We start from the raw sequence: 542,951 nt of genomic DNA on the forward strand, positions 1-542,951 counted from the left end.
CATTATAGCACTAGTACAGGCCAGTACATTGTTGAATAGAAATGATAAGTATATTTCTCTATTTAATATTATGTTAGCTTTCTTTCCAGGCTGGGCATGGTGGCTCACACCTGTAATCCCAGCACTTTGGGAGGCCAAGACAAGAGGATTGCTTGAGCCCAGGAAGGAGTTGGAGACCAGCCTGAGCAACAACAACAACAAAATTAGCCAGGCATAGTGGTGCACATCTGTAGTCCCAGCTACTTGGGAGGCTGAGGTAAGAGAATTGCTTGAGCTCAGGAGGTTGAGGCTGCAGTGAGCTGTGATCCCACCACTGCACTCCAGCTTGGGGAAAGAGCAAGACTCTGCCTCCCCCACATGCGCCCCCCCACCCCTGCCCCTGCCAGAAAAATTGTTTGTGGATCCCTGTTATCAGAATAAGGACATTCCCTCATATTCCTAGTGTGATGTGAGTTTTTATCATAAAAGGGAGTAGTATTTTGTCATGTCCATTTTCTGCATTGGTTGAAATGATCATTTTGTTTTTCTCTTCATTCTTTTAATAGATAATTGTTTGAATTTTGGTGTTAACCAATGTTTCATTCCTGAAATAAATTCTACTTGGTCATGATATATCATCATGTATGTGTATATGTATATAAGATCAGGTTTCTTCCTTAGTAAACAGAAGCCTGATGAAGTGCCCAACGTTGTGTTCTAAGAACTTAGAGCAAAAGGAAATTATCCAAGTCTCAAGGAAAGATGTAATAATACATGGAAATGAGGTACTCTTGGAAGGCAAGGCCTGGGAGCAAAAGGCTCAGAGGAAGAATAAATCTAGCATTTGTAGGGACCTGTAGGGAGACTGGCTTTGCTGGTGTAGAGGGCTCCTGGTAGGATAAAATAAAAATATTTGAAATGAAAGCTACAGTTACCCTGTCAGAGACTTTGAATGCTGTCTAAGACTGTAGGAGTTTGGATATGATGATGGACATATTAATTCACTATATTTCTGAGGAGCAAATGACCAATTTGAGACTATTTTAGGAAGAATTATCTGATAGAATAGATGATTCAAAGATTATTTGATCATTTCTGATTATGATCAAATGATTCAAAGATTATCTGATCATTGAGAAACTGAAGGACTGATTGTTGGGAGTAGGTCTTTGGGCGAGTCTGTGAGAAGAGTTCTTAATGAGAACTAAAAAGGTTATTTCTGTTCTTGGTGTCCCAAACTGCTCTGGTATTTTGCCAAATACTACAGATAGTAAAATTCTTAATTAAAGCTGACATGGTTATATTTTTAAAAATTTAGGTGCAATTAGTCTTTCAAGATCAGAAGATATTTAGTTAGTATCATAGTTCAGTCTGTTCCAAGCTGTAAAGTCAGTTATTTCAGTAATGTAATTTCTAAGATCTATAAAAAATGAAAATATTTTATTTTCTTATATAACTTTCTGTGAGAGCATTGAACAGTCAAGAAACTTGTATGTTTTCCAGCCCCCATTCTGCTTCAAGTTACATGGTGTCTAGCCTTTTCAGCTCTAGAAATTCTACATTATTATGTAATATCCTGCTTTATGGGTCTTGGTGGTATATGGTATAGATCAACTCAAAATTTAAAATTTTCATCGTATGAATTTTTGTGTAGAGATTTCAAGATGAGTTGATCTGAGAACAAAAAGAACTCCAAAGAAATCTTACTATTTTCCTGTTGGTATATATTGTTCAATAAAACACTATATTGGTATATATTGTTCAATAAAACACTATATTGGTATATATTGTTCAATAAAATAATTATGTATTACGAATTAAATTTTCAACCTAAAAATCAGATTATTCCAGGAAGATGGAATAGACAGATGTACCTTTCCTTATTTATCCCATACATCTGAAACCTTGTATATTATAAATAAACATAAGACTCTGGTGAGTCTTTTTTTTTTTTTTCCTTCAAGACGGTCTTGTTCGTTCCCAGGCTGGAATGCAATGATGTGATCACGGCTCACTGCAGTCTTGACCTCCGAGGCCCAAGTGATCCTCCCACCCCAGCCTCCAAAATAGCTGGTACCACAGTCCTGTACCATGCACCACTGTGCCTGGCTATTTTTTTTTGTAGGGGTGGGTTTCCCTATGTTTCCCAGGCTCCAACTCCTGGGTTCAAGTGATCCTTCTGCCTTGGCCTCCCAAAGTGCTGGGATACAGGTGTGAGCCACCATGCCTGGCCAGTGGTGATTCTTTTTGCCTCATATATCCCAGACTTGGAGCTGAAGAAGATGGAAAACCCAGAAACACCAACAGAGACCCACCAAAAAAGGAAGCTCTAAGAAAAGTCTACTGTCTCTACTCAAAGGACCAGGAATTGGGCAGTTTAGCAAGTTCTGTCTAGCAAGACAGAAAACTTTAGACAGCCACTCTACTTTGGTCACACAACCAGATAAAGCTGCTCCCATGACTATACACACCAGCAAAAGCCAAGTGGGAAGTCTAAACTTCTGCCCTTGTAAGGATGAAAAGAAGGCTCATAAAACCCCTGCTGGGTGGTATCAGAGAGTGCCAAGAGCTAGGTTATTCATCCACACTGGCTGGTAATGAGCACCTGCCCCATGCCAGCAATAATAGCGGGGACCATGTGCAGAAAGGGCTGCTATCCCCACCCAGTAGGAAGAAGGCATCATTCCCCTTTTCTGGTAGGTTGGTGTTAAGTGGAGGCCTAGTGCAGAGTAAGACCATTTACCCCTGCCCAGCAGTAATCAGACCACATTCCAACCCCACAGTGTCATTGGAGGCTACATAGGGAGCAGGAATAAGTCACACTTAATACCTCCCAACCATAGTTATATCAGTGTAGGCCTAGTAAGCTCCCAGAAATTTCACCCACACAAGTAAAATGGAGACCCTTATGTGGTATCTAGATACGTCAAATGAGGAACATGAGCTTCTAGTCCACCTGGTCAAATAAGATTCAGAGTTTCATAACATAATACTAAAAATGTTCAAGTTTCAACAAAAAATCATGTCAAGATCCAGGAAGATCACTTGAATGAAAAATGACAATCAGTAGATACTAACAAGTTAATGATAGACATGTTAGAATTATCTGACAAAGATTTTTAAGTAGCCATCATAAACGTTTCAAAGAGCAATTATGAAAATATTTGAAATAAAAACTCTCAGCAAAGAAGTGAGAAAGAAAAAATGGAAATTTTAGGCTGGGCGTGGTGGATCATGCTTGTAATCTAGCACTTTGGGAGGCTGAGGCGGGCAGACCATGGGGTCAGGAGTTCGAGACCAGCCTGGCCAATATGGTGGAACTCTGTCTCTACTAAAAATACAAAAATTAGCTGGGCATGGTGGTGCGCACCTGTAGTCCCAGCTACTCGGGAGGCTGATGCAGAAGAATCACTTGAACCCGGGAGGCAGAGGTTGCAGTGGGCCAAGATCGTGCCACTGTACTCCAGCCTGGGCAACAGAGCAAGACTCTGTCTCAAAAAAAAAAAAAAAAACAAAAAAAAAACGGAAATTTTAGAACTAAAATACAGTAACCAAAAATTTTAAAATTCACTGCATAGGCACAGCAGCAGAACTGAGAGGACAGAGGAAAGTATCAGTGGATTTAAAGATAAAGTAGAATTTACTCAGTCTTAAATACAGAGAGAAAACAGACTGGAAGAAAAGCAGAGACTCAGGAATCTGTAGAATTGTAATAAAAGATCTAACAATATAATCAGAGTTCAGGGGAGAGAGAGAAGAAAAAGTGGGCCTAGAAAATCTTTGAAATATTAATGGCTGAAAATTCCCAAGTTTAGCAATAGGTATGAACCTATACATTCAAGAAGCTGAGCAAACCTCTAGAAGCATGAATCCAAGGAATCCACACCAAAACATATCACAGTTCAACTTCGGAAAACTAAAAGAAAATCTGGAGGCTAGGCTGGGCTTGGTGGCTCACTCCTGTAATCCCAGCACTTTGGGAGGCTGAGGTGGGCAGATCACAAGGTCAGGAGATCGAGACCATCCTGGCTAACACGGTGAAACCCTGTCTACTAAAAGTACAAAAAATTAGCCAGGCGTGGTGGCAGGCGCCTGTGGTCCCAGCTACACAGGAGGCTGAGGCAGGAGAATGGCGTGAACCTGGGAGGTGGAGCTTGCAGTGAGCCGAGATTGCGCCACTGCACTCCAGCCTGGGGGACAGAGTGAGACACTGTCTCAAAAACAAAAAAACAAACAAAAAAAACACTGGAGGCTAGAGAGAAAAATCACAGTTTACCTATAGGGATAAAAATCTAATGAAAACAGATTTTTCACTTAGAAACCACAGAGGCACAACATTTTTCAAGTACTGAAGTAAAATAAGTTTTAACCCAGGGAAATGACATCGGCAGAATAGGAAGCCCTAGTCCCTTGTTCTCCCACAGACACATCAGCTAAACATCAAACTACAAATTGCTTTTGTGAGAATTCTAGACACTAAGAAGTTGTAGCACGCCAGGTGAGTGCAAGGACAGAGACACATCAAAATGGTAGAAAATTTTTGACATTTTACCCACCCTAGCCACTCCCACTGCCTAGCGTGGCAAGGTGTGATCAGGAAAAAAACACTCAGCTGCCAGTTTTTCCCTCAGGAGGGAAGAAGAGTGGGCTGTGCATCCAGTGTTTTAGCTTTTCATGGTGCTTTCCAAGGGCATGGTTTGTCTCATGAGACTCAGAGTACTGACTGGAATTAGTAGTTTGGATGCTAGATTGGGGGCTGCTGAGAACAAAGGTGAGCACTGGAGCTTGTTACATCACCAGAGAGACTGTAATACTGCAGACAGCAAGGGGAACAAGAGGTTACAATCTCTAAAGAAGAAGCAGGCAAAAACCTCATTCTGTGCACAAGCCCAGAGAAGTAGCATCCCCAGAAAAAGTTTGAGACAATCCCAGAATCTCTAGTTGTGCTAAATGATGACGGTCTTCTTTTACACAAAGCCAATCCTTAGAGACTGCTGGAGGGGACTGTTTTTTTCAAGTGGTCAAGTCTCAACAAAAGATCACAAGGCTGTAAAGAAAGAGTGAAACACATCCCAATAAAAAGAAACTAACCTCCAGAAACCAACCCTAAAGAAATGGAGATCTGGCCGGGTAAGGTGGCTCATGCTTATAATCCCAGCACTTCAGAAGGCTGAGGCGGGGGGATCACTTGAGGTCAGCAGTTTGAGACCAGCCTGGCCAACATGGTGAAACCCCATCTCTACTAAAATTATGTGAATTATCCACGTGTAGTGGTGGGCGTCTGTAGTCCCAGCTAGGTGGGAGGCTGAGGCACAATCCCTTGAACCTGGGAAGTGGAGGTTGCAGTGAGCTAAGATCACACCACCGCACTGTAGCCTGGGTGACAGACTCCTGTCTCAAAAAGATGCTAAAGGGAATTCTTTAAATTGAAAGGTAATAACAACATGAAACTATGAAAATATAAAGACTCTGGTAAAAAATACATAGATACAGAATCCCTTAGTATTGTAATGTTTGAACATAAACCATTTTTAAGCCTGCTGTAGAATTTGAAAGAAAAAAACAAAGCTAGGCCGGGCGCAGTGGCTCACGCCTGTAATCCCAACACTTTAGGAGGCTGAGGCAAGTGGATCACTTGAGGTCAGGAGTTCGAGACCAGCCTGACCAACATGGTGAAACCCTGTCTCTACTAAAAATACAAAAATTATCCGAGCACAGTGGCTAGTGCCTGTAATCCCAGCTACTCAGGTGAGGTAGAATCGCTTGAACTTGGGAGGCGGAGGTTGCAGTGAGCCGAGATTGCATCCAGCCTGGACAACAAAGCGACAGACTGTCTCAAAAAACAACAACAACAACAGCAACAAAGCTGGGCATGGTGGCATGTGCCTGTAATCTCAGCACTTTTGGAGGCTGAGGTGGGAGGATCACTTGAGGCCAGGAGTTCGATACCAGTCTGGGCAACATAGGTAGATCCTGTCTCTACGAAACATTTTAAAAAATTAAAAACTGACTGCTATAACTTTTTGGTAGATTAGCCCTTTTATCATTATGTAATTTTCCTGTCTCAATTTTCTTTGTCTACAAAGTCCACATTATCTGATATTAATACAGTAGACCACTTCAGTGCCTTTGACATTGAACTCATGGGTTCTGGGTGACCAGGGTCATTGTCCAATATCAAAAGAACATTCAAGGGCAGTCCCTTACTGGCAAGGTACTTCGTGATTTCACGGACAAAAGCATTAGTGGAACCAGTCCAGAAAAAGTTTCTCATTGTCCAGGCCTTTTGGTTGTGTGCCCAAGAACAGAAAGTTCATCCTTAACCTTTTCCCTCCAAGGCTTGGAGGTTAGCAGCATTGTACATAACAGCAGTTCTGATCATAAACCCGACTACATTTGCACAAAACAGTAGAGAGACTCCATTCCTTCCTACCTTTATTTTTTGTAAAGACAGCATCTCGCCATGTTGCCCAGGCTGTCCTGGAACTTGCGGTCTTGAGTGATCCCCTGACTTCGGCCTCCCAGGGTGCTGGGATTACAGGCATGAGCCACTGTACCCAGCCTGGCCTTTACCTTTCTTACAGCTCTCTGGGATTTGGCATTATTTCAGGTTTGCCAAGAAAATAACATCCGTTTCCAAGATTTAAAATGTTGCTGGTGTGTCCTTACTTGTTTTTCCTGACCTTGTGAATTAACAAGTTTTCAAACAATCTGTTACATTTGCTTTTAGTGGTACAGAGGAGGCAAAATACATTTTTCTTGCGCGTCCTATGTTGGTGGCTGAGACCCCTAAGACAAAAGACAAATTAACAAGAGCAAAACATACAAGTTTCTTTAATACAAGTTTTACATGACACAGCAGCCTACATAAGGAAATGAAGTCCCAAAGAAACAGTTAAAGTTGTGTATTTTTATGCTAAATTTGATGAAGTCACAGAGAAATATAAATGGACAAAGAGGATATGATCTAATAGTAATACACTGGGGGCAACTTAGCAAGGCCTGTTTGTTCAAGAGTTTTCTCTGTGACTGTGTGTCTTCAGCAATAAAGATGTTACTTTCCTCCAGGTATAGGGAGTGCAAATCTCACATGAGAATCTTACGACCTGCTTCAGGGGACGTTAGGAAATTCTTCCTAGGTTTTACAACCTGCTTCGTGGGAGATGTGTGGAAAAGTCCTTCCTGTTTCTGCTGTTTTCTCAAATGATGAGGTGCCATATTTTGGCAGTGAGTGTGTGTGTCCTGAACTATATCAGTACGTGTTAGGAGGGAACAAAATTAGATGTGTTGTACCCAATCTGCCTTCTTTTCTTCTTTACTGTATGCTTTGAAGGCTGCAAAATTTCCTCTAAATATTCCCTTTACCTAAATCTTTTCTAAAAAGTTTCTAGTCTTTTAAAAAATGTTTAGCTTAATTACATTGTCAAAGAATATGGTCTTGTGTGATACCAATTGCTTGAAATGTGTTGAGGCTACTTTACAGACTAGTATGAGATCATTTCTTAAGTAAATATATGCTTTTCCATGTGTTTTCTTCAGTTTTGGGGTGGAGTAGTCTACATGTCTATTCATTAACATAAAACTAATTTTGCTTTTCAAATATTTCATATCTATAGTGACCTTTTTGTCAGCTTTTCTATTAGTTACTGAGAAGGTAGGTTAAAAACTCTGAGGCCAGGGTGGTGGCTGACGCCTATAATCCCAGCATTTTGGGAGGCCAAGGCAGGAGCGTTGCTTGAGCCCAGAAGTTTGAGACCAGCTTGGGCAACAGAGTAAGATCCCATCTGTACAAAAAAGAAAGAAAACAAAATTAAAAATGGGTTCTGCCCATGTTTGCTTTATGTATTTTGTATCTTATGTTATTAAATACATAAAAGTTTAAAATATTTTATTTGCTGGTAAATTAATGCCTTTTTTTTTTTTTTAAGACACTCTCTTGCTCTTGTCACCCAGGCTGGAGTGAGGTGGCGCAATATCGGCTCACTGCAACCTCTGCCTCTCAGGTTCAAGTGATTTTCTTGTCTCAGCCTCCCGAGTAGCTGGGACTACAGGTGCCCGCCACCACGCCTGGCTAATTTTTTTTGTATTTTTAGTAGAGACAGGGTTTCACCATGTTAGCCAGGCTGGTCTTGAATTCCTGACCTCAGGTGATTCACCCACCCGCCTCCCAAAGTGCTGAGATTGCAGGCCTGGCCAGAGAGACGACTTTAGCCGGGGTAAGGGGCCGCCTGGGAACCCCGCGTCCCGCCTGGACACACCGATGACCTGCAGAGGCCACACCGTGGGCCACCTCAGCTGGCCACTGGCACAGCCTTGCCCTCTGGGGCCCCGTTCTCGCACACGCCGACGGCCTGGCCGCACTGCAGCCCCGCAGCCTTGTGGGAAATGTAGTCTGGCGCTCCGGGCTGTAAGCGCCGGTCGCGGCTGTGTCGGTCGCCGCTGCTCCCGCTCCTGCTGGGAGAGGGTGAGTGCGGGGCCGGTGGCGGGGGCGCGCGCCATCCGTGAGTCTTGTAGGCCCCCGCAGGAGGAGCTCCGGATTGCGGGGCGAGGCCCCAGCTTCCTGAGGGTTGAGGGGCGGGCCCGCAGCAGATGGGCCGGGGGTGCGGCCTCACTGCGCCTGTGGAGCGCCGGGCCTCCGGCTCCAGGTGCGCTCCCTCTTCCCCAGGAGCTGGCGGCGGGAGCACGCTGGCAGCTGAGTGTCCTTCGGCGCTGTCCTGGGCAGGCGCCGAGGTGGAATCACAGCCCCGGAGCAGCGGGGATGGGGGCTCGAACAAGGGCCACGCCGGCCACCACGGGTCAGGGAGGGGCCCAAGGTTCCAAGAGTCGCTCGGACCCGGGTTCCTCCCTGGCTTTCCCCAGCCGCGCGCAGCTTTGTCCCGGGACACGCTGCGACCGTGGAGCGAACCTAACCCGCGGACATCCCGGGGATTCTGGGCCAGAGGCTGGGTCTCCCTGTGCAGCATCTGCCCTTTGTGTAAACCGGGTCTCCGGACCCGCCCTCTGGATCTCATTCCGAGAGCGCTGGCGTGGGCTCCCCTCCCATCTCACAATAAGAATGGGGAGGCCAACCTGGTGCAGGTTTCGACCTCGGGGAATCTTTTCTTTTTTTCCTTAAGCGATTTCACTGTAGCACAACTGGAAAATTGAGATTAAAACAATCATTCAAAATCTATCTCCATCTGCATGGCAGCGTGGATATGTGTATAAGCATAGAAACACTTTGTACTTTGTTTTTAAACAGAAATATGAATATTAGCAGCTTTTTCTCCATCTATCTTTTAAAACTGAGTCATGAGATGCATTTGGTAAGGGGTTTGAAGTGCACAAATCTTAAGCCTTGTAATTTTTTACTGGCCTAAACACCCAATGAAGATAGAGAATACATCTGAAAAAAACATTGGAATATGTTGACACCATCTACTTATACCAGATTTTAAATAGAGCTACGTCATTTTAATGAGTGTGAGGGAAAGTATGGATGTGTCGTATTGAATCCTCTCCTTAGGTTTTTGTGTTAGGGTTTTCTTTTTTCTTTTTTTTTTTCAGTATTATAAACAGTATAGGCCATCTGGCTACATACATCTTTGCATTTTGTCTTATTCTATAAATCTCTTAAAGTGAAATTTCTAGGTCCAGGGTACAGTAAGGATTTTGATACCTCCTGTCTTATTCCCTCCAGAAAAGTTGCAGTTTATATAAACACTTGCAGTGTAAGAGTGCCAGATTTACCCACACCAACTGTGAATGTTAGTATTCTCTTGAACTTCTGAGAGGTGCAAAAGATAGGATTGTTTACATTTGCATTTTGAACACTAATGAATATTTTCACGCAGTTTGCATTTTGTATTTTAATTTTGTATCTGATACATAAGCATGTTTCCTGACTGTGCAGAAACGTCACAGGTTCTTATGGTCACACATGAAAACCTTTTCTTCACGTTTGGGTGTTTGACATCACTGGCAGAGAAGCTGTCTGTCCCACGAGATTACAAAAATGTTTGTAGTTTCTCTTAGTACTTTCATTTTTTGTGTACATTTTTATTTTTTTCCAAATGGTAAGCCTTTGTTACAAGTTACTTAGTAATTTTTTCTTCGTTGATATGAAATGTCACTTATTTCATATCTTGAATGAAATATATATATACACACACATACATAAATACATGTGTATTTGAACCATTTAGGTTGGTAGAATTTTAATTTGTTCCATTGATGCTTTTCCCTGTTCGGCTATAACATCCATGATTGCGGAGAGTTTATCTGTTTTATTTACAGCTGTATCCACCCCTACCCCATGCAATGGTGCCTAGTATACAGTAGGTGGTCAACAATGTATCTGGTAAATAAGTCAGTAATATTGTGTTCCAATTCTTGTAGCTTTATGAATACTGGTGGGCAAGTTGTCTCTCATCAGTATTCTTTTTTAAAAAAGTCTTAGTTGTTGTAACACACAACTTAAATATTTTTTCCATAATTAGTGAACTTCTTTTTTTTTATTGAGACGGAGTCTTGCTCTGTCACCGAGGCTAGAGTGCAGTGGTGTGATCTCGACACTGCAACCTCTACCTCCCCGGTTCAAGTGATTCTCCTGCCTCAGACTCCTGAGTGGCTGGGATTACAGGCGCCCACCACCACTCTCTAATTTTTGTATTTTTGGTAGAGACAGGATTTTGCCATTTTGGCCAGGCTGGTCTCGAACTCCTGGCCTCAAGTGGTCCACCCACCTTGGCCTCCCAAAGTGCTGGGATTACAGGCGTGAGCCACCGCGCATGGCCCATATTAACTGTAAAATATTGTTACTTAGGCATAACTTGGCTGGGAATGTGTTAAGTTTATGAATTAAAGAAATGACATCCTGGTATATTGAGACATATTGTGCAAGAATATGTCATGTCTCTCTGTCTTTCGTCTTTGTATAGCTAAATAGGCATAATGAAGTGAACTTAATACATGAAAATCATTTTCTTTATGTAGCTACTATCCAGGTCTTATTTAGTTTATTTATAGGTATTTTCATTGTTGCTGTTGCAGGAGTCTTGTTTCTCATGGCTTCTTTCCCTTCCCTCAGCTCTGCCTCCTTTGGCTTCTGTCCCTCCCCAAGGAAGAACCCCACAGGAAGGAAGGAGAAGGCAATGGCTGCTTGGCCTCTGCCATTGGGAGCTCGGGTGAGCTCATTTTTCCCTCTCAAACCTCCCCCTTCCTCCTGTACTGCATGTGGGCCTCACTGCTCAGGACAGGGTTATTGAAATAGCAGAATGCTGGATATTTTTCACAAAGCCCCCTCTGTGTTCCTGACCTCTGTTCCTAGCTGCCACTTACTCAGCTGGATACCCTGGCCTGCTGTGTTCTTGGTGCTGTTCAAGGGTCAGAAAGGGAAAAAAGTTATATGCAAGCTGGTGCTGGTGCTTATAGGGCTTATGGGCTCTCAGGGATCATAAAAGAGGGCACATCTGCATGGTATACAGTCATAATTGCACCTGAATATGGTAATAAGAACAAGTGTGGTTAGGGACCCAGTTTATCCGTATTCCAAGCTGGAGTGAAGGGGAGGATCAGGGTGGTGGCCAGGAGAAGTAGGTAGTGTTTGCCCATCTCAGGGGTTGGGAAGGGATAACTGGAGAGGATTTGTTATAAGGGAGTCAGTGTGTCCAGAGTTTAAATCCCAGCTCTACCATTTAATAGCTACATTGTCTTGGCAAGAGGCTTGGCTTTCCTGAAACATTATTTTCTCATGGTCATAATAGGAATTACAGCATTACCTGTCTGCCATATAGGTGACATGAAGAACGTCACCTGGCTGATTTCATTTAATAGTAATAGCTACTTCATAGGTCTGTTGAAAGTTCAAATAAAATAATAAAAGTAAAAAATGCCTGGCATGGCTCCTGGAATGTTGAAGTTATTCAGTAAGTTGTAGGCATTCTTAGTATCATCCCAGCCAAGAGCCTGTGTATAGACTTTTAGAGGTGGACTGAAGGGGGCAGTGACTGATAGTGAGAAATGCTCTGCTGGAGTAGAAGAAATCGGATAAAAATTTTAGGACCAAGTGTCGGGAAGGAGGAGTTTGTGTGTTTGGCAGGGTGGTGGCCATGGGGGTGGAGGTCAGTCTGAGGAATTTTGATAAGGGAGTTCGCACAATCAAAACTTTCCTAGGAAAAAGTAGTGTCCGTGAGATGGAGGGAAGCATGGAGCTGGGATAGTAGGTGAGGATTCCAGGCTTCTCTGAAAAAGAAAATAAGGCATCAGAAGACTTGGCCCTAACTTCTTTTTTTTTTTTAAGGTTAAACTTACTTAGCCTTGTTGTCTGGAATACTGAAGACTTAACGGCATTTTCTCTTCTCATAAAAGTATGTATTAGGGGTCGTTGATTTATTAGGATCACTTGTTTATTTATTAGAGACCAGTTTAAAGAAAGCTTCGTGGAGGCAAGTATAAACTGTTGTGATTTCCATTTGTACTGCTTTCTTCAGTATTATCAAACTCAGTTATAAAAGGCAAAATAACTTTTAAAATGGGGGTATTGGACAAAGGGAGTTTCTGGAAGAGGGAAATGTTGAAAGGGGAAGCATTAAGAAGATTTTGGTTGATGACTGTTGTGGTTTGGTTGTCAGTAACCTACATTTTAATTTATGTAGCCAAAATAGTGTTAATTTTTAAATCAGCTTTTTCTGAGGCACAGTTTAATAAAATAACCCAATTTAAGCATAGAATTCATTGAGTTTTGACAAATTTATGCACCAACATAGCCACCACCTCAGTCAAGGTACAGAACTTTTGCATCACCCCAGCCAGCCAGTGTCCTCGTGCCACTTCTACTCCACGTCCCCCTCCCCAGCCAGACAGTGTCCTCGTGCTACTTCTACTCCACGTCCCCCACCCCAGCCAGCCAGTGTCCTCGTGCCACTTCTACTCCATGTCCCCCACCCCAGCCAGCCAGTGTCCTCGTGCCACTTCTACTCCACGTCCCCCTCCCCAGCCAGACAGTGTCCTCGTGCCACTTCTACTCCACGTCCCCCACCCCAGCCAGCCAGTGTCCTCGTGCCACTTCTACTCCACGTCCCCCTCCCCAGCCAGACAGTGTCCTCGTGCCACTTCTACTCCACGTCCCCCACCCCAGCCAGACAGTGTCCTCGTGCCACTTCTACCCCACGTCCCCCACCCCAGCCAGACAGTGTCCTCGTGCCACTTCTACTCCACGTCCCCCACCCCAGCCAGACAGTGTCCTCGTGCCACTTCTACTCCACGTCCCCCATCCCAGCCAGACAGTGTCCTCGTGCCACTTCTACTCCACGTCCCCCACCCCAGCCAGACAGTGTCCTCGTGCCACTTCTACTCCACGTCCCCCACCCCAGGAAGTCACTGGTTTGATTTCTGTCCCTACAGTATTGCCCTTTGTAGAACTTCATGTCAATGAAATCAAACAGTATATATTATGCCTGGCTTTTTTTGCTCAACGTAATGTTTTTCAGGTCTTTACATGATATTGTGTGTAGTAATAGTTTGTTCCTTTTTGTCTTAAGTAGTACACAGTTGAATATACCACCTTTTGTTCATTCACTTGTGACAGACATTTCAAGTTGTTTCCTGTTTTTAGCTATTATGAATAAAACTGCTCTGTACATTCATGTATGAGTCTTTTTGTGGATATATACTTTAATTTCTCTTGGGTAAATACCTAGGTCAAGTGTACATTTGACTTTGTAACAAACAGCTAAACTGTTTTCCAAAGTATATGTACCATTGTACATTCCCTCCTGCAGTATTTGAGAATTCCAGTCGCTCTACATGCTCTTCCATACTTGGTGTATCCATTTCCAAGAGCTGCTGTAATAAAGTGCCACAAATTGAGTGGCTCGAAACAATAGAAATTTATTGTCTCACAGTTTTGGAGGCCAGAAGTCTGAAATGAAGGCATTTGCAGGGCCTTGCTCTCTGAAACTGGTGGGGGAATCCTTCCTTTACTCTTCCTAGCTTCTAGCTTCTGGTGGTTTGCTGGCACTCTTTGGTGTTCCTTGGTTCATGGCTGCATCGCTCTAATCCTTACCTCCTTTGTCATCTGATGTTATCCTTATGTGTTCATGTCTTCAAATAGCCGTTTTTCTTATAAGGATACCAGTCATATTTGAGACAACCTGTTTTCAGATGAGGTCCTATTGCAAGGTACTAGAAGCTGGGACTTCAACATACCTTTTTTGGGGGACACAGTTCATAACACTAGGTATTATAAGCTTTTTAAATTTTAGTTATTTTCAAGGGTGGAAAATGCATCTTGTGGTTTTTTGGTTTGTTTTTTTTTTAACTTTTATTATGAAATAATTTCAGACTTTAAAAACTGCTGCAAGGCCGGGCACGGTGGCTCATGCCTGTAATCCCAGCACTTTGGGAGGCCACGGCAGGTGGATCACTTGAGGTCAGGAGTTCGAGACCAGCCTGGCCAACATGGTGAAACCCCGTCTCTACTAAAAATACAAAAAATGAACCGGGCGTGGTGGCACACACCTGTAATCCCAGCTACTCAGGAGGCTGAGGTGGGAGAATCGTTGGAACCCAGGAGGCGGAAGTTGCAGTGACGTGAGATCACTCCACTGCACTCCAGCCTGGGAGACAGACTGAGACAACAACAAATGCTGCAAAAATAAAACAATTTCTGGATAGTCTTCATCTAAATTAACATTTTGCCATTTTTCTCTTCCTGTATACACACACATGTTTGTGTATATATATTTCTGAACCATTTGAGAATAAATTACAGACATGCCCATTTCACTCTAAGTGTCCGTGTGTGCTTTCTATTATCATACCTAGCAAAAATACAGTTATCAAAATAAGGAAAACTTACATCGATACAATACTATTAGCCAAACTACAAACCTTACTTGGATTTTGCCACCTGTCCTACAACTGTCCTTTATCTGGTGCAGAATCCAATCCACATCACACATTGTATTTAGCTGTCGTATCTCCTTGGTCTCCTTTTATCTAGAAAAGTTCATTATTGATCTTCAATGACTTGGATACTTTTGAAGAGTACAGGCCAATTATTTCATAGAATGATCCTCAATGTGGGTTTGTTTGATGTTTGCTGATAATTTGATTCAGATTGTGATTAATTAAAATTTGAATGGCTGATACAGTCAGTGTTCAGAATTCAAAAATAAGCATTCACTTAAAATAAATCTTCTTCCTACTCTTGTCTCCAAGCTCCCTATTATCTCTTCTCATAAAAAGGTAATGATTCTCATTTCTTATGTAGCTTTCCAGAGATGACTACAAAAGCCCATAAAAGTATGTATTTTCCCAATTTTTAATCCAGTTGATAACAGATAATATTTACTCAGGAGTCTGCACCTGTTCTATTTTTAGCTATTTTGCATTTCACAATATATCTTGGAGACCTGTCCATATCAGTACATCGGGGCTTCTTTCTTTGATTATGTGGGCATATCATAGTTTAGTTAACCAGTCTGCCTTAAGGGACATTAGTCTAGACACTTGATAGCAGCTGATGACAGGCATTTTGTCACTTTTGTTGCTGCTTCTCTGAATTACTGATGAATCACTTGGAACTGTACAGTAGATGAGAAATGAGTAACTCAGATGTTGAGAAATAAAGTGTAATTGTCAACTAGATGTGTTTATAACCTGTAAATGGAATGCAATTACGAAGTACAGTAATAGACTTGGGACATATCAATGCAACATTAGAGCTGTTTTCCTTTTTTCATCTTTCTCCGTAGTTTCATCTTTCCCATATTGGCCAGTGATGGTAGTATGAATTGTCTAGGTGTTACTTTTATTTGCCTTTAAATTTAATATTTTTTTGAATATAAATATTGGGCATATAGACTAATCATATCTACTATCCCTTTTTAAAAATTTAAAGGCAATGAGAGAGAATTCCAAGTTTCCAACCCTCAGAAACAACTATGATGTACATTCTTCCAGCCTTTTAAAATACCTGTCTACACCCTTTGCCCATTTTTATATTGAGTTATTTACATATAAAAGAGGTCTTTCCTATAAAGTGGATAGTATTCCTTTGCTATACGTTGCCAGTATTCTGTCATGTTTCTTTTAAATTTGTTTATAATATATTTTGCTACAAAAAAGTTTTGAAGTTTTATGCAGTTAAATTTCCTTTCTCTTTACTTGGCTTTGGGATCATGCTATGAAAAGGAGCCTGGCATGGTGGCTCACGCCTGTAATCCCAACACTTTGGGAGGCCGAGGTGGGTGGATCACGAAGTCAAGAGATTGAGACCATCCTGGCCAATACGGTGAAACTCCGTCTCTACTAAAAATACAAAATTACAAAATACAAAAATACAAAAATTAGCTGGGCATGGTGGCACGTGCCTGTAGTCCCAGCTACTGGGGAGGCTGAGGCAGGAGAATCGGTTGAACCCGGGAGGTGAAGGTTGCCGTGAGCCAAGATTGTGCCACTGCACTCTAGCCCGGCAACAGAGTGAGACTCCATCTCCAAAAAAGAAAAAAGAAAAAAAAAAGAAAAGTTTTCTGTACCCCAAGATAATATAAATCTTTTTCTGTGTTTTCTATTAGTTTTATAATTTTAAATTTACATCCTTGTGCTATCTGGAATGTATTGTCTGTGATGTGAAGTAGGGATCTAACTTCATTTAACATGATGTGGTGAAGCATTTCATCCATCCATCCACTCATTAAACATATTTAGCGCTTCTCTGCCATGTGGTGTGCCGTGTTCTGGATACTGGGAGTGTTGCAGTGAGTAAGAGAGGCAAGATCTCCTTCTCTGAGCTCTTATTTTCCACAGGGGATGCAGACAATAAAGAGGAAATGTGGTTGAGGATAGTGTTAGGTGCTGTGATGAGGACGCAGCAGGGGAACATGGTAGAGTGTCACTCAGGGCTGTTTTAGCTCAGCAGAGGAGTGGCCCCTCTCAGGAGATGGCATTGGAGCTGATGTTATCTACTGAAATAATCTGCTCACTCTCCGTGGACTTGAAATGGAACCTTTAAAATATGCCAAATTGTCACATATATATGAAATATATATGAGAGTTTATATTATAATATAGTTTACATATATTTATATATGAGTTTATTTTTAAAATTTATATATATGTTTATTTTTCTGGATTCTATTCCATTGTTCTATTTCTGTTGTAGTACCACACTATTGTATTTGTTGTCTCAGAATTCATTTTGCTTTTTTTTTTTTTTTTTTTTTTGAGAGACAGAGTCTTGCTCTGTCTCCCAGGCTGGAGTGCAATGGCATGATTTTGGCTCACTGCAACCTCTGCCTGCCGGGTTCAAGGCATTCTCTTGCCTCAGCCTCCTCAGTAGCTGGGACTACAGGCACGTGCCACCACGCCTGGCTAACTTTTTGTATTTTTAGTAGAGACGGGGTTTCACCATGCTGGCAGGCTGGTCTCGAACTCCTGACCTCGTGATCTGCCTGCCTCAGCTTCCCAAAGTGCTGGGATTACAGGAGTGAGCCACTGCGCCCGGCCCATTTTGGTATTTCGTAAAGCAACTCTTCCCTCATTTTTCGTTTCAAAAGTTTCGTTACTGTTCTCGTATATTTATCCTTAATAGTCGAATTTTATTATGAAGTTCCAACAGTAATAGTAAAAAAGTAAAATTATGCAGTTCTGATTTGAATTTCAAAGTGTGTAAGTCAGTTTGAGGAAGATTGCCATCTTTACGATGTTTATTCTTCATATTAAGTAAAAAAATGATACTTTATTCTATTCAGATCTTTCATTATGGCCTTTAACTCTTTACAGACCAATCATGAAGATCTTGCATATTTCTCTTAAATGTATTCTTAGGTGTTTCATTTTCTGTTGCTGTTGTAATTGGAGTTTAAATATGATTGTGATTTTGTAAAGAAAAAATGTGGATTGCTCAGTATCATATCTGAAGACACTTTGCTGCTGCAGTGCCTAAAACTTCATCACTATCATATTTTACTTATAAATTATGCTTTCATCATTTATAATGTCCTTATTCTATTTGATATGCAGTTTTTTCAAACAATAACTGTATCAAAAAGCCTTTGTTTTTAGGTTTAAGAAAACCTCTGTATGAGTAAGATAAACCCATGAAGCTCCTTAAACACTATGAGGTATCCTGTACTGAATGTAGTGCTAGGGGGAAAATGACTCATACTAAATGGAAAGGAGGAAAGGAATAAAACATCTTAAGGAATTGATGACAAATGTATATTACTAAGTTCCATGTTCACTTTCTTTTTTTTTTTCTTTTTTCTTTTTTTTGGAGACAAGGCCTGGCTGAATTGCCCAGACTGGACTACAGTGGTGTGATCTCAGCCCACTGCAACCTCTGCCTCCTGAGCTCAAGCCATGTTCCCACCTCAGCCTCCCGAATAGCTGGGACCACAGGTGCACACTACCACGCCCAGCCAATTTTTGTCTTTTTTGTAGAGACAAGGTTTCGTCATGTTACCCAGGCTGGTCTCGAACCCCTGAGCTCAAGCCATCCGCCACCTGCCTTGGCCTCCCAAAGTGCTGGTATTACAGGCGTGAGCCACCATGTCTGGCCATGTTCACCTTTTAAGAAGCCTTTTGTAGTTACCTAAATCAGCACTTTACCAGCCCACAGCTGGCACGGGGATCTGCAGTGCATTTCACAATAGAAGCTCTGCGCATGCTGAGCACAGAGCCAGGACTTAAGGTGGTGAGGGTTTAGGGAAGCAAGGAAGACCAGCACATAGCAACCTGGATTTGGACTTTTATTTTGCCTTCTGTATTCAGCTAACAAGGTAATTTGTTGAAAAAAGTGGATGATTTTTGGAAGGGGAATCTTGCATTTCTGATTTGATACCTTCTTTCACCAAAAAGAGGCTTATTTTTGTTTTCACATATATTCTCCCTTATCTGATAACGTTATTCTCACTGCTTTCTTTACATTTGCATTTGCCTGCTATATCCTGTGTCTGCCCTCCTCTTTTGAAATTTTAAACTTTTTGGTTTCTGTTTTACGTATATCTTTTGTAGGTACCATACAGCTGGATTTTAAATCAATTTTAGAGTTTTTGTCTTTATTTATTTATTTTTTTTTGAGACAGAGTCTCACTCTGTTGCCTAGGCTGGAGTGCAGTGGCCCGATCTCGGCTCACTGCAACCTCCGCCTCCCGGGTTCAAGTGATTTTCCAGCCTCAGCCTCCCAAATAGCTGGGACTACAGGTACACGCCACTGTGTCTGGCTAATTTTTTTGTATTTTTAGTAGAGATGGGGTTTCACCATGTTGGCCAAGCTGGTCTCGAACTCATGACCTCAAGCAATCCACCCACCTCAGCCTCCGAAAGTGCTGGGATTATAGGCGTGCACCACCATGCCTGGCTGAGTTTTTGTCTTTTTTTTTTTTTAATAAGTTTTTATTTAAAAGATTCCCTTTTTAATCTGTTCCAAAGTGTTGGAAGCTGAACTATACAAGTTCCTGCCACCCATCCTTCCAGTAAAGTTTTCTGAGGACATACTTTTTAAATGGAAAAATAACAGGAGGATCCTCTAACTGAAACCAGGTAGGACCAGAGTCAGCTCCTCAAGCCCCTGAGGCAGTCTGGCCAAAGCTGGCCTTATGGAGCGAGCGTGTGGAGAAGTCTGGGGAACTGGACCCTCTTGTGAGGAAAGGGCTGAACAAGCTCATGTTCTCTTTAGTGAAAGTGGTCCAAATTCAGACCCAAAAGCCTCCATTATGGCATTCCCTGGCACTCTTCCTATACTTTATACATTGAAGGCAGCTCCCTCTTTTATGGCCAGTATAAGCAGGCAAAGAAACAAAGGAATATAGATACATATATGTGTACACATATATATTTTATATAGTTAAAATATATACATATTTTATATATGTATATATACATATTTGGGGGTAGGGAAAGGAGAGGAGGGTCCTGTAAACCTAAACAGTCATCACATTACCCCACATGAGCCTGACTTTAACAAAAAGTTGACTCCTGGGGGTTAAGTGACAACATGGGTGCAGCAAGAAGGGAAAGGGCACAAATTTAACTATTAAATATACTTTGATATTTGTTTGGCACAATTCAGGCCCACTCCAGGCTTCTGCCTTTGCCAGACAAGTAAGCTCATGATATTCAAAGAGATAAATAAATAAATAAATAACAATTCAAGCAGAGCTGCATACCACAGTTTTCCTTAAAGTCAGTTGGCCGGCACACAGTTTCCCAACCACCAGGAACAGAAACTTTGGCTCCAAGGCAAACGAAACAAACAAAAAAAATTATTTCCACTTACAACATGAAAATACAGAAACTTCATCAAAGAAAGAAAACTATCAAAGAAGTCTACTTCCAGCAAAACTGAGGTAGCACTGCTTTCTCTGCATTCAATGCTTAAGTGGTTCTCAGTACAACGTGTTCTTAAAAAATGCTCACTTGACTGACAGGTGCAGCATGTTGATGGATAAACTCAACATGAAATGCAATAGGTCAAAGAAGGAATGAGCAAGAAGTGAGGGAAATCAGAGTTCTGGATAAATTAGCTTAAAAGGGGGTTGTCACCAGACTACAAATGCTCTTGGCTGGCCTTGGCTCTCCAAGAGCTCTAAATCGCCTGGAAATTAATGCAGTGTGATTAAGTTAACACTCCTATTCAAATCTGTGTAAATCTTTAAAAATAATTATTACTGGCTGGGCGCAGTGGCTCACGTCTGTAATCCCAGCACTTTGGGAGGCTAAGGTGGGCAGATCATGAGGTCAGGAGATCGAGACAATCCTGGCTAACATGGTGAAACCCTGTCTCTACTAAAAATACAAAAAATTAGCTGGTGTGGTGGTGGTTGCCTGTAGTCCCAGCTACTCAGGAGGCCGAGGCAGGAGAATGGCGTGAACCTGGGAGGTGGAGCTTGTAGTGAGCCGAGATTGCGCCACTGCACTCCAGCCTGGGTGACAGAGGAAGACTCCATCTCAAAAAAAAAAAAAATTATTACAACCTAATTTCAACCATGTAAATAGCGCTACACACAGTACAGACCTGCCCTTAGAAACAATATGCAAAACAGATCTGGCACTGTATCATTTTATAATGTGAATTCACCCTAACCATCCCATCCCCCCCTCCCTGCTCTATGCCTTCCCCTACCAAAAAAAAAAAAAAAAAACCTAATTTGTGCAAGAAATGGCAGGCTTATTCTATCTGAAGGCTACAAAAAAAAGATAACATGTAGCCAGGTTCAAATATTTTGGGAGATTCCCCCAAAACAAGAAATAACCAAAATAACCAAAAAATGAAGAAAGTGCCTAAAACATGGTACAGCATTTTAGAGCCCTTTCAGATACAAAGCAGAGAAAGCTATGTTGGGAGAAAAGCTGAGTGTTGGGAAAAAAAGCTGAGGCAGGGCTTGCATGTCTGACATAGTGTAAAAGAGTCTTGGAACGTGTCTGGGGTCTGGGGTCTAAAACCCCTCGTGGCCTTTGGAATACCAAGTTTAGTGCTAAAGGGTGGAAGGCTGCCCTGCCGCACCGTTATCTAAGCCCAGGGCGTAAAACCCCTCGTGGCCTGGATGGAATCCAGGGCTCAGGGCGTAAAACCCCTCGTGGCCTGGATGGAATCCAGGGCTCAGGGCGTAAAACCCCTCGTGGCCTGGATGGAATCCAGGGCTCAGGGCGTAAAACCCCTCGTGGCCTGGATGGAATCCAGGGCTCAGGGCGTAAAACCCCTCGTGGCCTCTGGAATGTGTCTACACTTGCTGGCTCCTTGCTTCTAGCACTCCCAGGCTCATAGTTCGATTGTATCGTAAACTAGAAGAACGTGTTTCCCATTATCTCAAGCAGCAGAACATGTTCCATATGCTTCAAAGAAAATGGTAAACCATCTCAGCTGTAGATCATTGCTTGATAAATGGTTTTCTTTCAACCCCCACATCCTCACCACCTGCTGCTTTGTTTGATCACCAGTAAATAGTGCTTGCTTCCAGAGCTTGGGGCCTTTGCAGCCTCCATACTAGCATTGGCCCCCTGGTCCCACTTTCACTCTTGACTTCTCTTTGCTCATTCCTTTGACTCTGCTGGACTTGTAGCCCCCACGGCCTGGTGTTGAGTCTGATCACCCCAACAAAGGTGTGAAGTAGAAACTATCCTGATCTTCAGTAATTTCCCAAAAGGTCCAATTCCTCAGTTGGCTGCAGGGCAGCGGGCAGATCCTTGCTGCTGCTCCTGGGACAGAGCCACTAAGTCTGCTCCTCAGGACACAAGCCCTCGGGCCTTGAGCTGAGTGCACCTCTCCCTTCCTCTTCTCTTTTCCTTCGCTTCATTTCCCACTCCACAAAGGTGTCGAAGAGATTTGGCCAGGCCTCATCTTCACTGTGGTTGCTGAGGTCAGGGCCAATCACCTGAGTGAAGTTAAGGAACATGTTCCAAGAGTCCCGGGAGATGCCCTTGATCCTCAAGGGGTTCTCTGTTAGGAAGTTCAGCCATTGGTCCAATACTGGAGAATTGTTCTGGGTAGAGACTAGTTTCCATAGGGTGATGGCTATTTGCCGATGCAGTGACCACTGCCCTTCTTCAGAGTCCAGGCCAAACTGAAATGTAAACTGGTAGAGATCCTTGAATTTATTCTCCTGTTTGGCTTCTGTTAAGAGGCTGGAGAACCGTGCACAGATTCTGTCACTGCTGTCTGCATTTAATGCTTTGCAGCCATCAAAAATCTTTCTGGTGAATTTGCACATGGTTGCAGCCTGGAACTTCCAAGCCAAGAGCAGCACTCGGAATTCTGTGGGGTCGACACATAGGTCATTGCAAAAGTGCTCCATGCCTTCCTCCAAAATTGCATCTTCCCACTCATCCTTGTAGCACCTGAACAGTTCTTCCAACCCCTGCAAGGAAGACTCCTCGGCACTGGAGTTGGACTCCCTCCCACCATCTCCTGAGGATGTTGGCAGCTGGCAGCCTCGGCCTTCTTGGTCCCATTGACAAGGCTATCTCTACTTGGCATGCCACAGGGTGGTACTTGCTCCTCACAGTGGCCTGCACCCTGCCTGCTGTGTGACTTCTTGCTGGGGTCATGGTCTGCATTCTTGCTGCCCAGGGTCAATGAGGGATTCTTACACTTGGTGACACACTGGCCCATGGTACTGGTGTCCCGGCCTCTAGAATGGCCCCCTCTGGATCAGTTGCCCTCACTGCCGCTGGCCCATGCACCTCAACATGTCATCAGTCAGAGGAGCTAGCCAACAGCTGCTCCAGAGGTTCCTCCAGTCAAACCCTTTCTGGAAACGATGGCAGCATGGCGGGTCCAACCCTCCTACCATCCCCGCTGGGGTTTCCAGGCTCCCTACCCCTGCCGCCACCACCCCTTCTTCCACCACTGCCACCGCCTCCTTCATCTGCCAAGGGAAGTGAACCACTGGGTTCATTTTTAGGGACTGAACCTTTTTATAGGGAAAAAAGGTTCCTTTTAATAGGGAAAGCGAACCATTGGTGTTTGTCACTATATGTGTGTTAAGTATTTTTCTGGTTATTATGCGGTCTTATTTCCTTTATTCTCCTTTCTTTACGTTTGTTGAACATCTGATGATTTTCTTAGTTCCCTTTCTCCTTGGTTAAAATGGAAATTCTGCACTTTTCCTGAAAATATTTGTCAGTGATTTTTAATATATTTTTGTAACTTTGAAATATTGATTAAATAAAAATTAGGGAGAAAATGATGTAGAAAGAAAGGTAGACAATGAACTCTGTGCCTGAGTGTTGACACTTTTTCTGGAGTTCCTAGTCTTGGATGTGAAGTACACAAATTTCTTGGAAATTGATTTTGCCCTCTGTCTCGTATTCAGTCCTTCTTTCTCCACTACGGTTGACCCTTAAATAACACAAATTTGAACTACACAGGCCCACTTTGATGTGGATTTTTTCCAATAAAAATTACACTGAGTGTGCCTGCCTTTCCTGCCACCTGCTCTACCTTCGCCACCCCTGAGACAGCAAGACCAACCTCTCCTCTCCTTCCTCCTCCTCTGCCGTCTGTATGTGAAGACAAGGAGAAAGACTTTTATGATGATCCAGTTCCATTTAATGAGTATATGTGAAATAACTGTTACGTTATTAGTAAGGCTTCCAGTCAACACTAGGCTATTAGGAGTTAAGTTTTGGGGGAGTCAAAAGTTACACATGGATTTTAGACTGTGAGGGAGGTTGGTGTCCCTAACCCCCATGTATTCAAGGGTCAGTTGTACTTTCTCCCTTTTCCTTATTTACATATCAAAATGCTCTCTGTCCTTAAATGATGAAAACCTTTTCTATTGCTTTATTTCTATTATCTATTCTTATTTCCATAGTCTTACTCTCATTTTCTTTACAAAAAGTTTTAAGTAATTTATCTGGCCGGACACGGTGGCTCACTCCTGTAATCCCAGCTCTTTGGGAGGCAGAGGTGGGTGGATCACTTGAGGTCAGGAGTTTGAGACCAGCCTGACCAACATGGTGAAACTCCATCTCTACTAAAATTACAAAAATTAGCCAGGCGTGGTGGGCACCTGTAATCCCAGCTACTCGGGAGGCTGAGGCAGAAGAATTTCTTGAATCCAGGAAGTGGAGGTTGCAGTAAGCCGAGAACGTGCCACTGCACTCCAGCCTCGGCTACAGAGCAAGACTCGGTCTCAAAAAAATAGGAAAGAGAAAGAAAAGAAAAGAAAAGAACGAGGGCTGGGCTGTGACTGTATGTGGCTGATAAATTGCTATCGACCTCATCTGTTGAGTGTCAAGTGTCCTGTGTTTGGTCATCATGTACCATTTGGGGCAGGGATTCCTTCCTTCACCAATGAGGTGAATAGGAGGTGATCACAACACCACTCCTTCCTCTCCCATGGGAATCTAGAGCCGCCTTTAGTGCCTTTCCTTATTTCTCACTTATACCTACTCTTCCTGTCCTTACCTCCCAAAACACTTTTTATATTATGTCTCTGGTTATTTCGTGATTGGTGGCAGACATTTTCTTCCATCTGGAGGGCAGCATGTTTTCTCAGGCAGATCTTTGTCCTTTCAGTGCTGCTGGGATTTTCACTCCCCTCAGAGGGTTTGGTTGGCATAATCCCTTATTGAGGAATTTTTAGTTTCAGGAGTCAGTGACCTTCAAGGATGTGTCCATAGATTTCTCTTGGGAAGAGTGGATTCAAGCAGATTCTGCTCAGAGGATGACCGTGTATGGGGAGGTGATGCTGGAGAACTACAGGAACCCGGTCTCACTGGGTAAGGACTTCTTGTAACTCAAAACCCACCTCTTGACAATCATAAGGCCTGATCATAAGGCATTGTTTTAGGGTGTTTGCTTGGTGTCCTCTCTTTCAAGGCAGAAGATTGAAATTTTCTGTAGAGAATGGAAAATGGGGAACTTCATAAGCCACACCTTCCTTGTTTCAGAAGCCCTGAAGGAGAAATGATCAGAACTCTGCTAGGATTGGTTTTTAGGCTCAGTTCAGAACCCAAATTTAATGTCTCTCCTCTTAAGCAGGAAATCACCTTTCCAAACCCAATGGGACTTCCCAGCTGGAACGAGAACTGAGTCTGATGCAAAAAGAACCGCCTGAGGGTGGCTTTCGAGGTAAGTGCCAGGCTGTGCAGACTTGTTAAATGAGTGTGTCTTTGGGGAAAATCACTTCAGAGATTGTTGGGTCTCTGGAGAGACTAGGGCCACTGGATGTGTGTTCTCAGATGACACCTCCGCATTACTGATGGGCCTCTTTTCTCTAGGGCTCACTTATGTCATCTTGCAGGGAGGTGGTGGATTATGAGGAGTAAATGAGTTTTTACATTTATGGCACTTACCCACTGCGTGGAACATACTGAGCATTTGGTAAATGTTAGCAACCACTATGTCCTCTTCTGTCTTCCTCTGCATTCTGAATTGAAACCCTGTCTTTACGCATCTTCTCTGGGCTTTTACTGTCTTTCATGAGTGTTTCCTCTCAACCATAACGTATATCCATAGCTTCCTTTCTGTCATTCATGTAAATATTTGTAAGCTTTTTCTCCTTCAAAGGAAACTAACATTTCTCTTCCTCTGCATTGTGTGAGAGAGTTTTAGACAGTCTTCATTTAAAAACATGAAAAATGATGTTAGCCTTGTTTTCATTTCTAGCAGCCTTACATTGTGTATATTTTCTTTCTCATTCCCAAAATTCTAATCTGCATTACTACCCATTCAATGCCATTTACCTCAAAATGTTGAATGCTCCTTTATCTTTGTTATCTGGTTTCTAATCCTTATCACAACTGAAATTTCTGTTTTAGGTGTTATTACTGACTTTTCTCTGCAAAAAAAAAAAATGCATTTTACATCTTTATCTTCTCTACCATGTGCAAAAGTACCAATCATTTCTTTTTTTTTCTTTTTTTTTTTTTTTTGAGATGGAGTCTCGCTGTGTCACCCAGGCTGGAGTGCAGTGGCACAATCTCAGCTCACTGCAAGCTCCGCCTCCCGGGTTCACACCATTCTCCTGCCTCAGCCTCCGGAGTAGCTGGGACTACAGGTGCCCGCCACCACGCCCAGCTAATTTTTTGTACTTTTAGTAGAGACGGGGTTTCACTGTGTTAGCCAGGATGGTCTCGATCTCCTGACCTCGTGATCCGCCTGCCTTGGCCTCCCAAAGTGCTGAGATTACAGGCGTGAGCCACCGTGCCTGGCCCTAATCATTTCTTTGTATATTTTTTTTAAATTAAAGAGATAGGCAAATATTTAATCTCTAGATAATATAAAGCTATCTAAGATAAAACAATGAAAGAAATCATTAAAGGAACACAATTATAGGAAAAACATTGCCTGTAACCATCACTGCTGGTTTCCCACAAGTTTTTTTAAAGAATGGGATTCTGGGAGAGGAATCACTGGGTCAAAGGATATATCCATTTTTTATGGTCTTGCTACATATTGCACTGCTTTAGATACTATTTTGTGTTTAATGATAATTTCTTTGGTATAAAATGAAAGGTAGTGTTAATTACTTTTATTACAGATTTCTATGGATTTTATTACTATTGATATTTGTATTCTTATGTAAATAACCTATTTATTCAACAAATATCTATTGAGTACTATTCTTAGCACTGGGACTACAGCAATAAGCACAGCAGGCAAAGTGTTTTTGAGGAGCTTATATTCTAATGGGGAGACAATAAAGGAAGAAGGGAGGGGGGGACAGAAGGGAAAGGAAAGGAGGCAGGAAGGGAGGAAATGAATATAACACAGTGATAGGTGCGGTGTGGAAAAATAAAGCAGCATAAGAGAATGACATTAGTTAACAGGAGTGTGATTTTACAGGGAGGGCTTCTCCTTTAATGAGACTTTTGAGCAAATACTCAAAGTGATGGGCCACATGGGAGAACATTGAGGACATAGGGAACAGCAGGTGCGAAGGCCCTGAGGTAGGAGATTGTGTGGCATTGTTTGAAGGGGAGTGTGCTAGCAGATACGAAGATTTCTGTAAACCTTACGTTTCAGTCCTTCTGTAAAAAGATCTATTTGTACTATCATTTTTTAAATTTCTGTGAGCCACTCATTGTCTGAATGTTCTTCTTAAATAGCAGTCTTTCTAACGCATACACTAACTTCACTCATCTGTTTGGGAGTATTTCATTGTTTTTGTTTCTGGTTTTCTGGTATGTATGTGCAGCAGTTTTTTCCTTGCTCCCTAGATTATTTTATTGATGCCATTTTCATTGCTTATTGTCATTCTGGTGGGTTTTCTGGAAGCAGCAGAAGCAAACACATATATTTTGATACTGTGTTTTCATCTCCCACTTCTTTACCCCATTCGTGCTTCCCTACTGGGTTAGAACCTAAAGGTTTTTCTTTCTTTTTTTTTTTTTTTTTTTTTTTGAGATGGAGTCAGGCTGGAGTGCAGTGGTGCAGTCTTGGCTCACTGCAACCTCCGCCTTCCAGGTTCAAGCAATTCTTCTGCCTCAGCCTCCTGAGTAGCTGGGACTACAGGTGCACACTGCCGTGCCCGGCTAATTTTTTGCATTTTAGTAGAGACAGGGTTTCACTGTGTTGTCCAGGCTGGTCTCAAACTCCTGAGCTCAGGCAGTCTGCCCACCTCAGCCTCCCAAAGTGCTAGGATTATAGGCGTGAGCCATGGCACCCAGCTCACTTGTTTTTTTTTTTACTGCATGTGACACTGTATTTTGCTCATCATTTTCCATGTCTGTCTGTCTTTAGCCGGGCATGGTTGCGTGCACCTGTAATCCCAGCTACTCGGGAGGCTGAGGTGCAAGAATCACTTCAACCCGGGAGGCTGAGGTTGCGGTAAGCTGAGATTGTGCCACTGCACTCCAGCCTGGGCAGCGGAGCAATACCCACTAATATGTAGGCTCACCGAATTGTCATTGAACATGTTTTTCTTTACATTCCCTGACTATGACATTGCTTGCTGGAGTAAGTACTTAAATATTTGTTGAGTGAATATTTAATGACATCAATTAGAATTTTCATAAATCTGGTGAAAATATAAATTTGAATTTATGAAATTCATATCAATACAGATTGGATAATTATTGGGATGAATGAATGAGTGGGCAGGGCAAAACAGCAAAGGTGGGACCCTCAGGACAATAACATAGTGAGGGGGCCAAGGATGCTCTGGTGAAGGTGAGTGGTCCAAGGAGGAGGAGAGGGCCCAGCAGGAGAACATGGTCGAAGGGAGAGAGGAGAGTCAAGGTAGAGTATGACAGTGCCAAGTAGGGAATGAAAATGCCTGTTGGATTTGGTGATGAGGGAGTGGCCTGGGACCCAGGGAAGAGCCCATTTAGTGCTGAGAGAAATACGCTGTGGGCAGAAAAGTGAAGAGGAAGCAAGCAAGTGAAGACTTTTAAGTACAGACTGTCGTTTCAACAAGGCCAGCTTCTAAGGAAAAGGAAGAAAGAGTAAGAACTCAGAAGAAGCCTGTGGTTTGTTTTTTAACAAGGAAAAGACTTGAGTGTATCTGAAAGAGCAGAGAGGTGTCCATTGCAGTGGGAGAAACTAAAGATAGGCGAAAGTTGAATGGAAAGGAGCCCATAGAACATGATGATTTGCAAACTCCAGATCTTGTTCTTTCCAGATTTTCTTGGATATTGCTGTCAGATTAATCTGACATTTAGTCCTCTCATTATCCTGTCCCAGTCAAGGGGAGAAAGTATTGACTGAGTGCTGTGCTCAGCTCTTCCACAGCCAGCATCTCACTTACTTGACACAAAACATCTATAGGTAAGTACTGGTACTCCTCTTACGGTGGAAGACATTGGCTCTGAAAGGTGAAATAACATGTCAGAATCTGAACACATATCTTTTGTTTTGTTGGTTTTTTACTTTGAGTTTAATGGTAATTCTCGCTTTCTTCCCTTGCCCTGCTGTGTTGTTATTTCCTAGTATATTTAGTAAAACTAGAAACTTCTGTATCCTGGCCTAATTTTCTTTTCAGCATCATTTCTTTTCTCTGTACTAAAGCTTTGTACAGTTGAAAGCATTGTTAGATTTTTGCTCCTGTTTTACAAAAGATGAATAGAAACTGCAAATCCAGAAGTGCTGTCCCTGGTGCCAGTATTTTCATTGTAAACTGACTAATTTTGAGAAAAGATAGAAATTTTTAGTAATGTGGAAAGCAGTGTCTTTTAGCCTCTCATCAATAGCAATTAGATTTAAATCATTTAATCATATTCAGTTATGAAGGAGATAAAAATTAAGAACATGAATAAAGTACTATCAAAGATTATGTGTAAAAATACAGTTGGGGATTCTATAATCTTTTTAGCTCTCCAGGAAGCCACCCTAACCATCCCTAAACATAGGAGCCTGCTGTCTGTGTTTCACACATGATTTTTAAAAATGTGGCCGGGCGTCGTGGCTCACACCTGTAATCCCAGCATTTTGGGAGGCTGAGGCGGGCAGATCTCTTGAGGTCAAGAGTTCGAGACCAGTCTGGCCAACATGGTGAAACCCCGTCTCTACTAAAAATACAAAAATTAGCCAGGTATGGTGGCACGTACCTATAATTCCAGCTACTCAGGAGGCTGAAGCGTGAGAATCACTTGAACCCGGGAGGTGGAAGTTGCAGTAAGCCGAGATCATGCCACTGCACTCCAGCCTGGGCAACAGAGCAAGACTCCATCTCAAAAAAAAAAAAAATTTTCAGAGATGTACTGGATAACTACTTCTGCATATATGTATGTCTGTCCATGTAAATATATGTGTACATATATAGAGAAACATACACAGAGAATTTATATAGTTAAGAGTCTCTATCTGCCTGCATGCTCACATGAGCCTCACTGATGTTTAATACGTACACATATCTTTGCTTTCGTTACTAGGAAAACTGATCTAAAATACTATAATGAATGTAGAAGTATTCAAAAAGTTCATTCTTCCTTAAATAAGACAGGCCCACTGCTGCCTCAGGGCCTTAGCACTGGCTGTTACCCTGTCTGGGAAGCTTTCCCTTAGATAGTCCTATGACTTCCTCTCTTAGTCCCTTAAAGTCTTGGTTTAAATGTCACCTTTTCAGTGAGGCCTTTTCTTATGACCCACTTTAAAATTGCAGACGTTTTCTCTCACCCATCATGTTCCCTATATCCATTTAAATGCTTTTATTGTTTTTCTGTAAGGTATACCACTTACTTATTGTCTCCCTTTCTCTTGCTAAAATATGTTTCATAAGGGCAGACATTTTTTCTGTTTATTGCTATATCCTGAGCACCCAGAACAGTACCTGGCTTGATAAGTATTTATTGAATGAATGATTTATCGTGTTCATAAAACCAGTTTGACTGCTATATGGAGAGAATGCATTGTAGGGTAGCAAGAGTTTAAATAGAAAATCCAGACAGGTGGGTATAGAAATAGTCTAGTTGGGTGTTAGGAGTAGCTAACTGTTACCCAGAGGATGGAAGAAATATAAAAGGAGAAAATAAATAAATCAACTTGCCCTTTTCAAGAAGCATGGGACCTGCTTGCTGCCCAGTCCCATCCCACACACCCATACTGTGCAAGCTCCCAGCCTCTGCTATGGCTTGTGCCAGCCGTGTGTACTAAGGGGTCTGTGACAGACCAGACACCTTGGTCTGGAGACTCTAGTTCATGTCCTGGTGAGTATCAGAGTTATATAAATCCTATAAGTTAACGAGTGAAGGCAGAAAAAGCATTCCAAGCCGTTAAGGGAGTATTGAGTATTTCCAGTATTATTACTCAAAAGTCTTGTTTAGGAAAAAAGGAAAGGCAGAGAGAACTGTATGTTGCTTAATGTAAAATAGTAATGATGGTAATGATAACAGCTAATAATCACTGGATCCTTATTACATCCAAGCATAATGCTTTGTGCTTTATAAAGTCCTTATTTAATGAGATAGTAAAATGTCAAGGATCTGAAACATTGTTTAATCCTGGAAGAGCTACAGTTTCTGACCTATACTGCTCAGGCTCCAAGCCCACAATACTCCATCAATTCTGAGTAAAGCCCCCCTAACCGTTTTTCATTTTGTAGGTAGACAGTTATATAATCTGGGAAAAATTAAAAATTTCCCCCCATCTCAGTGGCCATATTGGTCACACTTCTGGAATAACATTAAATAGTAGTAGTAATAGTAAGCACCTTTTCCTTGGTTCTGTTATTAGAGAGAATTCTTCTAGGGCTTTATTTGTATTCTTGGTGCAATGCTAATATTTTTGTTTTTGAACACGAATGGATGAAGGATACCAGTTGAATACTTCTGAACCATCTATCAGGTTGATCATATGACCTATGACCTATTAATATGATAGTAATAGATTCTTAATAGTGAACCATTCTTTATTTCCTGGATAAATCCTTCTTCGTGCTAGTTATACTCTTGATGTCTAAGTAACCAGCATTGTTTAAAAACATTAAGAGTTCTGGCTCTGATATTACAATGACTTAACAGGGTGGGTCTGCTGGTGACAAATTCTCTTAGTTTTCTTTCATATGAGAATGTCTTTATTTCACCTTCATTCCTGAAAGATTTTTGCTAATATAGAACTCTAGGTTTATGGTTATTTCTTTCAGCACTTTGAAATAATTAATCCACTTCCTTCTGGCATCCATGGTTTCTGATGAGAAATTCAGTTATTCACATTTTTGCCCTGCCACCAAGTAGTGTATCAATTTTCCCTGGTTGCTTTCAAGATTGTTTTTTACTTCCATTTTTAGAATTTAATTATGGCTGGGCATAGTGGTTCACACCTGTAATCTCAGCACTTTGGGAGGTGAAGGCAGGTGGATCACTTGAGGCCAGGAGTTTGAGACTGGCCTGGGCAAAACATGGCGAAACCCTTTCTCTGCAAAAAATACAAAACTACCTGGGTGTGGTAGTGCATGCCTGTAGTCCCAGCTACTTGGGAGGCTGAGGAGGCACGGGAATCGCTTGAACCCAGGAGGTGAAGGTTGCAGTGAGCCAAGGTTGTACCACTGCACTTCAGCCTGGGCGACAGAGTGGACTCTGTCTCAAAAGAAAAAAAAAAAAATTTGATTATGATGCATCTGGGCGTGGATTTCTTTGGGTTTACCCTGTTCCTATAGGTTGAAATCTTCTGTCAAATATAAGCTTTTAACCATGATTTCTTCAAATACTTTTTCAGCACCAAACATTTTCTCCTTCTCTGGGACTCCAGTGAGACATATATGAGATCTTTTGTTGTTGTCCCATACATCCCTGAGGTGCTCTTCATCTTTATTTTTTCTCAATCTTTTCTCTCTGTGTTGTTCAGATTGAATAATTTCTTTTAATCTGTCTTCAAGTTAATTCTTTCCTTTTTTCACCCTTCTGCTGTTGGACCTATTTAGCAAGATTTCTATTTTCTATATCAATAAATAAGTGTTTATATATTAAAAATACTGTAGGGCTAGGTGTGGTGGCTCACACCTGTAATCCCAGCACTTTGAGAGGCCAAGGCTGGTGGGTCACGAGGTTAGGATTTCAAGACCAGCCTGGCCAACATAGTGAAACCCCGTCTTTCCTAAAAATACAAAAATTAGCCGGGCATGGTGGCGTGTACCTGTAGTCCCAGCTACTCAGGAGGCTGAGGCAGGAGAATCGCTTGAACCCGGGAGGTAGAGGTTGCAGTGAGTCGAGATCGCGCCACTGCACTCCAGCTTGGGCAACAGAGTGAGACTTCGTCTCAAAAAAAAAAAAAAAATTGTATATTTTTCACTTCCAGAATTTCCACTTAGTTCTTTTTATATGCTCATTTTCTTTGCTGAGATTTTATTTCCATTTCTTTAGAGTGTGTTCACTCTGACTTGTTGGAACAAGTAAGGCAGATGCTTTAAAGTCCTTGTAAGATAATTGTATCATCTCACTTGATGTCTGTTGGTTATCTTTTCCCATGTAAGTTGAAATGTTCCTGGGTCTTTATATTCTCAGTGACTTCAAAAGGTATCATGGGCATTTAGAATATTATGTTATAAAACTCTATGTCTTCTTGAAATCCAACAGAAAATGTTGATATTTCTGTGTTAGCAGGCAGTCAACCTGGTTGAGCTCAGACTACAAAGTCCAACCAGCTTTCTGTGGGTTGTGGTTTCTGTGTCAGTTTGGTTGTCAGAGACTTCACATTGTTGCTTGAATCTTGCTCACATGTGTGTCACTCTGTGGCCAGTATGGAATTTAAGCAGCGGTCCCTCTTATTCTCAAAGTCCACGTGTGCTGCTTAGGGGGTCAGATTCATGCATATGTATCTCGCAGGTGAGCCCAGGAGTTCTTAAATAACTTCCAAGGTCATGTTCCCGAATTCTCCCCTGTCTATGTCCGCAGTAGTTTCAGCTTCCCTGTGGCTGTCCTTTTGACTCTTCTGGCTACAAGGCAGGGGCCTGTAGTTGCCCCGCTCTGCTGTGACTTCCAGTGACCATCCCTATGTAGAGCCAAGCAGCAGGAGGACAAAGAAAAGATGATGAAGTGGGGCTTCTTGCTACCCTTCTTGGGACCACAGATCCCTTGCTTGGGGAAGAAGGACCCTCTCCTCATGTTTTTGAGCTCCTGTCAGCTTGCAGTGGCACTGCTGTTGCAGCAGCCACCAGAGGATTGCTTAAGTGCTGGGGTGCAATAGAACAGAGAAAGGGGAAAAAATAGGCAATTCCCCCTGCTCTCTCTAAGCATTAGAAGTCCTTTTCCTGCTCCATGAACCGGCCCTAGAGCTTTTCCTGGAGAACCTCCTCTGCCTTCTCCTGCCTCAGTGCCTGTTTTCAGATGGCTGTATAAGTTTAGTACAGAAGACAGCTGAGGAAAAAAAGGAAGCTCACCACTGGTTCAGTGGTACTTTGGATTTTGGTTCTCTTCCCCAATTCACCTGCTACTGTTTACTTCTCAGGGCCTTCAAATAATTGCTTCATGCTTTCTGTTCGGGTTTATCAGTGGAAGAGACATGGTGGAATAGGCCTACTCCACCTTATCAGGAAGAGGATCCTCTACTTTGGTTTTAATTTGATCTTTGTCTAACTTCTTAAGGTGGAAACATAGGTCACAGATTATGGGCCATTCTTATTTACTGTAAAAACATTTAAAGCTCCTTCCGCAGGCAGGAGAGTCAGCTAGCCACCCAAGAAAACATCATGAAAGATACCGATATCAAGAGACTACTGTATACCCATCTTTTATGCATATTTTCAATTATCCTAAGTGTCTTCATTCCATCACTCTTCTTGGAGAACTCCTCAATATTGGAAACACACTTGACATGGTTGTGCGTCTGTTCTGGTTTTGTAACTGCTGTCAGTCTAGTACTATATTTAGTAGTGAAACCAAATACATCCTCTAAAATAAGTTCATTATCATACAAGGTAACCAGATTTTTGAAATGCTGTATCTACTTTCTTATGTCTTGTTTCTCCTTTCATGTAATTTTTGTTCTATATGGAGCACCACTAATAGAGTTGGCATTGGAAACATTTTTATTTGCAGTTATTTTGTCTACTTTTACTATTGTGCCTTACTTATGTTTGTTAGGACCAAACCTCAAAGCATGGCTAAGAGTTTTCAGTAGAAATGGAGTTACATCCATATGGGAGAATAGTCTCCAGATCACTGCAATGTCTAGTTTTGTAGGAGCATGGCTTGGAGCACGTCCTATTCCTTGACAGGGCAAGAGCATGGCAGGTATGGCCCATCTCCTGTACGCTTGGAGCGACCTTTGTCCACGTGGCTGGCCTTGTTATTTCACCACTCTGGATATACTGGAATAGAAAGCAACTTACATACAAGAACAATTAACTGGAGCAAAGGGAGATATTTCTTTGTGCAGATTCTGTAAGGGCTGTGCAGAAATGTGTGTGGTCAAAGCCAAGCAGTTCCATTTACAGCACTGTTTTTTATGTAGTTACAACATGATGTGATTGTAGCTTTTTAAACTATGAAACCCCTGAGAGATTGTACCTTCTAGTTGAAATAAAGTATTTATAATAGAAAAAAAAATATTGAAAGCTATATAATTTCCTCTAAGCATTGCTTTGGTTGTAACACATAAAATATTATCTCATTCCATTGTGATTTCCTCTTTGACCTCTCAGAATTTACAAATTCACTGCTTAATTTTCAAACATGAGGATTTCCCAGATAGTTGAAATGTAATTCTTTAGGTGTCTTTTTTTAATTGTAATGTTTTGTGTTTGTGTGTATATGTGTACAATATACGTAACATAAAATTTGCCATTTTAGCCATTTTTAGTGTATCATTTGGAGGCATTTAAATACATTCACATTGTTGTGGAACCAGCACCGCCATCCGTCTCCAGAACTTTTTCATCTTTCCTAATGAAAACTCTATATCCTTTAAGCAATAGCATCCCATTCCCCGCTTCCGCCAGCCCCTGGTAACCTCCGCTTTCTGCCTCTATGAATTTGACTACTCTAGATACCTCATATGAGTTGAATCATGCAATATTTGTCTTTTCGTGACTGGCTTATTTCACTTAGCATAATATCTTCGAGGTTCATCCTTGAAGTGGATTCAGCATGTCACTGCCAGTCTTTTTATACCCAAACTAACTTCCCCATTCATGTTTATTTTTTATTCAAATTGAATATTTAAATAATAGCAGAAATGGTTTAGGAGTACTGTTATTACTGAATCTTCATATTTAAGACTGTGTTTTGCCTTTCTCTGCACATGTGTGGAGTGCTGACCATGTGGAGTTCTTGAGTCACATCAGTTCTTGCAGGCATGGCCCCATTGTCTTTCGGCATCCTGTGTTCCTGAGAAAATCTCTTCTGCCAGTTTTTTAAAAATTTGTAGGTAATCTTTTTTTTTTTTTCTTTCGTAAGCATCAACTCCTCAGAACTAACTTTTAAGTCTAAATTCCATGAAGGTATACTGAATCCTACTATTAAGTTTTCTGTAGTACAAAAATATGTTTGAACTTAAAATGATTAATATTTTCCAGAATAGCAAATACTTTGTTCTTTTTGTAATTTGATTTTTGAAATACATACACAGAAGAATGTGTAAAATCTGACTGTTCAACAAAAACCTACATACTCTTCTAAGCCCTTTATTAACTAACTTTTGTTCTTATATCAGCACTATAAGATAGGTACCATTTAACAAATTTGGACAATAGAGCACAGAGAGGTTAAGAAACCTACGCAAGGTGTGGTGGCTCATGCCTGTAATCCCAGCACTTTTTGAGGCCGAGGCGGGCGGATCACGAGGTCAGGAGATCGAGACCATCTTGGCTAACACGGTGAAACCCCGTCTGTACTAAAACCACAAAAAATTAGCCGGGCATGGTGGCGGGCACCTATAGTCCCAGCTACTCGGGAGGCTGAGGCAGGAGAATGGCGTGAACCCAGGAGGTGGAGCTTGCAGTGAGCCGAGATCGCTCCACTGCACTCCAGCCTGCATGACAGAGAGAGACTCTGTCTCAAAAAAAAAAAAAAAAGAAACCTGCCCAAGGTCACACAGCTAATAGTGGTGGAGCTCCAGAGTTCATTTTGAGTTCATTAACTCAAAAGTCCGAAGTTTCATCTTAGTGTTATCGTAACCACTGTGCCCTTCTGCTTCTCTTTTTAGTTAATAATGATAAAGACAAATGAAGAAAAAAGAAAGCAGGCCAGGCACAGGGGCTCCCACCAGTAATCCCAGCACTTTGGGAGGCCAAGGTGGGTGGATCACCTGAGGTCAGGAGTTCAAGATCAGCCTGGCCAACATGGTGAAACCCCATCTCTACTAAAAAGACAAAATTAGCCAGGCATGGTGGTACATGCCTGTAGTCCCTGTAGTCCCAGCTACTTGGGAGACTGAGGCAGGAGAATCACCTGAACCCAGGAGGCGGAGGTAGCAGTAAGCCGAGATTGCGCCATTGCACTACACCCTGGGCGACAAGAGCAAAACTCCATCTCAAAATAATAATAATAATAATAAGGCAGATATCCAGTTACCAGAGCCCAGATCAAGAAACAGAACATTGCTAGTGCCATGGAAATGCTTTGTGTGCATCTCCTCATTCACATCCTCTTACCTCTCTCTACCCAAGATATAACCAGTATTCTGACTTCTGTGATACCTCCTTTCCCTCTCTTTATACTATTGCCATTTATCATTGAATCTCTAAACAATATATCTGGTTTTGGTCTGTTTTAAAACTTTAAATTGAATCTTTATATATATATATATATATACACACACACACACACACACACACATATATATACACATATATACATATACATATATATTATGTGCCTTTGCTTATTCATTCATATTGATATGTGTAGCTTTAGTTTATTAATGCTCACTGTTGTCAGTTACTCCATTGTATGAACACTTGACGATCTTGTTATCCATTTTTTGATGATGGGCATTTGTGATGTTTCCAGTTTTTGCTGTTGTACACAGTGCTGTGTGAAGAATCATGAATTCTCACACTGTTGCAAGGTGGAGTTACTAGTGGAGTTACTAAGTGCATGCACCTAGTGGTAGACTTGCTGTATCAGCCCATGTGCTTGCTCTAGGCTGTACTAAACTATTTTTCCAATGCTTGAATCAGATTGGATTTCCACCAGGAGTATGTGGAAGTTCCCACTATTGCATCTTTCCAAAATCTGAAGCTGTCAGTTTGAATTTTTACATTTTGTTACTTGGGCGGATGTGGTAATGGCATCTTGTTGCGGCTTTAATCGGCTTTCCCTTGGTTACTGTTGAGATTGGGCATCTTTGCTTACGTTTGCAGACCATTCAGGCTTCCTTTCCTTAAGTGCTTATTCAAGTCTTTTGCCCATTTTTCTAGTGGGCTTGGTGTTTCATAAGCATTATTTTCCAAGTCTCCATTCTAGTTTTTTGTGGGTCATGTGTTGCAAATATCTTCTCCCAGTAGGTAGTTTCTATTTTTTTAGCTTTTATTTTTATTTTTATATTTTGAGACAGGATCTTGCTCTGTCTCCCAGGCTGAAGTGCAGTAGCATGATCACGGCTCACTGCAGACTTGAACTCCCGGGCTCAGGCGATCCTCCCACCTCAGCCTCCGAGTAGCTGAGACCACATGTGTGCGCCACCATGATCTGGTAGTTTTTGAATTATTTGTAGAGATGGGCTCTCACTATGTTGCCCTAGGTGATTTAAAATTCCTGGTCTCAAGAAATCCTCCCACATCAACCTCCTAAAGTGCTGGGATTACAGGCGCGAGCCACTGCACTCAGCTTTTTATCTTTTTTTATGATGTCTTTTGATGACTAGAAGCACTTAATTTTCTCCCAACATTTTTCTTTCTTCTTTTGGTCTTTATACTTCTTTTTTCTTCTCATTCTCTGTTTTAATTATTTTTAAAATTTATTTCCTGAACTTCTTCATAGTTTCCAAACTTAATATTTTCTGTGTATAATTTATCTTTGGATAGAAGCAGTTCTGTCTGGACTTTGTATTTGTCTAATAGTGTAAATGGATTCTCCTTTGCTTGTTATGTTGTTTAATACATAGCACCTTAAATGTTCCCAAAGAACTTGAGTTGGCTGGCTGACCCCTGTACAGAGGTGAGGCAACAGGGAGCTGCCAATTCACATGTCACCTGCTGGTATTTTCTTTTTTTTTTTGAGATGGAGTCTCGCTGTGTCGCCCAGGCTGGAGTGCAGTGGCACGATCTCGACTCACTGCAAGCTCCGCCTCCCAGGTTCACGCCATTCTCCTGCCTCAGCCTCCTGAGTAGCTGGGACTACAGGTGTGTGCCACCATGCCCGGCTAATTTTTTTGTATTTTTTAGTAGAGACAGGGTTTCACCGTGTTAGCCAGGATGGTCTAGATCTCCTGACCTGGTGATCCGTCCACCTCGGCCTCCCAGAGTTCTGGGATTACAGGTGTCAGCCACCACGCCCGGCCACCTGCTGGTATTTTCATACTCAGTTTGACAGTTCCTCTGTTTGGGGTTACTTGGTTGTATGTGTTTTGGAAGTGGAGCCTGGTTGTCTTTCCACTTTTTCTCTCTTTTCACTTAAGCAGATCAGGTTGGAAGAAAGAGGCCTGGTTAATGCTTATTTCTTGCTTCACAGGAAAGCCTGTGCCCATAGGCCTTGGTTTGTTTGTTCAGTGTTGATCTCTCTCTGTTGACTTCGATCAGCAATCGGAAAGCTGATTCTCAGGTTGCAGTGCCAGTCCTCTACCCCTTATTTTGTCTGGGATAAGAAATAGGATCTAAGAAAATTCAAGTCTGAGTAGCTACAAGGTCCTTTTCCAGCCTCCTCTCAAACAGTTTAGCAGATCCCCTGGCCTGTCCCTACCACCAGTTCTCATCTTTAAGGAATGCGTATTTAGGAAATGGTAGTATCCCTTAGGACTGTCTTACCCCTGTGAATAAATTACAGCCTGCTTAAAGTTTAAGGGGAAGAAACCTCTAGATTGTGTCATCCTCCTTTAAGAGTTTAAGTTTCATGTATGTTCTGGTACTTTATGTTCCAGAGGAGTATATTCTCAAAGGGTAGTTTACATACTGTGTTAGTCTGTTCTCACATTGCTATAAAGAAACACCTGAGACTAGGTAATTTATTCATTTATTTATTTTTGGGGTTTTTTTTTTTTGAGACGGAGTTTCGCTCTTGTCGCCCAGGCTGGAGTGTGATGGCACAATCTCAGCTCACTGCAACCTCCACCTCCCGGGTTCAAGTGATTCTCCTGCCTCAGCCTCCTCAGTAGCTGGGATTACAGGTGCACACCATCATACCTGGCCAATGTGTGTGTGTGTGTGTGTGTGTGTGTGTGTGTGTGTGTGTGTGTGTGTTTTAGTAGAGATGGGGTTTTGCTATGTTGGCCAGGCTAGTCTCGAACTCCTGACCTCGGGTGATTCTGCCCACCTCAGCCTCCCAAAGCGCTGGGATTACAGCCGTGAGCCACCAAGCCTGGCTGAGTCTGGGTAATTTATAAGAAAAGTTTAATTGGCTTATGGTTCTACAGGCTGTACGGGAAGCATTAGTGCCAGCATCTGCTTGTAGGGAAGCCTCAGGAGGCTTACAGTCATAGTGGAGGGCAAAAGGGGAGCAGGCATATCAAATGATAAAACCAGGAGCAAGAGAGAGTGGCAGGGGGAGGTGCTACACACTTTTAAGTGGCCAGATCTCATGAGAACTCACTCATGATAGGGAGGACAGTACCAAGAGGGAGGGTGCTAAACCATTCATAAGAAACCACTCCCATGATCCAGTCACCTCCCATAAGGCCCAACCTCCAACACTGGGGATTACATTTCAATATGAGATTTGGGTGGGGACACACATCCAAATGAAATCATATCATTCTGCCCCTGGCCCCTCCCAATCTTATGTCTTTCTCACATTTCAAAATACAATCTTGCCTTTCCACTAATCCCTAAAGTCTTAACTCGTTCCAACATTAACTCAAAAGTCCACAGTCTCATCTTAGACAAGGCAAGTCCCTTCTACCTATGAGCCTATAAAATAAAAGACAAGTTAGTTACCTCCAAGATATACTGGGGGTATAGGCATTGGGTCAACACTCCTGTTCCAAAAGGGAGAACTCTCTGCCAAAAGAAAGGGGCTATAGGCCCCATGAAAGTCCAGAAACCATCAGGGCAGTCATTAAATCTTAAAGCTTCAAAATTATTTTCTTTGACTCTGTATCTCATATCCAGGGCACTCTGCTGCGAGGGGTGGAGTCCCTAGGCCTTGGGCAGATCTGCCCACATGGCTTTGCAGTGTTCAGTCCCTGCAGTGCTCTCATGGGTTGTAGTTGAATGTCTCTGGCTTTTCCACATGCAGGGTGCAAACTGCCAGTGCATCTTACATTCTGGAGTCTGGAGGGCAGTGGCCCTCTTCTCACAGGCAGTGCCCCAGTGGGGATTCTACATGGCGGCTCCAATGCCACATTTCTCCTCTGCACTGCCCTAGTATAGGTTCTCTGTGTGGCCTCTGCCCCTGCAGCAGGCTTCTACCTGGACACCTAGGCTTTTCTATACATCCTCTGAAATCTAGATAGAGTTTCCCAAGCCTTAACTGTTCAACTGTGTATACCCACAGGCTTTATATACCATATCAAAGCTGCCAAGGCTTACAGCTTGCACCCTCTGAAGCAGCAGCCTGAGCTGTAACCTGGCCCCTTTCAGCCGTGGGTGGATCTGGAGTAGCTGGGATGCAGGGAGCAGTGTCCCAAGGCTGTGCAGGGCACCGGGCCCTGGGCCTGGCCCAGGAAACCATTCAGTCATCCTAGGCCTCTGGTGGAAGGGGCTGCTGTGAAGGTCTCTGAAATGCCTTTGAGGCCTTTTCCCCATTGTCTTGGCTTACTAGTACTTGGGTCCTTTTTACTCATGCAAATTTCTGCAGCCTGCTTGAATTCCTTCCCTGAAAATGGGCTTTTCTTTTCTACCACATGGCCAGGCTGCAAATGTTCCACTTACTCCCTTTTAAATACCAGTTCCAGTTTTAAGTCATTTCTTTGTTCTCACATCTGAGCATAGATTGTTAGCAGACAACCCACCTCTTGTGTGCTTTGCTGCTTAGAAATTTCGTCCACCAGATGCCCTCAATCACCATTCTCTCAAGTTCAAAGTTCCACAGATCCCTAGGGCAGGGGCACAGTACAGCCAAGGTCTTTGCTAAAGCATAGCAAAAATGACCTTTGCTGCAGTTCCCAGTAAGTTCCTCATTTCCATCTGAGACCTTAACCAAGACTTCACTGTCCATATCACTATCAGCATTTTGGTCATAACCATTTAACCAGTTTCTAAGATGTTCCAAACTCTCTCTTATCTTCCTATCTTCTTCTGGGTCTTCCAAACTCTTCCATCCTTTGCCTGTTACCCAGTTATTCCAAAGTCACCTCCACATTTTCAGGTATCTTTATAGAAATTCTCCACTTCCCCGTACCAATTTTCTGTATTACTCAATTCTCACATTGTTATGAAGAAATACCTCAGACTGGGTGATTTATAAGAAAAGAGGTGTAATTGGCTCACAGTTCCTGTACAAGAGGCATAGTGCCAGCATCTGCTTGACGGTGGGGGGGGGGGCTCAGGAGGCTTACAGTCATGGCAGTAGGTGAGAGGGGAGCAGGCACATCAAATGGCAAGAGCAAGAGTGAGGAGGGAGGTGTTACACACTTGTAAATAACCACATCTCACAAGAACTCACTCATGATAGGGAGGACAGTACCAAGGGGGATGGTGTTAAACCATTCATAAGAAACCACTCCCATGATCCAATCATCTCCCATAAGGCCCCACCTCCAACACTGGGGATTACATTTCAATATGAAATTTGGGTGGGGACACACATCCAAACTATACCACCTAGATTATGTTACTTACTTCCTATCATATTTCATTTTATTTACTTCCTATATCATATTTCTTTCTTTTTTTTTCCCTTTCCTTTTTTTTTTTTTTTTTTTTTTTTGAGACAGAGTCTCACTCTGTCACCCAGGCTGGAGTGCAGTGGTACTACCTCAGCTCACTGCAACCTCCACCTCCTGGGTTCAAGCAACTCTCCCATCCCAGCCTCCCAAGTAGCTAAGACTACAGGCGCCTGCCACCATGCCCAGCTAATTTTTGTGTATTTAGTAGAGATGGGATTCCACCATTTTGGCCAGGCTGGTCTTGAACTCCTGACCTCAAGTGATCCGCCTGCCTTGGCCTCTCAAAGTGCTGAGATTACGGCCATGAGCCACCACACCCGGGCTTGACCATATTTCTTAATCCTCATTTTATATCTGTGACCCTCAGAGCCAGTGAGACAAGTAACTAGTTAAGATGGTGTTAAGAGCCACGGTTTGAATCCAAGTTTGTCTGACTTTGAGTCAGCAATCTTTACATTGTGTCACACTGTGACATTTTAGGAAGATTAATTTGGTGTAGGATTCTAGGTGGCCTCGTAGGAGGAAAGAAACTTCTGGCAGGAATACCAGGTACAGTGTGCAGGGTTTCCTGATCTGCCTTTCCCAATCCCAGCTCTTCTGCATGTGTTTCCTTAGTTCCATCTTCATTATGTAGCCTACTCCAGTGGTCAGTGCCTTCACTGTCCATCCCTCCTGAATGGGCTCACTCTTTTCTCTGCTTATGCAGTACATCTGCCATCCCCTGCTTTCAGTTCCCCTGTTATCTTTGGATCAGTTCACTGTTGTTTCTCTCCCTTCCTATTTCTCTACCTAATTTTGGGTACATGTTTGAAAGCTCTCAAATGTGCTCAGCAGTTATTTTAGTTGATAGCTAGTTTAATTCTCTCATTCCTACCTTATGCAGTTTCCAGTCTCCTAGCACAGAAACCAATGTGCATTTGAATTTTTTTTTTTTTTCAGACTGGGAGACAAGACTTGAAACCAAAGAGCCAACTCCGAAGCCGGGTATTACTGAAGATTTATGCCATGGGGTAACAATGGAAAGGGAAGGTATCTGGCATTCTACTCTAGGGGAAACCTGGGAACCTAATAATTGGTTAGAGGGACAACAGGATAGTCATCTGAGCCAAGTGGGAGTTACCCATAAGGAAACCTTCACTGAGATGAGAGTATGTGGAGGTAATGAATTTGAAAGATGTTCCAGTCAGGATTCAATCCTTGATACACAGCAAAGCATTCCTATGGTAAAAAGGCCCCATAACTGTAATTCACATGGAGAAGATGCCACACAAAATTCTGAGTTAATTAAAACTCAAAGAATGTTTGTAGGAAAGAAGATCTATGAATGTAATCAGTGCAGCAAAACCTTCAGTCAGAGCTCATCCCTTCTTAAGCACCAGAGGATTCATACTGGGGAGAAACCCTATAAGTGTAATGTATGTGGGAAACACTTCATTGAACGATCCTCCCTTACTGTACATCAAAGAATTCATACTGGAGAGAAACCCTATAAATGTAATGAATGTGGGAAAGCCTTTAGTCAGAGCATGAATCTTACTGTCCATCAACGAACTCACACCGGAGAGAAACCCTATCAGTGTAAAGAGTGTGGCAAAGCCTTCCATAAGAATTCATCTCTTATTCAGCATGAAAGGATTCATACTGGAGAGAAACCCTACAAATGTAATGAATGTGGTAAAGCTTTTACCCAAAGCATGAATTTGACAGTTCATCAGAGAACTCATACAGGAGAAAAACCCTATGAATGTAATGAATGTGGAAAAGCCTTCAGTCAAAGCATGCATCTTATTGTACATCAGAGAAGCCATACTGGAGAAAAACCCTATGAGTGTAGTCAATGTGGAAAAGCCTTTAGTAAGAGCTCAACTCTTACCCTACATCAGCGAAATCACACTGGAGAAAAACCTTACAAATGTAACAAATGCGGGAAATCCTTTAGCCAAAGTACATATCTTATAGAACATCAGAGACTTCATTCTGGAGTAAAACCTTTTGAATGTAACGAGTGTGGAAAAGCTTTCAGTAAGAATTCATCTCTAACTCAACATCGGAGAATTCACACTGGAGAGAAACCTTATGAGTGTATGGTGTGTGGAAAACATTTCACTGGACGATCATCCCTTACCGTGCATCAGGTCATTCACACTGGAGAGAAACCTTATGAGTGCAATGAATGTGGAAAGGCATTCAGCCAGAGTGCTTACCTTATTGAACATCAAAGAATTCATACTGGTGAGAAACCCTATGAATGTGATCAGTGTGGAAAAGCCTTCATTAAGAATTCATCCCTTACAGTGCATCAGAGAACTCATACAGGAGAGAAACCCTATCAGTGTAATGAATGCGGAAAAGCCTTCAGCCGGAGTACAAACCTTACACGACATCAAAGAACTCATACGTGAGGAATGTTTTCACTGGCCCTTACCTCATGATTAACTCTTCAGTAATAATCATATGAGACATACAATGTAGAAACCTAATAAATGTAATGATTGTGGGAATCTTTCAGTTGAAGTACAATATGTCATATCAGATAATACCACTGCAGAGAATCCATCTAAAAGTAGAGAAATCTTGATTCAGAATGTATAATTTCCTTTATATCAGAAGGTTTAAATAGCTAATATAAACAATGAAGAGTCATGCTGAAGATAAGTTCTGTTATATCATACCGCACATTCTCCTTTGGCTATCAGAGACTTTACACTGGAGAGAAAAATGTGAGAGTGTTTAACTGGACAGCCCAGAGACCTGGTATGTAGTCCTAATCTGCCACTGCCTTGGACAACTTGCCTACTTCCACCAGGTTATGGTTCTTTATTTGGTAAATGAATGATTTTGGAGTTAGAAATCTTGTAGGAGCTCTGTTAGCTCTAAAATGCTACAACTCTATAAATATAATGAATGCTGGGAAATCTTTGTTCTTTTACGATCTTATGCTGTCTGTATGCAGTCTAGATGCTCTTGTTCCACAATCTGGTTTCCTTGGATCCTTTTAGTCAAAATGATTTACCTTTACGAATTCCTAGTACCCTTCCATGCCCCTAATCTTCCCCTGCATTGTTATTTTGTCCCCTAACTACAGGCTGGTTTCCATAAATTAATGGAATAAGTATGCAAATGTTTTCATTTATTTATTTATTTATTTATTTTGAGATGGAGTTTCGCTCTTTTGCCCAGGCTGGAGTGCAGTGGCTTGATCTCAGCTCACTGCAAGCTCCACCTCCTGGGTTCATGCCATTCTCCTGCCTCAGCATCCCAAGTAGCTGGGACTACAGGCGCCTGCCACCATGCCTGGCTAATTTTTTTGTATTTTTAATAGAGATGGGGTTTCACCATGTTAGCCAGGATGGTCTCAATCTCCTGACCTCGTGATCCACCCACCTCGGCCTCCCAAAGTGCTGGGATTACAGGCATGAGCCCCCGTGCCCGGCCAAGTATGCAAATCTTAATGCAATAGCATGCTGTTTTGAGTTCTCAATTAATAGTTATTAAACTGTTGTTAAATGATCATTTAGAAAATAACATAGTCCTGTAAGTACAAAGGAATCACATATCTTTGTGTCATATTCTGGCTATCAAAGTAGAAAAGAAAAGACGGGGGCTGAACACTAACAGACATAGCCATCTGACCTGTTAACAAAATGTTGAGGCTGGACAAAGTGGCTCATGCTTGTAATCCCAGCACTTTGGGAGGCTGAGGCAGGATGACTGTTTGAGCTCAAGAGCTCAAGACCAGCCTGGGCAACATAGTGAGACCTTGTCTCTACAAAAAGTTTTCAAAAAATTAACCAGGCATGGTGGCACATGTTTGTAGTCCCAGCTACTCAGAAGGCTGAGGTGAGAGAATAACTTGAACCCAGGAGGTTGAGGCTGTAGTGAGCAGTGATTGTGCCACTGAACTCCAGCCTAGGCAACAGAGTAAGAACTTTGTCTCAAAACAAAAAACAAAAACGTTGCACCTCAAAAACATACTCAAAACAATATAGGGAGATTTTATAGATCTATAGTTACTGTGGTAGTTAAGATAGCTTTGTTTATTTCACACACATATACCAAGTCCTAAATATGTGTTAGACATGATTAGAAAATCAAAATGAGTAAGACATATTCTTTGATTTATAAGGGTTAAACTACAAAAGTGGCAGTATGATGGGAGAGGAGAGGAAGAATACAAGCAATCACAAGCAGAATCTAGGAAATTTGGTAAATGACTAAATGTGCCACTTGAATGAGAAGGAAGAGTCTAGGATGACTTGGAGTTCTTATTTTGGTAGATAAGGTTGCCATAATTAAAAACACCTATAGTTGCCCAATTTTGTGGGGCAATGATGAGTTCACTTTGGGTACATTTCCATGAGTCTGTGGGACATCCAAGGGAAGGGTCCTGATAGGCAGCAGAGTAAGTGATAAAGGAGACACATTTGCAGGACTGTCATTGATGGGTTAGGTGGTAAAAAGAGGAAGCAGTAGACGCTAAGTGGAATAAACAGCAAAAAGAAAAATAGAAAAATCAAAAGTTGGTGCCACAAAGGTAAAAAGATAGCTTTAACACAGCGATAGGAATAGTTAATACTGTGAAATGCTATGGAGGGCAAAGATAAAAACAGAACTATGTCGGCCAGTCGCAGTGGCTCACGCCTGTAATCCCAGCACTTTGGGAGGCCAAGGCAGGCGGATTACGAGATCAGGAGATCAAAACCATCCTGGCTAACATGGTGAAACCCTGTCTCTACTAAAAATACACACACACACACACACACAAATAGCCAGGCATGGTGGCACATGCCTGTAGTTCCAGCTACTCGGGAGGCTGAGGAGGCAGGAGAATGGCATGAACCTGGGAGGTAGAGCTTGCAGTGAGCCGAGATCGTGCCACTACACTCCAGCCTGGGCAACAGAGCAAGACTCCATCTCAAAAAAAAACAAAAAACCAGAACTATGTCCTTTTGTTTGGGCTATCAGTTTAAGACAGATGGCTTAACACCTCTGTTTGAGTGGGTTGAAGAGTGAGTTAAATGTTCAGAAGAACTTAGCAGCCTTACTGAGGTGGGAGAAACTCAGAAAGGTAACTATAGAGGGAGGCTGGGGCTTGGAGCGTACCAGAAGAGCTGTGGGCTGCACGCAATGGAAAGCCCAGTCCGTGATGGTGTAAGAAAGTAGAGATTTAGTTTTCTCACATAACAAATCTGGAAGTGGCTGTCACTTCTTCACAGATAAAACAATTCAGTGTCTTGAGTTTAATGTGGTTTCCATCATGGTTACATCATGATGGCCATAGTATCAAGTAATGTATCTGCATTCAAGGCAGGAGGGAAGGGGGAGGAGAGCACCAGCAACATTTAGTGCCTTCGATCAGGAGAGTTTTTCCCAGAAGCCACTCAGCAGACTCCTGCTTATATCTCATTGACCACAGCTGTGTTGCATGGCCACCCCCTAGCACAAGGAAGGCTGTGGAAAGAAGTATTTAACCCTTCCAGCCTCTATAGAGGAGGCAGGCACAAAAAAAGGGGGGTTGAGAATGGTGTTGATTTAGCCAGCCAACAATCTGCCAGGAAGTGTTTGTATGATTTAAGGTAGGATTGAGCAAGTTCATAACTGAAAAAAGAGGTGTGGAAGAGTGAAGGTCCAGAAAGGAGGGGACACGCAGCTCAAAGTGGGAAGATCTGGAACACAGGTGGAGGCTGCAGGGATCACTTTCAACAGGAGGAAGGAAACTTTTCCCTGGGAGAGATGTGACGCCACAAATGATGGGTACAGAAGACATTCGTGGGTGGCAACGGAGGAAGTTCCTGTGAACTCTTAACTGTTTGAACCTTCAGCATCCAGTCTTCCAGTCTCTCTTGGCTAGGTGACCTCTCAAGGTTAATATTTTACCAGTTTTGAGTCATTGCATCCATCCTAGGCTTCAAAACCCTTCATTTTTCCCTTTCTCTCTTGTCCTGTGCCTGCCTTCTGAGCGTTTATTTTGCTGCTGTCATTATCATTTCCATCTATTTTCTACCCATTTCTTTTGTCTGCCTCCTTTCTTCCCCTCTAGCTCTCTCTCTTGAGATCATGTGGGGAACAAGAAAAAAAATATCTGAAGAGGAAGGAGGAGACCCTGTAGAAGAGAGAGATTATTAAAAATCTAAGTTCCTGAGGATACAGCTAATTTGATGTTTTATTCCCCCTTCTTTCTGTTTTAACTCCAATGGTTTGTATTTGAGTATAGGCAAGGAGACCCAGGATCTGCATGCTGAGTTGAGAAGTGTATGTGTGTGGAAGGAGGCGAGGGCAGAAGAGTGGAGAATCTCAGTGTCAATGATTTGCCCCATCCTCCTCCAGCCTCCAAACTTGGAATGAAGGGAAGGGTGCTCTTTATTTGTGAAACAATAAAGAAACCAATTGGGTTTCTTTTGTGGAATTTCAGAATTAGGACAGAGGCACTTGGGTGTTAGAAGATCAAAGTACTAGATATGAGAGCTGATGCTGACATCTTGGGTCATGTGCAAATTTAATTGTAAGCAAAGGAATCCAACTGGGAGGAGTACTGGGAGTATAAGGGTCTGGGAGAGAGGGCCCTTCATTTCAGTGTCCGTTCTCAGGCAGAACTGAAGTTTCAGTAATATATGAGGATTTTTTGGTAACTTAAAGTACAGTACAGCCAGGCCTTGTGGCACCTGGGAATCACCAGCAGCCAAGGACGTGTGCATGCTCTCTCCCTCTGTCTTCGTCCCCCACCCCTCGCCACTGCTACCACCACCACATGGGCTCTGTTACTGCTTTGTCCATCCCCTCACTGGTGGTTGGATTCCTTTGTTTACGATTAAATTTGCACATGACCCAAGATGTCAGTATCAGCTCTCCTATCTAGTGAACTTTCATCTTCTAACATCCAAGTGTCTGTCCTAATTCTAAAATTCCACGAAAGAAAACCATTTGGTCCAGATCATCCTTTTAAGACAAGCCTCACAAGTCACCTTTTCTGGCTAAGTACCCATCCAGTCAGCTGGTGGGAGGAGGCCCGCCATGTGATCGCTGTCCATGCAGTCGGGCCGGTGTGCAGCAAACTGACAGATACGACCAATATGTCATGAGATAGTTACTGAGCACCTACTCAGTAGTTGCTAGTGATTTAGAGCTCAGAAGGAGCTCAAGGTAGGGAAGTCTGAAATAAACCAGGAGTTAGGATGCACTAGGGTAACTCTGAAGGTAGCAAGAAACACAGCGCCCTCTGGAACTATAGAGAATTGGGTGACCAGGGTATTTCCTCTATGGCTGGATCATCATTCAAAAGACTCAAATAGGGCCATTCCCTCCACTTGAGCTCTGTGAAATGGGCCTCTGGGCATTTAAAGAGGTTACCAGTCAGGGTTCTTTAACGAATAAAAGTGGAGCTGCAGAATATGGTGCCAGTACCCCTCTCCTAGATACTGCATAGCTTCCAACTGCCTCTGGCTCCTGAAAAATATCACAACAGATCTGGAGGAGAAGGGTCTCTGAAAAATTTATGAATGCTTATAACTTAATTGAGGTAGGTTATTTCCCTGCCTATATACACATTGGCATGATCTGATGGTCTGTGGTCAAGAGACTCATAAGTAATTGGCCTGTGCTGCATGTTATTGTGACAAGGATGAGTAAGACCTTGTTCCTACTCATAGTGTAGTTCATTCAAGCAACTAACATTTATTGAGCTCCTAGCATAAGTCAGCTTCTATGAATTCCAGGGTAAATGACGCCTGCTCTCTGCTGTCAAGTAGCTCCTAGCACACAGTGCCATAAGAGTGAACTAGTTGGGTGAACAGAAGACGGGAGGAAATGAGAAGGTGCAGGGAAGAATAGGAGTAATGGCAAGAGAGGCTAAGAGAGCATAGTGTATATTCAGGAAATTCTAAGAGATGTATGATTTAAGCATAGAGTAGAAGTCAAGAAGCAGGAAGAAATGAGGCTAAAGGAAGACCTTATTATATCACGCTTCAAGGGTCCCAACAGGGCTCAGCAAATGGACACCAGGAATTACTGGCACGTAGCCACTGTCCTGGGGAAGCGTAAGCAGACTGGTGATGGAGGTCTTGGTCAAATGTAAGTGTTCATTTGCATATCCATAGTTAATAGAGCAGAAGGGAAAGGGGTTCTCCAGACCACGTTTTAACCTCCTTTCTCCGAGGAGACTGGTTCCTGATGAGAATCCTTGACAGAAGCGGGGGCTTCCTCAGTGAATACTCAGAACAATATAGTGTGTGAGTCCTGGCTAAAGTCAAAGGGTGTGTCAGGCTTCATATCAGAGGTTTCACTGCTTCTCTTCAGCTTGAATAGTTTTGTTTTTTAGTTGGCTGTGGAAGGGCACCTGTTAGGTACTCCTAACAGACTACAGCATCACCAGGACAAATGGGTCAGATAAATGAAGGTTTTATTACTGTTTTCAGTTCTGGAAGACTTGGGCCTTTGTATGTCAGTTCTTTGCCATCTGGGTGACAAGTAATAAGAGCACTTTTGAACCTTCCAACATCAACAGGAGAAGGACTCCTGGTTCCAAGGACATGGGACCTGAGCAAGGCACTTAACAGATGAGTGCCTCAGTTTTCTCATTTATTAATAGGGCAAACCTCAGTTTTTGGTTGCATTAGATAATGTAAAGTGCTTGTAAAAGTGCCCAACATGGCCAGGCGCAGTGGCTCATGCCTGTAATCCCAGCACTTTAGGGGGCCGATGCGGGCGGATCACCTGAAGTCAGGAGTTCAGCCTGACCAACCTGGGGAAACCCCATCTCTACTAAAAGTACAAAATTATCCAGGCGTGATGGCGCATGCATGTAGTCCCAGCTACAGGGGAGGCTGAGGCAGGAGAATTGCTTGAACCCGGGAGGCGGAGCTTGCGGTAAGCCGAGGTCATGCCATTGCACCCCAGCCCGGGCAACAAAAGTGAAACTGTGTCTCAAACAAAAAAACTCCCAACATGTAGTTAGTGCTCAATACATATTATCATTCTTAAATTCCTGAAAACAATAATATCCAAACTCCTGAGCATAGCACCCAAAACCCTTCAATATCTTAGAATCATTAGGCTCTCAAAGCAAATGCCTTGTGGAAAGGTTATATAATTGTGGGAGGCTACTTGTAATTGTGGACTGCTGTCATTGCCTCCTCATTGGTCTTCCTGTATCCCCTCTAGCCCCACCACTGTCTGCCTTCTTTGAAGCTGACCAGTGCGTCTATCAAAACGTGCCCAGCCATGTCACTCTTTCAAATCTAATCATTTCCAGGCACAGAAATAAATCCAAATTTCCTTCCTTCAAGGCCTGTAGTTACTCCTGCAACAGCATCTCGCAGTCTTCCTTGTTCAGTAGGCCCTCGCCAGTCATACTGACCTTGCCAAGCCTGGAGTTCACCAAGCACACTTCTCTCTGGTCAGCATTTCTGTTCCCTCCCTTTAGAAGGCACTTTACCCATACAGTCACATCGTTTCTTCCCTCACTGTATTCAAATCTCTGCTCAGGTGTTACCTCCTCAAAGAGAACTTCCAAAACTGCTGCTTGAAATAATTCCCCGCCCCATCACACCCTAACCCCTAACAGTAGTGTTATCACTACCAGATAAATACTTTCTACTTGTCTGACCCCTCCTCTAGTACAATTAAAACTCCATGAGTGCAGGGTTTTCACAGCTATTTCTCCAGCCCCTGGACTCGGGGTTCTTACTCTCTGGAGCCCAGTTTGAGTGACCTGGAGTCACGAGGGAGGCGAGAGAGAAGGGTTACCAGCGATACTCACACAACATCCTCCCCCTCTGGTGCTTTGCCGGGTCCCTGGGAACTGCTACAGGGGCTGCACAGCGGCTGACCCTGGCCTTGTCAAGCACTTGACACATAAGTGCTCCAAAGTGTCTATGGAATGAAATCTTCAATAAAACTCCAAACAGAATGCTGTAGTCACTGACACTGCTTCCTAAAACGTGGCCAACAATTCCGTATGTGACAAACAGGTCACATTCTTGATTTTTTTTAACGACCAACAAAGTTAAAACCCTCTCATCTTTCCTTCCTGAGCTCCATGCAAATTACCTATTCAAAAGCAACTAAGTATCTCCAGTTGGATATTCTTAGGCATCATCTCATCCTTGCCAGTCTCTGCAAAATATGGTCGACAAAAATAAATACCACCTTCTTAAATACCACCCAGCTGTCCAAGATGGAGACTTCCTGGCATCCAGGCGCCTTCCTCTCCCTCGTCCCCACCTCTGAGAAGTTCCCAAGCACGAAGTGTTCTGCGTCCCGAACATTCCAGGGGCCGCCAGCCACCATGGGCTCTGTCCTGAGGTGCCAAGCAGGACATCCCTGCCCGACATCCTTGTCCTCCCGCACCGCACACGCGTTAGTGGCTGTGGCGTCGCCACCCCAGCACACGCTGGCCCGCCCGCAGTGCCAGGCTGGAAGTGTCGGGCGCTTGCCAGGCCAAGGGGCAATTCTGTTGCCTTCCAGGCCTTTTCGGCGCGGTCCCAGTCAGGAACGCGCCCTGTCGCCTCCCACTCCGTCTTCCGGACCCTCCCGATCCTCTCTCGTCAGCGATCGGGCGTCGCTCCCCTGGACTAACCTCCCTTGCCCCATCTTCAGCTTTTCGCTGATCTGCATCTTCCTGCGCCTTAGTGCAAGGCAGAGACCTGGTTCTAAAGCGAACGGAACGGAACCGATTCTGTAAGTTGCAATGAGCGCGCTGAGGTCGGCGTGGAGGGGTCTCTGGGAAAGGTAGTTTCCGCGCCTAAAGCGCCGGGGCCGGGCCCTGTTCCCGCAGGCGCAAGGCAGCACTGTCTCCGCCGATTGTCCCTCTGGGAAGTGGAGTCTGGCCGGCGGAACTGCAGCAGCCCTGAGACTTGTGGGAATTCGGCCCAAGGGTTCCCAGGGCAACGCGCAAGCGCAGTTCGGCTCCCGGCTGCAGACTCCAGCTCATTGTGTTCTGACTGCGATGTGGCGCTTGCGATCTCTCGCCGCCGGCAGAGGCTCCTCGAAGAGCGACACGGGGCTGACCAGGCACGGTGGTCAAAGCCGCAGAGGGAGAGCGGGAGCGGTCGTGAGGTCGTCTGGGGAGAAGGGCGGAGGCAAAGCCGAGGAGGTGCGGGTTGTGGTCCATTCTGGAGGACGCTGATCGAATGCCCCAAACTTCCCGGAATGTATGTCTGAGATTTGATCCCAGAGAGGGAGGACGGCCAGGGGTGGTCATCCTGGGCTGAGGGTCGAGTCTGTGAGTGCCTGTGGAGGAGATGGAGCCAGGGCCTCTGGCATGTGTCTTGGAGCGGACTCCGAGAAGCCCAGGGTTTCCTCTCAGGTGATAGATACACGCCTGGCGTGGTTCCGAGTCCTGCGCCAGGAACTCGCCAAGGCCGGAGGCAGCCGCTGCGCAGCCCCTGCCACAGCCCCCGAGGGACCTGGCGAAGCGGCAGGGGCGGGACGGGGCTGTGTGTGATTAGGGTTCCTAACCCTTCCCTCTCCCCTCCCGCCCAGCTCACACAAACGCCGCTTCTGCCCACCCGTGACTCCAGGCCACCCAGACTGGGCCCCAGAGAGTGAGAACACTGAGGCCAGAGAAGGGTTTGCCTGAGAGGCTTCGACAGTGAAGAGCCTTCTTAGCCTCCTTTCTGAGGAGGAAGAAGACCACCCTCCTTTTCCTCTTCTCCTGTCACTGCCAGATAAGGCAGCTGTTCCAAAGCCGCAGAGGGAGAGCGGAGCGGTCTTCCAATCCAGTCGAACCCAGACACTGCCCTCCGTTGCCTCTCCCCAGCGCTCCCACCTTTTCGGGTACATCCTGGTGGGTTCTGGAGCTGAATAACTTGTTAAAGAGATAATTCTCGGCCGAGTGCGGCGGCTCACGCCTGTAATCCCAGTACTTTGGGAGGCCGAGGCGAGCCGATCACCTGAGGTCCGGAGTTCGAGACCAGTCCGACCAACATGGTGAAATCCCGGTCTCTACTAAAAATATAAAAAATTAGCCGGGCGTGGTGGCGGGTGCGTGTAATCCCAGCTACTCCGGAGACTGGGGCGGGAGAATCGCTTGAACCCGGAAGGCGGAGGTTGCAGTGAGCCAAGATCGTGCCACTGCACTCCAGCCTAGGTGACAGAGCGAGACTCTGTCTCAAACAAACAAACAAAAAAAGAATTCTCTTGAGATCGCTCAGTGAGGCTGAAGGGAAAGACCAGAGGGTGGGTGGAAGGCATGAGAACTGGACCTGGAGCAGGCTTTCTGCAGGGAAAAGTCAATGTATAGTACCCTCAGAAGGAGGAGAGAGAATGGGGAGCAAACAGGAACCAAAACACTCACTGCTTGGGGTACTGGAGGCCTCCCAGGATGTGAATGCTCACTGCCTCGCTCTGGACTGCTGTATGAGAGCTTTTGACCCAGTTCTCTCCTAATAGCAGGTGTGTGGACCCTTCTAGCCTGAGGAGTCCTGCAGGTGTGAAGCTCCACACCTGCCTCCATAGCACTTTGCCTGTCCCTAAGAGGGCTCATCGGAGAAGAAAGAATGGCTGTCAGCCACCTGCCAACCATGGTCCAGGTGAGTGGGGGTTTCTTCCCCCTAAATTGCTTTCTGGATTTGAAGAGTGTGGCATGTTTGCTTCCTCAGACCGGGAGCTTTATTCCCAATCCAGTCCCACCCAGACACTGACCTCAGTTGCCTCTCCCCAACCAACACCCTCCAACCCCGCCCCATATCCGGCTCATCCTGGTGGGTGTTGCAGCTGTATAACTTGCTAAAGGTCACATAAATGTCACAGCTGGGACTGGAACCCAGGTCCCTGTGAAATCAAAACCTGTACTCTTTTCACTAGCAAGTAAGATTAGGGATCTGAAGTGGTAAAAGCATGTATTAGTCCCTTTTTACATTGCTCTAAATAAATATCTGAGGCTGGGGAATTGATAAGAAGTTTAATTGGCCCACGGTTCTGTAGGCTGTACAGGAAGCATGGTGTCAGCATCCACTTCTGATGAGGACTTTAAAAGCTTCCAATCATGGCAGAAGGTGAAGGGGGAGCAGGTGTATCACACGGTGAGAAAGGGAGCAAGAGAGAGAAGTGGGAGGTCCTAGACTCTTAAACAACTGGATCTCACGTGAACCAACTGAGCGAGAATTCACTCATCACCAAGAGGATGGCACTAAGCCATTCACGAGGGATCTACCCCCATGATCCAACACCTCCCACCAGGCCCCCCCTCCAACATTGGAGGTCACATTTCAACAGGAGAGTTGGAAGGGACATACATCCAAACTATATCAGGGCAGTATCTCACACAGAGCTCAAAGAAGGGCATTGTAGGAACACTTTTCTGGGGAGGTGTGATTTACTAGACTCTTTTTCTTTTATGACATTTGGTTTTTTTACCAATGAAATTATTCAAAAGACTATTCTGCCAAAAAGTCCTATAAATTCCTAAAACGCTTTGAGCAGTCCTAGCATCTTTAGAATAAGAATATGGGCCAGACGCGGTGGCTCACGCCTGTAATCCCAGCACTTTGGGAGGCCAAGGCCAGCGGATCACGAGGTCAGGAGATCGAGACCATCCTGGCTAACACAGTGAAACCCCGTCTCTACTAAAATTACAAAAAAAATTAGCTGGGCGTGGTGGTGGGCGCCTGTAGTCCCAGCTACTCGGGAGGCTGAGGCAGGAGAATGGCGTGAACCCAGGAGGCGGAGCTTGCAGTGAGCCAAGATTGTGCCAGTGCACTCCAGCCTGAGTGACAGAGCGAGACTCCATCTCAAAAATAAAAAATAAAAAAGAATATGGACTGTGCTTTGAAGGAGACAGCATTCATTTGGGCATATACATTCTGATACATTTGGTTAAATTGTTCTAATTCCTTCACATTTAAACCTCCCCAAGGACTGGGATGTGTGGCAGGAATCACTGGAAAGGATGACCAGCTAGGTGGGAGCGCCATGTTCAACATAGCACAGCTCACCGGCTGTTCCCCTCCTCCTCTTGGCTTCTGACTTGTCACTTAGGACCCTTCTCATGCACCACTTTTTCTGCAAAACCTGTCCGCACCCACAGTGCCAGTCTACTGTGATATTTTCCTTCCTTAACCTTTTCCTCAAAGTCACTGTCGGTGTCATACAATTTATCTTGTGTTTATAGGCTGCCTTGATTTGGTTGCCATTCAGCAGACATATGTTAGGGCTGTAAAATGTGCCAGGAATTATGATCTGGGCTACAAATACAAAGTGAACGATAAATGGGCCCTGACAAATTGGTTCATGGCTTCCATCCAAGTGTTTCTTGACTGCCTGTCATGGGCCAAGTCTCTGGGTGCAGGTAACGGAAACCTAATTCAGACTGCCTCAGGCAGAAGCAGGCACTGACTGGAAAGATATGGAGGTGTTCCCCCAAATGCAAAGGCAAAGACACAGCTAGATGTTGACTGTGGAAGTGGGATCTACAATAACCTGAGAGTCCTTTCTCTTGGACCTTTGGTTCCTTCTCTGGGCTTCTGCTTACCTCTTTTTTCTCAGTGAACACCAGCTCCCTTAACTTCTCAGCCAACTGGGAAGACAAGAGCTGTGATAGCTACTGGATTTTACATGCTAGGTTAGGTTTCGGCTACACCTGTGTGTCAGGACAGAGAGACTTTCCTCTGTGACCCCCTCTCAGAGTTTCTAAGAAAGGGACTAGTTCTAATCAGAAGGAACAAGTTTCCTATTGTGCAGAATGACTGGTTCCATGGGACCCATGTGTGTGTATGCACATGTGCACACGTGTGCATGTGTGTGTGTGTGTTGAGGGTGTGTGTCACAGGGTGTGTGTGGGGGTATTTGTGGGGGGGTGTGTGTGTTCGGGTGTGTGTGCGCGCTTGCATGTGTGCGTGTGTGTCGTGTGTGTGTTGAGGGTCTGGGGGATGTGTAGGGCTGTGTCTTTGTATGTGAGTTTGTGTGTATGTGTCTGTGTGTTTGTGTGTGTGTCTCTGTGTGTGTATTTGTATGTTGGGGTATGGGTATGGGTATGTGTTGTGTGTATGTGCATGCGCACTTGTGTGGTACGTGTCTGTCTGTGTATGTTTGTGTGTGTTTGTATGTGGGTGTATGGATATGGGTTGTGTGTGTGTGTCTCTGTGTCTGTGTGTGAGTTTATGTGTGTTTGTGAGGGGTACGGATATGGGTGTGTGTATGCTTGTGTGTGTATGTGAATGTGGGGGGGGTGTGTCGTGTGTGTGTATGTGGAGGGATATGGGTGTGTATGCTTGTGTCTGTGCATCTCTGTGTGGGGGGTGTGGGTATGGGTCTGTGTTTGTATATAGGTGTATGTGTGTGTCTGTGTGCTTGTGTATGTGTCTCTGTGTGTAGGGGGTGTGGATATGGGTGTGTGTTTTGTGTGTGTGTGTATGTGGAAGGGTATGGGTATGTATGCTTGTGTGTGTGTGTCTCTGTGTGTGGGGGGGTGTGGGTATGGGTGTGTGTGTGTGTTGAGGATGGGGAGGTACACACTGAAGAAAAGCAGGAGTTGCTGAGCAGCCACAGATAGGTGTCGAGTACATGGGCCGTGTTCCAGATGCAGGGAAGGCCAAGAGATGTAGAGACAGACAGTCCACATCTTGGAGTTAACAGTCCAGCGGGGGAGACTGAAGGTAAACCAAACATCACAATAAAATGGGACAGTGTCTTGATGGGCCCTCATAGGCAACTGTAGGAGCCATCAGGGAAGGCTGCGCTGAGCGAGCGGTGTTGAGTGAGCCGTGTCTATGCTGAGACCTGCGTAGGATTTGGTCCCCTGGGGTGAGCGGAGAGGCAGGGCTAGGCGGTTTGAGGGAGATGGAGAAAATGTTCTGGGCTAAATGAATGGCAAGTTGGAAGTCCCAGTGCTGAGAAAGCCTATCTTCGCCACCATATATGTTTCTTCAGCGTGGAGAGCAATGTCTAGTCCAAGGCTAGGCCCCTAGGAGACCCTGAAGAGTGATGAACTTGTCACAGAACGCCAGCTCCCTGTGTGCCAGCAGTCCTGTAAATGCGCACAAGCTCCTAGGGGCTGCCAGTCTCTTTTCCAGAGAACCATGTGCAGGGGTAGCCCCTGGTCAAGGAGAATGAATTTGCTGTTGCAGGAATCGGTGACCTTCAAGGATGTGGCTATACTGTTCACCCAGGAAGAGTGGGGGCAGCTGAGCCCCGCCCAGAGGGCCCTGTACAGGGACGTGATGCTGGAGAACTACAGCAACCTGGTCTCACTGGGTAAGTGGGACCCCTGCAAGGTTTCTCTTCACTTTTGGGGATCTCTTTGGGACCCTTACATTGACACCATATAGAAGAGTCGGTTGGACCAACTGAGGACGCTGTCTTCAAGGGTGCCATTAATTTTACCTGTCCTTGGTGTCCTGGGCACAGGCCTCTTTTGGAGTCCACTGCGGATGCCTCAAAAGTGACTAGGGTCAAATGCTTTCTTTCTGGCAAGGAGGGGAACATGGGATAAGATTGTGTCAGGCCTGAGTAATCTTTTCCTCCCTCTGGGAACACACCTGACCCTGGGCTTTCCTATCAAGTCCCATTTCCCAGCAAGCTCTGAGGACCAGGCTTTGTCTTTGCAGTGATTTTTATCTCTCGTATAAACAGATGTGGTTCATTTTTGTCTCCCCTTAAAAACAGGACTCTTAGGACCCAAACCAGATACGTTTTCCCAGCTAGAAAAAAGGGAAGTGTGGATGCCAGAGGACACCCCTGGAGGCTTCTGTCTTGGTAAGAATCATGTGTGTGGGAGACACCGGGAGGAGCCCTGCTGGGTAGGGAAGGCTCCGTAGGGAAGGCAGGGAGGCTTGCAGATGCACCTGCCTGAGGATTGAGAAAGAGCCTGTTTCACATTCGTTCACCTGAATACCTTGTTGCTACTTTTGTTCCAGCCTGCACTACCAACATGTAGCAGGCCTGGACCCTCCCCGCAATGATTTTTCTTCTCTCCCTGTTTGGCGTAGATTAGTAGAGTCTCTGGTCTAGAAAAGACTCAACTTCATCTGGGCAGTTCTCCCCACACCCCCATTCATGGGTGTCCTGTTCAGCATCTGACAGTGCAGTCTCTGCCTGCCCTTCTCTCATGAGGAGCCACAGCATGGCAGCTTCTGGTGTTAAGAGCCAGTTATCATGTGCCCACAAGGTATCTCCTCTAGCTACACATTGCACTTGTCTTCAACTACCTCCATATGTGTTTGTCCACGTGGGTTATTTATCTTCTACGTTTTGCTGGCCATTGTCTTTGACTGCAAGTGCCATGGAGCCCAGGTTATTGTATATTTTGCTGTGTTGCTCACACCTAGCGTAGTGCTTGGCACCTAGTAAGTGGCACAGACTTGTTGCCTGGGGATACAAAAGACATGACAGTTTGGTGATGGTTACTTGTCTTGAGAAGCTCATTGTATCGGTGGCTTAAGGGCAGTGGTGTGTTTTTCTCCCTTAATCCCCAGTATTCGAGAGAGCTTGGTGCCTTATCCAAGCACTGTAGCGTCTCCCTGTCAGCTAGCATTTTGCAGGCTGTGGAGTATTTTTATAAACCTTTTGCTACAGATTCTTCACGGTAACCCAATGCAGTAGGCGGGAATTTATATCCTACAATAAATAACTGTGTACCTGGAATATCTAGAACCCAATTTGTTATGGAAATTAAATATCTCTTTATTTTTTTTTATTTTTTGAGACGGAGCCTCGCTGTGTCACCCAGGCAGGAGTGCAGTGGCGCAATCTCAGCTCACTGCAACCTCCGCCTCTTGGGTTCGAGCAATTCTCCTACCTCAGCTTCCCGAGTAGCTGGGATTACAGGCGTGTGTCACCACGCCTGGCTAATTTTTGTATTTCTAGTAGAGATGGGGTTTCACCATGTTGGCCAGCATGGTGTCGAATTCCTGATCTTAAGTGATTCGCCCCCCTCAGCCTCCCAGAGTGCTGGGATTACAGGCGTGAGCCACCTCATGTGTCTAGAAATTAAAAATCTTAACTCTAAAACTCAGTTGTCAACAAACAATTTTTAATATACCCAATAATATTCTGAATAGTCTATGAATTTGTATATTCCATTACCAAACTAAGGCATTTTAAATATTTTATTCTGTATTATACAAATAGTCTTATAACAAAAATGGAGGCAATTAAAAGAAATTCATCCACAGTTCTACCACCTTGGCATCACTGTTTTCACCTAAATCATTCAATCATCCATTCATTCATGATTCATGGAGTCTAATTCTTCATTGCACCCTTGAGAGAGGAGTATGGAGGTGAAGAGGACTTTTGTGCCTACAGAGATTTCATAGTCAGGTGTGGGTGATGACATGAAGGTACAGCCAACCACAGTTCAGTGCATCTGGGCCCCTGCCCACACTCTGTTCCCGCAGGCATGATTTCTGAGTTTCGTGGAGATGCCGCACTGAGGCTGGTTTGGGAAGGGTGATTAGCAGTTAGCCAGTCAGACGTCAGAGAAGACTTAATTTATGTCTCAAGAAAGTTTTATAGCTTTCCCATTTCCTATTAAAATTTTATATGTAGATCTAATTTATGTAAAATTTAATATATATTTTATATAAATTATTCTATGAATTTATATAATTTATATTTAAAAATAAATAATAAATTTACATAATGTATAATTGATATAAATTATATGTACACAGATTTTTTTTTTTTTGAAGACACAGTCTCCTTCTGTTACCCAGGCTGGAGTGCAGTGGTGTAATCATGGCTCACTGCAACCTCAGGCTCCTAAATAGCTGAGACTACAGCTGCTTGCCACTGCCTGGCTAATTTTTATTTATTTTTTATTTTTTATTTTATTTGAGTTGGAGTCTCACTCTGTCACCCAGGCTGGAGTGCAGTGGTGCAGTCTCGGCTAACTGCAACCTCCGTTCTCCCGAGTTCAAGCGATTCTCCTGCCTCTGCCTCCCAAGTAGCTGGGATTACAGGCGCCTGCCACCTCGCGCAGCTAATTTTTTGTAGTTTTACTAGAGATGAGGTTTTGTCATGTTGGCCAGGCTGTTCTCAAACTCGTGACCTCTGGTGATCCGCCCCCCTCAGCCTCCCAAAGTGCTGGGATTACAGGCGTGAGCCACTGTGCCTGGTCTTTTTTTTTAGTAGTTTGCCCAGGCTGATCTCAAACTCTGGACTTCAATCCTCCTACCTCAGCCTCCTAATAAGGTTATATTTTTAAAAAATAGATCTATTTTGTTTTTTGTCCACTGGGAATTTCTGCTATGATGACGTGCTGGTCATTTTCAAATAGCTACTATTGTCACTTGTCAGTTTCTAATTCATGTTCATTCTCAACATATTTGTTGGATTCATTTTTAGTTTTTTTCTCTTATTTCTGTTTCATTTCCTTTTTTTTGTTTTTTGTTGTTGTTTTTTGAGACAGAGTCTCGTTCTGTCACCAGGCTGGAGTGCAGTGGCGCAATCTTGGTTCACTGCAATCTCCGCCTCCTGGGTTCAAGTGATTCTTCTGCCTCAGCCTCCCAAGTAGCTGAGATTATAGGTGTGCACCACCATGCCCAGCTAATTTTTGTATTTTTAGTAGAGATGGGGTTTTACCATGTTGGCCAGGATGGTCTTGATCTCTTGACCTCGTGATCCGCCCACCTTAGCCTCCCAAAGTGCTGGGATTACAGGTGTGAGCCACCACGCCCGGCCTCTGTTTCATTCTTAATGACTGGCTAAGACATCAAAGACCATAGAGAGCAATGATAATAGGTTTTCAAGGAATTGGATCTAGTAATTTTCCATTGTTGCACTAATTAGTCATGGTTTAGAATGCACACTTTTTTTGTGTGTGGAGACAAGGTCTCACTATGTTGCCCAGGCTGGTCTCAAACTCCTGGGCTCAAGTGATCCGCCAGCCTCAGCCTCCCAAAGTTCTGGGATTACAGGTGTGAGCCACCGTACCTGGCTGACACTTATTTTTAATCATAATATGAAAAAGTCCTTGGTAAATAGCTTTCCTTCTTAGTTTTTCTATTCTCTGTGCCATGAGCTAGGGGAAGGGGAGAAAGCTGACATTTGAGCACCTGTGGATCAGCACCGTGCTGAGAGATTTGGGGGGATTTGTGTTGGCTGCGCCTTTTCATCCTTATAACCTGTGAGGCAAGGATGACTGACTCCACTTCGCAGAAAATGGAGCCTCAACTGCTGAATTAATTTGGACTGATGTAATGCTGCTTTTAAGAGGCAAGTCAGGGTTAGCATGAAGCCGGCAGGAGACTCGCCCGACCCTTCAAGTGTTGCACTTTTTTCCCTTCTCCAAAATAGTTTTAATTACATATAAATTGTCCACTCACCAAACGTAAAGGAATGCTCAGCCAAAGGCTCACCAATGCTCGGTGATTCCTTAATTGAGGAGTTGCTAATACCTTTTATAATTTCTTCCTTATTTATTAATCTGTTGAGGTTTATTTTTGCTACATCGATTGTACATTTTATTCTTTAGCTTTATCTTTTTTGAGTTATAAAATGTATTAGATTACAACTATGTATTATCTATTATTTTAATATTGTATATTATGTCCTCTTATTTCCAATTTTATCTGAACTTTTTTCTCTTAAATTTGCTTGGAATTTTCTTTTAAAGAACCATTTCTTTCTTTTTTTTTTTTTTGAGACAAGAGTTTCGCTCTTGTTGTCCAGGCTGGAGTGCAGTGGCGTGATCTCGGCTCACTACAACCTCTGCCTACCGGGTTCAAGCTATTCTCCTGCCTCAGCCTCCAGAAGAGCTGGGACTACCGGTGCCTGCCACCACGCCCGGCTAATTTTTGTGTTTTTAGTAGAGATGGGGTTTCACCATGTTGGCCCAGATGCTCTCGATCTCCTGACCTTGTGATCCGCCCACCTCGGCCTCCCAAAGTGCTGGGATTACAGGCATGAGCCACTGCACCCGGCCTTAAAGAACTGTTTCTTATTTATTGCTCTTACATGTAATTTCTACACACACCATTATCATTTCTTTGTTTCACTATAAAATAAATTTATTTTGAATATCGTACATCATGTATACACAAAATAATATGTAGTATTTTTGAACAGTTTAAAGAATGATAAGGAAGAAAGGCCCGTGCCTCACCATCCAGCTTGGGTACTGGAGCGCTGCAGCACTTTTGAAGTCCACTGTGCCTCTCTTTGTGTTTTCTTCCTCTTATAACAAAGAGAGCTACTAGCTTGAATTTTATACCAGCATCTCCTGTGCTTCTCTTTGTGGGTTTGCCACAGACGTCTATAGATCTAAGCAATATTTGCTTTGCCGTTGCGTGCTTTAAAACTTAACATGTATGTACTTTACTGTAGAAACCTTTCTACAACTGGCTTTTTTCAGATCCATGTTGAGGCACGTAGCTCTAGGTCATTTCTGAAATTGCACTTTTCCTTCAGTGATATACCTTACTTTATCCAGTCTCCTGCTGCTGGCTGTGTAAGTTATTTCCAGACTTTTTACTATTATGGATAATGCTGACCTGAATATTCTTGTATATGTTTCCTTATATACATGGACCTTGTTTGGGAGTTTCTTTGCGTGTATTCATAGATGTAGAGGTACTGGATTTAAGGTTATATGCTCCTTCAACTTCACTAGATATTCTCAGATTGATCATCAAATTAGTTGTTCCAAATTATACTAACAGTTGATGCAAGTTTCTGTTACTTAAATCCCTGCCCAAATTTGAAACTATCAGAGTTTCTAAAAATTCTGTTAGTCTTATTCCTGAGAAATGGTATCTTGTGGTTTTCATTTATGTTTCCTTCATTACTAGTGAGGTTGAACATCTTGTTTTTTTTTTTTTTTTGAGACGGAGTCTCGTTCTGTCGCCCAGGCGGGAGTGCTGTGGCGCGATCTCGGCTCACTGCAAGCTCCTCCTCCCGGGTTCACGCCATTCTCCTGCCTCAGCCTCCCGAGTAGCTGGGACTACAGGCGCCCGCCACTGCTCCCGGCTAATTTTTTGTATTTTTAGTAGAGACGGGGTTTCACCGTTTTAGCCGGGATGGTCTCGATCTCCTGACCTCGTGATCCGCCCGCCTCGGCCTCCCAAAGTGCTGGGATTACAGGCGTGAGCCACCGCGCCGAGGTTGAACATCTTTTCATATATTTATTGATTATTTACTTTCTACGACTTACACATTCCTATTCTTTGCCCGTTTTTCTATGACAGTTTCTTTTTGTATTCGTTTATAGGAGCTCTGTCTGTATTTAGGAATCTCTACTTTATCAGTTTGTATGAATGTCCGTTATCTTCTCCAGTCTATAGCCTACCGTGTCTCTTTCTTTATGAACAGAAGTTCTTACCTGAGGAAGTAAAATCTATTAGTCTTTGTCTTTATGATCTTTATTCTTAGTGCTTTCGGTGTCCTGTTTAAATCATCTTTCCTATCTTTTGATCCATGAGGGAAGGACTTTGTCTTGTTTGCTCTTGTATCTTGGGCAATACTAGGTCTCAGTATGTATTTGTTGAATAAGTTAATTTCTAATAATATTTACCTTTTTCTTTTTTTTCTGTGTAAATGTTGTCAAAAGTTTGTCTTTTATTAGACTTTTAAATGACTAAACATGTGACTTTGCTGATCCTTTCTATTTTTGTTTATTTTATTAATTTTTGTTCTTCACTGTTTCCTTCAACTTTTTTGGAGTTTATTCTGTTTTTTCCCCCTTTTCTTTATTTTAAGCATTTATTTTTAATTGAAGTAATACAAGCATTTAATGAAACTGTATGAGGTTTGTGGTGAACAATGGTGGCTCTTTCCCCCCACTTCCCCATTTTCCCCTCTCTAGAAGTAGCCACTCCCTCTTCTTTTAGCTGATTATTTGATATATTTGCTTCCATTTCTGCAAGTGACATGTTTGTGTTGCTACCTCTTGACTTTTCAGTTTTAGACATGTATTGAATTCTTTCTATACGAAGTGAGGCTTAAACTCAGCCCCTGCCCCTTCAGTGACTCCTGCTTGTTGGATTTCCATTCGCTGTCCTCTCGGTTGTAGTGTAGCTTTGACTTGGTCAGTAGTCAATGTTTACATTCTTAAACACTAGTCATAACTGAGCTGTGTCGGAAATTATGACCACTTTTGCTTTCCTAAGCAATGTATTCCTAGAATTCATTGGTTCTTAGTTTAGTTTATATTGATCATTAATTTGATCTCATTATTTCTCTCATTGTCTTCATCTTTTCTGGAGCCTTCTGACCTCCATTCTAGAAGGCTTGGCCTTCTGCATCTGGTGCCCAGCTGGCATCCTGAGAATCCCCTTCTATCCTTGGCCGTTCACTACGCTGTTCACTGTGTCTCGTGTCTTCTTTCGTGGTTTGCTCTCTCCTTTTGGTGGCATACATCTCCTTGTAGCTTCCTCAGGAAGAATGCAAGGAAATGCATATTTTCTACCCTAGCCTGTCTGTAGATGTCTTTTTTACTCCCTGACACTTTATGGATCATTCAACTGGATAGAATTCAGCACTGGAAATCATTTTCCTTCAGAAATTTGACATTACTCCATTGTTTTCTGGACCTCAGGCTGCTGTTAAGAAATCCAAAATCACTCTGTTTCTTAATCATTTGTAACCTGTTTTTCCTCTCTGAAAACTTGCAAGATTTTCTCATTTACTCCAGTGATCTTAAATTTCCCAGTGATGTTCCCTACTGTGGTTCTATTTTTATCCACTGAGCATTGGTGAGCCTTTGGCTGAGCATTTAGTGAAACTTTCCGTCTAAAATTCCTGCCCAACCAGGCATGTTGGCTCACACCTGTAATCCCAGCACTTTGGGAGGCCGAGGCAGGTGGATCACTTGAAGTCAGAAGTTCGAGACCAGCCTGGCTGACGTGGCAAAACCCCATCTCTATAAAAATACAAAAATTAGCCGGGTGTGGTGGTGGGAGCCTGTAATCCCAGCTACTCGGAAGACTGAGGCACAAGAATCACTTGAACCCAGGAGGCAGTGGTTGCAGTGAGCTGAGATTGTACCACTGCACTTCAGCCTGGCTGGAGTGCCAGGCTGGACAACAGCTGGGCAACAGAGTGAAACTGTGTCTTAAAAAAATAAAAATAAATAAGTAAAATAAAATTCCTGCCCATTGACTCTAGGACATTTTCTCTATTATTGTTTGATTTCCACCTTCAGTTTTTTTCTTTTTCTCTTTGTGGAATACTTGATACTAATAATGGACACCCTAGATTGGTCTTCTAATTTTCTTATTATCAAAATTCTCATCTTTTATGCACTTTGGTGTATGTGCTTTTTGACAGGTTTCCACAACTTTGTCTTCCAACTCTTCTACTGAGATTTTAAAAATAATTCTTACTCAGCTTCATCAGATTACAATTACATGGAATAAAATTCACCAATTTGAAGTGTAAAATTTGATCAGTTTTGACAAATTTATACAATTTGTAGCCATCACCAAATCAAGGAAGACAACATTTTTCTTATGCCCCAAAGTTCTGTCTTACTCCTTTGCTGTTAATTCCTTCCCCTGCCCACAGGGCCTGGCAGCGACTAACCTACTTGCTGCCACTGCGAGTACCCCTCTCCAGGATTTCATGTGAATGGAGTTGCCCAGTGCGTGCTCTTTCTGTCTGGCTTCTTTACTGGCATGATGTCTTTGACACTCATCCCTGTTGTTTCACATGTCAGCAGTTCCTTGCCATTGCTGAGTAGCCTCCCACTGTATGGATGTACCACGGTTTGCTCATCCATTCATCACCAGTGAGGATTTGAGTTGCTTTCAGTTTTGGGCTAAAGCCACTATGAACATTCTTGTGTAAGTTTTTGTGGATAGTTTACATGTTTTTTTGTGGGCATATGTTCTCATTAGGGTAATTGCCTAGGAGTAGGATTGCTGGTTGTATACTAAGTGTGTGTTTAACTCCGTAATAAACTGTGAAACTATTTTCAAAGCAACCATTCCATTCTGTATTCCCACAGCCATGTATATGGGATCTATCTGGTTGCTTCTTATTGCACTGGTTAGGACCTCCTGCACAAAGTTGAGTAGGAGCTGTAGTGGGGTGGCCTTGCCTTCTTCCCTGTCTTAGTGGGAAAGCATTCAGCCTTTCACCATCAGTATGATGTTAGCAGTAGGCTTTTTGTAGACGCTCTTTATTAGGTTGAGGAAGTTTATGCCCATTTCTGGTTTGATGTGAGAGTTTTATCACAAATAGATACTAAATTTTTGTCAATTGTTTTTCTCAGTCCTTAAGATGATGCTGTGGTTGATAAAATGAATTACATTGGTTTTTAAGGACCAAGTCAAAGTTGTATTACTGGTATAAGCATAACTTAGTCTCAACTTACTATCCTTTTTAAGTATTGCTGAATCAAATTTGTGAACATTTTGTTAAAGAGTTTGCATTGATATTCATGAGTGATATTAGTCTATAGTTTCCTTTCCTTATAACATCTCTGTCTCTGCTCTCAGAGTAATGTTAGTCTCACAAAATGAATTGGGAAATTTCTCCTTCTGTTTTCTGGGAAAATTTGTGTCAAAATGCTGTTATTTCTTTATTAAATATTTGACAGAACTAGTGAAGTCTTCTGGGCCAGGAGCAGAAGACTTGTGGGACAGTTTTAAACTGCAAATTCAGTTTCTGTGGCTTTCTTCTCTTTGGTGGCTTACAGATTGTAGCCATGGCCTTCCCAAACCCTGATCTCTGTGCCCTCAATTTATTGAGACCCCTGGGCTCTGTTTTGCTCCTGTGCCATGACCTGGAGTCTGCCTCCAGGGACTAAACTGGGGCATCTGTAGGTCTTACCTGGCTTGTTTCCCTTCTCTCAGGAACCACTGTCCTCCACCACATTTGTCATTTACCTCAAAACAGTCATTTCCTACTTTTTTCTGGTTTTCTAATTGTTTACAAAAGGAACTCTATTTTGTTTTTGAATCCTCTAATCATTTTTGATTTCCAAGAACTCTTGTTTCTCTGAATATTGCCTTTTTCAAAAATAAGCTCTTATTCCTGTTTTACAGTTAAAATATCTTACATTTAAAGATAATGATTTTCAAAGACATTTTCTTCTCCCATCATTGGGTCCGTTTTCTCTAGTTTTCTGTTTGATGATTTTGGTATTTCTTTCTTGTGAGAAGCTTTCCTCAGTTACAGCTAGTAATCCCTCATTGCCTATCCAGGCAGTGGGAAGACTAACGTCCTTTTTGGACGTTCTGGGTAAGTGGGGCTTCAGTCTTCAACACAGTTCTCCGGCCCCAACACAGTTCTCCCGCCCCAGGCATCTTCCGTCCAGAGCAACTTTGTTTTGCTCTCCTGAAAAGAAAAAAAAAAAAAAAAAAAGCCTCAAGTCTTTTGCCACATTGAGAAAGGGCAAATCCCCCAGTTCCCTTGAGTTGGGAAAAGGATGGGAAGAGGATCTGGGCACCTAAGGTCAGGGTAAACTGACCTTAAACCAGTCTTTATTTTATTTTATTTAATTTATTTATTTATTTATTTATTTATTTATTTATTTATTTATTTATTTTGAGACGGAGTCTCTCTCTGTCACTCAGGCTGGAGTGCAGTGGCACGATCTCGGCTCACTGCAAGCTCTGCCTCCCGGGTTCATACCATTCTCCTGCCTCAGCCTCCCGAGTAGCTGGGAATACAGGCGCCCGCCACCATGCCCGGCTAATTTTTTGTATTTTTTGTTTGTTTGTTTTTTTAGATGGAGTCTCACTCTGTTACCAAGCTGGAGTGCAGTGGTACAATCTCGGCTCACTGCAAGCTCCGCCTCCCGAGTTCAAGCGATTCTCCTGCCTCAGTCTCCCGAGTAGCTGGGACTACAGGCGCCTGCCACCACGCCCGGATAATTTTTGTGTTTTTAGTAGAGACAGGGTTTCACCATGTTGGCCAGGGTGGTCTCGATCTCTTGACCTCGTGATCCGCCCACCTCGGCCTCCCAAAGTGCTGGGATTACAGGCGTGAGCCACCGCGCCCGGCCCAGTCTTTCTTATTTTATTCGTCCTAACTTCCACTTCGAGATAAAATTGATGGGACCAATTCTTGAAACTTTAGGTGATTGAGGAGTGAATTGGTCTAGCGTTTGGTCCCTCCCTGGGTGTGACCTCTTGACAACATTATATAGGAGGCTTGGAACATACTACTTGCATGCCACTTCAAAGCCTACATTAAGGATTTTAAAACCATCTTTTTTATTTTTATTTTTTATTTTATTTTATTTTTTTTGGGGACGAAGTCTTACTCAGTCGCCCAGGCTGGAGTGCAGTGGCACGATCTCGGCTCACTGCAAGCTCCACCTCCTGGGTTTAGGCCATTCTCCTGCCTCAGCCTCCCGAGTAGCTGGGACTACAGTCGCCTGCCACCACGTCCAGCTAATTTTTTGTATTTTTAGTAGAGACGGGGTTTCACCGTGTTAGCCAGGATGGTCTCGATCTCCTGACCTCCAATGTAGGTAGGGGTAGGTCTCCTTAATTTAGCCTACCCTGAAGTGACCTGGGACCCAGTGAGTGTGCCTGAGTTGCTCACACCAGAGTGCTCTTTTGTACTGCAGGCTAAATCAGTGCCAGTAAGACCAGTCTTACTGAACTGGATTAATTCACACCTCAATTAATTTTCAGTGTGGTCAAACCGGGATGCATTTGACTCCCCTCTTGGTAAACTCTATTTGAAGATGAGTGTTATCATGTAATATAAAATATTTAAAAAGTCAAATAATTACCCTCAAAAAATATTTCAAGTCATGTATTCTCTTATACATAGATGATGTGTTTTTAATCACAATCAATAAAAGGTTTTAATAGATGTCAGTATCCAATAGCTGATAGAAAAGAAAGCTAGAAATTGGTGTTTTTATTATTTTTGAAAGCCGTCCCCTAGATTTTTTAAAGCAAACTTTTTTGAAATTTATACAGAAACTGTTTTCTATATACATCTTTATACTAAAAGTACATAGATCATAAATGTCCAACTCAGTGAATTTTTACTGTTTAAATATATCTGTGTAGTCAGCACTCACATCAAGAAATAGAACGTTACCAGCACCCCTTGTAACCACCCAGTCCCCTCGCAGTTTCTTTTGTCGTAAAGGTAACAACTACTCTGGCAATAGATTTGTTTTGCCTGTTTTTAAACTTTAAATCATACAGTATGTACTCTTTTGTGTCTGGCTTCTTGCTTTCAACAGTATGTCTGAGATTCATCCTTGTTGTCACTTGGAACAATAGTTGGTTCATTCTCATTGCTATATAATGTTTCGCCATATAAACCTGTCATTATTTGTACATTTTACTGTTGCTAGACATTTGGTTTATTTCTAGCTTAGAGCTATTACGAATAGTACCATTATGAACATTTCTTCTGCAACTTTTAGAAAACATAGGTACACATTTTCCTTGATTAAATAGCTAGGAGTGCTATGATTATGCATATGCAAACTCTAACAGACAGAGCCAAATAGTTTTCCGAAGTGGTTATACTAATTTATACTCCTACCGGCGAAATGCAAGGTTTCCATATCAACTCTTATACACGTAGTATTATCGTTACAAAAGGTTTTCTACCATTCTAGAGGATGTATGGTTATAACTGAAGTTGATCTTCTTACTTTTAGAATTTCAATACCCTCTTTTTTAAAGTATCTATACATCTTTGCCCCACTTTTATTTTGTTGTCTGATCTTTTGTTATTGGCTTATAGGGCTGTATATTTGAAATGCAGAATCTTGTCATATATATGCAAATATTGTTTCCCACTCTGGATAATGATGTCATCTGATAAATAGAAATTCTGAATTTTGAGATACCTGAATTCATCAGAGGTCTTTTTTTTTTCTTTTTCTGCCTATGGTTAACGCTTGTTGTGTTCTATTTAGGACATCTTAAGCACATGAAGATCTGTGTTTTCCTATAGTAGCTGTAGTATTTTGTCTTAAATACTTGAGTCTACAGTCCATATGGAAGATTGATTGCTCATTATTTTCTATAGGGGTATCCAGTTGACCCAGGATCACTTGCTAGAAAGACTGCCTTTTCCCCCATTGTACTGCACTGTCACCTTTGTCATATATGAGGTGACTGCATGTACGTGGGTCTCATTCCGGGTTCCATAATCTGTTCCATTGGTCTGTTTGCATACAGATTTGTTTCTGGACTCTATTCTCTTTCATTCTTTCTGTCTAATCTTGTGCCAACACAACATTGCTTTAGATTACTCGAGCATTATAATAAGCCTTACACTTGCTGACGTAAATTCTCCAGTTTTGTCCTCTTCTTTTAGAATTTTAGAATTGGCTATTCAATTTTCACAAAATTCCTGCTGGAATTTTGATAAGAATTGGGCTGAAAGTGTAGACTAATGGGGGACAATTGAGAATTTGAGGTCAAATGTGTTTATTGGGTTGTTGAGATCATTTCCTTTTTTTTTTGAGACGGAGTCTCGCTCTGTTGCCCAGGCTGGAGTGCAGTGGCACAATCTCAGCTCACTGCAAGCTCCACCTCCTGGGTTCACGCCATTCTGCTGCCTCATCCTCCTGAGTAGCTGGGACTACAGGCGCCCACCACCACGCCTGGCTAATTTTTTGTATTTTTAGTAGAGACGGGGTTTCACCGTGTTAGCCAGGATGGTCTCGATCTCCTGACCTCGTGATCCACCCGCCTCGGCCTCCCAAAGTGCTGGGATTACAGGCATGAGCCACCGTGCCCGGCCCCTTTTTTTCTTTTCTTTTCTTTTTTTCTTTCTTTTCTTTTCTTTTCTTTTTTTTGTTTTTTGAGACAAGTTCTTGCTCTGTTGCCCAGGCTGGAGTGCAGTGGTGTGATCATTGTTCATGGCAACCTTGAACTCCTGGGCTTATGGCGATCCTCCCACCTCAGCCTCCTGAGTAGCTGGGACTACAGGAACACATCACCATGCCTGGCTGATTTTTAAAATTTTTTGTAGAGACGAGGTTTCACCATATTGCCCAGTCAGGTCTTGGACTCCTAGACTCAAGCGGTCCTCCTGCCTTGGCCTCCCAAAGCACTGGGATTACAAGCATGAGCCACTGTGTCCAGCCCATTCCTTTTCTTTTTTTTTTTTTGAAACGTAGTTTCGCTCTTGTTGCCCAGGCTGGAGTGCAATGGAAAGATCTTGGCTCACTGCAACTTCCACCTCCCCGGTTCAAGCGATTCTCCTGCCTCAGCCTCCGGAGTAGTTGGGATTACAGGCATGTGCCACCACGCCCGGCTAATTTTGTATTTTTAGTAGAGACGGGGTTTCTCCTTGGTCAGGCTGGTCGCAAACTCCGGACCTCAGGTGATCCACCCGCCTTGGCCTCCCAAAGTTCTGGGATTACAGGCATGAGCCACCACACCTGGCCAGCCCATTCCTTTTCTTAATGGTTTGATTTCTGAGTCATTGAGGGTGCCATATGAACATTTTTCACTATGATTATTGATTTATCTATTTTTCCTTTTTATTCTATTTTTACTTTATACATTTTTAAAGTTATGTTGTGTGCATACAAATGAAAATTTGTTGTATGTTCCTGGAGAATTGACCCTTTTGTCTATATAAAATACCTTAAAGTCTGTTTTCTCCAATACTGTGTGATTTGTCTGATATTAGTATGGGTATAGCACCTTTCTTTTGTATGATATATCCTTTTTAATTATTTTATTATTTCAGTGTCTATATTTTTGGTATTTCTTTTCTAAATGATACTCAGTTATGTTTTATTTGTTCATCCAGTCTCACAATCTTTTTTTTTTTTTTTGAGACACAGTCTCACTCTGTCGCCAGGCTGGAGTGCAGTGGCACGATCTCAGCTCACTGCAACCTCTGCCTCCTGGGTTCAAGCGATTCTTCTGACTCAGCCTCCCAAGTAGCTGGGATTACAGGTGCGTGCCACTGCACCCGGCTAATTTTTGTATTTTTAGTAGAGACGGGGTTTCACCACGTTGGCCAGGATGGTCTCAATCTCTTGACCTCGTGATCTGTCCGCCTCAGCCTCCCAAAGTGCTAGGATTACAGGCAAGAGCCACCACACCTGGCCCACAATCTTAGTTTTTAAAAATAACTTAGGTAAGTTACTATGTATGGGATTTTATATCTACTATCCTATTATTTATTTTATATTTCACTTACTTGCTTTAAATTCCTTGTCCTTTTTTCCTTCCTTCTATTGGATTAAATACTTTTATTGTGCCATTTTCACTCTGTATTAGCTTGTTAATTAACCTTCTTTACTTAGTCTTTTATTGTTAATAAATAAAACCAGCTTATTACTGTCCAAAATAAATTTTTACTTTTAATAAAATTAAAATTATTGTTACAATCTTAAAAATTAACAGCATTTTTGGCCAGGTGTGGTGGCTCACGCCTGTAATCCCAGCATTTTGGGAGGCCAAGGCGGGCGGATTGCCTCAGCTCAGGAGTTCGCAACCAGCCTGGGCAACACGGTGAAACCCTGTCTCTAGTAAAACACAAAAAAAAAATTAGCTGGGCATGGCAGCGTGCACCTGTAGTCCCAGCTACTCGGGAGGCTGAGGCAGGAGAATCGCTTGAATCCAGGAGGCAGAGGTTGCAGTGAGCTGAGATCACCACTGCACTCCAGCCTGGGCAACAGAGCGAGACTCTGTCTCAAAAAAAAAAAAAAAATTAACAGCATTTTCTTCCTTCTACCTTTATTTTTGCTATGTATTTTAATTCCACATATATTTGCAATCCATTAAGACATTATAATTATTGTCTCATATAATCAATTGTATTTTTGCTTATCCATATATTTAACTTTTCCATTGCTTTTCATGCCTTCTTACATTTTCATATTTCCACATGGAATTATTTTTCTTCTGCCTGGAACACATCTGTGTTTCTTTTAATGTAGATCTGCTGGTGACACCATCTCTGTTTTTATTTGTATGGAAATATCTACTTCAAGTTTAATTTTTAGAGATATTTTCTCTGTGTGTTGAATTCTAGCTTGACAGTTCGGTTCTTTCACCGCTTCAGATGTTACTTCATTGTCTTCTGGGTTCCATTGTTTTCATTAAGACACTGCCAGTCTTAGTTTTGCTTTTTCAAAGGTAGTGTATCATTTGTTTTTTTCAAGCAACTTTCAAGGTAATCTTCAGTTTTCAGTAGTGCCTAGCTGAGGTGCCTAGGTGAATTTTCTTTGTAGTTATCCTTGGAGTTTATAGCCCTTCTCAGAGTTCATTTTTCAACCTTTTTGTTTTTAAATAATGTTTAGTTTTTTAGCCATGTTTTACTATGGATATTTTCTGCTTATGTATTTTTGTAGCTCACTATTCCTCTTTTCTGCTATATTTGATATCTTGTTAAAGACTATTGAATTCATAATTTTGGTTATTGTATTTCTCAGTTCTAGAATTTCCATTTGATTATTTGGTTCCAATTCTTTGTTGTAATTCTCATTCCTGTTTCCTTGAACATATTAATCACAGTTATTTTAAGGTTCACGTCTGATAACTCTGGTATCTGTGTTCTACGGTTCTTTTTCTATTGTCTGTTTTTCCCTCTTCATTGAATTTCTTAGCACAGCTGGCCTTTTTTATTGTATCCCTGACACTATATGTGAAGGAGAGCAGAGGCTCTAGATGTTGTTCTTCCAGAGAAGATTTAACTTCCCTGGTAGCAGCTAGAGTGCAAGCAAACCATCTTAGTCCAGCCAAGGCCTGTAATAGCTGGAGGTTGGTCACAATATTTGTAAAGCTATGTCAACTGCTCATTTGCCCGTACTACTAGTTTTGTAGCCCTGCAGGAGTCCCGGCTGAGAGCTTCACATGTTATTATGACCTCTCCTTGGAAGGTCCTGGTTCTGTTGTACTAAAAGACTAGAAAATTCTGGATTTCTGCTTAACTTTAATCTTTTGCCCTGTAAAGCTTAAGAATTCAATAAAATGTTTGAGTAACAAGCCACTGAGTATTGGGATCACCTCTCTATATTTTCATTCTCTCCCAAATATTAGACTATAAAGTCTGCCTGGGTGACATCTGATGCCTTCAGACAGATAACTTTTTCCAATTCAGATTTTCTAGTTGTTTTCTGCAGAAATGTTAGTCTGCCACAGTCTACTCTATTTGGGCCAGAAGTGGAAGTCAGTCCTTAACATTTTGACATTTGGCAATACCGATGTTTAACTTTGACCATTCTTTGTTTTGAACAAGGATATATTATTCTGAGCTCAACAGGATTTTAGTCTTGAAATGCGCCTGTTTACCTTTCTTTTCCTAGTAAGTAAAGAGGTTTGTTTCTTTGATTCTAAAATGATACCAGGAGTGCCTTTTTGTAGAAGATTTTCTGCAGCGAGTGGGAAAAGGAGGTAATAAGGATGGCTTGTTCTTGATGGGATTTCTCGTGAATTCTGCATCGTCTGTGTTTGGAATCTAGCCCTTAGTTTTACATTTTAGGCCCTCTCCTGTTTGCCCTGAGAATACTTGCCGGCAGTGCTTGCAGCTGCAGCGTTTATCCTGAGATAACTTTGCCACAAAATATCTCATGGCACATTTCCCTCCCATGGGTGTCACATTATTCATATGGGTTTGGAGACATTGCTTCCTCACAAGCAATAGGAGGTCCTTATTTTTTTAGTAGATATGAGCATTTCACACAGCCTGTACAGCGGCCTAGCTTTTTATTATTCATCTGAATGCTCAAATGAGCCTATATCTTGATTTTAGTATTCACTCTAGAGTCAAGGTTTTTCCTACCAAGTGTCGACTACTATTTTCAGCAGTTTCTTTAGGCCACATCTGGCTGGCTTTAAAAATCATCTCATTTGAATCGACAGGGTACTTTTCTTCTTGTCTGTTAGCATCATGTGGTCTTTATCAGGTTTTTCTTTTTTTTGAGGCTTAGAAAATCAGATAACTTCTCTATTATCACAAAGAAAATATGTGTTGTACTCAATTCTAACCCAGGCCTGTGACTTTTTTTTTTTTTGAGACGGAGTCTCACTCTGTCACCCAGGCTGGAATGCAGTGGCGCGATCTCGGCTCACTGCAAGCTCCGCCTCCCGGGTTCACACCATTCTCCTGCCTCAGCCTCCTGAGTAGCTGGGACTACAGGCTCCCACCACCACGCCCGGCTAATTTTTTGCATTTTTAGTAGAGACGGGGTTTCACCGTGTTAGCCAGGATGGTCTCGATCTCCTGACCTCGTGATCCACCCGCCTTGGCCTCCCAAAGTGCTGGGATTACAGGTGTGAGCCACAACGCCCAGCCACCTGTGACTTCTAAGATCATGCTTCCAAGCTCTCCTGCCTCATACATTATACATGAGATCAACCCCTGCTGTAGTCCTCTGTTCACCCCTCTTTTCTGTCCTTTCTTGTTGTTACTTCAGAAAATCTTCAAACTTGAAATCTTTCTGTTAGCATTATGAAGAGGCTCGTCATCTTGCCCCATCCAAATGTTTTGCTAGGGTAAAACAGACATTTTTATTTTTAATGTCTTTCAGACTGGATGACTATGCCTGCCAGTAAGAAATCTACTGTCAAGGCAGAGATTCCTGAAGAAGAATTGGATCAATGGACAATAAAGGAAAGATTCAGTAGCAGTAGTCACTGGAAGTGTGCTAGCCTGCTGGAGTGGCAATGTGGAGGCCAGGAGATCAGTTTGCAGCGAGTGGTACTCACTCACCCCAACACCCCATCACAGGAATGTGATGAATCCGGGAGCACTATGAGCTCATCTCTTCACAGTGATCAAAGTCAGGGATTTCAACCTAGCAAAAATGCCTTTGAGTGTAGTGAGTGTGGAAAAGTCTTCTCTAAGAGTTCAACTCTTAATAAACATCAGAAAATTCATAATGAAAAAAATGCAAATCAGAAAATTCATATTAAGGAGAAAAGATATGAATGTAGAGAATGTGGGAAAGCCTTTCACCAGAGTACGCACCTTATCCATCACCAAAGAATTCACACTGGCGAGAAACCCTATGAATGTAAGGAATGTGGCAAGGCCTTCTCAGTGAGCTCCTCACTTACGTACCATCAGAAAATTCATACTGGAGAGAAGCCTTTTGAATGCAACTTATGTGGAAAAGCTTTTATCCGAAATATACACCTTGCCCATCATCATAGAATACATACTGGAGAGAAACCTTTTAAATGTAACATTTGTGAAAAAGCCTTTGTGTGCAGGGCACACCTTACCAAACACCAGAATATCCACAGTGGAGAGAAACCCTATAAATGCAATGAATGTGGAAAAGCCTTTAATCAGAGTACAAGTTTCCTTCAGCATCAGAGAATTCACACTGGAGAGAAACCCTTTGAATGTAATGAATGTGGGAAGGCCTTCAGGGTGAACTCTTCCCTTACTGAACATCAGAGAATTCATACTGGAGAGAAACCTTATAAATGTAATGAATGTGGGAAAGCTTTCAGGGATAATTCATCCTTTGCACGACATCGGAAAATTCACACTGGAGAGAAACCTTACAGATGTGGCTTGTGTGAGAAAGCCTTTCGGGACCAATCAGCACTAGCCCAACATCAGAGAATTCATACTGGGGAAAAACCTTATACATGTAACATATGTGAAAAAGCCTTCAGTGACCATTCAGCCCTTACCCAACATAAGAGAATTCATACTAGGGAAAAACCTTACAAATGTAAAATCTGTGAGAAAGCCTTTATCCGAAGCACTCACCTGACTCAACATCAGAGGATTCACACAGGAGAGAAACCCTATAAATGTAATAAATGTGGGAAAGCTTTTAACCAGACTGCAAACCTCATTCAGCATCAGAGACATCATATTGGAGAGAAGTGATATGAATGCAGTTTGTATGGAAGACCTTTGAGACTGAGTAGATGAATTATTGAATGTGAGATAATCCGTTCTAGAGAATAACTATGAAAGCTTGCATCAAGATAGTCACTTTATTTACTGAGGGTCAGGTTTCACAGTGTCATGGGGTTTGGGCATTTAAGAATGGCAAACACTCGGCTGGGCACAGTGGCTCACGTCTGTAATCTTTGGGAGCACTTTGGGAGGCCGAGGTGGGCGGATCACGAGGTCAGGAGATCGAGACCATCCTGGCTAACAGGGTGAAACCCCATCGCTACTAAAAATATAAAAAATTACCCGGGCATGGTGGTGGGCGCCTGTAGTCCCAGCTACTCGGGAGGCTGAGGCAGGAGAATGGCATGAACCCGGGAGGCAGAGGTTGCAGTGAGCCGAGATCGTGCCACTGCACTCCAGCCTGGGCGACAGAGCAAGACTCAGTCTCAAAAAAAAAAAAAAAAAAAAGAATGGCAAACACTCCTCATTCTTTAATACTGCCTCAAATAGCAGTACTGTTTGATTTGTCTGAATTACCAAGCATCAGAACCAAAATGGAGCTTCATTAACAGCATTAAAAAATTGGTTTATCAAATTACATTTTGACTATTAGAGAAACTGAAATTGTAAAAATTAAAGCTGAAAAGCAAAGGAACAAAAAGGTAAAATGGCCTACGAGCGTTGCACTCTACTAGATTCTCTTACATAAGAGAGTTGCCAGCTTTAATGGAAGCCTTAGTCCTCTCCTCACCCACACCACCGACACCCAGTGTAGAGAAAGTACGTCACCCACACTTATTTAAACCATGCTTCCTGCCTTTTGCTTCAAACCATCCATTGTCAGATCTCTCTGGTCTGTCTGCTGGCTTCATCCCTGTAGAATCCCTGTGAGACGATTCATTTGCCCCAAATGACCCTCTTCTGACTTAGCAACGCCTAACTGTCTGCATGGTGCCACCTATCACTGCCCCTATGGGGAGTGTGGTGGTCTGGTCTCAGACACAGTCCATGATGTTGAATATCACACCCAAATCCAGCCTTCAGAACTTGGTATCTCTGTCCAGAAGGCACAACTTGATCAAAATTCTTGAGTTATGCATTTCCTCTGGGCTTCAGCTTGACTGATCCTGGGATGGCACCTGAAGGAGGGGCTTTGCCTGTGCCGCCTTTACCCTCCAATTGTTCTGTACTTAGTGACTCTACACATCAGTCAGGGACTTGCTCAGCTTCAGGTGCAATGATCCCACCCACTTACGTTGTACTATTCCCAGTCACCTCCATCTGTCGCTGCCCATTTCTCTATGTGCAATTGATATAAGAGGTGAAAGCCCCAAGGCCAGTTCTCAGAATGCTCTGACCCACTCTCTTCCCCTGGCTGTACAGTCCACTGTGTCCACTGCATTAGAGTACATTTACTACTCCCAGGATAAACTGCTGCATCCTGGTCCTTCCCCTGCTTTTTCTAGGTTTCTGGAGGTAGTAATTCTATATTCATAGGAAAGCAGACAGCTTTGAATTTCTGCTTTTGCATTTGGAAGTGGTCATTTCCTCTCCTCCATCTGGGCCTTCCACTATTTAAAGACTCATGCTGACAGTGGTGAGAAAAATGTTGAGTAATTCCATGAGTCAAGAAGTGGTCACTAGCACCATTGATATTCTCTGGCAAGGGCCATGTCCGTGTTCAAAAGTTTGAGTGGTACAGTCGTCCTGCAAGTATGGTTCCTTTACCCTGTTTTTTTTTTTTCTTTTTCTTTTTCTTTTTTTTTTTTTTTGAGACAGAGTCTTGCACTGTCGCCCAGGCTGGAGTGCAGTGGTGTGATCTCGGCTCACTGTAACTTCCACCTCCTGGGTTCAAGTGATTCTCCTGCCTCAGCCTCCCGAGTAGCTAGGTCTACAGGCACCCACTACCATGCCCAGCTAATTTTTTGTATTTTTAGTAGAGTTGGGGTTTCACTATGTTGGCCAGGCTGGTCTCAAACTCCTGACCTTGTGATCCGCCCACCTCGGCCTCCCCAGGTGCTGGGATTACAGGCATGAGCCACCGCACCCGGCCACCTTCCCCGTCTTTAATCCTTCAGTGCTTTCAGTAGAAATCACACAGATAAGTAACATCTGTGCATCACACACACACACACACACACACACACACACACACAGCCTCTGAGGGCCCTCTCCCTTTTCCTACCACAAGGAATGGAGGAGCCTTCACTACTGCAAGCTGGAATATATCATGCAGTGAAGATGGGAGGCCAAGCAAATTTTTCTGGAAAGTGAAGTGGCAAGTTCCTGGTATGTGGAAGTGCTGTCCGTCAAGTTGAGCAACCCCCTGACCCCTCAGAATGGAGCACCTCACCCCCATGTTACAGAAGAGGATATTCTATATCATGGTAGAACTCAGTGGGCTCTGGGTTGCAACATAGACTTGGAAGCTTCCAGCAGCTTCAAAGTCCAAGTAATCTAAATTCAGCCTTCATCTAATAAAGGCCACCTTTGTGGGCCAGCATCTCCTGTTAGCTGATCAGCAACTCAGACTTTCTTCCCTATTAAGCTGCATGTGAAGCAGTATTTCAAGAGGTTTCTTGGGATTGCTTGTGTCCCATGTCCTCAGAAGTTCATCTGCAGCTTCACGCAGCTGACACCCTCAGATTCCAGAGTAAACCTGAAAAAACCACGTTCACTGCTACAGATGTCTGTCTTCACCCCATCCATGTAATGTGCCAGGTCTTAACTACCACCCCCTTACCTTGAATCCCTGAGAAGCACGTTTCTAAGCTGAGTTGGTTGGTGGTTTTGTCTATCTGTAATGAACGCATGAGAACTACCACTACTTGGTATGTGCCTACCGTTGAGCCAGGACCAAGGCGTGCAGCCACTTGAGTCTCATTCACCTCAGCCGCGGCTCCAGGAACTAGCGTCAGCGGCATTAAGTGCAGGCTGAAGGCCCCCATCTGAGAAGACAGTGCACTCTCCCTGAGTTCGCCTCTCATCAGGCTTGGGTTTTCATGAAATCAGTCCTCCGAGATGCCTGTTCACTCATCCCTGTCTGGAAAGGCAAAAAGTACGTCACTGGCCTATTAGATACGCCCAGGCTGACTTGAATATATTGATGGTACTAGTACTTGGCCAGGCAGTGGCTTTACTGTATTACACTGTAGGATGACGAGCTCACTGCACGGCCTTCTCGACTAGGGGAGGGGACACTGCCTGAGTCCCAGGCATACTTTTCTCACGTGGATGATACTGCTCTCTACCTGGGCATTCTCACCTGCCCCAGCTCAACCCCTAAAAGTACATTTCTGAGGACCCTGCAGTAAGACTTTTTCAGCCACAGTCTTCTCTACCAGCTGATCTGTGTGGTGTTAGACATTTCAGTACTTACTGAGAGGGAGTTTTCTGTGCCCCACCTTCAGCTGGGTTAATCCCCAAAGAACCAGTGTTTCCTAGAAAGAGCAGTTCATTCCATACCTTGCTCTTGTAGTCCTAATGGCCATGTCGACATACCCAGCTGTGACAAGATGAAGGACCACGATTTGGGACTCTTCAGGGACAGACTTGGCCACCTGGTGATGTGCCACCTTCAGCAGCTCTGTCTTCACACGTCCAGCCTGCGCCTGCTTCATGTAGTACACAAGACTGCTCTGGTACACCACGACCATGACCTTCACATGAGGCCAGTCTCCCCGCCCCTCACCTGGGCCATAGAAAAAGGTAAGAGCCTGAGAAGCAGCTCCTGGCCTCTCCTCCCACCTCGGAGCGTTCCGAGACCCATCACAGTGCCAGCTCCACTCTGCCCAGTTTGAGAAGGGAATTGGCATCTAGACTGATAGGTTCTTCATTTCTATGGGCTTCTGGGAACAGCCACTGAAACTGCCTCCTTGTTACCGAAAAAAAACAGTTGCTTTGGATTTCCCCTTTCAGATTCCTCTGCCCGTCTCCTGCCGGGTGCCCCTCATCTCCAGCTGACTGATTTGTCATCTGGGTTCTTTCTCCCTGCCTGCCTGTTTGCCTGGCTTTGACAGCGCCCTCTCTAAGACGTTACCTTCCTCCATATTCACTAACTGCTTCTAGAACAGCATTTGTCCCTGCAGCAGACTCAGGCTTCCAGGTTACTGTGGCCGAGCCTCAGAGTCTTGGAACAAAATTGCTTTAAACTGAGTGCTTTTGATGGAGAAAACAATTTAATTCAAAATTAATCCAAGAACGCCATAGCCTCCCCTTATCTGATTCCTCTCCTTTCCTTCGCTCTTTGCCCCACCCTCCCCTGTAGCACTGGCTTAGTCGGCAGTACAACATGGAGACGTCAATCTCTCACCCCCATCTGTGTCGCAGTGGGAGGGCTCCCTGCTTCTTGGCCCACCTCAACTCTTGCTAAATATATCTTTGGCAATTTAAATATTTTTGTAACAGTTTGTGAAGGGAAAAGAACGCAAGGCTTGGTTGTTTCTGATCACTCAAGGACCTCTCGGCGGTGCTGATGGTCCTTTGCAGGTGCCAGCACTGGGTGGTACTCACACTCCCTGTGTTCCGTCTGCCACCCTGTGTACCACATGTCACTGTCTTTTTTTTCTTTCTTTCAAGCGATTCTCCTGCCTCAGCCTCCCAAGTAGCTGGGATTACAGGTTCCCACCACCACGCCCGGCTAATTTTTGTATTTTTAGTAGAGACGGGGTTTCACCATGTTGGTCAGGCTGGTCTTGAACTCCTGACCTCGTGATCCACTTGCCTCAGCCGCGTCACTATCCTTAAAAAATTGTTAACAATAATTATTCATCAGTGTGTCTTTCTGAAAATAAAATGAGAAAAGTGCCCAGTTTCTAAGATGTACAAGTTGCATTTTTGTCACCTGGTTATCTAGATGACACTAATGCATGGCCAAAAGCATTCCAAGTGTTTCTCTCTGTAGCCAGCCTGGCCCGAGCCCCCCACAATGACCATCGAAGCCCCACGTGGTCCTGGAAAGCAGCGTGTTCATGCTGTGGAATGTAAAGAGCTGTTTCCCATCACCGGGGCCAGCAGTTCACATGTGAGGCCACGCCTGGCACCAGATGCTGTTGTAAGAACTTTGCGTATATTCATTCATTTAATCCTCACAATTGCATGAAACCGTTACGTCCATCCTGTTTTGTATTGTTATGAGGTAGTCAGTGAGATTGAGCCAAAAGAGGCAGAGGAGAGGCTCGGGATAACAAATGTACTCAATATTCCTAGAGACAGGAGGCAGGGCAGGCCACACAGGGCCATGTGGGCGAGGCACCTGAGTGTTCAGGAGGCAGAAGACAGGAGTCGGCGGGGAGTAGGGGGAAGCATGAAGCCAGGGCCTTCTTTGGGTGTCTGAGGGAAAGGCAAGGCAGGGTGGGTGAATTGTTTAGACTGGCTAGTTTGTGTCATTTCAGTAAGCTCTAAGCTATAAGGATGGGGGTGTCCCTAGGTGCCTGGTGCTCGGCCCTGGGGTGATGAAGGCAGAGGAATGTTGCTTCTGGGGTGTGTGGGCCTGAGAGAGGAGGCCTGGCTCTGGCTGGTTACTACATATCGAAGACGTGCCCAGCTCAGTGTTTGCTGTCTCTTAAGAACTGGCCAGCCCCGGCTGGGCGCGGTGGCCATGCCTGTAATCCCAGCACTTTGGGAGGCAGAGACGGGCAGATCACGAGGTCAGGAGATTGAGACCATCCTGACTAACACAGTGAAACCCCATCTCTACTAAAAAAAAAAAAATACAAAAAATTAGCCGGGTGTGGTGGCGGGCGCATGTAGTCCCAGCTACTTGGGAGGCTGAGGCAGGAGAATGGTGTGAACCCGGGAGGTGGAGCTTGCAGTGAGCTGAGGTGGCGCCACTGCACTCCAGGCTGGGCAGCGAGACTCCATCTGAAAAAAAAAAAAGAAGAAGAACTGGCCAGCCCCAGGAAGGGCGGCTCTGTCTGTCCCCAGCCAAAAGGTTTGTTTTTTGTTTGTTTGTTTGTTTGTTTTTTGAGATGGAGTCTCACTCTGTCACCCAGTCTGGAGCACAATGGTGCAATCTCGGCTCCCTGTAAACTCAGCCTCCTGGGTTCAAGTGATTCTCCTGCTTCAGCCTCCCTAGTAGTTGGGATTACAGGCATGCACCACCACACCTGGCTAATTTTTTGTATTTTTGTAGAGATGGGGTTTCACCATATTGTCCAGGCTGGTCTCGAACTCCTGATGTTGAGTGATCTGCCCACCTTGGCCTCCCAAAGTGCTGGGATTACAGGTGTGAGCCACCGCACCTGGCTAAAATATAATATACAGAAAAATTTTAAATATATACACAATATATTTCACAACTATTTTATGACTATACAACATTTTACAATCTATTTTACAACTGTGTTGGTATAAAGACAAAATCTTTGACCCTAAAAGGTCATTTTTCTTTCCAATTTGGGGAGAACTTAAAACATTTCCATGAGCCCCTAGAAGCATTCTGGGCCCCAGGCACTGTCCCTACTGCACCTAATGGACAAGTCGGTGCTGCCTGGCATTGGTGGGTGGGGAGGGCTGGGGCCACGTGCTCACCTGGAGCCTAAGGAGGTGAGGTTCACCCATACCACATGATCCAAGAGTAGAAGTGAGGGGTCCACAAGAAAAACCCAGGGTCTTTCTCCAAAGAAGAGAGGGTGTGGTAAGGTCCCACGCAGGCAAACCACAGATGACCCCAGGCCCGACGCAGCTGAGGCTGAGGCTGCGGCCTTTGGTGGCTCACCCCCTTCTCAGATCCACACTTTCTGGGCCAGGCCTGAGGCTGAGCCACGTGGGGGTGAGAGAACCAGGAGCAGGGGGAAGATGTGGGGGAAGGGCAGGCGGAGTGCTGACCCCGAGGACCTGTTTCACTGGAAAGGCAGCAGTTTTTACCTATCTTATCGCCAACTCGGATGAATTCTTGTACCAGCTGCATAACTATACTCCCAAGATCCAGTTTCTCTCTAACTTCAGGCATCCACGTTTTCCTGCCATAGACTCTTGTAACAAACCTCTTTCCTAATAGTAAATAGGTAAAAAAAAAAAAAAACCCAGAGGCCTTTCTGATCGTGGTGGCTGACAGCAGATCCGGCTGCAGTTCCTCTCCTTTCCCTCCCTACCTCCCTCCCTCCTTCCTTCCTTCCTTCCTTTTGCTGTCTCTCTCTGTCTCTGTCCCTCTCTCTCTCTCTCCCCCACACCTCCCCTTCCCTCCTCTCCCCTCCCATTCCTTTCCTTTCTTCTGTCAGCTGAAGCAGCAAGACCACACAGGCCCATTAGTTCATGCAGGGGACCTTGGCAGGACTTGAAATGGAAGAAGCTATTGTCTGGTTTTGGGCTTTGTATTTCAAATTTCCAAGCTGCAGATAATTGCTATAATAATGTACATTTTACCAGAGCATTAAAAAATGGAAAAGTTTCCAATTATTTTTCTTTCTTTCTCAATTAATTTTCCTTGCAGTGAAGAAGAAATTCCAAAGTTGGAAAAAGTATTTAACCACCTGAAGTTCAATTGCTAATTCACCTCAGTAATACACCTAGTGGCAAATCTTTTATCCTCCAGTTTTTAGTGTCTTTACTGATTAAAAAAAATAGAGGTTGACTGGGCCGGGCGCAGTGGCTCACGCCTGTAATCCCAGCACTTTGGGAGGCCGAAGCGGGCGGATCACAAGGTCAGGAGATTGAGACCATCCTGGCTAACACGGTGAAACCCCGTCTCTACTAAAAAATACAAAAAATTAGCCGGTGTGGTGGCGGGCGCCTGTAGTCCCAGCTACTCGGGAGGCTGAGGCAGGAGAATGGCCTGAACCCAGGAGGCGGAGCTTGCAGTGAGCCGAGATCGCGCCACTGCACTCCAGCCTGGGCGACAGAGCAAGACTTCATCTCAAAAAAAAAAAAAAAAAAGGTCGACTGAAGAATTTAAAAAATTCTATCCATTTATATTACTTCTGCCATTCTTTATATATCAGTGTGTACATAGGCAGAGAATGAAACCTGGAGGCTTTTGTCACCAGGGTCATAGTTTAAACTTATGAAGTAGACAGTGGGGTTGGGCTGGGATGGTGCGGTGAAGATGATGTCATGACTAAACAGATTTATTAGGAAAGAGGTTTGTTACAAGAGTCTATGGCAGGAAAACGTGGATGCCTGAAGTTAGAGAGAAACTGGATCTTGGGAGTATAGTTATGCAGCTGGTACAAGAATTCATCCGAGTTGGCGATAAGATAGGTAAAGGATGCATCAATGGTTATTCCTTGAGAAGCAGGTCATGGTTGGTCCTTCTTGTCTTTTAGGTTTTCTTTAGTCATGAACTTGTGTTAGCCTTTCTAGTGGTTGTTGTGGTTGTTGTGGTTGTGGTTGTTGTTGTTGTTGTTGTTGTTGGAGATGGAGTCTCGCTGTGTCGCCAGGCTGGAGTGCACTGGCGCGATCTTGGCTCACTGCAGTCTCCGCCTCTGGGGTTCAAGCGATTCTCCTGCCTCAGCCTGCTGAGTAGCTGAGACTACAGGCGCCCGCCACCATGCCCGGCTAATTTTTTGTATATTTAGTAGAGACGGGGTTTCACCGTGTTAGCCAGGATGGTCTCGATCTCCTGACCTCGTGATCCACCTAGCTTGGCCTCTGAAAGTACCGGGATTAGAGGCGTGAGCCACCGCGCCCGGCCTCTAATGGTTTCTGTACTTACCATTACTGCATGAGAGAGAGGTTCATTGAGCACTCGTTATGAGCCAGGCACTGTGCATTGTTCCTACATTATGCCATGAAATTTCTATAAAAACCTTCAGGTTTGTAGGGATGGATGATTACCTATCAGCTAGATATGAGTATCATACTTACTTGACAGACAAGGAGTCTTTGACTTAAGTAGCTTGTCCAAGATCACAACATGAGAGTTAAGAGAAGGGTTTTAAATGTGAAGCTTTGTGATAGAACCCAAACCCTTACCCAATAAGCTGGACCACCACGGATCTCAGGAATTGGTCACTCTGGCTGCCAAATTTCTGCTCACCTCTTCTCTCTCTTCCTTTTTATTCTTTTCCCAAAATATAACGACACATCAAAAGATGTTTCTGGCCGGGGGCAGTGCGTCATACCTGTAATCCCAGCACTTTGGGAGGCCATGGCAGGCCGATCACCTGAAGTCAGGAGTTCAAGACCAGCCTGGCCAACATGGCAAAACTCCGTCTCTACTAAAAATACAAAAATTAGCCGGGCTACTCAGGAGACTGAGGCAGGAGAATCACTTGAACCCGGGAGGTGGAGGCTGCAGTGAGCTCAGATCACGCCACTGCACTCCAGCCTGGGGTATAGAGTGAGACTCTGTCTCAAAAACAAAAAAAAGATGTTTCTAAGTATGCCAGTGGTGCACGTTTGAGAGCAGTATTACTCCAGTGAATGAATGTGACCACTACAACTGCTCTGCATGTGAAACACTTTTTGAAAACACGTGCACAGAAGATGTTTCAAGAGTGCAGCTTGGTGCATGATTAAGATGTGTTGTTTCAATGAATAAAGGTGTCCACTACACTATTCTGCATGTAATATACTCTGAAAAGACATGTGTACAAAAGATGTTGCTAAAACATTCTCAACACAGTAGCCAGAGTGGTCCTTTTGTTCATCAGACCATCTAACTGTTATTAAAACCCTCCAGTGTCTCCTCTTCTCACCCCGAGTAAATTAAAGTCCTTGATTTTAGTGGCCTTGGCCTACAGGGCCACACATGGTATACATACCCCAGTGCCTCAGGTGACGGTTAGCTTGATGTGTCACCTGGCCAGGCTATGGTACTCAGTTACTTAATCAAACACTGATCTAGATGTTGCTGTGAAGGTGTGTTTTGTAGATGTGGGTAACCTCTACAATCAGCTGACTTTAGGTAAAGGAGATTTACCCCCAATCATCTGGGTGGGCCTCTTCCAATCAGTTGAAGGCCTTCGGAGCAAAACTCTCTCTCTATATCTTTATCTAATCTATATCTACATCTAATCTGTTGATCCTTTGGGCTCTGTTCTCTGGAGAGCCCTGACTGCTCCACTCTGCTGCCTTCCTCACATTTTCTCCCCTGCTCACCCTACTCCTCCATGCCACTCTCTTTGCTTGGTCCCCAAAACACCAGGCCGACCCCTGCCCTTGGGCCTTGCACTTGCCACTCCGCCTGCAGGACCCCATCCCCCAGATATCCCCATGGCTCACTCCCCACCTCCTTCAGATGAAGCCTGTACTGGATTGCCCTATTCAAAATTGCAGCCATCCCCCGCCAGCTGCCCCATTCTCTGTACCCTGCTCTGCTGTTTTCTTTTGTCCACAGCACATCACCCTTTAACATACAGTGTCATTTATTGGTTAGTTTTGTATGTTGTTTATTGTGTGTCTCCACCACTAGGGTGCAAGTCCTATGAGGGAAGCAGTTCCTGTCTATTTTGTCTGCTGATGTATCCCAGGTGCTTAGCACAGAGTAAGCACCCAAGGGTACCTGTGGGACCAAAATGAATAAGCAGTCTGTGGGGGGCAGTGAGGAGGGGCTAGCTGGGAGTGAGATGGGGTCCTGGGACTGCTCAGCTGTGGGGCTGGGTTAATGAGTGGGGTCTGTGTGGGCAGTGATTGGTAGGACTGGGAGGATCAATGGTAGGCTAATGGGGCCAGCAATTTGGGCACCTCTGCAGGGTGCATTAAGGAGACTCTGGCTTTTAGTGACTGTGGGAGGAATGAGTATCTTGCCCAAGGTCACTCATCTAGCAGAGCTGGAGTTGACCTCAAGAAGACTTAACCATGACACAGTGCAAGGTCAAGCTGTGAAAGCTGACTTAAAGAAGTACACAGGGCATGGGCAAGACAAGGTCTGTGTGCCCTGGAAGTTTTACCTGTCTTACCTGTCTGCAGACCAGAATGGGAAAAATAACTCAGATGTTGATACTACAGGTATATTCAGTATTTGAGAGCTCTGATCAGACCCAATCTGGCAGATTGTATCAGTGCACAGTGCCTGGGGCCGTGTTCCCCTAGACTAATGTGCCCTCTCTGCTGTTTCTGTTAGGAGAGTCTGCAGGTAAATTTGAGAATAAACCACAGCCAGATGGAGGTGACAGGAGATGGCTGGGACCCTAGCAATGGGACACAGCACCACGGTGCCATGGAACGGTGATTTTTATAATACTATGTAGGATGAATAAGAGGGAAAAGATACAAGAAGCAGAAAGACTAGTTAGTATTCTGACAGAATAATTGCTATAGGTTGAATATTCATGTTGCTCCAAAATGCATATGGTGAGATCCTAACCCCCATTGTATGGTATTTGGAGCTGGGGCCTTTGGGAGGTTATGAAAGTAGAGCCCTCGGGAATGGGATTAGAGCCCTTATAAAAGAGACCCCAGGGTGCCCTCACACTTCCCACCATATGAGGACACAGCAAGGGAGTGCTGTTTAAGAACAAGCAGGCAGCCCTCACCAAATCCACTGGTGTCTTGCTCTTGGACTTTCCAGCCTCCAGAACTATGAGAAATGTCTGTTTTTTAGAAGCCACTGAGTCTATGGTACTCTTTTATAGCAGCCTGAATAGAGTAAAACAGTAATCCACAAATGAAGTGATGAGGCTTAAAATTTTCAAATTCAGTCTTCTTTTTTTTTTTTTTGGAGACAGAGTTTTTCTTTGTTGCCCAGGCTGGAGTGCAATGGCACGATCTCAACTCACAGAAACCTCCGCCTCCCGGGTTCAAGCGATTCTCCAGCCTCAGCCCCCCGAGTAACTGGGATTGCAGACATGTGCCACCATGCCCAGCTAATTTTGTGTTTTTAGTAGAGATGGTGTTTTGCCGAGATGGTGTTTCGCCATGTTGGCCAGGCTGGTCTTGAACTCCTGGCCTCAAGTGATCCACTCACCTCAGCCTCCCAAAGTGCCAAGATTACAGGCATGAGCCACTGCACTCAGCCAGATCCAGTCCTTTTACTAATTTACTTCTCTACACCCTTGCGTGCCTTTTAGAATTCTATCCAACTGGTCAGTTTCTTCTTATCAGAGCCTTATTCCTTCTTGGTTCCTATCCCTTACATTTCTTCAGCCTTTTCTCCACAGGGTGGAATGTCATTTTTGAAACCCCCCAAGCTACTTGTAATAAGCATCAGTATTCCACTCTGGCTGTCCATACTACAGCAGTTTTTCCCCTGTCAAAGCCCAAGAGATAGAAAATATTTAGTTTGGAATTTTTCACGTTTAGAAACAAAGGTATCAATATAACAAAGAGTATTTGTGAAGCAGTTTCATTCTATAAAATGATGAGAAGATTCACTTGGAATTGTGCATTTTATTCCATTTTTGAAGAAGTTTTATGAAACAATATCTGTATAAAGAAGCAACCGAAGACCTAAGTCAAACTTTTGGGAAAAGTTAAATTTATTGAACAGGAAGTAACTGAATAAAGTCAGTTACCTGGACTCTTTACAGTAAGCAATGAATGTAATAAATTAAAGGGAAATTTCTAAAGAGCAAAAAGGATAAGAAATGGGACAAAGCTATAATAAATGTGTCAGAAGATTCACACAAGTGAGACAGCCTAAGAAAATGGTTACTATACAGAAGCTCTTCTGTAGAAGTCTCAACACAGTGGACCACAGGTGAGACCTTATAAATAGGTGGTTAAAGCTTACATCAGAACGTAATCTTACTCTGCTTTAGAGCTCTCATCCCAGAGAGGAACACTGCAATTTTAATTGTGTAAACATGGAATAAGCCTCCAACCCAGAACTCCATTTTCACTGGAACATATAATTCATACAAATAATTCAAGGGCAACAAATGGGACAAAACCTTCGGTGCAGGTCAGCTCTCACTCGACATAAGAGAAACCACACTGGAAGAATGCCTTATAAATTCCACACATAGAAGAAAACCCACAAAACTTTATTCAGGGGTCCAAATAAATTGGACCTCAAAGAATTCAAACCCATGCATGCAAAAAAACAGGAAAATCTTTAGGGAGCTGTCAACCTCCACTGAACACCACAGAAATGATCAAAGAGGCTAGGTGCGATGGCTCACGTTTGTAATCCGAACACTTTGGGAGGTGGAGGCAGGAGGATCGCTCGAGCTCAGAAGTTCGAGACCAGCCTGGGCAACATAGTGAGACCTCGTCTCTACAAAAAATAAAACATTAGCTGGGTATGGTCGTGCGCACCAGCTACTCAGGAGGCTGAAGCGGGAGGATTGCTTGAGCCCAGGTCGAAACTTCAGTGAGCTATGATCGTGCCACTGCACTCCAGCCTAAGAAATTGAGCAAGACCCTATCTCGAAAAAATAAAATAATAACATAAAGAAATGATCACAGGCAGAAACTGTATGCACACACCGAGTGTGGAAAAGCCCTCTTGTGGAAGTCAGTTATTTGTGTACATCAGAAAATTCTGGAAGGAGAGAAACCTTGTGAAGGTACTAAATATGACAACATCTTCAGTAACAGAGGATGTCCCCCTGTACCCAGAATGGTGCATGCTGTGGAGATACCCTGCAAGTAGACCGAATGTGAGAAAGCCACAGGAGTACATGGGCCTCGCGGTGCATCAGAGTTCCTGCCAGAGAGGCCCACAGGCATGAACATGGCAGAGTGTGAAAGTCGTCTGCGGGAAGCCAGGACTCTATGCCAGAAACTTCACACTGGGGAGAAATCCTCAGTGCAATCAGTGTAGAAATGCCTCTACTAAGAACTGCTTCTGATTCTGAATCACAGAGTTCACAGTGGAGAAAACCACATGAATGTAAAACTGTGGAAAAGTTTTCAGCTAGAAGCCAGAGCGCACTGCACACCAAAGAATTCACACTGGGAGAGACATGAGAAAACAGCAAATGCAGGAAAACTTTCCCTTGGAGATCAGAGCTCACTGATCTCAGAGTTCATACAGGAGAAGAGCCCTATACAATCACGAGGGTGGAACCGCCTTTGGCAAGAAAACACGCCCCATTACCCATGAGAGAGCTGCACAGGAGAGAAACCCTATGGAATAAATAATTCTGGAAAGCATTCAGCAACAAATGAAACGTCCTAATGTGCACTATAGAGAAGCCCTAGGAACACAACAAATGTGGAGAAGGAGAGTCAGTAGCGCAACAGAAATGTTTCTCAGAGGAGAAGCTTTTAAGTTAATTACTTAAAACCTGCAGAAGCACCTAGTCCCACGGTCAAAACCAACTGCGCACCAGAGAAGCTGCATGGGAAAGTTTGTATGTTGGATAAAGTGTGGTTCACCCTCAAAACTAGCTCCAGACATCACAGACTAGAGAATGTATACTGATCTTAAACAGTGGTCAATTTAACAAATGTAAATTCTACTCCCAGGGACATAAAACTCCATAACTTAAACCAAGCTTTTTGTAAAAACTATCAGTGAAAAACAAATGTGCGTGCATCTGCAGCCCAAGCCTCTTCCTCCCCAGGCCTGGCGCTCAGCTTGCAAATGGACTTCCCAGTACCTATGAGGAATGAAGGGTTTCCATACCCGTCCTGAGCCATCCACTTGGGATTCACCCTCACCACGGCCATGACTCTCTGTCACTGCTCCCAACCTGGAGCTCCTAAACCCATCCCCAACCCGAACACAACACAAATGCACCCCTGCTCCTTGTTCTCACATCACTAACATTACACACGTGTATCTGAATTTCTTCAGGTTTGGGGGTTTTTTTGGTGTTTTTTTGTTTTGTTTTTTTGAGACAGAGTCTCGCTCTGTCACCCAGGCTGGAGTACAGTGGCACAATCACAGCTCACTGCAACCTCCACCTCCCAGGTTCAAGCGATTCTCCTGCCTCAGCCTCCCAAGTAACTGGGATTACAGGCACCCACCATCACACCTGGCTAATTTTTGTATTTTTAGTAGAGACAGGGTTTCACCACATTGGCCAGGCTGGTCTCGAACTCCGGACCTCAGGTGATCCACCTGCCTCGGCCTCCCAAAGTGCTGGGATTACAGGTGTGAGCCACCATGCCTGGCCAAGGTTGGGGTGATTTAAGGGAGTACACAGAGGGGAGGAAAACAGCTGTACTCTAAGTCTGACCTTGCCCAATCCCGGGGGGATGGGGGAAAGCCCATGGCATTGGGAATCTCATGGGGGCGCACCCCAGTTCCTCAGCTCACTCCCGCGCCCACTGCAGGCCCTTCCCATGCTCACAGGGGTCTCACCCAGGGTCTCTCCCTCCGTGCCAGAGGAATCCTACCCAGGCCTGAGTGCCTCCATCCAGATGCACAGCCCCAGGTCTCCTCTTGCTGAGACAGCTCCTCCTCCACTCCAACCCCATGTTTCATTCTGGGGTCTACACGTTCTTCCACACTGCCCAATCCCCAGGTTATGGGGGTTGACTGAGGGGAGGAAATCTCCCGCAAACCAGGCAAAGCCCAGGGCTTCATCATCCTCTTTGGACTTCGGATGAGAGAATAAGTTTAGTCCCTTTCTAGAGCTAGAACCTTCTCGGTGGCTGTTTCCCACCATGGGAAGCGAGTCTGGTCTGTGGTGAGGAAGCATGAAGCTCACATGCTGGAATCGGGGTAGAGCTGGGTCCAGTTCCTTCTCAAGGCCAGCCCCACCGACGCGGAGCATGGTCTTGGCAAACTCCCTGCCACTGACTGTTCACCGTGGACCCGGGCTCTATACAGCTTCCACCTCGAGGCAAGAGGAAGAAAGGAGAGGCAGCAAGCAGTCCCGTTCCCACCTGCCCTGCTACTTGTGGGCCTCTGCATCCTCGCCCTTGGGTGGGGCTGCCACCGTGGAGGTGGCCTTGAGGCTCCGCTTTCGCTTCTGCACATTCTGCTCTGGATGGAAGAGGATGACGTAGGTTTTGGGTACGTAGAGCATGCCGAGGGACACCGAGGCACTCAGGCTCAAGGACACGGTTAGCGTGGTTGTCTGGATGTAGATCTAGGCCATGGAAGAGGGGACCAGATGGGACTCAGCCCTGCTCTCCCTGCCCCGCTCCACACAGTCCTCACCACATACTCTGGAGCTGAGTCTGTTTCAGTTGGGGAACTGGGAATGAGCACTTAGACCAGGACAACAGTATGAGCAGGGGCCCCGCGCCTGAGGGGCTGGCAGCCTCCATGCAGCTCTGGTGTGGGCAGGAGGGAGGGGTGAGGAGGGGTTATTAACAGAGAGACACCTGGGGAAGCGGGAGCCGGGGCATGTCAGTGAATGAGCACGTTTCAAATACATACAAATGAATAAATGGGCAGAGACAAACTTCAGGAGCAGATGGGCAAATAAATGGATGACAGGTGCATAAAATATTCTGCCGCATACGTGAATAAATGATGCAGCAATGGGCTGACGCATTAATGGGTTGGCAGTTATAAAGCACATGAAGCCTGGGCGCAGTGGCTCACGCCTGTCATCCCAGCACTTTGGGAGGCCGAGGCAGATGGGTCACTTGAGGTCAAGAATTTGAGACCAGTCTGACTAATATGGTGAAACCCCATCTCTACTAAAATTACAAAAATTGCCCAGGCGTGGTGGCAGGCACCTGTAGTCCCAGCTACGGGGGAGGCTGAGGCTGGAGAATCACTTGACCCAGGAGGCGGAGCTTGCAGTGAGCCAAGATCACGCCACTGCACTCCAGCCTGGGCAACAGAGTGAGACTCTGTCTCAAAAAAAAAAAAAAAAAAAAAAAAAAAAGCATATGAAGAACTTGAATTAAAAAAAACAAGCTAACTGTAACTGGGTGACAGAGTGAGGCAATATCTCTCAAAGAAATGAAAATGATAAAAAAAAAAAAGAAAAAAAGAAGAGTGGAAGTTAAGAAGAGGGGTTAGAAGCTTGGAAAAGTGAATGAATGAACAAAGTAAGAAGGGAATGAGTGAATGAACAAGCAGCCAGATACGGGATAAACAAAAGCACGAACAAGCATTTAATCTCATGAATGAATCGACCAGCCTGACAGGCAGGAAACAGGCAGCGAGACCTCCTGGGGACCTCATTACCTTTTCAGCTGACTGGGCAGTGCCAAAGAAGATGGGCACGAATGCCAGCCAGATGATGCAGGTGGTGTACATGGTGAAGCCGATGGGCTTGGCCTCGTTGAAGGTCTCGGGCACGCCACGGGCCTTGATGGCGTACACTGTGCACGTGACCATGAGCAGGAGGCTGTAGCCCAGGCAGCCGATGAGAGACAGATCCGACATGTCGCACTTGAGCACCCCTCTGGCCTGCTCGGGGTCCACCGTCCGCTGTTCCTCATAGTCAATCACGCTGTGTGGGGGCCGGGCCCCCAGCCATGCTATCATCCCCACCACCTGCAGGAGCCAACACTGCATCAGACACAGCACTTTCCAGGGACAAATCCATTCCAGCCCTGACAGAGGCCCCTGCGGGTCAGGATCCCCTTGAGGCTCTGGCCTATGGAGGGGATGCTCCACCTCTTCGTGGTGGCTCTCAGGAGCACTCAGTGGAGAAGAGGGGATGGCAGCCCAGGCAGGGGCAGCCCAAGAGGGGTCCGTCCAAAGGCCCGTGACCTGGCAGCTGCGGAGAAGGGCTGTGCCGCCCGTATATGTTGGCAACATCAGTGCAGTGTGCATAAGGGGCAGCTTGGTGTCCTCTTCCTGCATTCTAGCCATTACCAATGCCATTTACTGCGCCCCTTCAAGGTAGATGGATGTGGCCGGAAGCTCTGGAACTGAGGCCCTACTCGCATCGCCTCTCTAGCCTCCTCACGTGTACTGAGCTTCAAAATCAGGGCACGCCACAGGCAAGAGAAACAAAGGAGCACTCAGTGGGGAGGAGCAGGAATGGGAGCTGATGCCGAGGAGTACTGGAGTCTGTGCAGGCCCTCACAGGGAGGAGATGGAGTTACCACTCCCTCACATGACAGGAAGCACAACCTCAAGCCAAGGAAAGCTGGGGAACAGGAACGAAGCCACCTGCATAAAGGCGGGACCCTGGAAGGGCTGCCCCACACGTTCGTGCTGGTTGTTCACTGTACGAGAGCGCCTGATTGGGGGCAGGGGTGGAGCTGGAATCCAGCCTGCATGCCAGTGCCATGCCGAGCACCTGGAGCAGGGCCATGTGATCCTGCTGGAAGGGATGCTTTGCAGTCATCTGCCCACCCAGAAGCAGCAGCTTTTTGTGCTTCTCCCAAAGGCAGCAGACCCCTGAACAAAGGACCTTCCAAATAAGTGGATCACGAGGTCAGGAGATCGAGACCAACTTCCAAAATAAGTTTGGAAGTTCCTACTAGAACAAGGCTCCAGGTGGAAAAAAAAAAAGTTGCTCATGAGAAACAAAAATGCAAGCCCAGGGCTGCACAGCGGTAACCACCAAAACGGCCCACAGATGCCGCAGCCCGTGGAGTGGGGAGCGAGCGAGCACGCCTCACTCGGAACGGACTCCTGCAAAATAACAGCAAATGAGCAAAGGACAGGAACAGGCTGAGCCCAGGAGAGGAAAGCCCCATGGCCGGCGCACTGGTGCTAAGTGCAGGCGAATTGAAGCCACAGTGAGATGCCATTTTGCAGCCCGTCATGACGTGGTAGTCATGGCAAAACACCTAGGCCAGTTGCAGGCTTGTGTGTTTTTAAAGATCCCTTGTATCTGGAAAAGAGGGTACAGTGTGGGGCGGGCAGTGGCTGAGGCTGGGGAGGAGAGCTGGGGGTCCCCAACGGGGTCTAAGCATCTCCACCTGAGGGTGGGGGAGCAGGAGCACCTCAGGCCGGGACGTAGAGGGCACCTTCTCAGGATGTGCGGCACACGGAGACCCTGGGCCTGACCAGGGGACACTCAGGCCCTGTTACGTGGAGGAAGACGGGAGCACCTCCTAGTCACGGAGAACTGCATGACCCGAGGCACGTGGCGTGTGTGGAACGAATAGAGAAGGGGCTCGCCGGGAGTGGACAGCACCGGGAGTGCTCCAAACGGGTGAGCAGGTGTTCGCACTGAGGCCACCCTCCACCTGGCCCTGAGAACCCAGCTGGCCCTGCAGTGTCACACCAGGTCACCCTCCCCAAGCCATCTGTCTCTCGTACTCTTCACACAGAAAACATCCAGGGCGCCCCAGACTCCAAGAGTTGTCTCCAAGGCTGTAATAACTTTACTGTCTTAGGAAAATCCCCCAAAGGAGCTCCATTATTTAACGGCCAGCACGAAACGCTGGCCACTGGATGGAATTCGATGCTCTTCCACAGTAAAATGTTGGACCCTGTGCCTCTCATCCACACTGCCCCAGGGAGCAGGGCAGCAGAGACTCCCTTGTGGAAACAGGAAAACCGGTCAGATAGCTCTTTGACCTGTTTCCATATGTGAGCCAAATTGTAGAAGAGCATTTTGGTTTAGAAAATAACTTCACTGTTGTACAGAAAGATCTCTGGAGGCCCACACTCCCCACCTGACTGCCCCGTTTTCCTTCAAGGACCCAGCAGGGGAGATGGCGGCCCTAACTGAGCTGCTGTCACAGGAGGGGAGGGGCTCCATTTCCTGTGGCCTTAAAAAAAAAAAAAAACTCACTGGGCGCAGCGGCTCCCGCCTGTCATCCCAGCACTTTGGGAGGCCGAGGTGGGCGGATCACGAGGTCAGGAGATCGAGACCATCCTGGCTAACACGGTGAAGCCCTGTCTCTACTAAAAATACAAAAAATTAGCCGGGCGTGGTGGCGGGCGCCTGTAGTCCCAGCTACTCGGGAGGCTGAGGCAGGAGAATGGCGTGAACCCGGAAGGCAGAGCTTGCAGGGAGCTGAGATAGTGCCACTGCACTCCAGCCTGGGCGACACAGCGAGACTCTGTCTAAAAAAAAAAAAACAAAACAACACAGGAACCAAAATAGAAAAGAGTGACTCTAAAAACGGCATTTATCTTTTTGTTTTGAGACAGGGTCTTACTCTGACACCCAAGCTGGATTGTAGTGGTGCGATCTTGGCTCACAGCAACCTTCAACTCTTGGGCTCAAGCGATCCTCCTATTTCAGCCTCCCAAGTAGCTAGGACTACAGGCACGCACCACCATGCCTGGCTAATTTTCATATTTTTTGCAGAGACAGGGTCATGCCATGTTGCCCAGGCTGGTCTCGAACTCCTGGACTCAGGTGATCCACCCACCTCAGCCTCCAAAGGTGCTGGGACTACAGGCGTGTGCCACTGTGCCTGGCCCTTTTGGCTTTGTAACGTTGCGGACAGTCCCCCTCCCTGCCCTGGCCCTTGGGAGCCTACGGACCCACCTGCAGGGAGGTGAGGCTGAAGGTGATGACCAGCTGTGAGGTGGGGCTGATGAAGGGAGGGGGTGTGACCGAGCGCTTGCCCTGCTCAAAGATGCGGTAGATACGGTTGGTCTTGGTGAGCAGGGCAGAGTAGCTGAGGGTCGTGCCCAGGCCCAGGAAGAGCCTGCGGGCGGCACAGACCGCGGCCCCAGGCTCAGCCACCATGAGGAAGGTGATGGCGTAGATGAGGAAGATGCCGGTGAGGAGGACGTAGCTGAGCTCTCGGCCCGAGGCCCGGACGATGGGCGTGTTGTTGTACCGCACGAAGGTGGCCACCACCGTGGTAGTGGCCACGATGCCCAGCACGGCCAGGAGGAGCGGCGGGGCTGCCCAGGGGGAGGACCAGCTCAGGCGCACCACAGGTGTGGGGCGGCAGCCCGTGTGGTTGGGCGTGGGCCTCATGTCCCCAGGACAGGCCTCGCATGTGAACTCGTCCACCTGGAAGCGGTACCCGTCACAGGCCTCGCAGTGCCAACAGCAGGGGACGCCCTTCACCATCTTCTTCCGCTCCCCCGGCCCGCAGGGCAGGCTGCACAGAGACGAGGGCACCTCGTGGGGGTCGCCAGACCACTGCAGGGCCTCCACCTGGGACGCACAAAACACAGGCTGGGGCGTCTGCCTCCGGGATCCTGGGCCCATGCCCACCTGGGGCTCGGTCTGCACACTCACATCCAGTCTGAGGGTCTCTGCCCACTGGCCCACTGCCTGGTACCCGCCACTGCTGGCACTGCCATTGGTCGCCTGGTACTGGAAGATGTCGTACCGCCCGGGCGCATCTCCGTTCTCGTTGAACATCACAGGGGTTCCTGCGCTGCCTGGAGAGAGAGTCCGTCATCCTCGGTGGTCCTCCAGCCCAGCAGAGCTGGCCTCCTGGGGAGGCCCCAGGGACCAGCAGGAGAAAGGAGGAGCTTAACAAGCATCACTGCTCATAAGGGACGTGCAAATCCAAGCCGCAGGGAGATCCCCCTTCACCCATTGGGATGGCTTCTAGCCAAGAACCAGAAAATAACGAGTGTTGTGAGCGTGTGGAGAAGTCGGAACCCTTGTGCACGGTGGGTGGGAAAAGGCTGCAGCCGCTGCAGAAAACAGTGTGGAGCCTCCTCAAAAGATTAAACACATGACCCAGCAGTTCCACTCCCGGGTAGATACTCGAGAGACTAGAAAGCAGGGTGGCAAGAAATGCTTGTACAGCCACGTTCACAGCAGCGTTATTCACATAGCCACAAGATGAAAGCAACCCGAGCGTCCACTGACAGAAGAATGGACGAACACGACGGGGCCATTCACACAATGGGATGCGATTCAGCCTTCAAAAGGAAGGCAGTTCTGACCCATGCTATAAAATGGATGGACCTGGAGGACATGATGCTCGGTGAAACAAGCCAGTCACACATGCGCAAATACCGTCTGATGCCACCACAGGAGGTACCGAGGGTAGACAATTCATAGAGAGGGGCCGTGGAATGGCGGTTGCAGGTGCTGGCGGGAGGAGGGGATGGGGAAGTGTTTAATGCATACAGAGTTATGGTTTCATAGATGAAGAGTTCTGGGGATAGATGGTGGTGATGGTTGCATAACATTGTGAATTTATTATTTATTTATTTATTTAGAGACAGAGTCTCACTGTGTCGCCCAGGCTGGAGTGCAGTGGCACAATCCCAGCTCACTGCAACCTCTGCCTCCCGGGTTCAAGCAATTCTCCTGTCTCAGACTCCCGAGTAGCTGGGATTATAGGCACCCGTCGCCATGCCCAGCTAATTTTTGTATTTTTAGTAGAGATGGGGTTTCACCATGTTGGCCAGGCTGGTCTCGAACTCCTGACCTCAAGTGATCCACCTGTCTCGGCCTCCCAAAGTGCTCAGATTACAGGAGTGAGCCATTGCGCCCAGACTGAATGTATTTAATATCACTGAACTCTACACTTAAAAAATGGTTAAGGTGATACATTTTATATTATATGTATTTTATCACAATTAAAAATGAAAAAAGTTTCACTGTCCAGGCGAGAGGATGAGTTCAGACACGGAGAGAGGTCTGAGTGACAGTATGAAATTGGAATGACTTGAACAATGAGCTCTATTTTTCTTACAAGCTTGTTCCACCAGCTTGCAGAGATGCTCTGGAGTCATATTAAATGGAATTGATTAGCAGAGAGCATGGCGGAGAGAAGGTGGTGAGTGAGTGTTCAGTGGAAGAGCGGAGTTTTGAATTGTGTAAAGGATAGTGATTGAACAGAAAGTCATCTCTCCACAAACCGTGGACAGAGCTTGAGTCCACTGGGGTCTCCTCAGAAGACACAGTTTTGAGCCCTGACCACACACCAAGCCTGGTGCCAAGGGACAGGTCAGACCCACGCCTGTGCCTGGCGCATGACTCAGAGTGGGCGGCATGTCCCTGGGTAGGCGCCCCACGCAGTCTTAACTGTGCCCCACGTGCACCCCCAGGGTCCAGATGCCCTCAAGCTCTGCGCAGTGGAGGGGAGTGTGGTGTGACCCACTGGGGGTTCCTGGCAGAAGGGATCAGAGAAGCTCCCCAGCATCTGAACTGTGCAAACCAGCGCAGGGAACACTGAAGCCTGGGGAGGGAGCAGTGTTAAAAATTGGGGACCGGAACTTGTCTCATGTCTTTGGCACTCAGCCCCAGGCACCCCCATTAGACCACTCAGCCTCACCCAGCCCTTCCACCCTGAGGTTGTCCCAGGCCTCACAGCAAAATCCAGCCCCCCAGCTGTCCTTCACTGCTGCAGGGGGGCAGGCACCCACTCACCATTGAAGCGGACAGCTCGAATGTACTGCAGAAGCATCCGCCCATCAGTGGGTTCCATCGCCGGGCACAGGCCTGTGTGCCCAGGGCAGAGCGCCTGGTGCATGCTGTGGAGGGCGTGGGCAATGGCGTACACCGCATCAATCACAAACTGCACCTTGCCCTCCTGCTCGTAGGTGGAGTCCCGGCCGATGCGTTCCTCGCCTGTCCTAGGGATGCCCAGAGAAAGTGTGCCCGGCCCCCATGCACCGAACCCGGCCTCCCGCCTTCCCCCTCCCCACCCTCACCACCCTCCCCACCCTCCCCACCCTCACCACCCTGGGCAGCTCTCACCTGTGCATTTGCGGGTGGAATCGTCTGACTGGGTACCTGAGCTGGTCAGTTTGCAGTTAAAATTCTCTTCCCAGAACTCGGCGAACCAGATGTTCCTGCGGTTGTTCTCCAGGGATCGAGTCATGAAGTACTGGTCAAATCCTACAGACAGGGAAGAAGGGGGAGGGTGGCGCTGACCTGAGCCAGCTGTGTTTCTCCTGTGTCTCTCTGCCACTTGCTCACTTTCAGCTAGGAGTGGCCAGGTGAGCTAGGAGTGGCCAGGTGAACTAGGCATGGCCAGGTGAGCTAGGAGTGGCCAGGTGAGTTAGGCGTGGCCAGGTGAGCTAGGAGTGGCCAGGTGAGCTAGGCGTGGCCAGGTGACCAAGTTCTGATTGGTGGACTCAGAGCCAACTGGAGGTTCCAGGGTAGCACTTACATGCTGATGCAAACTCAGAGCCTCACCATTTGAAAGACTTTTATCCCTGCTCCTTCTTTCCTGTTAGGATGCTGCTGTGAAGATGTAATGGGTGGAGCCTCAGCAGCCATCTTGTGACTATGAGACCATAAGCAGGAAGACCCAAGGCAACCACAGGGAATGGTGGAACAAAGGAATGGACAGAGCCCAGGGCTTTGAGAGCGCATTCACTCACTGCCCCATGCCTAAAGTCACCAACTCTCAGACCTCCTGTCTTGTGATGAGATGCCTTTATCGCTAAAACTACTCTCAGTCCAGGCTGCCACCTGCACCCAGATGCAACGTAGCTGAAATAAAAGGCGTGATGGTATATATCCCCCTAAGGCTAAGAGGCCCTAGCAGCCAGGGCTCAGCCTTTCCAGGGTCTGTGTTTCATAAAATAGCCCTGAAGGATGTCATCAAGGTGTCCTCGGTCCAGCCTTGGGGAAAATGAGCAATCCTATTGTAAAGTGAGCCATCTGTTCCTGCTGGATTCATCCAGATCCACAGGTAGGACTGGGGGTGCAGGGGCCTCATCACTCTGATCACCAGGATGGTATATTCCGTATCCTTGGTTTCTCTCCCTCCCACCCTCACCCTCAGATTAGAATGTCTTTGGCAGCACTAGAAATACAGGCACTAAATTAAGAAACAAAACCAAAAACCCAACAATTCCTCCCCGTCCAGTGAGTGGAGCGTGCTTTCCTCGCACGCCATCCCAGTCAAGCGCTGCTTGGAGGGACGCGTCCACAGATGATCGGACTCATAGGATCTGGGGATCTGAGAAGGGATCTGGATTATGGCACCAATTACACAGATGCAGAAAATGAGCATCCCCAAGAGGGGGTGCTGGGGAGACGTGTGGGGTGGGGGATGGAGTGCCCCTGGACTCACCGTCGATGGAGGCCCTTTTGGGCAGGATGGTGATGGCCCCAACGGCCACGTCCTCCAGGCTCAAGATGGGTGAGGTCTTGGCTCCCCAGCTGTCTGAGCCGACCCACAGGAAGTGGCCGGTCAGGTTGGCCTGGCGAGCTGCCTCCAGGACCCGCCTGGTAGGAGCAGGGCTGGGGTGAGGGAGGGCCTGGGAGCCTCCTCCAGCTCGGCCCCCATCCCTTCCCACTCTATCCATCTCCCCTGCTCTATAATCACTCACCAGATCCTTGTTTCTCAGGAAAAACGGGGCCGGGGGCATTTAGGGCACCTTCCCTGGGCTTTCCTCTGACCCTAGGCCTGCCCACTTGCTCTGCCCACTGTAACCCACTGTTCAGGGGGTTCAGAGGGACTCCTTGGGGGAAAATCCAGTTCGAAGCCAGCCCCTCCCCACATGCCTCCACCAGCGTCACACCCAGCCTCCTAGGCTGGAGATGAACTCGGGCCGGTGGGTCTCGGGCTGGGGTCCGCAGCCTCTGTATGGACCCTGGGCTCCTTCCCTCACAGCTCATTTTCTGCACTAGGTTCTGCCCACAGGTCCCTCCCCGCACCCCCAGGAGCTGTAAACACAGACACATGTTCTGTGCGCTATTCAGTCTGGGCTTGTGGCATCTCCCCAGACCAGGCTGCTTCTGAGCCTGGGCACCAGACTCAGAGGCAGCAGCAGGGAAGGTGGGGGGTGCGGGGAGCAGGGGAAAGGGAGGCAGGGAGAGTGTGTAAGGTGGCGATGTGCAAGAGGAGGGGTGGGACCCTCAGGGAGAGCCCCAGGGGCCCGGTGATTGTGCCACTGTCCCACCTGATGTCATCCTCATTGGCAAAGATGATGATGCCCCGGGCGTTGGGCGTCTCCATGAGTCTCCTGATCACCTTGCTGAACTCTCCTGGCTTTGGTTCCCTGGGAATCTTGATAGACTGGGCAATACAGACCCCCCCTGGGCGTTGGGGGTGCCAGAGTCAGCTTCCGTCCCACCCACCCACACACCCACCTGGCCACCGCTGCAGAGGACTGTGTAGGCTGGCTGAAGGGTCTGCAGGGGTGAAGTCTGGCCTGCACCCTCCGCCAAGCCTGAGGCAGGGCTGAGTCGTCCAAAACAAAGAGGTCCCGCCCACATGGAGCACCAGCCAGGCAACCTCGGCCCAGCATGGACCTGGGCCCCCCATCTTTCTGCTTCTGCCCCAACTGAGGGCCCCGGGCCCACACTATGTAGACTCCTTGGTGCCTCGGAGCCCCCAGCTCACCAGCCTCTCGGGAGATCTGAACGAAGGCCTCAACCCCACTTTCGCCATAGTTGCCCTCGGAGGCCAGCGTGGACACATAGTTCCATCCCAGTGCCCTCACGATGTCCACCATGGCCTGCGCCTGGTAGGAGTCGGGTGGCACCACCCGGGAGAAGAAGTCATAGCGTGTGGAGTCGCTGAGCTCCGGGGCTGTGGAGGCATAGCTGATCTGGGGTATCTGTGGGGCAGGAAGGACAGCTGGGCTGTGGATGGAGGTCAGTAACTCAAGAGAGGGAGGGTAAGGGGGGCCCAGGACACGGACGGGGCACAGAAGGTGTGTGGCATGGACCTGGGACACAGATGGGAGATGGAAGGGTTGGGGTGGGGACCTGGGGCCAGCTGGAGCAGCCACCTGGAAAGGCTGGAAGCTGTGGTGTTTTGCGAGTGGGCCTGAGAATTCCGTGAATGCTGTGCAGGTGGGAGGTATGCAGGGCTGGGGAGAGGGCAGGACCGCCACATATACTGGTACAAGCTGTGTCCTGAACAAGGACCCCCAGCAGAGGGCCTGCAGCCCATCCAGCTGCATCTGCCTGTCCTAGTCAGGCCCAGGGCAAAGCACGTTTTCTTGATTCACACCAAGGGGTGGTCCGCAGGGACAGGCAGCCCTAGGAGGGATTAGGGCAGACAGGGGAGCAGCAGGGGATGTTCCATTTAAAGCTGTGTCTGGCCTAGGATGGGGATTGTTGGAAACTGGGTTTCTCTGCATGCATTAGAGTGATTAACAGCAGAGACCAGAGGCTGAACTGACCGGGGAGTGTGGAGGCAGAGACACGGGGCTGAGAAGGCCGCCAAGAGGGGGCTATGGGGCTCCAGCGCAAGAGGGGCTATAGCAGGAGCTGGTGTGAAGGCCAGAGAGGGGGAGTTTCTGGAAGGAGGGAGGGGGGCTGGTCCAGGGTTGTTTGAAGCAGGATAGAAAGTATAGAGACAGCATGAAAAGGAAGCCGGGAGTGGCAGGGAGAGAGAAAGAAAGAGGGAAGGTGGGGCTGGAGAGAAACAAGAAGGAGAGAGGGAGAGAGAGAGAGAGAAACAACTGAGGAGACCGAGAGACGAGAAAGGCCCAGTGGCCACAGCTCAGTGAATAATGCTGTGGTCCTCCCAGCTCTCCTGGACACTTGAGTTTGGGAACAACCCTCCCATGCCCCCTGGACCTCCTGAGGGAAGTTAATTTAAAATGCCTGCCAGCACGGTCATGTGGCTGGGAAATGAATGTAGTTCTTTTAGACCAGGAATTGCAGCATCTTGCCTGTGGCTGTGTTTTGCACAGTTTTTATTAATGTTTGCATTTCTAGCCGGGCAGCACAACCTCAATCTGGGCTGAGCTGGCAGCAGCGGGCCCTGGGCTCACAGAGTCCTGCCCACCTGAGTCCCCAACTGGGCCCCTGAAGGCCTTGGGGTCTGGAATCTCTGCATTCGACCTAGAGGACAGAGACAGAAACTAGAGCTCTAGGCAGGGCCGGGGACACATACAGGTGGGTGAAAAACCCCTGGGCGGCCGCACAGCCTGTCTGGTGCCAGCGTGGAGATGTCACATCAACACTGCCAATCCGAGGAAACAGGGATGGGGGCTTTCATGTGCGCAGACGATAGGGAGCGGCCCCGCACGCCTGGAACAAACACAGACGCTGCGCCCGGGAGTCGGAGAAGCTCTCAGGAAACAGAAGTTCCTCTCCTAGGTAGATGGAAGCCAGGCCTTCCTCCTTCACAGAGAGCCGGATGCACACAGGCCCCTCCCGCCACAGAACCCCAGAAAAACTGTCCCACAACCCCCAGTGAATGACCAAATCGAAAACCCCCAAACTTGTATGCCAAAGCCCTCCTAATCCCGATTCTGCTGGCCCCTAGGACTGCAAGGAACACGCTGCCCCTCACGGGACAGTTCCCTACATTTGAGGACAGAGCAGGGCCAGCCCGGGCACCTGCGCAGGGCAGGGTGCAGGAGACCAGAGCTCAGAAGGGAACGCCCCGCCCTGCTCTCAGATGCCCCTTGAGGGAGAGTTCAAGGCATTTTGAAAATAAATTTAAATGATCAAAAAAGAGAAAGACCAGACCTTTCAGGCCTATCCATCCCCCATAGCAGCCCAGGGACACGCCCCAGTTGCTGCTCTGGAAGAAGGGCCCGGGTTCCAAACAAAACTCAAAGTTGCAATATCACTCGAGCGCTCCGCAGGCCCAGGGGGCAGGAGCACCTTGTATGGTTGCAGGGGTGTGCCCAGAACAAGGGCACCCGAGCAGGCTGGCAAATGGGGGCTGAAGTCAGGCCGCCCTCCCCAGCCAACCGGCCAGAGGCGTAGGTGGCACCCGCCCGGGAAGGGGCGCCCTCGCGGGGCGGGGTAGACATGGGCGGCTGGAGTGTTTGGGTGGAGCCGATTCAGGCCTGCGTCGGGCTCAACTGACAGGGCTTCTTTGACGCTGTGTGAATTCGAGTGATTAAAACGGAGACTCTTTCAGAAGAAGTAAAGGAAGGAGACTTGGGCCACCCCAGGGCGAGGACGGGAGAGGGACGCTGGACACCGAGCCCGGCCCCGCGGCCCTCACCGCAAACAGGCGCAGCACGTTGGCGACCATGATGGAGACGGAGCTGGCCGAGGCGCCCACGACGGCCACGACGCGCTCGGGGGGCGCGGGGCGCAGCGGAGGGACGCCTCCCGGGCAGCGCACGCCCACCTCGTCGCCGTCGCCGCGGCCGCGGATCAGCGCCTGCACGAAGCTCAGCGCCTGCTCCAGCGCGTAGGTGTCCCGCGAGCAGGTGTCCAGCAGCCGCGCGCCCAGGCGCACGCCGGGCAGCAGCTCGGGGTCGGCGTTGACGCGGTCCAGCGCGTACAGCATGGCCTCCAGCCGGTGCACGCCCTGCTCCTTCTTCAGCTGCCCGCACGCCCGGCCCGCCGCGCCCCGCGCGTGCACCGGGAACAGGCCGCCCAGCGTCAGGCCGCCCGCCAGGCGCACAGAGCCCGCCGCGCGCGCCAGGCCCGCCTGCGCCAGCCACGCCAGCGGCAGCAGCGCCACGAGCAGCGGCTCCCGGGCTCTCCGGGGCCGCGCCATCGGCTCGTCTAGCGGGCTGCGGGGAGACAGAGGGGCGGGGAGCGCTCTGAGGGCGGGGGAAGGAGAGCGCGGGCTCGGGGCGCGGGGAGGGACACCGGGGTCCTGGGGAGAAGGCGCTCGGGGCGCGCCTTCCACTTCGGCTCTGGGGAGTTAGCTCAGCCGGCCTGCCCGGGCCTCCGTCTCGCTCTTACAAGCGCCGAACCCTGTCGCCCGGGGTCCCGCCCGACCACTGCCTCCACCCCTCCAGCCCTGCCGCTTCCCGACAGCTTGGCCCCTCTTCCTCGGGGTCCATCCCCAGCGCACACCCAGGCTCCCGCCCCAAGCCAGTCACCTGCGCCAGCCGCTGTCGGTTCAGGACAAGTCTGTGACAGATGCGGCCGAGGCCCTGAGCGAGAGAGGATTTAAGGATTCTAGGGAGGGATGAGAGACCGCTCCGAGGGTGGAGACCCCTCCTGAGTGTGGGGGGTGGCGGTGCTGGCTCTCCCCGCATCTCCTTCCCCTCCCTCTCCCAATCTCTGGGTCTGTTTTCCTGTTTTCTTGTCTTTGGTTTGCGTCTGACTCAGACTGTCTGGCTGTCTCTGGGGCTGTGTCTGACACAATCTCTGTCCATCTCTATCTCAGTCTTCTTCTGCCTCTAGGTCTCTGTTTCTCAGTCTCTGTCCCTGGCTTTCTGCCTCTGTCCTCTTCTTGGAAATCTTTTCTGTCTCTGTCCCTTCCTGTCTCTCCCTGCGGTTATCTCTCTCTGTCCCTGACCCCTTTTCTGTCTCTCTGTCTCTGTCCTGGCCACCAGTGCTCCTGACTGCAGTTGCCTAAGGTATTCCCCAGCTTTCTCCTTGCAGAACCCTGCAGGGGGCAGGGGCTGCCTGAGCTGGGAGGGCCTAAGGAAGAGGAGGAAGAGCGAGGGGCAGGAAGGGGCCAGGAGGGAGAAGCCTTTAGTATTAGCGAACTTACAACACCCTGCAGTCGAGAAACAGCCCTCGAGGAGTGAGTTGAGTTGCCCAAGTGCATGCAGCTGGCATGTGTGGGCATCAGGATTCACACCCAGAATGGCATGAAACAAACAGCCCACACTGCCTTGGATGGAGGGAGGGGAGGGGCCGGCTTTCCTCGCAGCTCCCACTCCCGCCTATTGCTTGGGAGGATGGAACCCCGCGGGGTCGTTCTGGCTCCGTATAAAGTCTCCTCGGGCTCTGGGTCTGAGGCAGCCACTCGAGCTGCGGTGCTCACTGTGCCAACGCTCTCTGCACCTAACTCCCCATCTCATCGTGGAGGCCAAGGTGAGGGGGCTTGGCCAAAAGATGCTTTTATCATCCCCCCATCCGAGGCCCAGGATTTGGCTCTCTGATGCCAAGAGAGCAAAGGGCGTCCTGGAGACAGGTGGTGAGCTCCTAGCCACAGGGATTAGCAGGCTCCTCGTCCGAGGGCCTGAGCCGGCTTGGGCTCCATTAGACAGGCTGGATTAGGGTGGCTGCGGGGATTTGGACAAGGCTGGTAGAGGGAGCAAGCAAGAAACATGCCACCTTTCTCTCTTCCCCCGCCTCTCCCAGGCCCCGATAGTTTCTACTGCCAGAACCACTTCTCCTGGTGGAAGCCCAGAGTCAACAGGCTGGGCCTAGCCCTGCTCCTATCCATTTTAACAGTGGGAAGGGTGGGGAGCTTGGCTGGTGCCAGGCCCTGAGCCTGACATTGCGAAGGACTGCATAAACTGGGTTTGGGAGGTGGATGGGCCCTTCCCTGTTCAGGACGAGCCTGACAGCTCCCAGCACACAGCAGCCTCCTGCTTGGCATGACCAAGGCAGCCACTGCCCCTGTCTGGAGGACAGACCATCAGGAAGCGGGGGCAGCAGCTGGGGGACTGGCAGGGGGTCCTCGCCGTGTAGGAGGGAGGCATGCACACCTGTGAGCAGGGGGCTGGAGGAGAAGGGGAGGGGGGTGGCAGGATTTTAGACCTGATGGAGATTTGGCTCTTGGAGGGGTGGAGGATGGCATAGCTGCTGGGGCATTCCCTGAGAATATGAGGACCAGAGACACAGCTGAGCAGGTCAAGGAGGGCAGAAGCCAAGAGTTCGGGTTTGGGCAGGAAAGTGGAGGCTTCGTGGTTCATGAGCCTGGAACTGAGGGAAGAGGCCAGGGCGGGAGAGAAAGCTGAGGTGGGATCGCCACGGAGGCGTTTAAAGCCGTGGGACGCAGGAGTTCCCTGGGGCTGAGAGTGTGGACAGACAGTGAGGCTGGAGCCCCAGGAACCCCAACATGCAGGTCTGAGCAGAAGTAAGGAGACTGGGAGGGGGTGGCCGAGGAGTTAGAGGAGAAGCAGGAGCGTAGGCACCAGAGGGGCCCAGAAACAAGGATTGAGGAAGGAGGGAACATTCAGCATAATTTATTCAGCCCCGTGCAGGGGCAGAAGGCCAAAGTGCACCTCGCACAGGCCATAGGGCCCTCTTACAGCATCCTGATACAGCTGCTCAGGCTCGATGAGGTAGCACAGAATTTGTACAAAATGCACAGGACGTCATTTAAAAGGTTGCCCCAAGAAGAAGTCCTGCTGTTCCCTGACCCTGGGACTGTTTTCCTCAGCTGGGCTGCTATGGCAGAGTTCCACACAGACAGTCAAAGAACAGAGATTTTTTTTTTTTTATGGTGAAAAGCTTTAATAACAGACAATGTGATTTCATACGCAACCAATCAGCAGATTAACAAATCATTTAACTTTCTTTATATAAAACCAATATTCCACTCAAGAAAGATGAACCAGAATGGATCCTTTTACACTCACCAACCTAACTGAGTACAAATGAAGTCCATGATGTACCCCGTTAGCATGCTACATGTGTGTCAGTAAAACAAGCCCTCCCCCACCCCAAGCCCTGGCCCCCTGGCAAACAGATAAATGACGTGCACTGCGTGATGATACCATAGGTGAGAACTTTGGTTCATGCAGTCAGCTGGCATAGAGGTTGCACCCCAAAACCCCCGCCCTAGCACCCATAGTCAGTCGGTGGTGGGGGCTCATGGTGTCAGCTGTGTTCCTTCCACACCAGGTGAATACTGTGGTCAGGAATACTGGTGGCAAAGGCCAAGCCCGTGTCATTGTGCCCATCTGCTCCATTCAGCCAGGATGCTTCGCCTGCCAGGAAGCTTGAGCCTCTCTTTGATTTCTTGTACTCTGGAAGAGGCCAGCGATTAATGAGGCTCTGGGTCTGCAAGTCCATGATGTACAGGTGGCAGCTGCCAAACAGTAGGGCAACAGTATTTCCAAAGCCAAGCAAGGCCAAGTTTGCTATCTCAGGAGTCTTGATGACCCTGAGAATATCATAACTGTTGGCAAAGTCCCGCTGCTAGAGACGGAGGGCTGAACTACAAACAGTGTATTTGCCATCAACACGAAGTCTTGGCTGCAGGCGGATACTTCTAACCTCAGAGACAAGAGGATGTCTTTAAGCACTTGCAGTTGATTTCTGTCCCAGTTGGCCAAATCTTAATCTCATATTTGTCTGCACTTAAGAGGAGGTATCCTTCAGGACTGTGTGCAAGAGAGACTTGACTTTGCACTTCTGCAGAACTACCTTGGTGACCCATGGCGTGTGCCCAGTGAGTGTGCTCAGGCATGCCCCAGTAGATAAAGTCCATCCTTTCACAGTGAAGGCCGCAGAGCCGCTCACCAAGGTATCATTGTAGTCCACGCTAAACACTGCCCGCGTGTGCCCGCGAAAGTGCCGGATCCTGGCTCCGGAACTCCATTCCCAGCAAGCCACAGTGTCGTCAAAGGAGTCTGTCACAAGCTTCTGTTCATTGAACTTCACCACGGCACAAGTGTGGGTCTGGATGCCACAAACGCACTGCCCTGTGGTCACACCCCATAGCTTTGCAGACCCTGTGGCTGTTTTCCTCAGCTGGGCGGCCATAACAAAGCCCCACAGACAGAGGGTTAAAGAACAGAGATTTGTCTTCCCACTGCTCTGGAGGCTGGGCGTCTGAGATCAGGGTGCCATCGTGGTGGGTTCTGGGGCGGGCCTCTCCCTGGCTTGCAGACCATCCTCTTCTCCTTGCGTCCTCATGTGGCCTTTTCTTGGTGTGTGCAGGAGGAGGGAGAGTCCTCTTGTCCTCTGCTCATGAGGCCACCAGGCCTATCGGATTCGGGCTCCACCCTCGCGACCTCATCTAACCTCATCCCCTGTTACAGCTCCGTCCACTCTTACAGCACTGATATTGCCAGTAGGGCTTCCGCGTAAGAATTTGGGGACATAACTCCCTCCATAGACCCTCTGACTGGGCCTGAGGCATCCAGGGGAAAGAGCAAAGGGCACCCAGTGGGACTATAGGGGGGTGGTTCAGTGCACACTCAGGGCTACAGAGCCCAGGTCTAAATCTTGGCCTGGTCACTTTTTATCAAGGTGACCTTGAGCAAGTCTCTGTACCTTTATTTAGCCTCAGTGTCCGTATCTTTTTTTTTTTTTTTTTTTTTTTTGAGACAGAGTCTCGCTCTGTCGCCCAGGCTGGAGTGCAGTGATGCAACCTCCGCCTCTCCGGTTCAAATGATTCTCCTGCCTCAGCTTCCTGAGTAGCTGGGATTACAGCCACCCGCCACCACACCTGGCTAATTTTTTGTATTTTTAGTAGAGATGGGGTTTCACCGTGTTAGCCAGGATGGTCTCGATCTTCTGACCTCATGATCCGCTTATGAGTGTGGCATAGAAATGCAAGTGGGCCGGGCGCGGTGGTGCGTGCCTGTAATCCCAGCTACTTGGGAGGCTGAGGCAGGAGAATCACTTGAACCCAGAAGGCGGAGGTTGCAGTGAGCCAAGATCACACCACTGCACTGCAGCCCGGGTGACAGAGCGAGACTCTGTCTCAAAACTAACAACAACAACAACGAAATGCATGAAGTGTAGGTTAATTTGGAATCCATAATAAAATAAGTGTCTATCCCTAAATAACCCGTGGTACAGTTTTGCCTGTTTGTGACATTATATAAATGAAGAGGGAGTATTTTCTTTTTTTGAGAGGAAGTCTCGCTCTGTCGCCCGGGCTGGAGTGCAGTGGTGCGATCTCTGCTCACTGCAAGCTCCGCCTCCCGGGTTCACGCCATTCTCCTGCCTCAGCCTCCAGAGTAGCTGGGACTACAGCCACCCGCCACCACACCTGGCTAATTTTTTGTATTTTTAGTAGAGATGGGGTTTCACCGTGTTAGCCAGGATGGTCTCGATCTTCTGACCTCATGATCCGCCTGCCTCTGCCTTCCAAAGTGCTGGGATTACAGGCGTGAGCCACCACGCCTGGCCGAGAGGGAGTATTTTCAAAAGGAAAATCATAAAGTAATTTGATCAAATCTGAATCTTAGCCTAAGTAAAAGGCCCAAACAGCTTTCCAAAGGAATTGAACGCATCATATTGGGGTTTAGAATTCATCATTTTCATGATACCAGTCCATGTGGTTTTTATTGCTTGGCATTGGCATTGGCTTGAAGTTCAACGTGAACACCAACTCTTGGGCTCACAGTTTTGATAATGGAGGAACTGCCTCCGTTTTGAAACAGAAATGTTTAAGTGCACAATGCACCAGACACTGGTTTATAAAGGCTGTGTTTTATTTAAGCTGCCTTTCCACAGGGCAATGAGGGATTTCAAACATGAAATATATTTGAGAAACTTCATTTTAAGGAACCCATTAGTTAGGGGATATTGTTTTGTTTTTAAACAGGAAGATCTTTAACCAGAACACAAATTTTCTTCAAAATTAGAGAAATCAAAGTACTATACAACAAGGCCATAGAATATATCTCCGAGAAGTCATCCCAGATCTACAGTGAACATCTACTCAGAACATGGCTCAGAAAACTTTTTCTTTTTGACTTTTTCGGGGCTTTTTTTTTTTTGACAGGGTTTCGCTCTGTCACCCAGACTGGAGTACAGTGGCCCAATCATGGCTCACTGCAGCTTCCACCTCCTAGGCTCAAGCAATCCTTCCACCTCAGCCTCCCAAAGTGCTGAGATTGCAGGCACAAGCCACCATGCCTAGCCAAGAAAACTTTTTCCTAAAGGGACATGTGTAGGCTGAATAATACCCTTGCTTCTGTCGAAGTTCTAATTCCCAGAACCTGTGAGTGCTGCCTTATATAGCAAAGGGGACTTTATAGACGTGATCAGATTAAGGTTGTGAGATCCTGAATTGTCACGTGGGCCCCATGTAATCGTAGGGCCCTCAGGAATAAGAGAAGGTGCCATGAAGATGGCAGCAGGGAGTGATGCAACAATGCTAAATGTAGCCTTTGAAGATGCAGAAAGGGCCAAGGAATGCCCCTCTGACACCTGGGAAAGGCAAGGAAGTGGATCTCCCCGAGAGCACCTGGATGGGGGCAGTCCTGCTGACACCCTGATTTCCATCCCCTGAAACTGGTTTCAGACTGTGAGAGAATCAATTTGCGTTGTTGTCATGAACTGAGTTTGTGGTAACTTGTTACAGCACCAATAGAAAACCAGTGAGTAAACATGTTTGGCTTTGCCCCTCTGTCATAACTTTTGACCTCTGCCCCTGTGGCACAGACACCATCACAGGCAATAGCTAGAGTCAGCCTCGCGGGCTCGGCCAGGGATGGAAGCCACTCGGCAGCTGTGTGACCAGAGTCAGCCTCGCGGGCTCGGCCAGGGATGGAAGCCACTCGGCAGCTGTGTGACCAGAGTCAGCCTCGCGGGCTCGGCCAGGGATGGAAGCCACTCGGCAGCTGTGTGACCAGAGTCAGCCTCGCGGGCTCGGCCAGGGATGGAAGCCACTTGGCAGTTGTGTGACTGGGATTCTCATGATCAGCATTGGCTTAGCTCAGGATCCCCAACGACCGCGACCACTAAGCCTGAGACAGGGCTCTGGAGGGCCAGCTGGAGGCCACAGCAACACACACACACACACACACACACACACACACACACACACACCCCCCAAGAGAAAAAGCCTGGGAATGATGACACTACAGAGTTGTGGATAAAAGACAGTCTTTTCAATCAATGAAGTGGGAAAATTAGGTGCCCCTATGAAAATAAAAGGAACTATACCCCTACCTCATTCCACACACCAAAATCAATTCAGATGCATTATTTACCTAAATGGGAAATGCAAACTGTATTAGTCTGTTCTCACACTGCTATAAAGAACTACCTGAGATTAGGTAATTTATGAAGAAAAAAGTTTTAATTGACTCACAATTCCACATGCTCTACAGGAAACACGGTTGAGGAGACCTCAGGAAACTTAAAATCATGGCAGAAGGGGAAGGAGAAGCACGCGTGTCTTCACATGGCCAGAGCAAGAGGAGTAGAGAGAAGGGGGAAGTGCTACACATTTTTAAACAACCAGACCTTGTGAGAGCTCGCTCGCTATCATGAGAACAGCAACGGGCAAGTCTGCCCCCATGATCCAGTCACCTCCCACCCGGCCCCACCTCCAATACTCGGGATCACATTTCAACATGAGATTTGCATGGGGAACAGAGGCAAACCATATCACAAACCAATAAATAGGTCAAAGATTGTAGGTGAGAGTATTTCATGACCTTAGGGAAAGATATCTTAAACTGAACACACAAAAAAACTAATCATAAAAGAAAGGAACTATACATTTGACAACCTTAAAATTAAGAACTCTCTTACAGACAGCATAAGGATAAGGATGAAATGTTGATAATGATCAAAGCTAGATGATAGGTTTATAAGAGTTCATAACACTATTTTTCTAGAAAACAAAACAAGAGGAAAAGACTCCATAAAGAGAGGGAAAAGGCAAGCCACCAAGTGGGAGAAGATATTTATAACTCATATAACCAACAAAGCACTAGGCTACAGCATGCAGACTGAACTTCTATGAATCAATCATAAAAACAAAAATTACACATTAGAAAAATGGGCAAAAGATTTGAGCAGTCAGTTCACAAAAAAGGGTATCAAAATATCTATAACAATATGAAAAAATTTAGCCTTGTTAAAATTAGGGAAATGTAGATTTAAACCACAATGAACTATCCAGCAGAAAGGCTAAAATTGAAGAGATTCAAAATTCCCTGTGTTAAGGGTGATGAAACATAGGAATCCTCATGCACTGCCAGTGGGAGGGTAAATTGGTGCAATTTGCAAGAACACAGTCTTGAATTATTTACTAAAGTCGAAGATACACATGCCCTAGGTCTCAGCAATTATATTTGTAGGTATATTCCCTAGAGAAATGAATGCACAGATATATGCATATGAACATTCAAGGTACTGTTATTTATTAGAGAAAAAAATGGAACAAATGAAAGGTACATTGTAAAATGAATAAATAACTTGTGGTATTCCATGCACTGAAATGGAATATTATATAGAAAAAGGAGTGAGCCAAAATGACAAGTAATAGCACAGATTAATCGTCCATATAATTGAACACGCATACTGTAATTCCATTTTTCATAATATCCATAAACAGGCAAAGTAAATCACAGTATGTAGAGATGCACACTTCCGTAGTAAAAGCACAAAGAAATGCAAAGAAGGATCATGACTGGGAGGTGACTTGTGAGAGCACTTGTGGGTTGTGAGGGATTATGCAGGTGTTTTTTATTTTATTTTATTTTATTTTATTTATTTATTTTTTTGAGACGGAGTCTTGCTCTGTCGCCCAGGCTGGAGTGCAGTGGCGCGATCTCGCCTCACTGCAAGCACCGCCTCCCGAGTTCACGTCATTCTCCTGCCTCAGCCTCCCGAGTAGCTGGGACTACAGGCACCCACCACCACGCCTGGCTAATTTTTTTGTATTTTTAGTAGACACGGGGTTTCACCATGTTAGCCAGGATGGTCTCGATCTCCTGACCTCGTGATCCGCCTGCCTCGGCCTCCCAAAGTGCTGGGATTACAGGCCTGAGCCACTGCGCCCCACCTATGTGGGTGTTTTATTTACACTCTTCTATTACACTGAACATTCATGGTCTTGCATTTTTTTTAAATTTATGTGTTACTTTTCACAATTTAAATATTTTAAAACATAAAAAAGTATGACAATTAGAAAACAAAAAGTAAGATGTGAGAACTAAGTTGAAGTATCTTCGTAACTCAAATAAATGTAATTCTGCTAAATGTTTCAGTTTAAGAGACAAAAATTTCAAGTTTTTGTGAAACAAAATCCAGTTTAATGTTGCTTATGAGACTCCCCTAAAACATAAGGCTGCAAAGTTGCCCCTGTCAGACCCATGTGATGGTTCACTGGAAGACCCTACTTGAAAGGTGTCTTTATTTTACCTAATTCAGTGCTCCCCCAGTGCTAAAAGTTAGAAATAAAAGTGGGGACATTGTTACTGACCTTAGAGGGATAAAAATAGTTATAAGAAAATACTACAAACAATTGTGTGCTAACAAATTAGATAACCTAGATGAAGTGAACACATTCCTGGGAACACACAAACTACCAATACTGACTCAAGAAGAAAATAGAAAATCTTAACAGACCTGGCCAGGCGCAGTGGCTCATGCCTGTAATCCCAGCACTCTGGGAGGCTGAGGCGAGCAGATCACGAGGTCAGGAGATCGAGACCATCCTGGCTAACCCAGTGAAACCCCATCTCTGCTAAAAATATAAAAAATTAGCCGGGCGTAGTGGTGGGCGCCTGTAGTCCCAGCTACTTGGGAGGCTGAGGCAGGAGAATGGTGTGAACCTGGGAGGCGGAGCTTGCAGTGAGCTTAGATCGCGCCGCTGCACTCCAGCCTGGGTGACAGAGCAAGACTCCGTCTCAAAAAAAAAAAAAAAAAAAAAGAAAATCTTAACAGACTTATATTGTTACCAGCAATCAAAAATCTCCCAGAAAGGAAAAATCTTTCTTTCACTGGGTGAGTTCTAGCAAACAGTTAACATCCATCCTTCTCAAACTCTTCAAAAAAAAAAAAAAACAAAAAAACAAACAAAAAAAAACAGAACAACAACAACAAAAGAAGAGAGAACACTTCCTCAACCATTCTATATATGAGGCCCGCATTAACCTGGTACCAAGCCGGACAAAGATATACAAGTAAGCTATAGACCACTATCACTTACGAATATAGATGCAAAAAATCATCAACATAATACTAGAAAACTGAATCCAGCAGCATGTAAAAAGGATTATGCACCACGAGCATGCGAGATTAATCTCAGAAATGCAAAGGTGGTTCAACATATGAAAATCAATCACTATAACTCACCACATTAGTAGAATGAAGGAAAAAAGCCACACGAGCATCTCAATCAATCTCAATCAATGCAGGAAAAGCACTTTTTAAAAATTGAACATACTTCTAGAATAAAAACACTCAGAAAACTAGGAATAAAAAAGGGACTCATTCAACACAGTAAAGGGAATTTATGAAAAACTCATGGCTAACATACTCAATGGTAAAAGATGAAAGCTTTCCCCCTAAAATCAGGAGCAACACAAGAATGCCCACTTTCACCACTGCTATTCAACATTGTACCAGAAGTTCTATCCAGAGCAACTAGGCAGGAAAAAGAAATAAAAGCCATGTATACTGGAAAAGAAGAAGTAAAACTCTCTATTCAGAGATGAATGATCCTTTATTTGGAAAAATCACACAGAATGTACAAAAAAAACCCTACTATACTTAATAAATTAATTCATCAAATTTGCAGTGTATGGGACCCATATATGAAAATAAGATATATTTCTATACATCAGCAATAAGCTCAAAAGTAAATAAAAATTAAATTAAGTAAATTAAAGTAAATTAAATAAATTAAATTAAGCTCAAAAGTAAATTAAAAACAAATTCCTTTCACAGCAGTATTCAAAATAATAAAATACTTAGCAATAAATTTCACCAAGACAGTGAGAGACTTGGGCACTAGTAACTATAAAGTAAGGCTGAATTAAATGAAAGAAAACTTAAAATAAATAGAAAGATACCCTGTGTTCATGGATTGGAAGATTTAATATTTTTCAGAAATGGCAAAGCCAATCCTCACATATATATGGAATTGCAAGGGGCCCTGACCAAAACAGTGTGGTATAAGCGTAAGGATATCTAGATCAATGGAATAAAATTAGGAGTCCAAAAATATATTCTAACATATTTATAGTCAATTGATTTTCAAGGAAGGAATCAAAATCTACAGCCAATTGATTTTTGACAAGGGTGGTGAAACCATTTAATGTGGAAGAAAATGGTCTCTTAACAAACGGTGTTGGGATAACTGGATATACATGCAAAAATATGAATCTGGACTCTTTCCTCACATCATACACAAAATTTAATCAAAATGGTTCAAAGACTTCAATGTAAGATTTAAAACTATGAAACTCTTAGAATAAAACATAGATGTAAATCATTATTCCCTTGGATTAGACAACAATCTCTTAGATATGGTATGAAAAGCACAAACACTCCAAGAAATAATAAATTGGAAACTTTTAATTAAACAAAGTAAATTAAAAACAAAATGTAAAACTTTTGCCATCAAAGAAAACTATCAAGAAACTAAAAAAGGAAACCAGAGAACAGTAGAAAATATTTTTAAACATTTGATACATTCTATACATCTGATAAGGGTCTAACATTTATAATTTGAACAGAACTCTTACACACACACACACACACACACACACACAGAGAGAGAGAGAGAGAGAGAGAGGGAGAGAGAGAGAGAGAGGTTTGTTTTGAGGAATTGGCTTGTGTGATTATGGAGCCTAGCCACTTTGGCAGTCTGGAGCCCCAGGAAGAGTCAGTGTTGCAGTTCAAGTCCGAAGGCCATCTGCCGGCAGAATTCCTTCTTGCTCTGGTGAGGTCTGTTTTTTGTTCTAGTCAGGCCTTCAACTGATTGGATGAGGCCCACCCACATTATGGAAGGCAATCTGCTTTACTCAAAGCCCACTGTTTTAAATGTAAATATCATCCAAAAACACTGTAACAGACACATCTGAAATAATATTTAACTAAATATCAGTATTGTGGGCTAGACAAGTTGACACATAGAATTAATCATCAGAAGTCTATGTCAACTTGACATGCATATGTATCTGCTTAAACCATATTCAATCTCCAAACCAAGACAACTAAAGGTCATACTTCTGCCTAACAGGATAAACCCCTGCATACAACTGAAAGTGCACTAATCCTTTCCCCAGAAGATGAAAAGTCTTTAGGTGATGTTTGCTCTTCTGCTTGATGTGCCATAACTTAAATGCTATGATGTAAAGTTAACCATACTTAAATACTATGACATAAAGTCAAACACACTGTACGTTACATGATGAGGGATAAGAGAGGGAAAAAATATTTCCAAAACATATTCATAACCAAACAAGGAAAAAATACTCAAGTACAGTCCTTATTTCTATCACTGGTCATGTAGTCATAGGTAGTACTTATTACTATCTTCTTCCACTACCCATTCCATATTCCTGTTGCCCTCAGCACACACTTCAGCTGGCTGTGGATCTTAACCTGGTGGGGCTACCCAAATTTTTACTCCTAAAAGGGCTTGGCCGTGAGTAGTCCTACCTGATTGGTTGTTGTAGTTTTCCATTCTGTAATCATAGGGCATTCACAGTGTTGGGGAACCACCACCTATATAGTTTTCTATTGCTTTAGCTCTCACATTTAGGTCTTTGATCCAAGTGGAGTTAATTTTTGTATATGATGTGAGGTAGGGGTCCAACTTCATTCTTTTGCATGTGGATACCAAATTCAGTATATAGAAGGCCTTTATGGTAGGAAATACTTGGGCAGACACCGGAAGGAATGTGAAAAAAGCAATGTTGATGGCTACCAGGCAGAGGGGACAGCAAGTGGAGATCCAGGCTCAGACAAATGCCAAAAAATAATAAAGGAATGAATAAGGTGTTTCTGCTAGACCACAGTATAGGTATTTCTGAAAATTCTTGTGTTGTACTGCAGACAAAAAATAAACAGAGGTATTGGAATAATAGGATTGTAACAGACCATTCAAAACATAAGGAGCTTTGGAACCAGAACACTAATGAAAACCACAATCCTAATGAAAAATAACAGCAAAGTTAAAAGGGCATAATAAATTGTTAAAAACATAAGTACATATGTGCATATTTATACATACATACTATAGTAAACTGAGAACTTGACCTTTTAAGAAAGATGAAAGTATGTTGGAGGGAAAGGATGTGATGAAGGGTTGATGCCACTGAGTTATGAAGACCCAACAGAAGTGTTTGTGAGAGATCAAGGGGCCACACTAAGCTGAGAGAGACTGAGTCAAAGCTACAACAGGCACAGCCCCATATTTTCAAGTTGTACTCTCTCAGCTGTGTTGTTTTGCCTGCATTCAGATCCTCTTACTTTGAGTGTAAAATATTAATATGCTGGGGGGAAAATCCCACACAAACCAAGACACTTTCCACATATCATCAAACTAATCCACAATACAGAAACATGTGCTGCAACAAAATATATTTTTTTCACAAACAATTTCAGAATAGAAGAAAAGAAAACATTTGACAATGCCTTTCGTGAGGCTAATACTTAGTACAAGAAATAAAATTTACAGGTCAAACTAAGGAATATAGATACAAAAATCCTAGTCCAATATTTGCAAACTGAAATACATACAATGTCATAACCAAGTCTGGTTTGTCCCAGAAATGCACTTTAGCAGATTAATGACTTAGGAAATCTATTAATGTAATTCACCGCATTAACAGATTAAAGGAAAAACATGATTATCTAAATGGATGCAGAAAAAGCATTTGATAACATCTAATATTCATTCATAATTGTAAATGTTTCATAATCTAAGGATCTTCTTTAAACTGATGAAGTTATCTACTAAAAGCCTACAGAAAATATTGCACTCCATGATGAATTATTTGAAGTATCTACTTCCTTTAAAATCAGAGCAAGACAATAATTCCAATTATCATTCCCTCTAGGGGGCACTAGTCAGTGCAAGAAAAAAAGACATAAAACGACTGATTTGGAAAATACACAGCTTTCATCATTTGCAGGTGATATGATTGCTTACTATGTCAGGGTTCTCCAAAGACACAGAGAATAGATAAATAGATAGATAGATGATAGATAGATAGATAGATAGATAGATAGATAGATAGATAGAATAGATAGATGTAACATACAGAGTTATGTAAGTACATATTTATTATATAGACAGATATATTATACAGATTTATTAGAAGGAATTGGCTTATGCAGTTATGAAGGATGAAAGGTTCCAAGATCTACAGTTGGCAAGTTGGAGACCCAGGAGAGCCGTAGTGTAGTTTCAGTCTGAGTCCAGATAGCTGAGAATCTGGAGAGCCCATGGTGTAAGTTTCAGTCCAGCCAGTAGCCTTGAGACCCATGCAAGGCTGATGTTTCAGTTTGAGTCCAAAACCAGAAAAAACTGATGTCCCAGCTCAAGGCAGTCAAGGCAAGAGGAGTTCCTTCTTACTCGGGAGAAGGTCAACATTTGTGTTCTGTTCAGAGCTTCAATTGATTGGCTAAGACCCACTTACACTGCATTAAACCAATCTGCTTCACTCAGTCTACTGATTCAAATGTTAGCTCATCTGGAAATGCCCTCACAGACACACTCAGAATACTGTCTGACCAAATGTCTGGGCACCCCACGGACCAGTCAAGTTGATACATAAAATTAATCATGATACCTACATAGAAAATAATATATAAATATAAGAGCAATTCTAAAATCATTTGCCTTTTATACACCAGGCACAAAAAGTTAGAAAACGTAATCTTAAAAAAGATTACATTTATAAGAGCTACAAAAATATATAGAATAACTAGGAATTATCTAAACAAAGGTGGGCAAAAATCTTTAAGGAAACTCTTAAGACACTTTATTTAAAGACTTAAAGAAGAACTAGATAAATTAGGTGGTTAAAATGTCCATGGATAGGAAGACTCAGTCATATGAAGATTCTGCTGCTTTTCAAATTGATCTACAGATTCAATGTAGCCCCAAACTATATCCCAAAGGCGTTCACAGGGAAACATGCTGATTCTAAAATATATGTAGAAAATCAAAGGACTAAAGATAATCAGGTGCCTCTTCAAGGATAAAACAAGATGATGTATCAAGATGTATCACAAAGCTATATTAATTTATAAGCAATAATGGTGCAGATTTAGACATATAGATGAACTGTATAGAATAGAGAGTCCTTAAAATAAGTTACACATATACATAGAAAATTTATTAATGGAAATCCATATATATGGAAAACTGACATTTCAAATTATAGGGAAAAGGACAAATTATCAATAAAAGATTTTGAGTAATTTAGGTAACCATAATGAAAAAGAATGAAATTGGATCCCTACCTCATACCATACATAAAATTAATTCTAGATGGATAAAGACAAATCTTAGAAGAAAATTAAAAGATTTTTCAATGTATGAGAATATGTTCTTTGAACTAAGTATAGTGATTGTTAAATATGGTTAAAGAAACACTAAACATTGTAGCCCAAAAGGAAAAGAATTACTAAATTGCCTATAAAACTACAAACTTTTGTTCACCAAAATACACCATAAAGGGAATGAAAATTGTTGCCACGAACTGCCAGAAGACATCTGCAATGCAGGTAATTGACAAATAATCAATATGCATAATAGGTATAAGACATGCATCAGTGAGAAAGACACAAACAACACAATGGAAACATTGTCAGAACACTTCAGGGCACTTCACAAAAGAAGAAACTCAAACTGACCGTAAACAAAGGAGAAGTTCAACTTCCTTAACAATCAATAAAATTAAAATTAAAACATCAATGAGGAGTTACCATTTAATTGTTTTGTTCCACCTGATTGAATTGTGAAGAACTCTCATAAAACATTTTTACTCTAAATTAGTTTAATCACATCATAGTTTGGCATTATATTGTCAAGTTGAAGATGCTGTGAAAGGAAAATAAATCTTGGGGCCCCAAAATCACTCAGCTAAAGGCAAAAGTCAAGCTGGGAACTGTTTAGAGCAAACCTGCCTCCCATTCTGTTCAAAGTTATCCTTCTGCTCACTGAGATAAATGCATATGTGATTGCCTCCTTTGGAAAGGCTAATCAGAAACTCAAGAGAATGCAGCCCTGCATGGTGGCTCACGCCTATAATCCCAGCACATTGGGAGGCTGAGGCGGACCACTTGAGGTCAGGAGTTCGAGACCAGCCTGGCCAACATGGCAAAACTCCATCTCTACTAAAAATACAAAAATTAGCCTGGTGCGGTGGCAAGCACCCGTAATCCCAGCTACTCAGGAGGCTGAGTCAGGAGAATTGCTTGAACCTAGGAGGCAGAGGTTGCAATGAGCCGAGATCATGCCACTACACTCTAGACTGGGCAACAGAGTGAGACTCCACCTCAGAACAAACAAACAAACAAAAAAGAAACTGAAAAGAATGGAACCCTTTGTCTCTCACCTACCTATAACCCAGAAGCCCCCTCCCTGCTTGAGTTGTCCCATCTTTCTGGATGGAACCAATGTATATCTTACATATATTGATTGATGTCTCATGTATCCCTAAAATGTATAAAACCAAGCTGCGCCCTGACCACGTCAGGCACATGTTGTCAGGACCTCCTGAGGCACACATCCTCAACCTTGACAAAATAAACTTTCTAAATTAACGGAGAACTGTCTCAGATATTTGGGGTTCACAATGCATATACCCAAAGCCCTGCAATTCCACTTCTGCAAATGCCACCCCCCAAAAAAATTTCTCATTATATGGACACCAGGATTCAATGAGTGTTGTTTGTGGAAAAAACTCACAATGACCACTGACAGAATAATGAATAAATAAATTGTTGTATAGTTGCACAATGTATACTAAAGAACAATCAAAATTAAGAATTTCAGTGACATCTATCAAAATAGTTGAATCTTACAAACACAATGATGAGCAAAACAGCAAGCTGCAGAAAATTAGACAGATATTTTATGGATACATATTTGGAAATTTTATTTTTTAAGAATCAGTGGAATGACAAAAATCCAGGAGGATGGTTACCACTGGTGGTGGTGGAGAATGGGGACAATAATAAGCAATAATGAAAATAATAATAAGATGATAATGCCTAATACATATTTAGTGTTTGCTATTTGCCACTGTCCGAAGTGCTTTTGATGCAGGATTTTTGCTCCATAGCTTAGCTAAGTCTGGGTTTTTGTCTCACAACCAGGAAGAATTAAGCATGCAGACAGTCAAAGAGTGAGTCAGGTGGGGAGTTTTACTGAGCGCTGAAACAGCTTTTAATGGGGAGGTAACATGGGGGTGGTCCCCCTACCTGAAGGCAGGAATGTTCCCCATATGGCTGAGCCTGGGGCTTTTTATTGGCTCAGAATAGGGAGCACGTGCTGATTGGTTTGTGAGTATGCACAAAAGGTTAAAGTGAAGATACTACTCAAAGGTGGGCATGATAGTGTAGAAAACCAATTAGAAAAGGGTAGGGATATGTAAAACAGGTGAAGGATGGGGATCAATCAGAGGAAGGCGTGCCAAATGGGAAGCAGGATTCTCAATTCAGTCCAAGGATTTACCCAGGACTGGTTACTCCGGGAACCTGCCCCTCTCTGCCTTCTGCCTCTATCACTTTTATATTTTCTACCTCGGTTAATCTTCACAACAAGCCTCTAAGCAGTTACTTGTACTTTTTCTATTGGTGAAAAAGAAACTGATTTATCGTTCTCAAGCATTGCATCGAATGTTTCCTAATTAAAAAATAATAAACCACAGAGTAAACAGTGTCAATATTTAATACATGAAAGCAGAAAAAAGGCAGCATAATTGTTGTTGTTGTTTCTTAATTTGGAAATAAGGATGTAAATTCCAGAAGAAACAAATAAGCTTGAAAGACGTACCTTCTTGCTGTGGTAGCCTCTTTGGGGAGGAGTGGTACAAGGGCCTGCTGTTTGATAATGGAACTTTCCCTTACCAATTGGTGTATATACTACGTGCATGCGTTTCTTTGATATAGATAATTCACTGAAAAATATAGCTAGAATAAAATGCCAGACAGAGCTGGTCTCTGGATGGGCAAGTTCTTTTTCTATACTTTCCTCAATTGAATAAATGACACAGAAGATATTGTTATGAATGAATTACAAAGGCATTTAAATTTCAGCATGTCATGAAAGATTGTAAGAAAAATTAAAAACTAGTATAATATTTGTAACAAAAAGATAACAAATATCGAAAGAAAACACTAAGTCTTTGTTATAGAATAAAGGAAAAAAGGTAATATTATGGCTTTCTTACAAATATAAAATGGACAGATGGCAAGATTTTTATCTAACTAATGAGGGAATCAGTAAGATTTTTAAAATCAGTTCAAAGGAAAACTCGAAGAACCGCACATATATAAGCTGAAATGAATTTACAAATAGATGCACAAAGGTTCTATTCATAGGGCAACAAGATATTTTACAGCATCTTAACAAAAAAACAATACATTTGTAGAGAAGTGGCAATTGCATTCTACCAGGCACAATCAATCTGCATTTCTATAAACAAGAGCAGTTGCATAATTAGAAGTTTTCTGGCCGGGCGCAGTGGCTCACGCCTGTAATCCCAGCACTTTGGGAGGCCAAAAAGGGCGGATCACGAGGTCAGGAGATCGAGACCATTCTGGCTAACACAGTGAAACCCCATCTCTACTAAAAATACAAAAAATTAGCCGGGTTTGGCAGCAGGCGCCTGTAGTCCCAGCTACTTGGGAGGCTGAGGCAGGAGAATGGCGTGAACCCAGGAGGCGGAGATCGCAGTGAGCCGAGATCGCACCACTGCACTCCAGCGTGGGTGACAGAGCGATACTCCATCTCAAAAAAAAAAAAAAAGAAAAAAAAAAGAAGTTTTCTACAATTTCCAGGGTTGTAAATAGCTTAAAGACAATAAAAGGTTGAGGTAGTCCCTGAGGGCTTTCCAGGCCGGATATCCAGTAAATTTTTTGGTCCATATTAAAGTTTTTCTCATTTTTTCCCTACAACCTCAAGACATAATTGGGAAAAGAAAGAATAATTTTTTAAATAAATAAATAAATGAAAATAAGCATATGAGATAATGTTTTATAAATCAAAGAAATGCTAATTATACTATAAAATATTCATACACATATAATACTTGTTTAAAATTACAGTAACACCTCACATTGTGCCAAATCTCATTTTTATTTTTATTTTATTTATTTATTTATTTTTTGTTTTTGAGACGGAGTCTCCCTCTGTTGCCCAGGCTGGAGGACAGTGGCGCAATCTTGGCTCACTGCAACTTCTACCTCCCAGGTTCAAGCGATCCCCTGCCTCAGCCTCCCGAGTAGCTGGGACTATAGGCACATGACACCACGCCCAGCTAATTTTTTGTATTTTAGTAGAGACAGGAGTTCACCATGTTGGCTAGGATGGTCTTGATCCCTGACCTCGTGATCCGCCCACCTCGGCCTTCCAAAGTGCTGGGATTACAGATGTGAGCCACTGCACCCAGCCATCATTTTTAATAAAAATTGAATTTTAGAATAGTTTCCAATTTATAGAAAAGTTACAAAAAGTGTACAGTCACCTTATAACCCATACTCATATTATGAACATCTTACATCAATCTAGTGCATTTCACACTGCAGGGGAGGAGAAATTTTTCCCTCTGCCCTCCTGGGTTCTCCAGCTGGGGCCCTGCAAATTAGACAGACAAAAGACAAATTCGGCCAGGTGCGGTGGCTCATGCCTGTAATCCCAGCACTTTGGGAGGCCGAGGTGGGCAGATCACCTGAGGTCAGCAGTTTGAGAACAGCCTGACCAACGTGGTGAAACCCTGTCTCTACTAAGAATACAAAAATTAGCTGGATATGTTGGTGCGTGCCTGTAGTCCCAGCTACTCGGGAGGCTGAGGCTGGAGAATTGCTCGAACCTGGGAGGCGGAAGTTGCAGTGACCCGAGATTGCACCACTGCACTCCAGCCTGGGTGGCAGAGTGAGACTTCATCTCAAAAAAAAAAAAAAGACAAATTCCCAAGAGAAAAACAACAGGAGTTTATTAACACGTGCACTGCACGCACACGAGCGAAGTCAGCGACGGTCACTCAAGGGGGTGGTTAGAACTTGAGCTTATGCAGCTTCTTCAAAAAAGAACAACACATTTGTAGAAAAGTGGCAAGACAAAGGAAAAGGGCTTTAGGCTTCCAGGAGCAGCAGACTCTGAGAAGGTAAATATTTGGAGGAAACCAATGGAGTAAGGTTTCTCTGTGCAGGTTGTCAACCAAAACGTATGTGAGACAGGTCTCAATCAATTTAGAAGTTTTATATTGCCTAGGTTAAGGACATGCCTGGAAGAAATAAATATGGAATAAATAGTCTGTGGTCTGTGTCTTTCTCCAGATGATTTTGAGGCCTTGAATATTTAAGAAGGAAAAGTGGGCTGGAGGGGAAAGAGGGAGGATATGGTCATATTACTGAATCCACATGTTGCAAGAGAAAAGGAGCAGGCAGGGGAGTCTCAGTCAATCATGTGTTTGTCTCGAGCTCAGTACATCCGCACCTTACATGACATAAGGTGAGCGTGGAGGAGTAACCCGTGGACATAGTTAACCTTTTCTCTGTAACTGTCTGTAACTGTCTCCTTAGGAACAAAAGGGAGGCATGACTCAGCTCTCAGCTGAATTTGTTTTTCTTTTGGCATATAGTGAATCAGGTCCCAAGTTTTTCTTTTCCTTTCGCATCGTCCATCTCAGAGTCGACTTTCCAGTCTTCTTCATGGCCAGAAAACTTCCCTGGGAGAGGGGATTTGTGTCAGTCTTCCCTTCTCAGAACTGTCTGCATCTGTTAATTCTCATTTGCCTCCAGCTCAAAACAACCCTTATGCTAAAGTGGCATATTTTGGGGTGGCATCTTCTGGTCTCCCACAAGACAATGAATGAACCAATATCGCTAAATTATTATTAACTGAAGTCTGTGCTTTATTACTCACCTCTCTTTAGTATTTGTCTGATGTCCTTTTTCTGTTCCAGAGTCCCATCAAGGCTGCCACATTCCATTTAGTTATTGTGTCTCCTTAAGCTCCTGCTGGTTGGGACAGTTTGTCAAGAGTCTCCGTGTTTTTGATCACCTTGACAGTTTAAGGAGTCCTGGTCAGGTAGCTTGTAGAAGGACCCTCTATTGTGACTGTCTGATGTTTTTCTCATTATCAGGCTGGAGTTATGAATTTTTGGAAGAAAGACTGTGGAGGTAAAGCGTCGTTTTCATCAGCAGGACTTTAACTGCTGATGTTAACCTTAGTCACTCGACTGAGGAAGCGCTCGTCATGTTGCTACACTCTAAAATTACTCCTTTTTCTTCTTTTCACCTTGTGCTAATAAGGAGGTCATTATGCACAGCCCACTCTAAGGAATGGAGACTTCTGTTCACCTCCTGGAGGGTAGAGTATTTGCATTAACTATTTTAAATTCCCTCTCTCTCTTTTTGTTTTATTTTGTTTTGTTTTGAGACAGAATCTCTGTCGCCTAGGCTGGAGTGCAGTGGCAAGATCTCGGCTCACTGCAACCTCTGCCTCCTGGGTTCAGGCGATTCTCGTGCCTCAGTCTCCTGAGTAGCTGGGATTACAGGTGAGCGCCACCATGCTCAGCTAATTTTTGTATTTTTTGTAGAGACGGGGTTTCATCATGCTGGCCAGGCTGGTCTCGAACTCCTGGCCTCAAGTGATCCTCCTACCTTGGTCTCCCAAAGTGCTGGGATTACAGGCGTGAGCCAGGGCTCCCCGCCTTAAATTATTTTGCATGAGAGATTTGCCTGTCCTCTCCTATTTATTTATTTATTTATTTATTTATTTATTTATTACACTGCTCATTTATGCTGCTGGAGACTCCCATATATGGATTGTGTACTTTGGGTTGTAACCCAACATTATTTTATTGCTCAAATTGTTCCACCTTTGCTCATGAGGAGCCCTCTCATTTGGCTCCTTGGTCCCTTGATACATCCCCATCACTTGTTTTTGTTGTTGTTATTTTGAGAACTTCTTTGCTTTCTGACATTACCAATTGTTCCTGGCTCACCTTGTACATATCCTGTCTCTGTTTTAGAATCTATTTCTCCAAGGAGCTGTGGTTCCTTTTATCGGAAAATGGTATTGGAAAACAAGATCTGTGCCCTAGGTTTGCTTATTGCTACTGGATCATCTTTGCTTTTAGGTCCTGTCAGCTAACAGAGCAAGAACATATTTGTGTATGTGAACCTATGTATACACACCTGTCTAGAAACATTTCTATGTTGTGACTTGTACCTACAATAAGCTCAACAGGAGTTCATGCTGATGTCTCCAACTCTAATCCATTACCACATCCACTATCCTTTTAGTATCCTCACCTTTGTCACATTGGCAGTCTCTTTTGCTGTATAAGGTAATATTCACAGGTTCCTAATCTAGGGATTAGGAGCTGGACATATTTGAGGGGATCTTTTTCCAACCTACTACAGTAGGTGCTAAGTGGTATCTCACTGGAGTTTGAATTCACATTTCCTTAATGACTAATAATGTCATGCAACTTTGTGTGAGCTTATTTGCTATTCTTGTATGTTCTTTAGTGAAGTGTATGATCAAATCTTTTGCCCACTTTTAATATTAGGTTTGGGGCTGGGCACAGTGGTTCACGCCTGTAATTCTAGCACTTTGGGAGGCCGAGGTGGATCACTTGAGATCAGGAGTTTGAGACCAACCTGGTCAACATGGCGAAACCCCGTCTCTACTAAAAATACAAACATTAGCCAGGCGTAGTGGTGTGCACCTGTCATCCAGCTACTCGGGAGGCTGCGGTACAAGAATTGCTTGAACTGGGTAGGCAGAGGTTGCAGTGAGCTGAGATCTTGCCATTGCACTCCAGCCTGGGCCACAGAGCAAGATTCTGTCTAAAAAAAAAAAAAAAAAAAAAAAAATTAGGTTGTTTGGGTTTTTTTTTTTTATTACAGAGTTTTAAGAGTTCTTTATGTATTCTGGATACAAGACCTTTATCAGATCTATGCTTTCCAAATATTTCTCCCAATCTGTGGCTTGTCTTTCCATTTTCTTAAGAGCGTCTTTGATAAGCAGGTTTTAATTTACAGGAAGTCCAAGTTGACTTTTTTTTCATTTGTGGATCATGCTTTTGATGTTGCATTCAAGAAACCTTTGCTTAACACAAGGCCACAAAGATTTTCTCTTATTTATTTTTTTCTAGCACTTTGGGAGCCCAAGGCAGGCAGATCACGAGGTCAGGAATTTGAGACCAGCTTGGCCAACATGGCGAAACCCCATCTCTACTAAAAATACCAAAAATTAGCCAGGCATAGTGGCGGGCGCCTGCAATCCCAGCTACTCAGGAGGCTGAGACAGGAGAATCGCTTGAACCTGGAGGCAGAGGTTATAGTGAGCCAAGATTGTGCCATTGCACTTCAGCCTGGGCAACAAGAGCGAAACTCCATCTCAAAAAAATAAACAAAAAATAAAAAATTAACCGGGAATGGTGGTGCACGCCTGTATTCCCAGCTATTCGGGAGGCTTAAGCAGGAGAATCGCTTGAACCCAGGAGGTAGAGGTTGCAGTGAGAGAAGATTGCGCCACCGCACTCCAGCCTGGGGCGACAGAGCTAGACTGTCTCAAAAAAATAAAAAATAAATAAAAAAGTATAGTCTTAGTGTAGGGTTTTGTAGACAAGTTCTTTTGCATTTGTAGCTTGGTGACAGATTTTTTTATTGGGAATGCATGTTGGATTTTCCAGTGCCTTTTCTGGGCTTTGACCTGAAGACTCTGTCGAAGCAGTAAGATGGGACAGTTGAAGGACTCACCTCATTTGTTTTTGACTCTCTGGAACCAATGTCCTTTATTGCCTGATGTCTCATGTTACATGTTGTCTCTTGGTGGTGTTGTTAGTGTGTATATAAGGTGAGACAGTAATTCCAGTCTTTTTTACTCTATCTTGGCCAGAAATAGTAAACAGATTTTTATGGCATTTGCTACTTTTTTTTTTTTTTTTGGAGACCGCTCTGTCGCCCAGGCTGGAGTACAATGGCACTATCTCGGCTCACTGCAAGCTCCACCTCCTGGGTTCACGCCATTCTCCTGCCTCAGCCTCCCGAGTAGCTGGGACTACAGGCGCTGCCACCACACCCGGCTAATTCTTTGTATTTTTAGTAGAGACGGGGTTTCACCGTGTTAGCCGGGATGTTCTCAATCTCCTGACCTCGTGATCCACCCATCTCGGCCTCCCAAAGTGCTGGGATTACAGTCGTGAGCCACGGGGGCAGCCGGCATTTGATACATTTTAATCCACTGTAGCCAGTATTCTTTTTGGTGATCATTTCTTCCATCTTTGTCCAACAGAACCCCTTCAGCTTGGTTCTTGTGCCCTTTTGACAGGACCCTTATGATAGCTTTCCTGCTTTCAGCCACCATGCCTATCTTGGGCCTTCCCTGCTTTGGATTTATCAGAAGCCTTTTGTGTTAAATGCTAATCTAGAGACCATCACTTGGCAGCTAATTACTACTGGATTATCATTCCTTCCAGGCTTTGCAGTGAATAGGAACAGGGAATTTTTTTCTTTTTTTAGAAAGAACCAAAAATCAATTGTTGATATTTTCAATTCAAATATTAACTAATAGGCTTTTCACTTAACTACTAATACATTTTATTTGTATTTCTTCTTGCTTACTCTGAAAATCTTGGCTATTGACATTAATGTAATTGTTTATTTGCTTTATCCTGCAATATGTATATACATTTGAACTTATCAATATAATATTTTTGGCTGGATGCAGTGGCTCATGCTGCTAATCCCAGCACTTTGGGAGGCTGAGGCAGGCAGATCATGAGGTCAGAAGTTTGAGACCAGCCTGGGCAACATGGCGAAATCTCATCTCTACTAAAAATACAAAAATTAGCCAGGTGTGGTGGCACATGACTGTAATCCCAGCTACTCAGGAGGCTGAGGCAGGACCAGGGAGGTGAAGGTTGTAGTGAGCTGAGATTGCGCCACTGCACTCCAGCCTGGGTGACAGAGCAAGACTCTGTCTCGAAACAAAACAAAACAAAACAAAACAAAACAAAAAAAAACTTTTATTATTAGTGAGGATATCAAGTGTAGCTTAAGATTACTCTAGGGCTGGTTACAAAGTCATATATCAGATCTCTATTTGCCCATTGCTTTCTTATAAATATTTTAACGTACATATTTAAACATAAAAAATGATATCCATCTAAAATTAATTGTTATCTATGTCTATTCCCCTGAATAAGACAAGAACCTTAGCATGCCATCGCATCTTCTATTCCTTCACTGTCACTCTCTTTTGTGATCATCTGGGTTTTTCATCCTGTTATTAAATTACCTTCAAAATGCCTTAAGAATCATTTTGACTCAGATACATTTTACTTGTTGATTTACTTACTACAGTATCTTGTAATCCATGCAAGTTTTACTTTCTTCGATTCTTCTTTTTTCTTTTCTTTTTTTTTTTTTTTTTTGAGACGGAGTCTCGCTGTCGCCCAGGCTGGAGTGCAGTGGTGCGATCTGGGCTCACTGCAGGCTCCGCCCCCCGGGGTTCACGCCATTCTCCTGCCTCAGCCTCCCAAGTAGCTGGGACTACAGGCGCCCGCCACCACGCCCGGCTCATTTGTTTGTATTTTTAGTAGAGACGGGGTTTCACCGTGTTAGCCAGGATGGTCTCGATCTCCTGACCTCGTGATCTGCCCGCCTCGGCCTCCCAAAGTGTTGGTGTTACAGGCGTGAGCCACCGCGCTCGGCTAATTTTTTATATTGTTAGTAGAGATGGGGTTTCACTGTGTTAGCCAGGATGGTCTCGATCTCCTGACCTCGAGATCTGCCCACCTCGGCCTCCCAAACTGCTGGTATTACAGGCGTGAGCCACCGCACCCGGCCTTTTTTTTTTGGGGGGGGGGGGACAGGTCTCCCTGTGTGGCCCAGGCTGGAGTGCAGTCGTGAAATTTCGGCTCACTGCTATCTCTGCCTCCCTGGCTCAAGTGATTCACCCACCTCAGCACCCCACCCCAACCCCTAGTAGCTGGGACCATAGGCGTGCGCCACGATGCCCGGCTAATTTTGTTTTTGTGGTTTTTTTTTTTTTGGAGGGGGGTGGGGAGACATGGAGTTTCACTACGTTGCCCAGACTGGTCTCGCGCTCCCGAGCTCAAGCCATCTGCCCACTTTGGCCTCTGAAAGTGTTGGGACTACAGGTGTGAGCCACTGCGCCCGGCGGGATTCTTCTTTTTTTAAATGAGTTACATTCATTACTAATTCTAGCAGAGATACTCTATGAATTGGAATCTATGTAAATACATTCATCCTCCAAATGCCTTTGCTTCACTCACAATCCAATGCAAGATTGGAAGGTTATAGTATTCTACAGAATCTATAGTACTCTATTTAAATTCCAAATCATTTTCTGTTTGAAATCTGAGGACATTGCTCCACACCATCTTCTAGAACCCGTGTTGCTGAGAAGCCTGATGTCAGCTGCACTTTCTTTGGTTCGTCTAGAGTAGTGGACTTTCTTGGTTACCTAATATCCTCTCGCCTTCCTAATTCTCAACAGAACCTAGATTTTGTTTACATATCCACATCACATCCAGCTCCTGAGGATCAGGGTGGAGAAAAGGAAGAAACGTGTTTGTTTGTTTTTTTCTGAGAGTGTCGCTCTGTCCCCCAGGCTGGAGTGCAGTGGCGCGATCTCAGCTCACTGCAACCTCCGCCTCCCGGGTTCAAGCAACTGCCCTGCCTCAGCCTCCCAAATAGCTGGGATTACAGGCTTGAGCCACCACCCCCGGCCAAAACCTGGTTTTTGCTGACATCATAGAACCACCGATTCTTCTCTAGCCGGAGTCTGCCCCAGTGATTTCTTGCTATTCCTTATTCATTTCAGCCAACTTGAGCAGTTCCATCTTCTGTGACTTGTAGCAAATAACACATGCCAACCTTTTATTCCGTCTTTTCTGGCCACTTTTAGGGGTTCCTATTTATCCTCAGAGTTGTGATATTTCATCGAGGATGTATTTTTTATGGGCCATCCCTACCCTAGCTCATTCATTATGCCAAACTCCCTACATTTTATTTACTCTGAAGACTCAGGGCTTCCTCAGCTTGAATGTGTTTTCTGCTATATCTCTATCACTATTTCTGTATGTAATCAATCTGTTATTATTCCCCCTCCCCATTTTCTCTGCTTTCTTCTGAATCTTTTTATTAGATTTTGGGTATCAGAGCACTTGTCTCCTGCATGTCTTCCAAATGTTTCCTCAATTTCTGGTGTTCTGATGGTATTTTTCTAGAGTTGCATTAGATTTGCTCCTTTGAAAATTATATGTGTTTGGGGTTACTTTGAAGAATATGAAGAGAAAAAGGGAGGTAATCATGGGTACTCAGTCTGGCACCTTTTACTTTGTAAATCTCAATGCTATGTTGTTTTGTCAATAATGGTCTATAACTGTCATATCTTTATTATTATTATTTTAAAATAATAATTAAATATAGAAATAACATATGGTCCAGAAATGGAATTGCCCATGTGTTAATTCTACATTTAATTTTTTTTTGAGGAACTGCCATACCGTTTTCCAGCGCAGCGCTACCATTTTACATTCCCACCATTAAGGCACAAGGATTGTTTTCTGGTTTTCTTTTTTTTCCAAATTTTATAATAGCCAACCTAATGAGTGTGAAATCGCAGTGGATGTTTGATCTGCTTTGATCTGCATTCCCCTAATGATTAGTGATGTGCATTATTATCTTTTAACAATATAAAACATCCATTTTGTTCGATTTAATTATTTTTACATTGCAATAATCTTTGTATTGTTGTAACATCGTGATCCAAGATTTCTTTTTCATATTATCTACCTGATATCTCTTAGTCCCTCTCTGCATTTTCTATCTTCAAGTACCCTTTGTGTTTAGGTTTGTCTCTGTAAACGCTAATGTTTGATATTTTAAAAATCAACACTTTCTGAGCACATAGTATTTGGCGTGTACAGTGCCGGTCACCGAGGATGCAGTTGTGATGATAGCGCTGGGAGTTGGGCTTTATTTTACGTTTTAAAGAAGTCACTTCAAAAGAAGTGAGTGCCATGAAGAGGGAAATACTAGGCTTATGCTTTTGTTTTACTCTGAGTGCCAGTAAATATGTAAAGATTACAAAAATTTATTTATTTATTTATTTATTTATTTGAGACAGAGTCTTGCTCTGTCACCCAGGCTGGAGTGCAATGGCGCGATCTGAGCTCACCGCAACCTTCGCCTCCCAGGTTCAAGCGATTCTCCTGCCTCAGCCTCCCGAATAGCTGGGATTACAGGCATGTGCCACCACGCCCGACTAATTTTTCGTGTTTTCGTAGAGACAGGGTTGCACCATGTTGGCCAAGATGGTCTCGGTCTCCTGACCTTGTGATCCGCCCACCTCGGCCTCCCAAAGTGCTGCGATTACAGGCATAAGCCACCGCGCCCGGCCGAGATTATAAAATTTAGACATAATTCATTTTTAATTAAAATCGCAGAATGGACTGTAATAGTTCTGTCACCACCTGCGAATAATCAGCAGCGGCTAGTCTTCCAGATTTAAAAATTCATACTCACTTTTCCGTCTTACTATTTTTGTCATTCTAATTACGAATACAATGGGTGGTTTAGCGGAGGGAGAGTAGTTGGAGCCCAAGCTGAGGGACTCGGCTTCAGCCTTCTCGAACTCCACAGCCCGACCGCGTTCTCCGCTCTCGGCGCTGTGGTTCTCTCTCGGACACCGTAAGTGGTGGTGCCGCAGCGACGTCTGGGAAATGAAGTCCGGAGGGACAAACGCTGCGGTTCAGCCAGGGAAACCCGTCGGCTCTCCGGCGCGCAGGCGCAGTTGCGCCCGGCAGCGACGGGAAACGTCTCTGAATTAGGTGTTCCGCTCGCCTCTTGTGCGGTGTGGAGCTGCGCGCCCCCCGCCGAGGCGGGCCCAGGTACAGGCTGCCGGTGAGGGCGGGCCCGGGGCGTGCGGCTGCCGCGGCGGGACCAGGACGAGGGCTGGCCTCTGCGCGTGTCTGCCGAGTCCCCGGCTCCGGGCGTCCGAGCCGGGGCGGCCTCGGCAGGTGAACCCGGCCCCGGAGGGGGCGTGGCCTGGGAAGGGCCTGGCGGAGGCCGGGAGGGCGCTTCGACGCCGCTGGACTCCTGGGCCGCAGCCTGGGCCGGACTCCGGGGGAAACGGCTCCAGAACAGAAACTGCAAAATGCCGCCTCGGTTCAGGGTCCGGAGCCCTCCGGGCGGTTTTTCGCTCTTAGTGTTTGTGGGTTTAAGCCTCCCCCTACTCCGTTTCCCGGAGTTTAAACTTTAGATTTACTCGTTTTTGGCAGTCTTGCACGTTTGGCAGTGTTTTCCTACAGCCAGTCCTAGAGTGATTTAACTATTTCTTTTTTTATTTACCGTAACCATGTCCACTTGCTACGTTTCTTCCCATTTCTCTAAATTTTAAATCAATTTCTAGCTAGTGATGCTGTTTTCTTGCGCCCTTGTTTTTTTGGGGCCAGGGAGAATGGGTAACGCTACCTTTAAGCAGCTTTGATAACTGTTTTTGATAAAGGAAGTAAATCTTACAAGAGGAAGAAAAGAGGACTAATTTTTGGTTGGCTGTTCCTAAAAAAGAGCATCAGTTCTTCAACTGCTGTTTTTCGTATTGAACAACATCCAAGTGCAGATGTGTGGAATATTGTGTCATTTCCTATTACTTTATCTGAATGAGCCTTGCCTGATTCTGCCCTTGACCCTGTTAAGGCACGGCAGATGGTCTTCATCCCTTCGCTCCTTTCGTCTTTATCGTAAAGCACTGGCAGAAAGGTAGCAGGCCCGGTGACTCTGAACCTGCTTCCCACACTGGTTTAAGTGGCCGGACTTAGGGCCCCTCTGGCCTGGGCAGTTCCAGGCTCCTTCTCTGCAGGTGCTCAGCTTATGGCTTCTAACCTGGTCTGGCCTAATGAGGGTGGGCATGCAGGCTGGATGAAAAGACCTCACAGCTTTTTTCTCCATTCCAGGTGCCTTCTCCAAGAGAGGCAGCAGGGAGGGAGAAATGGCAAGGAGGTTGCTGCCAGCCCATGTACAGGTGAGTGAAGGCTTCTTTTTGCTTGAACTGCCTTCAGGGTCTAGACGTGGTAAACTTCTTCATCTGTTGTTGAGCTTCTCTACCCAGTGAAGCTCAGGGAAGGACCAGAGGGCTTGGTAGCTGAGAAACTCTGGAAGGAAGGTGTTTCCCTTGCCTCAGAGCCTGTCTCATGCTTTTTTTTTTTTTTCTTTCCCTTTTTTGAGACAGGGTCTCACTCTGTTACCCAGGCTGGAGTGCAGTGGCACGGACATGGCTCACTGCAGCCTCAACCTCCCTGGTAGCTGGGACTACAGGCATGTGTGCCACCACACCCAGCTAATTTTTGTATTTTTAGTAGAGACCAGGCTTCAACAAGTTGGCAAGGCTGGTCTTGAACTCCTGACCTCAAGCAATCTGCCCGCCTCAGCCTCCTAAAGTGTTGGGACTATGGGCGTGAGCCACCGCGCCCGGCCCCCAGTCTCATGCTTTTTGACAAAGAATTTAATGGGGCTCCAATGCCAGGCCACTGCCACTACCAGAGCTTTGTGAAAGATCCAGGTGTTTTTGCCCTGTGGAGGACAAAGACACGGAGGAGTTAAATAATTCCTTCCTAACACGGGGAATTTGAAAAAGAGAGGCCCTGTATTCCCAGGACCTTGGGAGGCCAAGGTGGGCAGATCACTTGAGGTCAGAAGTTCAAGACCAGCCTGACCAACATGGTGAAACCCGGTCTCTACTAAAAATACAGAAGTTAGCTAGGGATGGTGGTGCATGCCTATAGTCCCAACTGCTCTGGAGGCTGAGGCAGGAGAATCACTTGAACCCGGGAGGCAGGGGTTGAAGCGAGCGGAGATCATGCCACTGCACTCCAGCCTGCGTGACACAGCGAGACTCCGTCTCAAAAAAAAAAAAAGCCAGGTGTGGTGGGTCTGGTGGTGCGCTCCTGTAATCCCAGTTAGTCCGGAGGCTGAGGCAGGAGAATCACTTGAACCCGGAAGGTGGAGGTTGCAGTGAGCTGAGATTGTGCCATTGCACTCCAGCCTGGTGACAGAGCAAGACTCCATCTCAAAAAAAAAAAAAAAAAAACAAAGAAAGAAAAATATGTCTGAAGGAGATAAGCTTTGTACGCCTTTGTGATTCTGTACAGGATGCTCAATTCAGCATTTCTAGAGTATGAACAAAGTGCAAACAACCTAAACATCCAGTGCTAGGGGAGTTACATAAACTAGATCATCTGTACACTGAACTACTGGGCAGCATGTAAACAGTGGTGACCAGGATGCTGTTATTTGTATAATGTGATTTTATTTTTATTTAAATATAGAACCATATTTGCATGAAAATCACCTGAAGAGACATAGCAAAAAGTTAACTTTTTCTGGTGGTAGAAAGTTAGATGAGCACTTCTTGTTGTTTTGCTTATTGATCTTTTAGAATTTTCTAGTAAGCTTTTTTAAGATGATTCGTTTTGTTTTGTTTTTTAAGAGACAGGATCTTACTCTGTTGCCCAGGCTGGAGTGCAGTAGTGTGATCACACGTCACTGCAGCCTCGACCTCCTGGGCTCAGGCAAGCCTTTTGTCTCAGCCTTCTGAATAACCGGGACTACAGGCGCATGCCACCACACCCAATTAATTAAAAAAAAATTATTTTTTGCAGAGATGAGGTCTCTCTATGTTGCCCAGGCCGGTCTTGAACTTCTGGGCTCAAGTAATCCTCCTTTCTCGGCCTCCCAAAGTGCTGGGATTATAGGCGTAAGCCACTGTGCCCAGCCAAGAAGATGACTCTCAAGAAGGGGAGATGGCCCTAGTTCAGAGCAGTAACATGCCATCCAGTGAAGGAGGAGAGAGATAGAAGAACAGGAGCTTCTGGGGTGGGGAGGGAGACTACTGACCATAGCCTTCTCCTCTGGCTTGAAAGGTTATGTAGCCCACCACCTGGGACCTCTCCTGACACAGCCATGCCTGGAACATTCTCATAGCCTTCCCTACTGTGAATGTCAGTGTCATCTTTCCCAGGACTCATAGAGATGGCCCGAGTTGAGGCAGAACTAGGACTCAGTGACCGCCTTTCCCAGCAAGCCTGGTGGTGTTCCACCTATATCTCCCTCAGTGAATGTGCTGGTGCCTCCTTCCGAAACCTGACTGTCAGGTGTGACCTGTAAGATGAGGGTTTGGTCTAGGTGATCGGACGTTTCCAAATCTAAAGTTCAGTGTTTTCTTGCTCTGATTTTGTTTCATGGGTTCAAGTGCTTCTCTTGGTTGGCCTCTGTGTTCAAGCTTCCTGAGGGGACGGTGTTTCACTCACCATAGGTAAATGATAAATGTGTGCTTGGTAACTGAAAAGTTGTCCAGAAACACTTGAAATACTTAGAACCCTAAGTTGTGACAGGGTTGCTTCTCAGTCTTCTCGTTGTGGGGACAGTCCTGGATGAACAGGAGTGGGTTTGCCATTCCAGGAGTCCGTGACGTTCAGGGATGTGGCCGTGTTCTTCAGCCAGGACGAGTGGTTGCACCTGGACTCTGCCCAGAGAGCCTTGTACCGGGAGGTGATGCTGGAGAACTACAGCATCCTGGTCTCACTGGGTAAGGAACTTTCCTCCTGATGCAGAATCTGCCAGGAGAGCACCTTAGCACCCTCAGGGGGCACATTTGGAGGGCTTGGCCAGGTCGGCTCACAGGTGGGCTCCAAGAGTGGCCATTGCCATTCCCCTTGGTTGTATGGAGAGACCTTGGCTTAGTAGAGTTGATGAAGGGGTCTTTTCTCTGCTTTTCCTGTCTTCTGCCCACTGAGCTCTGTTCCCTGAGCCCCACAGGGTGTTCCTGCTGAGAGGAGTGCACAACCAGAGCCCTGACTTTCTTCCTGGGACCATCTCCTGGTTGTCCTCTAGGAGCCCAGTTTGAAGCCTCTCAGAACAAACCTCCTCCTTCCCTGTACTGCCCCTCTGCCCTGGGCACTCTGGGGCTGGACCCGCCTGCTACGATGGCCGCTCACGTTTCTTTCTTGTTCATGAACAGGGATTCTCTTTTCCAAGCCAAAGGTCATCTCCCAGTTAGAGCAAGGAGAAGACCCCTGGATGGTGGAGAGTGGAGTTCCCCAAGGCGCACATCTCGGTGAGTGACAGAGTAATTGGGAGATGGGCATAACATTTTCCCACTGCCAGGGCACAGCGAGGAGGCTGCGCTCAAGGGTCTCCTTGATGTGCCAGGCCAGGGGGAAATGCTGGGAAGGTAGATCCTTTCTCTTTTGATTACTTGATCCATCATGTTCAGAGGAGGGTTGAATTCTCCCAATATGGGTTGCACTGTTTTCAGATATCTTGTAATTTGCAGAATATGTAATACAGTATATCATGTGTAAAGGTTTATAATTCTTTTATCTTCCTTTATCCTTGCTTTTACTGGATTGATTCTTTTCCTAAATTATTTTCCTTAGTGGCTTGAACATTACATTGTTTTTTTTTAATCACTACAATACATTCCTCATAGTTTCATCTTGGAACCATCTTTTGCTTTGATTTCTTTGGTGTACAACTTAATTATACATGGTTCAAAAGGGGGAAAAAAGCAGATATATGTGTATGTATTTACATACATGAAAGAGGGAAAGAAGGTGTGACAAACGGTAACAGTTACGGAATGTGAGTGGGCTTCCGGATACTCATCACGCTATTCTTCTCTTTTCTGTGAAAATTTAGAAAATAATGCATCCCAGATCCCAGCTCCTAAGGCATGTCACTTTTTCCCTATACGCCCTTGGATGACTGCATTATCAGCTTCCGCATTCATTCTCCTGTGAATTCTGTCTATGCTTCTGGCAGTAGAGGAGGCCTCTGTTGAGCTTTACCACGTGTCTGGTGTTTTTTTCTCACCTGGGCAGGGCGTGGGCTTTCTGGGCCAGTTCACTTTTGCGTTTCCATTCGTGAACTCTGTCTTCACATTTTTCCCTTTGGCTCGACTAGAATATTTTCTTGGGTAACGGTTTTCAAAAAAGGTTCATGTGTGCAATATCTGTACGTGTCAAAAATCAGTTGTTTTTTTCTCTCCTCTGAGATTTGTTGTTTTGGATCTAGAATTCTGGCATCTGTTTTTTTTTTTTTTTTTCCTCTCTGCATTGTCCAAACTGCTCCACTGTCTTTGGGCATGGAGTGCTGCTGACAAATAATCCCATTAGTCAGATTCTATTTCCTGTATAGGTAACTTGTTTTTTCTTTTCTGTCTTCTCTTTGGAATCTTACAGGACATCATCTTTATCTTTGGAATTCAGACTTTTCATTAGGTTATATGAAAGAGTATTTTTTTTTCTTTGTTCTTTGGCACTTTACTGGCCTCTTTGCTTTGAAGATTCAGTCCTTCCTTTCATTTCAGGGATCTTTTGTTTCTGCCACATTCCACCAACAATGTGAGGCAATTGACTGCAAGAGTAGTGATACAATAAAATAGAAATTCAATCAGACATCTAGAAAATAAATAGATCTGTAGTAAGGACCAGAATGGTAGCTATAAATGAGTTTCAAATTTCGCTCTGAGCTTTCTGGTTGGCAAATAAATCATTGGTATCACATTGTCAGTGTTGTTTTACAAGCATTTTTAAAAATTAATTATTTTAAATTTGTACAAATTCTACATGCTGTTGTAAAAATAGGAGCAAAAAAAAGTCACCTGGAATTTTACCAACTATGATCAATTATTGTTGTTTATTACCCATTCAAACTGCATATTTGCTTAAATGTGTTTGTGTGTGAGAGACAGACACAGTGAGAGAGAGATACAGAAAGATTGATTATACAGTTTGTTCTTGATCCTGTTTTAATTGTGAATGTCATTCAGTTATTCAGCCCTCAGTGAATAGAGGCCTACCTCATTGAGAGGACTATATTGTATGTTAAGCCAATTAAACAGTCTTCCTTTTGGAAATTTTAGTTACCAGTTTTTCTCTGTTACTAATATTGCTAAGATGGTTATGGGAATACAAAGCCATAATATAAAGAGGCAAAGGTACCAAGAGTAAATCATCACAGTACAAAGACATGAGTATTGTGATTGAAAAGGCCAGGCATGTGGATTAAAAATCCACAAGGGATTTTTTGAAGCACTATTCAACTTCATTAAATTAAAATCAATGAAATTCCAACGAAGCACAAGTTACCATTTTTCCCTTATTACCAAGGATTAAGAAATAGATACCCAATGTGTTGCCACTGCTGTGAGTGATAAGCAGTATCGTTAGTGGGACTGCAACTGGTAGTCTTTCTGAGGATGGTCTGGTTTTATTAAAATCAATTCCAAGTGTAGAAATGTTAAGATAATTTCTGCACAGATAACTGTGCAGAGTTACAAAGATGTTGTAAAAGAATGTTTGTTATAACATGAGGCATCACTGCCACAAAAGGAGGAGGGTAAATGACTCTCAAAAAGGGATTTAGTAAATGATGATGTTTTCATGCATTGGACATATTATATTGCCATTAAAATGATGATGTCAGCCTACATTTATTGACATGGAGAGAAGCTCATGATTTTTAAGTGAAATGGAGGTAAAGGAAGCTTAATTTCAATCCATTTTAATTTTTTAATTAAGTGATTTTTTATATGCAGAAAATTCTGGTGAGCTATGTCCCACATATGATAGTGATTACAATTGCATGATGTATTTATGGGTGAGCTATGTGTTCATTTTTATAGTTTTCTGTGTTTTTCTTATGATGATATATTTCTTTTGTAGTTAAGAAAATAAAAGCTGTTTCATAAAATACAAAAGGAAATACATTTCTTTTGAATCAATGATTCCATTTCTTGTACTGTATCTTAAGTAACCAAAAAGGTAGACAAAAAATTACTCTCAATAATGTTCTTTTCTCCCAGTATTCCCCAATATCATGATAATGGTGTTGGTGTCCATTGAGTTGCCCAGACCAAAAGCTAGGAGTCATCCTTGAGTCCCCTCTTTCATTGCCTCTGCGCTCTATTCGTAGGTGAAGATACCTGCCAGTGCTACTTGCAGAACATCCCAGATACGCCCACCTCTTTCCGTCTCTTATCACCACATGCCAGTGTCAGCCACCACCATCTTCATCCAGGAAGAGTGCAGCGGCCTCATTGCCTGTTCTGCAGCTGCCCTTGTTCTCTTTCTCCCCGGCCCCATTACAGTTTGTTTTTCATATAGCAACCAGAGTGATCCTTTTTAAACAAAAACCACATCATTTCATGTCCCTTCTAGCCCTCAGTGATGCTGATGAACTTCCAATATCTTCCTGTATCCTAGAAAACGCTCCACAATATAGCCTGGCCCACCTCTTTTCCTCATCTGTGACACTCTCTTCTTGTTCACTCTGCTTCAGCTATCATGGACTGCTATATGTCCTGGAAAACAGGAAGCTATTCCTGCCTAGGGCCTTTGTGTTACTGTTCTTTCTGACTGGAATCACCTTTATACCCTAATTTTTGTCTGGCCAGCGCTTGTTATTTAGATCTCATCTTTAATTTCATTTTCTCATCACCCAGTTTAAAATAGTTGCCTATTCACTCTTATTACACAGTGCTTCGTTCGTGTTTTCTTACAGTTCTCATTGCTCCTTTGTACTGCTGTTGATTTGTTACTTGGTCATTGTCTGTATCACACTGCTGGAATGAAAACCTTGAGAGTAGGCCCTTGTCTGGCTTGTGCCCTGTCATTCTCAGAGTCTTAACGTTTGCGTAGCACACAGTAGGCACTCAGTAGGTATTACTTGAGTAAGTGGATGCCATTATTTACAGCATTCTGAGGAGGCCTAGAGCAGCACTGCTTGACATCCTGTGTTTGGCGGAGCTCTTCTCTTTCATTTAATTTTAGCCCCTCTGCAGTTTTTCCCTTGGTATTTACCTGAGTGCACTGGTAGCTGCCCTGGGAGATGACGCTGAGGGACACAGGCTGTGTTCAGAAGGGCCTCATAGCCTAGCGAGCTGTGCTTTGTTAATAGATCGAGCCTGGCTCTTCCTGTTGTCCCCTAATTTCCTCAGCCCACCTATATGTAGGTTTCTTCAGACCCTTCCCACCCACATGTCTGTCATCCTGCTTCCTTCCTCCTCTTCTTTTTCCCATCCTTTTCTAAGATTTCAAGGCTTTATATTTTTTAACTATCCTTGTGCGTTTTTATGTCACTTTTTAAAATTCTGAGTTCAAGAGAGACTTATATGTTTTGTCTACTTTAGGATGGGAAAGCTTGTTTGGAACCATAGTTTCTAAAGAAGAAAATCAGGAAGTCATGAAAAAACTCATAATTGATGGCACATTTGACTTCAAGTTGGAGAAGACCTACATAAATGAAGATAAGTTAGAGAAGCAACAAGGCAAAAAGAACAGACTTTTCAGTAAAGTGTTAGTTACCATCAAAAAAGTCTACATGAAGGAGAGGAGCTTTAAAGGTGTTGAATTTGGGAAAAATCTTGGTCTAAAATCATCGCTTATTAGAAAACCGAGAATAGTTTCCAGAGGAAGGAGACCCCGTTCACAGCAGTATTCAGTTCTCTTTAAACAACTGGGGGTCAACACAGTGCGTAAATGTTATAAATGTAATATCTGTGGGAAAATCTTCCTCCACAGTTCCTCCCTGAGTAAACACCAGAGAATCCACACTGGAGAGAAGCTCTATAAATGTAAGGAATGTAGGAAAGCCTTCAGCCAAAGCTCATCCCTAACTCAGCACTTGAGGGTTCATACAGGAGAGAAACCTTATATATGTAGTGAATGTGGAAAAGCCTTCAGTTTCACCACATCTCTTATTGGACACCAGAGAATGCATACTGGAGAGAGACCTTATAAATGCAAGGAATGTGGAAAAACATTTAAAGGTAGTTCATCTCTTAATAATCACCAGCGAATTCACACAGGAGAGAAGCCCTATAAGTGTAATGAATGTGGGAGGGCCTTCAGTCAGTGCTCATCTCTCATTCAGCACCACAGAATTCATACTGGGGAGAAACCGTATGAATGTACTCAGTGTGGGAAAGCCTTCACTTCAATATCGCGGCTAAGTAGGCACCATCGAATTCATACTGGAGAGAAACCCTTTCATTGTAACGAGTGTGGAAAAGTATTCAGCTATCACTCAGCCCTTATCATACATCAGAGAATTCACACTGGTGAGAAACCATATGCATGCAAAGAATGTGGGAAAGCCTTCAGCCAAAGCTCAGCTCTCATACAACATCAAAGAATTCACACTGGAGAAAAACCCTACAAATGTAATGAATGTGGGAAAGCCTTCTCTTGGATTTCACGGCTTAATATACATCACAGAATTCACACTGGAGAGAAACCATATAATTGTAAGGAATGTGGAAAAGCCTTCAGTTCCCACTCAGGCGTTAATACTCATCGAAAAATTCATACTGGAGAAAAACCTTATAAATGTAATGACTGTGAGAAAGCCTTCAACCAAAGCTCAGCTCTAATTCAGCACCAGAGAATTCATACTGGAGAGAAACCATATAATTGTAAAGTGTGTGGGAAAGCCTTCAGACAGAGTTCATCCCTTATGACACACATGAGAATTCATACAGGGGAAAAACCTTATAAATGTAAAGAATGTGGGAAGGCTTTTAGTCAGAGCTCATCTCTTACTAATCATCAAAGGACTCATAATTGAGAAAAACTGTATAAATGCATGTAGGAACTGAAGTTATATTCCATACTGAGTATCAAAAAATTCATTGTGGGGAGAAAGTGATGAAGAGTAGTTAATCATAGGTAAAACTTCAGCATTAGACCTCATCACACATCAGAGACTTCATGATGCAGGGTAACCTTGGGAATGCTAGAAAAGCTTCTATAAAATGTTTATTCATATGTTCTTAAGTTATTACCATGAAATGGAGAATTTTTAAGATTGCAGGGTTAGTATTTGATTGTCTAGTGATGTACGATAACAGCCACCAGCTTTCCTGAGCATCACTGGGAAGCCTGCTGTTTATGTACAAGTACAGCCATAAAATCCAGACACAGATAAATCTAGGAATCTATTTTTTGAAACTATTATGCAAGCCAGTGGTACTAGAAAGAATGTTTTAGAAAAGAAATATGTACAGGTGACCCATAGCTACCTCACTGTCACTAAAATGTTTTTTAATAATCTTAAAGCAGATTCTGCACTTCATGGTAAAGACTTTGAATTGTTTCTCTGCTTTCTAAGCCATTCACCTGAGAAGAAAATCACTCCATAAACTATGCAGACGTACTGTCTTTGCGTTTTCTTCCTGACTACTTGTTCCAAACTCTGAGTCAGATCTAAAGTCACTTTAAGTCACAGAACGCATGGTATTTCACTTGTTTTTCTCATTAAAAGTGATTACCTTTGCTGTATTAAATTGATAAGTAAAGGTCATTCAGACAACCACTGCTTTTGCAATTTACTGAAAAATGTTATAAATTATCTCAGAATGTAGCCAATAGCAAGCACAGCTCAGCTCCCAGGGTCTGCCTGCTTCTGTGAGCTTTCTGGTTACCAGCCACCAGAAGGCCCAGGAACAATGTAGAACTCAGGTCATCATCCTTGGAGGTAAAATGAACCAGATGATTTTCACCCTTACTTCCACTTTTTCGCCTTCATCAGACAAGGTTCACTTTCTCCCCACACTCTAAAGGTCACTGGGCAAATATTTAGGCTCTGAGTTCAGATACTCTTTCTTCCAGCAAATGGACTTACACTCTTCAACAAGTGATTTAGCTCATTTCAGCATTTCTAAAATGTGAATCATAAGATTAGCAAGCTAAAAACAGTTATCTCACAAGTCAAAATTGTTGGGCTTTACAGAGGCTAACATCTAGTTTAGCCAAGTTTATCAGGAGGGGGCAAGCACTTAAGGGCTGAAACGACCCATTTCATAAAGTGCTAAGTTTTTCTGCCAAGGAACTTTAAAAAATAGAAAACTGGCTGGGTGCAGTGGCTCACGCCTGTAATCCCGGCACTTTGGGAGGCCAAGACGGGCAGATCATGAGGTCAGGAGATCGAGACCATCCTGGCTAACATGGTGAAACCACGTCTCCACTAAAAATACAAAAAAAAAAAAAAAATTAGCCGGCCATGGTGGCGGGCGCCTGTAGTCCCAGCTACTTGGGAGGCTGAGGCAGGAGAATGATGTGAACCTGGGAGGTGGAGCTTGCAGTGAGCCGAGATCGTGCCACTACTCTCCAGCCTGGGCAACAGAGCGAGACTCCATCTCATTAAAAAAAAAAAATAGGAAAGTGTTATTGGGAGCATAGCAAAAATCACTGAATACAGCTTTTGCCTCCTGGGTTACTCAGTCTCATTGTTTCAGACTTGTGAAGAACAGACTTTTCTGGATCATTGAATGCTTCATCTCTAATCCTTACTTCCCACAACTGTTCAGTTTTTTTTCTCTACCTAAGTTGTAAAAATTCCTAGGGAAGTAGAACTTCCCTAACTATTAGTAGTTTTAAAATCATCAAAAAGTTAAATCTGAATTAAAATCACACAAAGAGAACATTAGGCCAAGTTATTTTTTAAAACAAGATCTGTCAAAACTTGAAGTAACAGATAGATCAAGTTTTATGGAAAGTCTCCCAGAGGAGATAATGTAATAGCACAATTTTGCTAATATAACCCAGTGCCAAAGCCAGGTAAAGCACAAGAAATGAATATTATAGGCCAATATTACCTATGAACAAGAGGTGAAATCCCAAGCAAATCATTAGCAAACGTAATCCAGAGCACCTAAGCATAGTTAATAACATGATAAAAGTTCATTTATAGAAAGCCTACTGAAAAAGAATGGTAAGATGTTAGAAGCATTAATGACAAGAAATACCGAGAAAGAATAAACTGTAGCTGGGCACAGTAGCTCACGCCTGTAATCCCACCACTTTGGGAGACTAAGGTGGGTGGATCACCTTAGGTCAGGAATTCGAGGCCAGACTGGTCAACATGGCGAAACTCTGTCTCTACTAAAACTACAAAAATTAGCCGGGTGTGGTGGCACATGCCTGTAATCACAGCTACTGAGGAGGCTGAGGCAAGATAATTGCTTGACCCCAAGGAGGCAGAGGTTGCACTGAGCCGAGATCATGCCACTGCACTGCAGCCTGGGTGACAGGACTGTCTCAAAAAACAAAAAGAATGAACTGTTCAAAATTGGCTCTGAGACAGAAATGATTCACAGAAAAAAAATTAGATCCCTACCCTCACCATAACAATTATATGAAAAGCAAAAACTGAATAACTTGGAGGAATATGTAAAGGAATAATTTTATGTTCTTGAGATTGGGAAAGATTTCTTAAACAGGCTACAAATTAGCTATATAAAATTTTTGATTTATTTGCTCACATGAAAGAACTTCTTACCAAAGTATACAAAAACGGAGGTGAAAAAAGTCAAGACACAAAATCGATCTTTCTACAGTATGCCCAACAAAACTACTATAATCCAGAAATACTAATTTGTACAAATCAATAATAACACTAGGAAAATGGGCTAAATACATGACTTCTTATTTCACAGAAAAGAAAATACAAATTTCCAGAAACACGAAAAGGTAACTAACTTCATTAGTAGTTAAAATGCAAATTAAGGCCACGGTAATGTATGATTTTACAACCACAAATGAGGAAAAATTAGGATGTGTGACAATACTGAGCTTCAGGATGTATGTGGAATAAGAAATTCAGTAGTAGTGGGAATATAAGTCAGAGATGACTGACATAAAGCTGAACTTGTGCGTGTTGTGGACATCTGCATAGATGCACTGGAGAAATGATTGCATGTGGGCATCAAGGGATGTATAAAGATATTCTTAGCAGCACTGATCATCACACCAAATGATTGTAAGTAGTCTGAATGTCCATTAATTAGGAGAATGGATATATTTTGGAATATTAACACAGTAGAAACAGCAGTGAAAAGGAATAAAGTGAAGCAAAACATGGATGAAGCTGGCATGGTGGAGCACATCTGTAGTCCCAGCTACTCTGCTGAGGCAGGAGGATCACTGTTGCCCAGGTGTCCAAGACCAACCTGGGCAACATAGCAAGACAATGTCTCTAAAACAAAAAAACGGATAGATTGAAAAACACATTTTTGAGTTTTTAAAAGTCATTGGCAAACTACATAGGGTATGATACAATTTTTTTGCAAAATTATATGTTAAAAGGTATATACTGGCCGGGCGCAGTGGCTCACGCCTGTAATCCCAGCACTTTGGGAGGCTGAGGCAGGCAGATCACGAGGTCAGGAGATCAGGGCCATCCTAGCTAACATGGTGAAACCCCATCTCTACTAAAAATACAAAAAATTAGCTGGGTGTGGTGGCACATGCCTGTAGTCTCAGCTACTCGGGAGGCTGAGGCAGGAGAATCACTTGATCAGGAGGCAGAGGCTGCAGTGAGCCAAGATCGTGCCACTACATTCCAGCCTGGGTGACAGAACAAGACTCTTCCTCAAAAAAAAAAAAAAAAAAAAAAAAAAAGATATGTACATGTTTTAAAGATATTTAAATAACATCAAATGATTGAGAATATATTGTAGTTATCCATTGCTGTAGGACGAATCGCCCCAAATGTAGTGTTGGACAACAATGTATTGTCTGTCATGAGCCCATGTTGGGGCTTAGCTGGGAGGTTCTTACTTGCTGTCTAGTAGCTGTGCCATCAGAGCGGCTGGGGCTGAAGCTAAACTGGGCTTCAGGATGGCTGGCAGTTGCTGGTAACTGCTGGGTGAGAGCTGGCTTGGGCTACTCCATGTGGCTTGGGCTACTCCATGTGGCTTGGGCTTCTTACAGAATGGGGGTTGATTTCTGAGAGGGAGTGTCCCAAGAGCAAGTATTCCAAGAGAGCTAGGTAGAAGTTGCAGATCTTAAAAGCCAGCTTTAATTCTGTATACAATTGATTGAGAATGAGTCAAATTTGGCCCGTATTCAAGAGTAGTTTAATAAACTGAATGCCAAGGGCATGGTTCACTGGGGAACTGTGTATGGAGACTAGCTACCACATACATAAAGGACAGGGACTTTACAAAACTCTGGTGTGAGGCAAGGAGATGATGACTTGGGGAGAAGCACAGAGTCTTCCTCTACTTGCTTGGTGCTTGAGAGAGACTCCGTCTTCAGGAAGAGGCTGCTCCAGCCAGCCAGAGCCATTGGGTATGTCAGTAAAAAGAACTTTAAGAGAATTTGTCCAACTCAATCCTGGTGAGTTGAGGAGGAATAAAACAGAGATCCTGAAACCTGATCACCCAGGGTGATGTGAACATGAAGGTTAATATGGAATGAGCTTAAAGGTTGTACCTAACAGCCCTGCCACCATCAGAGCCTTCTTCAGGCCACTGCTCAACAGGAATGTGTCTCATTAACAAAGCTATCAACACTTTTCTCACCTGTCTATAATCTTCCCTTCTCATTCATCTCCCTAGATCTCCAGATAAAGAGAACATTGGTTCCTAACCAAAGTAAGGAAGTGCCCGGTAAATTATGTGTACCTTAAGATAAATAGGAAGAGAAAGAATTAACAATCATCTTTAAGTTGTCAACACATTTTCTTTGCCCAAGTTCTCTTGTTAAGACTCAACACTTCTCAACAGACTTGTTCAGAATCTAGGCAAAAAGAAAAATGTCCATTTTCATGGCTTCCTAACAGGTCGTTTCAAAGCAACCTGAAAAATGCAGAATATGTTTTAACTTTTATAATATGGTTGACATGCCTGATGTACTGTATTCAAAGAAATTACTTAAAATGCCCTTCTTTTCATGTGGTTTGGGGCTATTACTGGCTGCCACATGATCAGGTGTTTTCTCATGAATAGGTCTAGGAAAAATGAACAGGCCAGTTGTTTTCTAGTCTGGCCCTTCATTGGACCTGTCTGATGCTTCTTCATGATTAGATTTATGCTATGCGTTTTTTTGTTTGTTTTTTGCTTTTTTTTTTTTGAGACAGAGTCTTGCTCTGTCACCCAGGCTGGAGTGCAGTGGTGCAATCTCAGCTCACTGCAACCTCCACCTCCTGGGTTCAAGCAGTTCTCTTCCTCAGCCTCTCCAGTAGCTGAGATTACAGGCACCTGCTACCACGGCCGGCTAATTTTTTTTTTTTTTTTTTTAGTAGAGATGGGGTTTCACTATCTTCGGCAGGCTGGTCTTGAACTCCTGACCTCATGATCCACCTGCCTCGGCCTCCCAAAGTGCTGGGATTACAGGCGTGAGCCCCTGTGCTGGGCCTATGCTATGCTTTTTTGGTAAGGAAACCATGGAAGTAATACTGTATTCTGAGTTCATCATCACACCCTATTGGGGGATTGTGATTTACTCCAATTGCTGGTCATTTTAACTTTGCTGTCTTCATTCAGATGGTATCTGCCAGATTTTGCACTGTGAAGTTACAATCTTCCTTTTATAATCATCAGTCTCTTAACAGGAAATCCTATGAGTGTATGTATATGTATTTTTACTTGTCAAACTTGATTTACCAAGGCCAGACACAGTGGCTCATGCCTGTATCCCAGCACTTTGGGAGGCTGAGGTGGGAGGATTGCTTGAAGCCAAGAGTTTGAGACCATGGGAAACATGGTGAGACCCCATCTCTACAAAAAGTAAACTATCTGTGCATGGTAGCATGTGCCTGCAGTCCCAGCTACTCAGGAGGCTGAAGTGTGTTGATCGCTTGAACCTGGGAGTCTGAGGCAGCAATGAGCTGTGATCATGCCACTGCACTGCAGCCTGGGCCACAGAGTAAGACCCTGTCTCTAAAAATGATTTAAAAATAACATAATATAAAATAAATTATAATATATAAAACATTGTTTTAAAAACTTGATTCTCAGTCCGGTGCGGTGGCTCATGCCTGTAATCCCAGCACTTTGGGAGGCCGAGGCTGGCGGATCACCTGAGGTTGGGAGTTTGAGTCCAGCCTGACCAACATGGAGAAACCCCATCTATACTAAAAAAATACAAAATTAGCCGGGCATGGTGGTGCATGCGTGTAATCCCAGTTACTTGGGAGGCTGAGTCAGGAGAATTGCTTTAACCCGGGAGATGGAGATTGCAATGAGCTGAGATTGTGCTTTTGCACTCCAGCCTGGGCAACAAGAGCAAAACTCCATCTCAAAAAAAAACAAAAAACAATAAACTTGATCCTCTAGTTTCATCCATTGATGACACTTGATTTAATCACTTATTATAATTGCTTCCAAATGAAGATTGTGTAATTCCATTGTTTCTTCTACACTTGTTAATTGGCTTTCTGCTTTGAAGAAGAGTTTTATATTCTCTGTATATGTGTGTTTCTATGATTCTGGAAGCATAGTTTTCTATTTTATTCAATGGCCTGTAATCTGTTAATATCAATTATTTATTTTGATGCTGAAGTTGTCCCAGGATTGGCCTTTGGGACTCCCTTTAGGCTGATTTCTGTGTCCTTTCTGTTACAACAAGCTTGGGATTATATCCAAGATTTGTAATTCCAGCGTGCGTACTTCTGTCAGTGTAAGCAAAGTATGATTTTTGGACTAGATGACTTGGGCGTTGTCGGAGAGGTGGAGTTTAGAGGTATTCTCTGTTTTTCCTATAGGATCTTGCATTTCTTCCTCTTGGTGCTTGTCTCTTTGTGTTGGGAACAGGCCTCTCAAAATCTGGCCATAAACTGGCCCCAAAACTGGCCATAAAATCCCTGCAGCACTGTGACATGTTCATGATGGCCATAACGCCCACACTGGAAGGTTGTGGGTTTACCAGAATGAGGGCAAGGAACACCTGGCCCGCCCAGGGCAGAAAACCGCTTAAAGGCAGTCTTAAGCCACAAACAATAGCATGAGTGATCTGTGTCTTAAGGACATGCTCCTGCTGCAGGTAACTAGTCCAACTCATCCCTTTATTTTGGCCCATCCCTTCATTTCCCATAAGGGATACTTTTAGTTAATCTAATATCTGTAGAAACAATGCTAATGACTGGCTTGCTGTTAATAAATACATGGGTAAATCTCTGGGGCTGTCAGCTCTGAAGGCTGTGAGACCCCTGATTTTCCACTTACACCTCTATATTTTTGTGTGTGTGTCTTTAATTCCTCTAGTGCTACTGGGTTAGGGTCTCCCCGACTGAGCTGGTCTCGGCACTTTGATGTGTGGATTCCCCACCACTACCTTTCTGTTAGGAATTCACCTGAGGCATGACCTTCCTGTGGCTGTCTCCTCACATTCTGTGTGTACTTTATCAAAATGCAAAGTGATAAAATACACATAACATAAAATTTACCCTTTCACCCATTTTTAAATGTACAATCTATTTCCAGATCTTTTCATCATTTCAAACAGAGACTCTGTACCCATTAAGCAGTAACTCCTCATTTCCTCCTTCCCAGTCCCTAGTACCTTCTATACTGCTGTCTGTATGAATTTTACTACTCTAGGTATTTCTTATAAATGGAATAATACAATATTTGTTCTTTTATATCTGGCTTATTACATTTAGCATATGTCTTCAAGGTTCATTCATGTTATAGCATATGCCAGAATTTCCTTCTTTAAGGCTGAATAGTATTTATTTTATGTATATACCACATTTTGTTTATCCATTCATTGGTTGACATTTGGATCATTTGCACCTTTCAACAATTGTGAATAATGCTGCTGTGACCATTGGTGTACAAGTACCTGTTTGACCCCCTGCTTTCAATTACTGTCCCTGTAGTTTTGCCTTTTACAGAATGTCATATAAATGCAAAACCCATGTCATGCCTGTGGCAGGAGGTCTCAGAGCCACCGGCTTGCCAGTGTCTGCTTTGTGATCTCTACTTAAGTCTAATGATACAGACTATGGATGAGAGAAAATAAGCTATAGCATAACTTCAATTTATTTTAAGCAAATGAATTTAAAGACACAATTATAACATTGTAGGTTTTTCATGACCCATTCAATGAATTTATACAGCTGTGTTGGAAAGACCCAGATAGAACTTACCTCCTTTGGCTTCTGTATTTCAGCACCATCCTTTCTGCACATCTCTTCATGAAGGTCAGTTAGTTCTTTTTCCCAAAAAACTGTTTGCAATCACTCTTCATTGTGTCTGTGCAATTCTGATCTTCCTTTAACCTTTTCAGTGTATATAGGACAGGAAAATGTCAATAGCTTACTACAGGTTTCTGTCATCCAGGTGGAAGTCATGTCAGCATGACATTATAAACAGTGTTTAAAATGTCACTGTGTGTGTTCCCCAAGTCTAGCTAGTCCATCAGCCCTGACCCACATTTATACAGGAATGGACATCATTAAGATGATCACCTGATCAAGAGGATAAGGTTAAAGAGGAGCTGTGATTTGATTTTGAACACAATGCATATACTTTGCTTTAGCCTTTCAAATTCCTGAAGATTGGTTAGGAACAACTCCCATTTATCCTTTTCTATAATTTTCCTTTTTTATTTTCTCATTGTGAAGGATAGGAAGGCAGGGAAGGAGAGACATGGGGAGGGTGAGGAGGGAAGTAGGGAAACTCATTTGAGCCTCACCACATTGGACCCAGGGCCTGCTGGATCAGGTTAGTGGGTTTTTGACTACTGGATCAATGCTGTACACAAAGTGTAGATTTTTTTAATGTAGATATTTATTGTTTAAAGAACAAACCACATTAGAAAGTGAGAGAATATTCCTTTCAGAAATTGGATTCTGTAAGCTTGAAATATAAACTTAAAGAGTCCTCCCAGAACATAGAGGAAAGTACAAAGAATTAAAATATAAGAACATCAGATATATGGCCGGGCGCGGTGGCTTACGCTTGTAATCCCAGCGCTTTGGGAGGCCGAGGCAGGCGGATCGCAAGGTCAGGAGATGGAGACCATCCTGGCTAACATAGTGAAACCCCATCTTTACTAAAAATACAAAAAAAAAAATAGCTGGGCATGGTGGTGGGTGCCTGTAGTTCCAGCTACTCGGGAGGTTGAGGCAGGAGAATGGCGTGAAACCGAGAGGCAGAACTTGCAGTGAGCCGAGATCGCATCACTGCACTCCAGCCTGGGCGACAGAGCGAGACTCCGTCTCAAAAAAAAAAAAAAAAAAAATATATATATATATATATATATATAATATCATATTTTATATGTATGTATCATATACATATCATATATGTATAATGAAAGCTATACATGAAGTCTAGCAATTTAATATATTGCTAATTTAAAAAGGCAGGAAAAAATAGAATGGAAGCCTTATCCTTTTTTGTGTCTCACAAAAATAATGGAAAAAACCTGATTGCTGGATATAGGAAATTAGAAATACTTAAAGATACAGGAAACTGTAAGAATTAAAGAGGAAAGAAATGCAAAAGGTGGCTTGACAGTCAAGGACAGATTTATTTTAGAGAAACAAACCTGAGAGGGGCTGCTGGCCGAGTTAGGTCAGAGCCCACTTTCTTATAGACTAAAAGTTTTTAAGGATTCAGCATGGAAAGGCCCACTGTTTTACTGGGGCCCATTGTATGAGGGTGAAGTTTGGAAGTTACCCAAGAGACTTTCCCCGCCACCTCCCTCTGTGCCTGAGCTGTCTTTTCTGTGTTTTACTGTCTGCTGTTTCTGGTTCCTTGTAGTTAGAAGAGAAGTGATTTCCTTGAAATGCGTGAGGCTAGAAAAGGAGCTGGAACTTCAAGTGCCAGCGTTTGTCTGAGATGGTGGTGCTACTGCTCTGTCAAAAACAGGAACAAAAACCCAATTTTTAAAAGCCCATGTAGGGAATCAAACAAAAAGATTACCTACAAAAGTAGAAAAATTAGCCTCAGATTGGTTGACCAAAAAAGGCAAACTCTATAAAATATTAGAAGAGGCTTATTCTCAGCCAAATATCAGGATCATGGCCCATGACACAGCCTCAGGAGGTCCTAAGAACATGCACCCAAGGTGGTTGGGTTACAGCTTGGTTGTATACATTTTTAGGGAGACAGAAGTTACAGAAAAAGACATAAATCAATACATGTAAGGTGTACTTAGGTGCAGCCAGGACAGGCAGGACATCTTGAAGGTGGGGTCGGTGGTTCCTTCCAGGTTATATAGGTGGATTCAAAGATTTTCTGATTGGCAGTTGACTGAAAGAGTTAAATTTTACCTGAAAAGTTAAAGTCAGCAGAAAGAAATGCTGAAAATAAAGGGGGTCGGGCGCGGTGGCTCATGCCTGTAATCCCAGCACTTTGGGAGGCCGAGGCCAGTGGATCAAGAGTTTAGGAGATTGAGACCCTCCTGGCCAACACAGTGAAACCCCATTTCTACTAAAATACAAAAAATTAGCCGGGCGTAGTGGCATGCGGCTGTAGTCCCAGCTACTGGGGAGGCTGAGGCAGGGGAATGGCTTGAACCCAGGAGGCGGAGCTTGCAGTGAGCTGAGATGGCGCCACTGCACTCCAGCCTTGTGACAGAGCAAGACTCCGTCTCAAAAAAAAAAAAAAGATTAAGGGGGTTATCTTATCCCCCCCTTAAAGTATTTCTATTTATAGGGATACTTACATCTTAAAGTATTTCTACTTATTATTTTTAAGTATTTCTATTTATTTCCTATATCCTAAAGGGAAGTCAAGGTTCTTGTTATATAGATAAATCCTCCAAGTAGCAGGCTTCAGAAAGAATAGATGGTAAGTATCTTTTATTGGAACTTAAAACGAGTCAGACTCCCTGGAAAAGACCTAGTAAGGGAAGGAGATTCTCTACAGATGCAAATGGCCCCCACAAGAGATGGCTTTGCAGGACCATTTCAAAATATGTCAAAGAAAATATATTTTTGGGTAAAATACTTCTATTTCCTTCAGAGCCTGCTATCTGTCATGTGATCCTATATCAGAGTCAGGTTGGAATTTGGTATCTCGTTGCTACAAAGAGTCTGTTTTTTTTCTGTCTTAAGGTCTCTATTTTAATATTGCTGGCCAGTTGTGCCTAAACTCCAGAGGGAGGAGGGTAGTAGGCGGCATGTCCAGCCTCTGCTTCCCATCATGGCTTGAACTGGTTTTTCAGGTTTCTTTGAGATCCCCTTGGCCAAGAGGGGAGTCCATTCAGTTGGTGGGGGGAGGGGCTTAGAATTTTATTTTTGGCCTAGAGATTTCCCCATAAAATGAAGAGGGGCCTGTGGAATAGAGCCTCTGTATTTCTGTCATTCCACTCCTCAGACATTTCATATTTCCTCCTTTGCACAGTTATCTCCCAAACAAAAATCTTGAAGAAACACACTTTTCAGGCAAATGAGAGAGTACAAAGAAAAAGTCGACTGTGACAGTGTGAAAAGAAACAAATACAAAGACCAAAAGAAAAACAAAACTAGGAAAGTGGTAGAGGAAGATTCATGGCTTATAAAGACACAAGTTAAATATAAATTTAATTATAAATAAATATAGATTATAAAACTCAAGGAACCTACCAGAATTCATAGTTGAAAAAGAAAATGGAACATGCAAATGTGAAAATCGGATACTTATGGCTGTAGACTACTGCTCCTACTATTAAATCTCTAAATGGGTCAGAGAGGAAAGTAAATTTGCATTTAGTTTAGTGTATAAAGGAACTCAGAAGATTTAGGTTAATTTAAAAATTTTTAATAATTGTAATAATAGAGTAGAAAGAATATTTTTAAATAATGTAATATAATTACCAAGACTATTTGAAAAGAGTAAATATACCTTATAGTTGAAAAAGCATATTCTGAATGTTTTTAACATCCTTTTCCATATTTGACTTTTGAGCTTTTTACAGTTCTTTTTGTTTTGGGGGGTCTTTTTTGGTTCTTGTTGCTAATGGTTAACCAGGGCCTGCTTGAAATAACAAGCCCTTCAGTGTACCACCTACAAGTTTGTGTATGCGTTTGCATTTATGTAAAGTGTGTATAATCATGGAATTATAACAAAAAGGAAACTCATCAAAAGTTAACGATGCCTGTTAGGTGCTGATATTACCCGTAATAAGAAATGTGATACTTATCTTTTTTATGACTCTGGACTTACCTATTAATTATGATAAACCTATATTATATAAACATAGCATTCACATCAATGGCTGAAATGGAATTGTAGCAAGAGAAAATTGACTATTTTCGAATATTAATAAAATTATTTTTTATAAGCATAAATTCAAACCTTTTATGTGGGTTCTTTTGGATTTCCATTGTTTTAAGAAAAATAATATAGTTGATAAATTTTTCCACTCTTCATACATTTCATATTTCTTCCCTTGCATGGTTATCTCCCATACAAAAATCTTGAAGAAACACACTGCTTTTTTGCTTGGAGACTAAATTTTATTCATTCTTCTTATTTTCTGATAGATTGCACCTGCTGTGTGTGTCTCATTCAAACAAATTTAGATATCACTTAAGGAAGATCTTTTTGTTTTCTTTTGAGATGGGGTTTCTGTTGCCAAGGCTGGAGTGCAGTGGTGTAATCACAGCTCACTGCAGCCTCAACCTCCTGGGCTCAAGCAATCCTCCCACCTCAGCTTCCTGATTAGCTGGGACGATAGGCATGCACCACCATGTCTGACTACTTTTTTAATAAATTTTTGTGGAAATGGTGTCCCACTGTGTTGGCCAGGATGGTCTTGAACGCCTGGGCTCAAGTCATCCTTCCATCTCAGCCTCCCAAAGTGCTGGGGAGTTACAGGTGTGAGCCATCATGCCTGGCCATAAGATTTTGTAATTTAAACTTTCCTCTTTTCTACACTGTCTGTAGTACAATATCTTATGATAGCAAGATGACAGATTTTTTTCCCCTGGCTTACCCTAATCTCTTTATAAATATCTGCACTGTTGATTTTCAGCCCAGTCATGCCCTGATGCCTGGTAATGGCCAAGAAGCAGGAGAAACTTCTGAGCAGAGGAGCCAGTTAGACAAGGCTTAACCCTGGCCGTCAGTGAGATAACAGTTGAGAATTTTCATAAAGAGTTTAGACAGGCCAAGCTAAGAATGGAACAGACGTGCTTCCAGCTCTGAGCGCTGTGCTCACTAGCCCTTTGGGGCTGCTTTTTCCCCAGCCTCAGGCAGTTTCCTCACATACACATGCTGATCAGGGCTCAACTGAATCCTCAAGGTGTGGTCTCCAAAATCCCCTGGATCTCTGTCTCTGCAGCTCTCTCCTCTCTGGCACTCTGCCCTGTGAACTCAAGCTGTCTTGAATTTCCCAGACTCCCAGCTTCATCGCGTCAATCCAGGAAAACCACTGGGCTCTGTATGGGTTCCTGCTACCTGAGCTTGATCCAGACATGACTCTTTGGCTTCCTGTTTCCCAGGATTTACTGTCCAGCATCTTGAGTGTCATCATTTCATTCTTCCTTCCAGGATTTTTAGTTGCTTCAGGTGGGAAGGTAAATCTGGACCTTGTTTCTCCAGCTTGACCATTGGTAGTTCCAGGATCATAGCTCATACTTTTATTGACAAGATGCTCATTTTAAAATGCAAGTTAACGTTCCGAATATATGTTGGGGTAAAAACTCTTTATGTGCTCTGTTGGTTGGAATTCAACAATTGCCTTGGCCTCCCAAAGTGCTGGGATTACAGGCATGAGCCACCGCTCCTGGCCCAGCTTTTTTTCTTATTGTAAGGACAGGAACGATAACTTCCAAGCTCTTTACATACAGACCAGAAGTCTGGTAAACACCTTGTCTGTTCTTGGCTTTCAGGATACTCTGGGGTGTTTTCTACACCAACAACTGATTCTCCACTTCTCTGATCACCAACTGGGTGTCCAACAATCCATGCAATTCTGACACTAATTACCCAGAGTCAATGTCAGACTCCACAGATTTAAGGCTTCTGTTCCGTAAGACTGCCCCTTCATCAGACACCAGTCTCAAGTCCCAGACATCTGTACTTCTGATGAACTGGCTATAAATCAGGGGTTCCTATGACCCCCATCTCAGGTTCGATAATTTGCCAGAATGATAACACAGAACTCAGGAAACACTTATGTTTATTGGGTATTATATTAATAAATGATACAACTCGGAACAGCCAGATGGAAGAGGTGAATTGCGCAGGGTATGGGGGAAGGGCCTTGAGCTGCCATGCCCCTCAGAGTACACCCCCTCCCAGCACCTCCATGTGTTCACCAGCCCCAAAGCTCATCAAGTCTCTTTGTTGAAGGGTTTTGATAAAGAGTAGTTTCCAGTGCCCCTCCCACCCAGAGGTCAGTGGGTGGGGCTGAAAGTTCCAAGCCTGTAATCCCTTAGTCTTTATGGTGACCAGCCCATCCTGAGGCTCCCTAGTGGCCCCATCCTAAGTTGCCTCATTAGCATAAATCAGGTGTGACCAAAAGGGCTTGTTATGAATGACAAAGATAGTCCTATCACCTCTGTAACTCAGGCAGTTCCAGGGGCTTTAGAAGCTTTGTACAGAACCCAAATATAACAAAGGATGCTTCTATCACCCTTATCTTTCATGAAATTACAAAGTTCTAGGATCTCTGTGACAGGAACTGAGGACAAGGACCAAATATCTCTTATACCACAAGATACTATATTCTGTTGAATTTCCTTGGCATTCTTTTTTACTAGTTCCTCCTCATGTTCCTGTAGCAGGACGAGCCGTGGACAAAACCCCATAGACACCGAGATAGTGAAGGAAGTAGCTTTAATCCTCTGGAAGCATTGGCAGACTAGCGTCTTAAAATCCGAGCTTGTTGAGTGCACAGTTTCTGTCCCTTTTAAGGGCTCACAACACTAAAGATTTTACATGAAAGGGCCGTGATTGATTGAGCAATCTAGGGGGTATGTGACAGGGGCTGCATGCACCGGTAATCACAGTGAAACAGAACAGAACGAGAAGTTTCACAATGTCCTTCCATACAATGTCTGGAATCTATGGATAACATTGGTTGCTAGGTCATGGGTTGAATTTTAACTATCAGGCTAAGGTCAGGCAGGCCCAGGCCTGGTTTTGGGTCTGGTGCCTGGCACCCAGCTGCCTGCCTTTGGTTTCGCTTCCTTGTTTCTTCTTAAAACAGGTACTGAGTATAAAACAATATAGAACAATATGGGGGGGTCTCTTTCTCTCTTCTCTCATTTCCCCCCTTTGAGACTCTCACTCATTTTGTTAGTGGGAATTCTCACTTTCATTTTCACTACTTATGTCTTCCTGTGCAATAGATCGATAGTGATTCATATAATATACTTGTGCTGAAGCATTCTGGTGAACTAAGGTAGCAATGAAGCTTTTTATCATTTGAAGAAGTACAGGTAGCAAACAAGGGAGTAGTAAGCAGGTTCCTATTACTATTATAACTCCTATTATAAGAGTTTTAAATCCTCCTATTGCTGGGAACCAATTTCCAAACATGGCCCCAGGATCAAATCCGTGCCACACTTGCACATATACATGTGCCAGTTTTGTTGTATTTTTAACTATGTCTTCAACTACTTGCCCTTGATCATCTATGTGTAGACAGCAATTAGTAAGGTTAAATTTTCCACAAACTCCTCCTTCAGCTGCTAGCAAGTAGTCGAGAGCTAGTCTATTTTGGTAGATAGCATTCCTCATCTGAGTCTCTTGCCAGGCAAGAACAGTCAAGGCTTGACCGGTTTTATTAGCAATAATTTCTAAAACAGCTTGCAAACGTATGATTCAGTTGAGCATGTAGATGGGGGTCTGATATCCTCACGAGCCATCTTGTGCCCAAGTGGCGGGCCCATAGTATTGTATAATTCTTTCAGGGGGCCATTCATCATCTTTGCAGTTACCTATGGCTATGCTTTGTTTTTTGCGGGAAGCATAGAAGGGAATCCTAGGAGTTCGCCTGTTTTTATGGGCAGTAGGAAGAAAGACGGTTTAATAGTGCCAATTACACAGCTACCTGTCCACTGATCAGGTAGCTTAGCATAGGCTCTATGTCCACATATCCAGTATAACCCAGTGGGGGCAGTCCAGTCCCGGTGGAATTCTGGGTGGGTCCAAACAGTCTGCAATTTTGGAAATTTACTGAATGGATCTTTTTCTGTGTAATTGGAACTCCACCATGTAACTGTTTTTGTGGTACCATTATACAGTTTTTGTCCAAGACAACTAAGCCGTCCTACAGGATGAGTGAACTCTTTTCCTTCTCTAGCTATGCAATATTGTCCAATAATTGAGGCTTTTAGAACCCAGAAATTGTCAGGACTAGGATGCGGTTCTCTAGATTGGGAAAAAAGCTATACAGCATAAAATAAGTATATCTGCCATGAATCATATTCATGTACAAATGTGTGTCAATACTGGTCTTGTGTCATCTGGGCTACTTGGAAAAAAGATAAAAAAGATCTTGTTTGGCTCCAAAAAGGAAAAAGTAGCCCCTCCTGCACAAGTGGAAGCTGCAACCCTTTAGAATTAATAATTACAAATCCCTCAGACCCAAAGTGGGAAAAAGGAGAACACGTATCTCTAGGCATTGATGGAAAAGGACTAGACCCTAAGGTCAACATTTTAATAAAAGGAGAAATTCGAAAACGCTCTCCAGAGCCAGTATTTCAGAGTTTCTATGAAGAACTAAATGTGCCAGTACCTGAAATTCCAGGAAACAGTAGAAATTTGTTTTTGCAATTAGCTGAGCATGTAGCTCAGTCTCTGAAAGTCACTTCATGTTATGTTTCTGGAGAGAACCGCATCCTAGTCCTTGCTGATTACTATTAATAGTGGCACAAGCGTCAAATTTTAGAGTTACATGTTTGGGAACCCCTCTTTCTTCTGCTCTAGCTATTACTTTACTTGTGTCACCTAGAAAAGGACCAGTCCTTAGTCTTGTTTCAAAAACCGTGATCATGGGAGGTTCAGAGGGGTCATAGCACACATCAGGCTGCCCACTTCCTGGATTACATACTTTGTACTGAGTGTTATTATATAAACATGTTCCTTATGGAGTTCCTGGGCACTCATAATAACTATGGAACAAAAAGATTGTTTTAACCTGTTGTCCTACCTCAGTGACCTGATGTAGCCACTGAAAGCAGTCTTCCATGTGAAAAGAAGCAGTGGAAGCTTTTACCCCACAAGTCCATGTCATAAGGAAAATAAGTCCCATGACGATTTTCCTCATGCTTCGGCCGTGCGCGGACCCGTCAGCTTCCGGGTGTGACTGGAGCAGGGCTTGTCGTCCTCCTCAGGGTCACTTTACAGGGATTGTCCAGGCTTGGTTTGGCCCTCCAGGTTTCAGGGGCTGCGGGATTTTTTTACGTGGCTGTGGTGAACCCAGGCCGGGATTCTGTCCACCTTTACAGCTGTGGGAGTGGTCAGGATAACGATCTGCGTTCCTTTCCACCGTGGCCGTGAAGGAGCTACGTTCCAGTCCTTGATCCACACATGGTCACCTGGAGAAAAAGGGTGAACTGGGGAGAGTAAGCTGACCGGGCACCTCTCATTTACCCAAGTTGAGATTGTCTGGGTAATCTTCCCTAGGGCCTGTAGCTATCGCTGCAGTTCAGTTTCACCCAACTCTTGGGGAGTACCCGGAAGTCCTCGCAGTATAGGAGGAGGCCTATGATATAATATTTCATAAAGGGAGTATCCTGTTTTCTTAGAGGGGGTGCACCTAATTTTAAACAATACCATAGGAAGGGCCTATATCCATTTTAATCCTGTCTCTTGACATACTTTCCCTAAACTATTTTTGATAGTCCAATTCATTCCCTCCACCTTTCGGGAACTCTGAGGTTGGTAGGTGGCATGTAGCTTCCAAGTGATTCCTAATACCTTTGCCGTCCTCTGTACTAAGTCAGCCACAGATGCCGGCCCATTATCTGAGCCGATTCGTAGAGGCAGTCCAAACCTAGGGATGAGATCTCGAAGAAGCACACGGGTTACTTCACAAGCTTTTTCAGTTCGTGTTGGATAAGACTCTATCCACCCAGAGTAAGTACACACTAGAACAGTAAATACTTGTTACCTCCGCATTTGGGCATCTCTGTGAAGTCCACTTGAAGATCTTCAAAGGGAGCTGCTCCACAGGCTTGTGTGCCGGGAGGAACAGGGGACCTTGCTTTGCATTGTGCATCGCCGCGCTACTGTTTTAGCAAGAGCTGGCAAGTGTGAGATGTAGAAATACCGGCTTAACAGCTTTTCAAGTGACTCCTGGCCTAAATGGGTAGTTTCATGTACAGCCAGCACAACTGCGGCTCCTAGCAGCTGTGGCACAGCTATTCTCCCATCTGGTGACTTTATCCATTCTTCTTTTATTGTTTGTCCTCCCTTTGCCTGAAGAACGTCTTTTCCCTTTTTAGAATAAGTAGGCACCAGATCAGGTGTTTGAGGGAGTAGAGGGGCTGTGACTGATGCCTGGTAAAGAGTAGATGCTGCTTTTTGTGCCTCTGTGTCTGTTCGGGAGTTTCCTTGGCTTACTGAGGTGGAAGCTTGCAGGTGTCCCCTGCAATGCATGACTGCTACCTTTTGGGGTTTCCATACTGCCTCTAATAATTGCAGAATTTCTTGTTGATATTTTATGTCCTTTCCCCCGGAATTTAACAGGGCTTTTTCTTTATATAATGCTCCGTGCACTTGGAGGGTTAGAAAGGCATATCGAGAGTCAGGATAAATGTTCACAGTCTTACCTTCACGGAGTTCTAGAGCCCGGGTTAAAGCAATGAGCTCTGCCTTCTGGGCTGAAGTGCCGTGAGGCAACGGTTTGTCTTCAATAACATCATCCAAGGTCACCACCGCACATCCTGCGCATCTTTCTCCTTGCGGATTGATGAAGCTGCTCCCGTCCACGTATAACTCCCAGTCCACTGATGCCCATGGCTGGTCTCGAAGATCGGGCCTGCTAGAATAGACTGAGTCCAACACTTCCACACAGTCATGTTCGACAGGGCTGTCTGATGCTGGGAGTAAGGTGGCAGGATTCGGAGTGTTACAGACGTCAGTGGTTATGTGGGGGTTTTCACATAACAAGCTTTGGTACTTGGTTAATCTAGCATTTGTTAACCAATCATGTCCTTTGGTATTCATTAAAGTTACCACTGCATGGGGGGGGCCTTTATACTTAAGTTTTGCCCAAGGGTTAGCTTGTCTGCTTCTTGTGCTAACAGGGCTGTAGCTGCCAGGGCTCTCAGACATGGAGGCCAGCCTTTTGAAACTCCGTCTAGCTGTTTTGAGAGGTACGCCACTGGTCTTGGCCAGGGCCCCACAGTTTGGGTTAAAACTCTGACTGCCATTTTTTGTCTTTCTGACACATAGAGTGTAAAGGGCTTTGTCAAATCTGGTAGTCCTAAGGCTGGGGCTGACATAAGTTTTTCCTTTAACTTGCAAAAGGCTTGCTGTTGCAGAGGTCCCCATTCAGAAGGCTCCTGGTCGCCCCCCTTTGTAACCCCATACAATGGTTTGGCTAGCACCGCAAAGTTTGGAATCCATAATCTGCAAAATCCCACGGCTCCTAGAAATACCCTTACTTGCCTTCTGGTTTTAGCGGGAGACTTGCTTAGTAAGCTGAGAGCCACCATTTCCTTTACAAAACAGGGCTCTTTGCAGGCTGAAGTTACAGGCAACAGGAGTTATCATGGCCCTTACAGTCCCACGAGAAGAAGAATGGAGACTTTTTCTGAGCCAGGTCAGGAGATAAAACTGGCTCTAGCTAAGAGTGTGGGCAGAGGACAATCCTCCGGGCTGGCCACTGCAGTAGGCAGTAGCTTAGGTTCCGGTAAGCTGCAGGTGACCTGCTTTCTTCCTGACCCCAGGCTGCGCTCCCCTTTCCGGATAGTGAATCCCAGGTAGCGTACCTGCTGTCTGCAGATCTGAGCTTTCTTCTTGGACACCTTATACCCACAGTCCTCCAGGTGTCAAAGCAGGGCATCCGTCCCTTTTGCACACCCATCTGCCATGGAGTCTCCTAGCAGAAGGTCGTCCACGTACTGGAGCAAGATGCAGCCTAGGTCTTTAGCAGGAAACTTCTGGAGGTCTCGAGCCAACGCCTCCCCGAAGATGGTGGGGGAGTTTTTAAACCCCTGGGGAAGCCGAGTCCAAGTGTACTAAGTAGTGACACCTGACCCCGGATCTTCCCACTGAAAGGCAAACAGCTTTTGGCTCTCAGGAGCTAGCCTGATGCTAAAGAAGGCATCCTTCAAGTCCAGACAAGTGAACCAGCTGTCCTCAGCCAGCAGCAATCCTAACAGTGTGTAAGGGTTAGGAGCTGTTGGGTGCAGAGTCACTGTAGCTTGGTTAACCAAGCGTAAGTCCTGTACAGGTCGATAGTCCTTGGTCCCTGGCTTGGGGACAGGTAGGAGGGGGGTGTTCCATGGATACTGGCAAGGAACTATAATTCCAAAATCTTTCAAGCGTTTAAGGTGAACCTGTATTCCTTCAAGAGCTTCTCTGGGAACCAGATACTGCTTTTGTCTAATTGGCTGGGCCCCAGGCTTAATTTCTATGAGTACAGGGGCTTGACTGATCGCCAGCCCGGAGGATTGTCCTCTGCCCACACTCTTAGCTAGAGCCGGTTTTATCTCCTGACCTGGCTCAGTTAGAAAAAGTCTCCATTCTTCTTCTCGGCGGACTGTAAGGACCATGGTAACTCCTGTTCCTGGTAACTTCAGCCTGTAAGGAGCCCTGTTTTGTAAAGGGTGGCTCTCAGCTTACTAAGCAAGTCTCTCCCTAACAAAGGCAAAGGGCAGTCAGGCATTTACAGAAATTGATGAGTCACTTTGTGTCCTCCCACCGAGCAGGTCCACGGTAGGCAGAAAACCTGCTTGGCGGAGACTCCCGTTGCTCCGATTATATCAATGGTTTTCTTAGATAAGGGGGTCACTGGGGTGGTTACTACTGAGTGGCACCGGTATCGACCAAAAACTTAATGTCCTTGCCCCCTATTGTCATCCTGACCATGGGCTCCTTGGGGGCATTTGAGCCCAGTCTCCTTCAGTCTAGCAGCCCTTCGGCCAGATTGCACAAAGTCCCTTGGTCTTTATCTGTGGTCTTTTGCTCCGCATCACCTTGCTTCTCCTTCAGTTGTGGACACTTATCTTTCCAAGGTCCTATTTCTTTACAGTAGGCACATTGGTTACGCTGCAGACGCGAGCAATTGGACTGGGCATTCCTCCCGGAACCCCCCTTTCCCTGCCCTTTGTGGGGGATCCCTCTAATTGCTGCAGTCAGCAAATTAGCGTTCTGTCTGGCCTGGCATTCGCCTTCCTTACAGAGGAGACGTTACAGCAGACCAATGCACCAAAAGTGGAAGTCGCAGCAGAGAGTTTAATAATTGTAGGGCAGCCAAATGAGGAGTTGGGAGGAAACCTCAAATCTGCCTCCCCGAGAGGTTTGGGGATGGGGTTTTTAAGGGATCTGGCTGTGTGAAGGGCTAAAGTGTGGGGATTGATGATTGGTTGAAAAGTAAGGGGTCAAGTCATGGGACAGGGAGAGGAAGAAACTGCATTCCTGTGTTTAGTCGGTTCCCTGGCGGGGATCTTCAGACCCACTGGCGTCAGCCATCCTGCTGGAATTCAGGATCTGGAAAACACCTTAAGCAATTCTTGGGTTAGAAGATCCAGTGTCAGAGATTCTGCCTATAGGAGCAATGGGGGAGCAGGTGGTCGGCACACTACAGGACTCTTGGTTAGTTAGAGCTTCAGGGAAGTGGGTCAAAGGGCACCACTGCACCCTGCTCAATGTCTAACTGTAATTCTCCCTAAACTCTGGCTTGAAATTCTCACTAACCCTGCGAGGGTGGTTTCAGAGCCATCGGGGCAAGGGAATTCTTGCTCAGCTGGCTTTACAGCATTCTTGCTAACACAGCAAAGGTGGGGGATGAGAAACTCTGTCAGATAGTAAGAATGATCAGATGTCAAGAGTTGGGGGATTCTTGCTAAACTGACTTATCAAGACTCTTTGCAAAGACTGGGCTGGGCAGGACAGAATGAGGGCCAAGGTCAATGCCTAGTGAAAACGAGGGCTCAGAACGGCCTGACTAAAGTTTGGTCAAGGAGGTAGTCTTATCACTCTCCGCTACTCAGCGCATTCTCGTCTCGTTCAGAGTGAAATCCACTGACACAGAACCCATTAAGAACCTCCACGTTCTGCCCCCTTGCCTAGGATCTCCTACTGTTCTCTCCCTTTTCTTTCTGCTTCAGCAACAGTGTCCTTATTGTTCCTTCAACAAGCCAGGCATGCTCCCACCTCAGGGTATTCGAATCCGCTTTTCATTCTGCCAGAAAGACTTCCCACAGATACTTAAATTGGCCCATCCCTCATCTTCTGCAGGTCTTTCTTCAAATGTCACCCTCTCAATGAAATGTTTCTTAACCACTTTGTGTAAAATTGCAAACTCTCCCACCCTCCATGTTCCTGTTCCCTTTTTAAATTCTTGTTTGCACTTACAGGGAAGTTTAAATTTTTCCCCTGAAGTTTCGATAATTTGAGTCTATAAAACAAAATGATACATAGCTGAATAGGAAAAAAAGGCATACAAATTTTATTAAAGTTCATACAAGCACAGGAGTGATACAACATACAAAAACTCAAAGAAAGGCAAGGTAGTTGATATTTTTATACCATCTTGAAGTTACAGGAAGAACAGGGGCTTGGATCACGGCTAAGGCGGGTTATAGGAGGGAGAGAAGAGGAAAGACCTGAAGAAAAGGTAGACTCATTATGCAAATGAAGCTGCACAGGTAGCAGCCTAAGAGCAAATGGTAGCCCGTGGTTAAAGTTTGCACCAGATTTTCAAAGGTGTCAGACTCTCAGTTAGTCTTTCTCAGATCTGGACGAGGGGAGAGCCTCAGAGAAAGCCTATTCACATCTGTTGTTGACTGCACTTCATTTCCTCAACAGATGCAAGTCTCCTCTACAAAAGACAGCTTTTCAGGACTATTCCTGTCTGCAAGCTCTCTGAATAGCCATCTCAAGATATGTCAGGGAAGTATGTTTTGGAGTGAATTATTTTGGTTGCCTTCACACTCATCTCTATCTCAAAACGTATTTATTCCTCTTATTATCTTTCCTCTCTCTCTTCCAGTAAAATTCAAGCTGCATTTGTGCACAGGTTTTGCCAGTTTTGCCCACTGGTGTATTTCCAGAATCTGGCACAATGCTAGGCACAGGATAAGTGTTCAACATAATTTTTGTTGTTGCTGAATGAATCAATAATGAAATCCTATACAGTAATGAAAAGGAATGAACTTTGCATGTATCAAGGTAGACTAATCTAAAAGTGTTTGTGTTGAACACATATATACACATGATACATATATGCATGTATATACACATGATATATATACATATATACACATATAGGCATATACACATATATATGCAGAAATCTTTATATAAAGGGTATCTGCTATATACATACATATTGTATATTGTATAAAAGTTGAATACAATGTACAATTGAAACTATACAATTGTATATTGTATGTATATAGCAGATTACCTTTATATACATACATATTGTATATTGTATGTATATAGCAGGTTGTCTTTTTATAAAGATTTAAAATGTTGCAAAAGTAAACAATGTTTAGGGACACATGCATGTGGAGTAATTATCAAACAAAACAAAGGAATGCTGAAAGCAACTCAGGAAAATGACTTGGGAGCACTGTGAACAAGGCTTCCAAATTTTGGGTAAATTTCTCTTTGGTAACCCAAGTGTTGGGTATGTGGGTATTTGTTTTATTATTATTAAACCATGGGCCTCGCACAGTGGCTCATGCCTCTAATCCCAGCACTTTGGGAGGCTGAGGTGGGCAGATCACGAGGTCAAGAGATCAAGACCATCCTGATCAACATGGTGAAACCCCATCTCTACTAAAAATACAAAAATTAGCTGGGCATGGTGGTACGTGCCTGTAGTCCCAGCTACTCAGGAGGCTGAGGCAGGAGACTGCTTGAACCTAGGAGGTAGAGGTTGCAGTGAGCCAAGGTCGCGCCACTGTACTCCAGCCTGGCGACAGAGTGAGACTCCATCTCAAAATAAATAAATAAATAAATAAATAAAAACAAAAATCTGTGCCTATGAATACATTATCTCCTGTGTATGGTACACATTAAAAGAATTTAAAATAACATAACTATCTTGTGGTTTTGATTTGCATTTCTCTGATGATTAGTAATGTTGAACATTTTTCATATACCTGTTGGCCATTTGAATGTCTTTTTGAGAAATGTCTATTCAGGTCCTTTGCCTATTTTTTTTTTTTTTTTTTTTTTTGAGGCAGGGTCTCACTCTGTCACCCTGGCTGGAGTGCAGTGGTGCTATTTTTGCTCACTGCAGCCTCAACCTCTGGGTTCAAGCAATCCTCTGCGCTCAGCCTCCTGAGTAGCTGGGACTACAGGCCTGCACTGGCATGCCTGGCTAATTTCGTTTATTTTTTGTAAAGACAAGGTCTCACTATGTTGCTGAGGCTGCTCTGGAACCCCTGGGCACGAGTGATCCATCCACTTCCGCCTCCCAAAGTGCCGGGATTACAGGCATGAGTCATTGTGCCCAGCCCTTTGCCCATTTTTAATGGGACTCTTTGTATACTGTTGTGGTTTTTTTTGTTTTGTTTTTTCTTTGAGATGGCATCTCGCTCTGTCACCCAGGCTGGAGTGCAGTGGCATGATCTGAGCTCACTGCAACCTCCACCTCCCAGGTTCAAGGAATTCTCCTGCTTCAGCCTCCCAAGTAGCTGGGGTTTCAGGCATGCACCACCACGCCTGGCTATTTTTGCATTTTTAGTAGAGACGGGGTTTCGCCACATTGGCCTGGCTGGTCACAAACCTGTTATTTGAATTCTTTGTATATACTGGGTATTAGTCCTTTGTTGGATGAGTAATTTATAAATATTTTCTCTCAAGTTGTTGCTTCACTCTGTTGTTTCTTTTGCTGTGCAGACACTTTTTAGATTAATATAGTTGTTTATTTTTCTTTTTGTTGCCTGTGCTTTTGAGGTCTTAGCCACAGACCTCAAAAGCACAGGCAAGAAAAAGAAAAATCTTTGCCTAGATCAATGTCCTGAAGAGTTGTCCCGATGTTTCCTTCTATCAGTTTTATAGTTTGGAGTCTTTAAATCTTTAATCTATCTGGAGTTGACTTTTATATATGTTGAGAGAGAAGGGGTCCAAGTTCATTCTTCTGCATATTATTATCCAGTTTTCCCCAGAACCATTTATTAAAGACGTAGTCCTTTCCTCATTGTGTGTTCTTGGCACCTTTGTTGAAAATCAGTTGGCTGTAAATGGGTGCACTGATTTCTGGGTTCTCTTATTCTGTTCCATGGGGGGGTGTGTGTGTCTATTTTTATACAAATATCATGCTCTTTTGGTTACTAACACTTTCTAATTAGATATAAGCTCACTCCAGTTAGAATGATTATTATTATAAAGACAAAAAAATGACAGATGCCAGTGAGGATTTGGGGAAAAGGGAACTCTTATACACTATTGGTGGGAATGTAAATTAGTACAGCCACTATGGAAAACAGTGTGGAGGTTTCTCAAAAAACTAAAAATGGAACTACCATACAATCCAGCAACCCTACTACTGGTAAAGGGAGAGAAATCAGTATATGAAAAGGATACCTGCACTCACGTTTGTCACTGCACTATTTGCAGTAGCCAAGATATAGACTCAACCTACCAGCAATAGATGAATGGGTAAAGAAAATGTCATACATAGACACAATGGAATACTATTCTGCCATAAAAATGAATGAAATAATGTATTCACAGCAACATGGATGGAGCCGAAGGTCATTATGTTAAGTGAAATAAGCCAGGCACAGAAAGACAAGTACTGCATGTTCTCACTTATATTCGGGAGTTAAAACACTTGATCTCATGGACATAGACAACAGGAGGATAGATACCAAAGGCCAGGAAGGCCAGAAAGGAAGGGGAATGAAGAGAGGTTGGTTATGGGTACAAACATACAGTTAGATGGAAGAAATAATTTCTAATATTTAATAGCAGACTAGGGTGACTATACTTGGCAATAATATTGTGTATATTTCAAAGTAAATCGAAGAGAGGGCTTGAAATGATACCAACGCATAAAAATGATAAATGCTTAAGGTGATGGATACCCCAAATACTGTGACTTGATGATCATTACAGTCTATGCACGTAACAAGCACTCACATGGACCCTATACATTATGTAAATTATTTTGTATCAACAGAAAAGTAATCACAACCAGCGGTGGGAGCTACAGCACACTGATCCTCCTAAATGAATCTAATTTCCGGTTTTGTTTTTTCAAACTACTCCGCTTGCTTAACAAGTGCGCGGGCTGTAGGCAGCACGGCCAGCAGCTGGAGACCTCCTGCCTCGTGTGCGGCGTGCGTACTCCCTCGCACTGCAGCCCCTCCGCGCACTGTCGCCTTTGAGAGCTCTCGTTGGCGGAGGCGGTTCCTCTCCCGGAGTTCGCAGCGCGCACCGCGGCGTCCCCTGGGAAGTGTAGTCGGCGTGGGGCCGGAGGCATGCCGGGAGTGGTAGTTCTCCCGCGGTTGGCGGGGTTTCGGGGACAGCTCGCGGCCTTTCGGGGGTTCTCCTGGCTTGGGCCATCCAGGCTTGGCTAGGATTGCCGGCCTGGGGTTGAGGCGCTCGCAGTGGTCTCTTCCGGGCCGGGGTGGATCCGGGCCTCTCCAGCGAGTGGGCGGCGTGCAGCCTCGTCTGGGCTTCTGGGACCAGCCCTACGCGGCTCGGGCCCCTTGGCCACTGGGTCCCGGGGCGCCGTCCGCGAGCGGCCTGGACTGCCGGAGACCCGCGGGAGGGAGCGCCTCGCCAGGTGAGCTGGGTGCGCCGGGCCGCTGGGGTGGGGATGCCAGCCTTTTGTCGTTGTTCATTCTGCGATTTTCTTCTGTGCATTTTCTTCTGAGTAACGGAAATAATAAAAGCAATAGCTGATGCCCGCCGAGAGCGCTCGGGTGCCAGGCACCAGACTAGCGCATCGCCCGAACGAACTCCGCGCATCCCTGCTAACAGATAGGGTGGCGGTACGCTGTTCCCGCTCTGTCAGGAGGAGACCGAGGCAGAGTGGCGAGGTCATTGCCCCAGATGTAACTGGGGCCTGGGGCTAGGATCAGGATTGCCTTCCCGGCCCTTATGACTTTGGGCAGGTCACGACCTCCTGGTTTTCAGTCTCCGTAACATCTGTAAATGTGAAGATTGAAAATACTGCGTGGAAAACACTCACCGCTTCCTGGGAGGAGGTGCGCTTCGTCGCGTAACCGAGGCCTTGTGTGGCAGCTTCCCCTGGGCTGGTCGAGGCACCCGCTGGAACTGGCCTGGCAGAGCCCCAGGTTGGCTCCATGCTAGGGGGCACCCTGAGTCGCCGCTGCAGATCGCGGGCCTGGAGGCCCTCACACTTGCCCGGCTGCCCCAGGCAGCCTCTTCCCTTGCTTTCTGTGGGGCGGGCACGGTTTCCACCTCTCCCACCTGGGGTTGGTGTTTGGGCAGCGACGGCTGTTTCTGGTTGTGGGTGCCATTAGAGGCGGCACCTGTGGAGTATTAGGAGGGACAGCAAAGCTCTGGCTTTGGGTGGGGACAGTGCCTTAATCCTGTTACCTTGGGTAAAGTGTGGTAAGGCCCGACGAAGATCTAGTAAAGAGGCTGGGAAAGCTGAGTGGTTGGATTATGCTCACAGTTTCTTGGGGAGAACACAGCACTCCACGGAAGGACCACTCAGGGCGAGCAGTGGGGTCTGTCACCAGGGTAGGGATGCGGGGAAGCCTCTTTATCGTGGCTACCATAGGGAGGAAAGGGTGAGGCAGGGCAGGCAGGATGAGGATCAGCTAGCTAGGCTGGGAAGTGGCGCCCCAGGAGACTGGATATTCATTGCGACTTTTAGGTGTGCAGTTCAAAGCTAGCGAAGGACTCCAGACATCCATGGGGGAGTCACGGTTTGCCTAGAGGTAGCTGAGAGGCCCGAAGGTGGAAGTTAAAGAGTCCAAGTGCAGAAATAGAAGTAGGGTTGGCACATTGCCCTAGTAAACTAGTAAACACTCTTCTTGCTTTACATCATTACGGGGGGTGGCTTTTTTGAGACCTGATGGACATTATGGGCGGTTGTAACTTCCTCTCTCCAAGCCATCTCCTGACGCCAGGGTTCCTCTTGACACCTTTTTCCTCTGCAGACCCACCGTGTCCACACTCTGCTCTCCCTGGGCAGGAAGACTGAGGAGGAAGGGATGGCTGTGGATCTGCTGTCTGCTCAGGTGAGAGTGAGTGAAGGTTGTCTTTTTCATCAGTTGGCTTCTGGATTCAGAGATGGTAGACATGTTTCCAGACTTTGTCCAGGTACTTTTTGGTCCAACCAAAACGATGAAGAATCCGGAACCTCAAAAGTTTTTCCCAGTGTCTTGGGCTTAGCAAGGGGCTGCTGAGGAATGTGCCTCTTTTGTCCCGAGACTACTCTTAATTCACCCCGCTCACTCTGTGATCCACATTTGAGGCAGTTCTGAGCATATGCTTCCCACTACACTGGTGCTGGGTGGGGAGAATGGGGCATGAAGCAGTCTCTGTCTTCATAGAGGATATAGTCACACTTGGGGCTAAGATGTGGAAGGGCCGGAAGACAGCCTCCACAAGCATTTATTGAGCCCTATGTACAGGATCCTGTGCAGCACACGGGATGGAAAGAGGAAAGCTGTCATTTCCATCTTCTGGGAGTTCGTGGTATCGATCTTAGGAAACATGATTAAATGTTCAGGGGAAATATCCCAGAAGTGGGGGCATTCTGAGTTTATACTGGAGGCCAGGACTGATATTGGTGCTTAGAGAAGACTAAGGGCATCCCAGAAGGAGTTCAGCGTGGTTTGGGCTTTGAAGCCCAGAAGGAGGCAGGCCTGGGGCCTTCCCCTCCCAGTGCAGCGGGGATGTTAAGCTGTCCAAATGTCCATCTCACCTGTCTGATTGATTCCTCTATTTCCTTCTCTGATTCTTTTCTTTTTTCTCTGCTAGTTTAGCCTCTCTACCTGGGCTCTTTTTTCTTGTTCTTTCCCCATTTAAGATCCATTTTCATTACTTTAACCCTCAGCGTTCTGAGTATCTTCCCCAAATCTGTCCTCAGGCCTGACCTTTTTCCTAGCATTCCTGTCTGTCATTCCGACGTGGAAGTCCCATCTTTCCTTCAACACCAGCTCCCTTTCCTCTAGTCCCCTCCCTTCTGTGCATTTTTTCTGCCATACTCCAAAGCCTATTCTTCATTGACTCCTTTTCCAATAGCCCATAGGCTGGAAATGTGGACTCAGGAGCTTGACTTCATGGCTTCAAATCCAAGCTAGGGATGTAGCCCTGAGCAAGTTATTTTATCTCTCTGTACCCCATTTCCTCAATTTTGGTGGGGTTAATAATATACATACATGACTGAGTTGCTATGAGCATTAGTAACAGTAGTAGCTGGGCACAGTAGCTCACGCCTATAATCCCAGCACTTTTGGGAGGCCAAGACAGAAGGATTGCTTGAGCCCAGAAGTTTGAGACCAACCTGAGCAACATAGTGAGGCCTTGTCACTATACAAAATTAAAAATAAAGTAGCTGGGTGCAGCAGCACCTATAGTCCCAGATACTAAGAAGGCTGAGGTAGGAGGATCACTTGAGCCCAGGAATTCGAGGCTGCAAGTGAGCTATGATTGTGCCACTGCACTCCAGCCTGGGCACGAGAGTGAGACCTTGTCTCAAAAAGAACCCCAAAAAGTAGTAATTACAAGCATATTTGCTGTGAGCCAGGTTCTATGTATTACTATGTATAAAAATATCTATTCCTTTCATATAGTAAGTCATTTAATCCTTACAAGAGGACTGTTAATATCTGGATTGTACAGATGAGGAGACAGGCACAGAGAAGCAAGTAACTTGATCAAGGTCACACAGCTGGCTTTTGATCCCAACAAGACAGTCTATACTGTTAGCATCATGCTCTGAAAAAGTACATTTAAAATGCTGAGAGAAGTGCATGGCACGTATTAAGACCTCCATAAATTCCAGCTGTTACTATGATCAGTATCAGTAACAGCAGCAGCAGCACTATTTTAGGACCTGCCAGATTTGGTGTGCTTCGCCTCACTAGGCCTGATTCCTTAATTAGAAGCAGATGGATATTTCAGGAAACCAAGACGTAAAGACCAGCAAAATGCAGTGCACAGGAATATCCAGCTATTACCTGGGCTATCTGCTGCCCAAAGGTAGGGTTGTTCGCTATCTGAGCTCGCCTACATCCACAGCAGGAGAGACTTACTTCATTTTAGCCAAGGGCAGAGGTAGGTTTGTTTGCAACTCAGAGCCAGTTTTTGTTGTTGTTGTTTTTGGAAGGGGTGACAGCTGATTCAATATCTAATCCTTTTGTGGGTTTTTGTTGTTGTTGTTGTTGCTTTTTTTTAGAGACAGAGTTTTGCTCTGTCGCCCAGGCTGGAGTACAGTGGTGCGATCTCGGCTCACTGCAGGCTGGAAGGAACTCTTGGGCTCCTGCGATCCTCCTGCCTTGGCTTCCCAAAGTGCTGGATTATAGGTGTGAGCAACTGTGCCCGGCCAATATGTAACCCCCCTTTTTTTTTGGAGACAGAGTCTTGCTCAGTCGCCCAGGCTGGAGTGCAGTGGCGCCATCTCGGTTCACTGCAAGCTCCGCCTCCCGGGTTCACGCCATTCTCCTGCCTCAGCCTCCCGAGTAGCTGGGACTACAGGCGCCCACCACCACACTGGCTAATTTTTTTTTTTTTTGTAGAGACGGGGTTTCACCATGTTAGCCAGGATGGTCTCCATCTCCTGACCTCGTGATCCACCTGCCTTGGCCTCCCAAAGTGCTGGGATTACAGGTGTGAGCCACCGCGCCCGGCCTATGTAACCCTTTTGATTAAGTCTCCTGGGGACCCAGAGTGTCCCAATCACAGGTCTCATTACCCCATTTAAGTCAGTGCAATGGTGATATCCAATATCACATTCTGTCCTCATTAAGGGTACCGAGGGAGAAATTTCTCTCTACTTGTTAGGAAAACTGCAAACAAGCATATTTTTTGGAAAAAAATAGGTTCTTTGCAATATTACATATTTCCATGTAATATATAATTTATTGTCTGGGGAAAAGGCACATGGAATTTGGTATTGATTGCTTAATAGTCATAATTTGTTAATTACATATTTTTCTGCAGTAAATAAGTACTTTTTTGATATTGTCAGTATTTTTAAAAAGAATAATCTTTATTTTTTTTACAACAATTTTAGACGAGAGAATAATTACACAGTTATCATACCCTGCACCCAGCTTCCCGTTATTCCCTACATTAATTTGGTATATTTGTTACAATTAACGAGCCACCATTGGTATGTTATTATTAACTGAAGTCCATGCTTTATTCACATTTCCTTAGTTTTTACCTGCTGTCCTTTTTGTGTGCCAGGGCCCCCCAGGATTCCACATGACATTCAGTTTCACATCTTCTTAGGCTGCTGTGGCTTTGGGGCTTTCTCAGACTTTCCTTGTATGTAATGATCATAATAGTTTTGAGGAGTACTGGGTTAGGTTGTTTTTTGTTTTTGTTTTTGTTTTTTTGTTTTTTTTGAGGTGGAGTCTCACTCTGTCACCCAGGCTGGAGTGCAATGATGCGATCTTGGCTCACTGCAACCTCTGCCTCCTGGGTTCAAGTGATTCTCCTGCCTCAGCCTCCAAGTAGCTGGGATTACAGACATGTGCCATCACGCCCTGCTAATTTTTGAATTTTTGATAAAAACGGGGTTTCACCATGTTGGCTGGGCTGGTCTCGAACTCTTGGCCTCAAGTGATCCGCCTGCCTGGCCTCCCTAAATGTTGGGATTACAGGCAGGAGCCCCCATGCCCGGCCCTGATTAGGTATTCTGTAGAATGCCCCTCCATTGTGATTTGCGTGATGTTTTTTCTCATTATTAGCCTGGGGTTGGGTTTTGGGGAGGAAGGTCACAGAGATGAAGCGTCAGTCTGATCACAGCATACTACAATTGCATACTAATAACATGACATCCCTGTTGCTGTTCACCTTCATCACCTGACTGAGGCACTGTTTGTCAAGTCTCTCCACTCTACAGTTACTTTCTTTTTCTGCCTTCCCATACTGTATTCCTTCGAAAGACGACACTGTGTAGCCCACACTTACGGCCTGGCAAGACAGGCACCACTCCTAGAGGTGAAGAATCAACATACATTATTTGGAAATCTGTATGGAGGATTGTTGCTTCTCTCCATTTATTTATTTATTCAAACATTCATTTATATCAGTATGGCAACCATGGATCTTTCTGCTGTCTGTACATATCAATTATGCTTTAAAAACTTTTTTTTAGTGGTTACCCTATAGTTTTCAATATAAATTTACAACTAATCGAAGTCCACCTTCAAATAACATACTGCACCATGGGTAGTGGAGGTGTCTTATAACAGAGTATTCCCCTCTTCCTTACGGCATTGCTGCCATTCATTTCACTCATCCATATGCTATCACCACCCAATACACTGTTACTATTATTAATTTAAGCAAATAGTTATCTTCTAAATCAAGAGTAAGAAAAATGTTATCATCATTTGTTCCTTCTCTATCTTCCCTCCTGTCTTCAGGTAGATTCAAGTTTCTGACCTATTTTATTTTCCTTCCCCATGAAGAACTTCTTTTACTATTACTTGCAAGGCAGGACTGCTGGTAATGAATTCCCTCAGTTTTTGTTTGTCTGAGAGAGCTTTACTTCTCATCCTTTTTGAAGGATAATTTCCCTGGATATTGAATTCTACATTGGTGATTTTTTCCCTCAACAATTTAAATATTTTGTTTCACTCTCTTCTTGTTTACATGTTGCTAATGGGAAAATCCACTGTCATTCTTATCCTTGTTCTCTATAGGTAAGATCTTTTTCCCTGTCTTCTTTCAAGATTTTCCCTTTGACTTTGGTGTTCTGCAGTTTTCATATAATATGCCTAGGTGTAGATATTTTGGTAGTCATCCTGCTTGGCCTTCTCTGACTTTTCTGGATTTGAGGTTTGAGATGTGCTGCTAATTTTGGAAAATTCTCAGCCATTATTACTTTGGATATTCACTCTGCTCTGTTCTCTCTTTCTTCTCCTTATGGCATCCCAATTACATTGTAATTTTAAATGATCAAGTAGAATTGTATTTTTAACATGGAAGGATATACATGCTATATAGTAAGAAGATTTGGAATATGAAATGACAGTAATCATTTATCATTTCTCACAGTTTCTCTGGGTTAGGAATGCAGGTGTGTGAGAGAAACAGCTTACCACACAAAGTCGGGTGTCTCAGCTGAGAGATTTAAAGACTAAAGGCTATAGAATCGTTTGAAGCCTCAGTCGTTCACATGTCAGGTAGTTGATGCTTGCTGTTGGCTCATTGCTGTGATCACAGATAGGGCTATTGGATGGAGCATCTACCCATAATCTCTCCTTGTGACTTGGGCTTACAACATGGCGACTAGGCTCCAAAAGTGAGCATCCAGTGAGCCAGGTGAAAGGTGTATTATTTTACTACTTTTTCTTGGAAGTTACATGCATCATTTCCATTGAATTCCACTGGACAGCTTCAAAGGAAGGAAACATAGAACTCACTTCTTGGTGGGAGAAATGTCAGTGTCACATTATACAAAGAGCACGTAAGATGAGAGAGAAATTGATGTGGTCATCTTGGGAAAGTATAATCTTCCACATTTGTCAGAATTAAAATATGTATAGCCTGTAATCCCAGCACTTTGGGAGGCCAAGGCAGGCGGATCACCCTGAGGTCAGGAATTCAAGACCAGCCTGGCCAACATGGCAAAACTCCGTCTCTACTAAAAATACAAAAATTAGCTGGGTGTGGTGGCGCACGCCTGTAATCCCAGCTACTTGGGAGGCTGAGGCAGGAGAATCGCTTGAACCTGGGAGGCAGAGGTTGCTGTGAGCCAAGATGGCGCCACTGCACTCCAGCTGGCGACAGAGTGAGACTCTGTCTCAAAAAAAAAAGAAGAAGAAGAATGAGGTTTGAGGCTGGACATAGTGGCTCACGCCTGTAATTTCAGCTCTTTGGGAAGCTAAGGTGGAGGAATGGCTTAAGGCCAGGAGTTCAAGACCAGCCTGGGCAACATAGCAAGACCCTGGCTCTACAGAAAAACAAGAGAATTATCTGGGCATGATGGTGCACATCTATAGTCCCAGCTACTCGGGAGGCTCAGGTGGGAAGATCACTTGAGCCCAGGAGTTCAAGGCTGTAGTGAGCTATGATTTATTGCACTACTGCACTCCAGCCTAGGCAACAGAGTGAGACCCTGTCTGTTTAAAAAAAAAGATTTCTCTATGTGGATGTGATAAAGATCCATGAAATGCTAGTAAAGCAGGATTGAGAATTTTCCCATTAAAAAAGGATACATGTGTAAAGCACTGCTAGTTACCTGTAGAATGGGGCCGCTAATTGGAGTTAGGAGAGAATCCCTAACATTGCACTGCGTGTTCTTTTGCATCCTTTCTATTTTTTAGCACGCGTCTGTTTTCATATTGTTTAACGAATAGTCAAAAGAACACGGTGTGTGTAATTGGATCTAAAGTCTGGAATACATTTCTAAAAGAGGAACAAAAGTTGTCTTGAGTAATAGGATTTAGTATGATTTACATTGTGTTTTTGTTTTCAATTTAGACATTTTTTTCTGAAGTTTAATTTGTTTAATTTTAGTCTCTGATTATGCTTAATTTGTATACTTTTTAAAAAGCGAATGAAATTTTAAAAGAAAAAGAATGCTTTTTTTTTTTTTTTCCTGGAAGTATTCTAAGGCCTAGGGGAACGGGATTGGTGGTAAAGACGGAAGTTGGGTTTGCTGTGAGTGTCCTGTTAACAGCAACACGGAGCCTGTATTAGTGTGCCAGGGCACCATAGCAAAATACCAGAGACGAGGTGGCCTCAACCATGGAAATGTGTGTTCTTGCAGTTCTGGTGGCCAAAAGTCCAAGATCAAGGTGTGGGCAAGTCTGGCTTCTCCTGAGGCCTCCTTGGCTGCTTGATGGCTGCCTTCTCGCTGCCTCCTGCCACATGGCCTCTCCTGCGCATGAGCGTGTCCGTGTCCTGATCTCCCCTTCTTAGAAGCACATGCCGGTATTAGATTAGGATCCAGCCTAAAGGCCTCATTTTAACTTAATTACCTCTTTAAAGATCTTGTTTCCAAATATTATTACATTCTGAGGCATAGGGGTGGAAGCCAAAAATAAAATTAGAAGGCCCCCTGCAGCTGTCTGAATGGACTTCCTCCTTGGCCCTTGAAATTTAACCTGAAAGACTGGTTCAGGCCGTGACAGGAAGTAGGGGTTGGACAAGCCTCATTGTACCCTCCAGCATTAATATCTACACAAACCTTAAATCTGATAAGAAACATTTACAGTCTATTCTCTCTAAAGCCTGCTACTTGGAGGTTTCATCTGCCTGACAAAACCTAGGTCTCCACAACCCGTTATCATGACCCAGACATTCCTTTCTACTGATGATAATTCTTTCAACCAACTGCCAGGCAGAATATGTTTACCAAAAATACAGAAAGTAGCAGGGCATTGTGGCACGTGCCTATAATCCCAGCTACTCAGGAGGCTGAGGCAGGAGAATCACTTGAACCTGGGAGGCAGAGGTTGCAGTGAGCCCAGACTGGCCACTGCACTCCAGCCTGGGCGACAGAGCAAGACTCCATCTCAAAAAAAAAAAAAAAAAAGAAAGGCCGGGCACGGTGGCTCACGCCTGTAATCCCAGCACTTTGGGAGGCCGAGGCGGGTGGCTCACGAGATCAGGAGATCGAGACCATCCTGGCTAACATGGCGAAACCCCGTCTCTACTAAAAAATACAAAAAATTAGCCGGGCGCGGTGGCGGGCGCCTGTAGTCCCAGCTACTCGGGAGGCTGAGGCAGGAGAATGGTGTGAACCCGGGAGGCGGAGCTTGCAGTGAGCCGAGATTGCGCCCCTGCACTCCAGCCTGGGCGACAGAGCAAGACTCTGTCTCAAAAACAAACAAACAAAAAAAACCAGATATTTACTTTTCTAGCTTTAATTATAGATAAGGTACAGGCTTGTGACCCAAGCTTGACCTACTTCAGACTTTCAGTCAGGAGCTAGAGCTACGAGGAAACAGGAAGAGAACAAAGGTCTCCAACCCCCAGTTTTGCAGACCGGTACCAGCTCCTGGTCTATTAGGAACCAGGCGGTACAGCAGGAAGTGAACAGCAGGTGAGCGAGCATTACCACCTGAGCTCTGCCGCCTGTCAGATCGGCAGCGGCATTAGATTTCATAGGAACATGAACCCTATTGTGAACTGCGCACGTGAGGGGCCCAGGTTGTGTGCTCCTTATGAGAATCTAATGCCTGTGATCTGAGATGGAACAGTTTTATCCTGAGACCATTCCCCCAACCCTCCTGTCTGTGGAAGAACTGTCTTCCACGAAACCTGTCCCTGGTGCCAAAAGGCTTGGGGGCCTCTGATATCGAGTACAGTCTGGTAATTTGTGGCAACATCAGTAACATTGAGTTTGTAGGGGAAGGAGGAGTGGCACAGCAAAAGCAGTAGCTGTCTTGTGCTGGTGAGGCTGTACCATCTACTTTTCCATGACAACAGTATTCTCACAAGTCTGGTTTCCTAGTGTGATCCTGGCTGTGGTCCGGAATGTTGCTGCCCTAGTTTCTGTTTTATTTTCCAAGCCTACTTCTGTGACTATCAGTTTCCCTGGAGCTACCTGGTCTCTTGTGTAAATGAGCCAAAGTCAGTTTCTATTGCTGGAAACCTAAAACAAACTTCACATTTCTTATAATCTTCTTATAAAGCCACCTGCCACAACCCAGATTCTCATCTTGCATTTTAAAAATACAGCTTAGACAACAAGTGTTTCTAAGTGAGAACATTATAAGCATTTTGAGTGGAGTTGTCTTTCCTTATGCAGCACTCTCTCATCCATTTCCAGATGATTAGCAGCCTTGATCGCTCTTTTTTTTTTTTTTTTTTTTTTTTTGAGACAGAGTCTTGCTCTGTTGCCCAAGCTGGAGTGTAGTGGTGCGATCTCGGCTCACTGCAAGCTCCGCCTCTCAGGTTCACGCCATTCTCCTGCCTCAGCCTCCTGAGTAGCTGGGACTACAGGCGCCTGCCACCAAGCCTGGCTAATTTTTTTTTGTATTTTTAGTAGAGACGGCATTTCACTGTGTTACCCAGGATGGTCTTGATCTCCTGACCTCGTGATCTGCCTGCCTCAGCCTCCCAAAGTGCTGGGATTACAGGCGTGAGCCACTGTGCCTGACCCTGATCTCTTTTTTTAAATGCCGGCAGGACTCCCTTAGTCACTGTGAAAAATGAAACACCCTCACACATTGCTACTCACTCTAGGGAGGTGGGAGGAGATACCACACGCTAACGAGAACAACTGGATGAGATGATTGATAAGATGTGTTTCAGGTCTGGAGTTCTAGTAGTCGGTCATTTTATCATTTCTTAATATTTAATGACTTTGCCAGGCTCATTTTTTTTTTTTTTTTTTTTACTTTTTAAAATATACTTTCAAAAAGATACATGTGCTTCCAGCTTCTGGTAATAGAGAAATAGCTCCTTTCAGACTAATTCATCTGTGGATAACTACTACACTCTGGATAAAATATAAGAAACCTTAAGGTACTGGAGAGAAATCAAAAGCAGACAGATATTAGACACCTGTGTATATTTGGAAGAAGGAATTGTCACCAGATAAATTTTCTGTTTTTTACAGCTTTTTGCCTGGGAGTAGGCCACAGTCAGCACCAACAGAATAATCAAAACTTAGTCACAAACTTGCAGTCTTACTGGTGTGAATAACCACAAGATAGAGTTTGAGGCAAACTTAGCAGTTGGAAAGTGAGAGGAGGAATCTTGGAAAGGAGAGAGGCAGAGAAGGGAAGCCCCAGATTCTGTGCACAAACTCTGCCCAAATCTCTAGCTGACCCCTGAACCATACATGCACAGGACAGACTCAAAGTAGCCCAAATAAGAACTGAACAAAGATATTTGATGCTGCCCACTAGAGAGGTGGCAGAGTTCGGAATTTGACTCCAACTAAATTAACTACCTGCTTAAAAAAGTCAGTACTCTTCAAAGGAACATAACAAAATCCAGAGTTTCTACACATTGTGTACTGTACAATTTCCAGGATAAGGTAGGCATATGAAGAAATGGGGAAGTGTAACCAAAACTCAAGAGGAAGACAATCAATAGAGACAATGACCCAGATGACCCAGATATTAGAATTCACAAAGATTTTAAAGCAACTACTATAACTGTGCTCAAGGACTTAAAGGAAAATATACATGTAAAGAATGAACTAATAGGAAATGCAAGCAGAGAAATAGAGATTGTGAAAAAAGTAATTCTAGACTATGAAGTTTTAGAACTGAAAAATAAGATACCTGAAATTGTAAAAAAAAAAAATTACTGAATAGGCTTAACTTTTGGAAATGAACATAAGGAGAAGTCAGTGACAGTTGAAGGTAGATTGACAGAAATTATCCTATCTGAAAAACAGGGAGAAAAAAGGCCCTCAGTTACCAATTAAATGATATTAAAAGGTCTAATATACATGAAATTAGAGTTCTAGAAGGAGAGGGGACAAAGAATGGACAAACTATATTAAAAGGAAATAATGGCCTAAAATTTATCAAATTTGGTAAAAAACATAAATTTACTGATTTATAACATTTGATGAATCTCAAGCAGGATAAATACAAAGGAAGTCACAGCTACACACATCATTGATCAGTGACATGCAATAGAAATATAGTGTGAACCAAGAATGCAAGCCACATACCTAATATAAAATTTTCCACCAGCTACATTAAAAAAGTAAACAGAAGCAAATAAATTAACTTTAATAATATATTTTCTTTGACCCAGTAGATCCAAATATTATTTCCACATGAAATCAATATAAAATTATTGAGATAACTTGCATATATGTTTGTGTATGTATGTATGTATATGTTGTATGTGTGTGTATGTATGTTTTTAAGTAAATAATCTGGTATGTATTTTATACAGATAACATATCGCAATTCAGAAGAGCCACATTTCATGTACTTAGTAGCCACATATAGCTAGCTGGTTTCTACCATATTGGGGAAAGTCATAGAGAAATCACAAAAAACAAAGATTTGAAAGGAGGCTGAAAAAAATTGTACTACATACAGAGAATCAATATTTGAATGACCGCTGGCTTCTCATCAGAAACAACAAAGACCAGGAAGCAATAGAATGACATTTTACATGCTGAAAGAGAGAGACAAAAAAAATCAACCCAGAATTCTATATCCAATGAAAATACTCTTCAAGAATCAAGATGAAATAAAGCCATTTTCAGGTAAAATAAAATTAAGCTAATTCATTGCCAGCAGGCCTGTACTATAAGATACACTAAAAAGGAAGTTATGTAAGTTAAAAGAAAAATATACCAGAGGGGAACTCTGATTTTAGGAAGAATGAAGAGCATTAGAAATGGTAGCTATCTGGATAAATATAAAATACTTTTTTTCCTTTCGATTTCTTTAAAGTGCAGCTGATTGCTTAAAGCAAAATAATACTATTGTATTATAGGAGGGGGTTTACAATGTAGGCAGCTATAATACAAATAACCACCATGAAGATAGAATTTATTTACATCTGGACTGGAAAAGCTCTATCTTTTTCTCTAGAAAAGCTCTATTTTTATCTCTGGGAATTCTTGGTGGTCTATTTTTTTGACTCTTGGCCAAAACAAGATAAAGGCAGCATGGTTTTTTGTTGTTGTTGTTTTTTGTTTTTTGTTTTGTTTTTGTTTCTGTTTTTTGAGACAGAGGGCTGGAGTGAAGTGGTGTGATCTTGGCTCACTGCAGCTTCCCTGGGTTCAAACAATTCTCATGTCTCAGCCTCCTGAGTAGCTGGGACAACAGGTGCATGCAACCAAGCCTGGCTAATTTTTTGTATTTTTAGTAGAGATGGGGTTTCACCATGTTGCCCAGGCTGGTCTTGAACTGCTGAGCTCAGGCAGTCCACCCACCTTGGCCTACCAAAGTGCTAGGGTTACAGGTGTGAGCCACTGAACCCAGCCATCAGCTTGTGTAAGTTTTTGTTGTTGTTGTTTTGTTTGTTTTTTCAGAAAGAGTCTCGCTCTGTCTCCCAGGCTGGAGTGCAGTGGTGTGATCTTGGGTCACTGCAACCTCTACCTCCCGGTTCAAGTGATTCTCCTGCCTCAGCCTCCCGAGTAGCTGGGACTACAGGCACGTGCCACCATGCCCAGCTAATTTTTGTATTTTTAGTAGAGATGGGGTTTCACCATGTTGGCCAGGATGGTCTCCATCTCTTGACCTCGTGATCCGCCCGCGTCAGCCTCCCAAAGTGCTGAGATTACAGGTGTGAGCCACCGCGCCTGGCTAATTTTTGTACTTTTTTTTTTTTTTTTAGTAGAGACAGGGTTTCACTGTGTTGGCCAGGAAGTTCTCGCACTCCTGACCTCAGGTGATCCGCCCACCTCTGCCTCCCAAGGGGCTGGGATTACAGGCGTGAGCCACCACACCCGGCCTGGCTTGTGTATTTTTAAGATCTCAATGCCACTGGCTACTCCTGGTAAGCTTCCTTACTGATGGCTTGCAACTGGCCTAAATGATTTGACAGGACTTGCTTGATTACATAAAAAGGCCCCTGCTGAGAGTTCCTCCTTTGAGCTCTCCCACACCAAGATTCTTCACACAGACCCAGAGTCATGGCGTGGTCTGTGCAAATAAGGGAGACAGCACATGGAGTGTCTCTTGGCTTTCTAGTGCTTCCCTGAACTCTCTTTCTCTTGCTGTGCTGTACCCTTTGCCTTTCAATAAAAACCTTGACATGAATACGCTCAGTGAAGTTTGGTAAGTGCTGTCAACTCTCTGAACTGGGAAAATCTTTGTAAAACTATAGCATAAAGAAGGGTGGTGATGTCCTATATACTTGCAAGATTCTTGCATTCTATGTGAAACGATATATTAGCTCTAAATAGGTGATGAGTAACCAAAAATGTACATTATAATTATTCGAGTAACCACTAAAAATACAAAGAGGTCTAACTACAAAGTCAACATATAAGTTAAAATAGGCCAAGTGTAGTGGTTCACACCTGTAAGTCCAGCATTTTGGGAGGCTGAGGCAGGAGGTGGATCATGAGGTCAAGAGATCAGACCATCCTGGCCAACATGGTGAAACCCCGTCTCTACAAATATACAAAAAAATTAGCCGGGTGTGGTGGTGGGCGCCTGTAGTCCCAGCTACTCGGGAGGCTGAGGCAGGAGAATGGTGTGAACCCGGGAGGCAGAGCTTGCAGTGAGCTGAGATCGCGCCACTGCACTCTAGCCTGGGCGACAGAGTGAGACTCTGTCTCAGAAAAAGAAAAAAAAAAAATAAGCTGGTGGTATGTGCCTGTAGTCCCAGCTACTCAGGAGGCTGAGGCAGGAGAATTGCTTGAACCTGGGAGGCAGAGGTTGCAATGAGCTGAGATTGCACCACTGCACTCCAGCCTGGCAACAGAGCAAGACTCCATCTCAAAAAAAAAATTATAAATAAAATAAAATAAAATAAAATGGAATTTAAGAAAATTCAAAGCAAAGGAACACACATACATACACACAATCTCCCTAACTGTAAAAAACTGTAAGCCTAATGATAGGGCATAAAGTAATAAGTGAAAGATTGCTTTTCTGCCCCTCTCCACAAATATCAAAGAATAACGAGGGTGACAGCTTGTATCCTTCCAGATAGTTGTGCATGTGTCATATATATGTATATACAGATGTAGAGTTTTTCAACAAATATAGATTCTTTTGTGGCTGGCTTTTTCATATGAATCAATAATATATGAAGGTCAAATTCCAGTGTCATAGAGATCTACCTCATTCTATTTAGCGGCTGCATGACGTTTCATGGAATAAATGTACTGAAATTTGCTTATCCATTCCCTTATTGATAGATATGTAGGTTGTCTTCAATTGTTCACATTGTATTTCTTTCTTATTGCTGCTGTAACAAATTACTACAAATGCAGCATCTTGAAACAGCATAAATGTATTCTTTTACAGTTCTGGAAGTCAGAAGTCTGAATTCAGTTTTACTGGCTTGAGGTCAGGCTGTCGGCAGGGCTGGGTCCTTCTAGGGCTCTCAGGGGAAAATCTGTTTCCTTGCCCTTTTCACCGTCTAGTGGTTCCCTGCAGCCCTTGGCTTGTGGCCCTCTCATCCATCTTCCGAGCCTAGCACTCCAGTCTCTGCTTCTGTCATCACATCGCCTTCTCTTGAGAAAGATCCCAGGCTGGTATTTAAATTGCCTGTTGGCAGGAACTTTGCCTGTTTTCCCCTACTCCCACTGCACGTGGCATGTGTCATTGTTCTCAATGAGTACTCCATAAATACTTTTTTAATTAAATAGCTAATGGGTGGTTCCAAAAATTACGTAAACAGTTGACGTGAATTATTAGAATCCTGAGATTTTCTGTACATCCCACTGTCACTTTCTTCCTGCATTTTCCGTTGAAGAAGATGGTCCTGGGTGAGCAGGTATGGGTTTGCCATTACAGGAGCCTGTGACATTCAGGGATGTGGCCGTGTTCTTCAGCCAGGACGAGTGGTTGCACCTGGACTCTGCCCAGAGGGCCTTGTACCGGGAGGTGATGCTGGAGAACTACAGCAGCCTGGTCTCACTGGGTAAGAATTTTTGCCTATGACGAAGAATCTGTTATAGGAACGCCTCACAGGTCCATCTTTGGGGTTCCGAGCCTGTGGTCTTGTACCCTACTGAGCCCCTCAGAAAGGCTGAATTGCTGTAGAGTGGAAAGTGTACATCTTTGTTGTGATGCCCTTCTTGCTATCTGTTTCTCTACCCTCCACTCTCCCTCACATCCTACCGCCAATCAGTTCCCTCCTTGGAGTAGGCCAATGACTAGAGATCCCAGTTTAGATTCTGAAAAACACATAGGGACCCCCCATCTTAGAGGCCTTCATTGTCAGGGCCCTATAATGGTTCTGAACTGAGACCTTCCCCGGCCATTGACAGCTCCAGTGCCCCTGCGAAGTGCTTGTGCTGCCTTGTCTGCCTCTCAGGGCTTGCCTTCTTTGCTGTGTTGGTTCAGAGTGAGTAGTAGGTCAGTTCTAGGATTGGTCTTCATGCTATTTGTTCAAACTTCATTTGCTTCCTCATGAGCAGGGATTCCATTTTCAATGCCAAAGTTGATTCATCAGTTGCAGCAAGGAGAAGATCCCTGCATGGTGGAAAGAGAAGTCCCTTCAGATACCCGTCTAGGTAAGTGAGAGGCTGGGAAATGGGCACAAGGGGTTCTTTATAGACAAGTAGGTCACAAAGAGGCAGTTCTTGGGAAACTCTTGGAAATACTGAGTCCTCTTGAGATGCTCAGGCCAGTTGTATTTTGTTTGAGTTGTATAGGTTAAAGTACACACAATTACCTAATTGCAGTTATCTAATGTTAACCTATTTTCTATCATGGATTGATGAAAGGAAATCAGGTTTTAACAGAGAGTAGTTTAGAGTCACCTCGAACTAAATCTTTTCACCCAGAATCAAAGCTGAGCTTGGGGCTTGGGCATTTTTCAGGACTTTAAGACATACTGACTTCAAATCTCCTGCAGATTTTCATTATTCTCAAGAGATTCCTACAAAGAGAGTGCAGTCTTTTGGTTGCAGCTTATTAGAAGAAATGAATATGTCTCTCTTTGTGATAAAATAAAAAGAGGAAAATAAAAAGAAAGGTAATATGAAAAAAATTGTTATTCTTCCAATCACCAGGGACAGATTGTTGCACAGGGGTGATTTACTCCATGTTTTCCTCTTTTTTATAATGAGCATCTTAAACTTCGATCACATAGAATCATCACAGTCATGCTGCAGGGCTGTTGTGATTTTCAAAACCTGAATGTCCCCCCACTCCTTTTTTTTTTTTTTTTTTTGAGATGAGTCTCTGTCACCCAGGCCGGAGTGCAGTGGTGTGATCACAGCTCACTGCACTCTCCACCTCCCAGGCTCAAGCGATCCTTTCACCTTAGCCTCCTCAGTAGCTGGGACCACAGGTACATGCCACCACGCCTAGCTAATTTTTTGTATTTTTGGTAGAGACGGGGTTTCACCATGTTCTCCAGGCTGGTCTCAAACTCCTGAGCTCAGGTGATCCACCTGCCTCCCAAAGTGCTGGGATTACAGGTGTGAGCCACCGCGCCCGGCCTGTCTTCTCTTTAACAGACTGTTTCCCCCTTCACAGACTACAATATAAAATCACAGTCACATGAAGTAAAGAAATTTAAGAAAACCAATCCAAATATTTAAAAGATTATCGGGCATAGAGTTTCAGAGAGAGCATGGGGAGAAAACGTAATGAAAGGGACATGTGAGTAAGAAGGAGAAGGTGGACAGGCTGCCTACTTCATTGCCTGGTATATGCATAGTGGAAAATGATGACAGAGTGGAGTATCCCATGGTATTCAGCGTGGGCTTATCATTTGGCATTTTTCTGTATCCTCATATCTTCTACTCAGCCTGTTCTTCTGCATCTAACTTTACTATATCCAGGTGGAATCGCTTCATTTTCATTGTTAATTTGTCCAGTGTATTCTCCCATGCCATTCCTTAACCTGTTTACCTCACTTTCCTTTATCCCATCCTGTTCTTCCCAAGATTCAAGTCAGCATTTGAAATCTGATTGTATCACTCTTCTTTCATATATACTGTTACCAGTTTTTTTGTCTCACCGATACATCAGTTTGTTTCTTCCAGCAGAGGAGGCATTAATTCTTCTGATTCATTTTAGGTTTCAAGACTTGGCTTGAAACAGAAGCATTGCCTCATAGACAGGACATTTTTATAGAAGAAACATCTCAGGGAATGGTAAAGAAAGAATCCATTAAGGATGGTCACTGGGACATTAACTTTGAAGAAGCTGTGGAATTTGAGAGCGAGATAGAAGAAGAGCAAGAGAAGAAACCTCTTAGACAAATGATAGATTCGCATGAGAAAACCATCAGTGAAGATGGAAACCATACAAGTCTTGAATTGGGGAAAAGCTTATTTACAAATACAGCTCTTGTCACACAACAGAGTGTTCCTATAGAAAGGATACCCAATATGTATTATACATTTGGGAAAGATTTTAAACAGAATTTTGATCTCATGAAATGCTTCCAGATTTACCCAGGAGGAAAACCTCACATCTGTAATGAATGTGGGAAGAGCTTCAAGCAGAATCTGCATCTTATTGAACATCAGAGAATTCATACAGGTGAGAAACCCTACAAATGTAATGAGTGTGAAAAAACCTTCAGCCACAGATCATCCCTTCTTTCTCATCAGAGAATTCATACTGGAGAGAAACCTTACAAGTGTAATGAATGTGAGAAGGCATTTAGCAACAGTTCAACCCTTATCAAACATCTGAGAGTGCATACTGGAGAGAAACCGTATCGATGTAGGGAATGTGGTAAAGCCTTTAGCCAGTGTTCAACCCTCACTGTACATCAGAGAATTCATACTGGAGAGAAACTCTATAAATGCGGCGAATGTGAGAAGGCCTTCAACTGTAGAGCAAAACTTCACAGGCATCAAAGAATCCATACAGGTGAGAAACCCTATAAATGTAGTGAGTGTGGGAAGGGATACAGCCAGTTTACATCTCTAGCTGAACATCAGAGGTTTCATACTGGAGAACAACTGTATACATGCTTGGAATGTGGGAGAACCTTCACACGTATTGTAACCCTTATCGAACATCAGCGAATTCACACTGGACAAAAACCTTATCAGTGCAACGAATGTGAGAAAGCCTTCAACCAGTATTCATCCTTTAATGAACATCGGAAAATTCATACTGGGGAAAAACTTTATACATGTGAGGAATGTGGGAAAGCCTTTGGTTGCAAATCTAACCTTTATAGGCATCAGAGAATTCATACTGGAGAGAAACCGTATCAGTGTAATCAGTGTGGAAAGGCCTTCAGCCAGTATTCATTTTTAACCGAACATGAGAGGATCCACACTGGAGAGAAACTGTATAAATGTATGGAATGTGGGAAAGCCTACAGTTACAGATCAAACCTTTGTAGACACAAAAAAGTTCACACGAAAGAGAAACTCTATAAGTGGAAGGAATATGGGAAACCTTTCATCTGCAGCTCCTCACTTACCCAGTATCAGAGATTTTTTAAAGGAGATAAAGCCTATGAGGTTTAGTTCATCTCTCAAATAATCCAAGACTTCTCACTGGGGAATAAGGGAATAATAAATAGGGTACAAACTCCTAATAGATTTGTCTTTTTTACTTCTCCTGAAGGAAATATGTTAGTTGCCACTAAGTCATGATAAAATTGATCAGTGAGACTATGAAGAGCACTGACTTGTTAAATTTTAAAAGAACCATAAATTCTAAGGTATCTAAAAACCTATGAGTATTTAATTCATAGAAAAAATGTAAAAGGTCTTTTTAAAAATCATGAAAAATAGTTGAATATACATTTTGTTTCTCTCATAAGACCATATTCCCTTTAAAAGAGTAAGCTTCAATATGTGAATTTTCTTTTAAAAACAGTCACTGAGTTAATAATGTAAATAAGTGTGTGGCCTTCTTTAAAATAGCTGGCTAACATAGGAGGCACTTCTTTTCATAAAGAGAAGCTAAACATAAAAAGGAATTTTAAATTTAACTCTTCACATGGAAATAATAAAGCTCTTTATATGAGCTGTCCCACCAGCAACTTATATATGTAAACATACATATATACACATATGCATGTGTGTGTGTAAACATAAAAGTCCTTTATTATTAAAAAATGTAGTTTTATTGATTTAGAATTTAGTTCTTAAAATCTTGCCCAAAGGTAGACTCTCTTTCTTTTACTTTCTTCCATTATTTCTTAAATTGATGTGGTTTTATATAACTGAACAGAGTACTATTACAGTACCGTAGAAGGCGGATTAACTGAAGCAGCTGGAAAGACTGTCAAGCACATACTTTGTTATCTGTTGCAGAAGGGATGTATTTGGCAGAATCTCAGGCTGCATGTCTGGTAGCTCATTAGAGCCAGGAGAGATTTTAGTTTAATTATAGCCTTTCATTGTACTAACGAAGGATTTGAACTTAGTGAACAGAGTCAAGACTAGAATCTAGGTCTTTGGTTCTGGTGTTTTGTGATCATTATAGGCTCGTTTCCAACCTGAGGTCCCAAGAGTACTATTTGTTTTGTAGCCTGGTTAGACATAGTTGCAGTAATTTAAAGTTACTGTGTTATCTTTAAGGGCTTCCTCTCACCTTAATCTTAATAATTGACTCACAACTATATTCTTTTTTCTTATGAGTCCCTAATTATGCCTGCTTTTGTTATAATTGTACTTAAATCCTTAAAGCTAGCTGAGGTCCAGATAGTGTAATTGCTTTTGGAGGCTTCACATATAAGGTTGCCTTCTTATTACACATATTTTAGGAATTAATTATTTTATGGAAAGTTATATATGAAGAGTTTATTATTAAGCATTCCTTTCATCAGTTTAAATGTTTAATTCCTCCCAGGCGTTTTTCCTCCAATTTTATATTTGATTTTTCATTCAATTCACAGTTGGTATCATTAAAAAAAATTCTAATACAATTAGCTAGACCTTCTGAGAAAAATGTTAGAATTAAACTCAAGCAGTCAGTATAGTATATTTCTTAACCGACTGGTTTTAGCTTATCAGAAAGTAATTATTTTATGTATTTAAATACATTTACAAAGAAAATGAGGCTTTTAAACAGACCTCACTATTTAACATTGTACCCAGTAGTGGTGAGCATGCTTAGTACCCAAATTTTGGTTTCTAAATGCCATTCCCCACTAAAAGGAACCAGGGTTCCTTGGAGAAATGGCTGATTCCATGTTTGGAGCAGGGGAAGTGGGTGGTGTGGCTAAAATACTTTTTATTAAGAAAATAAAATAAAAAGCAAGATAGTATTTGAAGACTAATGGGGTAATGTCAGAAGGGAACAGGCGCCAAGTTGAAGGTATTCTCACTGGCCAAATTTAGGACAACTTAGAATAATCACTCTTACTGGTGATAATACTAAGAAGGAAAAGAAGTTCATAATGATGAAAGTAGAGAAAAAAGAAAACTCTATACAATTATTTGAAGAATGTCTTCTTTTAAATGTACATGGAATGATAGATTTGGAAAAATTACCATTTTACAACCCTTAATGTAATTAAATCTGGCAAAAATCGATGGTAAAACCCATTAAGTGGAAAAAATTTTAAGGAACTTTGTTTACAAGGTGTCAGAACATCACAGATATCTATTGCAAAAGAATTGCCTTTACAGTGAGATTTGGCTATCAAACTGCATTTCACTACTTCTGGAATAAGCCAGCATTATGTGGCTCTTGATGGGATGCGGTATGAAGCATGTGTGATCATCCTTGATGTACTGCCGAAAATGTTTACCTCAAATTTAATTAAATCTTTTGTCTAGACTTATCTTCCTGTTTAAAGAAATACAGGAATAGAGGAACAAGTTGAATTACACAGTATGGAAATAAATAGACAAGTCCAGAGTTGGTATAGGACAACTGGACTTTTTTTTATATATTTATTTTAAAATGGTTTTCTTAAATTTATTTTTTTAAACATAACACGAGGAAGCTGTTAAAACTGGTGTAATAGCTCAAAAGAACTAAGTATTCCAGATTTCGGGAGGGATGAAGAGGGAGATATTCAGAAACCTTCACCAGATTCCTCCCAACTTGATCATAGTGGATTAATGACGTGCTTTGTGGATGTGGTTAGTCAATGACACCAGCTTGACGGATCTTTCTTTCTGCACCAAACCCCATTGAGTTATCTGGTCCCCTTGGCTGACGAAGAGCCATTAGGCGAGGATCACTGGCATCATCCAGGGTGATGTTCTTCAAGCGACTGACCAACCGATCAGGTCGAGGAGCTGCAACAGCCTTGGGGCCCTCACAGACTCGCCAAACATTCCAGGCACTGCACTTGCCAGTGCGCTGATGAAGAATCACGGAGAACTCCACCTCATCTCCTGCCTGGAGCTCAAGGCCATCCTCAACTTCTTTCATATGGAAAAAGAGCTTCTTGCTATCCCCTACTTCATAGTTAATGAAGCCAAACTGATCTTGCACACATTCCACTGGCCCTACGCAGGGGTGTGATGTTGTAAGCCATAGTTTGTGCATTTTGGCCCTGGTCTGGACTTTTCAAAAAGCAAATGTAGTAAAACAAAAAGTGGTCTCTGCTAGATTAAGACAAGAGACATAACCAAATGGAAAGTGTGATCCTTTATTAGCTTCTGATTCATAAAAAAACCTATAAGAGACATTTGGGGGGATATTTGGGGAAATAGGAAGATGGAATGGGTAGTAGATAATGTGGTATATTTGATTTTTCTAGAAGTGATAATTGAGTTACGTAGGATAATGTTCTAATTCTTAGGAGATGCATGCAGAAGTTTTTTTTTTAAGTTTTGAAAAGTCATGATGTTGACAGCATATTTTCAAATAAATATGTACAAAATCAGTCAATTGTTTTTTGTGGTGGATCTATATGTGGTGGATGTTCATTGGTCATTTAAAACATTTTTCTATGTGTGTCAATTTTTAATAAAAATGCAAAAAGTGATTGGATAAAGAAGTGATGAATATTAATCTTTCAATCAGAATTCTCCATTTATATTCTTAGGAAGTTCCTGTTTGAGAGTTTATCCTCCAGGGATGTAATCATTGGCAATAAAGTAACTAGGTGGTACCAGTTCTCCTTTAAATGGAATGAGCATGTTCCACTTTATCTCTCATGCTAAATGTAACTAAGGCATGGAGCAGCTGTCTGGGGACCCTCAAAAGTAATGATTGATAACAACAGGCAGATTTGGGAAGGAAACTAGAATTTGAAACAAGATCATTGTGGCGCTCCTGGGCATTCCTGTGGTGAGGACAGAGATGGCTGAGCAGGCATCTAAACCTCAGAGTTAGGAACCCTTCACTCTGGGCAGAGGATTTGTGAGCCAAAAAGGGTTAGGAGACTCCCCATTGCTTTTCTTCCCTATCTATCTTCCTGCTACTTGGACCTGGAGGTGATGTATCCATGAGGTGTGTAGCAGAGAGGAGAACCTAAACCCTTGGATTTCTAACCTGAAGATCAGGAAGAGGAAGTGGCTCCTGAGAGGTGGAAGGTGTCAAGGTGGTGACAAAGATAAGGAAGGTCAAGAAAGTGATTTCATAACAGTTGTTTATGCAATCTGGGGCTCTCCCCTGGTCTATACATATATAGGTCTGACCCGATAATTGTTTGGGTCTGACACTGGGCAAAGATCCAAATAGCACTGAGAATACTTAGAAAACTGGACTGACATTAGAACCACAGCCCACAGGAGATGGATTGGAACTGGTCACCAAGACTTAGCCAGTTAAATTGCCTGCTGGAAAAAATACCCTAACATTTTCTGGAAGAATTAAATACCCAGAGGCTCGTAATATTCAAAATGTCCAAGATGCAATGCAGAATCACGTGAAATACATGAGTCAGGAAATTTTCAACAATTCAAAGACAACAGACACTAACCCCAAGATGACACAGATGTTGGAATTATGAGACAAAGACTTTAGATATTATAACACTGTTTCAGAAAGTGACCATTCCAGAAATTGATGGAAATGTCAAATTTTTCAGCAGGAAAATAGTAATTTGACTCACTTCTAATAAATAGAATATGATAGAAGTGATGTGATGTCACTTAAAATATTTGGTTATGAGAAGACTGTGGCTTCTGCATAGGCATGTGCTCTCTTGAATCACTTGTCCTTTCAGAAACCAGTTGCCTTATCGTGAGGACACGGCCTGTGGAGAGTTCCATGTAGTAAGTAACTGAAGCCCATGGCCCACAGCCAGCAACAAACTTTGGCCTTCTAGCAACCATGTGAGTGAGCTTAGAAGTGGATCCTCTCTTGCCTGAGCCTTCAAATAGGACTGCAGCCACAGCCAACTACTTGCCTGTAACCTCATGTGAGACGCTGAGCCAGAAAGACCTAGCTAAACCACTCACTTCTGGCTTCTTAACCCCCAGAAACTCTGGGTTAGTACGTGTTTTAACTGGTAGGTTTTGGGGTAATTTGTTATGCAGCAACAGATAACTGATACAGAACTTGGTACTTGGAGGTGGGCAGCTGCCATAATGAAAACCCAAAATATGGGAGGGGTTTTGGAACTTGGCAGTGGGTGTTAAGTAGGCATGCGCTGGTAAAAACCTCAAGTGCTTTGAAGAAACTATAGCAGCATCATGTCTGACAAGGCTGTAGATGAGGACTTCTAGAAGAGTGAGGTAAATGTTATTGGAAAACTGGAGGAAGGAAGAACTTACGTAGTGGCAGACTGAAAGTAAAACATGTGCCTAATATGATCTCACTAGAGAGATTTCCTGACCGAGTGTTGCAGGTGCCATCTGGCTTCTTGATTATGGTAACATATAAGGAGAGATTAAAAACTATAGGAAAGACCATTAAACAAAAAGGATCCAGGGCTTCATGGTTTTGGAGATAATCTCATCAAGACAACAGGATTTGCTAAAATTAAGAAATCACTTCTCAGCAAAGATCAAATTTAGAGAACTCCTTGGAAAACACCCTCCAATGATGAAGCTCCTTATAGTATTTAATAAAAATTAATAAAAAGTTGACAAAGATGTGGAAAAATTGGAACCTTCACACACTGCTGGTGGGAGTATAAAATGGTGCAGCCTCTTTGGAAAACAGACTGGAATTTACTTCAAAGATTAAATATAGAGTTACCATGTGACTTAGCAATTCCACTCCTAAATTTATACCCAAGAGAAATGAAAACAAGCATTTATATATGTACATGAATGTTCATAGCAGCATTATTCATAATAGAAAGTGGAGACAACCCAGTGTTCATCAGCTGATGAGTGAGTAGGCAAAATGTGGCACATTTGTATAATGAAATGTTGTTTGTCAATAAAAAGAAATAAAACACTGATAAATGCTACAACATGGATCAACCTTGAAAACGTGCTGGGTGAAGGAAGCCAGTAACAAAGGACCACATATCGTATGGTTCCATTTATGTGTGATTTTCAGAATAAGCAAATCTGTAGAGACAGAAAGTAAATTATTGATCTCCAAGGGCTTTAGAGAGTTGGAGAAAATGTGGGGTGACTGCTAATGGATGTGGAGTTTCTTTTTGGAATGATGAAAATTTTCTAAAATCATGCTAATTATCGCGCAACTCTGAATATATACTACAAGGCTTTTGGACTGTACACTTTATATGGGCGAATTGCATGGTGTGTGAGTTCTATCTCAATAAAGTTTATTGTAAACAACCTATTGCAAATGCTTATCTGTTAATGCCAATCTGTAATAAAATTTTATATAGTTCATCTTTGGAAATGTTCTTTCACACCGATAGCATTGTTGGATGCTGGTATCTGTCCATAAGCATATTATTTCAATTGGGCATATCCATTGCTTGGAAGTCATTTATAGAATTTAGTTAGATTCTTTGGATGTTTGCCTTTCAGCACACTGTTACGTTGCAGATTAAGAAGGGTTTGGGTGGATGCTCCTCAGTTGTACTGTTAAGTGAATTTTGAAATATGTATATTTCTTTTGCATTTGCATTAGGATCTAAAAAATGCTGTTGGAACTGGAGTTTGTGCTCAGAATCCATATGTGTGGAAAATATTTGTGAGAATGGAGATATCTCTTCTTATTTTAAACTTGGACAGCATGTGAAATATATAAAGCATTTTCACATTACTTGCGATTCAAATATTAGTTGTCATTGAAATGACTTTGCAGCAGAATAAGCTTTGCACATAAGCTCTGATTTGCCTTGAAATGTGAGGTTGAATTCATTAAGAAACATCAAGTTTGCAGCAAAAGCTAGTTTCTAAAGGCATCCCATGTTTAATGATAGTGGTTGAACAAAGTTCTTCTCATTCAGAAAAACTTCACCCTCAGCCCTGAGCTTAAAAAATTGCAGGCAAACTTTATTACTGTTAAGTCACTGAACTGCTGTGTGGCAGAGCTAGTCAGGATATTTGACTTCTATTCCTGGAAAAAAAAGTCACAGAGCTAACAAAAGTCCATAAGAGCAAATGAAGTTCACTTTTGACATTACTTGTTCAGCAAGAGAGACTTACATATTTCCTGCATACTACCTGCTGAAGAATAACCACAGGTTTTAAACACCTTAAACTTTTGCAAGCTTTGTGAACTTCTCTAACTAAGCCTCGGAAAAAGTTCTTTAGGCCAGGCACAGTGGCTCACGCCTGTAATCCCAGCACTTTGGGAGGCCAAGGCTAGTGGATCACTTGAGGTCAGGAGTTCAAGACCAGCCTGGCCAACATGGCAAAACCCCCATCTCTACTAAAAATACAAAAATTAGCTGGGCATGGTGGCGTGTGCTGTAATCCCAGCTACTCAGGCAGCTGAGGCACGAGAATCGCTTAAACCCAGGAGGCGGATGTTGCAGTGAGCCGAGATCGCGCCACTGCACTCCAGCCTGGGTGACAGAGTAAGACTGTGTCTCAAAAAAAAAAAAAAAAAAAGTTCTTTACGTATTTACATATTTTTACTACCAGCAGTTGGAACACATTTTTGCAGATTCCACTTTGGGTTTACTAAATTAGTATTTTCTTTAAAAATATTCTTGCTTTTGATTGGTTCCACACAATCTATTTATAGAGGTCAATTATTAAGTAATTTCAAATGATATTAACTATCAAATCCACGACAACTGAGTAGTATCACTCACATCATTGCCTCGTCCAGAGCCAAGGGAAACCACTTAAAATCATTTGCCGTATTGACTATTGACACTGCTCGCAATGTTCTCAACTCTTCAAATGAGTAATGTCACTGGTCTGAAAATGCCTCCAGATGAGTCGGGAGTATTGAGGGCTCCCTTTTGTTTCCCTTCACTTGAGGATTAGAGTTCTGTATTGCACGTTGTCCATTATCTGGAAAAAAAATATTTTTTTCTAGATGTACGGTTTCTTTCTCTTGGATAGGCTAGTCTAGTAACAGTTTCTCAGTCATGGGTGGTAGTGTACATATACAGAAATAATCCTTAAATTACAATTTTGATAAATGCTATTAAGGAAAACTACAGGCTATTATAAGAGCATTCAATAGATATGTGTCTACTCCAGAGCATGGTATGAGGTTAGAGTGTGCTTTTTTGAGTAAGTATCATTAGGCAGAGATCTTGGGGCAGTTGAGAAACAGGACTCGTTGCAGGCAGACAGAAGAGTGCATAAGAAGGCGCTGTTCGTTTTTTTCCCATTCTTTTTCACCTTTGCATTCCAGTTTCTACAGACGTATCTTCAGGCTCACTGATTCTTCCCTTGGCTCTGTCTGGTCTACTGATGAGCCCACCAAAGGCATTCTTCATTTTGTTAGCATTTTTCATTTCCAGCATTTTCTTTTCTTTTTTAGAGTTTCCATTCTCTTTTTATATTACCCATCAATTATTGCATATTGTCTATGTATTCAGTTAGAGCCCTTAATATATTAATTATTGTTATTTTAACTTCGCCATCTGACAACTCCAAAATCTGTGTCATATCTGAGTCTGATTCAGATGCTTGCTTTATCTCTTCAGACTGTATTTTTTCTTGCCTTTTAGCATGTTGTGTAATTTTTTGTTGAGAGCTGAGCATGCTGTATCTGGTAATAGGAACTGAGGTAATCAGACTTTTACTGTGAGCTTTCATGTGAATCTCTAGGAGCAAGGCTGTGCTCAATGTTTGCTGTAGCTACAGGTGCCATAGGCATCAGTTCCCTCTAGTTTCCGTGTGTGTGTGTGTGTGTGTGTTTTGTTTTATTTATTGCTTTCCTATTGTCTTTGGGATCCCTAAGAATTCCTTCTTAAGTAGAGTATGTTTAAGAAGAATTGCTTCTTAAAGGGAGTCCTGCACCTCTCTTAGTTGCAATCCACTGTCATTCTTCTGGAGTCCTACTGATATAATAGTGCAGTGTTGAGGAGAGGAGGTATATAATAATCCATAATCTTACGAATAAATCTCAGGTTTTTCATGGGTTTCAGTCCCTGCGCTGTGTGATCTTCAGAGGCATTTGTTAGCTTTTTTTCCATTCCTCGGTGAGAGGGTGGAGCTGTCTAATTGCGTTTCTCCCAGGTCAGAAAAATTTCTAGTAAAGTATTGCTCTTGAGGGCAAGCCTTTGTTTCAGAGAACACCCTGGGCATATTTCAAAATGGTAACTTTCCCCAGGCATATTTCAAAATGGTTACTTTTCTCCTACCCCTGCCAGAAGCACAAAGGGATTTTTCTCTGATTTCACTGAGAACCCAGTGGGGTTCCTGGAGGTAAACCCCCATAAAACTGTGGCCCCAGTCTTACTCTCAAGCCAGTCCATGATCTGCCTCCCACAATGTGTCAGTCACCATGTAAGTGTTCCTACCAGTTACTGGCTCCAGAAGCTTCTGCTCCTGGTAAGCTGGTCTTGCCTGTGATTCTCTGTATCCACCTACTTCTCCAGTTTTCAGGGTGGCAGTGTGTCCTGTGACCTCAGCTATCTGATGGATCTAAGAGGAATCGCTGGTTTTCAGTTTGTTTACCTTTTTGCTTGTGGTGAGGATGTGAGTGATGCCTTCCAAGCTCTCTACATGTTTCTAAGCTGGAGCTGGAAGCCTCTCTCCTTAGCTGAGGGTTTGGAAGTGGTGGAAGGGTATATCTGATTAGTCTGCACTTCTTTCCATCAACTTCTCCTTGTAATTGGCTTAAAGGCTATGCTGTTAGATACAGCTGACGTCATCTAGCCTGGGCTTTTGCTGATAATGTCTGGGTAAATGTGGCAGACAGAGATCATCCCAAAGCAATGTGTGGGAGGAAGAAATGTATAAGCCATAAACTCTTCTCCAACGCCATCTTCTCATTGCAGTGTCTGGCTGCTCCAGACCTGAGTTTTGTAAAAAAAACAAAACAAAAAGACACAACACACACACACACACACACACCCCAAAATATTTTGCCACAGGCCAACTTGCACCAGTTCAAATCGGCTTTCTCAGGCATTCTCATAGTATTTATATTGATTCATCATATCAATAATCCCACCTCATTTTGGGAGGTTCTCCAGAGTTAATGTGGGGAGAGAGAAACTCATGCTATTTCACCATCTTGTATGGAAACCAATAGGTTTAAAATTAAACCTTCCTTGATTTCTGGGAATCTAACTTAGTGTGGCACTTCACCTTTTTATCCACAAATGGATATAGTCTACTGATATTGGGGTTAGGAATTTTGCATCCATGCCATTTTTTTTGTGTTTTCCTTCTGGTCCTTATCTAATTTTGCCATTAGAGTCATGACATCATGGAATAAATTGAGAAGTGCTTCCTTTCCCCACTATTAACTAGAAGAGTTTATATAACAGAATTATCTACTTCATGAATGGTAGCATTTGTCTACTAACATTCTAAGCCTGGTATTTTCTTTGTGGAAATATTTTAAATTTCAAATTTGATTCTTCTTTTTATGACTATAATTCTATCAGATTTTCTAGTTCTTCTTGTGTAAATTTTATTTTTCTAAGAATTTTTTCATCTTATTTCCATTTTTTGGCATGAACTTGTTTATATTATTTTTTTCATTAACCTTCTAACTTCTACTCCATGAATTTGTTTATATTATTTTTTCATTAACCTTCTGATTTCTACTCTTTCAATAGTTAAATTCTGTTCCTTCTTTCTTTCTTTCTTTTTTTTTTTTGAGACGGAGTCTCGCTCTGTCGCCCAGGCTGGAGTGCAGTGGTGCGATCTCTGCTCACTGCAAGCTCCGCCTCCCAGGTTCACGCCATTCTCCTGCCTCAGCCTCCCAAGTAGCTGGGACTACAGGCGCCCGCCACTACGCCCGGCTAATTTTTTGTATTTTTAGTAGAGACGGAGTTTCACCGTGTTAGCCAGGATGGTCTCGATCTCCTGACCTTGTGATCCGCTCGCCTCAGCCTCCCAAAGTGCTGGGATTACAGGCGTGAGCCACCGCGCCTGGCCAGTTCTGTTCCTTATTTCCAAAGTTTTTGTGTATGCATCTGTCTTTTATTCTTCATCAACATTACCAGAAGTTTGTAAATACTAAGTCAACTTTTGGCTTTGTTAATCCTTTATAAGTTTTTTTTATAATTAAATTCCATGCTTAATAAACTTGGCTTTTTATTTCCTTCTAATTTCTTTGGTTTTGTTCTATTATATAGCTCATTAATTAATTTTCAAACCTTTTTTCTAATTTTTGTATCAAGATTATAAGTACTTCCAAGCACTTTCCTGAGTAAATTTCATACTATTTTATTTTTCAGTCAGCTTTCTCAGATTGAATCACAAGTTTTGCTCTATGATATTCGGTTAGGAGTATTTTCTGTTTTGTTTTGGTCACATTAAAAAGTTTAGTGATATGCTTAGTTTGTTCAGGTTGTGCATATAGCATTTAATATGAGGAATATAATTTCATAAATTTTATTTCATTACAATTACAAACAGATAAAGAATTATGAAATAACATTTCCCTAAGTTAATTTACCTGTGAACACACTTTCAGTGATCAATGTGATATATCTGTAAGTCTTTAATTTTTCCTATGTTTTACTTGCTTTGCTTATATTTGTTGAAATATCATTTTATACCTGCATATAACAAAAGTTTGGGAAAAATCGGGCATGCTTTTTGTTTTCGATTTCATTTTTCTTTAATAATACACTTATTTATTCTTATTTCACAATTTTTAATTGGTATGTAATAACTATACATATTTTGGGGCTACATGTGGTATTTTGATACCTATATATAATGTGCAATGATCAAATCAGGGAAATTAGGACATCCATCACCTCAAACACTTACCTTTTCTTTGTGTTGGAAATATCACAATTCTTCTCTTCCTATTTTGAAATGTACAACACGTTACTGTTAACAATAATTTTCCTGCTGTACCATTTGAATACTAGAATTTATTCCATCTATTTAACTGTATTTTTATGCCCTTAACCAGCTTCTCTTCATCTTCTCCTACCCACTTCCCTTCCCAGCATCTGGTAACCACCATTCTAATCTATACTTCCATGAGATCCACTTTTTTAGTTCCCACATATGAGTGAGAATGTGATACTTGTCTTTCTGTGCCTGGCTTATTTTACTTAACATAGTGACCTCCAGTTCCATACATATTGATGGAAATGATAAAATTTTGTTTTTTATGGCTGAATAATATCCCATTGTGTATATGTACCATACTTTCTTTACCTGTTCATCCATTAGATTAGGTTGATTCCGTATCTTGGCTATTATGAATAGTGTTGCAATAAACATGGGCATGCTGATATCTCTTCCCTATAGAGATTTCCTTTCTTTTGGATACATATCAGCAGTGGGATTGCTGGAGCATATGGTAGTTCCATTTTTAGTTTTTTTGAGGAACCTCCATACCGTTTTCCATAATGGCTGTACTACTTTACATTCCTACCAACAGTATACGAGCATTCCCCTCTTTCTGCATCTTCACTAGAACTTTTTTTTCTGTCTTCTTGATAGCATTCTAACTGGAATGAGATGATATCTCACGTGCTTTTGGTTTGCATTTCCCTGATGATTAGTGATGTTGAACATTTTTTCATATACCTGTTGGCCATTTGTATGTCTTTTGAGAAATTTCTATTCAGGTCTTTCGTCCATTTTTAAAATTTAATTTAATTTAATTTGTCCCTCATCTTCTTTGTGATGGCATTTTTCCATCATTAAGTCAGATTGTTTCTTTTTTTGAGTTGTTTGTATTTTTTATTATTCTTGTTATTAATCCTTTGTCTGATGGAGAGTTTGCAAATATTTTCTCCCATTCTGTAGGTCTCTTCACTTTATTAATTATTTCCTTTGCTGTGCAGAAGTTTTTTAGATTGATGTAATTCCATTTTTGTTTTGCTTGCCTATGTATTTTTTATTTTTTATTTTTTTTTTGAGACAGAGTCTCACTCTGTCGCCCAGGCTGGAGTGCAGTGGTGCAATCTCGGCTCACTGCCACCTCTCCCTCCCAGGTTTAAGCAACTCTCCTTCCTCAACCTCCCAAGTAGCTGGGATTACAGGCACCCACCACAACATCCGGCTAATTTTTGTATTTTTAGTAGAGACAGGATATCACCATGTTGGCCAGGCCAGTCTCGAACTCCTGACTTCAAGAGATCCACCCACCTTGGCCTCCCAAAGTGCTGGGATTCTAGGCATGAGCCACAATGCTCAGCCAGTTGCCTATGATGTTGAAGTCTTACCCAAAAAATCTTTGCCCAGACCAATGTCCTATAATGCTTTCTCAGTGTTTTATTTTAGTTGTTTCATAGTTTTAGGTCTTATGTTTAAATCTTTAATCCATTTTGAGTTGATTTTTATATATGGTGAAATATGAGGATCTAGTTTTATTCTTCTATGTGTGGATATCCAGTTTTCCCAGCACCATCTATTAAAGAGACTGTCCTTTCCACAATGTGTGTTCTTGGCTTCTTAACTGAAAAGCAGTTGGCTGTAGATGTGTGGATTTATTTCTGGGTTCTCTATTCTGTTCCACTGGTCTATGTATCTGTTTTTATGTCAGTACCATGCCAGTACCATGCTGTTTTGTTTACTATTGCTTTGTAGTATAATTTGAAATCAACTAGTGTGATGCCTCCAGCTTTGTTCTTCTTGCTCAGGATTGTCTTAGCTATTCAGGGTCTTTTGTGGTTCCATATAAATTTTAGAATTGCTTTTTTTGTTTCTGTGGAGAATGTACTTGGTATTTTGATAGGGACTATATCTGTGGTTGCTTTGAGTAGTATAGACATTTTAACAATGTTAATTCTTCCAATCTATGAGCATGAAATATCTTTCCATTTTTTCGTGTCCTCTTTGGTTTCTTTCATCAGTGTTTTATAGTTTTTCTTGTAGAGATCTGTCACTTGTTTGGTTAAATTTATTCCTAGGTATTTTATTTTTTGTAGCCATTGTAAGTGGGATTGCTTTCTTGATTTTTTTTTCAGATTGCTGTAGCATATATAAACACTACTGATGTTTGTATGTTAATTTTGTACCCTGCAACTTTACTGAGTTCTTACATAAGTTCTAAGAGTTTTTTGGTGGAGTCTTCAAGTTTTTAAAAATATAAAATCACGTCATCTGCAAACAAGGGTAATTTGACTCCTTCCTTTCTAATTTGGATGCCCTGTATTTCTTTCTCTTGCCTAATTCCTCTGGCTATAATTTCCAGTACTATATTGAATAAAAATGGTGAAAGTGGGCATCCTTGTCTTATTCCATATCTTAGTGGAAAGGATTTCAGTTTTTCCCCTGTGTGGCTTACAGAAAACATCTTATAGATATAACAAGTTATTTTAAATAGATACCAACTTATCTCTGATCATACAAAAAGGAAAGAAACAAAGAAAAAACCTGTACACATTAACTCTCTTCCCCCATTTTGAATTTTTGATGTCACAATTTGCATTTTATATTGCCTATCTCTTAACAAATTGTAGTTATTTTAAATAGTTTTGTCTTTTAGTCTTCTTAGTAAATATATAAGTAGTTTACATATCATGATTATTACATTAGTATAACAATCATGTTAATGTCCTTTTCTTTTGGTTTGAAGAATCCCTTTAGCATTTTTTTATAGGTCCAATCTAGTAGCAATCAATTGCCCCAGCTTTTGTTTGTCTGGGAAAGTCTTTATTGCTCCTTCATTTCTGAAAGATAGCTTTTCTGGGTATAGAATTCTTGCTTGGCAGATTTTTTTCCCCCTTCAGACTGGAAATATATCTTCCTACTCCATCCTGGCCTGTAAAGTTTCTACTGCGAAGTCTTCTGCTAGGAATATTTGATCTCTCTTACATGTTATTTGCTTCTTTTCTCTAGCTACTTTTAGAATCCCCTCTCTATGTTGGACCTTTGAGAGTTTATATGTCTTGGAGAATTCTTATTTGGGTTGAATCTGATTGCTAACCTTTGGTCTTCCTGTACCTGGATATTTGTATCTTTCTCCAAGTTTGGAAAGTTTTCTATTATTATTTCTTTAAATAAGCTTTCTACCTATATTTCTTCCTCAGTTCCCTCTTTAAGTCCAATAATCTGAATATTTGCTGGTTTGATGTTGTCTTATAGATCCCCTAAGCTTTCTTTATTCCTTTTCATTATGTTTTCTTTCTCTCTTCCATGTATTTTCAAATAGTCTGTCTTTGAGCTCACTGATTCTTTCCTATGTTTGATCAGTTCTGCTGTTGATGTTCTCTATTGAAATTTTCATAGTATTTTTCAACTCCAGGATTTCACTATTTTTTTCTTTTTTGAGATGGAGTCTTGCTCTGTTGCCCAGGCTGGAATCCAATGGCATGATCTTGGTTCATTGCAACCTGCACCTCCTGAGTTGAAGCGATTCTCCTGCCTCTGCCGCCTGAGTAGCTGGGATTATAGGTGTGCGCCACCATGCCTGGCTAATATTCATGTATTTAGTAGAGACAGAGTTTCACCATGTTATCCACGTTGGTCTTGAACTCCTGACCGCAAGTGATCCACCAGCCTTGGCCTCCCAAAGTGCTGGGATTTCAGGCATGAGCCACTGTGCCTGGCTGATTTCACATTTAAAAAAATTTTTGTTTTAATCTTTCTGTTAAATTTGCTGGTACATTTCTGAATTAATCCTATGTGTTTTCCTAAAGTTTGTTGAGCTATTTAGAACAGCTATTTGGAATTCTTTTTTTTTTTTTTTTTTTTGAGACAAGAGTCTCACCTCTGTCACCCAGGCTGGAGTGCATGGAGTATAGTGGGGCTATCTCGGCTCACTGCAGCCCCCGCCTCCTGGGTTCAAGTGATTCTTCTGCCTCAGCCTCCCGAGTAGCTGGGACTACAGACGTGCACCACCACACCCGGCCAATTTTTGTATTTTTAGTAGAGATGGGGTTTCACCATGTTGGCTAGGATGGTCTCGATCTCCTGACCTCGTGATCTGCCCACCTCGGCCTCCCAAAGTACTGGGGTTACAGGTGTGAGCCACTGCGCCCAGCCTGGAATTCTTCATCTGAGACATTAAACATCTCCGTCACTTTGGTCTGCCTCTGGCACCTTGTTTTCTCTGTTTGGTTAGGTCATATTTCCTTGAATGTTTTTGAGCTTGTGGATGTGCAACAATGTCTGTGCATTTAGGGACTGAAGATTTATTTTAGTCTTCACAGTCTGGCCTCATTTGTGCCTGCCTTTCTTCAGAGGGCCTTCCAGGGATTCTAAGCCCACTATTGAGTTCCCTGAGCCTGTGACCACTGTACCCATCTCAGCACTGGAAGATGCTCTATGCCCAGGCTTGCTGTGAGTCTCATGAGGACTTTGAGGTTTTGAGTCCCAGATGGACCTGGGGAAGACCCAAGGAATGGATATACTGGGGCTGTGTGGGAATGCTAGCCAGGGACCTGGGTCTAGAAGACTGTACTGTAGGCTCAGATGGGTGTGCCTCCTCGCAGATCTGAGTCTAGAAGACTGTACCGTAGGCTCAGATGGGTGTGACTCCTAGCAGGTCTTTGCATAGGTGGAATGGGTTCCTTACTGCAGCAAGAGGAGCTGGAGTTGAGACTGGGTCCCCTTGGAATCTGCTGTGGGACAAAGGCTGGAGAGCCCATTATGTTGGCCCAGATAGGTGAGCATCTCCCAGCAGATCTTGGAACAGATGAGATAGTTCTCTGATTGCAGTGGGAGGGGCTGGAGCTGAGACTGGTTCCCCTCAGGATCTGTTGTGGGATAAGATTGGCAAGCCTGTCAGGGAGGCTCAGACTCCTGGGATTGAGGTATGAGTGAGTCTCCCTCTGGGTTCTTGTGTGAGCAACTCTGAGCTAGGACCTACATGGGAGTGATGGGGACTGGAGCTGAGCCACAAGGCAACTTTGAGGTTTACTTCTAAGATGGAGGTGACGAGGCAGATGCCTTTCCACCAAGGCACTAGGGTACACAATTCCTTCTGGATCCTTTAACAGATGGTTTTGGTTGCAGGTTCAAAGTCAAACAGTACGGTAGCCAAAGCCCCTTGGGGGACTGGGCCATTTCTGGGCTTGAACCCAGGAACAAGATTGGTGGATCAGCCAACTGGTGTTAGTCTGCACTCTCAAAATAATCCTCCAAGATCTTGGGCTCCACCAATATTTCACAAACTCCTATCTGAATCCTGAGGCAGAGAGACTTTTGATTCTGGATAGGCGCAGAATTCTTGTTGTTGTGGGGAGATGTGAGCAGGTTACCTTCTATTCTGCCATCTTGGTGACCAGAATTTTCTAATTTTCAATGTTTTTTTGACCTGTGATTTATTTAGAGGTATGATTTTTAAATTTCAAAAATATATTTTAGCTAAATTTTAAAATATTGATTTCTAATTTAATTTTGTAGTTAAGTTACATTAAGTAAAAAATCATTTCAATTTATTATTATTCTTTAATTGTCCAATATGTTGTCAGTTGTCATAAATATTTTGTATGTGTTTGAAAAGAATGTGAGTTGTTCAATTGTTGGAGGCTCAGAGATATATGTGTTTTCCTTAGATCAAGCTTGTTTGTTGTATTATTCAAATTATATATTATTATTTTTTCTGCTGAGCTATCAATTACTGAGAGACATGTTAAACTTTTTCCCTAGGATGGAGGCTTTGTCAATTTCTCCTTGAGGTTATGACAACTTTTGATATATTAACCAGGTTAATTGAACTTTGATATCTTTATAATATTTATTTCATGACCCTTGTCTATCCAGTAATTTTTTTTTGCCTGAAAATCAAAAGCCCTGTATATACAGAATTATGGTGATATATATTAGAAACACTGTAGTTTAAATTGCTTTAGAAATAAGGAAGAAACTGCCACATTTGGGAACTTTGCTAGGAATTTAAATGCCTATTCTCTTTCACCACTAAAACTTTGTGTTACGGGTTTGTCACACATTATTGGAAATGGCACTTAGTCTAATTCCAATTGTTAGAAATAGACAATTTTATATTAAAAGTTGAAATATAGGTTCCAGAAATTTCTGATTTGATAATTTAGGCCAAATATCCTGCTGAAAACAGCTAAAAAGGCAAACGGCTGAGCAAGAAAAAAAAAATGGCTGAAAGGTGAGGAGGGGATTGGAATTCAGAGAGGCGAGCCATAGCCACTAGAAAACTTAAACAATCATATGAACCAACTTGACCTAACTGACACCCCCAGAGCACTTTAGCCAACAACAGCAGACTACGCATTATTTTCAACACATACAAACCACATACCAGACCATTTACAAAGTCTCAATACATTTAAAAGGATTGAAATAACACAAAGTATGTTTTTCTGGCCACAATGATAGTAAATCAAACACAGGAATAAAACGGGCCCAGGCACAGTGGCTCACGCCTGTAATCCCAGCACTTTGGGAGGCTGAGGCAGGTGACTTACTTGAGGTCAGGCATTCGAGACCAGCCTGGCCAACATGGTGAAACGCCATCTCTAAAAATATAAAAATTAGCTGGGTGTGGTGGCACACACCTGCAATCCCAGCTACTTGGGAGGCTAAGGCAGGAGAATCGCTTGAACTTGGGAGGCAGACGTTGCAATGAGTCGAGATTGCACCACTGCACTCCAACCTGGGCAACAGAGTGAGACTCTGTCAAAAAAATAAATAAATAAATAAAATTGGGACATACCCAAGTATTTTGAAAATTAAAAACAATTTTTAATCCACGAGTAGAAGAGCAAACTAACCCAAAGCAAGAAGAAGAATATATTAAGGATTCAAATGAAAATCAGTGCAGTAGAAAATAGAAAAACAGGAGAGAAAAATCAGTGAAACAAAAAGTTGCTTCTTTGAAAAGACCAGCAAGATTGAAAAACCTTTAGCTAACGTAAGAAAAAAGGTAAAGGCCGGGCGCGGTGGCTCACGCCTGTAATCCCAGCACTTTGGGAGGCCGAGGCGGGTGGATCACGAGGTCAGGAGATCGAGACCATCCTGGCTAACAAGGTGAAACCCCGTCTCTACTAAAAATACAAAAAATTAGCCGGGCGCGGTGGCAGGCGCCTGTAGTCCCAGCTACTCGGGAGGCTGAGGCAGGAGAATGGCGTGAACCCGGGAAGCAGAGCTTGCAGTGAGCCGAGATTGCGCCACTGCAGTCCGCAGTCCGGCCTGGGCGACAGAGCGAGACTCCATCTCAAAAAAAAAAAAAAAAGAAAAAAGGTAAAAAAACACAAATGCATAAATAACGAGTGAATATGGGGATGTCATTACTGACCCTACAACAGTTGAAAGGATTATAAGGGAATACCAGGAATAATTGTATGGCAACAAATCAGATAACTCAAATGAAACAGAAATTTCTAGAAAGACACAAACTACCAAAAGTGATTCAAGAAGAAGAAATATAAAATCTTAATAGACTTATAATAAGCAAAAAAAAACCCACAAAAAACTGAATTCATAATATAAAATCTGGCCACAAAGAAAAGCCTGGGCCAGAGGTGTTCACTGGTGGTCTATCAAACATTTAAGACAGAGGTAATATCAATTCTTCACAAACTCTTCCAGTAGAAGGAATAGGAAGAACCACTTCCCAATTTATTCTATGAGGCCAGTATTACCCTGAAACCAAAGCCAAAGACATCATGAGAAAACTACAGAATAGAGGTACAAATGCCCTTAACAAAAGATTAGCGAAACAACTTCAGGAACAGAGAAAAAGAATTATATACCATGACCAAGTGGGATGTATCTGTGGAATGCAAGGTTGATTTAACATTTGAAAATCAATTAATATAATAGACAATATTAATAGGAGAAAGGACAAAATTTATGTGATTATCTCATTAGATACAAAAAAGATATTCAATAAAATCCAATACCCATTCATGATAAAAAAAAAACTCTCAATAAATTAGGAATAGAAGGCACCTTCCTCAGTCTAATAAAGTGCATCTCTAAGAAGCTTACAGCTAACATCATACTTAATGGTGAAATACTGCATGCTTTTCCTATACGATGAGGAATAAGGCAAGCATGTTTGCTCTTGCCATTTCTAGTCAGCATTGTAGGGAAGTTCTAGCCAGTCCAATAATAAAAAAGAAGGCAGTCCAGACTGAAAAAAGATAAATAAAACTGTATTTATTCACAAATATGAAGAAAATACCAGGACGGGCACAGTGGTTCACGCCAGTGGAACCAGCACTTTGGGAGGACCAGGTAGAAGGATCGCTTGAGTCCAGGAGTTTGAGACCAACCTGGGCAACATAGCAAAACCCTGTGTCTACAAAAACAAAACAAAACCAAAATAGCCAGGCATGGTGGCATGCACCTGTAGTCCCAGCTACTTTGGAGGCTGGGGAGGGAGGATTGCTTGTGTCCAGGAGGTCGAGGCTGCAGTGAGCTGTGATTATGCCACTGCATTTCAGCCTAGGCAACAGAGTGAGACCCTGTCTCAAAAAGAAAAGAAAAGAAAATACTGAGGAATCCATAGAAAAAAAAAACCCAGCTACTAGAACTAATAAACATGTTGAGAACATTTGAGGACCCAGGATTAAGACACAAAAAGCAACTGTACTTCACTATACTAGCAATGAACAACATGAAAATGAAATTAATAAAACTAGTCCATCAAAGAGAATAAAATGCTTAGGAATAAACTTAACAAAAATGTGTAAGACATGTACGTTGAAAACTACAAAACACTGCCTGAGAGATATTAAAGAAAATCTAAATAAATCGAAAGACATTTCATGTTCATAGACTGAAAGACACAATATTGTTAGGTATCAGTTGTTCCCTGACTGATCTAATAAATTCAATGTGACTTTTTCACATGCCAGTAGGCCTTCTTGCAGAATTGACAAGATGACTTAAATACTTACATGGAAGTGCAAAAGACTCCGAAGAGGCAAAACAATTTTGAAAAATAACGAAGTTAAAGGACTTCATACTCCCTGATTTCAAAGCTTACTAAAAGTTATAGTAATCAAGACAGTTGTGACACTAATGCAAGGAAAGATGTAGGTCAATGGAGCAGAATTGATAAAAAAAATTCTTCATTTGTGATCACTTGATTTTTATCAACATACCAAGGAAATTTTGTAGGGAAAAGACAGCCTTTTCAACAAATGATGTTTGTTTTCAAGAAATTATGCGGAGGAGCCAAGATGGCCGAATAGGAACAGCTCCGGTCTACAGCTCCCAGCGTGGGTGACGCAGAAGAAGGGTGATTTCTGCATTTCCATCTGAGGTACGGGTTCATCTCACTAGGGAGTGCCAGACAGTGGGCGCAGGTCAGTGGGTGCGCGCACCGTGCGCCAGTCAAAGCAGGGCGAGGCATTGCCTGACTCGGGAAGCGCAAGGGGTCAGGGAGTTCCCTTTCCTAGTCAAAGAAAGGGGTGACAGACGGCACCTGGAAAATCGGGTCACTCCCACCCGAATACTGCGCTTTTCCGACGGGCTGAAAAAATGGCGCACCAGAAGATTATATCCCGCACCTGGCTCGGAGGGTCCTACGCCCACGGAGTCTCACTGATTGCTAGCACAGCAGTCTGAGATCAAACTGCAAGCGGCAGCGAGGCTGGGGGAGGGGCGCCCGCCATTGCCCAGGCTTGCTTAAGTAAACAAAGCAGCCCGGAAGCTCGAACTGGGTGGAGCCCACCACAGCTCAAGGAGGCCTGCCTGCCTCTGTAGGCTCCACCTCTGGGGGCAGGGCACAGACAAACAAAAAGACAGCAGTAACCTCTGCAGACTTAAATGTCCCTGTCTGACAGCTTTGAAGAGAGCAGTGGTTCTCCCAGCACACAGCTGGAGATCTGAGAATGGGCAGACTGCCTCCTCCAGTGGGTCCCTGACCCCTGACCCCCGAGCAGCCTAACTGGGAGGCACCCCCCAGCAGGGGCAGACTAACACCTCACACGGCCGGGTACTCCAACAGACCTGCAGCTGAGGGTCCTGTCTGTTAGAAGGAAAACTAACAAACAGAAAGGACATCCACACCAAAAACCCATCTGTACAACACCATCATCAAAGACCAAAAGTAAATAAAACCACAAAGATGGGGAAAAAACAGAACAGAAAAACTGGAAACTCTAAAAAGCAGAGCGCCTCTCCTCCTCCAAAGGAATGCAGTTCCTCACCAGCAACGGAACAAAGCTGGACGGAGAATGACTTTGACGAGCTGAGAGAAGAAGGCTTCAGACGATCAAATTACTCCGAGCTATAGGAGGACATTCAAACCAAAGGCAAAGAAGTTGAAAACTTTGAAAAAAATTTAGAAGAATGTATAACTAGAATAACCAATACAGAGAAGTGCTTAAAGGAGCTGATGGAGCTGAAAACCAAGGCTCGAGAACTATGTGAAGAATGCAGAAGCCTCAGGAGCCGATGCGATCAACTGGAAGAAAGGGTATCAGCGATGGAAGATGAAATGAATGAAATGAAGCGAGAAGGGAAGTTTAGAGAAAAAAGAATAAAAAGAAACGAGCAAAGCCTCCAAGAAATATGGGACTATGTGAAAAGACCAAATCTACGTCTGATTGGTGTACCTGAAAGTGAAGGGGAGAATGGAACCAAGTTGGAAAACACTCTGCAGGATATTATCCAGGACAACTTCCCCAATCTAGTAAGGCAGGCCAACATTCAGATTCAGGAAATACAGAGAACGCCACAAAGATACTCCTCGAGAAGAGCAACTCCAAGACACATAATTGTCAGATTCACCAAAGTTGAAATGAAGGAAAAAATGTTCAGGGCAGCCAGAGAGAAAGGTCGGGTTACCCTCAAAGGGAAGCCCATCAGACTAACAGCGGATCTCTCAGCAGAAACTCTACAAGCCAGAAGAGAGTGGGGGGTCAATATTCAACATTCTTAAAGAAAAGAATTTTCAACCCAGAATTTCATATCCAGCCAAACTGAGCTTCATAAGTGAAGGAGAAATAAAATACTTTACAGACAAGCAAATGCTGAGAGATTTTGTCACCACCAGACCTGCCCTAAAAGAGCTCCTGAAGGAAGCGCTAAACATGGAAAGGAACAACCGGTACCAGCCGCTGAAAAATCATGCCAAAATGTAAAGACCATCGAGACTAAGGAGAAACTGCATCAACTAACGAGCAAAATAACCAGCTAACATCATAATGACAGGATCAAATTCACACATAACAATATTAACTTTAAATGTAAATGGACTAAATGCTCCAATTAAAAGACACAGACTGGCAAATTGGATAAAGAGTCAAGACCCATCAGTGTGCTGTATTCAGGAAACCCATCTCACGTGCAGAGACACACATAGGCTTAAAATAAAAGGATGGAGGAAGATCTACCAAGCAAATGGAAAACAAAAAAAGGCAGGGATTGCAATCCTAGTCTCTGATAAAACAGACTTTAAACCAACAAAGATCAAAAGAGACAAAGAAGGCCATTACATAATGGTAAAGGGATCAATTCAACAAGAAGAGCTAACTCTCCTAAATATATATGCACCTAATACAGGAGCACCCAGATTCATAAAACAAGTCCTGAGTGACCTACAAAGAGACTTAGACTCCCACACATTAATAATGGGAGACTTTAACACCCCACTGTCAACATTAGACAGATCAACGAGACAGAAAGTCAACAAGGATACCCAGGAATTGAATTCAGCTCTGCACCAAGACCTAATAGACATCTACAGAACTCTCCACCCCAAATCAACAGAATATACATTTTTTTCAGCACCACACCACACCTATTCCAAAATTGACCACATACTTGGAAGTAAAGCTCTCCTCAGCAAATGTAAAAGAACAGAAATTATGACAAACTATCTCTCAGACCACAGTGCCATCAAACTAGAACTCAGGATTAAGAATCTCACTCAAAACCGCTCAACTACATGGAAACTGAACAACCTGCTCCTGAATGACTACTGGGTACATAAAGAAATGAAGGCAGAAATAAAGATGTTCTTTGAAACCAACAAGAACAAAGACACAACATACCAGAATCTCTGGGACGCATTCAAAGCAGTGTGTAGAGGGAAATTTATAGCACTAAATGCCCACAAGAGAAAGCAGGAAAGATCCAAAATTGACACCCTAACATCACAATTAAAAGAACTAGAAAAGCAAGAGCAAACACATTCAAAAGCTAGCAGAAGGCAAGAAATAACTAAAATCAGAGCAGAACTGAAGGAAATAGAGACACAAAAAACCCTTCAAAAAATTAATAAATCCAGGAGCTGGTTTTTTGAAAGGATCAACAAAATTGATAGACCGCTAGCAAGACTAATAAAGAAAAAAAGAGAGAAGAATCAAATAGACGCAATAAAAAATGATAAAGGGGATATCACCACCGATCCCACAGAAATACAAACTACCATCAGAGAATACTACAAACACTTCTATGCAAATAAACTAGAAAATCTAGAAGAAATGGATAAATTCCTTGACACATACACCCTCCCAAGACTAAACCAGGAAGAAGTTGAATCTCTGAATAGACCAATAACAGGCTCTGAAATTGTGGCAATAATCAATAGCTTACCAACCAAAAAGAGTCCAGGACCAGATGGATTCACAGCCAAATTCTACCAGAGGTACAAGGAGGAACTGGTACCATTCCTTCTTAAACTATTCCAATCAATAGAAAAAGAGGGAATCCTCCCTAACTCATTTTATGAGGCCAGCATCATCCTGATACCAAAGCCGGGCAGAGACATAACCAAAAAAGAGAATTTTAGACCAATATCCTTGATGAACATTGATGCAAAAATCCTCAATAAAATACTGGCAAACCGAATCCAGCAGCACATCAAAAAGCTTATCCACCATGATCAAGTGGGCTTCATCCCTGGGATGCAAGGCTGGTTCAATATACACAAATCAATAAATGTAATCCAGCATATAAACAGAACCAAAGACAAAAACCACATGATTATCTCAATAGATGCAGAAAAGGCCTTTGACAAAATTCAGCAACCCTTCATGCTAAAAACTCTCAATAAATTAGGTATTGATGGGACGTATTTCAAAATAATAAGAGCTATCTATGACAAACCCACAGCCAATATCATACTGAATGGGCAAAAACTGGAAGCATTCCCTTTGAAAACTGGCACAAGACAGGGATGTCCTCTCTCACCACTCCTCTTCAACATAGTGTTGGAAGTTCTGGCCAGGGCAATTAGGCAGGAGAAGGAAATAAAGGGTATTCAATTAGGAAAAGAGGAAGTCAAATTGTCCCTGTTTGCAGACGACATGATTGTATATCTAGAAAACCCCACTGTTTCAGCCCAAAATCTCCTTAAGCTGATAAGCAACTTCAGCAAAGTCTCAGGATACAAAATCAGTGTACAAAAATCACAACCATTCTTATACACCAATAACAGACAAACAGAGAGCCAAATCATGAGTGAACTCCCATTCACAATTGCTTCAAAGAGAATAAAATACCTAGGAATCCAACTTACAAGGGATGTGAAGGACCTCTTCAAGGAGAACTACAAACCACTGCTCAAGGAAATAAAAGAGGATACAAACAAATGGAAGAACATTCCATGCTCATGGGTAGGAAAAATCAATATCGTGAAAATGGCCATACTGCCCAAGCTAATTTACAGATTCAGTGCCATCCGCATCAAGCTACCAATGACTTTCTTCACAGAATTGAAAAAAACTACTTTAAAGTTCATATGGAACCAAAAAAGAGCCCGCATCGCCAAGTCAATCCTAAGCCAAAAGAACAAAGCTGGAGGCATCACACTACCTGACTTCAAACTATACTACAAGGCTACAGTAACCAAAACAGCATGGTACTGGTACCAAAACAGAGATATAGATCAATGGAACAGAACAGAGCCCTCAGAATTAACGCCGCATATCTACAACTATTTGATCTTTGACAAACTTGAGGAAAGCAATGGGGAAAGGATTCCCTATTTAATAAATGGTGCTGGGAAAACTGGCTAGCCATATGTAGAAAGCTGAAACTGGATCCCTTCCTTACACCTTATATAAAAATCAATTCAAGATGGATTAAAGACTTAAACATTAGACCTAAAACCATAAAAACCCTAGAAGAAAACCTAGGCATTACCATTCAGGACATAGGCATGGGCAAGGACTTCATGTCTAAAACACCAAAAGCAATGGCAACAAAAGCCAAAATTGACAAGTGGGATCTAATTAAACTAAAGAGCTTCTGCACAGCAAAACAAACTACCATCAGAGTGAACAGGCAACCTACAAAATGGGAGAAAATTTTCGCAACCTACTCATCTGACAAAGGGCTAATATCCAGAATCTACAATGAACTCAAACAAATTTACAAGAAAAAAACAACCCCATCAAAAAGTGGGCGAAGGACATGAACAGACACTTCTCAAAAGAAGACATTTATGCAGCCAAAAAACACATGAAAAAATGCTCACCATCACTGGCCATCAGAGAAATGCAAATCAAAACCACAATGAGATACCATCTCACACCAGTTAGAATGGCAATCATTAAAAAGTCAGGAAACGACAGGTGCTGGAGAGGATGTGGAGAAACAGGAACACTTTTACACTGTTGGTGGGACTGTAAACTAGTTCAACCATTGTGGAAGTCAGTGTGGCGATTCCTCAGGGATCTAGAACTAGAAATACCATTTGACCCAGCCATCCCATTACTGGGTATATACCCAAAGGACTATAAATCATGCTGCTATAAAGACACATGCACACGTATGTTTATTGCAGCATTATTCACAATAGCAAAAACTTGGAACCAACCCAAATGTCCAACAATAGACTGGATTAAGAAAATGTGGCACATATACACCATGGAATACTATGCAGCCATAAAAAATGATGAGTTCATGTCCTTTGTAGGGACATGGATGAAATTGGAAATCATCATTCTCAGTAAACTATCGCAAGAACAAAAAACCAAACACCGCATATTCTCACTCATAGGTGGGAATTGAACAATGAGAACACATGGGCACAGGAAGGGGAACATCACACTCTGGGGACTGTTGTGGGGTGGGGGGAGGGGGGAGGGATGGCATTGGGAGATATACCTAATGTGAGATGACGAGTAAGTGGGTGCAGCGCACCAGCATGGCACGTGTATACATATGTAACTAACCTGCACATTGTGCACATGTACCCTAAAACTTAAAGTATAATAAAAAAAATGCCTTAAAAAATTATGCAACAAAATGACAACAGGATATCTACATGCAAAAAGATGAATTTAGACCTTCATGTCACACCATACATAAAAATTAAATCAAGATGGACCATTGGCCTAAACATAAGAGCTAATACTGTTATACTTTTAGAAAAAAAAAAAGGAAATCTTCACGGCCTTCAGCAATTTCGTGGGGAAATTTCAACACACGGCGCTGCCATGTTTGGATATCAAGATGCAAAAAGATCAACGTGTATCCAAACTTCACTTTTTATACAAAAATTAACTCAAAATATAGACAGAAATGTAAAACCTAGGAATATAAAACTTCGAGAACAAAACATAGAAGAAAATCTTTGTGACCTTAGGTTGAGTGAAGATTTCTTAGATACAATAGGAAACACACAGTCCATAATAGAACAAATTGATAAACTGAACTCTAGTAAAATTAAAAACTTCTGCTCTTCAGAAGACACTGTTAAGAGAATAAAAAGAGAATAAGAATACAAGCCACGAACTGGGAGAAAATATTTGCAAAGCATATTTTTGGTAAATTACTCATAATATACTCTCCAAACTACATAAGAAAATAAAAAACCTAATACAAATTCGGCAAGGTTTCACAGATGCCTCACCATATATACACATATACATGACAAATAAGGGCATGAAAAGACATGTCCATCAACTGGTAAATAAACAAAGTAAATATATCTGTACAATGGACTACTACTCAGTCATAAAAGGGGATGAACTATTGATGTACTCAATAACACATATGAATCTAAAAAATTATGCTGACTGAAAGCAGAGAGTAGATAGTGTTTAATTTCATTTTATGAAACTCAAATGAGACACCGGTAGCTGCCTGGGGACAGGAGTGAAGGCAAGATTACAAAGGAGCAGAAGGCAATTTTGGGGGCGATGGATAGGTTCTCTTTCTTTTTTTTGAGACAGAGTCTTGCTCTGTCGTCCAGGCTGGAGTGCAGTGGTGCGATCTCAGCTCACTGCAAGTTCCATCTCCCGGGTTCAAGCAGTTCTCCCTGCCTCAGCCTCCTGAGTAGCTGGGATTACAGGCACGTGCCACCACACCCGGCTAATTTTTGTATTTTTAGTAGACATGAGGTTTCACCATGTTGGCCAAGCTGGTCTCGAACTCCTGGCCTCAAGTGATCCACCTGCCTCGGCCTCCCAAAGTGGTGGGATTACAGGCGTTGAGTCACCATGCCTGGCCGGTTCCCTGTCTTGATTGTGATGATGGTTTCCCACTTGTATACATGTTTCAAAATTTGTCAATGTATACACCCAAATATGTGCAGTTTATTAGATGTCAATTATACCTCAAAACTATTTTTAAAAATTGGGTATGCATTTTATATATGTTTACTTCTTTATTTCATTTTTCTATAAATTATTCTTTATTCATCCACAATGAAATAAAAACAGTACGTGGCTTCAAAACTAACAGAAGGTTAAAATGGAATGGGGAAAAAAGCAGCCAATCCAAAGGAAGGGGAGAAAGAAGCGGAGAAAGAACACAGAACAGTCAGGAGGAACGGAGAGCACAGAAGGCAGCCAGAGGGTGCTGGCCGCAGGGATGGCATTAGATATAATGAACTAAATAGTCCAATTAAAGAATTAAAATGTTAAGCTATATTAAAACTGATAGTCTACAAAGCTCAAATACAGCACATACGATACAGAAAATTTGAAAGTAAAGGAGAAGTTATATCATGCAACCTTTAACTGAAAGCAAGCTGATGTAGCTATACTGGACTAACATTGGGGGAAATTTGCAAGACAAGTTATTTCTGGGAATAAAATCAGTCAATTCATTAAGATAAAAGGATGATGTCACCAAGAAGATAACAATTAGAAATGTGTGTGTTCTCAATGTGGTTTCAAAATAGTGAAAAGCTCCTTCTTTAAAAGAAGGGTAAAAAGGGGCCAGATGCAGTGGCTCACGCCTGTAATGTCAGCACTTTGGGAGGCCAAGGCAGGTGGATCACCTGAGGTCAGGAGTTCAAGACCTGCCTGGCCAACATGGCGAAACCCTGTCTCTACTAAAAATACAAAAATTAGCTGGGCATGATGGCGGGTGCCTGTAATCCCAGCTACTCGGGAGGCTGAGGCAGGAGAATCCCTTGACCCAGGAGGCAGAGGGTGCAGTGAGCTGAGAATGTGCCAGGCACTCTAGCCTGGGCAACAGAGCAAGACTCGGTCTCAAAAATAAATAAATAAATAAACAAACAAATAAATAAATAAATAAAAATTAACGACGGGTAAAATGGACAAAACTGCAATTGAAATGGGAGAAATAGTAAAATCCATGATCAGTGGGAGCTACTGAAACAACTTTCTGGCTGGGCGCAGTGGCTCATGCCTGTAATCCCAGTCCTTTGGGAGGCCAAGGCGGTCGCATCACCTGAGGTCGGGAGTTCAAGACCAGCCTGGCCAACATGGCAAAAACCTGTCTCTACTGAAAATACAAAAATTAGCTGAGCGTGATGATGGGTGCCTATAATCCAAGCTACTCATGAGGCTGAGGCAGGAGAATTGCTTGAACCTGGGAGGTGGAGGGTTGCAGTGAGCCAAGATTGTGCCATTGTACTCCAGCCTGGGCAACAAGAGCGAAACTCCCTCCAGAAAAACAAACAACAACAATAACAAAAAAAAAAAACCCAAAAACCCCCTAACTTTCTATCAAACTGATAGAACAAGGAGACAACAAAATCAAGATACAAAATATTTCAATAACAAATTAACAAATTTGACATCATGGGCATGTATAGATACTATCCCCAACAACCACCAATTCCATGTTCTTTTAGAAGGCATGGGAATACTTACAAAAATTGGGACAGAAGAAATCTCCTCTGCCTTCCTACCCCTGCTTCTCCCTATACCTGCTGATAGCAACAAGGGCCAGAGATAAGGGTTTTCTTTAGAAGTGGAACACGAAGGCCAGGCGCGGTGGCTCATGCCTGTAATCCCAGCACTTTGGGAGGCCGAGGCGGGCGGATCACGAGGTCAGGAGATTGAGACCATCCTGGCTAACACGATGAAACCCTATCTCTACCAAAAATACAAAAATTAGCTGGACATGGTGGTGGGCGCCTGTAGTCCCAGCTACTCGGGAGGCTGAGGCAGGAGAATGGTGTGAACCCAGGAGGTGGAGCTTGCAGTGAGCAGAGATCGCGCCGCTGCTCTCCAGCCTGGGTGACAGAGCGAGACTCCGTCTCAAAAGAAAAAAAAAAAAAAGAAGTGGAACACGAAGTACAAGTTGGGTGACCAAATTTAACAAATAACACAGGATTCTCAGTTAAATTTGCATTTCAGAGAAACAAAAAATAATTTCTTAGTATAAATATGTCTCATTTTCATGCTAAAAAAAAGCATGTGTGTTGTTTCTCTGAAATTCAAATTTCACTGTGCATCTAGTATTTTTTCTGGAAGCCCTAATCATAGGAGAGAAGGGATTGTCATCAGGGAGGAGATGTCTGGAGACTCTTCATCTCTTCCCTGAACTAAAGGTTTGGTTGGGGCCCTTGGCTCAGTCATGTGACTTGGAGAGCCGACCCGTGGGGAGCTAGGAGAGGGAGCCTTTCTTCGGGGTGCCTTCTGCCCTTTGCATGGTTCTCCCTTGAGCAGCCCTGGCTCAATGCTCCCCGGCGCCCTGACCTCTCGGCCTTGTGAAGGCAGCACCTCCTTCCATTCTGCCCACGTTCCAGCCAGGCACGGGCACAAGTGTAATGAAGACAACAACAAACGCAGGCATGATTTGCAAAAACACAGACATTTTAACTTTAATAAGTTATAAAAGTAAGGAGTCAAATTTTACATTACAGAACAAAGATGTATTGGTTGTTGTATCGGTAAGCCAGAATTTTGTGATTTGAGTTCAGCACCTTGATTCAGTATAGTGGCTACCTGTCATACAGGAGGGAGTGGAATCATAAACTGCTTCATCTGCTAAGATGTTGCTATTGAGCACCATGTATATACTCAAAACAAACAGAAAAACCTTAAAATACAAATGAAAGCCTTATACATGAAATTCCATGGGTTTTCCAAAAGGAGTAAATCAGAGAGCTGGGTTCCACAAATCTAACACGAGTCTGCCCACTAAGGAGAAGTGACTCAGGGACACTGTTGCAGATTTTCTAGTGCAGCGGAAGGTCTGAGTCTCATCATGCGGTTAGAAACTCAGCTAGAAGACATCTGTCTGCCTCCTCTGGGCGCCAGGAGCCCCTCAGATGCAGAAGAAGCTGGCTTGCGAAGATCAGGACTGTTACTAAGCCGGTTCTCCAAGTGGTCCCCAGCTCAGAGATTTGCGTCGTTTCTCAGAGCCCGGTGAACGTTGGCATTCCTTGGACAGACTTTTGAGGACCATCCGGCTCTAGAGGACTCTTGATATATGGCTCAAGGATTGAGGATGGCACAGAGGGTCATGGCTGTCAGTCCCAGAGGGCACCTTGCTCCCTTCAGCGGAAGACAGGTGCCCAGGGAATGTCCCAGCTGGGCCTCTTCCCAAAGGCTTCCAGCCTCAAGCCAGGAAGCCCTGCTCTGCTGAGATCTTGGAATGGAGTGTTCCCATCCAGAGGCCCCTAGGCTGGGTAAACCGAGTCATACTCTCTGCCTAGCGTTAGTCCTGAACTTCCTCCACATCCTAGGACAGACCCAAGTAAGAACTGCCCAGTTCTTCAGCCTGTGAATAGCACCAGCTGTCCTGGGTTCAACCAACAATGGAAAGCCTCGGGCTCCGTTTCCTAATTACAGAGGCAGGATTGCACACATGCTCTAAACCACATCTTCTTAAGGAAGGGGTACTATGAGAGATACTCAGAAAGGTTTTCTCCAGTTTGGTTCTCCAGGAGACACGGGGACAGTGCGCAGCACGTGTGGGATGCGGTGGTGGAGGGCGGGAGGCTAGCCATCACCCAGGTGGAGACTGAAGCATCAGCCCAGATTCCGTTCTTGCTGGTTCCTACATCGTCATTTTGTCCCTTGGATCATACACACAGAGCCACCCACATGTGCAGCCTCAGACAAACATACTTATTAGCACCTCAAAACTCAGTAGAAGGTAGCCACTATGCTGTTATCCTGAGCCTCATCCATATAATGGGGAAATACACATGAACAAATTCTCGAAGAGGATTGGTGAGAGTACACAGCCTCTAGAAGTTTCTTAAACAGGAAAGGTTTAAGAATTATGTGTCAGGCTGAGCCCATCTAAGGAGCTGACGTGCCCCTGGGTCTTGTAAGCCCAGAAAGTTTAAGCTTCACGTTCACAAAATGTCAAGGCAGTGAGAGGTAAAAATGAGCCACTCTTCTCCCATCCGCCCCTACTCCCCCTTCCTCCTATTTCTCTCTTACTCGCATGTTGCTCACAAAGCACCATTCTCTGGAAAATAGGAGCTATTAAAGTTTTCAAGGAGCAAAAGACAATGTAGGCTCTCCCCATCTCCCACCCTAAGCCCCCATCAGAGGCCACATTTTGCAGGTCACTGCTGGGTTCTGGAGCTTCTGAGAGACAGAGGCGAGGTGGGGCAGGGCGGGACAGGGAAAGCCCATTCCCAGCAAGCAAGCAAAGCCCACAAAGCCCAGAATCCCAGAACCCTTAGACTTGGCCGTAGGGAGATTCCAGGCCCTTGAACCGCTCACTGGACCTTCCCAGCAGAGCACGTGCCTCTCTCATCTTTCTCAGGTACTTGGGGAGGGAAGAGGCTCTCTGGGGAGCCCTGGAGCCAAGGTGGCCAGGGAAGAATGCAGGAGCTCTTCCCCCAGAGCCTGGAAGGCAGCCGGCAAGGCCAGGGTTAGTGGACAGGGGAGAGGCCTGGGAGAGCACCCCACTGTTTTCTTGGCATGGACCCTGTTTAGACCTATCCTTATGTCCCGTGATAGGATTCTCATTACTTTCGCAGGTGGAGGACAGCTGCACGGCTCAGACTCGGTCGAGACATTCAGATGCCGTACAGCATGAGCACCAAGAAGGTCAGAAGGCCTTTAGTTCTTAATTAGCAAGACTGCATCAGACCAAGTGGAGGCCTCCTTAAAATGTTCTGAGTCGACCTTTAAAGATTGAGTTTTTTTCATGCAAAAATCTAGACTTCTTCCGAAAAAGAACACTGTCTGGCAAGGCCGGGGATAGTAGAGCAGAGATGGAGAGAGATACAGATTTCACAGTGGCAGCAACAGCCAGAACCAAGTCAGCTCCAGGTGGGTGTGGCTGTCAGGGCGGCCATGGTCCCCAGCGGGCCACTACGCTCACCCCGGTCAGCCGCCTGGCCCTGGAAGACGATTTGAGTTCATCACCTCCACTTCATTGTACTCATCTCGGCAACGGGTCAGTTATTCAGTAAATCACCATTTCTCCTAAGAGTCCCACAGGCTGTGTCTGGGGATCGGTAGGGAATGTCATGCATCTCCGCCAAGGAAAGGAAGGTTCCCAATCACTGCTTAGCAACTTGGGGCCTATTTTTGTTCTCTCAGAGTGATCCCTCTTGCCCTGCCCTCACTGAGGGAGGCCATACAGCCTCTATATTCCTCTCCACTGCACACCTGACGCCACCACAGTATTTGGTCGCTCCTGGGCTGGGAAGCACACGTGCTAACCTAGTTACCACATGCTCATGCCTATCTTTCTTACGTCATTCCCCCTCTTTGTTTTCTCAAAACCTTTTGGAATCAGGAATTTTGACTTCATCTCCATGACACAGGATTTGCTATCCCATGGAATATCTCTATAAGCAAGAAAAAAATGCTAGGGATGCTATCTTTCCATTTTATTAGAACTTTCCGAGCATCTCTTTCTTCCGCATCTCATCAATGAGCTCTTGGATTCTTTGGTTTCTGGTCTTTTCATAGGGGCTCGGTCGTCGAGGGATTAGGTTGGGTGGCTGGACTTCATCTTCCAGGCCATGGATTTTGTAGGGTTCATCTACGGCATTGGTTTCTGGGTGATCCTCTGTGGCATTGGTGCTGGAGGCATTGAGAGGGACCTCCAGGGGGGTGCTTGGTGATGGCCGCACCTCCATGGCTACAGTGGGCACTGGGAGGGTAGGCATGAACACGTCAATGTCGTTGTGCTTCCCAGGCGGTGGCTCTATCCTGCCCTCCACGTTGGTGAGGTTGTTGTACAGGTTACAGGACTTGCAGCACAGCTTGTTGTAGCCTGGGATGGAGCAATAGCGGGACAAGACTTCCATCCTACAGAATATTGACTTGTCGCCTTGGCAGTGGCCCTCTGAAAAAGAAAAGTGGGACAAATAACCAAAGGACAAGATAAGGGGGACTTTGTTCCCCCACAGGGTGCAGCTTGCTGGAGGAGGCATATGGAAGAGCCCAGAGACAGCACAGAGGCAAGTGAGCCCAGGCAGAAAGTCTGTGTGGGTTCAGTGTCAAAGCATCCCCAGTGCAGGCAGTGTCCAGGGACCCCTGCCTGGAAGTGCTGACACACAAGCTGTGAGCAAGGCTTCCCTCTTCCAAGCAGGCCCCAGTTGAACCTGGATGTTTCAGTATCTCTTAAAGTTTGAGAAAGAAATGAGGCCCGTTTGTTCTTACAGAGTGATTCCAAACTCATCTTAAAGAATAGGACTTTATCACATCTTCACATTTGACATCCCAGTGGTAACCCCAGTGAAATTCTGTGGCAAGGCTTGACTCTACAATAATCTCTAAGTAGTAACTATAACAAAATTAAACCTAAAAGAGCCAATTCCTAAGACCCAATATAGCAAATCCCAGGGCCGCTGTGGCCCCACCATGCTCCACAACTCCCTGATGTTGCTCCCATTCTGACCCAGATGCCCCGGACGATCTTTTAACTGAACAGCACCTAAAGGAAAGTTAAACATCACCCAAACCTGCATGGGCTTTCTTATACTTGCCTCAACTTACCCAACAACCTCATTTCCAGCCTCTGCTCCATCCCCCTATAGCACCGCCACCTTGCGCATCCAGCCATTTCCCAAAGAAACGTGCTGCCCTCACATAGATTAATCGTTCCACCCTGCACATCTTTCTCTTTCCTTTCCACCCAAGAAACTGGTCATCTGTGGTCCAGCTTACATGGAGAGCCCCGACTCTCCACAGAAGCCACCATTATCTCTCACTTTCCACCCAGCCATCTTCTCCCTGGCCCATCTCGACCTCTGTCTGCGGCTATGTTCATTCAACCCATCAACTCTTCTTGCGCTCACACTCTCTTTACTCTCTGTCTCCTTCCCAAGTTTTCACCCCTTCCCTCTCCCCATCCCCTCATTCCACAACACAAAAATTAAGATGATTTTAAAAAATTCACTCAAGAAGAAAGAATAAGTCATGTTACAGGAGATACTTGATCCAGTATAAATTCCGAATCACTGACCTCCGTGAGCCCAACACCGCCTGTTGTGGTCTCTGCTCAGCTGCTCTCTACTCTCCACAGTGATGACTTCAGACCTTTCCCACACAAACCCCCGACGTGCCCTCCTTTTCCCTCACTCTCCTTAGTTGAACTCATCTACTATTGAAAGGAAGGAAGGAGGGAGAGGGTGAAAGGAAGGAGGAACTGAAGGAAGGAAAGAAAGGAAAAAAGGAAAGGGAGGGAGGGACAAAAGGAAGAAAGGGAGGAGGAAAGGGAGGGAGAAAGGGAGGGAGAAAGGCTCAGGCATTGGATGGGAGCCACATCTGACAGTTATCCCATACACCAACATATGACACAATCTACACCTGAAGCTGTCCAAAACAGACAAGACCCCCTTCCTTCCATCGAGGGCCAGTGGTTCTGATGTCCTGCTTCTTAATGGCCACTGCTCCAGCCTGTAATTTTCCCTTAGAAGCTGGTGACAGACCACCAGCTCCAAACCCCTGAAGCTTCAGACTTGCTACAAGCCAAATCCACCAAGGGCCTGTGGGTCCCAAAAGCCCGAGACCCAACCCCTGCAGCGTGAGCTTAGGGCCTCTGCTGCCCACCCTGTCTCGGTGCATGGTGTTTCAGGCACACAAGCCAAACACCTGGGTGCCCCGTCCTAGACACTCTCAGATATGCCCTTGTTCCTCCCCGTCTCCCACCTCCACCCTGGCTGAGCTGCCTCTTGGCTGCACTATGGGAGGGGTCTGTGTCCATTCTTCACCCATGTCATCCAGCTATCCTGCTTCAGTCAGAATGCTGTTTTCTCACTGAAGATGTGACCACGGCACCCCCCCCCCACCCCCCGCCACTTGAAGTCCCTGACCTGTCCCTTTCCCCTTTCCAACCTCCCTCTGGCCTTAGACTCCTTGCTCTGCATGGAACTCCTTTTGGCCACAGGGCCTTTGCACATGCAATGCCTCTCTCCTGCCTCCAGCTACCACCCTTCCTCCTTCAGGGGCAGTTGGAGCACATCTTCCTCAGGCAGGCATCGCCTGACCTCCTTGAGCAGGTAAGGTCTCTGCAGCACACGGTCTCAGCAGCTGTGCCTTCCCAGCCAAGCTCGCATCTAATTGTCAGATGAATGACTAGTGCCAGACTTTTTCATTATCCTGAAAGCTCCACAGGGCAGAGCCCCAGAGCCTAGAACAGTGAACCAAATAATGCATAAAGGCATAAAAAAGATAAGGTATGAAAAAGATCAATGTGAATAACTGAGGAAGTTCAAAACAGGGAAATTTTGAATCTGAAAATGGCAATTTCCAGGCAAGAAGAATGCAGGGAGGCCCATGCATCAGAGGGTGCCCGACTTCGGCCCTGAGCTTCTACGTGGCCAAAATAAGGAGAACACATGACTGGCTGCAGGGTCCACCATGAAAAGGGAGTTAAAACCCATCGGCCATCAGGAGAAGTGGGGATCTCCCTGACACTGAGCCCAAGAACCATGCTCACAGTGCCAAGGAGGAAGGGGGAGGGCCTGGTACCCAGGGGAGATGCCAGAAATCAAATCGGAAGATCCTGAGATGTGGCTGTCAGGATTTTGAAACTGGCAGAAGGCTTTTCTCAGATAAAAATCTTACACAGGTGCCCAATATATGAAACAGATAGACTCAGACTGCTGATGATAGTACTGTTTGAAGGTGGGTGGAGGAGACACAGAGCTCCCATCCCTGCCCCACCCCATCCTCTCCAGCAGCCTGGTTTGTGAAACCACTGAGCCCTACCCTCAGGGAAACACAGGGGGTTCTGGATAAGAGCTGATGGTGGCCTCCCTTCTCCCTACCCCATAGGCTTTGACAAAGGAGGGAGCCTGGGCCTGATGGTGCTGGGAGGGACACCCTGGCTGCACACTGCCCCCTCTCCTGTTGCCCATAGTTTTTCCTTCACACAGATAAGGCTGGTGTTACACATTTATCCACATCTCCACTCCCTCACTGTCTCCCCCACCAGGCTGGGATCCCTGAAAAGCAGGAATCACATCAGCCTGGTACAGTGGTGGGCCATCTACGGCTAGTGTGCCAAGTCCCTCCCTCCACCTGGTTTTGTAAATAAAGTTTTATTGGATCAGGCCCATGCCCATGCATTTTTTTTTTTTTTTTTGAGATGAAGTCTTGCTCTGTCGCCCAGGCTGGAGTGCAGTGGCGTGATCTTGGCTCACTGCAACCTCCGCCTCCTGGGTTCAAGAGCCTCCCGAGTAGCTGGGACTACAGGTGCGTGCCACCATGCCCGGCTAATTTTTGTATTTTTAGTAGAGACGGGGTTTCGCTATGTTGGTCAGGCTGGTCTTGAACTCCTGACCTTGTGATCCATCCACCTCAGCCTCCCAAAGTGCTGGGATTACAGGTGTAAGCCACTGTGCCCGGCCCATGCATTTCTTATCTGTGGCTGCTTTCCCACTATAAAGGCAGAGCTGAGTCCTGTGACAGAGACCATGTGGGCTCCAATGCCCAAAATATTGACTACCTGGCCCTTTACAGAAAAGGTTGACTGATCGTGGGTCAAGTGCACGCCTAGGTCAGAGCCATGCACGAGAAAGTGCTCCATAAATGCCCATTGAGTGAGGGGTGGCAGCCCCAGGTGGGGTCCCCCTTCCACCTGGTCTACATACTGGACTTCTATGTCTGATTTTCTCCCCACAGTGGGCGGCATTGCTCTTAGTTTAAAAAAATAAAAATACGTCAATGAGTAAATACAAAATTGAAATAAAATCCTGGCCAAGAGATTGACTATGCAAATAGCCTAGGAAAATTTCAAAATAGCCTAGAAAAATTTCAAAGTCATCATGACCAACTGATCTTAAAGATGCCCCAGGTTTGTACATTTTTAAGTATCATCACGGACCACAGAGAAGAGTGATGCACCTGAGGTAATGACTGGCGATGCCTCTCCGCCAAGATGAACACTGTGGTTTTACAATATTTGGTCTTCGGCCATTTCCAGTAGCAATCAAGTAGTGAGACCTATTGTCTTCCAGTGAATGACAATCAACCATTGAGAGTAAACACAGTTTTCATAAACTTAAGTCACTGTAGGCTACTCCCACGATCTTGGCTACACCTGAACAGCACCTGCATTATTATTTGCTTAGTCATATCCTTTAAATTAACTCCTTTTTACACTTAAAATTTGTTTTAGAAGACCTTATACTATTACCACTCATGGAAAGCTACTGCAGTGAACAAAGGTAACCCTAAAATAGGAATACAAAAAAAAAGTTTAAAGTCCTTTTAAAGTCAATTTCAAAGTCACACTTTAACTCATCAAATTCTAGAGAGAGACTCCTGCCTGCCAAGCTCTGAGCTGAAGGGAAATGAGCAAATGTGAGACAGGCTAAAGCTGGTAGCAAGTGAGGCTTTCTTCCTGAGGTCACCATAAAGCATAAAGGGAACTAGGAAGGGACCGCTCAGTGCAGTGCAGCCCCAGCTATGTTTATGCACCACCGAATCACCTTCCATTTCCCATGCTTTGGAAAATGCTGGATGGAGAATACCTCATTCTCATTTCTCAGTAAAGGAGTGGTAGGCTCAGACACCCATGCCAACATTCAAAAGGTCATGCAGCTGGTTAAAAAAGCAAGAGGCACCCCCCTCCAGATGTGCCCTCCTTGGCACCTGGGCTGTAGGCGGCGTCTCTAGCTCTGGCCTAGGAGCCTCTTAGCGGGAATTGCTCCTGACCCATCTCTGGGAAGAGAGACTGAGTGGAGGGAAGCACTGTCTGACCCAATTTTCCCTGATGCTTCTTGTCTCCTTTAAGCTGCGATTGCTTTTGATGATCAATGATCTGAGCTCTGGGCAGGCTGAACTCAGCCATCGCTACCATGGTTGCTCCCTCCCCAGGCTAGCCCCCGGGCCCGGCCCTATGCCCAAGGCCTGTCCCCATGACACTGGGCTGCTCCCCACTGTTCTTTCTCATGGCCTTCCACGCTTTCTTCCCTCTCCCTGGTGGGACTCCTCAGTGGTACAGAAAAGGGAGGAGTGAGACTTCCATGGGCAGGACACAGCCCAGGCCCCAGGTCAGGAGGTCCCTCTTGAACCCAGACCCTCTTTCTGGCCATTTTCAGCAATGTGAGAGAACACAGGCCCTGTGGCTGCCTGGGAAGACCTTGGAAGACATGGGCAGGCCAGTTGCCCAGAGAGCCACCACTGCCCTGCCCCTCTCCCGACCCAGGCTTTCCCGGGGCTGGCCCAGCCCCCCACCTGAGCCGGATGGGCACCTCTCCCTTCCTGGACGAGTAGCCCAAGGCCGAGAACTGTGCCTGGAGCCAGGGTAGTGACCTGCTGGTGGCTCACGGCAGGTGACCTGGACTAGCAATGTCTGGGCTACTGACCCCACATTCCCACTCCACAGGCTCTGCTCCAAAGATGAGGAGAAACCCATCTCGGGCCCTTTTCCTGACGAGGAGACCTCCATATAGAACCTAGATATTCTTGCGAGGTGCTCATATGACATGATTCAAAACCCGGAGTCACGGTGGGGTGTCTGCACGGTTTGCTATCAGATTTTGGAAAATACCTGGGGAGGGGAGATACACCTTTCAGGGGGAGGGGCCCTAAATATCTATGTTGGGCAGTGGGGAGTGGGGCAGTAAAGTCATTCAAATTAGAAACCGGGGTAGTTAATGCTACTGAGTGAGGCCCCGCAACTCCTCAGTGTCTGGGCCCCCAAAAAGAGAAGGAGCCATCAGCTTGCCAAACCCACGCACCCAGTTTCATGGAACTTTTATTGAGTTTATTTGTGGGATGCATGACAGGAGGTCTTTCCATCATTAGTAAGAATGAAAGGTCATTTTCACAGTCACTTTGGCACACGCTAACGTCTCATAAAAAAAACCAGAAAAGCAACGACAATGGAACCTATAGAATACGTCATTAAATACATACAAAACACTAATAAAATATCCCTGATAAACCAAAGTGCATATGCCCAGGACAGTATTGCACCTTCCCCAGTCGCGCGTGTCGCTCGCATGGCCTCGTCAAAGTTGGAAGTTAACAGTCGTGAGATTAGTACGCAGGTGCACACCAGTTATTTACAGAACGGCGGTCAGAGCCGCGGGAGTAGGGGCCGGCCGCCCGGCAGGGGTGCGGTGTGAACAGAGGCGGTGGCTGGGGTGGAGGGGCGGGGAGGAGTGCTACATGGATCGCGGCTCAGGGCCCAGGGGGTCGCCCCCTGGGTGTAAGGCCGCGCTGTGGAGCACCCTCGGGGGCTCCATGCAACAGTCAGCGCCGACTGGCCAGTGGGGCATCAGGGCAGACTCCAGTCCGCGGAGACGGACGGTGCGCACCGCTCAGCCCAAGGAGAGAAGCCGTCTGCACTTGGAAACCTCAACCTTGGCAAAAGGTGGATGAACGCACCGGCTCCCCTACACCTTCCCTGCCTTCTACTGGCCCACGTTCCCCCTCTGAAGCTGGAGTTGGCAGCCAATCCCGTTACCTTTCAACTTTAAGGCATCTTCTACATAGTTTTTCTAAGCAAAAAAGCAATAAAAATTGAGGTAATTCTGTAGTGGTTCACACGCGTGGGCGAGGCACGCGCGCACCAGACGGCCACTCTCTCTCTCAGCCCTGCGGCGGGGGAGCTGTGCGCGAGGCGAGAAAAGGCCACCGGGGCCGACGGGCGGACAGTGGAGGTGGGGAGTGTCCCCGCGCCCCTCCGCCGCCTCCGCGACCGGACCCCCGCAGGACAGGGCCGCGCGGGGCTGTGAGCTGCGCGAAGGCCGGGCGGAAGCGGGCCATAGTTCCACGAGTCAGAAGGACACGCTCAGCAAAGGGTCGGCGGCAGCAGCGACGGCGGTGGCAGCCGGGAAGCACCTGGCAGTGCCGGAAACTCGGGGTGGGGTCCCCGCACGACGCCGCGAGACCGCGAACCCCCCCGGGCCGGGACGGGCTCGGCCCGGAGGGTCGCCCTTTGGCCACCGGCCCCTCCTGCAACCACGACAGATCTTTGCCCCTTTACAAGCCATCACCAACCAGGTTCGGCCCCAGCAGAGGCCCGAGCCCCCGCCAGCAGGCAGCGCGGCCCGGAGCGGACGCCGAGCTCAGAGGCCCGGGAGAAAACGGTCACCCCAGAGCGCGCCCGCAGAGTCAGGGGAGCTTTCCATAGACAGAGAGGAGGGGGGCCCAAGGCAAGCTCCACAGGGCGCAGGGCATGCACTGGAGGGCAGAGGCAGAGTTATAAACGGGTCGGTTACTTGACGAGATCTTCCGGATGGGCGAGTCGGGGTCCGGGCGGGACAGCCACTGAACTACGTAGCTCTTCTTGGAGGGATCTGAGATGTTTCCTAGAGGGAGGAGAGAGGGGCTGCGGCCGCAGGGCACCAGGCTGGGGCCCCCACCCCAGGCAGAGAGGCTCCGGGTCTCCCGGGGTCCTGGGGAAGCGTCATTCAAGGCCCTCGCCTCCCCGGGCGGACAAAGGGTCCTCCGCTGCCAAGTCCACGCCCACCTCCTGCCCCTCCTGACAGCAGCCGGGGTCTCAGCTGGGTCTCAGCTATCCCGTCCCTCTCGCTGCCCTGGCATGCAGGCCCTGCCGCCTCCTTTTCTGGGCCGGCTCCTCTGCCCCTGCACCCTGCCCGCGCCCCGGGTTCCACCTGCTGACTCGAGCTCTGAGCTCCCAGAAAGCTTGGACAGAGAGTGCCAGGGGAATGAGAGATCCTGGATACACCCTCCCCAGCTGGGGGCAGGTGCCTAGACCCCCCAGAGCTCCCTCCTCTATAGAAGGGAACTGTGGCAGGCACGGTCCAGTCTTGAACTGTGTGGAGACCTTAGAGGTGACACATGTATAGCGTTTGGACAGGCATCTGTGCGTGGTAGGTATTCTGGTTCTCCTCAAAGGTCACAGAGCACACTCTCTACTCGCACAGGCGTCCCCCTATTCACACAGGCACCCCCTACACCATAGCCACCAGCATTCCCTAGCTGGCCGAGTCCTGCTGTCACCGTGAGTCTGCAGTGCCCTGAAAGCAGGGAGGGGCGAGTCAGCTCCACACAGCTCCCTCCATTTCCTGCCAGGCAAAGGTCCCAGACCTGGCCTGCAGTGCCCCGCTTCTCCATGCTCACAGATGTTGAGTCCAGCTACTCTCCGGGAAGAGCCAGATTTGCCTGAACCAAGCCTCTGACACCCCCGCCCTGGGCTGCTGCATGCTGGGAGCAGGGGCAGGGGCTGCAGGTGGCTTACGGGGACAGGGGCCAAGCCTGCAGGTCCTCGCTGTCTCAGGACGCTCCTCCTGGCAGATGCCGAAGCTGTCGTCCGCGGTGCGGCAGAGCACTGGCCGCTCCTGGGTGCCGTTGCCACAGGTTACTGAGCACTGCAGGGGGAGAGTCGCCAGGCAGGGTTCACCTCCCACACAGGGCCCGCACTGGCAGAGCTGGAGGAGCCCACAGTCCCCAGGCACATGACCCATGCGCTCAGGAGGAGGTGTGGGACAGTGGGGAGAGTGGGGTTTCAGGTTGCCTTGCCCCACCCTCGGGGGCAGCCCCAATCTCCTGGGGCTCTAAAGAAGGGACCCACATGCCTGTCTCTCTGAGCTGCTGTGAGACAGTGCCCATATACAGACTGGCATAGGCCTGGCGCTGCTGGACTCTCAGTGACAGCCTCACTTCTCTGGCTGGAGGAGGTCCAAGGCCCAGGAGAACCTGCTGTGCCCTGGGCAGGGGTTGAGGTGGGGCACTGGGAAAGCTCTGACCCAGCCTAGGAGGCGCCAGTAGGCTCCCCACAATCCTGGGCATGAGGGTCCACCACTAGTGCCCTCACTGGCTCCTCCAGCCCCCAGCACCACCACTGCTCCACCACACTGACCAGGGAGGTGCCAGAAGGAGCAGTCACGCCCAGCCTTGCCCAAGGAAAATTCTCCAGGCCTCACCAGGTGCACAGGAAAAGGCTGACTCAGCAGACCTGGATTGCTCAAAGCCTGCACATTCCCAACAAAGGTCTGTGTTTTTGTTTTGTTTTGTTTTGTTTCTTTTGTTGTTGGTTTCGAGACAGGATCTCGCTGTGTGGCCCAGGCTGGAGTACAGTGGCACGATATCAGCACACTGCAACCTCCACCTCCCAGGCTCAAGCAATCCTCCCACCTTAGCCTCCCGAGGAGCAGGGAGTACAGGCACACGCCACCACATCTGGCTAATTTTTTTTAATTTTTTTGTAAAGACGGTGTTTTGCCATGCCGCCCAGGCTGGTCTCTAACACCTGAGTTCAGGCGATCCACCCGCCTGGGCCTCCCAAAGTGCTGGGATCACTGGCGTAAGCCACTGTGCCCGGCCAACGCCTGTTTTCAAGACTGGCCCTTGTGCAGCTCCTGGGAACCAAGCTCATGGAAGGCTCCACCTATTAAGAGTGTTTTTGCCTGCCTGAGGCCTTGAGTCACCAGTACCAGTTGGTCTGGGTAGTTCATACCAACAGTGATGGATGGGGAACACCTGCTTTTCCTCTACAGTCTGAGGTCACACCTATGTAGCTGACCCCATTGAAAACCCTGGACGCCCAGGCTCTGGTGGGCTCCCCTGCTTGGCAGCATTTCACATGCATTGCCACACATGGGTGCAGGGAGAATTCAGGGCATTTCCGTGACCCCACTGGGAGGGGACACCGGGAGCCTGCGCCTGGATTCCTCCCAACCTCCTTGCCTGTGACTTTTCTTTTTCCCGATTCTACTCTGTATCCTTTCACCGTAAGCCCCTGCAACTGCAAGTCCCGCTTCTGAGTCTGTGAGTCCTTCTAGTGGATTACTGAGCCTGAGGGTGGTCTTGGGGAGCCCCTGACACACGCTCCTCCAGCTCTGCCAGCGTGGGCCCTGCATGTGACCGGGCTGTCAGAGCTCACGTCAGCTCTGTCCTGGCCTCAGCTGGCTCTCAGGCCCTGCCCCTAGGACCACCCCTGAAGCCCTTCAGTCCATCCTCATTCTTCCTCCCAGCACAAGCCTAAGCACGCCCTGCTCTTCTCCCCTCCTGCGAGTTTGTCCCCTCCCACCTCTGCATGAGACCCAGGCGTCCCCTAGGATCCTGGAGCCCCGAACATCCTACTGGGCCTCGGAGCCCGGGCTACCCTCAGTTTCCTGGGATTCCAGACCCCGTATCATGCAGAAGCCTCTGCCTGTGCAGTGAAGACACACATTCCACTGGTTTCTTAGTACAGCACTGACCACGTGGCAGCCACTGGCGCCGTGAAACCCACAGGATGTGGCTCAGGACAGGAGCTACATCCAGGCCCACGGGCCGAAAGGGGAATGCTCTGGTCACCTCAGTCCCACCCAAGCTCAGTTTGGGAGCTGAGGACACGGGATCAGGGGATTGCTTACCTGGGACCAGGGCCCGGCTCGCCAATGATCAGGGCAGAGCTCGCTGCTGCAGGCCCGGCGGCTCTCAGGCCGGGCGTCATTGCAGTGCTTGGCATGCACGGAGCGGGTGGTGGTGTTGTGTAGCGGCTGAATGCAGCGCACGGAGCGCACCTGCATGCCTGTCCACCCTCAGTTTTGGAGCTGAGGACACGGGATCGGGGGATTGCGTACCTGGGACCAGGGCCCGGCTCGCCAACGACCAGGGCAGAGCTCGCGGCTGCAGGCCCGGCGGCTCTCGGGCCGGGCGTCATTGCAGTGCTTGGCGTGCACGGAGCGGGTGGTGTTGTCGTGTAGCGGCTGAATGCAGCGCACGGAGCGCACCTGCATGCCTGTCCGCCCACAGGTCTGGCTACATGGCTCCCATTCGCCTGTGACCCACCTGCCAGGGCAGAGCGGGGCACAGTCAGGCTTCCGCAGCACCTGGAGAACCTGCCTGGCTGAGCTCCAGCGCCGCTCCCTGCAGCCCAGGTAGACAGCGAGCACAGAGGGCAGCCTGCACCCCTCCCCGGTGCACCTTCTCTTATTCTCACTAAGATGCTGGCTGTCCAGGCTTGCACAGAGGGGAAACTGAGGCTCAGCTGCCCCAGGTCCTACTGACCATGAGTCCCATGCATGTCACCACTGGGAGGCCCTGGTGGAGCTGGTGGCTCTGGAGGTCCCTAGCCTGAAGAGGTTTCCCAGCCTCCTTAGGGTCTGGGCCCTGCTACCTGGCCTCACCTTCTGCTGACGTCACAAATCCTTCTCGGCAGAGCTCAAGAGCAGTGTGGATTCCCTCAGCACGCTGTCCTATGTGGCCCCCACCTGCCCATTTCCCAACTGTCTTCCCCACTGAGGTCCCTGGACCCAGAAACGCAGCTGGGCCCAGCCCCAGGGCCTGAACGTCAAAGCCACTGCTTAAGAAACATCTACCCCGTGGTACAGGGCCAGGAGGCGAGCCCTGCGCCTCTGAACCCCCATTTCCCCATCTGGGCATCCCTGTTTCTTGTCATCTCTAAGATGCTGTTCAGTTTGGCGGGTTTGAAGCTGGGGTGCGCCTTCTGCCCTGCAGCATCTTAGATTCCATGAAATGTGGTGAGAGAGACTTGGTCAAATGCCTCGGATGATGCCAGGCCCAGGCCCCACACCTCCAAGCACGGGAGCCCCTGGTGGCCCCTGGCCTGTCTCCTCTAGTGGGAGCCCGAGCTGGGGGCACTCACACTGGCTGGGAGCATTCCTGTGGGTTGCACGCTCTGCGGATGGCTTTGGGCTTCGAGAGGGCGGCACAGAAGCCACGGTGTACCATCTTGTGGTCCAGCCTCCGGCGGCAGCCATACTTGGTGAACTGGGACCCTGAAGGCAGAGAGCTCGACGGGGGTCGGTGGGGCAGCATGCCCTGCCCGAGGGTGCAAGGAGGGGTGGGCTGCACCAGCAGTGCTGGCCTCGTTTTCCTGCTCACCCTTGTGATGACAATAAGGGTGGGCAGGGCACCGAGCCTGCGGCTGGCTGGGGGGAGGCCTTGGTGTGTCCCGGGTGGAGGGGCGAGAGGGCAGGAGAGGCCATTTTCTCCCCTAGGCTGCCTCTCCCTCACTGGGCTCCTGGGTCAGAGTGGAGGCCCTATTTCCTTGCTACTGCTAGGCACCGCTTCTACCTTGACCTCACATGCCCAGCAGGCCTGGTGCAAGCCAGGAGCCGGGCAAGCACTGGGCCCGCAGCCCGCATGCTTCCTCCCACAGGCCCAGAGCAGCCGTGCTCAACCCGGGTGATTTTCTCCAGCAGGGGACATTTGGCCACGTCTGGGACATGTTTGGTTGTCACAACTGGGGGAAGGGGTGCTACTGGCATCTGGTGAGCAAAGGCCAAGGATGCTGCTTGACACCCCACCGTGCACAGGACAGCCCCCATGGCGGCGAGTGACAGAGCCCAAAATGTCAGTGATGCCCAGGCTTCGAAACCCTGGCCTGCTGGGTAAGACCAAAGAAAGCATGGAGATAAAGCCTGACCTCCTCTGGGTGCCTGGAGGCATCCCAGGAAGCAGAGGCTGGGGAGGCTGACGTGGTGGCAGGGCGGTGGAGGGGCTCAGGCGAGGAGAAGCCTGCGCAGAGGCCCCAAGGTGGGACATGGTGTGTATCCAGGAAAAGCCCTTAAGGCCGGCGTGGCCAGGACCTGGGGGCGAGGCACAGGGTGGAGATATACTGGGAGAGGCCAACAAGTTGCCCCAACCCTGGAGGCCATGAGGAGAATTTTGTTTTTTATCCTAAGAGCAGAGGAAGCTGTTGAAGACTATGACACCAGGAAGAGAGAGACATTGTCTGATGTGTTCCCTCAAACGGTTACTTTGGGGTGAGAGTGGACACACAAGGGCCAGTCCAGAGGAAGGTGGGTGCCAGGACCGGGGAATGGCCAGGAAGATGGGAAGAGCACACAGGCCCAGGAGATTTCAGGAATCACCAGGGGTGGATGCGCTGATGAAATCCAGGCCCGGTGTGGGGCCGGGGGTGCCCAGGGGCCCTGGAAGAGGACCCTTCCATCTGCCTGGGCCAGGGAGTGACCCCACCTCTTGGTGAGCTCCTTGTCCTCCAGGTGTGGGCCCAGCATGGCATCGAGGGAGGACTGTCCTGGTCACTTGCCTGGTATCGCCCAGCCCCCAGGAGCACGCAGAACAGATCAGCGCTTCCTGTCTGCCTCTGGGTCCTATGTCCCATCAACTGCAGACTCTCTGGGGTCCAGAGTGGGTAGGACCCCTCTGTGCTCAGCCCTGTCCCAGAAACATCTGGGAGGCTTTTCCCAGTGAACGGAGAGAGAAGCCTCTGGAGGTGTCATCTGCACTGCCAGAGTCTTGCCTATGCGATCCTGCCAATGCCACGGCATGATCCTTCTGAGGTGTCCACACATCAACCTCTTGCTAGGCCAGCCTGTCACCCCCACACTGAAGCAGGCCCACAAATACAGGGTCCATGCCCCACACACCCTTTGGCCACATTTGACCCAATGCCCCAGCACCCCCCTTCCTGCCCACCCACCGGCCCCTCCATTGCCGCTAAGCCCTTGCCCACCCAGGCAAAGGTCCCTGCTGTGGCTCCTCGGCCCCTGCTCACGCTGGCCCCACCCCAGGGATGCTCCCTACCTTCTCGTGGTCACCCTCATGTCACCCAGGTCCCCAGCTTCGAGACCCCCTCACCTCCGCCACAGGGCTTGGAGCACGGAGACCACTTCTTCAGGGCCCACTCGTAGACCACAGAGTCCTCTTCCAGGACGTTGTTGTCGTCGACATTCAGTGAGTCCTCATGGATCATGTATTTGTACGTCAGTGAGACCCGGGTGTCTCCCACCGGGATGACCTGTGCCAGCCCAAGAGCCTTGATGTGCCTGACCTGCCCTCCATGCTTCCTCCCCAGCCAGCTTAGGAACGGCAGCTGAGGCCGACTCCAGAGGAGTCTCATCATTCATGGCAGTTACATTCCATGAAGTCGCCCCGAGCACCAAATTCTTGAATAGGGAGCCATTACCCCAGGGGGCACAGGGTGAGGTTCCTGTGAGCCTCTGTCTCAACATTTTTGTTACCCGATCAATATATAACCTTGTTTTATGTGTGAGTCTGTTTATTTTTTTGTTTGTTTTTGTTTGTTTTTGAGATGGAGTTTCGCTCTTGTAGCCCAGGCTGGAGTGTAGTGGCACGATCTCGGCTCACTGCAACCTCCGCCTCCCAGGTTCAAGCGATTCTCCTGCCTCAGCCTCCTGAGTAGCTGGGATTACAGGCGCCCGCCACCACGCCTGGCTAATTTTTGTATTTTTAGTAGAGACAGGGCTTCCCCATGTTGGCCAGGCTGGTCTTGAACTCCTGACCTCAAGTGATCCACCCGCCTCGGCCTCCCAAAGTACTGGGATTACAGGCATGAGCCACTGCGCCTGGCCTATGTGTGAGTCTGTTTAAAGACACTTTATTTAATTTTTACTGTGATTCATTAACACTGAACTCACAGTCAATCGCACTGCAGCCCATGCCTGAACGAAGCTTATTCAACACATGTATTTTCTTCTTAAGACACCACTGCTTCCTGGGCTTAGGAACACTGGACAGCACTTCAGCAACAGGCTCAGGGTGATTTTCAACAGCGAAATCGCCCCCAAAATAGCACAAAATGTGATGTATGTGACACTCAACAGACTGCAGAAAGAACCCCTGTTTGTGGGATGAGAGCAGAAACAAGCAGACAGCGTGCTGAGTTGCTCCCACCTCCGCTGGGAACACGTGTGGCAGGCGACTCACACTTCACCACTCTGTGCGTGTCCGTTTGGGGCTCACGAATCAATTTTAGTGAGCAGGTGAATTTGCAAATACAGAAACCGTGAGTGCCGAGGACCAGCTGCTCACACACTGATGCAGGCAGGTCACCAAAGGCACGTCCAGGGGGCCAGAAGTCACTGCAGGCGAGGCAGGCAGGGTGCCAGGGGGTACACGGGGCATACCTGGCTCACTGCTGCACCTGCTTACAGGTGCACCCACGTGTGGAGCGCTGGGGGCTGGTGGATTAATCCCAATGCCAGCATGCCCACCTTAGGGAGGGGCTCCAGAGCATGGGAGCCTTATTTGTGATATGTACCTTTTTTGACAAATAAAATATATCCCTATGCAGTTAAATTACATTTTAAAAAGTGATCTGACCTCCTCAAAACCAGGTAAAAAGAAAGTGATTTGAAAATCCAGCCCCCGTGGTACTTTCCTACAACCAGGAGATCTGGGGTCCCATCCTGCTTAGAGACACAGTCCAGCTCAACCTGGGTCTGGGCATCTAGCTTCCCAGACCCTGAGCGTCACCTCCCAGAGTGTCACCGATTCCAATGTAACAGCACACTCGAACGAGCATGCTGATGGCAGCTGTGAATGTCATTCAGATGGTGAAACCGAAACCCTCAAAGGGAGAGTGTGCCCAAGGTCACCTAGGGGTCATGTGGGGTCCAGAGCCCCGGCTCGTGGATGCATGTCCCTTCCTGGCTCTGACCAAGTCGGAGCCCCTTGGTGCCAAAGGCAGGCCAAAGGGGCCACGCAGAGTGTCACCTGAAGGGTCAGGAGGCTCAGCGTCCCAGGCACCCCCATCCCTCCCCCAGTGGCCACCCGCACCCTTCCCTGGGCCCAGCCCTGCTTGGACTCACCAGAACGGTGATGGTGCCGTGGAGGGGGCCCATGGTCTGCAGCGTCTCCCGGCCGTCCTCGTCTCTGTACTCCCACTCCACGCCCATGGCAATGAAGGTTTTGGAACTGGCATCCACGTCATTCTCTTCATTTAAGATGAACTTGCCTGTCTCCAGGTTCTTGACGGCTGAGAATGGCAAGACCAAGTCCCCCGTTGTGGTCACCCAAGAGCAGGACCCAGGCCCACTGGTTTGGGCTGGTCGGGGAGTGGGGGCAGCTAGCTGGACCCCTTGTCTCTCTGGCTGCCCCCGGCCAGTTTCCTCTGTGCCACGACAGCCCAGATGGCTCTGGGAGCCCTGCTTGCCCATCACTGCTCCCTCGGGACCAGATTACCCTCCACTCGCATCCTCTGCCCCCACCAGCCCTGGAGGTGCCGGCTCCCCTTGGAAGCCACTCAGTAGCCGTCAAGGCCACCTACCCATACCCTATTGGGAGCACTCAGTGGGCGCTTAGAGGCCACCCGGGGCAGGATGGCTGGGAGGGGTCTGTACGCGGTGCAGGGCATCTGCTGGACAGGCGAGCACATGACCCTGCTGGAGTAGGGCTTCCTGCCATGGGGTGAGTATATGTCTGGCTGAAACAGCAGAACCCCCACCCCATCAGGGACCATGGCCCAGCCGAGGCCCCAGCAGCTCCCCACAGCCCCAGAAGAGGCCTGGCCTGATTGGGTGACACTCAGGTCATCTAGGAGCAGAGGACCTGGCTAGCCAGGAAGCCCCATGCTCTCTGCAGTGTGGGGGGTGGCTGCTGCGGGGCAGCTGGGTGATGTGAGTGGGGCCGCAGACAGGGCACTAGTGAGAAAATCATTCCCTGTCACGTCCCCTGTAATTCTGTCCACTCACAAACAAAGCCTCTGCTTGGTGCCACACGTCCCTGCCTTCTCTCTGGCCCTTGCTCCCTTTCCACAGAGAGCGACCTCAGCCCCAGAGGCGGTGGCAGGAAGCAGCGTTGGGACAGAAATGTCTTTTTGTTCAGAAACTGACTTTTCTGTTCACCTGCTTCAGGCAAGTGGTACAGGTTTTTATATTTAGGGTAGCAGTCGAAAGTTTCCTCTTAAGAGGCGAGGTGCAGTGGCTCACAGCTGTAATCCCAGCATTTTGGGAGGCCGAGGCAGGCGGATCACGAGGTCAGGAAATGGAGACCATCCTGGCTAACACGGTGAAACCCCGTCTCTAGTAAAAAATACAAAAAATTAGCTGGGCATGGTGGCACACGCCTGTAATCCCAGCTACTTGGGAGGCTGAGGCAGGAGAATCACTTGAACCCAGAAGGCGGAGGTTGCAGTGAGCCAAGATCAGGCCACTGCACTCCAGCCTGGGCGACAGAGCGAGACTCAAAAAAAAAAAAAAAAAAAAAAAAAGTAAGAAAGAAAAATGAGTATCAAGAGAGTGAGATCCTGTCTCTAAATAAAAACAAAATAAAATAAAACAAAAGGGAGATAAAATAAAAGGGCATGGTATGTTTGTCAGGCAGCGTGGGTGCTGGTCCACGGCAGCGTGGGAGCCCCAATCCTGTCCAGCCTCCTGGGGATGGGGATGAATGTGGGGCTCAGATTGGGGAAGGGACTTATCCAGGGGCCCCAGCAGTCCCTGGTATCACTTCTGACCTTGGCCCATGAATTCCCAGAAGGTAGGGCCCAGGCACCTTCAGAGGGAGGGTGGACAGGTCCTGAGAGCCTCCCGCGTGGCCTGGGAGGGCGTGGTCTCCCAGGCAGCGCTGCTTCGTGGAAAGGGGCACCGAGAGGTGTGAGAACATCCATATTTTCAGGAGATACCAGGATCCCTATTTTAGCTGGAATCTCTTGAATTTAAAATTAAACGAATTGAAAATGTAAGTGCACTGTGTGCACCCACCTGACAGCTGGCCTTGCTGAGGGGATGGGAGGGCTGCCCAGGACCCTGCTGCCTGCAGACCCTGCCTGCCTTCCCGAGGGCAGGGGGCCTTCCCGCCCCGACTGTGAGAACAGGGGACAGGGAGTCATCCTGTAGACTGAGGGACACATGTTTTGCATATATGTCCTTTCATAGCTGCTGCCAAGCGGAGCCCTCTGATCCCAAACCCTGGCCTCTCCACAAGGGGAGGACCCTGGGAAAGGGCCCAGGTGGGCTGAGCAGAGGGACAGGTTGGGGAGGGGCTGCCCTGGCTCAGGTCATGGCTGCACAACCCGGGCCCCTGACCCCTGACCCCTGGCACTCTGCCCATTGATCCCAGAGGAGCCAGGTCCTGAGGACGTCAAGTTGTCCGGCTCTGAGACTCACCCAGATGGTGGCTGGTGGCGTCTACCTCCTGAATGAGCAGGTGTCTGGCTCCTGCAGGGATCTCAAACATCTTGATGTAACCTTTTTTTGATGTGGAAAGACACAGAAAACTGAGAAGGGAAGGCGCCGCTCAAATTCGCACCATGCAAGGAGGGGCCTCGCTCTTGAAGGCAGCTCCTCCGGAGGCTCTCCCAGGACCCTGGTATTTCTCTGGCTTTGAGGACCCACCTGAGAGGGGCCACCAGGAAAGCTGCTGCCTCCAGGCTAGTCTTTAAGGCCCAACCCGGGCATCCTCATATACTGGCATTCTCCACTCTAACCCCTGTGACCCCGGCCCCCACTCTCCTCTTCCCCACCCACCCTGGCACCCAGCTGGGGCTGTCCCCGACTTAGGATTCTCCCTCCCCCTCAGTGTCACAGACCTCTCCCCCTCCCCAGAACAGTCATAAGCCCGGACAGCCCCAGGATGAGTCAGGCCCTCAGCTGTCCGGGCATGAGCCTGCTGCAGGCATCCAGGCTCCAGGGTGGAGAGCAGGGACCCACTCACCATGCTTCTTGGGTGACCGTGTGAACGTGCCCTTGACCACTTTGCAGTGGCTGTTGTCCCCTCCGCACACGCCACACTTGTCTTCCTGCTTGCTGGAGCCGATCACACCGTCACAGCCCACCTTCTGTTGGGGGAGGAGGCAGTGAGCACTTGAGACGTCCTGCTAGTAGAGTCAGGGTCATACTATGTTGCCCCCAGTCTCGAACACCTGGCCTCAAGCGATCCTCCTGCCTTGGCCTCCCAAAGCATTGGGATTACAGGCGTGAACCACCTTGCCTGGCCTCATCTTTTATTATCTCCAAAATCAGAGTGCGTCTAGTCATCAGTTAAACGGACCTTGCCTGCCACCTACAGCAGTGTCTCGACCTGGCAGTTTCCGTCTGGGCCCCTGTGCACGCGGCTGGTCTTGGGCAGGGGACTCATCGAGGCCCAGGCAGGCACCGTCCCTGGCTTGATGAACATTTATGTTTGGCAAGCAGGAGATGCTGTTTATTTTTACATTTTTTTTTGAGACGGAATCTTGCTCTGTCGCCCAGGCTGGAGTACAATGGTGCAATCTCAGCTCACTGCAACCTCTGCCTCCTGGGTTCAAGCAATTCTTCTGCCTCAGCCTCCCGAGTAGCTGGGATTACAGGTGCCCACCACCATGCCTGGCTAATTTTTTTTGTATTTTTAGTACAACGGGGTTTCACCATGTTGGCCAGACTGGTCTTGAACTCCTGACCTCAGGTGATCCACCTGCCTTGGCCTCCCAAAGTGCTGGGATTACAGTCCTGAGCCACCGCGCCCGGCCAAGTTTTGATATTCTTTAACAGACAGAATCCAGTTGGATATTATTTTTTGACCCAGTATTAGGTTCTGCATGAATATTTATGTTTTCTAATTATGCAAAATTGAGCAACCTGCTATTACCTGTCAAAATCAACATTAATAAAATATTTAACCTATTCTTTTTTTTTTTTTGAGACAGTCTCGCTCTGTCGCCTAAGCTGGAGTCAGTGGCGCGATCTTGGCTCACTGCAGCCTCCGCCTCCCAGGTTCAAGTGAGTCTCCTGCCTCAGCCTCCCGAGTCGCTGCCTGTAGTCCCAGCTAATTTTTTTTTTTTTTGTATTTTTAGTAGAGACGGGGTTTCACCATGTTGGTCAGGCTAGTCTTGAACCCCAGACCTCAAATAATCTGCCCGCCTCGGCCTCCCAAAGTGCTGGGATTACAGGCGTGAGCCACCACGCCCAGCCCCTATCCTTCTTTAATACCCATGTCAGGAGTGACGTGATAGCCACACCCACGGAGACAGTGCATTAGTGATCTTCCCTCCCCGTTAGGTTTACAACCATGATCACAGCTGCCATCTGAAGCTACTTGTACTACAACTGTTTCCCATGCTTGCTGCCTGTATTAATTATGTTTTTGTTTTTCAAAACGTCCTATGTCTTGATATTTTGACATCTTAAAAATCTTCCTGTCTGGGGAGAGACTACACCTCCCAGGGGTATCCAGTTCTAAGGGACAGCAAAGCACTGGGTTGGGGACACACCTTTCACATGCAAGCCAGCCAGTCTTCAGTCTATACCCCAAGCACCTCCTTTATCCAGGACTCACATACCAAACCAAGATTCTTGCACCCTAACTCATCCCAGGGTTGGGTACCAGGCTACTGGGGACCACCCTAAACTCCAGAGCCCACTGGAATGATTCAAACTGGCCATTCCTGAGCTGTCCCCCTTCCACTGCCCTGCCTTCCTCAGGAGCCCTCTCAGTGACATTGGCCTCCCCACGTCCTCACTGGGTCACCTCCATAAATTAAAATCCCAAGGGTACAGAGCAGACACCACCTGTTCTTGTTTTGGCGTATTTGGTGTCGCCATCTCTGAGCCAGCTGTATAGCCCAGCCTCCCGGCCCTGCCGAAGTCACAGGAGCAAATGCAGAGCAGCCCTCGAGCACCCTCCCGGCTCCAGCTCCAGCTCCAGCTCCCGGCTCCAGCTCCAGCTCCCGGCTCCATCCCCCAGCTCCCGGCTCCAGCCCCCAGCTCCCGGCTCCAGCCCCCAGCTCCCGGCTCCAGCCCCCAGCTCCCGGCTCCAGCTCCCAGCTCCCGGGTCCAGCTCCCGGCTCCAGACCCCAGCTCCCGGCTCCAGCCCCCAGCTCCCGGCTCCAGCCCCCAGCTCCCGACTCCAGCTCCAGCTCCCGGCTCCAGCCCCCAGCTCCGGGCCTCTAGCCCCCAGCTCCCGGCTCCAGTCCCCAGCTCCCGGCTCCAGCTCCAGCCCCCAGCTCCCGGCTCCAGCTCCCAGCTCCCGGGTCCAGCTCCCGGCTCCAGCCCCCAGCTCCCGGCTCCAGCCCCCAGCTCCCGGCTCCAGCTCCCAGCTCCCGGCTCCAGCCCCCAGCTCCCGACTCCAGCTCCAGCTCCCGGCTCCAGCCCCCAGCCGCTGTCCCTGCGCCCACTCCCCTAGAGGTGCCTTCCTGCCGATGCGGCTGTTTCTCAGGAAGGTCAAGCCAGAGTCAGCCTCCACGACTCCTGCCATCAGTCCTGTCTACACAAGCCCTAAGCAGAGACTTCCGGTTGTTTTCGGGGGAGCCTGGCAGGGACAAGTCTATGTTCATGTCACCGTCACATGGCGAGGTGACACGAGATTGTTTTTCCTGACAGCCAAAGATTGAAGCCAAAGGCATCATAATAAAAGAAAACAGAGGAGGGCATTTCTACAAAGCACCAAACCAGTGACCCTCACAGTGGCCACCCAGATCCAGCAAGAAGCTGCCCAGTGCCCTGCAGGGTGCAAGGATGGGGCCTGCTTCACAAGGGTCCCCTGTAGGTCACGTGCATTGGAAATCACCTGGGATGCTCCTAAAAATTCATGCTCCCAGGCCGCCACCACCGTGACCTGTGGAATCAGGACGTCTGAGGTGGAGTCCAAACTCTCCAGGTGAGTCCTAGGCATACTCAAGTCTCAGGCTCCCAGCACAGGGGAGGGGTAAACAGACATTTGCCAAGAGCCTGCCCTGGTCCGGGCATTGTTTCTGACACTTCGTATGCTTCACCTCATGCATCTTGCCAATACCCCGAAAAGGGGGAGGTCAGTACCCAGGAAGCTGAGACTTGACACGGTAGCCCCCCGTGCCGGCCTCTGTGTACTCACCCTGCAGTCCCCGCGCACACAGAGGCTGAAGGCGTCCTTGTAGGAGCAGCGCGTCCCGTCATGCACCATGCGCTTCATGGACACCACCTCCCCGGTCTCCCTGGACTCGCAGTACAGGTGGCATCTCTCCTTGGCTGGAAGGGAAGCAGCTGGGGGTCTGCAAGGAGCCCTGATGGCTTCCCCATGTGTGTGCAAAGGAGGCACCAAGCAGGAGAAATTTCCACAAGGGTCCCCACGTGGCCCACCCTCCAGGGCAGACAGAGAGGGAAAGGGGTGGGTGACAGCAGCCCCCTTCCTGTCTCTGTGTCTCCTAAGCCTTTGACCCTGGTGGTTGTGGACTTTGGAAGAGCTTTTCCCAACCAAGCCAGCCAGGCTGTTGGTGCAGCCCGGCTCTCACATCCCCGAGGCCCCGCTTGGAGACCTCCGAGGCTGCAAATGTCTGTTTGCTGGGTTGCTATCTAAAGAACCCTTTTCAGGCCAGGCAAGATGGCTCACACCTGTAATCCCAGCGCTTTGGGAGGCAGAGGCAGGTGGATCACTTGAGGTCAGGAGTTCCAGACCAGCCTGGCCAACATGGTGAAACCCGTCTCTACTAAAAATACAAAAATTAGCTGGGTGTGGTGGTGAGCGCCTGTAATCCCAGATACTTGGGAGGCTGAGGCAGGAGAATCGCTTGAACCCAGGAGGCCGAGCTTGCAGTGAGCCAAGACTGCGCCACTGCACACTGCACTCCAGCCTGGGTGACGGAGCAAGACTCCATCTCAAAAAAAAAAAAAAAAAGGCCAGGAGCAGTGGCTCATGCCTGTAATCCCAGCACTTTGGGAGGCCGAGGCAGGCGGATCATGACGTCAGGAGATGGAGACCATCCTGGCTAACATGGTGAAACCCTGTCTCTACAAAAAATGCAAAAATTTAGCCGGGTGTGGTGGCGTGCGCCTGAAGTCCCAGCTACTCAGGAGGCTGAGGCAGGAGAATAGCTTGAACCTGGGAGGCAGAGGTTGCAGTGAGCAGAGATCACGCCACTGCACTCCAGCCTGGGCAACAGAGTGAGACTCCGTCTCAAAAAAAAAAAAAGTAAATAATCCTTTTCAGTCAATCTCTGAAATCCAGAATGAGGCCAGCCTGCCTCGATTCAGACTCAGGTCCCTGGAACCTTCCCTTCTCAGCCTTTATCTGAGGCAACTAAAACGCTGGGCCCCCAGACTGTGGCCTCCGCCAGAGGGGGACCCCATCTGCTGTGTCACCTCCAACCCTGCACTGGCCCACATGAGGCAGCAGCTGCTGGGCTAGGGCAACAGCCATGGAGGAGAAACAAGGACTGTGTTTACAGTCCGTCCCAGGAGGGTCCCCAGCTGCCACACAAGCACTGCCATGCCCAAGGCCACCAGACTCCTCAGGTCCCTGAGCCAATAAATGCCTTCTAGTGCTGAAACCGGTTGGAGTCAACTTTCTGACACTCGCAACTGAGAGTCCCGACTAATAGAGAAGGTCAGAGGTCACCAGATTCCTTGGCAGGGTCAGCCCTGGCCTCAGCCCTGAGCTGACCACACAGCTCAAGCCTCGTCCACCCACGGTGAACTGCAGGAGCCCGGCCCCTGCCGAGCCCGCAGCCCGGCCACCTCTTCCATGTCCTCAGCTACTCTGGGGTGTTCTGGTGCTCTGGGATTGCAGCCCTGCTAGGAACTTTAATGCCCCACCCAGGAGTGGGCCAGGGCAGCCACACCAGCCAGGGTGGGCTCTCCTGCCAGCCCAGGGTCGCGGCAGCCTTGCCCCATGCAGGATCAGAGGCACAAGCCCCCACCCTGCCCACCCTAGGGCCTGCCTGCTGAGCCCCCACTGATGCCTCCCAGAAGGGCTCACCATCCCGGTGCTCGTGGGGCAGCCAGTGGTGCTGGGCGTCGCCGTGCTCGAAGTACAGGTCCCACTGGCGGCACTGCTCCTCGCGGAAGTCAGCCAGGGAGTCGGGGCAGTCCTGGCGGCTGCAGAGCTGGAAGTCGTAGGCAAGGCCCGAGCAGGTGCGGCCCCCGTTGGCCGGGCTGGAGGAGAAAGCAAAGGCCTTGCCGCTCCGTGCCATTGGAAAGAGGCAGCACCCGGGTGCCCTTGTGAGATCTTTTTAGGGGGGATCCCTAAGTCTCAGGTGTCCGGGGGGCAGCTCTGCTGAGCAAAGGGACCTTGCCCTGCCATGTCCTAGCTGTAAGACCTGGGCAGTTGTCCAGCCTGTCAGGCCTCAGAGTGAAGCTCTTGAAAGGACAGGACAGGATGGCCACATCCTCCCTCCTGGGGTTCCTGTGGGGAGGCAGCATCTGCTCACAGCCCTGGTGCCACCTCCTCCCCAGCACTGATGCCTGGGCTTGGAGATGAACAGGAAGCTGTGATTGGGTGTTTAGGTTCTGTGTTCCCCACAGGGCGAAAACCCCAGCACGGCAGGAGCTGAGTGAGTCTCCTCTGCAGCTGGCCCTGGGCACCGAGCCTAGCACAGAAAGAGGCATGCTGAGGCCCCAGAGTCCCGGTGCTGCAGTTCTCAGCAAGTGTCTTGGCACAAAGCAGACGCATCACGGCCGCTGGGTTTTCTCCCTGTGGAGAAGGCGGGCTGCGTTTCTGCAACGTCTTCGCTTCACTGGGAACAGCACCAACCCACACACTGCCTCTTGAGGTTCTAAATGCCCAGCAATCTCTTTCCGAGTCTGGCGTAAAAGCCCCAGGGGTGCTTGAGGAGGGGCCACGGGGCTCCCTGTCTGCTTCTGGCCGGGAGGGCAGCCTGGAGCCTGGGGCAGGAGGACAGCAGGGGTAGGAGAGGGATCCATGCACGAGCGTGTTCACACGTGCTGCTGAGGGAGGCTGTCCCACTGCGGGATCCCTCCGCGGAGCCGTGACTGCGGGTCCTCTCTGGCTCCGCAGGGTCCAGCTCGGGCCTGGCCAGAGCAAGGAGAGCAGCCCGAGTGAACAGGACCCAGGAGCGGCCGCAGAGGCCGGAGCGCAGCAGCCGGGACGCACCCGGAGCCCTGCCCGCCAGCTGGTAACTGGGCCCGGCTGTGCATCTGTGATGCCCAATTTGGAGGCTGGAAATCTGTTTTGTTTGTTTTTCTAATGTGAAATTACAGATTGTCAATATTTTCAGGCAAATCAAAATCTTTAAAATACCAGACAGGCCAAAAAGGAAAGACCGAAGCTCTGTGTGTCTAAGCAGCTGCAGGGCCTGCGGCGTAAGAGCCCGCTGCGCAGGTGGGAGACGGGGGTAACGCTGATGTTTGTGGAGGGTTCTCCCTCCATGCCAGCCCCCCCGGGACACTCCCTGGGTGAGGCCAGGGTGAGCGTTCAGGCAGGAGGAGACAGGCAGTGGAGGAGGGAGAGGAGGGTGTGGATGAGAAAGTGGCTGCGGGCTGAGGAGGGAGCACGGGCCCGGGAGATATTTACGGGGTGTGTGGGGGTGAGGTGGGAGGAATGAGAAGGGGCAGGAGGACAGCACAGGGCATGGGGCCTGCGTGGCGGGTGGGGCTGAGGTATAGCTGAGCATGGGGATGCAGCTGGCATGGGCCGGCTCTACAGGTTGTCCCTCCCCTGGGCAGCCAGACACTGATGACAAATCCCGACCCTGCCCTCACCTGGCTGCAAACAGCTGCCCAGGTGCTAGCATCGGGGGGGCTGAGAGACCACCCCCGCTTACCCCCATTTCCCCAGCTCGGTCCTCCCTCCTCTCCTCCATGCCCGTGGCCAGGAGAGACAGAGTAAATCTGTCTAGAGTGGGCTGCAGGCAGGTGGGCTGTGGGCCCCGGCCAGGGGAAGGGGTAAGAGGCAGAGCTAAGCGTCCCCTGAGCCGTCACCCCCTCCCAGGTAGGGTGAGGCAGGCGGGGCAGCCTGCCCTGCACCTCTCCAGAACTGGTGTGCAGCCACAGGGCCCTCCAGGACAGGGCTGGCTGGAGAGGGTCTCCTGGACCCTCAGCTGCCACTCAGCAAGGCCAGGGGGACATGGGGCCAACTCACTGTGGGTTGTCACACTGGCGGGTCCTGAACTTCACGCCCGTGCCACAGGTACGTGAGCAGGAGCCAAACGGACTCCAAGCGCCCCAGCTGCCGTCCCGTTTGAGGATGTCAGGTGTCAGCCAGATGCAGTGTCCTTTAAAACAATGCTGAAAGACAGGAAGCCAGTCCCTCCACTCACCCTCACACCGGGCCGTGGGGACAGTCCTGCGCTCTGCAGCCTGCAGTGTCTGGGACACGTCCTGGCCCCACTCTGGGGCACAGGGGGAGCTCACCCTCCTCGCCCCTAGATGCTCAGAGCCCCCAGAAGACAGGCCTCATTGGCCAGAGGCAATAAGAGGCACAGTGAGGGGCTGGCCTGCCCTGCCTCCCGCTTGCTGACCCACCCTCCTGCCTTCTAGCAGCTCTGTGTCCCCTCAGCTGGAAGCTGCACCACATGACGCCGCCAGGATAGATGCCTCCTGGGTGCCCACACACAGCCCATTTATAAAGATACCACTGGCCTATCAGGCCAGTGACTGCAAGACATACAAGGTTTATTTAAGCAAAAAAGGCAATTTAGAGGAAATACTATGGAAAAAAGGGACAAGTAATATGCTGACATGGTAAAAACCAGGAATAAAGTCCAATGCTGGCATGTAGGAAAAATGATTCCACATCTTAATCTGATCACAGTGCTCTCATTCCTCTAGGGGGAGGAAGCGTCTACAGTTTAGGGGACCCACTTTAAGAAGAAGATTGCAAAATTAAAGAATTAAATTAGGTGCAAAATGGGTTATTGACTTGAAATGAGAAAATACATCACACAAAAACGTTTTAAAACTGACAATGACCAAACAACCAAAAAACAGAGAACAAGGACTTCTAATACATTGACTGACAGAACTTTTCCTTCAGTTCCGACTGCATGCTCTTTTTTTTTTTTTTTTTTTGAGACAGAGTCTCACTCTGTCCCCCCAGGTTGGAGTGCAGTGACGATCTTGGCTCACTGCAACCTCCGCCTCCTGGGTTCAAGCGATTCTCTTGCCTCAGCCTCCCGAGTAGCTGGGATTACAGGTGTCCACCACCACCCCCAGCTAATTTTTGCATTTTTTTTTTTTTTATTTTTAGTAGACACAGGGTTTTGCCATGTTGGCCAGGCTGGTCTCGAACTCCTGACCTCAGGTGATCCACCTGCCTCAGCCTTCCAAAGTGCTAGGATTACAGGCGTGAGCCACCGCGCCCGGCCGACTGCATACTCTTTAACCCTTCTTTGTATGACCTAATTTTGTAGCACTGTTTCCACAAAGAGAACAGAAAGAGAACGCAGCCATTCCTTGGCAAACTCTTCTCAGCAAACCATTCCTCAGCAAATTCTTTCTGTAAAAGGGCCAGAGAGTAACTATTGTAGACTTTGCAGGCTATATAATCTCTGTTGCAATTAATCAATTCTGCCATCAGAGCTTGAAAGCAGCTATAGACAACCTATAAATGAATGGACATGGCTGTGTTCCTTATTGGAACTTTATTTTGTAAACTTTATTTACAAAAACAGGCAGCAAACAGAAACTTTGAATGGAAGTGTAAGGAGGTTGGTGAACCCTCTCCCCAGTAACTGACGAAAATTAGTTTTTAAAAAGCAGCCATTTAAAGTCTCTGGAAATTGTCCTAAGGTCTAAACAACAAATGAAGAAGCTTTTTTTTTTTCTCAAGAAAATCTATTAAATCTTGGTAAGAAAAGCAAAAGTCTATGGCATTGGAGCCACAGCCCTCCCCCATTCCTGCCCTAGCTCAGTGTGACAGAAGCTTTACTGCCAAGAAGACGGGGCTGCCTCTACTCCAAGCTCCCGGTCTGAGGCTACAGTTTCATACTGAGAAACCCAGGCCACTGGTGTCATCCCTCTCAACTCTGTTGCAGAGTCTCTCTCTGGTGGGATGGCCAAGAGGCCTGGGGCCCCCTTCCCCCACCCAGGCCCCACTCATAGGGCACAAGCTCTGCTCCAGGTACACCAGGCCAAGAATGGTGGACCTGATAGCCCCTCCCCAGATTGCTTATAGGGTAGAGGTTCCATGTTGAAAGGGGCAAGCCCAGAAGACTAGTGGCTACCATTCCCATCTAGTGAGCAGTCTGTAGGCCAGGAATGTCACTCTGGGAGAAGCAGGCCACTGACCCTGCTCCTTTAGCTCTGGCTCAGTGGTGCAGGGGCCTGCCCAGAGGGAGAGTCAGAACAGAAGGCTTCACAGCTCTCCCTAAGGGGACTGACTTTGATCTGAAACAGAGCGTGGAGGATGTTCATGTCTAAGGGCACTGTCAAAAACAACAAGGGTCTTAGCAGTGAGCAATTAAGAGGAGGCCAATGGTCCTAATAGCAACAAACAAAATGTTAAACCAGCTACAGGTTGAGTGTCCCTTATCTGAAATGCTCGGAACCAGAAGCGTTTGGAACCAGAAGTGTTTCGGATTTCAGATTTTCAGATTAAGGATGCTCAACCTGTAGAAGTTAAACAGACAGAACCAGGGACAAAGACAGCTAAGAGCCCTCCTGAAGGTCTCAATACACCTCAGATACTGGCAACACCCTGCCCCTGTGAAAGGTCTAGAATTTAATTAGGTCATATTGTAGAGCAAGCTATATACCCCAGGACACTGTCAAAAACAATACAGCAATCAATCGCACTAGCTGTTAGTAGCAGCTAGCAGTTAGTGAAGGCTAACAGTTGGGTGTGATAGCAATACAGGCAGAATGACCAGAAGCTTAATGGAAAGATCTGGGAAAGAGATAGTCAAAGAGCCTGGCTAATGCCACTACCCCAGGGCATTAGGGGCAGGGGTGCAGTCAGGGTGACTGCATATGACCAAGGCTGTGACCTCTGGGGAGCAATATCAGTGGCTGCACACTGCAGGGGACATAAGCTTCATTGAAACAGCAGGACCAGGGCACTAAAATCAACAAGCAAACAGTAGCAGCAAGGCCCAGGGGATCATTATCCAGTTTCTTCAATGTATTATCTAAAGTTTCCAGTTTTCAAGGAAACTTTCTGAGCCATGAAAAGAAACAGGAAAGTGTGACCCATACGCAGGAAATGAAGCAGGTGACAGAAACTACCACTGAGGAGGCCCAGATGTCTGACTCAGCAGACAAAGATTTCAAAGCAGCTATAAGTAATGTGTTTAAAGAACAAAAGGAAATCATGTCTAAAGAACTAAAGGAGAGTACAGGAATGACGTGTCACCAAATGGAGAATCTCAGTAAAGAGATAGAAATTATAAAAAGAACTGAATAGAGGCTGAGTGCAATGGCTCACACCTGTAGTCCCAGCACTTTGGGAGGCCGAGGGGGGCAGATCACCTGAGGTCAGGAGTTCTGGACCAGCCTGGCCAACATGGTGAAACCCTGTCTCTATTAAAAATACAAAAATTAGCCAGGCATGGTGGTACAACCTGTGATTCCCAGCTACTCGGAGGCTGAGACAGGAGAATCTCTTGAACCCGGGAGGTGGAGGTTGCAGTGAGCTGAGATCGCGCCACTGCGCTCCAGGCTGGGTAACAGAGACTCTGTCTCGAAAAAAAAAAAAAAAAAAGAAGAACTAAATAGAAATTCTGGAGTTGAATGGTACAAAAACTTAAAAGATAAACTAATTAGCTGGCTCAGTGGTAGATTTGAGCTGGCAGCAGATGCAATCAGTGAACTTGAACATAGACAGTTTTAAGAGGTGGGGCCTTAAGGAGATCCTTAGGCCATGAGGTCATCCTGGATGGGATTGGGGGCCTTATAAAAGCGCCAGAGGGAGCTAGCGAGGTCCCTTTTTGCCCTTTCGTCCCTGCTGACGTGAGGACAAATAGCCATTAAGCACACGAAAAGCAACGGAATAGATTTGTGTGTGTGTGTGACAAGGAGCTTTTTGAAGTCAGTCATTTTTCTTGATTTCATCGCCCATTTTTTATTACTTTAGTTCCATATTCCATTAATTTTTATCTGAATTTTCTTTCCTTTAACAAATATATTTGAAAATAATAAAAGAAGGTACTTTTTACACATATATTCCAATCAGAGTCTGTCATTTCTCCCTTATTTTATCAAAACATTCTGGAACCACTTTCAAAATGGCAGTTAAAACAGTATATTATCTTTATTTTCAGACAAAATGATCTTCTGTATAGAAAATCCCAAAGAATCCCCTACAAAACTTAAAGCTAACAAACAAATTAACTGAGGTTTCAGGAAACAAGACCAATATACAAAAAAATCAACTGCATTTCTATAAACTAGTAATAAATGATTTAAAAATGAAATTAAGAAAATAACTCCATTTACAATAGCACCAAAAAGAAAAAAAGAACCTTAGTAATAAATTGAACAAAAGGAATGCAAAACGTGTCCACTAAAAATTACAATACATCATTGAAAGAAGTTCAAGTTCTAAGTAAATGGAAAGACATCTCAATGTTCATTGATCAGTGTTAAAATGGAAATACTTTCACACTGATCTACAGGTTCAACATAATTCCTATCAAAATGCAGACTAGAATTTTGCAAAGTTGAGAAGCTGCTCCTAAAATTCATATGGAAAGTCACAGGATGTAGAATAGCCAAAATAATATTGAAAAAAGAGCAAAGTGGGAAGACACTTCACCATTTCGAAGCTTACTATTAAACTACAGTAATCAAGACAGTGTATCCCTGGCATAAGGACAGACAAATATACCGACGGAATAGAACAAAAGCCTAGAACTAAACCTTTACATTTGATAAGTTAAACTTTGACAATTCAATGGAAAAGGAATAGTCTCTTCAACGAATGGTTCTGAGACAACTGGATATTCACATGCAAAAGAATGACGTTGGACATCTTCCTCACACTTACACAAAAATTAACTCAAAAATGGATCACAGATGTCAATGTAAGAGCTGAAACTCTGAGAATAAAACATAGGAGTAAATCTTCTTGACCTAAGTAATGGTTTCTCAAATACAACACCAAAAGCACAGGTGATAAAAGTAAAAATAGATAAATTAGACTTCATCAAAATTAAACACTTTTGCACCTCAATGATGCCATCACGAAAGTGAAAAGACAACCCACAGAATGGGAGGAAATATTTGCAGACCACTTACACTGGTGAGTGTGATAACAGACTTGTATCCAGAATAAATAAAAAACTCTTAGGATTCAATAATAAAAATATAAATAACTCCATGAAAAAATAAGCAAAGGATCTAAATAGACATTTATACAAAAAATATATACAAATTGCCATTAAGCACATGAAAAGACGGTCATCATAGGTCACTAGGGAAATACAAATCAAAACCCCAATGAGATATATCACTTCACATGCACTAGGATTGGTATAACAAATAAAATAACAAGTTTTGGGGAGGATATGGAGAAATCTGAAGCATCATTGCCAGTTGGAATGTAAAACAGGCTGCTTTGGGAAACTGGCAGTTCCTCAAAATGTCAAACATGGAGTTACCATAAAATCCAATGATTCCATTTCTAGGTGTACATCCAAGAAAAACGACCCATGCACGCAATACTTTGTACACGAATGTTTGTGCGGTATTTCCCATCATTACCGAAAGGTGGAAACAACCCAAATGTCCATCAACTAATAAATGATGAATACCCACACAGTGGATTAGTATTCAGCAACAGGAAGGAATGCAGGGCTGCTGCACACTACAACAGGGATGAGCCCTGTGAACATTATGCCAAGTGAAAGACGCCAGGCGCAAAATGTCCCATGTTGTATGATTCCATTGATATGAAATGTCCAGAATTGGAAAATCGATAAAGACAGCAAGAGGATGAGTGGCTACGAGTGGCTATCTGGAGTTGGGCGAGAGTAGGATGGATTGAGGTGACTACTAAAGGGTTTGGAACTTTTCAGAGTGACAAAAATGTTCCAGCGCTTGTTTGTTGTGATGGCTGTAAAACTCTATGAATACACTGAAAATCACTGAATTGTACACTCTCTTTTACTTATTTATTTATTTTTGAGACGAAGTTTCGCTCTTGTTGTCCCGGCTGGAGCGAAGTGGCGAGATCTCGGCTCACCGCAACCTCTGCTTCCCGGGTTCAAGTGATTCTCCTGCTTCAGCCTCCTGAGTAGTTGGGATTATAGGTGCCCACCACAAGGCCCAGCTAATTTTTTTGTATTTTTAGCAGAGACAGGGTTTCACCATGTTGGCCAGGCTGGTCTCAAACTCCTGACCTCAGGTGATCCTCCTGCCTCAGCCTCCCAAACTGCTGGGATTACAGGCATGAGCCACTGCACCCGGCCTGTACACTTTAAAAAGTGAATTTAAATATAGATCTCACCTTATTAAAGCTGTTAGGGAAAAAAACCAATACCAACCAAACAGGCAGCAGATGGAGTTGGCCAGCACTTGGCCCTGGCATATTGAGGGAAATTCTTTCTTTTTAAAAAATGATCAGTACTTTAAAGAAGTTATGGGTGACGCCATCTGAACATTTAGGATGATGACATTTGGAGGAGGTGCTCTCTGGTTTCCGTCCTTGATGTGGTTTTCAGGGCATTTCAAGTTTTCTCTGTGGGAGCTTGACTTTAAGACACTCTTTGGATGAGCAACGCTCAGTAGCAGTTGCCGTGGACGCCCTGACTGCAGTGGCAGCGTTCGCAGCTCCCTGGCGTCTTTGATGTTGTCAACATTTCATGGCAAATCAGAAAGATGTCTGAACCATTTTCCTATGTGTTCATCAGATTCACTCCTCTTCGTTAATGAGACTGTCAAACGCTCCAAGGCCTGTTAACTTCTTTGATATGTGTCTCTTCCTCCTAATGAGCAACTGCTTTTGGTTTGATATAAAACCTTTCTTTTTTGGTGACAATGAGCTTTTTGAAGTCAGAGTTATTATTTTTTTTATTTCCTTGCTCATTTTCTACTACTTTAGTTTCATATCCCATTAATTTTTATCTGAATTTTCTTTCCTTTCTAATAAATAAATTAGAAAATGATAAAAGGTATATTTGATACATATATCCAAATCACAGTCTGTCATTTCTTCCTTATTTTATGGAAACATTCCCAAGCCACTTTCAAAACGGAAGTGAAAACAGTGCCTTCAGACGTAACCAACATTTCTGCATCTCGCTTTCATTGCGGTTTCTCTTCTGTCTTTGAAATTTTTTAGAGCCCTTCATTTATTGTCATCCATATGTTGTGAGGCTAGGCTAACTTTTATTTATTTATGTTTTATTTATTTATCGTTTTGAGATGGAGTCTCACTCTGTCGTCCAGGCTGGAGTGCAGTGGCATGATCTTGACTCACTGCAAGCTCCACCTCCCGGGTTCAAGTGATTCTCCTGCCTCAGCCTCCCCAGTAGCTAGGACTATAGGCATGCGCCACCATGCCTGGCTAATTTTTGTATTTTTAGTAGAGATGGGGTTTCACCATGTTGGCCAGGCTGGTCTCGAACTCCTGATCTCAAGTAATCCGCCCACCTCGGCCTCCCAAAGTGTCGGGATTACAGGTGTGAGCCATCACACCTGGCCTAAGCCAGCTTTTGAACAAGCAGACCATCTTGTTACACTTGGCCTTTCTAAAGAAATATCCATGTTGGATCTGTGTTTAAAGTACTCCATCTATAAAACAAACCTAAAAATCAAACAAAATACTGCCCATATAGAAGTAGTGACAACCTCCGGTACCGCTGAGGCACCTTTTTCTGCAAAGATCTGAGGGAAATGGCCAGCACACAGCCTGTATTCTGCAATGACCCTAGATGAGTTGGCACAGCGGTGTGGCGAGTATTTCTGGAAGCTACTATTACACCTGGACAGACACAATCATTTAACTCTACTTGTAAGAGACAGAATCATGGCAATAAGCCAAAACAAATGCCCTCAATCCATTTTCTCTGTAGCCAAAGCAGCAAAATGCCCAAGGCCATTCTAATGGCACCCACAGGAGGGGAAGTGTATCAGTGGCACCCACGGGAGGAGAATTGTATCAATGAGAAGCAGGAATGAAAAGAGAAGTGCTGTTAATCAAGTATGGTTAAAATATCTTATTTTTGCAAAATTTACAAAAATGTGACCATGTAAACACATGGCTTGGCCTCTCCCAGGGTCTCGGAAGGGGCTCCTGTGAGCAAGGGACCCCAAAGCGTAAGCATCATGAGCTTCATGGTAAATCGACTTCTGCTTCCCTCCCAAAGCCCCTCCATGGCTCCCCACTCGCAGCAGGACAAGCCCTGTGGCTGGCATCAAAGACTCGGTACGACTGGCCTCTACTTACGCCTCAGGGTCACCTTCCCCCAGCACAGCAGCACTGCAGCGCTGGCGGCTCTGAACAGACCGCACTCCCTTCCCTCCCTGCCCCTGTGCACGCCTCCATCTCCTCAACACACGCCTGGCACAGCAGACCCTGTGCTGTGCCACCCAGATCCCTCTTCAGGACCAAGTCGTTTATTCCTCAAGCTGTGGAGCATGTGGGCTGCTCATGGCTCACAGCTGAGTTCTTCTCCAGGAACAGCCCCCAGGAACAGTCCCCTTTCCTGCAGACAGCCATAGCCAGTGACTGGTCAGGGTTGCGGTTCAAACGTTGCTTCAATTGGGCCAACTCTGAAAGGCTCCAGAGCTGCACGTGGCGCTGGCCGAGCCCTCTGCTGAGGTCGCATCCCTGTGCAGTGCCTCACTCTCCCCACGGTGCTGGCCCTGAAAGTGCGCCCTGGAATTCCTGCCACCAGGTCTCTGTGTCTGAGGTCATTGCTGGGGAGCCGTCCTCCTGTGTCCATGCCTGAGCTGCTCCCCTCCCGTGCTTCCTTCCTGGTCCTCCTCGCTCGGGCAAGCCCCACCTAGCGCCCACCTGTGCCCACATCTCCCCTTCCTTCCTAGCAAAGGCCCCTCATTCTCATGCCTTGCTAAAACCCTCCCAGACCTGCCTTTGTGGCAGTCTGAGCCACGTGGGGACTGCAGAGGCCGCCACTCTGGATTCTCCCTCCCAGACGGAGGGGGGTACTGTGGGCAGGTGGTCAAGGGCTCCTCCCATCAGGCTGGGCCAACAGGAACTGGCTGGGGCCAGGCAGGCCTGGCTCCCGGCCCCTGGGGGGTCCTAGCCATCTCTTTCCTGGCACCATTACCTCATCTCTTGCCCCCAAAGCTCCCCTCACTCGAGCATGGAGGGGAGGGGAACAACCCAGAGAAATGCTGGCTGGCGTTCCCCTCAGCCAGTGGCGCAGGTGGGGTTGCAGGCGAGGAGGGGCCCAGGTAAGGCAGTGCTGTGGCCTGAGTGCGTGTGTCCCCTCAAATTCATATGGTGAAGCCCTAACCCCCAGTGTGGGGGCCTTCGGGAAGCGTTAGGTGATGGCCCTCATGAGTGGGACTGATGTCCTCATGAGAAGAGACCTGAGAGAGATGCCCTCTCTCCCTGCCATGTGAGGAGACCACAGGAAGATGGCAAGCCAGGAAGAGGGTCCTCCCAGAAGCCAACCTTGCTGGCACCCTGACCTTGGGCTTCCCAGCCTCCAGGACTGCGAAGAACAAGGCTCTGTTGTGTAAGCCACCCAGTCTGCGGTATTTCTGTTAGAGCAGCCGAAGCTGAGGAAGATGGAGTGTGAGCTGTCCTGGCACCGTGGAAGGCTGCGGCCGGGGCAGACTCTAAGTCACTGGTGGCCGCAGGAACCAGGAGCCAGGAGGATGGAAGGAGCCACGCAGTGGTCCTCCTGTCCCAACTGGGCAAGACGGTGCCTAACCTGGAAATGGAAGCTGGGCATGACCACTCAGGGTCCTTGCGGGAAAGGGTGGGAGAGAAGATGATTGCTTTCCAGATGTAAAATCACAGCGTGAGAGAACAGTGATGCACAGGACAGGGAAACATACAGACCCACATTCAGGGATTCTGACAGCAGCCCGGGAGGAGCCCGTCTTCCACGTTCCCCCAACATCCCCACACCGAATCCTGATCTAGGTCGGTTCCAGCCTGTGCTCCTCGGGAACCAGGGGAGGCTGAGCAGAGCCCCAGCTCTGCCCCTCAGTCAGCACAACTATCTTTAATACATAAAAGGCAATTTCACTTACTGGGCTAAATGCAGAGGATCCTACCACCAAAATGAGTGAAGGGCTGCGGCCAGGTGGGTGGTCTCTGTGAGGTGGGGACACTTCGGTTGCATCTGCTCACTGTCCTTACCAGACCTCCCTCTGCCCCACTTCTACCTTGCAGGAAAAGCAGGGGGCAATCAGCTGGGGTGCAGGCCAGCCACACACACACATATGGGGGCCCCACCAGCTCCTGCTCCTGCTCCTGCTCCCTGAACCAGCATGCCTGTGCAGGGCCTGCCTCCCATTCCCTCTGCCTCCTCCCTGCCTGGGGTGGGTGCGGCGGGCGGGGAGCCATGCTTAGCTGGCCTTGTTCTCCAACTCAGCTTTTCCGAAGCTCCCCCTGGGGCCACGGCAGATGTTCTGCCCCGCTCCTTCTGCTGAGGGCCTGTGGGAAGGGGAATAGCTGGGTGGTTCTGGCCTCACTGGGCCCCCAGCAACTTACCAACAACTCACTTCGGACTTCTAACCCTTCATTAAGTCTGGGCACATCTTAAAAACACCAATTCCCAGGTCTTCGAACAAAACCTTATACACAAATGTTCACAGCGGCGTGACTCACGACGGCCAAAAGGTGGAAACCAACCAAATGTCCCTCCGTGGAGAAACGGATACACCAAATGTGGCACACCCACACGACGGGAGGTTATTCAGCGATCGAGAGAAATGGAATGTGGATAGATGCCACACAGGATGGCCCTTGGAAACATTCTGCTGAATGAAGTGAGTCAGACACAAAAGGCCACATATATATGATTCCATTTATATGAAATTCCGGAATAGGCAACTCTATAGAGACAGAAAGCAGGTTGGTGCTAGCCAGGGGATGGGGCGAGGAGGGAGGGGAGAGGTGACTGATAAATGGCGCTTCCTTTTTGCAGGGATGAAAAGCTCTGGGACCGGGTAGTGGCGATGGTTGCCCAATATTGCAAATGTACTAAATGCCACCGAATGGTGCACTTCACTTTTATTTTTATTTTTTGAGACAGGGTCTTGCTGTGTGATCCAGACTGGAGAGCAGCGACGCGATCTTGGCTCACCGCAACCTCCGCCTCCTGGGCTCAAACGATTTTCATGCCTCAGCCTCCGGAGTAGCTGGGATTACAGGCACCCACCACCGCGCCCAGCTAATTTTTGTATTTTTAGTAGAGACGGGATTTTGCCATGTTAACCAGACTTGTCTTGAACTTCTGACCTCAGGCGATCCACCTACCTTGGCCTCCCAAAGTGCTGGGATAACAGGCATGAGCCACCGCGCCCGGCCTGAACTGTGTAAAGTGGTTCAGATAGTGAATTTTGTGAGAATTTTTACCATAGTTTAAAAAAGAACACCAAAAACAATTATTGGATCCTACCCCAAACAAAAGTCTTCAAGGATGGGCCTGGGAATTTGTTTCTTTCAGAAGCTCCGCCAGAGACTAAAATTAGGCAGCTGGCCCAGTCCCGAGCCAAAGACTTCCATCAAGGAGCCACAGGTCCATACAGTTTGGGGGCGTCCTAGGCCTGGCTGGGATGTGCACCGGTGTCCACTCCCTACTCCCTGCCCCCACTGCAGGGCCAAGGTGGTCTCAGTGGGGCTGAGCCTTCCTGGGTGGGGATCCAGGCTTAGCTCATCTGCATATGCCAGCCCCCTAGCAAGTAACTGGCTGAGGAGTGGGTGTGTGATTTCATCTGAACAAATGAGAATCAGGTCTGGAGTTCTGGGAGGACAACAGGGAAGAAGTCCTTCTTTCAAGAGTCACCAGAGGGTGGGAAGTGGGCCTGGGGCAGCCATCAAGGGACCTCGAAGGACAGTGTGCCCAACAAGGGACAAACACTGAGGTCCTGGGGATGGAAAGGTTAAGCCTCATGCTGGGCCCGAGGACTCCAATGCTGGCCTCCAGGTGAGGTGACCCACAGTGCCCAGGGGTGACCGAAGGCTGCCAGGACCCCAGAAATTGCTCCTTAAAGGGGGATTCCTGAGTGGGGGGCATGAAGCACCATGAGGAACTCTCAGATGCCAGGTGTGCTCCAGCATCAGAAGCACAGGGTGGAGGCAGCTCCGGCGTACAGCGTGTGAGGGGTAATTAGAAGGGGGAAAGGAGAGGGCAGCAGAGGTCCCCTGAGAGGGCCCCCACCCCCACTTCAGGGCCTGTCCCTGGTGACCCGGGCACCTAAGATTCCTGTCCTCTGCCCTGCTGCCCTCCAAGAGCCCTTGATGCTGCCTCACCTTGCCAGGTGCACACATAGTCCCGTCCAAGGGGGGCCCCTTCTTGGTCTTGCAAAAGTAGGGGTTGTCAGGATGGCTGCACCACAGCTGCTTGCAGGGGTCAAAGGTCCGGAACTGGAAGACAGCACCATAGCTTGCCAGGTCCCTCCCACCTCAGGGACCTCCCAGGGATGCCACCCACCCCCGGGTTCTGGAACCTGAGATGCCCCAGTGGGACTGGCCCATGATGGGCCCGTGAGGCTGGTGGGTGTTGTGATTCTGGGGTGGTGAAGACCTTGCCCATACGGTGTGGAGGCTGCAGCATCCCTGGACGCGGCTGGGCCTCTCTGCCTCCAGTCTTTGGAGGCTGCACACCTCAGGGAGCCTGGCGGGCAGCTGGGCCCTAAGTGCCAGCCTGAGGCTAGGTGGGCACCTGCTGACCCTTTGCCGTGGATTTCCCTCCTAAACCCTGGCGAAGCCCTACCCCCACCCCCACAGGCCTGCCCTCTCTGCAGCCTCGGCCTCCCCTGGACTTCACAGTCCTGTTCCCTGGCCTTTCTGCTTCCTGTCCTGATAGCACTTCCTGCAGGACGTCCCTGAGGGATCAGCTGAAACTCAGACGTGGCCCTGAGCCTCCCCTACTCAAGCCTTTCCAGAGCCCCCATCGCCATGAGAATCGAGTCCACTGTGCTCCTTAGGGAGTCTTGGAAGGAGGTGGCCCTCCTGCGTTGGTACTCGACTCTACCACTTGCTCGCTTTGTGGGCTCAGGCAGGTTACCTAGCCTCTCCGGGTCTCTGTTTCCTCATCTGTAAAATGGGACTACTTTGCTTCTTTCCTTCATGCAGCAGAGGCGAGCATTAAGACGCTCATAGACACTGAAGCTCCCACAGTGTGGCCTCCATGCCGATGGCCGGTTCCTCTGACGGCTCAGCCCTGGCACTTGGCCCTGGAGAGCAGCGAGTGCTCCTGTGCCTGCCGCGCTCTCCTCCAGGCCTCTGCGTCCGTGGCCTCTGCGTCCGTGGCCCTCCCTTCCTGAATGCCCTCTCCTTCCGCTTAGCCTGCAGGCCTCCCTTCTTCCTTGGGAGCCCTCCTGACCTCTGCAGGCTCTCACTGCCCCTGGCTGACACCCTGGTCACAGTCCTGTCCCCCGTGTGCTTCCTGCCTAGGACCACGTCTGGGCCTGCCAGGTGGGCTCAGGGTGCCTAGGGGGTGGGGAGTGGTGGGTGCAGAGGGACAGGCTGCCACTCTGGAGGGCCGCTCTGCCCTCCCCACACTGGGCCGGTCCTCACACTGTCCCGGGAGCTGCCCCTACACCAGCACGCCTCCCCCCAGACCTGGGAGGGTCCCGGCTGCAGGGCTGCACACTCACCGCCGTGCACATCATGTAGCCCAGGCCGAAGTCAAAGCGGCATTGCTCGTTCATGGAGTAGTGCAGTCCCGGGAGCTGGGGCAGCGCCGGCCAGTCGTGGGCGAAGGGGTCATCCAGCAGGCAGTCATAGGAGCTGTGGGGGACACACGGTGCCGCGAGCAGCCTTCAGCGCGGCTGACCATCCACAGCCCTGGAGGCAGCTGAGGCCCCTGCTGGAGCTGCCATGGCAGCCCTACCTGCACATCCCGGCCCCTGGCTGTGCTGCCTCAGTTTCCCTGCTGCATCTCTTGTCCTTGGTGTAAGACACCAGGACCTGGCTTGAGCGGACCCCAGGGTAGCCGCCGTGCCCACTTGCCATTCAAGGACAGACCCCTGACAATGGGTTCTCCTCCAGACACCAGGCTTCTCTCACAGGTGTGCCCTCTCTCCTCCCCCGCACACAAGCTTAGAGGACCTGAGGTCGGAGGGCTCTGGCTCTGGTGCATGGGGACTTGCACCCTCCCAGAGCTGACCCCAGGGACTGAGGGGTCGCCCACGGGGCACATGGGCAGTACTCACTGCAGGTAGCGGCTCAGCTCCTGCTGGCTGCAGCGGGACCAGTGGAAGCGGTGGAAGGCGGCCTGCACCAGGGGCGCCATGATGCTGCCCAGCCGCACCTCGTCGCCACAGCGGTTGCCCTGCCCGTCGTGCTCCATGCCCAGCCTGCGAGGGCCGAGGCAGCTGGCTGAATCCCACTGGCACACGGGTCTGCCAGTCCCACCCCACCCCGATGATAGGAGGGTGCCCCATCTTTCCCCAACGGGCCTCCTGACCTTGGCCCACTCTGAGCCGGGTGGCACCGACCATCTACCTGCTGCAATTTGAAAGCCGAGGCACTCTGGGGAGACAGTGTCCAGCGGGCAGTCCCCCAGGTATCCTGTCCCCAGGAGGGGCATGCACACCTGGGGGGGACCGTGGCTTCCCTGCCTCCAGGTTTCTAACCCAGGGCGAGCCACCCTCCAAACCTCCGAGCCTCCTCTATAACATGGGGTAGAGCCCACCCTGCCTGGGGGCTTGGATGTGATAATGGGGCAAGGTCCCCAGCTCTAGCTGGCCCAGAGCGCCTGCTCAGTCTGCAGGCAAGCCCTTCCTCCTTCAATTGGTTCCTTCAGCAAAAGTGGGCCTCGGGCCAGCACTGCCCAGCGCTGGGAAGACAGGAGACCACACCCCAAGTGGCTTTGACACAGGGCGTGTCCCTCTTAAGGCACAGAGGAGAAGTGGGCAGCCAGGGCTGGGGATCCTAGGGTGGCCCCTCTGTGCCCCACCCTTCCCCAGGCCACTTACACGTGGCCAGTCTCATGGGCCACCACAAACGCTGAGGAGAAGCCGTCCTCATGGTTCAGGGTGCAGCTGCGGACCGGATGGCACATGCCGGTGACAGGAGCATAGCCTGGGAGGAGACAAGAGGCGGCTCCAGATGCTGCCATAGCCTGGCCGGGAAGGTGAGGCCTGGCCTAACTCCCAGGCGCTGCTTCTCCTCAAGGCCCCAATGCCCTCTCTACCACAGGCAACTGCCCCCGGCTGGCACAGCTCAGAAGACACCACAGCAGACAGCTCATAGCCTGTGACATCTGGCTGACAGCAGGCCCCCAGCCCGTCACCACACAAGCCCCGTGGCCGTTCTGCCTGTAACAGCCACACTGCAGCTGGGGCCCTCTGCTTAGTCAGATGTCACCTGCTATGGCTTGTCTGACACCTGACTTTCCTGCCTGCCGTTCTCTTTCACGCCACCTGCCTCTGCCCCCTGCCTGCCTCACTGAGTGGCCCCTGAGCAGCACCTGCTTCCACACCTCTCTCTGCTAGAGGCATCCTGCCCCTCGTCTGCCTGGTATCACACCCTCCAAGCCCACCTCCTCTGGGGGGCGTTTCTTGGGTCTCCCCGTGTTTCTCTGGGGTCCTTGAGACCCTAGCTAGACCTGTTTCCATAATGCCGCAGAAGGCTGCAAAGCTGTTCAGCCGATGGGCCACACTACCCTGCAGAATATCCCAGCAGGGGGCTGGCTGGTGCGGACTGGGAGGTCAGAGCCGCCGTAGAAGATGAGGCCAGTGGCCTACGACAGCCCAGGGCCAGGGGGAGGGTGGCAGAAGTTCATGACGCAGAGACCCCACGTCAAACTGAGGAAGATGGATAATGAGACCTATTCACTTCCCCAGCTCCTGTCTCAGCAGAGGGAGGCGGCTTGGAAAGATAGGGAAGTGCCTACAGGGCTATGGGTGCCACACGAGGTCTCTGCTTGTACCCCTGGGAGTCTTCCTAGAGGCCTGCCAAGCATGGAGCCCTGACTTTCAGAACCCCAACCTGCCCTCACTCCTGCCATGCCCCACTGAGAGACCCTGAGGCCACGCGTTCCACAGAGAAGGGAAGGAGGGCCACTGGGACCCCGGGTGAGCTGGCGGTGTACGCGCCTAAAAATAGAAGCATCGTGATCTAACCCTTGTCTTTTCCCGTTGTAATAAACAGGAAAATCTGCATTTTTTGCTCTGCAGATTTTGAGACGAGCGTGGAGTCTGTGTGCCTGAGTGGAACGTTGCCATCTCCTCTTTGCCCTTTGTATGCCAGGCTTGCAGATGCATCTGCCTCCGTGGGAGGCTTTCCATTCATCCTACTCAGCATTACAGGAGCCTGCGAGATCTGAAAGCGCATCTTTATGTTTTTCTTTGTTTTCTTCCCTCTTATTTTACTTTGTGGCTGTTTTCTCTCTCCGGAATCTTATTAGATAGAGTGTGCCTCCTCGATGGAGGGTCTGTCTCCTAACTTTTCTCTCATGTTAATCTTTTTGTCTTTTGCTCCCATTGGGAGATGGCCTTGACTTTTTATTTCAGCTTTCGATTTTTTTTTTTTTTTTTTGAGATGGAGTCTCACTCTGCCGTCCAGGCTGGAGTGCAGTGGTGTGATCTCGGCTCACTGCAACCTCCGCCTCCTGGGTTCAGTCCATTCTACTGCCTCAGCCTCCTGAGTAGCTGGGACTACAGGCACCCGCCACCATGCTCAGCTAATTTTTGTATTTTTACTAGAGACGGGATTTCACCATGTTAGCCAGGATGGTCTCCATCTCCTGACCTCGTGACCTGCCCGCCTCGGCCTCCCACAGTGCTGGGATTACAGGCGTGAGCCACCGCGCCCCGTCTACCTTTCGAATTTTTTACTTCCCCCATCCTATCCATAATTTTATACAAATGGTTTGTTGTTCTCTAATTTTTCATAGAAAACTCTTAGGGTTTATGGATGTATTTTCTCAAACATTCTGGGAATACTACTTTTAAAAACATGCTTTTCTTGTCTCTAAATTATCTCTATTTTCTCTTAGAGCCAGTTTTCAAACTTTTTGTTTTGTTTTACATCTTGGTCCATCTTTTTCATGCTGTAAGGATTTCTTGTGTTTTGGTTTTTTTAAAATATCTGGTAACCCTTGGCTGTCCTTTCATTTTTTCTTTTTTTTTTTTTTTTTTTTGAGACAGAGTCTTGCTCTGTTGCCCAGGCTGGAGTGCAGTGGCACAATCTCGGCTCACTGCAACCTCTGCCTCCGGGGTTCTAGTGATTTTCCTGCCTCAGCCTCCTGAGTAGCTGGGATTACAGGCACCTGCCACTACACTGGCTAATTTTTGTGTTTTTAGTAGAGATGTTGGCCAGGCTGGTCACGAACTCCTGACCTCAAGTGATCCGCCCGCCTTGGCCTCCCAAAGTGCTGGGATTACAGGAGTGAGCCACCACACCCAGCCAATTTCACATTTTTAAATGAGGGATCAGGTCACTTAATATAAAAGCTGTGTCGGTTTCCCCTCCTAGGGGATAGCTCTGCTCCCCATTAGTGCCCTCCCCAAGACAAAACAGCCAACAGCACTCTCATCACATGGTCAGGGCAACACCTGGCTGCGCTGTGTTTGAGGGGAGCTATCCACTCCTCACCCAGACATGGTAGTTTCAGTCTTTTTAACCTAGCTATGCTATTAGGTGCGTCTTGATATTTCATTGTGTTTTTAAATTTTCCTTTTTTTTTTTTCTTGTAAGACAAGGCCTCGCTCTGTCACCCAGGCTGGAGTGCAGTGGTGTGATCATAGCTCACTTCCTGGGCTCAAACAATCCTCCCACCTCAGGTTCCCGAGTGGCTGGGACTACAGGCATCCACCACCATGCCCAGCCTCATTGTTTTAATTGCATTTTTCCAATGTCTAGTGAGGTTGAGTGCCTTTTCATATGTTTATTGCTCATTCATATTTTGTCAAGAGCCTGATAAGAGTCTCCTGCCCATTATCTGACTGGATTGTCTTTATTATCCTTATTATGATTTGTAGGCGTTCTTCACATACTTCAGATATAAATCCTTTTTTATAAATATTTCCCCCAGTGGATTAGCGTGCCTTTAATGCACAAACTTTTGAAATGTGCTACTATTTATCAGTTTTTTCCATTGAGTTCATGGTTTGTTTGGTTTTTTTTGTCTCTTTTTTTTTTGAGACAGAGTCTCGCACTGTCTCCCAGGCTGGAGCAAAGTGGTGCGATCTCGACTCATTGCAAACTCCGCCTCCCGGGTTCACACCATTCTCCTGCCTCAGCCTCCCGGGTAGCTGGGACTACAGGCGCCCGCCACCATGCCCTGCTAATTTTTTTGTATTTTTATTAGAGACGGGGTTTCACCATGTTAGCCAAGATGGTCTCGATCTCCTGACCTCGTGATCTACCTGCCTCCGACTCCCAAAGTGCTGGGATTACAGGTGTGAACCACCGCGCCCGGCCTTTTGTCTCTTTTTAAAGAAAACATCTCTTACTCCAAGAACATGGAGCCATCCACCTACGTTATCTTCTTTCATTATTTTGCGTTTCTTATTTAGACCTAAAATCCATGTGAGATGCTCTCTGTCTATAGAGTGAGTGGAGGTGACAGGCCTCCTTTCTTTCCAAATTGGCCCCACACCATTTGTTAGGCTGTTTTCCTCCTCTTCTCTGAAATGTCACTTTTGTGACACATTAGCGTCCCTATACACATAGGTCCAATTCAGGACACTGGATTCTCTTCTAATGATGTATTTGTCCATCAGTGCACTGCCCCACACCCTCACCCAGCTAAGGTGGCCACGGCCTTCCCTGCCCTGACACTCTTCCCTGGGCTGGGCCAAGGCTCCCGGGGCCCCTTGCATGGCCAGGGGCTCATTTCCAGCTTCACGCCTCTGTGGCCCTGCATGGGTGAGGCTCACCTTGCATGCCGGAAGGCCCAAAGTCCTGCCGTGTGAGGAAGATGGCGTGATCGTGGTATTCATCGTGGCCCGTGTCTGGCTTCTGCTGGAGGTAGGCCCAGCGGCAGACATTCTCCAGGCTCTGAGAGGGGTTCCCGATCTCGATGAGGCTCATGGACTGCAGGGGGATGGAGAGAAATGGAAGAGAGAGGTTGGCGCCTGGTGGCCCAGTGGGGGGCCGAGCAGGCTGTAGTGTTGACAGACCCCATCCACTGGGAATCTGTTCCAGGTGGTACAAAGGCCCTGCCCGGTCACTCTCAGGACCTGCTCCCACTGGGCTCCAGTCTTTGACAGGGAAGAAAAGTTTCCCCAGTCACACTCACCTGCGTGAGTTTCCACACAAAGTCACCGCAGTTTTCAGGTGAGATGCAGAAGCCAAGCTCTACGTCATCTAAGGCCTCGCATAGTCCCACCGTCTACCCCATTTCCAGAAGTCCCTGTGTTTGTTCTATGAGGCACCTGTTCCGTGCAAGGCCTCCACAGAAGGCAAATGTCATGTGGACCTCACCCCAAAGAGCTCACAGTTTTGGGAGGGTCCGTGGCAGGGGAGGCGGAAATTCCAGTGTGGTGTGCAAGGCCAGAGGAAGCAGATCACCTTATACGTTCCCCCCGTGTGAAGGTACTTGCAGAAACCAACACAATGGAGGAAAAGAAACAGCAACTGACATATTTGGTGGGTGCAAAAGTAATCGCAGTATTGCCATGAAAAGTAATGGCAAAGACTTTGGCATCAACCTAATAGAAAAACAGCCATATCAAGAACAAGGGCATACACAGATGATTCCCACAGGAACTATGCATGGGAAGCCCCCGGGAACCATCCCATTCCATTTTGTATCATGACGCACACCTGACAGCTAGGGTGGCCTCGGGACCGCTCGTCTTGCACACTCTCTCTGCACCATGACATCAGCAGGCACTCCCATTTAGACTTCAGGACTAAGAAGCCTGTCTTGGACAGGAAACTGAGACTCAGAGAAGTTAAGAAGCTTGCCCAGGTCATGAAACTAGGAAGTAGGAGAATTGAGATCGGATCCCAAGAAGGCTGAAACCAAAATCTAGATTCAACTCACTGCCCTAAACTTCCTCCTTAAATAAGACATACACAATATCATTTCAAAAGCAAGGCTTCTGTGAGCGGCACCCTTCCTTTTTTCCTCCACAATCCTCACAGCAGGCATTTTGGTTTCTGTTCTCACCATAGACTCCAAACACCGAAGTAGTTCCCTCCAAGAGAACCGAGAGCCCCTCTGAGTCCTGGGCATGTTCTTTTCCCCTTTAAGGATTTATCTGGCCATAAAATAGAGATGTGCATTCCTTGGAAGCTACGTATGCAGGTGTTTTTTCTCTTGCATAAATGTATCCACAAAGTAGAGCCACGTATTTCTCTTTGTGTCTATAAATAACAAAAAGTTGGCCGTGCGCGGTGGCTCACACCTGTAATCCCAGCACTTTGGGAGGCTGAGGCAGGTGGATCACCTGAGGTCAGGAGTTTGAGACCAGCCTGGCCAACATGGTGAAACCCTGTCTCTACTAAAAATGCAAAACTTAGTCTGGCTTGGTGGCGTAATCCCAGCAACCTGGGAGGCTGAGGAAGGAGAATCGCTTGAACCCGGGAGGTGGAGGTTGCAGTGAGCTGAGATCACGCCACTGCACTCCAGCCTAGGCGACAGAGTGAGACTCCGTCTCAAAACAAAACAAAACAAACAACAAAGGGTATTGTTAGCAAGCCAGTTAGTTCCAGAAGAAGGGAGCACAATTCAAGGCTAGGTAAGACAAGTCGTTCCCAGGGGTCCCAGTCAATGACTGACAAGATGGCAGACCAATTCCCAAGTCCCAAGCACAGAGTTAATTGTAAAGACTTTATTTCCTGCTCCTGGGAGATAAGATAACTCATTCTAACAAGGTTTCCATGAGTCCCGATGAAATAAGTCATAAATCAGAGTGTGATGTCCTGTGACTAAGACTTGTGGGACATTGGCATAGAAGTGGACAGACCAGAGGAAGCTGGAGGAGGGCAAGGGGAGGTGCACTTCCTGTTCCCATCATGACCAGGAAGAGCATGTGACTAGCTCTGGCCAATGAGCTGTGAGCAAAAGTGGGGCATGTCTCTTTTCGGTTGGAGCATCTAATTTCCCATTGAGACCCTTCAGAGAGCTCTCCTTTCTGGCACGAGATCTGGCAACATAAAGACAGTGGCTGCTCTGTCACCTAGGACCTGAGTGACGATGAGACCCGAATCCTCCGCCAACCCACATTGAACATACAGCGTGAGCAGGAAATCTTGGTCGTTTTAAGCCACTGGGATGCAAAGTGTGTTTGTTTCTGTAGCATAACCTCACCTACTATAATTGATACAGGAGGAAGGGAGTGGGTATCTGCATCACATCCAAGCCTGACCCCTGCAGCTCATCTCGAGTCCCTGCCAGGTAGTATCCGCCTCTGGGTAGCCTTGAGAGGTCACAGTTCTGAAGGAGGAATCGGGCGAAAGAATGTCCCTTCTCACTGTCTCCAGCTAGGGGGTGAGCTTGGGATGGCACAAGAAGGAAGGGAAACTCGGGGTGGATGTGATTCGGTGCTAGAGCGTGGGCCTTGTGGTTGGTTGTACTCGCTGAACTTAAGATTGGCAGCCCAGATATGGATGAGCCTGGGGGACCTTATGCTAAATGAAATAAGCCAGGCTCAGAAAGACAAATACTGCACGCTCTCACTCATACGTGGAAGCTAAAACAGTTGATGTCACAGAAATAGAGAGTAGTTCCTGGAGAGTGGGGGGCAGCGGGCTGGGGATTGCCAAGGCTGGTTAACATATCCAAAAGTGCGGCAAGATGGGGGAATAAGCGTTAGTGCCCTATAGTGCCGGAAAGCGCCTGGAATCCGTAAGAATGTATTGTGCATTTTCAAATAGCTAGAAGAGTGGACTTTGAATGTTCCCAACACAAAGAAATGATAATGTTTGAGGTGACAGATATGCTAATTACCCTGATGTAATCATTACACATTGCATACACGTGTCTAAATATCACACCCTACCCCAGAAATATGTACAATTATTACATGCCAATTAAAAATAACAGTAAGAGCAAAATCAAAAACCAAACAAGAATGACTTTTTAACATACATTTTTTAAAAATTGCCAGTCCAAATCCAAATCAGAGGGTCAGCACAAAGGTCACTAATAAGCGCTTTTGCTAGGGTGGTGGCAGGGCCCCTGCTGCAGTGTGAGTGTCTCCATCCAGGACACCCAGCACAGCTCGGTAGCCTTGCTGGGCTCCAGGGAAAGGGGCCTTGCTTCCTCCAGGGCACGTCTCCCAGCATCAGTGTCAAGGGAGTCCTGTCCAAGATGAACTCACCTGCCCTCAGGGTCCTAAGCCCCATGTAGTGGGACGGTCCCTTCCGATGCCCTGGTGGGTTGCGGTGACTTCTGCCTGCCCTTGTTTCCCTTTCGTGAAACTTCCCCTCCTTTAATCTGAGTCAGACCCCAGGCTTCAGGGGCAGGCAGGCCTGGCCAATCCCAGCACCACGCCTTCCTGGCCACCATGAAGGATCAGGGTGAACATACAACCAAAGCGGGCCAAGGAGTAGGCAAGGTGTGAGGTGGGGGGCCTGCAGCGGCTGGAGCCCCCCTGCACTACAGGAGACCCCCCACCAAGGATTAAAGGAGGATGAGACCACTGTCGAGCTAAGACTGGGGCTGCAGTCTCATCTGAAGGCTGTACCGGAGGCGGGTCAGCTCCCAGGCTCATTCAGGTGGTCACGGCGGGCCCCAGCTGAGCTGTTGCACACCATACCGTATGGGCCCCTCCTGGGGCCGTCACCCATGTCAGCTTTACCCCACACGGTCGCCCCTGCTCGAGGGACCCAAGAGACAACAAGAGAAGGCACCTCCCCTACAGAAGCCACAGTCTGCTTTTGATAGAATCTCAGTCCCGCCTACCGCAGGGCATGGACATTAAGAGACTGGGTCACTGGCGGCCATCACGAAGGCTGCCTGCCACTGACGGGTGTCATTTATGCCTGAAGAAGTTCCTCTCCTTGTGAAAGCCAATTCTGAGTTGTGCTCTTGTCACTTGCAGCGAAGAGAATCTGAGCCACGTGCTTCCTCCTTTGGGGGACCACAGGGACCCCAGTCAGGACACTCGCTGGCCCATGAAAGATGGCGTCTGATCTGGGGGCAGCTGATATGTTCTGGGGGCAGTTTATATGCTTCTCAGTGGGAGAAGGGCCCTGGCCAAGTCTTTGAGGAGGAGTCAAGAGTCCAGCCAGAAAGACATGCCCCAATATCAGGACCAGAGGCAGGAATGAGGCTAGTGTGTAGGACAGAGCTGCGGGAGGAGCCAGGCTGAGGCAGGCTGGGGGTGTGCAGGGAGGTCCGCTATCCTAGTGTGTGGGCTTGTGGGGAGTACCGGGAGGATGCTAGAAACCCAAGCGCCTACAGGAGCAAGGCAGGTGACAAGTCAATGAGGCAGGCTGGTTGCACGAAAAGTAAGTCCATCTTGTGTTTTCCCAGTTTTGAAGGAGAAAGGGTACAGAGGAATATTTCCCTATTAGAATAGAGTGGGGGTCGGTGATAAGGAGTGGCGAGGACTGTGGCAAACCCAGGTGCCCAGGCACAGCTGAAGGGAGCAACATCCGCCCAGTGCTGGCAGGAACAGAGGCCCAGAGCTGCTGGATCAGATTTCTCAGGTCAATCGTGAAATCTGGATTCTACAGACACCTACCTAATAGTAAACACTGGCTCAAATTGAAATCAGTTATGCAGACAAAACAACGCATCCTCCCCGTCACCACTTTATTCCAGAACCCTGGAATAAGAGCCCTGCAGTGGGCAGCCCCTTCTCCACGTCCTGCAGACTGGATCCACTCTGGCCGATCACCTCTCTCCTCCCAGATGCTGGCTTCTGTGGTTCAGCCTGGGTTCCCAGCCCGTCTTAGCAGCCAAAGTGATCTTGCTGCTGCGGCAAGACAATTTATTGAAATATTGATTTGTGTTTTTGTTCTTGCCTCGCTTTGTTCTCGGCCCAGTCCAAGAAGGCAGCCTGCCACTTTCGTTCTCCAACCCCAAGGAGGTTGTGCTGCAGGGTCCAGAGCTAAAGGGGTCTATGACCCCCTTCTGGCTTTGGGGTTCTGAGGAGACTCCCTGAGGAGGGGGCAGAGGGGAGGGCTGGGGTGCATGGGCACAGGGAGGGGAAGCTGCACTGGGGCCAGGGGAGCCCTGGGAGGCAGGACTTCAGGAGACATGAGAGTGTGCTAGACCCTGGGAGCCTGGGTCCCAGCAGGGGGTACCCCAAGAAGTAGAGGAGAGGGTTACCTCAGTGTCCGGGCACCCCAGGACTCAACCTGCCACTGGGAGCTTAACTGACAAGCCACAGAGCTGCTTGTGCTTCCTCTCTCTCTCTGCCAACGTCCCAACATCTCCAAGGTCCCAGCCTATCTCTGACGGGCACAGAGGAGCCCAGGGGCAGAGATCTTGTCCTTGCTGGGTCTGGAGCATTCAAGGGCTATGGGGTACCCATGAGGCCCAGACATTGACCTTGTGCCCAGAGGCCAGGGCAAGGTCTGTGTGCATTCTTAAAACAGCCCTTTGGGTCAGTGAGGAAGGAGTGGGGATAGAAGGGGACAGTGTGGCACTGAGATGCATGCAGGTGTGGCTGGTGCCACGTCAGGAGGGTCAGGACCTGGTGGCAGGAGCTGAGAGGCATCAGGGCTGCAGGGCGGGAGCAATGAGGCAGAGACGGCACCAGTGTCTGGCTTTGGGGATTGGTAGCAAGGCAGAAGAGGCGGCGCGGGAAGGGGACGGCAAGTGCCAGAGGAAGAGCGTGGGGTCCGCAGTGCAGGAAACATGGTCACGGCAATGTCTTTCCTGGCCAGCTTGCTCGTTGGGAAGAGCTGGGCTGTTTTGCTTTGGGAGCTCTCCCACTTCTGGGGGTGCAGCCCTTGTGGGTGATCAGTCCCAAGCCGTAGCTGGGACCCATGTTAGGCCCATGGAGCACAGGTTCGAAAGGACTGAAAACTGGCTGAAGTGGGTTTGCCTGGTGGCAGCACCCAAAACAACCATCCGCAAACTCAGGCTCATGCACCCCAGAGCCCCCTTTCCTCCACCCACTCCTCCCACTCCATGAGAGCTACAGGCAGCCTTGGGTTCTGCATGCCTCTAAGGACTCCTCACAGAAAGAAACTGATGTCCAGGCAGAGACATCGGGGCAGCTGGACAGGTCTGCGGCCCAGGAGGGAAGTCTGGGCTGGCCGTGGACAGGGCAAGGCCCTCGCTACTGGAGGCAGTCGGAACCCAAGGGAAGAGCCAAGCTCAGGTCTCTCCGCTGAGACCTCCAGCCAAGGATACTGTCCTGACATGCAGTGAACTCCCCTGTGGGTCACTTGGGCTCCAGCGGGACCACCTGCTGGGATGCGACCTCCTTTGCTCCTCTGCCACCTGGCCTGCATGCAGGAGGCCAGATGGGTCCCTGCTGCCTGGGGCACCCCAGCCCCCACCATCCTGTGCCCTTGCTATGTATCAAGCCTGGGAACTGTGCTTCCCCTGAGCGAGAAGAAGACACATTTCTCATATATGGATCTCCTCCAGAAGTGAGGGAGGCTGCACTGCTTGTTTCCACTGAGGAGTCTTTCACCAGCTCGCCCTGGTCATCTACGTCCCTCCCAGTCCTGAATGCACCTGACTTCCAGCTGCCTGCTCGGCTCTGCACGGCTCCTCTAGGAAAGTCTGTCTGTGTGACTCCACCTGTTCCTAGCTGTGCTGAGGGGGGGACCAGGAGTGAGCCGTAGCACCCTGGGCTCTGCAAAGGGGGTGGCTGCAGGACCAGCCAGGGACTTTACAGGGCAGCCAGTCCCTCCCAGGGGCAGCCGCGGGCACCCAGCCTCCAGAGCAGGGGGCGGTAGATGGTGCTGTATGACCGGGGATGGACATTTCGAGGCCCTGGGGCTGCATGGTAGCTGCAGGGTCCACCTCCTGAGTGAGGCAGGGCCTCTGAGGGCAGACTCTTCACAGCGGCAGCAGCTCCCAGAACTCCCAGGTCCAGCCTAGGGCCCCAGAAGAGCCAGGCGGGAGAAGCCTGCAGTAGGGCTGTGGATGAAGTCCAGGGGCCCATCCAGCCCAGGATGCAGGAGGAGTCCTGAGTGGGCTGACCCTAGCTCAGAGCACGGGAACAGATGAGCTTCCAAGAGGCTGATCGGATCCTCTACAGGGGCCCCAGGACAGTCGTCACCCCTCATGGAGGGCTCTGCCACCCCTGTTTGGAGGTGACATCGACCACTGCAGACATGGGCTCCCAACTGGGCTCCACTGCCCGAGTGCTCTGGGGCCCTGGACCAGGCTGGCTCTTCCAGAGTGCAGGGTCCTCCTTGGCCATCATGAGTGCCCACCTATGTCCACATGGAGACCCTCCTTGCTATGCTGGTTCACAGAGCTGCCCAGATGCAGGAGGCAGACACTCGTCCAGGCCCCTGGGGCCCTCCCACAGCAGCACCGGGAGCCTGGTCCCAAGAAGGATGGTGTTTCCTCCGGGTTCAGCCTGTTTGGCTCCCCTGGCCCGGGCTGGAAAGGGTCTGAGGACATGCCTGAAAGACCCAGGGATCCCACCATGAGGTGGAGAGGGCAGATCTGAGGGCCTTAGGGAGGCAAGAGCTTGATGGCCCTCACCTTGGGTCAGAAGGTCACTTTGCTGAATGCTCCCCAGGGCTGTCAGGAGGCTTGGCCAGGGCAAGGGTGAGGAAACACTGCGGGCCCCTGAACCTCAGGCCCAGCCTGCAGGGGTCTGGGTAACCCCACGGGCCTCAGGGAACAGCCAGGAGCTTAGGGGGCCCGTGGGCCTTGGGTGGACGAGTAGGCTGCGTCCAGCTCCAAGTCCCAGCCCCATCCTGGCCGCGGGACCCTGGCTCTGAGCTGCCCGCCGGGTCCCTCCTCCTGCGTGCGATCGGTCACCTGCCAGATGGGGCACCTACTGGGGATGTGCCTGTTGCTGTCGCTGGCCTCTGAGTCACTAAAGCCTAAGCTCCTTGAGGGCCGGGTGGTTGCTGGGCCCGAGTCTGTGCCCCAGCCCTGGCCCACGCCTGCCCTCAGTAGCCCCACTCCTCCCTTCACGGAGCAATCCCGGCTTCTGCTCTCCATGCCAGGATGAGGCAGCGAACGCGGCCAGAGGACCCCGGCTGCTGGGCGCTCAGTGATGAAGGAATGAACACGAGCACCCTCAGGAGCCAGGCTGGGCAGGGAGGGAGGCGCCGGCTGCGGGGACGTTCTCGGGAGGCCTGGGGAAGTGAGCCCAAAGGGCCGCCCCGGCAGATGCTGACCCCAGCAGGAAGTCACCGTCCGCAAGGAGCGCCCCGCTAGGCTCAGGCTTGGCACACGACACCTCGCTTCCACTTCATTTTCCTACCTTCCGGATGACGAACTGCGTCTCAGACAACTGAAAGGACTCGCCTGAGTCCCACAGCCGGAAAGAGGTCGGGGTGCTGCCCCCCGCGCGGGGCGGGCAGAGGAAGGGCCGGGCCCGAGCGGCCACCAGGTGGCGCTGCTGCCGCGAGAACAGCGGCCCGGGCCGGGGACGCACCCGGCGCCCAGACTCCGCGGCCGCACCCGGGCTCCCGGGGCCCCAGCGGCCCCAAGACAGCCTCTGGGCCTCACCCTAAATACATCAATTATGACCTGAGCAAAAAGTTCTGTTCCAATCGTTGCTCTCCGACATTTCCATTGTTTGCTCTGGAAGGAGCTGAATTATCTATGCTCTTCCCTCCTTCAGTCAAGGAGACGTGGGAGGAAACCGGGATGGGGATCAGCAGCCTGGAGGCCGCCTCCGCTGGAACCGCGCCCGCCCCGCCAGGAGGCTCTGCCTGCTGGGCAAGGCGCACTCAGCCAGCCCCGCAGGCCGCCACGCGACCGAGGCTCACCAAGTCCACTGCAGGTGGCAGGTGAGGTCACCTGGGCAGCTCTAGGCCCGGCCGAAATATCTCATCTGCTCTGTTCTTGGGCAAGTTACCTTACTTGTCCCCACCTGCAAAATGGGCACAACTGCAGCTCCGAGCTTGGAGCTGGGGGGCTTCCGCCCATGACAGTTCAGGCAGGGTGCAGTCAGCGCCCACAAATGTCCCTTGTCCTTGTCTCTGCCGTGCTGTTGATACTGATGGAGTATAACACCAGTCCCTGGGGACTGGCCTACCCGCTGGGGCTGGCTCATGCCCCCAAGGGGATGCGGCTTCAGCAAAGCTTCTCAACCGTCCCCATCCCAGAGGGGCCCTCCTGCCTCAGACCAGCCTCCTAAACAGGTGCAGGATAGGACAGCAGGGAGGTTGGGTTCTGGTGAGCAGACCACATTTCTCAACCTCAGCACTCCAGATATTTGGGGCCAGATAATTCCTGTTGGGTGAGGCGGGCACCCTGTTCATGGCAGGATGTTGAGCACACCCCTGGGCACTCCTTGCCAGAACCCAGTGGAACCCTCCCCCTAGTCGTGACAACCAAAAGTCTCTCCAGACACTGCCAAATGTCCCCCGGGTGGGGGGAGGGGTGGCAAAGTCACTCTTGGTTGGGAGCAACTGACCCTCAGGGGACCAGGACAAGGAGCCTGAAGCTGGTGCTCCTGACCAGCCGGGATCACAGAGTCCAGCCCCTCCTCCCAGAGCAGAGTGGCTCCACCAGCGTGTGGCCCCGGGCAGGCCGCTCGCCCCCTGGAGCCAGGGTCCTCACTGTCAAATGGGGATGATCACAGCGCCTACTCCACAGGGTTGCTGTGGGGGTGAGGGCATAAAGTCACATAAAGGGCTTCAGACGGTGCCTGTCCCAGAAGAAGCTCTACAAACAGTCACTTGCACGAACGCCTTTATGATTGTCGTCATTCCTGTTGTGTGCTGGGGTTTCACAGACCTCCTCTTATGGGGGAAACTAAGGCCCCATGATGTTAAATTGCTCACCAAAGGTCCCACGAGTATGGACAAAGCCAGAATGAATGGCAGGGACAAGGTCCCACCATCCCTGCTCTGTGAGCACATGTTCTACCGTGCCCCCCAGCTGAGTGCAAAGTGGGCTCCCCCAAGGCTGGAGGTCTCTTGTTCCAGGCAGGGCTTACAGATCAAATCTCATCACGACAGAGAACCACGAGAGCTGGGGCAGGAGGCGTGCACCTCATTTCTCTGCCAGAACTCCCATATCGTTCCAGCATTTTGTTTCCAGCCATCTTCCCCAAAGCCTGGGAAGCTATTCCCAGAGAGAGCCAAGCTGCCAGAACAGGATTCTCAACTTGAGCCTTCCCAGGCATGAGCCAGTGCAGGCCTGTGGGGAGGCAGAAGAGGGGCCTCCTGCTAGAATCTGAATGTTGTGTCCCCCACATTTGAAAGGTTGAAAGCTGAGAACCAATGTTATGGTATTAGGAAGTGTGGTCTTTGAGAGGTCATTAGGTCATGAGGGTGGAGTCTCCATAAATGAGATTAGCACCCTTACAAAAGAAGCCTGAGGGAGCCTGTTCACCCTTCCATCATGCGAGGGCACAGCTAGAAGGTGCCCTCTAGGAGGAATGGGTCCTTACGACACATCAGTTCTGCTGGCGTCCTGCTCTTGGACTTCCCAGCCCCCAGAACAGTGAGTAACACAATTCCATTGGTTATAAATTACTCAGTCTAAGGTATTTCTGTTATTGCAGCCCAAACAGACTAAGGCACCTCCCAAGGGCAGTGTCCAGCCTTAGTGCCTCCTAGTTCTCTGGACCCAGGTAGGTCTGGGTGAGGAGGTGGATGGAGGATGATGTGGGTGGGCCATCATGCCTTGCACCCCTATCAGGTTGGGGGTTGGGACCCAGATGCTCAGGAGGACAGGGGGCTGTCCCTGGGGTGAGGCATGGGGTGTGTTTCCCACCTCATCCCCTGTCCCAGATCCCCAGGGCCCTTGATATATCCTCCCCAGACCTTCACTTCCTGGCCTTCCTGCACCATGGCTGGGCCACTCTAAATCCTCTACCCTATAGGTGGGTGGGTGGGCACACCAAGCCCCCACCCCCAGCACCTCTCTTCTCGTGCTTTCCACTAAGAGACTCACATGCAGAATTTCTCAGACCTTTCACCTCCAATGCTGAAAAATTCCAGCAAGCATTCCACACTTTGTCTTGACCTGGTTTTTTATAACAAGACACTTTATGTCCTTCTCTGATGCTCCCCAAGTCTCTGATTTCCATTTGCTTTGATTTTCATCATCCTAGGAAATATTTAAAATGAGAACAGTTGAGTAGCTTTGGTACCTTCTCAAAAAATCAATTGAAAAGCCAGTTGCTATGCAACCTCAAGTGTTGCCGATGCTCTGCTCCCTGGCTGGTGGTATATTGTATAAAATAAGATCATCTCTTTTCTTCTGCTTTTTTTTAAGAAATGGAGAAAAATGTTGTTTTAGGAAAAACTTGAGATAACTCAGAGGCTTCTCATAAGCTAGAAGACAAACATGTCACTCAAACAAGTGCTACCAATTTTATCCCCACTGGAGCCTGGTGAGGCCTGGGGGACAGGCAATGGGGGAGCGGCAGGTGGGGAGCTGGTCTATTTCTGTCACAATTTGGGATGAATAACAGGAACCGAGTATCTGGGCCACTTTCTGCCCAAGTCTGGGTCATGGTCTCACATCCCCCAGAGTCTGTCCCCACCGTGGGGGGGACAGCTCAGCCCCCTCCTGACTGCCATCGCCTTGGTTTTGCCATGCTAAAATTCTTCTAGAGACGGGGGCCTCATTCCTTGACGGGAAGCCTGTGGTTCCTTGAAGAGCAGCTCATCAGAATTCATCCCCACCATGTGCCAAACTTTGTCCCCAGAGCCCCATCGAGAATCCCTGGCTGTGCTTCTCTGTGAGCAAAAGGGGTCTGTTCCCTTGGACACAGGAGCTAGGCCTTTTGCCCCCAGATCTTGGCTGGGAAGTCCCCATCCTGGCTGCTCCATCCATGGTCCCCTATTGCCTGCCACCCTGCTGTATTCCTTGCCGGTGCTCACCACTCTGTCGCTGTCTTGTCTGCTGCTACTGCCTGGACACAGGGCTCCTCTCCCCTCCTCGTTCATGCACCTCCCTGGGATTAAACAGCAGCTGCTCGGGAAGCCAGAGGCTCTGGGCTGGCCGGATGCTTTGGGGGCACAAGGATACATCTCCTCCCACGTTCATCAGACACCTCAGAGACCTGAAAACAGGGCCTCCCCCAGTGCTATGCAAAGTGAAGTCTGTGCCTGGTGGACACAAACTGTTCCAGTCCACAGTGAGATAAGTACAGAAACTAGAAACTTTTATAGCAATTGGACGGGTTGAGTTTATGTCCACAGAATTTAATAATAAAAATCCAGACCTAGAGTTTTTGGATACCTCGGTTTTTGTCACATTTGCTTTTCCCAGTAATTCATTTATAACGTATGGTACGGAAGTATTGGTCTGTGATGGGTTTGAAATAGGAAAAAGAAAACAGCCAGGTCTTTGGCATTGAGGTGCACTGTGTACTGCTGCTCCCAGGATGGCCTCTCCCCTGGCCACCTGGGGATGGCAGATGGCTCCTCCGGTCCCACAGACGCTGCTCCCAAGCCCTGTGGCCCACAGCACATTCGCTAAGTCAGCCAGGGCCCATGACCAGAACCCATTTTCCTAGCCGCTGTGCCCTCTACCCCAAGCCTTCAGCCCAGCCCCTAGCAGTGCCACCTCCTCTGCTCTACTATTTCCTGCACTTTTGCAGTAGGTCCAACCTAAAGCAACGAGGACTCATAGCCTCGGCTCACTTCCCCTCTCACAGCCCAGAACCCCCCAGAGAAGGGCACAGCAGCGGGCAGGCCCGGCTCTTCTGGCAGTCTACACTCAGCTGATCAACTCAGGAGATCCCCGGGATGGAGCGGACCCCATGGGCACTGGCGTCCCCTACCCCCATCACTGCCTCCTGTGCTTGATCTGGGAGGCTTCTAGGAGGAAGGCGGGGTAGGGCCAGGCAGAAAAAGGTGGGCAGAGTATGGGGTGAGCTTTGCTGAGCCCCACTCTGGGCAGGCATGAGTTAGGAGCAGAAAAAAAGGCCCAGAATGCTGGAATGTTCCAGAACATTCCAGGAGGCCAATCATCCCTGAATTCCCGGGGTCTGACAGAGGGACCGGCTGTGTGTTGTCCTCCAAGCTAGGCTGAGGGGCCTGGGAACAGGCACTGGGGTGTCCTGGGTCCCACACCCCTCACAACCCAGCACTGCCTCTCCCCTGCCTCCTCAGCTGCGGGTCCACTGAGCCCTCGGGGCCGGGGGTAAGCTGGTTCCATCTGGAGTTAGCTCTGGAAGCGTGCGTCCAGCTTCCGGTTCTGTCTTCCAATCCCTCACCACCATCAGTTCTCAAGCCCCTTCCCAGCAGGAGGCGGAAGCAAGGCCAGCCTCAGTTCACCTATGTCCTCTCTGTTCTCTTTGTACCTGGGTCGCAGAAGTTGCCCGGTGCCCACCACAGGCATGAGCTGCCCTGGTTTGCTGGCTATGGATCTCAGCACCCCCAGGGCCTGCACATGTCCCCATGTTGTCCCTGGGAAGAGCAGGCTGCACCTGACAACCGGTCCCCTGCCCACTGCCCCATTCCCAACTCTGCCAAAAGTGGAAGTGGGGCCCCAGCATGGCCCCAGTGAAGCAGAGCTTCTGCAGGTGCATGAGGGGTGGGGGTCCCAGCAAAGCAGAACTTCTGCAGGCAAGGCGCATGAGGGGCAGGGGCCAAGGAGGCCCTGGCCAGGAGGGTGGTGCCTGCTAACCCAGGGGCGTGGGCTTCTCATGCAGGGGAGACCACGTACCTATGGCAGCCTGCGTCCTCACTCCAAGATTTCCCATTTCCTTCAGGTGGACCCGCTGCAGGTGGACCCCCTGCCCCAGCCACAGGAAGCGTGAGCTAGCGCCCATAGGGTGGAACACAGAAACCTCATTACTCCTCCCCAGCCCACTGCAGAGATGACGTGCCAAGGGAAAGCATGAATTCTCTTTGATGTCTTCATTGAAATCAGAAATAAAGGACTGAGCGTGACAGAGCCCTGTGGCATGCCACCGGAGACCTTTCTCCAGAGTGCTGAATTCAGTCAAACGGCATCATTTGGATCCTACCATTTTTAAATGATTTTTTAAAAAATCATTTAAAAAATTTAAATTTCACAAATTTAAAATGCAGTGTTTTGTTTATAAAAGAAACATGCTGGTCCAGGCTCAGCTGCTCACACCTGTAATCCCAGTGCTATGGGAGGCAGAGGCAGGAGAATCATTTGAGCCTGGGAGTTCAAGACCAGCCTGGGCAACAGAGTGAGACCCTGTCTCTACAAAAAAAAAAAGAAAAAAAAATTAGTCGAGTGTGGTGGTGCGTGCCTGTAGTCCAAGCTACTTGGGAGGCCGAGATGAGAGGATCCCTTGAGCCCAAGAGATGGAGGCTGCAGTGAGTTATGATCACACCACTCCACTCTAGTCTGGGCAACAGAGCTAGACCCCATCTCTTAATAATAATAATAATAATAATAATAATAATAATAAAAACCATGCTCATCATATTGAATTTAAAAAATTCAGTAAAGTACAAAGAAGAAAATGAAAATTAATTAGCCTACTGCCCACAGAGAAATCCTGTTCACATTTGATGTGTTCCTTCCAGTCTTTTTGGTAAATATATTTGTACACCAAATTGAGATCATACGGAAAACTGAGATCCTGCTTTTCAAACAACAAACAGCTTTAGACTGTAACCATTTCCCAATGCCATTAAACATGTTTCGAAAATGCAATTTTGTGGCAGCCTAATACTCTACCACATAGGTTTATCATTACTTAACTAGACCACTATTATTGGACAATATAGGTTGTTTGCTGTTGTTCACATGAGAGATAATGCCATGACCCTTGTCTTGTTCCTAAAACTTGGCCCACAGCTGGGATCACTGCTTTGGAACAGAGTTGTAGAAATGAATGTCTGGGGTCACAGAAATGAATGTCTGGGGGCAAACATCAAGAACATTTTAAAGGCCAAATGCGGTGGCTCGCGCCCCATAACCCCAGCACTTTGGGAGGCCGAGGCGGATCACCTGAGGTCAGGAGTTCAAGACCAGCCTGGCCAACCTGGTGAAACCCCATCTCTACTAAAAATACAAAAAATTAGCTGGGTGTGGTGGCAGGTGCCTGTAATCCCAGCTACTTGGGAGGCTGAGGCAGGAGAATCACTTGAACCCAGGTGGCAGAGGTTGCAGTGAGCTGAGGTCGCGCCACTGCACTCCAGCCTGGGCAACAGAGCAAGACTCCATCTCAAAAAAAAAAAAAAAAAGAAAGAAAAAAAGAACATTTTTAAGGGCAGTGATAAATATTGCTACATTTCCTTAGAATATCTGTACTCATACTCAAAGTGTGCCTGCTTCATTCACCCAGCCATAAATCCCTCTTCATCTTAACAGGGTTGATGCTTTATAAATGGTGTATTATTTATTTCTTTAACAGTAGAGTTAGATATTTTTCCATATGGGCTTTCTCTTAGCCACTTGGATTTTTTTCTTTGTTTCCTTCCATTGACAATTTTGTTTCCTTATGATTTAGAGGAGGTTTTATATATTAAGATATATTTATCACATTGCAAATGTTTTTCCTGCTTGTCATTTGCCTTTTCATTGTGTTTTTTGACAGAAGTTTGGTATTATACTTATCCAAATATATCCATATTCCCCTTTACAATTCCTTCAATTGGATTTATGCTTAGAAAGCTCTTGACAACCAATATTTTCTTCTTGATTTGTGTGATTTAAATAGTTGAATGTTGTATTGGCTTATATTTGTCACATGATAATTTAATTTCCTATTTATTAAATTTATGTTATATATTTATTTATAACACAATAAGCATTCTGTGTTTATCACGGTAGGTTATTTGTAAGAGGGGTATTTTCAACTATTTTATTCAACTGAACTGTCTATGAAAGTTTATGCACATATGGCACTATTTTAATTATCTTCACTTTACAAGATGTTTGGAGGAAGTCTCTTACTTGCTTGGGTCCCACAGCTGTCTCGGCCATTCTTGACCGTTCATGTTCCTTTGGAGGAAGTCTCTTCCTTGCTTGGGTTCCGCAGCTGTCTCAGCCATTCTTGACCATTCATGTTCCTTTGGAGGAAGTCTCTTCCTTGCTTGGGTTCCGCAGCTGTCTCAGCCATTCTTGACCATTCATGTTCCTTTGGAGGAAGTCTCTTCCTTGCTTGGGCTCCGCAGCTGTCTCAGCCATTCTTGACCGTTCATGTTCCTTTGGAGGAAGTCTCTTCCTTGCTTGGGTTCCGCAGCTGTCTCAGCCATTCTTGACCGTTCATGTTCCTTTGGAGGAAGTCTCTTCCTTGCTTGGGTTCCGCAGCTGTCTCAGCCATTCTTGACTGTTCATGTTCCTTTGGAGGAAGTCTCTTCCTTGCTTGGGTTCCGCAGCTGTCTCAGCCATTCTTGACCGTCCATGTTGCTTTGGAGGAAGTCTCTTCCTTGCTTGGGTTCCGCAGCTGTCTCAGCCATGCTTGACCGTTCATGTTCCTTTGGAGGATGTCTCTTCCTTGCTTGGGTTCCGCAGCTGTCTCAGCCATTCTTGACCGTTCGTGTTCCTAGATGGTGCTTAGAATCACTTCATAACATTTCCAACTATGAATCTGGGAAAGGCCAACCTCTCGATTATACCCAGCTTCCCATGAGGACAGCATTTGTGTCTTCATTTGTGATCACTTTCTTCCTATCATTAATCAGGTACAATTTCCTTCCAATGGGTCCATTGTCTTGTCAGGACTATTCCAGGTATTCTACATTTTTGGTTACTACCATAATGGAAATTTTCTCTCCCTGTTTTCCCCACTACCAAGGCTGTTGTTTTTGGTTCACACAGAAGCTACTGATTTTTTAAACAATGGTCTGATATTTGGCCACATCACCAGACTCCTCTCCTAACTCTACAAGTTGTACCGTGGATTCTTTTAGGTTTTCCCGACACATGATTAACAGCAAACAATGAGAATTTGTCTCTGCTCTTTTCCAATACTAGTTTCATGTCACATACAAGTATCTAGGATTTTCAGAACCACAGTAACTAGTTTATGGGTCTTTTTTGTTTGTTTGTTTCCAAGACTATCTCCAGGGCAGTGCTCCCCAGAGCAGGTTCAGCAGGCTGCGGATCTGCTGAGCAAGAAGCTTCCGTGGAGAAAGTTTTCAGAGACCACCTGTACTGCTCGGACTCTCGGAGGTACACCATGCACAGCTCCACAGGAAAGTCTCCGGGAAATTTCACCCCCAGGAATGCCCATTTTCCTTTGTTTGACCAGCATTTTCCAGACTTCTTTGACCTTGGGACCCCTCTATAGTCCTCTGTAACATCTACTCATATCCTAAGAATTCGCTGTGCAGAACACTTTTAGGGAAATGTGCTTCTTTTTCCGCCTTTAAATACAATCTTGGTTGTCCTGTTGCCCTCTGTTACTAGTTTTCTGGGGATCTGGAAAAGGAGGAGTGCCCTGTGAGGGGCTACGGGGCCGTCACGCCCTTGCCCTGCCAGAGGCTTCAACACTGGAGCCCTGAGGCCTCTCTCCCAGGCTCCCCCTAGGCAGCAAGCTCCTCATGCCTGCAGTTGCTTCTGCTACCCCCAGCTCCAGACCCCGCAGGGCTCCAGACCCACATCCACATCTTCTTGGCCTCCTCCGCTGGGATGGCACCAGGTACCTCTAACTGCACATCTCAGCTGACCTCTTCAGCTTCCCTCCTGTGCTCCCCAATCTCAGGGGTTGATACCATCATCTACCCAGCTGAGAGTCTCTCCGCCTTCACCCACCTAGTGCCACATCCTCTCGAAGTGGCCTCCTCTGTCCTCCTGTCTGTATCCCTGGACCCAGGCCTGGTCCCAGTCCAGCTGCCAGCATCCCCCATTTGATGGCAGTGACTGTCTCCTAAGCCACTGCTCCCACCTGCCCCTTCTGCACACAGGAGCCAGTGATCTTCTTAGAAATGCACATGGGATCGTGTCACTGCTTAAAGCTGCCCTCATGGGCAAGCCAAACCCCTTGGCGGGAGACGCAGGTCTGCTCTGCTCCTTGCGATCGGCTCCTTCCGACGTCTTTGGCATTGGGTCTGCTGTTCCTGTCCCTGTGCTCGTCCCTCTGGGTTCAGCTGCCCTCCCTCCCCTCCCAGCCTATGAACTCAGAGCATCTCTATGCTGGTGACTTCACTGGACCATCTTCAGGTGTGGGTGGAACGGTCACTTCCTCCCGTTGCTTTTCCTGACCTTGTAAGGAAAGACTGCCTGACCCGCGTCTCCTCCATCCAGCCCTGAGCCCTGGTACAATTGTTTCCTTGTCTAGATCTGCCTTCTGGAAGCGGTCCCCTGAGGACAGAGACTATGCCAGTGAATATTCCCAGCACAGCACTTCCCACACAGAAGCCCTTCAAACAGTATTTGTTAGAGGATGAGTTTTGTCATTTGGAAACTGATGTGATGAACTGTATGAATAGATTTCCTGATATTAAACAATCTCCACATTCCTAGGATAAGCCCTAGATGATCACGGTAGAAGTTTCTCTTTATACATTATTCAATTAAACTCTTAATGCCTTGGGATTTTTACTTCTATTTTTAGAAGTGAGACAGGTCTGTACTTTGTCCTGACGGGCTACCTTTGGCATCTTTGGGTATAAGGGTCCCATTGACTACGAAAGACACATTGGGTAGATTTCAGAATACATGAGTTTACAGGGTATTGTATTAGTCTTGCCTGATAAATGCTTGCAAATGAGTATGAATGCACTGGCAAAACTTTGGAAAAGGTGAAGAACTTGAGTTCCCTCCATGGTTATGGGACTTATGGCATATTCTCCATTTTTTGGAGTCAGCTTTGAAATATTCACATCCCAGGAAATCCTCAATTTCCCCAGGATCTCCGTGTCCCTGGCATAGAGATCCTCAAATTCTCACCTTCAGGGTTTGACTCTCTTCTGCAAATGTTCTGACTGTGATCACATACTCCTTCTACCTACCTGAGGCAGTTAAGGAAAAAAAAAGAAAAAGAAAAAGAAAAGGCTTAGGGTCGGGATAATTTAGCATAGAGCCTGCTAAGGAGTAATTAATAAAGGAGGCTTTATTCCATCAAGTACTCAAGACTGGGAAAGAGCAGACACTTTTCAGGCCAAATAAGATCCAAAGCTTTGCCAGCACTGGTAAGCAATTAACCCTAGTCAATTACAAAATTCTTCTTTTTAAACAATGTAGGAGCAACCTGGGGGAAAATGCAAGCCGCCACCTGGCACCCAGACCAATCAATGGGATAATCTTTTCTCCCCTTTCTAGCCCCAGGACCAGGAGTTTCCCATTTTTGGAAACTTCCAAAAGAGGATATAACTCTGTCCATCTCTCATGCCAAAGGCTTGAGAATTCCTAAAACACCAGAGGATCCTGGCCAGGAAGGGACAGGCTGGAAAGACCCGGCTTGGGGAAGGCCGGAACAGGGAACTCCACTGGAGGCAGGCAGCCAGCCACATGGGATAGTCCAAAGATCCCCCCCGCACCTCCCCGCCTGTGAATGGAGAGCTGGAACCGGATTGCTGGGCTGGGGCCCACCCCCAGGCTCTGCATCTGTGTGGTCCAAAGCCCCCTGCCACAAACCTGGGATAGAGGGCTCAGCGAGCCTCTCTCTGCCCTCCTAGCCAGCATTCACTGGCAGAGGATGCCCTGCACATCCCTCCTCCACTGATCATCCCTGGACCTCCGAAGTGGCCGGCTGCAGAGAGCCTCCCAACAGCTTCCTAGTGGGCAGATGGCCCTGCATGCTTTCCTTTCTGCCAGGAGAAGTATCTTTTTGTAGTCACATTACATATACTCTTTCTGATCTTTTAGTTTGTGCCTTCTCTCTTTTTTTCTAGATTAAATAGGTCAGAGGGTTGCTTTTTCCAAAGCTCTCTTCTTCATTGATTCTATGTGTTTCTTCCATTTTCTAATTTATTGATTTCTGCTTTTTCTGAACTATTTCCTTATTTTTGCTTTCCTTAAGTTTTTGGTTTTGTTGCTGTTGAAATTCATTCAAATGTACTGAGTTGAAGGCAGGGCTAATGTGTGTCGAACATATCACCCAAGGAAGAAGCTTTTGGAAAACATCTGTGAATTTGCCTCTGAATACAGCTTTAACCACATTCCAAAAGATTTGACAGTAGTGCTCTTGTTTTTATTAGTGTTCCAAATAGTCTGTACTGCAGTCCTAATATTCTCTTTCCTTGCTCTGTTACCCAGGCTGGAGCGCAGTGGTGTGATCTCAGCTCACTGCAACCTCTGCCTCCCGGGTTCAAGCAATTCGCCCACCTCAGCCTCCCAAATAGTTGGGACTACAGGCACATGCCACCACACCCGGCTAATTTTTGTATTTTTTTGGTAGAGACAGGGTTTCACCACGTTAGCTAGGCTGGTCTCAAACTCCTGACCTCAAGTGATCTACCCACCTTGGCCTCCCAAAGTGCTAGGATTACAGGTGTGAGCGACCATGCCTGGCCCCTAGTAGGTTTTTTTTTTTTTTAATGTTTTCAAATGAATTGGATTTTTTTAGGTTTATAAATTCTGCTGCCCCCACCCCTACTTTTAGGCATTTCATCAGCGAAGATGGACAAAATCGTTTTAGCTGTATAAAATTCACAATATTTTCTTTATGACCCAAAACACTTCTGTAATTTTTAAGTGTTCTATGATTCCTCGAAAAGAAGGTTCATCTTTCTTTTTTTCTGTAGGGCAAGGGAAACAGTGATATAACTACTAATTTAGCTTTACTCATTGTGTCATTCAAAAATTCTATGCCTTATTAGCATCTAATCTGTGAAAGGCTTTTAAAAGTGTATTAGAGACTCTCATAGTTAGGTTTTTGCCAATTTCCCCTTTGTTCCAAGGATTTGTTTTGGGATGTTTTGTGTTCTCTTGGGGTACACGAAGGCCTGCAACTGGCATCCGCCCTGTGGGTGCCTTCGGTCACTGTGGAATGAGGTGCTTGGTGGGTGTAGGGAAGTGGCCCCAAATCTACTTAGTATTCCTGGGATCCCTTCTGCCACCGGAGTCCTTCGTCATCATTTTTACATCGTGTGCCTTATAAGTTGTATGCAGTTTGATTTTATTTTTTGAGACTGAGATTCTCTTTGAACAGAGTTCAACTTTTATATAATTATCTGATGTATTTGATCCTATTATGATTTGATTTTCTATGCACAGCCAGACCACAGGCTCGAATTCTGCTGTCTGGGTAAGAAGCCTGACTCCTCGGGTGCTGGATGGCCCTGGCTGCTTACCTGGGCATGTCACTAAGTCACATTAAGCCTCGGTGTTCTTATCTGTGAAATGGGCAGAGTCACAGTGTGCACCCCTCCATCTGCCCTGTAGATTAAGGGCATTCATCCATACAAAGTGCTTCCCACACGGCTGGTACAGGCACTTTGCAGTCTACACGGGCCGTACCGTGGGGCTCCTCTCTTCCTCTGTCTGCACAGCATCCCGTGTTGCCATCCCAGGTCACTGTCCCTGGCGGCTACACACCCATGCACACCGCCAGGAAAGGACGTCCCAGGTTTGGCTGCAAGAGGAAGTGGGACGGGCAAGAGAGCCCAGCTGGGACAGCAGCCGAGGCCAGAGGAGAGGAGGCCACAGATTTAATACGGGGGCAGAAGTCCAAGGGAGGGTCGTGTTAACCACGTGTTTCTGATGCTTTGACATCCGAGCCTTGCTGACTCTGGAGGGACTGCCCCGCTAAGTGGTAACCAATCTTTAGAGACAGGAAACAACTCATCCATGAGCACATTTTTCAGATACAAACCAACCAATCCAGCGCCCATGTCCCCAGCCACCTCCTTTATCAGACTTCACACTCTGAGCCACTATCCCCCTGCCCTCATTACCCAGAAAACTAACTCAGGACCGCTCCACTCCCCAGAGCCCACTGGAATTATTCAAACTGGCCAACCTTAAGCCAGCTCACCCTGTCCCCATCGGTCCTTCCTGCAGAAACAACATGGACTCAGGCTGCTGTTTACCCAATTCCCTCTGCCTCCTGACCACCCCTGGTGCCTCCCTGTGTGGCCCCCGTGGCCTGGTATGTCTCTTCCTCTTGGGATCTGGGAGTAACAGACTCTTTTCAGTGAACAATAGTAATGGCCACATTTTAAAACAAGGGGTGAAAGGGAGCAGGGATCTTGTTTCTTATAGGAACCTCAGGGGAGCCAGGGAGAGGCAGGGTGGTTCTGGCAAACGCACACACTCTCCAAGGAGGCCCATGCCTCACTCCCAGGCCCCTCACTCCGAGGGGGTGGAGGCAGGCCCGGCTGGCCACAGTGCACTCACCTTTCCATAGCTCAGGAGGATGATCCGCACCAGGACCACGTTGATGTGGGCACCCAAGGACTCGTCATGGTAGATTTCATTGACCTGAAAGAAACAGGGAGGCATCAGCGGGAACCACAGGCCCTAGGACTGGCTCTGGCTCTGCCAATGGGATGACCCCCACCTGCTCCTTCTTCTTCCCATGCTTTCCACCCAGGCGTCACCATCAACTAGGAGCCACCTTGTGACCCCTCCCTCATTGCCCCCTGCCCTCTGCCTCTCCAGGCTGCCACCACCACCTGCTGGGATCACTGTAGCCCCTTCCTGAGCAACCCCACCCACCAGCCCAGGGTTTCCTCACCTGGGGCCTGAACATGGAACGTGGGCAGGGAAAGCAGCCCTACGCTTGCTGTAGCCTCCAGCTGAAACACAACCTTCCCTTCAACAGTGAACGTGGGTGATGGACCCCCGCGGCACAGGCAGGGCTGGGACCGGCCCTGGCAGAAGTCACTCCAAGCTATAGCTGGTGGGTGTGGGGATTACCTACCTGCATCGCTACTTGGAAATGGGGGCGGTTCTAGGCCCACCACCAGGTATAATGTTTTAACGTGTTAATAAAAAGCTCATATTACTGCATCCCCAATGTGCTCTCCCTGTTCTGTTTTGATGGCTGGAGCTCCTGCAGTCGCCGTCTCTGTATTTATCACAATCATATTCTTACACGTGTTTCATTCTTCACATTTAAAACCATTATTCTGAGCAGGTGCCAATGGGCTTCAGCAGATATCAAAGGGACCCGTGGCACAAAAACAGGGGGGTGAACTCCCCTTCTACAGAACACAGCCAGCAAGACCCTCCAGAAACATAGGTCAGGTTATCCCGGGCTCGAGGCTGTCAGGGGCTTCCTTCGCACTGAGCCCCCACCCTCCAGCTTCCCACCGCACACACCCAGGGCCCTCCCTAGCGCAGCCCCCTTCCTGTCACCTCCTTTGTTGGTTAACCAAACCCTACTCCTCCTCGAGGCCAGCTCAGCAGTCACTTCCCCCTGGAAGGCCCCCCGCAGGCCTGAGCCGCCCCTCATCAAGCACAAGGTGTGTTATTTCTGGAGCCCTCTGTGTGCCCCTGTGGGCTGGGCAGCCACCTGCATCCTCCCTGCTTGCATGCCCAGAGCCAGGCTAAGCAGCACCTGGCAGGCACTCAGGGATACCCGCTGAAAGGCTGAAGCCATTGGCACCATCAAGAAGTGGAGAAACAGGGACTGGCTGTGTGCAGACCGAGCCCAGGGGCTGCTGACAGCTCCGGACATGGCCAAGACATACTTCCCGGAGCCTGCTGCCACGTCAGGCCAGCACACACTCCCTGCACTCCAATCTGTAGAGCCTGCATCTGAGCAACAGTGATTGCTACCTCAAAACAGTGGGAAGGCACCTCAGGAAACCCGAGGGTTCACAAGGAGAATGACATCATGATGGATGGGTGGACAGGCATACAGGGCGTGCAAGACAAGGATCCCGAGGCCCGCTGGCATCGGTGCTGGGAACAAAGATGGCACCGATCGTGGGGCAGAGTTCATGACATGTGGACCCTGCTGAGGGTACCATCCAGCCCAAACGCAGCTCCTCTTGGCAACTGCTGCCCAGCAAATCTACATCTGATTGTAAATGGGCTCCCCACAACTCCCACCTCTCTTTCCTATAGGCAAGGGACAACTCATCAGACCCACGGGAGCGTGGCTGGTCACCGTGGCTCCGGGCTGTAGGCGTCTGGGGAGGGTGGGTCAGCAACCCCTGTAGGCGCTGAGGGTTATCCTCTAGACCCCCAGTGACCCATCTCGCCCCTGTGGCTGACAAGATGGAGCTCCGAGGAGGGCACCCAGGTCCCCAGGAAGCCTTGCCATTTGGTCATCGCCCTCCGTTTCCTCTGTAAAATGAGGATTGCAGTCCCCCCATCACAAAGCTGTTGTGGGGATGAAACCGTCATGCAGGTGCAATGGAATGGTGCTTGTGCAAACAATGAAACGGTTTTTCATTGCTGGTAAACCATAGTGCCCTGCAGCTCCCTGTGAGGTCCTGGGGGTAGGGTATGCACCCCTAAACCACAGAAGTCCTTGCCCAGCTTTGAGGGTCAGACTAGATTGTTTAGTCCACGCTGGCACAGTAGCCTTAAAAGCCAGTTTTTCTTAAGAGAGAAGGGGTTTCTGTAATTGTCCACAGTATTGCTTTCTCTATCACGACAAAGCTTGGCCAGCTTGGCTCATGGAGTCTGACCGAGGGAAGGTCCCACTGCAGCTGAAGGGAGCAGAATAGGAGAGAGGAGAAAGGCCAGGGATGAGGGGCCAGGCTTCTCCTCATCCTCAACCCCAACCTCACAGGTCATACAGAACAGTCCTGACATCTGAGAAGGAAGGAAATGCAAAAGAGCTTGATCCTGGCTGCTGCCTGGGACCTGAGAGGGGACAGGTTCCTAGCAGTAGGAGTGGCTTCCAGGGCCCAACTGGTGGCCCAGCCTGCTCAGGCCTGAGAGGGTGGCCCAGCTCCCAGCTGTGTGTAGCAGATGCCAGGGTCCCCTGCACCCCAGAGACACATGGGCAAGATAGTTGGGGACTGGCTTGCAGGTTTACCTGGCTCTAGGGGGCACCACCAGGCTTCAGGGCAAGCCCAGGGGGGCACTGGCCTACAGGAGAGGAGGGCAGGCCTGCTTGCAAGGCTACTGCAGAGGGGACTCATCCCTACTGCCCCCCACCAGGCCTCTGCCTGCAAATGGGGCTTTTGGGAGGTAATTAGGGGTAGATGAGTTCATGGGGGTGGGACCCTCATGATAGGGTTAGTGTCCTATAGGAACAGACACCAGAGAGCCTGCATCCTCTCTCTCTGCCGTGGGAGGACCCAGCAAGAAGGCGGCTGTCTGCAAACCAGGAAGAGAATCCTCACTGGGGAATGACCCAGCTGGCAACATGATCTTGAAATTCCCAGTCTTCAGAACTGTGGGAAATGAATTCCTGTGATTTAAACCCCTGGGTCTATGGCATTTTGTTATACCAGCCCAAGCGGAATGAGACAAAGGCTTTATGGGGAAGAGACTGAGCCACCTCCCACAGGCCAGACTGCAGCCTTCCTTCTATCCTGGGGCTGAGTGCCCGAGATGAGGGCAGCACCAGATATAGGAACGAAAGAAAGCCCTGGCCAGGCGCAGTGGCTCACGCCTGCAATCCCAGCACTTTGGGAGGCCAAGGCGGTGGATCACCTGAAGTCAGAAGTTCAAGACCAGCCTGGCCAACACGGTGAAACCCTCTCTCTACTAAAAATACAAAATTAGCCAGGCATGGTGGCGAGCGCTTGTAATCCCAGCTGCTCAGGAGGCTGAGGCAGGAGAATCACTTGAACCCAGGAGGCGGAGGTTGCAGTGAGCCGAGATCGCGTCATTGCACTCCAGCCTGGGAGACAGAGCAAGACTCTGTCTAAAAAAAAAAAAAAAAAAAAAAGAATGAAAGAAAGTTGCATTTTTCCCCACGTTTGAGCCTAAGCGTGTAAATGTTGACCTCACCGTCCACACAGACCCTCAGCACAGCCACGGGCCCCTCACAGGCTCTCAATGGGACTTCTCAAACTAAACTGACCCTGGCCTCTTGTGCAGCCCACCACACCCTGGGACCCAGAATGGCCTGGGCGAGCCTGACCTGGTCTCTCCTTCCCCACTGGGCTGAGGCTGGCACCCAGCAGACCCAGCAGAACCACTGCCTCACCATGAATTGTGGCTCTGAGTAGATCAGAGCCAGCCCTCCTGCCAGGAGGCGGAGAGGGACACTCAGATGCTACGAGACCAGCTCCAGGATCACCGGCCTCGAGGGAAAGGCAGGGAACCAGAGGATATATTAGTGGGAATCTGCCCACTGGGGCCTGGAAGGACGTGGCATGTCATGAGACCTGAGAAACAGAACAGGGTAGCTCAGCAAAGCAGGGATGGCGCTCCTGGCAGAGGAGGCAGCCCATGCAAACCTCCCAGGGTTGGAAGCAGCGAGGCACCTTCCAAGCACAGAGGGGATGTGGAAGGGATGCCCCAGCAGAGGAGGTGGGAGGGGAGCACTGAGGCCAGACCACGAAGTCAGGAGAAGGATTCCAAATCCTCTCTAAGAGCAGTGGGAGGACATGGAGGAAGGATGATGGCGGGGCATTTAAGAAGCTTACTCCAGGTGCCTTACGGAAAGTAGATGGAAGGGGTCAAGATGTGGGAATGTGGGGTTCAGCTTTGGGGATGAGTGCAGAGAAGGGACGGATGTGAGGGATGATGTGGATTGGAATAGGGGTCATCTGCCCCGCCTGAGCAGGGAGAGGCTGGGGCTCTGGAAGGGCATTCCGGCAGCTCCCACAGGGCGGAGGGAGGAGATGCGGGGCTGGCCCTCTCCTGGCTCCTGGCCAGGCCCTGCCCCTCAGGACGCAAGATCTTCCCACTCTCCTAGCCCTACCCCTGGGGCCGAAGGTGGCAGCTCTCATCTCAAGAAGGAATCTTGTGTCCTTCTGAACATTGAGCAGATCTAATCCTGCTCCCTGATTTGGGACAGGAGGTGACCAACCACTCCAAAAGCCCCGTCGCTGGGCATGGAACTCCCTGGGATAGACCGTCAGCCTCACATTCTGCTTGGAGGTGGGGTCGAGGCAGCTGAGCCCTGGGGTGTCAGGCTGCTAGGCGTGGGCCCCTGGCTGGGGAGCTCCACTGTGGGCTGTCCGCCAGCAGCCAGCTCCCACCTCCTGCGCTGGGTGCCCTGACCCTGGCCTCTGGAAGCCTCAGATGGTTCGGAGATTAACTGGGGCTCCCTGGCTGCTGAGGAGCTAGAGAGGGCATGCCTGCAAATGCTCCCAGCAGGTAGCCAGGGAGAAGGAGGCCAGGCCGCAGCCAAGGCCCCCTCAGCCCTCCCTCCCTGGTAGCCTTCAACTGTGGTGCGCTCTCCCTGATCCTCTCCCCAGGAAACCTCTGTCCCTTCCTCCCTTCCACACCAGCACAGCACATAGTTCCCCAGGCATGCCCACTCTCTGGGAGGCAGGCCTGAGCAAGGCCGTGGTGGGGCTTGCGATGGCCTCCTGGCTCCTCTGGGTGGCTGCTGGGCCTGGGATCCTGCTCCGGAGCCCTCAACTTGGCCCCCTCCCAGGCCAGGTCTCAGCAGCCCCTCCCAGCAGTCAGGAACCCCATGGGGCACTGTGGCCCAGAGACCACTGACCACTGGCCTGGGTGGTTCTCCTGCCCCTGCGTGTGCTATGGCAAAGTCCAACCCACAGTCCGGGGCCGGGCTCCTTCTGCTGTCCAGCCTCTCAGTCCCCGTAGGTTAATATGATACATCAGGAACAGACATGGGGGGCAGGCAGGGTTTGTGGGGCATGTGAGAGGCAGGGGTGCTCCACAGTGTCCTTGTCCTCCGTGGGCCTGAGGAGTGAGCCCCGTCCTGCCCCCTCTACCATCCCAGGGCTCTACCTGCTTTTCAGGAGGCTGCAAAATTGCCAAAATTTCCTGCCCAGCCCTGGCCAGAGGCCTGCAGGGCCCACCTGGGCATGGGAACCACTGGGAGTAATCAGTGTAATTCCCGACAAAACACTGGCGTCCTCAGTAAGGACACAGCGGCAACATTTCTGCAGAGCAGAGAGTCGACTGATGTGGCAAAAAGAGCAACTGAAGACAGAAGGCGACCTCCACATGCCTGCCTCCTGCACATCCCCCTCCTCCCCCGGCCCCACCCACTTTCTCTGCCAGACAGGAGACAGGCGGTAGGGCTCCCCAACGGTCCCCCTCGTGTCCTCCCCACCCCCCCACCCACACACACCATTCTTCACTACGATCACCAAGCGGAATAGATCTCACCTTCCCCTTCCACTGTCTAAAACCCTCAACGGCTCTCCAGTGCCTTCGGAAGCAGGGCCCAGCCCCTCGCCTGGCATTCGGAGCCCTCTCCACGCTGGCCCTGGCTGGCTTCTCCATGCGTCACTTCAGATACCTCCCCACATGGCACCCTTGCTCCTGACAGCCCAGCCAGCCTTCCCCAGAGCCGGCTGCCCTCTCCTGCTGCCTGTGCTTTGGTTCAGGCCTGGAATCCTCACTCTCCCTGTGCAGCCCCTCAATTCTTTAGATATCTCAGGAGCATTTGAAAAAAAAGACTCATCCTAAAAAATATATCTCAAAGGAAAGAGGCAGTGACCTCCTTGCTTAAACCCTTCCTACCCCAAGGCATGAGACCGCAGTTCCTGGCGTGACCTCCAGGCCAGGAGGGTCTGGCCCTGCTGAGTCTTCTCGGGCTGCCCTGGCCCTGCTCCCTGTGCTCCAGCGGCTAGCCCGGCTGCTCCTTGCACAGGCAGCCTGTCTCCACCTCAGGAACTTTGGACTTGCCGTGCAACTGCTCCCAGCAGTGTCTAGCCCATAGTAGGTGCTCAGTAAACATTTGCTGAATGAATGGAGTGAATCACTTTGAAGATATGGAATAACAGGAAATGGGCAAAATGTATGACCCAGCGTAGGCCTGTGACCCCTCTCATGGGGAGGCCCCCAGCTAAGGGCCTCCCCTCCCCTCCCCCCAGCAGCCCTGGGGGCCTCCTCCGCATCCACCCTACCCAAGGCCTGCGTGTGCTGGGGAGAAGCAGCTCTCCTTTCCCAGGTTGCAGGGGGAGGGGAAGCCCAGGGACAATGTCCTTGAGTACTGTCTGAGAAATTGATCCTGGAATCTTTAAACCTTGGGGGGAAATGTTCAAAGCCGCAGCCATCTCTGTGCGGAGAGAGGCCAAGGGCTCTCTTGTTTGGGGAAACACATTGTAATGCGCCTTTTGCTTATGCAAAGATGCAGCCAAGTTTCTGTTCTGGAATAGACAATGAGGAAGGAGCGGCTCTGCATGGCAATGTAAAGTTTGCCTCACTGGTGGCAGAGTTCCACCCAGGGGATGGTGAGCCCTGGGAGGTGGCCTGCGGCTGCTGGGCAGAGGTGACTTTGTCCTCTGCCAAGGTGGGGGAGGGGTGCAGAAAGGGGGGAACCGGTGCAGGCTCCCTACTGGGGAGGCCTACTGGCCTGCCAGCCACAGAGGAGACAGGCAGGGGCCCTGGAACAGCAGCCACCCCAACCTTCAGGAAAGTTCCCATGTCCTTCGCTCAGCTGAGCTTTGGGCCACCAGAGGCAGCCTGTGGCCCACCTGGCAAAACCATGTCCAGGAGCAAGCCAGGCCTGAAAAGTCTGTCAGAGGCCTGGGGGAGGGGGGCCTGCTGCTCTGTGGCTTCTCTGGGACCCCCTGAAATAAGTGAGGAGAAGGCTGTTCTCTCTGTGCCCCTTCGGAGGCCAGGCTTGGACCACCAGGATGGAGGCAGAGAAGAGAGTGCAGCCAGGAGCAGGGGACAGAGGTCTGCTGGCCTCCGTGGAGGAAGAGTTTAGGCATTGCATGGTGCCTAAACGGGGCTGCCAGAGCCTGGGCTTATCATGAGAATCAACGTTCCCATTGCAGATCTTCTTCACCCTCGGCTCCTCAGCAGATGCTTCAGAGGGAATGCTAGAAGAAACGTGACTCTTGCTCAAAATATCAAACTACCATGAAACGGAAATGGCCAGGATCAGAATTACTAGGCTCAGTTCATACATCAAAAAGTGAGGTGGTCAGAGTCCCCTCCTTCAATACCCAGCGCAGGAACACTCTGCCCAAGGCCACCCCCTCACTCCTCAGGCGACGTCTCCTGTGCCTGTCCACACTCTGCTGATACCTCTGCAGATGCCTCAGGGTGGGGACGGGGCTCCTCCACTTCCAGGCCAGCTCATCAATGCACAGAGCCCAGCAGGGTCTCAAGAGATGTGCTGCACCCCTCAGTGTGGCACTCCAGCAGGCACGTTGAGAAGACAGGTCGCATTACAAACCTTCCCGGGTTTGTACTAACGACGGCAAGAGGCTGCCCCTCCCCCTCTCCTGAATTTGGGGGGTTAGCAGAGTGTGGGGGGGATATTCCCACTCTGAGGTCAGATTTCATGGGTGCCAGCATGGGCTCTGCCACAATCCTGCTGCGTGACTTGGGGCCAGTTACTTAACCTGTCTGGGCCTCAGTTTCTTTATCTATAAAATGGAGATAATAATAGTCCCTGTGTCTCAGGGTTGTTTCAGGTTGAAGCAACAATGAAAATTATCACGTGCGTCCATGTGAAGAGATCACCAAACAGGCTTTGTGTGAGCAATAAAGCTTTTTAATCACCTGGGTGCAGGTGGGCTGAGTCCAAAAAGAGAGTCAGCAAAGGGTGGTGGGACTACCATTCGTTGGTATAGGTTTGGGATAGACGGTGGAGTTAGGAGCAATTTTTTTTTTTTTTTGAGACGGAGTCTCTCTCTGTTGCCCAGGTTGGAGTGCAGTGGCATGATCTCAGCTCACTGCCAGCTCCACCTCCCAGGTTCATGCCATTCTCTTGCCTCAGCCTCCCGAGTAGCTGGGGCTACAGGCGCCCGCCAGTGCGCCTGGTTTTTTTTTTTTTTTTTTTTTTTTTTTTAGTAGAGGCAGGGTTTCACAATGTTAGCCAGGATGGTCTTGATCTCCTGACTTCATGATCTGCCCGCCTCGGCCTCCCAAAGTGCTGGGATTACAGGCGTGAGCCACCGCGCCCGGCCAGGAGCAATTTTTTGTGGGCTGGGGACGGATTTTACAAAGTACATTCTCAAGGGCGGAAGAATATTACAAAATATCTTCTTAAGGTAGGGGGGGACAATATTACAAAGTATCTTCTTAAGGATGGGGGTGGGGAAGAATATTACTAAGTATCTTCTTAAGTTGGGGGGAGAGAATATTACAAAGTATCTTCTCAAGGGTGGGGAGGGTGTATCATACAAAGTAGATTCACAAGGGCGGGTCCGGCGGGGGCGGGTGGCAATATCACAAAGTACATTACCCCAAGGGCGGAGAGGGTGTATTGTTCACAAATTCAATTGATTGATCAGCTAGGGTGGGGCAGGAACAGATCACAATGGTGGAATGCCATCAGTTAAGGCAGGAACTATCTATTTTCACTTCTTTTGTGGATCTTCAGTTGTTTCAGGCCATCTGGATGTATATGTGCAGGTCACAGGGGATATGATGGCTTAGCTTGGGCTCAGAGGCCTGACATTCCTGTCTTCTTATATTAATAAGAAAAACAAAATGAAATAGTGGTGAAGTGTTGGGGTGGTGAAAATTTTTGGGGGTGATATGGAGAGATAATGGGTGATGCTTCTCAGGGCTGCTTCGAGCAGGATTAGGGGCAGCATGGAAACCTAGAGTGGGAGAGATTAAGCTGAAGGAAGATTTTGGGGTAACAGGTGATATTATGGGGTTGTTAGAAGGAGCATTTGTCGTATAGAATGATTGGTGATGGCCTGGATGCAGTTTGGTATGAATTGAGAAACTAAACGGAAGACACAGCGTCCGAATAAAAGGAGAAAAACAGGTATTAAAGGACTAAGAATTGGGAGGACCCAGGACATCCAATTAGAGAGTGCCCAAGGGGGTTCAGCATAATTATTTGCTTGGTTGGCGAGTTTTTGGGCTCTATCCTTGAGTTTATGTTGTCATACACCAGGCCAGACTGATTTAGGTAAAAACAACACCTAGGTGATTCAAAAGCTTTATTGCTCACACAAAGCCTGGTGGTGGTCTCTTCACACGGACATGCGTGACAAAAGTGAAATCCCCAGCACCTAGTACAGGCTGAATGAAACTGTCATCAAATTACAGGAGGGTCCAACAGCCCAAGCTGTTTCCCTGGGACCCCATGCACAGAATGGTCCACCTGGGCTTCGCCCTTACACCCACCCTGGCTCTCCTCCTGGCCATCACCATCGGGAGAGGTCTGAGTGAACAGCTTGCACATGCCCCTGTGTTTTCCAGAGCTGGAGGGGCTGCTGTGCCCAGGCACGTCCGCGAGTGTGACCCAGCCCTGGAGCTCTCCCCGCTGGCTGCGTCGCCTTTGGGGAAACAACAGCCATGCCACCACTTAGGGACTGACCTTCCCACCCGCTGACCGGATGCCTCATCAGAAAGGGAAATGCTGCAGAACGGGGAAGGACCAGTGCTGCTGAGGCTGCAGGACGCAGAAGGACACGGCCGAGGCCTCAGGCCAGAGCCCAGTGTCCCCCAGGGGCCTCTCGGCCACTGCGAGCCACTGACAGGGAAAGGCCGAGAAAAGTCAGGGATTCTGATTCTTGCTAGCAGTGGCTGCAGGACGGCCCTGCCTCCCTGGAACTCTGCTGAGCTTGTCGGCTGTCCCTGGCCACAGAGCCCTGGGGGGCTCAGTGAGGAGTTTCCTTTCAAAGAGGGGCCCTAAGTGGCCAGGGCTCGTGCCACCCCCGGCCCTGGCATCCCCCCACACGCCCGTCTCAGAGGCTGTGTGGCCCGGCCCATCCCGTGACTGAGCTCGGTCACCTGGGTCCGTTTGAGCACCACCATGTAATTTGAGAACAATGCATTTTTATTCCCCCACACATCATATTCTGCCGCTGCTCTGTCACCAGTGTGACCTAAGGAAAGAGGGAAGGAAAATGCCGCTATGGGAGGAGAGAGCTGTGGCATCAGGGGACAGGAACGGTGTGGGGGAGGGGGCAGCAAGCAGCTGCCGGGGTGGGGGGCGGGCTGCTGAGCCCACACCAGGCTTGGAGCCGGAGCCCTATCCCTACCGCTGCCCCCGCCTTAGGGTGAGATGCAGATAGTCCCCGGGGTTCTGGGCTCCACTTCCCACTGAGATGAGACCCTCTGCTGAGGGTGGAGGCCAACCCACATGGTGGCCAAGCAGGTGGTTAGAATGGAGAGGGATCTCATGTTAATGAATGGGCCTCAGGCAGCACATGGATGCCCCTCGCTCCAGAAGGGGGTGTGTGGGATGCAGCAGCTCCTGCTGGCGAGGGCCAGGGCGTGGGTAGCTGGCACTGGCTGGCAGAGGCTGTAGAGTGGACACCCATCAAGGCATAGGGCTTGGACTGGGCAGGGGTCCAGCATGCCTAAGTGGCCCAGGCGTCAGACCCGACCACCTCAGAGCAAAGCTGAGGAGGACTCAGGCCAGCCTCCCTACTCCCCAGGCATCCATGCATGATGAGGAAGAAGGGAGAGGCCCTGGCAGAGCAGGTATGAACCCCTCAGAGACTGAGAAGGCATGACAGAGGGCTGCAGGCCATCACCTTGCACTGTGCCCCTCGACCTGGGCAGGGGCCCCCAAGGCACTCAGAGCGCAGGGCAAGAGTAAGGTGAAGGCTGCAAGAAGGGTCCTGCATTACAAGCTCACGGCAAGGGTCGTCTGCTGCCAGCGTATCCCTCCCTGAAAGCGCAGTCATGCAGGGTGCTTTCCAACACCCAGAGCAGATGTTCCAGCGCCTCTTGGGCTTGGCGGGAAACGGCTTTGCCCTTCTGTGCAGCAGGTCACAATCCCCCTGCACCACCAGAGTCTGTTTATGTGGCTTAGCTCCCTTGCCAGACTCTGGCAGATGGAAAGATAGATGAAATCCTGCCCACCGCTACACAGGAAACCCAGAACCAAAGGAAGAGGGGCCGAATTATTGGAAGCACAAGGGTCCGTGATCACTTCTGCTCAGGATCAGAAGGGCCAGCATGGGCAGCCCCCAGGCCAGGCTCCCTGCCAGGCGCGGGTGGGAGGTCTTGCAGGCTGCAGCCAGGTTTCCTTCCTCCTGTCTGGCTGCAGGGAAGTTTCCCTTGCTCTGAAGTTTCCTCACTCTGTGAACATTCCCACGGGGCACCCTATGCTGCCTCGGGTGCTGTCCCATCCTGGTAACTTCCTGGCACCATCGTGATCTCCAGTCGCCTTCGTTTGTTAGCTGTCTGTCCGTCTCCACTAGGCAGGGACTGTTCTGCATTCTTGCTGATGCAACCTGGGTGCTCAGTACTCCCGTGTTTCCCCAGGCTTCAGGACCAAGGCCAAGCTCAGCCGCACGCGCCTTCTCCCACCCCAGCGGGCTCCCAGGGTGGCCGAGGGCTGGCACCTCTTTTGCACAAGGGGCTCCTCTGTGTGGAATGATGCCCTCCCACTTTCCACTTGGGAGACACCAACTCTGTGACCAAAACCAGCTCAAGGATCACCCCACTGTGACTATCTCCACTACCAGGTGGAGACAGCTGACCGTCTCCTTTGGCTGCCAAGGCCCTGTCCTCGCTGTGCCAAGGCAAGCAGGTGGCCCCCATGAGAAAAAAGCTTGTCCAGGACGGGAGCTGGCTGGGGCTCTTCCCAGACATCATGGGCCGAGTGAACAACTGCTCGCCTCGCTGGTCGGCTCTGATCTTCTCCGCCTACGCCGAGTACTTCCCCGCGTGCGATATCTTTCCCTTCCCACACCCTGCGAGTGAGTGTTATCCCCGCTGTGCCAGTGAGGAAGCCGAGGCACAGAGAGATTGAGAGGCTCACATAAGTGGGCATGGGAGTCAGTACAGAGGCTCTGAGGAGCAATTTGGCAAACCTGCTGCAACTAGAAACTGTATCCCGGGACCTGGCCATTCAGACGTCAGCATGGACGATGGAGACACAGCCTCTGTCATAGAAGCGAAGGCATAAGGACACCCAGCCACGAGGAGTTCCACACCCACAGATAGAGTTCATTTTTATGGGAGTCTCTGAGATCACAGTCGCTTTATGGGAATTCATTTAGTCACTTATTCATTCAAAAGAGATTTACTGAGCACCTACTACGTGCCAGGCCTTTTCCAGGTACTCAGTGAAAAATCAGGTGGGCAGACCCTCTCTGGGTCCGATACAAAGTCACCTTTGTGGGAGTCCCTAACCCTGCTGAGACACACCACCAAGGAGACCCCTGGACTGGGGAGGAAGACCCAGGATTGCTTGACTGCAACTCAGCTCCAGGGGCAGCCTGGGAGGGGCCTCAGGGAGTGAGAGCCCACGCCAGGTCAGCCCGACAGCCCGGCGTGGCACATCATCGCCTCTGTTCTTGTGGTTCAGCTGTCACCTCCTTGCTGGAGCCTGCACAAGACAAGCTCCGAGGCTGCCTCAAGCTGTCATCCGGGTGTGTGGATGGCTGGCCCTCCTCGTCCACAGGGACTCTAACTCCCATTCTGACAACCATCAGTTCCCCGCGGGAGGCCAAGGACAGGATGCTGGGAGGCTTCCACATCAGCTATCAGGAGGTCTGCGGAGGAGGGAGGAGGGAGGAGGTGGGGAGATGTCCACTGGTGGGGAGGGTGCTGCACATTTCAGGAGGAAGCAGAGGTGAGATCCACCCACAAGACCCCTGTTCGAGTGTTCCCCACCTGCTCACCATCACTGGTCTGTCGGCCTCCCCAGCCCTGCTGGAACATGTGCTCCCTGCGGTCTGGATCCCGTGCTCACCACGACATCCCCAGCACCTAGGGCTGCTCTATCCGGGTGCACTAAGGGAGTGAGTGGGCAGGCGGGTGGGCCTCAGAACAGGAGGACACAGTAGATCTATGCAGAAGCCAAGGCAAAGCAAGAGGCAGAGCGGATGGCCTGCGGGGAGAGGCGGGTGTGGCCAGGGGACTCCAAATGCTGTGGGGAGGTCAGTGAGGCCTGAGATGAGAACCCGCGGAGCATGCTAGGGGATTTGGGAGCTCTCGATCTTCAGGCCAGACAGTAGGGGAGGACCAGCACAGGGGCCACCTTCCCACAGGTATGTGACTCCATCTGCCGTGCTCTGGCCATGTCTCTCTCAGTCTCAGTGACCTGATGCAGGCAAGGGAACCTCACAGGGCCACTGGGGCAAGGTAGTGAGGTCACAGGTGTGCCTCCTTGCACAGGGCCAGCACGTGCAAAACCAGCAAATGTGAGTTCCCCTCCTCAGGTGGGGAGGGGTGTTTCCAAGGATAGAAAGCATAAGCCCCAAACCTCCTAAGAGAGAGGAGTCTATCTTTGTAGACCACAAATCAACCTCGCTCCCGCTCTCCAAGCCCCACAAGCTCCAGCAGGGCCCAATCTGCGCACTGCGATTCACGATGCGGCCAGGCCTTTGCGCGCGCTGTGCCACCACCAGGAGTCCTCATTAGAGGCAACTGCGGTGGCCCTTGTCCGAGGAGCCTTCCCTGACCAGCCGCCCCAGGCACCCTTCCCTGATGAACCAAGGTGTAATCACGTGTCCTGATCCCGCTCCCCATACTCCTGTGCTCTGAGCTCCCCCAGTGCAGGGATGCGGAGGCCAGGAGTCCAGGGAGTGCCGAACATGACTGAGGACAGCTCCCAATCCCAGCATGCTCCTCCCACACCCGTGCTCTACTGAGCACTTTCCTGGTGTTCAACTCGAGTGGTGCTCCCAACAGCCCCGGGAGTTGGCACTGACCAGCACAGGGCGCAGCAGGACAGGCAGTCGCCTCCTTCCTTCTAGGCTGGAAAGAACACTCAGGCCACCCACACACCAGACTTGTCCTGCAGCCGTGTTCTGCTTCACCTGTGCAGTGTGGCTTCTTAATTTCAATCTGTGGCCCACATTGAAAAATAATTAGATTTCCCAAAAAAAGTAGATTTCCAGCTTCTCATGGAAGAGCGAGCTGGCAGCAGTGGTCTGCTTATTCCTACAGAAACACAAGCGAGTGGAACCACGAGGAGCTCTGCAGGGGGGCGTGGCCTCTCCGGTCGCCCGAGTCCCCACCACTCCCAACAGCCTTCAGCCACCTGGGCCCCTCGGGCCTGGCTACTGTGAGCACGTGAGGGCACTGCCCTCTTCTGAGCCTTGCGTGCAGCCTCGCACACACCACTGGCCCTCATGGCTGTGTCTCCTGGTGGCACACAGGGCCAGGCTGTAAGGCCAGCGGGACAAGCGTGAGGAACAGAAACAGTGCCAGCAACACCCCCAGGGCCACAGCACCACTAGCAGACCCTGAACCCCGCTTGCCTCCCCCCACTTAAGGGACCCGTGTTTCGTGTCCAGTTTCAGAGATGTTCTTCTCTTTCCCAGGAACCAGAGCCAGCGACTCGTGAACTATGACTTGGGGCGACGCCTTCCGCCTGGCTGGTTTGCATCTCTGCGGCCAGTTTACGAGATTTCCACCACGACCAGCTGAAAACACTCCTGTCCGACCACTGCCTTCCCCACCGCCACCATGCGGTCTCAGCACTCGTGAAAGTTGGTGAGAAATTGAGCCCATATGCCTTCGGATTGTTTGCAAACCCTGGCAAGGCTCTGGTAAGTCCAGGCCAATTTCTGGATTAAATTAGAAATGAAAAGAGGAAAAATATCTGAATCCTGGCATAGAGAGAAATCATTCATTCAAAAAAAACGGTCGTAGAACATACTGTACAGAGAATGTTCTCGTGCTGGGAGGGGTCAAAGGTTATAGCCGCGACTGAAGGCGCAGAAGATCCTTGGATTCCACGTTCTCCATAGGCCTAGGAGCGTGTCTGCCCTCAGCAGAAGAGATGCTTTGGGGGCTCAGGCATTCTCCCAGAACATAAGCAGTTAACACAGCTGGGAGAGACTATTCTGCATGCCCGGAAACCTGCTCCTCCTGCTCTGCCGTTCTACAGCGGTTAAGAGCAGTTCATTCTATCCTTTAAAAAGAATCCCCGAAGTAGCCTCACCGGTCCTTTGAGCTGATAAGGCTAGTGTGGGGGTGGGCTGGGGTCTGAGCAGCCCACTGTGCTCAGTACTTCCCTAATACGTACACCCACGTGCACTGATGTAGTGAAAGGCACATGCTCACTTTGGAGGCCTGGGGCCATCACAGCTCAAGGCAGGCACTAAGCAAGTACATTTCTGCACAGCCTGGTAGCAAAAATTCCTTTAGCACCTCATAGTGAATGTTCTCAGCTTTGTGGGCCATATGGTTTCTGTTGCAACTACCCAACCCACTGTTGTAGCACAAAAATGGCCACAGGCAATTCATAAATCAATAGGCGTGGCTGTGTTCCAATAAAACTTTATTTACAAAAACAGGTGAAGGGCCAGGTGGCCCTGGGGCCAGAGTTTGCCAACACAGCTTTAGAATCTCCAGTTTACCTTGACAAATTCACGTGAATTTTGCTTTCATGCAAGTAATACGTCCAAATTTACTTTAATGTAAAACTGATGTTTTAAAATGCTTACCATCCAAAAAAGGGGCCACTTCAGGGGGAGATGCCTTACATCTGTCTGGTGGCCTCTGGCAGGCCTGAGAGTACGTGTTCCTGGTAGCAATAGGTTGAGCGCTGGCCTTGCTGCAGGCTGGGTATCACCCACTGCAATGGTCTGCCTCCTGTCTACAAGGAGTGCGGTGGGACCAGGGGCTCACAAAGACAGTTCAAGGTCTTTGTAGATCCTGATATTTAAGCAACACATTGAGGCCTTAGGCTTCTCGGGAAGAGTAGGATTGAAATTAGCGCTTTAGTGAAATGCTTGAAGCCACAAAGGAAGCTTCAGCCTTGGGCCCAAGCTTTATATTTCTTGAAGTCTTGGCACAGATAGATTTTACTTTTAAAAATGTATCTGTAGCCAGGCGTGGTGGCTCGTGCCTGTGATCCCAGCTACTCAGGAAGCTGAGACAGCAGGATCACTTAAGCCCAGGTGATTGAGTCCACCATGCAGCATAGCATGAACCTGTCTCTAAAACAAATCTTTAAAAAATGAGTCAGGCATGGTGGTGTGTGCCTGTAGTCCCAGCTGCTTGGGAGGCTGAAGTTTGAGGCTGCAGTGAGCTATGATTGCAGCACTACGCTCCAGCCTGGGTGACTGAGTGAGACCCTGTCTCAAAAAAGAAAAAAATGCATATATAAACATATTACTTCCACAACGGCTCTGATCTTCCAAGGCATTCATCCCTGCCTCCCATTTACCTGAGCCTGCAGAAGAGTCCCTGTCTGTACCTGGGGACGAAACTTGAGGTGCCACACACATCTGAGCTGCCTCCTAGCATGGCAGCCTCGCCTGTCAGGCCCAAGCCCACTCTTTAGGGGTGCCCAGGCCCACACACATGGCCACAGCATCTGGTTTGTGAGCAGAGACTAGCCCAGGCGCTGGCAGAGCAAGTTTTTGAAAATGTGAGAAATACCAAAGCCCCAGGGTCAGTATCAGGCATGTTCAGCAATGTCACCTGTGTCCCAGCCTGGCAGCACCCAGTACTTCAGGGAGTATGTTTCCCAAGCAGGAAAGGTCAAACATGACAGTGGTCTCCCAATGCCCTCGGGGGCGGGGGGCGGGCCTGGGCAGAGGAGAGCCCCTTATCCTCCCGGCTGGGCCCAGGGGAGGCAGCAACGCAAGGTGGAGGCTGCAGGCTGAGCCAGAGTAGAAAGCTGGGAGGAGCAGGAGCAGAATGAAGGCAGAGGGAATAGAAGTCACTCTGCCAGTGACGGGGCTGGGGGGCCAGCAAAGCTGGATGGGCCACACATCTGCCCACGGCTCTCACTCCATCCTCCTAGCCTCACAGTGCTTGGAAGGGAGACCCCTCTGCCCTTAGACGGGGGAATGTGGGCATCCCCAAGGGGCCTCAGCATCTCTGACCAGGCTAAGGGCCGCTGAGCCTCAGGAGACCAGACTCATCCCAGGGTTGCCAGCAGCCAGGAGGGCTACAGCTGCGTGTGCTCAAACTCCAGTGTAGGCCGGGAGCAGTGGCTCATGCCTGTGATCCCAGCACTTTGGGAGGCTGAGGCGGGTGGATCACCTGAGGTCAAGAGTTCTAGACCAGCCTGGCCAACATGGTGAAACCCCGTCTCTACTAAAAATATAAAAATTAGCCAGGCATGGCGGCACGTGCCAGTAGTCCCAGGTACTTGGGAGGCTGAGGCAGGAGAATTGCTTGAACCTGAGAGGTGGCGGTTGCAGTGAGCCGAGATCATGCCATTGCACTCCAGCCCGGGCGACAGAGCAAGACTCTATCTCAAGGAAAAAAAAAAAAAAACAAAACTCACTGCAGAGAGCCTCTGTGGACAAGGGCCCGCCCCCTGCCTGCCACAGGCTCAGCACACACCCAGTGCCCTCTTAGCACGGCTGGCTTCGCCTGGGCCTCAGAGGTGTGTGGACATGCCCAAGCAGAGGCTGGGGAAAGGCCACAGAGAACGGGAGTCTGAGGTGGCATCCAGGGGGCACATGCAGGGCAGCAGGTGTTCCCTCAGGCTATGGGGTCTGAGCGCAGGGCTCAGGTTTCTGGGCTCGCCCTAGGGACAGGCTGACTTCATAGATGACCAGGGCCTATCCTCAGAAGGCCCCGACCTTGGGGCTTGACCCTCTGCAGCTCTGTCTTGAAGTTCTTCGTCATCTCACCCTTGCATGTGTGTTTTGTAAGTGAAGGCTCCTGGGGCAATGCAGCATGGTCCCATCTCCCCAGGACAGGCTTTCAGCTGCCCCCAGCAGGGGCAGGATCAGGCATGTATTCCCCACGGCATCTCAGGGCAGGCGTGGTGGTGGCCATCCCGCCCACGGCTGGCAGGAAAGGGGCATGTCTGGTGGATGGCTGGCCAGAGCCCGTGTTTCGGCAGAGGTGAACCTCCCGTGAGTGACACCTGCATAGAGATGGGATTGGCCGTGGCCATACGCTCTGGGCTGGAGCAGTGCACCAGTAGGAAGGGGGCGTGCCTGGCTCTACTTCCCCAGACGCCCTGGCCAGGGCACAGCCAATGTGTTCTTCCAGGGGTGGCAGGAAGCTCTCAGACCCCAGTGGGTGTGCCCTTCCTGCTGGGGGTGCACTCACTCTGCTAGGACCCCGTACCTGAGGAGCCTCCCCTCGGCAGGATTCCACTCTGTGAAATCCTCTCTTCTTCCTCCCAGCCTCCCTGAGTCTGGCTGTGCCTGTCATAAACTTCTGGTCAGCCTGAGGCACCCATCAGGGATCAGCCACAAAATACACATTTGTTTAATTTCAGTGACCCCACATAGAAGCTAAATGCTCTAATATTTGCATTTAAAATAGCCATCGCACAATTTAAAGATGAATAAGAAATTCATGCTAATAATTCAAGGTTCCAATTTTTGTTCACTTAGAACAATATTAAAAAGCAAATAAAAAGAACAGCGAGTTGAGAGACAGAGAGACAGAGACTAAGGAAGAAAGGAAGTGGCTTAATAGTCCCTTTGTATGGCACCTTCCTCTGCTCTTTGAACAAGCGATCCCACATTTTCATTGTGCGTTGGGGCCTGGGAGTTACTACTGGCTCTGCCTTTAGGCCAGTGTTCCCCACTGGTAATATCCTGACGAGTTTTGCAGCAGCCAGATATTGAGGGGAAATAAGAATGCATTGCATGTAATACATTGGCTCCTTTGAATTCTCTATCTCCCCGCCACACCTTTCTTTCCTTTTTTTTTTTTTTTTTTTTTTGAGAGAGAATCTCACTCTGTCGCCCAGACTGGAGTGCAGTGGCGTCACCTCAGCTCACCGCAACCTCCGCCTCCCAGGTTCAAGCCATTCTCCTGCCTCAGCCTCCCGAGTAGCTGGGATTACAGGCACGTGCCACCACACTCGGCTTATTTTTGTATTTTTAGTAGAGATGAGGTTTTGTCATGTTGGCCAGGCTCGTCTCGAACTCTTGACCTCAAGTGATCCGCCCGCCTTGGCCTCCCAAAGTCCTAGGATTACAGGTGTGAGCCACTGCACTAAGCCTATCTTTCCTCTTACTTTGGGAGAAATTCAGGTGGAGGGCTGCTATGGCTAAACCCAAGAACAGTCAGCGGTTGGTGAGGAACTGGAGCTTGGGAAGTACAGCTGCCAAGTAGGGCAGAAACTCAGAAGATTAACTTCTGGGGAGGGCAGGAGGCATCAAACACATCACCCAAGGGAGAAGCTTTTCCCCTGGGAAGGGAAAGACTGCAGGATCTTTCCCTGTGGTCACACACACAAAAATGTAGGACATCAAAAACTATCCCAGGCGGAATAAAACAAAAGGTCAACAACAGGACTGGGGGAAATATTTCCCACACATGTGACAGACAAAAAGTTTATCTACTTAAGTACACAGACTCTTCAGATGAATAAAACACCCCCAAATCCCAGCAGAATCAAGGGCATGAATAGGCCAAGCAAAAAAATAAAATAATCTCTGTTTACAAATACACGTATATTTTTAAATGCAGGCTCATTAACATCAAGGAAATAACAACTTACAACAAAAAAACTTATCTCCGTTGTAATTAAATTACCACTGCTCAAAAGGACTCAGTGGTGTGAGGAGGTGGGGAGACAGTCATTTGCTCAATGAAGCGGGAATAGATGAAACCATAACAGAGAACATTCCAGTGTAGAAAGCTTAAAAAATGGGCATATCTGTTGGCCAGAGACTTCGCTTTCAGCAACTCAGCTTAAGGAAATAAGTAAGCACGAGCGATAGATTCAACTCTATGAACGTGATACAGTTAGTGGCATGTCTGACCTCTAATGGAGAAATAAGTTTTGCTATGTGAATATGTCATATAAATAATAAGTTAGGTAAAAAGTGTGTGACAGTCATATGGTGCGATGTTATGCAATCATTAAAACAACGTAGTAGACAATTAACTGCTGGGAGAAGACATTCACATACCTACAGGAATTTATGCTAATTTTACATAGCAAAAAAAATGTCCCGGCACGGTGGCTCACGCCTGTAATCCCAGCACTTTGGAAGGCCAAGGTGGGTGGTCACCTGAGGTCAGGAGTTCAAGACCAGCCTGGCCAACATGGTGAAACCACTGTCTTTACTAAAAATACAAAAAAAAAAAAAAAAAAAAATTAGACGGCCGTGGTGGTGCATGCCTGTAATCCCAGCTACTCAGGAGGCTGAGGCAGGAGAATCGTTTGAACTCGGGAGGAAGAGGTTGCAGTGAGCCAAGATCACACCACTGTACTCCAGCCTGGGCGACAGAGTGAGACTCTGTCTCACAATAAATAAATAAATAAAATAAATCATCTGTGTTAAATATGGACTATTTCAATAAACCAAAAAACATGCTTTTCTAGATGTAAGGAGGAAGATAAGAAAACTGGACCCAGCAGGGGCTGCTGGAGTGGGCAGGTGGGTGGTTGCCTAAACCAAAGAGCCCCTTTCTGTGCCCAGGTGGCCTCATGAAGTGCTCCATTTCCAAGCCGCTTCCCTTCTGGCAAGTCTGAGATGAAAAGGGCAGCTTCATCTTTCCCATAGAAAAGGGAATATCACGTCTTGTCTTTAACATAGACAGGAAGCAGCCCCTCCAGTGATTTCCACTGCTCCCGGAGCCACAGGCGGCTCCCCTCCACCTCTGGAAGACTGCGGCGGCCGGCCTTGCCGGCCCCGACTTCCCCTACCTGTGCCCCCTGCTTGACAGGCCAGGCTGCCTCCATTCTTCCAGCCGGCCCCATTCCTGCCTCAGGGCCTTGGCGCCGCCTGCCCCCTCCCCCAAACCTGGAACAGGCGATCCCTATCCTACCTCTTCCCACATCCTTCCGTTGTCGTGAGCCTCTGCTCCCGTGATATCTCCAGTGCACCAGCCCCTGAGCTGTAGAAAGTGGCCTGCCTTCCCCTACCCTTCTTCCTTCTCCATCTCCTAACTATTTTATTTCTTTCATTGCATTTGTCATTATTTGAAATGATCCTGTTTGTTTTTCACTTCAGTATCGTCTGTGCCTCCCTTCCCAGAATGCAAGGTAGCAGGGTTACGTCCTGTCATGCTCACAGCTGCACCCCTTGCCTGACATATAATAGACGCCCCATAAACACCGGCCCCCGTATGAACGGCAGCCAGGGGCACCAGACAGAGGAGGATGGCTATGCCGAGAATCCACCCCATCTCAGCAGCTGAACACAATACACCGCACACCGTGTTTCCTTACTCACACCATGGCGCGGGGTGGGTCGGGAGGGCCCGAGCCTATGTTGCAGCTGTACCTACTGGGACACATGGCTTCCAAGGTTTCCGTGGCAGGGGAGACAGAGATGGAGGGGACTCCAAGCTCTTACCAGCCTTGGTCCACAGGTGACCCAGGTCACTTCCTTTCACACAGGCCACTAGGCAAAACTGGCCATGCAGCTCCACACCAGCTACAAGGGAGACTGGGGAGGGGAGCACAGGGGTGATCGATGAGGCTGAACTGCCTGTGCCACCCCTGGACCCCATATCCCAGCCCAGGCTCTGCCACAAAGAGATCCCAAAGGGAGCTCTGCAGGCAGAAGTCACCCCAAATGATGAGGGAAACTGAGGCAGTGCAGGGCTGCCAGGGTGGAGCTGTGCCTGCACTCAGCCTGCCACCACCTCACCTCCTCCTCAGAGCCTGCATTCCCTGGGTCCCCACCATCAGGGCCCCCACCAGCTCCTCCTCCCAGGGCTCGACGGCCTTTCCCAGGGCACAGGCTGTGCCACCATTCTCTGCATCCAGTTCAGTGGGCAGCTCATTGCCCAGGGCTGGCCCCCAGACCCCGGGCTCTGGATGTGCCGTTGCCCAGCCCCACCTGCTCTACAGCTCCAGACAAACACCTCACTGGGAGCCCAGTCCCAGCCGGCTGCTGCCACGTCTGTCCTTCCATGCTTTTGCTTTCGCTCCAGCCACGGGGAGCCCTGTGACCAGCTGGGACTTACAAGAGGAGTGTGACAAGCCACTGGCCAGGCCTTAGAGGGCCACTTGGGGTTGTGGTTCGAGGCCCCCATAGCACCCAAGTTCAGAGACAGGGCACGGTAGGCAGATCCTCTGTGCACAGGCCCAACCCTGCCCTGTTCAGCACAGCAGCTGCCAGCCACACTGCGGCTTCCATCCAGGTGAAAATTAATCCAAACAAAGTACTCTTCGGGGTGGCTACCGTAAAAAAGAAAAAAAAGACAAGAGTTGGTGACAATTTGGAGAGACTAGAATCCCTGTACACTGTTGGTGGGGGGCAAAATGGCACAGCCACTGTGGGAAACAGCGTGGAAACTCCTCAAAAAATTAAAGAAAGAATTACCCTGTGTCCCGCAATTCTACTTATGGGCATATAGTCAAGAGAACGGAAAACAGAGTCTGGAACACCCACGTTCACGGCAGCACTATTCACAGTAGCCCATGAGGGGGCCACCGGAGTGCCCATGGATGGCTGGATAAACAAAATGTGGCCGATCCACCCACACACGGGATACTGGTCCTCCCTGAAAAGGAAGGACATTCTTACACATGCTGCAATGTGGATGGCCCCGAGGATGTCATGCTAAGTGAAATAAGCCAGACACAAAAGGACAATTATTGTTTGATCCACTTATGCGAGGTACCCAGAGTAGTCAAATTCTCAGAAACAGAAAGTGGAGTGGTGGGTGCCAGGAGTCGGGGGGAGGGGAGGAAAGGGCTGAAACTCAATGGGCACAGTTTCAATTTTACAAGATGAAGAGTTCTGTGGACGGTGGTGGCGATGGTGGCCCAGCCACATGAATGTGCTTACGCCACCGAATCGCACGCTTAAAAATGGTGAAGACGGTGACTTATGTTCTGTATATTTCACCGCAATTAAAATTTTTTAAATTAAAATTCTCTTGGAACAAATAAGAAGTTAAATTAAAAATTCAGTTCTTCAAGGACACCAGCCACACTTCAAGTGCTCCAGAGCCCCGGTGGCTACTGCCCCAGAAAGGGCGAGACGAGCATCTCCCCAGCACCGCGGGAAGCTCTGTCGCACAGCAGGGCTCTGGAAGGTCACCCTTTCTCAGAAGCTCCCACTTGCTCAATGCCCCTCCTCCCCAAGACCACCAAAGGGTCCGACATAGCTTAGATCTGTCCTCAGGACTCTCCGGGCATGCAGAGGCTCTCAGTGAGGACGCAGGGCATTCATCGTCAGGGCAATGCCATGCTCCAGGCACGGCCGCGCCTTATCTCCCTCGCCCACGCTGCGCTCTTGCAGTGGGAGCTGGGGCTCAGATCAGAGGCAGAGACCCCCCGCTGACCCTCCGCCGCCGGTCTCCCACGCCCCGGGACTCTCTGCCACGCCCCGCCGCCTCTGCAGGACACCCCCACTGTGCCCATGACAAGCACACTGTCAACACGTTTGCTGAATGAATCAGTGCTCACTTCTGTGCAACAGGGGACAACAGACACGGCCCAAATACTTTCTCAACTTCTGAGACTTGTCTCCTAAAACGGTTTCTCTGTTGTGATAAAACTCATCTCAATTTAAGAATTTTTAAATTTCTCATGCTTTTCTAGAAACGAACCTTCCCATTATTCAAAATAGGGGGTACGGCTGGATCACTAGGGTTTGAATAAAGTTGGACGGCAAAAGTGAGAGAACGTTCTAGACATCCTCCAACCAGCTGTTGTGACAGAGAGACCCTGGGCACCAGGAGAAAGGTTGATCTGCCTCTGCCAGCCTCATGAAGGACTCACCACGGGCCCCACATTTGGTCAGCGCCCTTGGTGGGCTATCAGAAGTGACCCCTCCTGGACTGTCACTAAACAGTGCCACTGTCATGATAACAAAACCACATTTTATGTGGAAACTGAAAACGTGTTCACCCTACTGAGAGACTGAAAAGCACATTCACTGACATTATCTCATGTAATCACATCAACCCCCACGATGAAAACACTGGCCCATTTTACAGATGAGAAAACTAAGGCTCAGAGGACGGGAGCAGCGTTCCCAACGACGCGCCTGGAAAAGGCGAGGCCTGGAGTCGCCATCGGACTGTAATTCCAAGCCCAGTCCTTTCCCCGCTGGGTTGGAAGGCGACATAATGCTAGGGGAAGAACTCATATTGTGAAGGCAGCCAAGATTTTATACCTGCCAGTCTCACAGACCTAGCATGAGGACTTCCCAAGATAATTTAGCATGGCAAGTGCCCAGCATGGGCCCGGCACAGTCACATAGTAGGGGCTCGATAATGTAGCCATTATGGTTTTATTGTTATTATTATTATTATTATTATTATTATTTTTGAGACGGAGTCTCGCTCTGTCACTGAGGCTAGAGTGCAGTGGTGCGATCTCAGCTCACTGCAAGCTCCGCCTCCCAGGTTCACGCCATTCTCCTGCCTCAGCCTCCTGAGTAGCTGGGACTACAGGCGCCCGCCACCACGCCCGGCTAATTTTTTGTATTTTTAGTAGAGACGGGGTTTCACCGTGGTCTCGATCTCCTGACCTCGTGATCCGCCCACCTCGGCCTCCCAAAGTGCTGGGATTACAGGCGTGAGCCACCGCACCCGGCCGTTATTATGATTATTGCATTAAAGGTACGTTTCAAAAATAAGATGAGGGTAAGTGTGACAACGCTCTCCCAAATAAAACGAATTCTGCCGATGCAGCGGACTTCGGCCCCCTGTACGGATAAGGCTGGGCTCCAGAGGGCTAGCTGACTCACCCAAGACCGGTCAAGAGGAAAGTGAGCATGAAGGTGGTGTCTCTGTCCAGTGTTCAGCTCACTCACATCCCCTCCTGCCCCTGAGGTATCTTTTCACCAGGGCCCTGGGGACTCTGACCCATGTGTCAGCTTGGCTCCTGGAGGGGCTCACCCCTGGTCCGAAAAGCAGAGCTGGGCAGCAGATCCTGAGCAGACCTGCACACCCTGCTGCCTGCCTCTAGCCCGGCCCCAGAGGACCTCATTCATCCACAGGTGTGGACACGCAGCACGGGGTTCTAGAACTTCCCACCTGCCCGGCTTCCACACCACCTCCAGCCCTCCCTAAGCCCCGGCTTCCTCCCACAAATACCCCCCTGCCCCTAGGGCCCCACTGGCAGCATCTCACATTCCAGGCCGTGCCCTGGTCCTCCTTCTCACCCCCTTCTTTTCCCTGCAGGACTCAGCCAAGCCAGTCTGCTCCCCTGGGAGCCTGCATTTTGAAGACTGGACGCCCCTCATCCCCACAGTGGCTCTGACCACATGAGGCAGAGAGAGGAAAGGTCTGCACAGCCTCCACCCACACACGGTTCAGCATCCTGGCACCTCCTGCTTAGGTTGTTGGGGGTATGGAATGAGGGGGAGGTGGTTCTTTAATCTCTTAGTGTTAGGCAGACCATGGGCAGGTGCCCAGAAGACGAAGGTGGCACATAGACACCCCTTTCAATAGCCCAGACTCACAGGGAGAAAGGAATTCCCTCCCCAATTCCTCCCACTGCGAGCTTTAAGGAGGGGCCCTGGGTTGGTGTCTGGCCCTCGCTCTAATGCACGTGAATCTCTACTTTAAACAGAAAAGGGGCTTCTGTTTGGAGCGAGAAGAAGGCAGGGCTATCCAGCTGGGGCTGAATAACGTCACTTTATGTCTTACTATTATATTAGCTTTTCAGGTAAAATAAGGTTGCCTTTTTAAATGATTTTAGTTTTAAAAGTGGCAAACATCAAGAAAACATATTTTTCAAATGACGGGACATTGAATGACATTGTCATTCAAACGACTGGAGTTTGCACAAACCCGCCTTAGCCTGTGAAGAGCCTCACCAAGTTACCATCACCCACGATGTGCAGACGAGAGAACTGAGGTCAGGGATGGTCAACTTGTCTCACCTGGGGACCCAGCAAGCCTCCCTGAGACTGTGTCACTCACCTCCGGCTAACAAGGAAATCGGCAGAGCCTCAGGGGACCTGGCCCAGCTGGGCCTCTCTGGCCTGCCCAGCCCCTGGTTGACCCTCCCCGCCCCACCCTGCCCCCTCAGCCACCCCACTCACAATGTTCATGAGTGTCAGCAGGTACTTCTGTACGTGCTCCTTCCCGTGGAACTGCACCACAGAGTCATCCACGCCCAGCAGGACCTCGATGTTGTAGTCATCGTCCGCAGCATGCCTGCGTGCCCTCCGCCTCGAGCTGTTGGCGTGCTCCTCTAGGACGCCCAGGGCGCGGCTGAGGCTGTCCAGGCTGTCCAGGGAGGCCCCTGCAAGGAGAGGACACCGTCTTCAGCGGCAGGGCAAACCCACCCGGACACAAACCTACCAGGCGCCAGCTTGGCCATCCTCTCATTTAAAACTCATAGCACCCTGAACCGAGGGTATTATTCCATTTTACAGAGGAAAGCGAGGTGCAGAGGAAGATGGCAGAGACTTGCCAAGCTGTCTCAGACACAGCAGGGCCCAGACAGGCACCTCTGTGACTTCCAGGACCGCTCGTTCCCCAGCCCCTGGTGGCAACCCCAGCCACAGCAGGGGCCACAGTGGCCTCCACACGATGGATCAGACCTGCTGAGACTGTGAGAGACCCAGCCCAGCATCACCGTCTGCCTTATGGAGCCCAGGGCTGGCATTCAGCCATGGAGAGGTCGGGAACCTCAGCCCGCACTGCCTGACGCTGGAGTGGGCAGAGCCACCCCTTGCCCACACTGCCCGATGCTGGAGTGGGTAGAGCCACCTCTTCTCCCCCGAAGGGCTGCCAGGTGCCAAAGGACTGGTGTCCCAGGTGTCATCGCCAGCTGTTATGACTGGGGAAACCGAGGCCCATCCTGGGCTGTGCATGTTCCCCAGTGTCTCCTTGGGCCCCTCCCAGAACTTTCTGCTAAGTCCTCCACTGAAGCGAGGCCCCACATCTCTGGGCCAGGTCCCGGGCCCCCTCCCCAGGTGAACGGTACCGCCTCTGGCCTGATTGAATTGTGCAGAGACCAAGATGAACCCCTCTGTGGCAGCTCCGCTGCAGTCGGCCCTGGGCAGGCACTGACCTCCTGCCCCCAGGGTGTGCCCCTGGCCACTTGGGGCTGCCATCCTGGGGAGTCTGCCCCGGATATCGTCCCTGCCTTCTGTGCAGTGCTGTCTCTGCTGTGTTCTGTGTCCTGCGGGCCTGGAGACCACCCTGGACCAGGCTTCAGTTCCCAGCCCTCCACTGCCCGTCTGAAGGCCACAGCAAGGCTGGCCAGGCTGACCTGCAGCATCGATGGCAGCCCCAGACCACACTGCCCACCGCCCCCCAAGCCCCAGTGTCCTGGAAGCCCCCTTTCCCTTGCACTGGTCTCTGTGTCTAAGCCAGGTCCCAGCCCCAGGGTCTCCATGGCATTCCCCAGGCAGGTCCTCAGAGACTCCTGGCCCGGGACAGACCCAGGGCTGCAGGTCATCGTGACATCACTGACCCACAGGGCGGTGGCCAGGCCCCGAGGCCCCTGCAGCTGAGGGAGACCAGCGTCCCTGCTGCACCACCTCTCTACAAAGAGTCTTCCAGAACAACACTTTTCACCCCCAACGCCTCTCTCCTGCTGCCTCTTCCAGGCAGGGACAGGCACTCCCTCCCTGTGAGGGTGGCCCAGGACAGGCCCTGGAGGCAGAACAAGGCCCCTGCAGGCGGCACGGCCACTCGGACAGTGAGGCAGCCTGGTACCAGGCCCTCATCCCGGCACACGCTTCCTCACCCAGTGCTGACAGCAGGCCACTCGGTGGACGTGGCCATTTCCGTTTTACAGATGGGGAGACCCATGGCATCCCAGCATGGCCGACTCTCGGCCAGAAGCTCTCTCCTTGCACCCTGCAGCCTGGCTCAGACAAGACAGACTGAACATGAAGTTTCAGGCACAAACCTGCAGCCCGGCTGTGGGCAAGACCAAGACAGACAGTGGAGGTGCGAGGCGGAGGGTGAGGGCTGGGAAAGAGAAGAGGAGTAAGTGGGGCCAGGGCTGAGCAGCTGCTGGGGTTCCAGTACCTTCGGGGGTCCTTGTGCCACCCCCAGCTCCACAGTTCTGTGTCCCCTCGGCGCACACACACATGCACACACACACACATGCACACACATGTACACACACACAAGCACACACATGCACACACATGTACACACACAGGCACACACACATGCATGTACACAGCAAGGACTTTCCAGGGCCACTCCAGGGACAGGGGTGGGGCCGGCAGGCCTGCGGGCAGGGCTGTGGGGAGCCGAGCAGTCCACTTAGCTGCCTGGATGACTCAGGGCCATCCATGCCGTTCCCAGAGGAAGCGCCAGCAACTCAAGCCTGACAGGGGGGTTGAGGAATCGCCACTCTATTTTTGTACATTTATTTCTTTGCATTTCCAACGAACAGAGACAGCTCACCTTCAGAATCACCTTGGGAAGGAGAGTGATGGCAATTTCCATAGGAAAACTCTTCCTCCCTGGGGAACAGGCCGGGCGTTACCCTCTGCCCTTGTCAAACTAGGGGTCACACACGGGCGGTGCCCTCGGCAAAACCAGACCACAGAGGCACTCGTTGAGGTCACGTGGTGCCATCTGGTTGATAGTATTTGAAAACTGGGAGATTTCATGTTTTAAAAATCTAGAACATCCAGCTTCTCTTGAGGAATTAAGAGATGGGGCCACCCCAGGGGTAGCCCGGGTCTGTGAATTGAGGGGCCACACCTGGAGACAAAACACACAGGGCTTGGCTCACCAGGCCACCTGCCTGCCACTGTCAATGTCATTCTGGCACCAGAAGGTATCACAGTATGTCCTCCTGGCCCTAACCCCAGAGTCCCCATGCAGGGACCCCTCCAGACATTCCCCGTAGGAGGGCATGGGTGCCGCATCGGGACAGAGCTGGGCTGGGGCACGTCTTGAGGCTGCTTCTGCCGAGCAGGCAGAGTTTTTAACTAAACTGTGTGTTGCAAGCCCATTAAAAACAGCAAAGGTTTCTAAAGATTTAGAATCTGAATTTCACCTGAAATGGAATTATTATTGTTGCCATCATTATTTTAATCGTGATAATTTTGGGGTGAAATTTGGAAATTATGTTCTAGAGCATCCCTCCACCCAGGACCAGTGCCTAGAGAGACGGCCCAAGGCCCAAAGGCAAAGTGGGTGAGGAGAGGAAGACAGGGGCCTGGGCCACCTGGCAGGTGACAGCCACGCCCTGCGTCTGGCCCCTGGAAGCCTCAGTGGTGCTCAGGCTGGACAGGACAAGGGGAGAAGCCCTAAGAGCAGGGGGATCTGCAATGCCCTCAGACCTGGGGCAACAGGAGCTCTGGCCCAGCCCCCCTCCTGTCCTCCTCTGTCCCAACAAGACCCGGCAGTCAGGCTGAAGCCCCAGCTTGTCAATCACGAGTGCCACCTCAGTTTTCCCCACAATAAGATTGACCCTGACCCTGTCAATCACGAGTGCCACCTCAGTTTTTCCCACATTGGGCTTAACCCAGGCCATGAAGAGACTCTGACCACATGCTGGCCCTTGCAGACCTGTTCCCCAAATAGAGCCTTGCTATAGGGAGCTCTGGCCAGTGGGCCTGGCGTGGTCCTGAGTCGTCTTCCTAGTGATCCCTTTGAAGTCAACCTTGGCCTTGGGCCTGCCCACCTGCACTGGTTGCCTACCTGGTCTAACAGCCCCTGTTCCACTTGGTCCCTCCAAGGCAGAAGAGGGCTATTTGCTGCTCTCCCCTCCTCCCCTGGGAGCTCCCTGTGTAGCCCAGCCCTGCTGAGCTGTGGTGACTGGGAGCTCACACAGCCTCTGCTGTATCCCTCGGCACTCACCCCGCCTGGATGAGTGATCAGCGCACCCATCTCCTGCAGAGGCAGGAGGATGACACTGCCCTTGGCCTTCCTTTCCTCTGTGTGCAGCCTTCCCCACAAGAAGGCACTGGGCCCCCTGGGGGTGCTGATTGACCAAGCCCCAGAAGTCATACCCAGGTGGGCTGCAGCTACCCTGAAGGGAGGTGTCTGTGGCAGGATCCCATCTTTTAAATAGGTAACACAGAGCTTTCGAGTTCCTGGCATTCCCTGTGCTCAGGGCCCCTTTTGGATGGCAGCTGGAGATCTCTTTGCTCACATCGTGGCCAAATAATGACACTGTGGGAAGCACTCCAGAGCCATCCTGTTTTAGAGTCTCTAGAATGGAACAAAAAGACTCTATCGAAGAGTCAATCAATAAACAGGGAGAGGATGGAATGAGGGGAGGCAGCAGTTCTGTCCAGGGAATTCCATCAGGGGAACGGGTGGGTCACAGTAGCCACGGGCTCATCCACAGTGCCACAGTGCACAGGGCACGTGGGCAAGGGCTGCAACTGCCAGCATCCTAGGCACACCCCGAGTCTCCAGGCAGGGGTGTGTGCACAGCCCTTCACAGTGGCAGCTCCATACCCCCAGCAGCCATCCAATCCCCTCGCCAAGGTGGAGGCGTGTCACCATCAGCATATCGTCCTATTTCAGCATCAGGGAAACAAACCAAGGAGCAGGAAAATTACATGACTCGGACAAGCCACACCACCAGAGAGGAGGAGTGGGCACGCGCCCAGGCCTCTGAGTCCAACGTTGTCCACATGCCCGGAGCCCTTCTGTACTTCACCAGCACTGAGGGGTGATTTGCGGGAATGAGAATTGTAGAAACAAGTATGATTAGACTAGAGAAGAGAAAACCTGGGACTGAGTCTGCAACCTCGGGAGCATCGTGGGATGGTGCGGGCTCTGAGGGTGGGTACAGTGGGCAGGTGTGGGATCTGTGGGCAGGTGCAGTGGGCAGGCACGGGCTCTGTGGGCAGGTGTGGGCTCTGAAGGCAGGTGCAGTGAGCAGGCGTGGGCCCTGAAGGCAGGTGCAGTGAGCAGGTGTGGGCCCTGAGGGTGGGTTCAGTGGGCACGTGTGGGCCCTGAGGGCGGGTGCAGTGGGCAGGCATGGGCTCTGTGGGCAGGTGTGGGCTCTGAAGGCAGGTGCAGTGGGCAGGCGTGGGCCCTGAGGGTGGGTTCAGTGGGCACGTGTGGGCCCTGAGGGCGGGTGCAGTGGGCAGGCACGGGCTTTGTGGGCAGGTGTGGGCTCCGAAGGCAGGTGCAGTGAGCAGGCGTGGGTCCTGAGGGCAGGTGCAGTGGGCAGGCGTGGGCCCTGAGGGTGGGTTCAGTGGGCAGGTGTGGGCCCTGAGGGCGGGTGCAGTGGGCAGGTGTGGGCCCTGAGGGCGGGTGCAGTGGGCAGGTGTGGGCCCTGAGGGCGGGTGCAGTGGGCAGGTGTGGGCCCTGAGGGCGGGTGCAGTGGGCAGGTGTGGGCCTGAGGGCGGGTGCAGTGGGCAGGTGTGGGCTGAGGGCAAGTGCAGTGGGCAGGTGTGGGCTCTGAGGTCAGGCAGGGGCTTTGCAGTGCTAAGGGTGGCTGGGTGTTCGCTGTCCCCTGTGCGAAGCTCAGTCCTATGCCTTTTCTGGGCTGGCCTCTTCACCTGCGATGCCCTTTTTGCTGCTGCCGCTGTGCTGGCCAAATTTAGGCCCCCTGAAAGACCCAGAAGGAAGGGAGCCCGCTGCCTCCCATGGGACTCAGAGCTCTTGAAAGACAGGAGCATGTTCTGCCCCCATCTGCCTCCTGCACAGCCACACTGCGTGCCACTAGGGGACGACAGGGACAGGGGCCGGGGCAGGGATGCTTAAAACCTGAGGACCACACTGTTCAGTGACACGGCCGACTGCTGTCCCCTCTCCATGGGATGGCCGCCCCCTCATTGCTCTCTTCCTTCAGGTGTCTGCTGAAATGTCAGCTCCTAAGGGAGAACTTTCCTTATTTCATCCCAAATTGAAATCAGCCCTCCCCTGATTTCTCCCGACAGCACCCCGTGCTCTTCCTTCCTGTGACACTCCACTGCAGGCAGGTCTTGTCTCATTTGTGAATTTGCCTGGGCATTAACTGACTTTCCCTCTCAGATAGAGAACCCTGGGGGATGGAGACCATGGGGTCTGGTGTGCCTCAGTGTCCCCAGTGCCCCACAGGTAACCGCAGGGCTGTGAGGGGCCTGGAGCCATGGCAGAGAGGTGCTCTGGGAACAGAGGGCCCAGCAGAGGCGAGCTGGGGGCCTCTGGGGAGTTGGGAACTGGGATAGAAGGAGAGGCAGGTGCAGCAGGGCCGGAGGGGCCACACTGGGGGTGGGGAGCCGAGAACAGGAGCAAAAGTGTGGTGGCAGTTGGAGAAGCATGAGATGGAACAAAATCCAGCTACAAATTACTTGCATATGGCATAACCAAGTCCAAATGACCAGGAGGAGTTAAAACAAGTGGGGCAAAGAAACGTACCATGTAATTGCCAACCAAGGCATTTAAGGAGATAAACTGATAAAACAAACAACTCATGGAAAAAAATACAAAAGATACGAAACTTTATGCTCCTAAAGCTTCAACCTGGTGCAAGGAAGGAGAGACAAGGCCACAGTGATAGGAGCACTGTAATACATTTATTCCAGACAAGTCTGATACAGCATTAGGTAGGGATAGAAACTATTTGAATTAATAGGAAAACCTAACGTTCAAACCCAACAGCCAGAACACGTGACCTTGTCAAGCACACACGGGAGAAGTTCCACATTTTACCACATTAGGACACAACTCAAAAACTCAAAAGCCGTGCCCACAGTCACCATTACTGAGACACATTAGGACACAACTCAAAAGCCGTGCCCACAGTCACCATTACTGAGACACATTAGGACACAACTCAAAAATCGTGCTCACAGTCACCATTACTGAGACACATTAGGACACAACTCAAAAATCGTGCCCACAGTCACCATTACTGAGACACATTAGGACACAACTCAAAAGCCGTGCCCACAATCACCATTACTGAGACAAAATCAGAGATAACAATAAAACCCTAAACCCTAAACATCTGAAATTAAAAGCACCATTCTAATAGGCCTAGACTAAATAGAAAATATACATTCCACTCATGGCTCAAGTAGAAAACCTGAAGAAACCAATAACCTCAGAAGAAATTGAAAGAGCAGTCAAAGAAATGCTTCCATAGAAGAGTTTAACCAAATCCACAAGGAACAGATACTCCTCATCTCACATAAAATAATGCAAAGATCAAGACTTCTTGAACATAGGAATAACCCGCAAGAAAGCAGAGTGGAAAAAAGAGCTTATCAGCTATAACAGCAAAACTCCCAAGTATCTAAGAACAAACAAAAACTAATGAATGTTCAACGACTACACAAAAAGTAGTATAATATAGTCTAAGGTCTCCAAAAACACAAAAGAAGACCTCAGTAAATGAAGCTACATGGACATAATCCTGGACTGGAAGTTGGTCCTCCTCCAAATGAATCAAGAAATTTGGCATAATCTCCATCAAATAATTGTTAAAATAATTGTTAAAATTATTCTCCGTCAAATAATCTCCGTCGAATAATTGTTAAAATTATTCTCTGTCAAATAATCTCCGTCGAATAATTGTTAAAATAATTGTTAAAATTATTCTCCGCCAAATAATCTCCATCAAATAATTGTTAAAACCCAACAAAGTGATTCCAACATTCATCCGGAAGACCACACCAGACAGAAAAATAATGAAAAAGAATGACAATGAGGAGGCATATTTTTTTCAAATTAATGCAGTGTATTATAAAATAATATTAATGAAAACGTAGTTGTGTCAATGTCATGAAAGAAACAGATCAATGGAGCTGAATAAAACTTCCAAAAACAGGCTGGGTGCAGTGGCTCACGCCTGTAATTCCAGTACTTTGGGAGGCCGAGGCGGGTGGATCACCTGAGGTTGGGAGTTTGAGACCAGCCTGACCAATATGGAGAAACCCTATCTCTACTAAAAATACAAAATTAGCTGGGCATGGTGGTGCATGCCTGTAATCCCAGCTACTCGGGAGGCTGAGGCAGGAGAATCGCTTGAACCGGGGAGGCGGAGGCTGTGGTAAGCTGAGATCACGCCATTGCACTCCAGCCTGAGCAACAAGAGTGAAACTCCGTCTCAAAAACACAAAACAAAACAAAAAAACTTCCAAAAACAGATCCAAGAATATGTGGGGTTTCCAGGTTAAAATGGCGGATTGAACACAGATATCTGATTTGGCTCCTTTCTAGAATCCCATTAAAAGTTCAGTAAAGAAATTTAAAAAAAATTTAAAGTCACAAGCCTCCAAGGATAGGCAGAGCAGGAGGGGAAGAAACAACAAGGGAACTGTGGGAGGCTGGAAACAGATGGGCAAGTGGTAACAGACTTGGTACATCAAGAAAGCTGAATCCCAGGCTGGCCATGAAGACAGCCACATTCTACAAAGTCTCCCGGAGAATAAGAAGGGGGAAAATCAGGTTACAGGAGAGGTCATAGACAAAGAATTGGAATCAGAATGACTCAGAGTTCTCAAAAGCAGCATTCGATGCAGGAAAACAGTGGAGGAAAGCCTTCAGAATTCTGAAGGAAAATGATTGTCCAACTGGAATTCTGCATCCAGACACATTCCCCATCAAGTATGAAAGTGGAATAAGGACATTTCTAGACATGTCAGTTCTCAAAAGATTTATGTGACAAGCACTCCTCTCAAGAAGCTACTGAAAGGTGTGCACCATCAAAAACAAAAAAGGCAACAAAGAAAGAGTAAGACACAGATATAGAAAACGGAAGCCCAACACAGATAGAGAAAACGGGAGCCCAACACAGAAGACATGGCCTGGGAGGCCCATGGAGGGTGGCGAGAAGTGACCCTGAGGTGATGGCTCTGCACCAGATGTGGAGAGCGACTGAGCCATACTGAGCAGCGTGACCCACGGGGTGAACTGTCTTCACCAAGACCCCACCTCCATCAGGCCATCTGTAGCCCGGGGACAAAATGCCCAGGAGAGCCTGGCCTAGGTTCTTGGCAGTACTTGGCTTGGCCATGTGCCGATGAGGGGCGCTCCCCTCCTCTGCTGAGGACGCACAACATTCACAGAAGTTTCCAGCTTTCCCCCCACCGAGAGCTGGAGGCAGGCCGTGGCGAGCTTAGAAGCAGGACGTACAGGTCAGCCCCCTCCCTCTGACCGTATTTCCGCTGCAGGTCCAGCGCGTGGTCCCCACCTGGGCCCTACCAGGTGCCTGACTGTGCTGAGCCCAAGACTTCCTCGAGACCTTGCTCACGACTTCCCCAGGAGGGGCCTTGTCAGTTCCCGGAGAAGCAGAAGTCAGACCACGACCTGGAGACTGATCTGCTCACCTCCGGGAGCCTCCATCCAGCGGGGGCAGTGCCGCCCTCTCCTTACACTGCCAGCGTGTGCCAGCTCTCCACTTTAATATTAATCGTCTTTGATATTCATTTGCATGTAATTATAAATAGTTGCTCAAGTAGCAATACAGTGAATAAAATTAGTAAATGATACAGGTAGCAAACGGTGCTAGGAAACGGCGGAGGTGGAGCAGGAGGGGACAACCTGGCAGTCTGGCACTACTGAGGGGATCATGAGGAAGAGCACCATGCGGCTCATATCCTAAAGATACAGGATGTCTATCGGATAGCCCAGTGCCCTCCTTGGACTGACCCTTGGCCCATGGGCCATTGTTCGGCCCCATGGACTGGCTTGCAGATGGGCAAACTTGCACAGGTCTGTAAGGAGGCAATGGGGAGCTGCCCCTTGCAGCATTGCTTGGGTGGAGTGAGGGGAGCTGGAAACAACACGGGGGTCATCAGTGGGTGAGAGGAGAAGCAAATGTGGTGGGGGCATCCCACAAAGTGCTACCAAGGTTAGAAGTTTGATATCTACATAGATGGATGGATCTTAAAAACAGAGTGCCAAGTGCAAAAGGTAAGAAACAGAATGAGACACAATTCAGAGCGACTTACATAAATTATGGATACACAGACGCAAGACAGCAACACTCATGTTGCAAAAATGTACACTAAGGAAAGGATACGGTTTGATCACCTGAAATGGTTGCTCACTGCAGGAGAAAATCAGAAGGAAGAGAGCAGGCTGGGGAGATAAATGGCTTTTGTTTCTTTCTTTGTTTTAATGATGTTAGGACAACTGGTTAGAGGGAGGAAAAGGTCAAATTTTGACCTCATGCCTTAAGCAAAAACAGATTCCAAGTGGATGAGATGATCAAAAGGAAGTCATGGAAGTGCTAGAAGAAAATGTAGCGAGGCACCTTTTTATCATCTTGCTGTTGGGCGGGCTTTGGGTTCCAAGCCTAGGGCTCTTTCCCAGCCCTCTCCTTAGCTGCCCCATCCCCTGTGAGCAGTTTCCCACTCTGCTGGACTCTGCTGGCTGAATGCAAGGGCAGATGGCACACTTGCTAGGGGATGGTGTGAGGGGGGATGGGCACACTCACTAGGGGATGGCGCAAGGGGGGGATGGGCACACTCACTAGGGGATGGCCTGAGGGCAGACAGGCACACTCACTAGGTAGGGGATGGCCTGAGGGCAGACGGCACACTCACTAGGTAGGGGATGGCCTGAGGGCAGACGGCACACTCACTGAGGCACCTGCACACAGACAGAGGTGCTGTGCTACTGCCTCAACCTGCCAACCATGTGGATGGGAACAAGTCATCCTTTTTCCAGTGCTTAGGAGTCCCCAAAACGTAAGTCCTAATGACCGCCCTGCAGAGCCAGAACTGCCACACTGCCCAGAAGAGGAGAGGGAGGCTCAGGGAATTAGACTAAGGCCATGATGTTGGCAAATGGCCAGGCCAGAATGCCAGCCCAGTTCCTGCACACAAGCACTGCCAGGGCCTGCAGGGGCCACCACCAGGCTCAGGAGGACCAAAGCCTGGAGCACCAGCAGCCTCTCCTCCAACATGAGGAGCCCCACCCAGGGGAGGTCAACGGGAACAAGGTCATCCCCTCCATTTCTTACTAACCAAGAGAGAGTCGCTCTGTGGCTGTGTATTCCCCTAAAGATAATCATTAAGATGAAATATGTTTATGTGGAAGTGTAATCAGGACACAGCAGAAAGCCCTGCTTGGAAGCAGGCAGGCTCTTTGGAGGCTCTGGGAAGCAGAAGGCAGGCTCAGCCCCACGGGGGCCATCAGCACAGAGCCCCACTGGTGTACTTTATTAAAAGATGCTCATTAGGATTATTACATCCCAGCCCTTTATAACTTTATTACTGACTTTGAATTAATTTTTGCAACTTCAACAGACACAGCTCATCCAATGCCATTTTTATGACCTGAGGTGGATCGGAGGGTGGGGAGGGGCTCCTGGGGCCGGCCTGGCCATCAGGAGCGCATCAGGAACCGCTGTGCCGAATCTCAGGGGCAGTCCTGACAGTTCTCTAAACTCCCACGGGATGGGCTGCCCCGCGGACAGATGGACGCTCCAGCCCAGGCCTGCTCAGCCTCAGCCATGCTTCAGGGAGAAAAAGGAAGCACTAAAGGAGAGAAGGCCTCTCCGGGCCAGTCCTCAGAACATACCCCCGCACAGCAGAGGACAAAGGACACCCCTCAGTGGTGGACACAGAAGGTCCTGGCCTGCCCAGCACCTGCACACCCTCACAGAGCCACCTGGGGTTGCACAGCACGGTGGCCTGCCCTGTCTGGCCATTACACCTTTTCTGCTAGTAAACCACCCTCCCCTATTTGCACCCCATATGGCTCATGGGGAGCCAATCCCACTGCACCCCAGCTCCAGGAGTGCCCAAGGGGTCCTGTTAGGCCACTGGAACCTGATGCTGTGTGTTGGTGTGCACAGGAAGACTCCCGTGCTTTCCTCTCTGCTGGGAAAATGTGACTCTGGGACTGCTAAGTACCTCCTTCCCCCAGGAGCAGCAGAGGCGAGAGATGAGGGCAGCCCCGTGTGCTGCTGACACTGTTCAGGTCCCCAAATCCAGCTATGGCTGAAGGTGATGCACCCCTGGACATCCTAATTCTTCAGGTCAATTCATTTAGCTCTCTGTCTCTTGCAACCACGAGAGTCCTGTGTGCCCTTACAAACACAGACACAGCCAAATGTGCTGGCCTGAGAGAGACACCATGGTTTGGCTTTGCAGCCACAGCTCTCTTGAACGATTGAGGCATCAGACCAGGCCACTCTCTTCTGCCCTGTGCCTGCACCTCCCAGTGTGGGGCGAGGAGAAGGTCTGCAGTATTTAAGGTCTATGACCAGAAAAGGGGCCAGGCTCTGGTCCGGCTCCCAGATACGTGTCCTTGGGAAATGGTGCCCAGCAGAGGTGTGAGGCTGCTGAGGTTGAGCCCAAGCCAGCAGGGCCATGCTGAGTGACCAGCAGCTGTGCGAGCCCCTCTGAGGTGTCCTGCAGCAGGGCTGGGGCTTCCTGTCTACAGCCCTCACAGAGGTTCCCAAACACAACTTCCCCCTCTTCACCCCAGGGCTGGGGCCTCCTGTCTACAGCCCCCACAGAGGTTCCCAAACACAACTTCCCCTTCGTCCCCCCAGCACCCGCCGAACTACCGAGGCTCCTCTGCACCTGCCCCGTGCCACTCTCCAGCGGCCTCTGCAGCCCACTCACCTCCAAGGATTCACGGGGGTCTCGGGGCCTTCAGAGGCTGGGGCGGGTGACAAGAGCCAGCAAGCCCTGCCCCTGCCTAGCATCTGCTTAAGCCAGGGAGGGTCCCCAGGACTCACCACAGCCCCCAGGGCTCCAAGCCTTCCCTCTGCTGGGCAGTTGGCCCAGGGAAGGGGAGCTGGCCTGGGTAATGTCACGGGGGCACCGCAGCACGCGGCAGCCAAGTGGTGGGGGCCGATGGAGAGGCCGGCAGGTCTTTTATTGAAAATATTCACTGTGAACTTCAGAACAAAACGAAGATCCCCACGGGTCCCAAAGGAAGGGAGAATTCCCAGGGGTTGTGTTCTGAACGCAGAGGAGGTGGGGGCCGGCAAGTGGGGTGCTGACAGCCAGTGCCACGGGACCCATGTGGCCGGAGGCTTGGCCAGTGGCTCAGCAGATGACAGGCGGAAAATCCCTGTCACCAGTCCGGTACATGCTCCAGAGCCCCTGATTTGGACATCATCTGGAAGCCTGGCATTGCTCCCCGGAAGGCCTCAGGTACCTCACACTCAGAAGGTCCAGGGCCTGCTGCCTCCTCTGCCCGCACGTGCACCTCCGGCTGCACTGCCAGCTGCATCGTCCACCTAGGGAGTGGGGCCCGCATGCAGCCAGGTCCATGCCAGGAGCAGAACCTGCCTCTCCCCCTCCCTCAAAGGCAGCTCCCTCCTCACTCCTCAGGGTCTCTGGAACCTACCCCTCCACGCTCTATGCCCTCTGTACTGCCCACGCTCCTGACTCCAGCAGCATCTGCGCCTCCCCCATCTCTGCACTCTTCAAATCCAAGTTCCAAGGCATTTCTTTACCTGCCAACCTCAGTTTCCCTTGTTGTGGCCTTCACGTCCTTTGATGTTGAGCCCTGCGTTCATGCAGGGTGGGCGTGGGCCCTGCAGGGGTGAGGTCCTGGTCCCCTGGGAAGAGCTTGCAGCCAACACAAGCGGGAGGTCTCAGATGCTGCCCGACCCTGTGCAAATGAGGCCCTCTCCTACCCGGCCATGAGCCACGTGCAGGGACTCAGCACCTGCCTCTGCTCCCTCCTCCTTCCTGACCCCTCTAGGTCAGGAGTCCAGGCACACAGCAGTGCTGGGGTGCTGCAGCCAAGCACAGGCTCTTCCTAGCTGATTGTGGGACCTGGGGCAGCCCTGCACGGTGGGCCACACTGTGCCACCAAGCTGCCTTCCTAGGAGGAAGAGTTCCTCAGATGCCCAGGCACCAGGGACTTCACACACCTCCTGTTTCTTCTTCATGGTAGCCGGTGGAGTGGGCACGGGACCTCTCTTACGCAAATGAGGGAACAAGCCCTGGGCCCAGGCAACAGGCACCCCTGCGTGACCCCAGCATCTGGCTCTGTCCCCCGCATCCCGAGCTTCCAATGGCCCATGGTGGTGATTGCACCTGGTCCAGCAGCCAAGAGGGAGCTGAAAGTACCAGGGCCCTGGCCCAGCTGAGGACCTTGCTGCCATCACCCACCATGACCCTTGGGCACAAAGACCCCCCACTTTCAGTCGTGGCACCAAGCACAGTCCATGTCTGACCAGGACCTGCTCAAGGAGCAGGAGTGACCGAGGACAACCCCGGGGACCACCCCAGCCCTCCCCCATGCTGGGGGTGGAAGGGTGGTGAGGCCTGGGGCCTCTTGATGCTCCCATGCCCTGATGTCCCATCCTCCAGGACGCTCCCATGCCCCTGCGCCTCCTGAGGGGGCAGGGAAACCCCATGTGGGCGGGCAGCAGCCAGGCTCCCTGGATCTGCCCAGAGAAGAGCCCCCCGCAGAGGTGATGCAATGCTCACCACGCCCCCCTCAGCTCAAGACCCTGGAACTTGCCAGACCCTCAGCCCTCTCTCCCAGTGAGTGTCAGGGACCTCCCTTTCCCCTCAGGCTGCTGGGCCCCCAAACCACATGTCCTCCTTCCCTCTGCTCCAGCCCCCCATGGGGCTGAGGAGCAGGCCTGCCCAACCTTTGTTTCTGGTCTCTCCTGTCCTTCACGCCTGGCTGTGGGATCTTCTCTCAGACCTGCCTCTCCCACGGGTAAATCCCAAGGTGCAGACTCAGAGACAGCACCGAGAGGCCCCCAGTGCAGCCGCCACTCTGAGCCCAGAGGCCAGGCCATCCAACCCTGCAGGGACGGGGGTTCCTCCCATTTGTCTTCCTGTGTGAACTCCGTGGGTCCAGAAGCCTGAGTTTGGGGGTGGTGACAATTGGCCCTGGTGGACCCCACACACTCCTGTCCCATGATGCTTCCTGCCCTAGAATATCCCAGCTGCAGTTGAGGAGGGAAGGGGCTCCTCATACTCCCCACACAGCACCCAGACCACGGTGTTGACGAGGCTTAATTTGATCAGCCCTATTTCGAGAAGGGAGGAAATCAGAAATCAGAGTGAGTGCTGAGTCCTGAAAATTTAATCCCCAAGGCAGCCTCACAGGGCCTTTCCTCCCCAACCGGGGCAGGTGGCAGGGATGCACTACAAGCCCAGATCCCAGGGCCACCCTGAGAACCAGGAGGGGAGGGAGGGCCACCCTGCCTGCAGAGAGGATGGCAAAGGCCCTGCTTGCCGGGCCCCAGCTGCCCTCAACACTGCAAGGGCTCAGAAGACTGGACCAGCAGCTGGCCGGGCAGAAACTATAGAAATCATCCTAATTCTACTTTAAAAGGCTGGGGTTTCCTCTTCTTGCTTAAAAGCTGGTGTGACCCTTCCAGGTAGCAGCCAGCGGCAGGCCTGTGGCTCACTGAGATGGGCTGGGTGGGTGGCCCTCTGGCCTGTGCTCCCAACCAGCTGCCCATGTGCTCCTGCCTGCCCTGCAGAGGTGACGTGGCTGCCATCACAGCATTGCATGTTGTGAACTGACTCCTGCCAAGCCCTGAGAGGGCATCAAGTCTGGCAGCAGCCCCTGCAGGGCCCAGCTGCCTCCGAACCTCCAGCATGCTTCTCCCAGGGCAGGAGCACCCTCCCCAGAGCACCCAGTCCTGTTGCCACTTTCTGCCAGGCAACCCCTCCCCCTGCTTCCAGGTCCAGCCTGACTTTCCTCCTGTTTGCAACAGTTCCTACCTGCCTGCCCTGGGCCCATGCCCTCCACCAGGACAAGTCACTGTCTCCTTCTCTGGCTCCCAAAACCTTCATTTTCATTCATTTGTTCATTGTTCATTCACTCGTCAAGTATTTTGCTAACTACCATTTGCCAGCCTTGCGTGGCACCACCTCTAGGAGAGCGCTCTGGGGTGTCACCATCACAGGCTGGCCTGCTCAGTGATCACTCCTCAGACACATGCACACACACACATGCACGCAGTCACATACACACATGCACACTCACACGAATGCACTCATACACACACACACGAACGCACTCACATACACACATGCACACTCACACAAATGCACTCATATACACACGAATGCACTCAGACACTCACAAACACGCACACACGAATGCACTCACACACACGCATGCAGTCACATACACACATGCACTCACACGAACGCACTCACACACGCACACTCACACACGAATGCACTCACACACAAATGGACTCACACTCACATGCACACTCATACGAATGCACTCACACACATGCACTCACACTCACACGAATGCACTCACACACACGCGAATGCACTCGCACACGCATGCACTCACGCGTGAATGCACTCGCATACTCACATGCACACTCACATGAATGCACACACACATACACTCACAGACGCACACTCACACATGAATGCACTCACACACACGAATGCTCTTACATGCACACAAACGCACATGCATACATTCATCACATGTGAGTGTATGTGAGTGCATGTGCGTGTATGTGAGTCTATGGATGTGTGTGCATGTCACACGTGTGTGCATATGTGACATGCACACTCAGGCACACACATGCACACACACAAACGTGCACATGCACACACAGGCTCTACAGTGAACTCCTGGAAGACTGAGGTGGCCCTTGACCCCTCTCTAAGTCCCCAGGTACCCACATGGGGCTTGGCAAAATGAATAAATAAACGGGCCAAAAACGCCTATTGGATAAATGGAAAACTTAGTTATCCTTATGCTACTTCTGAGCAGGTGGAGACAGGACAGGGTAGGACGAGGCGCAGCGTGGATGCGGGCGGATTGTCTGTATCTCCTTGGTGGGAGCAGTTGGCCGTGGAGTCTACATCGGTTTCCTTCCTGGCCGTCATTTACAGGGAGAGCATGAGGGCGGCGTGAGGTCAGCGGGGCAGGTGGATGCTGTGCGCTTACTGCAGCCATGCGGTGGGTGCACGCTACCACCGTCTTCTCCTCTTTTTCTTGGGAGCTGTCGCCATGGCTCCCGGCACACCCTGACATCCGTAGGCGCCATCCTGACAACACGCTGCCGGCCGCAGGCCTCACACCACAGCAATTCTCACTCGGGCCTCCCTGACCCTCGACCTGTGGGTCCCTGCTAGGCTGGGCGTGTTTCCCGATGCCCCATCTCTCTGACCTAGACATATTTTGTTCACATGTTGAACAGAGAGAAACGGTCTGCATTTCCAGAAAGAAATATACTCTCCCAATTTTCCTTGGAGCATGCGGCCCTCTTGGCTTGTCTTTTGCTTATTCCCTCTTCACTGAGAAATATTTTGCTCCCGTGAGAAAAGCCATGTGGGCAGGGGGATGAGAGGGCACACTGCCTCCAGCCCAAGGTGGCCAGTGGTGACTAGGAGGGTGCAGGTCCATGTTGCTGGGTCTTATTTTTGTAAGGAAGTGAGAAATCTGGATTTGCATGTGAAGTCTCTGATCTCTAAATACTGGCAAAAAGCAATTTAAGAATAATGTAGGTGCTGTGCTGCTTGTGAAATGAACCAAAGCTGGGTCCCCAGGTCTGTCTGCCACCTCAGCTCCACGCCCAGACCAAAGCTGTGTCCTCAGGTCTGTCTGCCACCTCGGCTCCACGCCCTGAGCAACCGTTTCCCTGTATCCTCCTCCGTCTGGCCTGGAGAGGTTTTGAGCACAGTAGGTTCTGGCCAACCAGAGTGAGTCCACCTGCCTCTGCCTCACAGTGGCTGAAGCTTCCCGGGCCGCAGTTCACGCCCCACTTGTTTCTCCACATCCCTTTCCCACCTTGAAGGACAGCTCCTGATGGATGTGTTTTATGGTGGAATCCTCACGCAGGGGCCTGAGGAACACTCCCTGGTTATCCACACGGCAACTAACACTCAGCACGCACCAGGCTCCTCCTCCCTCTCATGGACTCTCAATTCAGCCCCGCACAGCCAAGGGCTCACCCACATCATGTGCGCTTCAGACAAAGGACTAATTTCCTTAATACATAAAGCGCTCTTACAAATCAACAGGAAACAATCCAGCAATCCAAAAGGGAAATGGACAAACGGTATTGATACAAAAGTGCTGGGTAGAGAAGGGCATGCTCCCTTTAAATGATATGGAAGCAGGGAAGTGCATGGTCCCTGGCTAAGGGCTCCACCCTCACGGACCTATGTGAGGACAGGCACTCTTGCCTTTGTGCCCAAATGTCACATTTCCCAAGACCACCCTGGTCCACCATGTCCCCATCCTGTGCCTATAAAAACCCGAGACCCTAACAGGCAGACACAGGCGGCTGGACGTCGAGAGGAGCGCATGAGGGGAGGAACACACAGGCGGCTGGACGTCGAGAGGAACGCACCAACGAGCACCAGCACGCTGCAGGCCACCGACCGGCAGAAGCAGAACGACACGGAGTTTGGCCGGGGCAGTCAGAGGAGAGCCCAGGCTGCTTAGCGGCCCGACTCCAGGGAAAGCCCTTTGCACCCCATCCTCCTTCTGGCTTCCCCCATCTGCTGAGAGCTACTTCCACTCAATAAAACCTCGCACTCATTCTCCAAGCCCACGTGTGATCTGATTCTTCCAGGACATCAAGGAAGAACCCGAGATACAGAAAGCCCTCTGTCCTTGCGACAAGGTAGAGGGTCTAACTGAGCTGGTTAACACAAGCCGCCTACAGACAGCTAAAGTAAAAGAGCACATGCAGCACACGCCCACTGGGGCTTCAGGGGCTGCAAACATTCACCCCTAGACACTGCTGTGGGGTCGGAGCCCCACAGCCTGCCCGTCTGTATTCTCCCCCAGAGGTTTGAGCAGAGGGACACTGAAGAAGGAAGCCACACCCCCATAGCACGCCCTGCGAGGAGGACAAGAGAACTTCTCTCATTTCAATATGAGGGGACAATTGTCAGAAAAGAAAAGACAGCAGCTTTTCTTTTCTTCTTTATCTCTTTCTTTCTTTCCCTTCCTTCTTTCCTTCCTTCCTTCCTTTCTTTCTTTCTTCTCTTTCTTCTTTCCTTCTTTCTTTTTTTTTTTTGAGACAGAGTCTCTGTCACCCAGGCTGGAGTACAGTGGCGTGATCTCAGCTCACTGCAACCACCGCCTCCCGGATTCAAGCAGTTTTCCTGCCTCAGCCTTCCAAGCAGCTGGGATTACAGGTGCCTGCTATCATACCTGGTTAATTTTTTTTTTTTTTTGTATTTTTAGTAGAGACAGGATTTCACCATGTTAGCCAGGCTGGTTTCAAACTCCTGACCTCAGGTGATCCATCCACCCTGGCCTCCCACAGTGTTGGTATTACGGGTATGAGCCACCGAGCAGCTTTTCAGTGTATGAGAAGACGCTCGACCTCACCCTTAATTAAAGAAACAACCTGCATCAGATTGTCCAAATAAAAATGTACGGATCAGGGGTACATGCTGAGAGAAACGGATCCAGCCAACCATCCTAGGGTTGTGGTCATCCTTATCAAAGTTGAAAATGCACAAACCTTTTGAATCCACAATTCTAGTTATCAAATTTAATCCTACAAATGTCCTCATACAAGTAGCCAAGGAAATAAGTGTAAGGATATCCACGGCTGCATTATAAGAAACGGTGAAAAGAAGTAACGTCCCCATCAGTCAAGGTCTGGTTAAGCAAGTGATTCACAGGATGGAATGCCTGAGCAGGAGGAATGGGCAGGTCTGGAGGGGCTGCTGTGGACGACGTCCAAGACATGTTCCCTGATAATCGCAAATGCAGGGTAGCACACGGTGTAGTCTACAGTGTGCAGGAAAAAGTCAGAAAAACGAAAACACAGTATCTACAGGACACAAAATCCCTTGAGCCAGAGATTCTAATCCTAGGATTTATATATGTGTGTGTACACATGTGTATATATATATACTTGTGTGTGCACAGGACATCCTGAAAGGACACAGAAGAAAGGTGTGCAGTGGCTGCCCTGCAGAAAGGAGCTGAGTTCCAGGACAGCCAATGGGAGGGGGATGAGGACAGCAATGAGCATTTCATATGGCTGCAATCCTTAGTCCAGCCAAAAAGCAAGCCACGCACATGCAGGAGAGGCCAGGACTCTCCCAGCAGCTCCCCCAGGGGTCAGGGGCAGAGGGAGCCCCCAGCCTGGCCTGCTCCCTGACGACTCTACACTTGGCAGCTGAAGGGGGCCACCCTGACAGTCAAGGCCCAGCTGTGATCTGGGGTGGAACTGGTCTGGCACCGATCTGCTTGGCCTGGCTCTGGGTGCTGGCACGGCAGTATCTGGTGGGCTGCAGGGCCCCCAGCTGGGGCCCTTTGAGTGATGATGAGCCTGCTGGGCTGGGACCACAGAGTGAGCAGGACCAGCATCCCCTCAACCCCAGATGCCCTCTAGGACTGCAGGGCCCAGACACAGAGAGGGAACCTGACGCTCATGGGGAGGGCTGAGAGGCAGGCAGAGGGGGAAGGGTGTTCCTGACCACGGCCCACAGGACCAGCAGTGCAGAGGGCCTGGGAGTGAGGGAAGCCCCTGCTGTGCCAAGGAGGGAGGGCCAGGAGAGGAGAGATGGCCGAGGCCGGGAGGAGGGCAGAAGTGCAGAGAGACTAGAGGGGGCAGGGCAGCCCTGGCTTGGGGCTGGAGAGGGAGCCAGGAAGGAGGGTGGAAGGCAGGGGAGGCAGCGTGTGGACAAAGACTGAGAGGGGGAGTCACAGCTTGGGTGCAGAAAGTGGGGCCAGGGAGGATTCCGGGTTTCTGACCTGGGCAACCGGTCACCCTGGGAAGCCTTCCCTGCAAGGGACCCTCGGGAGGAGCCGCGTGGGAGGAGGAGAAGGCCGTGTGGGGCGTGTTGGGCTGAGATTTCTGTGGGGACACAAGGACAGACACCCATGAGACACTCAGGCAGGAGTGGTCTGGAGCACAGAGAGAGGGTGGGCCGGAGGCCCCAGGTGTGGGCGGCCTCCAGGATGAATCAGCTGCAGAGCACCGCAGTGGCGCACACAGATCAGTGTCCTGATCTGAAAAGTAGGCATAACGATGCTGGCCACAGCCCACAAGTAAGACACATAGAAAACCTGAGGCCCACAGAGGTGACAGGAACGGGCCAGGTGCACGGACAGGGCTGTTCCTGACTCAGCTCACTCCACCAGAACCCAGTCTGGGCACCAGCCTGTTTTCTTGTCCTCTCCAGCCAGCAGGGCAGAATTGGGGGTGGACTTGCCCCAGCCTGAAGACCTCCGGGGCCCTGGCTCCTCCCTGCTCCACCTGCCATAGCCCAAAACCAGTGTGGGTGTGAAGCGGAAGGAGACTCTGCAGCAAGGCCCAGCTCTTATGCCGGCCACTGCCTTGCCTCCTGCCTGATGCAGTCTCTCGGCAGCAAGGCAGGTGCCCTGAGACCTGGAGGTGCCCCCAGCCCCAGAACCCACCATGCGCGGCTGGGCCGACTGTGCCTGCCCTTAAGGCAGGCAGAACACTAACCAAAGCCAGCGGACATCCACTGCCTGCGGAGCATCTGGGGAAGGCTCCTGTGGGGCTCCAGACCCGGGGCGGTGCCTTCACCACGGCCTCCTCATCCAGCATCCACAACTCTGGAGCTAGGAAGCCCGGTGCTCCTTCCCAGAGGAGGGAGCCGAAGCTCTGCCAGTCTGCACTGAAGTCTGTGGTGTGCGGTCACCTGAGAACAGCTCAGTCAGTCTGGCTGGATCCTGAGCTCCTCCCCCGGCCTGTGCTTGAGAGGTGACAGCCAGCACGTGAGCAAGTGCCCTGGGTTCTGGTCCCAGCAAAGCTACCTCCAGCTGTGCACCTCGGTCAGGCACCTCCAGCTGTGCACCTCGGTCAGGCCACCCTCTCTCCGTCAGACCCTCAGTGTCCTGATCAGTGTCCACAAGTAAGACACATAGAAAACCTGAGGCCCAGAGAAGCCAAGGAAGTCCTTACAGGCTTCTGTCAGAGAATCGGAGGAAAGGAGGGGACGCCAGAGAATCTGGGCTTAAGTGACTTGGCCGTGATCAAAACACAGGCAGAGTCACAAACACGAGACCCCGCTGCCCACTCCCGACGGAGAGGTAATTCCACAAACACGAGACCCCGCTGCCCACTCCACAAACATGAGACCCCGCTGCCCACTCCCGACGGAGAGGTAATTCCACAAACACGAGACCCCGCTGCCCACTCCACAAACACGAGACCCCGCTGCCCACTCCCGACGGAGAGGTAATTCCACAAACACGAGACCCTGCTGCCCACTCCACAAACATGAGACCCCGCTGCCCATTCCCGACGGAGAGGTAATTCCAGGTCAGTGGCATCCAGCCTTCCCCGGCCCCCAGGCCCCCAGCTGCCACCAAGAAACACTCTTTGTAGGGGTCCTGCCCCACTGGGGTGCAGAGGTACATCCCCCAAGGCCCAGCCCCGCAGGAAGCCCTTCCTCTGCAGCCATTCTTGAAATCACCTCCAAGAAAAAAGAAATGCTTCAGCTTCCAAAGATATCCCCAGGCAGGAAATGGGCCGCAGGCAGCATGAATGTTTAATTACGTTAATTGTCCAAGTCCAGCGCACATCATCCCTCCTAAGTACCTTATGGGAAATCGTAATTAGGCGTGAAATGGCTCATTTTCACAACTCCCCTTTCTCGGGGTTCTCCAGGGCGCATGCCCCTGTCAGCTGGCCGGACAGGCCTCTCTTGCCAAGGCTTACCCTCCTTGGTTCTAATTTAATTTTGTGACCTTTTCTCTCGACATCCTGACCCCGTACATCCCTGCGCCTTGGCACACTGCACCAAAGCACCATAGAATTACTGAGCTATAAGCCTCTCATGGAAATCTGTTTTTGACTTTGTTAGAAAACACTATAATCAAATCCCTGAGAGTCAGGAGGGATGGGCTTGGCCTGCCAGAGGAAACATATCACCGGATTAAGTGATTTAGCAGAGGTGGTCCCGGCGGGAGGAGGGCAGGGCAGGCTGGGCAGGGCTGGGCGTGAGGTGGGCAGGCAGGGTGCCCTCGGGGGCAAGGGGGGAGGGGATGCGCAGAGGCAGAGGATGGGCAATGTGGGATTACCAGAAAGTGCGGTCTGGACATCCCAGGGCCTGCAGGCTTCCTGAGTGCCTACCTGGCCCTGGGCACTCACAGGGCATTGATGCCGAGATGCTCAGCTGTGCAGAGGGTGTGCAGGTCTGGTGGTCACTTATGCGCTCCAGGGCCTGCTTCTGCTGATGCCAGGGCAAGACCCAGCCTCAAACACACATCAAATACATACGCTTGACGTTATGCCCGGGAGGGCTGTGCACACAGGCACACAGAGACGGTGAGACTTGGGGATACTTGGGTCCAGTTACTGTCACCTTGGGTCTCACTTCTGGGAGCGTGGATTTGGCTGGCACCACTGCACTGCGGTGTGTCTGCGTCTATACAGACTTCCTCCATTTCACGCATGTACCTAAAACATACCACCATTCATGTACTGTCAGGCACTCTTTCATTTTGTAAAACAATAGGGTTATCAAGGCCTGCGCAGTGGCTCATGCTTCTAATCCCAGCACTTTGGGAGGCCGAGGCAGGCGGATTGCCTGAGGTCAGGAGTTCGAGACCAGGCTGGCCAACATGGTGAAACCCCATTTCTACTAAAAATACAAAAATTAGCCGGGCATGGTGGTGGGCGCCTGTAATTGCAGCTACTCAGGAGGCTGAGGCAGGAGAATGGCTTGAACCCGGGAGGCGGAGGTTGCAGTGAGCCGAGATCGTGCCACTGCACTCCAGCCTGGGCAACAGAGCGAAACTCAGTCTCAAAAAAAAAAAGCCGGGGGGGCTACCAAAAGATGAGAGGGACCCAGGCCTGTATTGCACATCCACATCAGTGACAGTGTAATGGTACGCAGACCCCCTCCCCACATGCACACGCATTCTGAAATAAGCCAGGCCCAGAAGGACAAATACGGCACTCGTCCACTCACATGAGGATCTGTAATCAAACGCATGAAAGCAGATGACACCATAGAGGCTGCCAGAGCTGGGGGAGCGGGAAATGGGGAGTTGCTGTTCAATGGGTGTAAAGTTTTAGTGATGCTGGACGAGTAAGTACTAGAGGTCTGCTGTACAACGTTGTGCCTGTAGCTGACCATGTGGCACTGTGCACTTCGAAATTCTCTGAGAGGTCTGAGCTCACGTTAAGTGTTCTTTCCACAAAAGCAAACAACAACAGCAACAGAAATGAAGGGACAGAAGGAAACCGTGGGAGAAGACGAGTGTCTACCGCCTCGATGTGCTGATGGCGTCCCGGTGTCTGCACAAATCCACACTTGCTGAACTGTAAGGGGCCGGTGACCTCTACAGTCGCCTACCATGGCGAGCATAAACTTGCAGAGAAGAGGATGAGAATTCTGATAATAGGACAAATCAAAGCTTAACAAGTAATTAAAGGACAAATTGGTGCATATAACAAGTCGTTCCCTGTCTCGCAGCTGACATGGATCAATGTCCAAAATTTTTATCCAAATTGTTATAAATACACATGAGAGTCTTCTCGGTGCAGTGAATAGTGAAGTCAGCAGAGGCAGTGGCTCACCCCTGCAGTCTCAGCACTTTAGGAGGCCGAGGGGGTAGGATCACTTGAGTACCAGAGTTAGAGGCTGCAGTGAGCCATGATTGTGCCACTGCACTCCAGCTGGGGCCACAGAGCGAGACCCTGTCTCTAGGAAAAAAAAAAAGAAAAAAGAAAAAGAAAAAAAAAAAGAGGAAATTAGCCAATATCCCAGAGAGTGAAGGCAGAACCCGTATCAGCTTTTGCCAAAAATGAGAACTCCACAGTTGCCTCCGCATTCTGTCTTTTAAAAAGTGTCAATTTTACATTATGAAATAGAGTGCATCTTTTTAAAGTAAAATCGATGCTCCAGGAAGATATTCCACGTTTATCCTGGACTTTGGTGCCCTCTCGACACTTGGTTTTGATTAAATTAATCCAAACTCCAGTTTGCTAAGCCAGTGCACCTGTGTGCGGCTGTTACATTGCACCAATGTTTTATCAAATCTCCGACTATGCCCAAGTGCGGCGCCATGGAAGCCACACGGGATCCCTGACAGACAGAAACATCCATACTGCTCTTAAGGTGGCTCAGGCACTGTTCCAAGCACCTCGTCTATAGTTGCCCACTGATTCTTCGCAGCAGCTGTGTGAGTTAGCTGTGATGCTTATCTTCATTCTGCAGATGGGGAAACTGAGAAAGGCTATCCCAATTTCACACTGCTCGGAAGTGTCAGAACCAGGATATGAACCCTGGCATGGCTACCAAGAGTCTGTGCTCTTGAACGCTGTGCTAGGCCACTCCTTCTGGGGCTGTTACATTTTAACTCTGACATGTCAAGCAAATCACTATAAGTTTATTGAGTCATTTCTTAGCTGCTTCATCTGTAAAGTCGGGTGACAATGGCTGCAGGTCCTGCCACTCAGACGATTCCCACGCGTGTCTGCATCAGGATGAGGATGAGTAGATCGGTAAAGTGCCTTGTAGACTGTGATGATCATATTTTTGTCTTTGATTCCACTGCCAGCACAATACCTTTTTTTTTTTAATAAAGGGCTGTTGAACTGCAATTCCCATGTTTGTATACATTCTTCTTCTGTTTCTTTGGTTAAAGTTTCAAGATTCTCTTAGGGTTCAAATGTTTAAATTTCAAATCCTTTGGCTCATCTGACTAATTACAAGCATAAAATATGGCATTTCCAACAAGTCTGGAGAATGGAAGCACATGAAATTATGCACGACCATGAGCATCTGTGTCGGGAGGCGGGAAGGCGTTCACCCTTCAAACTCAAGTGAAAAAGGTTTGCCGTAGTTAAAGGCTGCTGACAAATAACTACTGTTCTGAGAAATCACCACTGTTTACTGGGAGAATCGTTTTTCAGCAAATATATCAAGAAAAGTAAATATCAAGTATAATTTGCAGAGTTGCAGATAACTCCACATTTTGGAATAAAAAACTTCTGTGTCTGTGTACAAGTGTGCAAAACACAGCAGAGACATTTTTCTTTCCAATCCTGCCTAAATACTGACTGAACATCATCAGTGCCATCTCCCATGACTGTGACAGTGTATCTTGTGTGTATGTGTTGTATCATATTATCTGCTTTGTTAAATGCTATGCTTGTTAAAATGTGTCACATTAAAAAACAAAAACAGCCCGGGCATGGTGGCTCACGCCTGTAATCCCAGCACTTTGAAAGGCTGAGGGTGGGGGAGGGTGGATCACGAGGTCAGGAGTTCAAGACCAGCCTGGCCAACATGGCAAAACCCTGTCTCCTCTAAAAAATACAAAAATTAGCCAGGCGTGTTGGCAGGCACCTGTAATCCCAGCTACTCGGGAGGCTGGAGGCAGGAGAATCGCTTGAACCCGGAGGGAGAGGTTGCGGTGAGAGGAGATTGTACCATTGCACTCCAGCCTGAGTGATAGAGTGAGACTCCGTTTCAAAACAAAACAAAATGAACAAACAAACAAAACAAACAAAAACAAAAAAACAGAAACACACACTACACTGACTACACTGAAGCCCTCAAGCCGCTGAGCAGCCATCTCCAGGTCCCCAAGGACCAGGCACCAAGGTCTGGGGGTGGCCCAGCATCCATTCTCCCCTTTCTCAGAGCAGCAGCCCAGTGTTATTTCCTGGAATTCCTGGAACCCTGCATGCACACAGCCCTCCCCAAGCCAAACATCCTCTCCCTCACAGAGTGTGGGATTTGAGCCGCAGGAGCCAGAAGAGGAAAAGGTAGTGGTGTCACTAAACACCTGGTCACAATGGTTAAGACCCTCCTGTGTCCAGGACCCCGACTGCCAGGCCCTTCCACAGCCCGACTCCCCGTGGACTCTGCAGGTTTCCTAATGTCCTCCCAGTAACTCTTCCTGGCTCAGGGCAGCTGGACTTCATGCAAGCTCTCTGCCAGAAGAGACCCTCTCCTGCCACAGGCGCCCTCCCCATCAGATGCCAGAGATATCACCAGCCCTCGAGGCTTAACCCCTGCTCTGTGGGGGATTCCTGCTGCTCTGCCTGAATTCACCCAGGTGGGCAGTCCTCAGGTGACTTCTCCAGCTCTGCATGGAGAAGGCCTCACCATGCATCTCAGAGAGAAGTGGAGGCTGCACCCCCACAGGAAGTGGGGCCCAGTCCACCGTGCCCTGGACGCTGCTCATCCACTAGGACTGGGCTTCCGTGTGCAGGGCTTCACCCTCGCTCTCCTCTCTGCCTGCTCCACACCTGCTGCTTTGACCTCCATGACCATGGACCTGCTGACAGGTGCCCCCCGACCCACCTCCAGCCTGCACCTCCCCAGGCTCCAGACCCCGCCCCCTGCTGCCTGCAACTGCCCCTGGGGTGTCACAAGGCACCTTCATGCCAACAAGTCCCAAACAAACCTGTCACCTTTCCCTACCCCAACCCATCAGCCATTGCTGCTGTGCCCATCTCATCTCCACATCCAAGGAGTCACCGCATCCTGGCACCTTCCCCATCTCCCCGTCCATGATGAGCTCAGCCCCTCCCTCTACCTGGATGCAGCAGCCTCCTCCCAGACCTGGCCCCATCCGCTGCTGCTCCCTGCCCTTCACTCCCTGTAGCTCGAGTCCTCACCTGAGCTTGCCCCCATTAAAATCCTCTGTACCTCCCTCTTCCCAAGCCTAGCAGACCCGTGCGGGAGTGCGAGCACACTGGCTAGGGCCTCCTGATGGGCCTGACCTGCCTGCCAACCCTCCCAGGGACCTGCTCATGTTCCCGCAACGCCCTTACAGCCATGGGTCCGAGAAAACACTGCTCACTCTGCCCAGAATGCCTGCCCTGCCCTTTCTGGCAGACTCCTATTCAGTCTTCAAAACCCAGCTCCCAGCTCGTTAGGCCCGCAAAGAGAGCAAGTTACTCTCTCTCCTAGACTCAAGCACCCTGTGCTTCCTTCTTTTAAACCACTGATCATGCAGAAGTATAAGCTCACCAGTTTCCAAGTCCCCTAACCAGACCATGAGCTCCAGGGGTAAAATCATGCATCAGATTCATCTCTGGGTCACCTGCCTTGGCTGAGAGGAGGCTCATGAAGGTTTGGCACAATGGGATGAAGGAATAGACAAGGAGCAAGAATACGAGCTCATCCTCATGCCTCAGAATAGCATGAAATGCTCAGGGTGTGTGGGACAGAACTGACGCCTTCACACCAATGGAGCCAGATGCCAGCCTATGTGTGTCCAAGTCCTACCAAGTCCCAGGCTGCATGGAAATCAGAGGGACCCCAAATCGAATGAGCGAGGGGCCCTTAAAGAAACTCACCTGGCCCCTTTGTCTCAGGTCCTAGGGGTTGGTGCTGCCAGGAACTCTCATAGGAGAGGGCCTTGTTCCCACCTAGTCCCAAGCATCTGAGCAGGGCCAACGAAAGTGCTGGTAGGCCAGGCCTTGCCCTGGAGAGGAAGGGCAGAGAGGAAGGAGAGGGGAAGCGGGGTGGACCACCTCTGCTCAGACCAAAGGCAGAATCCAGTGCTGATGGTTGCCAATAGGGTCCTCTCTGTTGCTGGGCCCCCATGAACCATGTGAGCCCTGCACAGAGCTCCTGCTAGATCCTGGGGGTCTCCCTGCACTGGGATTGCTCCAACAGTGCCCCCACCCTCAGGGCATGGGTTGCCCTCTGCATCTGGCCAAGTGCCTTCCCAGACACCCTGCAGCCTCAGCCTCCTGTGACCACTCATGTCCACCTAGCCTGGTCCTGGTCCCAGGTGCCCTCCTGGTCTAGCTGCCACTAAACAGATGAGAAGCTCCCTCCCATCCCAGCCCTGAAATATGCTCAGCCTCAAAGCCTCTTGGCACATCTCAGCTTCCAGATGTCCTGTGCCTTGTGAGATATTAACCACACTCTGCCTAGCCCTCTGCCATGAGGTCAGCTCCGCTCCCAGGCAGGGGGAAGAGCTGCCTTGGGAGCAATGATGGGCATCGTCCCTCTGTGCTGTGTTTGGGGTCTTCCCTCCCTCCAAGTCTTGGACTTTGGGCCCAGAAATCACTTTCCCTCCCTCCTCTCTGAGCACACAAAGGGCAGGACTTGTCTTCAGGTGCTTGGGGAAGAGGGACGCCAATTGTTCCAGCCACTCCCGTAAGGGTGAACCAGGAGACTAACCATCAAATTCACCAGGAAATCCCAACCTCCAGGCCCTGACTGAGGCACTAAGACCCAAGCAAGCAATATCAATGAAAGCCAGAGGTGCTTAAGGTGGGGAACAAGAATGAGCTGTCAGAGGCCTCTGATAAAGAATCGTTTAAAAAGACTTTCTTTGCTGCGGCTCATGCCTGTAATCCCAGCCCTTTGGAAGTCTGAGGCGGTAGGATCACTTGAGGTCAAGAATTCAAGAGCAGCCTGGGCAATATGGTAAAACCCTGTCTCCATACACATAAAAAAAATTAGCCAAACGTAATGGGGTGCACCTGCAGTCCCAGCTACTCGGGAGGCTGAGGTGGGAGGACTGACTGACCCTGAGAGGTTGAGGCTGCAGTAAGCCGAGTCCATGCTGCTGCACTTCAGCCTGGGTGACAAAGCAAGACCTGGTTTCAGAAAAAAGAATTTCCCCCTTCGATGTATGCTATGGACTGAATATTTGTACCCCCAAAATTCATATGTTGAAACCTAATCCCCAGAGGGATGATTTTAGGAGGTGGGGCCTTTGGGGGGTAATTAGGTCATGAGGGTGGGGCCTCATGAATGGGATTAGTGCCCTTATCAAAGAAGCCCCATGGCCAGGTGCAGTGGCTTACACCAGTAATCTCAGCACTTTGGGGGGTTGAGACGGGAGGATAGCTTGAGCACAGAAGTACAAGACCAGCTTGGTTAACACAGCAAGCCCTCATCACTACAAAAACTAAAAATAAAAAAAAATATGTTGCATGTGGTGGCTCACATCTCTAGCCCCAGCTACGTGAGAGGCTGAGGCAGGAGGATCGCTTGATCCCAGGAGTTCAAGGACACAGTGAGCTAGGATCGTGCCACTGCACTCCAGCCTAGGTGATGAGTGAGACTCTGTCTCTAAACATTTTTTTAAATTAAAAATGTAGAAATAACATAAAAGAGGCCCCAGAGAGCTCTCTTGCCCCTTGCAATGCATGAAGACAAAGTGCAAGAAGGTGCCATGTGTGAACCAGAAGGTAGGCCCTCAGCAGACACAAAATCTGCCAGCACTTTGATCTTGGACTTCCCAGCCTCCAGAACCATGAGAAAGAAATAAACACTATGTAAGCCACCTGGTGTTGGGGGTGCTTTTTGTGGTAGCAGCCTCTACTGACTAAGACAGTGTCACTTCAGCTACTCTCAAGAAAGGCTTCGTCACCTGGATCCAGTCGCGTCAGTTAAGCGGTGCTGCCCAGCTCTGGGAGGCTGGGGGAGATGAGGCGATGTGTGATTCTCAAGGTCAGCATGTTGGAAAGTCTAGCAGGGTTTAATGAGGACGGAATTAAAGGAGACGGGGCCTGATGAGGGGCTCTGGGCCTCTCTGTGTCCCTGTCTGCTTTGTCTGGAAAATGGTGAAAGGAAGGAGGCATCTTGGAGCATCTGTGTCCTCTGGTTTTCCTTGATCCCTGGATTCACCAGGACACAAAAACCCAGTGCTTCTTGTACTGCAAGGTGCTTGAGAAAGGAAGAGCAAACCCACAAGCTGAAGAGTCCCAGGCAGCCATCGCTCCCGACACGCACGCCGCAGTGTAGCTGTGGCTCCTGAGAACGGCGGTGTTAAAGGACAGTTACTTAACCAGAACTTGGGGTCCCCCTGCCCCGCCCCACGGAGGCCTTGAACATCCTACAATAAACACACACCGAAGCCATGTTCTTGGAGAGACTTTGGGGAGGCTGTGCACTCTGGAAACAGCCAAGCTGTTCTGTGGCTTGGAAGAAACAAGCAGTTCCATCCACTCTGGGCTCACAGATATTCCTCCTGAGCTTGAAGGAAGCCACAGCGGAACTTGGAGCTGCTCTAGTTCTCTGGAACATGCAGCAGGTGGAACCGCAGACGTCTCTCCAGGGAGCTGAGTCCCGGTTTTCACCTGCTGGGTGTCCACGGATTCACCCCCAGCTACTGTGTAGGGGCCAGCTCCCCTCAGGGACTGCTCCTGGGAGACCGTGGGAGTCACCGCAGCTCCCTGCTCTGTGGAGCGGCCACGCTAGCAGAAGGAACAGAGGGTGCCAGTGCTCTGAGTATGCCGGAGGGCAGTGAGTGCTGCGGGAAGGGGCTGGAGGGCACAGGGTCTGCGAGTGCCAGGGCAGGTGGTGCGGGGGGAGCTGTCTACAAAGCCTTAGAGCGCCAGGGTAGGTCCCACTGGAAGGGAACATGCAAGCAAAGACTCGAATGAGGTGGGAGGGTGAGCTGAGGGTGTCTAGAAAGGGCATCCAGGCGGAAGGAGGACCCCATGTGGGGTTTTGAAAAGAAGGGCAAGGAGGCCCAGGATGGCAGGAATCAAGTGAGTGAGAAGGAAAATGGAGGCCACGGGGTCCCAGGGCGAGGCGCTGGGTCGTGTGGGGTCTGGTAGGTGGCCCGGGTGCTGGGTGCTGACTTCTGAGCTGAACGAAGCAGGAGCCACTGTGGGATTTCCAGCAGAAGACAGACATGATCCAGCAGAAGGCATCAAAGGATCCCTGACCACGGACCGCCCCAGGACCCTTCCACCATAGTGCAGGATTCCTCTTACAGGAAATGCCCCAGTAGGCAGATCTAGAGAGGCAGGAAGTGGATGAATGGTTGCCTGGAAGGTGGTGGGGGAGGAAGGACGACAGCTAAGGGGTGTGGGGTCTTTGGGGAGGGAGAAGATGTTGTGAATATAATAAAAACCATTGAATCGTACACTTTAAATGGGTGACCTGTATAGTATGTGAATTATATCTCAATAAAGCTGTTAGAGAAAAGAATCCCTGCTGCTGTGTTGAGGACACATGGGGGTGGGGAGGCAGGGAGGTCTGCTGGGGGCTCCCAAAGTCATCAGAAGAGGACAAAGGCTTGACGCAAGTGACAACCGTGGAGATGGTGAGAAGTGATCAGGGTCGGGGTGGATTTTGAAAGAAAACCTAAAAAGATTTCTCAACAGGTTTCTCATCAGTGTGAGAGGAAGAGAGGGGTCAACCCTAACTGCAGAGCTTTGGCTGTGCAAATGGAAGGAAGGATCAGCCGTGCACAGAGCTGGGGAAGGCCGAGGGTGGAGTGCGGAGAGGGTGAGCGCGAGTTCAGTGAGGGGCGTGCTGAGGTGGTACTTCCAAATTGAGGTTGGCAAGTAGAGAAATGCCTTGGAACTTGGATTTGAAGAGTGCAGAGACAGATGAGGTGCAGATTCTGCTGGAGTCAGGAGCGTGGGCAATACAGAGAGCATGGAAGGTGGAGGGGCAGTTGGAATATGAGTCTTGGGTGCAGGAGAGAGATCTGGGCTGGAGACGCAAATCTGGGAGCCATTTCATGGTACATAAAGCAACAAGAGGAATGAGATCGCCCACAGAGGGGTGCAGAGGGAGACCAAGGAGCGTCCAGGACAGAGCCCTGGGCGCATCAACCCCAGAGGGTGCGGGAAGAGGAAGGATCAGCAAAGGAAACGGGGATGAACTGTGAGTGCTGTGATTAGACCAAGAAAGTGGGTGTCCGGTAAGCCACACCAAGGGAGCAGGAGGGACTAGCCTGCCACGTGCTAGGGATGGCGACTGAGGATTGGCAGGGAGATGCAGCAGCATGATGACCTCGGGGAGGGTGCCTCTGGCAGAGTGGCACACACAGAGGCCTGGTCCAAGTGGGGTTAAGACACAGTGAGAGGAGAGGAATCGAAGATGGCGTCTCCACCTAGGGGGTGCTGCTGAGAGAGCAAAAAGCTGGGAGAGTAGGTGACAGACGAGGGAAGCCGTCAGGTGTGAATGCGGATAGGGAGCAGATGTTGGAGGTGTTCAGAGGACGGAAGATATGAAAAGTCATCTGGAAGGAGGCAAACAGACTGAGGGGAGCAGTCTGGCTGCTAGCGGCACCTTGCTGGTGAACATCATCGTAAGCAAGAGCAGAAGCAGGGCTGAGCTTTGTTCAGGGGTACCCGTGCCAGCATGAAGTAGGTAGAAAGTTTCATTTTACCAGGACTAGGGCATTGTTCAGTAGATGTTACAAAGCAAGAGTGACTCCAATGAGGGAACCTGCAGTTTAAGAGAAGGAGGCTGGGTAAGGGGTGGAGGGAAGGATCAGTGGTGTGAGAGACCGTGACAAGGCGGCAGCATCAATGGCCTGCAGGTTTGCTGGAGCACAGGTCGGAGCAAAAGGGAACCGGGAAAATAGAAGGTCATCAGAATGCAACACTGCAACGGATTATGCAGGTATAGGGGCCGCTGGCAAAAGAAGGTTTAAGGTATGACCAAGGCCAAATCCAGTGGGGAGTCCTTTTTGGAAACCTTGACAGCTGTGGTCATGGTCGACCTCATGGGAAATTTTGCAAACTTGATCCTGTGTCAAATGAGTTCCCGTGACGCGTGTCAGTGCGTGTGGATCTTGCTGTTTGGGGGAGGGCAGAAACTCTGCAGACCCCATGCCTTGCCACCCTCGACCCTGATACGCGATGCCAATAGACACACTGCTGCGGAAACCATAAACGTCACCAGATTCAGAGCTTGAGCCCACCTCTCCCAGAGGTTTTGTCCGGTAAAGGGAAGAGGAACAGGGTTCAACTCTCCTGGCAGAACTCTATGGATGCCGCAGAAGACAACGTTAATGAGCTTGGCTTAACTTACAAGGGATTTCCGGTCTTGTGAAAGAGGAGGAAACTCAAATCTCAGGAGAGTTTAATGGCAGGAGTGAGCTTGAGTGTTGGTTTCCCTAATAGATGGGTTTAGCTGCATGGGTGAGGTAGACCAAGGCCCTCTGTAGAATATGCTGGAGAACAATGATTCAAGACTACAAAGAAACTGAAGTGTGAGCGGAAGATAGGAGTGAACCTTCGAGAACCGGAGGCCATGCCACTGCCTTGTTTCGGGTGGAGGAACAAAGCCTTGTCACTGTGTTGCCAGGGACAGAGTGCAAGGTGCCTGGAAGCTCCTCGGGAACGTTAGCTGTGTCCCTCATCGCAGGCAATGGGACCCTGCACCAGTGGCCAGTACCTGCTGCCCCAGCCAGCCTCTGTGAGGCACACACTGCCAGAGATGACCTCACGCTGGTGGAAAACGAGGAGACAGCAGATCAACCCAGCCGGGCTTCCACGTCCAGCAAAACGAGGCGAGTTCGGGTTGTTATTCTGCTCTTTCATGAGTCAGGGCTTTGGGCCTCACTGCCTTCCAAACAGAGTCAAAATCAATTTGACGTTCAAAACGACATGAAAATTGCCATGTCAAAGGCCATTCTGTAATTTCAGTGTATTAAAATCAAAAGAGCACAGCCTTCTTGAAGAAGTTTCCTTTGGGCAGAATTCAAGTTTCCTCTTTCTTTTACTTGTGCAATTTGAATTTATTTCACTTTTTCAGGAAGTGACCATTTTTGCAGGAAAAGTGTAGTCAAAAGAGATAATGCACATGAAGTTTCTTTTTAAGTTCTGAGTATGTCGAAGAGATTTACAGTGCATTAAAATAAACTATAGGCAAAATAGTGTGTGTACCTATCTCTACGCATTTTTTAAAAGGGGCAAGTGGGGGACCATCTTGTTGATTTTTCACACCAGTAGCCCCTTTCCGCCAGCGGGAAGGGCCTTGCCCCACCCAATGTGTCTCTGGTGGATGGGTAATTCATGCCCATGCTACTCCCCAGTGGCTGTGGTGGGGGGGCACATAGCCCACACCTGGTACTCAATGCCCTCAGCACAGTGATTGGTCCAGGGGGTGAACACATGACTGGAGTGAGACTAATCATGGGTCTTCCATGAGATCTGAACATTGGGAGAAAAAAATATTCCCTTCCTGGCTCAGTAAGCTCACAGCGTAGGCCTGGGGCTGCGTATGTGAAGAGCCAATCTGAGAAGGAAGTCTCTGCAGAAGAGAGCCAAGTCCTAGGAGGAGGAGAGACGCTGAGCCTTGGCAGCCTCGTGTGGGCCAGCGGTGCCTGCTGTCTTGCTCGCGTGTGCCAGCAAATCTCCTTTTCTTGGCTTAATTGGATTTGGATCTCTAATTATACCTTGAATGACCCTGACATATCCAGTGTCTTCTACCTTCCTTATTGCTGTGGCCCTTTAAAAAAAGATTAGGAATCATCTGCCATGAGAATTCCACTTCTGGAATGGTGGTGAGAGGAGCCCCATGGACACATTCCCCTCAGAACAACCATAACTGGTGAAAAGTATTGAAAAGTCACCATCAACAACAATTTAAAGTCTCTAGAAATTATCCTAAGAGCACACAACAAACTAAGCAACATCATCTATTCAAGAAAATCAACCAAATCTTGGGAAGAAAAATCCCAGTAAGAACAGCAAGAATCGGTGGCACCTGAGCCATCACTTGCTCTCTCTTCCCCGCTTCTAGTCCTTCCAGTTCAGCTTATGGGGAGTTCCACTCTGGGGGTGTGTGGCCAAGAACACAGGGCTCCCTCTTCCCTCAGATCCCAGTCAAGGAATACAGTATTTCACCAGGATAGATGGGCCACCAGCGTTTCTCATCATCTCCAACTCCCAGTGACAGAGGGTAACTCCCTGCTGAGTGTGACCGAAAGGCCGGAGCACCTTCCTCCACCCAGCCCTAACTCAGGGCAGGAGCTCCGTCTCAGGTGCAGCAGGGCGAGAGTGCTGGGCTCCTAATCACCCTAAGTCCAGCCTGCTTGCTAGAAAAATATTCCATGCTAGGGGGAGGCAAACCAAGAAGATCAGAGGCTACCTCCTGCCCAATACCTGGAGTGGTGGCTTCAGTGAAGATTCTGGCGGCAAGAATTTAAGAGGAGGCTGACAGCTCTATGAGAACAACAACCTGAACCACAGACCAGCTTATTTACTGGAAAAAAAAAAAAAAAATCAGGAGAACAGATCGTTATGAGGATCTCTTCCAGGGGGAGAATGAATTTCAAAGACTGGCCTCAAAATCATCCCTACCCAAATTTAATTGGATCAAACTATGTGACAATTTATGTCTCAGGACATTGTTGAAAATAATAGAGCAATCATCCCTCAATTAGTGAAGCCTAGTAGCTGGGTGTGATACCAAATGAAGCAGAGAGTGTAACAGACAGATCAGAGAAAGGGACAGTCATAGGGAGCCCTGCTGAAATCACTGTCATCCCGGGATGACCCTGCACACGCTCAAGGCTGTGCCCTCCAACAGCTGAGGCTTCCCACTGTGAAGAATACAGACTTTGTGAAAACAGTCTAACCAAATCAGGAAACAAATAAATACACAAACAACTGCAAACAGCCTCAGAGATGGGGGAGGGGAATCAGTATGCAGAGCTGCCACATGACCCAAAATGTCCAGTTTCACACAACAGAAACACAAATGACTCATTCACAGAAAAAAAGGCGGCAACAGACACTGCTGGTAAGAAAGCCCAGATGTCAGATGTAACAGCTGTCAGATTTTGCAGCAAAGATTTCAAAGCAGCCATTGGAAATATGTCTTTGAAAAAAGGAAACCATGCTTATGTAAAGGAGTGATGATGACAATATCTCATCAAATAAAGACTATCAATAAAGAGAAATTATAAACAAGAACCAAATGGAAATTCTGGAGTTGAAAAGCACCATAACTGAGAGGCTTAACAGTAGATTGGAACTGGCAGAAGAAAGAATCTTGAAAACAGATCAATAGACATTATGCAATTTGAAGGACACAGGGAAAAAAGAATGAAGAAAAGTAAACGGAACTTAAGAAAAATGTGGAAACCATAAAGGGCATGAACATATGCACAATGGGAGTCCCAGAAAGAGGCAAGTGAGTATAAAGGAGCAGAAAAGATGGAAGAAACAGTGGCAAAAAGCTCCCTAAATTTGGTGAAAACATTAACCTACGTGTCCGAGAAACTCAGCAAACTTCAAACGGGATAAATGCCAAGAGATCCACACCCAGAGACATCATAGTAAAAATGCCGAAAGCCAAAGACAAAGAGAAAATTCTGAAAGCAGCAAAAGAAAAATGACTTGCCACATATGTGGGAATCCCAGTGGGATTTCCAGCCGACTTCTCCTAATAATGGAAGCCAGAAGGCAGCAGAATGGCATATCCAATGTAAAAAAGCTGTCAACCAAGAATCTTTCTCCAGCAGAACTATTTTTCAAAATTAAGGTGCAATATAGACAGTCCCAGATAAGTAAAAACAGAGAATTATGAGTAGACCCATTTTATCAGACATACTAAAGGAAGTTCTTCAAGCTGAAAGCAAGTGACCTCAGTTGGTAACTTGAATTCACACCCACACACATACAGTACCAGTAAAGGTAATCACGCAACTTTAAAAGACAATATAAATGGGTATTTCTTCTCTTTTCTTCCCTTAACTGGCTTAAAAAGCAATAATATAGAAGAAGATGTATATAATTGTATTATTGGGCCCATATAATATATAAATGTAATATATTTGACTAACAGCACAAAGCAGGTGAACAGAAACACAGCTACTGGAGTAAAAAAATGACACCAGATGGGAACTTGAATCCACCGCAACAAATGAAGAGAGCCAGAAATGGTCAACAGGAAGGCAAACTGTTGATATATATGTACTCTCCTCTCTTTTTTCAGCTTCTTTAAGCATGAAATTATATAAAGCAATAATTACAACAATTGTTAGGTTTGTAGCATATATAGCTGTGTGGTAGGCAGAACTGTGGCCCTCCAAAGATGTTCACATTCTAATCCCCAGAACCTATCTATCTGTAAGGTTATATGTAAAGGAAAATTAACATTGTAAATCAGATGACTTTAAAATATTGAAATTATCCTGGATTAGCCAGATGGGCCCAGTGTAATCACAAGGGTCCATAGAGGGGGAAGGGGGAAGCAGAAGAGAGAAACTGGAGGGATGGCTGCACGGGAAGGACTTGGCCTGATGTTGCTGGCATAAAAGACGAAGGACAGAAGTCATGAGCCAAGGAATGCAGGTGGCCTCCAGAAACTGGAAAGGGCAAGGAAACAGATCCTCCCCGGAGGAGGACCCAGAAGGAACAAAACCCTGCCAAAACCCTGATTTAAACTCAGTGAGACTCATTTCAGACTCTGACTTCCAAAACTGCAAAATAATACCATTGCATTATTTAAGCCACTAAATTTGTGGTAATTTGTTACCGCAGCAATCAAAAACCAACACAAGTTGCACAGCAAGAACAGTACAAAGATGGGGGTGGGCCGGGCGCGGTGGCTCACGCCTGTAATCCCAGCACTTTGGGAGGCCGAGGCAGGCGGATCACGAGGTCAGGAGATCGAGACCATCCTGGCTAACACGGTGAAACCCCGTCTCTACTAAAAATACAAAAAATTAGCCGGGCGTGGTAGCGGGCGCCTGTAGTCCCAGCTACTCGGGAGGCTGAGGCAGGAGAATGGCGTGAACCCGGGAGGCGGAGCTTGCAGTGAGCCGAGATCGCGCCACTGCACTCCAGCCTGGGCGACAGAGCGAGACTCCGTCTCAAAAAAAAAAAAAAAAAAAAAAAAAAAAAACAAAAAAAACAAAGATGGGGGTGGAAGAATAGAGCTATATAAGAGTAATGTTTCTATAGCTCACAGGAATTAAGTTAATATAAATCTAAAGATTCTGATAAGATGCATACGACAAGGGAGAGGACATCACCAAAGTGACAGAATAGAGGACTCCAAAATTCTGCCCCTCCACAAAAACAGGAAATAAGCTAGTAAATCTCAGAATCGACTTTTTTGGAACTCCAGAATTTAACCAGAAACCTACAACAACCAGGGAATGCTTAATGAAGAAAGCAGCTACTGAATTTTGGTGACAGTGGGTTATGGTGTTTTAATTTACTTGCTTACCATTATCTTATTCTCCAACTCAGCAGTGGCCATGAAGATGGCAGACCACATTCCTGGTGTAGGTTGCTGATACCAACCTACACATCCAAGGAGCTCAATGACTCCCAGTTTGAAAACTCAAAAGAAAGAAATATGGACCTTATATCCAGAGAATTGTGGTTGTGGGTTTTAACCCATCTGCTGGCTTGCCTTTGTTTCAACTGTCTCGGAGCTTCCCCAGGACTGAAGTGGTTTCCCAGACAGTGTTTGTCAAAAGTATTTAAAGGTAAATGTATTAGCTGCAGACACCTGGGGCACAGGACAATAGTTGGGGCAAGACGCACAATAAACATATCTAAAGGCTTGGGGAGGAAGAGGGTAGGGAAGGAGATATTTGAGGAAATAAGGTTTTTGGAAAGCTCTTGTGCATACCAGAGAATCTAGGATTCTACCACTGACATGTCTAGGGTGAGATGCATGCTCAGAAAAGGTCTAAGAAGACTCAAAAGTTTTCACCTCTGGCTGACATTTAGGGTCTGTACAAGTAGGAAGTGAAGGCTAAGACAGAGTTGTAAACAGTCTGGCTAAGCATCAAAGGTGTGCTCAAACACAGAACCAATCTACAAAGACGAGGAGAGTATTTCTTCCTACCCTGGCTTTTAAGAAAGTCTCTGTCAAATCACTAGCTGACCACTAAGCTAACAAAACAGAGACTTTGGTGGCCATATATAATGAACAATGCAGACTTTACAAAAATAGTTTAGAAAAATCACTAAACAAACAAGCAACAACACATAAAAAACAACAAGCCCTGGGAAGTGGGGGGCATCTGATTTCCAGAGTCTCCACATTCAAAATGTCCAGTTTCCAACAAAAAATACAAAGTATGCAAAATAACAAGAAAGGATGGTCCACTCACAGGAAATAAAAAAGACCTTCCCTGAGGAAGCCTAGACACCTCATGTGCCAGACAAAGATTTTAAATAAATTGTCTTAAATGTGTTCAAAGAACTAAAAGAAACCATGGGCAAATAACGTAAGTAAAGCAAGAACATAATGTATCACAAAATAGAGAATATCAATAAAGAAATAGAAATTATAAAAAGGAACCACAAACAATTTTGGAGCTGAAAAGCATAATAACTGAAATAAAAATTTCAATAGATCAGTTCAATAGCAGATTTGAGCAGGCAAACAAAGAATCAGCAAACTTACATTATCAGCAATCATCCAATCTGAGAAGTAGAAGGAAAAAGAATGAGGAAAAAGGAACAGAACCTAAGAGATCAAGTACACCAAAATACAAAAAATGAGAGTTCAAGAAAGAGAATAGAGAAACAAAGGGGCATAAAGAATGTTTGAAAAAACAATGGCTCCAAATTCCCCAAATTTGATAAAAAGAACATGATTCTACACATCCAAGGAGCTCAATGACTCCAAGTTTGAAAACTCAAAGAGTTACATCAAGATACATTGTAATCAAATTGTCAAAAGACAAAGACAAAAAGAGAGTCTTGAAATCCACGAGAGAGGAGCAGCTTGCCACATATACAAGGGCTCTCAATGAGCTTAACAACTGATTTGTCATCAGAAACAATAAAGGCCAGAAACCAACGGGATGACATATTTAAGGTGCTGAAAAAAATACTGTCCTGCGGCTAAAAATTCCAACAAAACTATCCTTCAAAAATACAAGAAAAATTAAGACACTTTCAGAGAAACAAAAACTGAGAGAGTTTGTTTTCTAGTTGACCTGCCCTCCAATAAGTGTTAAAGAAAGTCCTTCAGGTTGAAATAAAAGGACAGAAGACAGTAACTCAAAGCCATATGATGAAATGAAGAATACTAATAAAGGGAACCCCAAAATCTTCGTTTGTAACTCTTCTCTTTTTTCCTATATGATTTAGTCTATAGATGCATAAAGCAATAATTATAAATCTACATTAATAGACACACATGTATGAAATGTAACAATATTATAATAAAGGGTGGGGAAGACAGAGCTGTATAGGAGCAAAGCATTTTGTATACTATTGACACTAAGTTGATATCAATTCAAACAAAATTGTTATGTGTTTAAGATAATAGCTGTAATTCCCAGGATAACCAATAAGACCATAGCTTTTAAATATACAGCAAAATAAATGAAAACATGAATCAAAACAGTACACTAAAAAACAATGTGTTAAACACAAAAGAAGGAAATATTTGAGGAATTGAGGAATAAAGAATATGACATATACAAAACAAATAGCAGATAGCAGAATTCAGTCCCTCCTTATCAGTAATTATTTAAATACAGATGGACTAAATGCTGCAATTAAAATTCAGAGAATGGGAGAATGGATTAAAAAATCCCAAGATATAATCCAACTATATGCTTATCCACAGGGGACCAAATTTAGATTCAAAATACACAAATAGTTTGAAAATGAAAAGATGGATAAAGAAATGCTATGCAAATAGAAACCAGAAGAGACCTGGGATGGCCATACTAATATCAGACAAGATAGACTTCAAGTCCAAAAATTTTACAACAAAGAACAGCATTATATATTGATGAAAGAGTCAATCCACCAAGAAGATATAACAATTATAAACATAAACACACCTAACAACAGAATCCCAAAATCTATGAAGCAAAAACTGACAGAATTGAAGATGGAAATAGACCATTTTACAATAATAGCTGAAGACTTCAATATTCCACTTTCAAAAATGGATAAAACAACCGGCACATGATCAGTAAGAAAATAGAGGACATGAACAACACTGTAAATCAACTAGACCTGACAGACATACATAGAGCACCCCACTCAACAGCGGCAGAATGTGTATTCTTCTCATGTATGATGATCATTCTCCAGGATAGGTCATATGTTAGGTCACAAAACAAGTCTCAATAACCTTAAAGAGACTGAAACCATACAAAGCATCTTCTCCAACCACAGTGGAATAAAACTAGAAATCAATGACAGAAGAAACCCTTTAAAAATTCACAAATATGTAGAAATTTAACAATATTCTCTTAAAGAACCATTAGGTCAGGTAATATGTTACAAGATAAATTAGAATATATAATAAATAATAAATCTTGAGACAAATGAAAATAAAAACACAACATACCCAAAACTTAAAGGACATACAAAAGCAGTGCCCAGAAGAATATTTATAGCTTCAAATTCCTACATTAAAAATAATAAAGATCTCAAATCAATAACCTAACTTTACACATGAAGGAACCAGAAGAAAAGCAACAGAAACTCAAAGCTAGCAGAAAAAAGGAAATAATCAAGATTATAGTGAAGGTAGACAAAATAGAGAATTGAAAAACAATAAGAAGACTCAATGAAACCAAAAGCTGGTTCTTTGAAAGATCAACAAAACTGACAAACATTTAGCCAAACTGACCAAGATAAAAAGAGAGAAGGCTCCAATTACTAAAATCACAAACAAAAGTGGGGACATTACTACCGACCTTATAGAAATAAAAATGATTATAAGAGAATATTATGTACAATTGTATACGAACAAATTAAATAACCTAGAAGAAATGGACAAATTCCTAGCAACACAGAAACTACCAAAATTGACTCAAGGAGAAATGGAAAATTTGTACAGATCTATAACAAGTAAAGAGCTTGAATCAGTCATCAAAAACTCCCAATAAAGAAAAACCTAGGACCAGATGGCTTTACTGGGAATTCTACCTATCACTTAAAGAATTAATATCCATCTTTCTATGAGGCCAGCATTACCCTGATACCGAAACCAGACAAAAACATCATAAGAAAACTACAGACTAATGTCTCTTATAAATATAGGTGCAAAAATCCTCAATGATATTCTAGCAAACCAAATTCAGCAGCATATTAAAAGGCTTATATACAATCACCAAGTGGGATTTATCCGTGGAATGCAAGAGTGGTTCAACACACAAAAATCAATCCATATAATATACTACATTCATAAAATGGAGGAAAATAAACCACACAGTCATCTTGGTTGATGCAGAGAAAGCATTAGACAGAACCCAACACCCTTTGTGATCAAAAAATACTCAAGAAACAAGGACTAGAAGGGAAATTCCTCAGCATGATAAAGGGTATTTACGAAAAGCCAAAAGTACTCATCATGGTCAACTGTAAGACTGGAAGCCTGCTCTCACCACCTGTATTCAACATAGTACCGGACATTCTAGTCAGAGCAATTCAGCAAGAAAAAAATAAATAAATAAAAGGCATCCACATTGCAAAGGAAGAAGTAACACTTCTTGAGGGAAAATGGGGAATGATGGCTCGTGGGTACAGGGTTTCTTTTGGGAGCAATGAAAATGATCTAAAGTTGACTGTGGTGATGGTTGCACAGCTGAGTGAATATAGTAAAAATTATGGAATTATGCGCCCGAAACGCTGAACTACAGCATATGTGAATTACAGCTCAATAAACCCACCATAAAGGAAAGATTAAACAATGATCTACTCCTTACCTCTGTTCTCAGAGCCATTTCCAGCCCAGCCCAGGCCCCAGGCAACCCTCTGTGGGTGACGCAGCATTACCTGCTTTCTGGCTGTCCAGTGTTGTGTAGCGCAAGGCCCTGGGAGGCCACTGGGTTGGTCATGCGGTAACCAAGAAGGGGAGCAAGTAGTTGGGTGACAAACCCTGTACATCTGCTCCTAACTTTCGAAACCTGGCTGATGGGAGGCCAATGTCACCCTCTAACGCCCTCCCATAGCAGCCTCGGCTTGTCTTCTGACAGTGGCACTGTCCACCCACAGGCATCACGCATCCTGCCCGCACATTGCTTCCGCCAGTGGAGCCCCAGCTGAAACACTAGACAGGAGAGAAGTCCAGAGATCCTGCTCACTCTAGGGAAGGAGAAAGACCTCTTCAGCTTGTCCTGCCTCGGCAAAGGCAAAGCCTCATGCATTTGCTCACTCCTCCCTCCCAGGGCTCAGCCGGCACCTGAAGCTAGTGTAGCAGAAAGAGCCCAATTCTGCATCAGGCGGGCCTGGGTTCAAATCCCAGATCCTCCACTTTCTAATTGTGCCATCTCTGAGCCTTCCATCCCTTACCTAGAAACAGAGTTCTTTCCACCCATGCCCTTGTGAGACAGCGTAAGTGAAAATGACATCCACACGGTACTGGAAGCAGAGCTGCTAGAAACCCAGCCAGGCAGGGTTTGAACTTGTTATCTCCAAAAAGTCTCAGGAATCGTATTTCTGCCTGATGGTGACCTACTTCAGCAAGGACCCAATGTAGAAATTACTCTGCCACCAAAAAAGCAGGCCTCAGACCCCCTCCATCACCTCCCCAATTTATGAATTAAACAACGAGGCCAGTGCCTGAGGGGTCTGCAGATGAGAGTCAGAAACCAGCAGCCCCCCACCCCACAGAGACAGGTCCCTGCTAACTAGACACAAGAATTGGCCTTCTGGGGTGTCTCTGCGTGTTCTGTGTATGGTGACCTAGCCCCGGCCCTCCAGGAGGGACACTACGTGCAGGACATTTTGGAAAACAGTCTTGGTGTTTCCTCAAAAAGTGAAACACTGTGTTATCATGTGAGCCAGCAATTCTCCTAGGCATATACCTAAGAGTAATGAACATATATGTACACACAAAGACTTGTCCACAAATGGCCATCGAGGAGAAGCTGGCCACAGAGAAGATGGCCCAGAGAGGAGGTGCTGTGTGCAGAAGCAGCTCTGGGAGGAAAGACGTGCACAGGCCAAATTCAGATTACTGACACTTTTTTTTTAATGCAGAGATTGTCTGCAGAATTACCTATTTTTGACTTATCTTGAAAAACTGAGGATCTGGCAACACTGACCCCGAATCTTCCTAACAGCAACAATGATCAGAACTCAGAGGTTTTGTGTCTCACTGATTTTTTTTTCTTTTTCTTTTCTTTTTTTTTTTTTTTTGAGATAGGGTCTGACTTTGTCACCCAGGCTGGAGTGCAGTGGTGCACTCTCAGCTCACTGCAACCTCTACCTCCCAGGCTCAAGCAATTCTCCTGCCTCAGCCTCCCAAGTAGCTGGTTCCACAGGTGCATGCCACCACGTGTAGCTAATTTTTAGATTTTTTTGGTAGAGATGGGGTTTCACCATTTTGCCCGGGCTGGTCTCGAACCCCTGAGCTCAGGTGATCCATCCGCCTCAGACTCCCAAAATGCTGGGATTATAGGCACTTTGCTGCACCTGGCCTTGTCTCACTGATTTCTGATCTTATTTTGTATTATCTTTTTCCTTCTATTTTCTTTGGATCAATGTTGCCTTTTTCTAACTTCTCACACTGGAAATTTATCTCTTTAATTTTTAGACCTTTTTCTTTTCTAATGTAAATTTCCATCCACGTTTTGATATTTAGTGCTTTTATTATCATTGAGTTGTATTTTTGAAGTTCCACTATTATTTCTTCTTTGACCCATGAATTATTTAAAAGTATTTTTTTTAAATTTCCAAATAATGGGGATTTTTGCTTTGGGGGCTATTAATTTCTCTCTCACAGGCATGATGGTCAGGGAACAAGACCTGCTGACACTATTCTTTTAGTTTCTGTGAGATTTGCACTTAATTGACCAGTTGTTACAAGTGTTTCCTATGTGCTTGAGAAAAAGAAATAACCTCTACTTGTCAGATGCAAAATTCATCAATGTCAAGCTTATTATTTGTGTTATTTAGAACTTCCTTATCTGTGCTGGGTTTTTTGTCTACTTGATCCAACACCAATTGGAAAAAAATGGTTGGATTCTCTCAAAAATGATGATAAATTTGTCAATTTCTCTATTTCTAACAAAGTTCACGTCAAATATGTTGAGGTTATTTTATTAAGTGACTCTACCTTTAGAACTGCTTTATCATCTTGGGGAAATGAACCTTTTCTCATTAAACGGTGACCTGTCTTTCCCCAGCAGCGTCTCCTGTCTTGAGGTCTGTTGAGTCTGAGATTGATACAGCAATGTCGGCTTGCCTTTGGCGGCCTGATAGGTCTGTTTCCATACTTTACTTTCCACTTTTTCTTGCCTTTACACTTTACTCTGGTGATAGCGTCCAGCCAGATTTTGAATTTGGGGTTTGTCTCGTTTGTCAGATATGACAGCCTCTGTCTTTGAATTTGTGAGTTTAATCCATTTACATTTACCTGGATTATTGATAAATCTGGGCTTGTTTCTCCCATCTTACTCTATGATCTCAATTTGTCTTGGTTTTTCTGTCCTTTTTTCTCCTTTATAATTTGTCTTATAAAAAAAGACATCCCGGCCGGGCGCAGTGGCTCAGGCCTATAATCCCAGCACTTTGGGAGGCCAAGGTGGGCGGATCCCTTGAGGCCAGGAGTTCGAGACCAGCCTGACCAACAGGGTGACACCCCATCTCTACAAAAAATACAAAAAAATTCGGGGGGTGTGGTGGCACATGCCTGTAATCCCAGCTGCTAGGGAGGCTGAGGCAGGAGAATCACTGGAACCCGAGAGGCAGAGGCTGCAGTGAGCCGAGATCGAGCCACTGCACTCCAGCCTGGGTAACAAAGTGAGACTCCATCTCAAAAAAAAAAAAAGGCATCCCTTTTTCTCTAATTTGTCCTGTCACCACTGTGCTGGCTGCCCCAGCCAGGCTGCAACCCTGGGGACACACATGCCCCTCCAGCAGTGAGTTCAGACCCTTCTCACCCTTTGGCCTCAGGCTCCTCACTTCCTGCCCCCTCTCCTGAGAGGTGACACGCCATGTCCACACCAACTCCAAATCTGATCATCGGCTCCAGTCCAGTCCCTGCACCAGCTGCTCATGGGCCTTTCTCTCTGGGGTGGGGCTGGGAGCTGTGGTTCCTGCTGCTGTGTCCTGCACTACTCCACATTTCCCAGTTCAGAGGTGATCGGAGCCCCCTCTAATATATGCCATCCCAGGGCGGGGCAGCAGGGCACAAGGCCACTTCAGTGTCAACACGGATCTCACTGCAGGAACTAGGAGGGGCCTCCCTTAGGAAGAGGCACTCTGGACTGTTTTAACCACAGTCCCCACTTCTCCCTCCTGTCTCACAGTCCCGAGCTTCATACACACACGCTGCTGCCTATTCTGGAATTATGCAGTATTATTATTTTATATTCATGTCGCTGGGCATATGATGCTCCCATGACAAGGGGCCCTGGAGCTTTTAGATCAATCCTTAGAAGGACTCCAGCCAGACCCCAAAGGCCACATATTATCAATTGGGTTTCTATGAAGTATACAGAATAGGCAAATCCAAAGACACAGGGAGTAGATTAGTGGTCACTATGAGCTGGGAAGGGGAATGGGGAGTGACTGCTCTGGGTGCAGGGTTCCCACTGGGGTGATGAAAACATTTTGGAACTAGATGGTGATGATGGCTGCACAACACTGCCAAAAACCACTGGATTACACACTTTCATACTCATATGTATTATAGTCCATTGATTTTTAAAAGGTCAGAGGAAGCAACTCAAATGCTTGTAGGAGGTCAGAAGAGGCCCAGATGGGTGAAGTCGGGGGGGCGTGCAGATTAAGCCCACAAGAATATTCTCTAAGCTACCAGGTCACACACACACTCCCTCTCACTGTCCCTGAAGCCCATAGCCCCCTCTGCCTGACTCTCCTATCAACTGTTGATGGCGTCAAAGATGCACAGAAATATATTTTGGCTGAAAGAAACACAACAGGGCACAATGAGGAAGGGCTGCCAAGCAGCCTATTAGCAGCATTTGTCATGGTTCATCTGGGAGTCTGCCTTTTCCCCCAGCCAGACTCTTCAGGGACAGAGACCAGATTGTTCATACTCAGTGCCCAGCAGGGCGCTGGCCTGGGGTGCTTGCAGACACTGACTGGATGAATGGATGGATGGATTGGGTGGATGAATGAGTGTGTAGATGAATGGATGATGAATGATGGATGGATGGATGGATGATGGATGAATGAATGGATAAATAATTGGATGGATGGATGGGTAGATAGGGGATGGGTAGATGGATGAGTAAGTAGATGAATGGAGATCAATGATGGATGGATAGATGGATGGATGAATGAGTGGGTAGACGAATGAATACACGATGGATGAATGAATGGATAAATGATTGGATAGATGAATGGATGGACGGATGACAGATGGATAAATGGATGAATGATTGGATAGATGGATGAATGGGTAGACAGAAAGACTCTGATACTGGAAAGTGAATCCTTCACATCCATGGCAAGTGAACCGGGTAACAAAGTCAGAGGCAAGACCATAGCAGCGTCATTTGTCACTGTTGCCATTTATACACATTTTTGGGGCAGAATCGGTCATGCTTGACCACAGGTCATCTCTAGAGGGTGAGGATTGGGGGTCAGGAACTGTGGGGTGGGCTCAGGGCTAGGGCTGCCGATGTGGCCTTTGTGCCTGTGAGCAGACTGCATTTCCATCAGCCTCATCCCCATCTTCCCTCTCTGCCTCCACCAGTGAGTTCAGATCCTTCCTACAATTCAATCTTGGGGTCCCCTCACTTTCTGTCCCATCTCCCAAGACCTGGCTGGGGCCTGACTCAGAATGGGGTCAGCAAAGCCCTGAGGTAGAGCCGTCTCCCAAGATTATGGCCTGGCTGGGGCCCGCCTCACCTCCATTCAAAGGACACCATGTGGAAAACCAATGTGCCCCCAAGCAGGGGTGGCACGGCACAGACACTGATGGCACAGGGGCCACTTCTTGCTCCTTCCTGGTGTCTTCATCCTCGGGGATCAGGGGCTCTGCAGCAGCAGGCAGGGCTGGGCAGCCCTGGAGTGTGTGACACAATTCGGGCACTGTGACCCTACTGGACCCCTTTGCACAGATGCTGCTGGGCCTAGGAACTGGCTGCTCCCCACTGGCTGCTCTGGTAGGCCCTGGGGTCTGCCTACACCCCCAACACATGAGCATGGGCAGGTACCCACCAGTCTCCTTCTCTGTCCCCAGCCTCTCCCGCAGCTTGGCCTTGGTCCACCGTGGACAGCGTCTCTGACACGGTCCTTCTTCCCACAGGGAGACCGGGAGGGTCTTGTTCTGCCCTCAGAGCAGAGGCCCCAGGCTCCTTCAGGTGGGAGCACAGGTGCCTTTCGCACAGGGCCCAGCAGCCAGCTCAGCCCACAGAACAGTAAGCCGCCAGGTCCCAAGTTGTCATCTTGTGACCCGCCCCTGGGGACACGGGTGCCCAACAGGAAAGAGGACGGGGGCTTATTATAAGGAAAATAGTGTCAGGCCTGCCATGGAGCTTTGGGCCTGAGGCCTCAGCTGAGGCCAAGGCAGCAGGACTCATCCAGAGACAGGACAGACCCTGGGCTCCTGGTGCCCAGCTCAGGGAAGCTCCTGGGTGCGGCTCGGTTCACTCCAGCATTTCCTACATGGATGAAGATGTGGATGTGTCTGCTCTGACCATGGGTGTGTGCATGCCTGCGTGTGTGTGAGAGAGAGAGAGGAGAGAGAGACGGAGAGAGTTTATGTACGTGTAACTACCAACCAGAGTCCAGGAGTCTCACACTCCACTGCAAACCAGGCAGGCGGGGCCAGCATGAGTGGGGGGGCCAGGCACGAATCGGCAGGGAGGGAGGGGTTGTGTTCGCCCATCCAGAGGAGGCACAGAGCCTCCCACCCAGTGCTGCTGGCAGGAACACGCCCAGGGTGGCCAGGCCTTCTGAAGGAACTGAAAATTGAGATTTTCATGTGAAACCTCCTGATTTTTAAGTGTACACTCAACATTTCTGAAGCCGTTGTACGAGTCAAATAAAACATTGCGGGGTGGGGCGGCGAGGCCGCCCAAGAGCTGCAGGGCTGAGGCCTGGCTTTAGTCCAGCACCCCGATGTACATACAGACGAGAAGACTGAGGTCAGGCCAGAGCAAGGACTCCGCAGGCCAGGCCCACACTGGCGGCCCCGGCTGCCTGGCCCATCACTGGGGTCACCACAGCCCATGGGGAGCACCAAGGACACCAAGAAAGGGAGGCCCAGGCCTGGTCCCCGGGGTCTCTGTCACCAAGGGCCCACATTGTGAGTTTCAAAGGTGGCCGAGGTGGTTCCTACAGGCCTGTGAGTCCCCACACTCCTTCCCAGTTCAAGGCCTCGGGACAAATCCAAGCCCAGCTTTGTCCTCGTGGTGATGAAGGCCAAGAATGCTGGGAGCTCCCGGGATATTGCCTAGAACAAAGGAGCACAGGCACCTGACGTTCTGGACACAAGGGCAGAACCCTCTTGAGACCATCATCGGCCGTTTGCTCTCCAGGCTGCGGGGGCCTGGAGGACATCCAGGCACGGGTATAGGTGCCGGGAGCCCGGGGAACAGAACCTCAGACCCGGAACTGGGCACCAGATGCACCAGCCGGGGGTCTGTCCGCCCAGCCCGGGGAGTCCAGGGGCTGCTCCGAACCCGGCGCCACGCCTGCTCCCTCAGTGCCGCATCCAACAGCTCTGTCTGCCTGGGCTGGGGCCCTGCGCCCTCCCCGCTGCTGGCTCCCGCTGATGCGCTACAGATGGGCTTCATCGCTGCCTCCAAGAACAACAGGACGACCGCAGGTTTCGCCTCACAGAAACGGAACCGCTGGAAAGGCCTCTCTTGACATTCCCGAAAGGAAAATAAAAATTCCTCTGAAGTACATTTCAACTCCGAGGCAGCCCTGGCCACATCCAAGAAGCTCGGTCCTGAGCGCCGTGGGCTCCAGTGAAGGTCCCCAGCACTGAGGCCGCCTCCTGACCCCCATCCCGGCCACTGCCCCGGGCTGCTCAACCCTTACACGGCTTTCACAAATTTTGAATTAGCTGCCAACAGTTTAAAATGAAGAGATTGTAAGTAAAATCAATTTCCAGCTTCTCTTATAAAATTGGAGGCCCTCCTGCTGCTGGCCGACCCCGTGTCTACCTGGGCCCAGTGATCTCTGCTGGCGTCACCTGCCAGGCCCCCATCAGTGTGCCCATACGAGACCACTGTCCTCAGCGAACGCCTGACCCCCAGGCTCCAGGCAAGGTTGAGAGGACAGATGCTCTCATCCTGGGGGCTCTGGCCTTCCTGGGGCCAGTGTTATCCAGCTCTGCCCTCCAGAGCCCTCTGCACACGCTGGGGCTGGGACTGCCCATGGCTGTGGGCTCTGATTTGGGTGGGCAGACCTGAGCAGGCCATCATGCTTCTTATTCCCAGCCTGACCCCCCCAGACCGCCCCCCGCCAACCCAGACAATGTGTACTGAACTCCTCGTCAACTTGACCCCTGAGCTCCTCCCCGCAGCCCACCAGGTGCTCCTGCTGTGGTTTGGGCAGCACCTAGTCCTTTTTGCCCTGCTGGACGTCGCCTGGCCAGACTTGCAGAGCCATCTCAGCCCTTTGTTCTCCTGACTCCATCCCTCCAAGCCTGGCCACCCCAGCCTCGGCCCCAGCTCCTGCCACGTGAATTGTCAAAGGCAGAGCATGAGGAGGCTGAAGGCAGCCCCCATGGCACACCCCACGGAGTCCCTGCAGTCGTCCAAAAAAGGCTCAAGCCTGGGCAGCATTGCTCGCAGCTAGGAATCTGCAGCTGGACTCAAATATGTGTCCAGAATGATCTGGGAAAGGTCCTTGAGAAAAGGGCCAGACACAGGGACCTTCCCAGGCCCGGATCCCACAGAGGAAATGATTCTAGCGAGCGCCACCTCGACAGGTCTGAGGTCCAGACAGGGGTGGAGCTGTCACAGGCAGCCGGGTGGGGCTGTGATCTGGGTCCTCCCAGCCTCACGGTGATTTGGAATGGGAATACGGTTCTGCCAGGCAAGGAGTATCCCCCTCTGACCAACCTGTGGACTGCCTACCAGGACTCCCAACACCCTTCCTGCACGATGGCGCTGAGGGGCTGATCCGGCCGCTGCTCTCATTCCCATGGCCACCTGATCCAGGCCGCAGTCTCTCCCTGCACACAGGACAGCAGCCTCCTGCCGGCTCCCTGCCTCTTCCGTGCTCACCCTCCTCGGAAACCAGACCATGCCACCTGCTGCATGGCACAGCCCCTCCTCCACGACGGAGCCCACAGAAGCCATCGTGATCTGACCTCCAGTCCCCTCAGGCCCTCACCCTGCCCCTCCTGCCACACCCCCAAACAAGCCCCGTCCTCACCCCTCAGGTACTTCGCATCTGCTGCCCTGGCCCCTTTTCCTCCTGGGGAACTGCAACCCACACTCCAGGCCTCAGCCCAACGTCCAGTGACTGCGGGCTCACTCTGTGGCACTTCCCAAGTCTTTCATTGTGCAGGTATTTGTGGACTGACTAGTGCACTGTGGGCTGTATGAGGTCAGGGCTGTGCCTGTCTGGTCCCAGAGCCTGGCCCAGTGCCCGGTCCTGCTGTGCGTGCCGGGTAAAGATCTGTTGGATGAATCAAGGGAGAGAGGAAGGGGAGCAGCCCTGGGATTCCACAGGTGCTTTATGTCCAGAGACAACCGCGCAGGGAACAGTGGCCAAGGCACGCTGGGAGCAGTGCTCCAGCCCGACGGCATCCCCAGGGCAGAGGCTGGGATTCACGCATTGCTGCCCTCAGGCACCAAACAGGCCTGTGGCAGTCACAGGGGCACATTCCTGATACCGGGTCTGTCGTTCCAGCATGGACAGGGCCATCTTCCTCGCCATCTGCAGTCTGGCATCAGACATTCCCAAATAAAGGACAGACAGTTAACTGTCAGAAAGTGCTGGTGCTTGGGCCTGGAAGGAAGGGAGCCCGTGTCTACTGGGCACCCCCAATTTTGGCCACTGTGCAGTGCCCTGTGTCCTCAACCTCGGGGCCTGGACCACAGCTCCATGAGACCACAGGGAGGAAGCAGAGTCACAGAAGAAAGAGTGATGAACAGCACTGGCCACTTGATTTGCAGGGCACAGTGCAAAATGGAAACGCACAGTCCCTTGTTCAAAAAGTGATTACGACTTCTAAGGCAGGAATGACAGAGTGTTAAAGTGGGCATAGGGCCCTGCCGGATGGGTCACAAGCCGGCGAAGTCAGTCCTGCTCAAGTGTGAGGAAGTGGGACTAGCAAAGGCCCAGGGCCACCCAATGTCCCATGGGCCCATGGGACCAGTAGCCACCCACAGCTGCCAACCTGAGTCTGCAGCCCTGACACTGTGGCAACAACAGGAGGCGTCAGTGCCAAGCCCTCCAATGCCTGCAGGGAGCAACTGTTGCTCCCGGAGTGAGCTCCTGGGCGACCGGGCTTCCTAGGCACTATGCTTATTCTTTCTTTTCACGGATATTTACGCACCAACCGTGTGCCAGGCATTCCTCAAAATGCTGCAAATTCCACTGTAAGCAAAAGATTCTCCCCGAAGCTAACGTGCTAAGTGACCTGGAGACACATCCTCACTCACCCTCGCTGGGCCCCAGTTTCTGCAGCCGTTAAGTGGAGTTCCAGGCCTTGGTGCTTGGAAGGCCCTCTGTCCAACAAACAGATGGGGTCACAGGCTACCGGGTTTTGCCAGCCCAGGCTCTGAGCGGGGACAGGAGGGCACTGCACTGGGTGTCAGCAGCCCTGGGTTCTAAGCCTGCTCCTCCCTCCTGATGCAGGAGTCAAAAGGCCTGGCTCCCACTGTTTCTACAGCTTACTATCTGTGCGACCGTCGGCACCTCAGTTTCCTCATCTGTAACGTGGGCACAGCAAAAGCACCAACCCACCGTGGGGCTCATTACAAGAATCCTAGGAGATGATGTACCTGCAGCGTGCTGGCAGACGCGGTCAACGGTAAGTGCTCCAGGAACGCGTCACGTTCTTCTTGCTCCCTGCTGTTCCCGCTACTGCTTGGACAGTGGTAGCCCTGCACCTTAGTTTTCTCTCTGCTTCCAGGACTACCGTGCCTATTAAATGACACCATGAAGAGTGCCCACCTTCGCGCAGGCCCTCGGTGAATGGGCATGTCCTTGAACGCAAACTTGGCTCCAACGGGGCAGGAGAAGGATCATTCAGACTCAGCTACAGAAAAACAGACTTTTGTGCAACTAACGCTAACAAAACTGGAAAGGAAAGAGGAACTACGGCCTGGGGAAAAGCTTGTATCGAACATGACAGAAAGTCAATATCTAAAAAGAGATAAAGGGCTTATCCCAATATATAAGACCCCAGGAGATAAACAGGCAAAGGACTTAGGAATAGGAGACATGCAGAGTAATCAAACCCAGGGAAGATCACTCATCCTCGCCAGTAACCAAAGAAGCGCAAATTAGCGCAAAAAGCAACGCCGCTTTGCTGCCGGAGCAGCAAAATATTAAACACTAAAGCCCCCGTGCTGGTGAGGATTTGGAGAAACCAGGAGCTGCTGTGGGAGCCAGTCTGGCTCTGCCCCGAGTGGTGAGTCTGTTAAGCGCTGGGATTTCCTAATTCATTTAGTCACTCAGTAGGTGCCCCCTGATGGCTGCTCAGGGCCAGGGCTCGAGCGCGTCTGGGCTGGCTCAGGCCGCCATCTGCCGGGTCAGCAACAGATACCTATTTGCAGGAACAGAACCTGAGGTCAGCTCCCAGGATGTCCCCACCCCTGAGTTTCAAGAGAGTTTGCACCAGGAGCAGGGAGCATTCCAGCTGTCTCGGGCAGCTTTTGTGTGGGGAACAGCTGGTAGCGCTGCCTGCGGCCCCTTGGGGTGGACAGGAAGGCTCTGCCTGCAAAGGCCTAGAGGCAGCCACACACCCTGCCCTGCACACTCCTAAGTACGTGCAGGCCACAGTTCCTGCATCCATTCATCCCGGCCAGTCTGGGGTCCCTCCCCACAGTGGCAGGCAAGGGGAAGCTGGACCGGTCCTGCTAGACAAACAAGGATGCACACACGTCCATGGGACCCCAAACCTCACACTGTCCCTGACAGCCCGCCCCACAGAGCACAGCCTCTGCCTCCCGGAGCAAGAGGAGGTGGCAGTGCATCCCAGGGCCTGGCTGCCTGTGGGGCTGCATTGGGGGCTCCTGCCCCCGCCCCGTGAGTCTGGGAACACATGGGTCTTGGCCTTGGCACCTTCTTTCCTGGGAAAACACCTCCCTCTGGGCCAGGGCAGTGCAGAGCAGTGGAAGCGGGCAGCTGTGGAGTCAGAGTGATGGGTGCCAATTCTGACTCCTGCACGTGGCCCAGACCACCTAACCTGCCACCCCCACCAGCACACCTGCCCGGCCACCCCCACCAGCACACCTGCCCGGCCAGCCTCAGGCCACCAGCCAGCCTCCCAGCCACGTGACCTCTCAGGGGCAGGATGTGTCCTTGATTCCTTCCTTCACACCACGTCCCGGAAGCTCCACCTCAAACTCATCCTGAACCCACTGCCTCCACCGCCATCTGTCACCGGGACTCCTCCCTGCTTCCACACCGTCCACCGAAAACCCTCCAAAGGCCTCCACCGCACAGGGAATGAATTCTCACCCCGTACCGTGACCGTCCCTTCAAAGCGATGAGTGCCACCCATCCCTCCCGGCCCTGCACGCCTCCCACTCCCCCATTACGTCCTCAGTTCCAGGTACTAGCTCTTCCTTCTGCCCCTTGGTCACGCTGCGGTAACTCCAGCCTCAGGGCTCCTGCATGTGCTGTTCCCTCTGCCTGGAACACCCTTCCCAGGGCTGGGCTTTCCCATCATCACCAACCTGGGGCGCCTCCCTCCCTTACCTGCCTTCTCACGCTGCCCTTTCACCCCGTTTTACTTTGTTCACAGGATTCTCCACTGTCTGCGAGCATCTGCTCACCAGGTCTCCCCTGCGGGGCTGTGAGCCCAGAGAACAGGGACTCGATCGGGTTCCTCCGCTGCTACAGCCCCAGCACCCAGTCCTGTCAGACACATGGTGGACACATAGCAAGAACGTGACGAGTGAATGCAGGAAAATACACTTGTGGCAGCAGGCAAGGTGCCCTCTCTGAGCCTCAGTCTCCCCCTAAGCAGTAGAGCTGCTAATGCTATTATTCCCCCATGATTTGGGGAGCAGTATTATTCCCCCATGATTTGGGGAGCAGTATTATTCCCCCATGATTTGGGGAGCAGCATTATTCCCCCATGATTTGGGGAGCAGCATTATTCCCCCATGATTTGGGGAGCAGCATTATTCCCCCATGATTTGGGGAGCAGCATTATTCCCCCATGATTTGGGGAGCAGCATTATTCCCCCATGATTTGGGGAGCAGCATTATTCCCCCATGATTTGGGGAGCAGCATTATTCCCCCATGATTTGGGGAGCAGCATTATTCCCCCATGATTTGGGGAGCAGCATTATTCCCCCATGATTTGGGGAGCAGTATTATTCCCCCATGATTTGGGGAGCAGCATTATTCCCCCATGATTTGGGGAGCAGCATTATTCCCCCATGATTTGGGGAGCAGCATTATTATTGAGCATTAATGAACCCGCATGGCATTCAGGTGCCCGGCCTTTTCCCAACCAGACCAGCGCACCAGCCACCTCTCCACACAGGCCCAGTGCCCAGGTCACCTCCTGTCCTGTCCTGCAGGCTCTCTCTGGGTGTGCCGACAGTTTGGGATGGGAGGCGTGGGAGGCGTGAGCTGCGCTCCTGGCCGGGTTCTCTACCAGCTGTGCTCGTGGCGCAGCCCACACCTCACGGCAAGCCCCAGCCAAAGGGACCAAGTCAAGAGCTCTGAGAGACATCCCAGCCGAAGAATCCAGCCCTTGTCCCAAACGTGTGTGTGCACAGGCACACGAAAGAAGGTGAGACAGAAGGAGAGAAAAATGAAGCCAGAGAGCAGGAGAGAGAGAAGACAGACGCCAGCACGCCCATCTGACTGCGCGACCTTTCCCCGCTCAGAGCTCCTTCAGGGCCCAGAGCACAGCGCTGCCTAGGATTAATTTCAAAGAGAAACGGGTCAAAGAAAATTGGAAATTTTTATAGAAAATATTTCAGGCTTGGAGCTGGCTGAAGTGTCTGCCAACCTGCAGAGAATTCTGAGAGGAGATGGGGCCTGTGGTCAGAGGCCTCCGGCTGGCACAAACTGGCAGAGTTTGGACCTCGGACCCAAATGCAGTTTCTGAGCCAGGCCTGTCCTCGCTGCTGCTGGGGAAGAGCTTCCTGTCCCCTTCAGATGTCCCTACAGCTGCCTCTGCAGCCCTGATGCTGGTACCCAACGCCTCTCACCTGTCGCCCCACCCCTCTCTATCCCCAAGAGGCCTCTGTCTAGGGACCCACTATGGGATGCAGTCCCTTTGTCCCCATTATGCAGGGTGCCCATGTCTCTTTCACCGTCATCCATGGGGCAGCCAGGGCATGAAGGAAGCCTCACCTGGGTCCCAAGCAGGTCCCACTGCTCCTTGCCCAAACTTCACCCCAGCCAGCAGGCTCCTACATCCAAGGCACAGATGTCACAGACATGAAAAGATGCCCTGGACACATGCCTCTCTCCCAGAAGCCTGCCTCTGCCATGCTGGGGACCTGAAAAGAGGGGGCATGCCCAGCCCACAGTTGCTGATCAAACGCCAGATGCCCCCGTGAGCAGATCACAGCTTCACCCCTGAGCCGTGTACTGTCTGCATGCCAGGGACTGTTACCTTGTGCAAAACCCGAAAAGCTCTTTGGAGGACATTCCCAACACAGATCCAAGGGAAGGAAAGAAAGTATCAATTCACTGTGTCTGTGGAAGATGGCGAGGCAGAGGAGGGAAAGGGGACGGAGAGCAAGTGTCGCAGTGAGCACTGGGCAGGCGCCCTGTGCCCTGCGTAATTCCAGCAGCCCCTGTGCCACTGCACCCAGGTACAGTGGAGATCTCAGCACCCAGGTTCTGAGATCCTGAGGGGCTGGGTGAGCTGCTCTGGGCCCCTTAGTGAGCCAGAACAACAGCATGTCGGGTGGAGCTGAGCACACTGACCCCTGCACCAACAGCAGCATGCTGGGCGGAGCTGAGCGCGCTGACCCCTGCACCAGCGCTGACCCCTGCACCAACAGCAGCATGCCGGGCGGGGCTGAGCACACTGACCCCTGCACCAACAGCAGCATGCCGGGTGGGGCTGAGCACACTGAACCCTGCACCAAACTGCCCGCTGCCCACCCCACTCACCCACCTAGTGCTGGAAGCATCTGTGGGAGCAGCCCTAATGCAGCTCCTCAGAACCACTGGCCGGTCTTCCAGAACTGTCCCCTGCACTCGAGTTGGGGCTGCAGCCAAGCCAGGGCCAAGGCCACCATCCTCCGGGTCAGGCTTGTCACCTGCCCACGGTGCTCCACCAAAGATCCAGGCCCTTGCCAGCCACATTTACCTGGTCGGCTCCACCCCTGAACCAGAAACCATGTCGGGAGGGGAGAGGTGGCGGGGGAAGGGCAAGCCTGAGACTCAGGGACTAAATTTATGTCGGAGGCACAGGGGAGTTGCTGCGCACGTGGGGGCTGTCAGGCGGAGTGCCAGGCCCAGACGCCGTGGAGGGGGAGCACACCCTGGCACGTCTCCACTGTGGAATAAGGGGGGCCCAGCCCTCGCTGGGGCTGCAAGCCTCGCTTCTGCCTTCACAGCCCAGGGGGTGGGAAGCACCCACAGGGCAGCGCTCTGAGCAGCAGACTCCAGCCAGAGAGCCAGCCAGGCCCGGGAGCTGGCCCCTCCTGCTCTCCCCGGCTGACCCCAGGCAACTCCAGCCTCGGAGAATGTGCAGCCTCGGCTTTCCCAGCGCCGGCCCCCGCCCACCCCTTCCGCGTGGGCCACATCACCGCGCTGGCATCTCCAACAGCCATCCCAAGGGCCCGGTCTGCACGAGGACAGGAGCGCCGCGGCGTCTGCCAAGGGTGCGCTCAGCCCTGAAGCACGCCTCCCGGAGCCGCCTCGGGTTTCACAATCAGTGCTTCTCCCTGGGTTTCCCGGGGCCTGGGCTGCAGGCTCAGCTCCAGGGTGGAAAGAGAGGATGAGCTGAGAAGACTCCAGGGATCCAGCGCCGAGGCGCTGAACTCAGTGAGTCGGCAACAGTGGCTTGGCAGGGCCCAGGCTGACCAGGGTATGAGAGAGAGCACCTATCACCACGCCAGAGGCCCTGGCCTCAGGGGTCTGGGGAGTCACTTGGGAAGTGCCCGGTTGGAGACACAGAGACAGGTCTGGGCACAAGACGCTGGCCAGGTCCAGGGCTCACCCTGCAAATCCAGCCAAAGCCCTCTCTCCATTCTCCCTTAGGACCCAAGGTTCAACACTTAGACATGTCAGCTGAATCATGACCCCCGGACGTCCATGTCCTAATCCCCCAAAACTCGTGAGCATTACCTTATATGGCAGAAGAGACTTTGCAAATGTGTTTAAATCAGGGGTCTTGAGATGGGGAAAGTAACCTGGATGGTCCCAGCGGGCCCTAAATGTTATCACAAGTGTCCTTCTAAGAGGGAGAGCTGGCTATAGAAGAGGAGAAGCCACGTGACCAGGGAGGCAGAGACTGCAGCAATGTTGCCACAAGCCAAGGAACGCCAACAGCCCCCAGGAGCTGGGAGGGGCCAGGAATGGATTCTGCCCTGGGGCCTCCCGAAGGAACCAGCCCTGCCAGCACCTTGATCTTAGCCCCTAAAATCCTATTTCAGAGTTCTGAGCTCCCGAACTGTGAGGAATGCAGGTGTGCTGTTTTAAGCCATTAAGGTGTGGGTAACCTGGTACAGCAGCCACAGGAAGCTGAGATGGACGTCGACAGCTACAGGGCAGAAAGGCTCTCTGACCTGGCATTCAGCAAATTGGCACCCCCCAACAAAGCACACGGCCCTCCTGCCCCATCCTGGGCCCCCCAGCCCCCACCTGGGCCAAGCCTCACATCCGCTGTGTCAGTGGGGCTGGCTATCTGCTCGCCACTGAATGGATGAGTCTCGCCTGCTCCCCAGTCCTGTGGTCTGACAGAACAGAGCTCCTCTCTCTCTCCTGTGCCATTGCTCCAGCCTCCCCCACCAGCCTCCCTCACACTGCAACCAGTACGAGCTTGCTGAAACACTCAACTCTTTGTGAGACTGGAGGGCGCCATCCCCACCTTGGGTCATTCAAGGCTGCTGCTTCCATGGAGGCTGCCCCACAGCTCTCTGCCTCCAGCCCTGGGCTCTGCACACCCAGGGGGAACTGTCATGCCTGAGGTCCGCCCCCACCCCCGCCGCCCACTCTTCCCCCAGGATCCCCTGCGGCCTGGAAAACTCCTACCCAACTCAAGGCAAAGTCACAGGGTGGAGACTGTGGGTCAGGAGGGGCTCTTCCTGGCCTGGTGGGGAAGGGCTGGCTGTGGGCTGCAGGTGGCAGCCACGCTCAGCCACATGGAGGAGCTGCCCAGTGCCGGCGCTTGTCCTCTGTCTCCTGGAGGGCCTTCCTTGGTGCAGCGAGGCTGAGAGGCTCCCGTGGTGGCGTGCCTCGTCTGCCCGTCAGGGAGGATGCTGCAGCCTGACAGCAGCAGGCAGAGGCTTGGCACCGGCGGTGTCTGGGGTGGAGGCAGCCAAGGTCACTGGCACGTTGCTGTCTGACTTCTCTTCCTTCAGCCCAGCAGGGTGTGTGCACAGCAGCCTGGTAGCAGTTCCCCAGGATGGGAAGCACCTGCCCCTCCTCTGTCCCAAGGCCAGGCCGGGGCGAGCCCCAGGAGAGCAGCCCACAGAGGAGGGCAGAAGATGCTTCTACCTCTGCATCACAGAAAGCATGGGTAGCCAATGGGGGACCGTGTTTTGTTTGGTCTATATAGTGAGCACGGGAGGGGACCCCAGGCATGACAGCTCCCACTGGGTGTGCAGGGCCCAGGGCTGGAGGCAGAGAGCTGATGTGGAGGCTTCTGTGGAAAGAGGGCTTTGTCTGGATTTGCTGGCTGAGCCCTGGACCTGGCCAGCGTCCTTGTGCCAGGACCTGTCTCTGTGTCTCCAACCAGGCACTTCCTGAGTGACTCCCCAGACCCCTGAGGCCTGGTCCTTTCGCATGGTGATAGGGGCTGTCTCTCGTACCCGGGTCGGCCTGGGCCCTGCCAAGCCAGCTGTTGCCGACTCACTGAGCTCAGCGCCGTGGCTGGATTCCTGGAGCCTTCTCAGTTCATCCTCTCATTCCAGAAATTTTAAGCCACATTTTAACATCAGGAAAGTTCACATAAAAAGTCTGATGTCTGGATTTTCTTGATAGGATGTTCAGCTGCACCAGACCCAACTTCTACCAAATTGAGGTCAAGGGAGTTGAGGAGGGTCTGTCCCTCCTTGCAGGGCCTCCCAGACGCCCTGTGCCCATGGCAAGGCCAGGGCTGGACACCACGTGTGGCTGCATTCCCACTGCTGTTTCTTTTTAGTGGAGATGTATTCTTGGTCTCCACGTTTCCATCAAAAGGAGAGAAATGAAAGCCAGGCCAAGGGTGGGTGCAATTATCTTTTTTTCCTCCACTGCTGTCCTTGTTGGCATTGCCTGCCAGGCCCTGCAGGCTCTGAGTTTGCAGCTCTTGTCTTTCTGCAAATGGCACTGTGTGTCTGAAACAGAGACCACATGCTCAACACGTGACTCGGGGTCTTTCTCACTGTGTGGCAACCTTCACAGAGTCCCAAGGTCAGTCTCTGGGAAGCTAAGACAGGCCCTCAGTGTCAGCACAGGGTTGGCTTCTCTGTGCACGTGGTCTTGGAGTCAGCCGCTCCAGGTCCCTTAACGCGGGCGGTGGGGGAGGACTGCCAGGCTGAGACTGGCACTTAGACATGCAGGGAAGAGCTCCCACACGACAGGGTGGAGGGTCCAGTGAGGGAGGCAGCAGGACCAGGGCCTGCCTGGGCTGTGCCTCTGGGCTATATGCCCTGGGGAGGCCTAAGTGAAGCCTACAGTGCTGCTCCTCCGCGTGACCCAGACGGGCGCCTCCCGGGTGTGCTGTGCACTGCGTGGCCAGCCTTGTACGTGAGGGCCATTCACATCCTGTAGCTGGCTGCATGGTGCCCCCAAAGATGCTGGATCCTGATCCCTGCAACCTGAGACGGGTACCTTCTATGGGAAGAAAGGGCTTTGCAGATGTGCTTGCAGTAAGGCTCTTGAGATGAGAAGCCTGTCCTGGATTACTCGGGTGAGTCCTAAATGTAATCAAGGCATCCTTGCAAGAGGGAAGCACAGGGACACGTCAGAAGAGGAGGGGGCGACATGACCCGGGGGCAGAGATTGGCATGATGCAGCCACAAGCCAAGGGAGGCTGGCAGCCCCCAGGAGCGGGGATGGGCCAGAAACAGATTCTCCCCTGGAGCCTCTGGAGGGAGCACAGCCCTGTCCACCCTTGATCTTGGCTCAGTGAGATTCATTTCAGACTTCTGGCCCACAGAGCTGTGAGAGAGGCATTTGTATTAGTCCGTTTTCACAATGCTGATAAAGACATACCCGAGACTGGGCAACTTACAAAAGAAAGAGGTTTATTGGACTTACAGTTCCACATGGCTGGGGAGGCCTCACAATCATGGCAGAAGATGAAAGGCACGTCTCACATGGCAGCAGCCGAGAGAGAGAGAGCTTGTGCAGGGCAACTCCCGTTTTTAAAACCCTCAGATCTCGTGAGACCCACTCACCATCATGAGAACAGCATGGGAAAGACCCACCCCCATGATTCAATCATCTCTCACTGGGTCCCTCCCATAACACATGGGAATTATGGGAGCTACAAGATGAGATTCAGGTGGAGACACAGAGACAAACCATATCAATGTTCCTATTGTTTCAAGCTCCGTGAGGACTCCCTCCTCAACAGTCCCACACAGGATGAGATGCACACACACCAGAGAGGACAATGCCACAGGGTGCCCTGTCCCTGTACCCCAGCACAGTGTCCCTGGACACAGAGCTGGCCTTGGGAAGGGCAGAGAACAGGGATTGGAGATGCCTGTCAGAATGCCTGGGGGGACACCTCAACCACTGCTCCCCAAAAGGCCACCCAGCCTCAGAGCTCGGCCTCCGGTCCTGGCCAGGTTCCCAGGCCAGCAGCACTGAGCAGGACCCTTCTGCCAAGGCCAGCATGGCCAGGGAGGAGAGAAAAGGACCCTCCCCGCTCCCTCACCCCTTGCCCCTCCTAATAACATCCTCTCCCGGGTGTTGCCTAAGCTGCCCAGTGCACACACTCATCCCTGGCCTGTCTGTGAAATGCTTTAAAACCGTCATTTTCTATCCGTTTCCCCCAGGCAATCTGCAATCCAGCAACTGATCTTGGATGACAGAGACTATTAGTGAAAATGATTCCCTGAGGCTCCATGAGTCCCCGAGATCACCCTGAGCAGCCCGTGGGCTTCTCGGGGAAAACAGGACATCCTGAAAAGGAGGCACCCCTGACGCTGCAGGGATATCCTGCCACCCAGACAGATGCCCATCCCCCACTGGGACACCCAGGGCAGGTGTGTCACCTTCCCCGGCAGAACATAAATAGCAGGGTGCTTCACACCCACTTCCAGACGTTGCTTTTGGGGAGGCAGGAAGAAACTGCCAGCCAGCACCTCCTGCCAGCTTCTGCCAGGGCCACACTGATATATCAGGGTTCCCTCAGAATTCACTGGAAGAAAGGGTCCCCTATACACACACACACATACACACACACCCGCACCCAGGTCCTGGAGTTGTGTGCCAGGCAGGCTGTGCCCCTCACTATGCCTGGCCACAGGACACAGCTTTTATGTATCTCCCAGTTGCCACTCTGGGCCCTGAAAAGGCCCAGGCAGATGGAAAGCTGGACGCCTGAGGTCACCGTGGGCCCTCCACCCAGCTCCGGCACTCACTGGGCCTGGTGCCCTTCCAGTCAGTGTGTCGATCTCAGCCCAGGGCCACGTGGGAACGATTAGGTGCATGGCGTGGGAGCTAGCTCACTGAAGGCCCGAGCCCCTCATGCAGGGTCTGCTGACACCAGACAGGAACATCAAGCAAAGGGGACTTGGCCCCAGCCCCAAGTTCTGGGATCCAGACCTATAGCCCCAGGCCCACGCTCACATCCACAGCCTGGGCCCCAGGCCTGGAGCTAAGGCTGGACAGGCTCACCTCCTCCCCGACAGCCCATTACCAAACCCCCACCTTCCAGCCCAGCCTCACCCCTGACCTGGCAGCTGGCCTCACCCAGCGTCTTCTAAGGCCAATGGTTTCTGGGCTTATTCTGAGATTGAAATTCCTTTCCTGTGTTCTGAATTTCAAGTTCTCATTAAAGATATGTGGATTGGGGGTGGGGGTGGAGGGAGGATTCAGCAGAAGATGCCAAACACCAGCAGAAGCCCAGAAAATAAGGCAAGGCCGGCCAGGCTGTGGGGGAAGGGCTGCCATGTTCAGGAAGACAAGCACCATATGGAATCTGGGATCAGAGACATGGCCAAGGGCACGTGGCCAGCTCACCTCGCCTGAGCAGAGGCCCCCAGAACCACCCTGAATCTTCCAGGAGAGGCCAGCCAGAAGCACCAAGCCCACAGCACAAGTGACCAGCCCCTGAGCTCTCGGGGACACAGGGGTTGCTAATGCCACTGGGCTTGCCCGACAGCAGCTAGCTAGCAAGGAGCAAAGCTGGGGCCCTGCCCCCGGGTCTGGAGCACTCGCTCAGCCCCTTCCACGCTGGCCCTCCTAGATTACTCCTCCTTCCTTCCCTGCAAAATAGTCCAAGGGTGGGGATAAGTCGAGGCTGAGACCACAGCTGGAAAAGGCTGGGCAGGCAGTACCCAGTGGCCCGGCTGTCTGCAGCATAGCAGACGCTGATTTGTCACCAAGGAACAAGGGGCCACCGGTTGCACTGATTGGCTCCAGAGTACATTGGGCTTCCTGATGGAACAATTCCTTTGCAAAGGTATCTGATGCCGTTTCATGAAATTAGAAGTATGCCTGCCAGGCTGTACCCAATTTTTCTGTCAAGCTAGGAAGTCAGACAGACCTACAGTAAATGAGGCGGGGCTGCTATGGAGTGACGGGAGTACCTTAGTAAATCACAGCACGGGGGCTGGCCCAGCCCAGGCCCCTGGAGCACTCGCTGTGAACGTGCAGGTGTGCCCGATCCTGGGCCCCAGACTCCAGACTCTCCTCACCCAGGGGTCCTGACCAGAGGCTGAGGGCTGAGCTCGCAGCTTCCCACTCTCCCAGCAAGAGCCAAGCACAGGCCAGGAGTCCCTGACCACACGGGGGACCCTGAGAACTATGGGCCTGCAGAACCACATCAGACACCAACCCTGGCTTCACCACAATCCAGGACCAGAGACTGGGGGATGCTGGGAGGTGTGGGCTGGCACAGTGAGGCCAGATCTGAGGCGACAGTCATGGACTGTCACCATGGCCGCCTGGCAGCTCCTTTCACGTTTCTGGGCCCAGGGCACACGTGGGTTCTGAGTTGAAAAAGACAGACGCCCATGAGTCTGTGCAGAGACTGCTGAGGCTGCTGGGAGCACCTCCAGAGTCCTTGTAGGGCACATGCCTCCAGGGATCCAGAAAGAGCATGCAGGGCCTTTCTCCCTGAGCAGCCAGGTGAGGGTTGGGACCTACCACAGGCACCCTCCCAGGGACCATGGCAGCACAGAGCAGGAGAGGCGCTGTCTGGGGCTCTGGAGGCCTCTTCACAGGCACAGACTCAGAGACGCAGGCACTGGACTCAGGCCTGGCCGGGGGCCCCCGCCCCGCTCCACGACACTTGCTTGCCTTTAGGCAACAGAAGATGGGCCCTTGGACAGCCTTCATAGTCCACCATGGAGGCCCCAGACATGAAGGCAGAGGTGTCTGGGCTGCTTGTCACCCACATGCACCCAGAACAGAGGCCCCAGCCCCAGCAGCCCTGCTACGCCCTGCCGTCAGCCAGGCAGCTGGCCCATTTCTGAGCCACTGAGACCGGGGCTCAGCCTCAGCAGCCAAGCTGGTCTGTGGAGAGCTGCCTGAGTCTCTGGGATGCTCCCCTGGGGACCAGGGCCTCAGAGGGCTCTCCACACAGCCTGCCCACCTGCAGTAGCCTCACCTGTGTCCAGGGCCTGTGGCCCCCCGAGAGGAGGGGACGTGGGTGGCCGGCGATACACCACATGCACACGGCCTTGCTCAGCCTCCTGCGCCGCCAGCCCCTTCTCCAAGGGTTCGATGAAGAACTCCTCCTCCTCCATCCGGATCAGACCAGCCTGCGGGACAAAGACAACAGGATCAGATTTCCAGCACACAAAAGACCAAGGAAGGGGAACAGCGAGGAGACCCCCTCAGGGAGTACCTCCCACCTGAAGACCCTGCCCAGCACCCCAGCTGGTGCTCAGCTTGAACCCTGGGCTGGCCGGAGGGTATGAACATGTGGTCCCAGAGGCCGCCCCCCGCCGCCCACCCTGTCTAGGAAAGGGGCCTCTGTCTGGGTCATCTCCACCCCTATACACCAACCCTGTCTGCTTTCAGAAAAGTTACTGTGTTTATAAAGTCAAAACCGTCCAGAGAAGCAGGGAGACATTCAAGGGCAGCTGTGGGCCTGTGCGTGTCCCCAGGAGGGCATCCACCAAAGTGCATCAATATGGGCCAAGTGCTGCCCCCACTCCCAGGAGCCCAGAGTCCAAGACAAAGGTCAAAACAGCCAGCCGGGGATTGAATCTGCCCACACACATGTTCCATCTGGGCCAAACAATATTTTTAAAGCTCTGAAGCTAACACTCAGAATGATGAGATTTCATGTCTTGAACATGGAATCCCAGCTTTCCTTGGAAACGCAGGCCCTGACCACAGCGGGTCTTGGATGGAACACATGCCCCTGCAACTGGCTCCAGTCCCTACTGCCCCCCAACTGTCTCTCCTGCTCTCTGTGTCAGCCACCAGCCCAGACTCTACAGGCAGCTGAACTGCTGCCCCTGACCCCCTAGGCCAGCCAGCACCCTCCCTGACTACAAACTCCTCGCTGGGTCCTCATTTCCGTTGGGACTCAGGCTGCTCTATATGCTGGCATTCAGGCTCTTGGCCTGCCCCACCCTCCCAGACCGCGGCTTGCACCACCCCATGCTTCTCACTGGGCTGGGTGCACCCTGCCGAGCCACCCAGCCCCTGAACCCCATGCTGCCAACTCAGGAATCCCCATTCTCCCACCCCACCACCCCATCCCCAGCTCGGCCATCTGGTAAACCTGTGTTCCCCCTTCGAGGCCTGATTCAGACCCCCTCACCTCTCCTGCCCTCCCCTGCCATCCAGCCTGCCCTCCCCTGCCATACCCTGCCCTCCCCTGCCATACCCTGCCATCCAGCCTGCTGGCACCATCAGGTCCACCCATCCCATGACAACTCCAGCTCCTACACTTTTATCTTCTGGTCCATTATCCATAAACCAAGGTCTCACACTGGAAGTGCACACTGTGTCCAGCCTTCAGAGTGTTTCCTTCAGATCACAAGCTTATGACCCATGCAGGGGATTTTAAAAGCTTGAATTTGTTGCCAAACTTAAGAAACAGGAGAGTTCACATAAACGACCAGATTTCCAGACTCTCTTGAAAATCAGAAAAGCTGGCATTTCCAGCACCCATCGACACTCCAGCTTAGCTGGCGCTGGCCGGGGTCCCCTGTCCAGTTAGGAGTGTGCCCTCTGGTGGGCAGCCCCCGGCACCTGCCATCTGGATGTGCGGAAACCACACCCCCCCCAAAGTAACCTCATGATGGCCTCTGCCATATCATCATCTTGGTTGTGGGGGGGCACGGTGGCGCACGGGCTGCCCCTCCTTCTCCCTGACCCCAGGTGCTCGGTGAGCCCCATCCTGTTGCTGGCTGGGAGCCTCTGCAGACCGAGATGCAGTCAGTGCCCCCCAGGGCCTGCTGGGCGGCTGCCCCTAGCCTCAAGTGTAGCGAGGGAGGCTGGAGATGCCTCCCGGCGCACTCAGCCTGGGCCCTCGGGAAGCTGATGTGCCAGGCAGGGGCTGGTGGAGGTGCAGGGCCTGGAGGAACACAGAGCCCAGCATCAGGCCTGGCTCCAGAATGAAGGATGCCTCCGGCAGGAGGTGACATCTACCCAAACCCACCCAATCCCTTTGTGCTGGCCAGGCAAAGAGTCAGAGAGAGGACCAGTGCTCCATATGGGGGAAACCGCACATGCCATGGCCGGGGAGGTGGACGGAGCACAGCTGGTGGGAAGAGCTGACCAGGTGGGTGGACAGGAGCATCAAGGGCACGGTGCCCGGTGGCCCATCACTCAGGGGGCTGGTGAGGGAGATTGTAGGCAGCCCAGGGCTTCTGGGGGGAGCCTTGATCTGATTCCAGTTCAGAAGCATGGTGGCTGCGGCAGGGGGAATGGGCTGCGGAACAAAAATGGGTCTGGGGTCCTGGGGAGAAGGTGTTACAGGCACCTGGGAGAGGGGTAATGGTCCAGACGGGAGCATGAGAGACAAGGACGAGTGGCAGGTATGAAGGAGGTGAGGAGCGAAATGGACAGGACGTGGTAGGGTAGAGCCGGCTGAGATGGGAGGGAGGAGGAAGCACCTGGTGGGCTTCCAGGTCTGTGGCTGAAGAACCGGCCCCCAAAGTTACCCAGGCCCCCATCCCTGGCAGCTGTGAGGGTAGTGGACATGGTGGAAAGAGACTCTGCGGGTGTGATCAGGTCAGCTCTGGGGCTGGCTGGGCCCTGAATGCAGTCCTTGCCCACTTCCTTATGCCGGGGAGTGGAGGGGGATTAGGCAGATGCGCAGAGGACGAGGCCATGGGCAGACAGGGAGGATGCCAGATGCCAGCTTTGGAGATTGGAGCGATGTGGCCTCAAGCCAAGGAATGCTGGCAGCCCCCAGGAGCTGGCAGAGGCCAGAAAGTGTCCTCCCCCAGAGTCTCCAGAGGGAGCGCAGCCCTGCCGATGCCTGGATTTGGGTCAGGTTATACCGACTTCGGACGTCCGGCCTCAGAACTGTGAGAGAACGAATTCCTGCTGTTTTAAGTGGTTCCTTACAGCAGCCGCAGAAAAGTAATTCAGGGTCCTGGTGGGTGGCCGGCAAAGTGGGTGCCATTCTCCGAGGGGCATGAGAAGAAGGGCAAGGGGCGCAGGACCCTCTGGGCTCAGGCATCCTGGGCTTCTGGGGAAGAGGCCTAGGAGGCAGTGGTAACCAGAGTTACCAGGGCAAGACCGAGGTCGGAGAAGGAGGTCAGCAGGGCTGTGGGAGGAGAGCGGAAGAGGGGGTGGGAACCCTGCAGGCCCCACGCTTCTGACTCATCCCTGGGTCTCAGGGCTCAACCAGGCCTGGCGAAGACTCAGCAGATGCCTGTGGAATGAGCGAACCGATGACCCCAAAGCTGCAGGCCACGTCCCCCAAGGGAGGCACCGAGCAGGCAGGCGGGAAGAACACAGCCAGGCCTGTCCACTGGCACAGGGGCAGTGTGTTTACCAGTGCAGGAGTTGGGAGGGTCCAGCACTGATGGTCCCGGTGCGTGGTGTGGAGAAGGCTGGTGCCTCAAATCCATCTTATGACTGAAACTCATTGGATGAAGTGCAGGAATTAACCCTGGGGGGCGGCAGCGGGCAAGCTGTCCTGGAGCGTGAAGTTCTGACTTCCTGGCACCCTTTCTATCTGGCCAGGTGACCTCAGGCAAGGTGTCAAGCTCCCCAAGCGTCCAGTGACTCGTCTGTACATGAGGCAGGTCATTTCCCGTGCACACTCACACAGGAGCACATGCAGCCTGGGAGACACTGAGAACCAGGCCACGCCTCCACCCAAGTGATTTCATCCAGCCAGCTTGCTTTCCAAATGAGGAAACCGAGGCCTAGATGGGCAGACAGGCTGCTGGGGACACACAGGTTCTAGGGATCAGAACTCACACCTACACGGAAAGGGCATCTCCCAGACAGGTCCCTGGGCCAGACTGGGCCGATTGAGCCAATTAGGGCAGGACACTGGGGCATGAGGACCCCTTATGGCAGCTCCATCTTCTGGGGGAACTTGCAGCCCAGGTCGGGAGCCATCGATGCCACAGGCCTGAGGCCCTGGGGTTATTCTGGAGGGACCTAGTGTGACAATGAGGCCAGGCTCAGCCTGGGGAAGGGCAGTACTCTCTGGCCGGAGTAACCCGGGGGACAGTTTGGGGTCTCCCTGACCAGCAGGGGTCAGGCTCCCCTCCCTGGCTGCCTCCCTGAGGACAATCACTGGGCTGAGCCAACAGCACTAGCTCCATCTGATGCTGCCCTGGGCCTTGCCTCCTGGAAGGGCACCCCTGCAGGCGACTCCTCGGAGGGCACAGGAGCACACTGGGGTCCATCTGAAGCAGGGCCTGGGCTCAGGCTTCCTCACACAGCCAGAAGCCTCCAAGCGGTGGCATTCTCCAACACAGACGTTCAACATGCTCCTCACAGCCCCGCCCGTCTCTGTTGACCACCGTGCGATGCGCACAACGCATGCTGGACGATGAACATGGTGGCACCTGCCCCGAGACCAAAGGCTGACACCCCGAGACCAAAGGCTGACCCCCCTGAGACCAAAGGCTGACACCCCCCGAGACCAAAGGCTGACCCCCCCCCCGAGACCAAAGGCTGACCCCCCGCGAGACCAAAGGCTGACCGCCCCCGAGACCAAAGGCTGACCCCCCCCCCCGAGACCAAAGGCTGACCCCCCACCCGAGACCAAAGGCTGACACCCCCCAGAGACCAAAGGCTGACCCCCCCGAGACCAAAGGCTGACCCCCCCGCGAAACCAAAGGCTGACCCCCCACCCGAGACCAAAGGCTGACACCCCCCAGAGACCAAAGGCTGACCCCCCCGAGACCAAAGGCTGACACCCCCCAGAGACCAAAGGCTGACACCCCCGAGACCAAAGGCTGACCCCCCCGCGAGACCAAAGGCTGAACCCCCCCGAGACCAAAGGCTGACACCCCCCGAGACCAAAGGCTGACCGCCCCCGAGACCAAAGGCTGACCCCCCCGCGAGACCAAAGGCTGACCCCCCCCGAGACCAAAGGCTGAACCCCCCGTGAGACCAAAGGCTGACCCCCCCTGAGACCAAAGGCTGACCCCCCTGCGAGACCAAAGGCTGACCCCCCCCCGAGACCAAAGGCTGACCCCCCCCGAGACCAACGGCTGACCCCCTCCAAGACCAAAGGCTGACCCCCCCCCGAGACCAAAGGCTGACCCCCCCCCCGAGACCAAAGGCTGACCCCCCACCCGAGACCAAAGGCTGACACCCCCCCGAGACCAAAGGCTGACCCCCCCGAGACCAAAGGCTGACCACCCCCGAGACAAAAGGCTGACCACCCCCGAGACCAAAGGCTGACCCCCCGCGAGACCAAAGGCTGACCCCCCCGAGACCAAAGGCTGACCCCCCCAAGACCATCAGCTGACGTCCTGCCAAGACCGCTGGCCAGAATAATGCTCGGGGCGGGGGGCACTTCACGGAAGAAGTGGAGATCATTTTATTCCCTGATTTTCAAACACTTCAGTATATGCATCCCAGGAATGATCTGTCTAAAACACACAGAAGAAAATTGACAGGAGAGCAAAGCACAAAATGTGAGCTATGTTTTGCTGCATTTTTTTCCGGGACTTTGATTTTCCTGCTGCCAGTGTCAAGTGTATCTGTTTTTACATGTAATTTTTATTAATTAGAATCAGTTTCCTCTCCCCACTCAATAAATATTAAAGAAACTCCAGAAGCACACTAGGCTGAAAAGCACTCAGTTGGGAGCCTGCTGGTGGCCTGTCTGTCCAACCCCACAGCTGTCCAGCCTGGGGTCTTACAGAAAGGTTGGTACCCCGACCTGGCTCTAAGTGTGAGTCCCACTCTGCTCTTGAAGTCTGTGGATGTCTGGCAAACCCAGCCAGGTTCTCCCCTGGGGGACAGAGAGAGGATCATGGGGAGGGCTCTGTCCCTGACCTTCAGGTGCCACCGCAGGGGCCCAGAGCCTGGTAGTACCCGGGTCATCAAGTCAAGTTGCCGGCATTCAGATCCTGGTGAGTTACACAACGCCTGCCCTGCCTCTTCCTTCTATAGAACCTGCTCCTTTGCAGTTGGATTGATGGTAAAGTAGTTACTAGAAATGGCAACTAGATGTTAAAAATTTATAAAGATCCAAAGGCTTAACAGCTCTCCTCTATTACTCTGAATTTTTAAGTATTCAACCACAGACAGCCTGGAAGTTAGGGGTTCACAGGAAACACAAGCATGCATCCTGTTTCCTTCTGCAGAGCACCCAGGCTGGCTGGTTCCCACTGCCCCTTCCCATGGAAGCCACAGCTGCAGCCATCAGCAGCCTCCCACCTGTGTATGACTGGGACCTGGTCTGTCACTCAACCTTGTCAACCTCCAGCATAAACACTGTCAGGTGTGTGCCAAGGTTGCAGTGGCAACAATCAAGCATAGAAGGCACAAAGCATAGGAAGCACACAGGTCCATGCACAGAGGGACCCAGACTTTGCCAAGGGACAAGGCTGCAAGTCCCTGTTGCCCTCAAACTCACCTCCCTCCGAAATACACACACAGCACGCACCTTGCCAAGAGTCCCCCAGATGCTGGCATCTGCTAAGATTCCCATTCCTGAAAGTATTCTAACTCCAAGATTCTTTCTCCCCATCTTCCTTTTGGTAATGAACCTGGGAGATCTGCTGGACAACGGGGCAATGGCCAGGCAGCCTCCCCTGCTGTGACAGCTGCCTGGTGGAATGACGGTCTCACAGGGAGAGCTGCACAGTGCCTGCAGTTCCCAGGGCGCCTCCTCTCAGAGCCTGCTCGGGCACTCTCTTGCCTCTCCCAGCTCCCCAGGGAGGTCTCTAACAACCTTGGGAGCTTTCAGGGAAGGGGGCTGGACCCCTCACTACTGAACAGTCCCAGGAGTGGGAAGTGTCATTGAGTGGGATTTGAGCCACTCCGTCCTCACCACTGGACAGTCCCAGGAGTGGGAAGTATCGAGTGGGATTTGAGCCACTCGGTCCTCACCACTGGGGGCTCCTTTACAGTTCAGCATCCCAGAGGATTTCACACACTGACTTTTCCACTTTTCCAAAAGGGACGCCAGCGGGCAGGAGCTGTCCATGGGGTTAGGAAACAGCTGTCCTCACCCGCATCTCCACCAGCTCCTCCTCTGTCTCATGGGATCCTCGCCAGGTGCCAGCCACTCCCGTCCTTCCTCTTGGAGAGCGACCCCTTGTCTAGGGCTCTGTCTTGGAGCTATGGCTGGAGCTGGGCCTTCCAGGGTTCTGCTGAGCACAGTGACCACAACAGAGTTGCCTCTGAGCTCCACAGAACCTGATGACTTTGCTTGGCCACTCTAACCTTCCCTGGACCTGGTTTCAGGCCCTACAGACCTTTACTCCAGAAAGTCTCTTTTTTGGCCTAAGCTGGCCGGAGCCAATTTCCAACAGGACCAAGGAGCCCCGACAGTCACATGCCCAGCGAGGCTCTAAGGAAAGCTAGACTCCACTTTGAAGGGCAGGGTGGGGGGCGAGGCAGGCAGGGAGAGTAAGCACTGGACGCTGAGCCAGGGGCCCTGGTTTCCAATGCGGTCATGGCCAGTCCTGCCCCCTTGCAGGCCCCCAGTTCCCTCATCTGCAAACTGAGGAGCTGGACTACGTAACCTATGAATTACTGCTTATCCTGTTTATTCATCACCCCAAAAAGAAACCCCGCACACGTTGGCAGGTACCGATCATCCTTCTAAAACTCTACTAGGACCAAGGAGAAAGAACCAAACCAAAAACCAGAAACCCACTCCTGTAAAATAAAGGCCAAGGCCGTCCCATGGCACGCAAGGCCTTCCATGGGGTCCCAGCAGCCGTCTGTCCCTGGGCGCACCCCCAGTGTCTTCCTCTCTCTCCGGGCTTCTATTTGCACCTCAAAGCCTACACCGCTGCCCTTCTCTCTTGTTATAGAGGTCAGTAAGTAGCAGAGAGCTGGTAAAGATCTGTCAGCACCAAACTGAGACTCCCCTCGACTCAACCAGAGAGTTTAAAATGCAACTGAAAAGGGAATCATTTTTCATTATAAAGTTCAATGCTTTTTTTCTTCTTTTTTTGAGACAGAGTCTCGCTCTGTCACCCAGGCTGGAGTGCAGTGGCGCAACCTCAGCTCACTGCAAACTCTGCCTCCCATTTTTAAGCGATTCTCCTGCCTCAGCCTCCCAAGTAACTGGGATTACTGGTACACACCACCACATCCAGCTAATTTTTGTATTTCTAGTAGAGATGGGGTTTCACCATGTTGGCCAGGCTGGTCTCAAACTCCTGACCTCAGGTGATCCACCTGCCTCGGCCTCACAAAGTGCTGGGATTACAGGCATAAGCCATGGCGCCCGGCCAGTTCAATGCTTTTTAATATATAACAGCTTTATGGTGCTGTGATTACCATACCATACATCTCAGCCATCTAAACTATATGCTGAAAGTGAACAATTCAACCATAACCACTATTGATTTTAGAACATTTTCATCACCCCAAAAAGAAACCCCGTACACATTGGCAGTCACTCCCCATGTTTTCCCCAACCTCTCCTCCCCAACCCAGCCCTGGGCAACCACTAATCTACATTCTGTCTCTATGAATTGGCCTATTCTGGACATTTCATATACGTGGAATCACATGCTATGTGGCCTTTTGTGACTGGCTTCCTTCACTTAGTATGTTTTCAAGGTTCATCCATGGTGTAGCATATAGCAGTATTTCATTCCTCTTTTATTGTCAAATAATACCCCATCACATGTATATACCACATTTTATTTATCCATTTGCCGGTTGATGGACATGTGGGTTGTTGGTTTTTGGCTCCTATGCATAATGCTGCTATGAACATCTGTGGACAAGTTTTTGTGTGGACATGTGTTTTCATTCCTCTCAAAGTGGAATTACTGGGTCATACAGTAACTGTGCCAGACTGTCCTCTACAGGGGCTGGACCATTCTCAGTGCCCCCAGCAGTGTGTGAGGGTTCAATTTCCCCTCATCCCCACCAATACTCATTATTCTTAGGCTCTTTGACTCTAGCTATCCAGCAGGTGTGAAGTGGTGTCCCATCATGCTTCGGCTTGCATTTCCCTGACAACTAATGATGCTAAGCATCTTTTCATGAGCTTATAGGTCATTTATTTAACTTTGGAGAAACATCCATTCAGATACTTTCCCTATTTTTAATAAGACCATTTTCTTTTTATTGACCTGTAAGAGCTCTTTATATATTCTAGACACAAATCCCTTATTAGATATACAATTTATGAATATTTTCTCTTGTTCTGTGGGCTGTCTTTTCAACTTTCTTATTAGTGTCCACTGAAGTCATGAAGGACTTTCTTGAAGTCCAGTTCACCTATTTTTTTCTTTTGTCCACTTGTGCTTCTGGTGTCATATCTAAGACTTTGCCTAATCCAAAGTAACAAAGATTTACTCCTACATTATTTAAGAGTTCTATAGTTTTAGCTCTTACATGTAGATCTATGATCCATCCATTTACAGTTAATATTTGTGTATGGTGTGAGGAAGGGGTCCAACTTCATTTTTCCATATGTGGATATCCAGGTGTGCCAACACCATTTGTTGAAAAGACCATTCTTTCCCCCACTGACTTGTCTTGGACCTTTGTCAAGAATCAATATGAGGATGTATTTCCAAACTCTCAGTTCTATTCTACCAATCTATATGTCTATCCTTCTGCCAACACCACACAGTCTTGATTACTACAGCTTTGTAGTAAGTCTTAGAATTACAAAGCATGAGCCCTTCCTCTGTTCTTCTCCTCAATAGCATTTTGGTTAGTCTGGATCCCTTGTATTTCTGTATGAATTTTAGGATCAGCTTGTCAATTTCTGCCACAAAGCTAGCTGGGATTTGATAGAATTAAATGCATTCTGGAGTCATGTTTGGTACCCATTAGTTCACCTCCTAGGCCAATGTTTAGGAAACATTGGCCTACAAAGAAACTCTGCATTAGAAACCAAGGGCTTGGTCAGGCATGGTGGCTCACACCCTGTAATCCCAGCACTTTGGGAGGCTGAGGCAGGCGGATCACGAGGTCAGGAGATTGAGACCATCCTGGCTAACACGGTAAAACCATGTCATCTTGAGATGGGAGCCCTAAGTCTATCAACTAACCAGGTGAGCCACTGTGAGCAACTCTGGGCCCTGGGAGAGGGTGCACAGAGGGATGGCTTCAACCCTGCTGCTAGAGAATGCCCTCGAGAGCGTCTGTCTCAGTTCTGCTTGGCATCCCTCCCCAGCACCCCCCACCTGCCACTTTACGCAGCCTGGACTTGACTTTAAAACTGAGACACCTGGCAAGTGGGGAAATCACAGGTCGAAATAGCGGAATTGCCCTCTGCATCTATGCTACAGGGATAATGAGGGTTACAAATCAGAAGACATTTAGCATATATTCTGGAAAAAAAAAGCTATGTAATATATAAACTATTCATAATTTAACTTTAATAAATGGGGGCAGGCAAAAAATTGCCAAACAAGCCCACAACAATCAGACAAAGAGTAGAGGAAGAAAAAAGGAATTACAGTTTAATTGCACTCGTTTCCTAATCTTCAGAATCTTCAGTTAGCATCAACAGTTACTGGTAAGTTTCTAAAATCAGTAGATACAAGCTGAAGAATTCTACTCAAAATTAGAAAAGTCACAACTAGTAAAACTAATGTATACCTTCCAAATGACTGAAGGCAGACCATATAGAAAATATGGTAGACTAGAAAAACAGCAAAAAAAAAAAAAAAAAAAAATCCAGAAAAACAGAAAACATAAATTAGATGACAGAAGTAAGAACAAATATATAACAATAAATGTAGGCTGGGCATGATGTGATCCCAGAACTCTGGGAGGCTGAGGCAGTTAGGAATTTGAGACCAGGCTGGCCAACATGGTGAAACCCCATCTGTCCTAAAAATACAAAATTAGCCAGACGTGGTGGTGCACACCTGTAATCCCAGCTACTCAGGAGGCTGAGGCGGGAGAATCACTTGAACCCAGGAGGCAGAGTTACAGTGAGCCGAGATCATGTCACTGCACTCCAGCCTGGGAGACAGAGACAGACCCTGACTCAAAAAAACCAAAACCTAAAACTAAACAAACAAAACAAAACAATAAATGGTCAGATGATTATTATTATTATTATTATTATTATTATTATTATTATTATTATTTTGGAGACTCCAGCCTGGGAGACAGAGAGATACCCTGTCTCAAAAAAACCCAAAATCCAACCGGGCGCAGTGGCTCACGTCCATAATCCCAGCACTTTGGGAGGACGAGGCGAATGGATCACAAGGCCAGGAGTTCAAGACCAGCCTGGCCAATATGGTGAAACCCCGTCTCTACTAAAAACACAAAAATTAGCCGGGCTTGGTGGTACGCGCCTGTGGTCCCAGCTGCTTGGGAGGCTGAGGCAGGAGAATTGCTTGAACCCAGGAGGCTGAGGTTGCAGTGAGCCGAGATTGCATCACTGCACTCCATTCTGGGCAACAGAGTGAGACTCCATCTCAAAAACAAACAAACAAACAAAAACAGACAACAAAAACAATAAATGGTCAGATTATTATTATTATTATTTTGGAGACAGTGTCTTGTTCTGTCACCCAGGCTGGAGTGGAGTACAGTGGCCTGAGCTCAGTTCACTGAGACCTCTGCCTCCCAGGTTCAAGCAATTCTCCTGCCTCAGCCTCCCAAGTAGCTGGGATTACAGGTGCACAACACCATGCCTGGCTAATTTTTGCATTTTTAGTAGAGACGGGGTTTCGCCATGTTGGCCAGGCTGGTCTCGAACTCCTGACCTCAGGTGATCCGCCCACCTCGGCCTCCCAAAGTGCTGGGATTACAGGTGTGAACCACCGTTCCCAGCCAGTCAGATTATTTCAATAACACTCTATGCCCTGCAAAATAATTTTACAAAATTTACAGATTTATGCTAGGCTAAAAGAGTTTCTCAGATTTTTTGACCACTTAAGGAACAGACACACCCATGACATATTGGTGACCGAAGAAGGCGGCAAGCCCAGCTGCAGCATGACCTCCTTACGTAAAATCATGTATATCTCTGTGCCAAACGTCAGCACAGTCTAATAATTAAGCATGTGGCCTCCGAGTCACTCTGCCTCGATTCAAATGTTTACTTCACCTCTGACTGAGTGGCCTCTCTGTGGACAGTGTCTGCAGGGTTGAATGGAGATAATAACAGGGTTTCCATGGCTGATGTGAGGGCTAAGCGAGATACTGCGTCTCTAGCACTGGGCACAGCACGTGATAAATCAGCCGACTGGCAGCACCATCACCATCATGATGATCATGGCATGACAGCTGTTAGGAAACGCGTAACAAAGGGTCAGCAGTGTTACGATCGGGGGTGAGTTTCACTTTTTATTAATATTTTCTGTATTTTTTTTGTTTTACATTTTTACAAAGGGCATATAGCAAAACAGACAATTCATGTGAAGACAGGAGAGACGGAAAGGGGGAGAGCACAGAGAGAAAGATAAGGGGGAAAATGGAATAAACAAGATGCCGACAAGAATGCCTCACGGGGCCAGCGCAGGGGCCAGCCAGGCGGCCTTCTGCTAAATCAAGCAACGCTTGAGTGGCTCCCTCGGGACCTGGCCTGTCCAGAATGTCCCACACTCAGCCCTCTGCAGCCAGCTCCCCCATCTCCATGGCTCCTGCACACACCAATGCCGGGGTAGCCTCCAGGAAACAGAGCTGGCCAGCCAGACCCAGCCAGGACACAGAGGTCAGTGGGTCAGACCCAGACTCTGGGACTGCAACAGGCCTGCCTATTTGTGACGAGAACTGACACTCGTCCCGGCCAGATTCTCTGGCTGACATTTCCCAGGTCTCGTTCAGCATGAAGCCCACGTCGGGGAACGTCCCCAGTCACAAATTAACATTCACATAAATAACAGGGCGCTCTCTACTAAAGAAGAAAAATGACTCGTGCTGCAGGAACATTTGCCAAACTATCAAAAAGCAAGATTTTTCTTTCTGAGCTTCCATGTCTCACCAGCTGGACCACAGCAGATTGTGGCCTTGAGACGTGTGGTGGAGGAGAGCTCATGGAATAAGGTCCAACTTCCCCATTCAAGATCCTGCCAACAGGCCGGGCACGGTGGCTCACGCCTATAATCCTAGCACTTTGGGAGGCCGAGGCAGGCGGATCACCTGAGGTCAGGAGTTTGAGACCATCCTGGGCAACATGGTGAAACCCTGTCTCTACCAAAATACAACAAATTAGCGGGACATGGTGGTGGGCGTCTGTAGTCCCAGCTACTCGGGAGGCTGAGGCATGAGAATCGCTTGAGCCCAGAAGGCGGAGGTTGCAATGAGCTAAGATCGCACCGCTGCACTCCAGCTTGGGCTACAGAGTGAGAGACTCTTGTCTCAAAAAAAAAAAAAAAAAAAAAAAGACCCTGTCGACAGGCCCTCCCCTGGGCTGGCACCTGCCCACACCAGCTGGAACCTAACACCTTTGCACAGCTGTTCCCTGCCAGCCTCCCTGCCTCCTTGGAGGTCTGCACACACCGCCCCTCCCTTCCTCCAACCAGCCCAGGAGACCAGCACGCCTGAGCACCAGCACTCCCAGAGACAGAGCCGGCACGGTGGGTCTGTCTGCTCAGGGGGCTGGGGTGGCAGGGGCACATGTCTGGGAGTTGCCAACATATGCTTCCTTACCAGATTCCCCAGGGGACCCACCCTGGAGAGCAACCAAACCCTGCAAGGCTGCACTCCAAGAACTGAGGGCCTGGGGACCCAGGACCGTCCCCCAGCATTCACAGCAGGCTCACCCACATCCACCAGGAGATGCTGCCCAGGTAGACTGCCAGCACCCCCTCCCACAAAAGGTCGGGGCCGGCGCCTTCCCTAGGTTGCTCGGGCAGCCATCACAGGGCAGCACAGGCCGGGGCTTGAATAGCAGAACCTATTCTCTCACAGTCCTGGAGGCTAGAGCTCTAAAATTAAGGTGTGGGCAGAGGCGGTTTCTCTCGAGGCCTCTCTCCTTGGCTTGTCGACAGCATCTTTCCCCTGTCCTCACATGGCCGTCCCCCTGTGTGTACTTCTGTCCTAATCGCTTCTTCTTAGGACACCAGTCATTCATGTTGAATCAGTGACTTCATTTTCAGTTAATTATCTCTTTAAAGACCCTGCCTCCAAATACAGCCAATATCCTGATCTACGGGAGTTTAGGACCTCAACAAAGGAACTGGGGGATCTAGGGAGGGCGTCACTCAGCCCATAACAGCCTCCAGGCGCCAAGTCCACACAGAATCGGAGCAGGCTGCTGGCAGGGTCCGGTGGCCAGAGCTGGGCGGGCTGTTCCTTGGGGAGCCACTCTGGACAGGCCGGAAGGTCAATGCCAGGATCACTCCCCAGGGGCCAGAAATCCAGCATGGAGGAAAGCTGCCACTCCAGGGAAGTAGGAGCCCGCCCAGGGCTGGCCACATGGGATGCCCATCTCACCCTTCCTTCTAAACTGGGCATTCTCACATGGGGACACGGGGCAGTGAGTGCAGGCGCAGGGAGACAAGAATGCTGCACAGCCGGTGGGTGGTGGACGGGCCTCAGGACCCCTCCGCCAGCAGCAGGCCACTCTCTCACGGTCCAGCAGGAGCCCTGCTCCAGAGCCCACGACTGGAGCCAGCTGAGGCTGGTGTCTCACATTCCTGCAGAGAGGCTGGCTAAGGCTCCCGTGTGGGGGCACTCCCCATGCCCACTGCACCCCAGAATTTTCTGGGCGATCCCAAGGCTGAGTCTACGCAGCTGTTGGAAGACGGGGTATGCAATTCTAGATGTGTGGCGTGTTTTGAACAGCATCCAATACCCTTTCTGTGGCAGCTCAGCCCGGAGAGCAGGTCCCCAGTCTCGAGGACCCAGGAGGCAGGGTCTGCTCCTTCCCACAGCGGGTGCTCCTCCAGGAGGGGCCAGGTGCTCAGAGGGAAACCAGTGCCCACCAAGGGCCCAGCTGCCTGGCTGGCTCCCAGCAGTGTGGGGAAGACACACTACCCGACGGACGTCCCCCTTAGAAGCAGGGGCAGACAGGAACTCCCATGGGGAGAGCACAGGCTGGGACGCAGCCCGCCCAACGCCAGTCCCCCCACTCCACTGTGCAACAAGGATCAGCCTTTCCTCTCTCAAAGCCTCGGTTCCCCCAGAGGGGGCTGCAGTTGAGAGTTGATGGTGAGACTCAGTGGGGCATGTCCTCCATGTCTGCTTGTGCAAAGCTGCCCAGATCAGGCAGTTTTCCCAGCCAGAGGACCCCCCCTTTCACTTTCCATCACAGGCTGTCATCTCCCCGGGTCCCTGGGCCACAGGCCCCTCTCAGGACCCCTCCGGCCTCATGCACACACAGAGCCTGTGCACTGCCTCACTCCTGCTTCCTTTGAATTGGGCTTCTTTTCCTGCTGTGATCTCTGGGGCCCACTGTGCTATCCAGGGCACGCTGACCGCCGACCGTCCTCTGCCCGCCTGCCCAGCTGCCACTCCCGGGCGGGCAGCCCTGCCAGGCCCGAGGCTGTCTGCTTCCCCTTCTGTCCAGAGTTCCCAAAACAAAAATCAGGCCATACCATCTGACGAAGGATCCTGTCTGGTTTATTTATGGGAAGAGCCAGGGCTCTGAGGGCCAGGTTGTCTGGGCTGTGGCCAGGCTGCTCTGCAGGCCTTCAGACACTGCCCAGCCCGTGTCCCCACCCACCCAGGGTGGCTCCGGGGGAGGGGCGGGGGCAGGGCCCCAGCACTGGTGAGCCCACACTGGTGACTCTGGGATGTGTATTTATTCTAGAGCCAGGACAGCAGCCGCCAGGGCCCTAGGCCCCTCTGTGGGTGGTTGGCCCACTGGAGAGCCGGAGCAGCGAGGCCAGCAATGACCAAAGGCGCCGTATCCAGAATGCAGGCAGGCTCAGGCGCACCTGCCCTCCCTGGATGCCACTACAGATTCGGGGAGACTGAACTCATGGGATCAAGTGCCCCACAGATCCTGGTCCTCACAAGGGACAAGGCCACCAGGTGTCACACTGGGAGACAGTGGCACCCCAGGGTATGAAAGGCCACACCAGGCTTATGTCCAGTAACCCTGCCTGCACAGCACAGCACGGCACGGCATCCATACCGCAGCACAGCCCCGCCCTCCGGCAGTGCCAAGCCCGGGATCTCAGGGCCCCCACCAGAAACCAGACAGGTGAGCAGGTGGCAGCTCCAGGCCAGGTGCTGACCTTGTGCATACCAGGCCTTCCCCGAGAGCAGGCTGCAGCCCCCCAGCTGGTTCTGACTGCCACAGGACTGCGCCCCTCCTGCAGGGCTCTGCTCACACCCACACTCCCTGCTCAGAGACGGCCTGTCCCACCGCCCCGTGTGAAATCACACCCAAGCACAGCGGAACGATGGAGGAGGCAGCTGGAAGGTGCTTTCGGTGGTCAAATCTGGGGCAATTTGAACACAATAATAAATGATAGTAATAGGTTAGAACCCATTGAATAAAATAAATATCCACAGATCAGTATTGGTAGAAACAAATAACTGAATAATAAATAAGTGGGAGGGGAAGGGCAGCTCTTTCTCACAGGGTAATTCAACTAAAAATGTAAAAGAAATGATGAGATAGAAAATCATGGTAGTAAACCCCATCGGCAACAGCACAGTCAGGACTGCGGCAGGTACGACTTATCCGTGGAGGCTACAATTAGTGAGCAAAAGGATAACAAGAAACAGAATGCTCACATCACGTCACAGCAGCTACCCACGGGAGATTTAATCATCGCAATGGGAAAAAAGAGTGAAAGAGTGGTTTGCTCATCAAGCCACTCATCTGAGACCTGAAAAAACCTCACAGTCACAGCCCTAGAGCTCCCGGGGCATCCAGTGGAATCCCAGTAGGTAACACCTTAGCCAAATGAAGAAGGGCATCACTGACAATAGGAGACAACTGGACATCCCAATGTGACAGTCCCAGCGTGGTGCCCTACGGAGGGCACAGTGCTTCTGTGACAGTCCTGCCAGAAACACGTAAGCTCAAGCCAGTACAAGGCACACCAGAAAAACCCATGGGGATGCACCGTCTACAAAACAGCTGACCAGTCCTCTTCAAAAACATCCAGGTCATGAAACCTCAGATGGGAGGAAACGGGAGAGACACAACAACTAAATGCCACGTGGGATCCTGAGGGGGAGCCTGAACCAGACAACCGACATGAGTCGGAAGACTGACAAAATTCAGTGCAGTCTGGAGTGCTACGGTTAGAATGTGACTGGTTTGTTCCCACCAAAACTCATCTTGACATTTGGTCCCCAGTGTGGCAGTGTTGGAAGGTGGGGCCTGGGGTGAGGTATCTGAATCATGGAGGCCGATCCCTCGTGAGTGGCTTGATACTGTTCTCAAGGTAGCAAGGGAATTCTTGCTCTGGAGAGGCTTGATTAGTTCCCGAGCCTGGGTTGTTATAAAAGCAGGACACTCCCTGGGTTTCCCTTCTTTGCACACATGGGCTTTCCCTTTGACCCTCTCCACCACGTTATGACACAGCACAAAAAGGCCTCACCAGAAGCCAGGGCCATGCTCTTGAACTTCCCAGCCTGCAGAACCATGAGCTAAATAAGCTTCTTTTCTTTATAAATTACCCAGTCTCAGGTATTCCATTATAGCAACACAAAATAGACTAAAACTAAGACACTAAGTACCAACGCTTAGTATCAACCTACAAAGTTCCTGGTTTCAGTCCTTGTTCTACGTTGCATACGGAGGAAGCTGGGTGAAGGGCACAGAGGAAATCTATGCTATTTTTGCAACTTTTCTTGCAATTTTTCCAAGACAGCATAGATCTAAAGTTATTTCAAAATTAAAACTTTAAACACATAAAAATAAAACTGGGCCCCAGCCTCCCTCAGTGCTCTCTGGCCGGTCCATTCTTCACATTGGCTGCCTTTCCCTGGAGTGGAGGCGCCCACTGCATCCCCAGTGTCCAGGGAGCAGGTCCTGTAGAAGGTGGTAGGTTCCAGGGATCGGGGAGCAAGTACAGAGGCCCTGAGAAGGAAGCAAGCCTGGCGTGTTCCAGGAACACCAGGGAGAACCGTGTAGCCGGAGCAATGCTCTTGTGCAGAGGGCCTATGCCTGAGCCACCCTGTGGGCCCTGCCGTTCCCTTCAGGGCACTCTCCAACCCTCTGCCCTGTGCATGGGGCCACGGATGCCCCAGGAGCTCTAGGGCTGTTGACTATGAGGTTGCTTCAGGTCTCAGTGAGTGGCTTGATGAGCGAGCCACCCTCACTGGCCAGGAGGGGACTTCCTTCACAGGTGTGAATGGGACTGAGCCACCAGCATGATGCTGACACGTGGGTTTTGAGGATTCCCACTCACATCAGACAGAATGAGTGCGGGGCTCTGGGATACAGCTGCCCAAGCCTCAAGCCTGAGTGGCACTTGTGGGCTCCTGCATCGGCTGTGGGGCCACCTCCGGGCTCTGGTGTTCAGGGGTGGGCAGTGGCAGCAGACATCCTTCACTCTGTGCCTCTGTCACTGGTGCCCAGGGCGGTGGCCCACACCCTCAAAGGTTCCGTGTCATTTCCGGGCAGTCTTCCAGGGCTGGCTGCATCCACCTGCTTGGAGTGCTTTCAGAGGGAAGCTGTTGCCCTGCAATGCCACGACCCTTCCCGTGTCCTCTCTTGCCTCCAAGCCGTGCTGGACATCATGCTCTCCTCCCAGGCTGGTCTGCAGAGGGATGGAATGCCTGTCACAACTGGGATCCCTCTTCTCTTGTCATTCTGCCTGCTGGTGGCAGAGTGTGGAAGGCGGGAGTGTGCCCACCATTAAACGAGGTTGAATTCTGGGAGTGCAGAAGTAACAGCCTCAGGACTGATGGGGAAGATGAGGCTGCAAGATGTGTGGTTCTTCCCTTCGCTATAAAGGTCCAAACGATATTTATTTATTTATTTATTTATTTAGAGACAGGATCTTACTGTGTCACCCACTGCAGTACAGTGGCTCAAACACAGCTCACTGCAGCCTGGACCCCCTGGGCTCAAGTGATCCTCCCAACTCAGCCTCCCAAGTAGCTGGGACCACAGACGTGTGCCACAACAGCTAGCTAATTTAAAAAAAAAAAAAAATTTGTAGAAATGAGGTCTTGCTATGTTGCCAGGGCTGATGTTGAACTCCTGGGCTCAAGTAATCCTACTGCCTTGGTCTCCCAAAATGCTGGGATTACAGATGTGAGCCACCACACCTGGCCCAAACATTAAATTTAACACGACCAGATGAGGACGTATGGCTCACATTTTCTTGCACACTCTGGGCAAGATCCACATTGGTGGTCATCATTAATGAAGCACGGTAACCACCTTCAAGGGAACAACGGAAGCCGGCATTCCCGGGGGCAGAGAGAAGCGGCGGAGTCAGGAGAAATGCCACAACCAGCACTAAATACATGGGGCTGGGGAATGCGGGGCAAGAAGATATACAGCATCTCCACACAAACAGGTTCCAAAGAGCCACACATTGTGAGCGGTAACAGCTTTGCTATTACCCCCCAGCTGTGGGAGATATAAATATGAAATTAGCTGGGACAGCACACTCGACCATAAAGAACAGGAAGAGATAGCTCCTGAGCCTGAGCAGTAACGAGGGTCTCTGCATGCACTGAGCAGACAGTGAGCAAATGTGTTCGTGCTTCTCCTCCCCGTCCCCTAAATCTTCCTTGATACATCTTGCTATTCCCCATGTGGGCTCATGAATCTTGTTATAAATTTTTTAATCAAATTGTCTATATAGACAGGAGTCCTGCAGGAAATATATGCCCAGGGCCCCATGTATCCTAGGGACAGCCAGCCATGCCTTTGGGAACAGCCTAGAAGGACTGTCAGGAAGGGGCCTGGGTGGGTGGGAGTCAGCTTGCCCAAGGTGACTCTCTCTCCTTGCAAGATACATCTGAGAGAGAAGCCCATTGTAAGCAGGGCCAATCCAAGCTCCCACCCCACCCTGGAGTGCAGACCACTGCCCAGACGGCTTCCTGAGGTCCTGGCTGGGGCCCTCCAAGGTACCCCATTTCCAGGCCTCCAGCCCCAGCCCCCCAATAGCCTGCCTTGAATTGTCTTCTGCTTAAGTGAGTTGAGGTCAGTTTTGCCATCCAAAGAGAAGCCCTCCTGTTTTCCTAGAGGTTGTCAGGAGCTACGCTGGCCGGTCCCCTGGGCTTGGGACATCCTCTGTTGTTGGGGGGAGAGGGTGGGAAGCGTCTTTCCTGCAGCCATGACCTCACCTTGGTGACAGCCACAGCTTCTCACTCACAGCACTGGTGTAAGTGCTAACCTGAAGCCGCTCCTCCTTGTCCACGGGGAAGACAGTCTGACCCCACTTTCCTCTGCTCCCCGAAAATAAGGAACGTTATTGGTGTTGCTTTGTCCTGACAGACTCACACGTCCTTAAAAAGTGCTAATCTTCACAAAAGAGGCAGCGGCCTGTGCCTTCCTTGAGGAAAGTCAGATTAATTAGCTGACTCCCACATGAGCAGCCTCTGATTCTTGCAGGCTTTGTTTATGGATCAGAAATCAGGCTTGAAGTGAAAACTGACATCTCAATGTGAAGAGTATTTTCCCTGCTAACTGCAGTGAGTCAGAGCCGTGCGCTGAGCTAGACAGATAGGGAACATGGCCTTCCCATGTGGACTGGAGTGTGCCAACGCCTCCGGGCCACAGCCCAGGACAAGCGTGGGACATCAGCCTCCCATTGCTAGGCCAGAACAGGCCAGTGCCCCATAGATCCCAGCCCAAGACAAGCACCGGAGTTGGCATTCCAGGGTAGGGTTTTGTTTGTTTGTTTTTCTCAAGATGGAGTCTTGCTCTGTCGCCTAGGCTGGAGTGCAGTGGCATGATCTGGGCTCACCACAACCTCCACCTCCTGGGTTCAAGTGATTCTCGTGTCTCAGCCTCCCGAGTAGCTGTGATTACAGGCACACGCCACCACACCCAGCTAAATTTTTTTTTTTTTTGTATTTTTTTAGTAGAATGGGGTTTCATCACATTGGCTAGGTGGTCTCGAACTCCTGACCCTGTGATCCGCCTGCCCTGGCTTCCCAAAATGCTGAGATTACAGGTGTGAGCCACCGCACCTGGCCAAGGTTTTTTTGTTTTTTTGTTTTTTTGTTTTAAGGTATTTGTGCATCTCAAACATTCCACTTAATGACTGGGAACTGGGGCCTGCAATCCCAGCACTTTTGGGAGGCCGAGGCAGGAAGACTGCTTGAGCCCAGGAGTTCCAGACCAGCATAGTGAGGCCTCATCTCTACAAATAATTTAAAAATTAGCTGGGTGTGGTGGTGCATGCCTGTGGTCCCAGCTACTTGGGAGGCTGAGGTGGGAGAATCACCTAAACCCTGAAGGTCCAAGCTGCAGTGAGCTAAGATGCTGCCACTGCACTCCAGCCTGGGTAACAGAAAAAGACACTTTCAAAAAGAAAAAATATGACTGGGAACCGGGAGAAAGATGTTGATGAAGGCACGCAGCCTACAGTCAGAGCTGACAGCCCAGAAACACGTCCAGCCAGCCAATTATTTTTAATGAATGCCCTTCCTTTGGTGACTCAATCCCATGAACAGGGAAGATGGGTGCATGGCTAGAAGCTCTGTCCAGGCTCCGAGGGCTGCCCAGCAGACCCACCCTAGGGGGTGCCAGGATCAACCCGACCCAGGGATGCTGAGCACCCATGCAAGTCTGACCCACCCACGTGGCCCAAGGAGGCAGCTTGTGGAGGTCCGGAATGGTGGTCTGGAGATTGGGCACCCACAGACTTGGGGAGTGGAAGGGCCACCCCAAGCCCTGCCCCCGCCCCCACTGCAGCTTCCCCGCAGGGCTGCACCCACATCCGCAGGGTGGCCCCTGCCCCGTGTGCCCAGCTTCCAAGGTGGCCTGCCCCTGATGCCAGAGAAACTTCCTGCTGGCCAAGCGGAGGGGCTTGCTTTCTAGGGTCAGCAGGAAATGTCAACATTTTCCCTGAAAAATCCTTCAATTCCCTCATTGAGTCTCCAGTAGACTTAGGTCATGTATACACTCAACAGGACAACTCTTTTCCACCCCAAATGCTGACAGCCTCTGAGGCAGTCTAAAGAAGGAAGGAAGAGTCACTGTGCAGACTCCTGGCATGGAGGCCCTCCTGTCGCTCTCAACTACTGCCTCTAGGCGAACGGGCCTGTGGGGAACTTGGCGGGTTCCCACTGGCCGCATGGATCATTGTTTCCACTTCAAAACCAGGCCTTGAGCACCCTACTGGAGGCTGCTGGGTTTGTCTGTCATCCTCAGAGCCTGAGAGCATCTGGCACCAGGCCTGGCTGAATAAATAGATTCTGGATTAGAAAGGAAACCTGGCTTTGAAAAGACACAGAGAAGAACCAGGTCCCTGCGTCCCTTCCTTCCAGGCTGATGTTCTGGGCTGGCGGGTCTCTGTTGGGCTCCCCACCCCTTCACCTTCTGCCCTGTCCTACAGCCCAGTAGGCAGACCTGATGGACTGGCTCCTCCTGGCTCTCCCTGGGTGAAGGGGGGCACCGACAGGAAACCAGGGCTGGGGAGAGAGACAGAAGGTTTTATTTCTCCCGCTGTGGTGGCCCCCAGCCTCCCCGCCCTGCAAGCTCCCTCGTCCTGCCCGCAGCTCTGTGAGTTGTGCCTTTGTCAACTCCTTTCTGTTGATCCCTTATGTGTCCCAGGCCCCTGACTGATCCGACATGCCCTGTAGCCCGACCAGGCAGCCCTCACTCTCATAGTCCAGGTGCTGGTCCCATCTCTAGGGTTTGGGATGGGACTTCCACACTCCAGCCCAATTTCCACCCTGAAGCACACGGGTGAGCCAGTTCCCTGCAACCACCACAGACTCAGGACACAAAGTCCCAGGCTGGTCCAGAACATTCTGAGCAGGGCAGAGGAGCCCCGTCCATGGCGGCTGGGGCAGTCCCGCAAGTGAGAGTCGGGGTGGGAGGAGCTGGAGGCTCTGGAAGGGATTCAGGAGCAGCCACCAAGGCCACCTTCCACACACGTCCTCAAAAGCCCTTCCATATTCCGCTGAAACCACTAGTGGGGCCTGTGCTGGGAGCAAGGGAGGCGTGGAGACAGGTGGGGCTGTGGAAGGAGGCTGCCATGAGGAGGGAAGGCTCCTCCAACCCAGGACGCCCCACTGCAGGAGGAAATGCCTTTCTGGCTGTGGTCCAGGAGACTGAGGGTCCTGCTCAGCCACACAGCACGTGCCAAGGTGCAGAGCCCAGGGGAAGAGCAAACCGAGGAGCTGGCGGTGCCTCGGACGATGCAGTGATGGTGAAGCAGGAGGATGGGGGAGGCCTGAGCCGTGGGGACAGGAGAATGACCACAGGATCCACACCTCTGTGGTCCGTGGGACCTCAGCAGACGCTTTGGGTGATGCCAGAGAGCCATGGAGGAGGTGGCGGCAGGGGCTGTGCTTCTGAGAATGCTGACAATGATGGGACCCGGGAGCAGCCGGAGCTCAAGGGACGGGCAGGGGCAATGCCGGGGCCTGTCTGTGCTCGGAGGAGGGGGAGGTGGGTGAGCAAGGAGGTGGGTGAGCAGGGAGCGGGAAGGTCCCAAGGGGGGATGCTGCCTGCAGAGGCCAGCAGTCAGGAATGTCGAAGTAGATCCTTCAGCGAGGCTGGGGCCCCTGCTCGGAGGCAGGAAAGTAAGGGAGGAGGGATGGGGCTGGACCCAGCAATTCAGCAAGGAAAGCAGGAGGCGGGAGACAGTGGTACAGGCAGGGAGCAAGTACAGCAAAGAGGACCAGTGGCATCCGACTCGGATAAGGAAGGACCGCAAGGCAGGTGGAGATGGGCTCAGTGGGTAAGGTCCCCAGGGGCGGCCTGGGCAGAGGGCAGGAGGGAGAGGCGGCGGGCAGAGAGAGGCTGCTGCGTGCTGTGGGTCAGGAGGGTGGTGCCTGGGAAGACCAGCTGCCTGCCTGCTCCCAGGGTGGACAGGGGACAAGTCAAGCATAAAGATGCAAAGGTGCAGGCCGAAAAAAGGACGGGCCACTGGTATCACTAACACAACCATCAATGGGTTTAACATTGCAGTTAGAGATCAACCAGACTGAGATGGAACAAACAAGGCATGCCGTCTGTAACACATGCCTGAAACATGCTAAAAGAGAGACAGAGAAAACTGCAAACCCAGAAAGCAGGGTGTCTGTAGTATCATCAAAATAGAACTCAGAGCAAGTACTAAATGACTGGAAACTCCTGTTGTATTGACAAGGCTTGGTGAAAGCACACAGTCACCAAGCTTTACAAACCAAGGGCCGCAGCATCTGCCATGGTTAGAAACACAAGTGGCTCAACAGCCCTGTCAAAGGGAAATGCGAACGGCCACTCCCAGTGGGTGACAGGTCTCCTAGACCACAGCAGAGGGGCACAGACTCATTGACTCGGGAAATGGGCCGGATTGATTTCTGGATGGATCTGACGACTTACAACCGAAAGCAAATGAGTATTCTTTACAAGCATGGGGGAGCATTTACAAAAATTGATCCCGGCCTCCCCTGCCTGCCTGGCCTGAATCCCCCAAGCCTGTCAGCCGTAGCCTCCCACCCCACCTGCCTGGCAATGCAGAAACCTGAGATTGCTGCTTCTCGGCACCAAGAACCAAGAGGTGAAGTTGGTATGGGGACCCCCTTCTGCCCCACTCCCTGCTAGTACTGTCCAGCCAGAAGGCCCTCCCCACAGCCTGCCCCTTTCTCTTGACTGTTCCCTTCCCCAATACGCTGAGGCCCCATGTCTCCCAGGACCCTCCCTCAAGACCCCGGCTTCCCTCTCCAGGGTGACTTGGGCCCTTGCATCATGGGGCATAATGCCAACTCCCCACCCCTACTGATGAAGTCACTGGCAGAGTGCCCCCAACGCCCTCCACTATAATCCCAGAGGACGGAGAGCTCTTGCTCTGAGCCGAGACAACCCACTGCCCACCACCAGCTCCCTCAGGGCTCTCCACAAGTCCCTTCTCGCCTCCCCTGCTGCGTCTTCGGCCTCCTCCTCTCTAAAGTCCTCTCTCAGCCCAACAACAGAACCGGGTCTCTTCAATCCTGAACAAGAAGACTCTGCTTCCCCTCCAGCCACAGGACCTCCCTTCCCTCACAGCCCTTCTCAGCAGGCTGGCCTCTGCTGCTCCCTCCCACGCACCAATGCCCATGGCCTCTGTCCCTCCTCCCCAGGGCCCCGGGGACCTCCACACCCTCCTGCTCAGCCTCTCTCTGGCCGCCCCCAGCTGCTCCGGTTTCCACAGCACCAGAGGCCAGGGTCCCCTCGTGCCACAGTGACCCTGCAACGCAGATTCCGTGCTCCCTTCAGAAGCCCACCTGACATTCATAGAAGCTGAGCAAACACCAGGAGACAGAGGCAATTTCAGAAATTCCCCGAGGCTCGGGGAACCCAGGCTGTCCCCTTCACTCCTAACTCTGTGGCAGGCCTGGCCCTGCCAAGCCTCCATGGAGATGAGCTCTTCCTGTCCCAAGGTGATGGTGTGAAGCGGGCCTTTGGAAGGTGATGAGGTCATGAGGGTGGGGACCCCGTTAATGGGATTAGTGCCCTTATCAGAGAGGCCCAGGGAGCTTGTGCACCCTCCACTGTGTGCAAACACAGCAAGAAGGCCCCAGCTATGAGCGAGGAAGCAGCCCTCACCAGACACCAAACCCACTGGCGCCCCGATCTCACATGTGAGACTCCAAAACTGTGAGAAATAAACTTCTGTTGTTTCTAAACACCCAGTCTGTGATATTTTGTTATGGCAGCCTGAACGGAGGGACACCTGCAGAGCCTGGGATGCTCAGAATACACACGTGGCAGGAGGGGTGTGGACGGGCTCTACGGAACTGGGAGATGCCTAGAAATGCTAGAGGGGTTGAGGGGGAGGCATTCACAAGCCCTTGTAGGAAACTGAGATCTGCGCTGGTTAGGGGTGGGGTGTCACTGGAATGGCAAGATGCAGATATAAATGCTGACAAGACCCAATTTAAACCCAGAGATGCTAAGGTCTGAAAACATTTGGATTATACTAGGAATCAACGCAAAGCTTAATAACCTAAAATCCAACCACTCGGAAGTTTTTTCAACATTCCTCTAAATAGCTCTTAAGTTACTGGAATCAAAATCATAAATCTTTTTAAAATGATGACAGTGAGAATTCAGCACATCAGAACCTGTGGATGAGACCAAAGCCACCACCAGAAGCAAGTTCACAACCTTCTTAATTATAGACCAGAGTGAAAATAAATGAAGCCAGTGCTCCAGTCAAGAGGGCAGAAGAGAGAGCAACCATAAACCTAAAGATGTTGATACAAATAGCATGAGTGACAAGATCTCACTTCTGAGTGTGACATATATGTAACAAGATGGAAAAACGGTTAGTTTGTATAGCTGTAACAAATTACTGCAAATGTAGTGGCTTAAAAACACAAATTTGTCCAGGCGCGGTGGCTCACGCCTGTAATCCCAGCACTTTGGGAGGCTGAGGCGGGCGGATCACGAGGTCAGGAGATGGAGACCATCCTGGCTAACACGGTGAAATCCTGTCTCTGCTAAATATACAAAAAATCAGCCGGCCGTGGTGGCGGGCGCCTGTAGTCCCAGCTACTTGGGAGGCTGAGGCAGGAGAATGGTGTGAACCCAGGAGGCGGAGCTTGCAGTGAGCCAAGATCACACCACAGCACTCCAGCCTGGGCAACAGATCAAGACTCCAACTCAAACACACACACACACACACACACACACACACATTTATTATCTGACAGTTCTAGAGATCTGAAGTCCACAATGGGTCTCACTGGGCTAAAATCAAGGTGTGGGGAGGGCTGCATTCCTTCTGGAAGCTCTAAGGAGAATGTTTCCTTGTTTTTTTCCAGCTTTTAGAGGCTACCCACATTCCTTGGCTTGTGGCCCCCTCCTCCATCTTCAAAGCCAGCACCGGAGCATCTACTGACCCCTCTCTGACTCTGAACTTCTGCCTCCATCTTCTACTTTTATGAATCCTTGTCATGGCCAGCTCACACCTGTAATCCCAGCACTTTGGGAGGCTGAGGCGGGCGGATCACAAGGTCAGGAGATGGAGACCATCCTGGCTAACACAGTGAAACCCCGTCTCTACTAAAAATACAAAAAATTAGCCAGGCGTGGTGGCAGGCGCCTGTAGTCCCAGCTACTCTGGAGGCTGAGGCAGGAGAATCACTTGGACCCAGGAGGTGGAGCTTGCAGTGAGCCTGAGATTATGCCACTGCACTCCAGCCTGGGCGACAGAGTGAGACTCCGTCTCAAAAAAAAAAAAAAAAAAAGAAGAATCCTTGCCATTACACTGTGCCATCCAGGATAATCTCCTTATCTTAAAAGTCAACTAATTAGCAACCTGACTTCCATCTGTAACCTTCACTGCCCCTGCTATGTCACCTGATTTATTCCCAGGTTCTCGGGACTGGGACATGGACAACTTTGGGAGAAGGATTATTCTGTCTCTCACAGAGACTATCTCAAAAGGGTAGGATTTCATGGTTTTTGCTTTCTCCTTAATACTTTTCTACATTATTCAATGATAATGACCATATGTTTTGTATGTTCAAAAGTAATTTTTAATTGTGAATAATGTAAATTATTGTGAATCATGTTTTGTCAGTTGTTGTGAATAATGTTTAATTGTAAACAATGGAAAACTAAAGAAACAAAAGAATAGCATCCTCTTATAGCACCCATTGATGTCTTTGCAACACTTTTTGGCTGGTCTTTTGTCCCCGTCCCCCTGACTTTGAGCTGCCTGAGGACAAGCCAGACCCCCCTTCACTTCTGTGGCTCTAGCAGTAAGCATGAGGACTTTGGCACAGCAGGCTTTAGCAGACGTTTCTCAAAGTGAAGATAAATCCCCTTATAAAGGAGGCCCTGGTTTAAGAAGAATGATGTGCACACTCAAAAGTGCACTTTAAGGCCAAGCTCCGAATAAACACGATGATATTATTTTATTTAAGAGTCTTCATACATACAACTTAATTCAGTAACAGTCTGAGAAACGCAAGCCAGCAGACAGATAAACCGTTATGGCTCTGGCTCTGGCAAAAACTCTTCATCTACGCGGAGCCAGAAGAAAGCCAATTAAAAGTCGGAGAGGTCCCGCAGGACAGAGGCCGGAGGATGTCCCCACACACTGAGCACAAGCCCCAAACACAGGCTTCCCCAGTCTGGAGCCGGCGGCCAGCCCCCTCCTGGCCTCAGTGAAGCCTGGACTCCTCACTCTGTCCAAGTGGGAGGAACTGGTCCCAGCTGCAAGAACCGCCTACTGTGATCTGGGCAAAGGTTCTGGAGGCTCTGCTCGCTCCTGTCCCCCAGGAAAAAAAAAAAAAAAAAGACAGCAGAGGGCATTGCTCAGGGGCCCAGCCTGGCTGTCATCCCTGAACATCCTGGGCTGAAGGAAAGAATTGAGCCCAGCCGAAACTTGAGATCTTTAGACTTAAATCCCCACTCTGTCACTTGTGGCTATTTGGCCTCTTTCGACCTCTGCTTTTCCGTGTCTAAAATGGCACAATATTACCTACTTTACAGAGTTGTCAAGGGATTGAAAATAAGATAATGAAGGCAAAGGAAGTGAGCTCAGTATCATTATGCCCATTTTACAGATTGGGAAACAGGCTCCAAGAGATGACATGACTCTTTCAGGATTAGACAGCTAATGAGTGGTGGATCCGGATCTGCTCGCACAGGGCTGGGCTCCTCCCCAGCCCCGCACTGGGACAGGGGCATCTCTTGAGGGCTGCCCTGTGGCGCCCAGATGCCGCAGGGAGACAAGGCTGTGTGCACAGATCTCTCTCCACTGGGCAGCACCTGAGTAACTGGGGGAGAGAAGTGGGTTTCAAGCATCTCCTTTGTGAACCACTGGGCTTAAGTATGCTGAACTTCAGTTTTGACGCAGAACTTGGAGACAACCCATCCTCTGGGAAAAGACACAAATGAGGGCAGGACCCCTGCACCATGTGCCCTGCTGCCCCAGCAGTGTCCTCTCATCCAGCGTGTGAAGAAGGAGTGCAGCCGGAGAGCCGGTGGCAGCAGGGCGTGCGGGATGCCCCGCTCACAGCGTGCTGTGCCCGGGAGAGGAGCGAGGGCAGGCCCCCAGCTGCTTGGGAACAGTCAGCCTGCACACCTCGCCCCTGGGTGCCCTTCCAAGGCAGCCCTCAGGCCCCAGGCTCCGGGACTCCCTGCAGAGGAACTGCAAGCCAGTCCTGGCCCAGCACAGCCCTTCCGCCAGCCTCTGGCCAGCGTCAGGAAGGGGAGTGTAGAGTGAGTAGGAAGCCACACAGGAGCAGAAGCCGGGACTTCTGCCTCTCACCCCACTGCATGTATGAAAATAGACGGGGGTGATGGCCGGGTGCGGTGGCTCATGCCTGTAATCCCAGCATTTTGGGAGGCTGAGGTGGGCGGATCATGAGGTCAGGAGATGGAGACCATCCTGGCTAACACAGTGAAACCCCGTCTCTACTAAAAAAATATAAAACATTAGCCGGGCGTGGTGGGGGGCGCCTGTAGTCCCAGCTGCTCTGGGCGACAGAGCAAGACCGTCTCAAAAAAAAAAAAAAAAAAAAAAAAAAAAGCGGGGGAGTGATAAGGCCCCGGACAACCCAAACTGCAGCAAGATTCTCTGCGGAGGCAGAGCTGCCTCCTCCTGGGGGTCCTCTGGACCAGGAAGGAGCCCTGAGGACTTGTGGCCCAGTGGGTCCGGCTTCCCAACCTCCACCTTGCCAGCAGCACCGATAGATGTGGCCACAAAGGTGCATTCACATTTGCGACCTGTGGCTGAATGCAGACCCTGGGTGCTATCTCCCGGGGGGGCAAATGGCAGTAAGCAAGCAAAGAGGAAGTCGACAGAGAGTGACGCAGCCGTGAGGACAACAGCACAGAGTATTGTTGAGGGGGGCGGGGGACTTCCTGGAAGAGATGACACTGGAGCTGAGGCCTAAATGATTGGAAAGAGGCAGCGATGGAGAGATCTGGGGAAGTGGGCTCCAGCACAGAGAACAGCACATGCAGAGGACCCGAGGTCAGAACAGACCTGCCATGTTTGAGGAAAGGGAAGAAGGCCAATGTGAGTGGAGTGTGGAGAGCAAAGGGTGGGCGGGGGCGAGGGACAGGAGGGCAGAGTGGTGGGCCTGGGTGGGGTACAGGAGGGCAGAGTGGTGGGCCTGGGTGGGGTACAGGAGGTCAGAGTGGTGGGCGGGGGCAGACTGCACAGAGCTTCCTCTGCTGTGGGGAGGAGATTGGATTTTCTCCTCTGTGCAGTGGGCAGCCCCTGGAGGGTGGAAGAGACCTGATTCCCCTGTCAGTTGCTCTGGGCATGTTGTGAGAATTGCTGGGGGCAGGATCTCCCTCCCTCTCTCTATGAAATTCCTGTTCAGCAGGGATCTGCCTATGGCTGTATTTCTGCTGGTAGAAGTCCCTCCCTGATTATAAACCGCTCAACACATAGAGAGGTCCCTAGGAGAAGGTTCAGGTTCCAGTAGGATGGTGTGAGCACGCCTCACCTGCATCCCCCACTGCCTGCAGCCACCCAAATGCACTGGATTCATGAGCAGCTAGCTGAGGACCCTGCAAAATAAATAACAGCATGCAGATTGGGGAAGAAGACTAGAATGTGAGGTTCAGCAAACCCGCAGAGTTTACTCTTCATTCTCTGGTATTCCTCAGCCTAGATACAAGGCAGGTCAAACTCCAGAAGCGGGCACTGGGTACAGACAGACAGAGCTCGAGACAAGCCCTGTTGTTGTAGCTCAAGGATAGAAAAAGCATTTCCGAATGCTCAGAGCCAAGCCAACACCTCATTTTTCTTTCCTATTTCCTTTTTCTTTTCTTCGTGTTCTCACACGCCAGCTCATGGCAGCCCACAGGCACCTAAAACTCTAAGAGGGGAGCCTGGCTGTGTAGCTGGAAGTGCTGTGGTCCTAGAAAGGTGGAGTGAAACCCCATTGCTCTTTCCTCTTTTGGTCCTCCCAGGAGTGTAGTTGCAGGAAGTGTGCAAGACAGCAGGGTCAATAAAGCCCCAGCTTTCTGGCCAGAGAGATTTAACAAGGAGCCGCAGGAAACTGGACAGGGCTAGGAAGATGGCAGAGACAGCAGAGCTTGGGGAACTGGCATCAGAAAGTTGGTTAGAAACTCCTGGGCTCGTGCTTGAGCCGTGCACGAGTGGGTCTGACCCTAAACAACACGCCATAGGTTCTGGGGACTGACTTAGGAGGTGGACCAATGCCCAGGTCCCAGACGTGCCACTGGGTTGTGTTTACATGGGATTGATCAGAATAGGACTGCACAGGCTTTGAAAATGGACCTGACATTGAACCGCAATCCACAGGCACATTGGAACTTGCAGCCGGAACCCAATTAACCCAAGGGTTAATTACCTGATCAAACAAAAATAATGACCTTCTCCATAGCATTTAAACAAGATCCAAAGTCTCATAGGGTAATATCAAAGTGTCCAGGATACAGTCCAAAATTACTTGGCATACCAAGAACCAGGAAAATCTCAACTCCTCCAGGCAAATACAACCAACAGATAACAAGACTGAGATAGCACATATGTTGGAATTAACTGACAATGATCTTAAAGCAGCTATTATAAAAATACTCCATAAAGTAAGGGCAAAAACTCTGGCAACTAATGGAAAGATAGTCTCAGCAAGAAACGGAAGACATATTTTTAAAAAGGACCAAACGGAAATTTTAGAACTGAAAAATACAATAACAGAAACTTTAAGAACTCACTGGATAGGCTCAAGAGCAGAATGGATATGACAGAGGAATGAGTCAGTGAACTTGAGGATAGAGCAATAGAAGTTACCCAATTCAAACTGCAGCGAGTAAAAATATTTTATAATGCCAAGAGCCTTAGAGACTGTGGGAAAATACCGAAAGATCTAACTAACAGTCATGTCCCAGAAGGAGAAGAGAAAGAATGTATTACTAAACAAATATTTGGATAAATAATGGCTGAAAACTTCTCAAATTCTGTGAAATGCATAAACCTACCAATTCAACAGATCGGCAAACCTCAAATGAGAGAAATCCAAGGAAACACAATCCCACACGTTATAAACACACTCTGAAAACTACAGACAAAAAAAAGTCTTGAAAGCAGTCAGAGAAAAACAGTGCATTACTTATAGGGGAAAAATGGTTCAGATAACTGCAGATTTCTTATCAAAACTGTGAAGTCCAAAGGAAGTGCAAAACATTGTTAAAATGCTGAAAAAAAAAAAAAAAGAACTGTCAACCCAGAATTCTATCTCCAGCAAAAATACACTTCAAGAATTAAGGAGAAATAAAGACATTCTCAGATGAAGCAAAACTTATAGAATGTGTGGCCAGCAGATCTACCCTAAGATGGTTGCTGAAGGAAGTTCTTCAGACAGGGGGAAAATGATGCTAGAAAGAAATTTTGAACATCAGGAATAAAGGAAGAGCAACAGAAATACCTGAAAAAATATAACAGATTAGGCTCTTGCGTATTTTAAAGAGGAATGATAATGCTGTCTGATGTAGTTTTCCATGTATGTAGGTGTATAAAAGACAACAACATTCAGGGGAGGACAGAGGGACCTATATGATGGCAGGGTCTCAACATTCAACTTGAAGTGGTAAAATATTGATTTGAAAAAGACTCTGAAGAGTTATATAGGTTTATTATAATCCCTGGAGCAACCAGTAAACACTATACAAAGATATACAACCAAACACAATAGGTAAATTAAAATTGAATACCAAAACATGCTCAAATAGAAAAAGCAAAATAAGCCCAAAGCAAGTAGAAGGGAGGAAATGATAAGAGTAAAAATCAATGAAACTGAAAATATGAAAATAATAGAGAAGATCAATGAAACCAAATTTGGTTCTTTGTAAAGATCAGTCAACTGATAAATCTCTAGTGAGACTGAAGAAGAGAAACAGAAAAAAATATGAATTACCAGTATCAGAATATTTTTAAAAAGGATATCACTAATGACATCACAGCCATAAAAAAGATAATGGAATAGTATAAACAATTCTATGCATATAAATCCATCAGTGTTGAAGAAATGCATGATTTCCTCAAAAACTATAAGCTACCAAAACTTACCCAAGACAAAGTAGATAGCATAAAAAGTTCTGTAACTATTAAAGAAAAAGAATTCATAGTTTAAAATCCTGCAAAAAAGAAATTTCCAGGTCTAGACGGTTTTACTGGAAAATTCTACTAACCTCTCAGGAAAAAATGGCACCAATTCTCCCATTCATTTTATGAGGTCAACATTACCCTGATATTAAAACCAGACAAAGACAGTTCAATAAAAAAAAAAACCCTACAAACCAATATCCCTCATGAACCTATAAACCAATATCCCTCAATGAACATAGACACAAAAATCCTCAGCAAAACACTGGCAAGTCTAGTCCAGCCATGTATAAACAGCAGAGTGCACAACAGACAAGTCATGTTTGTCCTGGATTTGCAGAGTCTGGCACAATATCCAAAAGTCAGTGTAACCCAGCATATTAACAGACTGAAGAAGGAAAAAAAATATGCTTATATCAAGTGATAGAGAAAACCATATGATATGATTCATTCATGACTAAAAATTAAAAACTCTCAACTAACAGAGAAAGAAACGTGCTCAACCTGGTAAGAATATCTACAAAAAAACTAAAGCTAACACAATACCGCATCCTGAGAAACTGTTTTCCCCTAAAATAAGGAGCATTTTCACGACTCCTACTCAACCTTGGGTTGAGTCCTAGACAGCACCTCTGTACACACCCAGCACCCAGCACAGACCCTCAGGCCAGGGCAGGAAAGGGCCCCAGAGAGCTTCCCCAAAACCCGTGTTCCTGGGGAAGGTGGATGTCCAGGAAGGGTGACTGGCCCCTAAAGCCTAGGGGAAGCGGGGGCCCTCCTGCTCCAGCCTCATGAAGCTTTGATCTCCAGTGCCAAGCCCGGTGCCAGCAGAGAGCCAGGCAGATGAACTCAACCAGGGAAAGGACACCCAGGAAGGAAGCAACTCCATGAGATCGAGTCTCATAGCACCAAGTGCTCCCACAGGCTCTGAGGACATGGCTCTTATTCCAGGACCAGGCCTGACAGGAGCACAGCCTGAGGGATGAGAGGGCAGGGCAGTCTTCTGCTGGGTGGGGAATTGGCCACCAGGGCCAGTCCCACATCTGTTGTGGCCCTGGCAGGATCAACCCTGGGCCTGAGTCCTTGGAGGTGAGGCCAGCACGTAGTAGAGGGGCAGCCGAGTAAGAAGAACCTCTCGGGGAAGTCAGTGGCCAGCCAGCCTAAGCCCGGCCCAGACCCTCGCCCTGCTAGCATGAGACAGACACAGGGGGCCCGCACTGCAGAGCTGCCCCGGCCCACGCGCCCCTGCCCTGCTGTGCTCCGCCATCTGCCCCAGCAGTGCTGTGAGAGCATCGCACCCTGCAAGCCTCAGCCTTCAGGGACGGCAAGACCTGGGGCCCACAGGAGGTCCACCGGCCCTCTCAGGGCTCGAGCACCCGGCCAACCCTGGGTGGCCACTGCTCAGCACTCCAGGACAGCTCCATGACACAGAAGCAGCTCTGCCCATGAGCATTCAACAGCCCGGTCCGGGGGGCACCACCACGCAGGGGCTTCCCGGGTCATGCTGCACCATCCACTAATAGCACCATCACGTATGCCAGGCTGGGAGCCCGGGCGTCCCAAGCCTGTGACCTCATTCTCTATGCTCCTCACGGCTGCCCCACAGAATCTCTGAAACACGACTCAGACCTGTCACTGCCTGCCCAAAGCCCTCCAGCGGCTTCCCACCACATGACTGCCCCGGTCCCCGCTGATTTCTCCTTCACTCAAGTGCCAGCCGTGGAGATCTCCTCTGTGTCCTTGGCACACTTCAACTCAGCACCTGCCTCAGGGCCTTTGCACCTGCTGCTGCCTCCACCTGGAATGGCCTTCTTCCAGAAGTCCAGGTCCTAGCTCCGATGCCTCCTCACAAGGACCTTGGTGAAGGGTGTCCCTTCTCCATCACACTCCACACTGCCATCCTGTCCTATTTTTTTGTAACACCATTTCCCAATCATCGACACGTGGGTTCTTTATTGGGTCACTCTCTGCCCCCTGACCAGGGATCTTACGAGAGCAAAGTTGTCCTTGCTGGGTCCACGTCACCAGACCAGTGCCTGGCATCTCACAGGCATGGAGTTGAGTACGGGAGGTCGCCGGCCCTCCCGAGGCTCCCTTCCCCTACTTCAGGATGGTGTAAGGTTTCCTTGCCAAGGTCCCTGTGGTGCAGAGTGGGCCAAGTTTGCCGCCTTCTGGAGCGACAACAAGGAGAAAACAGGGGTTTAAGTGGAGGATCCGGTGCTCTGATTTCTCCCCAGTTAGTAAAGCATTCAGGCTGCTCGGTGGAGGTGGGAAGACAGGCGCTGAGAGTTGTCTGACACAATTGTCTTAGCAGCAGGAGACGCTGATGGGATGTCGGGAGTCACCAGGACCATCTGACAAATGACCGCCTTGGGGATCCGTGGAGCTCAGCGGTGCCCAGAGAGAGCACTCGAAATGCCAGCTGGAAAGGTCACGCACGCCAGCTGGAAGGGGAGCCGCGCAGCCCCTGGGCAGGCTGAGGACAGGAACGGGCAGCCGCCACTGTTCACGAGCAAGGGTGCAGGGGCACCAGAGCCCACAGGAGCTCCTGCAATGCGATGACCATGCCTGCAGGCCCCCATAATAGACAGCCTCATTTTTTTTTTCTAGGCAAAACTTTGGGAGGATCCTTTTTAATTGTATTTGCAAAACAGTTTCTCCCAACATGATGCCCATGTGTATGTGGATTGGGGGAAATTCCCAAGGCCTCTCAGAGAAGTGCCTCCTTCCTAAGGTGGTGTCCCAGCAGATGAATCTGGCTGGCGTCCTGAGTGGAAGCAGGGCGCGGGCTGCCATGGAACCCCACCCTCCTGCAGGTTCCTGGCCCCTCTGCCTCCTCTTCCTTCCCACCCCAGGGGCCCTGGGATGCAGCTAGGCCAGCTGGGAGCCAGACAGCCACTGAAGCCCTCGGGGTACTGTTCCCTGCCTTTAGCATCCCCCTCAGCTGCCCATTCATTCAGCCATTCTTCTAGGAGGACAGGCCAGGCCATGGTGAGGCCCTGGGTCCAGGGAAAGATACGAAGAGGGCTGAGGCGGGCGTTCCTGCCCTTGGGTCTCTTCCGCTGCCCTGGCAGCCCCGTGCCTCCTGACTGTGGACTGGAGTTCTGCAGCTGCGCCATCCACAGGAAGCTACATGGAGAGATGGGCCAGCTCAGCAGAGAGGCGCAAACACCAATTCAGTTGAAAACTCTGTGTTCCCCGGGTAGAGGCCAGTTAGGAGCCAGCATGCCTCCCAAGGGTTGTGCAGGGAGACTTCAGCCAGGCACCCACTGGGGCAGACCCAGTCCCACTGCTTCTGCCTTCAGTGGCCACAGGCCTGGGGCCATTGGTGGATAGAGCTGGAGAAAGGCCACCTCTTCGGGACCCAGGTCACAGGATGTCCCCCCAAAGCCATCCCAGTCAGATGTCTGCAGACACCTGCTCCCCTGGCAACAGTGACCCAGACCTGACCTTCAACTCTAACTGTGCACAGCTTCCTAGCCCGGCCCCCAAGCCTGAAGCCTGGTCCCTCCAGACACTGCAGAAAGCTGGGGCTGACTGTAATCCCAGCACTTTGGGAGGCCAAGGTGGGGCGGGTCACGAGGTCAGGAAATAGAGACCATCGTGGCTAACATGGTGAAACCCTGTCTGTACTAAAAATACAAAAAAAATAGCCACGCATGGTGGCACGCACCGGTAACCCCAGCTACTCAGGAGGCTAAGGCAGGAGAATCGCTTGAACCTGGGAGGCGGAGTTGCAGTGAGCCGAGATCATGCCATTGTACTCCAGCCTGGGCAACACAGCAAGACTCAGTCTCCAAAAAAAAAAAAAAAAAAAAAAAAAAAGGCTCTGGCCCTGCCACTTGACCGGGTGGGTCACCTCTCCGTGCCTCAGTTTCTTCTATTTAAAATGCATAGGGGAGGAGCTCTGAGGGCAAAACACCCTGGGTTTGCCTCAGGGCAGGGCAGGACCCTGGACCCAGCAGGCCCCCACTGCATGTCCCTCCTGTCCTCCCTGCCCCACCCCTGCCCTCTGGCTTCTGGGGTTCAAGTCAGGGAGGCCTTGGGAGTAGCCTGCGGCCCTGGGGACAGACAAGGGTGCCCCTGAATGTCCTGTGGATCTGCCCAGGTTGATGCCTTGACTGCTCCTTCCTGTCACCCAGGACCCTCCAGGAGAGACCACCCCGGACTACGCCTGCCCAGGGCTCCCTGCACGTCCCATGTCCCCACAGCGCTCAGGCGCTGAGATGCTCTGCTGTCTGCTGTGGGGGCCTGTGGACGGCCCTCCTCCCCCACCAGGCTGCAGCTCCCAGCGGGCAGGGATCTAGGCATGCCTTGCTCATACCACAAGGCAGAAACACAGTGAAGAAAGACAGAGAACTGGTCTTGTTGTCTTTGGGGGCTCAGCCCCCCAGCTCCAAGCTGGAGGATCAGGAGGCATCTACAAGCCTTTCCGAAGCCCCCCCATAGGCTGCCTTGCAGGGTACAGTATGGCCTAGAGAGCCCCAGAGGGCTCCCCTGGTCATTAAATATCTCAGGATTTCCAGGAACAAGGAGAGGTTCAAGTCCACAGAAGAATCTGATTGGCGTCTCTGGGCCACCCACCGGTGCTAGAATCCCGGCTGGGGTGAGGGATGGTGGTGCAGAGCCTGGCTATGCAAAATGTGGCCTGGAGCAGCCTGGGGGCCCCCGGGAGCTTGTTAGAGATGCTGAATCCAGGCCCCATCCAGACCAGCTGAACTAAAACCTGCATTTTGGCAAGTTCCCAGGTGGTCTGATGACATTGAAGTCTGGGACACACTGCTCTAGACCTTCCCAGGGTCCCTCAAAGGTGGGTGTAGAGGCCCTACTGCCCTGCCCTGGGGACGCAGAGGCATCAGGGCCTTAGTCCTCCTGGGGACAGTGAAAGGGCCACCACCCCAGACCATGGCCAAACTGCAGGGGTCAGGGAGGCATGGCCCAGGACAGCAGCTCAGCAGGGTGCCCAACCCCACCTGCCCCTGCCTGCCCCAACCCACTTGCCGGCTGGGTCCTCTGGACCTCCGCCCCTTTCCACCCCAGGTTGGAGCCAAAGACCACCCTCTCCACTCCCCAGCCCCCCACCCCCCAACCCACCGAGTGCAGGGCCCGTTGACTCCTATCTCAACAACAACAGGAAACCATTTTTCCAGACAGCATTATATAAGGGGAGGATGCGTATGTTCAGCAGATGTTCACTCTGAGGCCGAGCCTCCCCCGCCCTCTGAACAGGAAGGCCACGTCCCCATCCCTCTCCCCCAGGGCCTGGCGCTCCTGGCCCAGGTGGAGCTGGCCTCTGGCTGGCCACTTCTCTGGAAGGGCCTCGTCCAGCTCTGTCCTGTGCAGGGTCATGCCCCTCCACTCTGCTCTCTCTAGCCCATGGGCAGGCGCCGCCTGGCTCAGAGGCACAGCAATGGGCCAGGGTCAGACAGTGGTGAGCAGCATGCCAAGAATCACAGGGACATCCACCTGCCAGCAAAGCCTCAATGACAACAAAGGACCTGAACAGTGGACACTGACAGGGACTCTCCTGCTTGACCAAACTTTAGTCCAGCTCCTGAACCTTCTCCTTCGCCCACTTCCTTGTAAGATCCAGTTTATCAAGAACTCTGCTAAGTCATGAATGCCCCATCTCTCCATATCTGATCACCCTTGATATCTGGTCAGGCTCGTCCTCCCCATCACCCCTCTGGTGATGTCTGGTCACCCCAGCCTGTCTTCAGCTAGAATCATGTTAGGTGAGTTTAGCTAGAATCCCCGACCCCTGATGTTGCTCTTAGTAATTCCCCATCCCCTGGCCCCTACCCTGCTCCTTGGCTATCACCCCCCACTCGCCCGTGCTGTATTCGGAGTTGAGCCCAGTCTCTCTCCCCGACTGCAAGAGCCCACTCTAGCGGTTCCTGTGTCTATCTCCATGGTCCTGAATAAAGTCCGCCTTACCGCGCTTTAACAAGTATCATTGAATCATTTTTCATTTAACAACACTCTGCCTTGCTGAAGGGAAGGTAGAAATGACAGCAGTGGGGAGGAGGGAGAAGGGGCATGGGAACCCTGTGCCGCTAAGGGCATACTCTAGACCCTCTGCCCCAGGCTAATGTTAGAAGCTGCAGAGGTGCAAATATAACAGTCAGACGACCATGGCAGTGGTCAGCTGAAAAATGGCCCCCGAAGACACGTCCGGGTCCCAATCCCTGGAACCCATAAATGTTACCTTCCATGGCAAAAAAGAACTTTGTAGATGCGGTGAGTCCAAGGATCCTGAGATGGAGTGACTGCTGGATTTTCCGGGTGGGCCCAGGGATAGACAGAATGTTTATATTCCCCCCAAATTCCGATGTTGAAAGCTACTCCCCCAAGGTGATATATTAGGAAGTGGGGCCTTTGGGAGGTGATTATGTCACCAGATTCCATCCACACGAATGGGATTTGTGCCCCGATCAGAGGGACCCCAGAGAGCTCCCTCACCCTTTCAGCATGTGAGGATGCAACAAGATGCCTTCTTGAACCAGGGAGCAGACCCTCACCACAACCATATGCACAGCTTCCAGAACCGTGAGAAATAAGCTTCCGATGCTTTTAAGCCGCTCCGTTTATGGTATTTGGCTATAGCAGCCTGCATGGACTAAGACAGGCCCTAAATGCAATCACACTTCTCTTTATCAGAGGAAGGCAGAGCAAGATGAGCCAGGCAGAGGAGAAGGCCACGTACAGGCAGAGCAGAGGGAGATGGAGGATGTCGGCCCTGAAGCCCAGAGCGAAGAGGCCACAAGCCAAGCACTGCTGGCTGCCACGAGGACCTGGAAGAGCCCAGGACGCATCCTCCCCTAGAGGCTCCGGAGGGAGCGCGGCCCTGCCGCCACCTGCGTTTTGCCCTGTTGAAACTGATTTCAGCCTCCAGAACCGTGAGAGGATACAATTCTAATGTTTCAAACCAGCAAGCTTGTAGTAATTTGCAGGCAGCCTCAGAAACCAATACAATGGGGAACTCTGATATGGACTAAAAGTGGTGAGAGAATTATGGTAGAAGAATGGGGCTGGGAGGGGCAGCAGTGTTGTCAGTGAGCTAAACCCTCCTCTTCCAGGGCAGGAAGTCAATGGACAACATCGAAACCCGATACATCAAGAAACAGCAATAGAATAGCATTTCAGGACTTCATGGCAACCCCAGAACCAGCCAGCAGCCTAAAGCCTTACCGGGGCTCCCTCCTCAGGAGTGGCCTGTGAAGAGGGGACGCACACGCATTCACACTCATGCACACACACACACCGAGACAGAGGAGGGCCTGGCCAGAGCAGGGGTGTCAGCAGAGGGGACGCACACGCATTCACACTCATGCACACACTCACACCGAGACAGAGGAGGGCCTGGCCAGAGCAGGGGTGTCAGCAGAGGGGACGCACACGCATTCACACTCATGCACACACACACACCGAGACAGAGGAGGGCCTGGCCAGAGCAGGGGTGTCAGCAGAGGGGACGCACACGCATTCACACTCATGCACACACTCACACCGAGACAGAGGAGGGCCTGGCCAGAGCAGGGGTGTCAGCAGAGGGGACGCACACGCATTCACACTCATGCACACACACACATCGAGACAGAGGAGGGCCTGGCCAGAGCAGGGGTGTCAGCAGAGGGGACGCACAAGCATTCACACTCATGCACACACACACTCACACCGAGACAGAGGAGGGCCTGGCCGGAGCAGGGGTGTCAGCAGAGAGGACGCACACGCATTCACACTCGTGCACACACACACTCACACCGAGACAGAGGAGGGCCTGGCCAGAGCAGGGGTGTCAGCAGAGGGGACGCACAAGCATTCACACTCATGCACACACACACTCACACCGAGACAGAGGAGGGCCTGGCCGGAGCAGGGGTGTCAGCAGAGGGGACGCACACGCATTCACACTCGTGCACACACACACTCACATCGAGACAGAGGAGGGCCTGGCCGGAGCAGGGGTGTCAGCAGAGGGGACGCACACGCATTCACACTCGTGCACACACACACTCACACCGAGACAGAGGAGGGCCTGGCCGGAGCAGGGGTGTCAGCTCCAGGACCAGGAGTTCCCAGGCAGAACCTGATGGTGGGGCGGGGGGGTTCCTCACACACCCCACACCCCTGCCTATGCCCAGACCTCCAGCTTCAGGCTCTGCATCCACACGGAGGCTTCGGATTGGGCGCAGCCTGGGAGCACACAGACCGGCCAGGGCCAGGGCCAGGACTGGCATTTCCCGGGCTCCTGGTCCCATCCTGCCCCTCCCACCGGGTCGGCCCTGTCCTTGTCTTGCTCAGCTCGGGGGAAGCACCTCTCGCCAGCCATCTGGGGCTTGGCTGGGCCTCAGCCTCCTGGCTGCCACGTCTCACTGGGAGCTGGGCGGCCGCCAGCTCTGAGCTAAGTGAGCGCAGAGGAGAGTGCAGGGAGCGGCAAGGCCAGGCTCCTCCCCACCCCGTGGCGTGGCGTGGCGTGGCCGGAATACTCAGTTTTCCCTGCTTTTTGAGACAAGAGTAGTAAATGCACCGTGCTGTACTCAGAGCCCAGGAAGCAGCCCTCCCACCCACAGCGCTCCTGCCTCTGCAGCCCCCCGGGCCGTGTCTCTCTCTCACGGGCCCACATCCTCACTGGACTGTCTCCCTTTTACAGATGAGGTGAGACAGCATGCAGAGGCCCATGTGCTTGTCCCACAGGGTGACGGGCCAGAATTACAAGCCCCTGATTCTGGGGGCTTCCACGCTCTTCCACCAAGCCCTTGTAGCCTTCCTGCACCCAGGTGGGGCTCCTGTCCCCCGCCAGTGCCCCCAACCTCTACTCCAGCAGACCTCCACCTACAGACAGGAGTCTTGGGCACACACTTTTTTGTGCCAGGCCCAACCAAGAGCTGCAAGGGACATAGGAATGTCCCTTAGCATGGCCCGGGAGCCTCAAGCCCAGGGCCTACCTAGAAGTAACTCTCTTTCCTGACATTAAGCGACTCCCCTCCCAGAGCCTAATCACAGCCAGCTACGCCCCCTTCTCCCAGTTATTCAAGCCTGGAAGGAACCTGGAAGTGGTACTGGATTCCTACACCCACCCCCCCCACAATCCCCAAGGCCCCACCCCGGCCTCCTCCTCCCCCTGCCCCTGCATGGAGCAGGCCTCACTCACTCTCTCTCTTCTGTTCCTCCTGGGTCCCTGCCTCAGACCCTCCCACCTAACACAGCCTCTGCCCCACCCCAGAGGGCTCCTCCCAAGACACGCGTCCACGTCGCCATGGACAAGATTAAATACCCTGGCTTCTGGAAAGCACTGAGGCCACAGTTGGCTTCTGGAAAGCACTGAGGCCACAGTTGGCTTCTGGAAAGCACTGAGGCCACAGTGCTTTGGGAAGGTCATGTCGGGATCCCAGGGCTGACTGCACTCCTGCCAGTGAAGTGGGGGTGTCCCCAAAGGGGGTTTGTTTCCCACCATTGGGAGCCAGGATCCCAGGTCAGGAAACAGAGCTTGGGTGGGAGGGAAGCCATCTCTGGGGACTTTCCTCCCATCTCCCTTGTCCCGCTCACGAGGAGAAGCCAGAGCTAGAAGCTGGCATGAGCCCTCCTAGCACCACCAGCCACAGTCTCCACCTCCGGGGACACGAGCTGGGATCTGAGTGGCGCAGGTACTACGTTCTAGAGACGCCGTACCCAGGACCGCCCATGGCACGCAGAGGAAAACTGAAACAACGATCCTTCCAGAGACAAAGCACAGCCCCAGATGGCCACAGGAACTGGCCGCCCCCAGGAGCTGCTGAGCACAAACGCCACTGGAGAGAGGGCTTGGTGGCTGCACCGAAGAGCAGAACAGAGGAACTGAACAGCCACAGCCACCGCAGAACTGGGGGATCTGGACAGAGCTCTCGCTGTGTGCTAAGAAAGGAGCAAGAGACAGAGGGCAGGGAGAAAAGCTGCGAGACGTGGGCAAGTCCCAGAAGAGAGTCGGGGAGGTGAGAGAAGGAATATTTCAAAAAACAAAATTACATGAAAGATTCCAGCATGGATGGGTTCCTAGAGGCCTTATCAATACATATATAAGAAAAAGCTCCATAGCTAGACCCACGATAATGAAACCTAAGAACATCAAAGACAAAGAGAAAGTTCAAAAGCTCCCAGAGGGAAAGAGCAGATCAGATCAGTGTAAACAGGGAGGCAGCAGGCAGACATCCAAGTCCCAGACTGGGGCGTGGGCACCGGGCAGCAGACGGGAGACAAGAGCCCAGGAAGTCCTGCTGGCAAAGAATTCAAAGGCTCTTGCCTGGAGGGAAGAGGCTGCCCCATTCCGAGGCCAGAGCCACCGCAGCAGAGGACAGCTGTGTCCCTCAGAGGGGTCGGCAGGGACAGAGGCCACACCAGAGCAGCAGAGATCTAGCAACCCAGAAGGGTGACACCCTGGGAGATGCTGAGAGCAGCAGGGCCCTCAGGAGCAGGGCTGGGGAGTCGGCCACAGCTCAGGGGGTCATTGCATGTGGGCATCCCAGGCTCCTGCCTAGGCCCCCTAGGGCTCCCCAGCCCCACAGAACACCCTCCCCACTCCCAGGGATGGCATTTGAGACCTTCCTGCTGTGTCCCTCCAGGAACCTGTGAGCTCCAAGAGAACAGAAGGCTGCCTCTTCAACCCCAGTCCAGCAAGGCCCAGGGCAGAGCAGGCACGGAGAACTGCTGTCGAACATGAAGTGGGGACGGGACGCAGTGGTGTACACCTATAATTCCAGCACTTTGGGAGGCCAAGAACCGCTTAAGTCCAGAAGTTCAAGATCAGCCTGGGCAACATAGTGAGACCCCATCTCTACAAAAAATAAATTTAAAAAATTAGCCAGGCATGGTGGTGCACACCTGTACTTTCAGCTACTTTGGAGGCTGAGGCAGGAGGATCCCATGAACCAGGAGGTCAAGGTTGCAGGGAGCTACGATTGCACCACTGCCTTCTAGCCCGGGAGAGAGCAAGACCCTGTCTCAAAAAAAGGAAATATATTTAATTTTTTAAAAAGAATACACAGTGGTGAGAAAGGATGGAAAGAAGAGAGGAAAGGAAGGAAAGGATAGGGAAAGAACAAAAGAAGGAAAGAAAGAAATTCCAGCTAATTCTCAGCAACAGACAATTACAGGAACACAAGGACAAAGCCCAGAGCCCCAACCCCACGTGGCCTGGGTCCCCACAGCCTCCAGCCCTCCTGTCACTCTGCCAGCTGGCAGCAGGGCCACCTCTGAGCATCCTTTTCCTCAGCACTTTGGCGTCTTTCCTCCCAGTGGTTTCTTGGTAGTTCCTCATAAATCCATGCGTAGGTCTGGCTACAGCTATCCTTGTCCCTGAAGATGGACTCAGCTAGCAGAGTCGCTGATATGGTAACACAATATCACACATCTCATCCAAGCCTGCTCGGACGCTGCCCTTCTGACCCCGATTCCTGTCACCAACACAACAGGAAAGGAGCTTGAAGACCCAGGAGGCCACAGCACAGTTCCTCGTGGAGGGAGAGAGATGCGAGCAGGTGGGCGGAGGGTGCACTCATGAGACTTCTATAAGCACGGACCCAGAGGCCATCCCAGCGACACTGTGTGGGGACTCCTGCACCTCTTCCTGCTGCCCAGACCATGGGTGGCCAGCAGCACTGCAGTGTTGGTGTAATCTATGTCCCCCGGATGGCCAGCGGGCACAGAGCATATGTGTGCTGAGGGACACATGCCCCACACAAACGCCCCCACATGTGCATCGCATACATCACCCACACACACACGTGTACATTTCAGCACGCGTCTAGGGGAGGTTAGCGTGCCAGCACCAGCTGAGACTCCCTGGCCAGACTCATCGCCAGCTGGGGAGAGTGGAGCAGACGTACAGGATGGAGGGTAGAGGTGGGGCTGGTCCACAGTGAGGGAGGGAGGCAGGTGTAGACTGGGCCAGGGAAAGGTTCTGGAAACCCAGACTGAAGGTTCCCTGGGGTCCCTGGGGCTCATCCAGGGCTGGGGTGGAGCCGGGACATGAGGAACGGGCAGTGATGAATCTGAAGCCCTGCTGGTCAGCAGAGCCTCCACCTGCACGTCCTCCCCAAAGGTCAGGCAGGCTTCACCCTGGCCACGTCTCTACCCTGGCCATTAGCAAAGAGGCCCCCCTTGGACCAGGAGGAACACAGCAGGCCAGCCCTCCTGCCCTTCCCATCCAAGGCTCCAGCCACTCTCATGGAGACTCTGAGCTGAGACACTCCCAGCAGAAAGGGTCATTTATCTCAGAGCTTAACTAGCCCCTTCCAATTAGTGAGGAATAAAATGGCAGCATTTACTCTGAAGAACTGCGATGCGAGAGTATTAATTAAATGCGCTGCCGCTGAGCCTCAGCACACAGGAGGCTGAGCCCTCATTAAAAAGGCATGAGACTAAAGCAAGACAGGGAGGAGAGGCGGGGCCAGCTAGACAGGGGATGGGGAGAGAAGGAGATGCCGGGCGGGGCGGGGACAGCCAGGGACGGCCACAGCTGCCCTGCCAGGAGGGACAGGGCCCACTGCAAAGTGGGACAGCTGCTTCTAGCCCTCTCACAAGAAGGCTGGTGGGGAAGAAGCCAAGCACACGCAGAGGGTGCTCCCGCACACCCCTCGCCTCCGTCTTTTTGGAATCTTGACAGTTAGAAGACGACAAGGGCCACTGTCCAGTGGCTGGCATTTGTCCCCATGAGACCACAGAGAGGCAGAGGACAGCTCCTTCTCAGACCAGGGCAGGTGGGGCAATGCCAAGGCCCCCTCGGCTCAGGATGGAGCTGAGCCTCCCCAGGATGACTCCCCTGGGGGAAACACTGATGTCGCTGTTTGAGCGTTGAGACGTTGGGGCCTGGCCTCTGAGAGGCGGGGCCCCGAAGGGTCTTCCAGGAAGGTCAGACCCCAGCCCAAAAGCAGCAGGCCTGGGCCACAAAGAGAGCTGGTCCCTGGGCCAGAAAGCCCTCTTCCACCATGCACTCTGGGCAAGGGGCGTGTGTGCCATTAGGAACACAGCTGCACGCTATTTCTCTCCTGTCTTCCTCCAGCTGAAGATTTCACACAGCCCTGTTATGACTGAGGGTTCCCAACAGCTATTCCCTCAACACACAGGCCCCCACACACATGCATGTGCACTCATGCACTCCCACATGCAGCATGCATGCACCCACATACAAATGTCCATACGCATCACATGCACCACGTGTGCACTCACACGCAGGCGTCACACAGGCACCATGCAGACGCATGCACACACACATCACTCATATGTGCATCTCCTGTGACACATGCATCACATACACATGTCCACACATGTGCACTACACACAAGTACACACATGCACCAGAAAAATGCCCCATGCATGTGCATGGCAGACATTACCCACACATACACATGTGCATCGGTCATACATGTGTATCATATGCAGGTATCATATGTACAGGCATGCAGTGCACACATGCATGCATCAAGCACATGCATTATACATGCACACGCCCACACATGTGCACACATGCATGACACTCATGCACTCACACATGCCTCACATTTGCACACATGCATCACTGACGTGCTCACACATCAGCCACACACATGCACTCACTCACACCCTCCTGCTGCTCCCAGCCTCACTGCCTGCTTGCTTACTTTCCCAGTTCCTGCCACTACCTGAGAAGGTGTTTATTTGGCCTTTTGCTTATTGTATGTCTCTACCACCTCATCCTACCCCTCCCAGCCCTCCCCATCCACACTCAACCAGTAGAATAGAAGCCTCTCCCCTCTGTTGAGGCAAAAAGCTGTGACCCTCTTTTCACCCAGAAACCACAGGAAGCATGCGTGCAGACTGGACTCAGCCTTCACCAGCCCCCGCAGTCATTACGCCTGGCTCCCCAGCACCCAAACCCAGGTCCCCACTGGTCAGCACGTTCACACCCAGCCTGCCACATCTCCGGCCTGGCCCACAGAATGCCTGGTCCCAGACTCCTAATGTAGGAAGACTGCCCTGCCTGATCTCAAGGCTTGCTTCTCTGCATTCAGGCCACTCCTGCTGCCCAGCCTGACGGCTCCTGGAGCAGCCGGTGATCAGTCAACCTCCCCAGCCTTCTGTTTGCCTTGCAGAGCCAGCCGACTCCCAGGAGAGCTGTAGAGGCTGGTCAGCAGCCTCACTGTCCCTGCCCTGCCTGGTGAGGGAAGGGAGGCCACGGAGGAAATTCCCTCCCGCTCCATGTCTGCCTCGTGTCCTTCTCTCTCCTGCTGTGCTCCTGGGCAGCAGCTCCCTCCTCCAGCCTTCCAGGTCTCCCAATCCTGGCCCCAGCCACTTCCTTGGGAACCCTAAGCCTGCCTGGAGTCCACCCTCCTCCATTTTTTTGGGTTTTTTTTGAGACGGAGTCTCGCTCTGTCACTCAGGCTGGAGTGCAGTGGCACGATCTTGACTCACTGCGAGCTCCACCTCCTGGGTTCACACCATTTTCCTGCCTCAGCCTCCTGAGTAGCTGAGACTACAGGTGTCCACCACTACGCCTGGCTAATTTTTTTTTTTTTTTTTGTATTTTTAGTAGAGACGAGGTTTCACCATTTTAGCCAGGATGGTCTCAATCTCCTGACCTTGTGATCCGTCCACCTCAGCCTCCCAAAGTGCTGGGATTACAGGCATGAGCCACTGTTCCTGGCCCACCCTTCTCCTTCTGATAGCACAGCCCCTGTGTCACTCAGGAACCAGCTCTCATCCCTGCGTCACCAGTGGGCAAGGAGGGCACATGACCCAGCCTAGGCCAGGTAGAATACGTTGTCATCTGACTACATGAACATAGCTCAGGGATGAGGACTTGCCACAAGGTATTCCATGAAGTTAAATCCAGGAACTATTGCTGGAATTGTTGGAAAGGAAAAGCTGTTTCCCCCGGGTTGTTGCCCTGTGAGGAGGTAATGCAGCAGCTGCCTGCATCCATTTTTCTGCCTCAGAGAAGAGCAGGCCTGAGAGTGAAATCGACACAGAGGAGAGCAAAGCCAAGGGTTGGGGATGTGGGAAAAAAAACAACTGAAAATTTATTTGGGCACCTGGATCCAGCCACACCTGAAGCTAGATAGTTCTAGATATTTTTCTTTTTGCAGATTAACCAATAAGTTTTTTTTTCTTTTTTCTGAAGCCACTTTTACTTGGATTTCCAACACTTGAGGAATAACACCTGACTAATACACTCTCTCTTCTATAGCTTCAAACTCTCCATCTCCCGGATCCTCATCCTCGGTCCCTGAGCAAACTCAAGCCACCTAAAATCCTCTGTGCTCGAGGCAGGGCCACACACACATCTACACAAGCGCACACGTAAACACTGCACTCACATCTAAGACTGCACACCCTCCGCAGCTGATGTCTGCCCCACCGCAGCATGTGTGCCATGCGCACCAGCTTCCCTCCACTCCCTTGCCTCTCACTGGCCCCTCACCTGGTCAGTCTAGCTTCCACCAACTCCCCAGCGACCCTGCAAAGCCCCCTCTTGGCTGCTGGGCCTGATGCCCCCTGCCATCCCAATTCCCTGAACCCCCTCCTCTTGAACCTCTCTCATCCTTTAGCAGGTGGGCAGCCCCGCTCCTAAGACTCCACTGCCTCCTCCACTTGTCTGCACATGGTGGGGGGCCAAGGAGCACTTCCTTCCCCTTCTGCCTCCCTCTTCCTTTGGTGCCCGCCCACCCACCCTAGGATGTGGAATCCACAGCCCTCCATACAGAGCGCTCCCAACCCGAATTCTACCCAGACCTTGCCCCTGCACCTAGGACCTGCATTTCCAGCTGCCAGACTCCTTCCAAGAGACAGCCCCAGTGACAAACCCTCTCTCCAAGCTACCCTTCCTCTCTACCACCCATCTGTGCAAGTCAAAAGCTGGGGAGTGCTTTTCCTCAGCCTCTCCCTCAGCCCCCAGGCCCACAGACCCAAGTGCCTGGAGATCCCGGCCTCTCCATGTTTCCTGAGTAGATTATGCTGCCTCTATTGAAAGATGTTCCGGCAGAACACTGGATGATCCAGAAATATTTCCATTATATGTGGCATGGGCAGAGGCAGATCACAAAGGGAAGGTACAATACGACCCTTTTGTCATTAAGTATGTTTACACATATGTGCATGGACGTGGGAGACACACAAAAATGTTGAAAGCTAATGGCACTGCAGGGATTTCCATTTTCTCCTTTTGGCTTATTTCTGCATTCTGTTTTATATGAAGGCACATACGACAGTTTTTAACTTAAAGACAGGACAAAAAGTTGCCAGCCATCGTGAGTCACCCCAGGACTGCCGGTGCTGGGAATGCCAAAATCTGATGGGACCCAGCGCAGGTGGGGAGAGGAGCAGAGGATGCACCCACGGCCCGTGCCTTCTTTGAATCAGTCCTCACGGGGCCATCTCAAGGTGGAGACTCTGAAAGTGCAGAGAAGTGAAATAACCCGCCCATGGTCACACAGGAGGGAGTGCAGGGTCCAGTTCTCCCTCCCCCACCCAGGTCCGCACTACAGGCTCTGATCCACGCCCTCCCTTGAGGACAAACCCTGAGCCACGCTGGGTCCTCCCGCAGGCCCTGAAATAGAGCTTCATTGCCACATCAGACACCGGGAGACGCGAGGAGGCCGTGAGCCAATTCCAGATGACTTGTCAAGGCTGCGCCAGCCACAGAGTCAGGGAAGCCTCTGGCTGCCTCTGTAATATAAGAACCAGGACTGAAGGCCCCTCTGGGAGGGCACTAGACGAGGGCCTCGGCAGCTCCGCAGGCAGGTGGGGCCCAGGCCAGGCGGGACAGAAACCCAAATGTGGCGATGCAAACTGGACAGAAAGAGGCCTCTCTGGGCTGCGGCTCCCTCACTCGGGGCCTGACGGTACCAGGGGGAGTTAATCTCTCACACACAAGCTGGCGCCAGACCCCTAACTGCAGGTGTCCCTAAGGAGAGGTGCCTGGCAAGTCCTCTCCTGGGAGTGGACGCTCTCCTCCTGAGCACGGTGTGGAAGCAGGGCCGTGCCCAGCATGGGTGCGTGAGGACTGGATCCTGCCTGCAGACAGGACTGGCGGGAGGCAGAACTTGAGCTGCCTAGGACTGAGGCCACTCCAGAGCCAAGACTGACAGTCTCCACAAAACCAAGGAGCCCTCACCTGTCTCATGGCTGGCAGGGGCTGCACAGGAAGTGACAGAGGCCTGGTGCCCTCGAGAGGCAGGCACCGAGCCAGCCAGTGTCAGGGAGCAGGTCTGCACATCTGATGGAAAATCCATCCGTGGTCCCCCTTCTGACAGGCCTTTGGCTGCCTTCCCTTCTAAATAGCTGCGAAGGGAAATGGCCTGGCAGAAGGAAAGACAATGGGGCCCCAGGGGCAGCAGTCCAGGAGGGCCTGGGCCCCCCACCCTCCAGCTGTAGGACTCCCAAGCTAAGGACAGAGAGAATACTTTGGGGAGGAGAAAGAAGCAGACACCAGGCTTCGTGGCAGGTGTCAGCATGGCTGAGGGCAGGCAGAACAGCCGCCAGCTTGATCTGGACACCTGGTCCTGCCACAGGCCACAGCACTTGCCAGGGGCCGTTGGGACCTGTCACTGCCCTGTGGGAGCTCCCTGGAGAGTTCTTAACCTGGGCTCCATAAACTGGGAAAAGAGAACACTTCAACTTCATCTTTACTAACTGGGAACTGAAAGCTGCCATTCCCTTCAACTCTGGAGAGAGGCAGCAACCCCAGACTTAACAGCACCTGCGCCCGTCAGGGCAGAAATCACAGGCTTCGGCAACTGTCAGCACCGCTGCTGCAGACCAGACCAAATGGTGTTTACACTCAGCACAACTTAAATTATAGAGGCTGTAAGATGCACTCCTAGGTCTTATTATTTAATGCATCAATTAAAAGCACACAAAAAAGTTTTACATGAATGTTCCTGGCAGCATTATTCACAAGAGCTAAAGGGTGGAAACAACCCAATCCATCAACCCATGAGTGGATTTAAAAAACTGTGGTACATCCATGCAATGGAATCATATCTTTCCATCCAAAGTAATGAAGCTCTGATGCATGCTGCAACCTAGATGAACCTTGAAAACATTATGCTGAGTGAAAGAAGCCAGACACAAAGGGCAAATATTGTGTGATTCATTTATACTAATGAAATGCCCAGAACAGGCAAATCTATACAGGCAGAAGGTAGGTCAGTGGTTGCCTAGGCCTGGGAGGACGGGGTAATTGGGGGTTACTAAAGGGTCTGGGGTTTCTTTTCAGAGTCTTGAACATGATCTAAAATTGTGGTGATGGTTGCACCATTCTGTGAACATACTAAAGCCATTCATTGAATTTTACGTTATAAGTTGGTAAAATACATAGTATGTGAATTATGTCTCAATAACATTATTATCAAAAATGTGTAAGGTATAATAATGATTAAAAATTTTAAAAGCATGTGTATGTTGATAGCTTTATTTTTCTCTTTTTTTTTTTTTTTGAGACAGAGTCTCACTCTATAGCCCCAACTGGAGTGCAGTGGTGCGATCTCAGCTCACTGCAACCTCCACCTCCAGGGTTCAAACAATTCTCGTGCCTCAGCCTCCTGAATAGTTGGAACTACAGATGCCCGCCACCACGCCCGGCTAGTTCCTTGTATTTTAGTAGAGGCAGGGTTTCACCATGTTGCCCAGGGTGGTCTCAAACTCCTGAGCTCAGGCCATCCTCCTGCCTTGGCCTCCCAAAGTGCTGGGATTATAGGCGTGAGGCACCATGCCTGGCCGATAGCTTTATTTCAATCAGATTTATTTCCTTTGTATTTTGTAGTGTACACTAAACACATTATTTTGATCAGGGGTCCATGGGCCTCACCAGGCTGGCAGGAGGGTTCACGACATGGAACAGCTGTGCTAACTACCAGGACAGAAGACAGGAAGGTTTGCTGGAAGAGGGGTGATGAGAAGTTGGCCAGGCCTATGGGGTTCCCAGCATTCAGGCAAAAGCCCAGAGGTCCTCAGGGACCCCCCCACTGTCTGCTCTGCTAATGCAAAGCCCATGAGGCCCAAGGAGTCTCAGCTTCTTCAGCCACCCGATCACACCCCGACACACACTAGGCCCTGGTTCCTTCAAGTCCTTAGGTCATTTTCAGATTCAACTTCAGCCAAGACAAATGGTCCCCTCCTGCACCTGCCACAGGCACTGTTTCCAACGTGGGCAGAGTTGACAGTTGATGGGTGTGTGTGATCTTTCGGAGCTCCTGTCCCAGGCCCACAGGATGAACGGGAAGGTGGACATGGTGGGTAGAGCAAGCAGGAAATGATGATGGTCAGGAGGGGCCTTGAATGCTGGTTCTGGGGGCCTGTGCTTTACCCTCAAAGTGGAGGAGCCATGGGGAGCATTTCGGGTGGGGCACGGAAGGGAGACCGCGTGCTTATCATGGGCAGCTGGAAGGGAGTGGGAGAAACGGGGGCAGGGAGAAGACAGGGCAGATGTCCTGGAGACAGAAGGCAATGGGGACCCATAGCTCCTCCTGACACATCAGCCTGGCTTTCCTCTGGGGCCCATCCTCTCCCCGACCCACTCCCAGAGGGTCAGAGGACAGACGCCAGCCCTGGAGCCACAGCAGTCCTGTGACGAGGCCTGGCCAGCCGAAGTCCTGCTCCGCTGTCCTGGCCATAGTGATTTGCCTGAAGCATGTGACCCAACCTGAGCCAGTGAGAACTCACCACTGGGCTCTCCCAGAAACCCTCGGGGAACCTGGGCCTCTCTCTGCCGGGCGGCTGGTGCACTGCCCAGGCAGGACCCACGGGGAGGGCGGCTGAGCTGAAACCGTGCGGGAGGCCTGGGCTGCCGCCCTGAGCCCCGCATTCCCCCTTTGGCCCCAGCCGCTTCTGCCCCGGTTTTCTGTCACTTGCAGTCACAGGAGTGTGGACCTGGGGATGGCCTGTGGGAGGGACAGGGGCACAGGCACCAGCTGCACAGGTGTGGATGGGAGGACAGGAGCGAGGCCAGCCGCCTCTGGGCCACACCCTCCGGATTCACTCCCAAAGGAGAACGGCCAGGCGGCCAAGTCCTCCCAGCTGAGGGGTGCGGAGGAAGGGATCAGAGCGCTCCCCCAACAAAGGCTGCCTCTCCGTCCTGCACATCCCCTCGCCACACTGACCTCCATTTCCCTTCTTGGGGCCTGCCCGCCACGAGACTCTTCTCCCATTCCAGACTGGAAATCTTTTCCGCATCTTGACTAATTGTTTTCAGGTGGGAAGGATTTGGTGGAGAAATGGCGTTTGTGTGTGCGTGTGTGTGTGTGTGTGTGTGTGTGTGTGTCCACCCCCAGCCGGGCAGCTGCCCCAGGAATGCTGTATTGGCGGGAAGAGCTAGAGGACCCTTGGCCTCAGCCATGTCCTGAGGGGCTCTCGGTGATGTCAGCGGCTCCTGGCCTCTTCCAGTAAACATCTGTTCTTATTCTGACCCAGGAATTCCATTTCAGAACAGTAACGGCCTCCACTGGCAACACATCCCAGGCCGGTGATGCCTGGGGCAGGGAGAGCATCCTACCCCGGCCTGTGCCCCGCCCCCGGCCCCGCCCCCCACTCCCATGCCCGCCCAAGCCCCGCCCACAGAGCTCTCAAAAGGGACAAAATCTGCACCTGGCTCCGTGTGTCCAAGCGCTTTCACACTGTGGTCCCTCCTAGCAGCGCCATCAGGAAAATATGATCTTGTAGTAACAGGCCCTTCGCTGCTCAGTGCTGGCCCTCGCTTCATTTAATCCTCATCATAACCCACCAGAGTAGTTACCGTCATCAGCTTTTACCTTTCACAGATGAGAAACAGGAGGCTCGCTCGCCCAGGGAGGGAGGGAGCAGAAAACCAAGCCCACGTGTTGGAGCGAGATCGCGTCTGACTCCAGCGCACGGGACCTTGCAGGGGCTGATGGCCAAAAACTGAAGTCATGGGAAGGAGAGGGAGAGGGAGAGGGAGAGAGAGGGGAGGAAGAAATGACCGTTCCAAAGCCCATGCAGCACTCATCTCAAAATAAGAGAAACTCTCAGGTGCCTACACAGGGAGTGAATGCGCGTGAAGCCCGCCAGGGTAATGATAGGGAGCAGCAGAGACTCCCAAGGCACCTGGAACTGTGGGACCCTTCTAGAGGGTTCCATCCTTGCTCAGCTCTAGCCCTCCAGCACATAGGCCCGGCAGATTTCCTGGTTCTCAAGAGAAACTGGAAATCTTGAGCTTTGTGAGAAATTTTCAAACACTGGAAAAGCCAAACAAAACTCATCTGTGGGTGGACATGGCCCGTGGCCCACCAGTGTGCAAACTCCGCCCTGCACAATGGGAACCCTGAAGTGCAGAAAATTATCTCATTGTGAAGGGTAAGGCAGGGACTCAAAACAGGGCTCCTCAGTCCACATTCATAGAGTCTCCAGGTTGTACCACCGAATCTACTCGCCAGCCTTCTCCTGAAAGTGTCTCACTGAACCACATCCCCCGTAGAAACTCAGGGCATCTTTCAAAGACCGCAGTTTTCCTGCCAGCCTGCAAACAACCCTGTGCATGCCCGGTGCACTGCTCCCCAACCACAGGGGACACCTAACAGACCACGAGGGACTGAGAGAGCCTCCTTGACTGAAAGGGAAGGTCAACCGCCGCCACTCATCCCCATAAAACCACAACATGGGCACATCCTGCGTTCGAAGCTCTACTTGATGCAAGAGAGCAGGGAAAGGAAAGCCGTGCCACCGTGGGGAAATGGGCCTGGGAGATCCATTCAGGCCAAGGTTTGTCCACTTTGGGTCTACCACCACCAGCATTCACAGAAGAAGCAGCACCTGGTTCTCAATTCCCTTAGAAGCGGGGCTAGATGCTCTGAAGGCATGGTTGTAGCTCCCACACAAAATTACTAAAGACATAAAACGAAAACATGTTGAAAAAGAAGAGACAATATTATGAACTGCAGAAAGTAACTGCACACGTAGAGAATCCTCACCCCCAAAAACATCCAAAAAAAGGAACCAAATAATAACAAGGAAGTTCATAAAAAGTCTAGATGCAAAATAAATAGAGAAACTCATATATCTGGGAACGCAAACATGGGAAACATCCAAGCGAGAGATTTAGGTTTGTTTTGTTTTGTTTTTTGAGACAGAGTCTCGCTCTGTCGCCCAGGCTGGAGTGCAGTGGTGCAAGCGATCTGAGCTCACTGCAGGCTCCGCCTCCCGGGTTCACGCCATTCTCCTGCCTCAGCCTCCCGAGTAGCTGGGACTACAGGCGCGCACCACCACGCCCGGCTAATTTTTTGTATTTTTAGTAGAGACGGGGTTTCACCGTGTTAGCCAGGATGGTCTCGATTTCCTGACCTCGTGATCCACCCGCCTCGGCCTCCCAAAGTGCTGGGATTGCAGGCGTGAGCCACCGCACCCGGCAAGAGATTTATTTCAGAAGGACTTTTTGTGATTATCTGTGGTTCATATTTGTGCCATTCTAGTAACAGAGAGACTGCTTTGCTAAGACATGGGAAGATGCAGGTCATTGGGAGCAAAGGATCTGAAGCAGGGGCTGTTGCCAGGAAGGGCGCGCCTTGAGGACAGCAATGCTGGGGCTTGGGCTTGCCAGGTCAACCATGGGTATCAAGTGGTTCGTGGCAGCTCTGCACATGCATGTATGATTTGCACTAATGTGTCATTTTTAACTCTGTTTTCTCCCTGGGAATAAAGATGTCTAAATTCTGAGAATATCATTAGTCTGAAAGAAGCAGGTCCCAGGTATTCTGAGTAAATAATCACCTACTGTATTATAAATTAAAAGTGTTCCCAGATAACAATCTGGTGTAAAATATAATGGAAAAGACCCTATTGACAATGGCAATAACATTCTAAGTCTCTTAGTAATAAACCTACTGGGCTATGTTTTTAAACATCTGAATCAATCTTCTTATTTCCGTGAGAAAATTAAACATCATGAAGATGTCGTTCATTTGTTCAGCAAAGATTTGCTGAGGGCCTTCTGCAAAGGGGACACTACTTTAGGCATTTTTTTAAAACCTCACGATGGTGATACTTGCCCTATCAGATGTCAGAACATATTGTCAACCAACAGCAATTAAAGACCCCTGGACTGGTGCAAAAGAAAAACAGAAAAGGCCAGGCACAGTGGCTCATGCCTGCAATCCCAGCACTTTGGGAGGCCAAGGAGGGCGGATCACGAGGTCAGGAGATGGAGACCATCCTGGCTAACACGGTGAAACCCCGTCTCTACTAAAAATACAAAAAATTAGCCGGGTGTGGTGGCGGGCGCCTGTAGTCCCAGCTACTCTTGAGGCTGAAGCAGGAGAATGGCGTGAACCCAGGAGGCAGAGCTTGCAGTGAGCCGAGATAGTGCCACTGCGCTCCAGCCTGGGCAACAGAGTGAGACTCCGTCTCAAAAAAAAAAAAAAAAACAAAACAAAACCCAGAAAGGCCAGAAATAAACCCCATATCCTCCATGAACTTCACAGATGATGGAATATACATTCCAAAGTCAAGAAGAAAGAGTGAATTAGCAAACGAATGGTGTTGAGACAACAGCATGGCAATTTAGAAAAAAATGAACACTTAAAACCAACACCTTATACAGTATAAGAAACACATTTCACTTGAATTAAAGGAGTTATATATTTAAAAATCAAGTCAGGAAAAAAGCAAAACATATAATGGAGTATTTCTTTGAAAGGCTGATACTTTTCTACAGGCTGAGTAACCAGAAGAAAGCAACTAGAGAGGCTGACAGAGCTGACCGAAGAAACAAAACACCAGCCCGGCAGAATAAAAAAGGAAGCTCTGCAAATATAAACCCACCCAAGCTAGCAGAGGGTTAATGACTAGCCCCAGGGAGAACCAATCAGCTTCAGAGGAGGAAAGTTGGGGGCCGTAACCACCAGCCATTAAAGAAACAAGTTTCAGGCCGGGCGTGGTGGCTCACGCCTGTAATCCCAGCACTTTGGGAGGCCGAGGCGGGTGGATCATGAGGTCAGGAGATCGAGACCATCCTGGCTAACAAGGTGAAACCCCGTCTCTACTAAAAATACAAAAAATTAGCCGGGCGCGGTGGCGGGCGCCTGTAGTCCCAGCTACTCGGGAGGCTGAGGCAGGAGAATGGCGTGAACCCGGGAAGCGGAGCTTGCAGTGAGCCGAGATTGCGCCACTGCAGTCCGCAGTCCGGCCTGGGCGACAGAGCGAGACTCCGTCTCAAAAAAAAAAAAAAAAAAAGGAAACAAGTTTCAACAATAACACGATTGCCTGACTCCCACCAAGGGTCCCAGGCCAGCCCAGCCCCAGCGGACTCCTGCAGGCCTTGGGGAGCCAGGTGGGCACCTGCAGGCAGGTTGGGGGAAGGCTGTGAGGACTCTGAGCCCCCAGAGTCTATCAGGACAGGCTGACACCAAGACAGAGACGGCCTACATCTACCCACCCCATACCATGCCCAGTCCTGGACCAGCCATCCCTGGCCCCAAAGGCCACAGCGTAGTCACCACAGCTGAGACTGCCCCAATCAGGGCCACCTGCAATGTCCAGCAGCCTCCCTGCAACTGCCCCGGCTTTGGTTTTTAATGTCCCTAGTCCCGAGAATGCAGAAGCTCTGCAAAGAGAAGAACGCAGCAACTCTGGCAACCTGACTGTGGAGGCAGACACCTGGCACACATTTCCCCTCCCCCAGTGCCCGTGATCTCCACCCAGCGCTGCGCACCCTCCAACCTCCACTCCATTCACTCCCAGACGGAGCAAAGGCTGGCCTCATTGGCCACCTTGCCCAGCACACCACCTGCACAACCTTCCCAGCAGCCCTGCTCATCGGGCCACCCTCCCCAGTGAGGACACAGCCCGTGACAGCCTGGGCACCCCAACAGGAAAGACAGCCCAAAGGCCAAGCCGCCCTATCTGAGGTGGAGGATGCTCTGGCAGGGCAGGGACTCAGCCTTGACCTTGTTTGCTAGAAAATGCACCAAGAACTCAGTAGCAGGCCAAGGAGAGGAGACATGAATTCCCCTTTTCAGCAATTCACCCTGCTTGTACAGGTGGGGAGTTATCTGTACCTCTGAGGAGGTACAGATTTCATCTGGTGCTCCAGCTGCAGTGAAAGGAGCTGGCTCTGGGCTCTGTGGGACCTGGGGTGGGTCATCCCCATCGCTGTGCCCTGATTTCCTCCCAGCACATTGGGATGGCTCGTTGTTGGTTCCCAGAATGTACCAGGAAGGTACAGGTGCAGAGTGCAGCTGACGACGAAGGGCCCCCAGCCAGGAAGGGTCCCCAGGAGTCCTGGCTGATGAAAGACTCTGGGAAAGAAAGGTGGGAACGGGGAGAGGACAGAAGGGGCAGGGAGGGGAGAGGACATAAAGGGAGAATGGAGAGAAAAGGGAAAAAGGGGAGATGAGGGAGAAGAGAAGGGAGGGGAGTGGGAAAAAGAGGAATGAGAAAAGAAGGGGGAAGAGAGAGGAGGGAAGGGGAGGAGAAGCTGGAGGGAGAGGAGGGGGAAGGGAGGGAGAGGAGGGGGAAGGGAGGGAGAGGAGGGGGAAGGGAGGGAGAGGAGGGGGAAGGGAGGGAGAGGAGGGGGAAGGGAGGGAGAGGAGGGGGAAGGGAGGGAGAGGAGGGGGAAGGGAGGGAGAGGAGGGGGAAGGGAGGGAGAGGAGGGGGAAGGGAGGGAGAGGAGGGGGAAGGGAGGGAGAGGAGGGGGAAGGGAGGGAGGGGCTCCCAGCACCAGGACCCAGCACAACCGTCCTATGACAGTTGTCTCTGCAGCTGCATTTAGGGCTGTTCTGGAAACTCAGGCCTTCTCCCTGTCGGCAGGGCTGAGCCCTGGTCTGGGACCTCCCCTTGTTCTATCAGAGCCCCCAGGCTGGGTGAGGTCCACTGGGATCTGTTTTCACTCACAATGCTTCTGACACCAAACATGTGGTTTCCCTCACACCAACCAGTTCTCCAACCTCCAGACGCTAGCTGGGTGCCCCACAGTTGAGTGCAATGCTCATGCCAACTACCTGGGGTCAGCTTAGCCCTCAGGTTAAGGCCTCAGTCCCACACAGCAGCCCCACTTGCGGTGGCAAGTTCCAGCTTTCCACCTGTGCCTCTGACCAGGCGGCTATAAATTGGGCGGGTCCCACAACTCCCTCCTCAGGTTCTGTAATTTGCTATTAGGTTGGTGCAAAAGTAACTGTGACCTTGGAATCAGACAGACATGTGTTCATTAATAGAACAGATCACAGAACTCAGGGAGGCATTTTACTTACTATTTCCAGTTGATTATTAAAGACACAACCCAGGAACAGCTGCATGGGAGGGATGGGCAGGGCAAGGTAACGGGAAGGGCTGCAGAGCCTCCACGCCCTCTCTGGGCACTCACCCTCCCAGAACCTCCACCTGTTCACCAACCCAAAGCTCTCCAAACCTTGTCATTTAGGGGTTTTCATGGAAGTTCCATGACTCCCATCCCCAGAGGTTGGGGAAGTGAGGCTGAATTCTCAACCCAACAATCCAGAAACTCTTATATCAGGAACAAGGGGACTCAGACCAAATCTGATAATAAAAGGTGTTTCTATCACCCTTAACACTCAGGAAATTACAAAGGTTTTAGGAGCTCTGAGGCAGGAACCAGAGATGAAGAACAAACATACATTTATAATTTCCCACTATCACAGGGTCTCAGACAGTACCTCAGTCTGTGACCCAACCTGCATTGCCCCAGAAGCCCAGACCTCAGCTCAGGGCCAGTGTGCTGGGATCAGTGGCCAGTGGCCAGCCATCGTGCAGAGAGGGGAGGGCAGAGGGGAGGGAGGGAGGGGATGGGAGAGGAAGGGAGGGAGGAGTGCAGAGAGGAAGGGAGGGGAAGGAAGGGAAGGAGAGGAGACCAGGAGCCTCCCAGGGCCTGGGCACCTGCCTGGGAGGGCACTGAGGAGCACCAAGGAGGATGCCTACCACTGCCCCCACCTTGCCCTGATCAGGTCTGCAGGATCAGTGCTCAACGCCCATGGAGCTCCAGGTGGCCGCCAAGTGTGGACAGCCCTGCAGCAAAGGCCAGCTACTGCCCTGGGAGCCCTCACCCCCTTATCCTGCCCGCTTGCCTGTGAGGACCCCTCCCTACTGTGTGGCCTTGGGGATAGCCATGCGACGGCGGCTGCCTTCCTTCTGCCGGGGCTCTGAATTTCCAGGTGAGAGACCCGAGAGCAGAGGGCCAGGAGCCGACACCGCTGTGGCAGCTTCCCGCATCCCAAGCCGGGCCATGCCCACTGGCCATCGCTTCCTTCCACCTCAAGCCCCCCATGGAATTCCCTTTGACTGAGGCCAGCCAGCCTCATCCCCCTCTGCTCCCTCACTGACACACACCTTGTGAGGCAGGTGGTGTCTTAACTGGGAAAATGGAGGGTCACAGGCCAGCAAGAGAAGAGCCAGGCCCCAAGTCTGGTCTGTGAGCCCCCACTCCCCACAGCCCTCGCTAGTGAGCACCCGTCATGCTGTACAAAAGACTCTCCTGTGTAGCTTTTGAAAAGTACAGACCCCAGGGCTCACGCAGGTCTGATAAAGCAGAATCTCTCAGGATGGGGCCTATGTACAGATGCTGTGCAAAGCTCCTCAAATCCCATGCCCATCAGTGGGCAGGCAGAGAGATCACACAATGGAAATGCTCTTCTGCAAGACAAGCCACAGATTTGGTTTTTTTCTGTTTTTTTTTTTTTTTTTTTTTTTAGACAGAGTCTCACTCTGCTGCTTGGCTGGAGTGCAGTGGCGCAATTTCAGCTCACTGCAAGCTCCGCCTCCTGGGTTCAAGAGATTCTCCTGCCTCAGCCTCCCAAGTAGCTGGGACTACAGGCGTGTGCCACCATGCCCAGCTAATTTTTGTATTTTTAATGGAGATGGGGTTTCACCATATTGGCCAGGCTGGTCTCAAACACCTGACCTCAAGTGATCTGCCCGCCTCAGCCTCCTCAAGTTACACAGGCGTGAGCCACTGTGCCCCGCCTACAGATTTCTTCTAAGGAGGGAAATGTCTTTGCTTGGAAAAACACCTTCTAGAAGCACATGGGATAACAGATAACAGTGGGACTGGAAGAGCAGGAGACTCTGCAGACAGTGCCACCACCTCAGAGCAGCGGGCAAAGTCCGCTGTTAAGACACAGGAGGAGAATGGAGGGATTGCTCCAGAGAAACTGGACAGAGGGAGGGAGACGCCACTGGGAGGGAAGAAAGAACCCACAGATGAAAGTGGAAATGCCCCCACACATGGCCCAAAGGGCTTTCCAAGAACAGGGTCCTGTTCTTCCAGAAGTCACCCGCGTGGCCGGGAGGTGCTGGCTCCCCCACCTTCTGCAGGAAGGCTGCCCCTCCCTACGAGGGCTTCCCATGGTGCGTAAATGGGGACTGGGTTTCATTCCTGGCCCAGCAAAGTGGACAGCTGAGGCCGAGGCTGAGAACACAAACACCCCGGAATCGCAACACCTCTGGCTTTTGGAGGTGAGAGAAGGGAGCGTTAAGAGTTAAGACACATTTTATCTTGATTTCAGCTCCTTTACTGATAAAAATGGGATCTTAGAAAACGAGAATTCAGAGGATATTGCCTTCACATGAAATCCATCTTAATCCACAGCAAGCGCTGTATTAAGCAGAGAAATACCGGGGGCGTTGCCGTTAAAGCCAGGCACAGATGAGGATGCGTGTAGCCACGGCTGTGACTTAACATCGCTCTGAAGGTTCCAGACGGTGCAGATTGGAGATGAGGATCCAAAATTATCAGTGTTTACAGAGTGCAACTGTATACCTAGAAAACCCAAGGGACTCCACAAAGATATATTAGAATTAATGAGTTCAATCAAGCTGCTTGATAAAAGATAGTTCTATAAAAATCAGTAGCCTTCCTGTGTACCAATAGATGGAAAGTATTCAATGAGCAATGGCAAAAAGAAAAAAAATCCTTGAAATAATCCTGATTTTTAAAAATGGATGACCTGTATAAAAATATGTATATATAATACTTCATGGTACAACATCAAAGCAGAATGAAATAAGCTGAAAAAATATACTATGTTCCTGATGAATACTGTAAATTATGTCAATTCCTCCTTTAATTAGTTTCTAAGTTTAATTTACTATCAATCAAATTCACGAGGGATTTTTCTACCCGACAAAACAATTCTAAAATTCATTTGAAAGAATAAACATATGTGACCAGCCAAGAAAATTTTGTAAGAGAATACCAGCAAAGGGGGACGTATCCAGCCAGATGTTCCAAAGCCACACAGTCCAACAGAAATAGAACTCGAGCTTTATATGTAGCCATGTTTTTAAAAAAAAAAGACACAGGTGAAATTAATTTCAGAAATATATTTTATTTAACCCAGTATGCCCAAAATATTACCATTTCAACCTGTAATCAATACTTTAAAATGATCTATTAAACATTCCACATTCTTTTTGGGGGGTACGAAGTCTCTGAAATCCAATGTATATTTTATACTCAGGGTACCTCTCAATTCAGACCAGACACATTTTAAGTCTTCAATAGCCTTGTGTGGCTTATAGCTACTGTATTGGACAGCAAAGCTTCAAAGTACTTAATACTTTGACTATTAGAGCCTTACAGTTCTAATAATAAACACAGCTTAATATTGGTACAAGAACAGAAAGATGGAAAAGTAGAATGTATCTGCGGTACTGCTTAACCTGAGGTTTCATTTGCAACTGACTGGCGATGGTGTACTATAACCCATAAAATAGACAGATGTAAATACATACCAATATGCTCACAGCTCTCAAGCCCCTTTTCATCATATGTCCAGAAGCTCTGTCCCAATCAGAATGGCCACTAGCAAGCCTTAGACAAGCCTTGCATGAAACGTGAAGACACCCTACTTTCCATGTGCTCCCAATCCCTGCTTTCAAACAGCCGCGTGGGAGGGATGGGCAGGGCAAGGTAACGGGAAGGGCTGCAGAGCCTCCACGCCCTCTCTGGGCACTCACCCTCCCAGCACCTCACCTGTTCACCAACCCAAAGCTCTCCAAACCTTGTCGTTTAGGGGTTTTCAAAGGAAAAATACCCGGGTGTAAAGATGACAGGCTTTAACACTTGGAAATACTTTTAATACATTGAAATTTCAGATTAGGGCTTTCAAAGGAAAAATACCCAGGTTTAAAGATGAATCCCGGACATTCTGCACAGAGCTGGTGAAGGCTGGTCCCCCCAACACGCATCTTTCCATTTCCCAACCCCTGAACTGAGGATGCAATCGGCGGGTCTCAGGCCCCGGCCCTGGCCCCCGCCTCCTGGGCCACGACACTTCCAACGCAGTCCCTCACTGTCAACACCCTGGACACTCAAAATGTCTTTGAAGAGTCACGCTGTGAGGTCAAAAAGTTAGGGTGCACGCAGAAAGGCGCATGTAGCTTTGCATCGGTGAGGCAAATACCTATCCCTGGAGGAAGGACCGCTACTTCGTAATTCACAAGAGGAAGACCCCCGGAGGCGGACGAAGCCAACCGAACTCAGTTCCCGGGAGCCGTGACAAGCGACGGCCAGGCAGCAGAAATGGCCCACCCATTAGGCTGCAGACAGCATCAGAGAAACCAAGCACTGTGGCAGTGGGGCCCGCGCCTCCAGGGAACCACAAGGCACAGAGTTGCAGTTTAAATGGGAGTGTCTCCTCTTTCTTGGTGGCGTATAAAGTAATGGTGTGTCCCGTAACCGATGGCACCTTAGAGCTAATGATATGCAGACACGGCCACCGCTTTCTCACCCCCGGGCCTGGGGTAGGCGCTTGCTGCACACCCACCCTTTCACTGCCACTGAAGTGCGTGCGGACAGAACCCATCTTTTGCTATTGGAGGAACTAAGGTTCTCAGGATCGTGGTGCTTGTCCACCCTGCCGGTCACGAGGAGCACAGCGGACCATGTGACCCGCAACAGCCTCCAGCCCACAATAGGCCCCTGCCTTCCCTGGGTTAACCCGTGAAATGCACAAGGCAGGGTGGGGATGGCGTAGAGCCTGCCTGGCTTCAGCAGCACCCAGGCCTTGGTCCTGGACACTAGGGTTCCCTGTGCCTCTGAGCGGAAGCTGTGCACCCCACTCTGCAGCCCTGGAGTCGTCGTGCAGTGTAATTGAAATTCATGGACAAGCCCGAGGAGCCAGCTCCGGGCTCGGTAATAACTTCTCCATATTAATGGCAGCACCGCAGACCCTGTGGACAGCTGATATTTAATATGAAACATACGCAGCAGAGTGTGCAGCTCCTACCTGGATCCTCCCATTCCGGGGTAACCACCAGTAGGGGATGGGGGTGTCTAACGTGGCGCCAAGATTGAGGGGGCTGGGGTCCTCCTCTCCCCTGAGTACCTCAACCCCACTTAAGGCCCCTCTTCTACAGAGTGCAGGAAACCCCTCCCGAGAAATACATAAACACATGCTGGCCCATGCTCACTCAAATGCACACCCTCCCATGCAGACACACTCATGTGCACACACGTGTACACACTCATTCAGACGTGCACAAACATATGCACCCCCACACGCACACTGCATGCACGTACTCCTACATGCAAGACATGCAGAGGCAACATGTACATGCACACACTCCCGCCATGCACAGGCCCAGGACACGCACACGTCCACATGCAGCCACCAGCCTGCTGTGCCGGCAGCAACACAGGGACCCCCAGGGCTGCCCAAGCCAGAGAGGCAGGTGGGGTAAAGAAGGACATGTCTGCCTGCCAGCACAGACCCAGGGTCCCAGGAGGGCTGCCATGCACACTTGCCTCTTTGGGTCTTCAGATACCACAGTGGGCAGGCCCAGACCATAGCTCAGGCAGCCACGAGGCAAAGCCAGCCTCGCTGCTGAGCGGATGTCCCTGGCTGATTCCCTTACTCACCCAGGTGTGGCCCCTGTGAGCCTCACAGCAGGCCTGGGTGAGGACCTGGCCTTCACCTCCCAGCTGACTCTGCACGAGGGCCTGAATTCACTCACTCACCCAGGTGTGGCCCCTATGAGCCTCACAGCAGGCCTGGGTGAGGACCTGGCCTTCACCTCCCAGCTGACTCTGCAGGAGGGCCTGCATTCACTCAGGCATGACTCGCTAAGCACTGGAGACATGGGGGACAGGGAAGCCACGGCGAGCCATTGGGCAGGAGAAGCCTGCCACACCTGAATGAGCACATGGCCGCGCACATTTACCAGTGCCAGAAACATACCCAGCCACACAATGGAGTGCAGCTCTCTCAGGGAGAGCTGGCCTTGCTGGGCTCCGGCTGAGACCAGTGCTGACTATGCCGGCCTTCATGAGGGGCTGGGAGCCGGCTCCACTCTGCCCCTCCCTAAAGGATTCCAGGAGAGACGCCAGCCCACACAGAGAACCTGCATATGTAACTCCTAGAGCCTCGGTTTCCTACCTGTGAAATGGGGCCACGGTGGCTGGCTCACAGGAAAACCGCAGGGACTGGGTTCAAAGCCCCAGGCAGAGGTAGATGGTGTGGATGCTGCTCCCCGGACCCCCTCCTGAGGCTGGCCGCCGCCTCCAGAGGGACTGCGCTGCACTGCTGGATCCCTCAGGCATCTCTGTAGGGGCCCTCAGCTCACGTAAGGCAGCAGGGGAGGGAGTCATTGCCCCACCCTCCCAGGGGCACCTGAGGGGAACGCTGGAGTTCTGCCTCCTGCAGCCCTTTCTCCCGGAGTCTCATTCCAGACCAGCAGAGCAGGCGACTCAGGCCGGAGCTGGAGGGCCCTGACCAGGTCACGGGGGCCTTGAATGCCAGGCCAGTGGGTTTGGATGTTTTTAAGAGCAGTAAGAACCACTGAGAGGTCTTAAGTGAAGGCGTGACATGAGTTGCTGCATGGTTTCTAAAAATCCCTCTGGCTGCAGAGTGGAGAAGGGTTGTCGGGGAGAGACCATGGGGCAGTGGGGGGTACAAGAGCAGAAAGCAGGGGTTGGCACCAGGCGTGGAGGGAAGCCGGGCCCTGAGAGAGCTCTAGAATTGGAGCTGGCTAGGGGAGGGCGATCCTGGAAGGGTGGGGTCTGGAGGAGAGTGGGGAGAGCCACGTGACTTGAGTATGGGGTCATCCAGGGAAGGGGGTTCCAGAGGCAGCCGAGCAGGCAAGCCTGGAGCCCAGGAGGACTTCTAAGCCCAACATGGGGTCTGGAGTCCAGGAGAAGGGTGGCCACAACCGTGTTCACCACCCTGCACAATTCTCCTCCCTTCTTGTATGATAGGCCCCTCTTCATTCCAGAGTTTGGGAGTCTGTCCCTCCCCCTCAGTCCCAAAGGTGGGCAGGAGACCTGGGCTAGGCCCGCATCACAGCCATGGGTTTGAAGATGGGCCTCCAATCCCTCCCCCAACTCTCACAGGTGTCACCCAGAGAGGAGGGCTTTCCATCTCAAAGGTTGCCTCCTTGGAAAACGAGTTGGGCCTGGAGCCGCTGGTGGGCCGGGGGTTGAGGGGTGGAGAGCAATTCTGAAATGAACACTGAGAGGCAGGGCTGAGAAATGGATAGCATGCTCTGAGCCCCTGGATTCAGCCAGGCCTGAAGCCAACACTCCTCAGGACCCCCAGATAATTGGGGCCATGCTGTCCCTTGTTTGTTTCATCCAATATGAGCAGGGGTTTCTGTCACTTAAACTGAGCAAGTCTTAAGGTGACAAGTATGGCGGAGGCTGAGACTGGCCTTAGCAGCTGTGTAGGCTGCTTGCAGCTGGGGCCCACAGGAGCCTCTGCTCCTACCTGGGGAGCCCCGACACCCTAGGGAACCCAGAGGTTCCTGCAGCCCCTCTTTAGTCTTCCTGACAACCTCTCATTGCGATCCAGGCAGTGCCAAGGTGGGGTGGGAGGAAGGAAGACCCTACCAGCGGCAGCTGCAAATCTCAGGTGCCCCTCACCCCACTGCACAGTCCCAGGACCCGCTCACACCTGCCTGATCTGCTCTAGCACCTGAGCCTGCTGGAGCCCAGTGTGTGGCCTCGAAGGCAGCAGCCTTGCTGGGAAAAATGAAACTCATCTCAATCCCTTAGGCCGGCTTCTGACTTCTCTCTGTGGCCTTTATGACTCTTAATGTCCAGCAAGACAGAGTGGGTGCCTGGCCCAGACAGCAGCCCCGCAGGGGAGCCCCAGCCTGAAAGGCAGCAGCCCTGGATTTCTTCTTGCCATGCAACCTTGGGTCTCTCTGAGCCTCAGCCACGCAGTGGGGCAGCCCTATCTCACAGGGTTGTGGGGTTCGCATCAAGCATCCAGGGAAGGGCATACACTTCCTCCTTTGGGCCCCAGGATTGGACCAGGCCTTGGAGGGCGGACCATCTCCACCGCCCAGCCCATGGAGGCTTCATCCACTGCTGCCCAGCCTGGCAGGAGAGGATCCCCGTGCTGCCCTGAGTGGGGAGGCAGAGGCGGGCAGGGTTGCTTCCATCCCACGGAAGTCCCAGCTGCAGTCCCCCACCAGTGAGGACTTAGGCCACCCATAGGAGCTGCAGCCCAGCGCAGGTCACGAGCCAGTCAAGGCCACTCAGCTCCCAGGCCTGCTCCCGGCTCCACTCACACTGACGATGGTCAAACCCACAATGAGAACGTCTCCAGGAGTCAAATAAGAAAGGTGGGAAATGTTGTAAAGAAATGCATTTTTAAAATTCTTTTTGTAGGCATGCAGGAAAAGGCAACAAAACATAGTGAGCATGGCCTTGGAATCAGATTTGTGTTCAAATACTGGCTTCGAAGCTTGAAGCAAGCTATCTCGACTTTTGGAGCCTCAGTTTATTCATCTGTAGAAGGGGGATGATGTCGGGATATGTTCCGTAGGGTGCTGTGAGGATTAAACAAGGCGAGGTGGCACAGGGGGCTCAGCTGAGAGCCTGGCACACAATGTTAATAGGAACACAGTCAACTGTCACTTACCATCATTACCTTTTACGCCAAAAGGCTTCTCACTGGGTTTTTAATGGGCATGTAAAAACCACGTGAAATTAGCACGCCTACCACGCTGCCCAGGAGATACTGGAAAACTCTTCCGCAGCAACGTGAGGCACAACACCACTCTGTGCAGCCTGTTTTGCTCATGCCTTGTGCAAAGGGACATTTTGCTGTGGATACTATGAATAACCCCTCGCTGTGGATATTATTATGAATAACTTCCGTCTAGTCACTCAACCTCCCAGAGCCTGAGTGCTCCACCTGTAACCAGGGATGAGATGCCTCCCCGACCAGGGCTCTGTGAGGACAAGAGGTGCCCTGTGTAAAGACCCAGGTCCTTAGCAAAGAAGCCTATCGTGGTGGCAGCAGAGGGGGATTTAACAGTAGGACAGACACATACGCAGCAACAAAGTCAGAAAAGGAAAGAAGAGGCCGGGCGCGGTGGCTGAGGCCTGTAATCCCAGCACTTTAGGAGGCCAAGATGGGCAGATCGCTTGAGGTCGGGAGTTTGAGACCAGCCTGATCAAAAGGAAAGAAAGAAAGAAAAAAAGGAAGGAAGGAAGGAAGGAAAGAGAAGAGAAGAGAAAGAGGACAAGCGAAAAGAAAAGAGGCTGGGCGCAGTGGCTCATGCCTGTAATCCCAGCACTTTAGGAGGCCGAGGCAGGCAGATCACAAGGTCAGGAGATTGAGACCACCCTGGCTAACACGGTGAAACACCGTCTCTACTAAAAATTAAAAAAAAAATAAAAAAAAATTAGCTGCACGTGGTGGCAGGCGCCTGTAGTCCCTGCTACTTGGGAGGCTGAGGCAGGAGAATGGCGTGAACCCGGAAGGCAGAGCGCTTGCAGTGAGCTGAGATCGCGCCACTGCACTCCAGCCTGGGTAATAGAGTGAGACTCCGTCTCAAAAAAAAAAAAAAAAAAGAAAACAGAACCAATGGTGCTGTCCCACTGTCCAAGGCCATTATTCAGTGACAGCATTCAATGCCGCTCAGGCAGGTCCCAGCTCCTCTTCCAACCCCAATATTCTTCCCAGCTCTGTCTGGTACATGGGACACTTCAGCAGGCCTGTCCTGCCCAGGCCAATCCACACCTGGTACCTCTGCACACGCTCCTCCCTCTGCCCGGGTTGCCAACCTGCGTCTTTTCCAGCTGGCCACTCATTCTTCCAGCCCCCATTCAAACAGCCCCCCAGGAGCACACTCTCCAAGTCCTGGCCAGAGTGTCCGTCAGCCACCCTGACGACAGGAGCCCTGGGTGGGTACCAGACCTGCCTCATTGCTGACCAGTACAGGGGATAAACATATGAGAAGGTGCTGGCTGAAAAATGAATCACCAAATGAACTGCTGAATGAATGAAACAGTGACAAGTCCTCCCCAAAATGCTCTCCATCAGGAATGCATAGTACACAGGTGTTGGCCCACCAACAGACTGCAACCCCATGTCAACTCCCACCACCTTACCTCACCCTAAGTCCGCAGCAAACATCTCCTTTCATTTAGGAAATTAACCTCCAGCGTAAAATGGGACACACCTCTGAGGCCCAGGATGTCCTCAGAGACAGTGGGCGATGTCAAGGGCTCACCATTTTAACCCAGCTCCTCCAGGGATATTTACAGTTGTTTGCAATATGGCCAAGTTCTAACTAAATCCAGCCAAAGGCAGTGATTTTCCAAAGCAACAAGTGATATTTTCTGTGTCTCCATAAAAAGAATGACAGTGGTTGCAGAGCCCTGGTGTAATTGCCGGCTCTGCAGACTGTAGGATGAGCCTCAGCTGCCCGAGTACGGGCGTGCTCAGGGGCCACGGGGGCTGGGAGAGTGGCCACTCACTCGGGGCAGGAGTTCCCTGAGTAGCAATTAGAGCGGAACCCATGGTGGGCGGCTTCAGATGTCTGGCCAGCACAGCCAGCCTGACCACCACACACCCAATCCAAAATAGAAAACTGCAGTGGCCTCTGCTGTGTGCCAGGCCCCGGGCAGCCGGACAGAGCACCGCCAATGTCAGCCTCCTCCCTCAGCATCGATCCAGGCTTCCTCTGAGGCCCCCTTGTGCTGAGCCACGGTCCCTCCTGCCCTCTCCAGGAAGCAGAGCTTCCCAGAGCTCCAGTCACAGGACTAGAGAGGCGCAGGCAGTCTCAAAAGGGATCCCCTAGCCTCTCTCTTGTCCTTCAGGCGCTGCCCCCAAAAGATCGAGCAGCTCATGGGCACTAGAGCCTTCATTTCCAAATGCACCCCTCAGCTCAAAATAGAGAAAACCAACTTTTCAAAGAACCAGCTGGAGTTCAACAGGAAACCACAGCAGAAAAACCAATGATTCCCGGTCAGCCAAGGGGCAGAGGGCTAACTGGGCATTTCAGCATCACTGCCAGCTCCCTGGGCTGGTATTACCCGCACGCAAGGAAACAGGAAGACTGACTGCCAGCCCATAAGTCCACCACACACATATCACGCCAGTATGCACAAGGACGGACACAAACTCAACAGATGCTCAACACACTGATGTGCAGAAACCCAGACACATACGTGCACAAGAGACACTGGCACACGCACATGTTCACACAGGTGCACGGGCACCCAGATGCAGGTACACACCAACGTTCCACAACACATGTGCACACACTCACAAAGGTACACACACATACACGGACCCACCCCCGGATGCAAGCCAGAGACCTGTTCAGGCAGGCAAAAGAGAGAGGCGCACGCTCCTGCCTGCTGAGCCTTTTGGAGACCCGGGCGCTCCCCATGCATAAATGGCCCCCTGCTCAGACCAGTCAAAACAACCTGCTTTCCAGCCAAGCCCTTCAGTTGGAGCACGAGGCTCACTAAAGCACGGGAAGGGCGCGGAAAGTCCTCAGCGCAGGCCTTGCCCTCCCAAGGGACTCCCAGGTAACCCTTTTCCAAAACCCAGGCGAGAGCAGCGGAGAGAAAGGAGCTAGAGAAGTGCGTACTCACCAGCCCATCGCAGTTGCTGAGCGCCACAGAGGAGGCTTCGGCTAGGCCGGCCACGTCTCCGACGTAGAGACAGCTCCCGAGCAGGGGCTCCACGCGGGTGGTGCCCTTCTCGCCCTGCCACTCCATAGTGGCCCCGGGCGCCACGAGGCGGGCGTTGGGCCGCAGCCGCAGGTGCAGGTCTCGGCCAAAGACCGTGACATTGTAGAAGAGGTGACTGCCAGGCTCCTCCTCGTTGCCTCCGGGGAAGCTCGGGGTCCGGACCGGGGCGGCCCTGCGGGCTCGTACCCCTGCTCTGGACGTAGCTGCCGACACCACGTGGGACACCAAGCGGCCCTGGGCGTCAGTGCGCACGGGCACCGCCAGGATGCGCTCCGCTCCGTGCCCCAGGGGCCCGCCTGCAACGGGAAGGGGCGTTAGATCGGCGGAGACCACGGAGCCCCAGTGCCTCAGAGACCCGCCGGCAAGCCACGCCCCCCCAGACCCCGCCCCACTGCGAAGGGAAGGGGCATTCCGCCAGGCGACCCCAGAAGCCAGCCTGCACCTCCCCGGCTTTCCTGCAACCGGGAAGGGGCGTTAACAGGGCCACCACTCCGGGGCTCCGCCACTCCCCAGCCGTTCCCTCCTCCGGAGACCTTGCCTGCCAAGAGCTCTGCCCCCTGCCCCGTTCAGGGTTGGGGCTCGGTGGGAACCTCCCCGTGCCCGAAGGGACGACCCCGTCAGAGAGTCCCCCGACCCTTGCACCTACCGTCCTTGGCAGGACGTGGAGCTGCTCGGAAGCCATTCCGGGTTGGCCCCCTTACCCGTGTGCCACGACCCCTCGGCGGGCCCCTGCCGCCCGAGTGCCCTCACCGCCAGCCTCCGGAGCGGCGGAGTCTCGGCTTCCCCGAGCACGAGCGGCCTGTCCTGCCTGTCCAGCTCCCGCTCAGCCCGCTGCCGGCCCCGTCTCCCCGAGCGCCCGAGGACTGGGAGGGGTGGAACAGGGTCCCTCCGATCTCCGGGGATTCCCTGCGGGGCGCCCCAACCAATCCTTAGGGCCCAAGGCTACGCGCTCGGCAGCCGGCTCCTCCGGAGCGTCCCCGGACGCGAGCCCCGGCGCCGCCTCGCCCTGGCTCCCCCCTCGGACCCGCTGGGGCTGACTCTGCGCTCTTGGCCGCGGGGCTTTTCCCGGCCCTCCGTCCCCACCCTCCGCGACTCAGGAGCCGCCAGTGCTCCGAGGCTCCCCCGGCCCAAGGCGCTCGGGGGCGGTGCGGGGCGCCCCCTGCGCGACCAACCCGGCCCCGAAGTTGGCCAACTTGGCCCCGGGCGGGGCGCGCGGAGTTTGCCCAAGTCAGGCTGGACGACGCCTGGGGAGGGGGCGGCGGGGCACGCGGGACAGGGCCAGGCCGGCGGGGGTCCCGGGGAGTAGGGGCCGGGCCGCACCTACCTGGGGGGTCGGCGGCGGCGGCGAGCCTGGCGTTCGCGGGCGGCGGCGGCGGCGGCAGGAGCGGCGGCGGCAGCAGCAGCAGCAGCAGCAGCAGCGCGGGGCAGAGCAGGCGGCGAGCGGCTCCCGCCGGCGGATCCATGGCAGCCGGACTGCAGCCGGGGCCCCGCACTCGCAGCCGGCGCGAAAGTTCCCCGCGAGCCGCCCAGCCCACATCTGGGGGCAGCTGGAGCCGCCCGCAGCTGCAGCACCGCAGGGCGCGGGGCGGAGGAGGCGAGGCGCGGAGGGGCGGGCGGGGGAGCGCGGAGGGAAGGCGGGGAGAGGGAAGGAGCGAGCGAGCGAGGGAGGCAGGCGGGAGGGAGGGAGGCGAGCGAGGGGGAGGGCGGGGACGGCGGGCGCCTCAGCCTGCGGTGACCCGGCGCATCTTGGCGCGGCCGCCGCCGCCGCCCGCTTCCCTCTTCGCGCCGCCGTCGCCGCGGTGCCGGGCTCGCAGCGAAGCAGAGACACCCCGAGGCGGCGGCAGAGAAGCGCCGCGGGCCGGGCCGGGGGAGCCCCGCCGCCAGCCACCCCAGGGGCACAACCTCCGAGGAGCGGCGCCGGCCGAACGTCCCCACCTAGAGAGCCCTTGGGGTGCCGGGTCCCACCCATCAGCCCTGGAATTCAAGGGGTGCATCCCCCTGTCTCTGTGCTCTGGGGCAGGACAGGGTGAGGGAATGAAAGGGGAGGGGGGACTGACTACTGGGTCCAAGGTCTGAGCCAGGCCGAATGCCCAAATAGAGGCCGCAAAGGCCAGAAGATGCTGTTAGGAGGGTACACCCAGGGCGCGACCCCAAAGATCAACTTTTGCCCTTACTGAGAGAGGCAAGGCTCCTTCAGTCCCCAGTTCCTCTTCCTCTGAAGTCCCTGTCCCCTGTCCCCCATCTGCCTTCCCATCCCTCCGCTGCAGCCTCAGCACAGCCTCTTCCTGCCAGACCTGGGCTCTCTGCCCATGAGCACAGTCAGGCTCCTGCCCTCACCTGTCCTCAACCCCACGTATGCATTCTGTCCTCCCGCCATTGCACTCCCGGCCCCCAACCTGAAATGGCCTCTCCAAGCTCTGCCTACCTTTTCCACCCAAGCATCCAAGGACACCTGGGCCCATTCTGGGGCCAGTTTGCTGTTAGAGCCCGTTGCCAACCGGAACCCCTCCCCAGTCCCTCCTCTCCAGCAAGGCCCTGATCCTCCCATGCTGTCTGAGCTCAGCGGCCTCTCTCCAGGGCCTGCCTGAGAGCCCCCTCTCAGGCTGTTGATCATCTCTGCCCTGGGACCCCCAATTTCTGCCTCACTTCCCCAGAGGGTGAACACCCACCCCTTTGATTTTCTCATTTGCCCTGCCCCAGGTCTGTGTGGCCAGGGCTTTGGTCTTTGCTTTGGCCAGGGGCAGAGGACCCGGAGATGACTCAGGCCTCTCCCTGCTGGCCAGGAGGTCCCAGTCGTTGGGGGAAACACGACTTACACAGCAGGCTCTAACTGTGATCTCACGTCCTTGGTTCTTTCGATTGTGGGTCCTGGGTGTGAGAGCATCGCAGCTGGACAGCCATCTTCACCTGCAAGCTGTACTCTTTCTGTGTCACCTAAGGGTGCCCGAGGCTGGATCCAGCTCCCAGGCATGGTGAGATGTCACATGGAAATTTAGATTGGTAACTTTTCTTGAGATATTGGAAGATGTGGCCACGCTAGCCCCACAGTCCTGCTTAGCAACCATTAAATGGGCACTTACCTTGCAGTTTGTGGCAGGTCCCGCCTCTCCTCACTCTCTGTAGGCATCTGCTCTCGTGACCTGTGATGACCCAACTGGTTCCAGAGAAAGTTGGAACTGGAATCCTAGTATACCACAGAGATGACTCCAGAGCTGGGCATCCAGGAGGACTTCCTGTAAGAGGTGGCATGAGTTGAATTGTGAAGGCTGGGGGAGCTAGGCAGCCCAGAGTTGGGTCCAGCCAGTTGCTGTCCTGGAACCCATGACGCATTCCTCCTGTGGTTGTCAGCGCTTCCATCCTCTTCGAAACACGAGTGAAACCCAACCAGCAGCCGCCCCTACTTCAAGGGGCATGTTCTGCACCTTCCTGCCGTGTCTATGGTTGGGTATTTCTTTACACAGCGCCTAAAACTTTTTTCAATTTTTTAAAGGATACTTTAAATCACTACTATAAATGGAAAAGCCAGCATCTCACCATGTTTCCATAAATCAAAGATAATTGCTAAAAATAAATACAACAAGAAGAGAAATGTTATCAAATTCCAGATACTTTGACCTGCTAAAGATACCGAAGGCTGAAGCTGATTAGTAAGTGTTACAAAAGCCTTAAGATGGACTAGCACAGAGGTCGTTGTTCTGATGTGATTGGAAGGATGAAAGGAGGCCTGAAAAGGAGTAACTCTGACTTTATGAGTTGATGGCATCTTCTAACAGGTTCACAGAGCTAAATTATTTTGTATACTTTGGGATACTTGCTTTGGGATATTTTTGGGGGAAAGAATTTGTCTCCTGGACACTGAATAACCCCAGGCAGCTGATTCTTCCCACATCACCCGTGCCCCTGCCACCAGGGATGAGTTGGGGATGGAGCAGCACCCTTGCCTGGCCCTTCCTTTAGTGCCCCCACTGTCACCCACCAGGGTGGTGGATGAACAAGGCTCACATGCACCTAACTTCACAGTTAAACCCTCAGGGAGGTGGAGGAGACTTGCAGACACATCCCAGCCCGTGATCATTTGTCCTCCACTCAGAAACAAACAGAAAAACAAAAAACAACCAAAGAACAACAACAAAAATCTTGCTACTTCTTCAAACCTCCATGATTCAAATCTTGCCTCTCCCCCCTTACTGGTGTTTGCCTCTTTCTCTGGTCCCCCTTTTCCTCTTCCAGGTAAAATACGGGACATAGAAGTCCCCAGTGGCTCTCTGCTCCTCTGCATGTTCAGTCTAGGTCCCAACGACAAAAACTAAGGGCCACTGGGCCAACGCCGCCGGATGTGTTGTTGAGCACATGCCACGTGCGTTCGTTTCTACTGGAGCCTGAATGTCTTCAGGTCTGGCTGTGCTCTCCAGCTTACCGCAGTCCTCACCACCCCCTGTTGCCCTACACCTGCCTATTGCTCGTGATTGTCAGCACCATGATCCCTGAAAACCTGGAGTTGTCACCCTCACCGAGAAGCCCAGTGTTTGTAGGGAGGAGTGAGGACAAGTCAGCGTCAGCTCGGGCCTTACACACCCAACCCCCTTAAAATCTTCCCAAAGTTGTGTGGTGCAGAAAGAGGTGAGGACCTTTCCGGGTCATCTTGGGTGCCACGAGTCACCCCACATCCCTGGCAGAAGAAACACTAAGGAGGAGGAATGTTTGTTGCCCACCACAGCTCTCAGTGGGTGGGTGCCCTGCCTTGCCCTGAGAGGAGGGTCGGGCTCCCTGGTCTGGCTCAGGCTTCCAGGTCACATTTGTCAGCACAGACTTCATTAAAGACAGGAGCCCATTTGAGAGCCACTGCTGTCTCCTAATGTCTGCACAGAAACCAGCCCCTGAGAAGGTCTCCTGCCCTTTGACAAAGTCACCTTTCTTGGCACAACCTGCCAAGCAGATGGAGGCAGTGAGGTTTCAGTGCCCTCCCTAATGACAAACAAGCTCTTAGGGGCTGTGGGAAAGGAGCTGGACTCTTTTAGTCTCACTGGTGCCTGTGTGCAGAGCGGGCCAAGCATGAGGGGCTAGTTACCTTGTCGAGGGGCCTTGAGGACAGCAGCTCTGTCCAACTTTGCTGTTGGCAAACAGCGGGTGCAGTGGTCCCATCAGATGCTCTGGCGGAGTTCTGGCCGGGAGTGGCCCTGGTGAGCCATATGTCAAGGGAATGCTGATTGAACAGAATGTGGAGGCTGGGTGGCCTCTAGGAAGTGTGGTTCTTGCTGTTTCTTGAGCGTGCCCCTCCCCGACGCCATGTACACACTTTAATAGGGAGCCGTGTCCAGCAAAAGAGGAAACGTGGGTGGTGTTTCAGTAGCAATTGTTTTTACTGCCATTGCAGCACGGAGGCATCCCCTCGCCACTGAGATCGATTCTGCCTGGAAGTGGAAGACAAAGTGCTTGAGGTTTGGAGGCTTGGGGATCAGGGCTCAGTTAACATTTCTACATGGAGATGCAAGATGGAGACTCAGACTCAGTCTAAGCATTAATGGCCCAGGGAAGGATGTAGCTTAATGCCTATCTGTGATTGTCCACTTACACATATGCTCAGCCTAGCAGAGAGAACAGAGAAAAATTTTAAAGGGGCTATCTGGGTGTGTCAGGCAGTGACGCCACTTGAGCTGGGGTCTAAATCTCTGGGTTCACCTGTGTCTGGCCCCTGTCTGGGGTCGGGGGCCATTTTGTCCAGCCCCCTCATCTGGGAAAGGCCTTTGGGTCCCTCAGGATGCTCCTGGCTGCAAGTAAGACAGCCAGCTTAAACCATGAGGAAATGCATCAGCTCACGCACCCGGAAGTCTACAGGTGTGGTGGCCACGGAGCTTAACCGCAGCACCAAGGGCCCTGCTGCCTGCCTAGCATCTTTGCCCCAACCAGGTAGAAGGATGGCCAAAGCACAGGTGCACTGCCCTCTCCCAGAAGGACCGCTGTCTCCCCTGTGGTCTGTGGGCCAAGGCTGGGTCATTTGCTGAACCAGTTGCTGACAGGCGGTGGGTGAAGGGATGACTGGGACAAACCTGGATTAACCATCGCGTCTACCCCAGTGCCCCCAGCATTGCCTTCTGTCTTTATTTCCAAATCAGAGTATTGCATAGTCCCAGGCATCCTCCTGCCTGGCAAAAGAAGTTTTTCCCATGTGACGCTATATTTGTGTCCCACTCCTATACTACACCATCTGTACAGCATGCAGAATTCCTTTCTTTTTATGTAAATCCTGTAGGTAACTAGTGAAGGGCCCAGTTCTATTACATTATGGAGATCTGTGTTCAAAGCCTTTTCTAAGCCTGTCTGGACGCTTCCTTACTTCCTAGATTTTGAGGAAAGCCATCGGTGACCCCAGCCCAGGCCTTGCTAGATCCCCAGGATCCCTGGCCTCTGGGGCTTCATTACCTTTAGGTCACCCTCTGTGGCAATGTCCTTCCATCCAGTCCAGCCTGACCCTTCCCAGTTCACGGGATCAAGGATGTGGGCCTTAAAGACACCGAAGCTTCTGGCTGGGACTTCAGGGCTACAGTGCCCATGATGAAGCCCTAAGACGAAGACCGTGGTGGGAGGAAAACTCTGGGTGCATGGCTGGGGGGCTCCGGCCATCTCTACAGCCTTGGGGACCCCACTTCCCACTTCTCCTCCAGAAGGGAGAAGGGTCCCTCCTCTCGCTGGTAGGAGCGACCTTCTTAGCTGCTCCTGCCAACAGTTCCAGGGGTCCTTCTTCCTCTGCAGAAACACCGAGACTGGACACAAATCCCAGGACACTGAAAGTGGGGGTCCTGGAGGAACTGGTACCTTTGCTCCCTGCAAAATGGTGTCCCCTTCCTCTGAGGGTTCCAAGAAAAAAAAAGAAAGAAACAAAGAAAAGATATGTTTGTATCCTTTTGGTAATTTTTTTAAAGTTTGTTGGGTTTTTGAAAATGAACTAAATCATCCCTGTGCCCAGTGTTTCTGCAGCTCTCTACAGGTCTGGCTCTGGGCCACCCCTCAGGAGGAGAAGCCTTTTCTCTTCATACTGACCCAAGGCCAGTCCTTAGGGCTGGTCCCTGAGCCCTCCGCTTCCTGGGCAATCTCATCCTTTCCCACAGGCTCGTGAGAGCCGGTGTGCTGATGACTGCCCACCCGCTGGGTTCATTCTACCGTAAATGCAGCTCCCTCAGCCACCTGCATCAAGATATCTCAGAGCCTTACCAACTCACCCACCCAGAACTGCCCCATCTCCAGCCTGGCCCCAGCCTCGGCCCAGTCCCCTTGGGCTCAGCATCCGGCGTCTCCATTCTCCCTGCAGGCTCCCTGCAGCCAGGGACCCAGGGGCATCTCGGTCCCCTCCATTCCTTTACCCCCACATGAAAGCACTCTCCAGTCTGCACCCCCTCCCTACCACCCCCTCTACCCCAGCCTCGATACCCCTCCCTGACATGACGGAGCACCCACAGGACCAGCCCCGTTGGGCACTAGATGCCTGAAATTGAGCCCGTGGGCTCAAGTGACTTCCTCTCCTGCTAGTCAGAAGGGGGCGGCTCCAGGACGGCACCCCACACACAATGACCTGCACACAGCACGCATCTTCTTATGCTTGCCTCTGTCTCCTCATTGGAGGGGGCTTGCACACCTCCCTCCCAGTCTGGAGCAAAGCTTGAGCATGACTTATATTTGTTTTCAGCAGAGGGTAGACGTGAGCAGCCCCTGAAACAGGTTGGTGGCTGAAAGTGCCAATGTTCTTTGGAATAATGAGGCCCATCTCCTAGCTGGAGGGCTCCTGCCCCACCCTGTGGGCATAGCTGTCCTGGGTAGCAGGGAGCCTGGTTTCCTGGGGTTGCTGAGAGGGGAACTCCACCAGGGCTCATTGGCTTAGATTATTTCAACTCCCCTTTCCAGCCGTGTGCCCTTGGGAAAGTTAACCTCTCGTGCCTCAGTTTCTTAAAGTCTGTATTGGGCACGATAATACCTCATCACAGGGCAGTTTTCAGAATCAAATGATATGTTTTTTTGAGACCGGATCTCACTCTGCTGCCCAGACTGAGTGCAGCGGCATGATCACAGCACACTGCAGCCTCAACATTCTAGGTTCAAGTGATCCTCCCACCTCAGCCAATCAAGTAGCTGGGGCCGCAGGCGCGTAGCACTGTGCCTGGCTAATATTTTATATTTTGTAGAGACAGGGTCTTGCTGCCCAGGCTGGTCTTGAACACTTGGGCTCAAGTGATCCACCTACCATGGCCTCGTAAAGTGCTGGGATTACAGGTGTGAGCTACCATACCTGGTTGAGAATCAAATGATTGACCACATATGTGGGGCTCACAACTGATCCTCACAGAGTCAGCACCGGTACCTTTGCTAGTACTGCTCTCCATGACTTCCTGTACATGGCTGTACCCATAGTGCAGTATTGGGCCAGAAACACAACACTGTGGACGCTGGAAATTTGCAGAGTATTTTGACCATGGCCTTCTTCATGCCGCCACTGACTTTAGAACCAAACCCTGACGGTACGGTAGGACATTAATGGTAGGATGCCAGGGTTGACTTTGGACGGGTAACCTCGCCAAAGTCTTGTAGAAAATATGGCAATTGACAAAACACAGCCTGGCACATAGTAGGTGTGCAGTAAATATTTGTAGGACCAATCAAACAAATAAAACGATTTCCAAAGATAGATGCCATGAAGGAGATAAAAGAGGCAGGTGACATCAAACACGTGTGACAAAGGTGGTGGAGGGTGGAAGGGGGAGGTTTAGGCTAAAAGCTAATCAGAGAGAATTTCCCGGGAAGAGTGGCTTACACGGTGAGCACCTCAAGCAGAGAGACGGCACATGCAGAGGCCCTGAGACAAGAAAGAGCTTTCTGTGCTCCAGGAAAAGCAAGAGCAGCGCAGCAAAAAGGTGGTGAGAACAGGAGAGAGCAGGAGGAGATGGAGTGAGAGAGGAAACTGTCGAGGAGACAGGGCCTTGTGGGTCTCAGCCAGGAGTTTGCATTTTGTTCTAAGCGGAGAGTTTAAAGTAGAGGAAGGAGCCGGGCACGGTGGCTCACGCCTGTAATCCCAGCACTTTGGGAGGCCGAGGTGGGCAGATCACGAGGTCAGGAGATCGAGACCATCCTGGCTAACACAGTGAAACCCCGTCTCTACTAAAAATACAAAAAAAAAAAAAAATAGCCGGGTGTGCTGGCGGGCACCTGTAGTCCCAGCAACTCGGGAGGCTGAGGCAGGAGAATGGCGTGAGGCCAGGAGGCGGAGCTTGCAGTGAGCCAAGATTGCGCCACTGCACTCCAGCCTGGGTGACAGAGTGAGACTCCGTCTCAAAAAAAAAAGAAAAAAAGGAGAGGAAGGAAGCAAGATCATGCTCACTGCAAAATGCCCTGGGAACTAAGATCTCTCACTGGGACACTGGTTGAGGGGTCCCCAGCCCTCTTCTGAGGAGAAGGATCATGCACGTTTCTACCCCAAGACCACCCTCATCTGCCCAGATCAAAGGTGACTGGGTCAGCTGGACCCTGCAGTTTCCTCTCCCACCAGAGCAGAAAGATGCCGTCATTGGGCACCGCTGCAGGTGAATTAGCCAAGGTCTTCATAAACTGCCTCCCCTGAGCCTCATGACTGCCTGCAAGGTGGAACTGCAGCATCCCACTTGCAGGTGAAGAGGCTGACACTCAGGGACGGCAGACCCTGAGGGTTCAAAGGCAGATCGAACCCCTAGACTCCAACGTTCACCCTATATGGGGGTGTCCAGAGGCTTCTGAGACCCCAGGCCTTCTGGGGTCCAGCATCTTCCCGTGAAGCCCCACTCGGCCTGGAGGGTCATGGAGTCATTTACTGTCACTCACAAACTCAAGCATCCTATCCTAAGTGTTGCATAAGGGGCTGCCCACTGGTGGCCTATAGGGTTTTATTTTTAAACTCAAATTAGTTGCTAAGATTTAAAAAAGCAAAAGACTGCCCATGAAAACATGCAGCTCTGGCTTCCATGAAAAAAAAAAAAAAAGCCCAACTGGCTCCTCTGGGCCCGCTGTGCCATGGGGCATCCACAAGCTGGAGTGGAGGTTTCCAGACCCTCACGTTCTGCACACAGCCACCTGGCCCCTGGGCCTGTGGCCTCTAGCCCGTGTGCTGCAGAGCCCACCTCTGCCTTGTTGGTTGGAGAAGCTGGGTCAGGGGTCCCTGCATGGCTGGGGCAGCCCAGGGGAACCTCTGTAGCCCAGGCTTCTCTGCTGTCTCACACAGGGACCTCTATGATGGCTTCAGCTGCTAGAACTTTCCAAAATGCTCCTTTTCCTGTCCCCATGTGGCACCGGTGGCCCCCTGCTACCTATTAAGAGGTCCTGCTCTTCGGCTGCAGATAGGGACAGTGACCTGAGGAAGAGACCATCCCCAAGGCCTTCCAAACCTAAGTCTGAATGCACAGGCTGCTGGGAGGGAGGATGGGGAGGTAGGGGTGCAAGGCTGGAGGGGAGTGCCACGGGAATACTGTCGTCTCAAGGCTGGGGGACTCCCCAGCAAATTGATGTGAAAGGGAACAGAAGCTGATTCAGGGTGCTGAATGGGTGACTTCTCCAGGAGCCCAGAGGCGAGAGTGTTCACTTGCACACGCCTGTATGCACACACTCGTACCACAGCACACACATGTGGTGATGCACGTGCACTAGCAGGCATGCAGACACACGCCAACTTGCAGCCCGCAAACGCCCACAGACCCAGACACGCAGACGCACGCTCCAGAGCCCACACGGTGCCCCGGCCTCCCTAATTGCATTTCTGAAAATGAGATAGAGGAAATCGAATGACTTTGAGGCGGCTGCCGTTACCCCATGGCGATTTCCCATCTCCGTTCAGAGAGGCCACAGCAGCAAGGCTGTCTGGAGTTCCGTCTGAGCCCTGAGACTCCTTAGCAACCCTCAGCATGGGCCACACTGCAAGCTGTCTCTGGCCTCGGCCAGCCGCCTGCTATGGACGGGAGCTGCCAGCTCATCTAGGGCTTGCAGTGGTGATAAGGGCCACTGACCTGCCTCCTGGGGCAGCTGAGACTACAGTGTCTCTCTGTTCTCAAGGCACCCCAAAGCCCAGGACCACAGCATTTCCCATCATTATAGAGCCCAGGGCCTCTGCCCCATGCTTGGTGCATCCTAGGACCCTGTGCCTACAGGATGAGAAGCTGCTGCCCAGAAGATCCCTTCCTATGGGTCTGTGCCACAGTGTGTTCTCCTCCTGAGGCTCTTCCCATCCTGAGCCACTCCACAGACCCTCTGATTGGAAGTTCCCCCAGACCCCTTATTCTCCACGGCATTTCAGACACAGCCTAGACAGAAGGATGCTGTTGGCCATAATATTGTCTTCAATGATAGAGCAGACAAATTGCATGATCAGCCGCACTGTTATCCTGGAGGTCACCTGAGACCCTCAGATCTTCCTCATAAACATAGTAAAGCACGTCTCTCACACCGAAAGTGGACATTGACAATGGAGGTTTTGAACTGATTGGAGCTATCACTGGTTTCCCTTTATTGGTTTGAATCTGTGCGATGATGAGGTGCATAGCTGAGAAAGAGCAGAGTCCCCCGGCCAGGTGGCTCCAGGAATGACCCAACCCTGGTCTGAATGACCAAGCCCCTCCTCTCCTGCATCCTCCTGGGCACAAGAGAGACAGTGGCTGGACCTGAGAACTGCAGAGCCAGGTGGTCCCAGACAAGCCATCACTGCAGAGGAAGAGCCTAAGCCCTGGGATCAACAGGGAGTGAGAGGCAGCTTGCTTCAAGACTCATCAGAAGTTAGCAGATAATTCCACCCACCTGACACATGGCAGCAGGGAAACAAATGTCTCCGAAAGACCTCACTCTCACTGGAAACTGGGATTTGGCCTTGCTCGGTCCCAGGTCTCAGCCTCTGCCCAGGCTGGACCCTGGTCCTCCATCTCACTGAGCAGTGGCCACGCTAGGACCAGGTGTCAGCTTTGCTGGATCATGGACCTCAGCCATGCAGAACCCTGGGCCTCAGCCTCACTGGACCTTGGACCTTGGCCTTACCAGGCTGTGGACCTTGGCCTCACTGAACCCTGGACCATAGTCTCACTGGATCTTGGCCTTGCTAGACCCTAGACTTCAGCCTTGCTGGGCCTCAGACTCTGGCCTTGCTTGACCTTGGACCTCAGCCTCACTAAACCCTAGACCATGACCTTATTGGACCCTGGACCTTGGCCTCACTGACCTTGGATCTTGACCTTCCTGGACCCTAGACCTCAGTCTCACTGGACCTTCGACCTTGGCCTTGCTGGACCCTGGATCTTGGCCTCACTGGACCCTAGGCTTCAGCCTCACTGGACCTTGGACCTCAGCCTCCCTGGACCCTGGACCTCAGCCTCACTGGACCCTATAGACCCTGGCCTTATTGGACCCTGGACCTTGACCTCACTGGACCTTTGGCCTCAGCCTCCCTGGACCTTGGACCTCAGAATCATTGGACCCTGGGCCTCAGCATCACAGGATCCTGGACCTTGACCTCCCTGGACCCTGGATCTCGGCCTTACTGGACTCTGGACCTTGGCCTCATTGGACCCTGGGTCTCAGCCTCACTGACCATGGACCTTAGACTCACTGACCTTGGACCTTGGCCTTGCTGTACTCTAGACCTCGACCTCGCTGGACTTGGACCTGGGCCTCGCTGGCCACTGGGTGCCAGCCTCCGCTTCTCCAGCCCCTCTGCAGGCTGCAGTCCTGCCGTGCCCCCTTGTCTCTGTGCTGCCAGCACAACTCCAGTCTCGCCCTCTCCTCTTCTTGGGGAAGTTGAGGCTCCTAAGAAAATGCCTTCTGCAGGAGGCCTACTCCACCAGGCAAGCTGTTGTCCTAGAGAAAAAATAAAAACCACCCAGCCTCACTTATAACAAACTTGGTCTGTTGTGCAACTTTGCAGTACAGAATGTACATGTGCCCAATCTCCCCACTGTTGCATAATTTTCCAGCTGTTTTCAGGACTATTTCATCCCTCGTCTGGCATATTTCACAAGCCATATATAAAAATTATATATATGTAAATATAAAGATGAGCATATGTGTGCGATGAAACGACAAATGTGAAGTGAGGGAAAGGAGGTAGGGGACCAGGACTTAGCAAAAAGGCAGATGAAACAAGTGTAAACATTTTGAATGCCACCTTCTCGACGTCTGGGTGAGAAAAGGAAGTTGGACTCCATTTAAATTTAAAGTGAGACATTCGTCCAATAAAATCGATTTCAAACTTGGTGGTGTTTGGCTTCCCTCTTCTCCAGTAGTTTTCTTTTTTTCGTAGTAACCCTTAAAACTCCATCCTATTCGTTACAGAAATTCTGTGTGCATCTTCTTGCCAAATATTTCTTAACAACGTAAGCTGAGATGTCCCATATGGCACAGAAAGGCAACATCCTGGCAAGCCCCTGCCTCCTCGTGCCTTATCACGACCCTTCACAGAGATAAGCTGAGCACTTCCTCCTGACAGGAAACCTGGGTTTCTGCTGGTCCTGCCAAAGTCACCTGCACAAGGGAGGCCACTCTCTTCCCAGAAGCAGGATCTGCCCAGGATGGCTGGGCCTGTGATGGGGAAGATGCTGAGCAGAGGGACCTGCAGGGCCAGACAGGTCACACCCTAGGCCACAAGCTGGAGGTTTGCAGGCAGAATCCTGCCCATGGGCATGTTTGGCTGGGACAGCACAGTCACTTTGAAAATTTGAATTAGATGCATAAGTTAAAAACTAGGTGCTTTCAGATTAGAAATCTAGATTCTTGGCTGCGAAAATAAAACTGATAAAACAAAATGTCCTGACAACACAGGGCTTGCACTCCAGCAGGGCAGTGGGACCAGGGGCTCAGAAGGGGCTGCCTATCCATCTCAGATCCCTTCTCACCTGTATCAATCAGCTATAGGCACAGGAGAACTACCTTGCCACCTACCCCAGGGAACAAGAGCCATCCTGCGGTCACAGCTCCGCCGGTCCAGGCTGTAGCTGGGGCAGCTCAGCTCCATGTCAGCTCATGTGGAGCCCAAAGTGCTGGGACAGCAGCTCCTGGGGAAGCCCATCTCATGGAGGAGGTCAGAATCTTCGAGAAAGATGAGCATAAAGACCTCATGCTTAAGGCCCAGGCTCAAATCCAGCACACCATCACTTCCACCTGTGTTCCACTGGCCAGGAGAGATGCACGCCCAGCCCAGTGGGAGTGGGGTGAGGAGGGACACTTCATCCTAGAGGGAGAAGCTGCAAAGTCACACAACAGTGGATGTGGAAGAGGGGTGTGTACTGGATTGAGCAGGGTCCTCCAAAAGTGCATGTCCTTCTGGAATCTTAGAAAGGGATCTCATTGGAAAACGGGCTCTTTGCAGATGTAATTAGTTAAGAGGAGGTCACACTGGATCAGAGTGGCCCCAATCCAATATGATGGGTGTCTTTCTAAGAAGTGGAGATGCAGAGACACAGATACACAGACAGAAGGCCATATGGTGACAGAGGCAGAGATCAGAGTGATGCCACCACCAGCCAAGGAACAGCAAGTGTTGCCAGAGCTATGACCTCAACTGTGCCCCCTTCAAATTCACATACTGAAGCCCTAACCCCTAATGGGACTGTATCTGGAGACAGGGCTTTTGGGAGGAGATTAAGGTTAAATGAGGTCATAGGGGTGGGGCCCTAATCCAATAAGACTGGTGTCCTTATAAGAAGAGGAAGGGTTATCTCCCTCCCTCATTCCCTCCCTCCCTCTCCCTCTCTCTCTTGCTCTCACTCTGGCTCTCTCCAACACCTGAGGACACAGCAAGAAGGCAGCCAGCTACAAGCTGGGAAGAGAGCCCTCACCAGGAACTTAATTGAATGGTATGTTGATTTTGAACTTCCCACCTCCAGAACTGTGAGAATACATTTCTGTTGTGTAAGCCCCTCCATGACATTTCAGTGGCAGCCCAGGCTGATTAGTACAGCCAGCAGTCACCAGAAGCCAGAAGAGACACATGGAACAGACTCTCCCTCCAAGCCTCCAGAATGAGCCAGCACCTTGATTACAGACTTCTGGCCTCCAGAACTGTGAGAGTCACCTTGATTTCAGACTTCTGGCCTCCAGAACTGTGAGAGTAGATTTCTATTGTTTTAAGTCATTTGAGTTTGTGATCATCCGTTATGGCAGCTCTAATATAGGATGGGTGAGGAATTGGAAACAATAAGACAATATACTACAGACTGTCCTCTTGGACCCAATTACTCAAGAGGCTTCCTGCTGTGGTTTGAATGTGTCCCCTACAAAATTCATGTGTTGGAAACTTAATCCCCAATGCAACAGTGTTGAGGGGTGAGCTGTGATAAAAGGGGCTTGTGAAAATCGGTTCTCTCTCTTCTGTTCTTCTTCCACATGAGGACACAGCAAAAAAGCCCCCATCAAATGCTGGTGCCTTGATCTTGCCTTCAGAACAGTGAGAGAATTAATTTCTGTTCTTTGTAAATTATGCAATCTTGGTATTCAGTTACAGCAGCACAAAATGGACGAAGACACGCCTGCTCCCAAAATATACTCACTCCATCCTAAGACCCTGAAAGCCTTAACCACTCATGATTCAAGCTTGAAGTCCAGAATACCCCATCCTACATCACATCCAGATGTGGCTTCTCTTGCTCCAGAGACCTGTGGAACACAAGGAGAAGTTATGTTCACCCCTCCTACCTTCCACACCTCACACACACCCCAGCAACACTCCCATTCAAAGGAGGGAAGGACAGGAAGCCCATAGCAGTCACTGGTTCATAGCAATCCTTAAATCCTGTTGGAAAAATGTTGCCAGGTGCTGCTCCCCTGGGGGTCGAGAATGTTCTGGGATGAGGTTCCAGGTTCACCCTCTGGGACTTGAGCCTCAATCCATTGTTTTCTGTGGCTGTTTACTCTCTAGGAGATCCTTCCTTTCCCATCCTTCTCCTTGGTCACCTCTGAGAAGGACCCTGGAAAATATGCCCTTCCTGGCAGCTGAAGGGTCTTGTTCATAAAATGTCAGTGGCCCCCAAATTTTTTTTTCCACATTAAATACCGTTAGTCTCTTTTAGTCCAGACTGGTGGGCTTTTGCCAAAACAGCTCTCTCAAAAATGATGTAAGCCTGGCGCGGTGGCTCACGCCTATAATCCCAGCACTTTGGGAGGCCGAGGGGGGCAGATCACGAGGTCAAGAGATCGAGACCATCCTGGCTAACATGGTGAAACCCCGTCTCTACTAAAAATACAAAAAAAAAAAAAATTAGCTGGGCGTGGCGGCGTGCACCTGTAGTCCCAGCTACTCGGGAGGCTGAGGTGGGAGAATGGCATGAAGCCAGGAGGCAGAGCTTGCAGTGAGCCGAGATCATGCCACTGCACTCCAGCCTGGGCGACATAGAGAGACTCCATCTCAAAAAAAAAAACAAAACTGGATGCTGTGTGCCAAAAGCCATATTCACAATGTATTACAAGACATGCCTTTCTCTACACTTAATTGCAGGTACTGTGAGCCCCCTGAGCTGCTTCAGGACCCACCGTTGATCTTTCTAGTAACTGCTGGGCATCATTTAATTCTTTCAGAGGTCTTCACACAAGGTGTGATAGCTGTGTCTTTGATTTGATTTTTGTCCCCAAGCTATATCTTCATTGACTTGAATTTTCTTCCAGGCTGTATCTTAAGTGGGAAATCTTTTATTGGATGGAGAGATTGAAGATTAGAAATAGTTTTCTTGGCTGGGCACAGTGGCTTACACCAGTAATCCCAGCACTTTGGGAGGCCAAGATGGGAGAATACCTTGGGTTCAGGAGTTCAAGACCAACCCTGGCAATACAGCAAGACACCGTCTCTATAAAAAATTAAAAATAATAAAAATTAGCCAGTCATGGTGGCACACACCTGTAGTCCCAGCTACTCGGGAGGCTGGGGTGGGTTGATCGCTGGAGCCTGGGAGGTCAAAGCTGCAGTGAGCTGTGGTCATGCCACTGCACCCTAGCCTAGAAGACAAAGCAAAACCTTGTCTCAAAAAACAAAAAAGAGAAAAGAAATAGTTTTATTTTCCAACCCAGAAAGTTCCAGAATTTCCAGGCTCTGTTTTCCTTCTCAATTCTTCTTGACAAGCAGCCAGTGTTTTCCGGAGATGTCTCCTGTTTGTGGTTCCATATCAACTGTGGGCAGCAGAGGCCAGCTCATGCCTTCAACATCCTACCTGGACACACCCAGCCCAAAGCCGTGAGTGTACCAAGTACCTTTTCTAACCTTCAACTTACTGCGAGTGACAGTTTTTAGCAAATGTCTCACCACTGCATAACACAGGCCATCATTTTTGCAGCCTCCTATAACAGTTTCTGGTTTCAAAGCCAATTCTGTTCTAGGTACCGGTTTCCATAGCGGTTCACCACTGCCATAATATCGCTGCATAATAAACCACCCTAAAACTTGGCAACCTCAAACAGCAAGAACGTATTCTCAGGCTCACAGCTCGGTTTTTGTGTGTGCGTTCTGGGGCCCGGGCTGAGGGGGCAGCAGCTCCCACGGGAAGCTCATCCCATGGGTGAGGTCAGAAGCTGCCAGAAAATGTCACTTCGCCCACGTACCACTGGCCAGGCAAAACTCACTGCCCAGCCTGTCCTAGAGGGAGAAGCTGCAAAGTCATGTGTCAGAGGGCACGGACATAGGGATGGGGAGGCCCGGGGAACCGCAGTGCAGCCCAGCACAGCCTGCATTGAAGTTTCATTACTTGCCAGTTTTCGCATTATGAAAGTGCTGGTTCTTGTAACAAGTGAAATGATTCCAAATCATGTGAACCAAAGCAAGTATCTGTTCCCTGTGCATCTCCCACATCGCCTTCTTTGCGGATAGAGAAGAATGGAGCCATGGTGGGGGAGGAAGCCAGGAAGAGAGAGGAGGAAGCAAGACTGAAGCAGGGAAAGGGCTGGCGCCTCCCCTGCCCCAGTTCCAGCCCCGCCAGAGGCTCCACGCGCTTTCCCACTCTGGATGTCATGGAATCCGCACCACCCTCATTCTCAACACCGAAGGACCCAATTTGTGCATGACAGTTTAGATGGGTTTCTCTTCTGTATTAGCTTCCTGTGGCTGCTGTAACAAATCAACACCAACTTGGTTTAAGCGGGGCTTAAACCGAAAGAAACTTATTCTCTCCCCGCTCTGGAGGGCAGAAGTCCGAAGTGAGTCTGAGAGCAGAAAGCAGGTGTCTGCAGGGCCACACTCCCTCCAGAGGCTTTGGGGAGAATCTGTTCCCTGCCTCGCCCAGCTCCTGGGGCTGCTGGCGTTCCTTGGCTCACGGGCGCTTCCCTCCCATCTCTGCCTCCCTGGTCACATCGCCGCCTCCTCTTCTGGGTGTGTGTCTGGGTCAAACCTCCCTCTGCCTCCTCCTCATAAGGACATTTATCCAATTTAGCACCCACCTAGATAATCCAGGATAATCTTCTCCTCTCAAAATCATCCATCAAATCACATCTTCAAAGACACCTTTTCCAAGTGAGGCAACCTTTACACCTTTGCAGACCATCATTCCACAGCCACGCCCAGAACAGGGGAGCCAGGTGATGGAGGGTGGGATCTGCCTGCCGAGAACGAGGAAGGGCATCGGTGACAGGTAACAACCTGAGGCACTGGAGAGGGAGAGCACGCGTGATGTTCCTCAGAAACGAGTCGCATTTCCGCATAGCGCCTCCTTCAGACCGTGAGAGATCGCCAGAGGGCGTGGGCTTTCCGTTCTGTTCTCTGAACCTACAGTTAAGCCCAAGCCAGGGGCCGCTTTTCCCTAATGAACATGCCTTTCTTCGGTGGACCTGACCCTGTTACAGGAAAGCCGCGCTTTGATGAAACCAGTTCTTTAAAATGAAACATGGTATTAAAAGCCATAACAGGATCCCTGTGAAATTAAACAGGGAAGACAGACGTTCTAAACGCCCCCCGACACTGGTTTTGATTTTTTAAGTTGTCAGTTAAATTAAAGTCAGGCCACAGAGACTCAGCGCTCAGCTTGCCTTCCTGGAGGAAAATGCTCGGATGCGCCTCCCCGCAACAGGTCCTCCTCTTGCAAAGCTCTTTGAGGTTGGATACAATCTTTTTTTGTTGGTTTTTGTTTTCGGTTTTTTTGTTTGTTTGTTTGTTTTTGTTTTTGAGATGGAGTCTGGCTCTATCGCCCAGGCTGGAGTGCTGGAGTGCAGTGGCACGATCTCAGCTCACTGCAACCTCCGCCTCCTGGGTTCACGCCATTCTCCCGCCTCAGCCTCCCGAGTAGCTGGGACTACAGGCGCCCACCACCACGCCCGGCTAATTTTTTTTTTTGTATTTTTTAGTAGAGACGGGGTTTCACAGTGTCAGCCAGGATGGTCTCGATCTCCTGACCTCGTGATCCGCCCGCCTCTGCCTCCCAAAGTGCTGGGATTACAGGCGTGAGCCACCGTGCCCGGATACAATCTTGCCTGCCACCCATGTTTCAGCTCTGGGGGTGGAAGGCAGGAAGCCACCGGTGAGAGCCAAGAACTAGTCACGAGATCAGTGAGGGGTTCTGTCTGTATCAGCCTGTCTCAGGACCGTGAAAGGGCCGTTCCAAGCAAGGGCTCAGATGTGGATAAGAACTGGTGGCTTAAATATGGTTATATGGCAAGTGACAGAAACTGACTCGGGCTGACTTGGGCAAAAAGGGAAGTTATTGTTTCACAGAATTAAAAATCCAGGGATAGTTTGGCCTTGGACAGCTGAAATGTTGTCCTCAGGACCCAGTTTCTTTCCCTCCAGCTCTCTGTTCCTCTTCCTATGGGTTGATCCCATCTCAAACAAGAAATGTCCTCATGATACCAACAGGGCTGCCACGGCTCCAGCTTCACATTCTCAGAACCTCAAGCCCTGAGGGGAAACAGGCTTCTTCCCCAACAACTCATATTGAGTCCCAGGTATCTAGTGGGCCTAGATGGGGCCAGGGGCCCATCCTTGCACCAATCTAATGGCCAAGAATTCACTGAGGGGCCAGGATTTGGCCGAACGATCCACCCCCGAAAGCTAAGGGCTGGGTTAGCTTCACCCTAGTTACATGCCCCACAGAAAAGCATGAGTGGCTACTAAATAGTAAGTGTCTCCCATGCTACTTTAATGGCTGACTCAAAATGCCTCTAGTAAGTCAGAAAAGCAGTTAATCCTTATAGTCTGGATCGTCCAGTTTAATGGCTCTATTAGTCAAGAGTTGCCATTAAAAAACACCACACACTGTGTGGCTTGAACAACGGAAATTTATTTTCTCACAGCTCTGGAGGCTGAAAATCTGGGACCAGCGTGCTTGCATGGTCGGCTCCTGGTGAGGCCTCTCTGGCTTGTAGACACATCTCACTATGTCTTCACACAACCTCTTCTCTGTGCAAGAAAGAAGAGAGAGAGAGAGAGAGATGGAGGGGGAGAGAGAGGGAGAGACGGAGGGGGAGAGGGAGGGAGACACGGAGGGGGAGAGGGAGGGAGAGACGGAGGGGGAGAGGGAGGGAGAGACGGAGGGGGAGAGGGAGGGAGAGACGGAGGGGGAGAGGGAGGGAGAGACGGAGGGGGAGAGAGAGGGAGAGACGGAGGGGGAGAGAGAGGGAGAGACGGAGGGGGAGAGGGAGGGAGAGACGGAGGGGGAGAGGGAGGGAGAGACGGAGGGGGAGAGGGAGGGAGAGACGGAGGGGGAGAGGGAGGGAGAGACGGAGGGGGAGAGGGAGGGAGAGACGGAGGGGGAGAGGGAGGGAGAGACGGAGGGGGAGAGAGAGGGAAAGAGCCTTAGCTCAAGCATGCACTCTGGTGTCTTTTCCCCTTTTATTTGTTTATCTATTTATTTCTGAGACAGGGTCTCACTCTGTCACCCACACTGAAGTGCAGTGGCACGAACACGGCTCACTGCACCCTCGACCTCCTGGGCTCAAGTGATCCTCCTACCTCAGCCTCCCGAGTAGCCAGGACTATAGTTGCACACCGCCATGCTTGGCTAATTTTTTTTTTTTTTTTGTACAGTCAGAGTCTCACTGTGTTGCCCAGGCTGGTCTCAAACTCCTGGGCTCAAGGGATCTTACCTCCCACCTTGGCCTCCCAAAGTTCTGGGATTCCAGGTGTGAGCCATCACACTGCCCCCTCTTTTATAAGGACAAGAGTTCTATTAGATGAGGGCCACACCCTTATGACCCCACTTAACCTTAATCACCTCCTTAAAGACTATCTCCAAACAGTCACACTGGGGCTAGGGTTTCATCATCTGGGTGGATGAAGCACAGTTTAGTCCATGCAATGGTCAAACTAACAAGGTAATTGCATATTTCCACTGGGTCCTATGTCAGCATGGCTTGTTATCCCAAGAAACACCAACTCAACAGCCCCGGGGAAATCGGGGCTGGAGGTGAAGGTGGAAATGCTTTGCCTGCTTCCGGCCTGTGCCTCCTCCCTCCCACACACCACCCCAGCCAGCCCACCCTGCTCCAGGACCACCCCAGGCCTAGTGGAGAGGCCAGGGCCTATAGGGCAAGCTGGCTCAGGTCAGCCAGGTGCCAGGCCCACCCTGGCCTCCAACCCCAGCCCCAGTGGCTGCACCCACTTCTTTTCAGAGTCCAGTCTCAGAACTCCAACCTGGGGGCTCCCTCGTCTCCCTCAGAGCCACTACCCCATGTGCCTTTCTCTATACCTGCTGTAGGCTGGCCTTTTATCACCTCCAAATCTCATGTTAAGATTTGGTGTCAATGTTGGAGGTGAGGCGTAAGGGAGGTGTTGGGTCATGGGGCAGGTGTCCCTCATGAATAGAAATCTTTCTGGCCGGGCGCAGTGGTTCACGCCTGTAATCCCTGGACTTTGTGAGGCCAAAGCAGGTGGATCACCTGAGGTTGGGTGTTCGAGACCAACCTGACCAACATGGAGAACCCCTGTCTCTACTAAAACAAAAAAAAAAAACAAAAAAAAGAAATCTTTCTATTAGGGTTTTCTACTCATGAGGGACACCCCGGCCCCCGCACCCGTCCCCATGAATTCCCTCCCTGTGTGGGGCAGGGTGAGTGAGCTCCTGCTCTTTTAGTTCTTGTGAGAGCCTGGCACCTCCCCTGTCTCTCCTGCTTCTCACTCACCATGTGGTCTGCACACACCAGCTCCCCTCCACCTTCCTCCATGAGTGGAAGCAGCCGGAGGCCCTCCCCAGATGCCCAAATCTGAACTTTCCAGACATCAAGTCAACCTCCGAGCCAGATAAACTTCTTTTCTTTATAAACTACCCAGCCTCTGGAATTCCTTCAGAGCAACACTAAGACACTGCCCCGCCCTTACCTCCTGGTAACCCCAGGCTGAGACACAAACCACATTCATGGACATGTGAGCAACTGTGGAGGGGTCTTTTGGTCAAAAATGGAATCATTCCATAGGTATCAGCAGCCAACAGTTCTCACTTCCTGACACGTCGCGGCCGTCTATTGAGGATGGTAGCCTGAGATCTACTGCCTTCTCCAGCAGGTGCTTAAAAGCCCATAGCTGTGATGTGTTCAGCCACTCCCATATTTTTTATTGACATTTGTAGGTTGTTTGCAGGTTGTGCGTGTGTCTGTGTGTCTACCAGCAATCTTGTAGTAAGCATCCTTGCTTCTTTGTACACTGGTGCTCTCATTTCTGTAGGATAAAATCCCTAGAGTGGGATTGTGGGTTCAAGCTAATGTGTCTTTTAAGCTGAACAGATATTGCCGGCCAGTCTTCGATGGGATTGAGCCACTCCCCTGTCAGTGAGATCCCATGGGGGCGCGTCTCTGCCTCCCTGCTCGCTCAGTCTGCCGCTGCTCTCTCTGGTCTTTGCTACGCTCACTCCTGCACAGAGTGCCTCACTGTTTTCATTTGCACCTCCTGACCCTAAGGTGTGAGGCTGAGCACTGTTGCTTTTGTTTGACAGGCCGCTGAGGCACCGGATGGAGCCTGGGTTGCGGAAAGCTTTCCTGAGGCCAGGCACTCTGAGTATGGATGAGATGGCTTAGGCTGGAGAAGGGGAGGAGAGCAGTGCAGAACAGCCAGGTGGAAGCTGAGGGGCTCTGAGAGGGCTCAAGCTGGGTTTGAGGGGAGTCCAGAGCGTGCCCAGAGATTGGGGGAGAGGATGGGCAGTGGCCAGGGGTTGTGCACAGGACAAGGGTGTGGCCTAAGACCTCCACGTAGATGCCTTTAAATGGGACAGCCGGGCTTATACTAAGGCACTCTCTAGGGTTTCCATTCTAACCCAGCTCGGTCATCATCTGACCATCATCTCAGGAGCGCCCCTGCCCCTCTGGGCCTCGGTTTCCCTATCTTTAGCTTCAGGGAGCTGGCCCAGTTGATCTCAGTCCTTTCAGTTCTAGCATCTTCTGAGTGGTCAGCAAAAGCCTGCGCTAGCAGCCCCTTCTATAAACATTAATTCACGAACAATATTAAAGGCTGTGGGGGTCCCAGGGGGAATCCTGTGGAGAATCAGAGATTCCCAAGCACTCGTTCCCTGACCCTGGGGCCCACTTCGGGTGGTGAATGTGCGGAACCTTAAAGAGAGGGCTGGTGAGAGCTTGGCCTCTGCGTGACTTGGGCCATGAGGCTGGGGTCAGGGGACTGCTTGCCACCCCTTCCTCCAGGCCTCTGCGTGACAGGAATGCCACACGTCCCAGGTGCCCAGGCCAGGATTCTAAAAGGTGTCCTCATCTCTTCCCCTTCCCTCTGCCCCATTCGACCAAAGGAAAAGGTCCTGCTCACTCCTCCTGTTGAAAGACCAGGAGAAGGTGTCGCGGTAATGGCGGCTGCGTCCTGCCTGGGAGATCAGGAGGCCACAGAGTGTGCAGGGGTGGTGACCTCCTTCCAGCAGCAGGTCCAAGGCACGGGGGTCCCACGGGCCAGGTGGGAGGCTGACGTGGGGCACCCTGCCCAGGGTTTTTTCACATGGGGTCCTGCCGCAGAAGGTGCCTGCCACACAGAGGGGAGCTGGCAGCAGCCAGCCGCCTGAAGACTCCCCCAACCCGCCCCTCCCCGCACAGCAAGGAGTGCAGAGCCCAGGAAGCTCTGGGCAGTGGCTCCAGGAACCCGTGGGCTGCAGACCGCCTCTCCACGGCAGCCCCAGCCTGTGAGCGCCCAGCAAGCCACGGAGCACAGTTGAGATGGTGACGAATACTGTGGACTAGAAGTCTAAAGGGGTTGAAAAGCGATGGCATTTGAGATGTAAAGTGGCTGTGAGACTGTTTATTACTGAAGGGCCAGGCCGGGTGAGGACATGGATGAGGTCAGCAGACTAGACAGGTTAGCTACGGGGCCAAGCGTTCTCCAGGGGCCTCCAGGCTGGCCCGAGATGCCAGGTCCTCCCAGGGAGGAGGGCTTTCAGCCCCACCCTCGAACCCCTGCCCTGCTTCCTGCCAGCCCAGCACCTCTTGGCATTTCTCCTCTAATGAGCCCTCGGAACGCTCTCCTTTGCTGACTCAGGCTCTCATGGCGATGGCCTCCTCAGCTGTCCAGATCATTAGTGAAAAGGTTAATGGATCCCGCTGGGCAAAAAGCCTGGGTATTTTAGGGACCTGCCCTCCTCTGTCCACATCCCCAGGCAGGGTCCCCGCACCCAGCAGAGCACAGACTTGGGAGAGGAGGCTGCAGCCCGCAGCAGAGAAAGAGGATGAGGCGGCCCCGGGTGTGTGCAGAGGATGCAAGACTGGCCAGGAACAGCACCGCCAGCCTCATTCTCAAGGTTGAGGGTGGGACTTGGACTCACGGAATGTCCCAGGCTATGCCTCGTCACCACCTCCAGCCAGGACCTGGGCCTTTCTCTTCTCCACGGCCGTTCCCAGGCCTGCCTGCAGCAGCTATCTCCAAGCCACCCTTGTGGCTCTGCAGGAGGTGATCCGCTCCTCTTCTGTGCTCTGGGATCGTGGCTTGCCTCGGGGAAGACAGGCCTGAGGTTCTTCAGGCCCAACTCTCAGGGACACTGCTGGGAATCCCAAACCAGGCCTTGTCTCCCGCCTCCTCACCCTGGCCACACACTCGTCTGCAGAACAGATGGATGAGCTAAGGAGCAGATGTGCCAGGTTCTGCCTGGAGCCACTGGTCCCAGTGGGCCTCTGTTGTACCCCGTGCACCTCTCCCCAGGCACAGCCTCGTGCCTCCCCTGGCTGGAGTCAGGGGCTCCTTCCTGTGCCCCTGCTATGCTAGGCCCAGCCCTGTACCTGGCCTGGCCAGAGATCCAGTGCCACCCCACAGCCATGGGGAGGATATGCAGTGAGGGCACAAGGACAGGGTGATCCTCAACAGCTCCAGCACGCACCCTCCACTTCCCGACATCCACTCGCAGCATATGGGTGAGAGGAGCCCTTGGGAACCTGGATCACATGGAATCCAGCCCTGAGCTCCTGGCATCCTGGGCTCACAGCTCCAGGTGACTCTAAGGCTGAGGCTGGAGAGGAAGCCCTCGATGCAGCAAGCCAAAGCCAAAGCGGAGCCGGCCTCCTGCCTCTCACTCCCGCAAGACCAGTGCAGGGGCCAGCCCCTCCCAAAGCCGCCTTCGCTCTGTCCCCACACACAAAGGACTAGGCTCACAGCTATCTCAGCGCCCATCACCTTCTGTGCAGACCTTGAGGAAGCCCCTGTGTGCCCCCCAGATGGGGCATGAGGGGTCTCACCCAGATCTCGGCTGCCAGTGCCTGGCACAGCGTCCATACATAACAGGCGTTCAATTATTGCTCTTCTTCTCCAACTTCTCCTTTGCCGTTCCTGGGCTGGGGGAGGGGCCTTTAACCCCCATCTGCAGGCCCCATCTCATTCTCCCAGGCCTAGGCCCGGAGCCCAATCCTGTGGCACCCCCAGGTCCCCTCTGATTTCTAGCCCAATCCTATCCATTCAAGAGAAGGAGAGGCCGTAAACCCTGGCAGAGATGTGGGGCCCCAACCCCTCTCCAGGGATGTGCACACGAAACCCTGGCATTTGTCCCTCCTCAACTGGGACAGCAGTGCCCGGCCTCAGGAAAAGGGTCCTCTCCAGCGCTGCTGAGGGAATAGAGATCAGGGACAATTGTCTGGTTACATTTCTTTGGAGTCATCTGGAGTCACACGGCCTTCCCCAGGGGCAAGGAGCACCTGATGTGTGCCTGCTCTGTTTAGCCTCCCCAGTGTGGAGAAGGAGATGGGAGCTGGCCTCCTATGAGGGTCAAGCTGGAGATCCCCAATTTCACTGCCTTGGAGCTCCAGGTCTGATGCAGGAAGATCATTGAAAAAAAGCAGCATGGGTTCACCCATCCACTGTGGCGATTATCAGCTTGGCACCAGCTGGACGGGAGAAGAGCTGGGGGCTTGAACGTGGGGCTCCCAGGTGCTGGCTGCAGATTTTAGAGGTGTGGGGGACAGACCCTAGCTTAGCAGTTTCTCTTTTCCCAGTTCTTAGCCCCCAGCCCCCTTCTCATTTCTTCTATCCATATGCTGGAAGAGGTGGTCTCCTGTCTGCCTCACCCTCAGCACTACCCCCATCCCAGCCCCATTGATATTATAGGAAGAAATGGAGAAGGAGCTCAGAGCCCCCTCATAGCGCCTTCCTGCAGTAACCTGCCTTGGGGGACTTTGGGGGCCTCCTCCATCACAGCTGCTGAGCCCAGAGGCCCCACGGGCCCTGCTTTAAGATGTCATTAAAAAGATGAGTCTAAAAGAAAAACCTATTAAAATTCACAATCCACATGCCCATTTTTCTACCTCGACCATGTACCCAAGAGAGGGCCTGTACACGAATGTGCCTGCTGTGTTGTGTAGCAGCAAAACCTCGGGAACGATGGACATGGCACAGACAACAGCACCACTGAGCAGGCCGGGCCCCCACCGAGAGGGGGTCCCACACGCCACCCGCACACTGGCTCCACTCCCACGCCAGGAAGGAGCGCGAGGTGCAGAGCCACCTCCAGGTGACCCCATCCACACCCAGCAACGGCAGAGTCCCCCTCTTCCCCAGGGAGCAGCTCCATGCCACTCCCTCGACACAGAGGGCCCTCTGCTCCGGAGGACGTTCGCTCTCTCTGCAGCCACCCTGTCTGGTCATCTCCTCTTGAGGATTCAGACCCCGGACTTCCCAGTGCCTGCTGTGCTGCCTTGGGCTGAGCACCCGGGACCTAACAACGATGCCTAGCACTTGTGTTCATCAGCTGGGCTCCCAACACAGAGCCACACGACTGTGTGTGTTCATCAGCTGGGCTCCCGTCACAGAGCCGCACGACTGTGTGTGTTCATCAGCTGGGCTCCCATCACAGAGCCGCAAGGACTATGGGACTAGAACAGCAGAACCATTGTCTAGCAGTCCTGGAGGCTGCAAGTCCGAGTTCAAGGTGTTGGCAGAGTTGGTTTCTTGCAAGCCCTCTCTCCTTGGCTTGCAGGTGGCCGCCTTCCCCTAGCTTCCACACATGGTTGTCCCTGTGTGTCTGTGTCCTAAACTCCTCTTCTTATAAAGACATCAGTCATATTGGATGAGTAACCTCATTTGAATTTAATGACTTCGTAAGTTCCTATCTCCTAATCTATGCACACTCAGAGCTACTGGTGGTAGGACTTCAACCGCTGAATTGTAGGGGAACACAATTCGCCCCATTACACTGGTCCAGCACTGACCACATGTGAGGCAGTATTCTAAATGCTTTAACTCACTCATTTCTCTCAACATCCCTCAGAGGTGGGAACTATTTTAACCATCCTCATGTTACAGATGAAAAAACTAAGGCTCAGAGCCATGACAACAATTGTCCAAGGTCGCCAGCACCTACACTGGCTTGTGTGTGCCTCATTGGTGTCCCCAGCTAGAAGCTGTGCCCCGTGAGGATAGCAGTTGATTGCACCATTCCCAATGCCTGGCACAGAGAGAGTGCTGAGTGAGGGAGTGGTGGCCAGAGAGGAGCTGCCCTCCAAGGACTGTAGCCCCGCAGAGGCCTCCCTTTCAATGCTCAGCTCAGAGCTGAGCTCTCTGGCCCCCTGGCAACCAGCCCCTGCTCCCCAGGCCCCAGGCCTGCCCAGACACAGGAGCCGCAGGGCCACACAGATGGCACAGCCCTTTGGTAAAAATCAATGCCATTGCCAGTGAGCAGCTGGGCCAAGCTTCCCAGAGTGCTACGGTATCCCAGCAACAACACGCACATCCCCTTGTCTGCAAGCTCCTGAGAAGATACTGCTCCCAGACACCACAGCCCAGCTAGTCCCAGCTTGACTCAGGAGCCACTGAACCTGCAGCCTCCACCCAGGCTGGTATGGGCTGGGCAGGCCTCCTGGGCCAGAGACAGACCCCTGTGGGGGAGGCTGAGAATGGGATCCAGGTTAAAGACCCCACCCACCACCACAGGCCCCCAGGTCTGCTGCCCTCCTAGTTAATCCTCTTAGATCAGGGAAAACTGCAGGGAGCCTGTCTGCCATGTGAGCAGTTATGATTTGACAGGAGTCTGTAAGCAGATGCATGTGCAGGATCCTTCATGGAGATGCCAAGTAGTTGAACCAGGAAAGCATCATCCTCATTCACCTAGATCAGCTACAGAAGTGGGCACTGAACCCAGACCTGGGCAAGAGCCCAGTGTATCCGCTCCCTGTGTCATCAGCTTGTGTGGTCAGGGTGCCCAATTCCAGAGCCAGGGATCCTGGCGGGCTGTGAGAACTTCCTTGAGCCCCTTGCCAGTGTGGGGCTGCCAGCCCTGGGCCCCGGGGAAGGGGAGCAGGAGGCCGGAGCCCAGCTCCAGACTCCCGGAGACCGCACAGCTCCAGCCCTTCCCGAGGCTCTGGGCTCACGTATGTTCAGGTCCCCTATTTCAGTTTCCTTGGCCTTGTTTGCTCCGTTGCTAGTGCTCTTTACTCCCCGACTTTTAACTTTTCAGAAATCTTTGTAGCTCCTTTCCTGTTTTATCTCGCCCATTGATTGAGGAAGCTGTTGGCTCATTTCATCTGGCATATTTTTCTTGTTTTACATTTACGGTGTGTTGTTTTGTTTCCATCACATTGTATTTTGAAGAGTCTTCTCTTTCTATTTGGCCTTGTCTGTGGGTGGCAGCGTTTTTGGAGGAAGGGCCCAGGTTTTGGAGCTGGGCAGACCCTGACTCAGCTATAGCTCTGCCAGGCTGGTAATTTTTTGGCCTCTTACAGTCACTTTAAGTCTCTGAGCCTCAGTTTCCTCCTATTAAAAATAGGAATAGTCATACCTGTGGGAAGGTTCAGGCCTATTCGGTATTGTTCATTTAAAGCGCCTGGCACAGGGCCTGTCCATTATGGGGGCACCGTCATTGCTAGCACATGTCAACGCCGGCACCAGGAGCGTGGGCTTCTGCTGTGTCCCAAATTGTGAGACCAGTGGTCTTCTTTGTCTTCCCGTCCCACACCTGAACAGCTGTGAGGAGGGTCTCGACCACATGCCAGGAACCTCAGTGCTCCCCCTCGATAAGGGACAGAGCTGTCCACACCACCCCTCGCCCTCTTTGGGACGCTGCGCACTCTCGCAGTGGTAGGGCGGAGAGCTGTCAATCAAATGCAGTGCCTCACCTCCTGCGGCAGGATTGGACGTTCGGCCCAAGCCGGACCAATCAGCATCCTTCCCCAGTGCTTTCCGACTGGACCTAAGGCTTGAGGCACATTTCCTCTTGGAGGAGCGGCTCTGAAGCGAGGGTCTGCCACTGTCGGGAGCCTAGAGGGGAAGAAGCTGGCCTGGGCCAGGCCCCAGAAGTGGACGAGAGAGGGTCTGGACATGCTGCGCCTACTGCCGGGGCCCCTTGGACGCAGCAACAGTTTGGTTCTAAGAGCCCGTCAGCTGGTCTGAGCCAGCTTCTGACAGTTGCAGCCAAGAATCCTAATTCAAACGCCCACGGCTCTGCCAGGCCGCCAAGATGGGTTCCCATAACCTGAGCTCCCTCTCCAATTCAGACAGACTCTGGAGGGCTCCCCAGGGAACACATGATTGAGCCCACTTACCAAGCCGGCAGGCTTCTCTCTCCAGGAAGGCACCAAATTTTCATGGACCAGCTCACAAGCTGGAGCCTGGGGTGGCTCCACACCCCAAGCAGGCAGGCTCCTTCACACAGGAGGACACCCTGGCAAGGGGTGCCTGAGAGCAGGGCCCCACAGGCCTGGGTGAGTAGGACATCTAGGTGGCTCACGAGGACGCTGCATATTCTGAGTCTCAATCCCTAGGAAGGAGACCAGGGTGTGTTCTGGGAGCTGGGAACAGGGCAGGGCTGTGGGTGTTGGGGTACGAGGTCTGCACCCAGCCAATCAGCGTCGGGGTCCAGGGTGTGTGCCCTGTCCCACTGCAAGAGAGGGGCCGAGGCAGGGAGCCAGGACACAGGGTACAGAAGGCATGCAGTCAGATGGATGAGGCCAGCAGGGACAAAGGGAGACACACCAGGCCCAGGGCTGCGGCAGGCCCATCAAGGGACTCTCTGCCCCCTCAGAAGTGCCCTCACGCTGTTCGGCAGCCAGGCATAGGTGGAGAGTCATGGTCCAGTCAGGCGGCCCCGACTTCAGGTCAGAGGGCACGGAGGACGTCCGGGCAGAGGACTTGGAGGACGTCAGGGCAGAGGACTTGGAGGACGTCAGGGCAGAGAGCACAGAGTACGTCAGGGCAGAGAGCAAGGAGGACGTCAGGGCAGAGGACTCAGAGGGCGTTGGGGCAGAGGGCACAGAGGACGTCGGTGCAGAGGACTCAGAGGACGTCAGGGCAGAGGGCACGGAGGACGTTGGGGCAGAGGACTTGGAGGACGTCAGGGCAGAAGGCACAGAGGACGTCGGGACAGAGGGCACGGAGGACGTCGGGGCAGAGGACTCAGAGGACATCAGGGCAGAGAGCTCAGAGGACATCGGGGCAGAGAGCACAGAGGACGTCGGGGCAGAGGGCACGGAGGACGTCGGGGCAGAGGACTCAGAGGACATTGGGGCAGAGAGCACGCAGGACGTCAGGGCAGAGGACTCAGAGGACGTCGGGGCAGAGGGCACGGAGGACGTTGGGGCAGAGGGCACAGAGGACGTCGGGGCAGAGGACTCAGGATGTCAGGGCAGAGGGCACAGAGGATGCCAGGGCAGAGGGCACAGAGGATGTCAGGGCCCTCTCCTCTAATCATCTCAGGTGCTGTTCTCTATCACCTCATCAGGAGCAGGACCGACTGCCAAGGCCGCCGTGGTAGGGAAGTTTCTCCACAAGATTGTGCTTATACGTTTTGCGTTGCCATAAAAGAACGCCGGAGACTGGGCCGTTTATAAAGAAGAGAGGTTTATTTGGTCCACAGTTCTGCAGGCAGTACCGGAGGCATGGCAGCAGCATCTGCTTGGGGTCAGGGCCTCAGGAAGCTTACCCTCCTGGTGGGAGGGGAAGGGTAGCAGAGGTGTCCCACAGTGACAGATGGAGCAAGAGAGAGGAGCTACCTAGGCTCTTTCTAACAATCAGATCTCATGGGAATTCATTACCACAGGGAGGGCACCAGGCCATTCATGAGGGATTGGCCCATGTCACCCAAGCACCTCCCACCAGGTCCCACCTCCAGCATTGAGGGTCAGATTTCAGTATGAGATTTGGAGAGGACAAACATCCAAACTGTATCAACCACCCTACATGAACCAGTGCCTGCCTTTCTGACCTCCCCACTCACTCTGCTCCCCCTTCCCCACACTCCCCCTCCTTGTGCTTAAACAGGCCATGCAGTTCCCACCCAGATGGGAACGCAGAAGTGCTGAGAAGCCTCTGGCTGCTGAGAAGGACCGGAGACGCTCAGGCAGGGCTTCACTGAGGAGGGACATCTTCAGCTGGGAACAACTCTTCCACACAGCATCCATGGTGTTTGTCTACACTCCAGTTTCTCTACTGTCAAATAATGTCCTGGTCTGGCCAAGAGGGCACTGTCTTCTCATCAAGCTATGAGGGTCCCAAGGAAGAGGAGCCCAGCCAGGGAATGGGAGAAGGGGGAGGAGTCCAGCTGGGGGAGAGAAGAAAAGGGGGAGGAGCTCAGCGGGGGAGGGGAATGAGGTAGGAGTCCAGCCAGGAGAGGGGGAAAGGGGGAGGAGCTCAGCAGGGGAGGGGGGAAGGGGGAGGAGTCCATTCAGGGGAGGGGGAGAGGGAAGTGTCCAACTGGGGGAGGGGGGAAGGGGGAAGAGTCCAACTGGGGGAGGGGGAAGAGGGAGGACTCCAGCCCCTGGGGAGGAGGAGCCCAGCCAGGGGTGGTGGGGAAGGGGAAGGATCTCAGTGGGGGAGGGGGAAGGGGAGGAGTCCAGCCAGAGGAGGGGAAAAAGGGAGGAGTCCGGCTGGGGGAGGGGAAAGGGGGAGGAGCTCAGCCCAATGCCCCCTCCTGGGCTGTACTGCATGAGAGTGGCTACCAGCCAGACCAGCCATGTCTATACCACCAGGTCCCACCAGAATTGTGGACAGGCCGGGTGCAGTGGCTCACACCTGTAATCCCAGCCCTTTGTGGGGGTTGAGGTGGGTGGATCACCTGAGGTCAGGAGTTCAAGACCAGCCTGGCCAACATGGTGAAACCCCATCTCTACTAAAAATATAAAAAATTAGCCAGGCATGGCCAGGTGCAGTGGCTCACTCCTGTAATCCCAGCACTTTGGGAGGCCGAGGCGGGCAGATCACGAGGTCAGGAGATAGAGACCATCTTGGCTAACACGGGGAAACCCCGTCTGTAATAAAAACACAAAAAAAAATCAGTCGGGCGTGGTCGCAGGCACCTGTAGTCCCAGCTACTCGGGAGGCTGAGGCAGGAGAATGGCGTGAACCCAGGAGGTGGAGCTTGCAGTGAGCCAAGATCGCGCCACTGCACTCCAGCCTGGGTGACAGAGCGAGACTCTGTCTCAAAAAAAAAAAAAAAAAAATTAGCCGGGCGTGGTGGTGGATGCCTGTAATCCCAGCTACTTGGGAGGCTGAGGAAGGAGAATCGCTTGTGAACCTGGGAGACGGAGGTTGCTGTGAGCTGAGATCGCGCCATTGCACTCCAGCCTGGGCCACAGAGCAAGACTCTGTCTCAAAAAAAAAAAAGTGTGGGTGGCGATGGACCTGTGCCCCACTCTCCATCCACAAAGCAGTCCGGAGCACATGTCACCCCTATAAGGGAGCCACGGTGACCCTCAGGTGGAGGCAGGGGCAATGCTGCTCACAGAGGCAGCACCCACCAGGCCAGATCCAGAGACACTGGCAGGGAGACCTTCTAGAGCAGGCTCGTTGGAAGGAAGAACATCCCTGTCTTTATACACATTTAACCCAGAGCCGCCCACTCCTCCCCAGGCACCATCTAGATCCACAAGCAGTGAGGCAGGTTTTAAAGCCATCTTCTCACTCCTGTCTCAGGACCAGGAAAATGTCTCCTGCCATTTACATAACTGAGAGAGAAGCCCCTCAGGGAGCAAGGGAGATGTGCCTAGAGGAGGCTGCTGCGCCCGAAACAGCCGGCAGAGTCAGAGGAGCACAGACACATTCAGTCCCCGCAGGGCACCGCTCTGGTGGGGCACCTGTGCCAAGGCAGGCAGGTGTGAAAGCACGTGACCTGGTGGGGAGAGGGCCAGTGTTGGATGCCCGGGGTGTGTAGCTGTGTAGGGGCTGCGAATGCGGCTGGAAAAATGGGGGCGCAGAACTCAGCCAGCCTAAGGGTTTAGCTGTCACCCTGGGAGGATTTTTGTCAGGAATTCAAGACAAGGATCGAATGTCCTAAATTTGACCACAAGTCTTCCTTGTTCCAGGAAAGAATGCACCAAACCCTGCATGATTGTTTATTCACATCCACTTAGCAGGCTGGTGAGCAGCGTGCGGAGGAGGCGGCAGAACCAGAACCTGGACGCAGGAGAAGGACGGGGGGCACGAGATGGGCACAGGACGCCTCCCAATCAAGGCTGCTCTGTGGGTTTCAGAAACGGGACACCCATCCCTTCAGGCATCCATAGCGTGTGAACTGTAGGACTACAGGGTGCAGGTCACCCCAGAGCTCAGCATCCAAACCAGTGGGGCACAGCTTCGGCCTCCCACCTGCCCAGGCTCACCAGAGACACTGGCTGTGGGCAGAGATGACCTGGAGCCAGGAGCCAGGAGCTGTGGCGCAGCGGGTAGAGGCCGGGCCCACCGCCATGCCATCGTGGTGAGGCTGTTGCCAGACCCCAGCTGGAAACAAAGATCCTCCAGGCCCAGCCATGGAGGAGGAAAGAGGTATTAAAGGATGGGGGGTGGTGGTGAAAATGTGCAGAGGCCCCAAAGCCTCCTTTCCAGCCAGTGATGCCAGGAAGCACCAGGGGCAGCAGCAGACAGGCCATGGTGTCCTCTGAGACTGGGTGAGGCTCTATGGCCCGAGTGCCTGACGCAGAGCCAGGCACACAGGGCCACCTCCAGTGGATGTGCTTTACTCCACCTGCTCTCAGAACCTGGAGCCTGCATTTCCCTATTCGTTGGACGGTGTGACAACCCCCAGCTCCATAGCTCAGTAGTGCAGGTCAGTGTGGTAAGGGGGATTCAGTGCCCAGCCCAGTGCCTGGCGCCCGGGGCTGCTCACCACAGCCTGGGGATGCATGCTTCCAGGTGCCACCATTGTCCTCATGGCTGGCACCCTCAGTACCCACCCCAACTCCTATCCCTGCACCCAGCACCCTGGTGCTCTCTCCAAAGCCTGGAATTGATCTCTTTATGTCCTTGCTGAAAACCTGCCCATGGCTCCCCACATCCCGCACTGTCAAGGGCAACTTTCTTAGCCTGACATACAAGGCCTGTTACTCACCCTGGCCAGGCTTCCTGGACACGCCATCAACCACAGCTCCACAAGCCCTCCTGTTCTCCAAGCACAGAAGCTTCACGCCCTGGTCTTCCCAACCTCTGTGTCACTGGCTGGGCTGGGGCCTTCATGCACCCCTCAGGGAGACAGCAGAGTAGTGAGAGCTTGGGCTTCAGACATGGATTCACATCCACCAACTCCTGACAGTCTCGGGCAGAGCAGCTGCCTGCCTGCTTCTCAGATCCCTGCTATAGAAAGCAAGGCCGTGATGACAGCGTAAAAGCATGCGTCGGCCACACACAGGCTTCCCACCACTGCCTCTGCCCTCCACACCACTGTTCCCTTTCCCCTAGTTCCCCCAACTGAACAATTTCCGGCTGGTTTCAATGCTGAGCTCTGGGATGACCTTCACCCTACAGTCCTACAGTTCACACACTATGGATGCTTGAAGGGACGGGTGTTCCCATTTCTGAAACCCACAGAGCAGCTTTGATTGGGGAGCATCCGGTGTCCATCTCGTGCCCCCCGCCCCCGTCCTTGTCCTGCATCCTGGTTCTTGTTCTGCTGCCCCCTCTGCATGCTGCCACTGCCTCCTAAGTGGATGTGCATATTTTCCCAAACAATCATGCAGGGTCTGGTGCATTCTTTCCCAGAACAAGGAACACTCGTGGTCAAATTCAGGACATTCAATCCTTGTCCTAGATTCCTGACATAGACTAGGACTTAAGACAGTTATCGCATTGCATGTCACTGGTCCCAGGGATTTCTCAAGCAACTTTAGTGGGTCTAATCAGAGTGAGCCTCGGAGTTCCTGGGATGGAAAGTCCCTCTCTCCCGTGGGTGCCTTGGGAACACAAAACACTCTTCTCCAGGAGGCAGCTGGGTGAAGGTGGATGGCTGCAATGGCGCAGTTACTTGCCTCTGTGGTGGGCACCAGGCTAAGGATGAATCCAGTAGCAGAACCAAGAGAATCCCAGAGGAGGACTGCAGCTGGTTCTTGGTGACATCATTTGAATGGCTGGATCAAGCCTCACCTGCAGCCAGCAAGATGACCTCTGGACTTGTCAGGAACAGGAGCCCATCAATTCCCTTTAGAGGTGAAGCCAGTTTACGTGGATTTCTGTTGCTTACAATGCAGATGCATAGTGGACGCTGCTGCCTCACCTCGGCTTGAGCATGGCACACGTGCAGTCAGTGGCACCTATTCCAGGAAGCTCGCCTTGCGGTCATAAGGCAGATGTCTTCTTTGCCCACCCCTGTCCCATCTGCATCCTTGAATTCTCAAGAAAGAGACTATTTTCAGGCACCCTTGCATACTCAGAACCTTGGTGTTGTATGCCCAACACACACCAATGCCCAAACGCACACCAATGCCCAGCACACACCAATGCCCAACGCACACCAATGCCCAACACACACCAATGCTCAAACACATAAGCTGAGTGAATGGTCACTCCAGGATGCAAGCAATGTGAAATTGAAAAGTAGGTGAGCACGTCAAAGTTCAGCCTGCATGCCAATTCCTACTGAGCCCCTCAGCATCCAGGAGAATATCAAGGTGTACAAGAGGATTCTGAAGAAAAGAGTTTAGGGTGCATTTATTTGGAGAGAGCCTTTGCTATGCTGTGCATGCTCCCCTTCCAAGGAGGAAGCGTGAGGTGCGACCTCCCTCACCTCTAGCCTCCTGAGAGCGCTTCCATGGTGTCACTCAGAGGCCCTGTACACTGAGGGCTGGGGTCTGCTGATCACATGGGAGCCAGTGTCAGCCGAGTCGTCGCCGTGGGAGCAGACTGTGAATCAACTGCGGCACTGTGCGCGGCCTGCCTGCCTCCCGGAGTCCCGTGGGGCTGAGGATGTAGGATGCTCCTGGGGCCCTCAGCCTAAGCAGATATGAGGACTCCACGAGGGGGCTGCATGCAATGAACTTGCAGAAGAAAACTGAGGCTGAGGACACCAGAGGGGCCTGAAGAAGAGGAAACACATCAGCCCCATCACGGCATCTGCAGGTGAAAAACTCCAGCAGGAAACCTTCGAGGAACCATGGAGCGGCCCCTTGAGAGAGGCAGCTTCCCATACCCGCCAGGCCGACAGGAAGCCGGCCCACCTGGTGGCAAGGTGGGGCTCCAGATGGAGAAACAGTAAGGCGGCCCCACCATGAGGGGACATGCAGGCACATTTGGAGTGTAGGCCGTTCTCATGAGCTGGACGTCCTTATTTCTGAATGGTGTCTGTGAGAACCTCTTGCTTGAGCATGAGCTGAAAGGTGCTGAGACCAGGCCAGTTTTCACATGGGGAGGGCAACACCTTCTCCAACCAAATGCATTTAAGGGGCCGGTGGGAGAAAAGCCGTTGTGTTTCGATTCATTGCGGGGGGGCGTTTGCTCACCCGTCCAGATGAACATGCATTTGGCTCCCACCCGCTGTACGTGAATGTGCCTGTCCCTCATACTTCTGCCAATGTGGCATTTTACAACATGCATCTTTTTTTTTTTTTGATAACTTAATAACTGTGCAAGGTGATAACGCCTTATTGGTTGCCATATCTTTAAGGACTTACAAACTGAAACACTTCTTTAGACACTGGTTTTTGGTGTGTTTCCTTTTTTTATTTTTATTTTTATTTATTTATTTATTTTTGAGATGGAGTCCTGGTCTGTTACCCAGGCTGGAGTGCAGTGGCACAATCTCCGCTCACTGCAACCTCCGCCTCCCAGGCTCAAGCGATTCTCCAGCCTCAGCCTCCCAAGTAGCTGGGATTACAGGTGCACACCACCACGCCCAGCCAACTTTTTGTAGTTTTAGTAGAGACAGGGTTTCTCCATGTTGGCCAGGCTGGTCTCGAACTCCTGGCCTGAAGTGATCCACCTGCCTTGGCTTCCCAAAGTGCTGGGATTACAGGAGTAAGCCACTGCACCTGGCTTGGTTTGTTTCCTTTTAAACAACCTCTGTTTTCACTTGCTTTGAACACTTTATTCGGGAGAATTCGAGTCCTAACAAGCCCTCACACTGATATTAGTTCTCCCCATCATCTTTATGGAGCTTGTTATTTCCCATCTGTGGCTGCTTTTCTCTTGATTATGTCCCATTCCTTTATGTGGCTCTTACCCGGGCCCCTGCCACATGGCTGGGCCAAGGCACAGGCTCTGAGACTGCTGGCCTGGGCTCAAGACCAGTTCACATGCTGCTCCAGGATTTCAGGCCAGGTCCTTACCTCCCTCACCAAGGGCCAAGAGCCTCATCTGTTAAGTGGAAATAGTAGGCGATGGCCATGAGCAATAGCAAGAACAGCCTTCACAAGGCTCACTGCTCCACATGGCTGAGTGCTCCACGCGGCTCAGTGCTCCACGCGGCTCAGTGCTGCACGAGACTCACTGCTCCACGTGGCTGAGTGCTCCACGAGACTCACTGCTCCACATGGCTGAGTGCTCCACGCGACTCACTGCTCCACGCGGCTCACTGCTCCACGCGACTCACTGCTCCACGCGTAGCTTCTGACACTGCCGAGCATTTTCAACAGCTGTGTCTCGGCCTCACAACTGTGGCCTATGGTTCTCTTTCTTCCAGAGTTGAGATGACATGCAACTACTTTTCCTTGTAATTTTTAAAATTACCTTTTAAATCATCAGGAATTCATCGTGATGTCTGGGATATGATATGGATTAAAATTTCTTTTTCTCTAGATTAAAATCCAGTTTTCCCATCTACATTTATTTAATGGCTTCCCCATATAGAAAGAAATGACCTTGTAAATTCAGTTGCAAATCTGGAACTTGCTTGATGATTCATGGATTTCTTTGGACCTCTGCTGCAGAGATTTGTGCTGAAACCATACTCCTCGGATCACAGCTTTTGTTAACACAGATGTGTGTTCACAGACACCTCTGACTTCTTTTTTTCTACTTAATTTTTCCCGTCTTCTCATATCATCCCTCCCATGACCTCTAAAGGTGCTTACTCTAAGTCTGGTCTCCTTAAAGACGCATGCTTCCCTGTGAAGTACTCGGAGCACCACTGCGTGCGTGTTGTTGACTTGCACAAACAATGTCGTGCTCTGACTCTCTTCCATTTCACTTTTCTGTTGTATCGTTGCTTTTGAGCTCTGTCTGTAGAACTATAGAACAGCAGATTCAGTGTTTCCTCCCCTGTGTATTTCATAGTACACCGCAGCTTGCATCCACCTTGAACCTGGCAGTGAACCCAGAGTCCATCTCCAGCCCTGCCCTCAGAATCAATGCCACACATACAAAGCATAGCTCTGCACACTCCCTCAGGCATCCTGTGATCACCTCTCTAGCATTGCTGGGTCAGAGGGCGCATGCACACTCAGTCTTGCTAAATGGTGCCCAATTGCCCAGAGGAACGTTCCCGTCAGTTGTGCCTGATGTTCTGGCACACATCCACGTTACTATTTGGAACCACCCACCTTCTCAACATCACCACCCTGCTGGATGGACAGTGGCATCTCACTGTTGCTTTAATTTGCATTTCTTTGCCCACGGATGTGTTTGAGTCTCTTCGAACACTTGCTAGCCATTTGGGCATCCATTTCTGAAAACCACCTCATCCTCTCCTTTCTCATTTCTCTACTGAGTTGCCCGTCTCTTGGTATTGATCAGCAGGAGCTCTTTCTATATTCTAATAGTAATCCCTTAGCATTTGTAGGCGTCACAAGCATCTCCTCCCAGTCTGCCTTCTGTTGGCGTGGGGCTGTGGTGTTCTTTTTTTTTTTTTTTTGAGATGGAGTCTCACTCTGTCGCCCAGGCTGGAGTGCAGCGTGCGATCTCAGGTCACTGCAAGCTCCGCCTCCCGGGTTCACGCCATTCTCCTGCCTCAGCCTCCCGAGTAGCTGGGACTACAGGCGCCCACCACCACGCCCGGATTAATTTTTTGTATTTTTACTAGAGACAGGGTTTCCCCATGTTAGCCAGGACGGTCTCGATCTCCCGACCTCATGATCCGCCCGCCTCAGCCTCCCAAAGTGCTGGAATTACAGGCGTGAGCCACCGCGCCCGGCCGGGCTGTGGTGTTCTTTACTAAACAGATAGCCTTGATTTTGATTTAGCCAAATCCATTCTTTTTTCAGCCCAGGTTTGCATGTGGGGAGTTTTGCTTAAGAAAACTTTCCCCCGCTATAGGTCACAAAGATGTTATCCTGAGTATTCACTGATCAGCTCTGAAGCTTTCCCTTCCATCCGTAGGCCTTTAATCCAGCTGGGGACCACCTGGAATACTGGGGTGAAGTGGAAGTCCGGCTTCAAAGGGAGCCAGTTTTCCCAGCTTCATTCACTAAACAACCAGCCTTGCCCTTTCCCTTTGTGCTGCCACCTTTATCGAGTTCCTGTCTACCCCAGGTCTGTTTTGATCTCTCTGTTCCATGGTCCTGACGCCTGGCCTATGCTGTTCCCAGGACCACGGCCTCTGCAACACACAATGGCGCCTGCTCAGGAGTTGCCCTGCCCCTTCTCTGCTCTGTGGTTCAAAATTGACTTAGTTTTTTGTGTTAGGCCATTTGAGCTGCTATTTAAAAAGTACCATAAACAGGTTAGCTAATAAACAACAGAAATTTTTCTTTTTTTCTTTCTTTTTTTTTTTTTGAGACAGTCTCACTCTGTGGCCCAGGCTGGAGTGCAGTGGCACGATCTTTGCTCACTGCAATCTTGGCGTCCTGGGCTCAAGCGATTCTCCCACCTCAACCTCTTAAGTAGCTGGGACTACAAGCACGTCCCATCATGCCTGGCTAATTTTTTAATTTTTTAATTTTTTTTTTTTTTTTGTAGAGACACGGTTTCGCCATGTTGCCCAGGCTAGTATCCAACCCCTGGGCTCGAGTGATCCGCCTGCCTTGGCCTTCCAAAGTTCTGGGATTGCAGATATAAGCAACTGTGCCTAGCCTACAGCAAAAAATTGTTGCTCATAGTTCTGGAGGCTGGCAAGTCCGAGATCAAGGTGCTGGCAGTTTCTTTTTATTTTATTTTATTTTACTTTTTTTTTTTTTTTCAGAGTCTTGCTTTGTCACCCAGGCTGGAGTGCAGTGGCGCGATTTCGGCTCACTGCAAGCTCTGCCTCCCAGGTTCATGCAATTCTCCTGCCTCAGCCTCCCAAGTAGCTGGGATTACAAGCATGTGCCATCACACCTGGCTAATTTTTGTATTTTTAGTAGAGATGGGGTTTTACCATGTTGGCAGGCTGGTCTCGAACTCCAGATCTCAGGTGATCTGCTCGCCTCAGCCTCCCAAAGTGCTGGGATTACAGGAGTGAGTCACTGCGCCTGGCCAAGGTGCCGGCAGTTTCAGTGTCTGGTGAGGCCACGTCCTCATAGCCCTCCTCACTGTGTCCCCACGTGGTGGAGGAGGCAAGGCAGCTCTCTGGGCCTCTTGTATAAGGGCACTCGTCCCATTCGGGAGGGCAGCACCCTCATGACCTCATCACCTCCCAAATACCTCTCCTTTCCCATTTTTCTACTGGGTTAGTTTCTACTAGCCCCACTTCCTAATCCCATCACAGCGGGGACTAGGTGGTAGCATGTGAATTCTGGGGGAACACAAACATTCAGATTATAGCATTTGTCTTACACCTTGATCCTTCCACATAAATTCACAGTGAGTTTATTCATCTCCTCGACAATTCCAGCTGGAATTTTGATCAGGATTACATTTAATGCATAGGTGAATCTGGTACTGTTGGGAACCTGTAACATTAAAGTATCTCTTCGTTTAATAATGACTCAAGCTGTGTTCTTTTTTTTTTTTTTTTTTGAGACTGAGTCTCGTTCTGTTGCCCTGGCTGGAGTGCAGTGGCACGATCTCGGCTCACTGCAAGCTCCGCCTCTCGGGTTCCAGCCATTCTCCTGCCTCAGCCTCCCGAGTAGCCGGGACTATAGGCACCTGCCACCACGCCCGGCTAATTTTTTGTATTTTTAGTAGAGACGGGGTTTCACTGTGTTAGCCAGGATGGTCTCAATCTCCTGACCTCGTGATCTGCCCGCCTCGGCCTCCCAAAGTGTTTGAATTACAGGCGTGAGCCACCGCGCCCGGCCTACGACTCCAGCTATGTTCTCTACTGGAATGTTCAATTTTTGTAGAAAAACCACGTGCGTTCTTTGTTATGTGGATTCCAGGGTGCGTTTTAGGTTTTCGAGCATTGCAAATGGTGACCTTTTTTTCAATGTATTGGTCACTTTTCATTAATAACTTGTTCCTATGAAGCACTTCACAGTATTTTTGAAATATTAACATTTTTGTGGTACATTTGCCATATATGTTTCTTTACTCCATTTTTCAGTAAAGATAATTTATTTGGCTGCCAGTGTCTCATCATCGATAAGACCAGTGGAGGGTTTAGACCAGCTGTTTGTGGATTGTTTGAAGAGAGCTGTGTAAATCTGTAGTCCAGGGGAAATTCTCCTGTTACTTCAAAACTTGAAAGAGCAATAGTATGGTAAGTACTGATTCTCTTACAAGACTATGAAGCCAGATGTCTGTACTTTCCAGTGCCCAAATTGAATGAATAATAGAGAGAACAGCCTAATACAGCAAGGGCGGGGCTGGGCGTGGTGAAGCTCCTGCTTCTCCTCCCGGGCATGCTGCCTCCCAGCACTCTCTGCGTTCACCGTCCAGAAAACACCATGACTTAGTTTTAGTTGGCTGTGTCACGGGTGTAAAGAGAAGCTGGTGGGCCGGTGAGTTGGCCACATATCCAGCAGCCTTGCCTAAGCTCCCTGCTAGTTCTGTTATCTTGCCTGCTGATTCCATGGGTTTATGTGATGTTATCATCTGCAAGGAATGAGGCCCTATCTTTTCCCTTCTGATCCTGACGGGTCTTCTGCCACTTTCATCCCTCAGAGCCTTAGTCCACCCCCTTAGTAGTGGGGCCCATGTGGGCTCACAGTGAGAAGATTCATCTTCGCCAGGATTCTTGGTGCAGTCGGCTTTTGGGGTGTAGCAATTATGAAGTTAAGAAACTTTCTGTCTACTCTTAGTTTCCTGAGAGTTTTTAAAAGTCATATATAAGCACCAAACTGTGGTTTTCTCAATCTATGAAGATACTTGATATCAGCATTCTTAAAAATATATTTTAAAATTGGCCAGGCACAGTGCCTCATGCGTGTAATCCCAGCACTTTGGGAGGCCGAGGCGGGCAGATCACCTCAGGTCAGGAGTTCAAGACCAGCCTGGCCAACATGGTGAAACCCCATCTCTACTAAAAATACAAAAATTAGCCAGGCATGATAGCAGGCGCCTGTAATCCCAGCTACTTGGGAGGCTGAGGCAGGGAGGATTGCTTGAACTCAGGAGGTGGAGGTTGCAGTAAGCTGAGATATATGTATTTAAATTTCCAAGAGTGCACTTTTTTTTCAGTAATAGCTAAAAAAAAATCTAAGGGAACCAACTGTAGACACTGTAAGGTAACCAGTCAGGTAAGGATGGTAATGAACCAGCCTGGGCCACCAGCTCCACCCTCAGCCTAGCTGGGGACCCAGTGCAGGAGTGGAGAAGACTTTGGGTGTGGAGAATTAAAATGAGACTGCAGGAAGAGAGGGCATTTCTGCCTGATGCAGAGGGGAGGTGGCTGCTAGGGTGGAGAGGGCCTGTTGGTTGTGGCCAAGGGGGCAGAGTCCAGTGAGCCCCATGGCCTCAGGTGAGCCATTGCCTCTCCCCCAGCCCCACACTGTTACAGGACCTAGAACAGCAACCTCAGTGTGTCCTGCAGGTGGGAGAGTGGGATCAGGTCCTCTAGAGTGAAACCCAGGTAAGAGCTGGCGCAGGGAGAATTGTGAGCTGGCCCCGGAGCTTCCCTTCCCTCCCCACACAGCCCCTGCCCTCACTGAGCACTGGCCAGCTATAGACAAAGGGGAAAGCTCTTGGAAGACAGCAGTCCCCAGGCTGCTGGATCTAGAAGGTCTGTGAGGGGCAGGGCCACTTGGTTGGAGGCAGCTCAGAGTGGCCATCAAGCCTAGACTGTGGGGCTCACTTTGGGCTCTTTGCCCTGGGGCACGCCCTCTTCCCAAATCCACCGGAAACATCCCGAGCTGCTGAAACTAGTCCCCCCGACACAGTGCTCAGCCTCAGACAAGGTAACTGATCCCCCAGGAGACACTGCTGACGACCACCCACAGGTAAACACAGGTGTCTAAACCTTTGGAAACAGATTGCCTCAGCAGGGAATGTGCTTTCCAGCGGCCACAGACCCCGCCACTCCCTTTTGTTCAGCATCTAACCTGATTGATTCGTGTTTCACTCCTGGCCCCTCTGGGGATTTGAATTTGCAAGTCCCCAGAGGCCCAGTTTCAGGTTCCTCCTGCCTTTACTGATCTAATAATGGTGACAGTGTGATTTTGTGCACAGCATCTGCCCCGGGACAAGCCGCATGATCTCCGTTTAGGGTAGAGCTACTCCTTCTTCTCCAGAGCACCATACAGGGCGGGGTGGGAATGGAACCAGATGATGACCCTGACACGTGTGAAGCACCGTCTCGCGCCACTTTGAGTTTTCTTCCAGTCGCTTGCTACCAAAGGATGTCCTGCCAGAGCCCTCAGGAAAATGAATAGCTTCTGATGGAGCTCAGACAACCACATCAGAGCAAACCCCTCGACGAGTCTGTTTATTTAATTGCCTGGTGATGGCCGTGTGGTTAACCCCAGCCTGGTGAATCTGTGAGAGATGCACTGGCTTCAATCAAATAGTCTCCAAAATGTATTTAGGGACAAGACAGATGACACCAGGATGTTATCCTTCCCAGGATTTCATGTGCTCCCAAGGCCTGGGGAGAAGGGGTCACCAACTCAAATGTGGGTGACAGAAGCAAGTGAGGTTAGAGGTGGGACACGTGTGAGGAAAATAACATTGCCCACTCAACATATCTATTGTCCACTCAACATATCTATTGCCCACTCAACATATCTTTGCATTATTCTAACAGACATGGGTAGAGAGACTTGGTCAGGTAGAAATGAGAATAGCAGCATAAGTGTGAAGGTGAATGCAGCCGTCAGGCCAGACGCATGCTGCCACGGGGTGGGCAATCCCATGGGACAGCCAGGATTTTTTGAGAGCGGCAGAGAGGCTAACTTTTAAACGAAATCTTCCTTTTTAAAAAAAGTTGGCTTGGCCGGGTGGGGTGGCTCACACCTGTAATCCCAGCACTTTGGGAGGCTGAGGCAGGCGGATCACAAGGTCAGGAGATCGAGACCATCCTAGCCAACATGGTGAAACCCCATCTCTACTAAAAATACAAAAATAAATTAGCCGGGCATGGTGGCAAGCACCTGTAGTCCCAGCTACTCGGTAGGCTGAGGCAGGAGAATGACGTGAACCCGGGAGGCGGAGCTTGCAGTGAGCAAAGATCGAGCCACTACAGTCCAGCCTGTGTGACAGAGAGAGACTCCATCTCAAAAAAAAAAAAAAAAAGTTGGTTCTTTTAAAATGCGCGCGCGCACACACACACACATACACACACACACACGATGTTGGGGATTTCTCTCTCCAGCCATGATGGTGTGATTGGCACCACCCTTGTCCTTCTGCCTTCAATGGCTTTAAAAATGGGCAAAGTACTTAAAGCTAATGTTATCAGGCACTGGACAAGAGCCAGCCCCTGAAAGAAGGAAGCACATTTGGGTAGCCCATGCACACCCAAACTCCCAGCCTAGAACAGTCTCACCTGACCACAGCAAGGAGGCCGAGCCCAGCAGGCCCAGCAGAGAGAATGCAGGTACTGAGTTGAGGCAGAGGTTAGAGTTCTGGGCTGATGAAGCACCTGAAACTTAAAGAGGTGGATGACACAGAGGAGGGAATTATGTAGAGAGAGATTGCAGATTTCTGGCTGAGAGCTGGATGGCTCATGCGCAGGGGAAGACTGACAGACCCAGCAGAGAGCAGATGATGCACAGCTGGAGGCAGAACTGAGATACCAAAGTTCATGCCCTGCTAGGAGACATGGGGGTTCTGGCCCAACTGGAATGAAGAGCAATCTTTAAGACATTCGGCCAAGCCGCTATATAACCCACATTTTATGAATAAGGCCCACATCCTAGAGAAGTCATTCTCGATTTGGGGGTGGGCTGCTTTTTCCCCTTGTGACCATGTCTGGAGACATTTTTGACTGTCATCAGGGGAGGTGCTACTGCCTGCCATCTTGTGGGTAGGGACCAGACATACGGCTAACCATCCCACATTGCACAAGACAGCCCCCCCACCACAAAGAATTTTCCAGCCCAAAATGTCAATAGTGTTGAGGTTAAGAAATCTCATCCTAGAGTAAGTGCTACCCCAAACCCCTGTGGGAACTGGTAGCCAGCCTTCCAGATGAACCCTAATAATGCTCACCTCCTTTTGTTCATACCCTTGTATAGTCCTCCCTACCATGGAGAGGTCCAAGTGGGAGGAGCAGAGGCTTCTAGCCAGCAGTCAGCAATGAGCAGAGGCCTGCCAACAAGCATATGAGTAGGTCTGCAAGCACACTCTGCAGCCATAATTGAGCCTTAGATGACTGCACCCTCCAAACGACAGCTGGATGGCAACGTCCTTAGAGACTCTGAGCAAGAACCATTGAGCTAAGTCACGCTCAGATTCCTGATCTTTGGAAATGATGTAACAACAAATGCTTTTGTTTTAAGGTGTTATTTTGTGGGGTAATTTGTTACACAGCAATAGATAACTAACACAACCCGGCCCTAGCAAAGCCTAAAACTAAGCCTTGATACGATCAGGGAGAGCCACCAGTAAATTAACTGTCTGCCAGAACAAAACTCAAAACTCTTTAAAGGAAGAAAACATAATCCAGATTCCTTCAAGTGTATGATCTACAATGACCAGCATATAGTAAAAAATTACCAGACACAAAAATAAGCAAGTAATATGGCACAATTTTTTAAAATAAAAAAAGCACTTGATAGAAAAGATCCTCAGATGACCAAGATGTTGGAATCAGCAGACAAGGATTTTAAAAGCTATATTAAAAATATGTTTAAGAACTTAAAGGAAAACATGATCTTTATGAGTGAACAGATGTGAAATTTCAGCAGAGAAATAGACGTTCTGTTAAGGAAACAAGTGAAAATTCTATAACTGAAAACAAAATATCAGAAATCAAAATTTTACTTGCTTGAAAGCAAATTTAGGATGGCAGAAGAAAGTCAATAAACTAGACAGATTTATAAAAATTTCCACTCTGAAGAAAAGAGACCAAACAATAATTGTTAAATCATGAACAGAATCTCAATGACCTGTGTGACAATGTTAAGCAGTCTAACATGAATGTAATTCAAGTCTCACAAGAAAGCAAAGAGAGAGAATGGAAAGGAAAAATATTTTGAAGAAATAATGATTTAAAATTTTCCAAATGTGGTAAAAACAAATGACAACAACAAAAAGCATCAACTTGCCAATCCAAGAAACTAAATGAACCCCCAAGCAGATAAATACAATGAAAACCACAAATAAGTACATTATAGTCGAACTGCTGAAAACCAAAAATAAAGAGAAAATTTTGAAAGCAGGCAGAGCAAAATGGCAAAATAAATGCAGGGGAACAATGACACAAATGACAGCTGTCTTTTCATTAGAAACAATCAACCAACCACAGAATGACATGGATGAAGAAAGAAAAGAACTATAATCCAAGACTGTTATGTCCATCAAAATGTTCTTCAAAAGTGAGGATGAAATGAAGAGATTTTAGATTATTAAACATTGAAAGAATTAAAAGCCAGCAGACTTTCACCACCAGAAACTCTAAATAGAGTTCTTAAGCTGAAGAGAAATGACACCAGAGGAAACAGATTTACAGGAAGAAATGGCAGTGCTAAAAAAAAAAGTAAACATGTAAATTTAAAACACTAGCTTTTTCCTTAATTACCTTAAAAGACAAATGTCCGTTTAAAGCAAATGTAATAACATTATAAGGTGGGGTTTATTATATATATATATATATATAAAATTAAAATTATGACAATAGTACAAAGGATGGGGAAGAAAATGAAGTTGTACTCTTATTAGTTTCTTAGATTTATGAAGTGTGAATAGTAATGTGTGAAATGAAACAGTATTAATTATAAGTAGACTGTGATAAGGACACGTATTGTAATCTCTAAACTACTAAAATACAAAAATAAAAAATAGTAGCTAAAATGCCAATGACAGAGATTTTCCAAAAGAATACAACAAGATATTCAGTTATTCCCAAAAAAAGGTTATAAAAGAGGAAGAGGAGTACAAAGCACATAGGGCAAATATAAAACAAGTAGCAGATATTAGACTTAAAAACAGCTACACCAATAATTTAGTATAAATGAGCTAAATACTAATAAAAAGTCAGTGATTGTCAGAATAGATTTTTTAAAGCAATGCCTGACTATATGAGTATAAAATATAAAGACACAGATAGGTTGAAAGTAAACAGATGGAAAAAGATATAGCATGAAAATGGTTAAAATAAGAAACATGGTGTGGTTATATTATAAGAAGGCAAAGTAGGCACCAAGACAAAATGCATTTCTTCAAATAAAGATGGACACTTCACAATGACAAAATGGTTAATTCAACAGAAAGTTATAAAAATCCTAACTTTGCACCTAATAATTGTCTAAAAATTCATAAAGCAAAAGTTGATTAAAAGACAGAGAAAAATAGACAATTCCCCAATCATAGCTGGAGATTTTAACACCTCTATCTCAGTAATTATAGAACAAAGAGACAAAAAGTCAGTAAGGATATAAAAGATTGGAACAACACTATCAACAAACGATCTAATTGACATTTTCAGAATATCTTACTATACAACTTCAAAAATACACATTTTTTTCAAGTGCAGATGGAATGTTCACCAAAATTAACCATATTCTGCACCATAAAATGTCTCAATAAATTTCAAAACATCAAAATCTTACAAAGTGTGTCTTGGTGACAACAAAATTAAGTTACAAATCAATAACAATAATGTATCTAGAAAATTCCTCCAAAGTTTTGGAAAATAAACAATATACTTCTAAATAATTTATATGGCAAGAAATCAGCAGAGAAATTAGAAAAAATTTTAACTGAATGATAATGAAAACCAAAAAAATCAAATTTTATGGGATACAGTTAAATCAGTTTCTAGAAAGAAACATATAACTCTAAATGTTCATAATAGGGAAAAAGTAAAAATTAACAATTAATGGTTTAAGTGTACATGTTAGCAATCTAAAAAGAAAGAACATATTAAACCCACAGTAAATAGAAGGAAAGAAATAATAAGGAGCCCAAATCAATGAAATATAAAACAAACCAATAAGAGATAAAAATAACAAAGCCAAAAGATACCTCTTTGAAAAATTAATCAAATTGAAAAATCCCAGTAAGACTGATCAAGAAAAAGAACACAAATTACAAAATAACTTTCTGTATGACAAAAACTCTTTGTATTTATGTTGTACAACATGATGTTTTGATATATGTATACTCAAAATATCTGAAATGGAAGATAAGCTATCACTACAGATCCTACAGATACCAAAAGAAAAACTACTAAATATTATAAACAACTTTATGGCAATAAACTCAACAATTTAGATGAAATGGACGAATTCCCTGAAAAACACAACTTACCAAAAGTGACTCAAGAAAAAATAGAAAAAACGAATAGCCCTACTTTTCAGTATCCTATTGCTTCATAACCAGTCCCAAAGCTTAGTAACTTAACAATTATTTTGTTGTTGCTAAGTTAACTGACCTCAGCTGGGTGGTTCTTTTTTAAATGGTGTTGTCTGGGATGACTCACTCTGTTGCTTTCAACTGGCAGCTGGGCCAAACTGGAAAGTCCAAGAAGGCATTAGTCACATGTCTGGTACCTCAGTGCTCCTCCACATGATCTCCCCATGGGAGCTTCCTCATAGCATGGTGGTCTCAGAGTCATCAGACTTTCTACATCGTGGCTGGCTTCGAGAGAGAAAGCTAAAATTCTGAAATTGATATGCAAATGCACAGGACCTAAAATAGCAAAACAAACTTGAAAAAGAATAACAAAGTTGGAAGACTCCCAGTATCTAATTTTCAAGACTCACTATAGTAATCCAAATTAGAATCATTGTAGCAAAAAGATAGACACATAGATCAACAGGAAAAAATAGAGTCCAGAAATAGACCCAAACATAGACCCTTAATTGATTTTCAACAAAAGTGCTAAGGCAATTTAACGGGGAAAATGCATTCTTTCTCTATTGCTGCATAACACATTAGCACAAATTTATCAGAATAAAACAACACTGATTTATTATTTCACATATAATTATATATTTCACATTTTTCTATATGTCAGAAGTCTTTGCATTGTGTAAGTGAGTTCTCGGCTTAGGGTCTCAAAAGGCTAAAACCAAGCTGTCAGCCTGCATGTGCTCTCATATGGAACTTGGATTCCTCTTCCAAGCAAGCTCCTTTTGGTCATAGGATTGAAGCCCTCAGTTCCTGGAGACCGCTCCCTGTTCCCTGCCATGTGACCTTCTCCACGACAAGCTCTCACGCTTTGAATTTCTTTGACTTCTTTTAAGGTCAGGCCAAGAAAGGATAATCTTACTTCTGATTAACCCAAAGTCAACTGATAAAAGACTTTAATTCCCATTCCAGCTTCTAGAGCCGGCCTGATTTCCTTGACTCATGGCCCCTTCCTCCATTTTCAAAATCAGCAACAGTAGGCCAAATTCCTAGCACATTACATCATCTGACCTTCTCTTTTGTCTCTCTCTTCCACGTTTAAGGATCCTTGTGATTACACTGAACCCACCCAGATAGTCTAGGATAATATCCCTATCTTAAGGTCAGCTTGAGGTAGGAGTCAGGACCTGACTCCAGACCAGATAGAAGACTGGCTGAAACAGGGAAGAGGCCCCAAAAGCACCTCTCCATAACATTCCCACCAGCACCATGACAGTTTACCAGTACCATGGCAACTCCCGGAAGTTACCACATCTTTTTTTTAAAGAAATTTCTAAATAACCCAACTCTTAATTTGTGTATAATTAAAACTGGGTATAAATATGACTGCAGAACTGCCCCTGAGCTGCTACTCTGGGCAAACTGCTTGTGGGTTAACCCTACTCTGAAGGAACAAAGCCCCTGCTGCTGCTGTACACTACCACTTCAATAAAAGTTGCTGTATAACAGCACCAGCTCACCCTTGAATTCTTTCCTGGATGAAGCCAAGAACCTTCCCAGGCTAAGCCCCAATCTGGGGGCTCATCTGCCCTGTATCAAGCTGAGCAGCAACCTTAGTTCTGTCTGCTACCTTGACTTGTTTCTAACATGTACCATGATATTCAAGGTTCCAGGGACTAAGAAGTAGACATCTTTGTGGGGCCATTACTCTGCCTATCCTAGGAGACATCTCAGAATTTTTCCTACCACAGAAAAAGAGTAATCTTTTAAACAAATGATGTTAGATCATCTGTAGAGAGAAAAAGTAAAACGCAATTCTTACCTCACACAAAAATTAATTAAATTAATAATAGATGTAGGCCAGGCGTGGTGGTTCATGCCTGTAATCTTAGCACTTTGGGAGGCCGAGGTGGGTGGATCATTAGGTCAGGAGATCGAGATCATCCTGGCTAACATGGTGAAACTCTGTCTCTACTAAAAAAAAAAAAATACAAAAATTTAGCCGGGCGTGGTGGCGGGCACCTGTAGTCCCAGCTACTGGGGAAGCTGAGGCAGGAGAATGGCGTGAACCCAGGAGGCAGAGCTTGCAGCAAGCTGAGATAGCGCCACTGCACTCCAGCCTGGGTGACAGAGCAAGACTCTGCTTCAAAAATAATAATAATAATAATAATAGATGTAAATGTAAACACTGTAATAATATAAACATCAAAACTAAAGCTATAAAAAGATATACAAATGATGAATAAGAACATTAAAAGATGTTCAACGTCATTAGTTATTAGCAAAATGCAAATCAAAATCACAAGATACCACTTCCCAGCCACTAAAATGGCTACAATTAAGAGAGAGAGAGCAAGAGAAAGAAAGGGAGGGAGGAAGGAAGGGGTGAAGGAAGGAAGGAAAGACAGAAAGAGTTGGTGAGGACGTGAAGAAATTGGGACGCTCATGACCTTGCTGGTGGGAATTTAAAATGGTGCAGCCACTGTGGAAAACAATATGGTGGCTTGTCAGTTAAACATAGAGTTGCCATATGACCCAACAATTTCATTCCTAGGAATATGCCAAAGAAAACTGAAAACATGTCAAACAAAAACTTGTACACAAACTTCAGAGAAGCATTATTTATAATAGTCAAAAAATAGAAACAATCCAAATGGCCATCAACTGATGATGATACATGGTACATCCACACAATGGAATGTTATTTTGTCATAAAAATGAATGAAGAACTTTTATATGTTGGAACGATAAACTGTGAAGATGTGTTAAGAAGCCAGACATAAAAGGCCACATATAGAATGATTCCATTTATATAAAATTTACAGAATAGACAGCTCCATAGGGACAGAAAGTAGATGAGTGGTTGCCAGGAGTGGGAGAGAGGGACATTGGGAATGACTGCCAATAAGCACAAGGTTTCTTTTCGGGGTGATGGAAGTGTTCCATAATTAGATAGTGGTGATGGTTGTACAACATAATGAATATAGGAAAAACTACTGACTTGTATACTTTAAAATGATCAGCTTTATGTTATGTAAATTATATCTCAGTAAAAAAAAAGTAATGGGAAAAATTATTGTGCTTATAGATGGTATTAGGATTTAGCAGTACCTGTCTCAGTGGAAAGACATTTTCAAAGATGAAATGCATAAAATATCATTACTGGCAGCACTTGCAACAGATTTTGATGATGGGAAACATAACTTTCATCCCAGTTAAGTGAAAATGTTATCCCTCCTCCAAAATTCCATTTTCCTCATTAGAGAAAAATTTACTGAATTATTGTTTTGAATTCTGTCAATTAAAAAAGTGAAACTACAAAACCTCTAGAAGAAAACTTAGGTGGAAATCTTCATGGCTTTGGGATAACTAAAGATTTCTTAAGATACAAAAAAGTACTCTGCCACCATAAAATTTTTTAAACTGATATTGATTTCTAAAAATTAAAAACTTAGGATTTCCAAAAGTCATCATTAATAAAATAATATGAAAGGAAAGATAGTTGCGATACATATATCTGAGAAAGGTCTTGCATCCAGAATACACACAAAACTTTCACAACTCAACAGTAAGAAGACAAACAACTCAATTTTTTTTAATGGGCAAAATATTTGAACCGACATTCCATGAAAAAAGATACATGAATGGCCAATAAGGACATGAAAAGATGTTCAACATGTTCATCAGTGAAATTCAAGTGAAAACAATGAAGAATTATCACCACATACCGACCAGGATGGCTAAAATTTAAAAGACTGAAAATACCAAATATTGGAGAGGATATACAGCAATTGATACTGTCATACAATGCGTGGAGTGGAAAATGGTGCAAACATTTCAAGAAACAGTTTGACAATTTCTTAAGAAATTGAACACACCCCCTCTATGAGCCAGCAATCTACCCCTAGGTATTTAACCAAGGAAAATGAAAGCATGTGTTCATAAAGATACATGCACAAGAATTTTCATATGAGCTTTATTCATAATAGCCAAAAACTGGAAATAATACAAATGTCTGTCATCATTTAAACAGATAAATTGTGGCATTTTTATACAGAGGAATAATTATAAGCAATAAAAAAATGTGGCATGCAACCCAGATGACAGACATTATGTTGAGTGACAGAAGCCAGGCACAAAGAGTACTCTAGGGTCCATTTCCATGACGTTCTGAGTCAGGGGGCACTGAGCTGGAGTGGTCGATGTCCCAGGAATCAGTTCTGCTGCCAGGGAGGAGAATAGACTGGGAAGTGGCACAGGTAGCTTCCTGGATGAGGGAGGTTTCTTTATCTTGATTGAGGTGGTGGTTACATAAGTGTGTATGTTTATAGTGTATATATATATATATATATATATATATATATATATATATATATATATATATATATATATGGTTTGGCTATGTCCCCACCCAAATTTCAACTTGAATTGTATCTCCCAGAATTCCCACGTATTGTACGAGGGACCCAGGGGGAGGTATGTGAATCATGGGGGCTGGTCTTTCCTGTGCTATTCTTGTGATAGTGAATAAGCCTCATGAGATCTGTTGGGTTTATCAAGGGTTTCTGCTTTTTGCTTCTTCCTCATTTTCTCTTGCCACCACGATGTAAGAAGTGCCTTTCACCTCCCCCCATGATTCTGAGGCCTCCCCAGCCATGTAGAACTATAAGTCCAATTAAACAACTTTTACTTCCCAGTCTCAGGTATGTCTTTATCAGCAGCATGAAAACAGACTAATTATATATATATATATATATGTGTGTGTGTGTGTGTGTGTGTGTGTGTGTGTATACATATATAATAACTCACTGAACTGTGCACTTAAAAATCAATGCATTTTATTACATGTAAACTATATCCTAATATACTTGATTTTTAAAAACATCATAGGCCAGGTGCAGTGGCTTACGCCTGTAATCCCAGCACTTTGGGAGGCCGAGGTGGGCGGATCACAAGGTCAGGAGATAGATACCATCCTGGCTAACATGGTGAAACCCTGTCTGTACTAAAAATACAAAAAAAAAAAAAAAAAACCTAGCCAGGCATGGTGGCGGGTGCCTGTAGTCCCAGCAACTCGGGAGGCTAAGGCAGGAGAATGGCTTGAACCTGGGAGGTGGAGCTTGCAGTGAGCCAAGATGGTGCCACTGCACTCCAGCCTGGGCAACACAGTGAGACTCTGTCTCAAAAAAAAAAAAAAGGCCAGGAGTGGTGGCTCATGCCTGTAATCCCAGCACTTTGGGAGGCCGAGGCAGGCAGATCACAAGGTCAGGAGATTGAGACCATCCTGGTTAACACAGTGAAACCCCGTTTCTACTAAAAACTTAGCCAGGCATGGTGGCGGGCACCTGTAGTCCCGGCTACTCAAGAGGCTGAGGCAGGAGAATGGCGTGAACCAGGAAGCAGAGCTTGCAGTGAGCCGAGATCACACCACTGCACTCCAGCCTGGGGGACAGAGCGAGACTCTGTCTCAAAAAAAAAAAAAAAAAAAAATCATATAGGCCAAATAAAGCATGTTTGTTGACTGAATGTGACTCACACACTACCAGTTTGCAAACTGAGCTAGAGAATCAAATGGGGTGAAGGTCAGTCCCCCAATCCTTCTGACCATGTACATGTGGGCCAGTTGCATTATGTGCTCTTAGGACAGACACTTTCATTTTTAAGGTTCTTTATTGGGGTGCAGGGATAAAGAAAAAAAGAAAGAGAAAGACAGAGAGAGGGAATGACAGAAGGAAGGAAGAAGGGAAGGGAAGGGAATGGAGGGAGACACCAATTACCATCTGCTCCAACTCCTTATTTGGTCCAAATGAAGGTGACTGGTGTGGCCTGCCACAGATGCAATAGGGTGACCCCCCCTCAGCCTCAGGCTTGGTACCTCAGGCTCCCAGGCTTGTGAGTCAAGCATCATCTGAACAAACAAGGCATGCTCCATGCAGCTCCATCTTATGCTGCTGTAGTGACAGAAATGGGGCCTGATATGGTTTGGCTGTGTCCCCACCCAAATCTCATCTTGAATTATAGTTCCCATAATCCCCACGTGTTGTGGGAGGGACATGGTCACAGGTAATTGAATCATGGGGGTGGTTTTCCCTGTGCCGTTCTCATGATAGTGAGTGAGTTCTCATGATATCTGATGATTTTATAAGCATCTGATATTTCCCCTGCTGGCACTTCTCTCTCCTGCCACCATGTAAAGAAGGACCTGTTTGCCTCCCTTTATACCATGATTGTAAGTTTCCAGAGGCCTCCCCAGCCATGCAGAACTGTGAGTCAATTAAACCTCTTTCCTTTATAAATTACCCAGTCTTGGGCAGTTCTTTATAGCAGCGTGAGAACAAACTAATACAGTAAATTGGTACTGGGAGTGGGGTGCAGCTGAAAAGATACCCGAAAATGTGGCATTGACTTTGGAACTGGGTAACAGGCAGAGGTTGGAACAGTTTGGAGGGCTCAGAAGAAGACAGAAAGATATGGGAAAGTGTGGAACTTCCTAGAGACTTGTTGAGTGGCTTTGACCAAAATGCTGATAGTGGTATAGAAAATGAAGTCCAGGCTGAAGTGGTCTCAGGTGGAGATTAGAAATTTGTTGGGAACTGGAATAAAGGTAACTCTTACTATGCTTTTAGCAAAGAGAATCGTGGTGTTTTGCCCCTGCCCTAGAGATCTGTGGAACTTTGAACTTGAGAGAGATGATTTAGAGTATCTGGCGGAAGAAATTTCTAAGCAGCAAAGCATTCAAGAGGTGATCTGGGTTCTCTTAAAAGTGTTCAGTTTTACACATTCACAAAGAGATGGTTTGGAATTGGAACTTATGTTTAAAAGGGAAGCAGAGCATAAAAGTTTGGAAAATTTGCAGTCTGACAATGTGATAGAAAAGAAAAACCCATTTTCTGAGGAGAAATTCAAGCCAGTGGCAGAAATTTGCATAAGTAATGAGGAGTCAAATGTTAATCGCCAAGACACTGGGGAAAATGTCTCCAGGGCACGTCAGAGGACTTCACGGCAGACCTTTCCATCACAGGCCAGGAGGCCTAGGAGGAAAAAATGGTTTTGTGGGTTGTGCCCAAGGGCTTACTGCTTTGTGCAGTCTCAGGACCTGGTACCCTGTGTCCCAGCTGTGGTTAATGGGGCCAACATGTGAAGCTCAGGCCATTGCTTCAGAGGGTGAAAGCCCCAAATCTTGGTGGCTTACTTATAGGATTGGGCTTCTGGGTGCACAGAAGTCAAGAATTTAGGTTTGGGAACCTCCACCTAGATTTCAGAGGATGTATGGAAATGCCTGGATGTCAATGCAGAAGTTTGTTGCCAGGGTGGAGCCCTTGTGAAGAACCTCTCCTAAGGTAGTGTGGAAGGGAAATGTGGGGTCAGAGCCCCCACACAGAGTCCCCACTGGGGCACTGCCTAGTTGAGCTGTGAGAAGAGAATCATTGTCCTCCAGATCCCAGAATGGTAGATCCACCAACAGCTTGCACTGTGCACCTGGAAAAGCCACAGACACTCAACACTGGCTTGTGAAAGCAGCCAGGAGAGGGGCTATACGCTGCAAAACCACAGGGGTGGAGCTGCCCAAGGCCATGGGAACTTAACGTCTTGCAACATTGTGACCTGGATGTGAGACATGGAGTCAAAGGAAATTATTTTGGAGCTTTAAGATTTAGTTACTGCCTTGTTGGATTTTGGACATGCATAGGGCCCTTTGTTTTACCCAGTTTCTCCCATTTGGGATGGGTGTATTTACCCAATGCCTGTACCTGCATTGTGTCTAGGAAGAAACTAACTTGCTTTTGATTTTACAGGCTAATAGGTGGAAGGCACTTGCCTTGTCTCAGATGAAACTTTGGACTTGGACTTTTGGGTTAATGCTGGAATAAGTTAAGACTTTGAGGGACTGTTGGGAAGGCATGGTTGTGTTTTAAAATGTGAGGACATGAGATTTGGGAGGGTCCATGGGCAGAATGATATGTTTGGCTGCATCCCTACTCACATTTCATCTTGAATTGTAGTTCCCATAATACCCACATGTTGTGGGAGGGACATGGAGTGGGGTAATTGAATCATGGGGGCAGCTTTCCCCATGCTGTTCTCATGATAGTGAATGAGTTCTCATGAAATCTGATGGTTTTATAAGCATCTGGCATTTCTCCTGCTGGCACTTCTCTCTCCTGCCACCATGTGAAGAAGGACATGTTTACTTGTCCTTCCAACATGAATGTAAGTTTCCTGAGGGCTCCCCAGACATGCAGAACTGTGAGTCAATTAAACCTCTTTCTTTTATAAATTACTCAGTCTCAGCCTGTTCTTTATAGCAGCATGAGAACGGACTAATACAGGTAATGTTCACCCCATCTAACCCCTCTTCCTGGATACCCAGGAGGGCAACATTCCCAGCCTCCTTAAAGTTGTGTGGGGACCATGTGACTAAATCCTGGCCAATAAGATGTTGTGAAAAGAATGTACACCACCTCTAGAATAGGCCATAAAAACAAACTTCCATGCACTTCCCAGCTCTCTTCCTCTTCCACTACCACTTTGGAAGCCGGGTGGCTGGATATCCAGGTGGTGGAGCCTCAGCATGGAACAGGCCCAGATTCCACAGTCACTGCTTGGCAAAAGCTGTGAGGAGACGAGACACCCAACCTACTTCTGGATTTCTGTGAGCAAGAAATAAATATTTGTTGTGTCTAAACTCTGAGAATCGGAGGTTGTTACCCTAGCTAATCCCTGACACGGGCATGTCACACAGACTTTTGGGTGTGTATCCACTTCTATTACTGTGAAAAACACCAAAAGAAAAAAGCAAAGTTTATTGGCTCTTATGTTTTTTACTACCATCATAAAAAACTCAACAGTAAAAAAACAAACAACTCAGTTACAAAATGGGCAAAGACATGAGCAGATATTTCACCAAGGAGAAGACGGAGATAGCCAAAAAGCATGCAGAGGCTGGGCGCAGTGGCTCAAGCCTGTAATCCCAGCACTTTGGGAGGCCGAGGCAGGCGGATCACGAGGTCAGGAGATCAAGACCATCCTGGCTAACACGGTGAAACCCCATCTCTACTAAAAATACAAAAAATTAGCTGGGTGTGGTGGTGGGCGCCTGTAGTCCTAGCTACTCAGGAGGCTGAGGCAGGAGAATGGCGTGAACCCGGGAGGCGGAGCTTGCAGATGGCACCACTGCACTCCAGCCTGGGTGACAGAGCGAAACTCTGTCTCAAAAAAAAAAAAAACAAAAGCACGCAGAAACATGTTCCTCATCATTGACCATTAGGGAAATGCAAATGAAAAGCAGAAGGAAATATCACTACACACCTATGAAAACAACTATGGTTAAAAAAAAATGCTAACAAGAATCCACAGAAAGTGGTTCTCTTATCCATTGCTAGTGAGAATGTAAAATTGTCAGTGTCTCACAAAGCTAAGCACGCATCATAATACCCAGCCCTCACACTCTTGGGCATTTATTCAGAGAAATGAAAACTGATGTTTGTGCAAAAACCTATACGTGACTATCGATAGAATTTTTATTCACCATATTTGCAGAAACTCTGGTACGTGCATATAATGGAACACTACTCAGCAGTAAAAAGGAACAAACTATTGTTACATGGATCTCAAGAGAACAAACACTGAGTGAAAAGTCAACCTTGAAAGATGATGCAGTGTGTGATTCCATTTGTACAACATTCTCATAATGACAAAATGATAGAGATGGAGAACAGATTAGTAGTTGCTAGAAGACAGGGACAGGGAGGGGGAGGTTGCAAATACCAAATACGAAGAGGTAGTGCAAGGGTGTGCATTTGTGATGATGAACAGTTCTGTGTCTTGACTGTGGTGGTGGTTATCAAAATTTATACACGGGATGAAATTGCATAGAAACGGAGAGAGAGAGAGGAATGATTACCATCTCAACAATAATGAGAACTGAATAAGGTCTAGAGTCTAGTAGCATTGTAATATCAATGTCAATTCCCTGGTTTTGATCTTGTGCTGTGGTTATATAAGATGTCAGCATTAAGATTAGCTGAGGGAAGCTTACAAGGGACTCTGTACAATTTTTGCAACTTCCTACAAGTGTACAATTATTTCAAAATAAAATGTTTTTTTTTTCCCACAGGGTAGGACATGAGCAATGATAATTCCAACCAGAGACCATCTACTAAGTGGACCTGTGGCCAAAACACCAGGTGTTCTCACTGTGATTCCTACCTACTCTGGTGAAGTAGTATTTCTCCTCCAGTTTTAATAATGAGGACAAGTTGTTATTTTTCTTCCCAGCAAGCCAAAAATAGCAGCAACAATCCCCACCATCCAGGGGTATGACATACACCCTGAGAAGCAAAGCTCCTGCACCAAGGCCTGCTGGAAGGTAAAAGCAGCCACGTCCGTCCACGGCATGAGTGTAAGCTGAGCCCCTACTAGGTGCCAGGGACTGTGCTTGATGTTGAGTGGAGAACAGGCTGAAGAAGACTTGGGGAGACAGTGAGGGAACTCAGAGTCCAGATGGGAGAGAATGATGACTTGGCCAGGAGGTTGTAGTGGGGAGGAAGAGAAAGCATGGATTTGAGACTCCTCTGGAGGTCAAATAAATAGGACTTGGGGATTGTTTGGGTGTGGACAGTGAAGGAGAGGTACCTAGGGTGACTTCCTGACCTACCTCTCAGCTTCTGTGACAAGAGCCAGTGCCTCCAAATCAGCATTTCATTGCTTGGGCATCAAGAAGTCCCAAACTCTTTGCACAGGTTTCCTGTTCCAGTGGCCGGCCCTCAGAATCTCCCTCCCCTGGGCCTGTTGGAGATTGTGGGACTGATAATGGGAGCTAGAAGGGGGTAGCCCCTGGAAAGCTCCATCCCACGGTGGGTCTGCTTTGGGCCATGCCTGTGCAAAGCCCTCCACCAGCTCCAGGGGTGGCTGGTGCAGATCTTGTTCCCAGTCCTGAGATGGAGCGAGGGGAGGATATGCTCCCATGGGGAAGACTGGAGGAGGAGCAGATGGATGGGGGAGAGTGAGTTCAAGCTTTAGAGTAGCTGGAATGGTAAGTGGCCTGTCCAAGCTCAAGGATGGAGTTCCTAAGTTGGGAATCATCAGCCCACACAGCTTTGCCTGGAGATGGTTTAAAGTGAGCAGGAACAAGAGCTGAGGACAGGGGCTGAGTTTAATGATTGTATAAAGGAGGGAGAGACAGAGAAGGGGCAGTCAACCAGGTAGAAAGAAAAGCAACAGAGTGCTGGAGCAGGGGCGCAGAGAGAATGACAGATCCAGAAAGAGAAGCTCTGGGATCTGTGAGCTGAGAGATGACAGCACAGACATATCCACTGAGCTGGAGCCCTGCTGGCCTCTGCTGGTCACGCCACACACAGCGGGGAGCACAGGGCCTTCAGGCCACTTGTTCCGTGGACACCTGGTCTTGCTGGCCTAGGTCAAGGGCACACACCACTGCCCTGGAGGGCCAGCAGAGGAAACTGGCTGCCTTCCTGCATGAATTGGGGCTCTCTCCTTGCCTGCCTTGGTGCCCCCAGTGGTGAGTCTTTGGTGAGGAGACCAGGTGCCCTGGAGTGTTATGTGTTTCTGCTCAAGGGTCCCTTTCTGTAGGTCTACTGGTGTCTGTAGCCCCTTGACTTCCTTCTGAGAATGATCAGGGCTGGGACGCTGCCTGGAAGTTTTGGGCAAAAGACTCTGTCCCCCAACCCACTGGGGTGAATGAGCCAGCAGGAGCCTGGAGCTCCTGAGGTCTTGTGTGGGGAGCAGGGTGAGAAGGACCGAAGGACAAGACCCTGCTGACACTGTGGGAGCCCCTGGCCTGGCTGCACTAGGCCCTCCTGTCACTGGCTCATCTCCCCCACTTGAGCCACTGGGGTAGGTGCCTGAGAATAAACTGACAGGGGCCTCCCATCCCTCCATCTGGGCCTCTCTCCCTGCTGGACCTGCCTCCTTGACCTGGGAACAGGCCAGAGTCCTAGACAGGCTCTGTCTGGACTCCTGGCAGCCACTGTCTGTGCCCACACCCACGTTCCACATGTTCTGAGGACCTAGCAGACTCCAGCCTGGCCCCACCCAGCCCACCTCACCTTCCCCAACCAAAAGCTGGGGAGACCTAGGTCAGTGACAGCTCCTCTGTGGGGGATTTATCCCCTACACTCTGTTTAGATTCTCAAAACATAAGATCCAGTTTGTTAGCCCCTTCCCATGAAACACCTGGGCCTGCACACTCCAAAATTAGACAGAAGAAGCTCCTCTGGGAATTCGAAGACACCTTCTCTGCTAATTCTCCCATTCCCGAGTGGTTTTCACAGCTCACTAGAACCGCCAGGACCAGCTCGGCCTCCCTAATGAGCCAGCGCTTCCCTAGCTGGGAAGTGCTCTGGCCCTAGTGAGTTTTTCTCGGCCATAAATGCACATGCTGTGGGTCAAGGATGGAGAACTGGCATTTATGGTGGATCCCGGTTTTAATAAGGTCAGGCAGGGACTCTTTCAGGTAAGCCCAGAGAATGCCACCTGTGGCAGGGCAGGGACAGGGGCATGATTTGCGTGGCTCAGGACAGTGACATGACCATGAGGAGGTACATCCGGCCTCTCCCACGTGGGTAGCATCCTCTCTGACCCGCTTCCTCAGCCCTGGCTCCCAGCCTCGCCCCCACCCCCCAGGCTATCTGACCAGCCCTCACCAGCCCTGCCAGCTACAGCTGCAAGATGGGATGCAAAGGCTACGAGGTCCGAGGGTATCCCCAGGGAGTGATGGCAGCAGGCAGGATGGCGATTCCAGGAGATGCTGTTCCCCCTCCCCCGCGGGGCAGTGACAGTCCTGGGGAACCCACTTTTAGAACAACACACCAGGCTTGTTTGCAGAGGTGTCAAAACCTTCCAAAAGCCAGACCACAGGATGTGGACCTGCTGCTGCTGCTGGACCTGGGGAAGCTGGACAGGTCCCTCAGCACACCGCTGTAGGTGTCAGCAGAGCAGGCTGTTGGCAGGCGCTGTTCCTCCGGCCCCAGCAACAGGCCTGGGAGCAGCCCACCAGGAGGCCCCGGGGGAGCTTCAGTCTCCAGCTTCTTACTGGGCCCCTGTATGCTACCCTCAGCTGTTGCTGGTAAAGCTGGGGCCCTCAGGTCCATTTGTGCAGCGAGTCCTGGGCCCCGGAGGACACCGCTAATCAGCTTCTCTGCTGGCCAGGGGATACTCACGGGCCTCACTGCAGGGCCACTGCAGCTGATCTGGTGCCTGGCCTGCCAGTGGCCCCTCACATGTAGCTCCTCCCTGTTGGTAACCCCCCACTTAGCTCCTGCACCCTGCTCTTCTCCCACCGGCCCTCAGGCCAGCCCTCCACCTGTCCCCCGCCCTCCCAGGCTAGCTTGGAGCCCTGGTCTGGGAAGCAGTGTTCCCATGGGAAGAACCCGGAGCCAGGCCTCAGGACACCATGCACACGTCTGCTGCAGAGCAAACAGCTCTTGCCTCTCGGGCCCCTTGCCAGCTTTTGATTCATGCAACTTAGAAAATAAGACATATTTTTATGCTGTTTGCCACGTTTATGAAGGAGAAATGTGTTTCATTGACTGGCCCAGGACCTGCCCTCTCATCAGCCGGCAGAGGCACAGGCTCCTCCAGGTGCCTCTCACTCTTTCCTGGGCCTGGGTCAAAAGCGCTAAACCTGCTCCAACAGCCAAAGCAGCCAGGCCTCACTCTTCCAGATGAGAACTTCGGGTCAAGCGTTTTCTTCCCAGTCTCACTCCTCAGCCCTTCCCCCTACCATCTTGTTTCCATAATCCTGAGGCTCAGGCAATTAAAATAAAATATCCTTGTAGTCTCTAGATGTTTACTAAACCAGCTGGTAATGAGCTAGGCAGGATCATCTCTATTACATAAAGGAGAAGAACAAAGAATTAGGAATATGGAAGACATTCAAACGTCTTAATTAGTGCTTCCATTTGTAAAAGCTGCTCCATCACCGAGAGCTTCTCTCAGAGGCCCATCACGGGCAGGCCAGGGACCCTAAAGCCCCCGTGCAGACTGCAGCAGCACTGTCAAAGGCTAGCTTTGGTCTCGGCCAGGCCACCTGGCCACAGCTCCACACTCAGGGATCTGGGGACCTTGAAGCATCAGATGATGGCGGGGCCCCGGGCTGGGTCCAAGCTCTGCATGGACTCCTGGAAAGGGAGAGATGGGCAGTGTCTGCAAGCAGATGTAGCCAACAATGAGGCAGAGCCCTGGGCTCCAGATGGCTCCCACACTGGGGCAAGTCTTGGCTGTGCTCCTCGCCACACCACTGGCAGACACTGCGCCTGGCTGGGGAAATTCCTCCAGCTCCTGGCCTCTTTCTCACCCTCCCTGAAGGCTTCTGGATTCCCTCACAGCCTCTGCTGAAGCCTGAACACCAGAGAACCCAGAGGATGAGCATGCCACAGACTGCCCTTCACCTTGGGGCTGCAGCCTGGACCCCCAGGCTCGCCCAGGCAGCAGGGCTGGGCTTGTGGGTGGGAGGGCAGCATGACAGTGGGAGGTGATGGTACCGAGCAGAGCTCTAGGGTCAGAGAGTCAGGCTGAGCCTGTGCCTCGGCCCTGGTCCTGCCCCATGGGCTACCCATGGCTCCCCCTCCACGGTGATGTCATCCCAGACCACTTCATAATAAGCACAGCCCTGTGTCCTGAGCCCCGCCTGGGGCCAGGCCTGGGCTAAGCACTCCACCACATTCACTGTCTCGCCAAGGCCTCACCATAACCCCATGGGGCGGTTCTGTTATTAGCCCCACTTTACATCAAGGCAGAGAGAAGAGAACAGCCATCTCAACCAGCCAGCAGGAGCCTGGAGTTCAGAGAGCTCGGAGCTCCACTGCACACCACATACCCGGAGCTGCCGCCTTCGGCCAGTGTCCATCCCCAGCCTCCCAAGCTTGGCCCAAGCCCCCTGGCCTTTGTGGGGCTGAACCCACCACTGAGCACACCCAACATGCCCTCATCCCACAGTTCCCTGCCTCCCCCACCTGAGCCCAGCACCCCACAGAGGCCTGATGAGGGCACAGGCTCAGTAAACACGGGTGGAACTGCGCTGATTGAAGGTTGGAGACTGTCTTGAATTAAACCACGATGGATGACTCTTTTAAAGCAGGGGAATGAAAGAAGAAGAAAGTAAAGCTGACATGAGTAGCCTTAGGCTTTCAGCAGGCCCAATTTAACAGTTCGAGAAGTTGCCACTATTGAACAATAATTCTTTCCTGTGAAGCGCCCTGGTCTAATGCTGGACAGAGTCCTCTGAGCTGTGCTAAGCCAGTTCCCTGCCTTTACAGGTCTTACGTCTTAAACCTTTGAAAGTAAACGTCAAATATATTACACTCCTGGGGCACGACTCTCACTGGCCACATTTCTGGAATACCTGAGACTAAATAGCCAAACTTCAAATGGATTCAACCAACTTGTTGAGTATCTACAAGAAGAATTGGATAATGCCCTTGTCCTTGAGGAAGACATGGGATGAAACATTGACAGCTGGGATGGATTAGGGTAAAGGCTTTACTGAAAGGATGTAAGAATTGCCACATTCCTCCCACTTGGCCAGGGGGAAAGGTAATTCTATCGTGGCTGGGGTCAGGTGGGAGGGGAGGGATGCATGCAGGGATAGTGTTTTACAGAGGAAAGGCATTTGACTTGATCTTGAGGGAGAAATCGGAAGGTCAACCGGGGCAGGATATCGGATATTCCACGCAGAGGGAGCAGCTCACTCGAGCCGAGTGACGTGCGGCTGTCAGCACAGGGAGCTGCAACCGCCCGCCCCTCCGTCTGCGTGAGGGGCCCCTCGTGGCATCTTCCGAGTGCTATGGAACACCTTGCTCCCGCTCCACCCGCCCCGCCCTCCAGTGCCTTCGTATTTCTCTCATGTGCTTTTGTCTTTTTTCCTTTCCTTTTCTCCCTTACATATCCAACTGACACCTTGTCCACTTTGCTGCAATTACTAATTCATGGATTGATTAAATCATCTACTCCACAGATACTTACAGATGAGCTGCTGTGTGCAGTGTTCACGGAAGGCACTGTGGAATTGGGATCGGGCGCCTGCCCCGAAATCCCACACAAAGGGGACAGCAGGAGGAGGCCGCTCAGCTGTGGGAGTGGGACGGGGAAAGGGAGGTTTCAAGGCCAAGTGGAAGAAGTGGCGGTGGGGGAAGGTATTCCAGGTGGGCACACTGTCACCCACTCATTCACACCATCCACACTGCCCAGACACACACACACACACACACACACACACACACACACACACACACGCTGGCTGCTTCTCTGCTCTGCACCTCAGAGACCATCTATACAAACCTGATGGAAGTGTGTTTAGTATATTTCATTAAAAGATGCTTGGCCGGCCGGGCGTGGTGGCTCATGCCTGTAATCCCAGCACTTTGGGAGGCCGAGGCGGGCAGATCACGAGGTCAGGAGATCGAGACCATCCTGGCTAACATGGTGAAACCCCGTCTCTACTAAAAATACAAAAAATTAGCCGGGCGTGGTGGCGGGTGCCTGTAGTCCCAGCTATTCGGGAGGCTGAGGCAGGAGAATGGCATGAACCCAGGAGGCGGAGCTTGCAGTGAGCCGAGATCGCGCCATTGCACTCCAGCCTGGGCGACAGAGCGAGACTCCATCTCAAAAAAAAGAAAAAAAAAGATGCTTGGTCAACACTGCTTCCTTTCTTGGCCCTGCTGCCTAAGGTGGCCACGGCTCTGCTGTCTCCAGCCCCTGATGGTAACTCCCCGACCCCCTGCCTGCGGGTTGCCTCCTCCTGCCTGCAGCACTGTGAGTCATGCCTCACTCAACGCCCTCCATCTGCGCCATCTGAGTGGCCCTGTGTGTCCCGGTGGGAGGCTGACTCCTCCACATTGGCCCTCGGTGGAGGCCAGGAGGGTCTGAGGTCCTGGAAAGTCACAGAGATGGTGGAGGCAGGGTTCCAAGGTATGGTTTCCTACCTTGCTGATTCTCCCTGGGTTCTGGCTGGCCAGGCCTGGGTGGATGTCCCCTTCCAGTCCTCTTCCCAGCTTCCTGGGCCCTAATGTGGGCTGAGTGCTGGGCATCAGACCTTCTTTCTCCAACAGCCCAAGGATTAGAACATATAGCGTGGGCACCAGAGAGCAAACGGGAGGCCAGGCCCATGTTGGTGCAAAGAAAGGCTCACAGACCTGCGTCAGGCGGGCATGGGGCCCATCCCCCCACTTCCCTGTTCCCACGCCCAGAGGAGGGGCCTGGCTCATGCCTGCTCAGGGTCGGAGGGCCAGGCTGAGCCAGGGCTGCCTTTCTCTCGGCTCCGTCCCAGGTGAGGGTGCCTTCCCTGTGAGCTGATTGGAGCCAGGGAGGACCAGAGGATGGGGACACAGTCACAGCGAGGCCCTGGCTGACGCTGTTTGTTCCAGGTCGCCTTTACGGGACTTCACAGGGATTCAACAAACTGGTTGAGTATCTCCAAGAACCTGGACAAAGCCTGAGATGGGAGCCCGGGCTGGGCGGATACTCGAGGCCAGGTGTTCTGCACTGTGTAGCTGAAGGTGAAGGTGATGACCACCACAGGCCCTGGCAGGAGGTTCAGGACCAGGCAGCCAGACTCAGACCTCTGCCCAGGGCCCAGTGCTTGGCCGGGGCCTGCCCTGAGGTCACCCCTAGACGCAGCGCCAAGGGCTGAAGATGTGATGGCAGCACGCTGACCGGTGGCCCAGGCTGGGTCAGAGTTTCCGGGGCCAGCTCAGACGTTGGAGGCCTGGGGAGGCTGGCCCCAGCCCCAAAGGAGGGACTGAAATTGTTTCCATGGCAATGGAAAAAGTAACACAGAGAGGAGCAGGACACTCCGCCAGGCCTGCAATAGCCATCCTGTGCTGGGCCGGCCAGCTCCCAGCAATTACAGGCCCAGGACGGGAGGCAGATCCCATCGCAGCTTCGTCACCCCTCCTGGGATGCTGGCAGCCTGACAGCTTCCCCCCAGCCCTGCGCCTGGAGGCTGGGACAGACAGGCCACGGGCAAGAGAGCCAGCAGGAGCCTGGCTTCCAGTCTGACAGCTGCCCCCAGGGTCTCCATGAACTTCCCAAGTGATCGCTGTCCCCAGACTCAGTTCCCTCATCTGTAAAGTGTGGGCATTCATGCCCCCAGCTGTGTGAGCACGGGTGGAAGCATGAGGAGGCTCTGTCCCCATTCACTAGTGTTGTCAGAAGCCGCTGCAGCCCCCACAGCTATTGCCTGGCACCGCTCTGCGGCCTCGGCCTGAGGGATGACTCTGAAACCCAGGGGGTCCCTACCCCAAGGAGCAGGCAGGAGGGCCAGCTCTGGGAGGGCAGGCAGGCTGGGACCCAACTGAGGGTGGGGTCCTCAGTTTCAGAGAGCAGAGCCATAGGACACAGCCACCCTCCAGATCCCAAATCCCAGCCACAGCCTCGGCCTGAACTTGACATAAAATAGCCCTGAGTTCCAAAGGCGTAAACCACAGCAGTTGGGGCCTAAACCCCACTTGTGAAGTCAGGGAGGAAAAAATAATTGCAGTGTAGAGCCGCAGGTGGGCGAAGCAGCAAGTGAACCCGGGATGGGGAGGAGTCAGCCTCTAGAGCCCCCTGTGACCTGCACGGTGGAGGCTCCAAACGAGGGGCCCATGTCAAGCATCGTGGCTTGAGTCCACACAGCTTGAGGAACCCTCACCAGCCATGGCTCCCTTCACTCACTCCACTCCAGCCTCCTCCTGCTCCGCCAGCACGCCACCCTCCCCTCCACCGACCTTCCACCCTCCCCACCACCGGCCTTCCTCCCTCCCCCACAACCGGCCTTCCACCCTCCCCCCCCACCGGCCTTCCACCATCCCCCGCACTGGCCTTCCACCATCCCCCCTACCGGCCTTCCACCCTCCCCCCCACCGGCCTTCCACCCTCCCCTCCACCGACCTTCCACCCTCCCCCCTACCGGCCTTCCTCCCTCCCCCACAACCGGCCTTCCACCCTCCCCTCCACCGACCTTCCACCCTCCCCCACAACCGGCCTTCCACCCTCCCCCCCCACCGGCCTTCCACCATCCCCCGCACTGGCCTTCCACCATCCCCCCTACCGGCCTTCCACCCTCCCCCAACCGACCTTCCACCCTCCCCCCCACCGACCTTCCACCCTCCCCTCCACCGACCTTCCACCCTCCCCCCCACCGACCTTCCACCCTCCCCCCCACCGACCTTCCACCTTTCCCCCACCGACCTTCCACCCTCCCCCCAATGACCTTCCACCCTCCCCCCCAATGACCTTCCTCCCTCCCCCACCACCGGCCTTCCTCCCTCCCCCAACCGACCTTCCACCCTCCCCCCCACCGACCTTCCTCCCTCCCCCCCCACCGGCCTTCCACCATCCCCCGCACTGGCCTTCCACCATCCCCCCTACCGGCCTTCCACCATCCCCCCTACCGGCCTTCCACCCTCCCCCAACCGACCTTCCACCCTCCCCCCCACCGACCTTCCACCCTCCCCTCCACCGACCTTCCTCCCTCCCCCACCACCGGCCTTCCTCCCTCCCCCACAACCGGCCTTCCACCCTCCCCCCCCACCAGCCTTCCACCATCCCCCGCACTGGCCTTCCACCATCCCCCTACCGGCCTTCCACCCTCCCCCCCCACCGGCCTTCCACCATCCCCCGCACTGGCCTTCCACCATCCCCCTACCGGCCTTCCACCATCCCCCTACCGGCCTTCCACCCTCCCCCCCACCGACCTTCCACCCTCCCCCCCACCGACCTTCCACCCTCCCCCCAATGACCTTCCACCCTCCCCCCCAACGACCTTCCACCCTCCCCCCCGACCTTCCACTCTCCCCCTCACCGACCTTCCACCCTCCCCCCACCGACCTTCCAGCCTCCCCCCACCGACCTTCCGCCCTCCCCCAGCACGGCCATGCTGGGACTCCCGTCCCGTCCCTCTTCAGAGCAGCTATGAGACGCACAGCCCCGTGCTGTCTGCCTGTCATGGTTTGAGCTTTGGAAGGAAGGAACTGCATTCACACTCCTCAGTCTATGCCTGCGTCCCACGAGGGCCCCCAAGATCCCTGCCTTGTTCTATTGAGTTCACCGGCCCCTTTCCCCTACACTCCAGCTCCTGCTGAGCAAGCCTTCCATGCACGGCCAACACTCCATACCTTTGCCACGTCTTTGCCTTGTGTTCGCCCTTGTGAAATGGGGGCTACTTCTAGGTGGACCCCTCGTTCCCACACAGTGTGGAATAGCCCTTGCCGAGTGAGGGCCCAGCCATGTCACTGTGAATTTCTGAGATTGCTGCTTCTCACGGCAGCAGAGCTCAGGGTGTCCCCAACACCACCCCCACAAAAGGTGCCCAAACAAGCTATGGACAAACTGCACTGGGAGTGGCATGGCTGGGCTCTGCAGGGATACTAGCTGGGCTCTGTCTGACTGGCAGGTCCCTTTTGCTCTCGGAAGGGCTGTGCCCATCTCCATCCCTCAGCACAGCCACCAGGTGCCTGTCCCCACATCCTCACTCTGTGGCTTTCAGTGTTGACTATCTGGTGGGCCAGACAGTGCCTGCTCTCCCCACTGGACAGCAGCTCCCTGAGGGCAGGATCCTGCCCATCCGAGAGTCTGTCACAGCCGCACTCCCAGCAGGGCACAGCACCCGGGAGCCGGCCACAGGCTGTCCACGCTTCTTATGCACTCTCCTCAGAGCAGCACCCCCTGGCAGCAAGGTCCCCTGCCCGCTCCCCACACTCTGCCCAGCTCCCAGGTTAGTCTTTGGCAGTTCCAGGTACACAGTGCTTCTCAGGGCCCCCCCCAGAGCAGCCTCCCCACCTGCCTGCCAGCCTCCCTCGGACAATCATCTTGTCACTGTCCCCCTGGGAAGGTCAGCTCCAGGGAGGCAGGGCTGTGTCCATGCTGTGGGCCACCACATCCTGTGCCTGGCACAGAGAAGGCCAGGCCTGGGGCTCTCGGGGCAGCAGCAGCATCCAGGGAAGGAAGGGAGGAGGCTATGAAGGGAAGTGCCTTCAAAGGGAACAGAAGCCCATCCAAGCAGCGCTGTCCTGGCTGCGGGGGCCAGAGCAAGACAGGGTGGGACGCAGGGCGCAGGAATGTGAGCTGCTGTGGGAGGCAGCCCCAAGACATCTACAGCCATGTTCCCTTGCAAAACCCTTTCTGAAACGGGGTAAAGTGATGGTGGAAATGCAGGCACATCTCCACACCACAGGAAGGTCACGGGCAGCCCCTGCCACCACCTCACTCTGCACATGGCAGCCCTGCCTCCAGAGCACACAGACTACCATGGTGTGGTCCCAAGTACAGGACCACCCTCAGGCACAGCCCAGGGTCTCTGTCCTTGCCCCTGCTGTCGGGCCACAGGCAGGAGACCCTCCCGATAAAACTCAACTTCAGATGTGCATGAGATTCCGGAGCACCTTTCCCAGGGAGCTGCTTGGCACTGGCCTCATCAGGGGCGGCCAGCTCTGGAAGCACATGGGGCCCCCTCAGCTGGGCTCAGCCCCACCCACCCCAGCCACGGTCAGTGACCCACAGTGACTTCAGAGTTAATGGGGCCGAGGGACCTTTGACAGATGAGTTACACTTTGATTTGTATCCATTAAGCCACAGTTATTAATTTCATCACATCAGAACAAGAAATGTCAGCCTCAGTGACGTGGACCATTCCTGTTTCTACAGAGCTCAGTGACACATGTGTCACACAGGGTTGAGATTCATTTGTGGAGGAGGAACTAAGGCAGGCCACTTGGCTCCAGGCACAGGGCCTCTTCCATGCCATGGATGCAGCCCCCATCTGTCCACAGAACCCTCTGAGGAAGGCAGATGAGCTAGAGCCGTGACAGCTCCCCTCCCCTGCCATCCCCCCACCCCATGATGACTTCTCTAAGCCTCATCCTGAGTGGGGTGCCCCTCCAGCTGCCACCAGTGCAGCACTGCACCCCTGTTCCCCTGTAACTGGAGTCAGACCAAAGACACTGACCAGAGGCGAGAGCTGGAGAAGAGCCCAGATCTCACCGGCTCTGCTGCCAGGAGACCCCACCCAAGGGAACACCCAGTGTGGGGTCACTTGGGCCTCACAGGAAGCTGGGTCTGCTCTGCCAGCACTGCAAGGTGGCCCCCCAAGGATACAGCCCCCCATCTTACCCCCCTCTATGCTCCAGATGAAGGTAGGAATCATATTTATCATTCTTAACAGGACCCCAGAATTTCAAGTTGGGGCCTCTTGGTGCTGCTCAGCTCAGTCAGAACATCTCAGACCTCTGACCAGATGGATTGGTCCAGGGGCAGGCATATGACCCAAGTCAGGCCAATGAGAATGACGAGGTGTCTGCAGGGATTGTGCGAGAAATGCCTCCCTATTCCCCAGGAGCTTCTGGAGGTGGGGTGGGACGGCAGTTTTCACTGAATGAGGAAGGGCGTGATTGCAGTCGCTGCTGGCAGCCACTCTGCTACCAAGAGTAGAGCCAGCCTTAGGATGAAGCTGGCACCATTGGAGGTGAAAAGCAGACAGCCAGAAGGGATCTGTGTTTTTCATGACACCATTGAGCTGCTCGATCAAGCCTCTCCTGAAGTCCACATACCCTGTATGAAACTTTAATTCGATGACTCTATAAATCATCTTCAAGTACAGCTGGATTTACGGGCTCAAAACAACACCTCCAGTCCCTAGGTATTCTCTGTTTCTCCAGTCTATTCCGGATGGTTTTGCTTTCAGCCTCCTCATGGTGGCAACGTGGCTGCCACCACATTGTTCCAGGCCTTGTTCTTCCCAGAAGTTCCCACACCAGCCCCAGGACTCAGTAGAATTGAATCAGCTTGATGTTCGGACCTACCATGAGCCAGTGGAGAGGGGCTGGAGCCCCACAGAGACCACAGGGTCTGCAAAGAGAGGTGGGATGGAGGCTGCATCCCAAGGGCTCTTGGGCACTGTTCCTAGGAGAAGAGGGGATGGCTGACCAACAGGCAAAGCCCATAGCCCCGGCCCCAACAGTGCCCTCCCTCCAGCCCCAGGAGGGCAGCCCCACCCCACACTGCCGCCCTGCCTCCCTCCTCAGTGCCCACCCTAAGGAGCGTCCACAGGGTCACAGCCTGCCTGCCACACCGCCGCAACCAGCATCTCCCACAGCCGCCCTGAAAACCACTCGTCACCAGGACAGCACCACCTCGGAGACAGTGTCAAACCTCACACCCCAGCCAGCCAGGGCTCTCTCAGCCCACGCCCCTCCCCACACCCAGATCTTGTCCACACCTGCCCCCACCTCTCTTCCTTCCCTACTCAGCCTGGAACCAGAGGTCCAGCTGCCCACCTGCTCTCCCGCCAGGACGTCTGCAACCCTGCCAGGCAAGCGCAGCAAAGCCTTGCTCCCAAGGGGTGAAAATGGGCCTTTTCTCAAATAACCAGGGGACTGACGTGGCTCCCCTACGAAAATCCAGGATCCTCAGTGGCAATGGCGTCCTCAGCAGCACTGACACCGGCTCCTGGCCCCGCCGTCATATTCCATATACCCTCGCCACACGCCACAAGGGGCCTGGCAGACCCTCCTGCTTCACTCAGCCTGAGGAGTCTCCTCTCCACTGCCCCCTCCCAGAGCCTCCCCACAGGCTCGGAGGGCCCTGCTCTACTCGGGACCCATGCCCCTGTCCACCCAGGTAAGGGTTAATAAGATTAGCTGTCACTGAGATGAGATGTTTACCCACCTCCAGACTCCGGATGAAGATAGAAATGGTATTTATGATTTCTACCCAACGTTTCTGGAAAGGATTTAAGGTGCTTACGAGAACACACACATATAACAGGATTGCATAAATTAAATGTGGGAGCCAAAAAAGACAGGAAAACGGGGATGGGGACATAACATCGAGCAGGGGAGGAGGCTATTGTGGAAACAAAGGCCATGTGAGCTATGGGCTTGCCTGGGTGGTCGCAGCGTGCCCCATGGCTCTCCAGCAGCTGGCCTGAAAGAGCAAACCAGGGGCTGGAAGCGGCAGGGCCGGTAACATTAAAATGCACACACAATTACCCGGGAGACACCCCAGCAGCAACAGGAATGTCTCCCAAGGGAGCAGACAGCAAGGACGGTTAGGAAGGAGGGGGTTGACGGGCTTCCTTCCGGGGCTGTGGGCTTGGAAGCTGGGATGCTGGGCAAGAGGCGGGGAATGAGATGGTTCTGGCCACCCTGCTGCCTGCACTGGGGCAGTGAGGAAACCCCACAACTGCTGTGCCCTGCTGGGCAGGTGCTGGCCTGTGATGCTGGGCTCTCTATGGGCGCAAAGGGTCCAGCCCAGGCAGCACCTGGGCCCCACCAGCCTCTCCTGCACCTGCTCAGTCCTGCCATGGCACCTGCCCTCTGTCCTGGGTCACTCCTGATGGCTGGGTCAGAGCACTCACTGGCCCTCTTCAGGGCATCCCGGGACCCAGGAAATCCCTTCTGCTCCTGCTTTGGGCCCCAACTCATTCCCCTTTCGTATCTTTAGTGCACAAGCATTTACTAAGCACCTGCAGGATGCAGCCAGGGGATGTGAAGGTTATAGAGGAAAGGAGAGAAAAGTTTCAACTAAAGCTGCCTGCAGCCACTTCAGTCTTTTGGGAAGTGGCACAGGGTCAAGAGGGTGCCCAGGTCTCATGGCTCAAACCTCAGGAAGGTGCCCAGAGGACAGGGCCAATGGCATGCCCCAGGGGCACAGTGGTGGAGAGGGTCAGGGCAGAGGCCAGCAGCACGGGTGGCATGGGCAACAGGCAAAGTTCTGGGAGCCTTGTGTAGGTCTCCCAGAAGCAGCTGGGTGACCACGGGACAGGTGAGACCCTCGGGCTGCCATGGGCTCAGGGAGGGGAGGCAGGACCCAAGGCCACGTGGGCCTTAATGCCAAGTGAATTCATTGGTACCCGAGGCCCACAAAGCCCTGGGCAGTCCTGCCATAGATGAACAATTCTACTTGCATGGCACCTGTTACATCTTTCTCTGGTTGCAAATGTAATGTGCCCTCAGCATCAGCAACAACAACAACTTTAAAAATGCAAAGGGAAAACACAAAAAACAGCCACAATTCCACCATGTGTTGTGTTGGGGGTGGCTCTCAGTTTGGTGTATGACCTGCTAGTCTTTCTTTGTTAATACGTAGTCCGGTGCAGTGGCTCACGCCTGTAATCCCAACACTTTGGGAGGCAGAGGTGGGCGGATCACCTGAGGTCAGGAGTTCACAACCAGCCTGACCAACATGGCAAAACCTCATCTCTACTAAAAAATACAAAAAAATTTACACCTGTAATCCCAGCACTTTGGGAGGCCAAGGTGGGTGGATCACAAGGTCAGGAGATTGAGACCATCCTGGCTAACATGGTGAAACCCCATCTCTACTAAAAATACAAAGAAGTAGCTGGGCATGGTGGTGGGTGCCTATAGTCCCAGCTACTGGGGAGGCTGAGGCAGGAGAATGGCGTGAACCCGGGAGGCGGAGCTTGCAGTGAGCCGAGATCGCGCCACTGCACTCCAGCCTGGGCAACAGAGAGAGACTCCATCTCAATAATAATAATAATAATTAGCCAGGTGTGGTGGCAGGTGCCCATAATCCCAGCTACTCGGGAGGCTGAGGTAGGAGAATCACTTGAACTCGGGAGGCGGAGGTTGAAGTGAGCCAAGATCGCGCCACTGCACTCCAGCCTGGGCAACAGAGTAAGACTCTGTCTCAAAACAAACAAACAAACAAAAGCATGTATTTTGGAAAACTGCGTGGCAAAACCTCTGTGGCCAAAATAAGAATTAAAAAAAGACAAACTGGGGAAAATATTTAGATCTGATATCACTGACAAAGACACTAGAAACAGACCCTGGAAGTCACAGGAAAAAGACACAATTTAAATGTGCAACAGCAGTGACACATAAGCGGGGATGAGGGTGTTCCACGGTCTCTGTGTCATCTGGGAGGAAGATGAGGGTGTTGGTCGACACCAACTTTGCTGAGTTAAGGACAAGTGTGTGATTTCCAGGATGACTCCTCAGTGGGATTTACAGAATTCAGGACAGTGTCTGCCTGTGGGGAGGAGGAAATCACGACACAGAGGGCTCGCGCAGTGGAGCGGGTCCGGGTGCTGGGCGTGCTTCTGTTCCTGCCCTGCCTGCTGGTTTATCTCAGTCTCATTGAGGACATTCATCGCACTGTGCAAATGCCTCATACGCCCTGCTCATCCCATGTGCTAAGTCACAAGTTTTTTAAAGAATATTAAAAGGTGCTCAATGCCATTCATAATAAGATAGAAAATTTCAACTCTTTTTCCAAGATCAAAAATGTCAGAGCTCACTGTGTTGGTAAAGGCGTGGAGAAACGGGCTGTCCACGCGCTCCTACTGGAGTGTGATTGGTGTGTCTGCCGTGGAGGGTGCTTTGGTGATTTCAACCCAAATTTCTGGATACAAAGCTTCACACATTTCTAGAACTTTATCTACAAATATCATCACACACACAGGTGCCAAATTAACTGTGCAAAACCTTCATCGAAAAGGAGGGGAAACAGCCTGAGCGTCCTTCGTTAGGTCAATAACGGTACTTCCTACAGCGGGGTATTGCAGAGCCATGAAAACGAGGCTCTCAGACCCCTGTGCAATCAGAGCCAAGACACATCGAGTGAAAAGCAGGACGCAGAGCAGTGTCCGCGGGAGCAGTTGCAGGGAGGCATTACATGCACGTGTTTGTCTGGATAATCATACAACTTCTCAAAGAAAACAACCGTGGGAGACCCCACAAGAAATAAATAACTGGCTCTGAGGGGCTGGAAGACACAGTTAGAAATCGTAGTTATTGCTGTATAATACCCTTTTGTGTTTTTTGAACTTTAAAACAGAAAGCACATATTCAAAAATATTCACAAAAAAATCATAGTGGGGCTGGGTGCAGTGGCTCACGCCTGTAATCCTAGCACGTTGGGAGGCTGAGGCAGATGGATTGCCTAAGCTCAAGAGTTCGAGACCAGCCTGGGCAACATGGTGAAACCCCATCTCTACTAAAATACAAAAATTTAGCCAGGCGTGGTGGCATGTGCCTGTAATCCCAGCTACTCTGGAGGCTGAGGCAGGAGAACTGCTTGAACCCAGGAGGCAGAGGTTGCAGTGAGCCGAGATCGTACAATTGCACTCCAGCCTGGGTGACAGAGCGAGACTCCATCTCAAAAAAAAAAAAAAAAAAAAAAATATATATATATATAGTGGGACTGGGGAATCACAGAACCTTGCCTCAGCCCTGCCACCTTGCTGCCCATGAGGCTTTCAGGGAGGCTGTGGGAAGGGAGGGGGACAATGTCAAAGGCACATGGAAGCTCCCCTTTTATTATTAGCTGGGTGTGTGCCCAGCTCCTCCCAAACAGAACAGGGCTGGGACTCGAGGTGGAGGCTGAGGCTTAACCCCCTCCCTGGTGCCATTGTCCTGCAGACAGCCAGAGGGAGGAGGCACCAGCCCAAGGGAGGAGGTATTAGCCCTCCAGAGTTTCGAGGACATGAGGCACGAGAGAGCTCGGTGGCATGACAGTCCAAGAGGCAGGCCTGGCCTCCTGCAAACCTGTAGCCAGGAGGTTCACCCATCCAGAGCCACCCAGGAAGGAGGCCGCCACATCCAGAGACAGGACCTGCAGCACCGTGTCCTGTGGGTGGGAGGGGGAAGGCCCACCACACACATACCTACTTTCACTGACATTCAGATGAGCAAAGCTTGGCTCGTTCTGTTCACGCTGTTTTATAGCCTGCTTTTCCCACTTACTAGCTTATCGGGAACATTTTCACATGTCAATAGCTTTTGCTCCTTGACTGCATGGTTTTTAATGACCAAAGATTTTGCTCAACCGATTCACTGTTGTTATACGTTGAGAGTTTTCATTGTCATGAACAATGCTTTGATGAAAATCAGTAGAGCTAAATTTTGGTGGCCAGCTTTAATTCTATCCTTAGAATAATATCCTAGAAGTAGCCCTCTGGATAAAGCACAGGTACTTTATAGCTTAGTATGCAGGTCACCGCATGGCCTTAAAAAATATTTGACCCAGTTTACACTGGCCAGAGGGTCAGCCTTCCAACTCCCTTCCAAACCTAGATAGCGATGTAATTTTATCTTTACCTACTTAACAATATGGAGGGGCCTGGGGGAGTGGCTTGCTATTGCTTGAATTTGCATCCTTTGATGACTAATTGGGTTGAGGCTTTTTCATGTGTTTGTTTCCCCAATTACTCATCTAACCCAAAACGCCTGTTTGTATACCTGCACACACCCAGCACCCTCCTGCACTCGCTCTTGGCTCAGGCCTGAAGATCGCTCTTTATATACCCACAGCTGTCAAAACTTACCATCCTTCAAGGTCAAATGGCCCGCTCTGACCTTCCCTCCAGGCAGTCATTCCGGACTTCCCGCAGCTCTTGGCTTGAGGCACTTGCCACTTTGGTCCTGGTTCAACACTCAGGTCTGCATGGCTGTGCCCCCGCTGTCTGCACCAGCTGTTCGCTTTACTCCGCAGGACCACGGCTTGGCCACTGCCCCCATCTAAAGACCCCATGTCAACAACGTTCCCTGGGCACCTACTATCCAGTGAGGGCTCCAGGGCACCAGGGACGAATTGGACTGTACCCCTGCCCACACGCCCCTTGGAGCTGTAGCACCAAGGACAGCCACCTCCCATGAGCCAGCTGTACTGAGCCCAGGACTGTCTGACCAGAGACCTGGGCTCGTGCCTCCTGCTGCTGTCAGCTCTCCTGGGGAAACCCAGCCTCTGGGACCAAGCAGCATCTTCCCCTGGGCTGCAAGAGAAGGTAGAACTCCCACTAGGGATTCTTCTCTGTAAGAAGCAGAGCCTGCGTGGGGAGGAGAGTGAAGCCCTGGAGAAGTCCAACAAGGGGGAAGGCAGATTCACGGGGATTTAAGTGAGTGGGAATGTTGGATTCTAATAGTGTCTGACCATGTTCAGTGACTGGCCAGCTTGGCTATCTCATGCCATGCTCTCTGGCAACTTGTGTTTTGGCAACTCTCAACCATGTGCCCATGAGAGCATGGTCCCCAAAGAGGGGATGGAGACCCCAGCAGCACTGAGAGCTGAGGTGGGGGAAACCATGGTTCTCCAGAGATGCCACTGCTGCCACAAGTGAGGGGCACGTATGCATGAGAGGCCCCCATGAGAGGAGGCAGAATGAGCTTGGGGCTTTCCTGCAACCCTGCTCAGCCCTGCTGGGCATGATTTGGCGCCCTTGAGCTTGTGGCAGCACCTTCCCTGGCAGCACCTTCCCAGGCTAGAGGTCCCAAGACACTGGGCAGCGCCAGGTCCCAGTGGCCTCTGAGACCCCAAGCCCAGCCCCAGCCTCTCCCAACACCCAAGGATGCCCCTGGTGTCATCACAAAGGTGACTCCAGAGTCGGAGTGGCCTTGGCTCCCAGCACTAGAGGAGATGACAAATTTCCGTTTTTCCTGCGGAAAACATGATCCATCCTTTCATGGGTCCCTGGGGGCCAGCAGTGCGGCACATGCCTTATGGAAGCTTTTGCCTGGGCTCATCTCCTTTCTCTACAGGCTGGCTCTGTGCCAACTCTTCTTTAAGCCCTTGAGAGACTGAGAGCATTTCATTGCCAAGGGGAAAACTCAGGGATGTTCCTGAAAAACATATTTTTCTATCAATGGCTGCTGTCCTGGTTTCTGGGCATTAATTTCTTAATTTGAGCAAGAATAAGCTCCTCCCTGCCAGGCACTGGGAGCCATGTGACAGCCACAGATATGTCCTCATGGGCCGTGGTGGTGCCGCACACCTGGAAGATCCGTGGGCCCCCAGGCCAGACCTGTGAGTCCAGAGGGTCTTCCCCGAGGACACCATGCAGATGCTGAGACCTGAAGGCTGAGGGGCTGCTGGTCAGACAATGGGCAGGGAGGAAGCCTCCTCGAGGATGGGCGGGGTGAAGGCATTGATGGGGGTGCTGATGAGGTCACCTGAGGCGGGGCCACAAAGGACCCAGGATGCCAGGCCACTGGGTCTGAATGTCATCCTGACAGCTACAGGAGACCGTGAGGGAGCACTGGTCAGGGAAGTGACATCAACAGCTCTGCATTCTGGAAGGATCATGCTGGCAGCCTGCAGGAGTCTCCTCAGCAGGAAGGAGCATTACAGCAATCCAGAGTGGCCAGGTCGGTGAAGGGCTGTGCAGATTTACATACAACATGCATTTGAGAGATGGAGTCGAGAGGACCGAGCAGTGGAATGAGCAGCTGACTGGTGGGCCAGGAGCGGGCAGCTGTCAGTGGGCACCCCACTGTGAGCACCTTGGACAGAGGGGCCGCTGGGGGAGATGAAAGGGGGGCATTGAGCATGTATGTGCACGTTGAGTCTTAGGTGCCTGCAGAATGCAGAGATGTCCAACAGGCAAGCTGAGGTCATTGGAGCAGAAGATGCATCTCAGGCCTGGCACTTAGCTACAGCTGGGCAGAGACACAGACCTGCCCACAGTGCAGAAGCAGACAATTGCCTATTACCCACATGGATACAGGACAGTGACCTCCAGAAAAACGGCTCCTAGTTTGAGGGCTGCTGGGGGTGTAGGGGAGAGAGTCTCCAGAACAGAGGAGCAGCAGAGTGTGAATTAAGTTTAACTGAAAGCTGTCTCCTTGTATATTTTAACTTTGGCCTAAAAGTTCCTCCATACAGCCAGGCGTGGTGGCTCATGCCTGTAATCCTGACACTTTGGAAAGCCAAGGTGGGTGGATCACCTGAGGTCAGGAGTTTGAAACCAGCCTGGTCAACACAGTAAAACCCTGTCTCTACTAAAAAATACAAAAATTAGCCAGGCATGGCCCGACGTGGTGGCTCACGCCTGTAATCCCAGCACTTTGGGAGGCCGAGGTGGGCAGATCACAAGGTCAGGAGATCGAGACCATCCTGTCTAACACGGTGAAACCCTGTCTTCAATAAAAATACAAAAAATTAGCCAGGCGTGGTGGCGGGCACCTGTAGTCCCAGCTACTCGGGAGGCTGAGGCAGGAGAAAGGCGTGAACCCGGGAGGCGGAGCTTGCAGTGAGCCAAGATCGCACCACTGCACTCCAGCCTGGGCGACAGAGGGAGAATCTGTCTCAAAAAAAAAAAAAAAAATTAGCCAAGCCTGGTGGCAGGCGCCTGTAATCCCAGCTATTCAGGAGGCTGAGGCAGAAGAATCGCTTGAATCCCGGAGGCGGAGGTTGCAGGGAGCTGAGATTGCACCATTGCACTCCAGCCTGGGCAACAGGAGCAAAACTCCGTCTCAAAAAAAAAATACCAAGTTCCGCCATACATAGTGAACTGTCCCCAAACTGGGTGTGGGACAGACTGTAACCTACTCTTGTACCAATCCCTGAGCTGCAGCCTAAGGCAGACAACCGTTCAAACCCTGTTCAAATAAGGCAAACGTCAAGTTGTAAGGAATCCAGCTGCTTCTGTACCTCACTTCTCTTTTCTGTGCATCACGTTCCTACTTCTGTTCATAAATCTCCAGTGAAGTGGCAGAGCTGGAGCCACTCTGAACTTACTCTGATTGGGGGCCGCCCAATCCGAAAATCGTTCTTTGCTCAGTTAAACTCTGCTAAATTTAATTTGTGTAAGTTTGTCTTTTAAGAAGGCATAGAGGTCTCTCGGAGAGGCTGCCGGTGCATCTGCCCACCCAAGGAGAGCTGGGGTGGGATGGAGAGGAAGAGAGCACAGCTGGAGAGGGCGGGGCCAGCTCGCATCTTATATCAGGAACACCTGTGTCCAAAAGTGTTATTTTCCTTCCTTATCCAATACTGAACACACAGTAGCTTAGAAATATTGCACACCTGCCAATTAAAGGCAACCTCCATCATTGAATGTTCACCTGGAGGACGAGGTCAGGCAAGGACAGTCCAGGGAAATGAGGAAGGGGGAAATCTTACACGTAAACAATCTGTAGTTTGCAAGTGCTGATTTTCAAAGTACCCAAAACACTTGGGAGAAGCAATGGAAGGAATCCACCCTATCAGATATTAAAACGTTATACAACCTTAATATCAAGACAGAGTGTCACCACGCAGAGACAATCCACAGACCAACAGGGATGACAGAGATCCGCATACATGCAGGAAGTTAGTCAATGATAAATGCAGCATCTCAACCAGTGAAGTAAAGATGAATGTGTTAATAAATGATGTCAGGATAAATTGGCAGCTTTCTGGGAAAAGATCAGGTAAGATCCATACTTCACACCATACATCCGGATAATTTCTAAATGGAGCAAAAGTTTAAATGTATAAATGAAACCATGAATGTACGGGAAAAAATATGGGTGGATTCCTTTACAAGGTGAAGGAAGGAAGACTTTTTGCAATATAGCTCAAAATGTAGCCACCATAAAAGATTGATAGACTACACAAAAATTGGAAACTTCTGCAGGGCAAAAGCCACGGTAAGCAAAGTCAAATGACAACTGAGAAAAAAAAAATATTTGCAACCCAGATCACTGTCAGAGGGATAAATCTCTAATATGTAAAAAGCTCTTAGAATCTAATAAGAAAAACGTCAATGACTCAATAGGAAAAAATGAATACATAGTGAAATACAAATGGCCTCAGACATAAGCAAAGATACCCAATTCACTCAAAAGAGTGATTAGCCCCGCAGTGGCTCCTCACTGTGAGCTTGGCAGAAATGCAAACCTGACAGCACCCTTGGGAGGTGAAACTTTGTGGGGAGAGCAGCATCCAAGTGGCAGGCACTTTGGTAATGACTATCAAAAAGCTGTGCGTGCATTTACCCTTTGACCCAGCAATTCCCTTCTGGAAATGAATCCTTTGGATATACCTCCATGAGTAAGAGCAATAGTTTGGAAACTAAGTGAAGCCACAGGAGACTTATTTTCACAACAAATGTATATGGAACAGCATGCATGGAAAGATCTGGAAACCCATTAGCCATCTTCCCATTGCCTATCCAGATTCCAGATCGTCCCCCCTGTTCACGACCCCTGGAGGCTGTGGTAGGACTGTGACAATGGGCCCCTTGCCCTCTGACTTCCAGCTGGGCTCAGCCAGTGGGGAGAGAGGCAGTAGAGTTCATTCCCTCCCTGCAAGAGCCCTTCAGGCTGGCTGCATCCTAGACCGAAGGTCACAATTCCTGCCAGGCCTAAGGTGATAAGGACAAGAGTCTTGTGCTACTCACACCCTATAAAGAGTCTTCTAGAAAATGCTCCTCGAATTGCCCAATTTGGGTGAGCCGTCTGTTTCCTAGTGGGCCCCTGGCTGATGCCACGGCCATTTATAAAAGGATGAGCACACACTCCAGGCATCAATCTGGAAAGATTTCCAGGTACATTCTTGAGTACGAGTATATAGTAGTTACCTTTATGGGAGCAAGGTGGAGGGAGAGGGAGAGCAGGTAGCTGCATCTGCTTGTATTTGCATAAAGAAGTGCAGGAAGGACCCACAGGAGGGTGATAAGGTGATTGTCAGTCATCGGGGGCTCGGTGGGGGATGGGGCAGGTGAAGAGGGCATGCAGGACTTTTCTCTCTGTGTTTTATTTGCAAGCCTCCTCCTTTCCCCCGCTCAGCTTCATGGAACTCAGGAAACAACTTAATAGACTTGGGGCTCCGTGAGCGCCAGTCCTTCCCGGGCACCTAACCTGGAGCGAGGCTGGATGCTACAGCCTGAATGTGTGTGACCCCCAAACTTCACAGGTTGCAACCTAATCCCCAATGGGATGGTGTTAGGAGTGGGGCCTTTGGGAGGTGATTGGGTGACGTGGGCAGAGCCCTCATACATGGGATTAATGCCCTTATCAAAGAGACCCCAGAGAGTCAACCAGCCCCATCCACTACTTCCAGGCACAGCAAAAAGATGTCCTCTTTGAACCAGGAAACAAGCCCTCACTAGGCTCCCAGTCTGCTCACAGACCGTCGCAGCCTCCAGAACTGTGAGAGCGAAGTTTCTGTTGTGTATAAACCACCCAGTGTTCGGTGTGAGAGCGAAGTTTCTGCTGTGTATAAACCATCCAGTGTTCGGTGTTTTGTCGCAGCAGGCCTGAGCAGGCGGAGGCCCTGGTTCTCTCCTCTGTCAGCAGCCCGTGCCCTCGGCCCTGAGATCAGCGACTCTCACGGGGGAGGCAGAAAGGACTCAGCAGCTCCAAGCAGGAGCAGAGCAGGGAAGCTCGCTGGGCACCTGCAGGCCACTCCCAGGCACTCGGACATCTCCCTAAGCTCAAATTCACGGAGTCTTCTAATAGTAATTAGTTTCAGGGAAAATAAAAATCAGTGAGTCTCTGAGCCTCTTTGGGACCCCGAGAAGGAAGAAGCTTCAGAAAACCCCATGGTTGCCTCTGGGCCCCTCCCAGGGCCTCTGCAGCAAGCTCCGCACGCCAGTCCTGGTCTCCTTTCCTCCCCCGGTCCCGCGACCCCGTGTTGAACCTGGCTCCCGGGACCCCGTTCCCCAGTCCATCAGAGTGAAGGCTGTGAAGCTCCTCTTGGGATTCCCGCATTTAACTCAGCGGGGCTGTCCTAAGCTGAGCGCTGGTTCTGAGGCCGCCTCCAAATCCGCCTCCGTGTGTCCCCATGGTGTGGCCACAGGCAGGGCCTCCCTGACCTCAGGGACCTCATCTGCAAACCCCAGAGCTCCCAGCTCCGGCTTCTGGGGGTTGCCAGATGACGGCAGGCGAGACCCCTCACACAGCACCTGCCACACACAACAAAAGCTCGCCATGGAGAGGGCGAGGCGCCAAGAGGGACCCCAGGCGAGGGCCAGCCTGAGCGGCATCCGCAGTTTCCTGCCTGCACCTCCCAGCTCCTCCTGGGACCTGCAGAGCACAGCGCCTTGTGTAGTCTCGGCCCCAGGCCAAGGCTGCGCACTTTACAGCCTTCAGCTCACCGAGGTGCTGCACCAGCTCCGAGGTCAGTATCGCCATCGCAGGCCGGGCGCGGGGGCTCACGCCTGTAATCCCAGCACGTTGGGAGGCCGAGGCGGGCAGATCACGAGGTCAGGAGATCGAGACCATCCTGGCTGACACGGTGAAACCCCACCTCTACTAAAAATACAAAAAAAATTATCCGGGCGTGGTGGCGGGCGCCTGTAGTCCCAGCTACTCGGGAGGCTGAGGCAGGAGAATGGCATGAACCCGGGAGGCGGAGCTTGTAGTGAGCCGAGATCGCGCCACTGCACTCCAGCCTGAGTGACAGAGCGAGACTCCGTCTCAAAAAAAAAAAAAAGAAAAGAAAAAAGAAAATCGCCATCGCAATTGGCAGATGGAAGAGTAGAGGCTCAGAGTGCCCAGGCCTACCTCCCTGGCTACAGCAGGTGGTCTGGACAGAGCTTCAGACTCATATCCACGCACCCCTCGGCCTGCAGCTCAGTGCGCCTGGCCTCCCTGGATCCCAAAGAGCCTTCCTGGAATGAGCCCCCCACACCGGGAACCAGTTCTCAGATTCTGACTATCCTGGAACCCTGGCCCACCAGGGCCCTGTCCCACACCCGCCTGCCGCATGAGGAGCTCTTCCTAGCAGCTTAGGGTAGCCCGGCCCCACCCAGAAGGACGAGGAAAGGGCCGCTGCTCTTCCTCGCTTCCCTCCGAAGCTGCCACTGTGGCTTCTGGGCACACCTCCGATTGAGGAGGCTCCTGCCCTTGCTGCCCAAGCTGCCAAGTCCAGGGGCTTCGTTGCCACTGGCCGGCCCCATGCTCTCCCTGACAGCCCACCTGTGTGTCCCCAGGGGCAGCCCCTTTCAGCCGGTGGGGATGACAGAGGGCAGCCCAGGCAGGGCTCAAGGAAGGAGCCACTCCGGCTAACAAGGAGAGGGGACCCTGCCCAGTGTCCCAGATAAGATGGAGGCATGGGCTGGGTCCTAGGAGGCTGCAGGATGGGTGGAGACCATCAGGGCTGGGAGGAGCCCTGGGTATCGCTCATCAGAGCAGGACCCACTGGCGACCACATCCAGGCCCTGCCAAGCAAGCTGGGGCACAGGGCAAACCACGAGGCTCTGGAAACGCAAGGGACGGACAGTGCAGCTCACACCCCAGGCAGCTGCACTGGCAGCTGGGCCAGGGTCTGGGGTACCACAGGCCTGCAAGGGAAGAGACATGGGGCTACTGCCTCATTCATGCTGCGACTGTTCTCTGCCCTTCCCAGAGCTTCAGGGCTTAGACATGGAGCTGGGATAAGGCTCCCAGAGAAAGGCAGCTCCTGATCAAAGGGGGCCAGCGGCTCACTTCCCTTCCTGTGCTCGGGACCCCCAGGCTCTCAGAAGAAAGGGAAGAATGGGTTTGTTTGTTGTTTTCTGCTTAATTCTTCTTCCTGGTGACAGGCAGGGGATTTGAGATCATTTCCATTTTCTTCATGTAAACGAATTGCTAAGAGTAATTTAAGTGCTCAGTGGAGGTGAGCATAGCAGAGATGGTGACAGCATGCTACCTGGGACAGGGGCCAGCCACACAGGCTGTCCACAGGGGAGCATCGCTCACCACCCAACCATGAGGCTGTCCACACTGGGAGCGCCATCCAACACTTCATATACACAGGCTGTCCACACTGGAAGTACTGTCCCCTGCCTCATCTATACAGGCTGTCCACCATGGGAGCGTCATCCAACACCCCATCTACACGGGCTGTCCACACTGGGAGCACCATCCAACACCCCATCTACACAGGCTGTCCACACTGGGAGCGCCATCCAACACTTCATATACACAGGCTGTCCACACTGGAAGTACTGTCCCCTGCCTCATCTATACAGGCTGTCCACCATGGGAGCGTCATCCAACACCCCATCTACACGGGCTGTCCACACTGGGAGCACCATCCAACACCCCATCTACACAGGCTGTCCACACTGGGAGCACCACCCAACACCCCATCTACACAGGCTGTCCACACTGGGAGCGCCACCCAACACCCCATCTACACAGGCTGTCCACACTGGGAGCGCCACCCAACACCCCATCTACACAGGCTGTCCACACTGGGAGCGCCTCTGTGGCCCTGGTTGTTTGCCCTCTGCCTGGCAGGGGCTCTATGGACACAGCCGTTCTGAAAGGTTTTGGGACCAGGCCTTGGAAGCCACCTCTCTGCCTCATTCCCACCTCAGGGTGGGCCTGTCAGTGAGGATTTACTCCTGAAGGTTTGAGCCGTGCGTGAATGAAGACCTCTGCTTGGTCAGTCCTTTGAAAGCCTCTGCATGGGGGTCAGTGGGCTCCTCAGCCACTCAGGAGCTGCTGTGATATCCCAGCTGCTCTCCGGGCCCTAACCCAGCTGGGAACTCTCAGAAACATGCACCCTCTCGCCTGCAGGAATGAGGTCGGCCGGGCCAGGGAGGCTGCTAGGGCAGGGGTCTCCAGGCAGGAGCTCATCCAAGGCTGGAGGGAAGGGCTGGCAGAAGACAGAAAG

The 542,951-nt window shown here is 49.4% G+C and overlaps 6 protein-coding genes, 5 long non-coding RNA genes and 3 pseudogenes across 29 annotated transcripts, besides 30 other annotated features; 6 read left to right on the plus strand and 8 right to left on the minus strand.

The window, feature by feature from the left end:
• Positions 8,095-8,284: an enhancer, noted in NCBI's record as "active region_23748". NCBI's record gives its function as "activates an Ori minimal core promoter by ATAC-STARR-seq in GM12878 lymphoblastoid cells {active_cell/tissue: GM12878}" and the evidence as "EXISTENCE:reporter gene assay evidence [ECO:0000049][PMID:35858748]".
• ZFP2 (ZFP2 zinc finger protein) lies at positions 8,382-45,681 on the plus strand. The gene is made up of 5 exons (NM_030613.4): positions 8,382-8,443; positions 25,053-25,188; positions 25,451-25,540; positions 29,034-29,179; positions 43,706-45,681. The coding sequence occupies exon 5, from the start codon at positions 43,783-43,785 to the stop codon at positions 45,166-45,168; it is 1,386 nt and encodes a 461-aa protein (NP_085116.2). The 5' UTR covers positions 8,382-8,443; positions 25,053-25,188; positions 25,451-25,540; positions 29,034-29,179; positions 43,706-43,782; the 3' UTR covers positions 45,169-45,681.
• Positions 8,395-8,504: a silencer, noted in NCBI's record as "silent region_16726". NCBI's record gives its function as "represses an Ori minimal core promoter by ATAC-STARR-seq in GM12878 lymphoblastoid cells {active_cell/tissue: GM12878}" and the evidence as "EXISTENCE:reporter gene assay evidence [ECO:0000049][PMID:35858748]".
• Positions 8,575-8,624: a silencer, noted in NCBI's record as "silent region_16727". NCBI's record gives its function as "represses an Ori minimal core promoter by ATAC-STARR-seq in GM12878 lymphoblastoid cells {active_cell/tissue: GM12878}" and the evidence as "EXISTENCE:reporter gene assay evidence [ECO:0000049][PMID:35858748]".
• On the minus strand, positions 22,062-23,332 carry LOC100422593 (defective in cullin neddylation 1 domain containing 3 pseudogene; annotated as a pseudogene).
• Positions 34,489-35,383, plus strand: PIGFP1 (phosphatidylinositol glycan anchor biosynthesis class F pseudogene 1; annotated as a pseudogene).
• A 5,463-nt stretch (positions 45,682-51,144) lies between the features above and the next one.
• Positions 51,145-53,484, minus strand: ZNF454-DT (ZNF454 divergent transcript). Its single transcript, NR_186409.1, has one exon. It is a non-coding gene; the product is annotated as a ZNF454 divergent transcript (long non-coding RNA).
• A 182-nt stretch (positions 53,485-53,666) lies between these two features.
• Positions 53,667-102,497, plus strand: ZNF454 (zinc finger protein 454). Of its 9 annotated transcripts, XR_007058600.1 has the most exons (6): positions 53,667-53,913; positions 55,154-55,293; positions 58,828-58,954; positions 59,366-59,455; positions 77,124-82,162; positions 102,216-102,497. XR_007058600.1 is itself a non-coding variant. In NM_001178089.3 (5 exons), exons 2-5 carry the CDS (start codon positions 55,261-55,263, stop codon positions 78,440-78,442), a joined length of 1,569 nt encoding a protein of 522 aa, NP_001171560.1. In that variant the 5' UTR covers positions 53,667-53,913; positions 55,154-55,260; the 3' UTR covers positions 78,443-78,902. The 9 variants fall into 9 exon arrangements, 8 of the variants coding, with proteins under 8 accessions (NP_001171560.1, NP_001310235.1, NP_872400.2 ...); NM_001178089.3 differs by lacking the exon at positions 102,216-102,497 and having other exon boundaries at positions 77,124-78,902; NM_001323306.2 differs by lacking the exon at positions 102,216-102,497 and having other exon boundaries at positions 55,157-55,293; positions 77,124-78,902.
• On the minus strand, positions 90,796-107,789 carry GRM6 (glutamate metabotropic receptor 6). The gene is made up of 11 exons (NM_000843.4): positions 107,745-107,789; positions 106,910-107,429; positions 104,336-104,552; positions 103,893-104,028; positions 103,061-103,215; positions 101,734-101,874; positions 101,404-101,604; positions 99,307-99,452; positions 98,599-99,222; positions 95,379-95,690; positions 90,796-94,323 (listed from the first exon to the last, which is right to left on the minus strand). The coding sequence occupies exons 2-11, from the start codon at positions 107,411-107,413 to the stop codon at positions 94,126-94,128; spliced, it is 2,634 nt and encodes an 877-aa protein (NP_000834.2). The 5' UTR covers positions 107,414-107,429; positions 107,745-107,789; the 3' UTR covers positions 90,796-94,125.
• Positions 95,194-95,363: an enhancer, noted in NCBI's record as "experimental_83773 CRE fragment used in MPRA reporter constructs". NCBI's record gives its function as "activates a minimal promoter by MPRAs in K562 erythroleukemia cells, with activity observed for both the introgressed and non-introgressed 5:178409811 variant alleles {active_cell/tissue: K562}" and the evidence as "EXISTENCE:reporter gene assay evidence [ECO:0000049][PMID:34662402]".
• Positions 110,240-111,283, minus strand: LOC100288803 (F-box and WD repeat domain containing 2 pseudogene; annotated as a pseudogene).
• Positions 135,901-136,402: an enhancer, noted in NCBI's record as "H3K27ac hESC enhancer chr5:178450433-178450934 (GRCh37/hg19 assembly coordinates)". NCBI's record gives its function as "activates a minimal SCP1, AML or CMV promoter by ChIP-STARR-seq in naive H9 embryonic stem cells {active_cell/tissue: H9 hESC(naive)}" and the evidence as "EXISTENCE:reporter gene assay evidence [ECO:0000049][PMID:30033119]".
• Positions 136,273-147,533, plus strand: ZNF879 (zinc finger protein 879). 6 transcript variants are annotated; one of them, NM_001353373.2, is made up of 5 exons: positions 136,273-137,344; positions 137,439-137,506; positions 139,942-140,068; positions 140,501-140,596; positions 144,674-147,533. In NM_001353373.2, the coding sequence occupies exons 2-5, from the start codon at positions 137,474-137,476 to the stop codon at positions 146,107-146,109; spliced, it is 1,692 nt and encodes a 563-aa protein (NP_001340302.1). In that variant the 5' UTR covers positions 136,273-137,344; positions 137,439-137,473; the 3' UTR covers positions 146,110-147,533. The 6 variants fall into 6 exon arrangements, with proteins under 6 accessions (NP_001340302.1, XP_011532853.1, NP_001340301.1 ...); XM_011534551.3 differs by having other exon boundaries at positions 136,273-136,502; NM_001353372.2 differs by having other exon boundaries at positions 136,273-136,386.
• A 25,308-nt stretch (positions 147,534-172,841) lies between these two features.
• Positions 172,842-196,446, plus strand: ZNF354C (zinc finger protein 354C). Of its 2 annotated transcripts, none has more exons than XM_017009409.2 (5): positions 172,842-173,559; positions 174,484-174,564; positions 188,914-189,040; positions 189,540-189,635; positions 191,152-196,446. In XM_017009409.2, exons 2-5 carry the CDS (start codon positions 174,538-174,540, stop codon positions 192,564-192,566), a joined length of 1,665 nt encoding a protein of 554 aa, XP_016864898.1. In that variant the 5' UTR covers positions 172,842-173,559; positions 174,484-174,537; the 3' UTR covers positions 192,567-196,446. The 2 variants fall into 2 exon arrangements, with proteins under 2 accessions (XP_016864898.1, NP_055409.1); NM_014594.3 differs by having other exon boundaries at positions 172,842-173,135.
• Positions 173,161-173,696: an enhancer, noted in NCBI's record as "H3K27ac-H3K4me1 hESC enhancer chr5:178487693-178488228 (GRCh37/hg19 assembly coordinates)". NCBI's record gives its function as "activates a minimal SCP1, AML or CMV promoter by ChIP-STARR-seq in naive H9 embryonic stem cells {active_cell/tissue: H9 hESC(naive)}" and the evidence as "EXISTENCE:reporter gene assay evidence [ECO:0000049][PMID:30033119]".
• ADAMTS2 (ADAM metallopeptidase with thrombospondin type 1 motif 2) lies at positions 223,322-457,930 on the minus strand. Of its 4 annotated transcripts, NM_014244.5 has the most exons (22): positions 457,659-457,930; positions 456,236-456,630; positions 385,380-385,533; positions 319,982-320,184; positions 293,541-293,624; positions 271,192-271,348; positions 267,283-267,388; positions 266,518-266,661; positions 265,960-266,092; positions 264,611-264,724; positions 252,359-252,504; positions 250,238-250,413; positions 248,378-248,511; positions 245,246-245,369; positions 244,699-244,779; positions 242,401-242,567; positions 240,428-240,587; positions 238,467-238,599; positions 237,442-237,649; positions 235,113-235,242; positions 234,130-234,219; positions 223,322-226,793 (listed from the first exon to the last, which is right to left on the minus strand). In NM_014244.5, the coding sequence occupies exons 1-22, from the start codon at positions 457,795-457,797 to the stop codon at positions 226,336-226,338; spliced, it is 3,636 nt and encodes a 1,211-aa protein (NP_055059.2). In that variant the 5' UTR covers positions 457,798-457,930; the 3' UTR covers positions 223,322-226,335. The 4 variants fall into 4 exon arrangements, with proteins under 4 accessions (NP_055059.2, XP_047273851.1, XP_047273852.1 ...); XM_047417895.1 differs by lacking the exons at positions 456,236-456,630; positions 457,659-457,930 and adding an exon at positions 386,613-386,680; XM_047417896.1 differs by lacking the exons at positions 385,380-385,533; positions 456,236-456,630; positions 457,659-457,930 and adding an exon at positions 371,665-381,935.
• Positions 279,557-280,058: an enhancer, noted in NCBI's record as "H3K4me1 hESC enhancer chr5:178594089-178594590 (GRCh37/hg19 assembly coordinates)". NCBI's record gives its function as "activates a minimal SCP1, AML or CMV promoter by ChIP-STARR-seq in primed H9 embryonic stem cells {active_cell/tissue: H9 hESC(primed)}" and the evidence as "EXISTENCE:reporter gene assay evidence [ECO:0000049][PMID:30033119]".
• Positions 279,672-279,881: a silencer, noted in NCBI's record as "silent region_16728". NCBI's record gives its function as "represses an Ori minimal core promoter by ATAC-STARR-seq in GM12878 lymphoblastoid cells {active_cell/tissue: GM12878}" and the evidence as "EXISTENCE:reporter gene assay evidence [ECO:0000049][PMID:35858748]".
• Positions 293,697-294,424: an enhancer, noted in NCBI's record as "H3K4me1 hESC enhancer chr5:178608229-178608956 (GRCh37/hg19 assembly coordinates)". NCBI's record gives its function as "activates a minimal SCP1, AML or CMV promoter by ChIP-STARR-seq in primed H9 embryonic stem cells {active_cell/tissue: H9 hESC(primed)}" and the evidence as "EXISTENCE:reporter gene assay evidence [ECO:0000049][PMID:30033119]".
• Positions 296,804-297,404: an enhancer, noted in NCBI's record as "H3K4me1 hESC enhancer chr5:178611336-178611936 (GRCh37/hg19 assembly coordinates)". NCBI's record gives its function as "activates a minimal SCP1, AML or CMV promoter by ChIP-STARR-seq in naive H9 embryonic stem cells {active_cell/tissue: H9 hESC(naive)}" and the evidence as "EXISTENCE:reporter gene assay evidence [ECO:0000049][PMID:30033119]".
• Positions 303,101-310,083, minus strand: LOC124900195 (uncharacterized). Its single transcript, XR_007059081.1, has 2 exons — positions 307,793-310,083; positions 303,101-306,631 (listed from the first exon to the last, which is right to left on the minus strand). It is a non-coding gene; the product is annotated as an uncharacterized LOC124900195 (long non-coding RNA).
• Positions 304,501-305,192: an enhancer, noted in NCBI's record as "H3K4me1 hESC enhancer chr5:178619033-178619724 (GRCh37/hg19 assembly coordinates)". NCBI's record gives its function as "activates a minimal SCP1, AML or CMV promoter by ChIP-STARR-seq in primed H9 embryonic stem cells {active_cell/tissue: H9 hESC(primed)}" and the evidence as "EXISTENCE:reporter gene assay evidence [ECO:0000049][PMID:30033119]".
• Positions 311,277-311,571: a silencer, noted in NCBI's record as "tiled region #9172; K562 Repressive non-DNase unmatched - State 22:ReprW". NCBI's record gives its function as "weakly represses a minimal TATA promoter and a strong SV40 promoter by Sharpr-MPRA in K562 cells {active_cell/tissue: K562}" and the evidence as "EXISTENCE:reporter gene assay evidence [ECO:0000049][PMID:27701403]".
• Positions 311,277-311,571: an enhancer, noted in NCBI's record as "tiled region #9172; HepG2 Activating non-DNase unmatched - State 22:ReprW". NCBI's record gives its function as "activates a minimal TATA promoter and a strong SV40 promoter by Sharpr-MPRA in HepG2 cells {active_cell/tissue: HepG2}" and the evidence as "EXISTENCE:reporter gene assay evidence [ECO:0000049][PMID:27701403]".
• Positions 321,963-322,463: an enhancer, noted in NCBI's record as "H3K4me1 hESC enhancer chr5:178636495-178636995 (GRCh37/hg19 assembly coordinates)". NCBI's record gives its function as "activates a minimal SCP1, AML or CMV promoter by ChIP-STARR-seq in naive H9 embryonic stem cells {active_cell/tissue: H9 hESC(naive)}" and the evidence as "EXISTENCE:reporter gene assay evidence [ECO:0000049][PMID:30033119]".
• Positions 329,961-330,816: an enhancer, noted in NCBI's record as "H3K4me1 hESC enhancer chr5:178644493-178645348 (GRCh37/hg19 assembly coordinates)". NCBI's record gives its function as "activates a minimal SCP1, AML or CMV promoter by ChIP-STARR-seq in naive H9 embryonic stem cells {active_cell/tissue: H9 hESC(naive)}" and the evidence as "EXISTENCE:reporter gene assay evidence [ECO:0000049][PMID:30033119]".
• Positions 346,216-346,876: an enhancer, noted in NCBI's record as "H3K4me1 hESC enhancer chr5:178660748-178661408 (GRCh37/hg19 assembly coordinates)". NCBI's record gives its function as "activates a minimal SCP1, AML or CMV promoter by ChIP-STARR-seq in primed H9 embryonic stem cells {active_cell/tissue: H9 hESC(primed)}" and the evidence as "EXISTENCE:reporter gene assay evidence [ECO:0000049][PMID:30033119]".
• Positions 346,877-347,535: an enhancer, noted in NCBI's record as "H3K4me1 hESC enhancer chr5:178661409-178662067 (GRCh37/hg19 assembly coordinates)". NCBI's record gives its function as "activates a minimal SCP1, AML or CMV promoter by ChIP-STARR-seq in primed H9 embryonic stem cells {active_cell/tissue: H9 hESC(primed)}" and the evidence as "EXISTENCE:reporter gene assay evidence [ECO:0000049][PMID:30033119]".
• Positions 376,839-377,734: an enhancer, noted in NCBI's record as "H3K27ac-H3K4me1 hESC enhancer chr5:178691371-178692266 (GRCh37/hg19 assembly coordinates)". NCBI's record gives its function as "activates a minimal SCP1, AML or CMV promoter by ChIP-STARR-seq in primed H9 embryonic stem cells {active_cell/tissue: H9 hESC(primed)}" and the evidence as "EXISTENCE:reporter gene assay evidence [ECO:0000049][PMID:30033119]".
• Positions 377,735-378,628: an enhancer, noted in NCBI's record as "H3K27ac-H3K4me1 hESC enhancer chr5:178692267-178693160 (GRCh37/hg19 assembly coordinates)". NCBI's record gives its function as "activates a minimal SCP1, AML or CMV promoter by ChIP-STARR-seq in naive H9 embryonic stem cells {active_cell/tissue: H9 hESC(naive)}" and the evidence as "EXISTENCE:reporter gene assay evidence [ECO:0000049][PMID:30033119]".
• Positions 414,235-414,734: an enhancer, noted in NCBI's record as "H3K4me1 hESC enhancer chr5:178728767-178729266 (GRCh37/hg19 assembly coordinates)". NCBI's record gives its function as "activates a minimal SCP1, AML or CMV promoter by ChIP-STARR-seq in naive H9 embryonic stem cells {active_cell/tissue: H9 hESC(naive)}" and the evidence as "EXISTENCE:reporter gene assay evidence [ECO:0000049][PMID:30033119]".
• Positions 432,507-433,006: an enhancer, noted in NCBI's record as "H3K4me1 hESC enhancer chr5:178747039-178747538 (GRCh37/hg19 assembly coordinates)". NCBI's record gives its function as "activates a minimal SCP1, AML or CMV promoter by ChIP-STARR-seq in naive H9 embryonic stem cells {active_cell/tissue: H9 hESC(naive)}" and the evidence as "EXISTENCE:reporter gene assay evidence [ECO:0000049][PMID:30033119]".
• Positions 444,965-445,501: an enhancer, noted in NCBI's record as "H3K4me1 hESC enhancer chr5:178759497-178760033 (GRCh37/hg19 assembly coordinates)". NCBI's record gives its function as "activates a minimal SCP1, AML or CMV promoter by ChIP-STARR-seq in primed H9 embryonic stem cells {active_cell/tissue: H9 hESC(primed)}" and the evidence as "EXISTENCE:reporter gene assay evidence [ECO:0000049][PMID:30033119]".
• Positions 448,295-449,094: an enhancer, noted in NCBI's record as "H3K4me1 hESC enhancer chr5:178762827-178763626 (GRCh37/hg19 assembly coordinates)". NCBI's record gives its function as "activates a minimal SCP1, AML or CMV promoter by ChIP-STARR-seq in primed H9 embryonic stem cells {active_cell/tissue: H9 hESC(primed)}" and the evidence as "EXISTENCE:reporter gene assay evidence [ECO:0000049][PMID:30033119]".
• Positions 449,095-449,894: an enhancer, noted in NCBI's record as "H3K4me1 hESC enhancer chr5:178763627-178764426 (GRCh37/hg19 assembly coordinates)". NCBI's record gives its function as "activates a minimal SCP1, AML or CMV promoter by ChIP-STARR-seq in primed H9 embryonic stem cells {active_cell/tissue: H9 hESC(primed)}" and the evidence as "EXISTENCE:reporter gene assay evidence [ECO:0000049][PMID:30033119]".
• Positions 449,895-450,694: an enhancer, noted in NCBI's record as "H3K4me1 hESC enhancer chr5:178764427-178765226 (GRCh37/hg19 assembly coordinates)". NCBI's record gives its function as "activates a minimal SCP1, AML or CMV promoter by ChIP-STARR-seq in naive and primed H9 embryonic stem cells {active_cell/tissue: H9 hESC(naive and primed)}" and the evidence as "EXISTENCE:reporter gene assay evidence [ECO:0000049][PMID:30033119]".
• On the minus strand, positions 458,830-461,724 carry LOC105377759 (uncharacterized). Its single transcript, XR_941311.3, has 3 exons — positions 461,403-461,724; positions 459,415-459,567; positions 458,830-459,248 (listed from the first exon to the last, which is right to left on the minus strand). It is a non-coding gene; the product is annotated as an uncharacterized LOC105377759 (long non-coding RNA).
• Positions 480,806-481,501: an enhancer, noted in NCBI's record as "H3K4me1 hESC enhancer chr5:178795338-178796033 (GRCh37/hg19 assembly coordinates)". NCBI's record gives its function as "activates a minimal SCP1, AML or CMV promoter by ChIP-STARR-seq in primed H9 embryonic stem cells {active_cell/tissue: H9 hESC(primed)}" and the evidence as "EXISTENCE:reporter gene assay evidence [ECO:0000049][PMID:30033119]".
• Positions 485,900-488,015, plus strand: LOC124901149 (uncharacterized). The gene is made up of 3 exons (XR_007059083.1): positions 485,900-486,388; positions 487,380-487,583; positions 487,944-488,015. It is a non-coding gene; the product is annotated as an uncharacterized LOC124901149 (long non-coding RNA).
• On the minus strand, positions 487,504-491,413 carry LOC107986494 (uncharacterized). Of its 2 annotated transcripts, none has more exons than XR_001743041.1 (2): positions 491,005-491,413; positions 487,504-488,223 (listed from the first exon to the last, which is right to left on the minus strand). It is a non-coding gene; the product is annotated as an uncharacterized LOC107986494 (long non-coding RNA). The 2 variants fall into 2 exon arrangements; XR_007059082.1 differs by lacking the exon at positions 487,504-488,223 and adding an exon at positions 489,999-490,397.
• Positions 499,469-499,970: an enhancer, noted in NCBI's record as "H3K4me1 hESC enhancer chr5:178814001-178814502 (GRCh37/hg19 assembly coordinates)". NCBI's record gives its function as "activates a minimal SCP1, AML or CMV promoter by ChIP-STARR-seq in primed H9 embryonic stem cells {active_cell/tissue: H9 hESC(primed)}" and the evidence as "EXISTENCE:reporter gene assay evidence [ECO:0000049][PMID:30033119]".
• Positions 505,466-506,665: an enhancer, noted in NCBI's record as "MED14-independent group 3 enhancer chr5:178819998-178821197 (GRCh37/hg19 assembly coordinates)". NCBI's record gives its function as "activates an origin of replication core promoter dependent on BRD2, BRD4, P300/CBP and CDK7 cofactors, and independent of MED14, by STARR-seq in HCT116 cells {active_cell/tissue: HCT116}" and the evidence as "EXISTENCE:reporter gene assay evidence [ECO:0000049][PMID:35650434]".
• Positions 533,617-534,118: an enhancer, noted in NCBI's record as "H3K4me1 hESC enhancer chr5:178848149-178848650 (GRCh37/hg19 assembly coordinates)". NCBI's record gives its function as "activates a minimal SCP1, AML or CMV promoter by ChIP-STARR-seq in naive H9 embryonic stem cells {active_cell/tissue: H9 hESC(naive)}" and the evidence as "EXISTENCE:reporter gene assay evidence [ECO:0000049][PMID:30033119]".
• Positions 534,119-534,618: an enhancer, noted in NCBI's record as "H3K4me1 hESC enhancer chr5:178848651-178849150 (GRCh37/hg19 assembly coordinates)". NCBI's record gives its function as "activates a minimal SCP1, AML or CMV promoter by ChIP-STARR-seq in naive H9 embryonic stem cells {active_cell/tissue: H9 hESC(naive)}" and the evidence as "EXISTENCE:reporter gene assay evidence [ECO:0000049][PMID:30033119]".

This window comes from Homo sapiens, chromosome 5 (assembly GCF_000001405.40).
Source record: "Homo sapiens chromosome 5, GRCh38.p14 Primary Assembly".
Classification (NCBI taxonomy): Eukaryota; Metazoa; Chordata; class Mammalia; order Primates; family Hominidae; genus Homo; species Homo sapiens.

What these genes read in the sequence shown, in the direction of transcription:
- ZFP2 (NM_030613.4), top strand. Translation starts at nt 43,783, where the DNA reads ATGGAAAGGGAAGGTATCTGGCATTCTACTCTAGGGGAAACCTGGGAA.
- ZNF454 (NM_001178089.3), top strand. Translation starts at nt 55,261, where the DNA reads ATGGCTGTCAGCCACCTGCCAACCATGGTCCAG. An exon ending in ACCTGCCAACCATGGTCCAG is followed by an intron (nt 55,294 to 58,827) that starts GTGAGTGGGGGT and finishes TTGCTGTTGCAG; the next exon opens with GAATCGGTGACCTTCAAGGA. An exon ending in CCCTGGAGGCTTCTGTCTTG is followed by an intron (nt 59,456 to 77,123) that starts GTAAGAATCATG and finishes AATGTCTTTCAG; the next exon opens with ACTGGATGACTATGCCTGCC.
- GRM6 (NM_000843.4), bottom strand. Translation starts at nt 107,413, where the DNA reads ATGGCGCGGCCCCGGAGAGCCCGGGAGCCGCTGCTCGTGGCGCTGCTG. An exon ending in GCCAATGAGGATGACATCAG is followed by an intron (nt 103,216 to 103,892) that starts GTGGGACAGTGG and finishes TGCTCCTACCAG; the next exon opens with GCGGGTCCTGGAGGCAGCTC. An exon ending in TTCCACCCGCAAATGCACAG is followed by an intron (nt 101,605 to 101,733) that starts GTGAGAGCTGCC and finishes TCCCTAGGACAG; the next exon opens with GCGAGGAACGCATCGGCCGG.
- ZNF879 (NM_001353374.2), top strand. Translation starts at nt 137,474, where the DNA reads ATGGCAAGGAGGTTGCTGCCAGCCCATGTACAG. An exon ending in TGCTGCCAGCCCATGTACAG is followed by an intron (nt 137,507 to 139,941) that starts GTGAGTGAAGGC and finishes TTGCCATTCCAG; the next exon opens with GAGTCCGTGACGTTCAGGGA. An exon ending in CAGCATCCTGGTCTCACTGG is followed by an intron (nt 140,069 to 140,500) that starts GTAAGGAACTTT and finishes GTTCATGAACAG; the next exon opens with GGATTCTCTTTTCCAAGCCA.
- ZNF354C (XM_017009409.2), top strand. Translation starts at nt 174,538, where the DNA reads ATGGCTGTGGATCTGCTGTCTGCTCAG. An exon ending in TGGATCTGCTGTCTGCTCAG is followed by an intron (nt 174,565 to 188,913) that starts GTGAGAGTGAGT and finishes TTGCCATTACAG; the next exon opens with GAGCCTGTGACATTCAGGGA. An exon ending in CCCTTCAGATACCCGTCTAG is followed by an intron (nt 189,636 to 191,151) that starts GTAAGTGAGAGG and finishes GATTCATTTTAG; the next exon opens with GTTTCAAGACTTGGCTTGAA.
- ADAMTS2 (NM_014244.5), bottom strand. Translation starts at nt 457,797, where the DNA reads ATGGATCCGCCGGCGGGAGCCGCTCGCCGCCTGCTCTGCCCCGCGCTG. An exon ending in CTATGTGTGCACCTGGCAAG is followed by an intron (nt 252,505 to 264,610) that starts GTGAGGCAGCAT and finishes CCTGTCTTTCAG; the next exon opens with CATTGTTTTAAAGGACACTG. An exon ending in GTGTGCGCGGGGACTGCAGG is followed by an intron (nt 245,370 to 248,377) that starts GTGAGTACACAG and finishes CTCCCCCAACAG; the next exon opens with AAGGTGGGCTGTGACGGTGT.